This window comes from Hirsutella rhossiliensis (assembly GCF_020360975.1).
Source record: "Hirsutella rhossiliensis strain HR02 chromosome Unknown scaffold00001, whole genome shotgun sequence".
In the NCBI taxonomy this organism is placed as follows: domain Eukaryota; kingdom Fungi; phylum Ascomycota; class Sordariomycetes; order Hypocreales; family Ophiocordycipitaceae; genus Hirsutella; species Hirsutella rhossiliensis.
The window spans coordinates 572,151-1,127,318 of NW_025408667.1; the positions used below are offsets into that span (position 1 = coordinate 572,151).

Below are 555,168 nucleotides of genomic sequence, written 5' to 3' on the forward strand. Positions count from 1 at the left end.
GTCTAAGGAACGAAGGCCCCGACGGACTATCTTAGTACCCTTCGTCTTTAGCTAGCGCTTTTAACGGCGAAGCCGCGCTAAACGAGCTAAGGCTTTATTTAGGTCGGCTTAAGCTTTTAATATTCGCTCCTTAGCAATTTCTTCTTCTTTATCTAATCGATCGGACTCTAGATTTATTCGGGACACTAGGAGACACGTTAGCTGCAAATAATAGGCAGGACAACAAAGTCACCTACGGGAGCTGATCGCTACACCCGACGCATCGCAGGAACGACCCCGCCGCATACATTCGGCACACTTAGAAGATTTCTCTAGCATTTTATAGCGGAAGCCGCGCGACGAACAGAAAGAACACGGTATAACGTCGAAACTAAGACGATTAATAGACTTAGCTAAACGAATGCGCTTAAGGGTCTTACGAGAACGATCCTTCGATACGCGACTAGATATACTATTAGCAGCATATCCTAAGGGATAGAAAGGACGAACGGGGAACACATATACGCGCGATAAGGGTATATTTATACACGGCGGCTAAGGCAGCAGCAGGTCTTGCGGACAAGACTAAAAGGAGGGGAGACATCGTGTTACGACTACGGTTAGCGGGCCGTAGGAGAGCCGGCCACGTTTACGTAATAAGGCGGCTCGGAACAATAGTCGGGACGAGAAGTCACTTAGGCTTAGCTCACCCGGAGCGTACGTGAGCCAAGTGAGCCTTATATAGATAGATCACTATTTAGGAGCATGGCTCACGAGTGAGCTATAGTGAGCCACGAAGGGGATCACGGCTAGGACCGTGATCTAAGGACAGTCTCTACGGGTATATATAGCCACCTACTTTCACTCCTTTAGACAGATAGCTCTCTAGCTTTTAACACAGATCTTTATTACGATTCTATCTCTGATTCTAATCACCTAGTTACAGTCTACGGTCTACGACCTCCGACTTATCACCAACGTAATATACTTATCATTGCTTAGACCACGCCCTATTATATCTGCCAACATAAACCCCTCGATAGGTTTATCCCTTAGGAATAACACCGGTCGTTATATAAAGACGCTAACTACTTTATTTCCTTAACGCCCCTAAGAATAATAAGTATAAATACTTAGGAGCGTATATAAGGGGTAGTAAATAATTATTTAAAGAAGGAAGTATATAAGTAAGAATAGGAAAGAGCTAAACGAGCAGCTTATAAGTAAAGAAAGGAATAAATAACGCGAAGGGAAGGGATTATAGTAAAGGAGAAAAGTTCTATTAACGGTTTATTTACTTACTTACGTACTTAGGAAGAGAGCCTTACTTATTATTATCGCGCCCTTTTTATTAGTATCTTAGGTCGGAAAGTTACTAAGGAGGAGTTTAATAAGTAAGTTCGTACCCCTATAGATATTAGCCTATTAAAGGGATAAGACCCTTAGCGCTCCTTATCTAACTTCCCTCTAAGTATACTTAAATGCTTTATAAAGGCTTAAATTATTTAATTATATATCTTCCTTAATTATAGTTAATTTAAATTTAAATGTTTTCCCCTTTAAAGTAAAGGTCGCTAGTTACGCGACTTTAGTAAAGATAAAGAGGTATAGAGTAAAGAAATCTCTAAGACTTATATTAATAACCTAAGACTCTTAGAGCTATATATAAGACCGATAATTAGATAATTATATTGTTAATTACTCTATTAATCCTTAGCTATATACTACGCGTGCTTTAAGTATATAGCCTTATCTTAGTTAAACTAGCTAAAAAGGAAATAGATTACTTAATTAATTTAATCCTTAATATAGAACCCCTTTATAGACCGATTTACTATTTATTATAAAGGGAACTCTAAGTATTACGCGACTAGATCTAAGATATAATAAGAAGGAAAATAATCTAAGAGTTAAAGAGCCTAGCTAGGGCGCTTATCCTTTTCGTTTAAAAAAAGGATAGTACTTTATAGCTATATATAGACTACTAAGGACTTCACTAGGTTATATAAAAGAGTTAGTACCCTTTACCTTTTATTTCGGAGATTATTAACTGCTATTAAAGAGCTAAGTATTTTTCTAAGATTAATATATAAGTTATATATATTAACATATTTAAATTTAAGAAAGAGAAAAATAAAAAACTGCTTTTTAAACGCGTTATAGATATTTTAAATACCTAGTAATACCCTTTAAACTTACTAATATACTAGCTATATTTTAAAGCTATATCTATTAAGCGCTTAAAGGGATTATAAATATAATTTATATAGTCTACCTTAACGATATCCTTATATACTTTAAAATAAGAAAAGAATATACTAAATACTTAGGATAAGTAATAGAAAGGCTAAGGGCTATAGAGCTCTATATAAAACTATTAAAGTATATCTTTTATTAATAGTTAGTTAAGTTCCTTAGGTTTATTTTATCTATTAATAGGGTATTAATAAACCCTTAATAAGTAGAGGCAATTACTTAATAGCTTAAACCTATAACCTACTATAATATTTAGGTTTTCCTTAGGTTCTATAATTTTTACTAACGATTTATATATAGGTACTTAAGAGTTATAGTACTATCGCGAAGCGTAGCTTAATTTCGTAGTTCTTAGAGATATCCCTTAGTATAAGGGACCTAGGAAGCTAAAAAATAGGTTATAAAGAAGGAGCTAAAAAGAGGTATAGAGAGGAGGGTAGGTAAGAGGGGAAGTAGAAGTAGCGATAGCTTCCTATAAAGGTAGCGAAAGATAAAACGGATATGCCGGCAACGGCTAGAAAGGAGGGGAAAAACCGGTAAAAAGCTCGGTAGTTAAAAGGATATTAGTAGCTTCTTTAAGTAGGATCTTCTTTATCAATTAAGATGCTAGACGGGTATAAAGAGAGGCGTTAGATAGAGGAAAGAAAGATAATTAAGGCAATATAATAATTACTCCCCTACCTTAATTACTGCCCCCGTAAGAATTAAATCTCTCTGCCCTGCCTATCCGACCCCTTACTTTTAATTTTACCTTTATGCATTTTTATATACTTCTTATATCTCTCTTCGCGAGAAGTACCCTTAACTATATTATTAAAGGGGAGTAAGAATAGGAAGAAGCTAAGGAGTATAAAGCTAAACCTTACTAAAAGGGTAGCGTTTTAAGCTCTTAAGGATACCTTTTAAGGAGCCTTACTCCTTTAATATTATAATCTAGAAAGACATATTTATATCGAAATTAATATATTATAATTCGCGATAGTAAGGATTATCTCTTAACTTAATAATAAAGAACGTTACTATCTAATTATATTTTAGTTAAGAAAGTTTATTAGAGCCGAACTTAATTATAGTATTTTAAACTAAGAACTATTTATTATTATTAAGTTATTTAAATACTAGTAATATTACGTTAAAGGGGTAGCGTATAAAGTAAAGGTATTATTAGACTATTATAACCTTTAGACGTTTATATACTAAACTACTTTAAATAGGAGGTAAGTAAGATAGTATATATATTTAGTACTATTTAACTTTATAATTAAGTATTATATAAGTAAATTAAACCTAGTAAACGCGCTATTAAGAATACCTAGATATAAAGGTAAGAAGCCCTTATCTATAAAACTATTACTAGATCTATAAGCGAAGCTAGCTACGATTAATACTATATCCCTATAAAGGGATAATAAGGCGTTTTTATAGGTAAAGAGATACTTAACCTTAAGTTAATATAAGCGTAGTAAAGTACCTTTATATAAGGAGAATATATAAGCTTATTTATAGTAAAACTATAGTAATTTAGGCGCGAGACTTAAATAATTAGCTAATTAAGCTAAAGAGAGAGCTAGTTATAAATAGTTACTCTTAAGAAAAACCGCTAAAGAAGCAGCCTACTATATAAAGGTTTATATAGTAAAAGTTCTAGAACTATTACTAGAGTTACTAAAACGTACTTAGTTAGTTAATATAGCGATTAATAAGCTAAAGGAGACTAAAGACTTCTTAAAAAGGAAGGGTTTTTAGTTAATACGCTTAGATAAACTACTACTATAAAAGGGTCGTATTATAGTACCTCTAAAAGTAGCCTTATAATAAGAGCTAATATAGCTCTTTTATAACGATCTATTAGTAAAATACTTTAGCTCTTAATAAACTAATAAACTACTAGCGAGGAACTTCTATTAAAATAGAATAATAAAAGATATAAATAAATACGTTTATTTATACTTAGTATATTAAGGTATAGTATCTAAGAGGCATCGCCCTTATAGTACTATATAATCGCTACTATATCTTATATAACTATAGGAAGAATTATTAATAAACTTTACTATAGGTCTACCTAAAGTATAGTATAATAGATAAAAAGTTAATACGATCTTAGTAATCGTAGACTAATATACTAAGTATTACTTCTTCTTTTTTATCTCTAAGATAATAATAGCTTTAAAGCTAGTAGAATTATTCTATTACTAAGTTAAATTAATATATAGACCTCCGAAAGGCATTATCTTAGATAGAAGGTCCTTATTTATAAGTAAGTTCTAGTTTAATCTCTATTTTATCTTATAAGTAAAATATAGGCTATTAATAGTATTTTACTTATAAACTAATAAGTAAACGGAATAAATAAACTAAGCTATATAGTACTACTTAAGATACTTTATTAACTTAAAATAAACTAACTAAGCGTTACTTTAATATATTACTTAATTTATATATAATAGTATAAAGAATATAATAACTAAGTTATTACTTAATAAAGCGTTAATAAGTTACTAACTAAACTTCTATATTAATATTAAGGACGTTATTATTTAAAGGGGGGTACCTAAAGTAAGAGTAAGAGTTACTAGGCTATATAAGCTATAAAAGAGGCTTAAGAAATACTAAAGAAAGGCTATTAAATCGTAAGTAAAATACTATAATTTAAAGTACTAACCGCTTATACTAAAAGTAAGAGACCTTATAGTATTATTAATAAAGAACCTATACTTTTAAGACGAAAAAAGAAAACTCTTACCTAAGTATATTAGACTATTTTAGGTCTTATAAGCTATTAAAAAGTAAGTATATTATCTTATACTTCTTAAAAAGTACTTACGCCGCTATAATGTTTTCTATATTAGTCTCTTAAAGTTATAGAAAGAGTATAAAGGTACTAATAAAGATAGCGAAACCCTATTAATACTAAACTTATAGGATAATAAAGGTAAATAGAAAGTCTAAGAGATTAAAGACTAAAAGAGATTTAAGGGCGATACCTTTTTCCTTACTAAATAAAAAGGATAGCTAGCTAAGTATAATTAATAGGTCGATATTAAAGATATAGCGAATAGCTAAGACCTTATTAAAGAATATATTACTAGCTTAACTAGGAAAAAAAGGTATAAGACTAAGTAAGGTAAGGAAACCTATTAGTATAGGGATATACTACTAAATTAGTAACGAATCCTTATTAAATCGCTATTAACTTATTAATATATTAGTATACTTAAACGTCTTATAACTATATATAAAATAGTAAAATAAGAAAATAAGGGAAAACTATCTATACTACCTATTAAATATTATTAAGGAAAATAAAACTAAACTATAACTCTATTAAGGCCTTAATAATAAAGGAGAGAAGGATAGTTATAACTAAATAAAAGAAAGATAAGACCTATCTATTACTTTTAACTACTTCTTTTCTTCGCTAATATAGTAGGAACTAACTAAGGCGCTTCCTTTACTATATTAAATACCTTTAGAAATAATAGAACTACCTTATCTTTTACTCCTTCCTTATCTTCTATATTAAGGCCGATCTCTATTAATATAGTACTTACCTTAGCCTTAGTAAATAGTAAGGCGTATTACTAAGAAGTATAGCCTATATCGCTATCGATAAAGTAGAGTTTTAACTAGGATTCCTAGGCTTAGTACTCTAGGCTTATATAAGCGATATTAAATAAGGGTATAGGGTTAAAGCGAATAATAAGCTCGCGGCGCTTATTAATTAGCGTATAGTAGTTAGTACGCTTAACCTAGTATATTATTAGGCGGTCGCTAATAAAAAGGTCGGATAAAACTTATAACTATAGACTTTTATATACTTATAGTCTTAAAGGACTTATAATAAGCCGCTTTAGCGGCGTTAAAAGCCTTAGCTAAATACTATACTATAATAGTAAGATAGTATTAATTACCCTCCTTAAAAATAAGTATACCTATATCTAAGCTATTATCCTTAGTATTCTTATTATTAGTCTTTAGCTTATTAAGCTTATATAAGTACTCTACGATAGTAACTATATTAGCCCGGTTACTAAATATAAAAGTAGCGGCCTTAAGAAAGATTAGCTTATTAATTATAATATTTAAAGTTAAAGGGAAACTTACTTAGTTATAAGTTATAGTATATCTATAATACTACTTATAGCGCGTTAAGGAAACCCCTAAGAAAATATAGCTAATTAAAAGCACTTTAATAAGCTTAAGCTTAGTTATACTATACTCTTTAACGACTATCCTAAAATAATATATATACTAGAGCTTATAAGGGATAACCCCTTAAGCTTTAACTAAGTAGGCTTTAGCCTTAGATTAAGTACGCTTTTTTATAAGAGCGCGACCGCCTTATACTACTACTTAAGTGCCCTTATTTTTAGCGCCGCTATTCTTAGGTTTATTAGTAAGAGGAGTTAAATCGCGGCTATATTAATTATTACTATTATCGTTATCTTACCTTTTATTTAGCTAGGTATTAGGATTATCTTAGCCTTTATTTAGCTAGGCCTTATCGTTAATATTAGCTTACCTATTTTAGGGAGCGGCCTAAGCGATAATCTCTTATTAGCTAAAGCCGCCCTATTAAAATAAAGTAGCTAGGTTATCGGTACTTACCTAAGAGCGCCTAAGTATAGCCTCTTTACTAGTATTAATATCGCTAATAAGGGTAATAGACTTATAAGTTTCCTAGCTTATAGAGGTAGGCTTATTAGTAGTTAGAGTTAAGGTATTTAGCGGGGTAATAAGGGTACGACCCTTACTAACGTTAGGTCCTAAACTAAGAGTCTCCTAAGACTAGGATTCCCTTATACCTTTCTTAGCTTTCTTTATTAAAAGGGAACTAGTATTACTATAAGACGTTTAAGCCGATCGCTTATACTTTAAAGGTAAACCCGCCGCTACCTACTCTTATATATAGCGTAAGAAATTAGTATTATAGTTCTTTATTTTTTTTTTATATAAAAGGATTATTATTAGTAAATTATCGATAAAAAGTAATATAAAAAGGTATAAGGGATTAATAAAAAAAGGTATAAAACTCTATAGTAATTATAAGTAAAAGAGTTAAAGAAGAAAAGAAAATAAAAGAAGTAAGAGATATATATATACGCTCTTTATATTATAGTTACGCGGCTAATATATAAGCGATATTATAATAGTTACTTAGTAGTAACCGCTAGTATAATAACTATTAACGTTATAAAGTATAGACTAATATATACTTATATAGGTATATATACGCGATATATAACTAAAACTACCTCTCTTTTTAACTAAATATATATAGTATAGAGAAAGTAATATATATTAAAGATATAGTTAAGACGTTTATATAGGAAGGAAGATAATTATAAGAGTACTACTAAGAGGTATAAGCTAATAAAGTACTTAGGTATATAGTACTAATATATTAGTAGGGTATTAATAGGGAATCGTACCTACCTTACTTATAAGTTATAGACTACTTACTACTTTAACTAAAGAGGAGAAATCCCTCTTTTTATAAGCTTTAGTTTTATAATAAAGAGAATATAATATATATAGCGTAGTACCTCTAGCTATCTCTACTACCTAACTAATCGTACTATAATATATATTCCCTTGTAATACTTAAAGTATATATAGTATATAGCTAAGGATTAATAAAGTAATTAACTATATAAATATTTAATTATTAGTATTATATATAGCTCTAAGGGTCTTAGGTTATTAATATAAGTCTTAGAGATTTCTTTACTTTATACCTCTTTATCTTAACTAAAGTTATATAACTAGTAGCTTTTACTTTAAAGGGAAAAATAAATATTTAAATTAACTATAATTAAGAAAGATATTTAATTAAATAATCCGCGCTTTTATAAAGCCTTTAAGTATATATAAGGGGGGGTAGATAGGAAACGCTAAGGGTCTTATCCCTTTAATAGGCTAATATCTATAAGGGTATAATCTTACCTATTAAACTATATAATAAAAAAGAGGTTAAAAGGGCCTTAGCTAGCTAAGGCTAGTAAGGGCCCCTTATAATAAAAAGGCTACTACTAATAGCCTAACTCTTATAATAGCCCTTCTTATTAATAAGGGACTTTAACCTATACTACCTTTATTAAAACCCTTTTATAAAACTCTTTAAGGCCTATAAGGTAAAAGCCCTTATTAGCTAGCTCGACCGCTATAAGGCTTCCTTACTAATAGACCTTAAGGTAGCTATAAAAGGTACTTATTAAAGGAAAAGCTTAAAAGGGGCCTTAGTTATAGACCTTACTTTTTATAGCCCTTTTAAATAGCTAACCTAGGCTTACTTCCGCTTCTTAGAGGCTATAGGATTAGATTATAAGCCTATAGCCTTTAAAGCTAGCTTAAGGGGCCTTAATAGGCCCTTACTAGCTAGGCCTACTACTTATAATTATAGGAAAGTAAACTAAAAGGTATTTTCGAAATACTTAGCTAAGAAGGAATAGGACCTCCTTATAGCTATAAAGAGGGCTATAAAAGAAAATAACTTAAAAGAGATAGCTTCCCTTTTAATAAGAACTATTATAGAGGCCTTAAATATAGCTATACTAAAAAAAAGGCCTTATAAGGGATCTAAGCTTTAGTAAACTAACGAGCTAACCTACCTTTAAAAAGCCCTAAGCTTAGCTTAATAGGCTTATAAGCTAGCTTAAGATAAGGAGAGCGAGAAGAGCTTTATAAAGGCCTAAAATTATTATAGAGTAGGTAGAGGCGTATATATAGGTGCCGTCCGTAGGATAATATTAATAAGCTATATAGAGCTCTTCTATACGCGGCTAGCCCGCCCTTATACTTATAGGATCCGGCCCTCTATATATAACTATACGGCTTAGGCCGCGGCCTAAGCCTATTACCTATAATAGTTAAAGACTCTTATATAATGCCCTCCCTTAAGCGCGGCGTAGCGCTGCCCTATTAACGGCTCCTATATAATTATGCCTATACCGCGGGCTCTTCCCTGCCCTTTCCCGTTAATAGGGCCGGCCCTACTAGCCCTATTATCCCTGCGCCTATTAGCCTAAGCAGCCGGGACCCGGCTCTATACTTATCGGCCGGCTAGCCGTTTAAATAAGGGCGTAACCTATTATATACGCCCCTAAGTAGCCGGCGGCTAGTCCGGACCTACGTAAGCCTTAGGTTGCCCGTCCCCTCTACCTTAGGCAGTATCCTTTACTAAGGGGTATATAAGGCGGCATCCCCCCCTTCCCCCTTCCCTTCCTTCTCTCCCTTCTTTAACCGTAGTAGTAGTATTAATAGGTAAGTTCCGCTTTACCTAAGGCATTAGTCCGTTCTTAGCTATATAGGCCGCTCTATTAACGTATACTTATAGTAGTAGCGGTAGTAGTAATAATAGCCTTAATAATAATAATAACTTTAACTAGTAAGTTCCGCGCCTTATAGAGCGGGAGGCCGTATTCCGTTGTACTAACTTCCGCGATAGATATATCCGCCTCTCCCTCTCCTATCTCCTCCTTCTTAGAGCATGCGGAGTCGTTTGTCGACGCCGTGCTAGCTGCGGCCGACGACGACTCCGCCGCTGCCGCCGCTCCTACCCGCGCCGCTACCACCGCTCCTACCGCCGCTACCGCCGCCTCTACTACGCTATTCGCTCTTACGTCGCCCTGTAACGACGCCGCCCCCGCCGCTACTAGTAACGCCCGGCCCCTCGGCCCCCGCCTCCGTCTCCGCTACCCCCGTAAGTCTATAGCAAGCGTAATGACGTTATCCGCTAACCTCCACAGTATAGCGCTTGGCATAGGCCGGCGCTGCCCGCTCGGCCCCCTATATACGTTATACGTCGTAGGAGCTCGACTACTCTAACTAGGCCGGGCGCCGCCGCGGCGGTAGCTACTACGCCGCCGACTAGCTTATAGGCTTAAAGGGCCGCCTTAGCGCCTTAGAGACCGCCGCCGCCGCTAATAAGAAGGAGGAGGCCGATAAGGATAACGATAACGAAGATAATAATAATAATAACAATAAGGAATAGGCCTAGGTAGTTTAGGGGCTCCGCCTTATAATAAACGCTATTTTTATCTCCGCTTATACTATTACGCTTATATTACCTATATTACTATAACTACCCCCTCCGCTATACTTACTTCGTAGTCCTAGCCTAGGCTACTATCGGTAGTCCGCTAGTCTATCGTTCTTATCTACCGTTCTAAATAAGGCTTTAAACTTATCGAGGGCTATAGTTCCTATAAACTTACGTATAGGTTCCTATATAGGGTCGAGATACCCGCGCTACTTAACGAGGACCTCCTAGCGTTTCCTTCTACTAACCTTTTTCTAGCGCGCGGCCTATATCTCTTTAACCTCGAACTCGTCCTCTCCCTTTACCTCGATTATAGGCGGTTAAGCGTCCGCTACTTCTTATCTAGGTAGTAGGTTAAAGGAGGCTCTATAAAGGAGGTCTACGTAGCCGTACTAACCTATAGTTACGGAGGTCTAGCTATACCTTATCTCCTACTATAAACCTATTTATTAGGGCCCTAGTCTTATTAGCGTGCCGCTCTTAATCTTACGCCGCGGCGGCTATCGCGGATTAGCAATAATCCGTAGTCTCCTATAGCTTTTATACGAACGCGGAGGCGCGGCCCTCTAGTAACGAATTACTATACTGCTCCGCTACTATATCTACGGTAAAGGGAACTAATAAAGGTAGTTCGAAGCTATATATTATAAAGAAAAGGGCTATCTTAATAAAGGTATATAGTCTACTATTTAATATAAGTTAGGCCGCGGGGAGCTAACGGTCTTAGTTTACTTAGTTACGGGCTACGATAGCCTATAGGTAAGCCTACGCCTCCTAGTTAACCCTCTTAGGCCCTCCGTTAGTCTATAGGTAATATACCGTACTAAGTAGCTATATAATCTAAAGTAGCTAGTATAGGTACTACTAAAAGCAGCTAGTTTAATTCGATCCCTTATCGCTTATAATAAAAGCTAGCTAGCTATATAAGCGGGCCTAGTACTATAGGAAGCGCTCTATATAAGACTCTATATCTATAAATAGTATCGGCTCTAATACTATAAACTTACTAAGTTAGTCCTTAATTACCTATATATAGCGGTTACCACCCTCTATAAGTAGGAGGTCCGTTATAAAGTCTATCTATATATATATAGAACTAGTTAGGTACCGGAAGCTACTTAAGTAGCCCCTTAAGCTACGCCCTCTAAATCTTAGTACGGCTATAGATATCGTAGTTATAGAGGAAGCGGCGAACGTAGTACTATAGGAGGGGCTAGTAGAAATCCCTCGCGAGGCTTACTACTATGCCCTGCCTACCTAGGTAGCCTACGATACTAAAGTTATAGACGAGCTAGACTAGCTTCCCTCGGAGCTCGTTCTATTTATCTAGCTCCGGCGGTCTATCCTTCTCCCTAGCTTCTATAGTATACGGCGCGCCCGGCACCTATAGTCTCCCCCGCTAACGTAGGTGCCCCTATAGGTCGATATAATAGTCGGCTACTTATACCTTTAGCTTTAGCTTTAGATCGAGGCGTTAAGCGCCGGACTTAACGGCGCGGCGCACGCTCTTATAGGTATAGTCTAAAGACGATATCCTATCCTATAAGCGCTAGAGGACCTTATCTTAGAACACCCGCGCCGCACGCGCCCCTAGGCCGGTCTATCCCTCCTTACCGGGCCGAGGCGAAGGTATAGGGGAAGGCTTATCTATTAGCGCCGCGCCTTCCTCTACTAGGGAAGCTCCTATATAAGTCCGTAGCGCTTTCATAGATGCTTATAGATCCTGGCCTCGATATCCGCTCCCGTCGGCCGGTCCTAATCCTCTAGGAAAGCGTATCTAGGACTACGGAGTCCCGCCCTAGCCGGTACTTAATCGAGAAGTTAAAGTATAAGAGATACTCCGCCTAGCGGGCTTACCGCTCTAAGAGGTACTAGCGAGTTATAAAGTACTCGAGGTTCCTATAGTCTATAAGAACCTCGAAGCTCTTATAGCTCCGGAGCTCCGCTTACTATTACTTAAGGCAGCTAATAATCGCTAGTATCTCCTTATCGTAAATAGCGTAATTCCGCTCTACTAAGGTTAGCTTATAGGAGTAGAACGCTACCGGTTACTTCCGCTTATCTACCTTTTAAGAGAGCGTTCCTCTAAGTACCTAGCCGCTATAGTCTACTTTAACTAACGTAGACCGGTCGAAGTCCTACTAGAGTAGCACCGGGGCTTAAGAGAATAGGTCCTTAAGTATATAGAACGCTCCTTCTTATATAGGCCCCTAGTAAAAAGCGGTCTACTTCCTAGTAATCTCGTTTAAGGGCATTATAATATAGGAGAAGCCCTTAATAAATATCCTATAATAGTTCGCGAACCTAAGGAAGCTCTATACGCTTATTTATATAGTTAGGGCAGCCTAGTCCTAAATCGCCTAGATCTTTATAAGATCCGCCTATATACCTACGCCGGCGTAGATAATAAAGCCTAGGTACTTAACCCTCTTAACCCTAAATTCGCACTTATTTAGGTCGAGGTAGAGCCTATAAAGTTAGAGGCGCTCTAAGACCCTGCGTACTTTCTATATATAGTCCTTATAGGAGCCGCTCGTATAGATAAGGATATTATCTATATATATAGAGGCGAACTTATCGAGGAAGTCCTAAAGCACGTTATTAATATAACGCTAAAAGGTAGCTAGCGCTCCTAAGAGGCCGAAGGGCGTTATAAGCTACTCGAATAAGCTATAGCGTATATAGAACGCCGTTTTCTACTCGTTACCCTCTAAGATCTATACCTTATAGAACGCTTATTTTATATCTAGCTTCGTAAACTACTTTGCCTTTAAAAGGTTATAGAGTATATCCGAGATTAAGGGCAAGGGGTAGCGGTCTAGCCTCGTAATTACGTTTAGAGCCTTATAGTCGCAATAGAACTATATCCCGCCCCTTAGTTTATATATAAATAAGACCGGCGCTCTTACTTTAAAGCTACTTACTTAAATAAAACCCTTATCTAAGAGGTCCCTTAGCGTCTTCTTTTAACTCCATTCCGCATATATATATATAGCGGTTCAAACGGTATAGGTAGTTCTACCCTTCTATCGGTATAAAGTACGATCTTATAGTCTACCCCTAGCTTATATGTTGCTTATCCGCTTCCTAGGACTTAAATAGTAGTAGGAGGTCGTAAAAGCGCTCTAGTATCTACTACTATAGCTTAGAGGGCGACTTTAGCTTCTTTGCCTAAAGGGCCTTATCGATATCCGCTAGGCTAACTACGTAGACCGCTACGTTAGCCGCTACCCGGCCTTCCTCCCGCTCTAACTATCGTATAGTTCCTATAAAGATAGAGGCAAGGACTTCTTATACTAAGTATAAAGCTCGCACGCTTAGTCCTACGCTTACGGAACCGTCGTCGTAGCGGACCTACTATTACGTAGGCCTAAACTATAGCTTCTTCTAGTATAGAACCGAGTATAACTCTATATATAATAACTAGGGTTTCCCGAGGATTAAGGGAAACTCTAGTTAGGGATTATATAGGCTACGATAAGCTTACGGCAACTGTCGACCTTTATAGCTAGCTACGTAATGCCCTTAATTACTATATTCTATCGCGCCTAAGGCGCCCTTTACTTACCTAAGGCGATCTTTTTACCGGTACTTATATCTCTTATATGCGCCTCGTTAACTACGGCGTAGCACTAGTAGCCCTTATCTATAAGGGCGGCGATAGGCAAAGAGTTATTAACTATAACCTATATTAAAGTAGGCTCCTCTTCTATATAGGCGGATAATTCCTTCTTCTCCTTTATTAGTGCTAGCAATTAAGGCTCTAGAGCCCGTCTTTACTCCGGAGCTACTCTTTTTCCTCTAAGCCTAAGGGAGCGGAGTCCTCTTCGTCGTCTAAGGTAAGGAGCGGTTCTATCTTCGCTATTCGAACTACTATAGGCCGCTTAGCTAAAAGGAAGGGGCATTTTAATATAAAGTATATAGACGCGCCGTAACGTAGGCAGCGGCCGTTAGTCTTCCTTTTCCCGATTTCCTTACTCGTTACCTACTTCGCCCGCTACTTAGAGAGTAGGATAGTATAGGGGATATTTAAAGACGACTTCCTACCGCGTTTAGCTCGGTCCGTACGGGTAGCCGATATTAAGGTATCTCCGTTAGTATCGATAGTCGGCTATTCCTCTTATAGAGGGGCGGTAATCCTATTACCGCTATATAGCGTGCGCTTACGAAGCTTCTAGAAACGCGGCGTCTACTCGTAGCCCTATACTACCTTTATTAACCGGCTTACGTACTCGCTATAGTTAGTAGGTATAATTATAGGGATAAGTAGCTCCTATAGGGCCGGCGTAATTAAGTTCCGTAACTATATAAGCTTCGCCATCTTCCTATACTATAGTTCCCGCTGCTCGTAAGAGCGTCTCTTTAGTTAGGAGGAATTCGCAAAGGTCTACCCGTCCTCTACTTAAGGGTCCGTAGCTCGGGCTCCGGCAGCGTATAGAGGAGCGAATACTACGCTATATTACGATAGCCGTTTAGGCCCTATTTCTCGTCTATTATAAACTTCGTCTATAGCCGGCTAAGGAAGAAATAGAAGGACTTAAGCTTACCGTCCTAAGTCGGCTAGGAAGCGGCTTCATATCAGTACCGCCGCCAGTATCATGCTAAGGTCGTAGGGGTTAACGCTAGTCTTATAGACGGCTTTAGTATAGCGAGAACCTTATTCTTCTCGCCAGCCGTCGCGCTTCTAATCGCTTCTAGGATAGCTATACTTCCTATCCGCCTAGGGGTAGCGGGCCTTTAGGGAAGCGGCACCCTTTCCGGGGAGATATCTATTAGATCTATTAGTTAATAGCTTATACTATTACGGAGTAGGTAGAGGCGTATATATAGGTGCCGTTCGTAGGATAATATTAATAAGCTATATAGAGCTCTTTTATACGCGGCTAGCCCGCCCTTATACTTACGGGATCCGGCCCTCCGTATATAACTATATAGCTTAGGCCGCGGCCTAAGCCTATTACCTATAATAGTTAAAGACTCTTATAAAAATAGCTTTAAGTATACTATTAAGGCTACTAAAAAGTAATACTAAGAGAGTTTCTTAATAAAAGTAATAAGAAAGGATATCTTTATAGCCTTTTCCTATATTAAGGCTAGAGCTAACCCTACCGTTCCTAGTATCTTATATATAAAAAAAGGGATAGAGGTAAAAGCTAATACCTTTATAGAAAAATACGAGGCCTTCTTAATAACCCTTTTTCTAACCTTAGACCCTAGCCCTAGCCCCCTCCCTTAGCCTTCCTTAGAGCCTAGAAAAAAAAGAGCCTCTAGGCTATATAGGTAGTAAGGGCACGGTTAAGTAAGACTAGCTAGAGCTAAAGGACCCTAAGATTAAGAGGGCTGTTTTTAGCTCTTTTAATAAGAAAGCCCTTAGCCTAGACTCCCTTAGCTTCCTCCCTATCTAATACGTATATAAGGCTATCCTTATAGTCTTTAATAGGGCCTATAAAGCTTTATTTAACTAAGGATACTACTTTAAAGCGTAAAAGGAAGCTATAGGAATTATACTTCCTAAGTAAAATAAGCTAAACTATACTATCCTTAAGGCCTATAAGGTTATAAGTCTACTTAACTACTTAGGAAAGGTCCTTAAAAAGCTATATACTACCTAGCTAAGCTATTTAGCTAATATAGCTAGGCTTTTAAACCCTATATAGCTAAGGGGATAAAAATAGCGGTTAGCTATTATAAGAATATACCCTTATATTCCTATTTTACTATTATAAAATAATAATAGGCATAGGGAGGCTTTATAGAATAAGCTAGTAAAAAGAGGCTCTATAATACAGTCTAAGGGAATAACCCTTAAAAGACAAAGACCTCTACTAGATAACTATACCTTCCTCTAGGAAAAGCGGGTCTGGATAAGCCTATCCTTACAAACAAAAATATGCATAAAATGCATAAGTCAATTACGAGCAGAACGGATACCCTATTGCCTATTTTGGCCTAGCGGTTCTAAAGATATCCGCGATACGAGAATAGGTAGGGCATAGAACATTCTAGTTAAATCCACTACTTATGCTAGAACCTATAGTCTTACGTTAACCATCACGCTATAATCAGACCACCTACTAAGTTTAGAAGATATACTATAGATAGAGCTTTTTAAGCACTATAGAATATGCTAGAAAGCTAACTAATTAGTCTACTAGTAGGCGAGCAATGGTCTATAAAAGATAAAGGATTTCCCTAGGAGTAGTAGATAGAATAAGCAAGTTCGCAAGCATCTTTTACAACGCTATTCTTTCAATATATTATTTAGCCCCTTATATGCTCGTTATAAATTCCGGACGAAATCCTACCCTATACTCCTTCGACCGATCTTTCCGCTTACGTTATCGATTACCCGATTCTACGCTTATTACTTATACCTTCTTACAGCTATAGACACGGCCTTCCTCCTTCTATACTATATTTAAACGAAGCGGGAGTTTAATAAGAAGGCTATTATTAGTACCCTTTTATTAGATATAAAGGGCGCCTTTAATTTTATATTAAAAGAATAGCTTATAAGGGTCCTATAAGAATATACCCTTATATTTCTATTTTACTATTATAAAGAAATAATAGGTATAGGAAGGCTCTATAAAATAAGCTAGTAAAAAGAAGCTCTATAATATAGTCTAAAAGGAATAACCCTTAAAGATAAAAGACCTTTACTAGATATCTATAGCTTCCTTTAAGAAATACGGGTTAAGATAAGCCTATCTTAATAAATAAGAATATATATAAAGTATATATATTAATTACGAGTAGAACGGACACCCTATTCCCTATTTTAGCCTAGTAGTTCCGAAGATATCCGCGATACGAGAATAGGTAGGGCATAGAATATTCTAGTTAAATCTACTACTTATACTAGAACCTATAGTCTTATATTAACTATTACGCTATGATTAGACTACCTATAAAGTCCGGAAGACATACTATAGATAGAGCTTTTTAAGTACTATAGAATATACTAAAAAGCTAACTAATTTATCTACTAGTAAGCGAGCAATAGTCTATAAAAGACAAAGGATTTCCCTAGGAGTAGTAGATATAATAAGTAAGTTTATAAGTATCTTTTATAATGCTATTCTTTTAATATATTATTTAGCCCCTTATATACTCGTTATAAATTCCGGACGAAATCCTACCCTATACTCTATCGACCGCTCTATTTACTTTCGATATTAATTACCCGATCTTACGCTTATTGCTTATACCTTTTAATAGGTTATAAGCCTAGCTTCTCTATAAGTAAGGTAATAACTTTGAAAATTCCTCGAAATTCTAATACTAATTATATAACCTCGAATTCTCTAAAATAGGCTTTAGGGATAGGTTCGAATTTACTAAACTTAAGGATAGTTCTAACTATACCTTTTAAGCTATTCGAATATAGGCTCTTTTAGTTAAGGAGAAACTTTCTACTACTATATAGTAAGAAAATTACTTAAAAATAAAAGAAGCACTTACTTTAATTTTTCTTCGTATAGAAGATAGTCCCTTAACCTAAATAAAGTATATAATAAATACTAAAGAGGCTTAGGATAGGTTAAAAAACCTATATAACCCTATTTCCTTTACTTCGAATTACCTACTTATAAAGGAGCTTTTTAATACTTTAGTAAGGGATTTTAAATCCTTAGAAGGCTACCTAAATAGGGTAAAAGAGGTATTTAAGGAGCTAAAGGCATAGAATATTATAATTCCGGAAGTAGTTATTATAGCTTAGATTTTAAATAGCCTTTTAGGCTCGTTTTCTAGCTATATAACTAATATAATATAAGCTCTTTAAAATAACTTAGAGGCTTTTAATCTAGAGTCTCTCTCTAGTAGTCTTATAGACGAATTTAAGAGGACTAAGTCTTTAGAAAATCCCCTTAAGTAAGCTTTCTTTACTAAAAATCCTTAGAAAAAGATAAATATTATATTATAATATACCTACTATAAAAGGAAAGGGCATTTAGTTAGAGATTACTACTATCTTTAGCTAGAAAAGGCCCTTAAAGGCTTTTCTAAAAAGGAAATCCTATTAAATTAGACTCTTATATCGATAATAAGAAGAAAAACCCTTCTTCTCTATATATATAAGAAGTAGAAAAAATAGAAATCGATAATTAAACGGACGAAGAACCGGAAATTAATTTTTCTATTCCTCCTCCTACCCTTAGAGGTTATAAAAGCTCTAAAGAAGAAGCAGAGGTATATATCTCTTTAAATATTCTTAAAAAAGCTATATTTAATAATAGGTAAATAGGACCTTTAAATTCCTCTCGAATTAAAGACCTAATATATAAAGTAAAAGAAAAGGAAATCCCTTATAAAACCTTAGAGAATAAAAATTTCTATAATTTTATATATAATACTAGTACTATTAAGTATATAGTATCGGAAAAGAAATTCCTTATTAATTTTCGAACTATCTCTACTAAGGTTAATTAGGGAAAGGCATCTTATATAGTTATTAAAGGCTATAGAGATCTTTATTTTAGATTTCCGAATAATAAAAAGCTACTTATCTTAAGAAACTACCTTTTTATACCTAAATTAAGGGTAAATATTATAAGCTAATCGTATTTTAAAAATACTTATGCCTTTATTAATAGTAAGGAAATTTTCCTGCTAAATAACTAAGCTAATATTATATCTAAAGAAAAATAGTAAGATAACCTTTATATCTTTACTTTAGAAATTCCTTTCTTAAAGAAGAAGACATTCCTATATAATATTAATAATATAAGGAATAATATAAAGGACCTTAACTTTTATTTATAGTATTTAAGGCTAGGATATATAAGTCCTAAAGCCCTACTAGAAACCTTTAAAAGATATAATAAAGATATAACTATCCCTAAGAAGGATATTATAAAAATAAAAGAATATAAAGCTTATATTAAAGTAAAGGCAACTGATAAGAGGAATAAATCCCTATTTAATAAGGTATATAATTACCTTAATAGAGTTACTATTAATATTTAGGGCCTTATAAAGACCCCTACTTATAATAAATATACCTCCTTTATATCCTTTTTAGATATAGGAATAAGATATTAAGAAATATCTTTAATATAGTCTATAGTAGAAGCCCTAGATAAATTCTTAGAATATAAAGCCTTAGTTAAAAATAACTAGGATAATATTACTATAAAGGAAGTCTTTTTAGATAATATAAAAGAACTCCTATATAAAATAAAACCCTACTACTTAAGAAAGGAAATTAAATATTATACTAGCCCTCCTAGGACTCTTAAATTAAACGGAGTAATAGAGAGGATTAATAGGACTATTTTAAATAAAGTCCGGGCTATTTTATTTACGGTAAAACTACCTAAATATTTATAGGGAGAAGCTGTTTTAATAGCAGCCTGTTTATATAATAGGACCCCTTACTTACGAATAGGCTTCTAAACTCCTATAGAGAAGAAGGAAAATAAATCTCTAGCCTTAAAAGACTTATAGAAAATTAAGACCTTTAGAAGTTATCGCGAAGCGTAGCTTAATTTCGTAGTTCTCGGAGATATCCCTTAGTATAAGGGACCTAAGAAGCTAAAAAACAGGTTTTAAAGAAGGAGCTAAAAAGAAGTATAGAAAGGAGGGTAGGGATATAAGGGGAAGTAGAAGTAGCGATAGCTTCCTATAGAGGTAGCAAGAGATAAGACAGATATACTAGCAACAGCTAGAAAGGAGGGGAAAAACTAGTAAAAAGCTCGGTAGTTAAAGGGATATTAGTAGCTTCTTTAAGTAAGATCTTCTTTATTAATTAAGATACTAGACGGGTATAAAGAGGGGCGTTAGATAGAGGAAAGAAGGATAATTAAGGTAATATAATAATTACTCCCCTACTATAATTACTGCCCTTATAAGAATTATATCTCTCTACCCTGCCTATCCGACCTCTTACTTTTAATTCTACCTTTATATATTTTTATATACTTCTCGTATCTCTCTTCGCGAGAGTTATAAGCCCGGGAGGAATAGTATTCCTATACCTTCCGGCTACTATAAAAGGCACCCTTCTTATATCCCTTATAGCTCCCTTTTACCCCTCTTACTAGAAAAGCCGATTTTTACTTAACTTTTCTACCCTTCCCCCGCAACGATATCGAAAAACGACTCTGCCCCTACGGTCTATAGGACGATTCTTATAAAGCCCTAAGATTAGGATAAGTAGGTAAAGGAGCTACGGGCTCGTATAGATAGGACTATCTATAATTTAGTCTTCTCTAATAAGTAGGACCCTCTTAAGCCCCCTCTTTGTCCTAGGGCAACGGAATTTATAGAGGGAGCTTCCCTTTTCTTAGAGCTAACATCCGTATAATAGAGAGCTTTTTCTACTACCTTAGGTAACTACGAGAGTTACCGTAAGGAATACCTTTATAAGACGAAGCTACTAACTACTATACGTACGGCGATAACGGAATCCGTTAGTACCGTAAAGCTAATTACTCTTCGAGAGGAAGAGACTCCTAGGTAGTAGCTTTTAAAGCTCGAGACCTTAATAGCTCCTTCGAGAGGTTATATAACTAACCGTATTAAGAAGACCTATACGGCCTACCTAAGAGCTTTTTCTGCTAGGAACCTACTAGCTTCTTCGTAGCTAGCTAAGTAGGAAGAAATCCTTAAGGAAGCTAACTAATACTTCCTTATAGAAGCTTTCCGGCTAGTAGCTAGGATATATCTCTGCTAATAAAGCCTATTAGTAACGGTTACTCGACTATCTTTCGAGAGGCTAGCCGGGAACTAGACAAAGAGGCTGCTAGAGTATAATAGTAAGTAGTCTTATTCCTTCGTAGCTAGTACTCGACCTAGACGGCTCGACCTACTGCCCCTATAGCTGCTGCAGCCTCTATTGCTACGGCTCCCGCTACTGCTACTACGGCTATTGCTCCTTTAGCTCCTCCTCCCTTAAGAGCCTTAACGCTGTCGTTAACTACAGCTACGGCCCTAGCCCCGGCTACGTATCTTACTCCGGGCCCGGCCTAGGTCCCGTTAGTTAGACCGGCCCGACTAGTCCCCTAATAGACCTTTTAGTCCGTTAGTCGAAAAATCAGGGAACTAGTCGCAATCGAACCTCTTCGTTAAAATCAGCAATAAGGGGTAAAAAGGGGAGGTTTTTAAGCAGACCTTCTAAACCGGGACGAGGATTCCTCGAAGAAATAAAAGACTAGACGACGAAACGGCTGCCTAGCTTATAAATCCCTAGGCCATCGGTTATTATAATACTAGTAGGTCTTTAAGGAAAACCGACCTAAAGGATTTAACCCTTTAAAGAGGCTATAAGAAACGATATAATAGTCTCTTAAGGAGGACCCCTCGTTATAGAAGAAGATAGACGAGATTCGGGTTACTAAGAAATAGTAACTAACGCCGCTGCCCTTATTCGAGCTATAAATTCGAGGAAAAGTCGTTAGTATAGTAAATCCGGCATTTATCTTCCCTACGGATTAGTAAGACTAACCGTTAGAGCCCTCTAATTATCCCCTACGAAAATCAGCTATCCTTAACTCTAGTACTTCCCTCGATATCTATAATATACTCTTACGATTCCGGTCCTTTAAGAAGGCACGGAGGGAATACCTTATTGCTAGGGAATTAACCGTATAGATAGAGGGATATAGAAGGGTGAATTTTACGATAAAATTACCTAATAGGTCTATATAAATTCTTCGACGAAAAAGGGTAGCTTTTTGCCCTCGATTTTTAATAAGCTTAATTTCCTTCCGCCTTCTTTAAGAGGAAGGAATCTTCTAGGATACGACGTCTAAGCCTACGAGGCTAGTCTAGAAGAATTAGACTATTAGGCTTATTATATCCTAGGAAGGAATCTCTAAGTTAGCTTTCCCTACTAGGAGGGTAGGTACTAAGGACCCTCTTCTAGCAGCCTAAGGAGACGGCATTCTTTAGCACGCACAACTTAGTTACTGGGCCCCTAGCTTTATATATAGCTTAGCTAATAATAGGCGTACGAATAAGGGGCCCAAAGACCGTTAATATACTACGGCTAAGGAAAGACTACTAAGAGACGAATTTAGACGGACCCTATACGGCCGGACTAGCCGTATAAGGAAATTTAGGTCGACTAGACCAACGTCTCTAGGGATTGGGAAAGCCGTTATGGTAATGTTTTTATAGACGTCTTTTAGGATAGTTTTCCTATTTATAGACCTACCTAAGTAAGTATAACTAGTCTACCTTCCGGGACTTCGTTAACTAGATAAAATCCTACTTTAGCTACGAGGTAAAGAAGATACGGTTTAACGGAGAGCTATTTACGAAAGATATCTTAAAGTAGCTTCGAAAAAGGGGTATTTTACCCCTCCCGTTAGCACTAAATACCTAAGCCTAGAATAAAGGGGCAGAAAGATTAAGGGGTGCTATAATAGAAAGGGGCCGCACGATAAGACTTACTATAAAGCTTCTATACGACTTTTAGAGGGAAGTCGTTAAGACCGCCTATTACCTTCGGAACCGGACCCCTAGGGACCTTAAGGACCTTAGGGAACTAAACTAAGGAATAGATTAGAAATCCCCCCTCGAGCTCTTTATAAAGAAGAGGGCCTCGCTAGCCTACCTTCGTGCCTATAGCTATAAGGTATACGCAATAACTACCGATATATAGCTAAAAAGGAAGAAGAAAAGAAAGCTTAATCCGAGAGCCTTTATTAGTTACCTCGTTAGTTATAATTCTATAAATATCTTCTAGATCTAGATTCCTCTTCTATAGAAGGTTATTTTAACTAAGGATATAATTTTCGATGAATCTAGCTTCTTCGATAGAAAGAGGGATTAATAGCCCCTCTTACTCTCTTAACGTTAGCTAATTTAAAAGATTTAAATCCCCCCTTCCTAATAGTCTTAAGAAGAGGTCTTAGATAAGGAAACGGAAGAAGAAACCGACGTTAAAGTAGTCGAGGAAAACGCCGACTTCGAAGAAAAGGAAGCTACTAGATTAGATAATCTAGATAAAGAAGAAGACTATAGGAAAGCGGTAGAGCTAGAATACGCCTACCTACCTACGCCTCCTCCTACGTAAGAAGAAGATCTAAAAGCAGCTTTTTTAGTTAGTCTTCCCGTCTCGACCCTTAAGGGGGTAGGAAAGGCACCTCTCTTAAAGGATTACCTAGCTGCCTTTTTATCCTTGCTTTAAGAAGTAAAGGAAGGTATAGTTACGAAAAAAGACTAACCTCTCCCCTATTTCGATTGTTTTTCCGACTTCTACTTAACGCTAATAGAAGACGGTTCCTACGGAGCGTTTATAGCAGGCCGGCTTTTTAAGCTACTATTAGCAAGGAAGGTATATAAAAGAGACCTCCCGGACCTACTAGTAAACTAAAAGCAGCTAGAAAAACACCCCTTTAGAAACTAGTTTTTCTAGGCCTAGAAAGACTACCTAGCCTTATATAAAGAGATAGGGTCTTTCGAAGAGGTCCTTAAGGGAAAAGTAAGAGGAAAATAGGTCCTTAGCTATAAATAGGTCTTTATCTATAAGACTAATAAACATAGCTTCCTTTAAAAGTATAAGGCCCGGCTAGTTATCTACGGGAAATAGTAGGAAAAAGGGGATTTACCTACTAAGGTAACTACCCTAGTAGGAATATCTTTTTAGGCCCCTATAGCTATAGTAGCAGAATTCGACCTCGAACTCGATTAGATAGATATAGTTAACGCCTTTATTAACTACCTACTTAAGGAAGAAGAAGTTATCTATATATAACTTCCTCTTAGTTTCTAATAATTAGGAAAGGTTCTATAGCTTAGGAAAGCTCTATATAGACTATAAAGATTACCCCTTCTTTAGTAATAGCATTTAACCGGTTCCCTCGAAGCCCTAAGCTTTAAGAAAGTCCCTTAGGAACCGTATATAATATAGAAGGGTAAAATCACGGTCTTCTTCTACGTCGACGATATTATCTAGGCCTACCTAAAAGAGGAAGAAGCTAATACTAGGGAGGCTATATAAGGCCTATAATAAAGGTATAAGATAACTAGGCTAAGGGAGCTAAAGTAGTTCCTAGGGATACGAATCCTTAGGAATAGGTCCTAACGGACTATCTAGCTTACCTAAGACGCCTATATTAATAAGGTTGCTTATAAATTCCTCCTTAATTCCGTCGATAAGAAGCTTCCCTCTACGCCTATATTAGACGAAGAGCTTTTGCCTAATCCGTCCTTTTAAGCTAGGGAGTAAGAGAAACACTAATATTAATAGAAGGTAGGCTCCTTGCTTTTTTTAGCTATTTCTACTAGACCGGATATCTCTTTTACGGTCTCCCGGCTAGCTAAGCATAACTAGAATCCTAGCCCTAGGCACTAAGAAGTAGTAGACTAAGTAATCCTTTATCTCTATTTAATAAGATTATATAGTCTACGCCTAGGTAGGTAAGGAAGGAAATTAGCTGCCGAAACTTTCTTTATTCGAGCGATTCGTCCTTTACGGATAATTCCTTAGATAGAAAGAGCTTATAAGGGTATATTATATCCCTTTTTAAAGGAACTATTGCTTAGAGAGCTTCGAAGTAAGCTACCGTTACGACTTCTAGTACGGAGGTAGAGCTACTAGCTCTTTTAGAAGCGTTAAAAGAAGCGATTTTCCTTAGCCGGCTACTAATATCTCTATAACTATAAATTCCGACCTTACTAGCTATAGAATACGATAATACGTAGACTATACGGATTCTTATAAAGGAAAATAGTAAGCTATTAACCTAGCTACGGTATATCGATATCTACTAGTATTAGTTACGCTAAGAGGTCTAAAGGGGACTTATTTCCGTCCGTTAGGTTCTAACGGTATTAAAAGCCGACGGTCTTACGAAGCCCTCTACTAAAAGCCCGCCTTAAGAGTCTACGAGAGGAGCTAATAGCACGTAGGAGGAAGGAGACGTCTATAGCTAAAGAGAGGAATTAAGACTTATCCTAAAAGAGGGCCCCTAGCTTAATTAGGACTTATTCTTCTTAAAGGCCCTTTAAGGACTTGTCTTAGAGAAGCCCTTTCTTATAGGACTTAATTCCTCCTAGGCCCCTTTTTCCTAAAGTAGGTCTAAAAGAGCCTAGGCTAAAACCTAGATTTCTCGAGTAGGGGATAAGTATAGACTAAGACCTCCTCTATACGCTTACCGGCCTAGGTATTTAGCTTTACCCTTCTATAAGGGCAGGCTATAGCTAAGGGGGTATGTCGCGAAGCATAGCCTAATTTCGTAGTTCTTAGAGATATCTCTTAGCACGAGGGACCTAGGAAGCTAAAAAACAGGTTTTAAAGAAGGAGCTAAAAAGAGGTATAGAAAGGAGGGTAAGGATATAAGGGGAAGTAGAAGTAGCGATAGCTTCCTATAGAGGTAGCGAGAGATAAGACGGATATGCCGGCAACGGCTAGAAAGGAGGGGAAAAACCGGTAAAATGCTCGGTAGTTAAAAGGATATTAGTAGCTTCTTTAAGTAGGATCTTCTTTATTAATTAAGATGCTAGACGGGTATAAAGAGAGGCGTTAGATAGAGGAAAGAAGGATAATTAAGGCAATATAATAATTACTCCCCTACCGCAATTGCTGCCCCCGTAAGAATTATATCTCTCTGCCCTACTTATCCGACCTCTTACTTTTAATTTTACCTTCGTGTATTTTTATATACTTCTTATATCTCTCTTCGCGAGAGAAGTACTATTTATTATAAAAATAAAGACCCCTTAAATAAGCTAGAAATAAGAGCCTATAAGGGTATTATTATACGCTATACTAAAAATACTTATAAAATATATAACTTTTCGAAAAGGAAGGTAATACTTTCTAGAGATATTATTATCCTAGAAAATAAATTTATAGAAAATTAAAAAGAAGAAGACCTTAAGGACTTCGACTTTAATACCTTACCTTCTATAAATAAGGTCCTAGATAATTATTTATAAAGGGAACCTATATATAAAGAAGGTAATAACTCTTCCTTAAAAGAAAAGGAAAATAACCCTCTTATAGAGAAGGAAGATAACCCTCTTATAAAAAAGGGAAATAATCCTTATTTAGAAAAGGGATTAAATAAGGATCTAAAAGTCTATATTAATATACCTAAGAAGCTAAAAGGATTTTATAAATACTATATCGTATACCCTAAAATAAATACTATATTAAATAGTAAAAGTAAAGAGATTATTCTATCTTTACTAGAAAATAAGGATCCTATAGAGCCTAAAACATTTAAATAAGCTATAAATAGCTTAAAAGCTATAGAATAGAAAAGAGGTATATTTCTAGAAATAAAAGAGCTCTTAAACTAAAATACCTAGGAATTAAAGCCTCTTCCTAGCGATAGAGAGGCCCTAAGCGGCCGTTTGGTCTATAAAATAAAGCGGGATAATAATAATATTATTATTAAATATAAAGCCCGCTATATAGTATAAGAATTTAATTAGGTCTATAGCCTAGATTATTTAGAAACGTTTTCTACGATAGTAAGACCTAAATCGATTATAATACTACTTATAATAGCTATTTCTAATAATTAAGCTCTACTATAATATAATATAAAAAATGCCTTTATATATACCGAAATAGATATAGATATTTATATAAAAATCCCTATAAGCTATAAAGAGCTAATACTTAAAGACTAGTTTAATAAAAACTAGTATAAGTATAATATTAGCTATTTATAGTTCCTAGAGTTATATAATAAGAAAAGGCTAGTAGTAAAATTAAAGAAAGTATTATACGGCCTTAAATAAAGCCTAAAGCTTTAGTATAACTATTTTAGCTTTATTTTAGCTAAGATAGGGTTTTCGGCCCTTCCTATAAATAAAGGGGTATTTATAAATACGTAATATAAAATTATAATAGTAATCTACGTAGATAACCTCTTAATAATAGGGCCTAATAGAGGTATAATAAATAATCTACTTAAAAAAGTAGCTAGTTATATAAAGGTTTAGCCTTTAAGCGAACTAAAAGACTTCTTAGGAATATATATAATTATAAACCAAAGTAAAAAGGAGATATTTATATCCTAGGAAAAATATACTTATAATAAAATACGAGAATATAATAAAGAATCCTTAGGGACTTTTAATATACTTACTATAGTAAGAGTAAAGCTTAAAAAGGCTACTATAACGCCTTCGTAAAAGGAAATCCTTATTTACTAAAGGGAAATAGGGGCTCTATTATATCTAGCTATAATAAGTAGGCTAGACATTTTATATACTATTATTTCCTATACTAGATTTGCTTTTAAACTAGATAATATATATTTTAAGGCGTTAAATACTATCTAGAAATATTTAAATAAATACCCTAACCTAGGGATAATTTACTACTATAATATCCCTTATACTTATAATTTTATAAAAGGTTATTCCGACGCTAACTAAGCGTCTAACCTTATAGATAGAAAATCCGTTTCTAGATACTATTTCTATATTTATAAAAAAATTGTAAGTTAGGCTAGCTAGAAGTAAAAATCTATAGCCCTATTAACCTACGAAGCTAAATTTATTGCCCTTAAGGAGGCTAATAAAGAAGCTTTATATCTAAATCGGCTATTTTATTTTATAAATAATAGCTTATCTATTAAGATTCTTAATACGATACCTCTTATCTTAACGGATAATAAGGCAGCTATTAAATTAGCTAAAAATCTAGAATTCTATAAAAAGATAAAGTATATAGATATAGCTTACTTCTATACCTAAGAGAATATTAAGGAGAAGAAGATTAGGATTTTCTATATTAAATCTAAAGATAATATTGCCGATATATTTACTAAGGAACTAAGAAGAAAAAAGTTTTTTAAGTTTTAAGAGCTTCTTTCCCTTAGGGAATTAAAAATGCCTTAAAAGAAAAAGCTTATATCCCTTTAATAGAGGGTTTTTAGCTATCTTTTACTTTCTTAGCTTTTCCTTTATATATAACTAATAGGTTTTTTCCTTTAAAAAGGTTTCCTATTAATAAAAAATAACTTATAAAAATAAGGTTTTTCCTTATTAAGGGTTTCCTATAATAACTCTATAAGGCTTTTTCCTTATAAAGGTTTACCTAAAAAGAGGAGAAATATTATAACTATAACTAGGATTTTTCCTACTAAGGTTTTTCCTAGAAAGGGTTTTAAAAATTTTCCTTTATATTCCTATTATATACCTTATTCTTATTAAGGATAATTCTACTATAAAATAAATAACTAGTAAAGAGTACTATTTACTTAGTACTCTTTAAGGGAGGCTATAAGAATATACCCTTATATTCCTATTATACTATTATTAAGAAATAATAAGTATAGGGAGGCTCTATAAAATACGCTAGTAAAAAGAGGCTCTATAATATAGTCTAAAGGGAGTAACCCTTAAAGATAAAAGACCTCTACTAGATATCTATAGCTTCCTTTAAAAGATATAGGTCGAGATAAGCTTATCCTAATAAATAAGAATATATATAAAATGTATATATTAACTATAAGTAGAACGGATACCTTATTGCCTAATTTAGCCTAGCGGTTTTAAAGATATCCGCGATACGAGAATAGGTAGAGTATAGAATATTCTAGTTAAATCTACTACTTATACTAGAACCTATAGTCTTATATTAACTATTACGCTATAATTAGACTACCTACTAAGTCTAGAAGATATACTATAGATAGAGCTTTTTAAGTAATATAGAATATACTAAAAAGCTAACTAATTTATCTACTAGTAAGCGAGTAATAGTCTATAAAAGATAAAGGATTTCCCTAGGAGTAATAGATATAATAAGTAAGTTTATAAGTATCTTTTATAACGCTATTCTTTTAATATATTATTTAGCCCCTTATATACTTATTATAAATTCCGGACGAAATCCTACCCTATACTCCGTCGACCGTTCTATCTACTTATATTATCGATTACCTAATCCTTTACTTATTACTTATACCTTTTAATAGGTCCTAGGGTCCTTAAACCTCCTTAAGGCCCTTATAAGCTAAGTAGACTACTTTTTTACTAAAAGAAAGATCTAGCTAGCCTTTAAAGAGTAAGTCTAGCCCCTTATAGACTTAGTAATAGGGGTGCTTTAAGGGTCCCCTATTAGCTCTATTTTATTCCTCTTATATATAAGGGGGATACTAGCGGCTAAAGGATACTTATCGCGAAGCGTAGCTTAATTTCGTAGTTCTTAGAGATATCTCTTAGTATAAAGGACCTAGGAAGCTAAAAAATAAGTTATAAAGAAGGAGCTAAAAAGAGGTATAGAGAGGAGGGTAGGGGTAAGAGGGGAAGTAGAAGTAGCGATAGCTTCCTATAGAGGTAGCGAGAGATAAGATAGATATACTAGTAACGGCTAGAAAGGAGGGGGAAAACTAGTAAAAAGCTCGGTAGTTAAAGGGATATTAGTAGCTTCTTTAAGTAGGATCTTCTTTATTAATTAAGATACTAGATAGGTATAAAGAGGGGCGTTAGATAGAGGAAAGAAGGATAATTAAGGCAATATAATAATTACTCCCCTACCTTTATTACTGCCCCCGTAAGAATTAAATCTCTCTGCCCTACCTATCTAACCCCTTACTTTTAATTTTACCTTCGTGTATTTTATATATACTTTACGTATCTCTCTTTATAAGAGTTATAAGCCTAGGAGGAATAGAATTCCTATACCTTCCGGCTACTATAAAAGGCACCTTTCTTATATCCCTCGTAGCTTCCTTTTACCCCTCTTACTAGAAAAGCCGATTTTTAACCGACTTTTCTACCCCCCTCTTTTATAACGATAACGAAAACCGACTCCTTTACTATCCCTACGGTCTATAGGACGATTCTTATAGAGCCCTAAGATTAGGATAAGTAGGTAAAGGAGCTACGGGCTCGTATAGATAGAACTATCTATAATTTAGTCTTCTTTAATAAGTAGGACCCTCTTAAGCCCCCTCTTTGTCCGAGGGTAATAGAATTTATAGAGGGAGCTTCCCTCTTCTTAGAGCTAACCTCTATATAATAAAGAGCTTTTTCTACTACCTTAAGTAACTACGAGAGTTACTATAAGGAATACCTTTATAAGACGAAGCTACTAACTACTATATATATAGCGATAACGGAATCTATTAGTGCCGTAAAGCTAATTACTCTTTAAGAGAAAGAGACTCTTAGGCAGTAGCTTTTAAAGCTTAAGACCTTAATAGCTCCCTCGAGGGGCTATATAACTAACCGTATTAAGAAGACCTATACGGCCTACCTAGGAGCCTTTTCTACTAAGAACCTACTAGCTTCTTTATAGCTATCTAAGTAAGAAGAAATCCTTAAGGAAGCTAATTAATACTTCCTTATAAAAGCTCTTTCCGGCTAGTAGCTACGGGATATATCTCTGCTAATAAAGCCTATTAGTAACGGTTACTTAACTATCTTTTAAGAAGCTAGCTAAGAACTAGACGAAGAGGCTACTAGAGTATAATAGTAAGTAGTCTTATTCCTTCGTAGCTAGCACTCGACCTAGATAGCTCGACCTGCTGCCCCTATAGCTGCTATAGCCCCTATTGCTATAGCTCCCGCTGCTGCTGCTACGGCTATTGCTCCTTCGGCTCCTCCTCCCTTAAGAGCCTTAACGCCGTCGTTAACTATAGCTATAGCCCCGGCCCTAGCTACGTATCTTACTCCGGGCCCGGCCCCGGTCCCGTTAGTTAGACCGGCCCGACTAGTCCCCTAATAGACCTTTTAGTCCGTTAGTCGAAAAATTAAGGAACTAGTCGAAATCGAACCTCGTTAAAATTAGTAATAAGGGGTAAAAAGGGGGGGTTTTTAAGTAGACCTTCTAAATTAGGACGAGGATTCCTTAAAGAAACGAAATACTAAACGAAACGGCTGCTTAGTATATAAATCCCTAGGCTATCGATTATTATAATACTAGTAGGTCTTCGAGGAAAACCGACCTAAAGGATTTAACCCTTTAAAGAGGCTATAAGAAATAATATAATAGTCTCTTAAGGAGGACCCCTTATTATAGACGAGATTCGGGTTACTAAGAAATAGTAACTAATGGGTAGCTTTTACCCTTGATTTTAACAGGCTAATTTCCTTCCGCCTTCTTCGAGAGGAAGGAATCTTCTAAGATATAACGTCTAAGCCTATAAGGCTAGTCTAGAAAAATTAGACTATTAAGCTTATCGAGGAAAAATTTAGTTAATTTATTCTCGAATTCCGACCTATCCTTAGGAAGGAATCTCTTAAGAAGTTAGCTTTCCTACTAGGAGGAATAGGTCTACTATAAAGACCCTCTTCCGGCAGCCTAAGAGACGGCCTTCTTTACTTTGCGACTTAGTTACCTGGCCCCTAGCTTTATATAAGCTAGGTTATAATAAGGCGTACGAATAAGGGGCTTAAGACCGTTAAATACGAATACTATAGCTAAGGAAAGACTAAGACAGATTTCTAGACAACGAACATTTACGGCCGGACTAGGCGTATAAGAAATTTAGGCCGACTAGACTAACGTCTCTAGGGATTAAGAAAGCTTTATTAGGGTAATGTTTTTTATAGACGCTTTTTTAGGGATGGTTTTCCCTTATTTCTTACGGACCTACTTAAGTAAGTATAACTAGTTTGCCCTCTAGGACTTCGTTAACTAAATAAAATCCTACTTTAGCTACGAGGTAAAGATGATATAGTCTAATAGAGAGCTATTTACAAAGGATATCTTAAATTAGCTTCGAAAAAAAGGCATTTTACCCCTTTAGTTAGCACCGAATAACTAGGCCTAGAACGGAGGGGCAGAAAGATTAGGGGGTGCTATAATAGAAAGGGCCCGTACGATAAGACTTACTATAAGGCTTCTATACGACCTTTAAAGGGAAGTCGTTAAGACCGCCTATTACCTTTAGAACCGGACCCTAAGGGCCCTAGGGGGCCTAAGGGACTATAGGGACCTAGAGACCCTTTTGAACTTAAGGAATAGACTAGAAATCTCACTTAAGCTCTTTATAAAGAAGAGGGCCTTGCTAGCCTACCTTTATACCTATAGCTATAAGGCATCACATAATAACTACTGATATATAGCTAAAAAGAAAGAAGAAAAGAAAGCTTAATCCTAGAGCCTTTATTAGTTACCTTATTAGTTATTATTCTATAAATATCTTCTAGATCTAGATTCCTCTTTTATAGAAGGTTATTTTAACTAGGGATATAACTTTCGACGAATCTAGCTTTTTCGATAGAAAGAGGGATTAATAGCCCCTCTTACTCTTATAACGTTAGCTAATTTAGAAGATCTAAATCCCCCCTTCTTAATAGTTATAAGAAGAGGCCCTAGACGAGGAAATAAAAAAAGAAACCGACGTCGAAGTAGTCGAGGATAACGCGGACTTTAAAAAAGAAAAAGAGGAAGCTACTAGATTAAATAATCTAAACGAAGAAGGAGACTATAAGAAAGCGGTAGAGCTAGAATACGCCTACCTACCTACGCCTCCTCTTATATAAGAAGAAGATCTAGAAGTAGCTTTTTTAGTTAGTCTTCCTATCTTAACCCTTAAGGGGGTAGGAAAGGCACCTCTCTTAAGGATTACCCGGCTGCCTTTTTTCCCTACTTCAGAAGTAAAGAGAGTATAGGGCCCGATATGAATTACGAAAAGACTAATCTCTCCTTATTTCGATTGTTTTTCTAACTTCTACCTAACGCTAATAGAAGACAGTTCTTATAAAGCGTTTATAGTGAGGCCAGCTTTTAAGCTACTATTAGTAAGGAAGGTATATAAAGAGACCTCCCGACCTACTAGTAAACTAAAAGCAGCTAAAAACCTTTTAGAGACTAGTTTTTTCTAGGCCTAAAAAGACTACTTAGCTTTATATAAAGAGATAGGGTCTTTTAAAGAGGTCCTAAAAGAAAATGTAAGAGGAAAATAGGTCCTTAGCTATAAGTGGGTCTTTATCATAAGACTAATAAATATAGCTTCCTTTAAGTATAAAGCCTAGCTGTTAGCTATAGGAATTAGTAGGAAGGGGATCTTCTTACAAGGTAACTACTGCAGTAGGATATCTTTTTAGACCCTTATAGCTATAGTAGTAGAATTCGACCTCGAGCTTAATTAAATAGATATAGTTAATGCCTTTATTAACTGCCTACTTAAGGAAGAAGAAGTTATTTATATACGCCTTCTACTAAGCTTTTAATAGCTAGGAAAGGTTCTATAGCTTAGGAAAGATCTATATAGACTACGAAGATTACCCCTTCTTTAGTAATAGCATTTAATAGGTTCCCTTAAAGCCCTAGGCTTTAAGAAAGTCCTATAGGAACCGTGTATAATATAGAAGGGTAAAATCATAGTCTTCTTTTATATCGACGATATTATCTAAGCTTACTTAAAAGAGAAAGAAGCTAATACTAAGGAGGCTATATAAGGCCTATAATAAAGGTATAAGATAACTAGGCTAGGGGAACTAAAGTAGTTCCTAGGAATATAAATCCTTTAAAATAGGTCTTAATAGACTATCTAGCTTACCTAAGACGCTTATATCGATAAGGTCGCTTATAAATTCCTCCTTAACTCCCTCGATAAGAAGCTTCCCTTTACGCCTATATTAGACGAAGAGCTTTTACCTAATCCGTCCTTTTAAGCTAGGGAGTAAGAGAAACACTAATATTAATAGAAGGTAGGCTCCTTACTTTTTTTAGCTATTTCTACTAGACCGGATATCTCTTTTACGGTCTCCTAGCTAGCTAGGTATAACTAGAATCCTAGCCCTAGGTACTAAGAAGTAATAGACCGAGCTATCCTTTATCTCTATTTAATAAGATTATATAGTCTACGCTTAAGAGGGTAGGAAAGGAAGAAATTAGCTACCGAAATCTTCTTTTATTTAAGCGATTTATCCTTTATAGATAATTCCTTAGATAGAAAGAGCTTATAAGGGTATATTATATCCCTTTTTAAAGGAACTATTGCTTAGAGAGCTTTAAAATAAGCTACCGTTATAACTTTAAGTATAGAGGTAGAGCTACTAGCTCTTTTAAAAGCGTTAAAGGCGATTTTCCTTAGCTACTTATATCGTTATAACTATAAATTCCGTCCCCGTTAGCGATAGAATATAATAATATATAGACTATACGGATTCTTATAGAGGAAAATAGTAAGCTATCGACCTAGCTATAGTATATTAATATCTATTAGTATTAGTTACGCTAAGAGGTCTAAAGGGGACTTATTTCCGTCTATTAGGTTCTAACGGTATTAATAAAAGCTAACGGTCTTATAAAGCCCCTACTAAAGTAGAAGCTAGCTATCTTTTTATAGTAAATTTAGCTAGAAGATATTCGAGAGAAGCTATCCTTAGAGGCCTGCCTTAAGAGTCTATAAGAGGAGCTAATAGTACGTAGGAGGAAGGAGATATCTATAGCTAAAGAGAGGAATTAGGACTTATCCTAAAAGAGGGCCCCTAGCTTAATTAGGACTTATTCTTTAAGGCCCTCTTTTTGAGGACTTATCCTTAGAAAGCCCCCTTTCTTATAGACTTAATTTCCTTCTTAGGCTCCTTTTCCAAAGTAGGTCTAAGGCCTAGGGCTAAAACCCGGATTTTTAAGTAAGGGATAAGTATAGACTAAGACCTCCCCTATGCGCTTACCAGCCTAGGTATTTAGCTTTACCCTTTCTATAAGGGCAGGCTATAGCTAAGAGGGTATATCACTGAAGCGTAGCTTAATTTCGTAGTTCTTAGAGATATCTCTCTTAATACGAGGGACAGGGGCTAAAAACAGGTTATAAAAGGAGGCTAAAGGAGGTATAGAGAGGAGGGTAAGGAGTGGAGAAATAAAAGTAGCGATAGCTTCTTATAGAGTGTGAGAGATAAGACGGATATACCACGGCAGCTAGAAAGGAGGGAAAAACTAGTAAAAGCTTAGTAGTTAAAGGGATATTAGTAGCTTCTTTAAGTAAGATCTTCTTTATTAATTAAGATACTAGACGGGTATAAAGAAGGGCGTTAGATAGAGGAAAGAAGGATAATTAAGGCAATATAATAATTACTCCCTTACCTTTATTACTACCCCTATAAGAATTAAATCTCTCTACCTTACCTATCTAACCCCTTACTTTTAATTTTACCTTTATATATTTTATATATACTTTACGTATCTCTCTTTACGAGAATACTAGCTATCTTATATAGATAACTTAAATATTTCTATAACTTTAACCTTAGCTAAGAAAAACGTTTAGTAGCTAAAAGCAATAGCTATTAACTTATTTAAATAAGCTAAAGACTAAAGGGGTTTCTTCTTGTAAATAGAACTTATTTACTTTATTAGTAATAGTAGCTTATTTTAAAGGTATAATAGTAAGAGCTTATTTTTTAAGGTAAAGCCCTTAGTATAGTGGCTAGGGGTCTTCTTTAAATCTAGGCTTTTATTTAAATAATATATTAAGAAGAAGGTAGCCTTTATATAAGCTACCTTAAAAGAACTATCCCGCTTAACCTCTATATAAAAAGGTCTATTATTTAAAGCCTTTAAATAGCTTTACTAGGCCTATATAACCTTTATAGTAAACTATAAGGCCTAGTATTAGTATAAGGGGCCTAAGACCCTTAAGAGCCTTATAAAACCTTTTTAAAGGCTCTAAAACTAAGCTCTTTTAAAGGTCTTAAGGGCCTTTAAAGGATCCCTTATTAAGGCTTTAAAGGCTAAAGCGGCCCTACTACTACTAAAGGTATAATTTAAAAGGGCATGCTTTTCTTACGCCCTTTAGACCTTATACTTCTTACCTAGTTACCTTATAAAGTAAGCTTATAACCTAGCTATATAAGATAACCTCGCTAACTTAAGCCCCGACCTAAGGGCCTTAAGCTATATTAGGCTATATATATAGCTCTTCCGCCTCCTTAAAGGCTTAGTAGCTCTTATAAGACTTAATTATAACTTAGAAAGAAGGAAAGCTAGCTAGGAGCTCTTATAGGCCTTAGAGCTTAAGGCCTTTATTACGATAATAAAGGCCCTTAAGCCTTAGCTGAATAATCTAGCCTCTTAGCTAGCTTAGCTAGCTTAAACTTTAGGTTATGCCCCTAGCCTTTTATACTAACAGCTCTAGAAATTGCTAAAGGTCCCTTATAGAGACTAATACTTACTCTTTCTATAAAATAAGCTTAGAAAATAGGCCTATTAAAGCGTACTATAAGAACCTAGGGCCCTTAATTAAAGTAGCTAATATAGAGCTATTCGCGATACTAAGGGTCTTAGAGGACCTAGCTAAGAGGCCTTAGCCCTTAAGGCTTAGCCCCCTTAACCTCTTTATAAATACCTATATCTTTATAAATAGCTAAGCCGCTATAAAGAAGGTTATAGGTTTCTTAGACCTAGCTATATATATTAAAAGGCTTTTATTTAGCTTAGAAGCCTTTTATAATATATAGCTATACTAGTACCTTAGCTACTTAGGGATCTTTAGTAACGAGCTAGCTAACTAGCTAGTTAAAAGAGGCTTAAGGGCCCTTACTTAAGGGACCCCTTTAATCTTTATTAGCTACTTATAAAGAAAGGTCTAGTAAGCTACTAAGGACTATTAAAAAGGGCTCTAGGCTACTAAGGCAGCTAAAGGCCTTAGGGCTAAGGGCCTAGGTAAGTACTATATATTTATTTAAAAGACCCCTTACCTAGCCCTTAGCTTAGAAAAGGACCTTATAAGGAGGCCTAGGCCGACCTTCTTAGCTTTTTACTAGCTCCTCTTTAAAGCTAGCTTTTTATTTTCCTTCTTAAAAAAGACTAATAAGGTAGATTAAGATAACTATTACTATAGCTAAGGAAGGTATATAGCTAGGCACCTTATCCTAAGGTGCCCGAACTATAGGAGGGAAAGAGAGGTCTTTTACTAGACCTTTAAGAGATAGAAGGGGGCCCTTAGCCTACCTATTCTTTATAGCTTTAAGGAAGGAAGGAAGCCCAGCAACCTTCTTAGTTAAAAATAAAGATAGGGATAGCTAAGTAGCTTAAAAGGAGTAACCTAGGGGCCTAGGGCTGCCAAAGGAAAATTACCATAGGAGAAAAAAAACTTTCCTTTATTATTACTTTTATAGCTACCCATTCCTTAATTAGTTATAAGCCCCTAGGCTCTATAGCTAGCTAGGACTATTAATAGGGGCCTAGGCCCTTACTAGCCTTACTATAGCCTTAAAGGCTATATATAAGTAATAATATAAAGAAATTCCTTTAAATAAGATTACTAAAAAGAGGACCGCTTTTTATTAAGGGCCTATATAAAAAAGAGCGTTTTATATACTTAAGGACCTATTCTTATAAGCTTTAGTATTACTTTAGTAGGACTTTAACCGGTCTATATTAGTTAAAGCGGACTATAGTAGCTAGGTACTTAGAGGGACGCTCTCTTAAAAGGTAAATAAGCGGAAGTAACTAGTAGCGTTCTACTCCTATAAGCTAACCTTAGTAAAGTAGAGTTATATTATTTATAATAAAGAGATACTAGCGATTATTAGCTACCTTAAGTAATAGTAAGTAAAGCTCTAAAGCTATAAGAGCTTTAAAGTTCTTATAGATTATAGGAACCTTAAGTACTTTATAACCCGCTAGTACCTCTTAGAGCGGTAGGCCCGCTAAGCGGAGTACCTCTTATACTTTAACTTTACGATTAAGTACTAGCTAAGGTAGGACTCTATAGTACTAAACGCGCTTTCTTAAAGAGATTAAGACTAGCTAATAAGAGTAGATATTAAAGCGCGAGACTTATAGCTTATCTTATAAGAAGCGCTATAGACCTATATCGGAGCTTCCTTAATAGAGGAAGGTATAGGGCTAATAGATAGGCGCTTCCTTATACCCTTACCTTAGTTTAAAGAGGAGGGATAGACCGGCCCTAGGATATATATAGTAAGGGTATTCTAAGATAAAGTCCTTTAACGCTTATAAGATAGGATATTATCTATAAACTATACTTATAAGAGTATATACCGCGTTATTAAGTTTAGTATATAATACTTAAATTTAAAGCTAAAGCTAAAAGTATAGGTAGCTAGCTATTATATCGACTTATAAGGGCACCTATATTAACGGGGGAGACTATAGGTACTAGGTATACTATATACTATAAAAGCTAAGAAGAAAGATAAACTACTAAAGCTAGATAAATAAAATAAGCTTTAAGGGAAGCTAGTCTAGCTTATATATAACTTTAATATTATAGGCTACTTAAGCTAGTAAGGTATAATAATAGGCCTTATAAGAGACTTTTACTAGCCCCTCTTATAATACTATATTTATTACTTCCTTTATAACTATAATATCTATAGCTATACTAAGATCTAAAAGGTATAGCTTAAGGGGCCACTTAAGTAGCTTTTAGTACCTAACTAGTTCTATATATATATATAGATAGACTTTATAATAGACCTCCTACTTATAAAAGGTAGTAACCGCTATATATAGGTAATTAAGGACCGACTTAGTAAGTCTATAATATTAAAGCTAATACTATTTATAAATATAAAGTCTTATATAAAGTACTTTTTATAATACTAAGCTTACTTATATAGCTAGCTAGCTTTTATTATAAGCGATAAGGGATCGAATTAAACTAGCTACTTTTAATAGTACCTATACTAGCTACTTTAGATTATATAGCTACTTAGTATAATATATTACTTATAAACTAATAAAGGGCCTAAGAGGGTTAACTAAGAGGTATAAGCTTACTTATAGGCTATTATAGCCTATAACTAAGTAGACTAAGACTAGTACCTCCCTATATCCTAACTTATATTAAATAGTAAACTATATTCCTTTATTAAGATAGCCCCTTTCTTTATAATATATAGCTTTTAACCGCCCTTATTAGTACCCTTTACTATAAATATAGTAGTAAAGTAGTATAGTAATTCGTTATTAAAAGGCCGCGCCTTTATATTTATATAAAAGCTATAAGAGACTATAAATTATTACTAATCTATAATAGCTACCGCGGTATAGGATTAAGAGTAGCACGCTAATAAGACTAAGGCTTTAATAGATAGGTTTATAGTAAGGGATAAGGTATAGCTAGACCTCTATAACTATAAGTTAATATAGCTAAAAAAGAAGCTTAACTAGCTATATATAAAGTTTATAGTATAGAGAGTTATTAGCCTATAAGTTATAGAGCTTAATAGTCTTTTAATAAGGGTTTATAATAAGATTAATATAGACCTCTTTTACTAAGCTTCTTTTAACCTACTACTTAAATAAGAAGTAATAAACGCTTAACTACTTATAATTAAGGTAAAGAAAGAGGTTAAGTTTAAGGTTAAAGAGATATAAGCTATATACTAAAAAAAGGTTAGTAAAGGGAAACGCTAAGAGGTCTTTATTAAGTAGCGCGGGTATCTCGACCTTATATAGGAACCTATATATAAGTTTATAGGAGCTATAGCCCTTAATAAGTTTAAGGCCTTATTTAAGCTAGTAAATAAGAATAATAAACTAATAAACTTTTAATAGTAGCTTAGGCTAGGACTATAAAGTAAATAAGGTAAAGTAAGTAGTTATAATAATATAAGTATAATAGTATAAGTAGAGATAAAAATAGTATTTATTTTAAAGTAGAGCCCTTAAACTCCTTAGACTTATTCCTTATCCTTACTTTTATTATTATTATTATTATTATCCTTATTATTTTCCTTTACTTTATTAGTAGCGGCGGCGCTCTTTAAGGCGCTTAGGCGGCCCTTTAAGCCTATAAGCTAGTTAGTAGTAGCGGCGGCTCTAAGGGTAGTAAAGGTAAGGGAGGGGCGGCTATTATAAAGTAAGTAAAGGTATATATATAGGTACCGTTTATAGGATAATATTAATAAGCTATATAGAGCTCTCTTATACGCGGCTAGCCTATATATATATATATAGGATCCGGCCCTTTATATATAACTATATAGCTTAAGCTATAGCCTAAGCCTATAACTTATAATAGTTAAAGACTCTTATATAATACCCTCCCTTAAGCGCGGCGTGGCGTTATGATTAATAGCTTTTTATGCTATTAAGCCTACCGCTAGCTCTACCTGCCCTTTCCTATTAATCGTTGCTGGCCTACTACAGCCTTATTATCCCTACGCCTATTAGCCTAAGTAGCTAGAACTAGGCTCTATGCTTATATTATTGATGGCCGTTTAAATAAGGGCGTAACCTATTATATACGCCCCTAGGTAGCTAGCGGCCGGCCCGGACCTATATAAGCCTTAGGTTACCTATCCCCTTAGCCTTAAGTAGCCTCCTCTACCTAAGGGTATATAAGGCGGTATCCCCCCTTTCTTCTTTCCTTTCTTTCTCTTCCTTCTTTAACTATAGTAGTAGTAGTAATAAGTAAGTTCCGCTCTACCTAAAGTATTAGTTTATTCCTAGCTATATAGGCCGCTTTATTAATATATACTTATAGTAATAGCTATAGTAGTAATAATAACCTTAATAATAATAACTTTAACTAGTAAGTTCTTTACCTTATAGAGTAGGAGGCCGTAATCTATAATACTAACTTCCGCGATAGATATATCTACCTCCCCCTCCCTTACTTCCTCCTTCTTAGAGTATATAGAGTTATTTATCGATACTATACTAAGCACGGCCGACGATAGCTCCGCTACTACTACTGCTCTTACCTACGCCCCCGCGACCGCGCCTACCGCCGCCGCCTCTACCTCTACTACGCTAGCCGCCCTTATATTGCCTTTCTAGGTAATAACGCCGTCCCCGCCGCTAGCTATAACGCCCGGCCCCTCTACCCCCCTCCGCCTCTACTACCCTTATAAGTCCGCTACCTAGCGAGCGTAGTAGCTTTTTCCTTCTTAACAAAGTATAAATAAAGTATGAAGCTAGAGCCGCCCGCGTAGCCCCTATATATAGTACGCGTTATGGGGCTCCCTTACGCCGACTAAGTTGGGCCGCTATGGCGGTAGTTATTATTAGTATATATATACCGGCGCGCTTATAAGCGGCGCCTCTATCCTACTCGCTGCGGCGTTGGCTTAAAAGGCTAGCGCGTATAGGTAGGTATAGGGGGCTGCTAAGAAGCGCCTTACCGCCGCTGCCGCTGCCTACTATAATCTCCGCGCCCTTAAGCGCTAGGGCCTCGTCCTTAAGTAAGTTCCTCTTCTCTAGATCTTTTACTTCCGCTATTAACTCTCCCGGTACTAGGGATACTGCCTCCGTCGCCTTATCGGCGGTCCCTTTAGCCGTGCCGCCGCCGCCCCCGCCGCTATTACTAGCTGGGCCCCCCGCCTAGGCCCCTAGAGCCGCCTCCATCGACTAGCTCGCGGGCTTAGAGGGCCGCCTAAGCGCCCTAAAGAGCGCCGCCGCTATTAATAAGGTAAAGGAGGATAATAAGGATAAGAATAAGGATAACGATAAGGATAAAGAGTAAGTCTAGGTAGTTTAAGGGCTCTACCCTAAAATAAACGCTATTTTTATCTTTACTTATATTATTATACTTACGTTATTATAACTACTTACTCCTTTTTACTTACTTTATAGTCTTAGCCTAGGCTACTATTAGTAGTTTACTAGTCTATCGTTTTTATCTACTATTATAAATAAAGCTTTAAACTTATTAAGGGCTATAGTTCCTATAAACTTATATATAAGTTCTTATATAAGGTCGAGATACCCGCGCTACTTAATAAGGACCTCTTAGCGTTTCCTTCTACCGACCTTTTTCTAGCGCGCGGCCTATATCTCTTTAACCTTAAACTTATCCTCTCCTTCTACCTTAATTATAAGCGGTTAAGCGTCCGCTACTTCTTATTTAAGTAGCGGGTTAAAGGAGGCTCTATAAAAGAGGTCTATATTAATCTTATTATAGACCCTTATTAAGAGACTATTAAGCTCTATAACCTATAAGCTAATAACCTTTTATACTATAAACTTTATATATAGCTAGTTAAGCTTCTTTTTTAGCCGTGCCGACCTATAGTTATAAAGGTCTAGCTATACTTTATCTCTTACCGTAAACCTATTTACTAGGGCCTTAGTCTTATTAGCGTACCGCTCTTAATCTTATACTATAGTAGCTATCGCGGATTAGTAATAATCTATAGTCTCTTATAGCTTTTATATAAACGTAAAGGCGCGGCCCTTTAGTAATAAATTACTATACTACTCTACTACTATATCTATAGTAAAGGGAATTAGTAAGGGTAGTTTAAAGCTATATATTATAAAGAAAGGGGCTATCTTAATAAAGGTATATAGTTTACTATTTAATATAAGTTAAGCCGCGGGGAGCTACTAGTCTTAGTCTACTTAGTTATAGGCTATAATAGCCTATAGTAGCTACCTCTAGTTAACCCTCTTAGGCCCTCCGTTAGTCTATAAGTAATATACTATACTAAGTAGCTATATAATCTAAAGTAGCTAGTATAGGTACTACTAAAAGCGGCTAGTTTAATTCGATCCCTTATCGCTTATAATAAAGGCTAGCTAGCTATATAAGTAGGCCTAGTATTATAAGAAGCGCTTTATATAGGACTTTATATTTATAAACGGTATTAGCTTTAATATTATAGACTTATTAAGTTAATCCTTAATTACCTATATATAGCGGTTGCCACCCTCTATAAGTAGGAGGTCTATTATAAAGTCTATCTATATATATATATAAAACTAGTCGGGTACTAGAAGCTACTTAAGTAGCCCCTTAAGCTATGCCCTTTAAATCTTTATATAGCTATAGATATCGTAGTTATAAAGAAAGCAGCGAATATAGTACTATAAGAGGGGCTAGTAGAAATCCCTTGCGAGGCCTACTACTATACCCTACTAACCTAGGTAGCTTATAATACTAGAGTTATAGACGAGCTAGACTAGCTTCCCTTAGAGCTCGTTTTATTTATCTAGCTCTAGTAGTCTATCCTTCTCCTTAGCTTTTATAGTATATAGCGCGCTTAGTACTTATAGTCTCCCCCGCTAACGTAGATACCCTTATAGGTCGATATAATAGTCAGCTACTTATACCTTTAGCTTTAGCCTTAGATCGAGGCGTTAAGCGCTAGACTTAATAGCGTAGCGTATACTCTTATAGGTATAGTCTAGAGATAATATCCTATCTTATAAGCGTTAAAGGACCTTATCTTAGAATACCCGCGCTATACGCGCCCTTAAGCTAGCCTATCCCTCCTTACTAAGCTAAGGTAAAGGTATAAGGGAAGGCTTATCTATTAGCGCTATACCTTCCTTTACTAAGGAAGCTCTTATATAAGTCTATAGCGCTTCTTATAAGATAAACTATAGATCCTAGGCCTCGATATCTACTTTTATCGGCCGGTCTTAATCCCTTTAAGAAAGCGTATTTAGGACTATAGAGTCCTACCTTAGCCGGTACTTAATTAAGAAGTTAAAGTATAAGAGATACTCTACTTAGCGGGCTTACCGCTCTAAGAGGTACTAGCGGGTTATAAAATACTTAAGGTTCCTATAGTCTATAAGAACCTTAAAGCTCTTATAGCTCTAGAGCTCCGCTTACTATTACTTAAGGCAACTAATAATCGCTAGTATCTCCTTATCGTAAATAGTATAATTCCGCTCTACTAGGGTTAGCTTATAGGAGTAGAACGCTACTAGTTACTTCCGCCCGTTTACCTCTTAAAAGAGTATTCCTTTAAGTACCTAGCTATTATAGTTTACTTTAACTAACGTAGACCGGTCGAAGTCTTACTAAAGTAGTACTAGGGCTTATAAGAATAGGTCCTTAAGCGTATAAAACGCTCCTTCCTATATAGGTCCTTAATAAAAGGCAGTTTATTTCTTAGTAATCTTATTTAAGGGTATTATAATATAAGAGAAGCCCTTAATAAATATCCTATAATAGTTCGCGAACCTAAGGAAGCTCTATACGCTTATTTATATAGTTAGGGCCGCCTAGTCCTAGATCGCTTAGATCTTTATAGGATCCGCCTATATACCTATACCTATATAAATAATAAAGCCTAGGTACTTAACCCTCTTAACCCTAAATTCGTACTTATTTAGGTTAAGGTAAAGCCTATAAAGTTAGAGGCGCTCTAGGACCCTCCGTACTTTCTATATATAGTCCTTATAAGAGCCGCTTATATAGATAAGGATATTATCTATATATATAGAGGCGAACTTATCGAGGAAGTTTTAGAGCACGTTATTAATATAACGCTAAAAGGTAGTAAGCGCTCCTAAGAGGCCGAAGGGCGTTATAAGCTACTCGAATAAGCTATAGTATATATAGAACGCTATCTTTTACTTATTACCCTCTAAGATCTATACTTTATAGAACGCCTATTTTATATCTAGCTTCGTAAACTACTTTGCCTTTAAAAGGTTATAGAGTATATCTAAGATTAAGGGTGAAATTTGTGGTCTAGCCTTATAATTACGTTTAAAGCCCTATAGTCGTAATAGAACTATATCCTGCCCCTTAGTTTATATATAAATAAGACTAGCGCTCTTACTTTAGAGCTACTTACTTAAATAAAACCCTTATCTAAGAGGTCCCTTAGCGTCTTCTTTAGTACTAGCAGCTCTATATATAATATACTATATAGCGGTCTAAATAGTATAAGTAGTTCCTACCCCTTTTTATTAGTATAGAGTACGATCTTATAGTCTACCCCTAGCTTATATAGGTTAAGCTTATCCGCTTTCTAGGACTTAAATAGTAGTAGGAGGTTATAAAAGCGCTTTAGTATCTACTACTATAGCTTAGGGCGACTTTAGCTTCTTTATTTAAAGGCCTATCGATATCCGCTTAAGCTAACTATATAGACCGCTATATTAGCTACTACCTAGCCTTGCCCTTACTCTACCTATTATATAGTTCCTATAAAGATAAAGGTAAGGACTTCTTATACTAAGTATAAAGCTTATATACTTAGTCCTATACTTATAGAACTATTATTATAGCGGACCTACTATTATATAGGCCTAAACTATAGCTTCCTTTAGTATAGAACTAAGTATAACTCTATATATAATAACTAGGGTTTCCTAAGGATTAAGGTAAACTCTAGTTAAGGGATTATATAGGCTATAATAAGCTTATAGTAACTATAGACCTCTATAGCTAGCTATATAATACCCTTAATTACTATACCCTTTATTACGCTTAAGGCGCCCTTTACTTACCTTAAGGCAATCTTTTCTACTAGTACTTATATCTCTCGTATAAGCGCCTCGTTAACTATAGCGTAGTACTAATAGCCCTTATTTATAAGGGCGGTAATAGGTAAGGAGTTATTAATTATAACTTATATTAAGGTAGGCTCCTCTTTTATATAGGCGGATAATTCCTCCTTCTCCTTTACTAGTACTAGTAATTAGGGCTCTAAAGCCCGTCTTTACTTTAGAGCTACTTTTTTTCCTTTAAGCTTAGGGGGGCGGAGTCCTCCTTATCGTTTAAGGCAAGGAGCGGTTCTATCTTCGCTACTTAAACCGCTATAGGCCGCTTAGCTAAAAGGAAGGGGCATTTTAATATAAAGTATATAGATATACTATAACGTAAGTAGCGGCCGTTAGCCTTCTTCTTCTTAATTTCCTTACTTATTACTTACTTCGCCTACTACTTAAAGTATAATGCGGTATAAGGGGTAGTCGATAGCGTCTTCTTACTATATCTAGCCCGGTCTATATAGGTAGCCGATATTAAGGTATCCCTATTTATATCGATAGCCGGTTATTTATCTTATAGAGGGGCGGTAATCCCGTCGCCGCTATATAGCGTGCGCTTATAGAGCTTCTAAAAACATAGCGTCTACTTATAGCCCTATACTACCTTTATTAACCGGCTTATATACTTACTATAGTTAGTAGGTATAATTATAGGGATAAGTAGCTCCTATAAGGCTAGCGTAATTAAATTCTATAGCTATATAAGCTTTACGCTATCTTTCTATATTATAGTCCCCGCTACTTATAAGAGCGTTTCTTTAAAATTAGGAAGGAATTCGCTAAAGGTTTATCCGTCTCTTTACTTAAGGGTTTATAGCCTATCTTACGCTTTCTCTCGCTCTTATACGTTGCCGAACGTATATATAAGGTACTAGAAGAAGTCTTATAGGTCGCGTTTGCCCTTAGGGCTACCCTTATCTTAGAACCTAGAGATCCGCTATATCTAGGGCTCTAGTAGTATATAAAGAAGCGAATACTACGCTATATCGCGATAGCTATTTAGGCCCTATTTCTCGTTAGTTATAAACTTCGTTTATAGCTAGCTAAGGAAGAAGTAAAAGGACTCTAGCTTACTATCCTAAGTTAGCTAGGGGAGTAGCTTCTACGTTAGTAGTATCGCCGCTATAACTAGCGTTATAGAGGTCGTAAGGGTTAAAGCTAGTCTCGTAGACAGCTCCTTTAGTATAGCGAGAACCTTATCTTTCTTACTAGCTATCGCGCTTTTAATTACTTCTAGGATAGCTATACTTCCTATCTATCTAAGGAGGAGCGGAGTGCTTCCTTAAGGAGGAGGCGCCCTCTTTAAAGAGATATCTATTAGATCTATTAGTTAATAGCTTATACTATTATAGAGTAGGCAGAGGCGTATATATAGGTGCCGTTTATAGGATAATATTAATAAGCTATATAGAGCTCTCCTATACGCGGCTAGCCTATATATATATATATAGGATCCGGCCCTCTATATATAACTATATAGCTTAGGCCGTAGCCTAAGCCTATAACCTATAATAGTTAAAGACTCTTATAGCGGCTAGTAGTAGTAGCGGGGGCAGCGGTAGGCATAGTTAAAGGGACCGCTAATAAGGTAATAGAGGTAGTATCCTTAGTACTAAGGGAGTTAGTAGCGGAAGTAAAGGAGCTAGAGGAGAGGAACTTACTTAGGGATAAGGCCCTAGCGCTTAAGGGCGCGGAGATTATAATGGCAGCATTAGTAAGCGGTAAGGCGCTTCTTAGTAAGCCCCTATACTTACTTATATACGCCGGCCTTTTAAGCTAACGCTATAGCGAGTAAGATAAGAGGCGCCGCTTTATAAGCGTAGCTAGTATAAGTATACTAGTAATAACTACTACTATAGCGGCGCTTAACTTAGTTAGCGTAAGGGAGCTCTTATAATATATACTATATATAAAGGGCCGCGTAAGCGGCTCTAGCCTATACTTAGTACTTATACTTTAAAAAGTTAGCGGAAAATAACTATTATACTTACTAAGTAGCGGACTTATAGGGGTAGTAGAGGTAAAGGTAAGGGTAAAGGGGCCGGGCGTTATAAGTAGTAGTAAGGATAGCGTTATTACTTAAAAGGGCGATATAAGGGCGGCTAGCGTAGTAAAGGTAGAGGCGGCGGCGGTAGGCGCGGTTATAGGGGTATAGGTAAGAGCGGCGGTAGCGGTAGAGTTATTATTAGCCGCGCTTAGTATAGCGTCGATAAACGACTTTATACGCTTTAAGAAGGAGGAAGAAAAGGAAGGAAAAGTAGATATATCTACTATAAAAGTTAGTATAGTAAATCGCGGCCTTTTACTTTATAGGATAAAAGACTTATTAGTTAAAGTTATTATTACTACTATTACTACTATTATTATAGTAGCTATTCCTATAAATACTTATTAATAGGGTAGCTTATATAGCTAGGAATAAACTAATACCTTAAGTAGAGCGGAATTACCTACTACTACTACTACTATAGTTAAAGAAGGAAGAAAAGAAAGGGAAGGAAGAAAAAAGGATGCCTCTTTATATACCCCTTAGTAAAAGAGGCTACTTAAGGCTAAAGAGATAAGTAACCTAAAACTTATATAGGTCTAGGCTAGCCGCCGGCCGCTTAAAGGTATATATAATAGGTTACACCCTTATTTATATAGCCTACTAGCCGATAGGTATAAAGCTAGGTTCTAGCTACTTAGGTTAATAAGCGCGGGGATAATAAGGCTAGTAAGGCTAGTATAATTAATAAGGAAGGGTAAGGTAAAGCTAGTAGTATAGGGAGCCTAAGGCCTAATTATATAGAAGCCGTTAATAGGGCAGCGCCGCGCTATACTAAAGGAAGGGTATTATATAAGAGTCTTTAACTATTATAAGTTATAGGCTTAAGCTTTAGCTTAAGCTATATAGTTATATATAAAGGGCTAGATCCTATATATATATATATAGGCTAGCCGTATATAAAAGAGCTTTATATAGCTTATTAATATTATCTTATAGATAGTACTTATATATATACCTCTACTTACTTTATAATAGTTTAGATCTTTTAAATTAGCTAATATTATAAGAGTAAGAGGGGCTATAATCCCTCTTTCTATTAAAGAAGCTAGATTTATTAAAAATTATATTCTTAGTTAAAATAACTTTTTATAAAAGAGGAATCTAGATTTAAAAGATATTTATAGAATTATAACTAATAAGGTAACTAATAAAGGCTTTAAGATTAAGCTTTCTTTTCTTCTTCCTTTTTAGCTATAAATTAATAGTTATAGTATATACCTTATAGCTATAGGTATAAAGGTAGGCTAGCGAGGCCCTCCTTTTTATAAAAAGCTTAAAAGAGGATTTTTAGTTTATTTCTTAGTTTAGCTCCCTAAGGTCCTTAGGGTCCCTAGGGGTTTAGTTTTAAAGGTAATAAGCGGTCTTAACGACTTCCCTTTAAAGTTTATATAGAAGCCTTATAGTAAGTCTTATTATATAGGCCCTTTTTATTATAGTACCTCTTAATCTTTCCGCCCTTTTATTCTAGGCCTAGGTATTTAGTACTAATAGGAGGGGTAAAATATATCTTTTTCGAAGCTATTTTAAGATATCCTTTATAAATAGCTCTCTATTAAACTATATCTTCTTTACTTTATAGCTAAAGTAGGATTTTATCTAATTAATAAAGTCTTAGAAGGTAAACTAGTTATACTTACTTAAGTAGGTCTATAAGAAATAAGGGAAAACTATCCTTAAAAAAGCATCTATAAAAAACATTACCTTAATAAAGCTTTCTTAGTTCTTAAAGACGTTAGTTTAGTCGACTTAAATTTCCTTATACGGCTAGTTTAGCCGTAAAGGGGTTTATCTAGAAATTTATCTCTTAGTCTTTCCTTAGCTATAGTATTTATATTTAATAGTCTTTAAGCCCCTTATTTAAACGCCCTATTATTAGCCTAGCTTATATAAACCTAGGGGGCCTAAGTAACTAAGTTATACGTACTAAAGAAGACCGTTTCTTTAAGCTACTAAAAGAAGGTCCTTAAAACCTACCCTCTTAGTAAGGAAAGCTAACTTCTTAAGAGATTCCTTCTTAAGGATAGGTTAGAATTTAAGAATAAATTAACCGAATTTCTCCTCGATAAGCTTAATTATTTAATTCTTTTAGACTAGCCTTATAGGCTTAGACGTTATATCCTAAAAGATTCCTTACTCTTAAAGAAAGCAGAAGGAAATTAAGCTCGTTAAAATTTAAGGGTAAAAAGCTACCCTTTTTTATTAAAGGATTTATATAGACCTATTAAGTAATTTTATTAAAAAATTTACCCTTCTATATCCCTCTATCTATATAGTTAATTCCCTAGTAATAAGGTATTCCCTTTATACCTTCTTAAAAGACTAAAATTATAAAAGGGTATTATAGATATCGAGGAAAGTACTAAAATTAAGGATAGCTAATTTTTATAGGGGATAGTTAAAGGGTCTTAATAGGCGCTCTTACTAATCTATAAGGAAGATAAAGGCCGGATTTACTATACTAACGATTTTTCCTTAAATTTATAGCGCGAATAAAGGTAGCGGCGTTAGTTACTATTTCTTAGTAACCTAAATCTCGTCTATCTTCTTTTATAACGAGGGGTCCTTCTTAAGAGACTATTATATCGTTTCTTATAGCCTCTTTAAAGGGTTAAATCCTTTAAGTCGGTTTTCCTTAAAGACCTATTAGTATTATAATAACCGATAGCTTAGGGATTTATAGGCTAAGTAGCTGTTTCGTTTAGTCTTTTATTTCTTCGAGGAATCCTTATCCCGGTCTAAAAGGTTTATTTAAAAACCCCCCCTTTTTACCCCTTATTATTAATTTTAATAAAGAGGTTCGATTTTAACTAGTTCCTTAATTTTTCGACTAATAGACTAAAAGGTCTATTAAGGGACTAGTCGGGCCGGTCTAACTAATAGGACCGGGGCCGGGCCTAGAGTAAGAGGCGAGGCTAGGGCTAGGGTAGTAGCTATAGTTAAAGATAGCGTTAAGGCTTTTAAGGGAGGAGGAGCTAGAGGGGTAGTAGTAGTAGTAGTAGGGGCTATAGTAAGAGGGGCTATAGTAGCTATAAAGGTAGTAGGTCGAGCCGTTTAGGTCGAGTGCTAGCTATAAAGGAATAAGATACTTATTATTATACTTAAGTAGCCTCTTTATTTAGTTCCCGGCTAGCTTCTTAAAAGATAGTTAAGTAACTATTACTAATAGGCTTTATTAGTAAAGATATATCCTATAGCTACTAGCCGGAAAGAGCTTCTTTTAAGAAGTATTAGTTAGCTTCCTTAAGGATTTCTACTTACTTAGCTAGCTATAAAGAAGCTAGTAGGTTCCTAGTAAAAAAAGCTCCTAGGTATACTATATAGGTCTTCTTAATACGGTTAGTTATATAGCCCTTCGAGGGAGCTATTAAGGTCTTAAGCTTTAAAAGCTACTATTTAAGAGTCTCTTTTTTTATAATAACTAGTATTATTCTTAAGGGATAAACCTATTAAGGGGTTTATATTAGTAGATATAATAGGGCGTAGTCTAAGTAGTAATAAGTATATTACGTTAGAATAAGTTAAAGGTCGTAGACTATAGACTATAACTAGGTAATTAAGTAATCGGAATTAAAGATAAGATTATAATAGAGATCGTAATAATTATATTAAAAGCTATTAAGCTATCTATTTAAAGGAGTAAAAGTAAGTAGCTATATATACCTATAAAGACTATCCTTAGATTATAGGCTTAGCTATAATCCCTAATATTAGATCGTATAAAGTATAGTAATCTCGTTAATCTTAGATTACTTAGATTTCTATAATCCTTTTAATCCTATATCTATTAAATAGTTATACTAACTATTTATCTATTAAACCGTATTATATACTTAACGTAGTCGACCGTTAGTAGCCTAGTAGCTATAGTCGTAATATAATATCTCCCCTCCTTTTAGTCTTATTTATAAGACCTACTATAGCTACCTTAGCCGCTATATATAAATATACCTTTATTATATTATATATAAGTATATTATTCCTTATTTCTTTATCCTTTTAAGATATACTACTAATAGTATATCTAGTTATATATTAAAAAATCGTTCTTAAAAAGCCTTTAAGCGCGCTACTCTTACCGAATATATCGACTTAAGTAGAGATCCTACTAATATACTATATACTTAATACTTTAAAGTAAAGAAGATAAATTATTAGATAGCTAATAATTCTTCGCGCTATAATAATTATATTACTAGTAGTTATCCTTATTATAATAGTATTTTAATAGCCTCTTCTTATAGGTGTTTTTTAATTCTTTCTATATATAGTAGCTAACGTATTTCTTTTAGTAACTAAATTATTAGCGGAGTAATATAGGCTATATTTTAAAGAGGAAGAAGCTAAGGAAGCCTTATTAAAGCTTTAAATATAGCTTACGAACCTTTAGTTATAAATATCTATCGCCGTTAATCGTTTAGCTTATATTTAAAAGATTTAGAATTATATAAAGGAAAAGAGTTCTAAGTTATTTCGTTATAGTATCTAAGAAGTAAATACTAAGGATAGCGTTTTACCTACGCTTAATATATATAAGTATTAAGTAGTAAATAACTTATAATTATTAAGCGTTCTTAATAAGGTAAATTAGTCCTTATTTAGTATTAGTAAGGAGTTTATAGATCTTAGTCCTTTAATCCCTCTTAAACCTTCTAGTAAAATTATCGAAGTAGAGAGCTATAGTAGGTTAAGTGCTTAAGTAGTTCTAGGTATTTTCCTCTAGTCTATATCCTTTCTATTTAATAAGGTATTCTTATTACTAACCTTATTTTTTTATATCTAGTATTTATTTTACTTTATATTCTTAATTATTATTAACTTTAATTTTTTCCTATAGTTTAGTATTTTATAGCGCTAGTTTTAATAATAAGATATAAAATATTAAGTATATCTATATTATTATTAATAGTAAAAGTTTATAGTTAATATTTAATATAGTTTTCTTAACCTTAAATAGTCTAAGTTTCTTAAAATCTAATTTATTACTTAGTCGTTTTATTTTAATATTTCGTTATATAAGGTAAACTATATCTCTCTCTTAAAGAATTAGTCCTTATAATCTTTTCTAATTATAGTAAGTAAATATTTATTCTTTAATAAATTAAAGTTCTTATTATATTTCTTTATATAATTTTTATAGCTAATCTACTTATAGTATCGCTCGTTTTACTTATAGTCCTTATTAAGTAACCTTAAATACCTTTAAGTTATATTTATAATTAACGTATACTAGTAAGAGCTTAGTTATTTCTATAACTAAGCTATTATAAGTTAGCTATACTATTAGTAGCTATTTAACTTAATTATTTTATTTATAACTAATATAGTATTATAAATATTATTTAAGCGTTTAGTTAAGTCGTTCTATTTATCTATTTATTTATAAGTAATAAGCTATACTAAGCTTATATTTCGTCCTTAATTATACTATAAGAGCTTACTAAAACTTAGCTATAAATATACTTTTTTTATTAAAGATAATCTTATTTAGTAGTCTATAATTACTAATAATAGTTTATAGGAATATATATACTAGCTCCTTTATATTACTTACTTCTTTATATAGTAATAAGTATCTATACTTTATTAGTCTATTAGTAATAACGAATATACTATTATACTTAACGTTAGTTATAGGTTCTTTTAATAGTAGTAGCTTTATAATATAGTCGAAAGCTATTAAATCCTATAGTTTCTCTAGTACTAATAGCGGTTATAATTCTCTATATAGCTTATATCGTTTAGCTTTACTTTATATAAAAAGTTTATATTCTTTAATAACTTATTATATTACTTCTTTAAGTTATAAGAAGTTATATTATCGTTTAATCCGTTTTATTATTCTTTAGATTCCTTAGTATCTATATATTAAATGTTTATATATATCTTATATAACTTTATCTTATAATTCTAGTAATATCTAGATTTTATCTTTATATATTAAAACTTCTAAATATTCTATATTATATCTATTTAGTACTTCGTGCTCTTTTATTTATTTTAGGATCTTTTAGTATATTAAGTCGTTAAGTTATATTTTAAATATTATATTTAGTTATTATTACTAGTAGTTCTTATTTTTATTAATCTTTAAAAGCTATCCTTTTACTATAGGTGCTCTTATATTATAGTTACTTCGTCGACTAAAGGTATTAGCTCGACCGTTTTTTTTTCCTTTTTTATAGATTATTTTATAGTTAAATTTTAATTAGTATTCGGCCTATTAGATCTATTATCTATTTAACTATTATACTATTATAAAGTATAAGATATTCTTATAATCTATATAAACCTTAACTTTATACTTACTTTTAAGAAGGTAATATTAAAACTCCTTAAAAGCTTAAATAATTATAAGGAATTCTTTATCGTAGATAAGGTAATTAAGTTTTATACTATATACCTTCTTTAAGTAAAATATAATTAGTTATAGTATTTCTTTATTATCTTTCTATCCGAATTATACTCTTAAAGTAAAGTCTAATATATTAGTTTTAAGTTTAATTTATTATTTTAAATCGAAGGTAGTTAAGACTAGTTCTTATATAATTATAGTCTTAATATATTCGAAAGCTTCGTTAGCTTTATCGTTCTATATAAATCCTTTTTCCTTTTTTATTAAGTTATATAATAGTACTATAATCTTTCTAAAATCTTTAATAAATTATTAGTAGTAATTTATAAATCTAAGGAAACTTTATATATCCTTAATATTTCTTAGCGTTAGCTATTTTCTAACTAAGCTAATCTTATCTTATTATATTTATATCTCTCTTAATAAGATCGTATATCTAAGGAAGTCTACTTCTTATATATAGAACTTACTTTTTTCTAGTTTAATTAGTAACTTTATATTCTAAAGTATATAGAGTACCTTATAGATATATTCCTTATATTCTTTTAAGGTATCTAAGAAGATTAAGATATTATCTAGGTATACTACTATAAAGATATCTAAGTATTCGTATAGGATATTATTAATTATTTACTAAAAGGTAGCTAGTATATTTATAAGTTTAAATAGTATTACTAAATATTTAAATAGTCCGAATTTCGTTTTAAAGGCTATTATTTATTTATATTCCTTTTTTATATATATTAAGTTATAGGCGCTTTTAAGATTAAGGGCTATAAACTATTTTTTACTATATAGCCTATCTTATAGTTCTAATATAAGTAGTAATAGTATTTAGTCCTTTATTATAATATTATTTAGGCGTTTATAGTTAATAACTAGTTATAGCTTACTATTTTTCTTTAAAATAAATATAACTAGGTAGCTTACCTTAGATATTAATATTTATATATATCCCTTTTATAGATTCTTATTAAAGTAGTTATATAGCGTTTATAGTTGCTTTTTATTTAAGTTATAGATCTTATAGAACGTCGGCGTTATTCTATCCTTAAGATAAATTTCGTAGTCTTATTAGCTATATTTAAGTAACCCTATCTTAAGTTCTTTCTTAAAGAGTTTATTATATTTCTAGTATTCCTAAGGGATATTCTTTATTTTATCTTATAAGCTTTATTCTTTCTTTTAAGAGCTAGTTTCTCTTAACTTAAGCTCTTTATTAATTTATTTAAGGTCTTTCCTTAAAGTAGTAATAACTCTTTAGATCTTTATATTATATCCTTTATTTTATTTATATTAAATACTATATTATATAGCCGTATTAGTTAGTATATAGGTCTTATTAGTTAATTTTATTATATCTACTAGTTTAGTTACTATTTTCGTTTATATTACTAAAGCCTATAGTAATTTACTTAAATAGTTATCCCTTTTATCCTATTTAATAGCTAAATTATCGTAAAATTTTACTTTCTTTTAAATCTACTAGTCTTAGAAACTTACGTTTTTATTTTAATATAGCTAGCTAGTTTTCTAGTTAATTAGTAGGTTGCTCTCTTATAGCTATAGAAGCCTTAATATAAGGTTATATTCTTTAATATCTATAATATTAAAGTTAACTTATTATCATGTATAAATATTAATATTAAGGTAATTAATCTCTATATTAATAATTCTATTATTATAGTTAAAGGCCTCTCCTTTAATATTTATAAGTTTATATAGATCTTTCTTATATCTCTATATTAATAATTCTATTATTATAGTTAAAGGCCTCTCCTTTAATATTTATAAGTTTATATAGATCTTTCTTATATCTCTATATAAGTTAATAACGATTAACGACTTTAAGTAGAATATAATTACCTATTACGCTATAGTCTAAAAGTATACGCGCGTAATATCCTACGATTTAGATATTTAATACTATTTAGTTACTATAGCTTACCGTTACTATATATAGGGTCCTTAGATCTTATTATATTATACTAGTTTATAGCCCTTTTATAGATAGTATACCTTATTTTTTACTTAGTCCTTATTCGTTTTATTTAAGTATTCTTCTTTAATTTATTATTAATATCGTTTCTTTATATTTTTATTATATAGTATTATATTAAGGCTTAAGAGACTAATTTCTTATAGCTAATTAAAGATTTCTTATTTCTTAATACTATATTATTTATATTATACTACTTTATAGTTAATTATATACTATACTTTATAATTCTATTTATTTTTATACTAAAGGTTAAGTTTTTATTTAGTATCTTTTTATTTTTCGCGTAGTATTTCTATATTAATTCTTCCTTAGTCGAATATAGCTTATAGCCTTTATATATATTACTAATAATCTTTTAATATACTATTATATTATTTATACTATACTTATACTTTTTTATATTTATAAACTTTATAGTTTAGGTATATATATTCGTTATAATCTTCTTTATTATATTTAACTTATTATATAAGTCTTTAAAAGATTAGGAGTTTAAATACTTTAAAGTAAGTAGTATTATACTATTCCTTTATTTTAGCGTATCTATAGATTTTATATATCTTTAAAAGATATCTTATTAATAAACCGTAATTATTATAGTATTTAAGTAGTATACTATAATTAGGTTTTAATAATATAACTTAGTTATTTAAGTAGTATTAATCGATTTTCTAATAGTTTAGTTTTATACTTAGGTAAGGTTTTAAAAGTACTTATCCCTTAAACCTAACTAAGAAGGTATTATATTATACCTTTATCTAAAAGTATATTATATAGTCTAGGTAAACGTATAATATCTATAAAGTATATTTATAGTACTTATAAGCAAGTAGTATTTATAGATCGTCTTTAAATTCTCTTTATAGTTAGTATTCTTATTATAGAGCTATAAAGGTATCGACTATAGTATTAGCTATAGTATAGTCTCCTTTATATAGTACCGGTTAATATCGAATTAATATAGCTTATTAGTTTTCTATAAGAATTTAAGGTATTTATTAGGTTCTAATTTTAAGTATTTCTTTAAATTCTTTAAAGTATAAAGCGTATTCTTTAATCGTAGTATTTTCCCTTAGTAGCGAGGGTAGTAGTATAAGTTCGTTTTTATCTTCTATTTCTCTAAGTATTTCTTATTCTTTAAAGCTTATATTATCGATACTTTATTATTCCTCTTTAAGTTATTATCTAAGTTTTATAAGTATAAGGGCTATATCTATATCTTCTTTATTATACTATTTATAGACTACCTATTATTATTATTAATTTTTATTTTATATATCTTCCTAGAATTATTTACTATTCTTCTTAATTTAGTCTTAAGAGACTCTTTTAAGATAAGGGTATTTTAGTTCTACGAATTTAACTTATTTCTATATTTTAGGATCCCTTTATTATATTATTATAAGGGTTTTCTTTAGTAGCTTTAGAAACTATCTAGTACTATTCTTATCGCTTAAGTATACTATATATTTATCGTTATAATATAGAGTTTAACTAAGGAGTTTATACTTTAGTTCTTATCTATTAGTAGCGTTTAAGTATTTCTTACCTTTTAAGGCTAGTACCTAGTAGGTTTTCTTCTCTTTATAAGGTTATCTATATTCTTTAAAGTAATATTTAAGTTTCCTATAATTAAAATACTTTCCTTTACTTTTCTATATTATATCTAGATCTATCTTACTTAGGTTAGTTATATAAGTATAAGTAATAAGAGTTTCGCGCTTCTTTTTATCGTTAGCGCGTTAGTTAAAGTTATTCTTATAAGAAGGGTTTTAGTTTCCTTTTCTTTATTTCTTTTCTTAGTATTACGTATACTATTTATCGTCGATTTATACTACTATAGTAATATAGTCTAAGAGGTTATTAGGTCGATTTTCCTTATAAAGCTTATCCTTAACTTCTTCTTTAAGCCTATTATAGAATCGTAATATAAGAGGTTTATTATCTTAATTAAGTTCTAAGGTAACTTAATAGAACTTTATAGTATAATCTAATACTAAGATCCTTTATTAAAGTTCTTAAAGTTTCTATTTAGCTTCTCGTTCCTTATTAGTTATTCTAAATACCTTTATAATAGCTTCTTTAAATTCTTAGAAACTAATAAAGACTTTATCTATCTTATTATCTTATCGCGCTAGTTAGTTATCGAGAAAATCCCTTATAATAGGTCTAAACTAAGCGAGTACTATTCTAGATAAATAATTTCCTATATAAAGTACCTTTTTAACTAGGTCTAAGAGTTTAATAAGATAAAACTAATAGTAGGCTTTAAGTTAAGTAAGAAAGTCTTAAAGTATACTATAAGTACTATCGAATAGTCCTAGCTATTTTAGTTTAACTACTTCTCTAAGGTCCCTAACTTATCTATTACCTCCTTTATTCCTAAGTAACTATACCTTATATCGAAGGGTAATAATCTCGCGTATTATATCCTAAGGCAATATAATAGCTCTAGAGTTAGTTAATCTAGCTTACTATATAGGTATATTAATAGTTATAATATTACTTAGAGTAACGTAGTATTATACTAAATAAGAGCTTTTAACGTATAACGACTAGTATTATTCTTAATAGATAAACCTATCTAGGGGTTTATATTAGTAGATATAATAGGGCGTAGTCTAAGTAATAATAAGTATATTACGTTAGTAATAAGTTAGAGGTTATAAACTATAGACTATAACTAAGTAATTAAGTAATTAGAATTAAAGATAAGATTATAATAAAGATTATAATAATTATATTAAAAGCTATTAAGCTATCTATTTAAAGGAGTAGAAGTAGGTAGCTATATATACCTATAGAGACTATCCTTAAATTATAGGCCTAGCTTTAATCCCTAACGTTAGATCGTATAGAGCGTAGTAATCTTATTAATCTTAGATTACTTAGATCTCTATGATCCCCTTAATCCTATATCTATTAAATAGTTATACCGACTATTTATTTATTAGACCGTGTTACGTGCTTAACGCGGTCGACCGTTAGCGGCCTAGTAGTATAAGGAACGGTGTTCCTACTATAAATAAAGCAGCTATAATATACTCTCCCGATTATATAAGCTAATAAGTAGTATATTAATTATAGATAAAATTCTATCCTATAGAGCACGAATCGCTCGTTATTTTACATATTATTATATATTAAACGGGTTGCCGGTTATCGTATAAGCGGGAATCGAAAGAATAGAGCTAGCTTAGAATACTAGCTAAGACCTCTTAAGAATACTAGCACGACTAACCTCCTTTAAACACGAATATTAGTAGAACTAAGACACTTCTAGATATACTTTAGGTATCACGGAATTCCTTAGTCTTAGGGCTATATAGTAGCCTAAATCCGGTCCCGAAAGGTTTTTCCGTTCAGCTATAATTATCTATATAAGACAGTATGTCCGCTAGTAGATAGAGATAGAATTATTAACTTTAACACCTCTTCTATATACTAATATACTACTAATAAATTCCGTTGAAATTCCTACCTTATACTCCTTCTTCCCCTCTATTACGTAGTCTTACGTAATTCCTTAATATCCTAAAATTCCGCTTTTACTTATATACCTTAAGAAGTAGCCGTAGTTATAATATCTTCTTAAAGAGAGATTACCTTTATAGTACTAATAGATTCTATTATCGCTATATATATAGTAGTTAGTAGCTTCCTCTTATAAAGGTATTCCTTATAGTAATTCTTATAGTTACCTAAGGTAGTATTAAAAGCTCTTTACTATATAGAGGTTAGCTTATAAAAGAAGGAAGTAACCTTTATAAATTCCGTTGCCTTAGGATAAAGAGGGGGCTCGAGAGGGTCCTACTTATTAAAGAAGACTAAATTATAGATAGTCCTATATATATAAGCCTATAGCTCCTTTACCTACTTATCTTAATCTTAAAGCTCTATAATAATCGTCCTATAAACTATAGGGGCGGTAAAGGAATCGTTTTTCGATATTATTATAGAAGAAGGGGTAGAAAAGCTAGTTAAAAATCGGCTTTTTTAGTAAGAGGGGTAAAAGGAAGCTATAAGGGATATAAGAAAGGTGCCTTTTATAGTAGCCGGAAGGTATAGGGATTCTATTTCTCCTAGGCTTATAACTCTCGTAAAGAAAGATATAAGAAGTATATATAAAATATATAAAGGTAAAATTAAAAGTAAGGGGTCGGATACGTAGGGCAAAGATATTTAATTCTTATAGTAGTAGTAATTATAATAGGGGAGTAATTATTATATTACCTTAATTCTTATTCTTTCTTTTATTTAATACCCTTCTTTATACTTATTTAGTATTTCGATTAATAAAGAAGATCTTACTTAAAGAAGCTATTAATATCCTTTTAACTACTAAGCTTTTTACCGGTTTTTCCCCTTTATTCTAGCTATTACTAGTATATCTATTTTATCTCTCGCTACCTTTATAGGAAGCTATCGCTACTTTTACTTCCCCTTATACCCTTACCCTCTTCTCTATACCTCCTTTTAGCTCTTTCTTCCTTTTTCTATACTAAGTGTTTTTAGCTTCCTAGGTCCCTATTACTATAGGTTATCTCCGAGAATATAAATTAAGCTATACTTTATAATAATAGTAGCTATTAACCTTTATAGCTAGCTATATAATACCCTTAATCTTTATTACGCTTAAGGCGACCTTTACTTACCTTAAGGTAATCCTTTCTTTTAATACTTATATTTCTTATATAAGTACCTCGTTAACTATAGTATAGTATTAATAGCCTTTATTTATAAGGGCGGTAATAAGTAAGGAGTTATTTATTATAACCTATATTAAAGTAGGCTCCTTTTTTATATAGGTAAATAACTTCTTTTTCTCTTTTACTAGTACTAGTAATTATAGTTTAAAGCTTATCTTTACTTTAAAGCTACTTTTTTTTCCTTTAAGCTAAAGGGAGCGGAGTTTTCTTTATTATTTAAGGTAAAGAGCGGTTCTATCTTTACTACCTAAATCGCTATATATTACTTAGCTAAAAGAAAGAGGTACTTTAATATAAAGGATATAAACGCGCTATAATATAAGTAGTAGCTATTAGCCTTCTTTTTTTTTTAATCTCTTTACTTATTACTTACTTTACCTACTACTTAAAGTATAAGGTAAAATAATATTATATCTTCTCGGCTAACTTTTTAAAACTAAGCCTAAAACATAGAAAAAGTATATACCTAGAACCGTCGCGAATAGTATATTACGCCCCCCTAAGTATAGCTTTATATAGCTACTAGCGGGTACGTAATATACTACTAAAGACAATTAAGCGAGGTTCTCACATATAAGTAGCTCTTCCCATCTCCTAACAGGGTACCGCTAACGGGACTAAGCCTGAGCCTAACTTAAGACCCCGCCTAGATATAAGGAGGGCCCTTTAACCTAACCCCCTTAAGGGGTCGAAATAAGTACCTTAGAGGCTAGGGCCCGCTTAAAAGAAGCTCTAGAAGGCTAACGCCTTTTAAGGACCCTAGAAGAAAGGCTAAGGACCCGAGACTAGGACCTAGAGGATATTAAGATAGAAGGTAATACCTAGCTTATACTAAAGACTAGCCTCTTTAGGCCTAGCCTAGCCCTACTTTAAGCTAGCTACTTCTAGCCTAGCCTAAAAGTAAGTAAGGGCAAAGAGGCTACAGTGGCCCTATTAGCCTTACGCCTATCTAACCTACGTTCTAACAACTTATAGTAGACCTAGCCTAGCCTAACACCTTCCTAGGGACTGGGCCTGGGCTTTCAACAGGCCTTCTAGGCCTTAGGAAGCCTAAAAATCGAACCCTTTTATAAGACCCTATAAAAGGGCTTGGTAGCTATAAGGACCCTAGACCATAATAGCCCCTATAATAACCCTATACTACCTAAGCTGCTAGTAGCCTAGGGCTACCTAAGAAACCTTAAGAAGCGACTCGTAGGCTAAGGTTACTATAAAGAAAACGCCTAAGGCCCTAGCTAAGGCCCTAGCTAAGGCTCCGGCGAAAGCCCTAGCTAAAACCCTAGCTAAGGCCCTAGCTAAGAAGAACGTAAAAGAGGACTTTTAACTTATCTTAAAGCTAAAAAAGGAATCGCTAACGCTAACTATTAACCCTATTACGCTTTATAACGAGCTTAATAAAGCTATAGGGGAACTAGCTATATTAGCTCTATTAACCTTAAATAGAGGTAATATAGTTATAATAATAAAGGCCCTATATATAGTAAAAAAGCTTTTAGAGTAGTAAGAGAAGTAGTCCTTATACCTTAAGGAGCTACTTATTAAATCGGCCGACCTTTCTACTAGCTAGACTAAGCTAGTAGCCTAGAGCGTCCCTAACCTCCTAGAAACCCTTATCCTCGATATCTTTATAGTAGAAGCTAAAACCTTTAGCGGGATCAATATCCTAAGGCAGCCTAGGTAGCTAGGCACCCTAAGCTTAATATAGAAGGTAGGATCGGTTATCTTTATAGTCCCTTTAAAGGCTATAAGGGCTAAATACCGGAAAAAAGGCCTTTATATAGTAAGGCTATAGATTTAAGTTAAGGTATATAAGGAATATACTATATATATATAATACTATAGGTGCCTCTCCTTTAGCTATAACCCTTAGACCTACTAGCAGCCTATTAAGTATACTTTTTACTTAGAAAAGCACCTAACTAAGGACTATAACTACCCTAGCTATAAGGCTAGCTAAGGCTACTCTTACTTTAAGGTCTAATACTATAACTATAAGAGAGAGTACCTTACGACTAATAAAGTATAATATAAAGTCTATAAAGGAATAACTAATACTTAATAGCCTTAGCCCCTTTACGCCTATAAGGCCCTTAAAGCCCCTTAGGCCCCTTAGGCCTAACTATAACCTTATTAGTATTATATAGTATAATACTAATAAGTAGAAAATAACTAACCTATCGATCTTAGAGTAGGCCCTAAAAATAAAAGCGGACCTTATCTTATTATAAGAGCCTTACCTTTATAAGATCGATAATAGCTATATCCCTATATAGTATTTAGCCTATAACGTTATAACTCTTATCCCTTCTACTAACTTTCCTAAGCTTACTAAGAGGCCTAGGGTTATAGCTTATAAGAGGAAGGAAGCTTAGATAGAAGCTAGCCTTAGCTTTAACCTCTTTTATAATCCTAATATATAGGCTATAAGGGTAAAAGGCGCTAAGCCGTTTACCCTTATTAACCTATATAATAAAAAAGAAGTTAAAAGGGCCCTAGCTAGCTAAGGCTAGTAAGGGCCCTTTATAATAAAAAGGCTACTATTAATAGCCTAGCTCCTATAGTAGCCCTTCTTATTAGTAAGGGACTTTAACTTATACTACCCTTATTAAAACCCTTTTATAAAACCCTTTAAGGCCTATAAAGTAAAAGCCCTTATTAGCTAGCTCGACCGCTATAAAGCTTCCTTACTAATAGATCTTAAGGTACCCTAATAAGCTACTACTAGCTAAGCCTACTACCTATAATTATAGGAAAGTAAACTCAAAGGTATTCTTAGAATACTTAGCTAAGAAGGAATAGGACCTCCTTATAGCTATAAAGAGGGCTATAAAAAGAGATAACTTAGAAGGGATAGCTTCCCTTTTAATAAGAACCCTTATAGAGGCCTTAAATATAGCAATACTAAAAAAGAGGCCTTATAAGGGATCTAAGCCTTAGTAGACCGACGAGCTAATATACCTTTAGAAAGCCCTAAGCTTAGCCTAACGGGCTTATAGGCTAGCCTAGGATAAGGAGAGCTAAAAGAGCTTTATAGAGGCCCGAAATAGCTTTAAGTATACTATTAGGGCTACTAAAAAGCAATACTAAGAGAGCTTCTTAATAGAAGTAGTAGGAAAGGACGTCTTTATAGCCTTTTCTTATACTAAGGCTGAGCTAACCTACCTTCTAGTATCTTATATACGAAAGAAGGATGAGGTAAAAGCTAATACTTTACGGAAAAATATAAGGCCTTCCTAATAACCCTTTCCGACCTTAGACCTAGCCCTAGCCTCCTTTGCCCCTAAAGCCTAGAAAAGAAGAGCCCTAGGCTATATAAGTAGTAAGGGCACGGTTAAGTAGGACTAGCTAGAGCTAAAGGACCCTAAGATTAAGAGGGTTATTTTTAGCTCTTTTAATAAGAAAGCCCCTAGCTTAGACTCCCTTAGCTTCCTCCCTATTTAATACGCGTATAAGGCTATCCCTATAGTCTTTAATAGGGCCTATAAAGCTTTATTTAACTAAGGATACTACTTTAAAGCGTAAAAGGAAGCTATAGGAATTATACTTCTTAAGTAAAATAAGTAAGGCTATACTATCCCTAAGGCCTATAAGGTTATAAGTCTACTTAACTACTTAGGAAAAGTCCTTAAAAAGCTATACGCTACCTAGCTAAGCTATTTAGCTAATATAGCTAGGCTTTTAAACCCTACGTAGCTAAGGGGATAAAAGTAGCGGTTAGCTATAGATATAGCCCTCCTCCTTCTATACTATATTTAAAAGAAGCGGGAGTCTAATAAGAAGGCTATTACTAGTACCCTCTTATTAAATATAAAGGGCGCCTTTAATTTCGTATCGAAGGAATAGCTTATAAGGGTCCTAAGGGAATTAAACCTCTCTAAGGCCCTTATAAGCTAGGTAGACTACTTCCTTACTAAAAGGAAGATCTAGCTAGCCTTTAAGGGGCAAGTCTAGCCCCTTATAGACCTAGTAATAGGGGTGCCCTAAGGGTCCCCTATTAGCCTTATTTTACTCCTCTTATATATAAGGGGGATACTAGCGGCTAAGGGATACTAGCGGCTAAGGGATACTAGCTATCTTATATAAATAACTTTAGTATCTCTATAACGTCGACCTTAGCTAAGAAGAACGTTTAGTAGCTAGAAGTAATAGCTACTAACCTATTTAAATAAGCTAAAGACTAAGGGGTCTACTTTAACCCCTTAAAGATAAAACTTATCTACTTTAGTAGGTAACGATAGCTTATTTTAAAGGGTATAATAGTAGGAGGCTTATTTTTTAAGGTAAAGCCCTTAGTATAGTAGCTAAGGGTCTTCTTTAATTCTAAGCTCCTATTTAAATAATATATTAAGAAGAAGGTAGTATTTATATAAGCTGCCTTTAAAGGACTATCCCGCCTAACCTTTACGTAAAAAGGCCTATTATTTAAAGCCTCTAAATAGCTCTACTAGGCCTCCGTAACCTCTATAGTAGACTATAGAGCCTAACTTTAGTATAGGGGGCCTAAGACCCCTAAGAACCTTATAAAGCCTTTCTAAAGACTATAAAACTAAGCTATTTTAAAGATCTTAAGGGCCTTTAAAGGATCCCTTATTAGGGCCTTGGAAGCTAAAGCGGCCCTACCGCTACTAAAGGTACGATTTAAAAGGGTATGCCTCTCCTATGCCCTCTAGACCTTATACTTCTTACCTAGTTACCTTATAAAGTAGGCTTACGACCTAGCTATATAGGATAACCTCGCTAACTTAGGCTCTAACTTAGGGGCCTTAAGCTATATTAAGCTATATATATAGCTCTTCCGCTTCCTTAAAGGCCTAGTAGCCCTTATAGGACCTAACTATAACTTAGAAAGAAGGAAAGCTAGCTAGGAGCCCTTATAGGCCCTAGAGCCTAAGGCCTCTAATATAATAATAGAGGCCCCTAAGCCCTTAGCTAAGAAGTAATACTAACGCCTCTTAGCTAGCCTAGCTAGCCTAGAAGACTTTAGGTTATAGCCCCTAGCCTTTTATACTAACGGCTCTAAGGGGTGCCTTAAGGGGTCCCTTATAAAGACTAACGCTTACTCCTTTTATAAAATAGGCCTAGAAAATAGGCCTATTAAGGTATACTATAAGAACCTAGGGCCCTCGATCGAAGTAGCTAATATAGAGCTATTCGCGATACTAAGGGTCCTAGTATTACGACTATAGCTACTAGGCCGCTAATAGTCGACTACGTTAAGAACGTAATATAGTCTAATAGATAAATAGTTAGCACGACTATTTAATAGATATAGGATCGAGGGGATCGTAGAGATCTAAGTAATCTAGGATTAATAGGATTACTACGCTCTATACGATCTAACGTTAGGGATTATAGCTAGGCCTATAATCTAAGGATAGTCTCTATAAGTATATATAGCTACCTACTTTTACTCCTTTAGATAGATAGCTCTTTAGCTTTTAATATAGATCTTTATTATAATTCTATCTCTAATTCTAATTACCTAGTTATAGTCTATAGTCTATAACCTCTAACTTATTACTAATATAATATACTTATTATTGCTTAGACCACGCCCTATTATATCTATTAATATAAACCCCTTAATAGGTTTATCCCTTAAGAATAACCCTAGTCGTTATACGTTAAAAGCTCTTATTTAATATAATACCGCGTTACTTTAAGCAATATCGTAACTATTAATATACCTATATAATAAACTAGATTAACTAACTTTAGAGCTACTATATCGCCTTAGGATATAATACGCGAGATTATTACCCTTTAATAAGAGGTATAGTTACTTAGGAACGGAGGAGGTAATAGATAAGTTAAGGACCTTAGAGAAGTAGTTAAACTAAAGTAGCTAGGACTATTTAACGGTACTTATAGTACTCTTTAAGACTTTCTTACCTAACTTAAGGCCTACTACTAGTTCTACCTAACGAAACTTTCGAACCTAGTCGAAAAGGTACTTTATATAGGAAATTATTTATTTAGAACGGTACTTACTTTATTTAGACCTATTATAAGGGACTATCTCGATAACTAACTAGTATAACGAAATAGCGAAATAGATAAAGTCTTTACTAGTTTCTAAGGATTTAAAGAAGCTATTACTAAGGTATTTAGAATAACTAACGAAGAATAAGAAGCTAAATAAAAACTTTAAGAACTTTAATAAAGGACCTTAGTATTAAACTATACTACTAAATTCTATTAAGTTACCTTAAAACTTAAATAAGATAACGAACCCCTTATATTGCGATTCTATAATAGACTTAGGGAAGAAGTTAAGGACGAACTCTATAAGGAAGATCGACCTAATAGCCTTTTAAACTATATCGCTATAGTAGTATAAATTAATAATAGATAGTATACGTAACGCTAAGAAAAGAAATAAGGAAGAGGAAACTAAAACCCTTCCTATAAGAATAACTTTAACCGACGCGCTAACTATAAAAAGAAGCGTAAAACTCCTATTACCTATGCCTATATAACTAACCTAGGTAAGATAGATTTAAACGTAATATAGAAAAGTAAAGGAAAGTATTTTAACTATAGAAAACTTAGATATTACTCTAAAGAATATAAATAACCTTATAAGGAAAAGAAAACCTACTAAGTACTAGCCCTAGAAGGTAAGAAATACCTAAACGCTATTAATAGATAGGAACTAAAGTATAAACTCCTTAGTTAGACTATATACTATAACGATAAATATATAGTATACTTAAGCGATAAGAATAGTACTAGATAGTTCTTAAAGCTACTAAGGAAAACCCTTATAATAATATAACGAAGGGATCCTAAAATATAGAAATAAGTTAAATTTATAGAACTAAAATACCCTTATCTTAAAGGAGTCTCTTAAGACTAGATTAGGAAAAACGGTAAACGATTCTAAGAAGATATATAAAATAAAAATCGATAATAATAATAGGTAGTCTATAAATAATATAATAAGGAAGATATAGATATAGCCTTTATACTTACGAAACTTAGATAATAACCTAAGGAGGAATAATAAAGTATCGACGATATAAGCTTTAAAGAATAAGAAATACCTAGAGAAATAGAAGATAAGAACGAACTTATACTACTACCCTCGCTACTAAGGGAAAATACTATAATTAAAGAATATACTCTATACTTCGAAGAATTTAAAGAAATACTTAAAATTAAAACCTAATAAATACCTTAAATTCTTATAGAAAACTAATAAGCTATATTAATTCGATATTAACTAGTACTACGCGGAGGAGACTACGCTATAGCTATCGCTATAGTCGATACCTTTATAGCTCTATAATAAGAATAGTAACTATAAGGAGAATTTAAAGACGATCTATAAATACTACCTACTTATAAGCACTATAAGTATATTTTATAGATATTATATATCTACCTAGATTATATAATATACTTTTAGATAAAGGTACGATATAACGCCTTCTTAGTTAAGTTCGAAGGATAAGTACTATTAAAACCCTACCTAAGTATAGAACTAGACTACTAGAAAATCGATTAACGCTACCTAAACGACTAAGTTATATTATTAGAACCCGATTATAGTACGCTACTTAAATACCGCGATAATTACGGTTTATTAATAAGATATCTTTTAGAGATATATAAAATCTATAAATACGCTAAAATAAAGGAATAGTATAACGCTACTTACTTTAAGGTATCTAAACTATTAATCTTTTAAAGACTTATATAACGAATTAAATATAATAAAGAAGATTACTATAAATATATATACCTAAACTATAGAGTTTATAAATATAAAAAAGTATAAGTATAGTATAAATAATATAATAGTATACTAAAAGATTATTAGTAATATATATAAAGGCTATAAGCTATATTTAACTAAGGAAGAATCGATATAGAAATACTATATATAAAATAGAAAGATATAAAACGAAAACTTAACCTTTAGTATAAAAATAAATAAAATTACGAAGTATAGTATATAATTAACTACGAAGTAGTATAATATAAACGATATAGCGTTAAGAAATAAGAAATCTTCGATTAGCTATAAGAAATTAGTCTCTTAAGCCCTAATATAATACTATACGACGAAAATATAAAGAAATAATATTAATAATAAATCGAAGAAGAATACCTAAATAAAACGAATAAAGACTAAGTAAAAAATAAGGTACGCTATCTATAAAAGGGCTATAGACTAGCACGATATAATAAGATCTAAGGACCCTATATATAGTAACGGTAAGCTATAGTAACTAAATAGTATTAGATATCTAAATCGCGGGATATTATATATATATACTTTTAGACTATAGCGCGATAGGTAATTACGTTTTACCTAGAGTCGTTAATCGTTACTAACTTATATAGAGATATAAGAAAGATCTATATAAACTTATAAATATTAAAAGAGAGGCCTTTAACTATAATAACGGAATTATTAATATAGAGATTAATTACCTCGATATTAATATCTAGGGCTACGACGAATAAGTTAACTTTAATATTATAGATATTAGAAAATATAACCTTATATTAAGACTTCTATAGCTATAGGAGAGCAACCTACTAACTAACTAGAAAACTAGCTAGCTATATTAGAATAAAGACATAAGTTTCTAGGACTAGTAGATTTAAAAGAAAGTAAAATTTTATAATAATTTAGCTACTAAATAAGATAAAATAGATAACCGTTTAAGTAAATTATTATAGGCTTTAGCAATATAAATAAAAATAGTAACCGAACTAGCGGATATAATAAAATCGACTAATAAGACCTATATACTAACTAATACGGCTATATAACCTAGTATTTAATATAAATAGAATAAAGGATATAATATAAAGATCTAAAGAGTTATTACTACTCTAAGGAAAGACCTTAAATAAATTAATAAAGAGCTTAAGTTAAGAGAAACTAGCTCTTAAAAGAAAGAATAAAGCCTATAAGATAGAATAAAGAATATCCCCTAGGAATACCGGAAATATAATAAACTCTTTAAGGAAGAACTTAAGATAGGGTTACCTAAATATAGCTAATAGGACTACGAAATTTATTTTAAGGATAGAATAACGCCGACGTTCTATAAGATCTATAACCTAAATAAAAAGTAACTATAAACGCTATACGACTACCTTAATAAGAATCTATAAAAGGGATATATATAAATATTAATATCTAAAGTAGGCTACCTAGTTATATTTATTTTAAAGAAAAACGGTAAGCTACGATTAGTTATTAACTATAAACGCTTAAACGATATTATAATAAAGGACCGAATACTATTACTACTTATATTAGAACTATAAGATTAACTATATAGTAAAAAATAGTTTATAGCCCTTAATCTTAAAGGCGCCTATAACTTAATACGTATAAAAAAGGGATATAAATAGATAATAGCCTTTAAAACGAAATTTAGACTATTTAAATATCTAGTAATACTATTTAGACTTATAAATATACTAGCTACCTTTTAATAGATAATTAATAATATCCTATATAAATACTTAGATATCTTTATAGTAGTATACTTAGATAATATCTTAATTTTCTCGGATACCTTAGAAGAATATAAGGAATACGTTTATAAAGTACTCCGCGTACTTTAGAATACGAAACTACTAGTTAAACTAGAAAAAAGTAAGTTTTATATATAAGAAGTAGACTTCCTTAGATATACGATCTTACTAAGAGAGATATAAATATAATAAGATAAGATTAACTTAGTTAAAGAATAGCTAACGCTAAAGAACGTTAAGGATATATAAAGTTTCCTAGGATTTATAAATTACTACTAACGATTTATTAAAGATTTTAGAAAGATTATAGTACTACTATACGACTTAATAAAGAAGGAAAAAGAATTTATATAGGACGATAAAGCTAATAAAGCTTTCGATTATATTAAGACTACGATTATATAAGAACTAGTCTTAACTACCTTTAATCTAGAACGATAAATCGAACTCAAAACTAATATATTAAACTTTACTTTAAAAGTATAAATTAGATAAAAAGATAATAAAGGAAGACTACAACTAATTATATTCTACTTAAAAAAGCTATATAGCGTAGAACTTAATTACCCTATCTACGATAAAGAATTCCTTATAATTATTTAAGCTTTTAAGGAATTTTAATACTACTTTCTTAAAAGTAAATATAAAGTTAAGGTCTATATAGACTATAAGAATATCTTATATTTTATAATAATATAATAGTTAAACGGACGATAGATCTAATAGGCCGAATACTTATTAGAATTTAACTATAAAATAATCTATAAAAAAGGAATAGAAAACGGTCGAGCTAATACTTTTAGTCGATAAAGTAACTATAATATAGGAGCACCTATAGCGAAAGGATAGCTCCTAGAAATTAACGAAGACGGGAACTACTAGTAACGATAGCTAAATATAATATTTAAAGTATAACCTAACGACTTAATATACTAAAAGATCCTAAAATAAATAAAAGAATATAAAGTACTAAAAGGATATAATATAGAATATTTAGAAATTCTAATATATAAAAATAAAATCTAGATACTATTAGTATTATAAAATAAAGTTATATAAAATATATACGAATAGCTAATATATAGATACTAAGGAATTTAAAGAATAATAAAATAGATTAGACGATAATATAACTTCCTATAGCTTAAGGAAGTAGTATAATAAGTTATTAAAGAATACGAACTTTATATACGAAGTAAAGCTAAATAATATAAGCTATATAGAGAATTATAACCGTTACTAGTACTAAAGAAACTATAGGATTCGATAGCTTTTAACTATATTATAAAGCTATTACTATTAAAAGAACCTATAACTAATATTAAATATAATAGTATATTTATTATTACTAATAGATTAACGAAGTATAGATATTTTTTACTATATAAAGAAGTAAGTAATATAAAAGAGCTAGTATATATATTCCTATAAATAATTATTAGTAATTATAGACTATTAAATAAGATTATCTCTAATAAAAGAAGTATATTTATAGCTAAGTTTTAGTAAGCTCTTATAGTATAATTAGGGACGAAATATAAGCTTAGTATAGCTTATTACCTATAAATAGATAGATAAATAAAACGACTTAACTAAACGCTTAAATAATATTTACGATGCTATATTAGCTATAAATAAAACGATTAAGTTAAATAGCTACTAATAGCGTAACTAGCTTATAATAGCTTAGTTATAGAAATAACTAAGCTCTTACTAGTATACGCTAATTATAGATATAACCTAGAAGTATTTAAGGTTACTTAATAAGGACTATAAGCGGAACGAGCGATACTATAAGTAGATTAGCTACGAAAATTATATAAAGAAATATAATAAGAACTTTAATTCGTTAGAGAATGAATATCTACTTATTATAATCGAAAAAGATTATAAGGACTAATCTTTTAAAAGGAAGATATAGTCTACCTTATATAACGAAATATTAAAATAAAACGACTAAGTAATAAATTAAACTTTAAGAAACTTAGACTATTTAAAGTTAAGAAAACTATTTTAAAAGTTAACTATAAACTTTCGCTATTAATAATAATACGGATATACCCGATATTTTATATCTTATTATTAGAACTAGCGCTATAAAACGCTAAACTATAAGAAAAAATCGAAGTTAACGACGATTAAGAATATAAAGTAGAATAAATACTAGATATAAGAAAATAAGGTTAATAATAAGAATACCTTATTAAGTAAAAGGGATATAGACTAAAGGAAAATACTTAGGAACTACTTAAGCACTTAACTTACTATAGCTCTTTACTTTAATAATTTTACTAAAAGGTTTAAGAAGGATTAAAGGACTAAGATCTATAAACTCCTTACTAATACCGAATAAGGACTAATTCGCTTTATTAAGAACGCCTAATAATCGTAAATTATTTACTACTTAATGCTTATATATATTAAGCGTAGGTAAAACGCTATCCTCGGTATCTACTTCTTAGATACTACGATAAAATAACTTAGAACTCTTTTCCTTTATATAATTCCGAATCTTCTAGATATAAGCTAAACGATTAACGGCGATAGATATTTACGACTAAAGGTTCGTAAGCTATACCTAAAGCTTTAATAAGGCTTCCCTAGCTTCCTCCTCTTTAGAATATAGCCTACGCTACTCCGCTAATAATTTAGTTACTAAAAGAAATATATTAGCTACTATATATAAAAAGAATTAAAAGATACTTATAAGAAGAAGCTACTAAAATACTATTATAATAGGGACGACTACTAGTAATATAATTATTATAGCGCGAAGAATTTTCGGCTATCCGATAATTCGTCTTCTTCGCCTTAAAGCATCGAGTATATAGTATATTAGTAGGATCTCTACTTAAGTCGATATATTTAGTAAGAGTAGCGCGCTTAGAGGCTTTTCGGGAACGATTTTTTAGTATATAACTAGATATACTATTAGTAGTATATCCTAAAAAGATAAAGAAATAAGGAACGATATACTTACGTATAACGCGATAAGGGTATATTTATATATAGCGGCTAAGGTAGCTATAGTAGGTCTTACGGATAAGACTAAAAGGAGGGGAGATATTATATTACGACTACGGCTACTAGGCCGCTAACGGTCGACCGCGTTAAGTATATAATATAGTCTAATAGATAAATAGTTAGTACGACTATTTAATAGATATAGGATTAAAGGGATTATAGAGATCTAAGTAATCTAGGATTAATAAGATTACTACGCTTTATACGATCTAACGTTAGGGATTATAGCTAGGCCTATAATCTAAGGATAGTTTCTATAGGTATATATGGCTACCTACTTTTACTCTTTTAGATAGATAGCTCTCTAGCTTTTAATATAGATCTTTATTACGATTCTATCTTTAATTCTAATTACCTAGTTATAGTCTACGGTCTACGACCTCTAACTTATTACTAACGTAATATACTTATTATTACTTAGACTACGCCCTATTATATCTACTAATATAAACCCCTCGATAGGTTTATCCCTTAGGAATAACCCCGGTCGTTATACCTAGAGGACCTAGCTAAGAGGCCTCGGCCCTTAAAGCTTAGCCCTCTTAACCCCTTTATAGATACCTATATCTTTATAGATAGCTAAGCCGCTATAAAGAAGGTTATAGGTTTCTTAGACCTAGCTATACGTATTAAAAGGCTCCTATCTAGCTTAGAAGCCTTTTATAATATATAGCTATACTAGTACCCTAGCTACCTAGGGATCCTTAGTAATAAGCTAGCCGACTAGCTAGCTAAAAGAAGCTTAGGGGCCCCTACCTAAGGGACCCCCTTAGTCTCTATTAGCTACTTATAAAGAAAGGTCCGGTAAGCTACTAAGGACTATTAAAAGGGACTTTAGGCTACCGAGGCGGCTAAAGGCCCTAGGGCTAAGGGCCTAGGTAAGTACTATACGTCTATTCGAAAGACCCCCCGCCTAGCCCTTAGCCTAGAAAAGGACCTTATAGGGAGGCCTAGGCTAACCCTCTTAGCCTTTTACTAGCTCCTTTTTAAGGCCGGCTTCTTATTTTCCTTCCTAAAAAGGACTAATAAGGTAGACCGAGATAACTACCGCTACGGCTAAGGAAGGTATACGGCTAGGCACCTTATCCTAAGGTGCCCGAACTATAGGAGGGAAAGAGAGGTCTTTTACCGGACCTTTAAGAGACGGAAGGGGGCCCTAGCCTACCTATTCTCTATAGCTCTAAGGAAGGAAAGCCCTTTTAACCTTCTTAGCTAAAATAGAGATAGGGATAGCTAAGTAGCTCGAAAGGAGTAACCTAGGGCCCTAGGGCCTTAGGGAAAATCACCGCGCGGGAGAAACTAAACTAACCTTTCCTTTATTATTGCCTTTATAGCTACCCTTTCCCTAATTAGTTATAAGCCCCCGGGCTCTATAGCTAGCTAGGACTACTAATAGGGGCCTAGGCCCCTACTAGCCTCGCTATAGCCCTAGAGGCTATATACGAGTAATAATATAAAAAAGAAAAGTATAAGGCAGTATAAAAGGTAGTCGATAGCGTCTTCTTACTACGTTTAGCTTAGTCTATATAAGTAGTCGATATTAAAGTATCCTTATTAATATTAATAGCTAGCTATTCCTTTTATAAAAGAGCGGTAATTATATTACTACTATATAGCGTATACCTATAAAGCTTTAAGAAATATAGCGTTTATTTATAGCTTTATACTACCTTTATTAACTAGCCTATATACTTACTATAGTTAGTAAGTATAATTATAAAGATAAGTAGCTCTTATATAGCTAGTATAATTAAATTCTATAGCTATATAAGCTTCGCGCTATCTTATTATACTATAGTTCCTACTACTTATAAGAGCGTCTTTTTAAAATTAAAGAGGAACTTATAAAAGGTCTATCTATCCCTTTACTTAAGGGTTTATAGCCTATCTATAAGGAACGGTGTTCCTACTATAAATAAAGCAGCTATAATATACTCTCCCGATTATATAAGCTAATAAGTAGTATATTAATTATAGACAAAATCTTATCCTATAGAGTAAGAATCGCTCGTTATTTTGCATGATATTATATATTAAACGGGTTGCCGGTTATCGTATAATCGGGAATCGAAGGAATAGAGCTAGCTTAGAATGCTAGCTAAGACCTCTTAAGAACACCGGCACGACCAACCTCCTCTAAACACGAATATTAGTAGAACCAAGACACTTCTAGATTTACTCGAGGTATCACGGAATTCCCTAGTCTTAGGGCTATACGGCAGCCTAAATCTAGTCCCGAAAGGTTCTTCCGTTTAGCTATAATTGTCTATATAAGACAGCATGTCCGCTAGTAGATAGAGATAGAATCATTAACTTTAATACCTCTTCTATACACTAATATACTACTAATAAATTCCGTTAAAAATCCTACCTTATACTCCTTCTTCCCCTCTATTACGTAGTCTTACGTGATTTCTTAATTTCCTAAAATTCCGCTTTTGCTTATATACCTTAAGAGGTTATAAGCCCGGCTTATTAAAATTCCTTTCGAAAATCCCTAACGACTTTTCTACCTTCCTACGCTCTTAAACTCCCGCCTAGACTTCTCGATCCCTACGAACGAAATAATACCGAATTTATATAAAATAGGTAGATAGAAAGAATATAAATTCTCTAGACTTAAGAAATTTAAATTATACCTTATAGACAACGAGGATAGAAGCTATCCTTATAAAAGAAAAGCTTATTGCTACCTTAGAGTAAGAAAATTATATAAAGACTATAGAAGCTTTATCCTAGATTTTTCTTTAAGTTAAAGATAGCCCTTTAATGCAAATTAAGCATTTAATAAATGCTAAAGCTGCTTAGGATGAGCTTATAAAGCTATATAATCCGTCGAATTTCTCGTCGAATTATTTGCTTATAAAGCAGCTCTTTAATCTTAGTCCTCGGGCTCTAATTTGAGAAATACCTTTATAAGGTAAAAGAAATCTACGAGGATTTAAAATCCCGTAATATAGAAATTCTAGAAGTTATCCTTATAGCATGGATTCTTAATTGCCTTAATAAGGAATTTAGAAGCTATATTATAAATATTACGTAGAGCCTTAGGTATAATTCTACGGCGTTTACCCTTAAATCCCTAATAGCTAGTCTTTTAGACGAAGCTAGAAGAATAGAGGATATAGATAAATCTTCGGAAAAAGCCTTCCTAATACGAAGGAAGCCTTAGAAATCCCGTAGAAATTCTATGGATACTCCTTATTATAAGGAATATAAAAAACCAGGGCATTTTATAGCAAATTGCTATAAATTACACCTAAATAAGGCTCCCGCTTATTAGGTATTAAATAAAGGAAAAAGGGACGATAGGACTCGAATTTCTAAGAAGAGAAAATCTTTTTCTTCTTCTTCTAAGAAGAAGAAATCCCCTTCTAGTAGCATTTCTACTACTAATAAAAGAAGGAAGGCTCGAATTACTAAGCTAGAGTCCGATTCGGAAGATAGTAATAAGGTCTTAAATATAGCTTCGTAAGAAAATATAGACCTAGATATCGACCTTATAGACCTTTCTAGGGCTCCGACCCCTATATAAACGTCTAAGGATTTAGAGGTAATTTTAACCTCTATAAATACCCCTATAGTAGAAGCTAATAAAGACTCTCTTTTAGGACTTCTAGAAGCCTCGATTCCTAGAATAAAGGAATTAGTCTTAAAGGTAAGAAGGAGGATTTCTAGTTATAAGAATAAAAGGATCTTTGATTTTATATATAATACCGGAGCTACTAGGCATATAGTATCTAATAAGAATTTCCTTATTAACTATAAAGAAATTAAGTCTAAAGTTTGCTAGGGAAAAGCTTCCTTTATATTAGTAAAAGGAAAGGGGACTTAGTATTTAAGTTCCCGTATAGTAGAAAAAGGTATATCCTTCGAGACTGCTTTTATATACCCGAATAAGGGTAAATATACTATCCTAATCTTATTTTAATAATACCTATGCCTTAGTAGGAGGAAATAAAGTCCTTTTATTAGATAATAAGGCTAAGGTCCTTACTAAAGGATTTCTTAGAAATAAATTATATTATATTCCTATAGAACCTTTATTAGAAAGCTAATTAATCCTTATTACGTCTTTAAAAGCAAAGGATATAGATTTTTATACTTAGCACTTACGCTTAGGGCATATAAATAGTAGGGCTATTTTAGAAATATTAAAAGATATAATAAGGATATAAAAATGCCTTTAAAGAGAAAATAAAATAAGGCAATGCAGAATATATATTAGAGCTAAAGCAACGAATAAGGTTAATAAACAACCTTCGTATAAGTCTTATTCTTATTTAGAAAAATAGTATTAGATATTTAGGGGCTAATTAAAGTGCCTACTTATAATAAATATTACTATTATATCTCTTTCTAGACGTAGGAACCCGATATCTAGAAATATACCTTCTTCGAAAAAGGAGAAGCTCTAAATAGGTTCCTAGAATTTAAAAATAGGGTGAAAATAACCTAAAAATACTAGGATTAGAGAAGCATTTTCTAATAATGCTAAAGAATTTATATATAAAATAAAGCTCTATTACGAAAAGAAGGAATTACCTTTAATTCTAGTCCTCCTAGGACGCTAGAATCTAACAGTAGAATAGAAAGAATAAATCGTACTATATTAGAAAAGTACGAGCTCTTTTATTTACTGCTAGGCTTCCTAAATATCTATAGGAGAAGCTGTTTTAACAGCTACCTATTTATATAATAGATCACCGCATTCTACGATAGGATTTAAAAGTCCTATAGAAAAGAGGATAATATAATACTACCCTTCGAGACCTTAAATAAAATTAAGACCTTTAGAAGCCTTATATATTATAAGAATAAAGACCTAAAGATAAGCTAGATAATAGAGCTTTTAAGGGAATAATAGTAGGCTATTTAGAAAATGCATATAAAATCTAGGATTTTCTAAGAGAAAGATTACTATCTCTAGAGATATTACTATACTAGAAAATAAATTTATAAAAAATCTAGAAATCTCTAGTAGTAATAATACCTTTGATTTTAATTCTATTCCGAATAAAGATAAGCTAGAAAGCTATATCCCTATAGAGGAAGCTACTAGAGAACCTAGAGATAAAAGTCCCTCGCCCTCTATAGAAGAAGAGTCTCTAAATAACGATCCTATTCCTACTACTAGTAAAATAGTAGTAGAATTACCTAAAAGCGGAGGGGTTCGATTCTAACTATATCGAATACCCTAACGTTAATTTATTTCTAAACTGCGATTTTATAGAGTTAATTCTAGCTAGTATAGAAAATTAGGATCTAAAAATTCTAAAGACCTATAAATAGGCAATAAATAGCCTTAAAATAGCATTTTAGAAAGATACTATAATTAAGGAAATTATCTAGCTAATTAAATATAAAACTTAGGAATTTTCCTACCTCCCTAGGGATAGGGAGGCTATAGGAGGCCGCTAGGTCTATACTATTAAGAAGGATAGTTAAAATAATATAATAAAATATAAAGCCGGTTTCGTAATATAGGATTTAAGTAGATCTATAGCTTAGATTTCTTAGATACCTTCTTAACTACAGCTAGACCAGATCTATTAGAATTCTGCTTATTTTAGCTATTATCTACGAATTCGAAGCTTTGCAAATAGATATAATAAATGCCTTCGTATATACCGATATAGATAGCGAAGTATATATCGATCTTCCTATAGGCTACGAAGAATACGCTCTTAAAGAATATTATTTAAAACATAGATTAGCTTATAGAGCTAAAGGAATTAAATTAACTAAATTCCTAGACCTATATAAAACCGGTTAAATTAAAGCAAAGCTAAAGAAAGCATTATATAGCCTAAAATAAAGCCCTAAGCTCTAGTATAATTATTTAAAAATTATACTAAATAACCTCGGATTTCTTCCTCTTTTAATAGACGAAGGAGTATTTATAAATAAGGACTATAGTATAGCCTTAGCAATTTACGTCGACGACTTTCTTATAGTAGGGCCCTCTAAATCTATAATAGAAGAAAGATTATTTAAATAATTATCTAAATTCCTAGATTTTACTATCTTAGGAGATATAAAAGACTTCTTAGGTCTAAATATTATAATAAACCGAGAAAATAAAGAGCTATATATATCCTAAGAAAATTATACCTTAAATAAATTAAAGGAATTTAATAAAGAAGGTTTAGGAACTTGAATTTACCGCTATAGTAGGCTTTAAGCATAAAAGCAAAGGAATTACCTTCTAAGGAAGATATATTGCAATTTTAGAAAGAAATAGGATCTCTATTATACTTAGCCTTATTTACTAGGCTAGATATCTTATATTCTATAATTTCCTGCGCTAGATTCATGCTAAGCCCGACTAGACGTATTTTAAGGCTTTAAATATAATTTAGAAATATTTAAATAAATTCCTAGCCTAAAGATTAAATATAATTGTAATATCCTTTTACCTATCTATATATAAAGGTTTTACTCTAGCTAGGCGTCGGATTTAACGGACGGAAAATCCTTTTCCGGTTACTGTTTTTATATATATAATAATATAATAAGCTAGGCTTGCTCTAAGCAGAAAGCCGTTGCCCTTTCTACCTACGAAGTAGAGTATATTAGCCTTAAGGAGGCAAATAAAGAAGCTGTTTATTTAAATATGCTTTTTAAAAATATTACTAAGGATCTATCTATTAAGATTCCTAATACTATACCTCCTATTTTAACGGATAATACTGCTGCTATTAAATTGCAGAAAATCCGGAATTTTATAAAAGGTCTAAGTATATAAGATTAGCCTATTACTATACTAGAACTAGTATAAGAGAAGGAAATTAGAGTTTTTATATTAAATTAGAAGATAATATAGCTGATATTTTTACGAAGGAATTAAGACCTAGATTACTCTATAAATTTAGAGACGGTCTATCCTTAATATAAGTTCCTAAGCAATTAAAAGGGTTTTAGATATTTCTTATACTTTCTATATCTTTCCCCTACTAGGTTTTTCCTTTTTAGGTTTCCTAGAGAAATATTTACTAGGTTTTTATCTATTAAGATTTTCCTAGCAATAATAGGTTTTACCTTATATAAGGTTATCCTATAAATAATTATTATAACTATAGATTTTTCCTACCATAGGTTTTTCTATTAGTATATACCTAAGGATTTTTTCCTAAGAAAGAATAGGTTTTATATATCCTATTAAGGTATAAGAATGGTTTTCCTATATTAGGTTTTACCCTATATATACTACTATAAATAAATTAGTAAAGAGTATATAAATCTACTCTTTAAGGGAGGCTATAAGGAATAGTGTTCCTACTATAAATAAAGCAGCTATAATATACTCTCCCGATTATATAAGCTAATAAGTAGTATATTAATTATAGATAAAATCTCATCCTATAGAGCAAGAATCGCTCGTTATTTTGCATGTCATTATGCATTAAACGGGTTGCCGGTTATCGTACAATCGGGAATCGAAGGAACAGAGCTAGCTTGGAATACTAGCTAAGACCTCTTAAGAACACCGGCACGACCAACCTCCTCTAAACACGAATATCAGTGGAACCAAGACACTTCTAGATTTACTCGAGGTATCACGGAATTCCCTAGTCTTAGGGCTATACGGCAGCCTAAATCTGGTCCCGAAAGGTTCTTCCGTTCAGCTACAATTATCTATATAAGACAGTATGTCCGCTGGTAGATAGAGATAGAATCATTAACTTCAACACCTCTTCCACACACTAATATACTACCAATAAATTCCGTTGAAAATCCTACCTTATACTCCTTCTTCCCCTCTATCACGTAGTCTTACGTGATTTCTTGATTTCCTAAAATTCCGCTTTTGCTTATATACCTTAAGACTATCTTACGCTTTCTCCTACTCCTATATATTACCGAATATATATATAAGGTTTTAAAAGAAGTCTTATAGGTCGCGTCTACCCTTAAGGCCGCCCTTATCTTAGAATCTAAAGATCCGCTATATCTAAAGCTTTAATAGTATATAAAGGAGTAAATACTATATTATATTATAATAGCTATTTAAGTCTTATTTCTTATTAGTTATAAACTTAATTTATAGCTAGCTAAGGAAGAATTAAATAGACTCTAGCTTACTATTTAAAGTTAGCTAAGGAAGTAGCTTCTATATTAATAGTATCGCCGCTATAACTATTATTATAAAGGTTATATAGGTTAACGCTAGTCTTATAAATAGCTCCTTTAGTATAGCGAGAACCTTATCTTTTTCGCTAGCTATTACGCTTTTAATCGCTTTTAGGATAGCTATAATACTTCCTATCTACTTAAGGGGGGGCGGAGTACTCTTTTAAGGAAGTAGTACTATTTCTAAAAAGATATTTATTAGATCTATTAGTTAATAACTTATACTATTATAAAGTAGGTAGAGGCGTATATATAGGTACTATTTATAATATAATATTAATAAGCTATATAAAGCTTTTTTATACGTAGCTAACCTACTTATATATATATAAGATCCGGCTCTTTATATATAACTACCTAGCTTAAGCTATAGCCTAAGCCTATAACCTATAATATTTAAAGACTCTTATAACTTTAAGTACTTTAATATTATTAATTATAAGTAATAAGCTTTATAGTTATTTTTTTAAAAGGGTATTAATATTATTATTAAATTTATACTAAGGGACCTTTTTAAGTATTAAGGATACTAAGTATTAGTAAAATATACTATAACTAGTAATAAATATAAAGTAATACTTACTATACTTAGTAATAGTCCTCCTATTACTTTAAATAGTTATAAGATATATTATTTAAGTAGTAAGAGTAAAAGGCTTATTTATTATAAAGTAAGTAAAGGTATAGGCTTAAGTATAGTTTATAGAAAGAAGGTTAATAATCTATAAAAGGGAAAAGAAAGAAAAGTATAGGCATAAAGGCTAATTATATATAAGCTTAGCCTAGACCTTAGTCTAGGCTTATATAAGGTAAAGCCTTTTTATTATACCCTTACTTAGCTTTAAAGAGGCGCGACTTTAAATAATACTTAATACTACGCCTAAAGGGATAGAACCCTCGCGCGGACTATATATACTTAGTCGCGGAAAAAGACATTAGTAAATAATATATAATACCCTCCTAAGCGAGCTTCTTAGATAGACTATATTATTAATAAGGGCCGCGCCCTAAGAGCTAGACTTAAGTACTTATAGTTAAGGAGTAAAGGTATATAAAATAGGATATAGCTAGCTTTAGTAAGCTTATAGAATCCCGCCCCTCTATATTAGCGTACGGTAGTAGCTCTTAGTACTATAATATAAGAGATAGTACTCTAGTATATAAGGCTTTACTCCTTTCTATATAGCGCTATATAAATACTTTATTTTACTATAGTTATATTATATTAGCGGCCTTCTTACTTTTTAGCTGCCCTTTTAGTCGCTATAGGTATACGTTCTATTTATATAATAGCTACTACTATATATAAGGGAACGCCTATAAAGCTTATAAAGGTATTACTAAGATTATATATTACTAGTACTCTTCTCGCCATCGGACAGCGGCGCAGAAGCCTATTATCGCTGGCCCAGGCATTGGCAGACGATGTTGACGTGATTGGCATCAACCACTTCTTGGTCAATTACCCTGACAAAGTGACTGCAGATTGGTCTATAGTCCTTGACTTCTATTGCCGGCAGGTAGAAGACATGGTGCAGCAGGCCCCAGAGCTGCCAGTCTGGCTAGGCGGCTGGTCCATGGGCGGCAACATTGCTGTGGCGGTGGCCCAGCGACTGCTGCCATGTCCGCAAATCCAGTCGCAGCTCATCCTTTTCGACTCACTGCCAGGTTATAGTCCTGCGGAGCGTGAAATTAGGGAACTTACCACCGACGTATGGAGCCCATACCACCCAGATAACATCACGTATCGCCAGTTCGCTATGGCCGGCTATTCGCGACGCCGTTATTACCATTATGTCGATTGTCTTTTCGGCCATTTGCACGCCATGCAAGTTGACCATTGTCGCCATCCGCTACTGTTGGTCAAGTGTCTCGAGCCCTTGGGTCAGTATCGTTCAGATGAGCCGGATAACGGCTGGGGAAGGATCGCTGACATTGTCGTGGTGCATGACGTCAACGCTCACCATTATAACTTGATAATTAAGAAAGACGCAATTCAACAAGTGGCTTCAATTGTGCGGCGAGCGCCTGCGCCAAGGGCCTCGCCCTTGAACTATTTGAACAACGTCTCGGTCAAAGTCACCCTATCGGAGGCATCTGTTGTGGGGTATCTTCTTGCAGAGCTGGTTCTTGTGCACAGAATATCAATGATTGCTTGCCGAATTTTGGGCCTGAGAGCCCATTCGACCATCTTATACCAAGAAGAATTCCAACGAGTTGTCGTCACCCCGCAGCCTGACTCACCTGAGACCGTTCATGTTGGTAAGGTAGATATGTGTTCCCAGACGAGAGGACGGTAGTTTTTTGGGGACAAGAGCTACATCAGGAAAAGTTTGATCTCGTCTAGATGAAGTTTCTAGGTCAAGCGAGGTTAACGTCGCAAATGTCACAACGGGGAGGGTATATTTAACGGTCTCAGCTGAGTGTATTGACAACTAGTTGAGCGACTGCAACGAGTATATAAAGCTTCTTCGCTATTACTTTTACTATTAGTTTCTATAATAGCTTTAGTATACTCAATATTTAATGTTAGTAGTTATGGTATGGATTGTCTTTAAAGTACCCCTAATGTTGAATCGAAATATGCTGATGTGCATTGACGTAGTCAGGGTCGAAGTAGGCCGGGAGAGTGCCCCAGATACGAACAGACTTGTTGTACATCTCTCGAATAAAGTCGTACATGACGTTCACAAACATGTTGTAGTCCTTGACTGGCCCCTTGTACTCATCTGCCCCGATAGAAACGGTCTTTGAGTGAAACCAAGGCCGGATCTCGCGCCAGATCATCTTCATGGTCGGCATTATATGTGGATGAGAAATATTCAATAGAATTAGGTCGCTCTCGAGGCTCAGCCGTGGACGCCACTGTACAATCGGCAGCGCGTGTCCAGGGGCCTCAATCTCGGGCAGGATGGTGACTTCGCGGGCCGTGCAGCTCCTCCGGATCTCGTTAAACTCGGCCCTTGTGTAAGACTCGATGCGACGGGTATTCAGTCCCTCTAGATCTTCATAGTCAGACCAAATCGGAACCAGGCGTCTAGCCCAAGCGACTGCTCCCGCGAATAGTTTTTGCTGTTGAATAAATTGTCGCTCAAATGCAGGTGAAAGATGTTTTGCTTGAAAAATGACATGTAGGAGCACATCTCGATGAGAAAGGTCCTGGGATAATAATTTCGAGCAGCGTCGAGCATCATACCGCGCTCGCCCCAGCCAAGCATGTCGTTCGCTGAGCCGTACGGCAGGCCCGGGTCGTCCTCGCGCAGAGCAGCCTGCTGCAAGACGGTCCACGTTCCCCACCAGACAACGAGCGAACTGGCTCCAGTGATAAAGATTCCCGAGCCATTGGTCGTCAGGCTGTAGCCCTCGGACGTCGGCCAGCCGGCAGCATCTGTATAGGCGGACTCATCGCCGAGAGTGAGATATATGCTGCTCTCCCCAGGGCTGTTGCTTTCCTCCACCTCGAGACGAATGCCAAAGACAGCCTCTAAGTCTTGTGAAAATGTGGTTTGCAAAGTCACGCAATGTGGGGGGATCAAGGTGGCTCCGTCTTTATCTCGAGAAGAGGCATGCTGAGCGTCAACTTCGATGCTCCTTATCTTAGATAGTTCGAATACGTGCGGACCCGACTGACGGAACGGCACCGACGGGGTTCCGAAGAGGTCCGCGTATGCAATACGTGTGTAAGCGTGAAGGTTGAAGGTCGAGCGAGTAAGCGCCGAGCATGGAACAAGGAGATCAAGCCATTCATCTCATTCCTACCATTTTCCTGTCCTCCGAGTAGAGCCGGCGTCGCTGCTATTGCGAAAAGTAGCTTGAGCTTCATCGATGCCGAGTGCTACGTAACCGTGGATGCTTGAGAGTCGATTGTCACCGATATAATATGCTCCGATTAGGACATGAAATAAACATCAGACGAGGATGGATGCGTGCTCCATATTCATGCAACTTGAAAAAGAGCACGACACCTTCGCGTATACACAGCTGCTCAGATACAGAAGCTCATAAAGGCCCATCGTGAGTGAGCGGTAATGATGCCAGGAGCTGTTAGATGTCCGATATAAGCGAATGCGACATTGCCAGCGCTGAGGTCTGCAGGAGCGTCGCCTGAAGCGTCCATCGGCTTCTGGACGGTGTGGAACTTGTGTCAGGATACATCATATTGACTGCTCGATCGGCACTTCAGTCACTCGCATCCCCAGGTCGGATCGGCCTGCGGCGGGGCTGAAGCTGAGGGGTTGTTAAAGTTGTCCCGGATTGGTAAAAAGGATGGTGTGAAGGACACACTGCGTGCAAGGGCAATCGCACAGGTATACTTTGTTCATTCCGCAGAAGACACGAATGCCCCACGCCGGAAGCTCACCCGGCTAAAGGTTCTGATGTCGGGAACTGTGATTTCGTTTGATCGGTAAATCGGCATTCGTGCGAGGTGTTGGACTTGATCTCAAGGAGTCGAGTCCCAGTCTCCGCCAGTCATGACCCTATGTCTGCATGACAGGATCATGCTTTCTCGTCAAATTCTCCAAATCTTCGGTAAGCAGATGTTGACTTCCTTCCAATTGAACTAAAGTATATATGGCGTGGCCAGGCATGAGAGGCACGGGAGTTGATCTACACGCATAGAACAGACGAGTTTAGAGTGCAGAGATGGCGGCCAGATCAAAGCCTCAACCTCGAATTCTACAAATGATCAATCCATTTTATTCCCTAAAGGTGGCGAAATAAAAAGAAGCAAAGATGGCGAGTCTTGGCAAGCCATGAACCAGGGCTGCGTCCTCGGCCATCTCGGGGTAGTTGCGGCTGGCATGGAGCCGAATAGCGACAATGACCCGACGGATAATCGCACAGAAGATGCAATGGGAGAATTAGGGCAGAGTCAAGTCCGCCTCCTCCTACCGCCATTCTATGCTGTGTAACAATAGTTCCCGTTCTTGAGCCAACCTGGCTGCAGCAGATGCGGCACGGCCAGAGGACGACATGTGCATGCAGCAGCACGCAGTCTGCGTCAGTTCTGCACAGAGGTCTGCCGCCTCGTGAACTTCTAGTATGACGAATTGCAACCTCGAAAGATGTGTCATGGCGTTGAATAGGCTGTTGCCCAAAACTCAGTGCCCCGTCAGGCCTCGACGGGTCTTGACTGCTGACGGGAGGGCCGCTGCGTTTTGTCCCATCCAGACATGTCTATCGAATGATCTTCGGCGGACCCCGCCTGGCAAGGCACCCTGTGCCGCCGCCGACTTGTAGGTCCTGACGAATGTCTCGTGCCACCTTAGCAACCAAGCATGTATGCTCACTTAGCCCTAGCATAACGACAAATGGCAAAGTCAAGTGGCAATGTCATACGAGTTGTAACCAGGAGCCAGAGGCTCGGCCTCGGAGTTCATCATGCATTGTGGCTCCTGCACGTACTGGCAGAGAGCGGCCCGAATCCGAGCGGCCGACCCAAGCATTCAAGCAGCTTACGGGGTACTTCGTAATTACTGTACAGCTTCTTAGAGGACCAGGTGGGCTATCAGCCGTGGTACAGACTGAAATCCCACTGTCATGGCCGGGTCGTCGGGCTCAGGGGTCTCAAGCCTCCAAAGCCCCAGCCCCTCCGCCGTTTCGAGGCTTTCATGTCAGCTGCACGGTGCAGCGCAAGAACAGCGGCCGGATGATTCCCCTTTTCCTTCTTGGCCGCCATGGCATAGAAACGTGGGCTGACACCGAGCTTGGTGGCGGGCGGGGGTCAGCGGTCCTCTTTTGCAGGAACGGCGGCTAGGCGGTAGCCATCCTCGTCGGGAAGCAAGTCGGAGGAAGCAAAGGCGCGGATTGACGGAAGAATAGACGAGGCACGGGCCGGGTGGAAACCGTCGGTTGCCGTCACAAGCCAACCAGCGATCAGGAAGTACGTGGTCGGTACGAGGCACCATAAGGCCAGAGCATGCTATTCATAGAATACGAGCCATCGCTCTCGCTGGCCTTGACACGCTTCTCGCCGTATCGACGGGCCGCCGGCGGGTCCCCGGGACGTTGCATACATATCACGAGAGTCCCGCTCCTTGGCTGACGCAGGGTCTCGAGCCTCCCTTTCCAGCCTACTGGCTGTGCCACTTGGGGCTTTTTTTTCCCTCCTCCCATTTGCCCTGATCGAGAACGTCGGGGCGCCTAACGCTTCGCCCTGCCACCCCGTGCTGATTGGGACGCGGATCGAGTGAAAGGCCCCCCCGCGCCCGATACGAGCCGACGGCGGACCAGGTGACCCCGTCAATTGAACCCTCCCCAAGCCTTCACACATTGTCGGACCAACGTGAGCAGAGAGGTCAGGTTGTCGGTCAGCATCCAACGCAAAGGAAGGGCCTCTCCGTTTACGAGGCGCGGTCCACCTTGGCTGACTGCCGATCGGCCCGTGTTGGGAGGTTTCGCCGAAGACAAGCTCGATCTAGATGGGGACTCTCTGGGCGTAAAGGTGGGTTCGTGAATGAGGTCATAGGGATGCGGGAGAGGAACCTTGCCCTCGACTGCCTGCAAGGTCGCCAGACACGGAATGTGACATGACGGTCAGTCAGCCGGGAGTGGTGTGTGCTATGAACTCGAGACGAGCCCGACGTGTATAAGAGCCTCGACCTCTCTCTTCCCCGACGAGCAAGAGAAGCCCTTCATCCGCATCCACGAGCCTCATCTTTCCCAGCATCAACTTGTCCACTCTCTCTCACACACTCACTCTCTCACCACACACAACCGTCGTCATGCAACTCACCAAGACCCTCATTGCCTCCGTCCTCGCCGCCTCGACGGCCGTCGCCGCCCCGGCCCCGAACGGAGTGTCCATGATGGCCGCCGCGCCCGAGTGGACCATCCAGAACATGAAGCGCGTCTGCGACAAGGACGACAAGCTCTGCACCTGGACCTTTGGCATCAACAGCGGTCATGGCGCCGCCACCGCCTGCAAGCTCGCCGTCAAGGCCACCAAGGACGTCCGGGCCTCGCGCGCCAACGGCGGGCCCTCCAACTGCGGCGACTACACCGTCACGTCGGGCTGGAGCGGCCAGTTTGGCCCAGGCAATGGCTTCACCACGCTTTCCGTCGTTGAAAACAAGAAGCGGCAGATCGTGTGGCCCGCCTACACTGACAACCAGGTCAAGGAGGGCAAGGTCGTCCAGCCCGACCAGAGCTACGCTCCTCAGAACCTGCCCAAGGCTTAATGCCCGGAGGGGATTGGTTTATACATGTCACGAGATTCATGGTTTTCCACATATCAAGCGGCCTTGATCATCAGTTAATGCAATGTGGTACACAACAGTCAAGGGGATAGGTGATGCTCAAGCCGGCAATTAATGTATTCCCCAAGGCTGGAGACTAGTATATAATGACTCAAAATATAATTCACCAAACACCTAGAGTTAGGATACGTGATTCGACGTGTTCTTGGGGTGTGACTTTGTGTTTCTAGAGAGGGTTGATTAACAGTCTTTCTCGTTCCAACAGCGGTTGTTGCAAGTGTGCCAACCCGAAAGCAGACATGAAAGCGCAGCTTCGACGATGAGTGGCAGATTCCTATCAACTTGGCAGCAATCCACATTTCCCATCGACGTGCGCCATCAAGCCGCTCGCTCAGTTCGAAGGGTATTTATCCCCAAATGCCCTGTGCCACTCGTCGACAATCTCATTGCCCTTGCCCACCGTAATCATGTCATCTCCCCCCCCGCTCGAGCTTGGTAGAAGCCTCTTGCGTGAACTCGTCGACGCTCAGCATACTGGGATTGTTGTTCTTTTTGTTGCTGTCTGGATCCGACCTCTCGGGATGCAAGTCCGTCGCTACCATCGGGGGAGCAACCTCCACCACCCTGATGTTGGACTTTGCATTCTTGAGTTGCGTGCGGAGATTCATGCTCCAGAAGTGCAGCCACGCCTTGGTGCCGTTGTACACCGGTTTGATGATGGAAAAGGGGACGAAGTCCAGGACGCTCGACACGTTGATAACGACGGCATGGGGCTTGGACTAGAAATGAGGGAGGCGGCTGAGCGTCAGATGCATGGGCTCACGGATGTTGATGTCAATCTCCTGGTCCGCCTCAGGGAGGAAGTCAGAGTCCTTGAGTATCTCCAGCGGCCGCTGCACACCAGCGCCGATGTGTCGTCGTTTAGCAGGTCTTGGGTTCCTGGTCAGGCAGTTTGAGCGGAATCTTGCAACTGGATGCTCGTTGCTTTCTCTTGCCCGTGGTCTCCGGTCCAACAATAGCCAGCAGATACCGGCCCCTCTCCCTTGAGTGACAATTGCAGCCCGGCGTTGAGATGCAAGACGCCATCACTGCCAGTCCAAAACACCCAAGTTTGGTTGGCCTTGTCTCGGCCTGGTCGGTGAAGAGCGGCCACCACGTGCTGAATTCCGGGGTCCATCCACCATTGACCACGAAGAGCGAGGAGAAAGGGGGGTTGTGACTTTGATCGCTACCAGGGAGGCATCAAGACACACTATAGACAACATCATCTCAAGCAGATTTTAAGGCGAACTATTAAGTTGCGTCCACACACTGAGTCGATGGAAGAGTTGGCCGTCAGCAGACGCCCGAGCTTAGGGAGGTGCGCACCTGAAGACCTCCCACAGTCGAAGTACGCATATGCGGACATGGCTCCTGTGCCGTCAGAAGGGAAAGCATCGTGGAACAGTCAACAAGCCCGGCTGGCTGCTGGGCGTTGTAATGGCAACGCGGCGACGCTGCGTTTCGAGGCCCCCATTCCTCGGCACGGTTGTCCACGCTCAAGTTACTGTAGGCAGGTTTGTGACACGTACATGCTTCGCATGTTATGCACGAGGGCGCATGCACAGCTATCTGCATGCGAGGCCGGCCTTGGGCACGCGCACGACTCCCACGGCATGCAGGTCCACGTTGTTCGACAGGCACGGGAGCAGCCGCTCAATCACGGCGAGCGGGTTCCTGGACGAGGCAGCCAAGGGGAGGTTTGGGTCGGGGACATGCGGCACGCCGTCGTGGTAGCACAGCGTAATTTGGAGCCCGTGGGATACGATTGATTGTTCCCGACGGCGCGTGTGGTGACGACAGCCATGTATGGACGTCGGACAGAGCGAAGTGACCGGAATGAAGCCAGATTGGGAACGGGGTTGGTACCTGAGGGACCCCCTTTGATCATCCTGTGCGCCGTTTTTATTCCCCCTGTGTACAAAGTCTACCATACTAAATTCTTGACGTGCTAAGTACTAATAACGATTTTGTCCTTGCCTTATAGCAAGAATACGCTATCGACATTCGCGATGTATAATTCGCGATGTATAAGACGGTAGGGCTCTTAAAATGAGTATAGCGCTTTAAACAGTAAGTTATTTTAAAAGGTTATGTAAAAGTCCTCTTAATAGAGTACTATATGCAGAAGAAGTGGGTCTATATAGGGTAGTCGGTACTTTTAAGTCCTAGCAATTAACGTGGTATATAAGGTCACTAGCTTTAAGGAGCCAATTAGAGCTCTTGACTGCACAGGGAGAATAAAAACGGCGCACAGGATGATTAAAAGGGGTCGACCTGAGGCAGCCAAGGCACCTTCCGGGGCGAGATAGACCTGGAGGTGACTCTGGCGCGGTCGAGGAGTGGCCGGTCGAGGAGGTATACTTGTTGTACTGCCTGCATTGAGTCTGGTGTCAAGGAGCCGGAGCTTCAGCTGCCAAGATACTATCGCAGACTACTGCCTGGTAGTAGACCAAAGTTTGTCTTGCAAGGTTTCAACCATAAAACACGTTTGCGCAGTGCCGGGCAACCAGTTTAGCAACCTGTCGAGTCGCAGACCAAGAGGTGCAAACAGCAGCAAGGCGCCTCCATGTCGGGGCTTGTACCCGATACAGGGGCATCAAGCATCTTTGGTCGCTCTGCCTTGTCACCTACCTACTTACCTTTGTGCGGGGCGGCACTCAGATTCAGGTTCAAGCTCTACGGAGACCTTGACCGACGGTAGCCGGTACTCGTCGGCACCCCGTGAGGCCCGCAGAACATGGCACGAAATGTGGACGAACCGCCGAGTACTGCGACTGCCAGGTAGCTAGGTACGTAGTACTAAGTCATCAAACGCCCGGATCCCCCGCCAATCAGGTGCTTTGGCACCGCTGATGCCAAGCAGGCAATCTATGACGCGCCTGGACGCGATGCCAAGGCGCCTGTTTAGCGCCCACCCCCGGAGCTCCCAAGCTTGAGGTACTTGGAAGACCCTGTGTTTGTAGGCGTCATCAAGGTACTGTACTAGTACTCGATTGGCCCGGGTAGAAGAGACAAAAGAGTGTGGCGCAGCTCCCCTCCGCCGCGGTCCGGAAAAGGCCTGTTGACGACAGGGCCTTTTTCTGTTTAACGTTGCAGTAGCGGCTTCATTAAGCTCACCCTCTTTTCTCCTCGACAGCCTGAGGCTCACCCTCTTTTCTCCTCGACAGCCTGAGGCCTCGCCGTTGCCGTGGTGCTCCCACACGCACGTGCTGAGAGCTTTTCCCTCTTGGCCGCCTGATTCGCCCCGGCTCCACCCATTGTTGATCTCCCTTGCCGTTCCTCACTTGATGGGTCTTGTTGATGGCCCCTGTGGTCAGTGTGTGCGGAGGTGGGTGCTGCATCGGCCAGCGCTTGTTCTCTTTGCCAAGACTTTTCCTCGGCCATTTGTTTGGCATCAGCAGCTCAGCCCCGTTTGCTGGCTTCTTGGCCAAGCACGAACGGGCCCGCCCGCTTTTCATCCTTGTCCGTTTCCATCCCATGTACGGAGTAAGTTACTCCGTACGGATATTAACCATTGCCCTTCTCCGAACCATCAGGTTCATTGCATTGCCCCTTTGGGAACATTCTCCAAGGTACCCTGCCACCGTCCCGACTGACTACTGCACAGTACCTACACCCACCAGCTTCACCTTCCTCCTCGCTAGCCCTCTCCCTCTGCCTCTCTCTCTCTCTCTGCTTCTCTCTCCCCGTCACTCTCTCTCTCCCCCCGTCACTCCCTCTCGCTCCCCAGCTTTCATAACCAAACTCGTGCGGGCCAACAGGCACGACTATCCGCGTTGGTTACCCCACGCACGCGCCTCCCCTCGTCCCGTCCCTCTTTTCGCCCTTTCCATCCATCATCATTCTTTCCCCTCCCTCTCGGGGCTCCAACCAGATTTCTCTCTCTTTGCTTTGCCCCTGGATCTCGTCGGGCCTCTTTAGTTCAGCCATCCTCACACCCGCCCACCTCGTCTGTCGTGACGCTTCGGTTTGCCTTATACTAAAAGATCGACACAGCGGCGCCACGAGTTTGCCCTTCGCTTTTTTTCACCCCGCCTGCGACTTCGCGAATCACGGCACCGAGACGACATCGATACTTGAGCGAGCTTCGTGTTTTCACCCCCAGCGGCCTGGATAGGTGCCTGCTGGTGCCCCGTCCAACTTCCGCTGCCCTCCTCTCCTCGACCACCATGATCTCTTCCCGCCTAACCCCGAGCTTGTCCCAGACATGGCGACTTTTCTTGGCCGGATTTCTGCTCCTATGCGGTGCTGAGGCCCAAGCAGTGTCGCCGTACAAGATCGACACTCGGGGTACGAGCTTCCTGCTTTCTCTCCCAATCATGTTTTTTGACCCTTGGAGAGAGCGCTAACATGGTGTGCGACGTCTGCGCAGACAATATCCTCGAATCCGCCCGCACCCTCGCTTATGACCTGATGCTCTTCTACCCGGGCAACAAGACGGGTGGTATCCCCGGCACTCTGCCCGGCCCGCCCCCTGCTGGTCCCTACTACTGGTGGGAGGGCGGCGCCATGATGGGCACATACATCGACTACTGGCACTTGACGGGTGACTCGAGCTATAACAAAGTCGTCATGGAGGGCATGCTGCACCAGGTTGGCGACAAGGAAAACTTCATGCCCGCCAACCACACGGCTTCGCTCGGCAACGACGACCAAGGCTTTTGGGGCATGTCGGCCATGCTGGCCGCCGAAAACAAGTTTCCCAACCCGCCCGATGACAAGCCTCAGTGGCTTGCCCTGGCCCAGGCCGTGTGGAATACCATGGCCGATCCCAGCCGCCACGACGAGACTTGCAACGGCGGCTTGCGCTGGCAGATTCCCTTTTCCAACGCCGGATACAACTACAAGAATAGTGCTTCGCCCAAGTTTTTGCTTCGAGATGCTCTTGCTGACATGACTCTCCAGCCATCGCCAACGGGTGCTATTTTAATATCGGGGCGCGTCTTGCGCGATACACGCACAACAAGACGTACGCCGAGCACGCCGACCAGACGTGGAACTGGTTATGGGGCACCGGCTACATCGACAACAAGTCTTGGCGAGTCTACGACGGCGCCCATGTCGACCGCAACTGCACCGACATCAACAAGGCCACCTTTTCCTACAACACGGCCGTCATGCTGCAGGGGGCGGCCTTCATGTACAACTTTGTAGGTGACCGTCTTTGCGAGACGTCCCGCCTGGGAGATGACAATGGCTGACGCGAGGCATACTTTAGACCGACGGCGAGAAGAAATGGGCCGATCGCGTCGAGAAGCTCACTGAGGTGATTTTGACCGACTTCTTCCCCAAAAACATTGCCTACGAGGTGCCCTGCGAGATGCGCAAGGGCGCCTGCTCGCCAGACATGCTGTCCTTCAAGGGCTACGTCCACCGCTGGCTGGCCGTCGTGACGCAGATTGCGCCCTTTACCAAGCCAAAGATCCTGCCGACGTTGCAAAAGTCGGCCGAGGCAGGCGTCAAGCAGTGCACGGGCGGAGCGTCGGGCCGCCAGTGCGGCTTCTACTGGAGCGACGGCACCTTTACGGACCCGGGCGTCGACAAGACGTCGGGCGCGGGCGAGGCCATGAACGTGCTGGCGGCCGTGTCGAGTCTGCTCATTGAGCAAGCAACCCCCCCCGTTACCAATTCCACGGGCGGTATCTCCAAGGGCAACGTCAATGCCGGCGGCGGCCGCGACAACGGCGGCGAGGAGTTGCGGCCTATTACGGGAGGCGACCGCGCGGGTGCTGGCATCCTGACCTTTTTGCTCTTGGGCAGCGCCGTCGGCACCTTTGTGTGGATGAGCGTGCTCGGGTAGATGGTGGCAGGCAAAAGAGAGTTGACATTGGGAAAGGCGTTGTCGGCGTTGAGCGATTGGGTCTTTTCTTTCTTTTTCCTTTTCTTTTTCTTTTTCTTCACCTTCTTGTGGTCTCTCACACTGTGATTTGGTCGAGATGAGTGTCCGCCAATTTTAAATTTTTTGCATGCGGCTGGGCAGGGCAGGCCCTATTTATATTAGTTACGAGAGACGCAAAGAAAAAGGGCAGAAGACTGGGACGAAGATGGGAGAGAAGGTGCATGGATTCAGCGTTGACGCTTCATGCCAGACCGGTTCACCACGATGATGTGGACGGGCCAGTGGTGGTGCTCGTCGTGGGCTTGGCGACATTTCAAACGATTGTATGCATGTCTGGATAGATATTGTGCCTGGCTCGGTATGTAGAATAGCGGACACTGCGTTGATGAGTCCGAATAGCACATGGGACGAGTGGATTCAGAGAACGAGACTCCATGGAAGCTGTCGTTGAGAGCGAGCGGGCAAATACACCCGAATCTACGGAACTTGCTACACGTAGCCGGGCCCTGTACGTTGATCCAAGACCCAGGGGCATTTTCAACGCTGGGGAAGCATATGGAAAGGTCATTGTATTTATTCTTTGACCACATAGGATCAAATTCCTTACCACGGATCATGAAGGATAGGTGCAGGGTAAGGGTAGGCTTGCGAGGCGTGATCAAAACTGGTGAGAAGAGTGGCTGATGGAATTGGTCTAAGAGGGTGGAAGAATTAGAAGGCCACCACCACTCTTATTCGCATTGCAAAGGAGGGAACGGGATTAAACAAAGTTAGCAAAAAGCGAGCCCGATGGTTCCCTGACAGCCCCGACAGAGACAGGATTCGAACCTGCGAGGGCGAACCCACATGATTTCTAGTCATGCCCTTTGGACCACTCAGGCACTCTGTCTATTGGCTGTTGGATGGTGGAATCGTGGAGCAGAATACAAATATGAGGGCATCGTCGTGCCAAGTGCTTTGTACAGTACCGAGTACTCTGTACCTGCTCGGAGAATGGCGGCCGAATGAGGCTTAGCCTGATCTGCTGCCAGGCCTGCAGGGAGGTGTTGCGGATCCTTGTTCAGCCAATGGCGCAGCTTCTGATATTTCCCAACTCTGGCAGGCAACAGACAGACACTCCAAAGTCGACATTTTGCGAGGCCAGCAGAAGCAGAGGCGGCAACAGCAGCAGCAACAGCAGAATCAACTTCTGCAGCGGCGGGCGCGCCAAAGAGAAGCGAAGATGCCGCGCGCCGTGCTTCTTTCGAGCGGCGACGAGTCCGGCGACGGCGCACCTGGTGAGCATCAGCTCTTCGAAGACCAGAGCTCCGGCTCGTCATCGAACGGCAGCGACAGCGGCGACGATGACGACGACGACGATTCTCACAATGGTCGCCGCTCCGGTTTCTTCGACGTCGAGGCGGAGGAGTCCGACGGCGACGCCAGCCACGACAGTTCACACGCCGAATCCGATCTCGACACCACGCCTGGCCGGCCGTCCAGCCGTCGCACCTTTGCGCAGTTTATGCAGCTGCCACCCGAGCTTCGCAGTCGCGTCTGGGAGCACTTCTGCCCGGACCTCGTCACCAAAGCCCGCTTCCTGCAGTTTGTCCTGGCTCCAGCCTCGGCTGCGGCGGTGCTGCGGTCTTCTTTATCCGACATGTGGACCGCCAGGGACAAAGTGTACCTCGCAGACCAGACGCAGTCTTTGCGCTGCCTCATGGCCGCCCACCGAGAGTCGCGGGAAATGGGCTTGCGAGTCTTTCCCCACACGCTCGCCATCGATAGCGGCGACGGCGATTGCGATGGGATTGTGTGCTTCAACAAGCATCTCGATGTCATCTTCGTCGACGGCATCGAGCACCTGCACGCAGGCCGTCTATGCCACCTACCGGGTTTCGCCGAAAACATCGTCAATGCTGCCACCGTCGGCTGGATCTCTCCATTCGACGATTGGGGCGGCGCGCGCGTTCGTGCAGCCCTGCGCCTCTTTCCAAATATTCAAAGGCTATACATCTGGCAGAGCGACTATGACCTCAAGAAACGGGACCTTCACTGGGCCGTCTCCGACTGTGTGCATCAATACTTGATGGAAACGTTCGAGAAAGGGATTGGACTGGGCGAGGACACGGAGACCATTGCGTGCTGGCCAGATGTAGATCGCCACCCCGACTTTGCCAAGTTCCAAATCCCCCCCATCCATGTGCGCGGCCGGCCAAAAGAGGTAGACCGGTTGGTACAGAAGCGTGGCGTCCACCTCTGGCCCATCGTCACCTTCGAATTCGGAGCTGGTATGACCCGGTACAAAAAGCTGCTGCAAGTCAAGGACGTACCCTACCCTGATGGCTTTCTCGACAGCTCCGACGAGTCGAGCTCCACGTCGTTTTCCGACATGGACCACGATGAGTATGAGAGCGAGGGCATAGATGACGATGAACTCATCCAAGACTCCTCCTCCGAGGATGACCTGATTTCCGATCAACTTTCCGAAGGGCCTCTTTCCGCCAGAGAGCCGTCGGGCGGCAAATTCTCGAGCCCAGAGCTTGATACTGAAGACGAGATCGCTAGCGGCCCGCCAGAGCCTGAACTGCCAAGGCGGCCGCCGAAGCGCAGAATCGTCACCGACTCTGACGACGACTCGTCCGCGCCCGACGAGCCAAGGGCCAAACGGGCTCGGATATCCCGCCCCGCGGTGGCGGACTCGGACGACGAAACGGACCAAGCCCTGGAACAGCCACGGCGGGACGCGGGGCCACGGAGGCGCACCACAAATATTTCAGAATCAGACTCGGACGGCCACTCTGGCGGCGCAGAGGCTCACCCGGAAGACGGCGCGGGAAGCTCGTCGGACGGCGACTCGGATTCGGATCCACCGCAGCAACGCATGTCCCTAGCAGAGCGGCTGCAGGCTCATCGCGACGCCCATCCCCTCCCGCCGTCCGACGAGGAGGGGTGTTCCACTGAGGACGACGAAGAGGACGAGGATGACGACTCGGCCGACGAGGACGGCGGGTGCCTGGTTGACCGAATGGCCTCCGAGTCGGACGGGGAGGGTGATGAATTCGAAAGGGAGTGGTGATGTCGTGGGCTTGCCCTTGCTTCCCCTCTTACACATACGCGCGTGCAAACAAAGTGAAGATGAGGATGGCGTTTCGGTAGAGGACTATTTGATATCAGGATCTGATGGCATAGATATAGGAGGATCGCAGAACATAATACTCATGGCCGCAAGGCTAGAGCCGGCTAGAAGTACACACGAAAACAAGTCCTGGACTCGACTTTTCCTCGCCGGCGCTGTCACCGTAGTCGAGCCAAACTCCGATCATGCCAAAGGAAAGAGAATCGCATGGATCCAATGATGGGCGCGTGCAGAGATCTATTATTGCTTCTGTCATATGTTTTGTATAGAGCCCGCCACCAGCACAGATACCCAGAAGGCTCGGTATGTTGTCCACGAAGCGGACTAGAGGGTCTTGGTCGCTATCTGGTGAGTGGACGGTTTGGTAGGAAAACTCCAGGATAGCCCGTGTGAACAATCTTGGAGCCATGGCATTGGTATCGCGACCTCACGCTCCCGTACTAGAGCTCGATATGACAATGTGAGCTCCCATAGCCTGGTGCCCGGCTGCTGAGACGCTCAACCGATATTGGCACGAGTCTCTCGTGTAGGATTTCGCGGGGCCGGGGCATGAGCATCTTCCGCTGTTCCCTTGTTGTACCCGTTCCTCCCTGGTCTGCCACCTCTTACTACAGATCAAGTAGTCGCCAAAACGATATCATATAAAGCCTTCTCGAAATTCGACGTAGCCCAAAGATGCGTTGGCTACGGATATAAATCTTGAACACTGACATGTTGAATTGCTCAAGTAGGCCGGGTATAATTTGGTCGTGTTACAGTTGATTGCATGTCTTGAAATCGTCAAGTCAGAATATCAGGTTCCGTTTGTTTCATTGCGCCCACCCCCAAAACAAAGAAGAGAAAGATTGTATCGCGACATAGGAGGGGCCGAGGACGACACGGATCGACCTACCTGATGTGGCACTGTGCGGGACGTGATGCGTCGGAGCAGCAAGCTGGGCTGGACTGACTCACGTCGATCGACGAATGCCCCTGGATGCGAGCCCTATTGGAACATTTCTAGTAGCCGCTGCACGGGCCAGGCGTGGGTGTCGCGGTATCTCTCGACGACGGTGCGGATAGCCTGCCGCTCATACGGGTCGGTGAAGAAGTCGCTGTACACGCCGATGCCAAGGGCGGCCTGGACCAAGGCAGGGGGCGAGGCCGGGTTGCAGAGGGCGACACCGCACAGGTCAAGCAGCAGGACGCGGACCTCGTTTTCGACCTGTCTCCAGTTGGCGCGAGAGGCCACGGGGTTTCTTGAGGAAGTTGTAAGTAAGTGACGTCTCCGGAAAAGGGGGCCTTGGAGGTGTGGCCCGTACCTCAAGGACGGATTCTCGGCGACGAGGACGGCCTTGGCAATGAGGCCCAGCTGGACGCTCGTCACTTCAATGTTTGAGCCGTACCATATCGTCGGGAAGATTTCGCCGCGGGATTTGTCGGCGGCCCGCTGGAACAGGGGACGGAAGTTGATGAGGATGTGCTGCTCGAGGTGCTCTTGCTGCTTGGCCAGGCGCACTGTTGGACGGGGAGAAAGCCTTGGTTAGCACGAGATGCAATGAAGCTCCCCCCAAATCCCCTCTTTTTTCTTCCGGACGATCAGGGGGCTCGGGTGGAAGACGACTCACCCCACTCTTGCTCGCTGCCGCCGCCCCAGTGCCACTTGGCCGTCTGGACGAGGTGCATGACGACCTTGTTCGCCTGGGAGGCGCTGTGCCAAAACTCCGGGGGCAGCATGAGCTGCGGGGCCTCGCGGCGGGTAAACGAGTTGAATATCTCCTGGCGCAGGGCCATCCAGTAGGCGGCCTGCATGAGGCTGCGCTGGCCAAAGGCAGTCTGAGAGGGCAGGCTGCGCAGGACGGCGTCGATGATGGCGAGGAAGTTGACGGACCGATGCATGGGCCCCCCGTGCGCGTCGTCCTCGTGGTCAATCTCCTCGAGCTGACGCAGGATGACGGCCGTGGTGATGATGCTGTCGCGATAGTCGTCGTCCTGGATGTCGTGGAACTGGCGCAGGGCGGGGATGCACTTGAGCATGTACTCAACGGCCGCGTGCTCCGTTAGGTTGGGCAGCAGCTGGCCGTGGTAGAGGATGCCGTGGGGGGTCTTGTACTGCGGCAGCCGGCTGAGGTGGCGAGCGGCCACGGCGAAGATGGCGTCGAGGAGATGGGGGTGCTTGCGGGCGCAGACAGGGACGATGAGCTGGAAGTGGCGGTCCTCGTCGCAAAGGTCAAACTGTTGATGTTAGCAGGTGTATATATATATATATATATATATCAATAGGGGGTATAAGTAGTGTAAGTGAGTGAGTGAGAGGTGCAAGTGTGTAAGTCTCCGCTCACCCAATGCGACATTTCCTCGATAAAGTAACGCAGCAGACAGGCCTCTTGCACATCGCGCAGGGGAAACGGCCGGCAGCTGCCGTCGTCGCCGCCGAGCAGGCCGGGCTGCATGATGATGCTACTCGAAGTCGGCGGCGGCGGCCCCGCAAAGGTGCTGCTGTTGCAGCTGGCGGGCGACCCGTGCTGCTGCAGGTACGATGACGGGCGCGGCGACGACATGAGCCTGGTTGTGGTGGTTGTGCTGCCCTCAGTGCGACTGTGCTCATGGTGGAAGCGAGGCGAGACGTGACTGCTGGGCGACGAGGTGAGGTAGGCGATGGAGGGCATCGTGGTGGCGGGACGCGGCAAGGTGTCGCTGCAGCCGTTATCGAGATCGTACGCCAGCTCGATGGTGACGCTGCGGTCCAAGGGAGGCAGCGGCACGCTCCCGCGGGTGCCCGGCCGCTGGTGGTGGTGGTGGACAGGCCGGCCGTCCAGGGGCGAGCCGCTCGGGGACAGGGCGGGGGAGTCGCGGACGTCGTCGGCGGCGAGGTCGGTCAGGGCCGGTGAGGTCCGGGCGGCAGCGACCCGTTCGCCGCCGCTGTTGGGCGGAGTGTGCTGCTGGTGCCGCCGCTCACGAGGCGCCGTCGCCGTGGCACCGCCGCGCGGATGGAAGCGGACTGGGACGGGTCAGACAAGTGACAAGGAGAGACTTTTGGTATAATCGTGTCCAAATCATGTAGACTCACAGTGTCTGGCCTCGCTGTTGACCCATTTCTGGTCCTTGGCAAAGCTCGCGACGGAGCCGTGCTTGAAGACGGTCCTGCGCGTAGGCCGCGAGCACGGCAGCTGCTTGGACTGACACCGACGGCATTTGGGCTGCTCCTCGTCGCCTGTGGAAGAAAAGAAAGATGTGTCAGTCAGTCCAGCCTCTTTGTTTGTTCTGCGTCTCCTCTGTGGCTGGCCGCGCTGGCCCCATCTCGACTCCGACACATCTTTCCCAAGCCAAGGGCCAAGATCGCCAGGGCTTGACTTGTCCTCGGCTCCCCGCACCAAAAAAATGGCTCCAGGGGGGAGCATTGAAACTGCGCGGTGCCCGCGGTGACGGCGGTGGCCAAGACGACGGCCGGGCTGGCGGGCTGCGGGCGGCAGAAAGGGAGCTTGGCAAAGATGGAACACGGCCAAACGGTGATGGATCAAAATGGGGTGTCGGGAGAAAATAAGGGAGGGACTCACATTTGACGTGCTTCTCTGCGGTGGGAGTCGCGAGGTCAGCAAATGCGCTTCTCGTCAGTTGGGGATGAGAACGAACCTTTGCACTGCAGGCAGGGATGTTTTACCGCGGGCATCGCCTTGGCAAGCGAGTGAGCCAGCTTTTCGACCTTCTCCTCTCGCCTCACCGCGGTGAGCAGAGAGCTATGCGATGCGAGCAGGCGTCGCGGCCGTCTTCCGATCCGAGCCCGCCCCGGAACGAGGCGGCGGCGGCGGCGGGTGTCGGTCGGTTGGCTGGTCCAGCAGCAAGAAACCCTGGAGCAGAGGCACGAGATGGGATGCACACAACGATGCTCCGGCGACGTCTGCAGGCGCTGCTGCACAGCCGTTGGACCCTACCTTAGGGACCCTGCGGGCTGGTTCGGGGCTGAGACAAAGACTCCGGGGCGGGGAAGAACCTCTGCGATGATGTAACAACAATGGGATGGTTGCACAGATCGAGGCAAAGAATCGACAGGGTCCGCGTTGGCGAAGCGAAGGAGGGAGTCGACGATGTCGACGAGGGCCAAGTGGTTGGATGGATGCGCGGGCGAGGATGAGAAATGAAACCGGCCGAGGGCGGGATCCAAATGATTAGGTCAACCTGTTGACTTGCTCGTGGATAGAGGGTGAACGGGCGTAACCTAACGGCGGCCCTGTCCTCGTTTTGGTCTGGATTGGCTCGACGGCGTTTCTCCCGCTTGGTGGTCAGACGCGGGCTGCGTGTCCAAACTCCGAAACGACAACTACTGCTCGAGCATATACCAGTCTCTATGTCTGTGTTGCTTCCATGATCAATACTGATGAGGCTCTTCCTCGACTGCAAAAAATACATCTGCCTTCCGCGTGCATGCACCGGCCGGCAGCTGCTCGCTGCTCCGCCCCCCCGACAACCACCAGCATCGACGATGACGGCCAATTTTCTTCCTTGTCCCTGTTCCTCTGCCTCCCCTTCCTGTCCTCCGGTGGGGACGGAAAACTGGAGTCCATGGTTATGCTCCTGCAGCAGCAAGCGTGGATGGATCTCGGGCTCCGTTCCGGCTGCTACAAACTCAAAAATTACCTCAACCGCCCAATCAATATCAGCCTGCTGACCTCTCGCCCCCCTACTGTCTGCCGACGAGTTGGCACGTCGAGCCAGGTTTTTTGCCGGGTCGCAAGGGAACCCATATCATCGACAACGAGGGTCCTCCTTACCTCTCCGGCCTCATGGCTGAAAGCCCCCCAAGCCTCTTATAACGCCGTGCATTCTATTAATACGCGCGGCTTTTGTCAGGTATCCACGCCACGTGGACCAGTTTGGTGTGGGGGCCAAGGGTGGTGAGCAAGAGGATGGGCTATCGGAGCCTTGCGAGTTGCCGCTGCTCGCCTCTCTTTGACATTGGAGGTTGGATTCCAATGGAGAGAAAGAGAGTTTTGCTGTGTTTGTTGATGCTGCTTCACCCCTGCATCTGGTTCTGTCGATTATATTTTTCTTGGAAAATTAGATGGCGAGTTGTGGTTGTTGAAGTTCATGTAAACACTCGCCCTTTGCTCTAAGCTTGCCATGCTAAACCCCCTAATTACTCACTACACGTTATAATCTGCTTGGGTCCACCATCGAATTGGGTGGGCCACTGCTGTTGACGCCAGCCCTGTGGCTCCCCTCTCTTTCTCACCCGTCGTACGGGGGATCTCGAGGGGTCTCCGTGCTCCCGAGGGGGGCCCGGGAACCTTGAAGGTTCCGACTAAACTGTACGTGCAATAAGCTTTCTGTCCGTGTGGAACCCCCACGATGAAGTGCTAATACGTATGCATGTTATTCCACGAGACGGCATGCCAATTCGTGTGACGGCTCCTTGACTAGTCAACATGACAAGCCTTGTCTCGGCACGTGTAGTCATGCAGAGTAGAGCACTTGCTTTTCTCGTCGGCTGTTTCAGCTCTGGCTCGTGTGACCATTGCAGCGCAACGGCTTCCGCCCGCCACACACTCAATCTCATGCTCACTCAAACTCATAGGTGCTCGTCCGTCCAGGGCCGAGCAGTAGCCGCAGCGTCCGTTCCCGAGGTCTCCCCTCCGTTGAGCACATTTTATCTGCAACAGACAACGTGGGAATTCAGATACGTTCGAGGCCTCCCCCAAACAACCCCCCTCTTCTTTCTCTTTCTCTTGTTCTCTGTCTGCCCCTTTTGCATGATTCGGGAGACGCGGAGCGGCCCACACGTGGTTTCGGGCCTGGCTTCCGGGACTCGCCCCTCTCTCCGCCCCGTTTTCGAGAATTTCCAAGACGCCGTTGCCTGCCGGACAAGCAAGCATCCTTCTCTCTGGCCTTCTATTATCTCCTCTTTTTTCTTCTTCCTCTAGCCTCTCTTGACCTTCCTCCGATGCAGATGGCAGGCCCGACGTGTCTCCACCGGTTAGTGTGGAGTCGGAACTCGTACAAATCTGCCGCGAGGTGCTCTTTGATCGGCATAATCTTAATCTACTCCGCCTCGGCATTTCACTCCCTATCCTTGCCTTGAGCACAAGCAGTTGCCGCATGGCAGCGTCCCGCTGAAAAATGGTGCGTAGCAATCTCCGGCTTGACCCTTGTCAGTTCAATAATGGGGGACCTCTCTCGGGTCCGGGGAATTGCCCGGCATATTGGACCTCTCTCCTGCTCCTGTATGTGTTCACGCCATGCAGAGAGGCCGTTCATTTCGGCAAGACTGCAATGCGACGAGATTGAAATCTCCATGTGCATACACATAAATGATCCCCCGTCTGGTATTGGCATGTAGCGCCTAGTGACTTGATAGACTCCATGACGTTCTCATGGAGCAGCGGGTAAGGAATCTCCGTCTTGAGTTGTGGTTTCTGGCTTCATCTTATGCCGGGAGTCATATGGGGATCCGTCCATGGCGGCGAGGCTAGAAAACTTTCGCCATCGACCTGAGGCCCAGCACTTTTGATTTAAGGGACTCTTTACTAAGAACGAGCATACCGCCGATAACCAGTATCGATATCGACTGCTTTTCGAAAGCTGTGTGCGCTGATGCCTTGGTGCACCCGCCCGGCAGAGCACGAAGCGACACAAATGGTCCGGCAAACGACACTTGCAATCATAATGACCTGTGTTTACTGTCTCATTGTTTGGTACACGTAGCTGCTCAGAGAGCCGAGTGAGGACCGTTGCTCTCTTTCTCCATTCTTGATGGGCTTGGGTCGGTGCCATTGAATGGCCGGCCAAGACTATTAAAAAGTCGAATCTTCATTAAATTGTAGCTGTATGCCGTGAAATAATAGTATTTGTTCGTGTATTACTATGAGCATTTCGCTCTCATCGCATGCGGTCAAAACTGCCCTGATACGGTGTTCTAAAACTTCGCTGGACCAGATGCCGATCGAGATATGATTCCATTACACAACTAACAAGTGGGGTGTTTGTAGTTGTTCGTGTGCCCGGACGCCGCAGGGTTTAGATAAAATGTATAGCCTTGATCAGTGCCGCGTCGGGGTCGACTTTATGACAGAAAATTCAACCTCATCCCATACGCCATATCCCTCCCAGCATGTCAATCACGGGCCATCTAAACGGCATTGTTGCCAGCCTCCATATCGAATGTGTCCATGGACGTTCGGCGACTCCTGACAAACTTTGGCCACGTGTTCGTGAGCACGAGGTATTTGATACTCTTTTCGGCATCGTCAAAGACCGTCTCGTCAAACGACCCGGGGACCTCGCCCCAGAACTGGACACGATCTCCGACAGCACTGCCATCTTCTGACGTAGCCACCACGGCCTTTTCGGACCCCCCGCAGGAGGAGGTGGGAGTGGTGGAAGCCTTCGGAGAAAGTTCAGGCATGTCGAACGGGGTGGCAGGATCAACCTCACACTTGTCGCCGTAGAGGATGCGGGCGGAACTCTCAAAAGTCCCCTCGAGCTTCTTCAGGTCCTGTGAGGAGATGTTGATGGGGAACTCGGCGTCACGAGTACTGATGAAGCCCGCATAGATGCGAAGAGCGCGGTTGAACCGCTCCCGGACGAGTTCTCTAGTCTGTTGGTCTTGCGAACCGTGCGTGCTGTTTCGGGCCGCGGCGGGCAACGAGTTCTTCCACTCGGCGACGCTGGTCAGGAAAGCAATATTTTCTCCAGAAAAGTCCCGCAGAGCGGAGAACTGCTGGAGAGGGCCGGGGTTGCGTTCCAAAACGTGCTCGAGGGCGCTCATGGTCAGGATACTCTCGCCAGAGTCGCTGGTCCTGACGGAAGCGTTGGTCGTCGACTTCCGCCCCGACATCATCGACTCCACCGCCGTGGTGGCCGAGTGGAGGGACTTGGCTCCGTGGCCAGACGCCTTGTTCTTGGCCTCCCAATGCGCAATCGACTCGAGCGTCTCTTGGCGAAGGGCCTGGCTTCGCATTACCTCCCAGCAGGGGAGGAAGACGGTGAAGATTTCCATCATCATAATGGAGACGGCGAGCCTGATAAAGCTCTTGTTAGGCTAATGGAATCCGGGCTGTCGGATGCAAGGGGAAAGCTAGTGCTTACCACTGAGGAGGAACCCAGTACTGGTTGACCGGCGCCATGGCGGGAACGTACAGGGCGATCACCCACATGGGCGTAGCATGGAGACTGGCAGACTGCCGAGGGTGTAAGTGAGGCGTTTTCCATGTCTCGTGCAAGGAATGAACCTACTTTGCAACAGCGCAGGCAACTGTCTGAAACCTCCAGCCTTGCGTGTCGTGGATGCCACGCGCCTTCCAGAGAATATAGGGGGCGACAAGCCAGGCCCAGAAGAATTGCCAAAAGACAGAAGGCCACCTGTTATGACGGTTAGCAAGTGTCATTGGGTGTAAGAGAGGTAAGTGTGTCGCGATATACTTACCATTCCCAGCCCCTGCCCATCGCCATCTTTTGCTCCATCTCGGTACCGTTGACCTCGGTGCCGGCGATGCCCCAAGACCGATGAAACTTGCGGGAAATGACGTACATGAGGATGGTGATGAAAAGCTAAAGTGTGTTTCGTTAGTACAAGGACGCCTGGTCAGTGAAAAGATCTGCATGGCGTACCTGAAACAGCATCCCCAGCCCGACGACAAGGAGAATCTTGGACGTGTAGTCAAGACGGCGGAAGTGACCAAGAATACCGCCAGTGCACCGGGCCTTGGATGGACCTTTAGCCACGCTGCTTCCGTGCTGGGCGTACTTTTTCTGCGCCTTGGCAACATGAAGGAATCGACTGTTGGAGGCGTGGAAAAGGGCGATGCCGAAGGGGAAGTAGATACCCATGACCCAGTACTCAGCCTGCGCGGGCGCCAGGGGACCGATGGTGATGCCGAGCTGGACGGATATCCAATACAAGTGAAGGAGCGTAATGGCCGAGAGCGAGAGATACAGGCCGCGGATCCGGAGCAGGGGCGTGTGGCGGCGTACAATCAGGTACGACATGCCGGCCACGACCAGGACCGTCCACACGCAGGTCAAGCATATGAAGAAGATGCCGGCAGTGGTGAGGACCGGCGCCGGCTCGGGGTCGGCTCGGACGCCGAGATGACGTCCCATGATGAGTGTCGCGGGTTTGCGCCAGGAGCCTTCAGCTCAAGCCGCGCGCGGCTCCCGTGCCGAGATGGATTGGCGTAGAAAATGATAGAATCCGAGGATAGGGTGGACGAGGACGAGAATGAGCGCGTCTCAAGTGCTGGAACTCTTCCCGTATATGTCTTCGCCTATCGGAATCGTAGCCGTGAGAGCACAGGCTGGGCAAATCACGCAACGACAAGCCGGACACTGAACTTATAAAGTAACGAGTGCCTTCGGGAAGAAGCGAGCACGGATCTCGGGGCGGAGAAGGGTCAAAAACAAAAAAAGAAAGCCGGAGAGAGGGAGGGGCTAAGAAAAGAAGGAAAACCGAGAGATGGGATGTCCACGTCGGACCTCACTGGGAACTGGCGATGATGGGAAAAGAACAGGGCGCTCTCGCCACGGATATTGTGCCCTTATTTTCTTGTTCTTTCTATCACCACATGTTAGCGCTTGCCTACCAGCTGCTAAATACAAGAACACATCGTCCGGACATCCGTCCAACCATCCATCCGCCCAGCATCTCTCCCGGCGTCGCGTTGGCCCATGCATGCAGAGTGTCTCTAGCGGGTCACAGCCTCTTTGCCCAATCCCGAGGGGGTCTCGAGCTAGCAAGCACCTCGAGGCGAGAGCCTGGGGTGGCGCCCCGGCACCAACGTGGCCCGGCGCAGGGATGGGGAGTCGGCTGAGGGAGAGAGAATGGAGAATTACAAAGTATGTTGCGTGATGAATGGCGTCAAGGGGCCTGCCCTGTGCCGTGCTTAATGGACCCGGAGATGGCCTTGAAGAGCAGGAGAGCAAACTGAGAACAAAGACAGAAGGCAGCAATAGCACTACCGCAGCAACACAACAGCACCTTCAACGAGGACCACATGCCACGAAGACGCGGAGAAGTAACAGACGACGACACGCCCGTCCCCGCAAAACGAGAGCACGCCGGACCGCTGAGTAACTGAGCTCGTCAGCCAGCGGAGGCGTTCGCTAACCCGCCGCTAGCACCATCCTATTTTTGATGGCCGGCCGCGAATCTTCGGGCTCGCCCGTCTCGCCACCACGCGGCGAGGCGAGGAGCCTGGTTGCTTTGTTTTGATGCGTGTGCAGGGCTGCCATGGGCCCTATTTTAGCCCCTGGTCCCGTCCCGTCGATCCGTCCGTTCGCCCAAGGCTTCTCCGAGCCGACGGGGTCTAAGACTTGGTTAACTAATCAGGGACTTTTACCACGGGCAGGAAGGGGAAAGGAGCGTATCAGAAAGGTTGATGTGTGCTTGGGGGGAGCCGTGAAGCAGCAACCGGGAAATGACTGGTGCGCCGCTCTCTTCGGCATTTCTATTATCTGTCTCGGCCTACTCGCTGCGCTGTGCAGCTATTTCCATGCAGTACACACAGGTCGAGATATGAGTCCTCCGGTTGGTTGGTGGCCCTGCATCGACTGGCTGGGGCCCGGCCCTGGCCGATTATGTTGGTACGCACGGAACGTGAAGCCCTCTACTGGATGTCGAGAGCGACATGATGCCAACAGTCCTATCGCACCGGAAGCTACGAAGTAGAGAGAATGGGTAAAGACTGAGACGTTACGCCGTGGCGCCAGATGGCGCAACTGAAGCCGCCAGACGTCATGACAACTCAACCTTCGTTGCGGCAGAGCAAGTTGCCGAGCCGCGCTCAAGCCTCTTCTTTCCCCAGTGGATCGGCAGAAAAAAAGACGGAATATCCGAGTCTACGTTCGGAAAAGAAAGCATAGGCCAAGGTTCCGCGTTGGCGCACGCCCTGTCAACAAGGGTCAATCCACCCACTCAAACGCCATGATGAATGGCGGCTGAGGCATGTCCGTCGTTGCCTCTTTTCCTCTTCTTTGCTCCCTTCGGCTCCGTCAGTGCCCCTTGCGTGGACGGCAATAGACGAACGTCGCTTCGGCAGGGCCATCAGCTTTACCAAGACAGGTCGCCACCGCTTGATTTCGCTGCTTTCCTGGTGTACTACGTAAGAAGACGTCAGTCTTGGGTTCCCTGGATTTTGTTCCAGGCATCGATGTGCATCCACCAACACTGCATCCATTAATGCACGAAGTCTAATTAGTCCACAAGGCAGCAAGGGCAAGGGGCAAGGGTGGAGCATGCGTGCAAGAGATTGGCGGCAAGTGACCGATCTCTGTTGAAATGACAAGATTGCAGCCCTGTTTGCCTACCACATGGTGGTGGCTGCGTCACTCTCCCCGACCTCTGCCTCCAATCCGCTCTCCCTATGCATCTTGCTCAAGTCTTATCTTCGTGGTGTGCTATCCGTTTGGCATTCTATGTCAAGTAGTAGATGGCATACATGTTCAATAGCTGTATGACATGGCAGAGACCTAATCTGCCGAGTACAGCAGACATGTGAGAAACCTTGGAGGCCAGGGCCCGTCGTGTCTCACACCCTTGGCTGGGCTCTAGTGGGACCACTCCCCCGTCACCTGAATCGCGTCGTTGGTCCAAGGGTTCGAGTCGGGAGTCGTGCTTCGGCTCACATCACCGGCCCAACTATGATGATGCTTGGTTGGAGCCCGGCCTGTCGGGATTAATTACAATGGACTCCGTATAAACTCCGAGACTAGTACCGCGTTCCCCTTCTCCGTTTCTTAAGCAAAGATGCCAAGCGATTGGACGGGAAAAGAAATGACAGGAAAAGAGAACGGCCGCCAGCTGCTCTCGTGGTTGGGTTGGGTAAGTTTTTAAAGCTGCTGCAAAGCACAAGCTTGTCTCTCAGTCCAAGTTATCCAACCAAGTACCCACTCCTCCTTCTCTTGGGCCTCTCGATTCGGGCCAAAGCGACAGGACACTATCAGTCTTGTCCTTGCGGGCTGATTGACCCTGGTAGCTTTACATGTACAGGAGGAAGCCGCTGACCGCGATGCCGTTGGCGTCGAACAGAGCTGCAACCCGCAGCAGCATCGGGCGATCAACGGCCTCAAGTCATATGGCGGTCATCGGTTTCACGAACTTGCTCCCCGCTACTCTTTTCTTTGCCTCTTCACAAGATTTTTACATGTATCCTAAGAAGTCTCGACTCTGCCTCTGCTTCTTTTTCCCTTTCCCGGGCCAAGACGCCGGCGGGCTTTCGGCTGACAGGACGATGACCCGTCCCCAGTCATGAATACTGATGAGGCCAATGTGACTGGCATGTGAGATCCCTCCGCACTATCGTTTGTTACCCCGCCCGTAAGCGATGGCGCCCGGTTCGATGTACGGGTTCTCCTCACCGAGCGCGCAATCTAGCACGTCAGCCTCACATTCCAAAGCCCAGGCTTTGCTCAACCGCCGTTGCTGGCTTTGATGCCCCTGTGCTCGATTCCATCCCTCGAAGACAACCAATCATGAGCCCGCCGTTGCAAACCGTCGTCGTCTCGTCCCAGAACCCCGTCAAGATCGGCGCCGCCCGCGAAGGCTTCTCACGCATGTTCCCCGACCGGAGCTTTGACGTCCGCAGTGTCAGCGTTCCCTCGTGCGTCCCCGACCAACCCTTCTCCGACGACCAGACGCTGCAGGGGGCCCTGAACCGGGCCAGCAACGCGCGCGCCGCCCACCCGGCCGCCGACTTCTGGGTCGGCATCGAGGGCGGCGTTGACGACACTGGCGGCCGTGACGGCCCTATCGAGTCGTTTGCTTGGGTCGTTGTCGCGGGCAGCGACGGCGGCGTTGGCCGGGCGCGCACGGCGGCGTACTACCTGCCCAAGGAGACGGCGAAGCTGCTGCGCGACGGCATGGAGCTGGGCCACGCCGACGACCTGGTTCACGGACGTACAAACTCCAAACATCACAGCGGCTCGGTGGGCATTCTGACCGACGATGCCGTGGACAGGGCGGGATACTACACCCAAGCCGTCATCCTGGCCCTCATCCCTTTCAAGAACCCGAGCCTAACCTTTTCCCTGTAAGAGCAAGGCATGGCGTATTCGTAAGAAGAGGAGACTAAAAGAGGAAAAGAAATGACGAGAAAGGCTAGTGGGAAGAAAAGCATATCAGGTTAAAGAAAGACATGCATTTTACCTCAAGGCCCGACTGCCTGCCGAAGTACATAGTCGAAGCTAGCAAATAAGCAGCCGACGCGAGAGAAAGGGTAGCTTTTCCCGTATGCTCCTCGGAGTTGGGGCCCTGAGGGTGGATCAATCTGTCCAGCTACGGGTGGTTTGGAAGCTCACTAGACTATAATGTATGACGATCGAAATATATATCAATAATCTGGCTGGCAGTGGCTCCTTGGGCAATAGACTAGAACCATGCCCAGACCATCATCTGGCCTAGGCAAGCCAATGTAGCTGCATCAACAACCGCAACAGGTGTTCCATGGCGCAGACGGCACATGATGCCCGAGGCCCGCTTCGTTACACTGGCCCACCAAAGGCTCCATCACCTATCCATAATAATTGGATATTCACAATCCGTGTAACCCAGACACGGCTCGGAGCAGGTGTCAATGTCCATGATACTGCAGCATTTCATCAACGACTTTTCTGCTGATGACACTGATCTCTTGGCTGCGTTCGTTGGCAGACGGCTCAACAATGATACACAGTCGGGTCGTGGAACCGTCTCTCCCAATATTCCGGGAATTGTCGAAACATTTAACCCACTCTTCGGTGAATTTTCAAAGGATTGGCCGGAGCCTGGGCGGAAGATTTGCATATCGGCGCTCCACGGCTTCCTATTGTCCAAGACGAGTATGTATTGCGCGCCGACTCCGGAACGCTTACGCCAGCCCTTTGAGGACATGCCCAGGCAGTCGAATGACCGCGGCTCGGCGCCTTCATCGGTAAGAATCACACGCGCCAGCATTGTTCTTTTCACCAAATAGTTCTAATGCTCTGATAACCTACTCGTGCTAAATGTCCCACAACCGGCTGCTATTTGTTTACCCACATCGTTCGGTGTATGCTTAACATTAACTCTTACGCTTAATACGTATAGGGAACTAATTAGCGTGGCTCGGCAGGGTTGTCAAGACTCCACTTGCCAGCGTTATTGAGGTTATCGGAGCCTGTATCTCTTGACCCTTTGACGTAATAATCCAGTTTCGCCGTCTAAGGGAAACTCACGCTGCAATTATCGTTACCTGGCCGAACGGCTCTAGAACGCTGCCGGATTGCCAAGACTTTCGAGCAGCGGTTGGTGGTGGGAAGTCTTCGAGTGGTCTTTATACAGGTCTTGTTATTTTCCAGGTTCAAGGGGAGACACGCGTTTCCGTGCATGTAGCTAGCATGACTCTTTGATAGAATTCATGCGGATGCTACTGGTACGTCGGTTGCCAGAGTCCATTATAGATGTAGATGGATCGATCTGATCGTAGCAGGCGCCAAAATTTCCTGAAAAAATGGAACAATATCTGCGTTACAGCGGTATAGCTATCCCTTGGCTCGCATGCATAACGATATAATGATTACATCAAGCGCAAATTGCATGCAGGACCTATCTACTGGCCACGAACTCGAACTTATATACTACTAAGAACTCGGCAGCTACCACGCGACGACTCTAGTTGTAGAGATGTAACTGTCAAGCTGGTAAAATACCGCTACACCATGCAAATTGAGGGCACCCCCGATAGAGGTGTTACTAACGCGTATTATAGGCCCTTTCTTATCCTAACAGTAACTCTATAAATGTCACCCTTGCAAAGATGTATAGTCATGGATACTATAGTGCACGCGGCGAGGTAGACTTGCTCTTTATTCTAGGAATCTAAGGCGGCATAATATTCTTTTCTTAACGCGAGGTCGACCTATTCCGGACATATGCTGCGAGTAACCTCGTCCTCTAATCATTTTCACTCAGGGATTATACTTATGTACTGCTTCTTTTTCGTTCGGCCAACGAGCAATAGGGAACTAGGACGATTTGGTCTAATATGCCGCTTTTAAGTGCATTCTCGCTGCTCCTAGTCGTGTAGACAAAGCGTCCCCCTCTCGCTGCATAACAAGGGCCGAGTCGCAGTATCATGCTCGCAATTTTTGAGTGGCTAGGTTTCACGAAAATAAACATGTAATCATTGTACGTGTCAAGCTGGTAAAATACCGCTACACCATGCAAAATGAGGGCACCCCCGATAGAGGTGTTACTAACGCGTATTATAGGCCCTTGTCCTGACAGTACGCAACGCGGAGGACCGAGAACTTTCGGCCTTAACCCCGCTTCGGGGGCTTATGCTCCTTGGCCGTCCACCAGGCTCAGTAAAGCTCCGAACAGTCCGTGGAACACGCCGTGGGAAAGACCCATCAAGGTGGAGACAGCATCATACAATATAGCGAAGGCATAGGACAAATTACTTAGCAAATGCCCACGTCTGCGGAGTCGCAATGTCCGCAGCATCCGGGAATTTGACAGAGTCATGTGGTAAAAAAATAAATGTATATACAAAGAAGGGATTATTGAAGAAAGTTCGTCTTTCGGGCTGTGCTATGAGCCCCACCTCACCTGAGGCTGGTTATAAATATCTCCTTGATGCCGTTTCCTTACTCGTACACGACGAGACGTCTCTAGAGAGTTCTCAGAGGCTCTTCTTGATTGAGTCTTTATAGCTTGTCAGAGTCGTAGCCTGATTATCTCTAGCAAAGACGGCGTCTGTACAGCGAATCGCAAGGGGGGTGTAAAGGAACGTCACGCACGCTCATGTCACTCTAACCGCTCACTCGACTTGCTCTCGGGAAACGAGTACGTTGTGAAAACTATCACCTCTTTACCTCTCGTGCAACGACTAATTACAAAAGGGTGAAGACATTTTACCGCCATCTGCCTCTTTAATCTCCGTTTAGCCATCACCAGACTCTAGAAGCGCTTGTTACTACCGGGGGAAAAGCTTCATCGCACCCATCATGTCCATTCTCTCCCTTTCGCTGCTGGTTCTGGCTGCAATCAGCCCTGCGTACGCAAAAGTGGCGAAGCCAGTAAGCTGCGACCCGCAAAACTACTGCGCCGGCACCGCGTTTGATGCCTCACTGCAAAAAACCCACCTGTGCGGCGATAAACGTCTCGGCCCCGTCGACTTCAAGACCGGCGATGCCCCCAAAGCCGTCTGGAAGACCTACGTCCCCTTCTCCAAGACATGCCCCGGTGCTTTTCTAGGCGAATTTGGCAAGGACCAGTGGTATCGGTATCCTCCGGAAGACGGCTTCAACCTCGATTCTAGCGGCAGGCCCATCAAGGAGAAGAAGACCTTAACCCCGGGAACGCTGGTTGACCGCTTCGGAGGTGAGGGTGGCAAGTTTCTGTCTCCCTGTGGGACGCCATATGAGAAGCGATCGCTACCACCGGCTAGCCTGGCGCCATACCCAGCAGATCCGAGGTAAATTCCTTCGAACCAAACTTGCCGAGAGGAGCAGCCATTCTAATGTGCATTGACTACAGCCATCCGTTCAACTACCGCGTGTACAAGGTGATTAAGGACTTTCCCGTGTCGGCTGGCCCTATTGCGCCTTTCTTTGACCAGCCCGGACTTGGCGTCCAATACAAGCTGAATATCAATGTCTCCATGGCCTTGAAGAAAGGGTACCTCGAGCCACACGCAGCCAGCTGCGACACCGGGAAGGTGGCGAGGAGTCTGAGGGTCCATAGAGTGTTTTGAAAGGAGAGGCCTATTAATTAGTGTACTGTCTGGTAGCTGGCCTACCAAGTACTGGACCTCGAAATGTCCTGGTGGCTGCAGGCGAATAGGACCGCTTCTCGTGTTCTCAATAGCCAGCCTATACGATGGTAGAGGTATTGGACTTTAATTATATCAATATCACCACTTCCTACTTTGAGTACCTGTCAGAGCAGAGAAGGGCTTATAATACGCATTAACATCACCTCCAATGGGGGTGCCCCTATTTTTCATGGTATAGCGGTATTTTACCAGCTTGACAGTACCTGTCCCGGCATCGGGTGGGTATGCCGGGCCGTAGCGGCGCGGGCTGTGCTTCTCCACATCGGGCCCTGGAGACCCCAGGAGAAGTTAAAAAATCCGGTTCCCCCGACGATTCCAGATCAATGCCTGTTCGAAAGACGACGTTTGAAACTCGTCCACATACGAAAAGTCGCTCTCCATTGGATGAAGCGGTAGTGAAACTGACATCGTTCGCCCCCTTCGTTGTCTCGCGCTGGTATCTATTCTACGGGCTCCCCCTGGGTCTGGCAGGGACGAGTATGGCGCTTGCTATCGTCGCCCTTCAAAACTCCCTGAAGCTGAATCCCAGAGACTTTAGTTAGAGCAGGTCCCCCGGCCGCGACGGGAAGCCTCGGAGCGATAAGAGTGCGCGAGGGTTCATCAAGGCAACGCTGTCCCTGCCCGGAGTCTGACCGCTGTGCAGCTTCTTCTGTTTCTCCTTTGGCTTTACTATGACCGGCGGCGACTGGGTCGTCGAGTATCTCGTCGACGTGCGTGGGGGAAACATGTCGCAGATGGGTTGCGTTCCTGTAGGCTTTAACGGCGGCATCCAGCCCGGGAGATTGCTCTTTGCCGAGCTGACCTACCGGTTCGGCGAGCGCCACCCGATTCTCGCCTACAGTCTCGCCGCCATTGTTCTCCAGCTCGTCTTTGGCTGTAAGTCTACAATGTAGCCATGTATCGACATTGTCTGCGGTGTGCTGATGAGCGAGCTCGCCATCTATGAGTGCCCAACATCATTGCCGCCTCGGTCTCCGTGTGCCTCGTCGGCATCTTCACCGGCCCTTTCTTCGCAACAGTAAGTCAGCCGCCACCATCCGGAACTCCTCCTCATCGGCAAGATCGAAGCAACATCGACCTCTCGCAAGCGCGGCCGTATCTAAGGAATCTAGTTGGGCTCGAAACCATTCCCGCATCACCTCCGCTCGCTCGCCCTGGGGCTTGTGCTTCTATTCGCCCAGATTGGGAATCCCTTGTTCCTGAGCATTCATCGTCTCGCAAGCCAGCGTCTCGATGCTCCACCCCACCTTGACAGGTCTTCTCCCCGCGACGGTCATCATTTAGTTCTTCGTCCCGCGTCCCAAGTCCAAGTCATTGTTCAACGGGAGTGCGATGGATTAAGAATAGCGGCGCACCCAGAGAGTGATTCGGGGTTACGCCGGAAAGCCGGGAAGCGGTTTGGCTCAAGGTCACATGGAGTCCCGCGCCTGACAAACACTAGACGCTCGCCGGTTCGCGAAAAGATGATCAATATGGCGTGCATGATTGCTTGAACTGATATTCTAGACATGACATGCAACCAAGGGATTGGGGATTGACACAAATTCCAAGCACCTTCCGTAGACCTTAACCTTGAAGGCGTTATTTGCTTGTATAATCTAGACACTTCGCAAGGAAGTCGACTCCTAATCAACATCTCCATCTATACCGAACTCATACAGGCCCCTACAGCATCAAACATTAGCCAACATCATTCCTTTTCTTCTTCATAGGTTCCAGACGCCAACAAAGTACAACCTCCCACCAAAGCTGGTATTCCGAGACCGTGTCCGTGTTCGTCGGGCATAGCTTAGCAAGGTCAAGGCCAGCTATCGTCATGGTCGAGTTCGCCTCGCTCAAGGCGGTCGTAGGTGTAGTTTCCAAAGACATATTTGGCGTCAGTCATGAAGCAAGCAGTTGGCTCGTCAACGGAGTTGCGTATTCGGGATGTGCGGACTCCAAACGGGCGCCTGTCAGCCATTGACTTCCCTTTGCTTCGGATAAATGCGGCGACCAGAGTCCTCAAACAGGTACAATATTCGGAGCGAGCTGGGAAGATAGGTCAGAATAAACATTTCATGGCCTGCCTTGAATGTCAGTCTCTGCACACTCCGGGGTAGCCGGTGCGTGCTCCAGGACCGGTTCTCTAACAGCGATTCTCTGGCATTAAGGAGACGATTATGACCCTCAACTCGAGAGTAAGCACTGTCAGCACGTCCTCGTGTAAGGCGTGCGGGCAGAAGGGGAAGGAGGAAGACGCAAACGAGACTCGACAGAAAGAAAGAGACGGCATTTAGCATTGTTTAAACTATCCGGCAAATGTGATGAGCACCAAGACCAAGGGGCGAGGCTTAAGAAAGAACTGGGCACAATGAATTTATATATGCAACGTGTGATGTGTAGATTCACCTGATGGAACAGTCATTACATGTAAGTCTTCTCAGCTGCCAATTCCGTCCTCTATATCTTCCGGCCCGCCGTGTGCAGAAGAACGGACTGATATACAAGCATGTCCGTCGGTCTATATGCCTCGTCGGTCTTCCCTCCAACCCGTTGGTCCTCCCTCTCTACACGGCAGCCTGTTCATTCCACCGCCGAGCCTTGGGCAGGTACCGAACCGTGTATGGACAAGAGCTCTTCGGTCCATCCGGATCAGCCGCAACGAACTCGCCATCCTGCAGCGACCCGCGAACATTGAAGTGATACCACACCTCATTAATGGCCCCGCGCCTGCAGCGAAGCGTCACGGGCGCCCCGTGCCGCTCCGACAGCACGTCCTGAATCTCGTCGCGCGAGTACGAGCGCCGGTACGACGGCTCGATGCCCGCGTCGGCGAGCCACTCGTGCGTCGGCAGCGTCTTGAAGAGCCCCACGGCGCGCACAAAGTAGGCGGCCGCCTCCTCGGCCGGGCGGTAGCGCGCGCCGTAGCAGCTGGGCGCGAGGGTGCTGATGCATGTGCCGTGCTTGGCCCACTCGTGTTCCCACAGGGTGTCGTCGGCGCCGCGGTAGGCTTTCCAGTATCGGTCCATGTAGTCGAGCGTCGAGCGTGCGCCGGCGGCCGTGAGCACGTCGCTGAGGTTGGTGTAGACGCGGTCCGTGTCGCAGGCCGTCGGGTAGGAGCCGTCGCAGTTGTCGGGCCAGAGGCCATGGATGGTCCACGAGTCTGTTCATAGATCAGGGCATTGTCTTATTTTCAGCGCTTGCCGCCCCATTTAACCCCTATTCATCTGACCCAGGCTCGATGGAGTTTGATGCTATTGCTGAGATATTCATCATCGGGAGGAGGCCACGACTTGTTACGTACCAGACGGCCCCGTCGGGGGGTGCGTGTCCCAAAACTGCGTCTGGAGCAGCTGACCGGCCGGGATGAAGCAGCAGGTATCGACGACGGCTGACGAGTTGTGGCACGAGAGCGGCGAGTCGCTGGGACACGTCTTGCCGGCCGAGTGGGCCAGAAGAGGCGCGAAGGGGCCGAGGGGATGCATGGTGAGAGGTCCTGCGCGGTGAGCTCGAGAAATGGTTGACGAAACGACTGTCCTTTGATTGGAGGTGATGGAGAAAAGATGCTTCTTTGCCTCACCAGCTTGGAAGACCGTGAGGATGGTCAGGGCCAGACGAGAGTCCCTCCCTTTTAGGGGCGTTGGCGACGGAGCTTCCCAACCACCCACAAACCGAGGTACCTGAGCTCTCCGAGCTATGAATGGAGGAACTCGACCAGCCAGCTAAGGGGTCCGAGTAATCAAACATACACTCCTGATTTTCAAACATACACTCCCGACCTAAGCCCCATTTGGAAGAAGACCCCGCCACCAAAATTTGGCGCGCGCTTTCCCAACGCCCTGGCTTGCCGTGACCATCGCCGCCGCCCACCCGCCCAGCCACCTGCCTTTTGGCCGCCATCTGCATTTTCGCAATCATCAACAATTGAAGCTATCACCACTTGACTCAACACAACAACGCCGCCGCCGCCTACCGCAATAGTCACGTCTAGTCAATCGTCCCGATGAATTCGACCGAAAGCAATACCAACAGTAGCACCGAGGCTATCACGGAGATGTCTTTCGATACGTATGATGAGGCGCTTGAAACACTCAAAGCTACGCAAGAGCTCCTTGGCTACGTCGTAGTCGTTGCAAATAGCAAGAATACCGGCAAGCCTAGGCGCAAGGAAGCCAATATCCGCTGTGAATACAGTGGTCAGTATAGGCCCTGGGACGAGGCAGAGGGTATATACAAGACGTCATCCAAGAAGTCGGGATGTGACTTTCGCTGTTACATCCGCTTCTACCGACGTTGCAATGCATTCAAAGTCACCATCAAGCACGGCTCTCATAACCACGAACCTCTATTTGAGCCAATTGCTAACCCCATCGTCCGTCAACGAAGCCAACGCAAATTCGGCATCGAGCGTCTTCATAGCCTCGTCGAGGGCTTAGCAAGAACGTCAATAACAAGAGCAGGGATATCGTGGATGCTATCCGACAGGAATATCCTGAGCTCCTTATTACCGATTCTGATATACACTTCATCCAGCTGCAACTTCGTGCCTTCCGTTACGGCGCCTCTACATCTACACAGCCTTCCTCGATGTACTCAAAGATGCTAAAGCAAAGGGGAAATCAGCTACTATGCAGTTGACCGTGGCCCTAATGGGAAGGTTTGGAGGTTTTTCTGGACATACGATGACTGTATTGCTGACTGGAAGCGTAACCCCGAGCTCCTTATCATGGATAATACGTATAAGGTCAACCGCTTTAACATGCCGCTTCTACAGATCATTGGCACAACAGGGCTACACAAGAGCTTCAGTGTAGGCTTTGGCCTCACTGCCAAGGAAGACGAAGGCGCGTTCCAATGGATCCTCTCACAGTTGCGTGAGGCTGGTCGGCAGGCTGATATTCCGGACCCGGGCGTTGTGATTACCGACTTTGATACCGCCCTGAAGAACGCCCTTGACTCTATCTTCCCATCAACGCAACAACAAGTGTGCGTTTGGCATATGATGAAGAACGTGATCCTTCACATCAAGAAGAAGTGGGAAGGATCCCTCGATGGCACCGAGATTGGCGGAGATAGGCCAGAACAGGAGACTCGCCTCGCTGCAGCAGCCGCTCTCGACGACCCTATACAGGCAGATAATGCCATTGACGAGGACCGACCTATCGACCGTGCCACTGATTACCAGATTCAACATGCCTCACAACTGGCAGATCAGTGCGTTGAGCAACAAGATGATCGTGAAGATGACGATGGAAACCCAATACTACCCCCGGCTCCAAGGCGGACTTTTGAGCACACAGCTGACGGTATCCGTGATGCCTGGGTTTCAGTCTTTAGGGCTCGCACGGCTGAGGAGTGCAGAGATCAGTGGGATCTACTCTGTATAGAGTTTTCGGATCAGCCAGGTAACCTAGCCTAACTACCCTCCTACTCTAACCTTTTACTAAATAGCTCCTCTTATAGCTCTCGTTAATTACCTCCGTACAACCTACTGGCCATGGCGTGCCCAGTTTTCCACCTACGCTATCCAACAGTACCGAAATTATAACATTACGGTAACTTCCCGTGTGGAGAGCACACATCACGAGTTGAAGTCACGATTACGCAACCGCTTCATTGACCTCCATCAGCTACAAGCACATCAGAGGCTCGTTACCCATCGGCAAAAGAAGCATCGCGAAAGCTTCAATCCGAGTTTGCAAGAGCTAGAGTTGAATGGGCCAAGCAGACGATTATGAAGTCACTGCACCGAAAAATTGGCTGGCAGCCGATGAAACAGATCTTCAGGCAAGTTAGGCTAGCCCGGGCTGAGCTTGCCGATAATCGAGGCATGCCTACGATTTGTACGGGTGCTTTCACGATGCAATGGGGGCTGCCCTGCCGGCATACAATCCGCGATTTGATCCAGGCTGACGCGGCCGCCCTTATACCATTGCATCTTATTGATAACCACTGGCGGGTTTACGGCGTGACTGTAAGTATCTTGCTCCAGCCATAAGTACTATACTAATTTACTAGCAGCCTGAACAACAGCAATATATCGATGCAGACCACGAAGCCGATCCTGACGTTGTCCAGCCTCGCCGGCGTGGAAACAGTAGACGCGAGGTCCTCCACTAGAGGCATCTACGGGCCGGATCCTTAGTGCTTGGGAGCAAGAGGAGCATAGAGCCAACCCAGAGCTCGTATCACGGCCACCAGAGACGCAAAAGAAGAAGAGGAAGGGCACAGGCACCACTATCATGAACAAGAGGTCGAATACACTTGCTTCCGTGAGCAGCCGGGTTGACGATCTTGCCCAGCAGATCGGTGATTTCATCAAGTCACAAGCAGCAGCAACGCCGGTGCTGTTATCACAGGTGCCCTCACTTCCACAGGTGCCGCTGGTGTCACAGGGATACCAAACGACGATGCCCTCACTTCCACAGCCGGCGCCGCCGTCACAGGGATACTATGTGATGCCACCGCCTACACCAATTGTGCCTGTATACGTACAGGCGCCGGCGCCGTCACAGTGGCAAGAACCGCCTCCTCGTCACAGGCACATCACGACGGCTTCATGTGGGCACAGCCGCCGGCACAGTCTCACGAGACGGCTACGGAGCATTTCCAGCAGCTGGGGATCAGAGGACACGGCACCATACAAAACTAGCAGGCAGGCCGGTCACAAATTCGTTCCTTACGTGCCTCGCCCTCCGCCGCGTCGGACGGATCCTTCCTCACAGTCACAGTCACAGTCACAGAGGTAGGCAAAGACCTTCCGCCATTATATGCATATTGTATATATATCGGAAGATCGATCGGGCCGGGCTTATTGATAGCTTCAATTGAATGACTCTAAGGGATGCATCTTCCGGCGTTGGTAATAATTGCAGATAGAATCCATATATGTCAGACAATAGTGTCCCACCTCGCGCACGACAGCGGTTGATCTTTGTGGCATCAGTCAATTGATGAGAATTATCTAAAGAACAAAGGAAAGGAAAAGAATTGGATGCACACATTCGTGCAACAATATATACCCGATCATTGCGGCGAAGCCTGGCGCAGTGGCAGTGATCGAGCATAAGGTTTCAGGAACTGACACGGGCGTGATATGCGACAATATATCTAGGCAGGCAGCCGCGGCAGCGGCGTTGGGAAAGCGCGCGCCAAATTTTGGTGGCGGGGTCTTCTTCCAAATGGGGCTTAGGTCGGGAGTGTATGTTTGAAAATCTGGAGTGTATGTTTGATTACTCAAGGGGTCCAAGCTTTGACGAAACCGCCTTTGCCTCGATCTGGTAGGTGTCGCTGTGGACCGGGTGTCGCTGGTGGACCGGGTGTCAGCTGGGTGCGGGATAGCACCAACGTAGCTGATCGGCGCCCGTGGGCGGGCGACCCTGCGGCGAGATAACAAAGGGGAATGTGGCGCGCTTGTTGTTATCTTCTGGCTCGGCCGAGGCGTGATTTCTGAGCAATCACTCATCCTCTAAGTCGCTTGTTTGTCATGCCCAGGGCCATCAAGGTCGAGCAGCAAGAGACGGGATGGACAAACATACATGAGCGACTTTGTCCAGCCCGCCGCTATCGGAAGATCGGAAGAGAGAAGAAGAGAACCATCGAAAAGTGGCGACAGGGGGCGTTTCAAGCCCATCTCCCCATCGAGCTTGGCGGTGACGCCGTGGTGCCGCCTTTATTCTTGTCTCGCAATATTTGCAATTTAGTACAACGCTGACAGGCTGCTGCTTACTTGGTAGGCGCAGCAAAGACGCGCCAGGCCCAGCAGCGACGTCAGCAGGCCTCCTTGGATCCGCAGAGGTGACGACTCCAGTCCCGTGGACGGGCTCGTGGCCAAGCATTCCACCGTGCACAGCAATGCCAAACCCGGCGTTTGCATCGCTGGCATCCAGTGACCGCATACACCTGTGTGTATCAACACAGCCGGTGGTCGGCAGAGAAGACGTCCAAGAGGTGAGGTTCTCCGAGTACATGGAAGTGCGGCATTTTTATCCCCCGTATGAGTATCTGCACCGAGCCCTGTGAGAGGTGGTTTCAGGCTTGAGTAAAAAATCCAACGATATATTTCCATCGGGAAGAGGTGCGCCAAGTTCCAAAACATAGGCGAACGCGTTCACCAAGCATTGCCAGTAGATGGAGCCGCATCCGGCCGGCCCCGCAAAGCACCGCCTCAACGGCCCGGCGGACAGGCGGGGCCCGGCCGCCGCCATTCCTGATGAATCCAACCGGCCCGCCAGCCCAGTCACAAGTACCAGTCACCCGCACCTTGATCCTCGTCGGTGGCAATCATCCAACTCTTTTACATTTCATTACATTTATCAATCTCGGCTCTGTGGTGCTCGAGATGTCTACCTAGGCTATGCGTGTAGGGCGTAATCAACCCCTGGCCCATGTCATGCCATGCCATGCCATGCCATGCCATGGGCTTGTGAAAGAGGTCGGGAGGCCATGCCTCTCAACAATAGAAACAAAAGGAAACCAGCCTGTTGCGGGTGGTCGAGGGTATCTCTGTTCACCGACCACAAAAACTCCCCCGGTACAGGAAGCCAAGGAGATTCGTCATCGCTCTCTCTAGAAACGCCAAGAGGAAAAGCGAGCTCTTCGCTTCATGCTTGTAGAAAATGGAATAGAAAAAGAGAGCACTCGAACAAAGGAGACATTATAGGGATCGAATGGCCGACCGGTCCTGCGCGTGACGACCGACTTCATGGCGCTGACATCTCGGGCTCAAGGCTCCTCACTCTTGCAGGCCCTCGATCAGCGCATCACGGTCCACCGTCTCGGCCGTCACCTTGGCAGGGGCGCCTTTGCGCCTCTGCGCCGCCCAGTACTGTTGGAAACCCGGAATCGCTCCGGGCTGATTGATTCCGGGAGATCGATTTGCGTCCCCGTCCTTCTCCCTGTATGATAGGGTCGGCGAACTTCCGGGAGTGGGACGCGAGCCCGCTCCCCATGGCCGCCATCCGACCCAGCGGCCAAACGCGCGAGAGCCTCCTTGCGACGCAGGAGAGGGTCCAGGCGATAGGGGTCGGGAGCCGGGACTCGAAACAGTTCGCGGCGTCTGGAAGCCGGCAAAGTGGTCGCGCAGCGCAACATCACTTCGCTTGCCAGACGCCGAGGAAAGCGTCGGCCGGGCCGTGACGCCCGTTACGACGGCATCAGCGCCGCCGAGTCGTCGTAACGTCATCTGGCTCGGCCGAGATTTGAGCGTATGGATATCCAAGCCGCCCGCGAGCGACATGATGGACTCGTGAGACGGAGCGCGCAGCAGTCGCGAATGGACGACCGCATCGTGCTGGAAGTAATCCGGATCATCTGCAACCGAGCTCTCGGGAGAATGCGCCCTCTCCACCACCAACACTGGTGTCTTGCCGTGGCCCTGCGGCAAGGCGTCTTCGTCTTCGTCCTCTTCCTGAATTGTGTCTGATGGAAAGACGTGAACAGCAGGCTGCTTGCCAGGCGGAGTGGTGGGCGCGGTGTCCATGAGCGACATGGATATTGACTGGAAGCTCTTGGACGATGCATTCGAGGGCCTTTTGCTGTGCGAAGCCCGCCAGGTCGGCGACATGGGATCGAAGCTGGTTGTCGGCGACGTCATGAGATCCGAGTCGGCGAAGCTGGTGTCGAACACGGCACTGCCCAGCCCAGACGGCGATGAGCCCGGGGACGAGGACAGATCTGAACAAGGGTTTGACACGCCTCCCCAGCTGTGGCGCGGCTTGGACGATGCTGGCGTTGCGGCGCCCGTCGCAGGCGACACCAAGGCCGGGGCCGCGGGGGAACTGGCGGGGCCCCACTGCGCGGGAGGTCTGGGAGACGCGGGGGAGGCGTAGACGCCGGGCAGCAGGCCCTGCCGCCGCTTCCTCGGTTTTCTCACCTCCTGTTTCTTGGGGGTGCCGGCGACGTGGTAGTGATGGTGTATGTGTAGCTCTTGCGACAGCTTGGGGCTGCCCTGCATCGATCCAAGCTCGGCCTTGAGCGTCCGTGCTTGGCCGGCGTTGTCTTGAGACACGGGCTGGTGGTGCATCAGCTGGTCTCGCAGCGACTGGATCTCGTCGTTGGAGCTGATGAGCATCTCCCTGAGCTCGGCCATGCCCAGCTGTAAGTTGGCGTTGTCTTCCAAGAGGTCGCGTACAAAGTGGCCGACAATCTTGTTTCCGTTGGTCTGTTCCTGAAGCGATTTGCTGGCGGCGGCGCCCTTGAGTCGGCCTGCAGCCACGTCGAGCTGCTTGTCGATGTCGCGCTGACGCTCCATCCTGCCGACCACCTCGGCGTGACGTGCGTTTTCCTGGCGAGCCTCCTCCTCCATGCGCTCGAGTTGGTCCTGCATGTCGAGGATCCCGCGCTGCGCCTCCTTGAAGCGCTGTGCGTGGGTACGAGCATCGTCCTTGGTGGACCGCAGCTCCTGGTATAGTCTGTCCTGTTCCTCTTCGAGGACGGCAATATGGTGCTCTGCGTCGGCGGCCCTGGCGGCGGCAGCCTCGAGGCGGCGGACAGTTTGCTGGGAGGCGAGAAGGCTGGCCTCGAGGGCCTTGATCCTGGTGTCAGAGTCGGAGACGGTATGGTTGAGAGCTTCGAGCTGGTCGAGCAGGCTGCGATTTTCCTCAATCTTGCTCGCGTTGACGGCCTCGAGGTCCTGCTTGTCGTGTTGGAGACGCTCGATACGGCCAGTCAGGTCGAGGCGATCACGCTCGGCATCAGCCATGTAGGCCTCATGCCTGGCGAGCAAGGCCTGCAAGGCAAAGGTCAGTGACGACTCCATCAGAGCGTGTTGGCCGCCATCTATGTCCAAGCCATCTATACCGGGAAAAGAGATATTGTAATCCCGTGGGGTATCAGGGGGCGCGGGAAGGAAAAGTTGAAAGCCCAGCTGGCATGCAAGAAAACAACAAGCAATTAGGGCAATGGGTAAGTGGTGGGGGTCCGGGGACTGGTCGGGCACAAAGGAAAAGGAATGCCCAGGCTGGAATGACGCGGGATGAAGCAAAGCGGAGCGCCGATTCGCGGGGCATCAGAGAGTCGAAATTACTCGGACGCGCGAACACGACCAGAGTAAAGTGTGTATGTGTGTGTGGAAGACAGAGAGGGAGAGAGAGATGGGCGTGTCTTTACACGTACCTGACCGAGTTGGGCCGCCGTGTGGACGTCCTTTTCGACCGTCTCGAGGACTGAGCAGCTCTTCCTAAGAAAGACACAGTCGACACGGCCGCAACAGCAGTGCAGCGTCGTCGACGAGGGATCACGGCGGGCACGGAGCGACGTCGAACGCTGAAGCAGGTCGGGAGCTGGAGAGCAGGCGGCCATTGCGGGAACAAGGAGGAGCAGTCGGGCGAGCTCGCGGTCTTCATGGTCCAGAGAGGAGAGGACCCGCCGGCTCGGCAGAGGTGGAGGAGGGTGGAGGAGCAAAGATATTGAGGTTAATGCGGCAAACGAGGACGAGTCCGATCAAAGGACGACCCGAGGTCTGAAGATGGCTGAGTCGAGGATCAAAGGAGCGAGCGTGGTTCGAGACATGTGCGGTCGACGAGGAATGGAAAGACGGTTGCGTGTACGAGGACGAGCTCGCACATGGAGGCGAGAGTGACGACGTGTGGTCCGGATATGGATGTCGTACTAGGTAGGAGGTGAATGAAGAAAAGGGAGAGGAGAAGCGCAAAGGGACTGAAGATGGACGGTTGTCTCTTCAGCGAGGTAATAATACCTGAGTCTGTTTTCTCCACCGTTCGGTACCGAGTGACTGGCGCGAACATGTATCTACGGCAGGCTGCTTGTATACAGGGCGTGCGAGCGCGCGTCGTCACGTGCATGAGTGGTCGAGGGTACATGAAACATGCAGTAAATACCACGTGGTCAGAGGTTACGTTTCTCGCGACTGAACAAATGCAGAGTCCCCAGCCACCTGATGGGGTCCCCAAGGTACGAGCTAGCGGAGCTCCGGTACACTGCTCACGTGCAGAACAAGTACTCGACGCCTTGCTAGCACGAAAAGGTGGATGTTTGTTTGCCAGCTAATGGCGGGTGGGGAGATGGATGTCCAGAACTGGGGTTTTCTCCAGGCGCGCCTACCTTGCCAAGTACGAGGTAGATACCGCAAGGTGTACTGTACGTAGCAAGGGCATTGACCGGCGGCTTGTTGACAATGGAGACGTTGATTCTCGGCATGGAGGAGCCTGTATCAATTAGGAGATAAGCCAATCTTTGAGGCATCTCTACGCTGGCCCGGTTGCGGTGAGACTTTTGCTTGCAACCATTGTGTCTCCTTTTTCTGTGCGAACACTCGTACTAATACTTCGTACTGTACACAGGTGCTTTAACATGGTCACGCTCCGCTCTGGTCCAGTCACGACACACAGGAGAGAGACACGGGGGGCAAGGATGCCGCCTGGACACGCAAGCAGATCGTCGTGTTTGTTTTTTTCGGCACCAAGCGCAAGCAAACATAAAGTGGGTGCCACCGAAAGTCATTTACCGTGGTTCGTTTAACTTATCGCTCGTTTCACGGCAATCACAACCCTTTTGAATCGACGACAAGCTTGGTGGTGCTGAGGGAGATGCAGGGACGGGCAAAAGGACTGTTCGGGTTAATAATGCCCATGACTCCTTTTCTGATGCATGCACGGCTGGTGTTTCTTTTTTGATTCTTTCCTTTCTTTTTCGCTCTTGGACGCTAACCGCCATCCCCAGAATAGTATTAGTTCCTCGATCAGCTGCTGCACTATCCAGCACAGTGCCTCAGCATATGCCGAGGTGATCATCTTTGTGCAGCTAGGTGATTGACGGCATCTGCACCTTGTCTCCTGGTCACCTCCAGCCAGAATGAACGAGGAAAAAGACCAAGCGGTGGATAAAGGTCCATGTTCACTCCCCTCTTCTCGTTCCAAAAGACAGTTACTTTGTACCCCCTCCTTTCCCTTGCTGCAATGGTCCTTACTCCATCACAGCCCGCGGTATTGAGTGCGTCACGCCTTTGTGCTCTTGCTTGACCTCCACGTCATGGCGCTTACACACAAAGTACCTGCACGCGACTCATCTCCACACCTCACAAGCTATGCGTTCCCAAATCAAGGACAACATTGCGTGTCGAGCGATTCACCAGACTTTTAGCTCTCTGTGTCTTCGTATTTCGTACACCCTTCTTCATTTAGTGTTAGTCCATGGCCAGACGGGAGACAGCACTGGCCTAAGAATACTCACCGGCGCAGGCTGGAAGAAACAATCAACGCTTATGAAGATGAAAGAATGTCGATTGAAGGACACACGCCCAAACGAATATCAAGAACAATACTATATCAGTGGAGTTTTGGTACTGACATGAAACGACAACAAGTCTCAACACGTTCCTCGTACAGGGTAAGTATGTGCCAGTCAGTTGAAGCTCACAAATCGCACTCTCCCATCCAAGCATCAAGGACATTATGTAATTGTCAATAGCCGCAGGCATCATGGTAATGGTAAAAGCAAGGTCAAGAAACTCTACCACTTCAGCGACTAAGCCATCGATGTGGGTACGGCAGCGCAAGCTCCAGAGATGCAGGTTCGTGGCTTTCGACGGCCAAAGGTTCAACACTACTCCTAGCGAAGCCATGAAAGCATGCAAGATTTCAACCCCTCTCCGGCGACTATTAACGTGCTTGCATCCTTCACTTCCTCATATTCACTCTGCTCAGCATCGTCTATGCCCTCCGAAATGCTCTCTGCAACTCACCACGTCTCCTACTGGATCATCTCGGCCGCGGCCGCAGCCATATACCACTGTCTCGTCTCCGTGCTGGAATGCCCCAGTGACTTGTTCGAGGTGTTTCTGATTCCGCTGGGCGCCTACGCAGTCCACGTCCTCTGGGCAGGCCATGGCCCCAAGGCGAGGCCGGCTGTTCACATCGCTGCCACCGGATGCCTTGTCCTCTCCCTGGGCGCCGCGGCGAGCTCTTTGCACATGCCGGGGGTCGATGTGACGCAGATCCGGGGCGGCATCCACGCCCTCCTGGCCTTTTCAGTCCTTGGAGCTCTCGAGCACAAGCGACAAGACGTGAGTCCGAGCACTCTGTATGTTGACCTCGTGCTAACGACACCGGGATAGCGAGACGATATTGAGTCGTGCTTCTTTCCGGGCTTCTGCACATTCCCTCGCCTACGGCAGGACACATCGGCCAACTTTTGGAGGCGCACCGCCCAGTACGCTTATGCATGGAGCTTCTCGGCGGGCGTCATGGCTGGCCTTTTGAACCTCGTCTGTCTGGGCCTCAACTGGGCTTATGGGTTGGACATGTCGTGGTGGAGCATATGGCGCGGCTACTTGCGCAACCTGCCCGACGACTTTGCCAGCGCTTTCATGCTCTTGTACGTGGGAGGGCCCTTTGCAGACGTGGCAGAAACGGCGAGTCTTCCTCATCCATTGACTGCGGCTTCAGCTGACCAACGTCTAGATCTTCTTCGTCGTCCACAGACGTTGGTTCCCGGACTGGATTCCAAAATCGAAGCAAGAGCTCAACCCACAGGAGAGGCGGTCGGGGCAGTTTGGGCACGAGGCTGTGACGGCTTCGAAGAAATGGCTGACGATTATGCTCCTGACCATGGTGCTTAGATGGGGCAAGCGTCGGGCGGGATGGGACAAGGCTTCGCGTAGAGAGTAGGCAAGGGATAAGGACAGCCGTTTGTGAGATGCAGGCGTCGTGTTGCTCGCAGCTTGACAATGGGTCGGCTATGTCAAGATGGGAAGACGGATTGGACAACAATGTTTTGAAGGGTAGGGGGAGGGGCTTAGGGGTCACACGTCAAAAAGCAATATCCAATTGCACCTTGCGCGGAATATGTCGGTACGTGATTGAAAGATTTCCCTTTGACTGTACTATAATTAATAATAAATAATAGTAAAGACCGCAACTAGGTCGCGAAATTGCTAGCAAATAAATCTACCCAATCAACCACTTCAAGTTCGTAACAAGCGCGGGCGCCACCACAGAGTACAAATATTCGCATCGGCAAAATAGCTCTGCCAACTGCTCAGCCCTGTGGCTGAGTGCCTGCGGCGGATAAATTCCGTAGATTATCGAAGTGCCACGAATGGAGAAACGTAGGACGTTCGATCCCCTCTATCCCTCACCTCCACCTCATCTGCTATCCTAGATTGACTCCCGACACACGACGTTCGTTCCACGCCCATGAACCACTGCACGTGGTAACTCTGTTCTATATTCGCTGTAATTACGCTGATACTAACCAGGTGAACACTTAGGCACTAATGGAGATATGCGAAAAAGGCGAAATCTTTATTGAAAAGGACGATGATATGGTTTTTGACCACGCAAAGATCATCCTACGAGGAGCCAACGGCGAATACCTCTACGCCAAGACCCACCAGCGCATATTCCGTTCCTCTAAGATCGACGTCGATAAGCTAGAAACGACCAGAATTCCTGCGGACCACATCTGGCCTTTAGCTAATCCGGAGTTCACTCGGGCTCCCGACCCTCTACCTTCTAACTCCTACCTTAAACGACCTAGACTTCTATATTATGAAAATACTCCCGATAATTTTGATGTCGCCCGTCAGGGTTTAACTGAGGTGGAAGCTTGCGAGGTCCTAAGACGGCACCCCCATCCTAACATTGTGCAATACCTAGGCTGCATTGTTAAGGACGGTAGGATAAGAGGGCTTAGCTTTGCCAAATACTCTTTAACTCTGGCGCAGATATTTAAAGATAGGACACATTTTAATATAGTTCGTTGTCTGCATGGTATTGAAGCAGGTGTTCGTCATATGCATAGCTTGGGGCTTATGCACAACGATCTTAATCCGTCAAACATCATGATGGATGGAGATAATCCTGTTATTATAGACTTTGACTCCTGCAAGCGAGAAGGGGATAAACTAGGGTCTAAGGCAGGCACTTATGGGTGGACATTAGAAGGGGAAGACTACGCAAGGCGAGAGAACGATCTCTATAGCCTCTTGAAGATACGAGCGGCCTTGGAGAAAGTCGATAATTAGGGTTAAATTGCTTAAGCCTAAACAATAAACACTCACAGCCCTCCCCCCCCTGGTCAAGTCATTCCTTGTCCTTTGCTCTTCCTCAAAGCGAATCAAGATGCTGAGAGTATGGGTTGTCAACTAGGGCATAAGCACCTTGCTTACGCTTTCACTGCTTTGGTGGGATGTAACAACTGCTAGACCATTTGCAACGCGTCTGTCCACAGTCCGATATTTGCGCCCTATATGACGATCCATCCTTGCGGTACCTCGTAATCCACTCGCAGGCATCAACGGGTGTCTCAATCTCGCAACAAGCCATTGTTTCTCTTTCGTTAGAGTTCGACTCAGCAATTCTGGCCTTGGACAGGTCAAGAAGTCGGTGCAGTAGCATGTACATGCTGAACCTTGGTTTGAGTTTCCTCGAAATGCTTATGGGGGAAAAGTGCAGTGGTAATTTCTGGACTATTTAAGATGGATTTTGATGCTTATATACTTTTCCAAGGTCGGTGAAACGACCTACATTGGCAATCGCATTGCTTCAACATTTGGAGCTAGGCACTCGTAACGTACAGTTCAGGCAATGGAGATGGAGAAGGATGCTATCCCTGCCCACAATTCGTGTATATGGCACACGCCGCGAATTGTGAGAACACGGGCCCCCTGTTTCCATCCCAGAGTGCTCGAGGTGAGGTAGCAACGTAAGCCACAGCCTAAGCCAAGCGAGGAGGATACGTGCCACAACCCTGTGCTCTCAACCGAAAATGGAAGTTCCTTATCGACGCGCGAACGTGCATGGCCGCAGTGGGAAAGGGCTACAGAAACGTACTCTCTGTAGTTAGCAGATCCCTGGGACTACGACGTCACCGTTTGATCTACAGCGCCCTCAGCGGCTCACGGATCAGCACGCCGCGTTCATATAATCGTAATGGTCTTCGAAGTTGCATTACAATGTCACTATAATAAAGTAGAGTCGTGAGATTCATGACATTGCATGCTAGGATGCGAGAGATGGCCTCAGCTCTGCGTGAATGGAAATTGATCATTCATATCTAAGACGAACGCGGCCTGCGGATCCGGAAGTCGGTCAACATGCCGGCACGGGATGCGGTTTTCCTACGGGATGGTTAGCAAGATACTTTATTCCAACTTACCCGCGGCGAGGCTTCGATGATGGCGTTGTACTAGGAATCACGAATTGATGATCCAACGTTCCAACCTGGGGTTAATGGGGTGCTTATTGAATTATCATGTATAAAACGGATATTTCCGGTCAACATCACTCTCAGACAGCAGTTAAAGATGGCATGGATAGTGGCACCGCCGTGCTTCCTAAAATTGATGCCGACGTAGGCAGCCCCCCCCTTATCACAAGCCTCCCACAACTGCAAGATTCGCTACTCCCGATACTTCCAAAGAATATGCATGTACGTTGCCGAATTATGTGTCAAGACGAGGGAAGAGAAATTAACGGACAAATCCAGCCTCACGCCCGCTTCTTATAAACTCCCCCCCCCCCAACAGGGGAGGCTGCGGACTAGTCTATCTGGCGTTGGTACGTACCTATCTTAAAAATGGGATGTGAGTGCAAATAGTACTGTATTATTCTATTGGTATAGATAGTGAAGAGCGTAGGCGCCACCTCCCCTTCATCTCCGTTCCCATATTTATCCTTTTCTCGCAGTTCTCTAAAAGCCAACAAACGCCAAACGATCTAGCCCTCATACCCCTGCGGTTGCGCGATTGGCCGGAGCGCTAGAGCCAGCTGCGCATTTTCCTCGGGTCCATCCCCGCCATCGCGCCTACTTATAGCGCCTAGTTAACGGGCTATTCAGGCGGAGACGGCCTGCCGGTCGTGTCGTCATCGCCCCCCCGGGTCCTGTCCAGGGTCATTAGCCAGTGAGCGTCATGGAATTGTCATGCATCAAATCATCCACCCTCGCCCATCACCACCGTCGTGCTCTCTCGCAGAGAGCTTATGTCTGACTTTGGGGAAAACCGAGGGAAAAGAGAAACGAAAGAAGAAGACTAGGAAACAGTCCACCGACTAGTCAAATCTCTCCCACTCGGCTTCAACTCCAAAAGCATCCATCAACGAAACATCAATCATCCGCCGATCAACCTTTCGCCCTCTCGCCCATCTGCCGCTGTTGGCCCCTTCGGCCTGCGCCCTGAGTGTGCATCCATCCTCTTCTTTCCGTTGCCCCTCTTCCCAAAACACTTCATTGATTACTACCCCCTCCTCTTTCCTCCCCTCTTCCCGACCTCGTAAAACCTTCACATGCTCCCTCTCCGCCGCTGTACTCGACTGCATCCCAAATCTGTCTGCATCCTCCAGACCGCAACGCCTGGTCATCCAGCACGCTGCTTCTCCCTGGGCATCCGAGCCATGGCAAAGGAATACAAGCTCAAGGACGTCTCGTCTCTCGCCTTCGCCCCGGGCACCAAGCGAGAGGTCGAGGTCGAGGGAATCCAGGACGCAAAGGTCCTGCTTGTCAACGCCGCCGGCAAGGTCCAGGCCCTCGGCGCCAAGTGCACCCACTATGGAGCTCCCCTAGCCAAGGGCGTTCTGACCACCTCGGGGCGTCTGACGTGTCCCTGGCATGGAGGTGAGTCCTCTTTGCTTCAGATCTACCACCACGAGACTGTGTTTGCTGACTCTACACCCAGCCTGCTTCAATGCCACCACGGGCGACGTCGAAGACGCACCCGCTCTCGATGCTCTCCCCGTCTTCCCCATCACCCAGCGTGACGGAGCCTGCTACATCACCGCCGACGAATCCGCCATCTCGGGCTCCCGTCGAAAGCCCAATATCCGCTGTGGCGCCGCCGCTGCCGGTGCGCAGGACGACAAGGTCGTCGTCGTCGGCGGTGGCTCAGGCACCATGGGCCTCGTCGAAGGCCTGCGCGAAAAGGGCTTCACCGGCGCCGTCACCGTCATCTCCAACGAGGGCTACCTGCCCATCGACCGCCCCAAGCTCAGCAAGGCGCTCCTCACCGACCCGGCCAAGCTGGCCTGGCGCGACAAAAGCTGGTTCGAGAGCGGCTCTATCCACTGGGTCGACGCCGAGGTCAGCGGCGTCGACTTTGCCGCCCGTTCCGTCAAGACCACGGCCGGCGGCACCTTTTCCTATACCAAGCTCGTCCTCGCCACGGGAGGAACGGCGCGGACGCTGCCCCTGCAGGGATTCAAGGTCCTCGGCAACATCTTCACCCTGCGGAATGTACACGATACGAAGGCCATTGTCGCTGCCATTGGGGAAAAGGGCAAGAAGATTGTCATTATCGGCTCCTCCTTTATCGGCATGGAGGTGGCCGTGGCAACATGCAACGGCAACTCGGTGACTGTTATAGACATGGCCAAGACACCTCTGGAGCGCGTCCTCGGCGAGAAGGTTGGCGCCGGCATCCAAAAGATTGTCGAGGCCAAGGGCGTTAAGTTCCACCTGGGCGCCGGCCTCGACAAGGCCGAGCCATCGACGTCAGACCCGTCCAAAGTCGGTGCCGTCTGCCTCAAGGACGGCACGAGGCTCGAGGCCGACCTGGTCATCACCGGCGTCGGCGTGTCCCCCGCGACCGAGTTCCTGAGGGACAACAGCATCCTCCGCCTGGAGCAGGACGGTTCCATCAAGACGGACGAGAATTTCGAGGTGGCCGGGCTCAAGGACGTCTTTGCCATTGGCGACATTGCCACGCACCCGTACCACGGGCCGGGAGGCGAGGGCAAGCCCGTGCGCATCGAGCACTGGAACGTGGCCCAGAACTCGGGCCGGACCGTCGCGTCCCACATTGTGAGCCCGTCGGGCAGCCGGCACCAGTTCATCCCCATCTTCTGGTCCGCACTGGGCGCGCAGCTGCGGTACTGCGGCAACACGGCCCACGGCTGGGACGACCTGGTGCTCCAGGGCGACCCCGCCGAGGCCAAGTTTGTCGCCTACTACACAAAGGGCGAGACGGTGGTGGCCATGGCCAGCATGGGCATGGACCCGGCAATGTCTCAGACCGCGGAGCTGATGCGACTGGGTAAGATGCCGAGCAAGAGCCAACTGAAGGGAGGGCTGGATATTATGGACGTCGGGATGCCAGAGTAGGTCATCCGATATAAAGCTGCAGGCAGCAATCAAATTGATCAAAGGTCATGGTTATAAGTTCTTAAATCGTGTACTCTTTGAATCATTCAAGCGTAAGTATGTACACGACTTGACTAGCAGTGAATGGTCCCGAAACGGGCACACAACCCATACTATGATACCACCGACCTGCCCGTTTTCACCGTGGATGCCTCAACAAGTCAACCCTCATGAATACGTCGTCAACGCGGGACACCCTGGGGCCGCAGGGGCTGAGAACTTGGTCTCGACGTAGACCTTTTGCATGCCCTCCTCGCGGGCCTCGAACTTGTAGTAGACCTTGTCGAGATCCTCGAGGCGGACGCGGTGCGAGACCATGGGCAGCGGGTCCAGCTTGCCCTCCTGGATCATGCGCAGCAGCTCGTCCCAGTATTTGTGGACGGGCGCCTGGCCGTTGCCGATGAGGCGGATACCGCGCTGCATGAGCGAACCGACGTTGAAGTGGTTTGTCTGTATGAATGGGGATGCGTCAGTTGACACGCGCAGCTTTGCTAAAATCAGGAGCATCAAGGAAAGGGGCAAACGCACGTATCCGACATAAACGCCCGTGACGCCGCAACGGCCATAGTTGCGAACGCCCTCAATCATCTCATTCAAAATCTCACTGGTATCCGTCTCAACCCCGGTCGCCATCTCCAGCCAATGCAGCCAGCCCTTTGCATACTCGCCCGCCGCACATTCCAGCGCCACGTCCGGCCCGCGCCCGCCGCAGAGCTCCTTGAGGCGGCTCACGACCGTCTCGCGTGCCGTGACGCCGTGCGAGAGCTTCTTGTAGTCAACGAGCTCGAGCTTGTCGCGGTGCTCGGCAGGAAGGTGCGCCGCGACGTAGGACAGCCGCGGCTCCGTGTCGACGAAGATGAGCTTGGATGCGCCCTCGGCGAGCGCAAAGACGCCGCACATTTGCCCGATGGGGCCTGCGCCGAAGATGGCGACTTGGTCTTTGGGGTAGACGGCTGTGTCCTTGACGCAGTTGTACGAGGTGCTGAGGACGTCGGATAGGTAGAGGGCTGCACTTGTGTAAGTGAAATGTCGCATCCTCCACTTTGCCGACTTAACTGCCTCCCATCAGGCAGGAAACCAGGGTTTAAAAAGGCAGGTAATGGGAAACGCGCCTTTTTCATCCGGAACATCGCCCGGAATTTCGAGCAAATTCACATCCCCCAGCGGCACGCGGACATACTCAGCCTGTCCGCCCGCAAACCCACCGGTAAAGTGTGAGTAGCCAAACATGCCCGCCGTGCGCCCGCCGTACATGGCCTTTGCCGCCGAGTTGGAATTCGTCTTCTCGCACTGCGATGACAGCTTCTGCTTGCAAAAGAAGCAGTCGCCGCAAGCGATCTGGAACGAGGCGACGTAGCGGCGGCCGGGCTGGACGCGGCGCACGCCGGGCCCGACGCGGTCGACGACGCCGCAGAACTCGTGGCCGAGCACGTCGCCCTTGGCCAGCTCGATGACGGTGCCGTGCAGGAGGTGCAGGTCAGAGCCACAGACGGTGCTGCCCGTGACTTTGAGGATGACGTCCCCGTCTTCGAGGATCTGGGGGCGGGGGACGTCGGCTGGGGGAGACACGTCAGATGGGTTACTGTTTCTTGTTCTTTCTCTCGCTCGTTTCATCGGGCAGATAATGCTTGGGGTAGCGAACCCATTTCGACCTTGTTCTTGCCCATCCACACCAGCGCCTTCATGGTCTGGTCGGCCCCGGTCTGCTCGTAGTTGGAAACGTCTTGCTGGGTGACGGCATTGTCGCCGTGGCCGACTGCCTTTTCGGCAACGTAGGCTGCCTGGGAAGCCATCGTGACTTGATGTATTGGAGTTGTGGTTCGACTGGACTTGGATTGCTACGTGTGAGTGTGCGAAACGGCCCCCCTGACATGGCCGTTGCGCAGGTTGGTAATTGTCGATTTATAGACGACGCCGGCCCCTAGCTCCGGCCCGACGATGTCCTCTGTTGTCATAGGTGGCGCCGGCGACGTCATGGACCGGAGGATATGCTCCACGGAACCAACCAGCCGGCTTAGGTACACTGCAACGGTAGTTAGTGGTTGATACCATTATGGAATGGCCTTGACGTCTGTTGGCCGTGTCGATATCCATACTTTTACAGATACACAGAGTGGAAAACTGTCCGTGGCAAGAGTGGGACTTGACTCCTCAGATCCGAGCCATGGCCGGAATTGCCCGACGGGCCGGACCGTGATCCATGGGCCGTGCGGGACCGTGCTCGGAGAGAAGGAGCCGAGGCAGCAGCATCCGTGTTTTCTTTTCGAGGTTCTTCCCGTGTTCATAGCCTGCAGCTCGACCCGTGGTGAAATGGCTATCCATGTCGTGTTTTTGTCAATTGCGATAGAGTAGCTTCATGCTTTGAGGGGGAATTCGTTTCTCATCGTAACGTCCACGGCTGCTTCGTAGGCATGAGCAAGAGAGCCGAGATACCCACCGCACAGCAGAGAAATAAGGTACCGCTTTCGAGTACCAGGGTAAAGTCCAAGTCGTCGTATTACGGACGGGGAGTAAACAGTCCAGATTTACGGGGTACTTCTTTCCTCGCAACTGCTTCCGTGCCTCGTGCCTGGGAAGGACTCGAAGGAGCTAAGATCAATGAATGCACGGCACGGTCACTGAAGGAAGGGCCCCGAGGAGAGCCGCCCCCCACCTGCAGCATCGGTCAGCGGCCCCACCCAACCGCTGCCTCCACAGAAGATCAGCCTCCGTTCCCTCGAATTCATGTCTTCCCTTCCACCTCTGCCCGCCTTCCCACCTTCTACCGCCCTGGCACCATCACGACGCCTGCTCGCGGACAAAGAGAGCGAGAGAATCCGGCACCCCGCCTCTTCCGTCGTCTGCGCCTCGACTCGACTCGAATCGATTCGACCTGCCTCCGTCATGTCGTGCCCTCACCTCGAGTCTCTCGGCCCCGGTATGTCAAGGCTGCCTATTAGCTTGAAAGATGCAACTCCTTGAGCTTCGCCCCCCTTTTCCCTGCACGAGACTCAAGCTAACCTCGTGCTTCCTCCTCCAGGCCTCTCCCCACCGACGCCCGCCCAGTCCGTCTACCGAGAGGACTGCACCCAATGCTTCGACTCCATCGTAAGTCTGCTTCTCCGCAGCAACCTCGCCACCGATCGTGGCTGATGTCCGTCGCCTGCCCAGGACGAACCAACCGGTCTCGATGTCTGTCTGCAGTGCTTCAACGGCGGATGCGCGGGAGATAGACTGCACAGCAATCTCCACAGCAGCCTCCGCAACCACCCGCTGGCCCTCAACATTCGCCGCACCCGAAAGGCTCTTGTCCGCGATGAGCCCCCGGCCAAAATGTCCAAGCTCGCCATCGCCGCCGAGACCGAACAAGACCGATACGATACTGCCCTCGCGGCAAAGTGCCTCGACTGCGCCACCCAGCTCGATGTTACAGATCCTAGACTCGCCCCCGTCGTCGACGGCATCCTCAAAGCCAACACCTTCGCGCGGAAGGAGGAGGTGAAGGCCTGGGAGCAAGAATTGACGAGCTGTGAGCACCTTCTCTTGCTGCAGCAGCAGGACTCGCGCAAAATCGAGCAAGGCGAGCTCGGTCATTGCTCTGCCTGCGACCTGAGGGAAAACCTATGGCTCTGTCTCGAGTGCGGCAACCTGGGCTGTGGCCGGAAGCAGATGGGCGGCGTCGACGGCAATTCGCATGCCTTGGCTCACTCGACCGACTCAGGACACGGTCTGGCCGTCAAGCTCGGCTCCATCACCCCCGAGGGCACCGCCGACGTCTACTGCTACAAGTGCGACGACGAGCGTATCGACGAAAATCTGGGACAGCATCTCGCCCATTGGGGAATCATGCTGGCCGAGCGACAAAAGACGGAAAAGAGCTTGACCGAGATGCAAATCGAGCAAAATCTTAAGTGGGATTTTAGCATGACCACCGAAGACGGTAGGGAGCTCAAGCCCCTATTCGGCTCCGGCCTCACAGGCCTGAGGAATCTGGGCAACAGCTGCTACTTGGCCAGTGTCGTGCAGTGCCTCTTCGACATGCCGTCCTTTCGACAACGCTACCATCGCCCAAGCGATGAGCTGCCCCTGGTGCAGGAACCGGCCGCGGATTTGGAGACCCAACTGCGGAAAATGGCAGACGGACTCTTTTCTGGACGGTATTCCAAGCCAGAAGAAGGCGTGGGCTCCGATGCCGAGGCGAGGCACCAGCAGGGCCTGGCACCGGCAATGCTCAAGCACCTCATCGGCAGAGGCCATGAGGAGTTTTCAACCATGAGACAGCAGGATGCGTTCGAGCTGCTGCAGCACTTATTCAAGTTGATTACTCGGTCACAACACGGTGGCCATCTCGAGGACCCCACAACTCCCTTCCGGTTCGTCCTCGAGCAGAGACTGCAGTGCTTGGGATGCCGCAAAGTCAAGTACAGCACAAACGAGCAGGACAGCATCTTCATTGACGTCCCCCTCGAAAAGCTGCCCCAGGCCGAAGGGGAATCGGACGATGCCGGGGACAAGTATAAGCCCGTTACCCTCAAGCAATGCCTCGACAACTTGACCTCTGCGGAAAAGGTGGAGTTGGCTTGCTCGGCCTGCGGTAGCAAGGAAGGCTTCAGCAAGCAGTCGCTCTTCAAAACCTTTCCCGTCGTTCTCGTCGTCAATGCTCGCAAGATGACCGTGGTCAACTGGGTGCCCATCAAAGTCGATGTCCCCGTGCTTGTCCCCGACGAGCCGTTTCTGTTGGACGAGTACCTATCCAAGGGCCTGCAATCGACGGAGGAGCTACTCCCGGACGAACCTCAGGCCCCGGCCCCGGCGTTTGTACCCGAAGCCACCGCCTTAGCCCAGCTCGAGGCAATGGGATTTCCACGCACGCGCTGCGAAAAGGCGTTGTACGCCACCAGTAACTCAGACGCCAATCTCGCCATGGAGTGGCTCTTTGCCCACATGGAAGACCCCGACATCGACGCGCCTCTCGATCTCAGTGGCCAGGCGGAAGCTGCTGGCGCTGGCGCCGATCCGGACAAGATTGAGATGCTTGGAGCCATGGGCTTTGAAGCCCGCCACGCCAAGAAGGCCCTCAGGGAGACGGGTGGCGATGTAGAGCGGGCGGTGGAATGGCTCTTTAACCATCCTGACGACAAGGACGCGGCCGAGGACGAGAACTCGACTGCCAAGGAGCCTGCAGGAAGTGCGTCGCTCCCCGCCAGCTTTCAGCTGCAGTCGATTGTCTGCCACAAGGGGACGAGCATACACGCTGGGTAGGCCATACCGAGCTCTCCGTCGTGCCGTTGTGTATGCGCTGACACGTTTCGACTAGTCACTACGTCGCCTTCATCCGCAAGCAGCTTGAACAGGGCTCCAAGTGGGTGCTCTTCAACGATGAGAAGGTGGTCGAGGCCTATGACGTCGACGAGATGCGCAAGTTCGCGTATTTGTACTTTTTCAAACGAACGTAGAGACGGTGTTGCATTTGTTTGACAATGGCGATATGAGACGTAGACAAGCGCAGCGCAGATGACTTACGACGCAGCTGGCCTCAGGATGAGGGTGCCATGAGGCGTTGGCGATGAGACGATGGAACTGTGCGTCACGATTTCAAAAAAGAAAACGATGGGGCTGCTAGAGGCATACATAGAGGCGATGCGACAGGAAGATCAGAGAGGAGAGACGTATAGAGGCGCACGACGATGAGAGGCCGTCTTGGAACGTTTGTGGCGGGCGAGGGATCCAGCATGACATCATATACCATTGATGCGAGTACCAAACACATGGATATTCGGCATCAAGGCCGGCCGCGCGGCTCAACCGCGGAGCGTGTCGATGCGCGCGTGACGGTTTGGGGACCTGATTTGGCCAGACGCTCATTGTGCCCTGTCCAACCCCGGCCCTGGCGCTTGCGGCTGCTGGCCATCTGTGGCCGTGGTGATGGGCGGTCCTGTTGAGTCGCAAGGGGTCCATCTCCGAGGACTTTATTACGCCTCGCTTTCCCGCCCGTGCTCGATACACCTCCATCACCTTTTAGTCGGCGCGCCGCGCCGCTCAGTGACTCTTGTGTGTTGCGTATTGCCCTTGTCCTCCATGCCCTCGCCCTAGGAAGGGACTCAGTCACCCAGACGGTAGCTGACGAGGGTATCGACGCGGTGATTTGCGGTGCTGAAGCCGCGGAGCTGGACATGCTCGCCGTTCGCAATCTCTTTTGCGTCCGAGTCGCCCCACTCGACGGGCACGTCGCTGTCGGCGTCAGCGTAGACGAGCACGTTGAAGGTGCAGTCGCCGCTGAGCTGAGGCAGAAAGGTGACCGACGCCGTGATCTGGCGGAAGATGGCGGCGATTTCGGCCTGGATCTCGGCCTCAGTTTTGTCGAGTGGTGGCGGCGGCTGCTGCTGCGAGGACGCGGCGTCGTTTTCCTGGTCGCCGGTGGCGGGAGGATTGGAGGAGGTGGGCTTAGATTTTGACTTGGGAGGGGGTTGGGAGATTTGGACCTGCGTGGATTGTGAGCGAGCTTTAAAGTTAGAAGCATGTTGTTGTTGATGGGGCGGAATAAGAGGAGGATAGGAACGTACGTCAAACTGCCACCGCTCGACGCGCTCGCCGGTGTCTTTGTCGGTGATGACGATGACGAGCCTTGAGATTTTGCCGCCCGTCATCCACTTGTCGAGCTGGGACATGATCTTTTTGATGTAGGCCTTGACCTGGTCGTCGGCAGAGACTGCAGCAAGCGAGTCAGCTCTCCCTTATTTCATCAAGGATGGCTTAAATCCACGCACCAAGCATGTTGAGGCCATATTTCTTGACTCTATAGCCGAGAGAGGTCGTCAGCAAGCGGGTAGGATTTCGATGAGGGGTGGGAGACGGACGTACGCTGTGAAGTCTTCGGCCGGGTAGACGCCGCGCTGGAAGCTGGAGAGCGATACAGGTCAGCCCAAGATCAGCGCTCGAGATGTAAATAGGGGCGCGTGCGCCAAGGGGCGAGAATTGGTCGTACAGGATGGTATGGATGGAATACTGAAACTGCAGCGGCGCAAAGCGGTCAGCAAGCGGCCCAGCCCCTCTCCCTGTCGGGAAAGGCAGACGTACAAACTCGGCGACAAGCCTGGCGCTGCCCTTGAGCGACAACTTGTGCACCTTGGACTTGTCCTTGTCCTTGGGGGCCTTGGGTGCCGAGGCGGCCTTGGACGACGACATGGTCGCGCCTCCTTGTTGCTGGGGCGGTTCTTTTCCCTTTTGGGGGGGGGGGGTTGCGTGCCGGAGACTGACTGGCCCTAAAGAGAGGGATTGAGAGGGGCGTGAGGATGGAGGTGGATGGAGTTGTTGGTATTCGCTTTGCTCCTAGGAGGGTGGGAAGAAAGAAAGAGAGTCGAAGGGAGAATGTTTACTTTCATTGGTGACGATGGTTGCTGCGGGGCCGGCATTGAATCGGGAGGGGTGGTGGTTGATTGGACAGGGTACGTTGTCGATACTTGCTCTACAGCCATTGGATGGCGCAGCTCGCAAGTCCTTCTCAGTACTTAGAAGAGTGCCATATCATGCTTTAGCGCCAGGGTCCGGCAGGGGCCTTGATCAGCAGGGGACTCGAGGCGGCTTCATCTTCGACCAAAACTTTCTCTTCCTCGAATCAAATTCTCGTCAACAATCCCCCTCGGCAACATGCGCTCGTCGACCGATCAGCTTGTACAAACATACATGGAAACTTGGCAGACTATGATCCGCCATATCTCGGCTCGTCCGTCCCAGCCGCCGTAAATAACCTCCATCTTGGCCAACGCAGCTTCATCCCATTCTCCTCGCCCCCCGGCCCGCGTAGGCAGCGGGAACCTGCCGCGGCATCTCCAATGCCCATCCATTGCCCTCAGGCACCGCGGCCAAAGGCACCACCGTCGATCGTTCCTCGTCGCCGTCTTCGACAAAGTGCAGATATGTCACTCGCACGACGATGCCGACGCTGACGAGCAGCGGAATCACTTGCGCGCTCGTGTCGATTTGGTTTGACCCCCAAAGCTCGTTCCATTGCACCGGCAGCTCGACGGCCACAACGAGCACGGCGAAAACGACCAGGTTCACGAGCGTGTGCGGCGCGCGCATCCGCTCAAAGCGCTCTCTGCTCGCACTCCATGTTAGCCTCGTCTCAGGAGCGCCCTCGAGTTGACGTGCCTGATGCGCCTGCGGACAAGCCACCTCCTCCGCCGGCGAGGTTCCTCCACCCGGCAGCATGCTTTTGATACCACAATCATGACGCACGTCAGCACCATGAGTAGGTAGAGCAGCGCGTTCAGAGCGGCAAACGGCGCGTTGTCGTCGAGCGACGTTTTGCCGAAGAAGAATCCATACTGCACGCAACCCCTGTTCAGCGCCGGCAAGTGCGTCGTGTAAAACCAGACGCCGATCGACGATGCCGTGATGATGAGGGCAAAGTTCAACACACGAAAGACTCGCAACTGCTCTTCCCCGTATCCTTCGAGCGGGTTCCAGAAAGGGTCGCAGCAGGTCAAGGCTCGCCAGATATACACGGGCACCAGGAACGTGTGCGGGCCCGTCGCCAGGAGCAGCAGAACATATATGGCCGCTGCGTCAAGCTTACCCTGGCTGATCTGGTGGAGCAGGCCGATGGCGACGCCGCCCGAGAGCAAAAGCCCGAGGAGCCGTATCTCGGGCAGAGACTCTGGGCCTGTGCGTTGGAAGACGATGGCGGCAAACCACTGCACGTATGACGAGATCCTGATGCCCAGACCGTACATGTCCGGACGGACCTGTCCCTTGCAGAGGCTCATCTCGAAGGAACCTGAACTGGGGAATGCCCAGCTCGACTGAGAGGGGCGTCCGGCCTTCTTTATCCATCATCTGCGTGCGCCTGGCTTCGGCGCTGGCGAGTAGCCACGATGCCACCTTCCGCAGCGACGAGCCCTTTGAGGAGACGGCAGGTGTCTTTGGGTGCCCAACGCTGGCACAGATGGAACAACAGAGTGCCGTCTCGTGTAGGATGTGCAACGGCGAAGGGCCAATGGATTGCTAGCAGCACCGTCTTCGCGCGCTCCCAGCAAGCGGCGCGACTTGGGCAGCGAGTGCAACGAGAGCAACGCCGACAACACCACCGTGGAACCAAGTCGGATGGCGCGTTGCTCTCCTCGTGGGAATCTTGAGCGCTCTCCTGCTCCGGCTTCGCGTGGTACGGTGCGCAGGCGTGAAACTGGATGCCGTCCACGGCCACGCACCAAGGGCAGCCAGAGTCTGCACGGAGAGGCCTTCTTTCCGCCGTCGAGCGTCAGGCATCGAAGGGCTCGGTGGCGAGCGACACGTCGGAAGGAGCTTGGCGACTCTGGGTCTGATGATTGTCAGGTCGGGCTTTGGGACGCGGATACCCTTGCTGGACGAAGCAGGCCCGACGCCCTTTCGCCCTTGTCAATGTTTGCCGTCTGTCAAACGCGTCTGCCATCAACACTCCATCTTCACCATCTTCTCTCACACCACCTCTCTTCTTGGTTGTTCATCTCCTACTTATATTCTACGCCCCGCTCCTCGTGCCCGCACCCGAGCCTTCGCCATGACGACGGTTGTCGAATCTGGGCACAAACTGCCCTTCGCACAGCCCGGGTTTATCCTTGCGCGCGCCCGCCAATATATCAACCAGATATTCCAGAGAAGGGTGGCCGAAATCCTCAAGGAATCCAGCAGCTTAGACATGTCGCCTTTTCTCCGACGGGAGCTGGCCTAGTATCATGACTCTGTGGAGGATATGGCGCGTATGCAGGCTTGGAGCGAGACGACATTTGAAAATGGACGCCTCATGCTTGACCTTCCCCGGTGCTGCGCTGCCGAGATCACAATAACGCATCCCATCGGTCCTTTGGTGCTGGGGCCCGTCCTCGGGTGGGTCCCACAGCCCGACGACCATCCCTTGCGCGACCAAGTCCTTGACGTATTCTTGTTTCGTCTGCGTGTCATGCTCGACAGGAAGCCCGAGATCCTCTACGCGTCGGCCACGGCGCTCGTCTTCGGGCTCACGCCCTGGGCTGTGCTCAAGATCAGCGATCGCCCCGACTCGGAAGACATCTGCAACATGGCATACATCACCGCCAACGTGCCCGAAGTGCCCGTTCCAGCGATCCTGGGCGCTTTCCGCGGCGCAGGGCGACACTGGGTCTTTATGGCTCGGGTCCCCGGCGAGAGGCTGAACACTATCTGGACGAAACTGACGCCCATGCAAAAGCTATCCGTGCAGGGCCAACTCAACACGGCGTTTGCGGCGCTCGCGAGATATGAACGGCCGCCCCAGGGTCCCTGTTCCCGACTGGGGAGCGTCGCCGCTGGCATCTGCAGGGACGCGCTGCGCAAGTCGCGAGCCAGCCTGGGGAGCATCCCGACAGAGATGGTGTTCAACGATTTCCTCTGCGACACGCTGGACCCAAGGGTCAAGCGATGGCTCCGTCACATCCGCGCCGGGATGCGCAACGACCACCGCATCGTGTTGACGCACGGCAACTTACACCCGCGAAACATCCTGGTGACCTTGGGGACTCCCAACACTGCCGCCCCCGACGGAGAGGTCAAGGTGACGGCCATTTTGGGGTGGGAAAGGGCCGGCTGGTATCCCGACTATTGGGACTATGTCCGAGCCATGAGCGCCACCGAGGGCCCGCTCAACAATGCGCTCGATGACTGGATAGACTTTCTCCCGACGGAGGTGATTGGCTACCACATGGCCGAGTACGCGATGAATTGCCTGTTGCGTGATTGCCATGAGTAGTTGCGGGCCTGGTTTCAGCGAAGAGATGTAACCTTGGAAGCACGGTCAAGATGGAGATGAGGAGGGATGAGAACAGCGTCTTGTTGACTTTGTTACTGGGCTTTTGTTTCTACATGTTTCATGGTATAGATGAGATGAGAGAGCGACAAGAGACATGGAATTGACAGCATCTTAGAGGGCATCAGCTACGAACGGTCTTTTCCCCATGGTAATAAACACGGTGGCATTGGATTTACAGGCGCTTTCACTTGATCAAAAGTCTGGTTCATCAACGATATGCAATTGCTAGTAGTTGGTCCCGATTGCTTTGCCAAGCAAGTCTGCCCGGCGGTCCTGGACCGCGGCGAATATCTTATCGATAAGGATATTTTTTCCAATTTTCTGGTCAGACCCCTCCGGCCCGGGCATGGAGACCTACCTGCCTCTTTGCCCACCGCCTTGAACCGCAAAGAAGCAGAGAAGGAAGCCGCTGCGATTCCCTTTCGACTTGGACACAACAGTTAGCCAGGACTTTCTACCATGGCCGCCACCAAGCACAAGCTCGCCCCCGAGGCCGAGGCGGCAGCCCGGCCGTCCAAAAAGTCAAAGGTCGACAGCGAGGCGCAGCTAAAGACGGAGACCAAGGAGGGCAAAGATGGGAAGAATAAGAAGAAGGAGAAAAAGGACAAGAAGCGCAATGGTGACGGCGAGGACGCCGGCGAGACCGCTGACGCTGACGCCGTGCGCAGGGCGGAAAAGGAGGCCAAGAAGGTCCGGAAGCAGGCGAGGAAGGAGACGAAGCAGAAGCTGAAGGAGGCGGGCGAACAGCTGCTGCGGGAAAAGGAACAGGCCCGGCAAGAGGAGGAAGAAAAGGAGACACCGGCCGTCAAGGACAAGGAGGAGGAGACTGCGGTGGTGGACAAGGGCAAGGGCAAGAAAAAGAACAAGAAGAGCAAGGACAAGAAGACGAAGGAGGCGGCCACGGCCCAGCAGGACGGCGGCCACGGGTACGTGCAGACCATGAGCCTGTCGAGCGTCCCGCAGGCCGACATTGACGCCTTCCTGGCGACGCACCAAATCACCGTCACCGACCCGCGCAGCTCCACGACGGCCCTCCGGCCCGTGACGGGCTTCGATCACCTCCCCTCGACCAACCTGCTGGAGAAGCAGCCGTCGCCGTTTGCAGGCTTCAAGGCGCCGACGCCCATCCAGGCGGCGTCGTGGCCCTTTACCCTGTCCGGGCGCGACGTCGTGGGCGTCGCCGAGACGGGGTCCGGCAAGACCATGGCCTTTGCGCTGCCCTGCGTCGAGGCCGTTTCCGCCGCCGCCGCCGCCGGTTCCTCCAAGACCAACAGGCCCACGCGCGCCGTCGTCGTGTCGCCCACGCGCGAGCTCGCCATGCAGACGTACGAGCAGATGGCGCGCCTGGCGGCCCTCGTGGGACTGCGGTGCGTGTGCCTGTACGGCGGGGCGTCCAAGGATGACCAGCGCGTGCAGCTGCAGCGTGGGTGCGACGTCGTGGTGGCGACGCCCGGCCGGCTCAAGGACTTCATGGCCGACGGCACCGTGGACCTGGGCGGCGCGCGCTTCGTCGTGCTCGACGAGGCCGACCGCATGCTCGACAAGGGCTTCGAGGACGACATCCGCCACATGCTCAGCTGCTGCCCTGCCCGCGAGCATCGCCAGACGCTCATGTTCACCGCCACCTGGCCCCAGTCGGTCCAGGCGCTGGCCTCGAGCTTCATGGTCGACCCGGTCAAGGTCACCATCGGCCTCGGCAGGGACGACGACGGCTCCGGCGGCGTCGAGCTGCAGGCCAACGCGCGCATCGCGCAGAGCGTCGAGGTGGTGGATCCGCGCGACAAGGAGGGCCGGTTGCTGCAGATCCTCAAGCAGCGACAGCAGGGCACGCACCGCATGGACCGCATCCTCGTCTTCTGCCTGTACAAGAAGGAGGCGACGCGCATCGAGGCCCTGCTGAGCCGCAAGGGCATCCGCGTCGCCGGCATCCACGGCGACCTGCGCCAGGAGCAGCGCACCCGCAGCCTCGAGGCTTTCAAGTCGGGCAACACGCCCGTCCTCGTCGCCACCGACGTTGCGGCCCGCGGCCTCGACATTCCCGAGGTCAAGCTCGTCATCAACGTCACGGTACGTCTCGCTCAGCGGGCTGGCTTGGATTTCATTGGATTTCATTTCTACCGATCGTCTCTGTCCTGCGTTCCCGCGTACCACTGCTGACATGTCGCAGTTCCCCCTGACCATCGAAGACTACGTCCACCGAATCGGGCGAACCGGTCGCGCCGGCAACACGGGCGAGGCCATTACCCTCTTTACAGTCCAGGATAAGACGCACTCTGGCTCGTAAGTCTTGTTTCTCTCTTCCATTTCCTACTCGGTGTCGATTTCAGGCTACATACTTACCTCGATTGCGATTCTGTAGGCTGGTCAACATCCTCAGGGGCGCCAGCCAACCCGTGCCCGAGGACCTTCTCAAGTTCGGCACGACAGTCAAGAAAAAGACGCACGACATGTACGGCTCGTTTTTCAAGGACGTCGACATGAGCCAGAAGGCGACCAAAATTACCTTTGACTAGTGCTGTGAACTCGTTGGGGAGGAGGGAGTGTTTGGCGTGATGGCTTGGTCCCGGGGCACATTACGGCTTGGTCCCTTTGCGCCCGCGTACCGACTGGAAGCATTCGAGCAGCAGGCTCTTTTCGAAATGGACACTGTGCAAGTTAGCTAGGGTCCATAGGAGACAGATATTTTTGCCATGTAGAAAGAACAAATCGGAATTGTGACTCACATCATGAGAAGCAGCGGCACGGCGGAGCCTGCAACCTTGGCGAGCGTCTGGACGGGCTCAGACTCGGCCTTGTCCAGGACGTCGAGCTGGCGCAACACGATAAAGGTGGCGAGTGAGACGACAAGGGTCGAGCGCGGCAGCAGGGAGGCGACGGAGAAGTGGGCGCGGTAAACGGTAAAAAATGCCTTGATAAAGGCAGCGCTCCAGACGATGCGGCACAGCATGTTGACAATGTTGGCCAAGACCAGGCCGCGGGCGCCGAGCTGGTAGACGCGCATCAAGAGGTAGGCGGCGGCGGCAAAGACGACGGAAAAGGCGGCCATCCAGAGCGACTGGCGGTGGACCTGGCGCTCGGTGGCGACGGACGCGACGAGGGACTCTGCGAGGCCGTTGAGGGCGAGAAAGGGCACGTAGAAGCAGTAGGTGGCGAGGACATGGCCGGCCCCGACGCCGGCCCAGCGGCTGCCGGCGACGAGGGCGAGGAGCGAGGGGGCGGCAAAGGGGCCGACGCTAGCGACGACGGCGGAGAGGACGAGATAGAGGCGCGCGAGGGTAGTGAGGCTGCGCCTCGCCTCCAAGACTGCGGCAGAAGGGGTTGCGTCGTCAGCAGGGGTAGCAGGCGAGGAGGACAGGAGGCGGGAAAAGTAGCTGCGGCAGCTCTCCTCGACGGGCTGCAAGAGGAGGCGGGCAACGAGACCGCCGTAGTTGTTTGCGAGGGCGTAGACGCCCTGGACCTGGGGACTGGCGAGCAGGGAGACGAGAAATGTGTCGCCCTGGGTGAGGAGGTGCTTAACGACGCTCTGGGCCATCATGCTAGCGGCGAGGCTGACGGTGGGACGGTAAAAGTAGGTCATGCAAAAGTCTGCGCCAGTACCGACGGCCTTGGGGACGAGAGAGAAGCCTTCGTCCGAGGCGAGGCGCAAGCCGGCAACGAGGTAGATGGCGAGCAGGGCGTAGGCGTAGGCCAGCTGGCCCAGGGCAAAGGGCAAGACGCCGACGTCGAGGCCGCGGCGGGAAGCAGTGACGACGGCGCCAAAGACGACGAGGCAGCGCAGCAGGGTGGCGAGCGACTCTGCGGCGGCACGGGTGGCGAAGCGGAGACGCATCTGCATGAGGACGAAGCACGGCTCAGCAACCAGCTCGACGAGGGCGGCGAGGGCGTAGAGGCGCAGGGAGACAACGAGATGCGGACGGGCGAGGGTGGCAGGGCTGGCGGAGGCGAGATAGAGCCACGCGAGGGCGACTGCGACGGGCACGCCGAGTGCGAGGGCGAGATAACCGAGGTTGACGACGGCCTGGGCCTCCTTGCCCTGCCCACGCCGCTTCTGCTCCTGCTTCTGGTGAGCAGCGACGCCCTGGCGCTGGATGGCGACGCGGAGGCTCTCGCGGGCAAAGAAGAGGACGGAGAGGTAGTAGACGTCGAGCTGGGTGGCGAGGCCGAGCAGGGGCGCGGTGAGCAGGCGGACGAGCAGCTGGTTCGCGACAAAGGTGACGAGGCGCGAGAGCAGCTGGAGGAGGATGAGGAGCGAGGCGCCCTGGACCACGGAGGGGGGTGTTTCGGAGGGCATGGTGATGGCTCTTGACGCGTTTTTATGATGCCTTTGCTTCCTCTTGGCGAGGGTGGCAGGTTGTGAGCCGCGGTGAGGGTGGTTGTCGAGGCGAGGGTGAGGGTTGAGTGAAGTTGAGGGTTGAGGTGTGAGGTGGAGGAGATGAGGTCGAGTCCCCGTGGGTAGGCGTCAGCGGGCGAGGTGCAGTGTGCGAGTCCACTAAACTCGACCGCTGGGGGATGACACTTAGTGGGGGCTAGTCCAGCTGTCACGGTGAGATGCCTTGAATTACAGGCCCTGAGCATCGATTACCTATAGTTACCCACTGACGGGCAGCTGGCAAGTCAAGTGACGAAGAGGCCAAGCGAGTCAAATCCGTATCTCGAACCCGTGAAGAACTCAATACGCCCTCTCCCACCGCCCATCCGCCCTCGCAGCATCAACCTCCCTCAAGCCCGCGGGCGCCATCCTCCCCTCAGCGAGCAGCGCCGCGACGCGCGCGACATTGCGGCGCGACCACACGCTCCGCCGGCGCCGGGGCGTGAAGCGCTGCAGGAAGAAGCGAAGCGCTTCGTCGTCGTCGTCGCAGCGCCGCCGCTGGCCGTCGATCCAGCCGTGGCACAGCGCCGCGTCGACGGCCGCGTCGTAGCTGACGGACGCGACGCCCGATGCCTTCTTCGCAAGCTTGAGCCACACGCCGCTGCTGGCGGACGGCTGCTGCGCCGAGAGCCAGGCTTCCCACGCCGTGGCCGAGGCGAAGAAGAGCGTGGGCAGCGCGGGGCGACGGGCGACGGGAGCTTTCCGAGTCGGCGCTGCTGCTGCTGCTGCTGTGGCTGAAGATGTTGGGCGCGCCGGCTTGTCAAGGGCTGTTGATTTTCCTTGCGGGCGCTCGGCCGGGGCAGACGCAGTGACGGCCGTAGACGCAGCCGTCTGGGAGCGCGTCGTCCGCGGCACGCTCGTCCGCACAGCCGCCTTCATCTTCCGGCCCATGCCGTGACGCAAGACAGGGGTCAACGATGGAGGCTGAGGTTGATGAGTACGAGTGAAATGACGATGCCGTCATGTGACGCTGATCCGGAGGCAACGAGGCCCTAGCGTCGAGGTTGTGTTTCTATTTTCATCCTCGACCTCATTGTCTCAGCCTCATCTAGTGCCATCACTCTTCCTCCAAACTACCCTATACCCAGCCCTCTCCACGGCACCATGTCTCTCCTCCCATCCACTCTCCAACTGCCATCTCGCCGGAATAAGCGAGAGTCATGTTCAAAGAAAAGAAAGGAAAAAGAAGGAGCCTTGTCCAACAAACCCCAACCTTGGCACCCAACCGGCCCCTCGGTTCCCGGCCTCGCTCGGGAGCAACATGTCCGAGACACTCAAGACCTCGCCAATCCAAGACCCATTTTGATTTCATGTCCATATCAAGAAGATATACGAGTCTCTGCGCCCTCGTCTGCTTGCAATTGACTACAGAAATGATCCCCGAAAGAGCATCCGTGCAACCCCCAAACCGAGACGAGAGCCGAGAACAAGTTGTGATAGCGGCTCGCCTCGTTTCGCCTCACCATGCCATCCCCTCCTCGCCCGCATGACACCCCTATCGTAATTCTCCCGACGCCCTGTCTAGTCCCTATCCCAGATCCCCTCCAGCCACGCGTATGCCCTCATGTACATGAAAAAGGAGAAAGGAGCGGTGACGAGAGCCTTTGCTTGGCCCTGCCGATGACGGCCGTCAGTCGCACGCGATGCAATCCCGAGGCGCTCCGGATGTAACCTGCGGCACGGCGCAGTAGCCAGAGTGCGACAGGTTTAAGGCGGATTCCGCCACTGCCATAATGGCTACTCGCAGACCTAATCCAGCGCAACCCGACTCGCCGAGAAACACATGTTCCGCCTCCCCTGTTGACGTACACGACCGCGCTCCCTAACCCGCCAGCCCAAATCCCATATCCTCCAGCATGGCCACCCTCCGTCTCACCACGCTCCCCCGAGAGACACCCCATTTCGCCCTCGCCAGACAGCCGCAACCTCCCCCCCCCCCTCAAGCGCGTGCGGGCGCGTGGAAGCCATGGAACCCCAGGGCTATCGGGAAATCAGCCTCGGCTCGCCCCGTTTCCTCCATCGTCCTCGCGTCCAGACACAGCAGATACGACTTCTGCGCCGTGCCGTCGAGCACCACGCTCAAGACCACGCCGTCGTCCTCGTCTGTTGCACCGGGCCGTGGCACAAAGACGGGCTCGCCCGGCGTGTGCGCGTGCGAGCCACTCCACAGCACCGCCTCGCGCGTCTCCAGGTCCGTCTTGACAATCGAGTCCATGAAGGTACTGAGGCCGCGGTTGCTCGTCCCGTACACGTATCGATACGGCCGTCCCATCCGCTCGGGGTGGATGTTGGACAACTCTCCCGAGTGCGGGCTGGCAATCGAAAACACTTCCTCGGCTGTGGCCGACCGCGCCTCCTCGCGCGTCTGCTCCGCAACAGGCATTCTGAATCTATATCGCACATGGCGGCTGTGTGACCTCTTGTGGCCGCCGCCGTCGCAATATGCCCTCATGGCCTCGTTGCGATCCAGGATCACGTCGTAGTAGAGCCCAAACATGATGTCGGCATTGTCGTACATGGTGTGGTCCAGGCATAGGTCCGTCCACTTCTCGTCGCTCTCGTCCTTGACGTGCTCCTCAAAGGCATTGACGGAATGGAAGAAGAAGGCGGCGGGCGTGGAGAAGCGCGCCATAACACCGCGGCCGTGCTTGCGATCCACGACGACCCATTGGCACCGTCGGTCTCTGTCAAACGGCTTAATAGCGTCGACGAGATTTCTTTCCCACAGAATCTTGACCCCATTCCACCCGAAGTGGCTGGATGGAATGCACAGGACCACGTAATTTTCTGTCAAGAAGAAGCTGTGGATGTACGCGGGTGCCAGGTCGGGGTCCGATATGGTGGCCAAGACGTCCGTTGTCCCCGTCGCCGCGTTGACGCGGAAGACGCGGTACGTCGCAAGCCGGCCCAGAGCCAAGTTGAAGTTGAACCAATCTCCGGTCTCGGCGTCTTGTTGGGCGTGGGCGCAAGAAAGCACCCCCTGGAGGTCGGGATGGAGGCGCTGTTGATTCGCAAAACCTAGCGGCTCGAGGGTGTCCGGGTCAATCTCCTGCAGCGCGCAGTGGTCTGTGCTGATGTAGACGTTGCTGACTCCTGTCCGGTGGCCGCTCTTGGTGTCGGCGGGCCCGTTTGCCGGCAGGCCGGGAAAGTTGGGCAGGCAAGCGACGTTGTTGTTTAAACGCCGCGGGACAAAGAGGCTCATGAACTTTGAAAAGATGCCCACGCAGGGATCGGCTCTCTGTCCAAACGAGGTGCTGGAGCGCCAGCCCGCTTTCTTGACCTGTGCGACGTGATCCTCAGACTGCCGCCGGGACGAGTAAACAACGGTCGTTTCCCCATCACCGCCGTGGGGAGCAATGATGTCGAACTTGTGGGTGTGGGCGAAGCCGTCAAACCAGTGTGAGACATAGTGAGTCCCTCTGGACGTGTCCTCGACGCTGCTCTGGCCGGGGCCTGTTCGATAGAGCGAGCCGGCCGCCCATGCGGGGATGGTGCCTTTGATGCTCAGCTGGAGTGGTCCCCGATGCTCCTCGAGGCCCTCGAACTTGAGTTTTTCTGTTAGCGGGACGGACTGGCAAAGGGGACGGGGTGCCGCTCTTGGGCGTCATCGCACCCCGGCGTGGTTGGGCCAGTCTTTCCACGACTCGTTTTGGATGTTGTGGAATATCTGCTCCTTGTCTTCCTTCTCGTTCTTGGCGGTGCGATGGACAACGCCGAACGCGTTGACGGCCATGGCTAAAGGCGAGGGAGGCGGCGGGGGACGTGGTTGAAGGGACGACGAAAGAATAGGCTCTCTCCAGGCGGATGGATGCTCGTGCGCGGCCCCACGGCAAGGGCTCGGCAGGTGATGGGACGAGGATGATATATCTACAGCGGAATGGCGCAGCTGGGCTCAGTCAGTTGCACGTCTGCGATGGCGACGCAGCTGTCACCACCTGGCGATGCGGGTAGCCTGGAGGCGGTCGAAACAAAGTTCCTCCAGAAGTGCCGAGGCACGACCAGGCCCAAGTCGCACAGAGGTCCCCCATGGCTGTTCGCTCGCTCCCCTATTCGCTTTGCGCGGATAGATGCGGCTATTGGCCAAGGAGCGCGCTGTTGCTGGCCAACGTACAGTAGTATGTAGGCAGCAAACGAGATTTCCCATCAACAGGCCTTGCCGCGGCCTGTGCTTACTCAGTCAGGATGGGCCCCCAAACTTGGATATGCCTTATGAAGCATGCTTTTTCTCTTGCATCGCACCAAGGGCCTTTTCGGGCAGGTGTCTTTCCGTACGACGACGGGGCATGCCCAGACCCCGACGTCTGAGCCATCGCCTAGTAGTCGAGAGGCCCACCACCCATGGGCCACAGCGCAGCGGCAAGCGAATGCGAGCCAGTTCTGCTCGGGGAGCCCCATGCGGCGAAGACGCTGAGGGGGGATATACCGTGCCCGCTCGGGGCCTGGCTGCCCACCATGTGCCACATTGTCCCCATGAATTGGCCGCTGGCGTCGAAAAATGGACGCCTTAGGAGCGGCTCGTGCCCAGGCTTCGGTTCGACGTGATGGAGGGGCCGCTCGGCTGTTCTAGATGGCTGCAGCAGCCGTCGGGGTGCTGCGCTCCCAGGCCCATGAGGTTGGCGCGGTGCGGTGTTCTGGGCCCGAGCGTTGCCCTCATGTCACCTGCGAAACCCCGCATTGGACCGGATGCATGTATGCGTACAATGGACGGGTTCGCGTTGGCATCAATGGACCAGTCCCTTTGGCACAGGCACGAGTCCACAGCCGGGGCCCGGGCCGCGTCGGGGGCGCCGGCGTGGGGCCGCGGCCGTGTCCGTGCACGAGCGGATCTCATGGTCGAATGGGGAAGGTTCGTGGCCAGGAGGGAGCGAGCATTTGAGACAGCAGCGGGCGACGAGGACGGATGGCCACGATCAGACGTCTTGACACTCGGTAATCGGAAACAAGTTTATCCTCCTGGCCCGTCTAGTCAATGAAGGCGCTCGGGGGCAATGCCGCGCGTCAACTAGCTCCAGTCAGCCGCTAGGTACTAAATACGTACTTCTGCTAGTCCTGCCCATCGCTAATCTTTGGCTTCCTATTCCCAGCATTGAAGCGGCTGCATCGAGATTCATTGCTCGCGTGTCCTCTGTCGGTGGAGCCAATCCATGAGAGAGCGTTGTTCGACCGTCCAACACCCCCTGCCAACACCGTCCTGACCAACGCTCAGAATTCAGTCAAGGACTTGCCCCCAGTCACGAAATGGAGCTCGCATCATGATACGAATCCATGGCCAGTCAAGTTTCAGCACCCTCGTCAGTCGTCGACGAGCCGCGCGGCGCTACCATGGAACGGCTGCGTTGGGCAGGGCTGAAGCCGTTTTGCATACATAGTCAACCCGCGTCACGCTCATACGAGTCCTCCACGATGCTTGGTCCCAATGGCAAACATTTCCATTCTCGCGTCCCGCCCAGCATCGCCCTCGGGCCTAACAAGGCCACGCCCTAACAAGGCCACGCCCCTCGGGAAAAAAGAATCTCTGCCGAAAAGGCCATGGTCGCCCTCTCTCGAGACAATCAACAGCCAGCGTCTCATGTGGCGTCATAGACAGAAAAGTGCACCATGTGCTCGAGCACCTAGGTTACGAGAACGGAATACGGCATGACGTGGGACTCGAGCCGACGCGTTGCGCGGAGCTCATCGCATCCACATGACAGCTTGATGCCAGAGACGAGCAAGAGGCATACGGCTGGCTCCCGTCGCGTCACGAGGTGATGAGCACCCTGTCATCTGGGCTCTTGGACAAGTCCGGGACAGCTTGCTGGCCGGGGATGGCATTATTGATGACGAGGCAGCGCACGTGCGCCCCTGATGGCGCCCTTTCTCCTGAGAGCCGAAGCACTGCAGGTGCTGTGCTCTCTCGAAAAGAGGTCCGCCATGATGCCACGATGATATGATATCCCTGGGTGGTAAGACGGCGAGCCAAGGACAAGTCGGGCAGCTTCCTTTCCATCATTGGCCATCGGCCCCGAGCGCCTGTCATTGGGCGAGAAACTCTCCGGCCGATGCCGTCATACGTTCGCGTATGGGCATCCCGCGGCCATAGCAGAAGCACGTTGCCGTCGGGTTTCACGGGTACCTCGTGACTGGAGGTCTTGCTGGGATTGGACGGCCAGCTGCAGGTATGGTGCTGCGTATCTGGGCGAGTCAAAATGAGGCATCCGACTGGACCGGGCTTCCCATTGTGAGAGTCGGGCGCAATGGCTTCAAGTCTGAGGTTGGACAGGCCGTTGGGGAGGGAGAAATCCATTGAGCATTTCAGGACGGGAAAACGTGTGCGTCCGCAAGGAACTCGTCGACGGCCCTCTTCCTGGCGCCACCCATAGAGGCAAGCTCAATTATCCGGCTGCCCGGAGAAGTGGCTGGTAGCTCGCTCATCCGGCCAGCGACGCGAGCCAGCAGAAAGCGCATCCTCTCCAGCTCCACCTCTACGGGGCCATTGCGAGTGATCAGGTTCTCCTGTACGCCGGCGCCATCTGTGGTGCGGAAGGGATCGACGCTTCCCTTAAGGCGGCGAAGCCTCTCGACACGCTGCCTTAGGGTTTTGCGCTCCTCGTTGAGGCGTGTGAGCCGGGACGCGGCCTCGACATATCGCTTCGCCTCCATGGGGTAATCGTTTATTTCTCTATCCAGGGGCCACGAGGGCGGGAGCGCTTCGATGACGACATCGTCGGCTGCGAGGTAATTGTCAGCATAAGCCTTGATGAGTCTCTCGACCCTAGATGGGCAGGCCAGGGGAAGAAGTACTCACACAGGTCGAGCTCCTTTAGGACAGCGCCATCGACGTCGCCCTCGGCGCCGACCTTGCGCTCGGCGTCGCGCGCATAGGCGCTGGCTATCTGGTCGGCGACATTGCGGGTGGCCTGGGGCGGGTAAACACGGCGGCAATGCTGCTGTATGGCGTGGGCGAGTGCCGAGAGGGCGTCGTCGAGGGCGCGTGGCGGGATGGGGTGATCAGAGGCGGTGTTGGCGGCGCGCCAGGCGTGAGACGGCACTGGCGGCTGAGCGAGAATGGTGATTTGGGCGGCGATGAAGGATTGCTTGACAGAGGGGACTGTGGGTACCGGAGCAGCCATGCCTGGTTGCTGATGTCGAGGTGGATACGCTCTCGGGACGGGCCTCGAGAAGGTATGGCTCGGTATTGACGGTGAAGGATCCGGAGGGATGCCACGCAGACGTGGTTACCGAGGGGGTTGGCTGATGAGGTGGTGTTTGTTGTCTGATGGAGAGGAGCCGCAGTTGCTGGGATGCAGTCGACATGACATGGACGGGTGGCCAATCAGAGAGGGGACAACGGCCGTGGAGAGTTAGCGCCTTATCACTTATCAGCTCTCCAGCACTGCAAAGTACTTGGTACCTAATTAATTAGGCACTGAGTTGACAGACAGGCCAAGACCCTCCCAGCATGTCGTAATCACAGGCACGAAGTTGCTTGCCAGCCATGAACCGACGAGAGATTTGCAATCAGGAGGAATCTGTCAAGAGTTGTTGGTTCAAACGCCGGCTCGAGGCGGAGTTCTGGGCGGCGGCTGGGCGGCGGCGGCTTCGGTGGCTTCAGCCTCTGCGGCTGCACCTGCCCTTCTGAGCCGGGAACTCGGCACTCGGCACGCTCCAAGGATTTCATACTTAAGCAAGCCAGCACCTGCCTTTGCTCGTGCTGCATCGTGACAGTTTTCTCTCCCTCTCTCTTCTCCTCTCTCTCCAGTCACGCAGAGGACACGAGGGGGGAACCCTTCTTCACGGAGAATCTCCCCGTTCCTCCCGAGATGACGAGCAAACACATCAGAGACACGGCACCAACAGCACTGGTCACTGGACCCGGACGGCGCAACGGAGAGAGATGCTTGTACCGGATATCAGGTCCTGATGCCAGTCCCTGTGCCTCACGACGCGCAACTCGGCCTGTCTCGATGGAGAACATGCTGATGAGCAAGGCCGTGCGGCACAGCGCTCGCTCTCCTGTCTCGTCGTGACTTGCGCATGCCAGCACGACGCCGATGCATTCGCCCCTTTTTCAGAAGACGACGACGACCAACGCCAAAGTTAGACGAGATGGATGCATCGGCTTGCAGGGGGTGCTTGCTTACACGGCTTGGAGATGCACTCGTCGCTGTGCAGCCGAGATCCATCCATCCTCAAGGAACATCTTGGCGCCATCGTCGGGCTGCTCAACGTACGGCGGCGGCATCACGCACACAGCCTTGTCTCAATGACCTGCGTGCTTGTCTAGACAATGCCATGGCATCTCTCTTTCATCTATTCATTCTGCACATTCATCATTTGTCCGTCTCGGTGTGCCGTCGCGCCCAGTGTGTGCCCCGCGTCTCGCTACTCGGCCTCGCGCCCGCTCCCGCAAAGCCCCGACGCTTCCAGCTCACCTCACGCACCACGACGACGAGCCCTCAGCAACAAAGGATCCAACCAACGTTGACTTTGGTCTTGTTCGCGCGGCTCCACAAAGATCGGCACTCTTGGCTGCTTGTCCAGGGAACCCTCCTGAGCCACCCCCGGCTCTTCAGCCAGCGTGCAGTCCCTCCTTTTTGGGCCTCAAACAACATGCAATGCAGCGTCTCGGACTTTCCCGTCAAACACGCAAGCACGGTTTGTCTGATGCGGAATAGGGCTGAGCAGAAGCTGGTTTTGCTACCTGGCGCACATGCTGCCCGAAAAGAGAAGCTCGACCAATGGCGGCCGCAGCAAAATGACAACGTCTTCGGCTCGTACTTGACCAGTTCACACACCAACCGGTGCTTACTCACTTCCCAACGCCCGTGCATGACGACGACTGCCGCAGCAAGGCGCAGCCCGCGGAGCTGGGGACCAGAGATTGGGCCGGCTCGTCACCGCGAGCTGCCCGCTCCGGCGCACGGGACGACAAGACGGCGGCGCGAGACGACTGCTTGCAGAGTTAGTTGGCTGACGGACGTACTTATCCTGTACAGCCAACACGCTAGGTACATACTCTGCTTGGACAGCCATGGCGGCGTGAGGGTTCGCTCTGTCGAGCGCGAGTTCGGCCGGCGGTTGTGGAGCCCAGGGCCGCGGCGAGGACGAGACATGCATATACGGTATTTATTAGTCTTGCTCGCATCCACCTTTCACCCTCGGGACCCTCCATTGCAGAAGGCTAGCCTTGTCCAACGATTGCCTTCTTCCTCGCACCAGAGCGCCAGGCCCTTATATCGAGCTTGCCTCGGCCCCGTCTAGTCCCCTTTCGCCCCTCACTCACTCCCTCTTCTCTGCCTGGGGCCCTCCGTCTTGCCTGCTGCCGAGACCCAGCTACCTCGCTACTTTCCCGGGGATTCCTTTCGTTGTCACAGCGCCATCATCCACCAAAAAGCCGATCTATCGACACCATGGTTGTCGTCGATCGACCACCGGCCAACGCCTTCGTGGCCTATGCTCGCCGCGTGTACAACCCCCTCGGTTTCGCCAAGGGCTACAACTTCACCCTTTGGTTCATCTTTGGCGGCGCCTTGACGGGCTTCACCCTCGCCCGTTTCATGTACCTCAACATCGACGGCATCTTCTGCGGCAACGGCCCCAGCGGCGCCGTCCCGGGCGAATGCTACTACTACCGCAGGGGCGTCGAGCGCGCCGGCCTCATTTTGCACCTGGCAGGTATCTTGCCCGCTGCCCTCCTCGCCGTCTTCCAGTTTGTGCCCGTCATCCGCCACAAGGTTCTGCTCATACACCGCATCAGCGGCTATGCCATCATCCTCCTGTCCATTGTCGGTGTCGTCGGCATCTTCATGATTGCCAGGCACGGCTTGGGCGGCGCCCTCGACATCCAGAACGCCGCGGGACTTGCCGCCATCATCTTTGTCACTTGCAAGGCCATCGCCTTTTACAACATCAAGGTGCTCCAGATCGAGCAGCACCGGGCTTGGATGCTGCGAGCGTGGGTCATTGTAAGCCAACCCCTTGCCTCACGAAGCAAGCATGGAAAGGCGCTGATATTTCAGATAGGCCAGCTTCATCATCACCATGCGCCTCATCGGAATCATAATGGCCTACATCATTGGACGCCCGGGAAGCGAGTACTATGTCGTCCAGCCGTGCTACATTGTCGACAACATGTTCAGGGGCAGCCAAGCGGCCGTCGAGGCTCTTTACCCCGACTGCCGAGCCTATTACTCGGGCGCCGATCCCAACGTCCACGTCCCCATCCGCGCCGACACGACGACTGGCCGTCCGGATGAAGCTGCGTCGGCCTTCAACTCCACATTTGGCGCCAGTGCATGGCTCTCCATCTTCCTGCACACTCTGGGCGCCGAGCTCTACCTGCGACTGACCCCTGCCGAGGCAGAGCGTCTTCGCCGCGTCTCGTACCAGCGCCAGCTCGAAGCCGGCATGAAGAACCCAGGCAACGGCGGCTTGACGGTTCAGCGTTTCGGAGATGCCGAGCCCTGGTTCCCCAAGCAGCAAGAGGCGCGCCAAGTGGACGAGTCTGACTCGGCCCCCAACGACGCCGCGGCCTCTGAGGGGACACCGACCAAGACGCCGACCCAGGAATGATGCAATTTATTAGGGCAGCCTTGACGGGGAGTGTCTGGGGTGGTGAGCTAGCCGGAGCCAAAGCCCGCTGCACGGGACTTTTGACCTGGGCAGTTTTGTTTTCCCGCGACTGAGAGATTACCATTTTCGGGCCCTTTATCTACAGCCACGGGCTGCGCGGAGACAGTAACCAAGCAAGGCGTAGAAACTGGGGATGCATGAGACGTCTGCTTATATGTTGGGCACGCGCGGTATGACGGGAATGGGAAAATGGAAGGGGCGGGAAGCACTTGGTCGACGACGATGGGGATAGACCTTTTTTTTGGCGCCCTGTCTTTTCTTTTGTCTTCTAGAAGATACCACATTGAACTGTTTATGTTTTGCAGGTGCTGGCGTCTTTTCTCTCCTAGAAAATACCACATTCAAACAGTTCAGATTCTGCAGGTGCTGGGCAAGTAGTGAGCGTTGCGAGACGAGTCGGCATGGTGAACCCTGACCCGTCGTTCTCGTTCCCGCTCCCATGCCGACCCGGGCACCACCTTGTCGGCTTTGGGGTTGCGAAGAAGCTGACAATCAGCCGGCATGGCGGCTGTGAAGATGGGCGGGAAAGCGTGCAAGGGTTTGCAGTGTGCAGGGGGTGACGTGACGAGCACGCTGTCGAAGGTATGCATGTAGGTGAACGAGACGGGGATTGTGTGGCAAATCAAATGCAAGACGGCCGATGTGGCTGGGCCAGAAAGGGACATGTGACGGGAGGCGGGACGATGCGGGCTGGCGTCTATTCTGGGCGAGGCTTGGGGCTGCGTCGCGGTGTCGAAGTAGTCGGCCGGTCGGAGGCTCGGGGCTGAGGTCCGCCGCCGGGACCCACTCGGTGTGCCGGCGGCCCCGGACCCGCGGCCACGGATGGTTGTGCTTCGGTTTGGTATTGGGGTTAATAGCAGGGGTGCTTTCCCTGGAGTAAGGCCTGGGGATGAGGGCGTTGAAGCGGGTTGCGCTGGCGGCGTGGGTTTATGGGAGACGGTGGCGTCGCGATCAGGGGACGAGGGGTTGGGTTTTTGGTAGCTGAAGCTTGAAGAAGCGATGGGCGTCGTCTTCATCTTTGATCCTTGACGGAGAAACCACGGCCTCAGTGCGTGACGGCACCGGTCGTCTGCCGGTAGTCCACTCTCCGGCCCGCCGGGGCCTGTCCGCCGAAGAAGCGGAGTGTGGCCGCAGCCCGGGCGCGAGGATGACGGGCGGCTGGTGCCCTGCGGCGTGCTTTCGCCAGGCCGCCGGGGAGAGGAGCACGTCACCGTGCCTGTACAGTATATAAGAGAAGGAAAGGAGACGAAGGTTTGCCGTCATGGGCGGGCAAAGCATCCGGTTGCCATGCACGGCTCCCATCGGCTCACCCATCCTCATCGCGCTCCGCCCGCTTCGCCTCTGGCCTGTTGCGCGTGCCGAAGCGACCGGGCTGCGTGCCATCAAGGGGTAAGCTCCACCACACAACGGGCATGGGCAACGCCTCCATTTCTCTTCCATCCTCGCTCTGCTCATTTCTCGTTGGTGGGAAAACAAGCAGGATCACGAGGAAAAGGACCCCAGGCAGAGGGACTTTTGTCGACTGCTCTCGACACCCTGGGGAGAAGTCGGCCGATTCACCGCCCACGCTACGCTTTGTCCTACCGCATCGTCGTCGAATCCATCGCCTGCGCCTCTGCAATAGCCGCGCCTCCCCGTCGCGGGTACTGCCCCCTTGCCATACTGCCCCCTTGCCATACGTAGGTGGATAGGAGCAGGGGGGGGGGGGGAGACTCGGAGGAGCAAAGGCGGCACTTTGGCTGGCGCGGCCCTGGCCCAAGGTTTAGCTTGTTCTTGTCTGCTTGGGGCATGTTGACGTTTGACTTTGCATTCCGCACCGCATCGATCCGCTTTCTGGAGGCGGGCAGGGCAGGCTTGGACCAGGCAGCAGCCCGAGTGCGATGACATGCTGCCTCACCGTTTCTACTGACACGCCTCCCCTTCCTCCTCTGTCTCCGGGATGATCGGTTGTTGCTCCAAGGGCAGGTCGTTCGCCGAGGACGGGGTGGATCGGAGAAAAGGTAAAATCTGTTGTTTATTCTAGAGCTCTGTTCGTGTCTAGGTGGCCAAGAGCAGTGTGAATGGGGGTTGAGTAGGTTGTATGTAGCACGGGGCGGTGCGCCGTAGTCAGGCCGGCAAATGGATCGTAGCGGGAGAAGCGTGCCGCCGCGTCGGCGTTGCGGCCGAAGCCCTTTCGTGCCTGAGGGTTGGAGTATAGTATGGTCTGGGAGGGTCTCGTCCCTATTGCCTCTTGTCGTCTCGGAATGGCAAAGCCGAGCGGCAAACAAGGAGGCCAGAAACCCTCACCCTCTCAAGCACGGCGCAACAGACCGGCCGGGCGGACGCCAGCCTGAAGCCCCGAAACCCCGGAGGTCCGGCGTCCGGCTCGAGAAAACGAAGACGGCCCGACCGGCGACGAAGCGAGTCAGCCCCAGGGCCCCGGTTGCTGCACCTCGGACGATGCATCGTAGCGTCCCGCGGTTTCTGACTCGGGCGGATGCGGGGAGAGGCGGCGGCGGCGGAGAGCCAAGGGAGATTGGCTTTGGCCTAGCTGTGATGGGCCGCTTTGGGCGTTGTTTGTCTCGGTCGGCATGGGCGTGCGGCTGATGCGCGGCTAGACTTGGGGGACGGGGCCCGACTGGACGCGGTATGGGGGAGATGGGAAGCGTGCGTGGGATGCTCCTGCGGCACCGCCTGGAGCTCGCGTGTCAGATGAGGAGCGGTCCTTCAACGCCGCATCCACGGCCAAGCCCGGCGAGACGTACATGAAGCTTCCAACAGTCGGACTCTACACGCAGCCGGGCAACAACCTGCTCGCAAGGGGCCAGCCACCCGGCCCAATCCGCACCACACCCGTCCAACCGTTAATCACGGCTGCCTCCAGGCCGGGCCGAGCGCCCTGGCCGAACGATCTGTCGCAAAGCCCGGGGGGGGAGGATACGATGACACGCGGTTCCGAGCAGGGCAATGTCTCCCAACAGGCCAAGGACACTCCTTGCACCAGGCCGGAACATGTTGTCCCGAGCGCCGCGTGTGAGCAAGTTTCTTTCCGCCCCCTCCCCACAGCATGGCGAGGAAGCATAGCGGTGCTTTTTGGCAGCGCGGCGGGAGCGCTGGCGTGTCCCCACGGTGCGCCGGGCGGACTGGGAGGGGGGTGGTTCTTTGGGTTCTGCCCTGGAGAGGCGGTGCAGGAGGCAAGGGGGCTGAGAGATGAGGGAGAGAGAGGGAGGAGTCTTGGCGTATATACCGTCCGGTTTCACCTCGGACCCTTTCCCATTTTGTTCCATGCGGCTGCTGTTCGCGTCCTGTTTTCCGCGTCATCTTTCCTCGGTCCGCTTATTCTTTCTTCTAGCTAGGGTGGTGACGTCTGCCGCAGTGTATATACAGAGTCGTGAGCGTGACGGCAGTTGGGCTTGACTTCTCTCCGCTGCCGACTGCCGTCGTTCCTTCCCCGTCCACCCCTCCCTTCACCCACGCCCCCCTGGGCAACAGCCAGCCCCACTTTGGTGCCACGTTTTCGTCTCCGCCAGCGCGGCTCCGCCGTAGCCTCGGGAAAGAGTCCAACGGTTCCGGCACAGCCAATCAACGGCGGGCCGGCCCCACCCTTTTGCAACGGCTACTTCTACCGACACGACACACACACACACACACACACACACACACACACCACACACACACGCACAAGAAGCCCGCTCGCGCCTCCCACCCGGCAGAGCCAAAAAAAAGGGACGCCCGCCGTGGGAGGGCAGTCATGCAAAAGCGTCGGCGCCCTTTGCTTCGAGCGCGGGAAACGCATGAACCCATGCGCGTCGACGGGAGGGGAGGGCGTCGCCGGGATCTGCGACGGGCTGCTTTGTTTTGGCCTTCGTCCTAGAGAGAGGGCCTGGAACAAGGAAGCGCACCCTCCCCTGGGGCTGCTTTGTCCCGGAACGCATCGGGCCCGGCGGTGGTGAGCGACAGCCGACGGCTACCGCGCCCAGTTCGAGCAGGCAGGCCGTGTCGACCATGACGAGGCACCGCAGCCTGCTCTGGCCCCCCCGTCGTCGGCTGCCCCGGCGATGCGTGCATGCAGGGACTGCGCCAGATCAAGGCCGTCGGCGGGGGGGGAGCAAATATGCCACGTCGTCTCCGCGGCCGCGTCGTCTCGACAGATGGCCTTGACCTCGGCCACGCATGGCAGGCATCTACCTCACAGACAAGCGTGCGCAGGCCGGCAAGTTGTGTCATGTGTGTGGATAGACAGGCGGGTAGGTATTAATTAGGTGGGCAGTCGGCAACGGGCAGTCGGCAACGGGCAGCGTGTATGTACATACGCGTCGTGAGCTTCTGCAGCACCCGCACGCAGCCCCAGCGTGCATGACAGCGAGCCACACCCCCCCCGTCCTCGACTACCTTCCCGTACCATATGGACCTATACGGATACCGTCTCCATTCACCCAGTCCATTGTAGCCAGTACAGTGCATACAGACAGGGAAACGCCGGGCATCCACGCGTCCTGCCCGCGTCCAGGTCGGCAAACACTATGCCTGCGCTCTCCGCCACGGCACCGAGTCTGGGATGCCGTTCAATCCTGCACAGCAGATGACCGCACTCATCTCAGCCCATCGCGTCTGCCCCGACAACCCCACCCCCCGATATCGGTCCCCTCGGAACCCTACGTAGATGATTCCATCTGCCTGCCTGCCTCCCCCCCCCGTCATCTCGCAGGTACGAAGACGGCGGTGCCTGCGCTGCATGCCCGAAGTGGGTGCATGCACCGCACCGCACCGCAACCTCAGATGCTGCTGCTGCGCGCGGCGCCCTGCCGAGCTGAAGCCTGGCACCCCCCCCCCCGGCTGCCAGCGGTTGGCCATTGTTCATGCCTACGACGGGAGCTGACCAAACGCGGCGGCCAGTAACCACGGCAAGGCAAGGCCAAAGAAAGAAAAAGCCAAAAGAAAAGAAGAGAAAAGAGCCGAGGCGAAAGCGCAAGTGGCGTCTCTCCCCGGGGTCCGCATCGCCGCCTCGCGCATCGGCGCTGACGGCTCCGTGGCAGGCGGAGCCAAGGTCGAGCCCGGACAGCACGGCAGAGGCATCAGCACGCGAGCCCAGGTGCCTGGCAAGGACGTGATCTTTGCTTCTTCCCACAATCCAGAAAAGGTTGCGAGATACATACGGGCGTGCACGTACGCGCACCCATCTGTCTCGGTCGAAAGCTTGTCCAGTATCCGTACGCCGAGTCCATGTCGCCGACCAGCTATATCCGGCGCAATAAGACGCGATATGCCCCGTTTGAGAGAGATCCAAGGCGCAAGCACAATGAACCCAAGCTCACTCGCGTAGAGAGCAAAGCCCTCACGGCCGCCCTCGGCGCCCGTCGACACATGCAGGCCGCCCACCGGCCAACGTCCACTCCACCCACCCCGAGATCACAAACCATCAAAAAGCCATTCGTCCTCTATCGGCCAGGCTCCTCACTCCCGTCGCATCGGCATCTCCCACCCTAAAACACTCACATCCCCGTTCATCGTCCCGAGCTTCCCCCTCTGTTCATCTCAAGTGGTAGCACCACGCACCATCGAACCCTGCCTGCCCGCCTTCTCGACCGGCCCCCGGGCTACTACCACCTGCCTCCTTCTCCTCCCTCGTCTGTTCCCACTTCTGTGCCGACGCCATACAGACAGAGAGGCGATGCGCACTTATCACGGCGAGACGACCGCACCCGGGTGGGGCAGCGTGACCATGATGACGGCGTAGGCGTGCGAACTCGTGCGAGCTGGCTAGGCCGAAGCATAGAGATGCAGGCTGCCAAGCTATTTCAGCCGCCGGGAGGTAGCGAGTAACATGGCGGAGATGGCACTGCAGCCCCTCGGATCTGGTTCATCAGACTGACAGGTCCATTGTGTCTCTATGCCTGTGCCCTGCTGCTCCCCCTCCCTGTCATCCCTCTTCGTCTTCACCATGTGCTCACGGCCAGTGCAGACCATGCAAGTCCGCACCCGTCGTCGTAACACCCATCAAGCACACCACTCGTTCAGGCAACCGTGGTTGTGATATGATTTCATGCTTCATTCAATTCACATGACCAGCCATACACCGCTCTCCCTTCTATAGTTTGCCCGTGGTATCCCGCTCTCTATGTAGAATAAGAAACATGTGCACCCAAACACCTCAAAACACATGCTTTCTCGCCCATTTCCCCTCACGCTCTTGCGCTCTCATGGGCCACGTGAAGAGGCAGGAAAAGAAAAAGCATCCTCGTAAACACGAAAAAAAGTAACATCGCTGGGCCGAAATCAAGACAAATCTCGCGGCTATTCGTACACACAAAACCCAAAGCCCCACCCAGCAATGCTTTTGCTCGCGCGAGTTCCGCAGAGGGTGTCCGACGGTGACATCGACTAGGCCCCAGAGGAAACGCCCAGTGTTGCCTATCAGGAAACACAAAAAAAAACCGAAGAAAAGCTGGAGAGCGGCATTGCCGCGCCGCCCTTGTCGGTTGGCTGCCCGAGGAGGACCGTCAGCCTGCCTCCTTGCATGGGGCCGCAGCACCCGCATCGGGCACTGTGCTCGGCCTGACAGCCAATAGTCGACCATCCTCCATCGCCTGGTCAGCGGCATGCTGGCTGCGCACGCCGCTGGTCCCGACGCGGCTTGTCGCCACTATCGGACCCAACGGCGGAAGCGAGAGAGAAAAAGCAAAGCTGCGTCGTCTTCATCGGCTCGTCATCGGGTGTGGGGGAGGTTGCGTCTCGGCGCCCCTGTCGCCCCAGCGGTCCCATGCCAGATGGGCCATTGGAGCTGTCGACATGCAGTGGTTGGTTGCGCAGCCCTTGAGCAGACGCCAAGCAGGCTCGCTCCGCCGTGACATGAGACGCCGAGCATGCCGCCGGCACCCCCGCCACTGTCGCGCGGTGGCCCAAGGCCAGGCAGACACTTGCTGGCGCGAGAGCTTATCGGGAGACGCAAGGCGAGGGCGAGGCGGCCTCGTAGTACATGGGATACATGTTCCAGGCCTGGGGCCGCTGCTGGTGCTGCTGGTGGGGGGACTGGTGCTGCTGGTGCATGTAGTTTTGGGCGGCCATGGAGTGCATGTCTTCAAACTCCATCTTGACGTCCTTTGCGGAGCCCATGTTGGTGCCGTGCATCATGGAGGCGGGCATGCTGGTGGGGATGTAGGCGGGAGTCGACGAGTAGTCGGCGTCGTTGACCGAGGAGCAGGGGCTGCCGACGCTCGAGGCCCACGACTCGCAGTTCTTGGGCAGGGAGACGTACTGCTGCTGGGGGTATTCGGGGAGGGAGGCGTAGTCGGGGCCCGAGGGCAGGGGGGACATTTGCGGGCTGGGCATGGTGCTGGCGACGCTGAGGTTGTCGTCGTAGACTGAGGGGCAGGGGGTTAGCCGCGAGAGGCTCTGGCACAGGAGGAGGGCATGAGGGCCGTCGGCGGGGGTCGCGGTCGTGTGGCAGTCCGTACCTGCGGGAGCCGAGTATGGCGACGAGGTGATGGAGTTGGAGTCCTTGAGGCGGCGCACCTCGTCCTCGAGGGCGCGGTTGCGGCGCAGGAGTTCCTGGACCGTCTTGTCGCGGCTCTGGTTGCAGCGGAACTCGTCGAGCTCGCGCTCCAGGCGCTCAATGTGCTCCTTGGTGCGCGCTCGGATGGCGCGCTGGGCCTCGCGGTCGTTGGCCCGCTTGCGCGCCAGCTGTGAGGGCGTCAGGGTCGAGACGCTGCGGGTGCCTGGGAGGGGACGTTAGCGAGACGACGGAACCGGGGGAGGCTGCGAGAGAGACTGACCCTTCCGCTTGGACGACTTGGCGGGCTCCGCCGAGGACGATCGAGGCATCATGAAGGCGGTGGGGGTGGGGAAAAGAGGCGTTGTTGGTTCTGCCGTGGCGGCGGCTGGGGTTCCTTCCCTTGTCTCGGTGAGGCAAGGAAGGAAGGAGCGAGAGAGGAGGAAGGAGAGGCGGCGGCCACGTAGGCGACGGAAGGCAGGTAGGGCCGGTGGCGTGGACAGATGCTGACGGTTCCGGTGGAGGTGGCGAGGAGAGCAGTAACGGTATATAAGATATAAGTGCGTATATCAAGAGGAGGTGGATGGATGGAGATGGTGGCTGAGTACGGGCGACGACGACGTAGTGGAGCAGGATCCTCAGGACCTCTTTATCTTTCAAAGTGAGCGTCTCTCTGTGCGTGTTGGAAGTTGCAGGGCGATCAAGGACAGAGCCGGTTGGCAGGTCGAGTCGGCATGATGGATATATAGATATATGGCTTGGGGAGGGGGACGGGGCCGTACGGGGCAAGGCTCGTCGCACTGCATCCATGCCTCCGCAGCCTATACCCGCCGGGGTCCTGGCGGGCGGGTCTTGGTCGGAGTGGAGTTGAAGAAAGAAGAAGGTCAGGGGTGAGGTTCTGTAGGGAGAGATAGAAGGGGGAGAGGAAGGGGGCGTGCGAGGCGGGCAAGGGATGTCGGGGCGTGGCAACCGTGGAAGCCGGGTTTGAGCGATTGTGTCCGTCTTGGACCACAGCTGCGCATGGAACGGACAAGGGTATGCCTGTATGCCTGGTCTCTGGCTCGAAAATGAGCAAGGATGGCAGCGGTGGTGGTGGTGTGGGTTGGAAAAAGGGCTGTCGAAATGCCGAGGGGCCACAGTGGGATGGATGGGATGGGCAGGGCTCGGCGAGGGGTGGGATCGCAGATGGTGACAGCATGTTGTTTATTGCTGGACCCAAACTCTGCTTCGGACGTGGCCTGAATCCCCGGAATATTTGGCAAGGGGCAGCGGCGGCGATATCAGACCGCGCGTCAACGAGAGCTTTGACAGAGAGAGAACCTCTCTGTGTCCTGGGGACCCTCGTTGGGGGGCCTTTGTCTGCCAGCGCTCCCTCCACATGGGCTCTCAGCGCTCCTCCATGTGGGCTCTCAGGGCTCGCCGCCACCACCCCCCACCCTCCCTCAGGCCTGGTGGTGGTGGTGGTACGAGCGCTCTGCGCGCCGTTGACCGTATGTGGTTGGCAGGTACCAAATGCATGCACAGGCGGTGCGGCAGGTACTTGCTTGTGGGCCCACCGGCCAAACCAGAGGCTCCTTGGGCGTTGGCTGACCGACGCTCTTTGTTGATGAAGATTCTCACGAGATGATGGAGTGAATGTGAGTGCATCATGGCAGCTTTCCCCTTGTTCGTTTTTCCCGGCGCTCTCCCCTGGCTCGCTCAGTCGAGACGGACAGGAGAGGGACGGTGGGGCCCTTCCAGCACTGCCAATGCACCACCGGTCCAGGCCCCTTCAGTGGCCGGCTGTTATTAGGTGCTGGGCTGGGTGCTAGGTTAGGTGCTAGGTTAGGTGCTAGTGCCTGTAGCAGGCCACGTCTGGCGGCCAGTTCTAGCGGCTGCTCCTTGTGCAATCATGCCCCGCGACCTCTGGAAAAGTCGCGCTGCCGACCGAAACACGGCGGCTGCCTTGCACGCACTGGGCACCGACCGCCCCGAGTCTCGATGAGACTCGGCTGAAGCCGGTACTCGGCCAACAGAGACGGACCAACAAAAAAAGGAGACAAGACAAGAGCTTGTGCGCGCGCTTTATTAAGCTTTTGGCACACTCGCTGGAGCCCCTCCCCCCTTCTCCCCCTGCGTAATTTCCAACATGGCGTCACCAGCTGCCAGCCATGCACGTGGCATCGCCGGGGAGCAGCTAATAACTGACGTACTGTACACGGTACAGTGCAGCACTGTATTACTGCCAGGTGCTCGCTTTCAAGCGTCATCACGACAGGGACGTCATGGTGCCATTCATGCAGCAAAGAAACGGTCCCGCCAGGTTGGCCATGGATGCCATGCAAGCCTCGCCGTGAAAGCCCTCCCCTCGTATCTCTGCTACGCGCGTCTCTCCCCGAACCGCGCATTAGCTGCGGTCTTGGCTTGTTCCTCCTCTTCCCTCTTCCGTCTCCTTGATTCCAAACCCCCCTGCTTGGCCGCCACCCCTCCAGACTTGGCCTCGGGCTCGGCTCGCCTTGTTTCCCCTGCAGGTGACCAGAGTAGTAGCTTCGGCATCACGTCGTACCGGGTGCCTGTGGCATGAGCGCGACCGGCTGCCGGCCCTACCAAGTCGCTCCCGACGGCAAATTCCTTCGCGTCGCCAAAGTATCGGATCTTGGCATGACGATACGAACCATGGGTTTGTAATACGGAGTACGGAGTAAGGTAGCCAGAGAGACAAATCCGAGAACCGGGAGCGGGATGAAGAAGAAAAACGGCCGGAAAAAGCAATGTGGTCCTGCGAACCATCAACTGCCGAGCCCATCGTGGCTCTCGTCCTTTCTTCTGCCCGCTGCGAGACAAGAAGTGCTGTATTTATTTTCCTCCCGCCGCCGCCATCTTTGAACTCGCCCCCTGGGGTTTGAACGGCCCTCTGGTCGTCGGCCGCGCGCTCAACGCCTTCCGGCGCGCGTGGTATCATCGACGGCCGCCCGAGACGACGTCGGGGGGGGGAGGGGGAGAAGAGGAGGGGAAGAAGAGGAAGGGGAGACGAAAGGGGGCACCGTCAACCATCGGGGGCTCCTAAACGGGCAATGAGAGCAAGAAAAGCGAGCGACAAGATAGAAAGGAAAAATAGGACCGCAATGACAACCCCCCGGCCCGTCAGCCCCCCCTGGCGTCCAGGTGTCGTCGACGGCACCGACCAGAGGGAAGCATAGATAGACACAGATACCTAGCTGTAGCCAAGCCCGTACCCAGAGCATGCATAAAGGCACCTTGTTGGGTCCAGAGTGGCGCCCCCGGCCCAGCCAGCCCGGCGGCGGCCCCCACGACGCCGTTGCGCGTCCACCCCGGCCGCCAGCGGTTGAGGCTTTCTCGCTCCAGAGCAAGTTGGCCGATTCTCATTCTACATTCTACATATGCACATGCACTTGCATACCTGCAGATGTCCCATGTTAATTACTGTAAGTAGGCAAAGGTAGGTATGCTGTACCGTGTTTGCAGTACAGCACAATGGAGATTGGCGGCATTCCGGCCGGCGCCCACTTCTCCAGAAAGGCTCCCGACGAAGGTGCTTTGGCAGCCCATGACTGAGCAGCTGGCCTTATCGGCAGATGGGGCGTCTTCGGTCGGTGCCGAGCCATGACGGATGGATGCAGCGATGCCTCACCGTATTGGTACGCCGCTTGCCGTGTCCCCCCTGGGGAGTCTCTCTCCCTCTCCCCCCCCCCCCGCCGACAGATCAACGCCGCCCAACGACGAACCGTGGAGCAGAGGGCCGACGGCCAGCAGGTCCCACCCCGTCGGTCGGTAGCGCCCTCATGCTAGCACCAACACAGCCAACACAGACGGCGGTGGAGAGCGCCAAGCCGTCGTCGGCAGGGCGCCTGTCCACTGGCCTCGAATGTTTTCCGAAGGCGGAAAATGCCGCGACGAGGCCAAGGCCCCAAAGTCCAGTCCAAGCGAGAGTCCAGCAGAGAGCCCATTTGTAAGGGTCCCAGGGTGCGCACACTTGTTCAGTCAAACGACAAACAAGCTCAGCACGTCGACGAAGCCCTTGCAAGGCCCGCGGCCCATGGCTCCCTCCTTTCTCCTCCCTTTGGCTAGGGTTCCACGCCTCCCCCTCCCCTCCTCTCCTCTCCCCTCCATCTTCAGCAACTAAATAACCCCCCGTGTGACGGACCCCTTTTGGTTTGTTTGGGCGGCTGTCTCAGGCCGAGGCTTCTAGAAGCATGTTTTGGAAGCCGGGCTTTGTCTGTACTTTTCCTGCCCCTTTGCTTCTACTGCTCGGGTGGGCAGCCGAGCCGCGGGGGGGAGGGGAGGGGGGGAGATGATGGATGATGGATGGAGTGGGTGGATGGGTGGATGGTTGGTTGGATGGGGAGAGTACACTAATTATTAATTACCGTCTGCCACTGCCACTGGATGACCCGGCGAGCCGGGTCTTAGCCACCAGGACCACTGTAATAAGCATGCAGGGATCTCCACGCCTCGTGCCATCTCTCCAGGCCAGGCCCGTCTGTGCAGCCTCGGCCCGGTGGGGACGCGAGATGCTCCCCTCTGCACCTGAACCCGAAAATAGTCGATGCCCTCTTGCCTGGGCACCATGCGCACGAGCTGCCGCATGACGGCATCGTCCATGGACGCGAAGACGCCCAGGGGAACAGCAAAAGCGACCGAAAACGGCGCAGGGCCCGGCGAAACACAGGCGAGACAGCGCCATGGCAGCCGCCCGCGGGGATCCCCCTGTCTCATTTCACACAGGCGCGATGAACACATGCGGGACCGCGCCAAGGGCGGCAGTCCCAAGTCGGGGGAGGGGGCGCCGTTGGCGAGCCTCGGCGGCGGACGAGCCCTGTGATGCCGCTTGGGGTTTCTGCTCTTGGGCTTTCTCTCCGGGCGCGCTAGATAGTAATAATAGGCACATATTTCCAATGCCGTCAGGGAGGAGGCGCCACGAGGGAGAGCGCCCGGCCGTCGTTCCGGGATTCCGGGTCCCCCCAAACCCCGAACGCCGAGGCCCCGACTCCGCCGGCACATTCGACTGGCCTGCCTATCTGATCTGATCTGATCTGATCTCGCTTGACTCTCCGTCCCCAGTCGTCGTCATCTGTCGCACGCAGCCAGCCAGCCCACTTCGGCCGGAGGGGGGGAGAGGGCGCGCGGCCGGGGGAGCTCGCAGGCAGGATGCAGCTCCGTGCAACCCATCCCACGAACCTGTAAACGGATGGGATTGATGGCCATCATGCGAGTGATACTGCGTCCACGGCCACGGGAGGCAGCCTTTGAAACCGCCGCCTGCACCGTCCGCTCGCCGTGCGTATGTGCTGTTTCGTCGACGAGGGCGTGTCTCTGAGCCCACGAAGGAAACCGAAACAAAACACAGGCGATAAAAATACAATGACGATGGACGATATATCCTCGCGCCGGGGGACGACGAGGAGGAGGAGGAGAATCAGAGCAGACAGACAAGTTTGGGGACAAAGTCTAAAACGGGACAAAGGACAGGGACTCGACAAGAAGAAACGCGGGCTGTTGCTACCAAGAGCCGCAGGCGCCGGCTCGAGACTGCGCCTGGCAGAAGCTGCCGCGTCCATCGTCGGCGGGCGACAGCAGCGGCAGCATCAGCATCAGGCCGTTCCGAAGCGCGTCCCAGGGGTCGACGGGGGACTGCTGCAGCCGAACGGCCACCTGATGCACGCACACACACACGCCCGCCCACCCACGCACCCGCGCAGCCCTGTAGAAGACGCGCACACACGCAGACGGCAAGCTCCGGCGCCGGAGGAGGAGGACGAGGAGGAGACGGTGGGAAATTGGGAGGACGACGCTGGGGCGCCGAGCTTTGTTTTGCCCTTGCGCACCCACCACCTCGCCGCCGCGCCGGCTACGACTTGGCTCTGCGCACGTTGGCTGATACCCACTGCTGCCGAAGACGGGGGGCCGGAGGTCGAGGGCGCGCGTCGGGCCCGATGGACGAGAGCCGGCGCGAGGGATGGCCGAGATGCTGACCGAGACGCCGCGTTGCCCACCGGCGGACCTGCCGGCGTTGGGATGGGCGTGCATGCTTGTTGTTGATGATGCGCGGCAGGGAAAGGGACGGGATGGAAGTAAAAAGCCAAGACAGGTCCATTATGCCGCAGGCCCATTTCTGGCTGTTCCTGTCGTCGTCGTCGTCGTCGTCGTCGTCGGTCTCTCCACCACACTCTTGTTGATAAACATACGTTATCAGCCAAGCCGTGACGACGCAAGCCATGTACTGTAAGTAATTACTAGTCGGTGAAGAAAGCAGGGCAGAAAGAAAGTAACAATGCAACCGTGGAATCGCCCGGCCTCTTACACGCCTAGCACGTCACGCCACGGCATAAGTTATCATACATCATCCGCGCCACGCGCGCAATGCACCCGGGTGGAAGCCGCCCTTGCAGCCACGGCGCATCGCCAACAACGCCCGGGACGGAAGCGGAACACGCGCAGCCCTCATCTGTCGGCCTGTTTCGCTCCGCCGAAATGCGCATTGCCGTCGAGACCAAACCGAGAAAATAAGGTTGTCGGGCAAAAAGAAAACAAAAGAAAAGTACGCCGACAATCCCGAAATGCCGCGACGCATCAATGCCCCCGAGGGCCGGTCGCCGATCAAACCAAACCCTTTTTCTCTGCCTGGCCCTATAACACCCGCACGCATATAGTTTCTCGGCGCATCAAACGCCCCCGTCTGCCTGGCCCGACGCTGAGAGAGGCCGCCGAGGACAATGCAAGCCGCCTCGTTCTGGCCCTGCGCTCCGTGTCTCGCGTTGAGCATCTCTCCCTCTCCCCGCCTGACGAGACAGCCGCGCATGATGGCTGACGATGATGCAAAATCCTCCGACGGGCGAGGCACGGTAAAGCCATTTCCTGGTGTTGACATTGACGACTGCCCCCCTTCCATACCAGGCGGGATCTACGCAGCTGCAGCAATAGCCTCTGCCAAACATCCCTTGCGCGTCGCATCTACAGCGCATGCAGCTTATGCATAACCTTGGCCGGCCGCCTTGCCGACCCGGCGGCTGCTCACGCCTCGAACACATACGTTCTGTTGCCGCTCCTCTCTCACCTACCCGGGCCGTCGTGGAGGGAAGCCAACTCGCCCGCCGGCGGCAAAGGGCGCCCGCCGAGGCACGACGCCGGTGGCAGCGACTGGAGAGGGAGGGAGGGAGGGAGGTGGAGCGGCGGCACGGGAAAGAAGAGCTCTGCGGCCTCCCCCCCCTTTTCAGTGGGCTGCCTAACGAGAGCCTCCCTTGCTTCCCTTCGCCGGCGAGGGAAAGCAAGCATCTCGATGTCGGTCGTCTGGGCAAGCTCGGAAATGTCGGAATCTGGATATCGAGCTCCTTGCACGGCCATCCCTCGGCGGATGCTGCACCACCACCATATCCCAAATCGAGGCAACCGTCTCCCCTCTTTCACCGTCCAAAGGTAACGGCCAGTATCACCAGATGCAAAAAGTGCCGCCTTGGTGTGTGGTATGCGAAACGTAGCCCTTTTAAGGCAAAGCGCGAGCGAGACGCCATGCAGTGCCGAGAGACGTGTAAGAGATGGCCGGAGAGATGGATGCAGAGATCCACCACCGAGAAGCCAAGTCGACACCTTCTAGAAGACCGCGTCCAGCTTCTACCGTCCTTCCTCAGCAAACCCCCTCTTCCCGAGACGAGACACTGGTCGCGTGTCTCAGATCCCCCCTCCTGGCCTCCGATCCCCCTCCCTCCTCACGGACTCCACCGGCAGAATCATCCTGTTGGCCTCCTCCTCGACCGTGACCGTTCTGGGTGTCACACACACACACACCCAAGACACTAACTTTCACTCTCCCCATCCATCGTCGAGGCTGTTTGGAGTCGATAGCTCTCGAGACAAAGGAGGCGGGGAAGGGGGGGGCGTGGGAAATCTGAAAAGCCCGTGCAGACGTGGCCCTCCTCGAGGTGGTATGACGGGCCACAGGGACCAGAAGAGATGGATGGGAGGGGCAGATCGCCATCGACAGCACAGGACGAAGACGAAAGAGGGGAAGAAAAAGAGGACCAGACGGTTGCGAAGCAGTCGCTCAGCCGCCGCCTTTGCTTCTAGAACAGAAAAAGAAGAAAGGAAGAAGACTCGTGTCATTGTCTTGACGGGCTCCCTGTCCGTCACACCTCCCTTGTTTCCCCTCCCCTCTCCAGCTGCTGCGGCACCTCCTCCTCCTCCTCCTCCCCCACTGCGCCTGCGGGCTTCGCTGCTTCAGTGCGCGCCGCTACCTCGGCGGGCCTCGCCTGCTTCCCGGCCATGTCCGGATCCTCGCCCTCGTCCTCTCGCGCCGCCTCCACCAGCTCCTGCATCCCTCCCACCGTCGTCGGCCCTTCCACACCCTCCGGCGGCAGCGCCCACGCCGGCAGCTGGCTCACGTACGACCAGCTGCCCTCGACGTCCTCGTACCGCAGGCTGTGCAGCCACAGCGACAGCTCGTGCGCGCCCGGGTCCGAGTAGAGCGGCGTCTCGCACTCGCCGCACAGCTCGCCCGTCATCTTCTCCGCCCGTCGCTTTTCGTACTGGTCCACCATCTCGTCGTAGTAGACAACGGCCTGCGCCACCTCTTGCTTGCCCATCCGCGACAGCCGGCTGATGACGTCCTCGTCCGTCGTCGCCGTCCCTTCGGCGTCCGCGCGGCCCAGCTCCAGTCCCCAGACGCGCTGGTTGGCATAGATGGGGTCGTTCTGGATCGGGTGACCCAGGTACTGCAGGTGTACCCGGATCTGATGCGTCCGCCCCGTCACCGGCAGGCAGCGCACCACCGAGTATCCCTGCTTTAGGTGCCACGGCTGGCCGTGGCCGCCATCCTCGGGCGCCCGCGGCGGCCGCTGCTCCCGAACCGGCGCCGGGTAGTAGGCCAGCTTCTTGAAGACGGTGCGCGCCGTCTTACCATCGGCGCGGACGCGATTCAGGCCAAGCTTTGGCGAGATCTGCAGGATGGGCTGGTCGCAAACGACCTCGCCGTCGGGGAACTCGCCCATGACGCGCGCAATGTACTCCTTGCGCACCGTGCGCTGCTTGATCTTGCGAGTCAGCGCCTCGGCGGCGTGGACGCTCTTTGCGACAAACATGACGCCGCTCGTCAGACGGTCGAGACGGTTGCACGGATAGGGCATAAAGCCGGGGCCGCGCTCGCTCTTGAGGATCTCAATGACCGTATTGAGCTTGTACCGGCCGGCCGGGTGGACGGGGACGCCCGAGGGCTTGTTGATGACAATCATGTCGTCGTCCTCGTGGACGATGCCGATGGGCTCGGCGGTGACGGGGGGCTCGTGGCGGTGCAGCGTGTGCGAGACGAGATCGCCGTTGCGCAGGACGTGTTCGGGCCCCACGCGCTTTCCGTTAATGAATATCTGGCCCGACTCCATGGCGGTGCGGTAGTATTCGGTGGTGCGGTCGCGGAATTCGGACTCGAAGACCTCGATGAGGGTGCGTCCGCGCCAGCGCTCCTTGCAGTATGTGTTGTAGGTCCAATGGTAGGGCTCGACGCGGCGCAGGCCGTCCTCGATGTAGTACGACGGCGGCCACGGGGTGCCCATGGGCATGATCACGGGCTGTTTGTGGGCTCCCTTGATCTGGCGCGTCTTCTTTGGCTTGTCTTGTACCCTCGGCGCTTCGGCTTCAGGCCCGCGACTCGAGGATGGGGAAGAGTCCATGATTCTTGCGGCGACAGCGAGGGTCCGAGCTTGGCCGAGCTGGAGCAGATCGGCGACGACAGCCCGTGGGCCTGCAAGCATGAGCGGTACCGGGCACGAGGGAGCAATGGGACGGCAGTCTGTCGGCCTCGAAGAGAGAGCAGAGAGGGAAGGGCAGAGACGGCGAGGCTAGCTGATTGTGTGTATTGCGCCGCTGCTGTCAAGTACGAGTGACCAATGCCGCTAAGCCTTGTAGACTCTATCTTCTTGGCGCATCGACGTCGTCGTCGTCGTCGTCGTAGTCTTTGTCATGATCATCCAGTCATCAAGACTCCAAGTTGAAGGTGGAGTTGGTGCAACAAAAAAAGGGGCGGTCAACCTCGGCAGAATGGGGCCCCACGCAATGTCCCCCGGAGTGTCTGCTTACATAAGCCCCGGCCCGGCCTTCGGATCATCGGTCCGGGCAGCGACGGCCACGGTCCGGACGTCGCTTGCCAACGGCCCGTCCATCCTTACGGCCAAGTGCATCAAACGCCGGTTAGCCAAATACGAAAACTCTGCAGCCACTTCCATACAGCTCGCAGTCTCCCCACTGTGCGGTAAATAGAGGCTCTTCTCCCTCGGCCGAAGCACGGCAGGATTTCACCAGGCCCTCCTCCTCCTCCTCCTCGTCATCGCTTGTCTATCCCCCTCCGCCCCTCCTCTCCATCAACCGAGCATATATACATACACACAATCTTCTACGGCGTTAGTAAAAGCAAAGAATCATCACCATGCCTCCCTCCTCGGCCGACCGCAGGGCCCGCCGTCGCCAAGACTACCCATACATCTTGGACTATCGGACGCGCTGGTAGGTTCTGGCTTCGATTCCTTTTGAGTTTCGACTCCACTTTCTGAGCCTGCGCTTCTACACTCCCCTCTTTGTCTTTCGCTCGGCCATTTCCTTTCCGGGGATGCTCTCTCATCATCAACACGCGCTTACAGCATGCCTCGCAACAAGGAACGACAACGACATGTACGACCACATGAACAACTCGGTCTACAACTTCCTGTGAGCCTCTCTCCTGAGCCAGTGCTGGCTACCTACAGTCATTCACCATCGTCACCTCAGCTTCGACTCGGCCGTCAACGCCTACCTCGCCGAATCCTGCTCCATCCACCCGCCCACCTCCTCCCAACACCCCCTCGTTGCCCACACCCGCACCGACTACTTCCGCCCCATCGCCTACCCGGCCGTCGCCGACGTCGCCCTGCGCGTCGCCCGCCTCGGCCGCTCCAGCGTCACCTACGAGCTCGCCCTGTTTGAGCGCGGCGCTGACGACGGCCCCCGCGCCGTCTGCGACTTTGTCCACGTCTTTGTCGACCGCAAGACGGGCCGTCCGGCTCCGGGCGGCATGACGTTGGAGCTGCGCAGGGGCTTGGAGCGTATCTGCACGCAGGCGCCGGGCGATGAGCCGTCGAGCAAGATTTGAGGTGCTTATGAATTGCTTGGTTGCCGAGGTGTTTGGGATGCCGTGGTCCGTCACTCATTCGTCTCTTATTCGTATCATAGCGACTGTTACTCTTATAATCCGACATTTTTTAAGCTGCGCAAGACGACTTGCCTCGAAGCGCACTACATCATACACTCTTCATGTCCAAATCACACGCAGTCGACTTGCAAGCCAAGCTATCTCTCTCCTCACTATTCCAACCCCGTCTTCCCCCCTGCCTCCTCTCCCAACTCTTGTCAAATAGCAATCAAGCGAGCATAACGAGAAACCAAGGATGAACAGCACTCATCACCGCCCCCCAGCCTGCTCCTCGAATCGGTACAGCTGCTCCACGCACATCCTTCTCCTCCGCGCCGCCAGTGCCACGCGCCCCCTCCCCCCAACGTGGAGGCGGTGCGAATGCGCCGGACGCCGGTGGTCGCGCGGCGACAGCCCTGTCGCGTCGTCGTCGGCCTCGACTTCCCGGCGGAGCAGAGCCGTGGGATGCATGGGATGGGCTGCGAGAGGTGTATGAAGTCTCAGTGCGTGTTCTCCTTCTTCTTGTCCTGTTGCTTGAGTGTGGCGAGCCAACCCCCTTTGGCACCTTCGGAATGTGAGATATTTCGTGATTTCAGCCAATTTCCTCTCCGTGCGCTCTCTTTCAACTCTGTCGTGTATGTATGTGTGCTCGATCGGCCGATCGGTAGAGGCTGAGTGCGAATTGATCCTCGGCCAGCTCGTCGCAGCTGAAGACTCCGTCAAGGCCTCTCTGTCTCTCTGTCTCTCTCTTCCACGTTCTCCAGCTGTGTAATAGCCACTCTCAATTGCGTTTGAAGAAACAGCAATTCCACGGGATTGACGACGAGAACAAGACGGGTACCAACACCGCCCCCTCTGCGACAACTCATCAAGATATATGCGCCCTGCACCCATGCAGCACAGCACATAATACCCATGATTACATCCTCGTCTCCTCTCCTCTCCCTCTCCCCACCCCTACACAAACTTCCAGCTAAGAAGCAAGCAAGGCAAAAAAAGAACCTCTTGATAACCGTTCCCTGCGTCGTCCAATGTCCTCCGCCTCTCGCCCACCATCCACCCGCCCGCTCGCCGCAAGAACAGCTCATCAACCACCCCCTTTCAATTGAGCATTCCCCTGCCTTTGACGGCTTGCCTGCATCCTACTGTAGAGCATGCGCTCATGTACCAAGCGTGTACATGCGTCGTCATGCACTTCCAGGCCACCGCGCCACTTGACTGGCTCCCGCTCGAGCCCGTGACGGCCAATTCTTGGTCCTTTTCCCCTCCCAGCCAGGGGGCGCTTGGGTGGTTCTCGGACAACGTGGCACTGCATGCGTGAGTGCTGGACTTGCGCAGTAGCTTGGTGGGACGAGGATGAGAGAGAAAGATGTCATCAATTCCCCTCACAACTTGCATCTGCGACACGCCAATCATCGGCCCTCCTCCTCAACCCTCGATCCCAAACCCCTTGTGAAATACGTTGTCCGGATCAAAACTCCTCTTCAAGCTCCTCAACCGCTCCACGTTCTCGCCGTACGCTTCCTTCGACCGCACCGGCTCCGCCTCCATGTTGATATACCGTCCCACCGGGGCCCCCTTGTCCCTCTCGTCGCCGCCGCCATGTCTGGCGCGATGCCCGTTGGTCCGGCCAATCTGCTCGCGCAACGTCCTGCCAAACTCTGCGACTTCGTCATCGAGCGCCGGCTCCGTCCATCCAAACGACACCGCAACGTCGTAGTGGTCCCCGCGGTTGGCATACGCCGTGGCGTCTTGCGGCACCGAGCGCTGCTTGTGCGTGGGGAATATTTCAATCACGATAATCGAGGAGTCCACGTTGGGGCGCGCATCGCAGAATGACCACATCATGTCGGCCGTCTCCTGCAGACCCGCCGCGTCGAGCGGCATCGTGACGTTGCTCGAGCCCATGAAGCGGCGGAAGCCGTGTGCAAACACCTTGTTGACCAGACCGTTTACCCGCGCCATCGTCATCATCTGCGTCTCGTCGCTGACTGGCCCAACGCGTAGAAGCTCTGAAAAGTAGGCCCTCGCTTCCGCCTCCGGCCCGTGGAACAGGGGCACGGCGGAGAGGGCGCGGGTCCTGCCGTCGGGTGCGTATCCAAAGCCCAGAGTCAGGCAATGGCCTTCTCGGTTGTCCTGGACGTGCAATTTGTTGGCAACGGCCACAAGTTGGCCGAGCTTGTCCGGCGTGAACACGAGCGTCCCGCTCCACACCGGTTCTTGCCTGTGGGCGCGCGACTTGAAGCGCGTGACAACTCCAAACATTGCCCCTGCGCCACGAACCGCCCAGAAAAGATCTGGCTTCTGCGTCGCGGATGCTTCCACAGTGGAGCCGTCGGCCAGCACCATTTCAACCGCGACGAGGTTGTCGATTGTCAGTCCATGTCTCGCTGTCAGCCAACCGTGACCGCCCCCGAGGACAAGCCCTCCTACGCCGGTGTGATTGACGACGCCTGCGACGGTGGCGAGCCCGCTGGCCTCCAAGGCGCCGTCCACGTCGGACCAGAGACAGCCGCCCTCAAAGGAAACAATGCCGCTGGTCTCGTCGACATGCACCCTGCGCATGTTTCCCAGGTGAATGAGCATCCCTTCCGTGGACGACAGCCCGCTCGTTGAGTGGCCGCCTCCGCAGACAGTCAGGGGTAGCCCGCTCGCAACCGCAAACTGGACACTCGCGGAGACCTCATCTGAGCACATGGGCTTGACAACCACCGCCTGCAAAGTGGTCAGTGTCGGGTCAAGGGAGGCCGAGTTTGACAGCGGTACTCAGTCCCACATACAGCTTTTGCCTCGCGCGCCACGTTCCATCTCTTGAGGCTCGCTTCATATCCATCGTCACCAGGCACCAGCACCTCCCCATTCGGTAAGACCTCGCGCAGCTTGGTCCAGTCTAGCATGTCGGGACAAAATCGTTTTTTGTAGAACGCGTGTAATGTTTCGTTTTCAGTTTCCACTATCCTGGTCTGATCAGGCTTTCGTTCCTGGGTAAACTGTGCTCTTTTACCTCGACCATGTTAAGGCTTCTTGCGTAGCTGTGACGCAACACTGTGTGGCAACATCCAGCCTCGCGTCGATGCCAGCTGGGGGAGCACAACATATGCAGGCCGTGGCCGGGTCAAAGGCATCGCATTCATCCAGTGGCTTTTCGGTTGGTCATTCCAGACATGGCTTAGTCGGCTCCTTCAGCTTCGTCCTCCAACGCGTCGGGAAAGCCCGGTGGCAGCGTGTCCCGGAAGTCCTTGAACGCAAACCCGTACTTTTCAATGACCTGCTCGCCACCAAACGCGGCGCTGATGACTCCGTCTTCCACGTCGGCCTTGCCGCCTCTAAGCCAACGCTGAAGCTTCAGGGCGGCCTCGGCCATGTCAACCGCAACGTGCCAGTTCTCCGTGCCAATGTACATGAAGGCCGTGACCAGGAGCGTCTTGGTCATTCGCCCGTGGATCGACTGGTGAGAACTGGCCACAATGGCAATCATCATCCAGGCAAAGATGCCGCTGAGCAACGACCAGCGATCCAGGCCCACCGTCCAGGCGCAGCTCCAGATCTGAGCAAAGTCGGCCTCGCTGCACACTTTGCTGGTAGGCACTCGGTGCACAATCGAGTAGCAGTAGACAAGCGCCGTCCTCCGCACGCAGCGGTGCACCAAGTCTGGTGCGTCCTCTAGCGTTGCCATGCGTCCGTCGAACTCGCTCGTGCCGGCCTTTCTAGGAGCCATTGTGTCGTCCCCTTGTCGCTTTCTCTTCAAGCCAAACGTGGTACATCCGGGACCAGTGGCGGCTTCGGAACGGGGCGGCTCCGGGCTGACGTCTAGTGATACATCCGCGGGCAAATGGGTCACGGCCGAGAGAATCGACATGGCCGTGCTGTACAGGCTGTCCAGTTGGTCGTCCGAGGGATGATCCGGCAGCTCCACGACAGCCTTGGTCAGAGTCCGCATGTTGTCCAGGATTTGAGCCGTGTGGGGATGGAGTCGCAACGAGGACGCGGGGCTGAGAAAAGGGGGGCAGTTGAAGAGAAGAGGAGAGTTGAAGTTGACCTGTAGCGGCTCGGGAAATGGGTCAACAAAATCAAAGCCGGGCTCGCCAAACATCAAGGGCTCGGTCTCGTGAGCAAGAGCAATGACAAAGTCGTCGCTGGAAATCAACTGCCATCAGTAAATGCGAGACAAGGTGTGGGTTGCTCGACTCACATTAGGGCAACCTTGCTCGTATAGCCCTCCATGCCTAAGCTCTGAATGCCTCCCCTCAGTAGAATCATTCTCTTGAAGCCCGCCATGTGGGCATGCAGCTCCTGAGTGCTGCCCCAGTACCACGAGGTCAAGATCATCTGGGCGACGGCCAGCATTGCCGAGTCATTTGTGCACAGGTGCGGATTGGCGAGCTGATCATTGAGCATCCGCATGACTGTCTGGCGGTGGAGGAAGAGCATGGCCTTGGGGACGCGCCCCGTCTCGTTGAGGAAGCTGGCCGTGGAGCAGAGAACGACGTGAAGGACGAGCGGGTCTTGGATTGAATAGGGGATCCAGTGCTTCATAAATCGATTGTTGGGGCGCGGGCTCCCGTCGAGAGACGCCTTGAAGCGGCTCATGAGTTGGAGATCTGGGCTGGTGTCAGCATGCTGTCGGTTGTAGAGTGACAGGGCCATCGTACGCGTGCGAACGAGTTCCTTGTTCATCTGTGTGGGCGCCATGGGCAGGTGGCGGATTTCGTGGTCAAACCTAGCTAGCGATACCCCCGGCGGGCTTGCCGCCTGAGACGCCCGCAGCAAGTGAGCGCCGTCAATGTACCACTCATCCTTGACGATGCTGTTGGTCACCTTGAGGCGAGTCTTGAGGATGTACTGCAAGAGTTCGATAATGTCCTGGCCGGCCAGCACCCCCCCCTTGTCCCTGAAGCGCAGCCTCAGCATGCGCTCCGCATCCGGGGTTTGACCCTGCATGAGAAAGTACGGGCTCGCACTTCGGCTCGGCGGCGAGACAACGTCGGAGAAACTGGTGGGGACCGGGGGAGTGCCGGGAAGCTTGCCGATGGCGGCCGGGCCTTCGACCTCGACGAGGGCATCGCGGACGGATTCCATGTCAAGATGGGAATAGAGGCCACCTGCGGCGGACGCATTGTTCCTGGGTTCCGACGCCGGCGCGTACGGGGATCTGCTGAGCACTCCGTCATCAGCCCAGGGTGGGTCCGGGGGCGGGGGACAGAGGCTCGGGCGGACGGCCGATGGTCCACGTACCTCTTGTTCTTTTCGACGCCGTATTCGCAGGTGGGCTGCGGGAACCGACGGGCACAGTTGGTACAGGGCTGAGTAAGGGAGCACTAGGCGGTGGTAAGGCGTTAGCCAAGGTGACATGGGCGCAGTGCCGGAAGTGGCCGAGGTGCGGCAAATGAAGCAGAGGGACGAGGTAATGGGAAGCTTGCAGCTTGCAACCCTGGTGGCGGCCATGCAGCTCAGCCCTAGCCGCACCGAGCTCGCGTTTGAAGAGCGAGCTGACAAGACGGTCTGGCTCTCGGCCTCGACAGGTCGCCGCGCCGGGGGGTGCAGAGGATGACGGACTCGGGTGGGGAGTGACGGATGGTCGCGAGGAAAAGAAGACGGACCTTTTGCTTCCTCCTCCGACACTCCTTGCAAGCCGACGGGTATCTGGTCTTGAAGACAAGGTTCGGCTGCGGAGTCGGAGCAGGAGCCGGAGACATGGAGGGAGCGTGAGCGGGAGCCGAAACTGAGCCGGGTGGTGACAGCGACGAGCACGGTTGCAGGCGCGGCCTCTGGTCCTGCAAGCTGCCAGGCGTGATTTCAAGCATGACGAGAAGCGCGAGCCACAGCCATAGGCGTGGCGGATGTTGGGCAACAGCGTCGTCCAAGCTGGTCTCGGGCGAGCGTGAGAAGTGGTGGATGCGAAAAGAAACAAGTCGCGGAGAGAGCACAGCGAAGAGAGGCAGACGGGAGAAAGAAGAGGGTGGCAAGTTGAGGAACAGGGGTGAGCTGTCGATTGATTGCTCGCCTGCTTGGGCTCTTAGCACCCCGTGCGGTGCTCGTTGACCGGGGGTTGGGGGCGGGGAGTGGGCGGGATCGTCGGCAGATGAGATTGGCAAGAGCAAGGAGGAGCGAAAGGGAGATGAAGAGGAAGAGTAGGCGATGAATGAATGTACTCTGTACGGCGTACACACGGAGTATGGGCCAAGTTATTCGATAAGCCGGGCTCCAGGATGCCGGGAAAGGGGTGCATCTCCAGGCGTGCAGTAGGCGACTTGCACCAGGCGACTTGTTCCAGGCGAGATTCATGTCTCCGCTGCCTCGGCCGGCAGCTTGTACTCGCCCTGAGGCTCTGTCTTCTGAGGATCCATGGCACCTACGGAGTAGGAGATAGAGTGATGAGCGTGAGACGGGGGGGCCAAGGCGGGACGTGATTCGACAGGCCGCGTCTACCGTGCGTACCCCAACCTGCGTACAGATAGATGGATGTATGTGTATGTACGGCGTTTTACGCGTCCATCATTGCTGTTCAAGTCTTGAACGATGACGCCTCCGGGTATTTGCTTCGGCACCTGCCGAGCCAGTCTCTCCCTCCTGTCGAGGCGGGGCAACTGAGCGTACCGTACTGTACAGTGTAGTATGGCAGGCAGCTACTTAGGTAGGTAGGTAAGTAATTACATAGCTGCCTGACACGCACACGCACTCACACGCACAAGGGGGGCCTTGGAGGTTGACCGTAGTGGTAGTATGTACTGTGGTGGTTGTCGACGGAGACGAGTCGAATGTCAAGCCCCCCAGTGATGACGGCTCGAGAGGCATCCACCTGGCCATATCCTGCGCTCCCGTTGGCTGGACGGGTGCGTGTGGCACCTCAAGGATGACGGGGCGCCAAACTCCCGTCGCTCGCTTCGCTCTCTCGGCTTCTCGCCAAGTACTGTGTGCAGGCCGAGCCTATCACGTCTCGACGTCGGCATGGAGTCGGCACGTGAATGTCCGTACTGTATCGCAGCCGTCTCTGTCGCTGCAGCCCAAGCCTCGTCATTGTCCACCGGAGCGTCGTGCGTATGTCATGATGGTTCTGGAGCCACGTCGGCCTGAAGCACCAGAGGGAAGGAGACGATACAGTGCGGGTACAGTGCAACACCGCGAGACCTGCTTAGCTCCGCCGGCTGCAGAAACACGGGCGCTACAGTGCACTAACGCGGGGAGCTAATGCCACAAGGCGACGGTTGCTGCCGCGTCCTTGGCCTAGTTAGTACCTGATGTCACTGTTGCCTTGTTCATCTGCAGGTCACGATGGGGGCAACCGCAAACCTCGCCAGTTCCCACTCACAGCACCCTGCAACAGCCCAGCGCTGTCCGGTAGCTCAATACATCACTCGCCCGGGAGCAATTGCGTTTCAACAGCCGAGCTGGGCCGCTCCATGCGTGTCACATCAGCCAGCCAACAAGCATGCATCCAAGACTCTGGCAGTCATGCCATGCACACAGCCATTCGGAGACGAGACGAGCTGACGTCCTCGGATTAATAATAAGGCCCTTCAAAGACACACATGGCCTGATTTCATCGTCTTCAGCTGCAAGCGTCAATTCACAAATGTCTTTGCCGTCTTTGCCATTCCTCCATGGCTGATGCCCCAGATACTACCCTCTCACGCCCCCCCCCCCTCCTCTACATGCATGCATCGCAGTGGCTCGCAGCCGTGGTATCAGAGAGAAACAAGCCTTCATCAAGTCGCCAAGCACCCGCGCCACTTGGTCGACTGCGCCCTCATATCGTCGTCGCACAACAAAAGCGGAAAGGAAACAACAAGGTGAAACACGGCTTCCTGTGTACAGGACCAATCTGCCACTACTTGCAACGGTACTCGGGCTTCCGCGCCATGTTGACCGGCGGCGGGGGCCCCTCGTCGTCCACTGGGTATGGCGGCGTCGGCACCCTCGATCCCCTGCCGCCCGACGGCTGCTGCACACGATGCGTGCGAGAATTGCTGTCCGGCAGAGGCGTCTTGGGCGGCAGGGGCGGAGGCTCGATCCGCGTCGGGGGCGGCACCGCGGGCGGCGCGGGCGGCGGTCTCGGGTGCTCGTCTGGGCTCATTATGGCAATCTTGTCGGCTCCCGATGCCACCCTGTACTGGGCTGGCGTCGGAGCGGACCCCCAGAGCTTGTCGGGCTCGTCCGCTCGCGAATTCGCCACCCCGCTGTTTGGCGTTGGAGGTGGAGGCGGGCGCTGCCCAGGCGGAGGCGGTGGCGTCGTCCGCTGGTTGCCCGAGACGGGCCGAATCCGATCGTGAGAGCTCCGTGGCGATGCCGGGTTATTTGCCCCGACTTGCAGGCTGTCCGGGCCCGATTCAAAAGACGACCGGCTGATTGGGCTGTGCGGCGCTGCCGGAAAAGACGTGGGCATGTCGCCCGGGAGCTCTACCGCAAAGGTCACCCCGGGTTCCATGCCCGTCGACGACTTGACAAGCTGCGGGATGCCCAAAGCCGCTCGCTCCCAGCGGGCCTTGGCCTTTTGGATCTTGGCCAGCTTGGTGGAGATGCCTTGGATCATGCGCTGCTCAGCCTCCTGGGCCATGTATCTCCGCGTTCCCGTGCTAATGTCGCCGAGCCGGTGCCACTCGTTCATGCCAAACTCGCCCACGCCAATCTCGACGTTGAGCCGGTAGTAGTTTTCCGTATTGACCCCCCTCCTGGGGAGGTGTTCGCTCAGCATGTACTCGTGGATGTCCTCGCATCCTTCGATCTTGGCAATCAATCTCTTGCGCGCGTCGGCAAAGTCGCCAAGGAGGCCCTCGTACCACATCTGCTGGCTGCCGTCGCTGCTTCTGGGCCGCCTTCCGGTACCGACGCTGACGAAGACCCCAATCTCCCGTCCGGGCCATTCGTTGACCAAGGCCTCGTCCAAGGCCTCGGGAGCAGGATTAAAAGTCCCTACGCCGTCGTCGTGAAACCATGATTGGCCGATCTGGACGGGCTTGAAGGCGAGGCCAATGGCGCATGTCGCCCGGCCGGCCTGCCAGATCTTACAATCAAACTCGGGGGGTGGCTCGCGTCGAGAGTCGTAGGATCGCAGCATGGCGGGCGGGGATCCGCGGGGAGAGGCTTTGTAAACGGCCGTCACGGCGCTGTCGAGAAATATTCGTCGTCAGCCGGGGGTCCTCGCGGCCAAGCGGGGAGGGAGATGCACTCACGTCTTTGTCCTAGTCTCGCGAGCGTCGTATAGCCTGGCGTGTGGGTTGCCGTGTCTCGAGTTGTAGAGGGGCCGAGAAGCCATCTGGGCCGAGGGGCTGCGGGCGCTGAAGCTGACGGTGCTGGCGTTGCTCAAGTGACGCCTGGGATGCACGGGACTCGAGTGGTTGCTGAGGCGGAGGGGGTTGCCCAGCTCGGGCTCGTCGTCGCTGACGGCGTCGTTGCCCTCTTTTTCGTAAATGGTATGTTCTCGGACGCACTGCCTGATGGCGTCCTCAAGGCGGCTCGCCTTGAAGAGGGTGGAGCGGTAGGGTATGCCGGCGATGGTCTTGTCCGTCTCAAAGACCATGCGCGTCAGGCGCACGTAGAGCTCCTTGCAGGTCTCGAGGTCGAGGCGCAGGCGACCAAGCATGAGGGCGATGAGGCCTCCGGTGCCGGTGCCGACGATGAGGTCAAAGTGTTCGCAGGGCTTGGGGATCTCATGGCGGCGGGGGGCGCGGCCTTCGGTCTCGACAAAGGTTCGGTGCATGAGCTCCTGGACGATGATGAGCATCGAGTAGCCGCGGACGCCTCCTCCATCTAGACGGGCACTGGTAAGCGACGAGTCAAGAGCAGGAAGGCTTGGCTCCTTACCGAGGGAGAGGACGCGCAGGGGCGGCCCTTTGGTGGTGTCCTTTCTGCGGACACCGTACGCGTCCATGACGGCGGTGGCGGGGACGGTGAATGAGACCCGAGTCTTGACTGAGAGACGGCGACGAGGCTTCGAGCGATGCCAGCAGGCGGTTTGTCGCCAGCCGTATGTCCCCGGCCACCTTAGCTTGACAGACTTAGCAAAGTTTTAGTTGGCTGGTTCGGCAGGCTTGGTTGGTGGCCAAGAGTAGGACGACGACGGGGAGGGCGAGCAGATAAGAAAGAAAAGCGACGATCACCGGACTAAACCATCTTAATCCAACAGGCGAACAGCAAAAAAAGTACTAAGTAGTGCGGTACCTCCCTTGGCTCCGCCTCGCCCGCAGCACCACAGGCACTAGGTACTCTATACCTCGCACCTTGGGTAGCAAAACGGCATGACGCCAGCGATCCACACACCCGACTGCAGATGGTTGGAAGGCCGGCGCACGGGCTGGTCTCTCTCGATCGAGCGTGGTATCGTCGGGACCTTGGTAAATACGGAAATGGGAGCCTGGAAGCCATCCACTGAAGACCGAATCCCGGCGCAGGTACAAAGTAAGTACTTAAGGGAGCACAAGCAAGCCCCCGTATGACGCATCTTGGTAGCTCGCTTGCGCCCAGCCCTCCTCTCCCCGCTTATGGTGCACAGCCTCGCGGGTCTCTCCCGCCGTCCGGCCACGGGGGGCTTTTAACGGCTCCCGTATCCGCTCGCGCTTGGCAGGGCATATTCGTGTCGTTGTTTCAAATCATTGAAATGTTTCCATGTGTCCCGATCTTGATTAGCATACTCGCCAGCCCTCGCGCCATTTGCCGAATGGTGCCCCAATCCCTCCATGCCCCGCAACTCTTTGCACGACCAACGACGACTTTCGTCGGCTCGACGCGTGTTAGCTGCCGACAGCGCAAGAGCAATGCTCGAGATGATGCGAGTGAAGCTTCCGCCAGACCTTATGATAGGCGGAATGCCGCTCGCCTTGGCCCCGAGACAATATGCTCTGGCTTATTCGCGGCTGACAGTGCTGTGGCTGGCCAAGTGCTTGGCCTACCGGGATAGGGCCGTCTTGGGCTAAATGCGAAGGTCCCGCGGCCGGCGTAGATCATCCACGGAATAGCAGAAGGGCGACACCGTACTTCAAGTCCAAAGCATCAAGGGGCCTTTGAAGGCAAAACTTGGATGCCTTGAACGCTTTGTCAGTCATCTGCTTCCTAAATGTTGATCAAGACATGGATGGCTGGACCTTAACGATTCGGCATGTGTCCCGGCAGCCGGTCAAAGGCGGAACGAAGGGCAGGAAGCCAGGCGAGGCTGCGGTCGGTGCCCGAGCATCCGAGGTCATAGACTGCAGACAGGTCACAGGTCACTGGGTGCCGTTGGTCGAGCCCTCGACTCGGGCTAGTAGCAAGCAGCCCGTTTCACTGCCGGCCAACGAGAGCGACTGGCCACGGCCTTGGCGCTGTGGCTGTGCCAGGCTGCACCATCCATTGCCACAACAAGATGCTCGGCAAGCAGCTAATTATGTGCCTCATGTACTCATGGATGTCCCGGCAAGGCCGCAATCCCCGGGCCGATTTCGCCAAGGATTGCGTTTCACGTGGCCAAGTGGTTATCAGTCCAGCACAAGAGCGTTTGCAGTGTAAAGGGTGCTCGGACAGCAAAGGGGCCGGCACAGGCGAGGATCCCTTGCTCTACTGGGAGCGGATTGCCTCTTTCCCTTCGGCAAGCGTAATCGCGCGCATCTTGCCTTTGATGGTGTCGAGGTTCCTGACCCGAAGCTGTCATGGTCGGGCGTCTGTCTCAACTCGGTTGGGCAGCACAAGGGGCGCCGTGGCCACAGCAAAATCGACCATGGCCCGCGTCTCAGCGCCATCGACGACAGGTTACATGGCTAGTTGCAGTATCATTGAATGACTGCAGGCACTCACCACTGGCGGGCTCTTGTCCGTGGTCGTCAGGCTGATCCACGAGAGTATCGCCGGCCAATCACGCGGGCGCCCTCTAACCACTGGCCGGTGACGGAGACCGGAGTCTCCTGTGCCGTCGCACCGGGGGACCGAGAACCAATCACAGACGAAGCCTCGGCTGGACGCTGCTGTCGAGACTCTGCACAATGAGCCAGGCTGTACGGAGTACCGGATATCGTGGCGTGGCACCAGTGGCATGCCCAGGGAGGGCTTGGGCGCACGACGGGGTGCGCGCGCTGTAATTTCATGCGCGAGCGGGCGCAAGTCGAGGAGCAGGCCCGGAGCCTCTGGCCCGATGTCGCCGTCAATGGGCGGCGACACAGGCCATGTCGTGCTCGGGGGCTTTGTTGGGGAAGGCCAACAGACATTCTGTTTGGCCCCTGTCACCACCTCTTCCCTTACCTAAGCAACTCGGTCGAGCCGGCCAGAGGGGAGCTTCGAACTGCCTCCTCTGTGCGACCTCGCGGAACGGAGGACCGGTGCGTCGGCTTATGGGCTTGAAAACCCACATGAGGAATGGAGTCGGGGTAGGCATCTGGGTGAGACTCTCCGTGTGGATCGGCGTCTGTCATGGTGAGGCTGCTCCGTCAACCAGCCGTGGCCTGACAAGTCAGCGCAGAAGATACTGGGTCTCAAGGTACCTACAGCACCTCCCTCAGGCAGGGCCCTCCGGCCGCGTCGTGATACAGCATGTCCCCGGCTTGGAGCTCGCCGGTGATTGGTGGTCCAGGGCAACCCGGAGAGGAACGGCGCCCGGTCTGGCTGCTTCTGTCCATGCGGCGCACCGGCAAGATGGACATCAACCGCTGTTGAAACGCCTACGAAGCGGAGTCGGCCACCGGTCAGCTGGGCATTGCTTTCCTCGAGGGCAAGGTAGGCTTGGTTATGCAGTCGCCCCCCACGCTGTGTAGCACAAGTCTAGGGCATGCAGGTGCTCGAGGGAGGAAACTCGAGACATCCATCCATTCAGCTGTGCAGTCCAGATTCCTCGTCCCTACCACGCGCACGAGACACAAATATTACCCGTCGACACCAAGGCCCCTTTTTGCCCGACAGCGGCACCAGGCTGAGCCCACCCAATGCTGGCCTCGGCTACCGGCCAATCGTAGCGCCCGCCTCCCCCACATCCAGGCCGCCCACAGCGCTGTTCGCATGGCAGCCTCGCCAATCAGCCTCGAGGACCCCCTCCAATTCCTCCCCCACAGCCAATGGACGCCTGGCCAGCCTTATTTACTTATTAGAGGCTGGCTGTATTCCAGGGTATTTCCCTCGCCTGAATGTCTCCTCTCCTGGGGCAATTCTCGTCTACGTAACCTCGTCCTCTTCCTCCCGTCTTCTCCTCCCGCGCCCTCCTCTCCCAGCTCCTCCGCTGCCGTCTTGTCCCTCTCTTTTTACCCAGCACCGACAACCCAAGGCGGTTTTCCAACCTCAATTCGGCGCCCTCTCCTCTCGTTCGACCCCCCGCTTCTCCCCCCCCCTCTCCCACCGTCTCCAGTCCTCTCCTCGGCCCGACAGACCTTCCATCGTCCTGATTGCGCTGTCGTCTACGCCTCTTAGACCCGGCCTGCTCGTCCATGGAGCCGTCCAGTAAGAAGCGAAAGTTGGCTCCCAAAGTCGACACATCTTCGGCCCCCAACTCTCAGCCTTCCCAGTTCGCCCAGGTAACGGTCAGCCTCGACCTCCCCTCCATCTGCAGCCTTCCCTCTCTCCTTTCGTCGCTTGCAACTCTTCCACTTACCCACGTCCTGTTCTTCAGCCTCAGCCACAACAGCAACCCCAACCCCAACCACAGCAGCAGCAGCAACCACCGCCGCCGCTGCCTTATGCCGTTCACGATGCCACCGTTGTTGAGCGACACGACTTCGAGTCATTCGCCCGCCATCTCCAGGATGCTGCCATGCTCATCCAGCGTCAAACCGAACGGCCACCATACGCGGACGTGTCCGTACTGTTGTTGAATTGGCAGGACGACTTGGCGGCCCACGACGACCTCGGGGCCCTGGAACAGATATTCCAGAAGCACTACAACTTTGGCACGCAGCGCTGGCAGATCCCCACCGTCCCCAATCCAAGCATTAAGCTTGGCATCCAGCTGGCGTCCTTTCTCGAGAATGCGAGGCCCAGCCATCTCCGCATCATCTACTACGCCGGCCATGGCTTCGTGAGCCCCGACGGTCAGCTGTACTGGGCCTGGTAAGCTCCTCAGCACTGTGCATTGTCGCGACGGACCACCCGTTGATTCAATTCTTCTCCTAGCTCCGCCCGCGACGATGCGGCCAAGCTGAAGTGGGACGGCGTTCGCTGCTTGTTCGAGGACGCCCATTCCGACATTCTCTTGTTGCTGGATACGTGCGCCATCGCCGACTCCGCCCCGACCGGTAGCCACGGTGCCAAGCAGGCCATTGCTGCCTGCTCTCCTGAACATGGCTGTCGCGGCGATTCGACCCGTTCCTTTACTGCCAACCTGACCGAGGCGCTTCACAAGCTCAGTAGCGGTAGACCCTTTAGCGTCCAGCGCCTTCACGAGGAGGTTCTGTCCCAGAGACAGCAGCACCTATCTCAGACATCCTGTATATCCAACGGCGCCTCGAACTCTCCGCCCCAAAGCCAACTGCCCGTCTTCTTCACCCTGGCGCCCGGCAAGGGCCAGAAGTTAACATTGGCCCCATTGGCCTCGCGAGCACTGCCGACAAATGGAGGCGACGCGGCTGATGGACGCGCGGTGCCAGGCCGGGAGGATCAGCTCATCGACCCGGAATCGGTCGCCGATCTCAGATTTGACGAAGCTCGAATCCTGGTCTGCACCACATTCGTTGGTGACGCCAGCCCCAGCATGTCCTTTTTCAACCAATGGCTTCAAAACACCCCTCCCCTCGGCGCCAAGATTGCCGTCGAGGGAATGTTCCTGGGTCCCCCGACCATGCTTCTCATATCCATGCCCGTGTCGATATGGAACGTCGTCCAGCAAGACAAGGTCTGCTGCTATCTGGGCTATATCACATCCCACAACATGCTCCATCTATACGAAAAGCTGGTTGGTCCCGCGGGTGTAAGGCCGTCGGCGAAAGAAGTCGAGGATGGTCGGATACTCTTGGAGGCAAGAGAGCTGGCTGTAGGGACTCCAGCGCGTGTGCGGAGAGAAACCGAGGGTCACGAGCACCCGTACCATTCCTCGGCATCGGCGGACAGGTCGCTTCACGGCGACCGTCCGGAGCTCGTCCCCCAGAGCAGTCCCTCGGGGCCCCCTTTTGCCTCTGCCGACTCTAGCATCAGTTCGATCAAGCCCAAGGACGAGGTGGAGGACTCGGCTGAAATGCAGGAGGCGGCCGAGCAGCTCAAAGCTCTGAGCCATGTGCGGCATCGAAGCGACGAGACGATCCCTGCCAGCCAGCGACCTCGCACCAGCTTGCCTGATGCCGTTCCAAACCCCAGTCGAGATGCTGCACAGGCTGTTTACAACGCGACCCCTCGGGATGTGGATGATTCGGCCATGGCCACGGAACCCAAATCGGCCTCGGGATTGCGAGTCAAGGCCGCTCGACGCTTTGTCCCCAAGCAGGAAACTCGATGCAATCACTGCAGCCACGACCCCTTCAAGGACTCGTCCTCTCTGCGCAAGCACATTGCGGCCGCGCACACGCGACCGTTCCCTTGCGCCTTTTCTTTTGCGGGATGTATAAGCACGTTTGGGTCCAAGAATGAGTGGAAGCGGCACATCGCCTCGCAGCATCTTTGTCTGCAGTATTACAGATGCTCCCAGTGCCCGCAGAGCACGGCCGAGGGCAAGGGCAACGAGTTCAACCGCAAGGACTTGTTCACACAGCACCTCCGGCGCATGCATGCTCCCTTCCAGGTGAAGCGCGCCATGTCCAAGGGAGAAACCAAGCTACTCGCCGAGTGGGAGGAGCATGTCAAAAATATGCAGCAATCGTGTCTCGTCACGAGGCGCCAGCCCCCGCAGAGGTCGGCGTGTCCCAAGCCCGGTTGCCAGCACGAGTTCAACGGGGCGGGATCGTGGGACGAGTGGACGGAGCATGTTGGGCGCCACATGGAGAAGGGTGAAGCACAAAGCCTCGGCGTTGATGGTCTGCTCGCTCAATGGGCGCTTGACGTGGGCATCATCCAGTCCAAGAGCAACGGAGAGTATCGTCTGTGTGCGGCCAACGGCGCGGTTGGGGGACAAGGCGGTAGTGGCGGCGCGATGCTGGACAGCAAGGATGCATCAGGACTCCTGTCCCAAGCCGACTCCTGCCAGCCAGACGACACGTCCATGACCGACGCAAGGCCATCAGAGGACGGCCACGGTGAGAGACCGCCATGAGCCGAGAGAGGGGGAGCGATACTGGAGTATTCGACTCTTCCACGAAACTTCGATTCGGAGCATTTCTCCCGGGAGATTCATTTTTCGTCTTTCAATTCAGGTGTTCCATATTACGATCCGATTTTCGACTTGTCTCTCTTTGCTTGCCTCTGCCAGGGAGGGGAGAGGGCGACGAATAAACGAAGGTACGATACGATGCATTCTATCACATACTTTTTTCCAAGACTTTGCCAGGGCGTCAAACGCCTGGCCTTGGGGGGGATTTCACATGAAAAGTGAAGGCTTCGGGTTGCTTGTCCTTTCCTAGGGAGCGGCGTTTGCAATGCCGAGACATGGTAGTTGCACAATGGGTTCAGGGCGCGAGCGGTTCATTAGGGGGTTTGCATGGAAAAGGTAGAGAGTGAGGAGCGAGGCATTCCACTTGGCCATATCCCTGTTTGTCTTCTTGGCTGCTGTATGGAGACGGGACTGGCTCCGGAGAGCCCAGCCGGCGTTGAAGGATCAAGGGACATGGAAGGGGACGTTCAGGGTCCTACTTTTCTCCTTGTTTGGACGTTGGTCTGCGCCACTTGAACAAGGATTGGTCCTCGGCGGAGACGCGGGCACAAATAAGCAGAAGAGAACCTAGGTGGAGTTGGACAGCTTCACAGCTGCCGCATCGCGTAGACGTTGCTTTTGTGATGGTTGACCCTTCCTCCTTGTCCCGTCTCCCGTCGGTCCTCTCTGGCGTGGCATAAATGGCGGCCTGTTAGTACTAGATGTATTGGACGACAGGGCCGTTAATGGCGGACGTGACGAGCAGACCATGGTGGCAGTGTGCGTTGCTCAATCTCAGGAGCGACATGGCAGCTCTGCTTCTGAGGATGGGGGCAGGTAGCCGATCTTTTTCTTTCCCCACCTGACTGAGCAAATTCCTCTCGCGCTTTAAATTGGTTTTCAAAGTATCGTAAGCTTAATCAATCCCATAGGTAGGCTTGCAGGACAGTTGTGTCGTTGTGCTCGTGTATATCACAGAATCAGGGCCCGGCCCAACGAGCCCACCCGGCTTACCCTGTATTTTACTATGCTTGGGCGTCTTCACTGGCCGCTTTACTGGCGAGTACCTGCAGTGGATGCCTGCCCGCCTACAGGTGCCCCGTTAAGCGGATACGTGCATGCAGCAGCGTCCAGCAGCCTCTCATCAGCGGCGGCACCCAAAGCATTACCACCTCTTTTTTTTTTTTTTTTTATCCTTCGTTCTCCATGTTTTCGCAACGATCGCATCAGACGGTGTACTCTTGCTCCTCCTCTGCCGCCGCTGAGACAAGAACTGTCGGCCGCTTTCTCGCGCCGCAACGTCAGGCCCAATCGACGACACAAAAAGGGGGGTTTTCTAGCGGGCCCTACGATGAGCGCCGACGTTGAGTCGACGGGGGCTGGCGGTAGTAGCTGGGGGGCCCAGGGGCCGCCGCCGCGGCCTCCGCCGCCTCGGCAGCAGCAGCAGCAGCAGCAGCAGAAGAGCACAGTGGACCGTGGTCGGGCCAGCAACGCCAGCGACGCACCGACGAACAGCAGCAACTTGAACTCCAGCAACAACAACATCCTCCTTCACCAGCGTCCGCTCGCTGCCGCGCCAGACATGAATTTTGCCGACGCCCAACATCAGCCGCAGCAGCAGCAGAACCAGCTCCAGCAGCAACAGCAACAGCAACAGCAACAGCAACAGCAACAGCAACAGCAACAGCAACAGCAACAGCAGCAGCAACCGTCCCGCCAATACCCCCCGCAGCAGTTTCATCAACAATCAGCCCTCTCCCAAACAGCTTCTCCGAGTCCGCACCACCCGCTCAACCAACTTCAATCGCAGCCACATCATCCCCAGCAGCAGCCGCAGCAGCCGCAGCCGCCGCAGCCGCAACAACAACACCACCTCCAGCAGCAGCCCCTTCACCAGTACCCGGGCGTCAACGGCGTCAACGGTGCCCACATGGCCCCTCCTGCCCCGATGCCCACCCCGGCCGGCCACCAGGCAGAGCTCAACTACATCTACGGCATGGTCGAGGAGCTGAGCAGGCAGTTGTCTGACAACCGCCGCGTCACCGAGGACATTGTCACGGGCCTGGGCCGCGTCCGCAGCAGGGCGCGCTCGCACGCCATGTCCAACGAGGACCTCATGGCCGCCGCGGCCGACGACATCAACGGTATGTGCTCGTTTCGCTTAGAGGAAAATGAAGCATCGCGCGCTGACCCCCAACGGCAAGCCGACGACCAAAACCTCGACGCCCTCGTCTCCATCTTGTCCGAAGCCCTCGAAAAGGCCAACCACAGCCGCGACGCAAACGCCACCCTCCTCTCCCAATACGCAAACGCCGTCGCTCTCATGCTCAAGCAGTTCCACGAATACAAGGCCATGCACGTCGCCGACGTGGCCGCCTGGCATCGCTCCTACCGCACCCAGCTCGACGAGGCACGCCGCGAGAACTGCCGCCTGCGCGAGCAGATCTGGGAGATGCAGACGCACGCAGGCCGTGCAAACGAATGCCTGCGCCGCTTCCGCCGCAGCTACGACGACGACGAGACCCGCTGGGCGGGCCGCGTCGACGACACGGCCGTCCGCCAGGAGCTGCGCTTCTGGAAGCGCATGGCCATGCCCGAGCTCGACGACGACGACCCCTACTGGAGCGACGACGACGACATCATCGACGCCGCCGAGAAGAGGCGGCAGAGCGACCTCGAGCACGCCGCCGCCCAAGAGCAGCTCCTCGACAGCCAGGTCGCCGATGACGACACCACCGAGCCCGCCCAGCCGCCGCCCCTGCCGCACATGGCCGTGATGGGCGGCACAGCCATGCAGCGCGACGAGTCGGGCGGCCGCCCCGCGCCCCCGCCACGCCCGCTGAGCGCCGCTTCGAGCACGGGGTCGACGGGACAGCAGTGAGCGCGGGCCGTTGTGGGAGCAGTGGAGCGTGTCGTGGTTCGGGAGCGCTGCGTTGATGGCGAACGAGGTATATACCCAGTGTTGCATGTATCGTGTCGCCTGTTTTTTTGTTGGCTTTTGATCTTGCCTCTCCGCCTTTCCATTTGCCCCTGTGAAGGCAAAGGCATGTGATGGATGGATATTATCTGGGGTGTACGGCGTTTTAAAAAGACTGAAGAATAGGGAGCCGGGCGTCATCAATGTCCCGATTTTGTTCTTTAATCTGGTCTGCCAAATAGGTTGCTTACCCGTGGCGAGCGGCCACATCCTCTCCGTATGGTCCTCGACTTAAATCAAACACCGCTTTAAAAGTACACTTTTTTCCGCCGACAGACCTACTCTGACAAGAAAGAAATCTCCAGAAAATCTTCATTTGACTTCGTGTTCTCAGTACCCGCTCTGCTCCCGCCTGGCACCCCCCTCGCCGCTGCCGCCGCCGTGGCCGTCCCCAGACCCCGCGGCCGCGGCAGCAGCCTCGCGGATACCCTGCTCGTCGCCACGCAGCTGCGCAAAGTAGGCCTTGATGTCCTCTGCGCCGACGGCGCGACCGCTCTCGGCAAACTGCTGAAAAAAGGGCTTGAGGCGCTCCTTAAGGTGGTTGTAGGCCATGACGCCCTCGATGGCGCGCACGCGGTCCACGTTGCGCAGCGCGCTCTCGCCGCGCTCCAGCAGGCTACCGCTGCCGTGCGTCGACCCGCCGCCGCCGTGCTGCGACCCGTCGGCCGACAGGGGCGGCTCGTAGACGTCTTCTTCCTCGAGGAGCTGCGGGTGATCGAGGGCCATGCGCCGGTGGCAGGCGGTGCAGCGGCAGAGGTGGTTGCGGAAGCCGTCTTTGAAGAAGACGGAGAAGCGGCCGGCAGGTGCGGGGGGGGACCTGGACTGTTTGCAGTTCGACGATGATGACGGGCTGTCTGGTTCTGGCTTGCTCTGGGTGGTGGGGGACTTGACGGCCTCGGGGGGTTCGTCTGCTGCAGCAGCAGCTGCTGCAGGGATTGGTGCTTCCTCGCCCTCACTCTTGACGCGCTTCGCTTCGACTTGCTCCTCCGCGTCGCCATCGGCCTTGCGCTTTTTTGTAGCGGCATCGTCTACCTCGGGTTTGAAGGGTTTTTCGGCCGGATCGAGAAAGACGGCCGGGAGGAAGCCGGCCGTTCCAGCGTACAACTTGATCCAAGGGTTCGACTCGACGCACTTGTAGCACAGGAAGCCCTCAAAATCTTCCTCTTCAGGAAACCCAGGAGGCATCGGTGGGTCGTCTTCGTCATCGACAACAGCCTCGTCCGTCTTTTTTTCTGGCTGTTCCGCGCCCTCTTCGGCAATGCTGGCTAGGCCAGGCCCGTTGGAGACACTATTGGACGGCTTGGCCTTGTTGCAGGCCTCCATCTTGTCATACCAGTTGGGGCCCATGCCGACCAGACAGCCGGGATGATACCAATCTTCGCCGCAGCCACCCTGGTCCTGGGTGCCCAAGCCCAGGCATTGGAACATGGTTCCCTTTTGCTGAAAGGGGTCATAGTCGCATTCGCACCCGCAGAAGCGATTGCGGAAGTTCTGGTTGTACTTGTTGTTGGCGTCTGCTTCCTCCGAGTGCACGCCCCCCTTTGTGTTTGTGGCGTCGTTTGTGCGGAGGGTGCAGGGGCTCGTGGCGGGGATGCGAGTGGTGCCGCAGTCGCAGGTGAAGTTGCGCTTCTGGAAAATCTCGACGAGGTTGTGCTCGCCGTGGCACTGGACGGAGCACGCGTAGCAGACGCCGGCCGGGGTCCAGGGGTCGCCGGGCTTGGGCGGCGGCGGGTTGCAGGTGAGGCAGGCGAAGACGTTTTGGCGCAGGGGGCCCAAGATCTTGGTGCAGCTGTCGATGCTCTGGGACGTCGTGTCAGCGCTGCTACTCCTGTCATGTTGCGTTTGTAACGGGAAGCCGGCTTACATAGGGGAGGGCTTCACGGGCGTCGGCTTCGAGGAGTTGCTGGTCGCGAAGGAAGCTGCCAATGAATGTTTAGCTGGGAGCAAATATGCCCGAAGGGACATGGGCGAAACATACTCGGCAGCAGTCTGGGAATCTGCAGATGTTCGCGACTGCTGGGAGAAGCTGTTGCTTCGCGAGGGCGCGGTGACGCCAATGGCATCGGCCGCCGCAGGCACGGGGGGTGGCGGCTGATCCGGGGACATGGTCGAGGTAGACAAATGTGAGGAAGAGCAAGGCTTGAACGAGGGCGATACGACCCTTGCAAAGACGAAGAGGGATGAAGTGGCGATGGATGAAGCTGCTGCTGAGACGCCTCAGCACCCAAGGTACGTACCTACACAGCTTGGCGGGCTCACTGGCTGCAGGGCTTCTTTGCCCCACTGTAACCCCTTTACGCGTCTGACCAATAGGGCTTGGTGCAGAGCCACTTAACGCGTCTTCGCGCGTCTTTTGCCGACACGGGCGAAATCCACAGCCCTCATCCACAGCCCTCACCCACTTCGACCGCCCTTCATTTCGACGACAGCCTCTTCGTCCCTCCGTCTCCCATCACCCACTCAAGCAGAACTGCCTCTCCATCACGCTACACTCTGAAGATAGAGGCAATGAGGTATAATCACGACCATGCCCACGCTGTGGTGCACCAGACTGACAGACTCTGCTTCGCCTCAGCTCCCCTCTTCGAGACAATCCGGCCTCGGCCAACCGGGGCGTTCCTCCGCGGTCCAGTCGCAAGCGCTCCCGTGCCGGTGCTGAGGATGCCAGCTCTCCAATGGGCCCGGGCTCTAGCCCCATGCCCTCGTCTCCTCCGGCTCCCCTCAACATGGCCCACGGCGCCGACGACGACGACGAGATCGAGGAAGAGGCCGAAATCCAAGACGACCTCGACGACATGGATGAGATGGCCGACGACGACATTGACCTGTTCCGCGAAGGCTTCGAGGGCGACTACCGCGCCCGAGAAGATGACGTCTACGAGGGCGACGACATTGATGACGAGGGCGACTACGATGCCCTCGACCTGGGTGCCAGACGCCGACTCGAGGCCCAGCTGAGCAGGCGCGACAAGGAGGTTGCGCGGCGGCAGAGGATCCCGGCCGCCTTTCTCCCTGGCGACGACGAGGACGGCGATGTCGACCTGTCGACGCAGCCTCGCCGCCGTCGCCATCACTACGACGAGGACCCCGACGACGCCATGGATGCAGACATCATGGACGAGGAGCTCTCCCTCGAGGCCCTGGGCGATGTCAAGGCCGCCAACCTGACTGAATGGGTCTCGCTGCCTCCCGTCCAGCGGACCATCAAGCGAGAGTTTAGGGCATTTCTGACCTCGTACACGGACGCCTCTGGATCCTCCGTCTACGGAAACCGCATCCGCACCCTGGGCGAGGTCAACGCCGAGTCTCTCGAGGTGTCGTACGAGCATCTGTCTGAGAGCAAAGCCATCCTGGCCTACTTCATGGCCAATGCCCCCGCCGAGATGCTCAAGCTCTTTGACCAAGTCGCCATGGACGTCGTCCTGCTGCACTACCCCGACTACGAGCGCATCCATTCCGAGATCCACGTCCGCGTCTTTGATCTCCCCGTACACTACACGTTGCGCCAGCTCCGCCAGTCTCATCTCAACTGCCTGGTGAGGGTAAGCGGCGTCGTCACCCGGCGCAGCGGCGTCTTTCCCCAGCTCAAGTACGTCAAGTTTGACTGCACCAAGTGCGGTGTGACTCTGGGACCGTTTCAGCAAGAGTCCAGCGTCGAGGTCAAGATCTCCTTTTGCCAAAACTGCCAATCTCGTGGCCCCTTTACCATCAACTCGGAGAAGACCGTCTACCGCAACTATCAGAAGCTCACCCTGCAAGAGTCTCCCGGCACCGTTCCCGCCGGCCGTCTGCCCCGGCACCGAGAGGTCATCCTGCTCTGGGACCTCATCGATAAGGCCAAGCCCGGCGAGGAGATTGAGGTGACGGGCATCTACCGGAACAACTACGACGCGCAGCTCAACAACCGCAACGGCTTCCCCGTGTTCGCCACCATCCTCGAGGCCAACAACGTGGTCAAGGCCCACGACCAGCTCGCCGGCTTCCGCATGACGGAGCAGGACGAGCAAGAGATACGCAAGCTGTCGCGCGACCCCAACATCTTGGAGAGGATCATAAACTCCATAGCCCCCAGCATCTACGGGCACACGGACATCAAGACGGCCGTCGCGCTGTCGCTATTTGGCGGTGTGGCCAAGACGACAAAAGGGGCGCATCACGTCCGCGGAGACATCAACGTCCTCCTCTTGGGCGACCCGGGCACCGCCAAGTCGCAGGTGCTCAAGTACGTGGAGAAGACGGCCCACCGCGCCGTCTTCGCGACAGGCCAGGGCGCCAGCGCCGTCGGTCTGACGGCTAGTGTCCGTCGAGACCCGCTGACGAGCGAGTGGACGCTCGAGGGCGGCGCGCTGGTGCTGGCGGACCGGGGAACGTGCCTGATTGACGAGTTTGACAAGATGAACGACCAGGACCGGACGTCGATCCACGAGGCCATGGAGCAGCAGACCATCTCCATCTCCAAGGCGGGCATCGTGACGACGCTGCAGGCGCGGTGCGGCATCATCGCAGCCGCCAACCCGCTGGGCGGGCGCTACAACTCGACGATTCCCTTCTCGGCCAACGTGCAGCTGACGGAGCCGATTCTGTCGCGCTTCGACATCCTCGTCGTGGTGCGCGACACGGTCGAGCCGGCCGAGGACGAGCGCCTGGCGCGCTTCATTGTCGGCTCGCACGGCCGCAGCCACCCGTCGTCGACACAGCAGGCGCAGGACTCAATGGAGGTGGAGCCCGAGTCCCAGCGGGCCGAGACGCAGGGCACAGCCTCGTCGTCGCGCAACAAGGACGGCGGCGGCGAGATTCCGCAGGAGCTGCTGCGCAAGTACATTGTGTACGCGCGAGAGCGGTGCAGCCCCAAGCTGTACCACATGGACGAGGACAAGGTGGCGCGGCTCTTTGCAGACATGCGGCGCGAGTCGCTGGCAACGGGCGCATATCCCATCACGGTAAGTCTTGACAGCGGGAGACGACGGTCCAGACGTAGAGGGGACGCCTTTTGTTTCTAAATTTACTGACGTGTCTCCCGCAGGTGCGCCACCTCGAAGCCATCATCCGCATCAGCGAGGCGTTTTGCCGGATGCGCCTCTCCGAGTACTGCTCCGCGCAAGACATTGACCGGGCCATTGCCGTGACTGTCGACAGCTTCGTCGGCAGCCAGAAGCTGAGCTGCAAAAAGGCCCTGGCGCGCGCGTTTGCAAAGTACACGCTGGCGCGGCCGGGCGCGACGGGGCAGAGGAGGGGCGGAGGGGGTCAGTCGAGGCGGCGGCCCACGGCGGCCATGGCGTAGGCTTGAGCCTGTTGTCCGTCTTGACTGCATCCCGGTAGCCTGTTCTACGCCTTGCTCTTCGTTTGGATGGAAGGAGGGAGGAGCAAACATATCACGCGCGGCGAGGCGTGTCGTGGCTTTGATACATGTATTGCGCGCTTTCAACTGCGTGATGATTTTCCCTGTTTTTTTTTGCCCTGTTCTCCGGATAACCTTGCGTGTATTGGTTCTTCTCCTTTCAAAGTCCCCAGCGCCCGCCGCAGGTGTTGATTCCCTCCTTTGCGACTTTGGAAGCAAAATGGAGGCACGCCGTCGACGAGGGACCTATGGGGATGATGATGATGGGGAGAGCGGCACGGCACGGCACATAATCACTACGGTTGGGACTTTGGGGGAGACGGCGTCTTGTGGGCGTGGAGGTGTATGTAGGCTTGTTCTTTTACGGCGACACAATAGACAGACGTCTGAGGAGGCGTTTGACAATTCTTTGGGTGCTCGCCAACTTGACAAGGAGATGGCCCCAGGAGCCGCAACTCGGCGCCGTCGTAGACGTGAGAGGGATGGGATGACCCGAGCAAAGACACACCCTTCCCCCAAGGAAGAGGCCGATCCGTCAAGCCTCGCCAACGACAACGACAACGTCCCGGCCCGAACATCGACAGCGGAAGAAACAAACGTGGCGCCCCCCTCGGCAATGCTGCTTCACCGCACCACGGCGTCTCGCACCCGGCCCCTGGCTTTGCCATGCCTTCCCCCTCCGGCGGCGACTCGTGGCTTGAGGCTCTCTCTGCGGTGAGGAGGTAAGAAGAAGCAAGGTGCTTCCCAAAAACAGGACGAGGCTGCCACCCCCCCTCCCGGTGTATGCCATGCCATGTAGCTTGTGTATTGTATCTGCCGTGTGGCTTTCTTCCCGCGTCGGCCCGTGGGGGGGGTGGGAGAGCTGTTGGTCCGAAGCAGGACGCGGCAAGACACAGACACGCACACGCACAGGATGAGAAGCCGAGGGTTGAGTAGAGACGGAGGAAACGTCGTGTGGCCCGCGCCCTTGGCTTCGGGTAGGGGCTTGGCGTGCGCAGCCTCGACGCGGGGAGGGCGAGACGATGAGCGAGTAGGGAGACTTGTGGATGGTCAACGGGGGTCTGTGATGGGTGGTTGTTTTTTTGGCTATGGTTTCCGTATGGGACGGCGTCGAGGTGCCTTGGGGAAAGGGGTCTGTCAGATGACATCGCAGCAACCGGGTAAGCACAACGCCCGCCCATCCGTCTGGCATCAACTCGTACAGACTATAAGAAGACAGCAGTTGAGGCAGAAACAGCCGCAGCAGGGCCCGTTCCAAGCCCCGTCCGAACCAACACCCTCCGGCCGCTCAGATCCCCGCCCTCACTGCAATATCCCAATGCCGGGCCCTCAACCCCGGAAGCCGCAAACCCCAACGCAGGAGCCAACACAAGAGAAACCCGAGGACGAAAAGCAACCCCAGAAGCCGGCAAGAGGAACAGGTGGCCGGAGAAGGAAACCCAAGCCACGCGTCGCACAGATGGCTCCTCGCCAATTCTCCGTCGCCGCGACTAACGGCATGCACACAGTTGCACATGGAGTCTGCAAGGGGCACGTCGAGTTCCCGAGACGCCTCTCCCGGCCTCGCTTCTCTCCGTATAAGACGAGAGGGGAAAGAGCAGGGCCAAGGGTCGTGGTGGGACACGACGAGGATTTGCGGGAACATGGTCTCGAGGGATATAGCCTCGAATCGTCTTCAGAGAGGCAGAGAAAGCCGGGCGTCGTATTGGTGCGCCATCTCGCGAACCCTCGCAGCCTCATGTTGTGAGGGTTCCGCTCGGGAACGTCCCGCCTCCCGCCTCCGTCTCCCATCTCCTGCCTCCATCGTCCACGAGGAACAAAGGGGAGCTACCATGCTACTAGCAGCAACACCAGAGTAGACGACATATATTTGATGTCGAGAATCCCCCGTCCCTAGCTGCAGCCTCTCCTCATGGACACTTCTCCTCCGCCCGCCGTTCTTTGCCCATGCTCCTGTCCCGATTCCATTGACTTTCAACTGCATCAAGTTCAAGCCTGCTTCGCCCTAAGCCTTAATCTCTTTCCAATCTTCGTCAACCGCAGCCGGGTCCCATAGCTCGGCTGCGCATCTCCCTTACCCCTGCTGCTAGCACCACCAAGAGAACCAGAATCGGGAACTCATCGCCATGGCCGCCAACAAGACAGACGCTCCAGACGTAGCCGACCCTCTGCGCTCTCATCTCTTGGCAGAAGACATCACGGCCTCGCCCCAGACGGCCCTCCCGCCCCGAGGCCCTCCTGATCGCCAAAACTTCCCCGGGCATGACGCTTGCCACCCCATGCCCTTGGCGACAGGACCCCTGGAATCCATTGCCCTCGGAGACGATGCCCCGTCTCCCGCGTCTCCGCCCTTGGCCACCAATGAGCTCGGCATCCTCTCCCGCAAAAACACCTTATGGCCCAGCGTCGCGGCCGTGTCCAGCGCGGAAGCGAGCATCAGCCCAACCGAGTCGCCGCCACTGACCGGGGCCTCGCTTGGAGGCTTCTCCATTGGCAGCCCGACGATGAGCTCCGCGGCCGCGTCGCCTCGCATAGGTCTTCTTTCTCGAAGGCACCGACAGCCGACGACTGTGTTAGAGCGTGTAAAGACGGTCTTTTCTCGGCGGGCGACGTCGTCACACGAGACCGGCTCGGAGCCCCTCCAGCCATCTGCCGGTTCCGAGGGACTGCAGGGCGTCTCCGATCGTTCGGATGTAGAGGCAGAGGCAGGCCAAGGTCTTGGACAGGGTGGGGGTGGTGAGAGCGATGGAGAATCGGACGAAGCCATGTTCAAAAAGAAATTCGGTACGCTGCCCCTGGAGTTTGTCCGATTTAAGCGTGCAAAAGAAACGATCAACTGACGTTGGGACCATCCAGCCGAAGCCCCGACGTATTGCTCGTCCAAGAGGAACGTCCAGACCCCGCGGAATGGCCCCCCGTCTATCGTCATGATCGGCCTGTCCTTCATATCGACCGCCATGAGCATCGGGTGGCTCTGGGTGGCCGGGACTAGGCCGCGATACGGCCATGTGATCTCGTCGAGCGGCTTCATGCTCCCAGCGACGGCGACAATACTCGCCACGCTCGTGTCCAGGAGCATCGAGCTGATATCTGCCACCGTAGTCATCTCGTGCGTCGGGCAGATTCTGAGCCAACGTTCCGCGAACCAGCCTGAGCGCGGCATGACGTTGGCCGAGATGACGATGCGCAACTGGATCCTCCAGCCGGGCACAATCATCACGGGCTATGGGAAGTTGAAGTATACCATCTTCACCGTGCTCGGGCTGCCATGTCTGTTGGCGGCAGTTGCCATCACGCTGTACACGCCGGCCTCGGATGCCTTGGTGTCGCCCAAGCTCTTGCTTGGCAAGTGGCAGTCGCGTGAACTCGTTGGCCTCGTTCGCTCGTCCTACGCCAACACCATGTATGCCAAAAGGACTTGCCCTTACATGTTTCGAGAGGACATCGACAAGCACGCTCCTGAGTCGTGCTTGAATGTCCAGTTCTCGGGACAGTCGTATCGCAACTTGCAGGGCTTTATGGAGAGGTGGATGAGCATCAGTGGCTCTGTCTCTGGCAACAGCTTCGGCTACGAGGGTGACCTCGCCCAACGTCCCGTCGGCACCAATCTGCTGTACGATAACACGACCATGACGGGGGTCTGGATCGAGACGGAACACGCCAACGTGACGGGGAAATTCGAGGAGCACCAGCGCATCGTCAACAACGTCACCATGGCCATGCCGCATCCTGGCGTCTATGCCGCCGCCACGAGCCGTACCAATGGGATCCTGCAGCCCGATGACCTGGACAGCATGGGCGAGTACTCCATCCGTGCCAGCGTCGTTTCGCCCACCATCAATGTCATGTGCGTCAACATGAGCCGCGACGAGCTCGCGCCCCTCGTGTATACCGAGTGGCCGCGCAGCCGCACAAGGACGACTGGCGTCGGAAACCAGACCAAGGGCCTGGATGACTGGGCAGGCGACGTGCCGCGCTTTGTCGAGGGGCCGAGGGCTCGATATCTCAACCGCACCGTGGTCGACGACATCTTCAGATGGGGTCCCAAGTACGAGCGCTGGCCACCCGCCTTTCAGTTCGTAAGTGCCGTGATGGCGCCTGGGCCAGTGCCGCGGTGTTTCTCGCTGACCATGTACAGTACCCGGCCGATTACAACCTCGCCATCAACGCATCCGGGTACAAATCCGACGCCCTCTACCTGCTGGCAAAGAGGGTTAACATGACCAGCTACACGCTCTGCGAGACGCGGTCCTGGCTGTCTCCCAAATGTTCAACACACTTTAATATATCGGGAACGGCCGGAGCCAACATGTGGGCTCACTGCGAGGACGCGGAGGACCCCAACGCCTATCGCCGTTGGGTAAAGGAAGATCCGAACGGGGACGGTAAATGGGGAGTTCCTGACAAGGATTGGAAAGTATGTCGGCTTTCCGTCAGATGTCCTGCTGCGATAACAGAAGAGAGGAATATCCTGTGCTGACGCCGAGACACAGCATCTTGCCGAGCAATGGCGGCTGTCGATGGATCTCAACGGTGGCAGCTATAACAACAATGCCTCCAACGCGCGAATCCTGACGCAGCTCGCCCTGGACGAGCATGAGCTTCCATCGGACCTTCCATCCTTGGCCGAGGCCGTGGCCGTGTTTGGTAGCTCCATGTTGGTCATCGGCTCCGTCGACACACCCTTCCGACACAATTGGACCTTCACCGCGCCCGACAATGTCCTGGAAGCGCCGGGATTGCCGCAGCGATTCCACGCATCCATCATCTCAAAGGAGTACCAGTCTGGGGACATCAAACCGTGGAAAAGGTGGTTCTACTTGGTCCTCGCTGTCGTCCCCGTCGTCAATGTTTGCTGTTTGGCATACTTTTCGTGGCACCGCCGGATCATGACCGACTTCACCGAGCCCGTAAACGTCTTCGCCTTGGCTATGAACAGCCCGCCCAGTTCCCAAATCAAGGGCAGCTGCGGTGGAGGTCCGCAGGAGCATCATTTCATGGTGCCGTGGCGAGTCACACACATCAAAGGAGCCAACCACTACTTTTTTGAAAGCGCCAACGAGAGGCCGTGGAGTGAAAAGCACAAGGAACAGGTCGCTTCCGCGGCCAAGGAATACGGCCAAGTGCCGGGAAGCAACGCCAGGAAGCTGCGCTTGCGCCGAGGTTGGTTGTGAGAAGGTTTTGGCTTGGTTTTTGCAAGAGGACAAAGGATGGGGCTGAGATGCGAGTGTGGATGAGCAGTTGGCCAGTTGCTAATGGGAGAAATGAGCCTTGATGAACCACTTGATCTCTCTGAGCATTGCGAGTGTCGACGTGTGTATTGTAGACGTGCCGGGACTTGGTCTCCACAATGTGACCGAGCGATTCCCTGTGCTGCAGTAGAAGAAACGACGGGTAGATGTTGATGCAGGGGCAGGGGGACGTTGACGAGCAGGGGACCGAGACTAACAGGCCCGGCGAGTCCGGGGTCGGAGTCGGCAGTCTCGAGTCATGCAGCTGCCGGGCCGACGAGGGCACTGGCGACGACGATCTTGCCGAGATGGGACGGACTCTTTTTGACGCCGACGAATCCGGAGAGGAGCGAGAGAGCATTCCACCGCCGAGCTGCAGCCACGTTGTTTTTCTCCCGTCCTCATGCTAGACTTGTTTCATTGCCGTGGTGCCCAGTGCATTGTTTGCCTCGACGCGACCGAGACATGGACCTTGTTGACCAGCGTGTCGAGATGGACAAGGGTCCAGACCAAGCACTGGCAGTGCTGGCAGTGCTGCGTACGAGGTGCAGAAGGCACTGTACATGCTGTACACGGCAACGCGTGGACGCAATCCCCCGAGACACGGAGCCCTGGCAGACAAAGGCTGTCGTATCCACTCGGTACTCCTTGCCTGCCGCCGCAGTTCTCTCAGTTATTAATAATACGTATTAGCCTTTGGAGGCGGAGCGGCAGCGGGACCTCGCACAGTTGGGGTCGAAGGGGTCTCGTGGGCGCTCTCAAGCTGCATGGACGGGCCGTCGAGGAGCGCTTTGACGGTGCGTCGTGATGGGGATCCGGCGGCTCGACGGTTTTCGCCATGGTTTGCCCGTCGAGAGGAGGAGGAGGAGGAGGTCCAGACGCGGGGTGTCGAGCGAGAATAAGCGGGACTCGCTGGCGATCTTGGAGTCGATCTTGGCTTGGCTCTGATCGGGGGTTCGTAGGGGGTGGAGACGGGGGCCGGCCCCACCAGAGCTAGAGAGGTGGATGGCTCGCCGGCGACTGTTGGTTGGATGGCGATGAAATTTGGCGTGGGACAAGTGGTGAGAAGAGAGTGGGAGATGGAAGAGGTGGACGTGGGAAGAGGAAAAAGTCGAGGCCATCCGACAAGTCCTCGTGGGGTAACAGAGGGCAAGAGCGGCTGCTCCTCGGGGCAGACCAACAAAAACAACCACCGGCATGCAGGCAATCAATCTATCTCCCGGTCTAACGTCTTTTATTCACCTATTCTTGGAAATGGCATGAATAATAATCGAGATGTATTTCTCAACTTCTACATTGCCAGCCAGCTCCTACAATCTCCTTGGCGAAGCAGGAGGAGGAGCAAAGCAGACATCATTGCCCGCGGCAGCAACAGGTTTCCGACAATGAGTGGCGGCCTCACAAGCACACAATGGTCCGGCTCGGCACACGCACATCCTATTTATTGCCTTTGTCCGGACCGATAGAACAGGGCCAGGCCACCTCGTCGAAGAAGCAGATCGGAGATCGCCGTCGCCATCTCGCCGCCGCCTCCCCCAAGCCGGCGTGGCGCTTCTCGGATCTATGCATGCATTAAACTTGGGAGATGCGGTGCTGGTTGGACGCTCATTGAGACTCGGTCTTTCCTCATTGCCATTATACATGTTTACGGGCAGAGTCGAGTGTCTCATGCTAAATCTCTTCACCAACCCGAGACAGAGAGAGACAGACCCCTATCCAAGACCAACCCATGTAAACAAACAAGCACACCAAAAGACCCAAATCACTGGCGATATGCCTCGCCGCCTTACGGATGCGGACACGGATACATACATCTTGCACAAAACCCCGTCCCCCCACACTCTGCGAGTCGTCACCCCCGCCCCCCCCCCAGCTCCCTCCCCCCCTGCAGCCAGTGACGAATCCGTGCAGCTCCGTGCAGCCTGCTGGGCCCCCTGTACCAACTCTAACGCCACTTGGGATTGATGGGGCGAGCTGCCGGCCATGTCCGGAGCCAGACTGGTGGTTCTGCTGGTATCATGATGCATAGGCCAGCCTACCCATCTGCCGAGAGATAGAGCTGCGAGCTTCTCTCTCATTGGGGCCCAGCCCCGAGTCTTGTTCAACGAAGCTTCCTCCCGTCTTGGCCGTATTCCCGCACTCTTCTTGCCTCCTTACCCGTGCCGCTCTCCGCTGCTCTCACTACTCTCGCAGCTCTCCTCAACCACCTCTCCCCCCTTCCTTCATACCCTCTTCCTTCGATTGATTCTTCCCTCTGTTTTTGCACTTTCTTTGTTCGGCCTCGCCGGCCTAGCCTGTAGACGCCGCATGTCCCCCTCCTGCTTCACCTCGCCGCACTAGCTCCTACGCAACCGGCCGGTCGTTACACACGCACAGCTTCCTCTCCAGACACCCACACACATATACAGGCGCACGGCTCCCCCGGTCGACCCGCCACCCCTGGAGAATCCAATAGCTCGAAACCGACATTACAGGGTCTAGGAACAGACGACCCCACGACTACGACGACGATACTCGGCCCGAGTCCGGGGAAACCTGGGGATCAATCGACAAGCGTCACGGTTCGCCAGTTTTGAAGTTATAAGACGCTCTCGATCCGCTCTCCACATCTGCCATCTTTATCACGACAACGCATCCCCCTTCTCGTTCGGGTCTATCTGGACGACTTGCCTGCCATTGGACGCTGCTCCGCATCGCCACTTACACGGGGTACCTCCCCCAGACCCAACCCGCGCCGCAGTGACGACGGTGCGCCTTCAGAAGACCAGGCCGCAACCATGGGTGCGCTTCGCAAGGCCTCCCTATCCAGGCCGGAGGGCGAGGTGGGAAAGTCATGGCCCGGCATCGCCATCGGCTTCTTTGTCGCCTTTGGCGGCGTCTTGTTTGGGTAAGCAGTGTGAAAGCATTCTCCTCGTGCCCCTTCAAGCAGAGAATGACATGTAGGAGACAAGACAGAGGCACAGGCTGACACCATGCGCGCAGCTATGACACGGGCACCATCAGCGGCATCCTTGCCATGCCTTACTGGCAAAGCACCTTCAGCACGGGCTACGTCAACCCCCAAGGCCACCTGGACATCACCACCAGCCAGGAGTCGGGCATCGTCTCCATCCTCTCGGCCGGCACCTTCTTCGGCGCCCTGCTCTCGCCCTTTCTCGGCGACCACGTCGGCCGCCGCCCGGCCCTGCTCATCTCCACCTGGGTCTTCAACCTCGGTGTCGCCCTCCAGACGGCCGCCACCTCGATCCCGCTCTTCCTGGCCGGGCGCTTCTTTGCCGGCTTGGGCGTCGGTCTCATCTCTGCTCTGAGTAGGTCAACCCCTGAGCCTCCCTCCCCTGTCGATGGATTCGCCATGCCAAAGAAACAGTGCACAGAGAGAGGACATGTCACTAACACCATGCCCCCAGTCCCCCTCTACCAGTCCGAGACAGCCCCCAAATGGATCCGCGGCGCCATCGTCGGCGCCTACCAACTCGCCATCACAATCGGCCTCCTCGTCGCCGCCGTCGTCAACAACGCCACTGGGTCCCGCTCCGACACGGGCAGCTACCGCATCCCCGTCGCCGTCCAGTTCGCCTGGTCGCTGATCCTCTTCGCCGGCATGCTCGTCCTCCCCGAGACGCCGCGCTTCCTCGTCCGCTCCGGCCGCGACGACGGCGCCGCCCGCGCCCTCGGCACCATCCGCCGCCTGCCCGCCGACCACCCGGCCGTCCGCCGCGAGCTCGACGAGATTCGCGCCCACCACGAGCACGAGATGAGCCTCGGCTCCGCGTCGTATCTCGACCTCTTCCGGCCGCCGATCCTGAAGCGTCAGTTTACCGGCATGGCGCTGCAGGCGCTGCAGCAGCTCACCGGCATCAACTTCATCTTCTATTACGGCACAAAGTACTTTCAGAACTCGGGCGTCTCCAGCGGCTTCGTCATCCAGATGATCACCTCGGCCATCAACGTCGCCTCCACCATCCCGGGCCTCTACGCCACCGACAAATGGGGCCGCCGCCCTCTGCTCCTCTGGGGCGCCGTCGGCATGTGCGTCTCGCAGTTCATCGTCGCCATGTGCGGCACTCTCTCGTCGGGCCAGGCCGACGACGGCGTCGTCTTCGTCACCAACCTCGCCGGCCAGAAGACCGCCGTCGCCTTCTCGTGCATCTACATCTTCTTCTTCGCCTCCACCTGGGGCCCCCTGGCCTGGGTCGTCACGGGCGAGATCTTCCCCCTCAAGACGCGCGCCAAGTCGCTCAGCATCACCACCGCCACCAACTGGCTCCTCAACTGGGCCATTGCCTACGCCACCCCCTACCTCGTCAACTTTGGCGACGGCTTCGCCAACCTCCAGTCCAAGATCTTCTTCGTCTGGTTCGGCGCCTGCTTCCTCTGCATCGCCTTTGTCTACTTCTTCATCTACGAGACAAAGGGCCTCTCCCTCGAGGAGGTCGACCAGCTCTATACCGAGGTCCCCTCGGCTCGCAAGTCGACAAAGTGGACGCCCAACGATAGCTGGGTCCGGCGCCAGAGCATTGCCCAGGAGGGCCCCGACCACAAGAAACGCAATTCCGCCGACGCCGACGCCGGCCACGACGCACACCCTCAAGGGGAAGATAAGGAGACGGCATAGACAAGCGTTCTATAGTTTCATTCTTCTACTTCTTGTTACTTTGTTTTGTTGCCCTCGCGCTCCCCCAGCGTGTCTGTTGAGCTTGGATTCAAGTTCTAAATGCATCATGGATATACGCTATCGAGGGCACCAATTCCGGGCCCGTCGAAAAGAATTGTCAATACACATATAGGGAGAGTATCTCCTCTCCAGCGTTTCTACTCTTCTCTTCATCTCGTTTCTCCGCATAAACGACGTCGGGGCATGGAAGCAGGCGGCCACGAGTTGCTGCTGTTTTATATCGGCTCCCAGTTCTTCTATACATGTTACATGTGGCATTCAGTGAGCATATCCGGAAGCCGGTTAAAACCATTCCTCTCGATGACCTTACTGTCCAGCGGTGTTTCATCGAGATGTGCCCTATTGACTGTTTGGCCTCATCTCGAGCAAGGAGTCATCCAGTGCAAGAAAATGGAGTAGTGGAATTTATTGAACGTACGCTGTGCTTGACTGAGCAGAGAGGTTAACCATAGGCAGCATTCTCGTAGGGCATCCAATCTCGTCGTAAAAAACCTCTCCACCCCAAGCGGCGGTCATATGATCGCAATCATCCCGACCAACGGCACATCCCGTCTCAGAACACCGGCCGGTCGTTACCCACGATGCTGTTGCGGCGTTCCGTCACGCCGCCCACCAGCGTCGCGTCCTTGGCGCTGTCGTCGACGTCGAGCTCCCTGGTCTTGCCCTCGGCCGAGTCCGTCTTCGCCTCGTCGTCCGCGTCGGCGTACGGATTTGGGCGCACAACCTTGAGCCGCACCACGTCGGCGTCGCCCCCCTCGCCGACTCTGTGGTAGACGCGGAGACCGGCGACGGCGACGGCGTTCCAGGGGTCTCGCTCAAACTCGTCCGGTTGCTCCTCAGCGGTGGGAGCCGAGGCCGCCGAAGCCGCCGCCATTCGCTTTAGCTGTCCCAGCTGAATTTCGACTTGGATGTCCAGCTCTCGCTCCGAGAGTTCCGAGAGCTCGTCCGAGACGTTCGAGCCAGACTCGCTGCCTGATTCGCAAAAAGTCTCGTCGTGTCCATCTCTTAGCTGCTCTTCGACGCCGTGCACAGCCGCGTCCTCGCCTTGGGGAGCACTTGCCGTTGCATTTCTGGCCTGTGTGTCCTCCTTCGCCGCCTCCTCATGAGACGGGGCTTCATTCTTCTCAGTTTCGACCTCTGACGCATTCCCTCGCTCCCCAGCAACGACGACCACGTCGCTTTGTCCCGTTGTGGAGACAGACCCTCTCTGATCGGCCACGCCCGACTTGATGGCTCGCTTCCTGGCCTGCATCGCCGCCATCTTGGCCTTGTTCTTGGCCCTTTCCTTGCGCTCCTTATCTTTGGTCCTCTGCATCGCCTTTCTTTGGAGATAGTGCTGCTCCTCCCGGTCGGCCTCAATCCTCTTCAAGATCTCTTGTCGCCGCTTGGCCTCGTGCTTCTTGTCGTGCGCCTCTCTCGCGGCCTTTTCCTCCGCCGTTTCGACCACTTTGCCCTTGCCGTGTGCAAGGTCGTAGGCCAGCCCGATGCGCGTGAGCTTCTCTCGACGCAACTTTGCGCTGTTCCGGATGACCTGTTCGGTTGGTATAATATCCTCCCAACGGCAAGCGTCAACCTTGACACGCACGTCGTACTCGCCGGCCTCGAGCTCCAGCTCGACGTTGACGGAGCGCCGCATTCTGTATGGAGCCTGGCTTCGCACAAGATAGTCCTCCTTGCCCTTCTTGTGAAGACGCAGGGCCAGCTGGAAATGATACTGGCCTTCGAGGCCACGAAAGTAGCGTTCATCAAGCTGGGAGAAAACAATGACCACGGGACCGGGCTTGGAAAGGGAAAGGGAGAAGTATGTTGTATGATAGTCGAGCATCCAGGGCACCGTGAGCGTGGTCCAGATCTGGGCAACGCTCCAGTCGCTGTCGAACAAGCGTGTCCGCTCAAAGGCTTGATATTTGCGCAAGAGGTCGTCGTACGATATCCAGAAGTCGCCGTCGTCGCCGAATCGATGGTCCAGCTTCTCGAGCCATTCTGGAGTCCATTCTTTGGACCCATCGCCTGGCATCATTGTCAGTACATGCATGGACGGGGCATGAATGTGCCCCGGTTACAATGTGGGTGGACTTACTCCAGGCGCCCTTCCATTCACCCTTTCCCCACGGGTTCTTGAGGCGAACCAGGCGCTTCCCGTCAATCTCGACGGCCCTCTGGACAGAGTAAGAGTGAAGTTCCACAATGCCCTTCCTCTCTCCCCAGCTCGAGGACCCCCAGACTCCGGTGCTGCAGCCAAATAGGAAGTCTTGGTTGACTTTGAGGAGCTCTTCGTTCCAAAAGTATTCCTAATCGGGGCACAAGAACGTTAGACGAGAAGCGCGAAGTACACAGACTCAGCTAGGACGAACCTTGTCGAGGATATCCGTAGTGAAAATCTCCGAGGTGACGCCCCCCGTGAGGTCCTCGATGCCCTCGCCGCCGAAGCCGCCCTCGATGGCGGCATAGTCGCCGTGAGCTTTGGCGTAGCACTTTTCAAGAAGCGGCAGCCACGTTTCCTGTGGGTGCTCGCACTGGGCAAAGTACAGGGCGCCGCTGTTGGCCTGGTAGATTCGGCGGTAGGCCTCCTCCGGGTTGACGCGCTCGAGCTCGTCAAAGAGGACTCGGTCTGTGTAGCTCTCGTCGTAGTCTGGTTTGGTCAGGTAGAGCTGGAGCGAAACTGTCAGTCTTTACCCACAGGCGAAGCACGGATCCCGAGACTTACAAAGTCGTCGACGATTTCCGATATCCACTCCCCATCTCGGTGGAAGACGAAGCCATAGACGCCGACATCCTGGTCGTGCGCCACGCACAGCCTCTCAATGAGTCCCGGCTTGTTGCTGAGCGTGCACAGGGCCGACATGAGCCAGCAGTCGCCATCCCTGCCCTGCCTAACGTCGTTAGCTGTCGGGCCGTCAATGTAGAACTGCGGCTTGTCGAATATCTCAGTGACGCGCTTGGCGCTGCGCGGGTTGAAGCCGCCTCCAGGCGGTGCCTTGACACCCTTGACGTTGGGGAGAGACTGCAGACAGTCGCGACGGCCGAGTTTGAGGTCCGACTCGAGGTCAAAGTGCGGGTCACGGTATTTCTTGTTGACGCGGCGGCATTCCTTGATGATCTGGACGACTTTGGCCCGGCACACGACAGCTGCCTCATCGTAGCTGTCTTGGGTTGTTTTGGATGGCGTCGTGTCCGCGCTGTCGGATAAGGGTGTTGATGACGGTGTTGCTAGGGACTTTTTCCCAACCACTCTGTCGACCAGCTGCTGGTCCTGGGGAAGCACAGTGGTGGCTGCATTGCGTCCTCTGGTCAGCACAGCCATTGCAGCGTAGAAAGACGAGGGGGAGCGCGCCTTTGCCCGGCGCCTTTGTGGTGAATTTTGTCCAAAAGTCATCCACGATGGTCTGCGGCGCCAGCTGCTGCAACTTCCTGAGCCGCTTCGCCTGGCCCTCCATGGTCTGCGAAGTACGGCCCCTGCGTGTAAAGGGTGCTGGCGGGTCGGAGCGGCCGACAGTCGAGGTCGAAGGGGAACTTGAGGTCGAGGACGAGCGAGATGGGAAACCGTATCGAAAGCGTCGCCCGCCGCCAATGTTGGGTCCCAGGATGGCCGACATGGTGAGGGAAGCCGCGACTCTCGCCCTTTCGTGCTGCGGCAAGTGTGGGTTTAGGTGTGGGTGTGGGTGTGGGCAGGCACGCTGCAGTCGATGAATGAGCAGACGACGCCCGTGATGCCATCGCCAGGAGAAGGAGAAAAGGGTCTCTCACATCACCGCCTCATCCAACCTCGACGCTGCTGCTGACGCATACCTACCTGCCTATCTATTTTGAACAGAGGCGGCGCATGCATCCTCCTGCAGCCGCCTCGCCCTCATCGGGGTGCCTTGCCGGCTGCCTGGCCCTCAGCTTACCGTCTGCATGATGCCGTCCAACGACGACGATGGCTTGTTTGGCCATGTTTCTCGGGCACGAAAAGCGAGGGGTGAGCCGGCCTTTGGCTGGTTCCCGACAAGCCCTCTCGCTGCGGCTGACCGTTTGTAGAGACCGACGTTTCGTCGGTCGGGGTATCATGTCATTCATCTGCCACAGTACATCTATCAGGTGCGCCTCTTGTAGCTTTACAACGCTCCCGCTTCGTCCGGCGCGTGTGAAACATACCTACCCTCGGATGGCACATCACCAAAGAGGCCTTGCCGTCGAGCAGGGAATGGCACGGCAAAGTCTCGATGCGTCCCACCATGGCTGCCAACTCGGCGGGGGCAGTGTCTGGGCCCCGTCAGCCCTACAGCCCCAGAGTAAGAAGAAATATCCGGGCGAACTGCAGATCCCGATGTTCCAGCCGTCGCCACAGCTTGGCCAGGGATGAGGACAGCCTCGCACAGAGACGAGCTTCAGTCCAGACCCTCTGTCCTGTCCCACTGACATCTAAGACAGACTTCACGCTCCCGGCGCCTCTCGACTCTCGGCCATCACGATTCTTTCTGCGCCATTCCACTCACTCAGCAAACGTAGTCATGTACAGCTTTGCCCAAATCCATCAACATCCGCCTGTCTCCTCTCACCTCTGTTCCTACGTCACCAGCAACTGCGCCCTTGCCCAGCCACCTCAAGCCGAGGGACGGAAGGGGGACAACGTCGGCACGCCGACTCCGCCCGCCACTTCCTCTCTCCTCTCCTCGCCTCCGCGTCCCGGAAGCGTGTATGCAAGGGCAACTCGAGCTCCGTGCAGCTCCATCTGCTTCAACTTTTCTTCGCCTTGCCGTAAAACGTCCTCAACCACCGCCATTACGCGCACCACATCCGTTTCGGCTGCCGCTCCTCTGCTCGAGGCCGCCGCTTCTGTCACCATCGAGACTCCATGTCCCCCAGCATGGGCGGCGCGCCGTCACCTTGCACACGGAAAAAGGGGGCCTCGACGTCGGCAGACCACAGATGGACACGTCTTTCCAAGCTCAACACAACAACACACAGCCTCGCGGGGTATATCCATCGCCGGTGCCATATTTTAACTCTTTAGTCGTCAAGAAGAGCCACGTGACAGTGTCTGTCGGTCGTTTCAGTTGAAGTCGTCCCGGGTGATCCAAAACTCGTTTCGATGACATGGGGGGGTTGCCGAGCACCTTTGCCCAGAGGTCCTTGGGTGTCGGGGCCAAAGATCCACCAAAGGCTTGGTGTTCCAGCAGAGAAGAGTGCGATGCGAGATTGATGGCCGTGTGCCATTCCCATTTTTGACTCCGTGCGCTTCCCCGTCTTGCTTGTCGAGTACCTCAGAAGGGAGGACTGTGGAGGGAGAAGTAGCAGGATCTTCGCAATTTTTCGTTGTCCTTCCAAAAGATGGGAGTCCCGGCGCGGGGAATAAATGAAAAGAAGAGTGAGATAACCGGAGACGCCGTTTTGAAGCCGAATGGGTAAATAAGGGCCATGCGTTGAATTTGAAACCAGAAGGACAGACAGGCGAGCAACGACGTCGCACGTTGCCGCAAGGGAAAAAAGACAACGAGAACAGAGAACTGAAATAGCACACGCCGACAGGTCCTAGGCCATCTCTCTCTCGGAGAGCGACGGCCTCAGCGAGCATCTGTGCTGCCCCCAAGCCCCGCGACCCACGACGAGTCCAAGAGACCGACATAGGCGTGGGAGAAACAGACACAAGGTGCACCGTGCCCCGACGGTTTATGCGACCGGGGCGATCGGGGCCACGGGAGCGGCAGCTGCCGGCACGGTGCCCAGGTCTACCTCGTTTGCAATCTCGCCGTTGGGGTTCTTCTGGGGGCAGTCCCTTGAGATGTGACCAGCCTCGCCGCACTGGTAGCAAGTCTTGCCAACCGTGTTGAGGGGGCCGCCGTTGGGGGCAGTGCAGTCGCGCGAGATGTGGCCCAGCTTGCCGCAGGCATAGCACTTCATGGCCTGAGCCTGGCAGTCCCGGGCGAAATGGTTGGGGCCGCCGCACTTGTAGCAGGTGGCTGGGCGGGGGCCACCGGCAAAGGCACCACGGCCGAAGCCGGGGGCGAATCCGCCGCGGCCCATGGGAGCACCGCGGCCCATTGGGCCCATGGGGTTAGGGCACGCGCGCTGGAGGCGAGAGCGTCAGCCAGCCAGTCGGCATGCAAAGATGCAATCCTCGAGCGCGTTGCACACTTACGGCAAGGTGGCCGGGCTGGCCACAGTTGTAGCAGCGCCCGCCGGTGGGGTTGCCGGTCAGGCGCAGAGTCGGGCAGTCGGCTTGGACATGACCAAGGCCCTGGCAGTGGTAGCACTGCTTGGCCTCGGTGGTGCGAGGCAGAGGGCAGCCGTTGGACTCGTGGCCGGGTTGCTTGCCTTGAGGGGCCGTCAGCACGATTGGGATCAGGCGCGAACGCGGCCGAGAGCCGTACAGTTGTAGCAGAGTCGCTCAGCAGAAGAGCAGACCTCGGCGTAGTGGCCGACGTTGCCACATTTGTAGCAGGCACGGCGAGAGAGGGAGGACATTGTGAGCGAATCGAAGACTGCATCCATGAAAATTGTCAGCAGCCGCATTCGACAGGCATCAATCACTCGGTGTTCAGTGCTGCGCTCCACGCCAAACGGTCGCAATGGCCTGCGCCTCCAAGGGAAAGATGACCGGTGGCAAATGTTGTCCAGTCCAAGTCAATCCGTCAAGCTCAAGTTGATAGCATAGTGGCGGGATGCGGGAGCGAGGCCCACATGTCCGGGCTGCATGCTGTGTGACATTCGATGCGCCATTCCAGAAGTTCGTGCCAAAGCAGATGAAAGGGTCTCGACCAGGAGATGGTTGCGCTCGACAGGCTCATTGGCGGCATGTCTCCAGTGACAAGGAGATGGAAGGAGTGTTGTCACAATGTATTGGCAGAAGAGCGAGAGGACGCCGAGGGATGGCCAAAGACGATGGATTCGAGAAGCATGGCTGGGATGGAGCGGGCCGAGGCAGCGAGTCGAGGGCAAGTCAGGCAACCGTGTCATTGACAACCGCTGTACGCCCAGGCACCGCCGCGCAACCGTCGTCGCCGGGGCAAGCTGCCGTGTGATGAAGCGTGCTGTTGCACAGGCCCGATCGGGTCGACGGCCGAGATGTCCAACGCTCCCACGAGGCAGTATTTGTCGTGATCGCAAATGACGTCGTCGCTTAGGTCGGCAGGACAGGGCGCATCGCAGCCAAAGCGCTTGGCGGGCAGAAGTCGGCTTCATTTGGCGACGGCGGTAGCAAGCGGCGCGGGCGCGCGCATCACGTCGAGGCCAAGCACGCCGGCACATGGAGAGGCGAGAAAGACGAAGGGGGATAGAGGCAGAAACGACGACGACGACAGAGCATGGCCTACATACCTGACTGGTCCTGCGGATCCGCGTAGCACCGAGAAGCGGTAGGGGAAGCGAGAAGGTAGGGTGCAACGAGGAGAGGGGAGAAGAGAAGGGAAAAAAGAAATCTCTCTTGACAGCAAGATTTTTAAATTCGTGGTTAGGCCTCGAAGCAGACTGCAGCGTCGTCGGCGGCCAACGATTCGAAGCGATAATTTCTGGCTTTACGAAAACGGGTTGAACTAGACAGGAAAAAAAGAAGGAAAAATTTTCCTTTCCTCTCACGAGAATAACTTCGCGGGAAGGGCAACGGACGGAGTCGGTGGAGGAGGGAGGGGAAAAGGAAGATGGGGGGCGGATAGTGGAGCGCCAGCAGCGACGAGAGCCTGGAGGTGGTGAGCTGGAGCCCCCTTGGCCGCTGCTAGTGGTCACTAAAACAGCGCCTAGCACGCCGGCCAGGGGTTATCCAGAGTGATGCCGCCCTGCTGTTCTAGTCGCCTCTGATCCAGTGGGACAGAGTCCCTAGGATACAGGACTGTAGTACTGTACTGTAGGTATTACTACCTAGTAAGTAAGAGTAGGCGTAGGTTTACCCCTGTTGCATCCCTTGTGGTGTTGATTCTTGACCTCGACTTGCTGGCCCGAGTACAATGACGCTTCGGGCACGCAGGTGCCTTTGGCCGTAGCCTGCACCCGAGTGTAATTACACAAAATCTCTGTCCACACAAGTATCCTTTTTGCCTCGGGCGCTGAGCCCTACTGGTAGTTAAGACCTCCACCTCCACCTTGAGCCGGAACAAAGCGGAGTGCGACTGAAAATCCTTGCTCCTTGCTGCAGGCCTCAGCTGCCCCTCGTCACATGAACTTGACTTGGACGACATGCCATCCGTCCCTTGAACTGCGCGCAGGTTGCTGGCGCCTCGCGCCCTCGAGAATGAACAAGCGCCGAGACTCGCGACACGTTTACTCCGTACACTAGGAGACAAAGGTCTAGGAGACAAGGACGCTCGTTCCGGCCATGGCAGCACTGGTGGTGGCTTGTTGCAGGGGCTTGGTGAAACAGCCGAGGCTCCTTGAACGAGGCGGGCCGAATGGATAGTTAACAGCGCTGCCCCGGATCTAGGTTGGCCTCAGTCTCCGATCCAACACCTAGGCGTAGAATATAACTTACAACCTTTCCCGGATCGACAAACAGCTTCAACGTTGAAGATGATGGACCCATGGAAAGAACATGCCGAGTTCGAACAAAAACCGCCGTAGAGTACTGCACATGACTACAACATGTAGGGGATGACGAACATTAGGTAGTCCCTCCCATTACCATGGTTCTGTTCCCGAATTGTACCGAGAGAGGAAAGACAAAAAATACCGCCCGACACCGTGCCTACCAGCATAATAATCGTAACCTTCGTTCCTCACCAGGCTGCAATGCAGACGGGAATGCTTGGTCCTCGTGCTTAGTGGTGCCGTTGCTGCTGGTGAGGCCCGCCAACATGGTTCGCCGGCCGATGCATCGACTCAAGCACGTCGGCCTGGTGGACGGTGCCGCGCGGCGGAAGCGTGGACCGGGGCCGCGCCTCCACCACGTATGTGATACCGTCCTCGGAGGCATACGACGGCGGTCGCGGGCCCGTCCGCAGCTCCGGCATTGCGGGGCTTTGGTTGCGCTGCCAGAACAGCCGGTTCGGGTCCACTCTCTGTTTTTTCCTCTCGTCAGTCTGCAAGTTAAACACTCCCACCATGTCTCGTCTTATGCTGCATGTTCGGACCAGACTTACCACGCTCTCGCGCCACAGGCCGTATGCCGGGGGCCTCGACTTGACCGCCTGGCTCTCGATGCCCGCGGCCTCTTCGTCGCGCGCCAGCACCACGGGAATCGGCTTGGGCGGCACCACGTAGCGGCTTGGGCCCATGATGTGGGCGCGGCGGCGGTTCTCGCGCTCCGGCCGGAAAACGGCCAGCCACAGCCGCACCGCGCTAAAGAAGAAGAAGGCCCCGGCCGCGAGGATGACGAGGGCAATCAAGATTGACAATTCGCCCTGCCGGAGGGTGTTGGACTGCGTGAGTCCGACGTCTGTCCATGGTTACCCATCGTGGTTAGCAACAAAGCGGGCGCGCTTCGTCGTGGTACACGTACAGATGGCTAGCAGCACGAGGGCAAAGATGCCCGAGATGAAGCAAGACACGGCTTGGGAGCGGACGTGCCGGGACTTGGGTCGGGGCAAGCAAAGGAGAAACGGCTTCGAGCTTCGGCTTGTGCCGCCCTCTTCGTCTGCCTCGTCCCGGCTCGAAACTCCATCCTGGCCGCCGGTGCCCGCGCCTGGTTGATGGGGCGCCGAGGGGTCGGAGGCGTACCGGACCGTGGTCATCTGCACCGAGGGAGTGGCCTCATGTCGGCCGCCGCGCGCGGATACGGCGACGGGTTCCGGAATCGTTGGCAGGTGTCCCCGGCGTGCGTGGGCGGTGACAGGGGACAGCCCGTTGAGGTCGACGACGGGCGAGGATGACATGTCGGGGGGCGCTGGGTCTCGCTTCTTGCGGCCCAAGGCTTTGGCGAGGGGATTGAACCTCGGTCGGTGGTGTCTTGCTCGCGTCTGGACCGAACTCTGTCGCGACGTCGGTTCGGCGGCCTGCCCGGTGACGGGATTGTCCGTCGGCCTGTCCATGTTGCGGTCCCCAAGTTCCATGTCTGCCCGCCGAGGGCTTCCGAGCCGAGCTGTAAGCATGCGTGGGCTACCGGGCCCTGTTCTCTGATATCAGACCAGCGAGGACATGGAAGTCCGAGGTTGTGGCTTCTCTATGGGAGTATCGTGTAAGAGCAAGCGAAGCGTTTGGCCAGCAGAGGACGCTGTGACAGTGGTGCGAGGGGAGGAGTGAGGAACGGTTGGGATTAGTATTGGCCTGGTCTAGGAGAGGAAGCGGGCGACGATCGACGTCTAAGATTGGAAACGGCGAAAGGGATAGAAGAAGAAGAAGAGACGGCCATTTCTGCGCCAGAGGTTTTGGCCCGCGCAGCTCTTCGGGGCCCGAGGCTAATTAGTCGTTTGCAGAAGGAGAACGACGGAACGGGAGAGAAATCAGAAACCACTGGTTCCCCGGCGCCGAGGCAGCGATAGTTGTTTGAGGATGCGGGAGCGGATAACGCGGAGGAGGAGCACAGACAATCAAGCATGCTCTCGTTGCTGTTCCTGGGCGAGACGAGGTTCCGGCGATGACGGAGGGCATCCCGGATGCGCCCCCCTGTGTCAAACACGGAGCGATGGCCAGAAACGCCCCAGGAGACATTGAGCTCGTCGGTCCAGACCGTGTCGGCGTGTGGGCGCATTGACGCAACGGAGGAGCCCCTGGGCTGATGCCTCCCAAGGCGAGGCGTGGATGCGACAACAGGGCTGCTGTTGAAACGAGGGCAAACGACTCAGGCACCCGCACAGGTACGGATAAAGCCCCCTCCCGGTACTCGGGGCCCGGATGGATCCACAGCGGATTCCTTGGCAGTTCCAAGGTACATTTCGGCCGCAGCCCAAGTACTCCTCTCACTTTCATCGTCGTCTTGGGCAGTGCAGCCGGCCATCATCGTCAAGCTTCCCCTCGAGATGCGCCACGAGTCTCCCCCCAGGAACCTTGCCTTTTCTAGGTGGTTCCCCGGTCCCCGTATCCCCGCTGCGGAGTGCCTGGGGAAAGTGGACACCACTTGTTTCAGCGCCCCTTTCGTCGCAGAACAGCCAGCCTTGACGGCGGGCCTCCAACAAGGCTATCGGCGGCCTGAGCCCTCGACAATCTTGGCTCCCAACTTGCCTTGGTGCCTAGGTAGGTAAGTCCCTTGGAGAGGGCGTCGACTTCGCCAATTTCAAATCGACAATCGCACGTGCAATCTAGCTCCATCGAGAGCATTAAAGCTACCGTTCATGGCTGTCCGGTAAGCGTTCCACCTCACCACTCTGGTTTCCTCCCGGGTTGAGCACCAGGTCAGCCTTGAACTGTCTTTCTAAACATCGCGCTCTGGATCTCTTCAAGCGGCTTCATCCATTGCAATTCACTCCCTGCTTTGGCTTGCCGCGGCCATCATTACTCGTAGACAGCTTGCTTCCTGTCGCCTCGATGACAAGCATGCCATCAGCTCCCGCCCCGCTGTCCATCGTCATCAGCCAAGCATCAGCCCCCCGGCATGCCTACCCACGGCGAGTTTCTTGGCCCTTGCTTGCAATCCTGTGCCAGCAAATACTGCCGGCCCGTTCTTCAACTTTCATCAGCACTCGCCCCATGACACACAACCAGAGACCGACACCGCCTGCACTGTCGTCGATATGGTGCCCCATCTCACTTCAGCTCCCCTAGGAGCATCGTGCGGTCAGATGATGCGGAAAGAACTGTGTGACCGTTAGCCTTGGGGCCTCATAGAGAACGTGTGCCATGAAGTGGGCGAGATGCTCACGTATCGGGTCCTTTCCAGGCGCAAACTCGGCGCAGTTCACCACCCCTCGGTGGCCGGGGAGCTTGTACAGGAGCTTGCCGCTCTCGCTGGACCAGACGACGACAGTCCCATCTCCAGAACCAGCCGCAATCTTCTTCCCATCCGGGTCCCACGATGCACCCATGAGGTTCTTTTCTATCCCCATGGCCGCGCCGTCAAGCGTGCGGATGTGCCTCTCAGTCGGGGCAAAGGCGCGAATGTCCCACGTTCGCACCGTCGAGTCCATGGCATATGAGACGAGCGACTGCGTATCCGGCGAAACTTTGAGAGACATGATGGTGTCGGTATGCCCCAGCATTGAATACACCACCGACTTTTTCCGGAGATCCCACACGCATATGTCGTTGTCGATGCCCCCCGAGAAGATCTCGTTGCCGGCCTGGGAGACGGCAAGCGCCGTGATGGGAAAGTCGGTTTCTATATAGTGGACGGCATTCTTAGACCTGGGGTCCCAGATCCCGATGGTCGAGTCGTCGCTGCCGCTGACCAGCAGTTCCTCACCCCGCCGGCTGATGTCCATTGTGTTGATGACTTCTTCATGCCCAACGTATCGGCGGATTCGCGTTCCCGAGGTGAGGTCCCAGCTGGCGAGGTGCATATCCGCCGATGCGGTATACAGTATTTCAGAGTCGCGCGACCACTGCAGGTCGAGAATCGCACCCTTGTGCCCATTCAGCAGCCCGTAGTTTTCGCAGTCGCCGTAGGTTCTCCAGAGCACTGGCGGCGGTCAGCAAGAGCGCGTTCCAGTGACCATCTTGGGCACCGTACTTATGCTCCTGTCCATCGAGCCCGAGGCGATCAAGTTTCCAGTCGGGTCAAACTTGGCCGTGAAGATCTCGCCCGTGTGTCCAGTCAACTCCATGACCGGCTCCTGCAATCCACTCCTTCGGGGACCCTGCAGACGGGGTTAGATCCTGGCGCCAGAGTGCAGGCCGGCTCACTCACGGCTTGGACAAGCGAGCTTCCGGAAGCATTGAGCCGGGCCAGCGCGCCATCTGACGAGCTCACGTTTTGCCTCTTAACGAGCGTCTGGGACGAGCCCGGGTCGTCGTCGGCAGGGCGCTTCTCGGCCGACATGGTGGTGATTGGGGCTGCAGCAGGAGGTTCAAAGCCCGATTATTGTCTTGGTGGTCTCGTACGGTAGGGGTTCGGAAGGGTTCACGCGTAGGCGTGTCGTGGCACTGCTGTTTACGTAGCTTGTCGGTCGCGTCGCGGGGACTTTTTGGAGAGAAGCATCTTGAGCTTCCCGTCCAACCCTGCTTGGTGGTTTCTCATTGGCTCTCGGACCGGGGGTTGTTCCTGAGGCCCCAGTTAGCACCAGCAAACCAGGTACCAGGGTACTTCTAAAGTTGCGACACTGGCATATCCGACTCAGGAAGCATCAGCTCCTCTCTGCTGCGACGCAATTCTGGCGAGGAACTCACATCAAGCCGGGACTTAAGAGGCACATACTCCTTCTCTAGTCGCGCTCCTGCTTTGCAACTAGCAAGCGTTCGCAGCGCAGCCGCAGCACTCTCAGCAGCCCGGCCTAAACTGCCCCCTCAACCCCCCCCCCTGATCCTATAGCCATGGCGGCCAGCAAAGCTTCTCGGGTTGGCGAAGAGTATGTCGCCGGCCTGTGCTTGAACATTCAGCGACTATCCCGACCGGGCTGACCGAGAAACAGGATCTGGAAGTGAGCTGGCTGCATCGTCTTCGAGTTGTGACCATCTCTAACGTCGAATGCAGAACCCGAATCGACAAAGTCAACGCCGAACTGGTGACTCTGACATACGGCACCATTGTCGCGCAATTGTGCAAGGACTTTGAGAGCGACTATGTCGAGGTAAACAAGCAGCTGGACAAGATGGGCTACAATATCGGGCTGCGACTCATCGAGGACTACCTTGCCAAGTCCAACACGATGAAGCGATGCTCCAACTTTCGAGAGACGGCCGACATGATAGCGCGAGTACGTGCACGCAGATGTTCCGTGGCGGGTGCGGCTCTTGCTGACTCGAGGCCAGGTCGGATTCAAGATATTCCTCAACGTCACGCCGCAAGTGACAAATTGGACGAATGACAACAATCAATTCTCTCTCGTCTTTGACGAGAATCCGTTTGCCGACTTTGTAGAGCTTCCGGACGACAATCATGCCCAGGACGAACTCTGGTACTCAAACATCCTGTGCGGAGTCTTGAGGGGCGCACTCGAGATGGTCCAGATGCAGGTCGAGGCTCACTTCATCAGTGACGTCTTGCGGGGCAACGACACGACAGAAATGAGGGTTTCTTTAATACGCTACATTGACGACGAACTGCCCCCAGATGATGATTGATGAATGGAGAGCATCGGCGTCACCCTACAGTCTGTTTCGCATAGGTGGTCGTGGCGGAGAGGCGGGTGGGGATGAGCGAGTCCGAGTCGAGGTGGACAATACCGAGGAGGCGCGTAACTTCAAACCTGGCAGTACAGCTGGTTTGTGGACTGCGATGCATCAGAGGCCCTTCTGGAACACACAAATCACTGTTGACGCAATTCAGGCGCTGGCTAGGTTGGTGAAGAAGTGCCAGAAGGCGGCAGTGTAGCTGGCCTTGGCCCTGCATTTGCAACAGAGGTGTATCCATAGCCAGTCTCGGCTTGGCTGAGAAGCGGAATCGAACTTGGAGCTCTATCAAAGAAGCCCAAGATTATCTTGGTTGCACGTGCATGTGCATACTGGGGACGCAAAGCTCCAGATGGTGCGAAGCGCCCAGGCCTTTGTTACCTACCCTAAAGCGGCACCGCGACGAGGAGCCGACAAGTCGATCCTTGGGCAAGATTTGGAGCAAACATCAGTCACGCTTTGACGACAAGCTCAGAGCTGGCCTCGGCGTGCATCAGGCCAGCTCTCAAGGTTGCAGGGTGGCAAGGTAAGCCGTCGGCGAATAACGGACAGCGAAATCATCTGATGGACGGCAACCCCCTCGCACACACGATGATGGCAAACTGTGGAGGGTCGAGCAGATCACCCCCTCCCTTTTGAACATGGGCGCGTGGTAGTGATTCGAGGGCAATAGGCAGAGTGGCGAGGGATGTGAATCATTGGACATGAATATTGTGTCATGCCAAGTGACAAGAAGGGGGATTGAATCTCTGAGCAAGCTGCCGGGCAATAAAGGACTCAACGTCTACTTGGAGGGGAAGGAGACTACCTACCTAGTTGCGCAAGGGAGCTCAGGGTCTTGGCTTATTCGTCTTCCCTTCCCTTTGCCAAATATTGACTCATGCCGTCTACGGATCACGCACATTGTACATTCAGGCGTGTGTATGTTGTACGTGGCGGCATCTACCTAGATAGGTAGGGAAGCATGCGCTGTAGATCGGGCATATCCACCTCGAGACAGATCAAACGGGGACTTGTGCGTACGACGCCGCGACTCATTGTAGCAGCTCAGTTACAGTATTTAATATGATGGGCAAGTCTTGGTCCGCAGCACAAACCATATTATTTTGCATCCCTCGGTCAGTAGGACGTTGGGGATGCAACCACCCATGGCCGCACGCGGAACCGAGCAAAAGCAGCCCAGGGAGATGGCGGCCGAACGCATCGTGGCTTAGAATGTTGTCATGAGGCGCGACCCCTGCAAACCCTAGAAGCCAAGCAATCCTCGTTCGGCTGCATTGACAACTTTACTGTAGATGCTGGGTGCGGTGCAGCAGCTGTCAAATGCACCTTGCAAGGCGGCCCTCGATTGCATGGTGCTAAAGCCGGCACTGCCTGAGGCAGGAATTGGATCCTATCGCGCGGGCCAAGAACTACGCGGCTGGTCTGAGGCTTACGCGCGCGCAGACCAACAGGGTGCTCGAGGTACCTGGAGGTTCCCCAAGCTCCCGGATGATTTGCTACAGTATGCGCACTGAGATGGAGGCGTCTGTTTCTCTTTGGCTGTGTTTCTGTTGACATGGCGGAAACTCTGGCTGGCCTCTAGACTTTTTGTTGGCGAAGTTTTCGCTGAAAATTCTGCACGTGGCTTGCTGGGCGCTCGCCAACGCCTCGCACTGTGACTTGACGCGTAGCAAGAAAAAAGCGTCAGCGGGCTGCGGCGCCCTCGCCTTTACACCGTGTGACGTATGCTTGCTGCACTCCGGACGGGATCCTTTGGCTTTCGCACTGTGCTGGCTTCGTTGCAGGCAGCCGAACCTTGTCTCGCCTCCAGTCTGTCTGTTGCTTCATCGCCTCCACAGCCTAATCCCAAGGTAATGCTCATCGCGACAAGGAGGCTCCACGGCCAGAGCTGACCAAAAGTCGACAAGAGGCTCGCGGGCTCGGCAATCAGCGACCAACGCGCGACACGACTGCAGGCACTTCGGTTGGGTCTCTTCTCTCGCATCCGTCCTTCCAGGCCTGCCGACCGCTGCACCTAGCGCTGAGGCAGCTCACTGAGACTGCAAAGTGTGCGCGCTGCGCTGTCCCAGCCCCCGGGCAGCTCTCCATTTGCATCCCCATCCCATTCTATCCGCCTTTCTCTCTCCCCATCTTCCCTCTCTTTTTATCAACCGCCCCAAACCTAAAAGCGCTCCCGACGCGGCGCCTTTTTTCCTTTCCTTTTTTCCCCTTCCCAACAGTCTGCGTCTCCCGCCTTTTATCATCCTCCGACTTTTCCACCGACTTCCCTTTGTTTCCCACCGACCCCGCGACGTCTGGTCCAATTCATCGTCGCCCCTCTAGCCACGGCCTGGACGGCTACGCACACACCTAGGCAGCCTTGCAGCGCCTTCTCTGCGTTGCTGGCACACACGGGCTCCCAACCCCCTGCCTTGCCTGGCTGCATTTCCGCCTCTCTCCACTGATCCACCGTCGTCGTCTCCGACACCCGCTGCCATGAACCCCAACGTGGGCGCGCCCAACATGAACCCCATGGGCGGGCCGGTGGGCGGTGGCGCGCCGATGCCCATGATGAACAATGTCGCCGGCAACCCCCAGGCCGCCGCGGCGGCCGCGGCGGCCGCGAGACAGCAACAGCTCAACGACAACCAGCGGGGGGTCCTCAACACGTACATCTACGAATACTTCATCCGCTACGGCATGTACGAATGTGCACGCTCGCTCCTCTCGAGCGACCAGCAGGTCAACGTCCTTAAGGAGGGCGCCAACCGTCGTCGCGACGATGGTGGCAATGCCGTCAACGGCACAGACGATCCCATGGATACCGACTCCAAGTCCGATCTCGACGGCAAGCTCCCCGACGACCTGCCACCCCCCAAGCTGCCCATGCCCGCCTCCGACACCTCCTTTCTCCACGAATGGTTCTGCCTTTTCTGGGACATCTACAACGCTCAACGCGCAAAGGGCGGCAACGGCACCGTCAACCAATACGTCTCTCATACCCAGGTACGACGAATCTATCCTCTTCCCCGCTGCCAGTGCCTTGTCCTGTGTCGCGTCCCCTCCCGAGAAGCTCTTGTGGACCTAGACTGACTGTCATCACCCCCACCCCCCTCCCACAGCAACAGTCTCGGCTGAAGCAGAATCATCAGCAGGAGTTGCTTCGCCAGATGCGCCCCGACCTCGCCGCGCAACAGCAGTATCAAGCTCACATGATGCGGAACCTGCAGAACGGAAACGTCAACATGGGCATGAAGCAGGGTAACCTTGCCCGTGCCGCCATGGCCAACAATCAGCAGTACGTCAAATTCGAGTTCTATGCCCTTCGTCCAGACGGCGGCCTGTGATGAGCCAATGCTGACTGGCCCCCTCTTCTTTAGCCCGCAGATGATGTTGCAGCAGGCCAAACAGAACCAGATGCAGCGCGACCCGTCCAACATGGATGCGAATCGCGAGCGCCCCTCGTCTCCCGCTTCGGGCGAGAATGCCCCCTCGCCTTCCAAACGGCCACGCATCGAAGGCGCACCCTTCAATCCGAACCAGCCAGGGGCCATGATGGCCAACGGAAGACCGGGACAGGGCATGCCCGGGCAGCAGATTGCCGGCAACCCGAACGCCGCCGCCGCTCACCAGATGCTCACCGCCAACGGCATCAACCCAAACACCCTAAACCCCCAACAGTTCCAGAACTTTGTCAACGCGCCTCCCGCGGCCCAGCAGAAATCGATTGCCACGTACTCGCAGAACCTTCAGCAGCACCACGGCACGCAAATGGGGGGCAAGCAGATGCCCAACGCCGCTGGACCCCAGAACCAAGGTTCCCCGATGATGCCGCAGGGTCCTGATGGATCCGCCCTCAATGCCTTCTACAATCCGGGTGAGATGACGGGCCCCGGTGGCATCCGACCCGGGCCTGGCGCACAGGCGGGCGCCGGCAGCAACCACGCCCTCCAGGATTACCAGATGCAGCTGATGCTCCTGGAACAGCAAAACAAAAAGAGGCTTATGATGGCTCGCCAGGAGCAGGACAACATGCCTGGCATGCCGCGAGAGCCGGGCGGTCCTGGCGGACCAGGAGGGGCCCAGGGCCCCAACGGCCAGCCGTTTCCTGAATCGTCCCCTCAGGCAATGCGCTCAGGAGCATCTCCCAACCCCTCCGACCAGATGAAGCGGGGCACACCGCAGATGAACAACTCCAGTGTCCCATCGCCTGTTCCCGAGGGTGGGCAATCCCGCGGCTCCCCCAATCCGACAATGAACTTCATGGGCAACCACGTGGACCCCAACATGGCACCTCACTTTTTCAAGGGAGTGGAGGGCAACATGGCTGCTGCGCAGGCGCAGATGAATGGTGGCATGCGACCCCCCAGCTCGCACCCCGGCCAACCGTTCAATGGCCAGATGAATCCGCAGCAGATGATGGCTGCTCGTCAACAGCAGCAGCAACAGCAGCAGCAGCAGCAACAGCAACAGCAACAGCAACAGCAACAGCAACAGCAGGGCCAGCAGCCGCAGCAAGGTCAGCAACAGGGAGGCCAGGGCACTCCGCAGCAGTGGCAGCAGGGGCCAAATGGCCAAATGGTGCCGCAGGGGATGCCACAGCAGAATCCGCAGATGCAAGGGACGCCACAGCAGCGTTCGATGCCTCCTCCATCGGCACCGGCCGCCGCTGGCAACAATGCTAACAACCGCACGACGGCATCTCCTCAACAGGCCTCTGCCGCGCCACCAACACCCAACCAGTCAAACAAGGCTGGCCCCAAGAAGAAGGAAACAAAGGCCAAAGACAAGGTATGTCTCACCTCCCCGGGTCGTTTTGTCTTGTAGACTAACCAATATTGACCAGCGTACCGCCGCTCAGAAGAAGGCAAGTCAGAACACAGGCAACGCCGGCGCCACCCCGGCCGGCGAATCGAGTGGCGAGCCCGATGGTCCCGCACCGGCCACGCCTATCACCCCGGTCAACCCAGGCTTCAACAAGAACGGGCAGAACGGCGCGGCAACAAGCGCTCAGGGCACGTCTGCTGCCCCCGTTCCCAGCGCTCCCGCTTCGGCGCCGGCTCCCCAAGCGGCGCCGGCAGCCTCGATGCCACAACAGGGTCAGGGTGATCCAAATCAAAACGGTTCCATGAGCATGGACAACTTTGGCAGCATGGTACGTACATTCGCCGTCCCGCGTCAACCGTCGCTCACGGCTTCCCAGGTCGATTTCGGAAGCATGGAGCTGGCCAATCCGCTGCAGTCGGGCGATGTCCTGAACGATTTCGACTTTGACTCGTTCCTGCACGAAGACAACAACGAGCCCTTCGACTTCAACGGGGCGTTCCCTGGGATGGAGGGCGGCGAAATCGGCGCCGAGTGAATCTGAAGACGGTCCAGCCACGGCGGGCTCTACTTTTTGTCACGGCGGAGCAACTTTTTAATCCGGCATCATTTGTCACGGCGTTCACCGGGGTCGATATCAAATGGTTTCATGAGGCGATCTAGGCGTGCGGGAGACCCAACCTCCCTGCGTGGTGGTCTGAAAGGAAAAGAGCTTGTCGTCAAATGTTCCTTTTGTCACGCTTTGTCATTTTCTCACGATGCCAATTGCGGCTGCGGTTGGAGGTGGAATATCAGGGGACTCGATAGGGACATGGTCTTGTTTTGGCAGTCTTCTTTTGTTTGGTCTACAATATGTTGACAGCGGTTCAAATATCACATACCACTTTGTATTGCCAGCGCAGGGCTAGATGTATGCTATGGTGCTTTGCCTACGCTTGACGGATGTCTCTTCGCAAGCATCAAGGTTACTGCTCACCTTGGCGAAGCTCACGTGTGACATATGCAGGCTGAGTTGCGCCTCGCAATGCCTCCGAGGGACATGAGCCATTACGGGGTCTCCACCACAAGATGCCATTGGCTGCCTGCAGTGGTATGCTCGATTCTCTCCAGCTCTCTTGCTGCAGCTGACTGAAAGTCTTCTCGGAGAATAGTAGTCGAAATTCTCGCAATGCCTGAGCATCCTCCACGTGGTAGCATCGAATTGAAGATTGTGAAGAACAAGCACATGTCAACACTGGGTCCTGGCGCTCGGGACGTTGGTCGATCTACCGCACAGGCGCCAGCGAGGCGGGCTAGCCGCTTGGCATCGCGAATAGGTGGGTGTCTGAAGTAAGCGGATTGCTGTATGCTCCAGCGTCTTTCGAGATTGTCTCTGGTTGGGGGATTGGAAATCTTGGAGTCTCCTTTGCTTACGGTAGCGCTGTAGTGGTAAACGGTGGGTTAAAAGGATTCTGCGTCTGTATGAGGGTGACGGTACTCAGGCTTAGAGGGAAGAGTAGGAAAGTAAAGATCTGCCATCTTGAACTGTGAACCGGAGTCTCCTGGCTTTCGATATAAGCTTGACCTTAACGTGCCTCGAGCGAGCGAGATAAGAGCACCAGTCTTGGCAATCCAGGTTGACCTTTACCTCTGGTCTTGAGGCTGATGGTTTCGCGAAATAGTCTGAAGTGACTGCTTGGTGGTTGCGCTCGTGGAGTGGAGCTCGTGTTGTTGGTGTCTGGTAGTGGCACTGGCTGCCTGAGTCGTCAACGCCGCCCACGAGCTCGGATATAGTAGTTAGTTGTCGTGTCCCCAGAACCGTCCCAGAGTCCATCAAATTGTGCCATGTAAAGGAGTTGAATGGCTGCGTGTAGGTGCTGAAGGCCTACCACTTACGACGGGCACGTCGTAATGCATCAACGCAGTCTTGCCATGTTGTCTTTCCATTCAGCTTTGTCGGTTATCTTGACTTTCTGCTTCATGACTGGCAGTCAAACCAGGTCGAAAGGCTCACAAAGATTCCCTTGTACTAAGAAATCAGTATCAATCGGTATCACTCTTCAACATGATCGCCAACAATTCTGATGCAAGGAATTCATTTAGGTTGATGGCTAATTTTTGATTGTGCCAGAAAGCTACCCCTTAGGCTCATTTTAGAGTGCTTCTGGCGCCGTGAGGCTTAGGAGGCACGGACCTACCTCCCAAGAAATGTCGTCACGGGGTAGCCAGACGCACCATAGCCTTATCATCCCTAGCAGCAGCGTTCGAACGTAGGATCAATAGCAAATTTAGCGCAGTTTCTCGGAAGTTTCAGGTAGGCTCTCACGGGCTTCCCTCCCGGGCTCATATCTGGTCAAGTTCACATATACCGCTTCATCAGGCAAAATAGGGACACCCCCGTAACGGGGGTATTTGGTAGGTGTTATAAGTCATGTTCCGTCTGACAACTCCAGATCAAGGCTGACACGGGGCAAGAGCACTACCTGCTCGGCGGTATCATGAGTTTGCAGAACCAAATCGCGTAGTCTTATGTTTCACTTCTTTTGTCAGAGCACAGATTCTTATACCGGGAATAGCAGTGCTTCGCGGTATAATTCATGTGCTCCTTGGGCAGCCGAAGTTGCTCGTCTGCTAGCCGCATGCAGGACAGGCACGATGAGGGCAAGAATGCCAAAACATGATTTTTTTTATTCGAGATCTTTGCAAGTATTTTGTGAGACCTTTCAAATCATTAGACGCATTGCTAATCACAGTCTCACGCTGCGTCCTGAATGGCAATTATGAACAGGTTTGTATCACAAGGCGTCTCAAAGTCGATACGCGATTTTAGCGCTTTCACTTCTGGCTTTTTATATCCTTCTCACTCTTGAGGCAAGACTTGCTAACCCATGGGTGTTGCTGGACTTTCTCCAATGGCATCCTCTTCTCAGCGTCGAGTACAAGTAGCTAGAATCACGTCAGTGTTGCGAAGCTATTACAGTCAAGGACCATAAAACTCACTTTCGGATGAGGTCTTTAGCCTCGGGGCTTACGAATCATGGAATCGTCATGTCGCCCTTCACGATCCTCCTTTGCGTCATGACAGGGTATCCTCGAATGGTGCTTCTCCGACCAGAAATTCGTACATCAGAACTCCCAGAGACCACAAAGTTTCTAGAGTTTTTAATCCACCTTTTCGTCATAGAACTTGTCGTGTCTCCTGAGGCCCACCATCTCGGGAGGTAAGTAGTCTAACATACCCGCATTGGGTGAGTCTGCGACTGTTTGGCGCATGTACGCTCCACCCAACCAAGATATTCCCAGGCTTAATATCTCGGTGGATGGTGTATTTTCGATGCAAGTGCTGCAAAGTACTGGCCATTTGCACGATATAATGCGCCGCCTTTTTAGATAACTCCAATGGAATATTGTAATAGCTAACTCTGAATCCTAAACTAGCCCTAATCCTAGTCTAAACGCTTAAGAGCTAAGATTCCTAACCAAGGCTCTTCGAGACTGTGTAAATAAGAGATATAAGTCCATATTTTTATGTATTGGATACAAACTGCTGGTATAGTGCATTTCCCTTTTGGATGCACTCTTTATTGTATGCCCCCTTTTCGTTGGCTAAATAGCCTGAGGGGATGGCCCGTTCCTGCCTTAGTGAGTTGTTTTGCCGTCCTAGCAATTGATAGCCCGGGACAGACAACCGTAATAGCAGATTGCGCAGAATTAGGTATTTTGCGATCCGGTCGGCCCGCGGCGTAATCAAGTTTCCTGGATGTCAATGCCTAACAGTGTCACGAAAAGTAGGGCCAAATAGGCATAAAGTTAGTATTTCAGAATCGTCCGGTGCTGCTCCATTTTTCCTTCTGTTCTCTGTGTCTGTTCCTTCCTTCCTCGCCCTTTTATTCCTGGCCACAATCTCGATCTTCTCCGTCTGCCTCACACCTCCGTCAATCGTCAGGGTGCGCCCCACTTTTTCCTAGGACACCGTCCTGACGGCCGGGCTGACTGTCTCAGCCGACGCATCAGAAAGCAGGCCTGACGTCCTGGCTGACTGTCTCAGCAGGAGCATCAGCAAGCAGGGAACCTCTAGAGGTCCTACGAGCGGCTTCGCAACACACCCTTAGTGACGGCCAACCAGGACGTTGCTAGAGATGCGGGAATGTCGTGCACGACTCATCTCTCGCCCTGGGCCTCTTTATGGCTATCACGGGATGTATCACATCTCGTAATTCTTCAAGCTTGGCCTCTACTCAATCGTTCCTTTATCTCCTCAAGCCCAACCATTCGTTGGAACTCGAGGAGCTTCTGCCTCGGCAATGCCTTCGTCAAGCCATCTGCTCGCATATGTGTCGTAGGCACCCAATTGACCCGAATTCGAGCATCTTGAACCTCTTGTCGTAGCCAATGCTGATGAATGTCTACGTGCCTCAGTCTCGTCGAGAGCTTCGTACTCTCCTCTTTGAGAAGTCTGATCGTCTGGGCATTGTCGCATTCCACTACCAACGGAGAGGGAATTCGGATGTCCAGGAATTCAACAGACGGCTCAGGAAGATCGCCTCCTTTGACGCCTCTGAGAGAGCAAGCAACTCAGCCTCCGTGCTTGACGTCGTGACTGTCGCTTGCTTTGACGCTCTCCACGCCACTGATCCTCCAAATAGGGTCATGACGTAGCCTTGTGAGCTCTTCCTGTCGACTGAATTGTCTGCGAACGATGCGTCACTCGAACAGAGGAACAGCTCCGCTTCCTTCGATCCTCCTCCGAGACGTAACGCGTACGATCTCGTTGCAAAGAGGAAGAGGATAACTCTGTCTGCTGCTTTCTGGTGCTTCTCATCGGGATTGTGGTTATGTCTTGCCAGTCGGGATACGGCAAACGCAATATCTGGTCGCGTTGAAATTGCTGAGAAGAGCACGGAACCAACCTTCTGGAGATACTGATGTTTTTCCCTTTCATTTGCTTGGCTTGTAGCTGGCAGGAGCTCTTCGTCAGAGATCATTGGCGTGTCTGGGAGCTTGAGAGACTCAGGGGCGTTGTCGTTGTTTAACAGGAACTTATACGCGATCTTGTCGATATAGGCGTCTTGCGTCAGCCAAAGCGTCTTCCTTTGACGATCGCGGAGGATACGAATCCCCAAGAACCAGCGAGGTTCTCCAAGCCGAGTTAGGTTGATCTTTTTCTGTAGTCCCCGAGTAGCTTCTTCGACGACCCCTTCGTCCTCCTTCCGGAATGCCCAGATGATGTCATCAACGTAGAAGAAGACGGTCACCGCTCCTTCATCATGACACACGGCTCCTGGGAACTTTTCTGAATCCCAGTTCCTCTAGAGACGACGTAAGCATCTGTTGCCAGAGGAGCGGCGAGCGGCGTAGTCCGTAGAGAGCTTTTCTCAGGCGTAGGACTTTCCCTCTTCTGGAACCCCGGTGGCATCCTCATGAAGATAACTTCTTCGTCGTCGAGGGGGGCATGAACAAAAGCATTGACTGCATCCATCTGTTCCAATTCGAGGTCGTGTTTCGCGGCAATGGCCATTAGCGTACGAAACGACATTCCTGCGAGGGTAGTCGCTCGAGTAGGCAGGTCCCCCTTTCTGCTGATTGCCACAGACAACGAGGCGAGCTTTGCACTTTTGGAGATTGCCGTGCTTATCAGTCTTATAGATGAATACCCACTTGCAACCGAGGACCTGCTTTCCAGCAGCCTTCGTCCAGAAGACCTCGTCAAACGAGCCCATTTCCGCATGTGAGGCCAGGTGGTCTCTCTGAGCCTGGGTGAATTCCTCTCTATACGGGTGTTTTTCTAGTTGCTTCTGCGTCTGTGGAGGCTCGGGTAGGTCTCTCTTGTGGACTTTTGCGCTTTTCGGTCTGAACAACCTTCCTGCTGTGAAGGCTCCGTGCACCCCGTCCTCAATTGGCACCGGGACGAAGTCGGCAAAACGGTCGATGTATGACTGATCCAGCTCTGGTTGATCAAATGGTTCCAGAGCTTTCAAACGCGATTCTTTCATCAGGCCTTCAAGGTCGGCTTGAAATGCCGCTCCTCCAAGAGAGCAACCCACCCTCAGGGTGAGCCTCCTCTTCAGGATCATCCTGAACACGGACTCTCTTCTGAGCTTGCAACGGCTCCAGATCGACTTGGAAAGGGGCTTTACCACCACCCCATTAGGGTCAGCGTATGGAAAGTGAACCGAAAAGACTCCATGTGGTTCTTCTTCCTCCGGGTCAGAAGCTGGTGGCGTTAGGTATGCATCTTCCAGCTCCCGCTCGCCCGTAGTCTTCTTTCCTGCTCTTCGCTTTGTTGTTGTCCCTGCTCCTCGACTTCGTTATCTTCAGCCATTCTGATGTCATCATCCTCGAGGTCCTCGATATCAGTGTCTTCATCGGTCTCTTCGTCAAGGATGGCCTGATTCGCCGTCTGGTCTTCCGGGATTTCAATCTGTTGGATCATCTCTCCGATGCTCGCAGGCAGCGGCATCCGCTCGCCTCCTCCTTCGAAGAACGTATACTCGTCAAAGACAACATCTCTCGTTGCAATGACCTTCTTCAAGAGAGGGATCCAAATTAGGAAAATATTTGTAGACTTATAACCGATGAGGTATCCGATGTGAGCTCTCGGGTCGAGCTTCCACCTCTTCCTCAATCCAAGCTGTGCATTTGCTGTCATTGCGTAGGCTCGGCAGCCGTACGCACGAAGATGTGAGAGCTGATTTTTCTTCCTGTGAACAAGTCAATGGGAGACTTCCAGTCGGCTTCTCCTTCGTTAGCGTTTTCAGCGGCGAATCGAGGCTCTCTTGGCGTTCGGTTTCGGAGGTAGCAGGCTGCTTCGATGATCTCTTTCCATAGTGAATGCGGTAGTCGAGAGGCAATCCTCATGACTCTCGCTCTCTCGGTAGAGATCCTCCTGACCTCTCGGCTCCACCATTCTGGTCCTGAGTGTTGGAAGCTGACATCGCCTTTGTCATCCCTTTCTTCCTCATCCAGGCTGAGATTTTCTTCGTGAAGAGCTCGCCGTCAGAGCGCACGACATTCGTCTTAAATCCAAAGCGAGCGAGCATAAAGGAGGAAAAGTCTTTCAAGACAGCTCCGTGTTCCTTTGCCTTGTAGGTCTTCATGAAGTAGGGAAAGACCATTCCAGAGAAGGCGTCTGTGATAAACATCACACGGACGTAGTTCTCGTGGTCTCTCGCAAGGTCGGTCCAGTCTATCCAGATCTCGTAGCACGGCTTGTCTCTTTCCTCGTCAGGTGGACGGCGGAGACTTGCCTTCTGACCTTCCCTGAGCACAGTACTCGCATTCGACGGTTTTCGGCCCTTAATCCGGACCCCTTTGTAGGCCTAGCTTGTGCAAAGCCATTGACCAGGGTGACCAAGACGGGCGTGCCAAAGCTTGCCGTCTCCTTGAGAGGCAGGTCGAGGATCTCTTGAGCCGGCTCTTCGAGCTTTCCTTGTCTCCTTCTTCGATGCCTGGAACGCACTGTTGAAATCCGGGAATTCGGTTTCCACGGGCTGGTATTCAACAACAAACTGCTGATATTTCCTCTCGGTGATCCCGATAGTCTGGCCCTTTCGGACTAGCCTCATAGGCTCAGACAGCGTATCCCAAAAGATCTGATCGTCGTCGATAAGAGTCTGCAAAGAAACCAGGCTCGATGAGAAACCGGGACAGTAGGCAACCTTCTCCCTCATCCTTGGTTGCTATTTCTGCATTTTCTTTCGAATATCTTCAATTCTCCTTTTCAGGACAGGATCGTCAGCGACTCTCTCTCGTGTCATCTTGAGATACCTTTCAGGGGGCGGATTATAGCCCTCTGGTCTGGCTTCTTCGATAACCTGCCAGCAACCCTCGAGCTCGTGTCCCTTGCGTCTGCAGGCAAGGCAGGGATCTCTTTTGGAATATGGCTCCCTTTCCAAGGGCTCTCTGTCCAGCTTCTTCTTCTTCGCTGGCGGTACTTCGTCCGCATCGTCTGCGTCTGCTGCTGCTTTGTCCGCATGAAATGCGCCTCCTCTTTTGATAGCACCTCGGGGTTTTTCTGCTTCTCTGCTTTCGGCCAGATGCTTCACATCTCGCACGACTCTCTCAACAGTCCATTGACTCTCCGTCGGAGCTTGGGCTGCAAGAACGGCGGCGACTGCGGCCGTTGCTGCAGCGGCCATCGCGGCTACTGCAGCTGCTGCCGGATTGTGAACAACGGGGTTAACAGGAGCAGCAGCAGGAGGACCATATCGGTCGAAGTCGAACAGTTTCCCTGGGTAGCCTCTGATTTTGCGTCGAGTATCCTGCTTCCTTGTTCGTACTGGTAGCCTAGGAGTTATCCAGAGGCCTAATCAATGTGGCAACGTCTCTAAGCCACTGGCCCGTTTGGGCCTCCATTAGCTTATACTTATCGGCGTCAGACATTATGTCTTCCCATTTGTCGATCCAGGAGTCTAGATCCTTTGCGTTAAATCTCTTTAGGTGGGTCGAATACTTGGTCCTTGTGAGATTCATCATATATCCCGCTTCAGGGGCCGTCGACGCTTCTAGACGTTTAAACCACTGACGAATTGGAAGGTCTTCGTCGAAGGCGTTCTGCTTCGAGGATACCACTGATTCCTGCATCGCTATGCGAGCGTTGGTAACCAGTTTAGTCTCATCTTTATACTCTTTCCTCCTGATATCATAGTCCCGCATCGCGTCGTTATAATCTCTTCTGAACGGCAGAGAGGTCAGCGAGTCTAACAGCATCAGGGCGTAGTGGCGGAATTCAGGTCGCTCAGGAGGTTCGAGGGGTCCTCGTTGGTAAAGATCAGGCTATGGATCGTCTTGTCAGTTCGATTCCTGAGCTCCTTCTCCATTTGTCCCAGTTGCTTGGTCCTGAGAGGATCGCTCGTGCAGGGGCGGCAGAAGACTTCGACATCTCGTTGATTTGAGAGTGGTTTTCGGTCGGAATGGAAGTTACAGGAACGTAGTTCCTCCCGGCTCATGACTGTCACGAAAAGTAGGGCCAAATAGGCATAAAGTTAGTATTTCAGAATCGTCCGGTGCTGCTCCATTTTTCCTTCTGTTCTCTGTGTCTGTTCCTTCCTTCCTCGCCCTTTATTCCTGGCCACAATCTCGATCTTCTCCGTCTGCCTCACACCTCCGTCAATCGGGGTGGCTGCGCCCCACTTTTCCTAGGACACCGTCCCTGACGGCCGGGCTGACTGTCTCAGCCGACGCATCAGAAAGCAGGCCTGACGTCCTGGCTGACTGTCTCAGCAGGAGCATCAGCAAGCAGGGAACCTCTAGAGGTCCTACGAGCGGCTTCGCAACAAACAGCGCTCACATTGAAAGAAGAGAACGGGAGATGAGAGAGTCGATGGGATCTCTCTTGCTCGTCACTTTTGTGTCCTTGTCGTGTTTTGCGTACCAGCACTTCGGTTACTTTTGCCTGGGCTTGTGTAGATATGATAACACGATTCCTAGTGTGCGAGGGACGAGAGGAGATACTGAGGAGGGAGAATGAGATAACTTCATATGTTCAGTCTTGTCACCCACTTCAAACTTTGGAGCGTGGCCATGTTAAGTAACGCAGGCAAGGCCTTGTGCATAATAGACGTTCGATTAGCCATCCACCAAGCCAGTTTCACCACTCCAATCCCCGTATCGTCTGTTTCCATCGTGTCTTTCCTCGGATGGACACCCGGGCCCTACTGGAGACACCCTCGAGATGTGCAAGATTCTGAGGCGCTTGGACGCTGGGTCGAAAAATGGTTGGGAAGCTCCTTTTTCATTTCGGGCAACTTTGCTTTCTCTTGAGGCCCTGGAGCCGGTCCAAAACACGACGTAGCCAAGGATGGGGGATGTTTCTGCTGCAGAACCGCCGGCCATGCTCGACCCTGGACTGGGATTCAAGGGTCAAAAGCAACGGCAGCAACGAGGGCTTGCCCCCCACCCCACCACTCCATCGGCCGGGGTCCGAGATGTTCGAGAGGTTTTTATGCATGCAGCACGTCAACTCCTCTGGTCGGTTCAACCTTGATCTTTCAGTGGCCCCCGCCCCCGCAAACCAGCACGTCGAGCTCTCCGAGAGGTCGAGGTGATGGGCACTTGCGAGTCAGCGGCGACCCGGCCAGCCCGCAGGGCCCGGGCGCACATCAGTCGAGTTGAGCTCCCCGTTGATGTCATGAGCCCGACGTGAGGATTCTCGGCCTGAACTAGATATCGACGTCATACAGGGGGCGGCGAGGACCTTTTGTGTTGGCTTATCAAGAGGGAGGGACTTTTCATGCTACGGGGGCACCAGAGACAGGGAGCTTCACATTGTCTCCCCTCATCATCGCGGCCTTGATTCTGCCCCTAAAAGGGCTAGTCCGCGGCGTCTCTACTGTTGTAACCGTCGACATTGTACGATGTCTGTATATACTCGGGGGCCCCATATACTCGAGCTGATGTATTGCTAGACTGTCGGAACGCTCTGATGTCCCCTGTGCCCCTACACTCAGTGAGTTCAGGACAAAATCCATTGACTGATTCTCCCCGAGGTAGCCCATGCCATCTCTCGGGCGGGCGGGGAATAAGATGGCCTTTGCATGTTGTACGAGCAGCTGCCAGGCTGGCAGGCCCAAGACATGCCGTGATCGTTCATAAGCTTATATCGCTTTGAGCGCCATAGATGGACCGGGGTCTGCGACGCTAGCGCTGCGCTTGTTGGCGTTGAAACTGAGCTTAATCCACCCGATCCGCTGGTCTGATTGTGAGGATGGCTGGACATCCCTCCGGCCGATGGCGGAGTTTGCGGCATCCCGGGCGATTAGCTGCCGAGGCAGAGAAGCGTACCCACCGAAGATATGCTATGCCCTCGGTTGCATTGCCGACGGCGATGGAGATGGCCCGGTCTGAACACCGCCGTGTAGGCGTTGCTGACTAGGAGGGTAGAGCGTTCATACGCGATGCCATCTGAACAGTGCTGACAATGCAGCGCATTTTCTGCAACCCCGTCTCTGATGTCATGATAATGCAATTCAAGGCGGCATAGTCGAGAGATGCCAAGATGTGAAACCAACCACGGGGTTCGACGAGGATCACCCTCGACTCTCGCGAATCAAGTTGGAACGCAGCCGGCGCGTCCGACGACCCAAACACGGCTTGCCCAAATTGTGCTGCACGCTGGGCACATGTAGTCGCAAAAAAACGAGCCTGTGTAACAAGAAAAGCTCCTGCCAAGGCCACAATCTTCAGGGGTCGTGGAAAAGCAAGGGATGATGCTGCGGGGATTTGCGCGGTGAACTGGTGAGGAAGATCTCCCGCAAAGGATCCTTCACCTCCATCACATCAAAGATGCAGGTGTCGAAGCGTGAGCCTCGCATTGGATATATGCAGCTCCTGCCAAGACTCGACAACGGCCATTCATGAAGCAACAACCTAAGAACCACTGCCCTGGGATGATAGGAGGCGCTAGCGAGTCGTTTACGAGTCGCCCGCGTCGTCGAGGCCGATGACAGAGGGGTCAGGAAAGGCGGGCTTACACTCAACTCTAGACAAACGAGGCCTGCAGCTCCCCCCTTTTCAACATGGCCCCTTGAAGCGACAGTGCCCTTGACAAGAAATCAAGGCCAGGCTCCCAGGTCGAAGCCTATTGGAAGATGCACGTGCGGTCCCGAAGCGCCCTGGTCGACTTAAGCGCCGACGGAGACGCTAACAAATGTCGGACGATGCTCAAACACTCTAGAAGACCTCTTGCGGCAACTATGCCAAATCGCTTTTCACCGAGAAGCGCCTGGTCGGCCGGGGTTGGATATGACTGATGGATGGGAGGCCCGGTCTACCAACCGACACTGACAAAAACCCTGGAAGCGACATATTCACTGATTGCAGTTTCTGCCCCCTAGATACGTGGGACGGTTCAGGACGTGAGTGTATTTCAAACCTGGCCTGGTACGGGGGCGAGCAAAAGCTCCTTGCTTCATGTACAACGCAGCCCTGTACATGCATGTACATGTTGATACCTGCTTTTTCCGGGCTCTCGCAGTTACACACAAGCAGTCTGAAGTTCACCCTTGCCATCCGCTTGGGCAAAGACCATACGGATTCCCCACCGCGGCGCCTATCGACCAAGGTCCTGTTTCACGGGCGAATCTCCTGGCACCATGTCCTTCCCATCGACTAGCTGGTGGCCTTCTCTACTCTGTCCCTGGCCAACGGACCCCCTGTCGGTCCAGGGAAATGAACGGGCGCTTCATTCGCAAGGCCTGTCCTGGGACGAGATCATCTCTCCTCCAGGGATTGTCCTCGAATCTCCCTCAAGCATAAAGCCCATGATTACAGTCGGCAATCCACATGGCTCGTGATAGTCCCGTTGAACCGTTGCGAGCCAGGTTTCCCATCCATATGAAGCTTGCCAGCGTCTTGGCTGCTGAAGAAGCTTGGCGGGGACATCCCGTCATGACACGACTTGGCCCTTGACTACACCGAGGCCGCGCGCTCGGGACATGTTGCCCTCATAGCCGCTTGCACCTCGCGTTTATAAAAGCACTCGGCAACCTCCTTGAGTCCAGAGAAGGGCTTGGAGTCATCAGCCAAAGAAGCAGACACATTCCTTTGACACTCCTTTCTGGCATCTTTGCATCTCGTCTGGACGAGTTTACCTTCTTTCTTCCCTTCATCACTTTCCTTGTCTTTGGTCCAACTTTCCAACCTTCACTTGACTCCATCATGATTACCCAGCCCCTTGTCGTTGCTGGCTTCATGGCCACGGCCACCATGGCCGGCGTCATCGAGCGCGGAGAGGACACGTCCATTTGCGGTGCTCCAAGCCCCAGCAACGAGCAGATGCAATCCTTCAAGTCCCTCATGGCCCGGTCTGCCGAAGGGGGGATCTTCAACCGCCAGGCCGGTGACGACCAGCCCCTCGAGATCGCCACTTTTATCCATGTCGTTGCTGAAGACAACACGCTGGAAGGAGGCATGCTCAGTGTACGTTATATCCAAGAACACGTATCCTATCTCCGTCACTGTGCAGTCCGGGCCAGACATGCCTCACCTACACGGAAGCTAATGCAGCACGTTCCATGTCTAGAACGAGTCCGTGAGCAAGTCCGTGGAGATTATGAACACGCTCTACGCCCCGGCCAAAATCTCGTTCAAGATTCAGGACGTGACGTTTACCGAAGACCGCAACTTGGCCACATACGGAGACGACCGCGGCATTGCTATGAAGCAGCAGCTCCGCCAGGGCGACTCGAGCGTGCTCAACCTCTACTACGTCCGGAACTTTGGCAGGCCCGGGCTCAAAGGAGAATGCACCTTTCCCACGGCTCCCGGAAGAGGAGACCCTATGGATGGGTGCGCTGTCGCCTCCGATTCTATCCCCGGGGGACCGACTGAGAGGCGCGGCCAGCGCCAGCCGAACTTCCCGAGCCGGCCCAACACCATGAACGGCCGGGAGGCGCGCAAAAACGACCCTAACGACTTTGGCATCACAAAGGTGGGCACCCACGAGGTCGGCCACTGGTTCGGCCTGCCGCATACCTTTTCCGAGGATGGCACCTGCAGAGCAATCGGCGACACGCCTCCCGAGTCGGGGCCGGCTATGATGTGCCGTACGGGGCAGAACCGGTGCGGCGTCACGCCGGCTCAGGAGGAGGAGCTGAACCAGAACATCATGAGCTACGCGTAAGTGTCTCTTGGGCCGGGAGTGGAAAGCAAGGGAGTGGGTGGATCAGTTGCTAATCAAAAGGTAATAACAGGGACTGCCCAAAGCAGGCATTCACTCAGGGTCAGATGCAGTATATGAGACAGAATTTCAGAGAGCGCCGCCAGACGGATGGAAACAGCCAGGGCAGCGCAGGACGGGGATCCGGAAGACCAAACGGACCCGGTGGACCCGGTGGCCCGGGCCCGAGACCGGGTCCTCGTCCTGGGCAGCCCATGCCGAATCCCGGACAACCCTTGCCAAATCCTGGCGAGCCAATGCCAAATCCCGGCCAGCCAATGCCAAATCCCGGCCGGCCCATGCCAAATCCCGGCTGGCCCATGCCAAGTCCCGGCCGGCCCATGCCGAATCCCGGATCACCCTTCCCGGGCGCCGAAGGCCCAGCCGGCAGACCCGGTGGCAGTCCGGCCATGCCTCCTTTCCCGGGCGTGTCTTCCGACGGTGGCCCGGCCCAACCACAGGAGCTTCCGGGCTTCCCCCCCTTTCCCGGCTTTGACCCCAACGAGCTTCCACCTCAAGACGGGGGGGCCATCATAGAGGCAGATGATTCCGCCCCCGTCGTCCAGGCTGCGCCGCCCCCGGGCCCCGACGGATTCCAAGACGATGGACTCGAGCCATTTGACGCTCCGATCCAAATCTACTACTGAGAGCACAATCTCTGTACTCCGGGTTAGTAGTAATTACTCTTGCATTCAGACAAGGATGCATCGGCCCTTTTCTTTTCTGTGGTGACAGGGGTTTGCTTGAGACATTCTGTTACATGTATTTTTACATTCAGTTCGAATATCTGGCTTCCTAAGCGCAGCGCCGCTTATTGAAGCCAGCTTAAGCGCTATGCGCAACGACCCAGGTTTGATATAGCTGCCTCTTAGCAAAGTGGGAGTGAATAGAGATCTATGAACAACATTGAAGGCAAACATGACAACTTAGAATGACCTGCCGAGCAATTATCCCTGTTCTGTGGCTCATTGCCTTTGTTTCGTAGTTGAAGAGGCACTAGAGCAGTCGTCGAGCATTTAACATCCAAAATAGGGCATGTTGTTGTTGGCGCTGTTTCCTCACAGCTTGATGGCTAGAGGGGGCGGTATAATGGCTAGAGCTATCACATTCCTTTTCTCTCAAGTCGAGAGAGCCTGACTATATGGAGACGGAGGTATTAAACGCCCTTACAAGCACTGCGCTGTCGTTATTATAGCTCAAGATGACTTTCATTAAGTCCCTGCACATAGAAATGGGCACCCCCCTGTTTTGGGCACCCAAGATGGGTGCCCAACCTAAACGGCTGCGTCAACTTCAACAGCAAATTTCACCGCGGAAACGCATCCAATCTGCTAAAAAATTGACGCATGTGTCTTCAAGCCACTACTGATGAAATATACAGAGTCTGACATTCACAGCGCCCTTGAGGCAATCGCCAATGGCGGATCCGCCAAGAAGGCTGCTCGCGATTGGGGCGTCCTGAGGGCAACTCTTTACAATCGCATGCATGGTCACGAATGCAGAAAGGATGCATTTTCTGCTCTTCAGAGGCTTTCTCAGACACAGGAAAAGCAACTTACCGAATGGATTCTCATTCAGGACGCCTTGGGCCTTCCTCCCACTCACTCGCAGATCAGGCAGTTCGCGCAGCGCATGCTCGCCGTCAAAGGAGACCACACACCGCTCGGAAAACACTGGATGCAAGCATTTTTAAGACGAAATCCTGCAGTTCGGACCCAGAAGTGCCATCACAGAGACTCTGCGCGTGTCAACGGCGCTTCTACCGAGGTAATTCGGCCTTGGTTCAACAATTTCTTCCTTCCCGAGATTCTGGCTATTAAGCCGGAGAACAGGTACAACATGGATGAAGCAGGCATCATGGAAGGACTTGGGGAGAATGGCCTGGTCGTTGGCAGTGCTGAAAAACGATCTGTACAAAAGAAGACGCCTGGTTCTCGGGTCTGGACGTCGTTCATCGAGTGCGTGTCCGCTGCCGGCACCTTCCTCCCTCCACTCGTCATTTTCAAGGGCAAATCGGTCCAGCAACAGTGGTTCCCAGAAGATCTCAGTACTTTTAGTGACTGGCAATTCACTGCGACAAAGAACGGCTGGACTTCGGACCAAACTGCGGTGGAGTGGCTCGAAAAGGTGTTCATTCCAAGAACCCAGCCACCCGACCCTTCGGAGCGAAGACTGCTAGTATTGGACGGCCACGGAAGTCACGAGACGGTTGACTTCATGTATCTATGCTACCAGCATCAGATTCACCTTCTTTTCTTACCTCCCCATACCTCTCATGTGCTGCAACCGCTCGATTTGTCTGTCTTCTCCGCTCTTAAGCACTACTACCGCAAACAGGTCGGATTTCTCAGCCTCCTGACCGATTCAAGCCCAGTCGGCAAGCAAAACTTTCTTTCCTGCTACCAGAAAGCACGCGAGCAAGCGCTCACTGTGTCAAACATCAAGGGTGGCTGGAAAGCGACGGGTTTGTGGCCGGTGTCGATGGCGAAGCCACTTTTGAGCCCTCTTCTGCTGGAGAACAGCAACAGACGCAAAAGAACGCGAAAAATGTGGCCAATGCATTCAATAGCCACTTACCCACCAGTGACTGGCAATCAGACACATCCCAGATTGCGTGGTCGACCCCGAGGCGCTCGCAAGATCTGAAGGTTCAGGTAGTTCAATTCAACCAGCTAGACGACGACGTGCCCACGAAGAGATTGCTGTTCAGGAAGATCACAAAGGGTTTGACGAGAAGGATGGCCTTTAGCAAAAGCTCAATTGCAGATTCAGGCACTGGAAACACAATTGGCGGCCGTCAAGCCGAAAAAAAGGAAGAGGGTGGTCACGAGCCCGAATTCGAGGTTCGCCAATATTGAGGCAATACGACGGGCGCAGGAGGAGGTGAACGCAGCTGAGAATGAAGAATCTGATGAAACCGAAGCTGAGGTTTCAGAAATAGGTGACGATTGTATCGTAGTGCACGGTGGTGGGCAGTGAGAAGGGATTGAATTAATGGTGTTGAAAATGGTCGTGATTTTTTTGGGGTGCCCAAAACAGGGGGGTGCCCATTTCTATGTGCAGGGACTTAATTGGTAAAGCTTCTCCTCTCGAAATCAAAGAGTCTCTATTGTCCGCCAATCAACTTTACCATGCCCGTGCTACCCGAGCATAAAATCTTCTCTCGAATTATAATCACAGGTTTCAACCCAGAGCGTTTAGCTTCAAAACCATATGTCCTCGACAGCAGCTCAAGCCTTGGTCGAGTTCAACCATCCCGGTAAGCCATCACTGGTGGATTCTCGAGTTCTGTCGCACTATAAGCTATACATGGAGTAAACAGCAAGCGGCCGCTACCTGTCCGCCATGAATACTGAAGTCGACACTGTACATTGTCGTTCGGGCTTCGGGCAGTGATTGGTGTGGAAATTTTCCCACGAACAGTTAAGTCCTCCCAGACTCCGCATAACTTGGCAAAAGTCCTCCCAAGTCTGGCCTGTCTACTAGAGCCCTAGACTTACCAGAGACTGCAGTAAATATCCGCTCTAGATGACAACGAGCGCCGCCAAGTAGTCTGTCTCCTAAACTTGGGTGTATGGGCAGGGTACCGTCTTGATCAAGTATCATTAGCATGTGAGGCTTGACTTTCTTCTAGCCTTGTCGGATTCGCTGTTATCAACTGCACCGTATCACGGACTGATACAGCGCCTCTCTTGGAGCCAGGGAGAACGAGTACGGCTTCCAGGCCAGTAGTCGATTGGGGTCAGTGTTTACATGTACGTTTCGTTGGTGGCGAGGGAGTCTCTCTCGCCGTGGTGTTAATTTCATTTGCGGAATATTAATCTTCTAGACGGCATGCTTTCGAGACCTCTAAAGCCACAAGATATATACTTTGGAGCAAATAATGTACATTTGCGGCGCCATTCCTTTCACTGAGCCTTGGTAGATCAACCTACGAAGTGCCTCGTTTAGGCCTCTCTGGAAGTTAAACTGCGTCTGCCCTGATTGCGTCGACTAGCGTCGAGTCGGACTCTAGAGAGTACTGATCAGTCCATGGGCTATGATCGGTAGGAATAATTAACGACGGCAGTTATGGATAGGTAATCAAGCTTATGCGATGGTGCGCCGGCGTTCGTTGGCGAAGTCGAGGGGCGAGTAGAACTAGGGGTTTATAATGGCTACCCGTGGCCAGCACATAGATGACGCGCAGCAGTGATGCTATTGTAAGAATTGGTTCGAGCCATCTCACCTCACGAAGTACTGCAGTGACTTGGCGAGTATTACATGAGATACGTGTTACTTCGCTTGTTTCTTCCGTCTGTTATTATATCCGTGAATACTGGCATGTCATGAGAAGAAATGCTCATAGTGTTGGTCCCTGTCTACTACTCTAAAGACCGTTTCCCGGAAGCACATGCAACTATGACCGAGAAGGGCCGGATGAATGCAACCCATGCTGCAATGGCGCAGATACTAGGCCGACTTATTGGCGGGCTAGAACAGATGAAACGCCAAAGCACGAGAGCAATGCACATTCTATCTGCAGCTTGTCAAAGCAAAGGAGCTCAAGTGAATAAAACTCTGATGAGCTAGAAAAAAGAAGCACACATTAACCGTGGTTGGATGGAGATAGGATCCCTGGAATATGGAGAGACAAGAGGCACAGCTGGATCGGGGAGATGGATCAGGATTCGAGAATGAATGCGGCCAGCACACGTCAACGTCGCCATTGATGCCAGGCCAGGGTCTCGGCACCCGTGATGCGACTCCGCTGTCGTTTTTGTCCAGAGGAGCCTTGTGAACAGCACCAATGGTGAGGTCATTCGAATACTAGTGCCAACAAAGCGCCTGGTCAGAGGCGCAACAAGAAGGTAGGATCGCGACCGGGGGCAGATCGACGCCGCCGAGGCTTCTCCGAACACAAAGGCCAAAAGGGGCCATCCAAGTTCTCCCATGGTAACGGCCTACATCCGATGACTTTGAGCGCTTTGAGACGTGCGGCAGCTATTCGGGTTTGACAGACGGCTCGTCGTTGTGGGCAGCGTCGGCTCAGGCTTCAACTTGGCAGCATCTGCTCATGTCGATTCATCAAGGGAGCTGTTTACATGTAGTCCGGGCCTGAAGAACACTGTATGCTCGAGGTGCGGATCCTCCTCTTCTAGGATGCCCCCGACATACCTTCCCCATGTGGCCTAGACGTAGTCGCATGAGGCCCAAAGCCATGCCTACCTTGCCTTGCCGTGCGTACATGTGTAGCTGCGGTAGTACATACGGACAAGGTGCCACGGCGCGAGTGCTGTTCCTCGTCCGGTCTTGAGTCGGTATTCATACATGGCCTCGTTTCTTGGCTTATATGGGTGTTTGAGGACTCCGATTGTCCTCTGTCTCTCGGCTCAATGTTTCGTCTCGGGTTCGCTCAAGCCACCGCCCAGATTGAATAATAACCATCTCCTCCTCGTCGTATTTGTTGTACGTGGCAACAATCACGGCCGTTCTACAGACGCAAGCTAGGCATTCTCACTCTCTATTGCCGCTCATCCGTGCCGTGGAAACAAAAAGCACTCGGGTCTCGATGCCGAGTACATACCTGGACGGCCTGGCCAAGACTCCCGTGCCCCCGGACACCACCTCCGCAGCTCAAGGCCGTATCCAATGACAGTGGACTTCGGACAAGTAATGGACCGAACAGGGGCATGGTGTTCCCTCCCTCTCGCCCCTGTAGCCGCTATTGAGCTGGCGTTGCAGGAGTCCCTCGCGCTAAGAAGAGGCGGTGGTTGAAGCGAGCCTCGGCTCCCCAACATTGGCGCTCTCTGGCGCCCAGCTTCTCTCTTCAACCACTTTCATGTGCCAGCCCTACCGATCGGATACCTATCCCAGCCCATCGCCATGTACCCCGCAATACTCCTGCTTGCTCCCCGCGTGGGGAAGCGGGGACTCGAACCTTGTGAGTTTCCCAAAGGAGCAACGCCCCTGTCGACCGACGGCCACGAGGTCATAGGACCGCTGGCCGGATGAGCCGCACGGCCGAGAGCCCGTAGTCCAACGACGCCATCTTTATTCCCGGATTGACGGTGACGGCAACATGTGTGTGTGTGTGAATATACGAGTGCGTGTGTTGTCTTGTCACGCTACATGTCCAGCCTCCCCAGCATAGGTGTCTTGGTTATGTGGGGTTTTTCTGAGCCGCTATGCGCGTAGGGAGTAGAGACGCCCTGGAAAGGGATCAGCATAAGATCCCCTGTTTCCCCGTTGCTTTTCCCTTTTCAATGAGGCTCTCCGTAGAGGGTTCGGTACGGAGTCTAGCGGATAGCGGCCGTCTTCATTCCAGTTTCCCTCGTTTCAGCCCCCTCCAATAACAAGAATAAACCAAGGCGTGCTGTGCCGGTCACCCTGTTAAGCGTGTCTTGTACTTCTCCCAACCGCTCCTCGACGTTTCAGCATGAAGTTTCTCATCATACAGGCGGCATTGGCTGCTTTGTTCGTCCCCTCGGCCGGGGCCGTCCCGACCTCGGAACCGACTCCAACTCCAGACTCGACTCCAGCACCTAAGGTGCAGGGCCCAGAGGTGCGGCCGCCATCTTTCCCGGACCCGGACGCGGCGCCGTTCCCTATCCCGGACCCTGAGGCGCCGCAGACACAACAACAGCGATTCGCCAAGGTCAATGTCGACGTCCCAACTGGAGAAGGCAAGATCACGGGCAAATCGCGTCTGGGAGTCGAGGTTTTCAACGGCATCCCGTTTGCCGATCCGCCCGTCGGGCCCCTGCGTCTTAAGCCACCTAGGAGACTCTCGAGAAAGCTGGGCAACGTCGATGCTACCGGCTTTGCCCCGGCCTGCCCACAAATGTTCGTCTCTTCCGAGGCAAGAGACGGACTTGGAAAGATTCTGTCTACTCTTCTCCAGCTTCCTCTGCTAAAACAGCTAAATGGCCAAGAAGACTGCCTAACGGTCGACGTCGCTAGACCGGAGGGCACCAAGGCCGGTGACAAGCTTCCCGTCCTCTTCTGGATCTATGGAGGAGGCTTCGAATTAGGAAGCACCAACTCCTACGACGCCACTAGTCTTCTGGCGACGGCCAGGAAGAACAAACAGCCTTTTGTATACGTGGCTGTCAATTACCGCGTTGCCGGCTTTGGCTTCATGCCCGGCAAGGAAATCCTGCGCGATGGCAGCTCCAACCTCGGCTTACTCGATCAACGCATGGGCCTCGAGTGGGTTGCCGATAACATCGAGGCCTTTGGCGGTGATCCGTCCAAGGTTACGATTTGGGGCGAGTCCGCCGGCGCCATTTCTGTCTACAACCAAATGCTCCTGTTCGGGGGCAACGCATCCTATCACGGCAAGCCGCTCTTCCGAGGTGCCATTATGAACTCGGGCAGCTCTGTTCCTGCCGACCCGGTCGACTGCCCCAAGGGCCAAGCTGTCTATGATTTCGTCGTCGAACAGGCGGGATGCTCGGGCGCGGAGGATACCCTGAAATGCCTGCGCGAGTTGCCCTACGAGACATTCCTCCGCGCCTCGACTGCGCCCCCCGGGATTCTGTCGTACACCTCTGTCGCCCTTTCCTACCTCCCCCGCCCCGACGGCAAAGTCTTGGAGGACAGTCCGGACAAGATGACAGAGAAGGGCAGGTATCACGCCGTGCCTTTCATCATCGGAGACCAGGAAGACGAAGGCACCATCTTCTCAATCTTCCAGACTAATGTAACCACAGCTGACAAGATGGCCGATTATCTTCACCAGTACCTTTTCCACAATGCCCCTAGGGACAAGTTGAAGGAGTACGTCGACCTCTACGAGCCCGCGCTACTGCAGGGGGGTCCTTTCCGGACAGGTATTCTCAACGAACTATACCCTGGCTTTAAGCGAGTCGCCGCGATCCTGGCCGATGTCAGCTTCCTCTCGACCCGGCGCACGGTGCTTAAGTCGATTGCCAAGGTCAAGCCAGACGTGCCTGCCTGGTCCTACCTCTCGTCCTATTTCTACGGCACGCCCGTTGTGGGAACCTTTCACGGGTCGGATATCCTTCATATCTTCTACGGCATCTTGCCCAGCCACGCCATGAAGAGCTGCCGCACGTACTACTTCAATTTTCTCTACAACCTGGACCCGAACAAGGGCGTGGGCGGCTATGCAGAGTGGCCGCAGTGGAAGGACAACAACGATCTCATGTGGTTCAAGTCGTTTTTCAATAATAAGATTATCAAGGATGACTTCCGTAGTGGTGCCTTGGGGTGGCTCGAGAAACATGGGGATATTCTGCGTATCTGACAGGCTGCTTTGAGCTGGAGGCATTATCATATTTTCCCTTTATGTTTTGAGCCAGGGGATAAGTTTGATTTCACATGAATGGTCCGCATGTATAACTTGCCTATCGAAGCCTGGCGCCGTTGCTGAGACACACTGAGGAAGTAACGAGGACTTTGCGACGATTGATGGAATGTCTTGGGCACCGACACGGGTCATTGTCTCACCCCTCTGCCGAGTGTATACCCGAAAAGTTTCAAAGCAAGCGAGAGACCCGTACAATGCGCGTGATCCAAATAGACCGAGCTCAGGAGGTATCCAGTGCGCAGGTGAGAGGGAGGCATCAACGTCTACATCCACAAGCACCGAGATGTATAGTCGTTAAGCAGCTCAGAAACACGCAGGTAGAGAAGAACTTGCCACTACCTCAGATCCCCAAGCCTAGGGGGTGTCCCAGCAGTATTTGCCATTCAGCATATGTACGCATCAGAACGAAGCTTCCTTTGCAAGTCGGACGATCAGTCTTGGCAATCGGCACGGTGGTTCGTCGTTGATGTCGAGTAACGCCGCGATGGAAGTGAAATTTGCGAGTCTTAAGGCTTACAAGTATCCAGTTTGTCGGAGAGCCAAATACAATTGGATAGCTTCTCAACATGTATGCAGCTGCCGTGAGGTGTTTCAAGAGCTAGACGGGAGCAGTGGCCATGGGAGATTTGTGGGTGAAAGTCGAGCCTCGTGTTCGCTTCGACACCTGGCCTCGAGGCTATCAAGTTCAGTACGACTGAAAACAAAAGGGGTGCCCCGTGGCGCCCTGATAAACGGGGCATCCATCGAAGTAAGTCCGCTTGTTTCCATGGGGACGAGTTTGCACATTCACGGCGGTATTGCGCCGACACCGGTCCTCTCTCCCGCCGCTAGTTGAATGGCCCGGTAGTGTTAGTCCGGGAAAGGGGAGGCTCCCATGTAAGAGAACGAAGGGTGTCACCAGACTGCCGCGAATTAATATGCGTAAATAGGGAGATAAGTTACACGTGAGTGATGATAAGACCGCCGCCGCCTGCAAACTCGGGCGTTTCGAGGCGGGCAGTTTAATCCTTGCTTATGAGCCAAGATCAGGGTGGTTTTCCATACATGGAAAGGCCTGCAATCGATAATCGGTATCGGCCCCACATTTATTGCAAGTATTGCAATACACCTTTCCATACTTGGTCCGTGCACGACGACAAAATGTCACTGAAGACACCTTCGACAAGATGGACAAATTCACACCATATGGTGAATTAAAAATACGAAGTAATTGATTGAGCTCAATGATAATGTCCAAAAGAGAGGGTAGGCAAATCTTACGTGTTTTGTTCCAAGACGAGGAGGGAAATCAGACGGGAATTTGCACGAATTCTCACGCCACGGTCACGCCACCGCCCCTTCCTCTTCAAGACATTGTTCTTCACCCAATGCTTCAACCAATTCTCCTTTTCAATTTGGTCCGCATCCAATTGTGCCCTTTCCCAGGAGATCGTACGACGAGCCCTGAAAACACCCGTTCCGGCTCGTCGCTCATCGCTGGCATTGATAGGATGTCTATTGCCATTCGTGATAACTTCGGCCGTCGGTTCCTATGTCGCTCTTGAAGCCACCATGATAAAGCAGTTGTTGGCGCAATCTCATATGGATCACCTGAGATGTAATCTTCATACTCGTCTTGACTTGTAGGTCGAGCACAATTCTGCAGATTTCTTGAAATACGATCAAATGCATCAAGGCCATTGTCTTCTTCTTCGTCCAGTACATGATACGAAATTGTACCGTCGTTTGTATTTCGGTAAGAGTAGCAAAGGTCTTTGACCCGTTTGAAAGCAGTTTTATGCCACTTCTTCTAATTTGAGTGGATGTACGTCGTGCGATAGCTTGGATGAAGGACCAAAGAAGCGGCGTAATAGGGCGAATTCTCTTTATTGATAATTTCTTGGTCAAGGTAGCCTTTGAAGACACGGCCCAGATCCCACGCTTGCCCGTAGAGTTGATCAAATCCTTCGATGATGGACGGTTGAAGAGGAGATAAATTCTCTGCGACGTTGATGACATACTTTCTTGCCCTCAGGGTGTTTTCGAAAGCTGGCTGTGACAGAAGTACTGTAGGGATCATTCTGGGGACAATAAAGATAATATATGAGGCGGTTCCTGCCTTTGAACTCCGCTTCCCCTAACCCTTTTACTACCGGTACACTACTGCCAGATGAGCATGTTTTCATGATCCAAAAGCAGGTTTTTCTCTTGTCTTGGGAGATATAGACGCGAATGAATCCGAAGCAATGGATTCAGAATCGAAGAAACATAACTAACACAGGCTCAGAATCCATTGTCGCCAGGTGATAATGGTATGCTGTGGGTTGGTGGTGAGGCTGATTTTGTGGATGTGCGGATTTGTAGCGGGGTTCCAGGCCCACAGCCCTGTAGGTAGCCCCCTGTAGGAACCCTTGTTAGTGGCGTGGTTCAGCCAATAGTATGGAAATACATGGATCCATATCCATACCTATTCCATGCCATTCATGGAAAGGGTATTTCCATATTTAGATATGGAAAACCACCCTGGCCAAGATCCTCTCCTTGTCCCATAGACAATGCAGCCCTGGTCTAGTTGTCGAACAGCTCGCCACTTGGGACATGCTTCTTCCTTGTCTTTCTTTTCTTCTTCTCTGCTTGGGACTCGGCCCCGGCGGATCCGGCCTTGGGGGCGAGATTGAAGACGGCTGGCGCTCTCCGCACACAACCTGCTAAAGTCCGGTCTGAGTCCGCGGACTCTGAAGGTGGTCCGTTTCCGCGGGAATCTTTCATGTTTCATAACAAGGAATATGTGCCTTGCGTCTTGTTCTTGATCTCGCATGCTCTGCAACGTCAAGGGTTCTGTTCTCAGTTACCGTCCGCTCGCCAGAGTCCCGAGTCTGGACCACACATGACGACGGGCAGAGGGACTGACAGTATAGAGGGATCATCGCCACCACTCTTATCATGATGGCAACGTCCCAAGACGACGCCGAGGGCCAGGCCAAGGGCGGAAGCAGCATCTCCGGCGGCGGCGGCGGCAGCGGCAGAATACCGTACTGGCGCCTGGTGGTTGATCAGGCCGGCATCACGCCCGAGGTGGCCAGGTTCCCCTATCCCGGGTCCGGCACGGCCGAGGACCCGTACCTGGTGCAGTGGATCCCCGACGACCCCCGGAACCCGATGCAGTTCAGCAGCGCGACCAAGTGGTTCATCACCATGACGGTTGCCATCGCCACGCTGGCCGTGACCCTCGTCTCGTCGGCCTACACGGGCGGCATCGTTCAGATCATGCACGACTTCTCCATCGGCCAGGAGGTGGCCACGCTGGGCGTCTCCCTCTTCGTCCTCGGCTTCGCCGTCGGGCCGTTGCTGTGGGCACCCCTGAGCGAGCTGTTCGGCCGCCAGGTCCTCTTCATCGCCACCTATGCCGCCCTCACAGCCTTCAACGCCGGCTGCGCGGGCGCCCGGAATGCCTGGACCCTCATGATCCTGCGCTTCTTGGCTGGCGCCTTTGGCTCCTCGCCCCTGACCAACGCCGGCGGCACCATCGCCGACATGTTCCCGGCCTCGCAGCGAGGGCTTGCCCTGGCCATCTTCGCCGCCGCCCCCTTTCTCGGCCCCGTCCTGGGCCCCGTCATCGGCGGCTTCCTCGGCATCACGGCCGGCTGGCGCTGGGTCATGGGCTTCCTCGCCGCCTTCTCCGGCGCCCTCTGGATCACGGGTTGCCTCTGCCTGCCGGAGACGTACTCGCCCGTCCTGCTCCGCAAGCGCGCCGCCGCCCTCTCCCGCGCCTCGGGCCGCTGCTACGTGAGCGCCGCCGACCACGCCCAGGGCAAGATTTCGCTGGGCGAGTCCATCAGGACGGCGCTGCTGCGGCCCTGGATCCTGCTCTTCCGCGAGCCCATTGTCCTGCTCCTGTCCATCTTCATGGCCATCATCTACGGCACCCTCTACATGCTCTTTGCCGCCTTCCCCATCGTCTACGTCAAGGGCCGCGGCTGGAACCAGGGCGTCGGCGGCCTCGCGTTCCTCGGCATCATGGTCGGCATGCTGTTTGCCATTGCCTACACCATCCCGGCCAACAAGCGCTACGTCCGCATCGAGCGCGAGCACGACGGGTTTGCGCCTCCCGAGGCCCGGCTCCCGGCCGCCATGATCGGCGCCGTGGCGCTCCCCATCGGCCTCTTCTGGTTTGCGTGGACCAACGACGCCTCGATCCACTGGATGGTCAGCATAGCGGCCGGCGTCCCCTTTGGCTTCGGCATGGTGCTCGTCTTCCTCAGCATCATGAACTATCTCATCGACGCCTACACCATCTTTGCCGCCTCCGTCCTCGCCGCAAACTCGGTCCTGCGCTCCTTGTTCGGCGCAGCCTTCCCCCTCTTCACTAGCTACATGTACGAAGGCCTGGGCATCCACTGGGCGTCGTCGATCCCGGCTTTTCTGGCTCTCGCGTGCGTGCCGTTCCCCTTTCTCTTTTACCATTACGGGCCGGCCATCCGCGCGCGATGCAAGTTCGCTGCCGAATCGGCCGCCTTTATGAGGAGGCTTCGAGAGGGCGCAGCCCAGTCGGAAGAGAAAGTGGTGGACGAAAAGGCGTCGAGCGAGAAGGACGAGGTGTCGAGCGGCGATGGTGAAGCCACGGAGAGCGAGGAGCTGCCGTTTGAGCCGGTCACGGGGACTCTCTCCCGTCCGTCCATCCGTACTATGGGATCCAGGACATACGAGGGTAACCCGTACGACATTGACCGGGTGAACAGTCGGCGTTCATTTGTCGCATGAGACATACAATACGACGAATGCTCTTCTTGTCCTACTCGGTGCCTATTCTTATTTCTTGTCAAGCATTGCACTCCGTACGTTCTCATGTCAGGGGACATTCTGTACATGACGCAAAAAACGAAGATGGAAACGAGACATGAATGCAATTGTGGGCGCGGGAGGATGTAGGTTGTCGAAGCACGATCCGGATCTCATCGTTCACGAAACGACGGGATGAATCTCTGAAACGAAGGTGTGCTTGAGTTGAAAAGTGTACATAATAACTTCGGGAACACGTAGCGATTTGGCTCTCAACAACATGGTCTGGGAATGTCGGGCATATATACAAGAGTCGAGCCCGGTGAAGCCCCCCTGTCGACTTCCGGCCCTCTTTGATGCTTTCCATGGCCATGAATAAGTACTCTGCATATGTGTGTATGCCGTTCGCTTGTGGGGGCGAGACCGGGGCCATGGAGAGACAACATGGCAGGGCAACAACTCGGCCTTCACCGAGACGCCGCTACCCGCAGCTCGAGCGCCAGCGTGGCCACGGGATAGGCTGCAGCTCGCCAATCTGACCGATTTCTTGGAGCCCCCTGCATCATTTTGGCCCGTCTCATCATTATGGCCCGCCCGTCTCATTGGCGTCGAGATGGCGTCAACCGGGCTGGGCGTTACATGTCCGTACGTGGCCTCGGCTCCGAATCTCGGCGGGCCGATTTTTTTCTCGTACGGTTGCCTGTGTCCTGAGACGAGCAGGGTTCGGAATAAGATCCGCTGAAAAGGACTGACTCGGACAGGCTCCACGGGAAGTCAGTCAGTCACATCACTACACCGGTATTGCTTTTCCAGACGGGAGAGATTTCAACTACAGTCTGTCTTACCCTGCGTAAGGGTATAGAATAATACGAATAGAGGAAGTGGCTGGTCAGTTGAAAGGCCTCGGATTGCAGGACTATTGGGCCATTACCCACTACGTTTATGGACAGCCCTCTCAGCTCCGAAACTCTCTAATGTTATACGGGTGGTAGATGGTGTAGTTTGTCCTGCGCACTTATAGGGGTATCGACGCCCTCTTTGGACATGGTTACCCACCCTTGATTTTCAAACAGGATACTCGGAGCTTGACGGCACAGCAATCGGGGCTACTGGACCCGGACGAGCCTATCCCGAGCTCGCCCATGTGTTTGCTCACGAGCGCTCGCAAAGCAGTCTTGTGATGGATTCACACGGAGCACATGTACATGCATGGCAGCCTATAACTCGAGGCAGAGTCAACCACGAGTAATGAATGACAGTGTAAGTGGGCCTGATGGTTCGCCTAAGTATCGCATTGACCACTCGGCAAACCCAAGGTGCCGGGGCCAAAGAACGGGGGTGGAGTGGAAACACGCGGGTCCCTGGCGTCCCCGAGCCATGTATGGGAGGGCTGCCATGGCATTGCAAAGCTGACAGTTTTAGGCTTGTCCTGTAATTAGTGGGCGTCGTATGTTTCCGCATGGCCTCTGGGTAGATGACACTCGTGAACCATGATAATAAAGGGCGTGGGCATGGCCTGCCTGCCAGCTTCGACCTCTCTTAGCTGGTGCCCAGTAAATTCCCATTCCTTCTTGCCTGTGGCCGACGCGGCCGGCTCGTCGAGATGCCCCGAACATACGTGCCTGTGCGGACGGGGTGGGCCTTTGGCGTCGTCGCCTTCTTCTTCGTCATCCTCATTCTTCACAATAGCCGACGCCTGGCTGCCTCCGGTTCGCTCCTGCAGTTTCCCACCAAAGTCAAAGCTCCAGAAACACAGGGCCAAGACCGTCTGCTTGACGACATCTACAACAGCACGCTCGGGGTGGGTCAAGAGAAAAGCATCTTGCTGCAGCAAGCTTCGCTTCAGCATGGCTAACGTCTCCGCCCTTCCCTTTTTCTAGTTCGAGAAGATCATGGTCGTCAGCTTGCCCTCGCGGACCGATCGCCGGGATGGCATGGTTCTCCAATCAGCCCTCACCCACATGTCCATCGACTTCATAGACGGGCTGTCAGGCTCAGCCGTCCCGGAAAAGGCCATCCCGAAGATAGAAAACATGGGGCACATTGTCGACGCCGAGCTGGGATCTTGGAGGGGACACATGAATGCGATTCAAGAGTAGGCCGTCCGACGAACCCCTGACTTGTCGCGCAACCGACACGAGATCAAAGTCGCTGAGACCCGGCTTTAGAGTCATCCGCCAAAACCTGTCATCGGCCTTGATCATGGAAGACGACGCCGACTGGGACATCAGACTCAAAGAACAGCTCCGCGGCGTCGCTCTCGCAACCCGAGCCCTCACGCAGCCGCTCATAGGATACCCGGACGCCTACGCTGATCCAACGTACCCCAAGCCGGCCAACAAGTCGGCATCCGTCGTTACCGAGATACCCTTCGAGAAACTTCCCAGGACGGAGCCTCCCAAAATCTCCCCATACGGCGACGACTGGGACGTCTTCTGGATCGGCCACTGCGGCCAGACCTTTCCACACAACGACAACCTGGAATTGCCCAAGGGTCGTGTGATTCGACACAAAGATGTCACGGTTCCGGAGAAGAAACATCTCGAGAGTCTCTACATTAAACCCTTTGTCCTCAAAAACGACTATCCCGATCACACCCGCGCCGTGCACCACTCCCAATGGGGTACCTGCACTCTCGGCTATGCAATCAGCCAGCGAGGAGCACGTAACATTCTGTTCCAGCTCGGCCTCAAGGGAGCCAATGCGCCATTTGATCTTATGCTTCGGGCATTTTGCGATGGAGAGCCGGGACGCGGGAAGAACAAGTGCCTGACCACGCAGCCGTCGCTGATGGAGCACTACCGACCCGTCGGTCCCTACAAAGACGAAAGCGACATCAAGAGCGGCGTGGAAGGCTTCAGAACCGAAGGCGAGACTAAAATGATTCGATGGAGTGTGAGGCTGAATACCGAGAAGCTGATCAAGGGCGAGCCTGATCTGATCGACAAATATCCCGATGCAGAGGAGAAGAAAGAATGATGACGGACTGCATTTGTAGATATTCATGGCAAAGAGTACGATGGACTGCATGTGTTGATACTTTGGAGTGTTTGGAGTTGGCGGACCGAGACGCGAGCTCGATGAATGAGTTACGGATCTTACATAGAGGAGGACAAAGAGGGACCCGAACGGAGACATCTTTTGCTCGCCCAAGTCCAGGTGGCCGAGATGGAGGATATATATTGAGAAGCCATGTACATGCTGCATATTGTTCTGAATACCATGTCAACAGATCGGCTTGACCTTGTGGCTTTGAGGCTGCAAAACGACGCTCACCAGGACTGTTTAGTATTTGCTCCGCTCCATTGTTCATTACAAAAAGATGCTTTTTGCGGTGCTAAGCCCACATATCCTTCTTCTTTTACCTGAAAGGGAACACGGACTGGAGCCAGCATTTCTGGGATCGTATTAGCCATCTTCCACACCGGCTGGTATGGGGATCGCCAGAGGGCCCTGGAACGGTTCGGTCCAGCTCAAGTTCTCGGCGCAAGTTCTGGTACTTACTACTCAGGGCTTGCCTATAGGTAGCGAACTGCTTGATGTAGTTGTATGTAGGCTAAAAATCTTGATGTCCGGACTCTCGTGTGCTACATCAGCTCGCCTATGACCTTCTAATGCTTGCCACGCGTTTAGCAAGTCTAGACTGAAGAAGACATATATAATTGCATGTTAGTTCGATAGCTGACGAGCTAATTCGGAAAGCGCTGGAACCGCGTGCTGACCATGGGCGAATCGTCCGCAAAGACACCACTGATAATGTTCCTTGGCTGATATTGATACCAGGAGTTCACGAAGAGTCGCCTTAAGAGCAGGCCTGAGAAGCCAGCAAAAGTAGAATATAAGTTATAGCAGCTGTGCTGCTGGAGGCGTAAGTATGCTGCCTGTTTGGCAGTCGCCACATGCATGTATTGAATTCCATCCAAGGAAGCGAATAACCCTAGACCTAAGTCCATCCATTCAAACAAGCTCATGGTTCAGACCGATGCAGCTCGCCCCTGATAATCCGACGCATAGTGCTTGCTGGTGTGGGTATGGGTTGAATGAGGACCACTCGTGCCCTTTCCTGCATAGACTGAACCAGTCATACCTCTGGGCCTCTCTTGCAGTCCAAAAGAGACGCGGCGGGGGTCAGAGGGGAGCAAATGTACTCACTCCGGGTCTTTGTAGGGAAGTGCTGGGCAGGTCCCCGGCGCGGGCAATGGCTGCTTCACGATGCCCCTGTCAATGACGGCCTTTCCTTCTTCCACGGCCTTGATTTGGTTCTTGGCGCATGTGGAAGACAGGGCTCGCGCGTGGCACGTTACTGCCGGCGCCGGCGGGATGTTGAGCGTCTTTGTCGACTTGAAGGTGCCGTTGGTGCCGTAGCTGTTGCTCAGCGGGACCTTTCCCGTCGCAATGTCCTTCCTGTGCATGGCCCGACGGAACATGTGATAGGCAGCCTTGGGTTGAGACGACGGCACCATGTGGCCAGAGTGATAGACGCGGACAAAGGAGAACAGGCCGTGCTGGCGGACTTGGCCCGGCGACTTGGCCCCGTCCAAGACGACGTCGGCGTACCCGGCGCGCCGGAAGGCGGCCGACTGGCCGTGTTCCACGCTCAGGCTGATCCGCTCGCCGCCGATCCAGTTGCAAGCAAAGTCGCTGTCGCCGTAGAGCAGGGTCACCTGGATGCCCGAGTCGAGCAGACTGGCAATGTCCTTGATGAAGCCCCGTCTGTTCCGCCGCGCATAGTCGCCCGTGCTGTTAAAGGCCGCCAACACGGCATTGGAGCTGTCGGTGTAGTTGACGGGCACGCCCAGCGCCTTGAGCACCTCTTCCTGTGCCAAGTACTCGAGATAGCGGTTGGACGGGAAGGGATCCAGGTAGCAGTGGGTGATGTCGTAGTAGCCGTACTTTTTTCGAAACACGTATCCGGATTCCACCTCGTTCTGGCAATAGTCGCTGGCATCCTTGCACGCCTTGTTGACCTTGGGCACGTTGCCGTACATGTCGGCGTCCGAGGTGCTTGCGAGGTGGAGGCAGTCGACGATCTTGTCCGTGCAGCCGCCCTTCCTGAAGTGCGCAACCAAGGCCTTGGCGTATTCCTCGCGCGTGATGCCTGCGATACCAAACGGGTTCCTGTCGTAGGCGTATTCGGGATACGACTGTTCCTGGACAAGCAGGTCGATGCAGCCGTTGACGATGCCGAGGTTGGTGAGGTTGAGCGTCTTTGCGCCACGCAGCGTCCCCTTTCGGACACGCGCATTCTGCTCCAGTATGTAGGCCGAGAAGCTGGGCCCGTATCTCCCGCCATACGACTCGGTGAACATGCTGATGGAGCCATCGTTGGGACGGTGCGCCAGGAAATCATGCGTCCACACCTGGAGAAAGTTCCAGTACAGCCGGGCCGCGTTCTCCGTAGTGTTGGCCGTCGACGCCGTGTTCTGGCTGCTGAAGACGCCGGGGAAGACGGTGCGGTCCGCCGGAGGACCCTCCGTCTCAGACTTGAGGGTGGTGATGCTGCCGTTCTTGGGGTGAAAGTTCCCCGGGGTAGGGAAGTCGTAGCTGAAGCCGGTGTGGAGCGGTTGGTCGACGTAGAGCATGTTGAACTCTCGGTTCCACGACCACTCTCTCGGGCTCGTCTTGAGATTGCCATCAACCTGGCACGGCCCGTGTTCGGTGAAGAGGCCAAACATGGACGACCCGCCGGGCCCGCCGTTGACCCAGAGGACCAGCGGCGAGTTCTGGGGGTCCTTCTGGGCCTCAAAGTACCAGAAGAAGGTGTGGACAGGGTAGTCGTGCTGAAACTCGCGCATGGTGTTTGGCGGAAAGTTGACATAGCCAGCATACGACTTTGCGGTGCCACATATCTCTGCCTACGTGGATGTACCCCGTGTCTCGAAGATTAGAAGCCGTCATTACCTGGAAAGGGCCTACTCGAGGACAGGACTGTTTTCATGGAGCGTACAGGAACTTCTTTGTAGGATACGTCGGCGCCCTTGAACAAGGTAGAGGGGATCTTCATGACGCCCTCCGGCTTTGGGGGCCGGTGCGTCACGGCCAGCCCGCCGAAACCCAGCAGCACTAGGCCCGATGTCAAACGCATGATGGACGTGTTTTCGAAGACTCGGCTTAGAAGATGTGGGCACAGTCGACAGAGGGCGTTGTGTGTCGATAGTCGAGAGCAGGATTGAGGCCCTTCTTGGAGTCGATGGCTGCGCACAACCCTTGGCCCAAGACTCTCTTCCGATGAGCCGAGAGAAAGTCAACGGCTATTGTTGGTGGATTCCGGTGGCTGGGCACCGAGTGAGGGGGAGGAGATGCACAATGGCGCCCAATGTCTTGCTTGCTTACCGCCTCGGCGGCCTATTTCATTCCAGGCCATGAAACTGGGCGCGCGATGCAGCTCCATGACGCCACTCAGCATTCTCCAGTTGCCCGCGTCCAGTCGCAAGTCGCCCTTTCTCTCCGCCCCTTCTCACCATCCCTTCATGTGAACCCTTGTGCGCCAACACAACAGTCGCCCCCATGCCGCTCCCACCCTGGAAGGGACTCGGCATGTGGCTGCGTGAGAAAGCACGGCGTCTGTGAGCCGGCGTAAGCAATTCCCGCATGCAGAGTAACCCAAGAAAGATGAATGTGCGGAGCAGATGAAGCGACTCGGCGCCTCGGTCACGGCTCATGGTAGGGACAACTTACAGCCATCGTGTAGACATGGATTGCCCGGCCTGGGGATCCATCAATGATTCAAGGTCAACATGCTGGATACGCCGGGCCAGCACTCCTCGGTATGGCTGGTCGAACAAGCAAGGCTGCGTGTTCACCCCGGCTGCGCAAGGTATCGCGGCGGACGTTGACCGTCGATGTGCAGCTTTTACCTGAGCACAAGTAACCGACGTTCGCAGACACGGCCTGCATGTAAGAGCCATGTGCATTATAGATCCCACACCCGCGCTGGGATGGGCGATCACCGCATGGCCCGTGAACGATTACTCGAAACGCTGTCAACCTTTCTTTCCGATCTTTGTGCGTATTTTGATGCCCTGAATATCAACCCATGCCACTGGCGTCTACTATCGACTTCAAGCCCCCTGCCCCGTTCTGTCATTGTGAAATCGAGATGAGCCTGTTATGGACTACGAGTTGGGCAGTCGAATCGGCGTGCATCGGTGGCTCAGGCGTCACACACAACTTCCGCACTTCGCACCTATATAACTAACAATGGGTTCTTGTACAAGCCAATTCCGTTAGGGGCGGCTTTTTTCCTAGGCCTTAATAGTATGGCATTGAACAGAGCCTTCGCCGTGTATGTTCGCCTTGCACGCCGCCGTAGAACCCCAATGTTTACCCTCTCCAGATCCAGCAGATGCTGTCCCACCTGAGTCGGGATATTTCAGCCCAATCAAGAACCGCGAGGCTCATCAACTCCTTCGCTATCCCCGACCAAAGCGCAAGCCTGACCACCGCTTCGTTTGAGTCTCGTTGCTGACGTTAACATTGCCAGGCAGCCCGCCGCCGGCGCCCATACGGCTCTCTTGAAGCTCGAATACTTGGTCCGCTCTCCCGGCATCGAGCTCATGACGCTCACTGGCCTCTAGTTCTGACCTGCCGTGTCTAGGATCGGGCCGGGCCACGCCATCCAGCTCCGGCTTGTTCCAGCCTGCAGCCGCCGCATCCGCCTCGTGACGTTTCCTCCGCCGATTCCAGAGCAAGGCGACGGCCACGCCCAGGAGTGCGATCAAGCCGACGGCGCCAACCGCGATGCCCGCAATCGCGCCTCCGTGAAGGACTGTGCCTCGGCCCTGCCCTGAATCCTGCGCACTTCCGCCCTGTGGATCACCGTTTTGTGTTCCTGTCGTCATCGTCGTCATCGTCAAGGAGGCTGGAACATCGTGGGGGCGGCGGTTTAGCTGGATTGTCGGCGCGTACAGCTTGACGGTCATGAATGAGACGGGCATTTTGCTCGTTCGCCCGTTCGCAGTAGAGGCGAGCGTGATGGCATAGCCGGCGTCGGTCCCGATCATCTCCTCGAGCATCGAGTTGCCCGAGCAGGACCATTGTTTGTGCATGGCATCGAACTTGCTGACGGCGGAGGTGCAGTAGACGACGGGAGGAGATGGAGGGATATTCACTATGTAGTCGAAGCCACTAACAGCAGGAATGCCAATTACTATGCGACCTGCAGCCAAGGACGGGCCTAGGCGTCCGGGAACTGCCCATGCCCGAGGAGTCGACCATACTTACATGGGACAGCATACATAGGCGCTCTCATCGGGCAGAAGCGTCGACACGATGATGCCGTTGACGTAGAGGTAGTTGCTCGATGTATTGGATGCCGTCGCGCTGGCCACCGTCTGCCAGCTCGTCGGACACTCGAGCCCCGGCGAGAAGAAGATGCCTCGGCCTTGGAATTTGCTATACCTACTATAGTGAGGCAAGCACGGGATGAAAGACGCCGACGGGCAGATGGAGTGGGCGCTCCTAAAGTCGGTGACAAAGATGCTCAAGTCCTTGGCATAGTCGAATCCTCCTTGGTCGAGCGTGGCGGACACGGCCGAGTCCAGCGTTCGGTCGAAGCATCGCGAGGGCGCATCAAAGGCCGTCGTCAGCGGGCCAGCGTTTTTGCGGGTTATCGTGGACCGACTTGTCTCGACCCTCGTCGATGTAGGCGTAGAAGTCGGCAGGACGGAGGCCATATTCTCGCAGCACGAGACGTCAAGCCGCCGGCATCCATGTAAAGAGATGTCGCCAGCTTCAGAAGCCTTCTTGCTTCTCCGGCCAGACCGACTCCTGCGTTTGGCTGCGCGCCTAATTGCCTTCCGCTGCAGCCTGCGACGGCCCAGGCCCAGGCCCAGGCCCAGCTGTGTGAGCAGCAGACTCAAGTAGGACGAGGCTGCAGGACAGCGGCGTGGTCGGGATGCTTATTGGCGGCCTGGGAAAGCCACGCCGGTAAGCAATGAATGTGAGATGCTCTCGCCCCCGCCTCGCGCCTCCCCCTCTCCTCCACGGCCTCTCTCCTTTCCACACATGTCCCGGTTTGGAAATACAACGCCGCCGGGGGGGACGGTATCGGCCCTGTTATCGACTTGAGGCTTGGAAGGAGTCGGGCCTTGGAGCTGGGCCAAGAGAAATCCCGTATACGGTATGTACTCTGCAAGTAGGCGGCTGATGTGAGAATCCAGCCCTCGGAGCAGTTAAGGCATAGGCACCGAGCTGTTCCTGCGCATCTGAGGAGGTTGGAGAGTGACTGGGCACAGGGGAGAGACCAAGTCGAACAAACATATCTCTGCTTCGCATTTCGTGCTTTGTACACAATGCCTATTCGTGCGTATTGGACGAATCCCATGTATTTGGTGCTCAAGCGCAGCTGAACTCATGTTGCCGCGGCTGAGGGGAACCGGACAGGCGCAGCAGAATAGGGTTGCGTCTGCCGAGAGATCCTAGAACACGGGCTGCCGAAACTGACGAATAGGGGAAAGGATGGATAAATCGATCAACATGCGAGGTCAGCGGGCCAGCTGACCGGGAGTGCGCGTGGACCTGCATCGGTGAGGGGAACGAAGGAGATGACTTCGGGGTATCAATCCTGCCAGGATCAGAAATGCACCCCGGCACTGGGAGCAAGGTGGCCCATCAAGAGGGTGCCCCGACCTGTCACAGCCCCTGATAATCTAGGGTCGGACGCAGCTTGTGGACGATCAAGACGGGGAGCTCACCCGCAAAGCGTCAAGGATAGTTCGGAATCTGAGCCTTACAGTTTGCTCCAAAAATGAAGAGCGCGTGTAGAGTATATACAGAATGTGTATCTATACGTAGGATCCGGGGCTGAAATGATGGCACAGAAGCAGCCAGCCGGGACAGGGCGGCGCTCGTGGGGGCCAAGGCTGGGCGTGCAGATATTATTGACCAAATGACCTGACATCCCTTAACATTGGACGGAAAATGCAACGCGCTGGACAGTGCTGGCCTCATACTAGCTCGTCAAAAGAAGCCATCGCGCCTACTTGGCCATCAGAAATGCCGCGTTGATCATCGCCTGCTGGGAGCACTGCGGGTACCAGGCTCCCGAACAGCCTACATACCGGGTTATAAGCTTCGGGGATCAATTGAAGCAGCAAGACATCCAAGACCTCGCCCCTGAATCCGGGCTTGACAGCGGTACACGATGTTGCCGTGAGGTATATCATACACCCAGGTCAGAGCTCAATGATGGTACATATAGTGACGAGCTTTAGAACTTTACTTATTTCGTATTAGGCAGAAGGATAGGAAAGGCTTTCTATTCAAGTGAGCCATGTCTAGTTCCGTCCAGTGCACCTACACGTATATCATCAACGTGAAGTCGCATGCTAAGGTCTTGGGTTGGGATCGGCCCCCATCGAGAAAGCCCACAGATATTACCGGTTATTCAAGGAGTGGCTCAGGGCCGGGGCATGTCAGTGCGCAGGAGCGGAGACTGGCCGAAGAATACTTCGCAGTGGAATCATGCACGCATTCAAATGCGAGTTCCTTCCTGCGCGCTTCCCGGGTTAAGAGCGAGAATATCCTGCAGATCAGCCGCCCATTCCAGAACGGCGTATGCTGTTGGGAAAGAATGCACAACATGGACGGCACATGCACGACGCAGGGAAGACCAGGTTTGAACATAGAAAAAGAATTTATTCGTTAATACATGAGATGTAAGATGAACTATTAAACGCCATGTTCAACTGCCGCGTCCGTTAAAGCACCTAAAATAGATCGCGGCCTAATTAATAATGGTATCACGTGCGTAGTCCAACCAGCCATTTAATCGGCAAAGAATCTCGGTCATTATGGTCGATGGCTTCTGGTCGAACTGCCCTTGTTGAAGAGAAAAGGGGAATGAACTCCATATCGTAGCGCCGCTTCGCTTACATGAAAAGGGCCATGGCAACAACGCCGGCAAGGACGTTGAAGGCAACGGTGACGCGGCCGGAGGCGCCGGCGACGGCGTTGGGGCGAGTGGAAGGGGCGGTGCCGTTGGCAGGGCGGCCCTGGTTCCCGGCCGGCGGCCGGAGGCGGGGGCAGCAGCGGAAGAGCCAGGGCAGCCAGCGAAGGGGCAGCTGCTTAGAAACCTAGACGGTGGCCTGGGCCTAGACGGCAAGGATAGCGTTAGGGGCAAGGGCCTACTTGGGAGCGGAAGCAGGGTCGGAGCTAGGGGCTTATATCAAACTAATAAGGCCAGTCGAGGGCATTAAGAAGAACAATAGCAAGTTAAATAGAAGGGAAAATAATGTCTTAGGAGGAAAAAGTGGTATAAGCATTTAAATAACTTTTCCTCCCCCTCCTATACATAGAATGCTATAGAGATACCTACCTAGCTAACTTAGCCGCGCGACGTATACCAGCGCTTACCCAGCTTACCTAAGGTCGCGCGATTGGCCGTCCGGGTCCCTGACCTCCGAGCTCCGTGGGCCCTCGGCTGACTCAGCGCAGTTTCGGACCTTGAGCACCTCTCGACACCATCCTCCCTTTCTGTCTTAGCCGGCCATTTAAATCCATCCTCGACCCGAGATCGCTTCCCCGTCCACAGCCGAAAACATCACCACGGTACATCGCGACAACCAATCTCTCAGCACCCATTCCCGCAAACAGAAGCCACCTCGCCGACCTCGCAGCTAAATCAGTCTTGAGACGCCATGTCGCGCGCCTCCAAACTCACCCTCGGCGCCACCTCCCTCTTCGCCCTCGGCACCATCGCCTTTGTCCACTTCCAGCAAAACGCCGAGCAAGCCGTACGCTCCCCTTGATGCTCCTCCTCTCTCCTCTCCTCCCGCCACAGCACGCGTCTAACGTATGACATGCCGTAAACCCATTCCCCAAATTCCAGGCCATGCACGAGGGCGTCGTCCGCGACATGGAGCAGCAGCGCGTCAAGCGTGAGCGCCAGCTCGACTTTGACATGCAAAGGGCCCTGGAGGACGAATACAAGCGCCACCAGACCGTCCACGACTCGGTTTCAGAAGCTGGCAACAAAGCACAACCGCCCCCGACATAAAAGCCTCAAGCCCGACGGCACCAAACCCACTCTCACCTCACCACATGCCCTGCTCAAGACCCGTATGCTCTCAGGGCGGCGCACTTGTTTGCATCGCCCTTGTATGATATCCTGATATTGGTACAATCCGCCGCCTGGGAAGCAGTGCAATATAGCCGTAAAACAACAGAATGGCCAGCCAGAGCCTACAGCCGTCCCCGCCCGTACGCCGTCTCTCCCGGGGCTAGGCTTCCTCGCGATTTCTCCGCCCCATATCCTTTCATCATTCCATTCACCCGAGCCGCCACGCCACCGCTCCTGCGTCTTATCTGATGGACGCGCCAGAACGGTTCGTGAACAGCCTCGCCGCAATGTTCATGGACTGCAGCTCCTGGAACAAGAGTTTAGCGGCATACGGGATGTGGATCTGGGCAATCTTGGTCTTGTTCTTGCAAGGCCGGCATTCAAACGATTGCTTGGAGAGGTTCCTGCAGGCAAATGTTAGCTCAGGAGCCCACGCACACGCAAAGAAAGGGTTAGACGTACGCTATCGGGGTCATGAGTCCGCAGATTTCGCAGACGTGGACTCGGAACGCATCCGACACCTCAAACAACCGCTCCTTCAAAAAGGCCGCTGCGCCGTGGGCAATCATGCAGTCTCTCTCCATTTCTCCGAACCGGAGACCGCCGTCACGCGCACGACCCTCGACGGGCTGTCTCGTCATGATCTGGACCGGGCCGCGGGCGCGGGCGTGGATCTTGTCGTCCACCATGTGACGAAGCCGCTGGTAGTATGTAGGCCCAAAAAAGACCTGCGCCCTCAGCTTGCGCCCCGTGTGTCCGTTGTACATGATCTCGAAGCCACGTGACTGGTACCCGTGCTTCCGCAGCAGCTCCGACACCGAATCGACCGTCACGTCGGTAAACGGCGTCGCATCACCCTCCATGCCCTCCAATGTGGAAACTTTACTAAGGAGACACTCGATCAAGTGAGCAATCGTCATTCGCGACGGAATGGCGTGAGGGTTGATGATGATGTCGGGCGTGAGACCCTCTCTCGTAAACGGCATGTCCTCTTGTCGGTACGTGACGCCAATGGTGCCCTTTTGTCCGTGGCGAGACGCAAACTTGTCGCCAATCTGGGGGATCTTGGTCGTCCGCACCCGCACCTTGACGTACTTGACATTGTCCGCGTTGACCGTGACCACGACCGAGTCGATGATGCCGTTTTCGGTGCTGCGCAGCGGGGTTGAGATGTCGCGCCTCTGGTGCACGCTCGTCCTCGTCCCCAAGTCTTGGCTCTCTTGGTCGATCGGCGCCGTCTTGCCAATGATGATGTCCTCTCCGGAGACGCGGACGCCAGGCGCGACAATGCCGTCCTCGTCAAGCTTGTCGTATGTGCCGTGCTTCATGCGGAGCGTGCTCTGGTGGAAGGGCTTCTCAAACACCTCGGTATAGTTGAGGCCAACCTTCTTCTCCTGGTCCGAGTACGACCGGAAGAAGAGGCTTCGGAAAAGACCTCGGTCAATGCTGCTTTGGTTCATGATGACGGAGTCTTCTTGGTTGTATCCAGAGTAGCAAGCAATGGCCACAATCGCATTCTGGCCAGCGGGCAGCTCCCGGAACTTGAGGAACTCCATGGACCTGGTCGTGGCGAGCGGCTTCTGGGGGTAGTAGAGGATGTTGGACATGGTGTCCATGCGGCGGGAGTAGTTGGTCAGGAAGAAGCCCATGGCCTGTTTACCCATGGCGGACTGATAGGTATTACGAGGTGACTGCACGCGACGTCAGTGACACTACGACTCCCCAAGCGAGGGTGCAGCAGACTTACCTGATTATGATCCGGGAATGGAATGATGCTGGCGCAAATGCCCAGGATCATGCTGGGATGAATCTCGCAGTGGGTGTACATGTGAGTTGTCGGGTTGGTCCTCGTCTTGAGTCGCTTGTTCAAATCGTCGCCGGGATCCTCGTCCAGCGCGACGCCGGCCTTTTGAAGGCGGTACAGCTCCAGGTCCTCGGGAGTCATGCAGATCATGGACGTCTCCTCCTCCTCGGCATCCAGATACTCTACCGCTCCGACGCGGATGAGACCCTCCCAGCCAATCTTCGAGGAGCGGTTAGCGGGCGGCTCCGACTGCTCCTTGGCCAGCCTATTGACCAGGTCTTTGGTCAGAACCAGATGGCCCTTCTCGATCCCGTTGTCGGGATCGTCTTCCTGCTGCACGGTAAAGGCCGGTCGCATGACTCGTCCGGCATCAGAGAAGATCTTAAACTCTTGATCCCTGATTTCTCTGATGAGGGACACCTCGAACTGCAGATACGACTTGCGCCGCGTGTCGAGCACTTGGCTGACCAGGTGCTTAGGGTCCTGGTGCACGCCCACCCAGGTTCCATTGACGAAAATCTTTGTGGCATGCGGGTATCGCAGGGGCTCGTATTCTTCCACCACCTCCATGCCCCGGTTGATCATGAACTCGATCAGAGGCTCCGAGGGAGAGCCGACACTGACATAGCACATCAACGACAAGTTCTTGACCAGGCCGCAGGCCTGCCCCTCGGGGGTTTCGGCCGGGCAGACGAGGCCCCAATGCGTGTTGTGCAGCTGGCGCGGCTTGGCGATTTTCCCGTCTCGGCCGATGGGGGTGTTGGTGCGCCGCAGATGCGACAAGGTCGAGGCAAAAGTGTAGCGGTTGAGCACCTGGGAGACACCGGCCGTCGAGCTCATGGCCTTTTTCTGGTCGCCCCAGTTGCCCGTTGCAAGCGAGTACTTCAGCCCATTAGACAGGGTGCCTGGCTTGATGCCCACTGCCAAATTGAAGTGCCTATTGCTCTCCACACAGCGTCTGAGGTAATTGGAGAGCTCCGTGTTCATCCGCCGAACGATGCCACGGAACAGCTTGGCCAGGAGGGGGCCCGCCAGGTCCAGACGCTTCTTGCCGAAATGATCACGGTCGTCTGGCTCTCGCCGTCCCAGCGCGCACTGTAGGAGCTTGTGAACCATGTAACCAAGGAAAAAGGCCTTCCGCGTCTCGCTGCCCTCGGACTGGGAGATGTGGGGAAGCGTCTCCTTTTGCAAGATGTCCTTGGCGACGCGCACTCGCTTCTCACGTCCCAGGCCAGCCTGGTCTCGATTGCCTCGCTTACCGATGAAGTCAAGGGCCACCTCTCGATCCTGGACACAGAAGGCCTCCTCAATACAAGGACGAAGCATTTCAAGCATCTGACTATCCTTGCGGTCGTAGCAGATGTGGTTCAAAATGTCCTCGTCGGAGACAACGCCCAGAGCCCGAAAGACGATGGCGACGGGCAGATCCGACTTGACAAAGGGAAGCGTCGTGTGGATAGTCTGGCCAAAGCCACCGCGAGCAGAATCGCCCTTGCCGTACAGCTTCAGCATGAGGCTGGAGATGAGCCGCGATCCCTTCTCGAGCGCACTTCGAATCTCGGCCGTGTAATTGAAGGGGCTGGGCTGGGCCTTCTTGAAGACCTGGACAATGTTGGCGGCCGACCGCTCCTGGGCGATGAGGACCTTTTCGCTGCCGTTGATGACAAAGTAGCCGCCTTGGTCGTAGGGGCACTCGTTGACCAGGAAGAGGTTCTCGTCCGACTCTTGGCTGAGATGGCAAATCTTGGACTTGACCATGATGGGAAGCTTGCCAACGAAGATCATGTTTTTCCAGTCTGCGGGCTTGTTCGTATCCTGGTCTTCGCCGCTATCTTCTTCCTCCCAAACCAGCTTGGTGGGGTTCTCGCCGGTGCGTTTGTATTCATCCTGTTGGGCATCGTCCATGTCGCGTAGGGCCACCTCCTTCTCAATGGCGGCCGAGACCTTTTTGGTGATGTTAATATAGAGAGGGCTCGCGTACGTCAAGTTGCGGTCTCGGCATTCGTACGGCAGGAGCGACGTGACAGTGCCGTCAGTCTCGGAGATTGTAGGGCGAGAAACCATGACAGTGCCGAACTTGATTTCATAGCGACGAAGAGCAATCTTGCGGCCTGGCTCCGAGGGCGGGTTGGGCTGATCGAGGGTGATGGTCGAGTACTCATTCACGAGATCCTGAATCGTCGTCTGCGTAAACTCGTCGAATGAGTCAGTCTGCTGGGAGACGAGGCCCTTTGTCTCGAAGAATGACGAGATGACGGTCCAACAGTCCTCGGGCGTGATGCCCTCCTCTTCCTCGCCGTAGTTTTCGTAGTCGTAGTCATCCTCGTAGTCGGCCATGGTGAAGATGGACTAGAGCTCAGCGTCGGGTGTCGGAACGCTAAGCCTCGAGCTGTTGAGCGCTATCCCTCGCGAAGCTGGCCCTGGCAGTCGGCTTGCTGGAGGTTGTGACGTTCAAGGAGCTGTGCTGGGGGCGCCCTTTCGGCTGAGAAATCCAGGGTTGGGTCAGTGCTGGACCGGGCGCCTGGGGCACCGCGATGGCATCGGCGAGCGCAACCTAGATGAAGGAGCGACGACGAGTGCGCGGTCGGGTGACTGGCGGACGGGCCAGCGATGGAGTCGGACTCGAAGACGTTTTGGTCGGATTTTTGTGTTTGTGACAGAGAGAAGCAAAGGCCAAACGGACGGGAAAGTGCTCTCGCTGTTTCGCGCGCTCTGCGGGAACCTCGAAGAGCTAGTCCTAAACTGGACTAGCACTTTGCCCCCCAGGTGGCGGGATTACCTAAGCTTCGCACCGAGCTCGCCCCTTATTGCCTTGAAGTTTACTCTGTAGCTGCTACTCCGTAGCCTCGATCCTCATGCATCGATGGCCTCAACGCGAACAGGACAGGATTACTCTACCAAGTCTTGCCGTGTGTACGAAACTTCACGAGAATATGCAGCTTCAGCTCAAGCCTTCGATGGAGATTCATCATTTGTCTTGCGCTAGACTCAAAACGCGGGATGCCGTCAACCGCATCGTCTCTTCATCACACTAGCTTCATCTAACCGTAACAGCTTCCTGTCTGGCCCACGCCAGAACCGTTTCCTCGCTGATGTCCTGACCGACTCGCATAATTGGCATCAACAAAACTGTAAGCCATCTGGCAGGTGATAGGTGCAGTGTTTCAGCTTCCTTCTCCACCAACTGTCAACCGTCAAAGTCGGTCGTTGGAAAAGAGCTCGACGCCGAATCCAGTGGATGAGCGAGTGCATCAGTAGCCTTCCTATTTATCTCCGCTCTTCTTTCCAATGCTGGGCCAAATGGATCGCATGGCCACTCAAGTCACCAGGCTTCGCAAGCGTCTTGCCGTCCGTCATCTGCGTCGGTTCCAGCAGTATCATGGGAGCAAACGACCCCAAGTTTCGTACTTGGAAATGGTTGGAGCCGTCTCTCTTCGACTGTTGCTAGAGCGGAGAAACTCGGCTTCTCGGGAGTACCAAAGTCTCATGGTCTGGAAACGACGAGAAGCCGTTGGGTCGATGGTGTCTCGGGTCTAGCCGTTGCCATGCTCCAATGCGCAAGCTTTGCCGCGCAAGTTCCAGATTTTCCATGCTCGCACCGGGCCACGATCTAGATGAGACAGATGCCGCCGATATCGTCGTCCACCGTCCACGACCAGGCCAGGCCCTTGACATCGACATTTTCCTTGTCCACGGCGGAGGGGCCGAGATGGTCACCGCCCATCTTGCGTTTCATGAAGCGGCGGGTCCATTCCTCGACGGCGGGCTCGCCCGTCTCGTCCCGGGCCTGCTTCAAAAAGGGGATCAGGGCGGTGCCGCCGGTTCCCTTTTGACTGCGGTCCCGTTTGGGGTTGCTGGACGCCGTGGCGAGGTTGAGGCGCTTGCGTGCGGCGGGTTCTCGGCTGCGGGATCTGCTGCGGGCGCGGGCTTCGCGAGACGGGTTGATGATGTAGCGGGTGACGATGGCGATGTGCTTGTCGCGAAAGGCGCTCAACATGGCCAGGCAGGCGTCGTAGGCCAGGCACAGGTCGCTGTCGTCGGGATGGCTCTCGACGTATTGGCGAATGTTGGCGACGCGCGAGACGTCGTCGAGGAAGCGCGCATGGGAGCCAGGCATGTATTTGCGCATGTCCTGGATGAAGTTGTGCCGCTGGTCGGCGGCGGCGTCGCGGGTGTCGCCGGTCGGGCGATGGTGGATGCCGAGGGCAATGTCAAAGAACTGGATCAGGCTGCTCTGGGCATTGCTGCCGCCGCTGTACTGGCGATGGGTCTGGGTGCCGGAACCGTCGTCGTACAAGACGCCCCGGGGCAGGCCGGCCTCGGCCATGTTCTTGGAGCCGGCAAGGAAGGGGCGGATGCGGTGGTAGAAGATGACGGGGTCGCAGCTCTCGTGCATGCGCTGCAGGAGCGTCGTCAGGTCCGTCAGGCGCTCGGCAAAGGCGCGGAGGCAGCGGGCGAGGACGGGCGAGTCGGCGCGGCGCGCGGCGGCCATGGCGGTCAGCAAGAGGGACAGGACGGGGGCGCCGCGGGCCTCGATGGCGACGGAGACGAGGTAGAACCACGACTCGTCGATGGAGCCGGTAAAGGTGTTGAGGGTGGCCAGGTTCTCGAGGTTGTCGATGGGCTCGTCGAGGAACAGGGGCTTGAAGTTCCACAGGCACACGGCGGCGTAGGTGGCGACGGGCGGCACCTGCAGCCGGCCGGCGATGGCGAGCAGCGGCACCGAGAGCGAGGGCGGCAGCCGGTCGGCGGGCTCGTCGCCGCCCCAGATGTAGGCGTGGGCGATGAAGCACAGCAGCGAGTATGCGCGGCGCCACTCGGCGTCGTGCTCGAGGCCGACGGTGGACAGGACGGGCAGGCCGTCGACGACGCCCCGGAGCCGCCGGCTGAGCACGGCGGCCTGCAGGTTGGCGGCGACGGCCTCCCACTTGTGGTAGTAGGGGTCGGGCAGCCGGGTCAAGGGCAGCGTCTCCGGCAGGAAGCCGTGCGTGGGCGAGAGCCCGTAGTCGTCGAGCGCGGGGATGGGCGGGAGCATGGCGGCGGGCCACGGACTTGGGCTGGACTTGAGCTGGACTTGGGCTGTATCGTCTGAGCTGCCTGGTTGGCGAGAGCCCTCTGACTGACTCTAAGACGGGGAGAGGAAAGTAAAATGGCCAAGCTCGCGAAATGGAGCAGATATGGTTGGAAAATAGGTTAAACGGAGATGGGAAGAGGCGGAACTTTCCCCATGTCCGGAGGTCAAAAAATGTTTTTTTAAGAAAAATCAGGCCATGAGGGCGTTTATGGGTCTGGAGGGGAAGTTAAATGAATGTAAAGTCTAGAAGTGTGGATAGGTTAACTGAGGCTCAGTTGGGTCTTTGATCGATGATCGTGTTGTTCTTGTTATTCTTCGCTATCTAGACCATGCTGTGAGGTTTGATAGGTTGTGCGCGTGTCGGGTAAACGTTGTTCCCTGCTGACGCACGTGATACCCTCCTGCGATGTGCGCTCTATCGTACAAATGATCAGACACTGGCATCTCTTTAAGAATCGAACAAAACGCACTAAACGTAACACCCAAACAACATGTAAAACGGGTATCTCAACACAAAGGAACAATCGATAGCAAGCTTAAATCAAAATCGTCAATCATGCGGTCATATCTTCCTTCCTTTGAACCCAGCCTTCGAGCCGGATCGTGATCTCGTTGTCGTTAACGAATCGGGTTAAGGCCCCGTTTGGAGATAGCTTCGTCATTGCATCGGCCGGGTTATCCGCTCCGTTGATCCAGCGGATGTTGGTGATTTCGCGTTGTTCGTAGGCCTGTCTCAACGCCATGATATCGATCATCAGACGTTTCTCCGTGGTGGTGCCAAGCTTCACTAGGCACTCGTACAGGCTGTACGAATCTGTACACACAACGAGCGGGATTTGCGGTAATCCAAGGCGGCTTGTAATCTGGTTGATCGTCCCTGCAACCACATATGCCAAATCGAAGCCTGAAGCTAATCCATATATCTCAGAAGCCAAGACGCTGCGGGTGACTCTCTTGCACTTCGTCGAGCTCCAATGGATCAGGTTTCCGTGGATCGTGAATGACTCATCTGACTTAGTCTCGGTTGCAATGATTATAACGAATCTGATCTGAGAGCTTAAGTCCTTGTTGTTGGCGAATGATCCGTCTGTGAAGACGAAGACCTTTGCTGCTTCTAGACCTATTGGGACGAATCGAAGGCCTCTTTGTGGATTGTCGATCTGCCATTGGATCCGTTTATTCAACGCCTGAAAATCCTCCGCGGTTGGATCTTGTGATTGTGCCGCGATTGAATAATCGAAGCTAGCCTCTGGTTGACAAATTGAGGCTATATAGGCGCCACGGGCACGTTGTTCCACGTATCGTTGGGCCCGATCTTCCGTGGATAGATCGATAATTTTGAGGTTGTTGACCTGACCTTTCTGCATGACTAGAAGATAGCCCTTCTCTAGAGCAATGAGGCTGCCGTTGAAATCACAGGTATCGCCTTCTCGTAGGGTCTTCTTTGGCTTGGCTTGGAAGCATAGCTCGCGGTCTTCACGTTGCAGGAATGTTGTTGTGCCTACCAATAACGTATCATCAGTCTGAAGCGCGGCAACGCCGAAGGCATTAACCTGAAGTGCGGTATCCGCGTTGGTCTCTGCGGTCGTGACGTTGATCTCTGCGGTCGTTATCATTAAACATGGATCAAACGTTGACGGCTCCATCTGTAGCTTGATGCGGTGATGCTCATGATACGTATTGAACCAATGAGCGCCTGCTTCAGCGATTCCGTACAATGGCTTGACCACACGAAGGATGGTTCCCCCTGGGTATCTCTCTTTTAATTCGTGTGGCAAAGAGATGAGGATAGTGCGATTCAAAGTGGTCGATGCCTGCGTATAGGCCATCGTAATGTCTCGGATAGCAAGAGACATCTTCAAAGAGCAAAGGAAAGGGGAAAGAGCGAGTACTACCCGCTGGGCAGGACGGGAGATTGTTGGAGCCTGCGTGAGGATCTCACGCTTCTCGTCGTCACCATATCCTTGTACCACAAGACGAGACTTCTCGTACGGTGTAGCAGTGTTCTTGCCTTTGACCTCCCGGACCATTCGTGACTTGAATAGCCTGTGTTTTCCATGCTTATTCATATCGTATCGTTCGGGCACGATGACGCCTGCGCCTAGCAGGTTCGTGATTTCGAGGTCATCAGAGGCTTCAAACGGTCGTCCGGCGGTAGTGATTTTCTTCTCTGCACGTAACTTTACGGCAAGGTCGAGGGCGGCGCACTCCTTATGCGATAGAAACATATTAGCGGGTGAAAATTGAGATCGAGGTAACGAAAAAAGGGCTAAGACTAAGGAAATAACTAGAAGGAACGAAGGTATCGTATTGCTGCTGATCTCGAGGGACTTTTCTTGGTCTGCCGCGTCTGCGTGGTCTCTCCGGCTCGGGATATTCGAATGGCTTAGGCACTTCGGTCTCAACGTTGATGCTATCAGCCTGATTGTCAGCAGTCTGATTGTCAGCGTGTGGCTGCTGTAGAACATTGTGACTTCGTTGCTGCTGCGAATCCGGGTGGCGAAAGTAGGGCTGGACAGCCGTGCTGCGAAATTTAGCTGGCCCGTTGTCTAGCTCAACTGTGACCTCTGTGTCTGTCACAGCTAGGACCTTGTATGGGCCTTTCCATCCTCCTTTCTCACGAAATACTCGAACTTCACTACCAAGCGGCAATGATAGTGGCATCTTCTCAATCGTGTTGGGCCCATTACGGGCATTGAGGGCGTCATTGACCTTCCTTTTAGCTACAAGCTTGCGTAGCTCTGCCATAGCTTTCGTCACGGCTTTCGCACGTGTGATCGCGGAAGCAGAAGGCGGCGAATCCATCGTTATCCGAGGGTAGGCACCAAAGACTAGTAGTGTGGGCACTAGACCGTCAGGTCCGGCGGTATCATTGACGGATTTGAAGGCCATTTGAAGCAACGACTCAGCTGATGCTGTTTTTAGCTCGGCTTTCAAGATCTCGTATGCCCTTCGAATCGGGGCGTGATATCTCTCCACCTTGCCAATTGACCAGTGGGCTTCGACGGGCACGGTGACAGGTTATTCCTAGCAGCTTCGCTTCTGCTTGGAACTCAGAGGAGGCAAAATTCGTACCAGCGTCGTGCGTGATAACATCTGGAGGGCCTAGGTATGTGTCAATCCAACACAATTTGAGTGCTTCCACGTCTCTTTAGCCGATATATTCTGAAGAAATCGTCCGGCTTGGAAAGAGGTTGCTAGGTCAACGGCATGAAGGACTGGCCGGCTGTCAAGATGCATTACATCGACGATCAATTCGTAGTTGAAATCGCAGTTATCCTTTAACGTGAATTTGAACCTGCGCGGTGCGTCTGCCTTGATCTGGCAAAAATGACAGAATTTTCGGATCATCGCGATTGCTTCGAATTCAACATCATGCCCAGCGCTTGTCAGTAGCTTATGTAGCTTGTGTACTGACGGGTGGCCAAAGCGAGTGTGTAGGCGCCGAAGCTCGGCTTCGGATAGGAAGGCAATAGCGGCTTCATCCTTCCGTAGGAAGAACCACGGATGACCCCATTTGCGTACGATCGGAATCCTCTTATCGCCGCAGATCAATTCGTTCGTGACGTTGTTGAGATAGGCACCGAGACGGTCCATATCCTTGAGGCATAGCAAGAAGGGCGTTGACATATTGATAACGTGGAAAACGACTTCTCCAATCGGGGTAATGACTGTTGTGATCCCGATCGTGTTCGTCGGCTCGTTTCCACCGAATCTGACCGTTGCGATCGTCGCATTCTTCCGTAGCTGGACCGTCGGCATCTCTCGTTGGAGCGCGCGGAATTGGTCGATCCCAGCTGTAGATATCTTCGCTGCACCCGTGTCAGGCAGGATCCCTTGGAAAGAGGTCCGGTTGTAGCGATCGAGCAAGAAATGCTGTGATTCCTCGCATATCGATTCTCCTCGACGGTGTGAATGCGGTGGCGAAAAGCTCTATTAGATAGGAAGGCGGCTGCAAAGCTATCGCTTTGATCGTCAGAGTCATCGTCAGCAGAATCAGAGGTCTGATCTTCATCTGGGTCCCCTTCGTAATCGGCAAGGAACGTAGTAAATGGACGGGAAGATGACTTCTGGCCGTGAAATCCTCGTTCTCGAAGATATCTTTCCTTGGCCCTCTTTCTCTCGTCATCCGGATGCTTCGTTGAAAAACAGCCTTCTTTGCCGCAGACGTAGCAGCGCTTCGTCCACTTCTTCCTTTTGTCAGCGGGGTGCTGATAGCGGCGGTCAGTAAAGAATGGTCTTGATCTTGAAGATATTGACTGGGCTGTCCGGGCTGTCTTTGGCTGACGGTTGTGGTGACGATCTTAGCTGTGAAGATAGTCCTCGAAGGTCTTAGCCGGCACGAAGAGGGCGAATTCTAATTCAGGCACGCCACGGCATGCTCGAATTGTCGTTGAAATTAGCTGGTCTTCGCCGCCATAGCTATTCCCAAGAGCTCTCTGGCATAGCTGCAATTTGTCAAGAAGAGCCTGGAGGATTTCACAGAGAGGCTTCTCGGAGATTCCTTCCGAAGCTGTGTGAAATTGATCGAGGTCCAGTCAGTGTGATACTGTTGCCTATTGACTTCCGTATCAAAGTGCTGCTTCATCTTCTGATACATCTCCGCGAACGTTGAATCGCGGCTGACTTGATGCACGAAGAAGTTCTTTGCTCTCTTCGTGAGGATATTTGAGAACAAAGCGTGGAATTGTGACGGTTTGATGCTAGCTGTGAGGCAGGCATCGAGAAAGTAACGGATCTTATCATCTAGGATATCGTAGGCGTCACCTGAATAGTTGAGCTTTCGATCCCATAGCTTAGAAAACTGGTTGGCGATGGCAGGATCGAGGTCTTCATTGGGGACCTGGACTGGGGGCACGGTCCGGTAAGCTTCGCGGTCGATAGCTGGTCTGATCATAAGTTCCTGCTGCTGTTGATTCGATCGTGACAGGGGTAGGGATTGGTCATTGGGGTCTTGCGGGAGGTTTAGATCGGGAGTGACTGGTGCTGGGGTTGGTGCTGGGGTTGGTGCTGGGGTTGTTGCTAGCGATGGCGATCGTCTGAGGAGTTCTTGTTGGCGTCGGTAGGCGGCCGTTTTCTCGTATAAGATGGCATCACGAAGATCGTCTTCATCCCACTCAGGAAGTCGGTCACGGTTCTTCAGATTTACTAGGAATGCCGTGATCTTTGCGTTCAGCTTTCCTGTATAGATTCCTCTGAACCTTAGGGTATTCCGTAGGACCTTACGGACCCTTGGATCGACCTTCTTGAAGTCGTCTTCCTCCCAATCCTCAAAGTCTTCTTGGAATGATCCAAGCAGCTCGAGACCTTGACATGTTGAGAGACTTTATAATCAACGATGCGGGCGAGAACGAAGGTATTATAGTGGATCTCATCGGAAGTCTCGTTGACTGGGGTGTTGAAGAGGTCCATGTTGAAGATTGTGGCGAGGCCACGGTTGAATTCAGCAATATCGAGGAATTCGTTGATGTCGAGCGTCGGTGCGTTCGCGTTCGCGCTGGTGCCGCTTGCGCTGCTGCTCATGATGTCGGATGGGGCTTGACAGGAAAATCTGCGAGGGAATAGGGCAAGAAGGTGTCAAGAGAGGTCAAATTGATCGAGTGATCAATGAAGCTGATAATCAAGCGGGATACCAGAGATTTGTATGTGCGATAGGGCACGCCTAAGAGGTCAGCGGCTGAGGCAAACAACTAGGCACGGTTGACTGAATAGAGTGGGCGCCGGTCGGGTCTTCGTAGTCAGTCTCGCGTTCTAGCAATCTTAACTTCGCAGGGCAATCTGATGCAGATGATGCTTAGAAAGACTCTCTTCTATCTTGCTGCTCTGAGGTTACCAGCCAGGTAACAACTGATCAGTGTGGATAGGTTAACTGAGGCTCAGTTGGGTCTTTGATCGATGATCGTGTTGTTCTTGTTATTCTTCGCTATCTAGACCATGCTGTGAGGTTTGATAGGTTGTGCGCGTGTCGGGTAAACGTTGTTCCCTGCTGACGCACGTGATACCCTCCTGCGATGTGCGCTCTATCGTACAAATGATCAGACAAGAAGCCGACTTGTCTATATAAACGGGCATTCAGTATGAGCGAAAACAGGAGAAACTCAACATGCCGGCGGAGGTTCCGGGAATAGTCATCGAATGAAAGGTCGCGCACGCAATTGGTCATGCACTAAAGAAAAGGCCATCCATTACCAATGCGAACGTCCGGCCCTCTACCGTAGGCTGCCTAGGGCGGTTTGAACCATGGAGCGGGAGAGACTTGAGGCCAGAACGGGGTGCCGATGGAATGGGTCGCATGATTCAGGGCCTTCCAAACAGCGACTACTTGCAGGCTTGCAGAGACACTGGATGCCGTACCTGCGTGGGGGAGGCCACTATTGTAGGGCGGTTTGGCCGTTGTCGGAGCGAATCCAAGCGCGGGTGGGAGGAGCCGAGGCCGAGTTTCATCAATGTAGAGGGAGCCATGTAACTTAGACGGAGTACGTCCGTCTGGGGTTGGTTACTGAACTGCTATACACAAAGTGGAAGCCATGGTAGACGAGAGTGGCATTTGTAACTCTGCTCGTTCAGCATCTGGCAAATAATCCACAGTACTCAAAGGGGAACCCTGCACGTATAATAGGCTGTGCCTCTCTGGTGCGTGCGTGCGACGAGTTCGGCGATCAAGGATTCCTCGTGCATGCATGCCATCGTCATGTGCTTCCATCGCGACGGCCAAGACTGTGTAGGGTAGCCAGAGTAAGCTGACGTACCCATGTTTGCATACCCGCGCCCGCGAAACCGTCATTTTGGTGCTTTGACACTGGGACAACAGGAGAGACTCACCTTTCCTCGACACACCTGCGGCTACACACGCATCAGAGGAGAGCTTGCAGCTATGGCAAGAATAAGGAAGCAGATGCGTGTGTAAACATGAATCTACCAAAGCAAATAGACGCAGAAAGAAACGCCATGTTCACAGTACGGGGCACCATGGGTAAACTCACCAAGACCCCCTTTGCTTCCAGAGGCTTTCCCATGCTATTTCCTTAAACGCAGACCACAGTTACAAGCCTTCGTCACCAATATCGACAATACGATGAAGAGCAGAGCTCCTTGATCCATCCGCAGAGCTTGAGCGCTTGGGTATCTAAACCATGTATCCGTACACGGTCAAAGGATGGGTAGTTAACTAATCCATATTCTGCGTACTGTACTGACTACCCGAGGCACCGCTTATTTTCTGCCTATCAGCATGTGTCTGGGACACATTTCAGATGTGCTTTCATATCAAAGATACGTACCTCCCCCCGCCCTCAACGCACTCCAACGGCGAGCTTGGAACTTCAACAAGCTTCACCTCCAACTTCTTCTTGTTCCTCCCTCCTCCAACCCATCTCGCCTCATCGCTGCTCCTCCGCCTCCCGCCACGTCGACGCTGAGCGCGTGCGCGCGCGCGCCACGTAGAGCTCCGCCGCTGCCTCTCTAGCGCCATGCCCGTTCAGCAGCATGTCCTGAACTGGCTCTACAGCGTCCTGACGAGCGTACGTCCCTCCGCCGCTCCCGTGGCCAGCCGCTCTCTTGCTAACACCGGACATGGGCTTCTGGCAGGAATACCACGATGTCAACCGCACCTACAACGACGTCGCCCGCGTCCTAAACGGCTTTCCAACCCTCACGCCCCGCACCGACGTGCACAGTACAGGCCCCCAATCTCTCCCTGCCCTCGCACATCACTTCTCCCCCCTTTCCATCTCGGAACCGCAGCTGTCGAGATGAACCGGCTAACACCTACTCCTTCTTTCGCAGCCTTCTCCAATGGCACCAACGCGCTCCTGCTGCACGTCTCGGGCACGATCCCCGTTGTCTTCCGCGGCAGCACCTATAGATTCCCCTTGTCGATATGGGTGCCACACACGTACCCGCGAGAGCCTCCGCTCGTCTACGTGACGCCGACTCAGACCATGGTGGTGCGTCCGGGCCAGCACGTCGACCCTCAGGGCCAGGTCTACCACCCCTACCTCGTAAGGTGGTCCGAATTCTGGGACGTGAGTTGCGCCAAGCCCCGGATGTCCATCATGTCCACGTCTACGCAGCTATAGACTGCGGTGCGTTTACAAAAGGTGAAAAGCTGACTCTAGACCCCCTCGCAGAAGTCAACGCTCGAAGACTTTCTCGCCGTCCTCACCGATGTCTTCGCCAAAGAACCCCCCGTCATCTCCAGGCAGGCCCCAAGGCCGATACAAAACACCCAGCCTGCTCCGACGCCACCTCCCGTGCCGCCTCTGCCTCCCGAGATGGCCTCGGGATCGCCCATCCTCCCACAGCGCACCTCGAGCGAGCCTCGGGCGCCTCCAACGCCCGCGAGACCCTCCGAAGATGGCCGTACAGCAGGCTCTGGGCTTCCGCCTCGCCTGGCAGCCTCTGGACCTGCACCTGCGCAACCCCCGATACCGTCGCGATATGATTCCGCACCGCCCTTACCACCAGAGGCTCAAGCCCTCGGACCCTCGCGTCAACACCATCCTCATACTCACCCTCAAGCTCATCCTGAATCGCATCTACCCCCTCAGCAGCACATGAACCACGATCCGACACCTTCTCAAATTGACCCTCGCATGGCTCATCAGCCACAACACCCGGCCCAGTGGCCCCACGATCCTACAGCGCATCCTCCACCTGGACGATGGCACCTCCAGGGGCCGCCCCATGCATGGAACGGGGCGGCAGCTCTGGAGCAGCAGCAGCAGCAGCAGCCGCCGCGGCCTCCTCAGGCGACACCCGCCCCGCCCAACATTCTCGACGAACCGCTCACCCTACAAGTGCCGGCGCAGTCGACTGTGACGGCGCCCCCGATCCCCCCGAACCCCGAAAAGGACGCGTTGTTGAGGCAGCTGGCCCAGACGCTGGCGTTGATGCGGCAGCGTAGCCGGCAGCAAAACGAGTCGAGCATGGCGGGCCTCAAGGCGCAAAGGATGGCGATGCAGGCGGCGGTGCCGGCTCTGCAGTCGGAGATGAGCCAGCTGACACAGCTGTCCAACCTGCTCGCGTCCAACACGCACATTCTCCACGAGGCGCTGCACAAGGCGGACGGGGTCATTGAGGGCTCCAAGGACCATCCGGCGCCCGACGTTGACGAGCTACTGGTGGCCCCGACGGTGGTGTCGAACCAGCTGTACACACTGGTGGCAGAGGAGCGGGCGCTGGGAGACGCCATCTTCATGCTGGGCAGGGCCGTTGAGCGAGGGCGGATCTCGCCAGCCGTGTTTGCCAAGATGACACGCTCGCTGGCGCGTGAGTGGTACCTGAAGAAGGCGCTGGTGAGGAAGATTGGCGTGGGCATGGGCATCAGCGTGGCGTGAGGGTCGGCGTGGCCAGCTGGGACGGATCCATGGGCATGTCTGTCGGCACATTACGAGCAAACAGCGATGGGTGTTTAGGTGGAAGGAATCAAATCAAGTCGCCGATGAGCGGCATTCGCCCATGTGGACAAGAAGATGCAAGTGACACGAGGCCTGGCAGGATGAGGCATGAAGCTGTTTTCCAAACACAAATCGAGTAGGCGTAGCTTGGCTGGTTGGATTAGCCGAGAGTCTAGTCGGACGCTGGAGGGCAAGTCAGAGAGGCTTGTCGTAGTATAGCGAGCGTTATAACGGTCGCATTCTCACAGGCGCCGTCGAAGCAACTGGGGGATGGCTCTCTCATTTCAACTTTCGCTATGCCGACGCGTGCTTGCATGGCTTTTGCGTCCACAGACAGTCGACGCAACCAACAACACATTGGGGATTCCAGGTTGGCTGCGTCTCCAACTCTGCGCCCGCCCTCCGATAGGCCCGCCGCGCCCCGCAGTGTCTCAAGAACAATACCAAGGCCCGGCGCCACGGGCCCACACGAACAATATCAAGGCCGGCCGCCGAGTGGGGGCGCTCCGTCCCGTCCGGCGACTAGCCGCCATGCCCGCCCCGGCGAGAGTGTGCGTGCCACCCCCCCCCCCCTTTCTCCTTGCCTTGCCTTCTCTTGTTTTACCCTCGTCAGACTCTTGCTCGAGGGAAAAGGCCTCGGCCAACATTGTCTCCCCTGCTTCTTCAGCATTCTTCAGCGATGGGGCGAGATGCCGCGTTCCCGCTTTCTTTTCTTGGTTGCCTGGTCTTTTCTTTTGGGTGTGGGCTCTTCCAGCACGGGTCTGCGGACTGTTGCCACGGTGTGTGTGCGTGCGTGCGTGTGTGATATGGGTATGGGTATGTGTATGTGCTAGACGTTGCTATTCTTCCTCGCCTGTCTGGTCTCTTGCTTCCCCGTCGACTTCTCGTTTTCCAGGGGCATCGTTTCAAGAGTTTGGCCTCCCCTTTGTTCTCTGCTTTGAATGATGACCCGGCCTGCAGGACTAGATGGCATCTCCCCCCCCCCCCCTTTCCCGTCGAGGAGCTTGCTGGGTGCGACAATCGGACCCCGTAGGCATTGTCTTGTCCACAGACGCCTCGCCCCGTGTAAGCGGGCCCCGGACTGTGGCCCTGTTGCGGCTTGCTCTGCTGCTCCTCGGGCTTGCTCGATCCCTGCCTTCTTTACTATCTTCCTTGTTTCCTGCCCCTTGATCAGCACCGCCATCTTCATCGTGACGCAGGTTTGGATGGAAACTTTGCCTTCGCCCTCGTCACCGACTTGATCTTTCTCTCGAGCTGCGGCTGCTTAGTTGGTTTGGTTTTCAACCGCTCCCCGTTCCTCGACATACAAGACGCTTTCGTGTCAACACGCCCTTCTCTGCTCGAGCGGCTTTGCCTTGGACAGCCGACCCTGACCACGGGTATTTCTCTCTCGGCTCACGACTTGGGGAAGAGAGTGGCAAGTCACCACGATCGAATCAACACCAGACCGGACCACGACAAGACGGAAGCACAGCGTATACACGAGACAACAAGAAAAGGGGAGCGAGCACAAGATGGACTCGATATCGCCACAACCACCCTCCTCGGTGCTGGACTCGCACCCACCCCCCGTCCCGGCCGGCGCGCCCTTCAACCCCTTGGACCAGCTCGTCACCTTCTACGGCCCAGACGGCCGCAGCGTGCTCGGCGTGCCCATGGCCGCCGTCGACGCCGTCAACCAGGAGAGCGTCAGCATGAGCGTCAACTACGGCGCGCAGCTCGGCGCCGCCCTCGTCATGCTGCTCGCCGTGCTGGCCCTCACGCCCGCGGCCAAGCTGCGCCGCCCGTCGGCCCTGCTGCACCTGACGGGCCTGGTCGTCTGCCTGGTGCGCACGGGCTTCCTGGTCGCGCCGCCGCTGTCGCCCGTCGGCTACTTTTACGTCTTCTGGGCCGGCGACTTCTCGACCGTGCCGCAGACGTACCTGTACGCCCTCGTCGCCGGCAACGTGGTTTCGTTTCTGTTCGTCGTCGTCGTCGAGCTCGCCCTCATGAACCAGGCCTGGACCATGGTGTCGCTGTGGCCGGATGCTGCGCGGTATAGCCTGGCTGCTGCCTCGGCCGTCGTGACCCTCACCACCATCGGGTTCCGCTTCGCCTTGACCGTCATGAGCTGCAAGGCGGCCGTCGGCTTGTCCTTTCCCATGGCCTTTTTCTGGCTCATGCAGGCGTCCCTCGTGACGAACGCTGCCTCCATCTTCTGGTTCTGTGCCCTGTTCAACTCCAAGCTGCTGCTGCACCTCGTCTCCAACCGCGGCATGCTCCCTTCGGCCGGGACCCTGAGCTCCATGGAGGTTCTCGTCATGACCAATGGCGTTCTCATGATTGTTCCAGGTTCGCCCCCTTCACCTTTGCCCCTTTTCTTCCTCGACGTCCTACGTCCCCCTACCACCACTTCACCCCCCCTGATGCTCATGCTGCCTCCATCGTCTTGGCCAACCAGCTAACTCGCGCCTCTCCAGTCATCTTCGCCGGCCTCGAATGGGGCCACTTCCAAAACTTCGAAGCCGCCTCCCTCACGCCCACCTCCGTCGCCATCATCCTGCCCCTGGGCACCCTCGCCGCCCAGCGCATGACCACCCGCCCCAACACCGCCGGCAACGGCGCCAACAACCTCGCCCGTCTCCCCCCGAGCGGCTCCTCGGGCGCCGCGGCCCACCCCAGCAGCGGCAACCACTGCTCGGCCACGCCCAAGGACTCGAGCCTCTCCACCAGCTGGAACTCGGAGGGATCCGGCAACCACTCGTCCTCGGTCCCCTCCAAGTGCTTGTGCGAGCGCGGGCCGGCGCCAGGCCAGGCCACATCCGCATCGGCGCGTCGCGGAGGAACCGTCGTGGATCACTTTGATCTTGAGCTGCGCCAGATTGACTCGACGAGCGCCCTGGCCGGCGACATGACCGAGCATTGTCTGGTGCAGCATGACAAGAGGATCTAGGTGTTCATCTGATTCCGCCTGGTTGGCTCGCAAAAGGACTCGCATAAAGCAGGCCATCATATCCATCTCTTTCTCGTTCTTCTCTTCTCTGTTTTGATTTTCTTCTTCTTTCCTCCGCTCCAGCCGGGGAGCTGCGCATTAAAATCGTTCATCAGGCGGATCAATGGTTTGTACGCGGTGGTGAAGAGGCACGGCATGAGCGTCTGCGGGTCGACTGTGCTCACTCAAGCTCATAGTTAGTGCAGTCATACGTTGAGCACGGTTTCAGAGAGCCATTCTTCTCAAACTGAAGCCTTTGCACCAATCAAATACTCACAGTCTACCTTGGAACCTGGCCGCCGTGTAGCCTGCCTTGCCACATCGCACTCCTTCTCGACAAGCGACAGTAATCTGCCACGCCCACGTTCCGTCATTGCGTGCCGAAACCTACCTAGTTACCACTTAAAAGTGTTTTTTCTCCTCCGGTGATACCTTGGAGTGGATTTGTGTCAAGGTTTCCCTTGGCAATCATCTTTTGCTGTCGATGAGTCCCCAAGACACCAGACAACTATACGCTCAAATTATATGCCTTGCGGTCCACTGCGATATGTCAATGCTATACATGCTGCCCGAACCCAAGTCTGCAAGAGAAAGACAAGGAGAAGAAAAATGGAAGAAGAGAGCAACAGGCCCCGGCATCCTCACTCTGACTGAACACGGCCCTTCCATCCCGTCGCCACCTTGTCTCGGCACAGGCTCACCAGCCGCTTCACCTCGTCGGCCCGCACCCTCACCGGCCTCGGATGCTCCAGCACACAATGCGCGCGCGTAACCAGCGTGCCGCTGCTGCGGGAGACGCGCCGCCGACTCGGCCGTCTGGGGCTGCAACGCGCTTCGTTGTGTGCTCCGGAGGGCAAGACACGTAGGCGAGTCGCACGCTCCACCTCCCCCTCCTCCCCCTCTGTGCCGCCGTGGCATGTTTGCTGATGCTGAAGATCATCTCGCTCGAGGGGGTCTCGGCTGACGCCGGCCGTATTCTCGTCGGGTGACACAGGAACGGTTGTGTTTCTGCCGCCTCGGTCGTCCCACGGTTTGGAGAGCGGACACGGGAGCGACTCGCTAAAGGGAGATAACGTGGAGCCAAAGAAAGCAGACTCGGCTTCGATCAAAGTGACGGGCACAGGGACTTGCGGGTCTGCGCCCAGGTTGTGCTCGCCTAGTGGCCCGCACGTTTCCTGTCTGTTGGTCAACGTGGACGGCATCTCGTTGCTCGCTCCTTTGCGAGCGAGAGTGTCTTTGTGCTCGATAGAACGCCGCTTGCTCATGGTCTTTGCTAGCCGAGTCTTGCTCCAGGAGCCAGATAGCTTTCGCAAGGTCGACCCGAAGCTGCTCATTTTCGTGACAGAAGCGCCCGCTTTACTCGTGCCTGCCTTGGTGCGCCTCTGACATGGCGAAGGAGGAGACATGTACGACAGGCCCTTGGGGTTTTCTTGGTGACAGCTTAATGACTCGTAGAGCCCAATCGTGTGTTGTAGCCGTGGCGCCCGGGGCAATGGAGGAGGGAGATGCGAAGTTGTGGGCTCTGGGAAAGAATGTTGCCCATTTATGTTTCCGCGATCCTTGCTCCCCCCTCTCGGCTCCGGCGAGCCAGTCATGAAAGCAGAAGGCGGGTTTGGTACTGGTGACCTGCGTTCTGGTTTCGGATGACAAGGCAGCGTTGTCGGGACACCCTGTCTCTTCTTCTAGACAGACAATTGCGGAGTCGTTGCGGCGATCGGCGGGGAGCCATCCTTTCGTGTTCTCGAGACACTGGAAGATGAAGTGACAACGTTGTCCAGCGTGGTGGCTGGTTCCCGATCGTAGCGGGACGTACGGGTAGTATCGGTGCTTGTCGAGGGCGAACACGCCGACTGCCCAGTCAGGCGGCACTTGGCCAGGTTGTTCGTTGGCGTTCTCATCTGACTTGGCTCGTCAATGAATTTTCGAAGGGGTGTTTTCGGTCTTCTTGTCAACTTGGCCGTAGCCGGCGGCGGCCAGAGGCATTTGTCGCGCATGTCCCTCGGCCTGCCCGCATGGTCCTCAGGAGATGTAGTCGTGGGCTCGAGGACAGAGTCCTCGTGGATGGTCCACTCGGGCGATTCTTGAGGCACGAGGCCATTGGAACTGAGGCAACGAGCTTCGACGAGTGACGGGCACGTCTGGGAAGGAGGTAGATATCTAGCTGTTCGTTTCGAGACCTGTAGAGTCGGTGGGCGCTCTCGGAGAACGGTCCGGGATGCCATGGAGCTCACCGATGGCGATTTGCCGAAGGGAGCTTGCCAGCTAGAGGCCAGCCGGGAATCACTGCTGCTGCTGCTGTCCAATTTGCGCTGAGAAGCAGACCTCGGCAAGTCTGGAGAGGTCAGATCAGCCATCTCGACGCCACGGCAGCTAACACATTGTTTGAAGCGCACCTGAGTTGCCGTGGGACGAATTGCTCTCGAAAAACCTCCTTCTCTCCGCAACTATCGAGTTGGATCTCGTGGCAGAAGTAGAGCTCCTGACGGGTGGGCTGCTGCTCAAGGATAATGGAGGCGGAACGTGTTTAGGTGACGTGTCGATCGATGCAGCTCGCATGTCGGTGATTACTGAAGACAAGGAGGCCGTCGATTGCGACAGCGGACCAGACGGCGACGACTCTGGTCGAACAGTGCCATTGCTCGCGACCACGTTGCTACGCGTTCGTGGGACTGGCGGCTGGGTCTCAAGAGCTGAGCTTCTATCAAAGCTTGACACGGCGCCGAGGGTCTCGAACTTGGTCACTAGATGGGCCAGTCGTCCTGCTTTGGCAGCAGAGCCGGCGGGGCGAGGGCTGAGAAGGCGACATGAAGTGGACGCGCTTTTCTCGCTCGCCCTCTGGGGCGGCAGGATGGCAGGCATCATGCGGCGAAGGCAGGCCTTGGGCACGAACGATATAAACGCAAGATGCACGTTGGTTCGATACGCCTTGGCTAATATTATAGCTGACGGTGTGACGCCGTCGCGCTTGGCTTCGGCCGAGGGGAACGAGGTTCGCGATGAAAAGATCCGCGTGAGAGAAAGGGGAGTCAAGAGGATGGCGCGCTGCTAGAGGACATATGTTGCCCCGTCGCAAAGGTGCGCCTTCCACCAACGCCAAGTCAGGAACAGCTTGCCGAATCCGGGCTGCCTCCTCCGGCGACCTAAACGACACTCTCGAGGCGCCTTCATTTCCCAACTGTCGCCTCCTGTCATAAGCATTAGTAGACGCCGTAGACTCGTCGACCATGTTGCGCAGCGGACGGGAGACGTAGTGCCGGAGCAGCGAGTTTGTAGGTATTTCGTCTAGATTCGAGGCCCTTGCCCATGCCAGGCCATCCGTGCTGCCAGCCATTGTCCACTTCCCGTCATTCCGTGGATGTCATCGACTTTTCGTGGGCCGACTTGCTTCCCCCTTGCGTAAAGATACAATCGCTGCAGCTAGTATACAGACTCGCGCGGTCGACAAGACCCCATCCGCCCAGAAGAGACTCTATTTTGTGTTGTTTGTTCGTTTCGGGACTCGGGAAGATGGGCTACTGCCTGTTGAGCAAGTCAAGGTCAGCATAAATGCTCCACGGGTTGCGCTTCGGCTCAACGTACGGAGGCAGCAGCATCTCGCCCCAAGGGCTTGCGAGAAAGGCAACGGCAGCCTGCATTCGAGCGTCAGCATCAGACTCGCAGTCACAGGATGCCACAGCAGCAACACTGCTCCTCACCCCAAAGATGGCGATGCTCCGGACGGCGGCGGCGTTCTCGGACGAGGTTAGGGTCTCGTAGGTGGAGCCGAGGAAGCCCTTGGGGGCGCGGCGCGAGCCCGGGCCGTTGATGTACATGCGCTTGGAGTTGGGGGGCATTTTGGAGTGGGTGGCAGTGGTCGTGGCAAGCGGATCGGGGGGATGAGGTTGGTGGATGAAGCGCGGCGGATCAAACGCTCGGGTTCAGAAAATTTCGAGAGCTATCGCTGGAGGACGGATGCACTACCAGACCTGCATACATGTCACTGCGCGCGGGAGTTAGCGGCTGTTTAGCTCTGCTAGCGGCGCTGAGCTCACCCGCTGTCGCCCACGACGTCACTCTCCATGCCTCCCCAAGGCCCGCTTCAAGGAGATGAGCAGCCTCGTGGAAGAGCACCGTCATCGCCTGAGATGGCATGCACTCTCCTGAAGAGGAGCGCGATCTACCTTGTTCATTCCCCCAACCTTGAATATTGATTGCAGCGCTTGCTTTCAACTCCAGCGACATCCAACTTGACCCCATCGGACTCCCCAGCCTCTCTTGCGACCCTTTCCTCTCCCCGCGCAAAGAGAAGGCCATGGCCAATCCATCCGCGTATCAGCAATCAGGTGGCTTCTTCCCATCGGCAGGACTGCCGTCGCCCGCGCCGTCTGCATCCTCGACCCGCTCGACCGCGGGCCTACCTCATCCGAGACACAACGCCCTGCGGCCGGGATCCAACAAGGAGGCGCTGGTGAGGCGCTACGTCGAGGAGCGGCTGCTAAACACGTCGCGCCGCTACGTCAAGAAATTCGGAACCCCAGACCCGGCGGACGACGTGATTGGCTTTACCAACTTTGGCGAAGTATGCCGTGAGCTCGACGGCATCGTCAACGTCCTTTGGCTTTCGGGCACGCGTACGTCTCTCTTGGACCATGAAAAAAAATTGCAGAGTATACTGACGTCGGGACCCAGCTAGCCTGCAGATTCCCTTCCTTCTGAAGCTGGCCAGCGACTTTACGCAATACGTCCGCTCATTCCCGCCGGCTCCGAGGACGACGTTTGCGCTGCTGGGCAAGCTTGACCACTGCTTCGCCAGCCTCCTCTCCGGCCAGGATGCCGACTCCCAGGAGCCTCTGCCAGGATTCGAGAATGGCCTGCGCGCCGGCATGACAGTGACTGATATGGTCCGCTGTCGCAGCCTGGTGGAGCAGACACGGGTCCTCATGGTCGAGGTCTTGAGCGGCGAGGTGGACGAGGACGACGAAGACGACGAAGACGACGAGGATGACGATGACGACGACATGGACGATGGCGAGGGCGGCCTGGGCGCAGCCACGATGACGACCAAAGTTGACGGCGATCAAACGCCCATACCGTCCTGGGACATTGATGAGGAGAGGCTCCACATGGACGCGGCCCGGATCTACGAAAACACCATCGTCCAGCTGGGGACCAGACTGGGGGATCCGCTGACGAGCGACAACGTGCCAGACAACGACGTCGTGTGCTCGCCAATGGAGGATTGATGCCGGCCGCCCGACAAAATGTCCGATCCTGCATGTGGCGGGCAGTCGGGCGACTGCGTTGACGTGAAACGGCTCCACGCACGCCGCCGACCAAATCCACGGCGCATGGGGAAATTTTCCCACACAAACAGCTTTAAGCCGCCCGCACAAATCTTCCCGTTCAGCCTTGTTCTCGGGGATTATATCTCGAGGGCAGGGACCGGCCGTGGATAGTCTGGGTATGAAGCCTTGAGGCTTGTGGGACAGGCATCAAGCCAGACGTTTGCATAAACGACGTGTGGCTCGTGAAACATACGGCGTCTCGAGACAGCGGGTAGAGTGAGCTTATGTTACGTCTGCCATTTCAAGGCAGCGAACTGGACAATGACTCTGGGGATGAGTATCGACAAGTATCGACCTTTGGGGCTACCCTATACTCATGTTGTTGTCATTGTGAGGCTGCCCCAAATCACGTACAAACCATACATCAGTTAAAAAACCATATCACGAAATTGAAATTATATACATCAAAATCCGTGACCTTTTTTTACCGGAAGAAGTCCTCTAGGTAGAGTTTAGCAGAGTTGTGCGATGGCTTGTGAGTTATCGCAGCTTCATGTACAAAGTTGACATCCAGCTACGACAAATGACAAATAACAGGGTCTCAACACGAAAGCGAATGTTGCCATGTACCACTAATCAAGGGCTACAAGTCGATTCTGATGATAACTCTGGGAACGCTACGTGTGTTCTTTGGCGACCTGGGAGCACTTGACAACGCGCTGAAGGCAACAGCTAATCTGCCCTTTGCGGTACCGATGCCAGTGTCTACGTTTGAAATAAGCGAAGCCGACATCGTCAATCGATGTAAAAGTCAAGTGAGAGAAAATCAAGATGACGTCAAACTCTCTGGGGAATTACAAGTCAAAGACCAAGTTAGTGGGTGGTAGATCACGCGTTGCTTGCAAGCATAAGTGATGGCAAAGAGGGAGGGCGACTAAGACGAGGAAGAGTGAGGATACCAGGCAAAACCAGTGGAAATTGCAGACAACAATTCAGGCTAGGCAAACAAGACCAAGCATACCTAGTCTATGGCTTGCGACTATATCCATTGAAGAAACGGCTGGACCTGGCGGCCTCACGTCCGCGAGTCGTTACCCGTCAGCCTCGGCGGAGATGCGGAGCAGGCCAGCACGTATTCGAAAACTAATTGCCGCTCGGCAGTAGAAGCAAGGCATTTGCCTGGGCACGCATGGCCGGCGCCGCCAAGAGCCGTTGACGAATTAGAGCGTGAGGATGGCGATAGTCCTCTAGAGGGCATGACAAATCTACCCTGATGCCTGCGCGCATGAATCCAGGTGTCCAGGGTGTAGTGGCAAGACTCCAGTGTGCATGAGGGATATAACAGATGGGGACTAGTACTTTTCTTGTCTGTGGTGACTTTATTATCCCTCACGCCTGTCAATGCATGGATATGCCTCTCGCTTTCTTCGCGTGCCGTGCCTGATGGGGTGATTTCACGACCCTCGCGAGGCATGGTGAGCTGGATCCCCACCATGATGATCGCTGGAAGGGACCACTTGCAGTTGGGCCGAAGAACCCACAGTGACGCGGGGAGGGGAAAGAGTCAATTTCGTGGTAGCCAAGTGGAATGCTGGGGAAGTCGATCTCGAGAGAGCCACGGCCGCGTCTAAAGTCGGGCGCGGCGCAAGGAAAACACACGAGAAGGCCGCGAATCTCTAGTACGCGTCGCTTAAACGTCGTCACCACCTTGCAAACCGACATCAGATAACTTTGTAGAGCCATGCTGGTACCCATGGTTGAAATTCTCGCCCCCTATCCGCCACGAGACTCAGCATTGGTTGCGGCCCCGCCCGGCATCCCGCACCGCCGAGGAGGGGGCCCCTACTGTAAAGATGGACGCACGTTTATATCGATCGAAGAGGGCATTTGGCGGGGCAGACCAACTACCTATTGTATGTACCTACCTCATCTCGGCCGGGCAGCAATCTTGATCAGAGGACTTGGGTAAGCCGATGGGGTGGGATAGCGACTGCGACTGCCTACCAATATCGATAGATATGCAGGCACATGAACGGAGAGTCGAAGCGATTTGCGAGACATCGATCTTGCCGCTGCTTTGCATCTACTCGGCGGTGCTAACTGTATGCAGACGTTGCTGGTATTCAGTTGCTTCACGGCTGTGACACTGCAGACACTGCAGCTGGACCACAGACTTGTTGCGGTAGGCTAGCATAGGCCCTAATGCATCCTGCAAGACGGGGGAATGCAAAGCTCTCATGTCCAAGAGTCGTCCGGTCTCGGCTCCTTGACTCGACACACAGCAAACAAGACCACGCCTCCCCTGTCGCTGACTCGCCCATCCCATCATTTTCTGCACCTATTGAATCAATGCGCCCATCAGTGCCATCTGCCGTGCGTCCACTCTGCCCAGACTAGCGGTAACTTGTAAGTGGAGAGAGAGAGTCTCCACAACGGACAGCGCCGTTATAGGGGCACAATAACGGCGCAGCGCATAGACGATTATGTCTACGCTCAACGAACGCTGCCCCCATCCATTGTCTTCACTCAATCACGGCGTACCGTGGAATGAAACCAACGGGCAAGGCATTGGCCTCCCATCACAGATTCGGGCCGCGTCATGGGAACGGACGAGTTTGTCAGCTCTAGCTCTCTTTTTTCAAACGCATATGGACAGACTTGTTTATCCATAGTCTGTGCCATGATCGGGCATACGTGCGGAGAGCATGCTTGCCTTGCCTGGTTTACGCTGCGGGCTGAGAAGCAAAGCTTTGGAAGACTGAGACTGGTTGCGACGCATGATAACACGCTGGCGAGTACTGTATTTATATCCATATACGCTCCAAGTTAATAAGATGACAAATAAGATGCGGCGGTCTAGGTATAGCGAGATGAATAGTATAACGGCGTCCTGTCCTTACATGGCCCGATGTTGTCTTTATATACGGGGGAGGCAAGGAGTGCCTAGCTTGGAGCTAATAAACTAGGAGCTAAGTTAGTAGCGAATAAATACATAGAGGGCAGCGTGTAAGTCGGGCCCGGCATGTCAGCCTTGGAGCCCTCCGGACCAACATTGGCCGAACCAATACTCTGGCATGCGTGGCCCAAGGCTCATCCTCGGCCTGCCAACCGACGTGTGATAACCACGTGTCTATGTACGCTCGTATCCGTGGTTGGAAAACCCCCTCCTCCCCCCCACCGTCAGCCACGAGACCCGGGTATCTGCGGTCCCACTGGCATCCCACACTGCATAGCAGGGGACTCTGGTCCCTCACTGTACATCGATCAATGGGGGAATTTGGCGGGGCAGACCAGGTACTACATCTGCCTCTCGCATCTCGGCCGGGCAGCATCTTGATCAGAGAGGACTTGGGCAGGCCGAGGGGGTGGGAGAGCGAACCGACCACCTACGTGCCCGCTTGCAAGACTGTGGCTCACTGGCGATAGACGTGCAGACACATGGATGGGTGGCATGCGAGGCGTCCGTCTTGTTGATGACTCCAAGGGTGGCATCTGAATGCAGACGCCTGGCGGTTGGGATTCGGTTGCATCACGGCAGGGCACGACAGACATCCCGGCCACCTGGCCTTGCCAGAGACACTTGCTGTGCAGCCGGCCAGTGCACAAGTCTCGATATGGCCTGGAAGTGACAGTAGATGGCTAGATGCCAGGCGGCGGGCGGGCAAGAGTCATCCGGTCTCGGGCCTCTTGACTCGACCAGCAACAAAGACAAGACGGCGCTTCCCTGTCGCTGACTCGCCCACGACTTATTTCTCTGCACCTCGTCGAATCAATGCGCCCATCAATGCCATCCCATCCCCGGCCTGCCGCGCACCCACTTCGCTCAGCTAATGCAAAGTGTGGAGCGTGCCCACAACGGCCAAGAGCCGCTTATAGGGATAGGGGCCTGTGATGGCGCAGCGCATGGACGATTTTGACTGTGCTCAACAGAGTCTTTACGCGTTCACAGAGTACCGTGGAAGGATGTCAGCCGGTCAAGACATTCCTCTTCCACCGTAGGCCCGGAACGCGTCGTGTGAACGGACGAGTTTGGCAGCGTTGGCTCTCCAATTTCAAACGCATCTTGGTAGGCTCCAAGGATGCAAACCACTCAACCCACTCAATATTTTGCCTTAGTGGCGTTGAGTTGACCAGTTCAACGCGAATCCTCCGTTGAGTTGATTAATTAGAGGTCAGATTGGATACTGGTTAAATAAATCTATCCCAGCACGACTATTCCCAATCTAGAAGAGGCCTCTCTTATACCGTTTCTTCCGAGGTCCTAGATATCTATGATCTCTCGCCTAGCTCTTTAACGTCGCTAGTTTCGTCGATAGGAAGAGGCATTACATCTAGGTTATCAAGCACTCTAGCCCTAAGCTATCATAGCAAGACCTAGGACATCCCAATGATCTTAGCGTTAAGCTGGCTGCGCAGAAGAGTTCCTATGCGGCCTGCTGCTATAAATAGCTACTTATATTCTGCTAATATCGGCTAAATCGTGAGGATGTCAAGAGCTATCCGGAATAAACGAGGATATCATCGCCTGCGCTTATATCAGTTTGAGATTAGGTTCCTAGCGTTGCTGTCCCTATCTTCCGGAGAGGACTGCCACACTTCGAGCTCGTCGGTATCCTCGTCAAACCGATTAGGCATAGAATCGTCATCCTTTACTATTATACTGCTCTAAGGGAGAGATCGGCTGCGCTTATAGAATGCCTCGAACGGGTTATAATACCTTTTCTACCGCTTAGTCGTTTCTTCCGGTTAAGCGCGAGGTGCAATCGTCGTAAGGGAGCGTAATAAAGGTGTTAGAGGAGTGCGAGTGCCTATCTCGCATTCGTTCCGTACGTAGGGAGCCCGCAGTGGAGTCTATCGCGTCTACCCTAGATTTTGGGTCTTATAGGTAGATTGGTGGCGGTTTGGCCGCGAAGACTAGAATGCAAACGCGTTTGTCTTGGACAGGGGCGATAATCTCACCTTTATCCAGTCCATGCTAGGTTTGGCTTACGGCACGGGGAAGATTCCGAATCTATAGGCAGCTCGATCTAATGCACTCGCATCTCATAAAGAGAAATACTACCCTAGACTGCACGGCTTTAATGTTTGTAATACACTTAAGTAAACTTCAAACTGATTGATGATGACTTATATAATTAGAGCTAGTATTGATTGAGTTGAATCGACGATTTTATCCATTTGCTTAACCGGGTTGAACAAACAATTGAGTGGTTTGCTTTCTCGGTAGGCTCTGTTGATCCACAGTCTGTCGAGACATCGAACGTGTACTGGAGTCAGTCGGAAAGTGGTTTAATGTCTGATGGCGCCGCGAGCTGAGGAGCAGGCCTGCAGCGTTGAGACCGGTTGCTCCGCATGCGCCCTGGCAGACAAGTACTGTATTTATACGTATACGGCTATACGCAAACCGCGCTTCCTGGCAGTATGCGCTTCATGGCAATGTGATCAATGGCAAACGCCACGCGGCGGTCTAAGGCACATGTATGGCGAGATGGATGGTACGATGGTGTCGTGTCCCTGCATGGGTCGGATCTGTGCACCCCCACAGGAGGCAGGGATTTGGCAGGCGGCAGTGAGGTCCTACTTGGAGGCCAGCTGAGGTTGAGTGCCGAGATAGGAGCCCAGCAAGTAGGAGCTGCTTGGCGGCCACCAAGAAACAAACAAAGACGGCCTCCCTTGCATGGACACATGTCCCTTGTTGCCACCATACCTTTCGGCCATTGCCGCGAAGGAATGGGTGTGACTTCCGGAAAACCATGTCCAGCCCTACTACGGCCATGGACGCATGATGAGCCGGCGTGGCTGTTTGTTGCGTGGGTAACGAATTTGCATGGGCATCGAATTTGCATGGGCATTTGGAGGCAGGAGGATACACGACTCAAAACCCCCGAGGAGGGCTGGCAATACCGAGGCTAGTAATGAATGCGTGCGAGGGTAGCAGAGCGTGTCATCTCCTGGCATATTCAATCACAATGGATGACTGTTGGGAGAGTGGGCAGGGCTGGAATATACGAGTAGGCCGGTGAGCGCCTGTATCGGCACGTCATTCGCCCAGGATCTGGCTCGGCAAGAACCGAATGATGGACCTGCATAAGCCCAGTTGCCCGTGGCCGCAGGGACGCCCCCGGCCGGCCCCTGGACCAGCAATCTCTATTCTCCAAGCTGATCCGTTTCCACAAGATATGTGGCATAGGTAGGTAATTACGAAGACGGCGGAAAGCATGGCAATATGCCAAAAAAAGCAACAACAGTGGCCAAGCTTGGCAAACAGCTTGATTGGGCTCTGCTAGCCAGGAGCAGTAGAACGGATAGGCTTCATCCTTACCAGGTATATTCGGACCCTCCCTCACCGCGTGCAGATGGCGCCCAACCGGCGGAGGCGCACGCAGAGGTCGGAACGGACAAGGGGGCTGCCCGTGAAATCAGAGGCGCATTGAATTGACGGCAAATGGGGGAAATACGATATTCCCAGCTCCTCCGTGGTGGGCCGCGGCCCTGCCAGCCGGCAGTGCACGTTGCGGGCCACTCAGCATGACGAATGGGTTGCAGGGATGGCCAAGATTTGCACGCGCGCTTGAACACTTGGGATGGAGGCCATGGGACGAACAGACCAGGCAGGGGTGTTGTTTATCGCCGGGCCTGGAGGTTCAGGGGTCGACGACCGGGCCCTGAGGAAGGCAACTTATGCGCAGGCATCTTCCCTGCTGCTGGCATGAAGGAATCATACGACGGAAATAGGCTTCGTGTGTAATCACACTGGCAGCTGCGGACGAGGTGATTGAACGACGGTGCATTGAGGGCAATAACAAAAAAAAAGGCGAGTCTCGGGCTCGAGGCCAACAACCATTATATATCCCCCTCTCCCGTCGGTCAAGTCCAATCCCATCCAACCCAAGGCCGGTGTCACTCAACCGTCGTCCCTCGTTTAGTTTCATTTTTGCTCTTTTTTCTCGCCCTGTGTTTTGCACCCAGAGACTTTACCTCCCAGTCTTCAATAATAATCGACAATGAAGAGCAACGCTTTGCTTGGCGTCACGGCGCTGCTCGGCGCCGCGTCTGCCACTCCGCACCCTGCGTTGTCGTCGCGGACAGACTCGGCTAGCACGGGGAATGGTTTCTTCAACGTCCCGCAAGCATTTCCGAAACTTCGAGATTCAGGATGGGCTTATCATGATCTTGATGGCTGTTACGAACCCGTGTTTAAAAAGGTCCACTATCAAAACAAACCGAAAATGCACCAATTCTGCCAGGGCGTACTCAGCACGGGCGACAACAATAAAGGAGACATGAGCTTCCTGGAACAGGACCACAGCGACCCAAACAAACAACCGGATCTCCGCGACGAGTACGAAAAGAGGTGCGCCAAGTACTCATTGACCGTTGCCCGAGTGTGCCGAAACATTCTTAATATGGATGGCGTGAAGAGCTCAAACTCGAAATGTTTGGCTGCTCTTCAGGAGAACAAGGACGCCCACAGGATCTGCGTCAGAGTCGGCATTGAAAATAATTTCGAGGGGACCGGCGACATGCTCGTAAAGGATTGTTTTGACAACAAATTCGAACTCTATGCTGCCTGCCGGGAGCTCCCAGGCACTCCCCAGATCACGATACCTAAGAGTTGCACCCATACACCTTGCTACGATGCCGCCGCGCGAATCTTTGGCGACAACTTGTGCAAAACTAAGCCGCAGCCGGGAGACCTCTTCGTCAAGTCCGCAACCGCCCTTTGCGGCGCTTTGGACATGGACCGGGTCTGTGAATGCCACAAACCTGAGAAGCCCTTCGACGCGTGCGAGCGCATCGGCTGTTACCCTGAACTCCGGAAGGCCACCGCCGATGTGACCCTCTGGTGCCAGGATGCCGTCAAGAAGGGCGAGGTGCAGAAAGCCACAGAGGCGACTAACTATGGCCTCGGCCAGTGTGAAGCGAAAAACAGAGAAAGCTGGAGGTCAGATGTGATTGCAGCTTGCGCCTGCGTCCTGCCCACAGAAGACAAGCCGGCGGGCGTCCCCCAATCCAACACCCCAAGCAGCTCTTCAACCGCCGGGCCCCTGACGTCTTCCACCCCCGTCTCCAAGGGCTCCTCCAGCGCCGACGCAAAGACCACCGACCAAGTCTCCAAGAACTCCGCCACCGACACTCAGACCTCGGGCAGTACCATTCACACAACCGCGTCTCCATCGGGCAGCCCCAGCAGCACGGCGTTCCCCTCATCTGCCTCGCAGAGCCCGAGCCCCGTTACCTCTGCCATCACCAGCACCTCCGACAAGTCCACCGCCAGCGACAAGCACACTGACGCACAGAGCACTCATATCTCTGGCACCGCGGCCGGTGGCCACGGCGGAGCTGACGCGTCCAAGTCGGTCTCGCAGGGCACATCTCACTTCGCAACGGCCAGTGTCGCTTTCGCCACTCCCGTTGCTGGGGGTAAGAGCGTTGACGCCCATGCCTCTGCCGGGGCCTCCGCTGGTGGCCATGGCGGTGTAGACGCTTCCAAGTCTGTCTCGCAGGGCACATCTCAGACCGGGTCTGCCATTGTCGCGTCCTCCACCGCCATTGCGGAGGGTAAGCCGGTTTCCAAGGGTGATGTCGAGGAATTGCTCCACTTCCTCAACAAGAAGCTGAAGTTCAAGATCATCGCCGGCTTTTTCGTCATCGACGATCTGGACAGCATTCCCGAGAATATCCGAGCTGTCTATGTCACTGTTAGCGTGCGTCTCATCCTGCACATCAACAAGGGACCCGACAAGTTTTCCTTCGAGATCTGCGAGCCGCAGGAGCAGGGCCGTGTCATCACCAAGTACGAGACCCATCTGATCTATGGTGTCGGCATCTGGGTCGCCCCCGCTGGCCTTATTTCTGGACACGATGCCTCATCCGGGTCCCCTGTCATCGGTGCCGACTCGGTTTCTGGTCCGGCCTCCTCCGCCATCGACTCCGGCACCTTCGAGCTGTTGTGCAACAATGGCGGCTTCTACACTGTCGTGAGGTTCGAGCAGAAGAAGATGCTTCCGTCCGTGCCCGCCAGTCAGCAGCTCGAAATCGCGCATGCTGGCGTTGTCATCAAGTGCGACAAGGAATGCAAGCAGACCAAGTGCCAGGGCGAAGAGTGCCAATCCAACCTCGTCATCACCACTCACCCCAAGGGGTCCGTTGCCAAGCCTGTGGACGGTTCCAAGCCCAAGCCTGCCGACGGTTCCAAGCCCAAGCCTGCGGAGAATGGCAAAGGCCCCGTCGCTTCCACCGGCAGCGTCTCTGTTTCCACCGAAATCTCCGTCACAATCACCTTCGCTCGTTGCGAGTCTGCTGAACAGTGCCACTGCATCCGCACCTGCACTGACAACAACTGCGTCACTCAGCAGCCGACCCAGGGCAAGGCTCAGCCGGCTGTTCCCAACGACAAGGTCACCGCTCTGACAATCGAGGCCGTTTCTCGCAAAGCCGTTCCCATGAACATTGGGGGACAACAAGGCCCGACAGGTGAAACCAGCCAGGTGCAGCAGCCCAATGTAGGCAATGAAGCGCCTGCCTCAGCCCAGCCATTCACGCCCGTCAAGGCCCAGCCCGCCGCCGGCAAGCCGTCATGCATCCCTCGCCCTTCGTCTGGCCCTGCCGCTGTCGTTGGCTCTGGCCCTGCCCCTGGTGCTCCTCAGCGGGCTGCCCCGATCGCCGCTCCCCAACCGGCTGTTCCCAACGCCGCTCCTCAGCCTGCTGCTCCCAACAGAGGCAATGACGCGCCTGCCACAGCCCAGCCATTCACGCCCGTCAAGGCCCAGCCCGCCGCTGGCAAGCCGTCGTGCACCCCTCGCCCTTCGTCTGGCCCTGCCGCTGTCGTTGGCTCTGGCCCTGCCCCTGCCCCTGGTGCCCCTGGTGCTGCTCCTCAGCCGGCTGCCCCGATCGCCGCTCCCCAACCGGCTGCTCTCAAATCCGCGCCTCAGCCAGCTGCTCTCGACGCCGCTCCTCTGTCTGCCCCCGTTGCCGCTGCTCATGTTGGTTCCCCCGCCCCTGCTCAAGAGCAGCAAGGCAACGTTCGCCCTGCATCAAGCTCGATACCCAGCACAAACCAGGCCCCGGTCTCCACCAAAGCCCAGCCCGCTGCTCCTGGCCCCAACAAGGTCGACGGCAGCGTTCAGACTCAGTCCCTTGTCAAGGTCCCCAAGGGCGCCAACAACACCAATTCCGCTACTCCCAACGGCTCTGGCTCTTCCCCGGCTGTCCCCGGCCGTTCCGGCTCTGCCCCTGCCGCCGGCGCTTCCGTCGTCTCGCCACCTGTCTCCGGCGGCTCGGCTTCGGCGCCTGCCAGCGGCAGCCGACCTATCAACGGCAGTGCCTCCCCCGTCCCCGCCGGCAGCGGTGCCTCCGGTCACGTTGTCGTTGCATTCAACGTCCTTGTCGGTGTTGTCGGCATGGCACTCTTCCTTTAAGCGAAGTGGCGCTATCATTCGGAGTTATTCCCCTTCTTTTCAGTAAGGGCAGTTCAACCAGGAACCCCTCGCCCTCACCAACCATGCTCGGGACCATTCTGGCACTCTTGGACACTTGGGACCCGGGTGTGAATACCCATAATTCGGGCCGCGGCCCCTTTGGTTTGCTTTGTCGGACGCGGCTGTATTGAACATATATTTTAAGACGTAATCCCATAACTCATATAAACGAATAAATTCCTTTCTTTTGTTCCAATCCATGGCATCTGCCGTCTTGAGTGTGCTGCTTCCCGCAACTTAGCATCGTCAAAGTCGTCTCTGTGCCTAATGCTGAGGTTGATACATGCATGTCCTGCATTGTTTACCACTGCATCGTGACCTGATATTTGCAGTGCGCGTCACCCGGGTACCCCTGGGAGCTGCTCATCAATCGCCAACGCCTCCACCGGCTACGTGCCCATGAAGTGGCCCATCGAATGCTCCTGCAGGGGGGGACAATCGCCACACACCTCTTCCACCGCTGGAAGGATGAGGATATGCGCGGTTCCTCGGCCTGGTGATGGAGGCTGAGTTTATTGATCGGATCTGCCACCACCATTAATTAGCTTGGGGCAACCCCAACATACACTCTCTGTTTTCTTCGTTTCTGGCCCCGTAGGCCCTCGAGGGGGCTTGCGGCCGGCTCAGCTGACTGCGTGGGCTTTCTCAGTTACCCGGCCACAACCGACGACTGACTATTGCGGCTTCGCTGTCGTGCCTGGAACCCGATGATGACCCCGAATATCCGACCGGCCTCTCAGAATTGCTAGATGGAGTGGTTGTTTACTACACACGGTCCTGGGTCCAGGTACTCGTGATATTCTATGTATATATTCTATGTATCTAGTCATCTCCAGCCTAGCACGTCTTTTGCCCTTATAGAGTCCCATACACCACGTTTGTTGCCACGTCGTGCCGCCCTAAGGCCAAATTTCCATCGCGATGGATGTATTCGTCCTAGGCAAGAAATTCCACCGCCGCCCCCGTCGCCCACTTTTGACTCTAATTGACGAGCTATACGACTTCCTCCAAGCCTTTCATCACGAGAACGGCGCTGCCATCGTTAGGCAGTCAAGCAACAACTCACCTGAGGTCAGCGGGCGCGCCATCCCCACCTTCGTGGTGTTTATCTGCGACCGCGGCCCGCGCCGCCCGTCCGAGAGCACCGGACTTCGTCGAGCCTCTACGCGAAAGCTGGACTGCCAGGTCAGAATCACGGCCTCAACCTCGAAGCACGCGAAATAGAAGTGGAAATATTGGGTCACCGAATGGCGTTATAAGTTATAACCATTAACCACGCCTAATCTCTCGATCCTGCAGCTCACGATATTCGCCGCCGTCGTACCAACGCCCAGAAAGAGCTCGAGAGGCACCTATCAAAGCATAAGGCACTGCCGGCCCGAGAATTTGACTCCGTTGTTGTCACGGGGTTAGGCCCTTGGTTGGTTGTGTGGTTCTAGACCAAACGTTCTTATGTGTGGTCAATTGACGAAGCTGTCACTTAGTTAATTCCGTTCCCTTTTGCCGCACTAAACTTTTGCCCTTCTCGGCCAAGACCCTTATACTAGAATTACTAATTTAAAATATAATAGTAGGTTAAAGCATTAGAGCCGTTTATAGTAATTATATATAAATATATAGTGTGAGAGTCTAGGCGTTGCCTAGACAGTTGATAAGTGTGGTCAATTGACAAGCCGGGCAGCTTAGTCAATTCGTTACCTTTTGTCGCGTGGCAGAGGGGGGTAGTGGCGCGACCACAGCCTGTGCCCTGTCGGGTCTACTCCATGACATATAGCTCTAAAAACGCTCTAGGCTAAGTCTTCTCTTTATTATAGTAATAGCTCTATATTTTCTTCATTAATGCTAACGTTTTGTGAGGTAGAAAGGAAATAAATCTTTTAATAAATCTAATAATATCGATATTTAAGATTAAGAGCCAGTTTCTAATAGTCTAACTACTTAAGAAGCTATAAAAAGAAGCAAATAAAAGCATTATAAGTATTACTGCGGTTAAGTAGCCCAATAGGTTCGCGGTCTATTAATAATATAACTTCTATGAGTCCATGCCTTAATTAGCAGCACTAGCCCTACCTCGCTTGAAGTAGACTTAGCGTGCGCCGTTTTGTTCCCATATAGCTAGGGGAAGACGAGACCCACCACGGGGCATTATTACCTCATCAACCCACGACGGCAGAGACGGGCGTCACTCCGTAGCGGACCTGCACTGACCTCAACTGTACATACGGCACCTCTCCCGACCCTTACGCAAGCCTCATCGACGACAACCACGCTCGACACCAGCCCACCCTCCTCAGAAACGGCCCGCCACGAGATACACCCACACACAGCAACACCAACCTCTGCGCCGTCCACCCCCTCCCCCCTCCCCCCCCAATCTCCCCGCGCGGCTTGTCGCTTCGCCTCGGTGCCTTGTTCCCAACCCGCGCGCGTCTTCCACCATGGTTAGTTGGGCGGTGTCTTGCCACGCCGGGCTGGCTGGTCGTTGTCGTCGTCGTCGAGGGCTAACGTTGCGCGATGCAGTCGGCTCAGAACTCTGCGGGGATCCAGACGCTTCTCGATGTGCGTTGCCACCATTTCGCCCCTTGGTCTCCACACGCCCGCTTGCTCCATGCTGACTGTCGCTACTCTTTGATCAGGCCGAGCGGGAAGCGTCCAAGATTGTCCAGAAAGGTCAGTGGCGCCTCGTCTTCATCTCCGTGGCGAACCGTGCAACTAACCGTCCGCAGCCCGCGAATGTGAGTCCCCCCTCCTACCGACGCCCCTCTCAGCGCCCGTCCCGATACCCACGCTCCCGTCCCTCCGAAGCGAACAACCAAGCCAACCGTCATCCCGCCACTATAGTCCGCACAAAGCGCGTCAAGGAGGCCCGTGACGAGGCCAAGAAAGAGATAGCCGACTACAAGGCCAAGAAGGACGGCGAGTTTAAGAAGTTTGAGGCCGAGGTACGTCTTTCCCGTCCGCCCTCGCACCAGGCCTCTCGCCGTCCGATCCACAAACAAACGCAGAGGGAGGGGCCTATTTGTGCAAGTGGAAATCATGCGCCGCTACTGACGGATCACCCGGACATGTGCAGCACAGCAAGGGCGACAAGGAGGCCGAGGCCGAGGCCGCCAAGGACGCAGAGAAGCAGATCAAAACCATCAAGGAGGCGGGCCAGAAGAACAAGAACGCCGTGGTTAAGAACCTCATGAGCGCCGTCTTCGACGTCAAGCCCGTGGCGCCATCGGCGGCTTGAGGGGCTCGCGTGAAAGGAAGCCAAGGTTGGTGCCGGCTACAAGGCGACGGGACAGCATGTAGGGAGAGGCGGAAGAAGGGCATCGTCATGCCACACGACGCAACGTGCTTTGCAGCGAGGCGCGCTCGGGATTAGAAGAGCGGGTGCCGCGGCCGCTGCTGCTTGGACTTGCTACGCGGTTTTGAAACAAGGGCAGCAAGCTCCGTGTTCGAGGGCCTATCGCAGGAACTCCAATAGTGTACCCAACATGTCGCTTACATCCCGGTTCTCCTCGTCGGTGGTATCCAGCGCCCCCAGCTGCTCCTTGATGGTGGCGGCGACGGTGCCCAGGTCCTCGTCCCGCTCCGCCAGCAGCTGCTTGATGCGCCTGCGCGCCCCGCCGTCCTCGGCCACCAGCCACGCCAGCGACACGTCCAGCTGCTGCAGCGTAAATAGCCCCGCGTCGAGCCGCCGCGCCAGCAGCTCCATCTCTGCCTCGTCCGGGTCCTCGGCGCCCCCCGCGGCCCCGCCCGCGGCGCGGTATTCGTCCTCGGCGCGCCCGACGCGCGCGGCGCAGTCGCGGCGGAGCTGCACCAGCTTGGCCGTCTTGCCGTAGTCCCTCTCCACAAACTTGGCCAGCGTGCGGATCCGCTCAGGGGAGTCGGCCGGCAGCAGCCGCAGCATCGAGGCCATGATGCCGACGAGGTGTGTCAGCAGCCGGTGGTCCTGCGTCTTGGCGAAGAGGGTGAAGAGCGCCTTGAGCCCGCCCGCCGCGACGAGCCTGACGCAGACGTCGGCGCCGCCGCTGCTGCTACCCGTCGTGGCGTGGTCCACGAGCCGCAGCGCGGGCGCCTTGCTCTTCTTGCCCTCCTTGAACATGATGAGGCACAGCTCGACGCCCTCAGCCTCGACAAACTTGGCCTTGCCCGCCGCCTCGTCCACCAGGCACGTGAGCGCCTCGAACACGTTCTCCATGTACTCCTCCTCCTCGCCGCTCTTGTCCGGGTCGAGCTTCCGGTAGGGCGCAATCAGCTGCAGCATGCCGTCGACGGCGTCGTGGCCCACGATGCGCCGCCGCGTCTCGGGCGTCGACTGGCACAGGATGGCGAGCACCTCGGCGGCGTACTGCTTGTTCTGCGACACGGAGGGTTCCTTGCGCCGCATGCGCTGCAGCAGCCACTTGAGCAGGCCGTCCTCTTGGCCGACGCGGGCTGCCGTGGCGGGCCGGGAGCAGAGGTTTTCTACTATCCCCAGCGCGTAGTAAACGCCGTTGCGGTCCGTCTCATCGTCCTCGTTGAGGCGGGCAAAGTTGGAAACGAGGAGGCCGACGAGGTCGACGTCCATGAGGGCGTCGATGAGCATGTTCCACTGGTCGTCGGCGGCGGCCACGTCCTCGTCCGTCAGCTCGCCAATGATTTCGATGGCGCCAATGGCAATGTCTGTGTTTTCGTGCGCGAGGAGGCCGACCAGGTTGCCGGCGCAGCCAAGCTTGACAAACTCTGGGTACAGCTCGGGGTGTTCCGACAGTATTGACAGTGCCTTGACGTCGGCGTCGAGGTCGGCCTCGCTGCTGATGAACTTTTGCGGCTCGCTCTCGTGCTTGGCGCGCAGCTCTGCGTTTTTGGTGATGCGCTTCTCGAAGTTCTGGGCCGTCTTGCGCATCCAGCCGACGTCGATCTTTGCGGGGTCCTCGTTTGCCTCGCCGGCGCCCTCTACGTAGTCGAGGACCTCAGACTCTTTCGCGGTAATACCTCCGCCAAAGAAGCGGCCCTCGTCGTCCTCGCCCTCGTCGGGTGCGTCATCGCCATCTTGTTGTGGGGGCGGCGCGAGGCCGGCTTCGTCGTCTTGGTCAGCGCCGCCGTTGCTGTCGGCATCGCCTGCGTCGGTGACGTGGGCTCGGCGGCTGCTGGAGCCGTTTGTGCTGAGCTTGCTGGACTTGTATATCTCGTCTGCGGGGCGTCTATCAGAGAAAGGGCAGAGCGAGAGGGCGGAGTATGCAGGAGATGGCGGAGCACAAACTTGGATCTTTGATGGCTTCTAACTTGCGTTTGCTGGGCACGCCGACATTCTGTTGAGCCAGGGTGAGCAGAGCACGGGAACCGCGCGCGAGCCTCGGGGGACCGACCTTGAAGATGTCGTCGATGCTCGCCATGGTCGTGAGGAGGGCATGTGTGATGCAGCAGCGAGATGAAGCTTTGGGCCTCTCCTGCGCGGTACAGGAAAGCAGAAAGTGATGCGACGCGATGCCGTGTGCTGTGCTGTGATGTGCCGTGCCGTGCTGTGCTGCGATGTGATGTGATTCGAGGGCGTGAGGGGCGGTGCGAATATGCAGATGTCGGGTGAATATATTGGGGGAACTAGACGGGTTTTTTTGCCCCGAATGTTAAGTAACGGGTGTGGGGGGGGCTTGTCCATTTACCGGTGCCGATCTAGCCCGTTTGTGGCAGTACCCCGAAACCAAGGACACTTCTGCCGAACGGGACGGCAATAAGGTAAGGGGATTTTAGCCGCGTCGTAAGTTGCGCAAATCCAGACAGGCCAGATGGGTCGAAGGCACAGTAGGCAGGGTGAGGATGGCGGCGTTCTTGGCGCCGACGGCCCTGCGCTTTGTCCGCCCTCGCAGATTGTGTACACCAACTTGGCAATAATCCTTTGTCGCTACTGTACAAAGAGGTAATATAGAGGTAGGTACCAGTACTCCGTACAGTAGGTACTCGGCAAACCACGAGTCCACAGGAAGGGTTCCCTCATCCGCAGGCGTGGGGCACCGGTTCGGCGCTATACTGCTTTCAAGACGCTGCCTGTCACCCTAAACAAGACGCTGGCTGACAACGAGTGTCAAAGGTCAGGGGACGGAAAAGGGGGGCCCCTTCTGTACTTGCAGAAGCCGAAGCCCCCTCCAGGGCTAGGGCCCCCCCGCTGCCGACAGGGGGATCCCAGCAGAATCAATGGTCAGGTCAGGGCTTCCCCCCCCGCGCAGCAGCAGGCCGTCGGAGGCGCCGTCGTCTTTGCCTACCCAAGGTACGGTAGTCTCTCGCTCCCTCTCTCCCTCTCCTCCACCAACACACCAACCCACCAACAAGTACACGACGAGCCTTTCCGCCACTTGTACGCGCCTAGCACGACCTTGACATTGTCTGTCTGCACCTACTTACACACATACGGCAATCTGCATGCGGCCAGGCCAGCGACTCGGTGGCATCATGCTGTCGGAAACGGCATAGGCTTTCACCAGCTGCTAAATCTTGGCTTTTCTAGCGCCCGTCGCCTCGATACGGGTCATCGATCCCGTCACACCTCGTCTCGTTGTTGGTCATGGACGCGCTGGCACATGAACACGACCCCCGCTGAATGCCAGCCAGCAAGTCTATCCGCATCGAGCCCGGCATTCGAGTGCAGCGACGCGGTGCTCAGCCGAGAGACCGAGCCAGAGGGCCCCGGGATCAAGCATAGTATGACCCAGCCGCTTCTGCCAGACAACTGCTCCTCGCCATCTGTCGTCGATATTCTCTCCCCACGATCCGAGACCCGCCCTTGCGGCCACTTCCTCCGCCTTAGCGCCTGGTCCTCGCCTGCCGCGCACGTCGTCGCTGCTGCCGCCACCTCGCGACGTCACACCAGCCGTAGCCACAGCCGAAGCACTCCCACATCCCATCTTCCAACCGACGGCGTCTCTGCATACCGCTCCTCCCGCTCGACTCACTCTCACGTTCCTCCGCCAGAGCAGCGCCGACCCTGAAACTTGAGGCTCCGTTGTCCTTGACCGGCCGCCGCCGCTGGACGAGGCCCCCGCCTCTCATCTCGGCCCGAAAGAGGCGGCGTGAGCGTTCAGCACCTGTTTGGCCCGTCGCGGAACCCGGGACGCCCGGAACCTTCTGCCCGGAGGCCCGACATGTCGTTTGACCAAGGGCGGGATGCCCTTCGCTCCCGCGGTCACTCGCGGAGTCGAAGCGGCAAGGGGAGCGCCGACCTCACCAAATCTAAAGCTCCCTCACAAAAGGCAATGCTTTCTCGCGCATTGGAAAAGGCGAACACCGCCGTACAGCTCGACAATGCCCAGAACCTCGAAGGCGCCAGGCTAGCCTACTCCGAGGCCTGCGAGTTGCTGCAGCAGGTCCTCCAAAGGACCACCGGCGATGAGGATAAGCAGAAACTAGAAGCCATTGTCCGTCTGCACCCGTCGTCGTGCAATATGCCCCCTTGCTGACCTTTACTCTTCTCGCAGCGGCGCACCTACTCGAGTCGCATAGAAGAGTTGGACAAGATGGGTCCTTGGGACGTTGATAGCAATAAGGCCCTGCCGGCCCGTCCGGGAAGCGCCGAGTATCAGCGGAGTTTTAGTCTTGACGAAGAAGGCCTCGCAGGAGATGGGCCGACAAACGGGACGGCAAACACGGCGGGTCATGCTAACCCAGGGTCTCGCCGTCCTCGATCATCGCGAGACACATCTCCACAAACAAGGCATCAGGAAGAGCGACATCCCCGAAATGGCATGGAGGAGGGTTCTCGGCCCTCCGGTGCTCCGCAAAAGCCTCTACGATCCAGCTTCTCTCGACCGCCGCCGCCTCGCTCGCGTCTCGGGGACGAGAGCCAGAGCAACGGCGCGCACATGCCACCGCTTTTGACAACCATTCGACCTTTATCACCGACCAAACTGCCACCCCAAGACTCTGGCAATGTGCAAACACGGCAGCGGTCTCTCACGACAGACTCCTGGGATGAGCCGAAAGAGTCAGCAGGCCATCTCCGAGACGGCAGCCAGAACTCATGGCTTGACCCAATCGACGAATCCGGCGGCTCCACCCGCTCCTCGGTTCACTCACGTATATCATCTATAGGCTTCCGAAAGAGACATCTACGTAACACCAGTACAAACACGGAAGCCGAGTTCGACACGGCGCTGGACGCGGCCATCGATGCTGCCTACGACGACGGGTACGAACCTACGGGGGCAAACGGCCACGGCCCAGACGAGGCAAACGAGGAGGTTGTCAAGAGGGTTCTACGGAGAGTGGAAATGGCGCGCGAGCGGGTACGACAAACGAAACAAGAGGTGTATGACAGCGAGATGCACCGACGCCAGCAGCAGCAGCGGCGGCAACGGATTGCGCGCCAGAATGCAACCGAGGGATTCTACGATGACGACTCATCCGAGGAGGAGGAGCGGATGCTGGAGGAGATGGCGCGCGGCTACGGTATAGACCACTTCATCGTCGACCAGGAACGCAGACCATCGGTGTCCCGACCAGCGTCCAGGGGCGTACCCGGCGGCTCATCGCAGCCCCCTTTGATGCCGAGCTCTGCCCCTGAGACAAAAGGGTTCTCTGGCATGAACGGCAGACCAGCTCAGCGGAAGCCCGTGTCCAAGAATTTGGAGCCATCCGCGCCGCCGCCGACGCAGTCCTTGCCAGAGCTGCCGGCGCAGCGATCGACATCTGCACAAAGCGTGCGAAACCGCCGACTGTCGGGCCAAAATCCAAAGCAGCTGAAAATCGATACGAGCGAACGTCGACCGCCGCCGCCCACGACTTTCGACGACTTGGCGGGACCCATGCCGAAATCTGCGCCCCCTACTGATCAGAATCCAGAACCCCAAGCCGGCGATGCTGCTCGGTTGGCGAAGCGAAGAGAATCACCGCGGACCGCCCAGATTCCGACAAGCGAGTCCATGTTTCTTGAATCACCTCCGAACAGTAAGGGTCCGATTGAAGAGGACGAAACGGCGACACGGCGCTCCGGTTCACCATCGACCAAGAAGCTGCGCAAGAACTTTTCATCCTCCAGTCTGAGGAGCATGAAGAGCCGCAACGTGTCGCTCTCCAACGCCGACGACGGCATGGACATGTCGCCCGGTACGCCCTCGAGCAGCAATCAGCTTGGCAGCGCCAGGACCGCCGTCATGCCGACGCTCCCGACCCCGCTCTCGGCGGCATTCCGAGAGAACACGGACGGGTCTGGCACAGGAGGTCTCCAGCTTTTCGAGGACAACTTCCACCTGCCCGGCAGCCCGAACACGGCCAGCGCCACGTCGCTTGACGGGCCCGTTCCGCTCGAACCCTGCCCCAACGACTTCATGCTGCGGCCGTTCTGGTTGATGCGGTGCCTCTACCAGACTCTTGTCCACCCCCGGGGGGGGTACCTGAGCACGAAGCTGTTCGTGCCTCGGGACGTGTGGAAAGTCAAGGGCGTGAAGCTGAAAAATGTTGAGGACAAGATTGCAAGCTGCGACTTTCTCACGGCTGCGTTGCTCAAATTTGCCAAGGTCGACACCTGCGACGCCGACGCAGTGCTCGACGAAATGCAGGCACTCGAGGGCGCACTGGAACAAATCCAGGCCACGTTGAGCCGCAAGCTTGGGAACGAGGTTGGGGTGCATAGCTCGGGCATACTCTTCAAAGAGGCATCCAACGTGGTGGACGGAGACGGGGCGTCTGCCGTACCCCGAGCAACCAGCATTTCCAGCAAATCGTCGTCGTTCTCCTGGCGGCGACTTCGGTCCAAGAACTCGGCTATCGGGCTGGCTGGCACATACAGCAACAGGCCTGGGGGTGCGGACGGCCCCAAGGAAATTGCCACGATGCCCACGCTCCCTATGACGACACAGCCAACCAACCGTCCTGCGAAACGCGATGTCGGACAGGCTCAGTTCCTCGGACCCAATACGCACTATATGAGCTCGCTCGCACGCTTGTTTGACGCGGCTCAAGCGGTTGGTAAGTACACGCTCCTTGCGCGGGAAATTAAGGGCTGGCTACTGACGATGTTCACATGGCAGACCAAATCGCCCGCCAGGTAGAGGATCCCGGTCTCCGACACGCGGATAAGACACAGGTGGGCCTGGAGCTCTGTACGCGGCACGCGGCCGAGTTCTTTGGGTTCTACATTTGCAGGTTTGTGCTGACGGATCTCGGGTTGCTACTTGACAAGTTCATCAAGAGAGGGAGCGAGTGGGTGTTGGCCTGAACAGGGCCTTGGATGGGAGGAGTTTTCGGGAACAGAGGCTGCCGGGAGTTGTGTGACGATTAGTTTTGGCGTTGAACTGTCCTGTCGAACGTGACGAATTCGGCTTTTTTGAGAGTCTACGAAGAAATGTTTGGAACGAGATATCAGCATGGGTAGAGTCGACGGATGATGAGACGACCTTGATCAGGCATTGCAGGGAATACCACGAACGGGACACGTGTCTCGCGAGCTACGAGGCTGTCTTCTTGGGAAGGACGGGGGATTTGTCAAAGAAATACAAGATTAGACAATCTTCTGACGATTGGACATGTATCGCATTGATACTGTAGACGTCGAGGGAGAAGCTTAAACGCGGCGTAGACATTCGCGGTGGATGATTAAGTAAGCAGCCTTTGGGAGAGCTCCCCGATCCGACCCCGTCAGAGTCTTCCGTGTCCGTCTCATACGAACTCGACATCTTCGATCCTTGCCAATGCGCCTGCAGCTGTTTCTGCCTAGATGAGCTGGGCTTGGAAGGCTGGAAGAGCCTGGAGTCGACGATGCCTGGCCCCAGGGCTCGCTCGCCTGGAGGATCCGCGCTTCTCCCGCCGGGCCTTTGCGTCGCAGGCGGCCAAGCTGACGGCCAAGGAGCTCGAAGCGCGCATCGCGGCCATACCAATCGAGCGGTATAGGAACTTTTGCATCGTCGCGCATATCGACCATGGCAAAAGCACCTTGAGCGACAGGCTACTGGAGCTGACGGGGACGATTTCAAAGAGCGATGCGAACAAGCAGATTCTTGTACGTCAGCCAGTGCCTCGTGGACAAAGGGACAAAAGACGCAAGAAGAGAACATAGATCATGACAGTTGAGCGACTGACCTCAAGGGAAAACTGTATAGGATAAGCTCGATGTGGAGCGCGAGCGCGGCATCACTGTCAAGGCGCAGACGTGCACCATGATTCACAGGCACCGCGACAAGGATTACCTGCTGCATCTCGTCGACACGCCGGGCCACGTCGACTTCCGCGCCGAGGTCACGCGCTCCTACGCCAGCTGCGGCGGCGCCCTGCTGCTCATCGACGCCAGCCAGGGCATCCAGGCCCAGACCGTGTCCAACTTCCACCTCGCCTTTGCCCAGGACCTGGCCCTCGTGCCCGTCATCAACAAGATCGACATGGAATCGGCAGACGTACCCAGGGTGCTGGATCAGATGGAGAGCAGCCTGGAACTGTCGGCCAAGGACGCGCTCCTCGTCAGCGCAAAAACGGGCAGAGGCGTCGGCGACCTCTTGCCAGCCGTCGTCGAGAGGATTCCGCACCCGATCGGAGACGAGAAGAAGCCGCTCAAGTTCCTGCTCGTCGACTCTTGGTACGACAACTTCCGGGGCGTCGTGCTGCTGGTGCGCGTCTTTGACGGCGTCGTTCGAGCGGGGGATAGTGTCGTCTCGCTGGGCACGGGCATGAAGTACACGATCGGCCAAGTCGGCATCCAGTACCCAAACGCGACGCCCCAGAGCGTCCTGCGCGCGGGCCAGGTGGGATACGTCTACTTCAACCCGGGCATGAAGAAGATTCAGGACGCCAAGCTGGGCGACACGTTCACCACAGTAGGGAGCGAGGACATCGTTGAGCCGTGTCCGGGCTTCGAAGAGCCCAAGCCCATGGTGTTTGCCGCCGCGTTCCCCACCGACCAGAGCGACTATGGTCGGCTTGCCGACAGCATCACCCAGCTCGTCCTCAACGACCGCAGCGTCACGCTGCAAAAAGACTTTTCAGAGGCGTTGGGTGCCGGATGGCGACTCGGCTTTCTTGGCAGCCTCCACTGCTCCGTGTTCCAGGACCGTCTGAAGCAGGAACACGGCCGGAGTGTCATCATCACGGAGCCGACGGTGCCTACCAAGATTGTCTGGGCCGATGGGTCCGACGAGGTCGTGCAGAACCCGGCCCTGTTTCCAGACGCTTCGAATCACCGGATTCGCAGTGCCGGGCTGTTCGAGCCGTAAGCCCTTTCCCCCAAGGGTCTCCCCACAGCCTTGGACAAGAGCCACGCATCTGACTGCTCAGTAGCTTTGTCAGGGCCACCGTTACCGTGCCGAACGAGTATCTCGGACGAGTCATCGAGCTGTGCGAAGCCAACCGCGGAGAGCAGAAGAGTCTTGAGTTCTTCGACGCGCAGCAGGTCATCCTGGTATACGACATCCCGGCCGCGCAGCTAGTGGAAGACTTGTTTGGCAAGCTCAAGGGTGCTACGTAAGTTGGACGCCTCGATTACGCAGATGTGAGTGGAGAGGCGCGATGCTGACGCCTCCGCAGCAAGGGCTATGCGACGATGGACTACGAGGATGCCGGATGGCGCGAGAGCAAGCTCGTCAAGATTCAGCTGCTCGTCAACAAGCAGCCGGTGGACGCCATCTGCCGAGTCGTCCACGCTTCGCAGGCGGAGCGCATCGGTCGCCTATGGGTCACCAAGTTTAAAGAACACGTCGATCGACAGATGTTTGGTGCGTTGCTCCCCTACTACCCCCCCGTCTCTAGTAACGCATGCACCTGTTGCATGTATTTACAGTCGGCTAATCTGTTGGTGTTGGGGGGTGCAGAGGTCGTCATCCAAGCCGTCGTCGGCAACAAGATTGTGGCGCGCGAGACCATCAAGCCGTTCCGCAAGGATGTGCTAGCCAAGTTGCACGCGAGCGACATCACGCGACGGCAGAAGTTGCTGGAGAAGCAAAAGGCGGGAAGAAAGCGACTCAAGGCCGTGGGCAACGTCGTCATTGACCAGTCGGCGTTTCAGAGTTTTCTGTCTAGATGATTTGGCCCCTTGGGCGGCACGATACCCTTGTCTGACTCTGGGACGTTGCTGGGCGGGGGCTTTGTGCAAGTCGCCCCGTTTATATGTAGAAAGACACTCTTGTGTAATATGAAATTGCGAATCGTGGGAATGAATGCGATGTCGAGGCAGTTCGGAAGCATCAAAGCCGATTACTAGATGACCAAGTCCTCCTCAGGAACCTCGTCCTCCCCCGGCAGCTCGGAACCTAGCTCGACCGGAAACGCGTGCGACAAGCCTAGGCCGCCTGCGAGCGTAGTCTCATCCTGACACAACACCTGTCTCGTCGTCATCGCCTGCTGAGGATCGCCGGCGCCCTTGCTGGCCTCGTCGGCGGCCGACGTCGCCTCGCCGAAGCGAAAGATGCGATAGTCGGCGTTGAAGAACCACCAGCCCACGACGCCGGAGCGTAGAAAGCCTGAGTGGGAGACGACGAAGATGAGGTCCTCGGGCCGGTGGTGGAGAGCGTCGAGGGCGTCGGCGCCGCGGGCGAGGATGGCGGCGCGCGAGTGGGCGTAGCGGCGGGAGTCAGGGGACGTCTTGTCGGGCCAGACGGGGTCGAGGCGGCTGAAGTCGACGTGGGGGAAGGAGGGCGAGACGGAGGCGGCGGGGGAGCCTGTGTCGCACGGCTTTGTTGAGTTTTCTGTCGGGGGCGAGCTTAGCAGGGACGAGGTCGAGATGGGTATCGGAGGAGGTACGGGGTGCCGGAGCGGGAGGCCGGGAGCGGGAGGGAATCCGCAGCGGCGCCGGGATACCCGAAAGTGGGGACGCGGCAACAAGCCGGGCCCGAGGGGACGGAAAAAGGTACGTCATTGGGGATGGTGACGGTGGGCGGTGGTGGTGGTGGGTGGTAGGTGGTTGGTGGAACAAGGTGACGTGCATACATACCTTGCCAATCGGCACTGGCCTCAAAGACGACGCCCCGCCGGATAAGCCAGTCGAGGGCGAGAGTGGCTGTCTGCAAGGTGCGCAGCATAGGGCTGACGATGACGGCGACGGAGCCGGGGGCGGATTCGAAGCGCTCCTTGAGGTTGGCGCGCAGGGCGGCGCACTGCTCGATGCCGAGGTCGGTAAGAGGAGGGTCGGGGATGGAGTAGTTCTGTGCGGGAGGGGGAAGGGGAAAGAGTTAGCTCGTTGCGTGGCCGGATAATGAATGGGTGTGGACTACGGAAGAATGATGGATGTCTCTATATATATACGGAGTATGATATATGAACTACATCATGGATATAGGCCTGCTGGTGTATGGATGAAGGGGCTGACAGTGACGGGGAGATGGGGGGAGGACGTATTAGTAACGTTGTGGAGGGCTTCGGCGTGCCGGATGAGGACGATTTGAGGAGACATGGCTGCGTGGTGGTCCTTGGGTCGTGGGGCGAAAGACGACGACGGCGGTTGAGGTGTTCTTCTCTTCTGTCGTCGTGGTTGTTGCTCTTGGTGAGGCGAGGTCCGGTTTCGGAGTCGTGGGAGACAAAGTTCGCTTGGTTAAGAGCGAACGAAACAGCCGGGGAGATTGTCTTTTAGGAAGAGGGACGAGAGGGAGAAAGGAGAAAGGATTTGAATTGAGAGGTGAAGCAGGTGTCGGAGAAATTAGGTAATCTTGGACGGCTTCAGGGCTGTTGGCCGGTTCTCTGGCAGGAGCTTGCTGGCCAGCCGAGCAGTGCTCGGGACCGTGGCCTGTTCACTGGACGCGAGATACTAACTTATTACACGGCAGTTGGATGCAGCAGCTGTGGCGCGACTCGACCATGCTGTGACCATCGATCGAGCTTAAGTGGCGGCACGTGACCTCGCGCAACCGTCGGCTGATGACGAAGCTCTTCCTGCGCGTATCCAGTATCCAGCCGCAACTCGTCATACGGCGCCTCCCTGGCTGACTGAGCGACGGACTTGACGACATAGCCAACATGTGCGGCAGATACGCGCTGGCACTGGTACGCCAACCCCGGCGGCTCCCACCGGCCCCCATCTCGACTGCACATGCTCACTCGCCATTCATAGGGTGCCTCCCAGGTGCGGCAGATGCTCGAGGACGACGACATGCCCGTGGCTGACGCGCCCGACGACGACGGCGCCGGCGCACCCCGCAACTCGTACAACTTTGCTCCCGGATATCATGGCATCGTCTACCGCGCCGCCACGCCCGACTGGGGCGCCGGGCCGAGACCCCACGCCGGCCACGACGACAACGACGACAACGAGAAGCCTCCGCTGCCGGCAGACGTCGTCACCTATAGGCTGCAGGCTATGAAGTGGGGGCTGATACCCTTCTGGACCAAGCGCAACCCTGACTACTCGTCCGTTATGAGGACCATCAACTGTAGGGACGACTCGCTTAGCACCCCGGGCGGCATGTGGGCCACTATGAAGGCTCGCAAGCGCTGCATCGTCGTCGCCCAGGGCTTCTATGAGTGGCTTAAGACCGGGCCTAGGGATAAGCTTCCGCACTACGTCAAGAGAAAGGACGGGCGTCTTATGTGTTTCGCGGGCCTATGGGACTGCGTCCAGTACGAGGGTAAGCCGTCTGTTGATCCTCCGCCGTCGACATTGATTCTAGCTTGCTCACCACCTCGCCAGGCTCCGAGGAAAAGACGTATACTTACACCATCATCACCACCGACTCGAATAAACAGCTTAAGTTCCTCCACGACCGTATGCCCGTTATTCTAGATCCGGGCTCCGATAAGATCAAGGCGTGGCTAGACCCGACGCAGCACGAGTGGACCCGTGGGCTGCAGTCCCTACTCCGCCCCTTTGACGGCGCCCTCGACGTCTACCCCGTGAGCAAGGACGTCGGCAAGGTCGGCAATAACTCACCCTCGTTCATCATCCCGCTCGACAGCAAGGAGAACAAGTGCAACATTGCAAACTTCTTCTCCAACGCGCAGCAGAAGAAGGAGGCCAAGGTGAAGGAGACTGAAACTCAGGGACCCTTTACGGCTATCAAGGAAGAGGGCTATAGGGATGGGGACCACGGAGATGTTTCAAAAGAGAAACGAAAAGCTGCACCGACTGGTGGAGACAGTCCTCCGCTGAAGAAGTTCGCAGTTGACAAGAAGAAAATTAGCTCGACAAAGAACGAGCACAGAAGCCCCGTCAAGTCCAAGGACCCCCGTTCTCAGAAGATCACAAAGTTTTTCGGCAACAGCGCGTAGGAACAAGGGAGATTCCAACCCGAGTTTCGAGGTTGAACGGACGACAAGCCACATGGGATCTGACACGCCTTCAAGCGTCGAGTCGTCTAGCAATCACTTTGCCTGCAAAGTATTCGACAAGCCCAGCATGATCCGTGGGCGGGGCCACGGTTTCGTCACTCGGCTGCGAAGCATCAACAGTTGTCGTATCTGATGCCATAGCTGGTGTTGGTCACGAGCAGAACACGCGAAAAAATACGCCGATACGCATATATCGATGACCCAGCTATTGGCCATGATGATTGGCAGCATCTTCGTGGCTACTGCCGGCCCAGCGTTTAGCTTCGAGTGTCCTGTCGGGCAGCAGGATCTTGCCCTACGATGTTGACGTGCGACATGCGTTTACAGAGCCTCGAAACTATAACGTCTCGAGACTGCCGGGTGTCCTATTTACATGTACGACTCATCGAATCGGCCGCCTTTGGTAGAACTACGTCATTGCAACCATGGCAATCGATACCACGTGCCGGCCGATCTAAGAACAAGTTGATTCCTTTAGGCGTCTTACTCAGCTCCAGAGATTGCGCAGGACACTCCCGCAGCCAGATCTGCCTACGCTGATATGCGTGTCCTTGCATCGGCTGTCGGCTTAGGGCCCTATTGGATCCGGTCACGCTGAGACGCATGGGTACTGCGCCGGCACGATAGAGGCAGAGAAAACCGCCCCGGCCTGCTCCTTCCGAGATCGTCGGGAACCACGGAGATATTTAGATCGGGCCCGGCTGGATCCCTGAACTCTACAATCACCGTGCTCTCACGATGACCCACACGAAATTTCTTGTGCCGCGTCGTCGTTTGCTCGGTATCCTCGGGGTCGGGCCGGACTTAACTAGTGTAAGCCCGGGATGCGCCGTTTGACACGGCCACCCTCGGCCGCACCGGGGCCGAGAGCCCTGGCGGACTTACTACCCCGGATTTAAGACCCCCAGAGGTGCGTTCCGGCAGCAGCTATTCGTCCCCAGCGCCAAACCCTCCGGCGCGGCTCACTGGTCACATAAATTCCGGACGTTCGGTCAACGGCGGCTCCGTGAAACCGTGTGCTGTTGCGCGCTAGCTGAAGTTTAGGCTCTCGACAGGACATCGGGTTGCGTCTTTTCTCCGCTCTGGCTAGCTGGTGATTTGTACTATTCCATGGCACGCTTGCGGAAAAGGTAGAGAGATATATAGAGTGCTATTTTTTTCCTTTCCCATTCCCTCGGCCTCTACTGTACGGTCTCGCCAAAGAACAGACCCAATCCGCACCCCATCGCACAAACACCGAACCAAAGAACACTCAATTTCTCCATCATGACCACAATCGTAGGCAAGAAAGTCGGACCCATCGGCTACGGCCTCATGGGTATGGACCCTCAGTCGTCGCCACCCCTTCCTTGCCTGTTGAACCGCCATATTTGATCTAACACACGCCGCACAGGCCTGACCATCAACGAAGATCTTTCCGACGAGGTTTGCTTCGCTGCCATCAAGGCCGCCCTCGACGCTGGGTGCAATTACTTGAACGGCGGAGAGTTCTACGGCACCCCTGAGCGCAACTCGCTCACCCTCCTGCGCAGTTACTTTGAAAAGTATCCCGAGGACGCGGATCGGGCCGTCGTCAACATCAAGGGCGCACTGGGCCCCGGGCGTCGCCCCGCGGGCACAAGGGAGTCCGTCACAGCCAGCATCGAAAACGTGATGGGCACGCTGGGTCCGGTCAAGCGCATCGACCAGTTTGAGGTGGCGCGGAAGGACGCCAAGTGCGACTACGAAAAGGAGACGCTGGCCACTGTGGACGGGTACGTAGCATCGGGCAAGATTGGGGGGCTGGCGTGCAGCGAGATCGACGCGTACACGATCCGCAGCGTGGCCAAGAGCTTCAAGCTCACGGCCGTGGAGCTGGAGCTGTCGCTATTTACTACAGAGCCCCTAACCAACGGCATCTTGGAAGCCTGCGGGGAACTGGATATTCCCGTCTTGGCATACTGTAAGAAGCTGCGAGTTCCTCTGCTCTCTGCAAGATGAGTCTAACCAAACTTCTCAGCACCCCTGGGCAAAGGCCTTCTCAGCGGCCAACTCAAATCCATGGACGACATCCCCGAGGGCGACTACAAGAGGATGATGCCGCGCTTCCAGGGGGAAAACTTTGCCAAGAACCTCGAGCTCGTGGCGCACGTCGAGGCACTGGCCAAGAGTAAGGGCTGCACGCCGGGCCAAGTGGCCATCAACTGGTTGCTGTCGCTGTCCAAGCGGCCCGGCATGCCGGTCATTATCCCGATCCCGGGGTCGACCAAGCCGGAGCGGATCCGCGAGAACGCCACCGTTGTGGACCTGACGGCGCAGGACCTTGCCGAGATTGACAAGATTTTGGCGTCGTTTGTCACGGCTGGCCAAAGGTACCCTGCCGCCCTGATGGGTGATGTTGTGTCGTGAACACGGCCAAAGCGCCTCGGCGTGGGGCATGGATCTAGATAGATGTTGCTCTAGACGACGATGATTAATTATGTAATGATTGATTAGCGCGATGATTCCATTCCGGTCCTGTTCCGACGATTTGCTGTATCCCAGCTCTTGATGCTGGTATTTGGCCGCGGACCGACACCTGAGACATGCCCGGAGAGCATCGGCAAAAGGTGGAGATAGCGGCAGGCCGGGACGCGGTCAGAGCGCCGTGACACGTGAATGAGGCTGGTTTCTAACCAAGTGCGTTGTATACGAGGCCACGTGATGCTTTGGACTTATCTAATGCTTCATCAGCCAATGAGCAGTCCCATAATACCTGTCAACCGGTGCAGTACCCAAGTACCCGAGTATCTGCTCAAGTGCCTACCCGTACCCATGGCTGTGGTGGGGTTTGTCGTACCCCACCAAACAATGCCGCAGATTCTGGCTCATCGCTTGCCATGCAAATTTCATGAGCAACAGGACAGAGGCTCCTCTCCCACCATCTTCGTACCCCAACGACCCAGCCAGCGACTCCTCTCCAGTATCGAATCTCCATCCGCCATCGCCATCACTGCCATTGCGCGCAAGCTTTTGTCGCCTCTCGCCCCCCTCGATCGAGAGCTTCCCGCATTCTGTCATGTTGGCCGACTCTGCCGCTCAAGCATCGCGACGACCAGCGCGTTTCCGCCTCTTATGATCTCGACCCCGACGTCACAGTAGCGGCCCTGTCTCTTGTCTCGTGCGGCCCGACGGCAGCAGATAGCCATGGCCAACTCGGCCGAAGACCCGGTCAAGCAGCAGCTTGTCGATAAGCTGCCCAAGCGCTTTAGAGGCATCAAGTTTGGAATCCAGTCAGTCCATCGCCCTGCCCGCTTCCCCTCCTCAAGCCGCTGACTTTGGGCTTCCTCGCTTGCCAGGTCCAATCAAGACATCGCCAACCAGGCCGTCCTCGAGGTCTCTGACCGGCTGCTCTACGACATTGAAAACAACCGCGCTCCTTATCGCCATGGCCCGCTCGATCCCCGACTGGTGAGAACAGCCAATGCTGCCTGCCTCTCCCAGCCAGCCGACTGACCGCTCGGCAGGGTACCTCGAGCAAGTCTGGCAAATGCGCCACCTGCCTGGATGCTCTTCAAGACTGCACCGGCCACTTTGGCCATGTCAGGCTTCCCCTGCCGGCCTTTCACATCGGCTATCTCCGATTCGTCATGTCCATTCTGCAGGAAATCTGCAAGGCACGCTGCACCGGCCCTCATTTTATGGCCCTCATTCCTTGCTGACGAACGTCTAGGACTGTGGCCGAGTCCTGCTTGAGGAGCCCGATCGACGATCCTTCTTAAAGGAGCTGAGGCGCCCCTTTCTCGACAACCTCCGCCGAACACAGATATGTAAGCGCATCAACGAGCAATGCCGCAAAACAAAGACCTGCCCCTATTGCGGCTCCATCAACGGCCAGATTCGCAAGGTTGGCGTTCTCAAGCTTGCCCACGACAAGTTTGTTACCTACAACAAGTCTACTGCCATGAAAAAGGTGCCTCCGGAGAGCAAAATCAAATTCGATGACTCTTTCAACCACGCCAAGCGCGAAAACCCCGAGCTCGAGAAGCATCTCCGAAAGGCCCTCGAAGATCTCAATCCCTTGCGGGTTCTCAACCTCTTCAAGATGATCACCCCTACCGACTGCGAGCTACTGGGCCTCGATCCAGCAGAGGGCCGCCCGGAAATGTTCATCTGGCAGTTCGTGCCCGCTCCTCCCATCTGCATCAGGCCATCGGTCGCGCAGGATAACGCCAGTACCGAGGACGACATTACCACCAAGCTCGCCGACATCGTCTGGGTCAGTGGAATGATCCGCTCGGCTTTGCAAAAGGGCTCTCCCGTCCAGACCATCATGGAGCAGTGGGAATATCTCCAAACCCAGATTGCCATGTATGTCAATAGCGACGTCCCGGGCCTCCAACAGCCCGGGTTCGGTAAGCCATCTAGAGGCTTCTGCCAGCGGCTTAAGGGCAAGCAAGGTCGCTTCCGAGGCAATCTCTCAGGCAAGCGAGTCGACTTCTCCGGCCGCACCGTCATTTCCCCCGACCCCAACCTAGGAATCGACCAAGTCGCCGTCCCCCAGCTCGTGGCCAAAAACATGACGTACCCTGAACGGGTCAACCGTCAAAACCTCGAAAAGCTTCGCCAGTGCGTCAGGAACGGCTGCGACGTCTGGCCCGGTGCACAGGCCGTGCTAAAAAGGGAGGACGGCGGCCATCACAGGTATAACCTCAAGTTCGGCGACCGGAACTTTGTTGCGCGCGCACTGGCTGTGGGTGACATTGTTGAGCGGCATCTCGAAGACGGCGACGTTGTTCTCTTTAACCGTCAGCCTTCCCTCCACAAGCTTAGCATCATGAGCCATCTCGTCAAGGTCCGGCCGTGGAGGACGTTTAGGTTAAACGAATGTGTGTGCAACCCATACAATGCCGACTTTGACGGCGACGAGATGAACCTCCACGTCCCGCAGACCGAGGAGGCCAGAGCAGAGGCCATCAACCTCATGGGCGTCAAGTACAACCTCGCGACTCCCAAGAACGGCGAGCCAATCATTGCCGCGACGCAGGACTTCATTACCGCCGCCTTCCTACTCAGCGGCAAGGACCGCTTCTTTGACCGCAAAACCTTCACCTTCATTTGCATGCATATGATGGACGGCAAGACGCCCCTGGACATGCCGCCGCCGGCCATCATCGCCCCGCAGTGCCTATGGACCGGGAAACAAGTCTTTAGCGTGATGATGCGCCCGAACAAGCAGTCGCCCGTTAAGATTAACCTCGACGCCAAGTGCCGTGCGTACAAGGCACGCCCGGGCCAGTGTCCCGATATGGACCCTAATGATGGCTGGCTTGTCGTCCGGAACTCGGAGGTCATGTGCGGCCGCATGGACAAGTCAACAGTTGGATCTGGCAAGAAGGACTCTATCTTCTATATCATCATGCGTGACTTTGGCCCGGACGAGGCCGTCATCGCCATGAACCGGCTGGCCAAGCTGTGCGCTAGACAGCTTGCAAACAGGGGCTTCTCCATTGGCGTTGGTGACGTTTTCCCCACGGATTCCCTCAAGGCCGAAAAGGAGAACCTCGTCTCGGTCGCGTACAAACAGTGCGATGATCTCATTGAGACCTTTAAGCAGGGAAAGCTCGACAAGGCCCCAGGCTGCAACATGGAGGAGACGCTCGAGAACTTGATATCCGGTATCCTGAGCAAGGTTCGACAACAGGCTGGAACATACTGTATCGACACCCTCAGCCGCGAAAATGCCCCCCTGATCATGGCCAAGTCTGGGTCAAAGGGCTCAGACATCAACGTTGCTCAGATGGTTGCCGTCGTCGGACAGCAGATTATCGGCGGGCAACGTGTGCCTGATGGGTTCCAGGACCGAAGTCTGCCGCACTTCCACAAGAACGCCCGCCAGCCCCCTTCTAAGGGTTTCGTCAAAAATAGCTTCTATACTGGTCTTTTGCCGACCGAGTTCCTGTTCCACGCCATCTCGGGCCGAGAAGGTCTGGTCGATACGGCCGTCAAGACGGCCGAGACCGGGTACATGTCACGAAGATTGATGAAGTCTCTGGAGGACTTGTCGACACAGTACGACGACACGGTCAGAACTTCCGGCGGCGGTATCGTGCAGTTCCAGTTCGGTGCAGACAAGCTCGATCCCGTGGACATGGAGGGCTCCGCGGAGCCAGTGCATTTCCAGCGGACGTGGACTCACGCCGAGACTCTCACGTGGGACAATGAAGAGCCTGCCATGACGCCGGATGAGATTCGATCGTTTTGCGAATCCATGCTTGCGGTTGAGCGCAAGCGATTCCCGCGCCGGGGTCTGCTCCATGGCGAGGCTCTGGAATATGACGACGGGAGCGACTACGCCATCGACGAGCACGAAAGCGCGCGGCGATTCCTCACGACCATTGAGAGCCACGTCGAGGGCCTGGCGTCGAAGCTTGAGCGTGTGCGGAAGCTGGCCGGCTTCGAGGGCGGCAAGGCGCTCCGGCCAACGGCGCAAGCCCATGCGGATCGGACCGCCAAGGTGACGGCCACCACCCTCCGGCTGTTCATCAAGATGTGCCTCGAGAAACACAAGAAGGCGCACGTGGAGCCGGGCCACGCCGTCGGGGCTGTCGGAGCCCAGTCCATCGGCGAGCCGGGCACGCAGATGACGCTCAAAACGTTCCATTTTGCCGGTGTGGCCGGCATGAGCATCACGCAGGGTGTCCCGCGAATTAAGGAAATCATCAACGCCTCCAAGAAGATCAGCACGCCCGTCATCACCTGCCCGCTACTGAACGACGAGCAGATCGAGGCGGCCAGGGTGGTCAAGGGGCGGATCGAGAAGACGTACGTGTCGGACGTGCTGCACTTCATCGAGGACGAGTGGCGGGTCGACGGCGGAACCGTGGTCCTTCAGATCGACAAGGGCGCCCTCGCGGACATGCACCTGGGCATCGGGGTCCGGGACATCGCCGAGGCGATATGCAAGCAGCGCAAGCTGAAGCTGTCGCACGAGGACCTGCAGCTCGAAGAAGATAGAATCCTCATCCGGGTGCGCGACTCGAGCGAGATGGCGGGCAAGCGGATGAGCAGGAGCAAGGCGGCGGCCGACGAGGGCGGAGACATGCTGCTGCGGGCCAACTTTCTGCGGCGCGGGCTGCCCCTGGTGCCCATCTCGGGGTACCAGGACGCGACGCGAGCCATCATCCAGACGTCGGAGCAGAGCACGCATAAGGTGCTGGTGGAAGGGTACGGGCTGCGCGAGTGCATGACGACCGAGGGCGTCATCGGGACCCAGACGCGGTCCAACAACGTCATGGAGTGCCGCGACATCCTGGGCATCGAGGCGGCGCGCACCACCATCGCCGACGAGATCGGCGAGGTCATGGGCGACATGAACATCGACCCGCGGCACATGCAGCTGCTGGCCGACGTCATGACGTACAAGGGCGAGGTGCTGGGCATCACGCGCTTCGGCCTGTCCAAGATGCGCGACAGCGTCCTCCAGCTGGCCTCGTTTGAGAAGACGCCCGACCACCTCTTCGACGCCGCCGCCGGCATGAAGACGGACCAGATCGAGGGCGTTAGCGAGTGCATCATCATGGGCCAGACGATGCGCGTCGGCACCGGCGCCTTCCAGATCGTCCGCCGCCTCGGCGTCCGCCTCGCCGACTTGGCCTGCAAGAAGACGCTTTTTGAGGACGCGTGGGTGGACGAGGTGGCGCGCAAGAGGAAGGCGAGGCGGAGGGTGTAGGGGAGGCAGTTGAACGATATCCATGGCAAGGCGATGGGGGGCTCGTCAGATGAGGACGACATGGTTCATTCTTTCCTCGCGCGGCATGCTCTTCTTTGTTCCAGTGCGTGTTTGCGAGCCCATGGTTTAGGGGGAAAAGACCAAAATATGGGCTTGGGGAGTCTGCATTACTCTAGCCTGGGACACGGCCGCGATATTCGAAAATTACATGTCTAATGAAGAAAGTCCCCGTACGCCGGCAAAAAGCACTCTACCTCGTCACCACATGTCCCGATCCATGGTCCGCCTGCCAGTCCGGCGCCATCAACTAACTCCCTCCCGGCCCCTTGTCAGGCGCTCGCGATCGGCTCGACAGCAGCTGCGAGAGGACAAAGTGGTTGACGTCCTCGTCGGCCCAGTAGCCCATGTGCGACGCAATCGTGTTGATGGGGTTAAAGTCGAGGGCGCTCCTGTGCGCAAAAGCTCCGTCAGTCGACACCGAGTCACACCAAGCACACATACACTGTCCTCGTCTCTCTTCACTTACTCCTGGATGCTGTAGTCCACCCTCCCGTTGCGGTTGAGCGCGCGCACCTTGACTTCTTCGGCACGCAGCTTGCGCGCCCTGCGGCTCTCGGCGTTGGCCCTGGCGGCGTCGCCGCCGCCCGACACCGCCGTCCTGCTGCGCTGAAACGTCGAAAAGAGCGTCTCGATCTCGTCGTCGATGAGCGTCGCGCTCTGCTGCCGCCCCGCCGTCGCCAAGTCGGCGAGCTGCCGCTTGCGCTCGTCCGTCCGCCCCTCGGCCTCGAGACCTCCGGCCCTGGGTTCCTCTGCGCCTGGCTGCCGCCGTCGGGCCGCATCGTCGGCCTCCATGCGCGTCACTTCCTCGTTGGTCAGTCCGAGGCTGCGGTTCAGCAGGTTGCTCGCGATGCCTGCGCTGAGGCTCGACCACAGGCCGCTCACGCTCTGGCCGACTCTTGCTCCGATTCCCGTCAGGCCCTGCGGCGCCACGTTGCCAAAGATGCCCTTCTTTGTGTAGGGCAGCAGCTGTGGCTTCAACGCCGCCATTGCCGGCGAGATCAGGGGCTCCAGGCGATAGCTGACGGGGTCAGAGGGATGGAAAATGTTGAAGAGCTGTTTGACTTTGGGCGACGAAACCAAGGGCGAAAGCCCGTCGGTGGAGGAGACGTCGTCGCCAGTCGAGGCTGCTGGCGCGGCGAGAAAAGGGTCTCCCGCTTCTCTAGGATGCAGCGGGCTCCCAGTCGGTAGGCCGTCAGATGAATGCCGAGCGGCAATGGTCCTGCGGCCATCATTCTGTCAGCGGCTGGGCGACGTACGCGAGCAAGCCGAGAAATGTCCGTACCGTCCTTTGAGCATCTGAAATAATCCAACCGGAGATCCAAGACAAAAGTAATCGTGCACCTCGAAATCAAACTGCAGCTCATTTTCCTTCGTCTTGGTCTTCGGGCGTCCCTGCTGAGGCCAAATGCGTAGCGGGTGTCTCTGTTCCTGTGACTGTGCCCTCTGGCGGCACAACACATCAAAGTATATAGCAGAGCCCAGCGAGTGGCCCATGAGATGCACCTTGCCTTTAAACTCGGGGTTCTGCTCTCGGAAGAGTCTCAGTATGCGGTTCGTTTCAGCAACAACAACCCTCGAGATTTCCTCGCGATATGAGCTTTGGTATAGCAACACATCCAGAGCTAGATCCGAAATCAGCGACCTGGCAAAGGCAACCCCTTCTATGGTGATGTCTTCAAGAGACGGGTCTGCGGACGAGTGAGCAATGGCAATTCGGCGCAGTCAAGGATGGCTTACATCTATCTTCTTCCCCGTCGATATCTCCGAGGTCACGTTCACCCTTCCTTTGGCGCTGCTTTGGAAATTCAATCAGATGCCTCCAGCAGACTGGCAGTACCTGCACTCGGCAGTTCCCAGGTCCAGCATCAAACTCCGAGTTCAGAGCTTTCAAGTCTGCGGAGCCTGTGTAAACCGACTTGAGCGTCTTGCGCAGCACATTGACGTCGTGAACAAAGTTGACGCTCTCCATCCTGGCAATAGGTCAGCCGTGTCCAGTCCGAGAAAAAACCAAGGGATAGAAGAGCTTCCCCATACCGGAGACCGAGACGCTGTCCGATGCCGTGCGTAACCAGCACCAGATGCTCAATCTCGCGACCCTGGGTCTCGCCCGCCTGCGCGTTGTAGTCGTCCTGGATTTCTAGCTCGTCGCGTTTCCTGATTTGCTCCTCCGTCTCAGCCGAGCTTTTGCCTTCATTTTCGATGAGGGACGAGAGCTCCCGCTCCAGTTTCGTTTGCCGGTTTCCCACATTGTTTGATGCCGACCGGCGGCGCTGCCGTGGGTCGTCGCTAGGATCCCTGCTTGCGGGAGGTGCGGACTTTCGTTTCCGGGTCCTCTCCTCGCGCTCGTCCAGGCCAGACAGGTCTTGAGCCGATGGATCCTGGAGCTTGTCCTCTTTTTCCTTGGTCTTGTTGGGTTCTGTATACCCTCGGATCAACTTGACGCCGCTCATGTAACCGCCGCCGGCGAATCTCTCGTAAACCGACGTCGTAACCCAGGACAAGACACCATCGGTTGAGAGCCAAGCGGTGTTGGCGTCTTGGTAGGTGGCCACGTTGCTCATGTAGGCACCAAACAGCCGATAGGGCTGTGGTTGGGGGGCAAGTTGCGAGGGCGCCGACGCGTCAGACGTCGTCTCAGAGCTCGGTTTTGAGGAGTCTTCCTCGGCAGCCACAGGACCAGAGTCTTTCGGGTCGGTCTGGGTTCGCGGTAGAACTGAAGTTTGTCTCAGCGGCAATGCTTCAGCGGGGCATATCGGGCACACCAACCTGGAAGAAGCCACGGTTTCGTTTTCAGATAGCCCTATGTAGTACGTGAGCAAAGGTTGAGGACTTGCCCGCTCTGGGGCGAAGCCTTACCTCCTCCAGCTGAGCCGCAAGATTCTCTTCACATGGTCTTAGGGTCGAGCCCTCCTGGAAGAACCAGGTCCCACGGCGGGCTGGGTCGAGAATCAGCGAGCGCACGGCGACTCCCGGCCTGGAATCTCACGTACCTTCGTATACAGGACCCAGCCAGTAGACTGGAGCCAGTTCTCGCTCCTCGATGTCGACATGGAACAGGAAATCCTCGTTTACCGGCACATGTATGCCACTATTGGCCGCAGATGCAGTCTGTCTTGTCTTTGGGCTCCGATTCGACTTGACCGCATCCGAGGGTCCTGGCTGCGCGGTTCGAGAGCCAGAGTCTTTGAATGGAGATGCGTGGCTATCCTCTGCAGCCTCGAGGAGCTTCTGGTAGCGAGCCTCTAATCTCTTCGAATCGGAGGGTGAGAAGGCGGTGAACTTTTTGGGACGCGGCGGGGGCTTGATGTCCTTCTGGGGAGGTAGGGCGGTTTTGATGAGCCGGGGTTTTCGCTTGGGCACCTAGAGGGTCGTAAACGGGATGAGCAAGGCATCGGGAACAGCAGCGGCAAAGAGTCAGGCATACATCAACGGCGTGGAACCATTGGACGTCCAAGGGCGGACAGTCCTTGGGGTATGTGCGCAAGCTCTGCCCGTACAGAGGGGTTGTGCTATGGTCTCCGGAAGCTCCCGCAGGTGCCGGAGGCTCGTGGGGTTTGTTGTCTGGAGTTGGCGTCGTTGTTCGGCTGCTGGCCCATGGATTGATGGACTCGACGGCCGATGTCAGGTACGACTTTTCAGGCTTCTTGTCGGCTGAGTCGGGGGGCATTTTGCGCGAGCCAAGGGACATGGATGCGAGTGTCGATGTCTTTCCGAGGCGATGCGCCGACGTGGAGAATGGCTGCCTGAGCCGATGGCCTTTGTTACTCGAACTAGGCGACAACGTGGGTGCTTTTGTGCCCTTGGAGAAGTCGAGAACGAGGGAGCATGTTGGCGCAAGGGGTCAGTTGCAAGCGTGCGATGTGGGAAAGGAGTTGCGCATACGCCCTGCTTGTCTAGTAGTTGAATGTCGAGCGGATGGAAGCACGTCACTCGTTTGCATGGCGATGCAGGGCATTTACTGTAGGTACCCATGGTGGGGTTCCGCTGAGGTCCAGAGGATGCCAGCCTATCGAGACAGCTGGAGCTACCTCCCACCATGGAGCCTTGCTAGGCGACTCGGCGCCAACGGGACATGGATCAAGCCACGCCTTGGTACGAAGTACCTTGACTTTGATCACCACGGCGCCTCGACACTTTCACGAGGAGTAGAACCATCATCCTCTCCCGCTTCTACGCCATTTTCTTTTGAAGCCTGAGTGACTGCCTAGCACATGGGGGTATGCCTTACAAGGCTGTCGGGTTTCAAGCCTGGCTTGTGTCATGAAAAGCCCCGTCTTACCGCTTACACGCAATGTCAAGGTGATAATGCCCCGACCTGGAGAATTGCGGACCACGACCCGGGCCTCTCTTGGGCAATGTGCTCGGCCGTGCGACCCCGGCCGTCCTGCAGGCCGCGGATATCGCCGTCAGACTGGACACTCAGACGTCCGAGCCCCATGGACTCGGCGGCGTTGCGAGCCGGCATGGGGAATGACTCGGTTGCCATCGTTGATGACAGCCAGAGGAGGAGCCATACAACTTCCTCGTGCCCCTTCTCCACGGCAAGATGAAGCCCGCTCTTCATCTCGGCCAGCGGATCCTGGTAGCGCACCAGGGAGGCCACGTCGCTCACTTGGTCCTGCGTACGTTGCAGGAGCTCGACAACGCCGTTCACGTCACCCTCGGAGCACATGATGTGGAGCGCCCGCGCAGGCCGTGCTTCCGGGTTGTTCTGAAGATACGCCTCCTCCGTAATGGAAGGGAAAATGTCGAGCTGCTCCTGGACGCCGCCCTCGTTGTTGTATCGCGCCAGAATGGGCGTGCCAGAGGCCGACTGCAGGAACGGGTTGGTGGATGATGGCCCTGCCCGGTTGACGGCCAGGAAGGACTCGCAGCTGGGGCATTTGAGCGACAGAGCAACAGCCGAGGCCTCTTCCATCAGGCATTCCCTGGTTTCAACATCAGCAGCCTGGTCAGCCGCGACGATGCGAAGCGTACCAGTGAAAGTGACACCCGCAGCCGAGTTGCAGGTCGTCGGGCACCGTGTCTGGCGAGGCGTCGTCACCTTGATCGTCATCGACGCCTAGGACCAAAGGCTCGTCGCAAGCCTTGCAGCGAGACATTGCGCTAGCTAGTAAGAAGTCTGTGAGTCGGTCAGGGTCAGGCTGCGTGCCAGTCCAAACACACATGTGTACTAAAATTAGGTTGCGATGGGATGGAAGCAAGGCCCAAACGAGGACGAAGATCGAGAGCCAGGTAATTGTGACTCGCCCGTGTGCGCGACTGACAGGCGGCTAAATTTTTCCGTGCCTTCATGGCGCAGACTCACAGAGATGGATGGCCGAGCTGTACCCGCAAGTACCTCGCTACAGTGCTCGAGGCCGGTAAAATGCCCAAGCAAGGCTGTCATGCAGGGCCCCGCCAGCTTGGACATGCTACGTCATCCCCTAAAGTAGGTACGTACAGAACGTACAAAGGGTCCATGGAAGTCGTGGACATTCGTGGCTTGGCTGTATCTCGGTACTCGGTACCTTGATCCTCGCGCTCCGAGGGCCGACGGATGCCGTTGGCCGCGCATGTGCGGATGCAAATGCAACACCGGCAATTTCTTTGCCACTGAGGTTCCATTGCTCCCTTTTGAGATACATCCGGTGCGATCTCTCATGACTCTGACATTTTAAAGCTCACAATCTTCATGGGCGTAGAGGCATCCATACCTACTTACCTACCTGCCTAAGGTACCTACCTACCTAGGTAAACTTGATGCTGCTAGCCAAATTGCCAACGAACGAGTCAAGTACCCGATACCTTATCCGTGAGCAGCAGTGTGGCTGTAACGCCTGGCCTCCCCCTCGCGGTGGGGGGGGGACCTGACAAGCATGTACCCAAAGTCCCCCCAGGTTCCTTTGTCGTCAGTCGGCTCCTTCTCCTCGTGCCTGGTCAGGCAGGTCGCAAGTCCCTTCTCCGTCATCACCACCTACCTACCTATCCATCTTACTGCGCATGCCCTCCTCTCCTTTTCCTTGTCGCCATTTCTCCCAGGCCTCGTCATTCAACCTCAGGCCATCGTCTGCCCTCCGCCTCTTCAGGCCATTTGCTACCCCTCCTCGTCTGTAGCTGGCGATCGTTTTTGACCCCTCAACCCCACCATGAATGTCCTCAAATTGCAGAGGTACGCGGCCTTCCCGAGCACCATGACCCTCTGCGCCAAGCTGACACGCGCCCCTCTAGGAAGTTTCCCCAGTTCCAGCAGAATGAAATCTTCACTCTGTCCGACGCTTTTCAGCGGCTCGACGTCGACGACAAGGGCTATTTAGACGAAGCCACCGCAATCAAGGCTACCCAGCAAAGCGAGAGTCAGCCCTACGATGTCGTCCGCCAGGCCCTCAAGGAAGTCGAGCTCGACTCGTCGCGTCGTGTCGAGCTCGAGGACTACGTCGGCGTCAGCATCCCCAGCGCACACTCGTCCGCCCCCGCTAACTCGGTCACCAGCTCATTGCCAGAGTCCGCGATGCCTCGCCCGCCCAGAAGCGTCTCTCGACAGGACCGGTCTCTCCCAGCACCGCCGGCGTCGTCGCCCAACGGACCGGCCACGTTTCAAAGGGCAGCGTAACCGGCAGGATTCAGGTCCAGGGCTCCAGCGCCAACATCACCCACACCATCAACGAGGACGAGCGAACAGAGTTCACGCGCCATATCAATGCCGTGCTCGCCGGCGACTCCGACGTTGGAAACCGCCTCCCTTTCCCGACGGATACCTTTCAGATGTTTGATGAGTGCAAGGACGGCTTGGTCTTGGCCAAGCTCATCAACGACAGCGTCCCAGACACCATTGATGAGCGTGTCCTCAACCTGCCGGGCAAAAAGACCAAGAACCTCAATGCTTTCCAGATGACAGAAAACAACAACATCGTCATCGAGTCCGCCAAGGGCATCGGCTGCTCTGTCGTCAACATTGGCGCCGGCGACATTATCGAAGTCCGCGAACATCTCATCCTTGGCCTCATCTGGCAAGTTATCCGACGCGGCCTCCTGGGTAAAATTGACATCAAGCTTCACCCAGAGCTATATCGGCTGCTGGATGAGGACGAGACCCTGGAGCAGTTTCTGCGACTGCCCCCGGAGCAGATTCTGCTTCGCTGGTTCAACTACCATCTCAAGGCCGCCAACTGGCCCCGGAGGTTTGTTTTCTAACACTTGGGCGCGAGTTTCGAAACGGTTCAGGGCTAACTTTCCCAAAGGGTCAACAACTTTTCCAACGATGTCAAAGACGGCGAGAACTACGCCGTCCTCATGGCGCAAATAGGACCCGAGTACGGCTGCACACGAAAGCCGCTGCAGACAAGAGATCTCCTCCAGAGGGCAGAAGAGGTTCTCCAAGAGTCGGAGAAGCTCGACTGCCGCAAGTTCCTGACGCCCAAGTCCCTGGTCGCAGGGAACCCCAAGCTCAACCTTGCCTTTGTTGCCAACCTGTTCAACAACCATCCTGCCTTGGACCCAATCACAGAGGAGGAGAAGCTCGAAGTGGAGGACTTTGACGCCGAGGGCGAGCGCGAGGCTAGAGTGTTTACGCTCTGGCTCAACAGCCTGGACGTTCAGCCCCCGGTTGTGTCGTTCTTCGACGACCTGAGAGATGGCACCATCCTCCTACAAGCGTACGACAAGGTCATCAAGGGCTCTGTCAACTGGAGACATGTGAACAAAGCCCCGGCTCATGGCGGCGAAATGTCCAAGTTCAAGGCGGTCGAAAACACAAACTACGCCATTGAGCTTGGCAAACAGAACGGCTTCTCACTCGTCGGAATCCAGGGGGCAGACATCACTGATGGACAAAGGACTCTGACGCTCGGCTTGGTCTGGCAGCTTATGCGCAAGGACATCACTCTGACACTGTCTTCTCTGGCTCAAAAGCTTGGAAAGAGGGAGATTACAGATTCCGAGATGGTCAGGTGGGCCAACGACATGTCGCGAAAGGGGGGCCGGAACTCGAGCATCCGCTCCTTCAAGGACCCGGCCATTGCTTCTGGCGTTTTCCTGCTCGATGTTTTGAACGGGATGAAGAGCAGCTACGTCGATTACGATCTCGTCACGCCGGGCAAGAGCGACGAGGACGCCTACCTGAACGCCAAGCTCAGCATCAGCATTGCCCGGAAGCTGGGCGCTACCATTTGGCTGGTGCCCGAGGATATCTGCCAAGTCCGCAGCCGCCTGGTCACGACCTTTATCGGTTAGTCTTTGATTGACTCAGTTATGAAGCCCAACGTTTTGCTAACTTGCGACAACCAGGATCACTCATGGCCACGCACGAAAAGATGTAAGCTTGCTTGGGGAGATGTGGGGCTATCTTTTCACGCTGTCTGTACTTGAACCGGTAGCTGGTGTCTCGCGGGGGCTTGATCAAAATCACAACTTGAAAGCACGTCGCGTCTTCCACAAGGTGTGAACCACGCGTATTGGTGGTACTGTCCGTTTGGAGTTGCAAGAAGATTGTAGATGCTGGAAAGGAGTGGAGGTCCTCCGCGATTTCTGTCCTTTTGACTCATGGCGCGAATTGATCCAACCACACAACCTACATGCCCTTTTATCCTTTTGAAGTTTTTTTCTTTCCTCCTCTCATGTCTAAATCCTGCTGCTTCTCGTTCCCCTTCTCCTCCTTCGTCAAAGAACAAGGTACAAGCTGCACAAAAGACTTGGACAAGTAAAGATGCCTAGCCAAAACATGAAATTGCCCAGCGTCTTGCGGCCCTTGAGCCACTTGGTGCGGCTAAGCCTTACAAGCTACGGGTTGGGGGGATCACGTCAGTCGCTGCGTTTCCCGAGCCGCTGTGTTCAAAGGTAGAGAAGGACGGGGGTGAAGAGGGTCGCTGGTACGCAGTGAAGAAGAGCGAACAGGCACATACCGGCAGCTGGCACATCTGCAGGATGAGCAGGTAGCCCCTGAGCTTCCTGAAGAGGCACAGCATGATGAGCTCGTGGACGCAGGCGGAGAAGAAGAAGGTGATGAGGGTGGCGGCATGCTTGTTGACTTTCATGGAGGAGATGGAGCTGTGGTAGACGTGGCGGAGGAGGAAGATGTGGACGGGGCGATTCCAGTCGCGGGCGAACTGGTCCCAGGACACTGGAGAAGGGAGATTTGTGTGTTTAGTAAACGTTGCGTCTTCGTGGCTTTGGCTGGGCGTTGCCGGGTTTTGGACTGAATAAAATTTATGAAAAAGAGGGGAGACTCACCGCTGTTCCACCAGGGGCCGTAGAAGCTTCGGTCGGCAAAGTAGGTCAGTTCGGCGAGGATGTTAAGGATGGTCTCCCAGATGAGATACCACACGAGCTGAGGAGTTGGAGTTGATTTTGGTCAGCCTGCGCTTCCGATGAGGCGACGAGGCGCGTGCCAAGAGACTGCTTACCAGATACTCTATCATAAAGGGAAAGATGAGGTCGCTCAGCAGCCAGGGGAACTCTCTGACTCTGCCAGAGAGCGGTACGCCGGCTTCCTTCATCTCGACGGTTTTCATCACGACGGGGTCTGCGGCGGAGAAGGGTCAGAGACGGCTCGACGTTTGCCCTGATTTGATTTCTTTTCTCTTGCCCCTGTCCCCTTTTTTTGTTTCCCCCCTTGATTCTTGATTCTGAAAGGAGAATAGGCTAGGCTTTGGGGCTGGCTCACAGATGGAATACTGAGAAACCTGAATCATGACAAATATGATGCCCACCATGGCGACGACCTTCTCGGCCACGTAGGCCCAGCTAATCGACTCGGACTGCGGGTACTCAAGCTCGTACACGACAGTCGGCAGAGGAATCCACCGGTAGTGGCTCACGAAGCCGAGATTGTTGGGATACGCCCTCAACGCATCGGCAGCGGTGCCGCGCAGCTCGTCGGCCAGGGCGTCTACTTCCCTCCGGATGGCGCGGCCAAAGAGTCGGATCCGCTCATCGTCGAGCGGCTGCCTCGAGGCCACGGCCTGCGCAATCTGGTCAATGTCGGCCTCGTAGGCCTCGTGCTGCTGCTGCTGCGGCTGCGAGGCGGAGAGCCGCCGACGCCGACGCTGCTGCGCCGCTGCCGACGAGGGGGCCTCGTCGAGGTGCGACGTATCAACGGCCGAGGCCGAGGGTGCCGTCGCGCTGGGGTTGCTGGCCGGGTCGACGAGGTCAAGCCGCTTGAGCTGGGAGAGCAGAAAGAGGCGCCTGTCGTGGACGGTGGAGAGGTAGCCGTTGTAAAAGGCGTACGAGTGCTGTTTCATGAGCATGACGAGGCCGTGCAGGACGAAGAAGACGGTGTGCGTCCACGGCCAGCCGCGCACGAGGGTCCAGCTCACAACGCCGGCGATGAATGCCGTCTGCCATATCTGACCTCCACTCGTTGGTTCAGCACGAGACGGAGCTGTTTCGCCAATCCGGGGGAAGAGAGGTGCTTGCTCACGTTTTGGATGATCCATCCTCCACTGTCCCAGTGCAGATAGCCGTAGAATACGAACTTCTGAATCACCCAGCTGACTCCCGTCAGGGCGCACATAATTCCGTCGGAGACGAGCAGGACGACGACTGGGCTCAGCCGTCAGCAAGGCAAATCAACCAAAGGTAACAAGTCGGCAGCTTACCGTCGCGGCGGAACATGGTCTTCATAATGTCGCTCGACCCCAGAGGCGTGCCGTGCTGCCTCCAGTTGTCGGCCGAGATCTTAAAGACAAAGAGAGCGACGGCCAGCCAAAACAAGACGTAGAAGCCGTGAAAGGGGCTATTTGCCGCCGCCACGTTTTGAGGGTCAAAAGCCGAGAACTGCTGCGTAAAGACGAGCCCGCTGAACCTGCCCCTGGACCTGGCCGCCTGCGGATCCTTGGCGCGCTGGGAGCTCTTGCGGAGGAGGTCCTGGATGTCCCTCTCATTCGCGGGCAGGATATGGACGCCGGCGCTGTCCCGGACGACGGCGGCGCGGACATGGTGCGTCGGCGACGACGGCTGGTCGGCCGCTGCGAGGGAGAGGCCATGGCGGGCGCGCGGCGATTGCTGGCGGTCGTGGAGGAGGTGGGCGCCGGTCGCGTAGGCGGGGCGGACGTTTTCGTCGTAGTCCTCCTCGCTGGGCGTCTCGGACCCGGGTTGCGATGCGTTGAGGGTCACGCCGGCCTCGCGGAGAGCGCTGGCCAGCGACCTGGTCGGCGGCGAGGGGCGTCGATCTCGGAGCCCGCCATTTTCGGCTTCAGGGCCAGGACGCGGGGTGTTCGGGGACCTGGGTTCCGGCGTCAAGCGCTCGGCGGTCATTTCTGGGTGTGGGCGGAGGATCGAGGGGCAGGGCGTGCTTGAATTCGATTGGTGTACTGTCGCACTTGGGAGCAAGGGAGCCCTTCCACGTGTCTCTGTTCCTCAAAGTGTGAGGGTTTCAGCGACTCGAAATTAGGTTTATCATGTGAGACAGAAGCCAGAGAAAGCAAGAAGGCGTCGATGCCCGACAAGAAGGAGACGAGACGAGAGAGAAGGACCTGGAAGGGGAGAGCGCGGGTCAAGATGGAGAGGCCCGGCGGGAACGTTTCATGTCTTCGACGCGGCTGTCGAGCAGGGCTATCGGGCAGGACGGGGAGTCCGAACTGCGATCTACTCGGTTCGACAGGATCTGCGGCAGCCCATGTCCGGGAAGGATGGAGGTCGGTTTGACGAGAGTGGCGGGCGTCAGGCAGAGGGCGAAGTCGACAGATGGACAGATGTCCGTCGGAGAACATGGTCGCCCGAAGCTCCTTTTGACTGCTGACTGTATATATTAGTAGGCACTGTACCGTTTCCGGATACGGAGGATACCCTGAAAGACAAGACAGACGGCTGCTATTCCCGAGATTACAAGTTAGGCAGTCTAGGTAAATAAGACACCGCCAGGCTTTGTCCGTTTGCTGGTCTAAAGTCAGAGAGTGCCGATGCCGGATTAGCCTAAAGACGGGAGCCACAGTGGCAGTGGGTGCACGCAGCCACTGAAGATTCGGTACTTTGCATTCGCGAGATGACTAAGGCGCTGATGTCACCGGAGGGCGTTTCGGTGCGTACCTGAACCTTTTGGAGCTGTGCTGTGGGGACGCAGGCTGAAGCAACTGCGCATAAATCGTCCCAGGCTGCCAGTCGACGGCGCGAAGCTGCTGGGTGGGTGTTGAGTCGCTGCCGCAAGCAAATGTGCATTCTGAGTCGACAGTCCCAGCCAGGTCTCGTATTCGGGACGTCAAAGGTGTGGATGGATGGCTTATTTTAGCTCGCATTCAGTTAGCGCATCGAATGCACAAAAGGCGGTGGTGGTGCCGTGACGAAGCGCGTCTCTGACCGCCATTACGTCAGCAGGCAAAAAGATTCTGCGGCCTTCTTCGCGTTGGAGCTATCACCCCTACCAACCGCCTCTTTTCGCAACCTCAAGCCTGCATTGCAGACCAACCGCAAGCAAAAACGAGGCTACCACCATCTCAACCCACCCCCTCCCCGTTTGACAGGACTGCTACATCGGTCCCTCGTCGCCGTCTTGGCCGTCAGCCTCACCACTCACGCGTTGTCGTGTGTTTTTCCTGCACTTGATCGTCATCCCCGACCACCATTATCATGTCTCGCGGCGGCACCACGCTCTACGTGACCGGCTTCAGCCACGGCACCCGCGCCCGCGATCTCGCCTACGAGTTCGAACGGTATGTCAACTGCGCCTCCGCTCGCGCCATTTCGTATTCGCCCTCGTCTCGTCCTCGTCGCCTCCCGAGCCCTCCCACGTCCCCGACGATGAGAGTTGTCTCCACCTCTCGCGGCATCTCGATCGTTTTTTGACACCTGATGTCGTCCACCTCGTCCGAGCCCGACCCCGACCCCGAGCCCTCGTCGTCGTCCACGTCCTCGCCCACGTCCTCGCCCTCGCCCTCGCACCCCGCCTTCAAAATTTCTTCTTCTCTCCTCCAGCCCGTTTCCTTTTCTTCTGTCAAAGCGGTCGATGCGTCTGCTGGCTCGCGTGCGGTCGCGGCCCGGTCGAGGAGAAACTAGCTTTGCACGTCTCGTGCGTGCGAGTGCTCATGAGCAATCATGCTTGAAGGGGGAAACGTCTTTATTTCCTTTCTCTCAAGCCCAGAACCCTTCCTTCTTTTGTCCTGCTATGTTTTTATGCCCGCTTGTTTTCCAACCGCTGCACCTTGCGCACCCCTTCCCACTCTTCAGGTCCCTGTCTATCGTTCGTCGTTTTCTACTGATGCTAACACTATACGCAACAGTTACGGGCGTCTCGTTCGTTGCGATATCCCGGCCCCTCGCTCGTCGTCCAGCCGACTGTAAGTTTCCCAAAGGCTCAAACCCTTCTCCACTGCGGCCTCCAACGCTGACATGTAATAGCTTCGCCTTTGTCGAGTACGAGGATCGACGTGACGCCGACGACGCCTACTATGAGATGCATAACAAGCGCATGGGCCGCGACGACGTCCTGAAGATCGAGGTCAGTGCCTCAGCTTACCTTTGGCCAGGATATGACTTGCTGACTTTATACGCATAGTGGGCGCGAACCCCTCCCTCGGCATCGTGGCGATTCGAATCTGGCCGCGACCGCGACCGCCGTGGAGGCCCCCGCTCTCCTCGCCGCGGCCGATCTCCCTCGCCCCGTCGCAGCACTCGCGAGTACTCTCCTCGCAAGGACGATCGTCGTGACCGCGACCGCGATCGTGATCGCGATTACGATCGGGAGAGCCGTCGGGACCGTGACCGCTCCCGCAGCCCCGATCCTCGGTATGCTCCCCTCGGCATATGATGTTGCAAGACTTTGGCTGACTTGGCTCGCAGCGACCGTGACCGTGATGTCAAGGAAGAGCGCGATGACCGCGACCGCCGCGAGAATGGTGCCAACGGCGAGGACCGCAAGGGTATGCATGACCCGTTCCAGTACTACTCGGTACAGGTTTAAAGGGACAAGTACAGGTCTAACGGAAGAGGACGACAGGCGAAGCCCTTGACAGCCCTCCTCCCGCAGCTCATGACGACCTTGACGTTGCCGAGTGATGAGTCGACACAACTTTTAACTCGCTTGGGCTCAAGGCCGCGGGTCGGGTAACTCGAGCCAAACGGGACAGTGTCCTGGTATGTCGTTCATCGAGCGGCCTCGCCCATTTTCCGTACTTGCTCTAGTTTCCTACCGGTCAGTCGCGATGGGGTATAACGGCGTAGAAGTTTACGATTCCCTTGGCATACTGGACATGCCCAGCCCACTGCATTTGTTGTTGACCAAGTCGGATGGGACGACGCACTGCAAGGCCCGTTTACACCTCGGGGTGGCTCAATGGTTGCCTGTACTGCCGAGTTTCGTTTGGTTTGCCTTTTTAATTGAGGAAAAAGAAAAGTTTAGGCTCTGGCTGTTTGCGTGCCGGTGCGCGACTAGTTAGTTACATTTTGGCACTTGAGCCTCTTTGACGGCCCTGGTGATCATCAACAGGCAGCTGACACGTGTCGAGGAAGTGTAAAGATGAGATGAGGATCCCGGTCATGGTCACGGCCACGGTCACGTTTGAGTTGGGGTGGCTGCGCTGTCACGAGATGGTGGAATGGAGACGTGCCAGCCACGGGTTCAGATATTGGCCCGGCTCTGGTACCTTGGCGTGAGGCTCCCGGGTACCCCTGCACGTGCAAGCAGATGCAGAGCCGCAGCGCCTCGGGAGAAGCCTCATTCAACAAATGGCTGGAGCCTGTTCTCTGCAGTGCTTGCTAAGAAAGGCCTGGCCAGTTGGGCATCGGAGCAAGATGTACTGTAATCCGTCCCTGATGGAAGGATGACAATAAGCCTCATCTTTCAGCTTCATAGGCAGTCGTGTCACATACGGAAAAGGGGCGCGGTTTATCTTTGTCCGATAGCCAACCGCTTCTCTCCAATCCACCAAGTCAGGGCCGCAGCTTGCAGAGGAAGATGAGGGGTGGGTGAGACAAGAGAGCTCATTAGGCGATCGATTCGCCGGCCGACGATAAGCCGGCTCGCCTGCCAAGGGGCGGCAGAGAAAAAAAAAGTCACCTCCCGCCATCGGTTTTATTTGGCCGGGTTTGACGGCCCTCCCCCCTCCTCGTCCTCGTTCTCGTCCTCGTCTACGCCGCCCTCGAATCCTCTCCGCCGCCGCCTCAGGTTGCATCGTCCTCGAACGCTTCTGTCCTACGTATCCTGCACCTGGACTGTCGTTGCCGTCGCCGTCAATCCACTATTTCGACCGGATCTTGCCGCCCTCTCCAACCCCGGGGACCCCGGCAATCGACCCTTTACCTACCACGTCGCGCATCTCTGCTCCCCCACAACCTCGAACGCGTCTGCGTACAACAAACCTGCGCGCAACTGAGCATGCCATCGCCGTCGTCCTTGTCATAACCGCGTTTCCCACCCCGAGGCCAGTGCGTGCTTGCAAAGACCAAGCCCCTCGCATCGCCGACCCGCGTCCCCTCTTCGGCCCCGTGGACCAGGGCAACCCGCATCGAAGCCTTGTCCTCTCCCCCCCCCCACCGAGCACGGCATTTAAATGATACTCGAGCGGGTAGCTGTGATATCCAGGCCCAGCGAACTGGGGAAGCGCTCGTCAGACCCAATTGAGCCAGCGTCGATATCCTAGTGCTGCCATGTCCGCCGTGCGCGGTCCACAGCTGCAGACACCCTCGTCACCCGCCGCCAACAACGCCATGCCTGCCCCCAAGCCAGACCTGGCCAGCCCGCCCTCGGACTCCTTCGTCGCGCTGCGCGAAAAGGTCTCCCAGCCCGTCATCGCCGCCTTTTGCGCAGGCGGTGTCGCCGGCGCAGTCTCCCGCACCGTCGTCTCGCCCCTCGAGCGGTTAAAGATCCTCATGCAGGTGCAGAGCGCCGGCCGCGAAGCATACAAACTGTCCGTCGGCCAGGCCTTGGCCAAGATGTGGCGGGAAGAGGGCTGGAGGGGCTTCATGCGCGGCAACGGCACAAACTGCATCCGCATCGTCCCCTACTCTGCTGTCCAGTTCAGCAGTTACAACTTTTACAAGAGAGTACGGTCCAGCTGCCACACACGCCTGCCACCGCGCATTGACGTTGAAGGCGAGTTGCCGCTGACGTTTCCCTCAGAACATCTTTGCGTCCCATCCAGGCGCCGAGCTGGCTCCCGTCACTCGCCTCATCTGTGGCGGCGCCGCGGGTATCACCTCCGTCTTCCTCACATATCCCCTCGACATTGTTCGCACGCGCTTGTCGATCCAATCAGCCAGCTTTGCAGAGTTGGGCAAGAAGCCTCAGCAGCTGCCCGGCATGTGGGCGACCCTGGTGCACATGTTCAAGACAGAGGGCGGCGTCTCGGCTCTGTACCGGGGCATCATCCCTACCGTAGCCGGCGTCGCGCCCTATGTATGTGGTCCAGCCGGGGTTGACGCAAGTCTTGCATCTCGTGTGCTGACTTTATCGCACAGGTTGGCCTCAACTTCATGGTGTACGAGTCTGTCCGCCAGTACTTGACCCCTGACGGTGATAAAAACCCAAGCGCGGGGCGCAAGCTGCTCGCTGGCGCCATTTCAGGAGCTGTTGCGCAAACTTGCACCTACCCCTTGTGAGTGCCTCGCGGATCGTCTCCATTCTCCAAGGGCATACCCGTGCTGACAACCTCGGTCAGCGATGTGCTGCGTCGACGATTCCAGATCAACACCATGTCCGGCATGGGATACCAGTACAAGTCCATCACGGATGCCGTCCGGGTCATTGTCACACACGAAGGCGTCAGAGGTCTTTACAAGGGCATCGTGCCCAATCTACTCAAAGTCGCACCAAGCATGGCCTCGAGCTGGCTGAGCTTTGAAATGACACGCGACTTCCTGGCGGGCCTCAAGCCCGAAGGGGACGCCGAATCTCTGTGACGTGTATCAAAAGGCAGCATTTGTTGATGAGGCATGCTCGCAGGGGTTGGTGGCATTTCGCATCGTCTAGCCCTCTTGCCTGTCTGCTCTTTTTTTTTGTTTCTGTTTCCTTGACCCATTCTCATTTGTTGTCAACTGGCATTGGGTGGCGGTTGGTTACTCACTAGAACAAAAAGCAGTTGAAGCATGCAGCAGAAGACAGTAGTCGTCCTAGAGACTATTAGACCTAGCACGATCTCGCACGGATTTACGGGCTTTTGAGAGAAAACAGCGGAGGGGATCAGGACCGCCGCTGGATGGTTGGGGGAGGGGCAGAGCAGAGGCCGTAGCTGAATGAATAGACGAGCGGTGGTTCAACGGGCGGCTTTGATGTATGCTGTCTACGCCTCCATCTGAATAGAGCTTGGTGAAGTGGGATGAATAAATGACGACAGGTTGAGCAATTGCACCGATGATTCAAGTCTCCTTGTCAGAACAGCGATCATGCTTGCAGTCGGCTTCTCGGTAATTCTCAATCCGGCTTGGTCGGTCCGATAGTCCGCACCGGAGAGCGCAAAGGGACTCGTAGCCTCCATGGGAGGGCCCACGTGACTCTACCGCCAATCCAACCCACCCATACCCTAACTGCCATCTCCGACCGCCCTGATGCGGGGCATCCCCAACCAATCAGAATCCCGAGTCCGCTAAACCCTGAATTTTCTCCCAATACCTCTCTGCACCACCGCCATCACGCAGAGAAGGAAGAAGATCGCATCGCCAACCGCCTCTCATCCGCGACGACAACCACCGACGCCATGGGTACGTGACGCCAACCGCCTTCAGCCTGCGTGTGCGAGTGAGGAAAGGGAAGAATGGGGAGGGACCAGTTTCCCCCCGTTCTTCGCCTCTTCTTGCGTTCTTGGGCGCCGTCTTGCCTTTGCGAGATCTGAGCTGCCGTATCTTGAGCATGCATGAACCCCAAAGGGCTGACGATGGTTTCCCCGTCCAGGTATCGATCTCAACAGCCACCACGTCAGGGGCACGCACCGCAAGGCCCCCAAGAGCGACAATGTCTACCTCAAGCTCTTGGTGAAGCTCTACCGCTTCCTGGCCCGTACGTCGCAAATATGCCCTCTTCGCTTTGTTCTCTATCGGCATCAACGAGCATACCGTCTGCGGGACATGGCCTGCAATAGCTCGGTTCGCTAACGCTCGAGGTGGGACGCAGGCCGTACCGATGCTTCCTTCAACAAGGTCGTCCTCCGCCGGCTCTTCATGTCCAAGATCAACCGCCCGCCCGTCTCCCTGTCGCGCATTGTGGCCAACATCGACGACAAGAGCGAGAAGCGCACCGTCGTCATCGTCGGCACCGTCACCGACGACAACCGCCTCCTGACCTTCCCCAAGGTCACCGTCGCTGCTCTGCGGTTCACCGCGACCGCCCGCGCTCGCATCATCGCTGCCGGCGGTGAGGCCATGACCCTCGACCAGCTGGCCCTCCGTGCCCCGACGGGCGCCAACACCCTGATCCTCCGCGGACCCAAGAACAGCCGCGAGGCCGTCAAGCACTTTGGTTTCGGCCCTCACAAGCACAAGGTAAGACGCGGTTGGTCCATCATCGACAGGGGACGTGGAGGGCTGACACCATCGCCTTTACCTATAGAAACCCCATATCGAGTCCAAGGGTCGCAAGTTCGAGCGTGCCCGTGGTCGCAGACGTTCGCGCGGCTTCAAGGTTTAGAGCGTTGGCGTTGGGAATGGCTGGAAATGAATGGTCCGCGCCGCACACCACTACGGCAGCGACGACGAGAGCTCACAAGACTGGTGTTGTTCTCTTCCCACAGGGGTCTGGCATGGTACGGGCGTGGCTTGGTCTCACGGCAAAAAATACTACATGAACTTTTGGGCGCAGCCAGCACCTACCTGCGTGACCGTGCTTGACGTTTCAGTGTGATGTTGTGGGCGAGAGCTGGCAGCCTGCAGGCAATAAATTTGCTGGACGTGGGTATCGAAAAGGGACCACAGCGACTCCCTCTGGGCGAGTAGAGAGGTTGATTTACGCCTCGCCTTCCAGAAGCACACCCTGCTTCCTCCGCAGTGCAATGAAATAAGCCTCCTTGCTCTCCTGGGTCGTAGAGTCAGCAACAAGGGGGCATGAAACGTGCACAGCGAGTCCGGCGGACGTACACTTCTCGACGACTCGGGCTTTTCCCGGTGCACCTTGGCAAACAGCTTCCTGAGGCGCTGCTCGAGGGCCTTGTCCTCGGCGCCCTGGTAGAACTTGCAGACGAAGTGGCCCCCGGGCTTGAGCGTGTCGCTGGCGAATTGCAGAGCGGCGGCGCAGAGGTCCTGGGCTGTCAGCGTCGTGGCCGCGGCTTCTTTCCAATGCTCATCGTGCGCCCCCCTTTCTTTCCCCCTTTTCAGCGAAGCTTGCTGGTCTGCAGCCTCTGCAGATGGCCACGAGCCGAGGAGCGGCGAGGATGGAAAGAGGTTTTGGAAAAGACTCACCATGCTGCCGGCGTGGTCTCGAAAGGCGTTGCCGCTGGTGTTCATGAGCCTGTGATGGGGATTACTCAGGGTGTTCGCGTTGAAGCCGGATGTCTGGTCCCAGGGTGCTGACATGTCACTCAGAACAAGCTGTGCGCTCGCGAGGCGTGGATATCAGCGCCATGAACAAGACCCGGCAAGACAAGGCGAGGCGAGGCAACAAACTCACGTCCACAAGCGCCGCGTCGGCCGGCGACGACGCCTCCTCGGCCTCCATATCCGACGTCGTCTCGCCCAAGTGCCGCTCCCTGTCGATGTAGCTAGGCCGGTCCACGGCGGACGCAGCCAAGCGCTGCTCCTCCTCGCCACCGCCGCCGCCGTCGTTGTTCGGCGGCTCGGGCCCGGCGTCGCGGCGCATGCGCAGGATAAAGTCCTTGACGAGGCGCTGGACCATGGGCGACAGGAAGTCGCCCTGGAAGGTGGCGACGCCCCGCGGCGGCTGGGCGGGGATCAGGTCGATGCCGACGACGTGGCCGTGCGGGCGGGTGCGCTCGACGGCGACTTGGGACCAGCTGCCCGGTGCGTAGCCCTGCGGTTGGAGTGCTCTGGTTAGAGGGGGTGTGGGGATGAAGGTGTCGCCGTGGTTATGGTCTTGTCACGACACGTGCTTTGCAAGCTCACGAGCGGTATACATGGCATCCTCAAGACACATGGAAAGCCTGAGAAAATAAAAACGGCTCCGAAATGAAAACCCAAAGGCCAAGGGGGGGGAGGAAAGGGGAGGAGGCTTGCCAGGTCAACAACCGTCTGATTCGGCTTAAAGAGGCGATACTTGGCATCCATCTAGCCCGCCCCCAAAAGTCAGTTCCACCACCAGTGCAGGTCGACAAATTCAACAAGGCCGAAAGAGAGCAAGGGCAGCGGCGGAGCAGGTACCTCGAGCAGCTTAAATGCGGCGCGGCTCTTGAGCGCGTGGACCTTTGCGTCGCGGGCGTACTTGTCGCGGCCCTGGCGCTGCTTCCATCGCGACGACGACGACGACGACGACGACGCGGGGCGGACGCCGGGGCGCGAGAGCTGGGCGGCGGCGGCGGCGGCGCACCGGCAGGGCGGGGCGAGGCTCGGAGGAGGACGGCCGAGGGCGAGGCGGGCGACAAACATGGCCTGTCGGGCCTGCGTTCGCGCGGAGGGGCTTTTTCTTCTGGAGGCTTGGTCCCGTTTGCTGGCGTTGTGGGAAGAGAGGGGAGCGAGTGAGCGTGAGTGAGGGGAGGGAGGCTGATTGGCGGGTGAGCAGTGTGTCAAACTATCCACTCCTCAAAATCCAACACAGAAAACGAACGACGTGAGTTATCGTAGCCCTCAAGCCCAGGCATGCCGTCTCCTCCCGCCCTGAAAGCTCAAACCCTCGTCCACGCTCCGCCAGCCCGGCAAAACCCCGGCTCTCCATGGCCTCCAACGACACGCCTCGTCGCCTCGACGCAGAACCGTGATCAAGCAGGAATGGCGGAACCAACGATGGCGAAACTGAGAAAAGATCAAGGAGGAGAGTCACGTCATCTAGCACTGCCGGCAATCAACCGCCTCTCCTCCCCTCTCCCCCTGCAGGAGCTACGGAATCACCCTGGCCAGGAAAGTCTACCAAGGTCGAGCAAAACATGCCCTGTCTGGGAACTGGGACTCTCCACTTAACTATACCGGCCATTGCCTAAAACGGCGGTGTATACTCGCGTCTCCTGGCCCTGCTGGTGGGTTCGCCGACTTCACACAGCCGCTGCTCTCCCCCTATTCTTCGAGGAAATCAGCACGCGATATCAAGGCCATTCCATCCCTTTGCCTACAGGCTAGCTAACAAAGCTCACTTGCCGATTCTCGCCAGCAGCCAGCCAGTCTCGCAACCGACACGGCCTTGCAGTCCCTGTCGTGACCCTGGGCGTGCGTGGGGCCACGACCATATCATCACGATGCCAAGAGCCTACGCAAATAGAGCGGATAATTTAAGAGAGAGAGAAAAACTTGCTAGCGCGCACGTCACAGTGTGTGTTTCTTCGAGAAGCCGCCAGCGGGTCTTAATTCGACTTGGAAACCCACCCTCGCATCCCGCTGGCTCGACGATGACACTCCAACATGTCCAATCCGACGACAAGCCTTTGGTCCCGTGCCGCTCAGTCTCTCCACAGCCCTACGCATGTCCATGAGAATCAAGTCGCTCCACTGAGAGCGCCTACGTGCGCAGCCGGAACAGCTGCTCTCTTGTAATACCTATACAGTCTATCCTGTGGGGACGCGGAACGCGGGACGCATAAACACTATAAGTAGAAGCTACGCAATCAAACCGTATCCATGGCTATATCAGACAAACTCATCCTCCATGTTTTCATCAGCGTCCAATCCTGGGCCTGGGAACTGAAGCGAGCCGACGCAAAAGTCTTTTGCACCTCGACACAGCCCCCCCTTGCTTCCCTCCAATGACTTGACTGCGCGTGACAAGAGCCCTCTCGATCCCCCTTTCGCCTCCTTCCCTTCTCATTTCTCTCCTTTGCTCCTAGGCGTCGCCCATCAAACCGTCTTTCTCAATCATGTCCGTCAATCCTGCAGCCGAAGCTCTGGGCGCACTGGGCTCTCTAGACCTATCAGGCGCGGGAGGCGCAGGCGACTCCTCGGGTGCGCGTGCCGGCGGCGCAGGCGGCTCCGGCATCTCAACGAGCCAGTTCGGCACAATCAACATCAACGCCGCTCCCGCCCCATCTCCCTCGCCCGGCACAAGCAATCCCTCCGCCCCCGCCGCTGGGGCTGCGAATGGCGCGGCCGGTGCCCCGGGCTCGGCTGCCCCCAACGCCGCCGTTGCCTCCTCGAGGCCCTCGGCCTCAGGCGCAAGGGGCGCCGGCGCTTCCTCAAGTCCGACTGACACGGCAGACACAACAGACGCCAACGAATCCCCGAGCCCGAGTAGCTCCGTTATCCCCTCAGGCACGGCTGTCCCCTCCACCAGCGGCATGCCTCGTATATCCAATACTCCTGCCTCCACCGGCAACAACACAATAAGCATCAATTCGGGGTCCAACGGACGGGACGACGATTCCATGAGCCAGTTGTCGAACGTAGCCATCGTCGGCATTGCCGCTGCATGCGTCCTCGTGCTCGCCCTCTTCTTCACCGCCATCATCTGCTGCTGTGTCCGCAGACGGAGGCGTCGCCGCCGCCTCCGCCGGGAAAAGAGTCAAACCCTCGGCGATGCGCCCATGGTCAGCTACGCCGCCGTCGCGACAGCCTCGCAAGAAGGCGAGAGGAGCTTGAGCGCCTTCACACCGTCGCCCACCACGTCCGGGCAGGCGCCGACTCTCCAAAGTATCATGACGAGCCCGAGTCTCGACTTCCACTCAGCGCCGCCACCTGTGTATCCGGGCCTCGTGGCGCCGCCAGACGACGCCCGGCAGCTGCAGCAGCAACACGCCTATCCAGCACAAGAACATTCCGCTTCTGGTTACCCGCTCATGACGCACGCCGGCCAAATCGCTCCTGGTCAGCAACAGGGTCATCACGAAGTGCATGGCCAGGACGCACGGGTCGAGGCGTCTGGAGACACGCATTTGCCGTACGAGTTGCATTCGCACCCGTGCGGGACCGTCGTGTACGAGCTGCCTTGCGAGCAAAAGCGCTGAATGAAAGAGACCGAAGCGACTCTGCGACACACGAGGCGAGACATTCCATCCTCGCGGCATTCAAGATGCACAAGGTCAGGCTGCCCATATTGCCGGCCCAGCCAGGAAGTGCCGCCGCGGCCACGATCCGAGATTTCATCATTCTCTGCTCGAGCAGCCACCCGCTCCTTCAACGCGTCTCAGGCGCCCACGTAATGAACACACTGTCAGCCTGGCCTTTCCATCAGTGTATTTCACAAGCGACTGCCAACGGGGCATGCAATGGGAAGTGAGGGGCTAGCTGGAGAGAAATATCTGGACACGGAGCAAGTCGAGTCAGATGGATGTGTTCTGATGCAAAAGTCAAGGAGACAAGTAAGGGAGGGGGTTTTAGTGAAGCCAAGGCCGGGCAGGGGCTCTGCCCGCTTGCCGTCCCTGTAGCTAAGCCCATATAATCTCACCAAAACAAAAGGCACGACTGTCATTTGCAGTCCCATGGTGCCCCCGTGTGCTATCGGTAAGTGGATTATGGCAAAAGCTGGATGCGGTCAGGGCCCAGGGGCACAAACGTGTGTGCCTCGCGAGCACCACCGCGGACGCCAAGCTTCCGCCATGTTGGCTCCCACACCGGCCCTAATGCTCGCAGAAACTCCATTGCACTTCCTTCAGGTTATTCTCCGTCTTCTCCTGCAAGACTGTGCGCTCGACCATGAGCTGCTCGCGGATGCGCTTCGCCTCGGGGTCGCCCATACAGACGTCGACGTTCTGGACAATCATCTCCCTTACCTCGGCCGGCAGCCTCGAGTCCTTGCGGACCTGCTCGGCGCCGGGCCACCAATCTCGCTGCTGAGGCGGCACGTTGGCCGTGGAGATGACGGAAATGGCCGGATCGACGAGAAATAGGGCGAGGATCTTTCGATGGCCCGGCCGGGTCCGATCGGCGAGGGAAAACGGCTCAACACGGTGCTGAAACAGGTTGGGGAAGAAGATGGCACGCCCGGGGCGCGTGAGGACGCTGCCTACGTCCTGGAGTGTGCCCAGGCCACTGCGTATGGCAAAGGCACGCTCGATAGACCTGTCGTCATTTTGCATGTACCCGAGAGTCTGGCCCAGGTTTTCGGCGTTGGCCGCCGTGCGGAAAGCGAGCCGGGACTCGGTGATGTTGTCGCTGTCGTAGTAAAAGAGAGCCGTGGCGCAGATGTGCTCGTTGAGCTGGCCTTCGATGTGCCACGAGCCGCCCTTGTAAGAGGGCTTCTCTGGAGTCAGGTGGATATTGGCCAGTTTGGCAATGACTTGGATGCGCGATGCGCCATTGAAAAACCCGGACGACTTGACGTCGCCAGCCGTCAGGTGGAAAAAGCGTGATGGCCTGCCGGGGTCATCCCCTCTGTCGCTGTCGTTGTCCGTATCCTCTTTCTCGCCATTGGAGTCCTCCTTTTTCTCTTCCTCGCCATCGTTGCTTTCTTCTTCTTCTTCGTCCTCGTCCTCGTCGGTCTCCTCATGCTCGTCTTCCTCCTCGCTCCCCTCATCTTGCCAGCGTCCATCGAGCGTCAGATGCTCATCTTCGCCTTCTCGGCTCACATTCACGGCAGAGTCAACGACGCCCTCGCCCTCGCGGCTCTTTTGCTTCTTATTGTCGATTCTCGCATCCGGGATCGGCACATTACGGCCGACTCCCCACGTCATCAGTCGCTGGACCCTGAACTCTCTGACCCAGCGGTATACAATGTCCCATGCCGGCAGAGCCTTCTCGATGAAGCCATTGATGATGAGATATAGATCGGCGTGCTCGACCGGGTGCAAGTTGTTGATATAGCTCTCGATCTTGGCACTTCCGTCCTCACCTAGAACTACATCGCATGGGAGCCACTGGAAACGCGACGAGAGTGAGGGGATTTTCTCTGTGCCCCAGTACTTTGAGACTGTAACTTCAGACTCGTCCGGCTCGGGAACGACAAAGCCACGCCCGTAGTGGTCGAGGCAATCCTCGATGCCAATGCGTTGGTGACGGAGGATGCGAGACCTGCCGTAGACTAGAGGCCACAGGGAGGGGTGGACTAGATCCAGCACTTTCTCGTGGCTACCAGGGTGCCAGTCCTTGCGGTCTTCGGGGACATTCTCCAGGGGCGCAACGGCCGCCTTGAGGCGCTCGACCAGATCTTGGGGGAAGAGCCGATCCGACTTGACGACACAAGCCGAGTAGTCGAGGACGGGGATGAGCCCCGTTTGTTGGTATAAGTCGGCCTTTTTACGAAGTTCTTCCATGCACTGAAGAAGAGTGAGCGATTTTGCTGCATATCTGGGTGTCAACGGAAGCAAGTTCTCTTACTCACAGCATCGGCCATGGCTGGCGTAAAGTCGGCGTGCCTGCGATATGCGCGCCAATCCAGTTGGCACGCCTCCTTCTTCCAGTTGGCGGCGATTATGGGATCCCGGACCTTGCGCCACCACTCGGGCTTGTTTGTAATGTCCTCGATGAGCTTGAGCATGCACACCTCGCGGATGAGAAGTGTCCTGGCAGCCCAGTTCTGGTCCCCGTCTCCCACAAGAACTGGGAAGCGCTTCCGGTAGCTGGGCATGAAGGCTATAGACAGGCCATAGCCGGGGAGCCTCAATGGGTCGCTACTGGTAGGGTTCGGTTGCGGCTGCGACTCCGAGTCTGGTTCTGGAGCCGACGCCTTCTGATGAACGAGTGAGCACTAAAGTTCGCACACGCGCAATGCCCGCAGAGACGGGCTCCTAGTCCCTCATGGATCATGGTTGAGAGCTACATACCCAAGGCTCCTCCATTATAAACGTGGCCACGCCGAGTGCCGAGTCGATGAGCGGCCCAGCCTGAGCCAGGGGGATGGTGATGCCAAAGGTGGTATACAGGTGGTGAATGGCGCTGGCCTTGGTCGGTCTTTCGTCCTGACTGCGAACCCACTGCTTGAACTGCTCCTGCTGGGCGTTATCCAGATGACCAAGGCCAAAGTCGACAAAGTCCATGATGGGCGGGGGAGGGAGGCGGATCGAGACGTCAGGGGCGAGCGACGTGGGCAGCTACGCAAGGGGCAGAGCGTTGGAGCAGTGGTGATCGACAACGACGACGACGACGATGACCTTCTCTCCGTCAGTACTTATAGGGAATCACGCGCTTTCAAGCGTGCATCTTTCTGCCTGGCCGTCTCGATGCGAGGACCAGTAGCCTATCGCCGTCTCGACAGCTCCACTATTCATGCAGTCGCTGCCTAACAAGCTAGGTCGGGCCTGTCGTGAAGACGCTCACGATGGCCTAGTTCGGTCCGACGTTTCAGGCGACCGGCGACGCGTAGAGATTGGACCCAAGGCGAGGGAGCGTGAGGAGATGAATTTTCTTCTCCGTTCCTTGGTCCTGCAGAGAGCACGTGCCCTTGCCTGCCTGATACAACGTGCGGATACGTACCAACCAACGACTCCAGATGCCTCCGAACTTTCGCCACCTTCGAAGAAGCCAAGACCGGTTTGTCACTGAGAAAGGCAGTCCGTTGATTGTCTCTCAGCATGAGAGGGCTGGCAGAACCTCTATCCAAAACCGGGTAAAAGACCGAAAACGCCTGGCCCGCCAACTCCACACGCAACCGATAGCTAGTACATGATACAATACCGAGGGAAAAGGTTCAGAGACAAGGCAAGGAGGCCGACTGTTCAGGCTAAGCCAGGAAGCTGGCATTAACACCTCGCCTGTCCCGCTTGAGCGGTGAAAACGCAGCTCCCGCAAACGCATTCTTCATGCCGCCGCCGCCACCCAGCTGAAGCCTCGGCTTCTTGCCAGGCACGAGCACCGGCTTTGCGGGAACCGCGGCCGCCGCCGTCTCGCCGTCCTCGTCGCCGCCTAGCAATGCCCGGCTCGTCGCCCCGAGGAGCTTCCGCTTCTTCTTCTTGGCATCCCCTTCCGGCCCCTTAGGCGGTGCCTTGCTGGACGCGTTCTCCTGCTCGTCGGCGGGCGGCACCTCCGTCACCGTGCTGAGAGTCGCTGGTGGTTTCGCTGCCGCCGCGCGCTCCGCCTTTGCAATGACCTTGTTCGCCTCGGCCGGCGAGGCCTCCGCGAGCCCCTTTATCCTCGGCCTGCCTCGCGGCCTGGGAGGTGCCTTTGGAGCCGCCGCCTTGGAATGGGCTTTGGTCTGCACCTTGCGCTTCGGTGCCGCCTCGGTCTCCGCGGCCAGGTCTGAGCCGTCGTCCCCAGCCTCGGGTTCGGCGACGGTCTCGGAGGGGCCGGTGCCGTCCCCCTGCTCTGCGAATGTCGAGTCCGGGCCAGCCCCGTCCGATGTCTCGTTTGCCGATGCTTCCTCCAAAGACTCGTCCGAGAGATTCTTGGTCCGCTTCAAGAAAGGCGTGATGGAAAAGGTAGACTTTTCGCCAACCACCGCCTGCTCCGCGCCGCGCTTCTTGGTGACGGGCTGCTTGCTGGCCATGTCTTGGTTGCCCGGTGTTTGGATCGTGATGTCGTCGTAGCTCATCTCCTGCGCCCGGCGCTTGCGGTTAAGTCCTGATTCGATCGTAACGCTCTTCTTGACGGCGGGTTCCTTGGCGCCTCGTGCGACCGTCTTCTTGGCCCTTTCGAGCTCAGTCTGGCACGCCTCCAGCCGGCTTCTCGACTCCTTGAGCTCACTCTGCGAGGCCTTGTACTTTGCCTTGAGTGACTCGACCCTCTCCTCTAACCGTTCGCCGCGGGCCTGGGCCTCGGCGAGCTCTCTGCCAAGCTCTGCCTTTGTCTTTTCCCGCTCCTTGGCGTCAGCGGCGAGCTTCTTCTCGGCCTTTTCTAGCCGAGATTTGAGCCCTGCCATGGCGGCGTCGTCCTCCTTGAGTTGCGCCCTTTGTCTTGACCGCTTCTCATTCTCGAGCTCCACTTCTAGAGAGTCCAGCTGACGCCGGAGATCGTTCTTTTCTGCAACCATGGCCTGGTAGTTGGACAGCTGAGACTTGAGGTGCTCCATCTCGGGTCGCAGTCGTTCCAGTTCCCGCGTGAGGGCAAATTTCTCCTGGATAGCTTTACTCGTGTCCTGCATCGAGCCGCTTAGAGAGTCGACCTCGGCCTATATTTTGCGTCAACTTAAAACGCTTCGTGTATCGTAGCGCGGTGAACGTACCTGAAGGTTAGCCAGCTCAATGTCGCGCTTCTTCATCTGTATCTCTTGCGCACACGCTGCCTTTTTGCTTTCACCCAACTCGGCGCGCAGGCCGTCGCTTTTCTCGGTGAGGGCGGCAATTATTTCCTCTTTTTGGGAGATTTTAATCTCAAGGGCAGCAGTTTCGTCTCGCGAGGCCAGCAATTTGACCTGCAGCAGGCGGGACTCCTCATCACGGCCGATCATGTCCGTCTTGCGCATATTCTCGCGGTGCTCCAACTCCAGCTCATGGATACGCGCCGTTCGCTACAAGCAGTCAACGGACAGCTCATCCAAAGGGTTTTTGATATGTCCAGTAGCACCTACCGACCTGGTCCGGGTACTTGCGCCCATGGCTGCTGTCCCGGATCGATGGGCAAAGTCGTGTGACGCGGTAAACAATGGCGGTTCGCCGCGAACGCGAAGGATAAAATGCTGCAATCCGCAGAAGAAAAAGAAATATTGCCCTTTTGTCAATCACGATAAATACCGAGCTGTGTTCTCATCGACCATGGGACGCATCATCAAACGCCAGACGGAGGAAGGGGGGGTCTTCATGGACCGGGTGATCAGACCGTGTTTTTGCTTGGAAATGCCTGGCGCTGACGAGTGGAGGGGGCAGAGAGTAAACACGCTGCCATATCAGGCCTAGCGCCTCTGTAGGCAGAAACCGTTATCCGGGCTTCCGCCATAGCAGGCTTTCGCCCGGTTACATAAGGCCTACAGAATGGACCTTGACACCTGTCGGCCTGCCAGCTGCGAGCCGGGCAGCTGCCGGAATACCTGAGGCCAAGGTATATTTCGTGCCCGCACCATTCGCCCAGGAACCTCATCACCAAGTCACCACCTACCCACCTTCGCAGCGACTTTTGACGAGTCACCTGGAGACTCTTGGAAGGCCACCTCAGCTTCTACTACTGTACTATTCTCAGCGTGGGTAGCTCCACCAGCTTCACCACTCACAACCACCACCATCTGCCTGCGCAGAGAGACGAAACTCGCCAATTGTTGGGCACTCCAGACCAGCCAAGTGAGCGAAGCCGGTCCACGATGCGCTTCCTCTCGATTGTCGCTTCGGCGTGCGCGCTCGTGGCGGGCGCCGTGGCCGCGCAAAAGTCTCCGGAGCAGCGCTTCCTCGACTTCCACGGCCGCTTTCAGGCCGCCGCCGCCCCTGTTGGCCTCGACGATGCCTCGTACAAGGCCCTTACCTCGGCGCCCCGCGACTACAGCGTTGCCGTTCTCCTCACTGCCCTCGGTCCCCGCTTCGGCTGCCAGCTCTGCCGCGAGTTCCATCCCGAGTGGGATCTCATCGGCCGCAGCTGGGCGAAGGGCGACAAGGCCGGCGAGTCTCGCATGCTCTTTGGCACTCTCGACTTTGCCGACGGCAGGGACTCGTTTCTCTCGGTACCGTTTGCTCCCTCATTTCTCAGAGACGCCTTGCGAGAGACAGATTGCTAACTTGACGCTTCTTCTCCTATTCTTTCTAGCTGGGCCTCCAAACTGCCCCCGTCCTCCTCTTTTTCCCTCCCACCCAGGGACCGCACGCCGCGGCCTCCCGTGACCCTGTCCGCTACGATTTCACGAGCGGGTTAGTTACCGCTCGACCGCTCAACTTCGTGAGCGTTATACTGACCGATCCCTACCTTAGCCCACCGGCTGCCGAGCAGGTACATGCTTGGCTAGTTAGACACCTGCCTAACCGCCCGCACCCGGCCCTCAAGCGCCCCGTCAACTACCTGCGCTGGGCCTCTGCCATTACTTTCCTTTTGGGCATTGGCACGCTGGCCATGACGGCGGGTCCATACCTGCTGCCCATCATCCAGAACCGCAACCTTTGGGCGGCTGGCACTATGATTGCCATTCTGCTCTTCGTGAGCGGTCACATGTTCAACCACATCCGCAAGGTGCCCTACGTGGCAGGAGATGGCAAAGGTGGCATCACCTACTTTGCCAGCGGTTTTCAAACCCAGCTTGGGCTGGAGACTCAGATCATTGCAGCCATCTGTAAGCCCAAATCCTTTCCATTCCAAGGCCATTGTCCATGCTAACTGTGCATCAGATGGCTTGCTCACGTTCTGTACCATTGCGCTCGTGACCCGCATCGCACGCATGACCAACCCGCAGTCGCAGCTCGTCGCTGCCCTCGCATGGCTCGTCATCATGTTTGTGGCCAACAGCTTCCTTCTCAGCATCTTCCGCATCAAGAACAGCGGCTATCCCTTCTCCCTTCCCCCGTTCATGTGAGTCGCTCTTGCCATTTGCGAGCACGACCGACAGGGGGCGGTTTGTTGGCGGCACTGCCGGCCCATTGGGGAATTGCGGGCACGCGTGCCGGGGGGCTCTGGCGATGCCACTCTTTTGCACAGACTGAACGGATAGACATTCTAGGCTCATGCATAGACATGAGAGGAAGGAACGGAAATAAATGATTGTACATTAGCGACTCCAACATGGAGCTCTTCGGAATGGCCACGCGTCACGAATGGCGCTTAGACGGGGCACAGAGCTGGCAAGACACAACAGGCAAAAATGGCTAGACACCTTCACACCTCATCATGCAAGTGAACAAGCTTGCTCGCGTGGACTGAATGAGGAGAGTCGTTGTGCTGCAGACATTGCAGACTCCGAGGCAGGCAGACCAAAAGTCATCGAGACCTGTTGTGGGCTGGGTGTCCAAAACCACGGGGCGAACTGGCTCACGAGGCTGGCCGGCAAACAGGATTGAAGATTTCAGTTTTGATTGGAAACAAAGCATGATGCCCAGATTTTGCCTTGAGAGGCGGCTTAGCCAGCCAACGCTTCATGCCTCGTCAGACGCGTTTTGTCCTCTCCCCTCCCCCGGTTTCCTTTGCATCAATAAAGACCAAACGAGGAAGCCAGCCGGATGACGCCCCACTAATGATCTACCTTTCGGCGCGGACCCTACGAGTACGAGTCGTTGCCTTGTCCTCCCCTGCCTGCCCTTGCCGTTACCTTACGCCGCTCCCGTGAGGACGCAGGCTCTATGCCCTCGACATGACACCCCAGGCGCGAATCTTGTTATCCGTGTAGCCGGCGAACAGGGTCTGGCCGTCGGCGGACCAGGCCAGGCTGACACACTCGGGCTCCCGGCTCTTCTTGCCGACCGAGGTGAATTCGGGCTTGAGCTCGTCGACCTTGCTCTTCTTCTCGAGGTCGAAGATGATGATGCTGCTGGCGGTGGCAGCGCAGAGCCAGTACCGGTTGGGGGAGAAGACGAGGGCGTGGATCTCGTCGTTGGCGTTGAGGGAGTACAGGTGCTTGGACTCGTTAAGATCCCAGAGCATGGTAGTGCCGTCCTTGCCACCGGAGGCGCACAGGGAGCCATCGGGGGAGATGGTAACGGTGTTGATGTACCCGGTGTGGCCAATGTGGTCGGTCTGCAACTTGCAGGTGGAGAGCTCCCAAACCTGAGGAAGGCCATATCGTCAGCCAAGTTGCAATAAAGTATGATGAGGCAAAGCGCGAGCGCGAGCCCGGCCCGCAAATAATAGAGGGTCAAATTATAAGATCAGGCAAGGTGAATAGATTGTCTCACGGCCAAGGAGGCTCTGAAGTAGCAAATACTTGATATTGTTGCAAAACATCATGTAAAGGGGGGAAGCGATTCCGGGAAGCAGTTGAGAACCCACCTTGACAAGCTTGTCCCAGCCCGAGGAGACGATTACGGGGTTCTGGGGGTTGGGGCTGAAGCGGACGCAAGACACCCACTCGGTGTGGCCCTTCTCGGTAATGGTGAACTTGCAGTCGCCGAGGGTGTTCCACAGCTTGATGGATCGGTCACGCGAGCCAGAGACGATCTGGCGGTTGTCGGCGGAGAAGGAGACAGAGAGGACGTCGTTGGTGTGGCCGACGAATCGCCGGGTGGTCTGGCCAGAGGAAAGCTCCCAAAGGCGGAGGGTCTTGTCCCACGAAGCCGACAGGGCGTAGGCGCCGTCCGAGGAGATGACCTGCAGTCCAGAGAATCAGTCTCCTGAACCTTTTACTGCCGGGACCTCGAGGTCGACTCAGGAGGGGGGGCATACGCAGTCCGAAACCATGTGGGAGTGGCCGTGGAGGGACCGCTTCGGGTAGCCGTATTGAGTCTCGTCGCGGGTGAGGTTCCAGATGATCAGAGTCTTGTCGCGGCTGCCAGACAGGAGCATGTTGGGGCTGTGATGCGAGGTTGAAGTCGGACGGTTAGCTTCGAGGCGAGGTTCGACGATGGTGGGAGGAGTCTTCTTGAGCATGAATGTATTGTGCGACATACTTCTCCATGGAGGTGGCCAAGCTGGTGACCCAGCCATTCTGCGTTGCTAGGTCAGCCCTTTTGTCGCCTTTCTCGACAAATTCGCATTTTCGTTCTCCTCGGCCCAGTCACCCACGAGGGGTAACAACGGGGGCCAGAGGAAGGGGAGAGGTAGACATACATGGCCCTCGAGAGTGCCCTTCAGAATCAATTGTTCAGCCATGGCAGCGGAAGACGAGGCTAGACGGGGGACGAGAGGTGTCGCGAGGTGCAGTGCAGGAGAGGAATTTCGAAAGGGCAGGAAAAGGCTCGACGGGCTCGTCAGCAAAACCTTTGGGCGGCGGCGGCAGCGCACTGGGTCCTGGGCTGTCTGGGAAGCTAGACGTGCTGGTTCGCCGGAAATTGTGTATTTTTTTTGTGTGGGTGGAAAATTAGGGCCTGTTAGGCCCGCCCGAGAGGGATCCGCTACCGATGGTACATCGTGCCAGGTACCACTTGTCTTGACCGGGCCACAAAGGGGCGCCTACCCTGTATCCCTATTCTTGCAAGCCGGACCTCGTTTGTGATTGAATTTGTATTCTTCTCTGGTATAAGTTGACGGCAATGCTGGCTGTTTGCAATCGAGACATCTCGCGCTCAGAGAGCTTTCAACTATTTCCTCCCTTCGAAGATTTGTTGATGGACAGATCTCTTCACGCGCCGAACGTTTTCTTATCCTATGCAATACGCAAAGCATTATATTTGCATCCCAACAATGCACAGTGACAGCCTCGAACATGAAATCAGAAAGCCGTAAAGTGTTAAGAGTAGTTCCCTACTCGTTGATCCTAGCAAAACACCATGCGCCGCTTGCTCAGCCCAGCTGGAATGCCCCAGCCTCATCACCTGCTCCTATACCAACTTCAGGGGTATCAAAAACCACTTCATGTGGAGGTGAATGGGTGCCAACGCCTGCACTCTTCTCCCCCTCATTGACACTCTGCATGCACGCCTTGGCCCGCCTCGCCGCCGCAGAGTCCTTGTTCACAGCGAGCGGGACACGTTTGCCGCTCGTCGCCCGCCGCGGCCTGCCACCACGAGCGACCTACGTCCCGTTTACAGACAGGTCGGCTGAGCGCTTTCCAAGCCGGGACACCTCCTTGCGGGAGAACATGGCGTCTCCGTTGACAATCATGCTGTGATCGGCAATATCCACCAGGCTCGCATTGTCGCCACGTCCGTCGGAGCCCATGAAGCGCCTCATGGTCGTCTCCCAGAGCCTGAAGCGCTCTTTGCCCTGCGTGTCCCGCTCCACCAAGGACTTGACCTCCTTTTGCTTGCGCATCTTGGAGGCGCGAACCAGCCTTCTGAGCGCGTCTTCCCCTTGCTGGGCGGTCCGGGCCGCCTCCTCGCGGATCTTCTGGGAGTCGCGGGAGGTGGTATCCTCCTGGAGAGTGCACATGTAGGTGTGCTGACTGGGAAAATCGGGGAACGAGGTGGGTATAAACTGCTTGGCATCCTTGTCTGCCTGGCCACTGAGTTCGGAGCTGAGCAGGGGGAGCATCCTGAGGGCATCGGGGTCTGTGGCGACGATGTTGGTGTACCTGGGGGCGAGCTCTTCCCTGGCTATTGGGTTTTTAAGTTGGGGTTTGAGCGACGAGGTGGAGAGGTTGTGGTATCGCAGCATGAGCTCGAAATCCGTGGGGATGGGGTGCTCGCGGCGAGCGGCCAGGGCGACTCTCTTGGTCTCGAGGATGATGGACTCGAGGTCTAAGCACCGAGTAAGCGGTGGGGTCTGGCGAGGGAGAGGGACCAATGCTTACATGACTCGACCAGGCTGGTGAAACTCTCCATGGCTTCGGGAGTCGCCGACGAGAAGCCATCGTGCTTGAGGACGAGGGCTATGGACCGTTGGATCCCGCAGCGGGCGAGATGGCGATAGGTGGGCGTGAGAGACTCGACGGCGGCAGCTTCGTCGTCTAGCCCGCCGTGGACCTTGAGTTGCGCGTGCTGGGGTGACTCGGAGGTGACTCTGGGGCGTTTTGGTTCCGACTCGAGGCTGTCTTGGGGCGAAAGGGTTCGTTTCGACGACATGGCTGTGGGACCGGGCTGGGTCGCGATTGGGGGAGGCGAAGGAGGGCGGCCCATGGGCCTTGCGAGCTGGGGTGGCGAGCTGGGATGTCGAGCAAGGAGAGGGCGCAGGTGTTGGATCGTGGAGCTCGGAGGCGGGAGAAGTGACGGAACTCGGAGGGGCCAATCCAGGCTTTTTCGGCCGACCGGCAAAAGCTCGGCTTAATAGTTGGAGGGTTTGCTTCTTCTTCCCGCCTTCGTCTCCCATCTGCCTTGTTGAAGTCTATGCGTACGCTACGAGGTAAATACTCCGTAGGCATGTCCAGTTTGACGCTCCTCAATCCAGCATCTCCCCTCGAACGACTCGGTCTTCGAAAAGACGCGCGCTCGCGACGCCAGCCCGAGCAGCAGAGACAGCGTCACCCTGGCGCATGCGCAGCCACTGAAACCCATCCATGGATTGACGCCCGCGGCAGCACGGGTCAGCCATCGGCAGGGCCGCATCTCCCGCTGTCTATCCGAAAGGAGACACATCGCTTGAGGGAAAGTGACAATGGCACGGTGAGGCGACAGAGGGCGGAACAGGCCCCTCGACGCCGTGCAACGCCAGAACGTGACGAACAAGCATGCAGCTCTTGGCAGAGGTGCAAGACATCTTTGTCATCGTCGCCGACCAGACTGCATCGCCTGTCTCGCTTCCTTTCTTTTTCCCTTCTATGCGCTCTGCTTGGTGCCCTCTGCATGTCTCGCGCCAACATCGCGACTCTCGTGAGCTGACGACTGGCATTCTGTAATCCGAGATACCGGCTCCCCACATGGCACGGCGGGCCGGCACTCTCCCCCTATCCCCCCTCACCGGCTCCCTTCAGCTGAGCGCCGGGGAGCTTTTTGCTGCCTGGCGTTGATGCTAATACTACATCCCATCGTCGACGGCCCCCTCGTCACGATGAAGTGACGCTGCTGCTCACCCGTCTGCTCTGCTTTCCAATTCTGCAACATAGCTGTCTCTTTTCATGCCCATCTTGTTGCCGTAAGCCCGCCGTCAAGCCTGCCGTCAAGCCCGCCGTCAAAATCTATCCTCTTATCAGCACCCGCCCCTCCCCGCATCCAACCAGACCATCTTGATTCTTGACGCCTTCAGCCGCAAAAGCTTCATTTGCGGGACGAGGCAAACCCCGGCTTTGATGCAAGCCTTGCTGGCAAAGAGAAGAAGGGACAACGTTCCCCAGAAGCACAAGGCAATATAAAACCCAGGGACCCAGGGGCAAGGGACAAGCCAGCCAGAGCGGCCAAGAAGACCAACAAAATGTTCTCTTTTGACGTGGCCGCCCTACCCCAGCTGACGACGCGCAAAGCCCTCATCGCCGTCGACTTCCAAAACGACTTTGTCGGTGGCGACGGCGACGCGGCGCTGCCCGTGTCCGAGCCCCAGGGCTTCGTCGCCCGTGCCGTGGCCCTGTCCGAGGCCTTTCGCGACGGCGTTGGCGATGTCGTCTGGGTGCAGTCGTGCTTCGACCAGGCCCGGCCCGCCGACCAAGAGCCCATCATCACGTCGGACACGGCGCCGCCGCCGCTGCGCCCGAGGACAAGCACCAGCAGCGGCAGCAGTCGCCGCCGTGGTGGTGCCGGCCGGACCAATGTGCCGGAGCTGCCGCCGCCCGCAGAGGAGCAGGGCCCGCCGGATCCAGAGGCCTTTCTGAGCCACGAGGAGCCGGCGTGCGTCAGGGCGTCGTCGCCGGGGGTCGAGATGGCGCCGGCTATCAGGAGGGCCGTCCGTGAGGGTGACACGGTCCTGACAAAGAGCTATTACTCGGCCTTTCTGGGCACGCCGCTGCTGCGCCTGCTGCGCGCCAAGATGGTCATGGAGGTCTTCATCTGCGGCTCCCTCGCAAACGTCGGCGTCTACGCCACGGCCCTCGACGCCGCCGGCCACGGCATGGCCATAACCGTCGTCGAGGACTGCTGCGGCTACCGCGCCGAGCCTCGCCAGGTCAAGGCCGTGCGCAGCCTCATCGAGCTGACGGGCTGCGAGTTTGCCAGCTACCAGGAGGTCCTCGAGGTTATCCAGCCCAAGAAGAAGAATACTAAGTCGTTGTTCAAAGACCAGACGGAGCCGAGCGAGGGCGAGGAGCTGCAAGAGGACAAGGGCGGCAAGACGGAAAAGAAAGAGGAGAGATCAAGGTCCCGCGAGAAGGGCGAGACCACACCAAAGGGAAGAGCCAACACCTCTCCCGACATCGTGAGGCCCATGACTGGGCTCAGGCTCGTCTCCGATTCACCCTGCCCTGCGGCTGCCGAGGGAAGCGCAGGAAGCACAGCACAGGCCGATCCACCGGACACCCCGTCGAAGCGACCGAGGCCAACCGCAGTCGAGGCTCCGGCAACTAGATCGAATAGCCATGATGACGATGATGACGATGACAGTGAACGGGACGATGCTGGTGCTGATATGGATGATACCGAGTCAGAGGGGGCATATGTAGCTGCTCTCGCCGGCTCGTCTCCGACGCCGGGGCGCGATCAAGCCGAAGCATCGCAACCTCTGTCACAACCTCCTACTGACAAGACGGCGTCGCCAAGCGAAGACGCTCCGGCAGCAGGACGAAGGGCCGAGGTAGGAGATTCAAAAACGGCACCCGTTGCCGACAGCAAGCCCGCTCCACCACTCTCAGACACAGACGAGGAGGAGGAGGAGGAGGAGGAGGAGGAGAAGGAGGAGGAGGAGAAGGAGGAGAAGGAGGAGGTGGAGGAGGAGGAGCAGGGCCAGCCACAGACCACGACAGGCCTCTGCGAGGGCGACACCAGCGTCATTACCAAACTCCTCCCCCCCTCGGTGGAAGCAGGCATTTTCGAGCGGCTGCGCAACGAGGTGCAGTGGCAGCGCATGTCGCACCAGGGCGGCGAGGTCCCGCGCCTCGTCGCCGTCCAGGGCGCCGTCTCGCCGCACGACGGGTCCGCGCCCGTCTACCGCCACCCGTCGGATGAGGCGCCGCCCTTGCTGCCCTTTTCCCCGACGTTGCTGGCCGTCAGGGCCGCCGTCGAGGAACAGCTGGGACACCCCGTCAACCACGCCCTTATCCAGTTCTACCGCGACGGCAGCGATTACATCTCGGAGCATAGCGACAAGACGCTCGATATCGCCAAGGGTTCATACATTGCCAATGTGAGCCTCGGCGCTCAGCGCACAATGGTCTTTCGCACCAAGCGTCCTGCCAGAACTCCCTCCCCGTCTCCGCGAGCGAGCGGCGACAAGGACGGCGACGACTCAGCCGCCGCACCCTCCCAGCGCCGTGTCCAGCGCGCCGCGCTCCCCCACAACTCGCTCTGCAAAATGGGCCTTGAGACGAACATGAAATGGCTCCACGCCATCCGCGCCGACCGTCGCGCCGACCGCGACAAGACGACGCCCGAGCTGGCCTACGGCGGCGCCCGCATCTCCCTCACCTTCCGCCGCATCGCCACCTTTCTCGACCGCGACCACGCCGTCATCTGGGGCCAGGGCGCGACTGAAAAGACGCGCGCCGCCGCGCGCCCCGTCGTTAATGGCCAGGGCCCGGAGGCCGTCGCCATGCTGCGCGCGTTTGGCGCCGAGAACCACGCGTCCGAGTTTGATTGGGACGCACACTACGGCGGCGGATTTGACGTGTTGCACATACGCTGTGCGCCGCGGTTCTTTGCGTCGGCCGACGACGCCGTTGTTAATATGCGTGTTGCGCTGATGCTGGCCGAGTATGGCATCGGCTATGCCAGGGGTAGCATGGGTCTGGCGGCGCAGAACACCAAGGCCGCTGGCGCTGATGACGACGCTACCGACGAGAGCCCACAGCAGGCCGTGGCCGTAAAGTTCGTCGACAACGACGCGGGCAGAACCACGGTCCAGGGCGACGTGGCCATCATGCTCTACCTGGAATCAAGCTACGGCCAAGCCAAGGCCGCCGCCGACAACAGCCCGACCCCATCGCACGCCGAGCTCGCCGCCCGCTTCACGCGCTTCCAGCGCGCCCTCAACCTGCGCGACATGTTCCGTGCCCACCCGCCCGCCTCCAAGACCGCCGCCCCGCGGCCAAGGCTGTCAAGAGCCATGCAGCGAGAACTCGCCGCGTGGGACGTCTTCGCCGCCGCCGCCCTTGTCGACGACGGCGACGGCTTCATCGCCGGCCCGACCATGTCCCTCGCCGACTTTGCGCTGTGGCCTGTCTTACACGCCCTGGTCGAGGAGCTTGGATCCGCGGCTGTGTTCGACGACGACGGCTTGGATCGGCTGCGGCGCTACTACGATGCCGTGGCCGCGAGGGAGAGCGCGAAAAAGGTGCTGGGTGGGATGCAAGCGGTGGGCAAGAAGAGCCCGTGATCGACCAACCCCGTGCACGCGAACGGGATGTCAAGCCGCTTTATCATGCTGCATGTATGTAGCGTACGTGTGGTGGAAAGTTGCTCAGTCATGCCAGGGGGTATAACCAAAGTGCCTTGGTTGTCGCCCCCATTGATTAATCCGCCATCTCGGGCGTCGGCATACCTCATGCTGTGTGCTCATCCAGAGAAACGAAGCCTAGTTGAATACACTTCTGAACGTACGAGACCAAAAAAGCCAGCCGTCGTAGCCTCGGAGTTGAGCCTCGTGTTTCCATGTCCGCCACATAGAGTCCGAGCAAATAAGACACATTTCTTCATTTATATACAAACGAGTCACACCGGTCGCTGTGTCCAAACACCCCTTTCGTTTTCTTTGCTCTTTATCCGTAGATTTTATTCCTTCTTACCCCTGGTGACGCACACCTACTTGTACACCCATGCCGCCTGTCACCGGTCTCGTGGGCAACCCAAAGAAAGGATGATAGGCTCATTGAGAGTCCCACGGCAATGGATACGTGCCGACCCAGTCCTCGACCTCGCTCCGCAGCTGCACAATCTCGGGTTCATTGTCGCCGTTGCCGAGATGTTCCATGAACAGTTTGAGCTTTCCGGGGTTCGACTCGCCCCTGTCCCTGGCCGCGTCCCTCGCCGCCTTGGCGACGCGCAGGGTGATGGCGACGGCGCGGTCGACGACGTCGGCGACGCGGACAAAGTCGTCCTCGCCGAAGCCGCGCGTCGTCATGGCGGGGGTGCCCATGCGGAGCCCGCCCGGTACTAGGGCCGACTTGTCGCCGGGCACCGTGTTCTTGTTGGCAGCGACGCCGACAAGCTCCAGGACGCGCTCGACCCGGCCGCCGTCGATGCCGTTGGGCTTGAGGTCGACCAAGACCAGGTGGTTGTCGGTGCCGCCCGAGACGATGCTGTAGCCCAGGCCGCCGTTGCCCTTTGCTTCGCCCAGGCGCTTGGCAAAGGCCTTTGCGTTGGAGAGAATCTGGCCCTGGTAGGCGTGAAAGTCTGGAGACTGGGCCTGTTTGAGAGCCACGGCAAGCGCTGTGATGGTATGGTTGTGGGGCCCGCCCTGGTGGCCAGGGAAGACGGACGAGTTGATGGGGCCCTCGAGGTCATACATCTCGTCTTGTCTGGTCTTGGCGTTCTGCCTGCGGACGCCTTTCCGGAAGAAAATCAGGGCCCCTCGCGGCCCGCGCAGGCTCTTGTGGCTGGTGGTGGTGACGATGTCGGCGTGAGAAAAGGGGCTCGGCAAGACCTTGGCGGCGACGAGGCCCGAGATGTGAGCCATGTCAGCCAGCAGGTAGGCGTTGGCCTTGTCGCAAATGTCGCGCATGCGCTTGTAGTCGATCAAGCGACTGTAGGCGCTGGCACCGGCCACGATGATTTTGGGGCGGTACAGGAGGGCCATCTCCTCAAGCTTGTCGTAGTCGATGAGACCAGTGGACTCGTCTAGGCGGTAGGGCAGCGTCTCAAAGTACTTTGAGATGAAGGAGATCTTTTTGGTCGGTGTTTGGTATCCATGCGACAGATGGCCGCCGTGAGGCAGGTCGAGACCCATGAGTCGGTCGTGCGTGTTCATCAAGGCCGAGTACACGTACAGGTTAGCGGGCGCACCGGAGAGAGCTGTCCAAAGCAAGTCAGCCCTTTGCCCGTCTGAGGCTCACCGACACGCCTCGACCTACCCTGAACGTTGACGCCCCAGTTCTTGGCGTCGAGGCCGAACAGCTCGAGGGCACGCCGTTGGCAGAGACGCTCAGACTTGTCAATGAACTCGTTGCCGCCGTAGTACCGGGCGCCAGGGTAGCCCTCGGAGTACTTATCTGTTGTGACCCCGTCAGCCCAGTTGAAGGACAGAGTGCTTGTGTGGACACTCACTCTGCATGACGCTGCCGAGCGCATCGAGAACAGCCTGTGAAGTAAAGTTCTCGGAGGGAATCAGGTTGATGAAATGCTTCTGCCGTTTTTTCTCCTTGACGCCTCTCTGTCAGTCGCGAACCGTGGCGTCTTTTGGGAGGCGAGCGGAACAAACATTTTCGATGATATCAAACACGGCTGGATCCGCTTGTTGGAGGTGGGCGGCGAGGAGCTGGGAAGGCGGTGTCAGCATCTCCAATGCGCCATCCGGCATGGCTTCGCCTGCGAACCTGCTGCTGGCCGTCTTGAGCCAAGGAGGCCTTGGTCCTCCGAGCCGCACATGGCAGAGCCCCGGCAGGCTTAAGCACTGGCCGCGCAATGCCACCGAGGGCCCGGCGGGTGCCTCGCAGACAGGCAAAAGACATGGCTGGCTGCAAAAGAGGAGACGCACGCGGAAAGCTGCGACGCGGGGAGAGCTGCGAGACGGACAAAGAGTCAAGCAATGGCTGGTTGGATCCGGCAGCCTCTCAAGCCGCCACGCCAGAGAGAAGTGGGAGCGGGGCAGCGGAAGCGGGCAGCAGAAGAGAGAGGCCGTTGCCGCCGAGGTGACTTGACGATGGCCTGATGGTACGAGCCGTAGTCGCTGTAATTTCTTGGTCATAGCCGACTCGCCCCGACGCCGGGGCCCGATAGCCGGCCGCCCCCGCAGATATTCTACAGGCTGCAGCCACTGGGCTGAGGAGGTACCTTTTCTCCCGGTCCAGGTACTTCAGTGCCCGCAATATTCTTTTCCCGCTCCAGCCCTCTCCATATCCTCGGCGTCCCATATCCGCAAGCCATGCTCTTCTTTTCTCTCCCTTTCCCCCTCTTTATCAACTAAAGATGGGCGTGATGAGACCGCTACCTCCAGCCATTCTGCACTCCGCACCTCCTCGCCCTTGACGGGGTTCGAGGCAGGCAACGGGGGCCATGCTGATATGCCATGGCACACCTCACCACCTTACGGGGCAATGTGATGGGACCTGATCCATTCCTTTGGTTGATCCCCGACGAAGCTTGTCGGCCCTTTTTTTCCCTCCAGACTTGTCCTTCATACTGCACTCATCCCTCTAATTCCCACCTTACGTAGCTTTCCCTTCTGTCGTGCGAATCTTTAAAGAGCTACTTTGTTTTGCTTGTATAGCTCTGAAAGCACTGTATCTTCAACCTCTGCACCAGGTGGGCGAGGTTTTCGGCGCTGGATTCTTGCATCCCATCTGCCAACCTCTGAATGTTGTTTCTGGGCTGCGACAAGGCATTGACCGTTTATGCCCGCCCGGCTTGAGCGTAATCACGTCTCATCTGTGACTGTCGCGGCTTACCGCGACGAGCGTGGTTTGCCGGCTCTTCTCCGCTGCCCACTCTCCATTGACAGTGTTGTACGCGTCAAGGAAAATCCATGCGATCATATATACAATGACATGTTCGTCGCTACTACGACATGGAGAGCTTTGGCGAGGGCAAGACGAAAAGCAAGCGGTCATAAGATACCACGCTCTGGCAACCAGGTCAGGAGCCGCCGAGAGCAGGGGAGAGCGAATCTTGCGGGCATGCGACAGACCCAGTCTTGTTGCCTGGCCTTTCAAAACTTGAGCATCGTCGATTCCATTTTCAATGCTACACGCCCGAAACCCTGCCGGCTCGACTGCAGAAACCAGAGGGGCATAAAAAAAGACCCAACCCGTAGACTCCGAATGCAGCCTCCTCTCAAGACCGAAATGTCGTCGTAGTCCACGAAGTCTACTCCTCGGCCATCATGGCATTCCGCTTCGCCGTGGCCCTCTCCACCTTGCGCTCGCGAGCAGCCTTGGTCTTTGCGCGCTTGGCGTCCATCTCCTCCTTGAGCATCTGCTCACGGTGCTTCTCGGCCTTGGCACGGTGGATCTGTTGAGGGTTGTCAGTATGACGGTGTGCGCTCTGCTTCTGGCCCAAGTCGAAACCACCCGGCAAAGAATCGACGGCTCCCCAAAGCAAGACTTATGCTGCGGCGAGGGAATACGTACGTGCTCAACCAGGGCACGCTTGTGCTTGAACGTGTTACCCTTGCTCAGGTGGTACAGCTCGTGGTACAGATGCTTGTCGATCTTGCCAGAGGCGCGATACTTGACGAGGAGGCGGCGGAGGACTCGCAGGCGGCGCATCCAGAGAACCTGGGAGGGCATGCGGGCGTCGGCGGTACCCTTTCTCTTACCGTAGCCACGGTGTCGGCCTTCTCTTCGGGCGAGGTTCAGCTCGCGGGCTCGGGATCGCGAGTGCATGGTGACGGGCTTGCGGATGATGAGGCCATCGGCGACGAGCTTGCGGACCGTCTGGCGCGAGTTGGCGTTGGAGATCTCGCTCTGCTCATTGGGATCCAGCCAGATCTTGCGCTTGCCGCAGCCGATGACCGACGCGGCAAGACGCTTCTGAGTTCGCAGGTTGACCCTGAGGAAGAGGAAGAGGCAATTGTCAGCCTATGGTGATCTCGTCTTGGTGTCTTGTCATGGACATCTGTGACATGCTCGACTGCGTCGAGACCACGGGCTCTGCTGCATCGGCCCACTGCCGCAAGCACTCCGTGGCAGGACCGCCGCTCTTGTTCCATTTCGTCGCAATTGCTGTACTCACATCTTGACGCTTGTTGGTGGTGATGGCCGATCCTCGATGGGTGTAGGGAGGTTGAAGTCAAGGAGGGGTTTCCGTGGCCAGAATTTCTCGGGCGCCGCACATTCCCGCTCAGAGTTTGTGGGTTCACGTGCACTAGTCCAGCGATTCGCGCTAAGCGAGGGCTCTGATGAGTCATCGCCAAGATGGTCTTATCACGTGATTCTGCTGACCCCTTACAGCATCTACCTCCTAGTACAGGAACCTCGAGGAGTTGGCCGCAGGTACCTCCTTAAGTCCTCGATACGCTTATAATATCCGAGTTCACGGCCATGGCTCCAGAATCCTTTCGTGGCCCCACCCTTACTCTTTCTCCGAGTTTAGCTGGGTGTAGATTATCTATTATCGCGGCATAGTATACTATAACCTACGAAGTATCCGTACGTCCCGACAATTTCCTAGTTCATACTATAACACTAATTGCTCGATCTCTGGCTTTGCAACTTCCGCGGTTTAGCATGTAATAAACTCGGCCTAGATGGGGTCCACCTACCAGACTTTGACTTCTACGAAGTCTTGCATTAGTTCTCTACACTATTCTCACTAGACACTAGCAATACTATGATCCTTAGACATTTAAAAGCGGGAGAGGAGATAGAGGAGTATAGGCAGAAAGTCGATGACGTATTTGAGCGAGGACAATTCCCTGACGTCCATGAACTCTTCGCAGGTAAGATTATTATAAAGTGTTGGCAGAACAACACTCTAGCATGAGGACGTTTTGCGAGAATTACGCATATATTCATGATCGAGACACAAGCGATGCCACATATCATTGAGAAGGCTGGGAGGTCTTGCCACAACCTCAGGCTAACGACGTTCGAGTCGTACAGGGTCAACTTGAAACTATTCGTTCTCGCCGATATTAGTTAATAACTCGCTGGTTTCTAATCATAGCGTGTCCAACGTATGTCGGCCCGTACTAACGCGTTAGTCGGCATCCAGCTTTCAAAGAGCATCCATCATCCATGCTACCCTCCGAGCTATCGATGGGGTCGGGCCCGTCTACGAACTGGCACGTGTGGTATGATAATACCTACCTAATTCCTGGACTATTTTCCGGTTGTTCACGCAAGCTACGCACCCAGGCACCATGATTGATGCTTAAATGTCGAAGGTGACGATTTGATCTGGCTCATACACTCTAAGTTTAGTTCTGTTAATGGTTGATCTATGGCCATATCTCCAGTAATGACGGATGGGCAGGCGAAGGTCTCGTGTCCCTGCCACAAGCTCATTCATTCAGCCAGGCCACGAGTATTCTTCAGTCTTCGTCTTCATTTGTCTGATGCCCGTTCTTGGCGCCGTCGTTGTAAAAGAGCCTGGACCAGGGTTGGCGCACGGTGCGGTGCGCCTGGTAGCTGCTCATCAGCTCGCCTACAACACACCACCTCTATGCCGGTAAACCGAGCCGCTCTCTCCATGTCCATTGGCACATTCATATTTACATTCATTCCACCATAGCTGGACCATAGCTGGACCATAGCTGGACCATACCTCGTCTTGATGCACCCCCTAACGTTAAGAAAAAGTCTCACCCGCAACTTGCAGCTTGCCCACGCTCCAAATCTCCTTTTCATCCTCCTGCTCGTCATTCGACAGACCCAACCCCCCTTGGCCCCCCTCGGCCTCTCTCCTCTCTCGAGCCTGCGTGCCGAGCCTGATGGCAACTCTCTTGAAATAGTCCGTCATGCTCCTCTTGGTGTTAGGCGGCATGCTCGCTCCGGGGCCGGCCATGAACTTGTCAAACACCCGGCTCTCTTCATCTGCCACGCAAAACAGCTCGACAAATGCCGCCTCGGCCGCCAGCTTGACGGGGATGACTGCGTCTCTGACGCTGGCAAAGATGGGCGGCGCGAGAGTTGGCACATGAGGTCGCACCAGTTCCATGTTTGTCCTGCTGAGCGTCCGCGTGATCACGAGGGCTAGCCGACGAGAATCTGTAGGATTGCCTGGCTCGATGACTTTGGCCAATGTCTCAAACATCTTTTTCATGCTGTCGAAGCTCTTGGGGGGAGACGTGAGCAGCACCTTGCCCGTTGCTAGGATGACATTATCGGCAACGTACGTCTGCATAAAAGCCAGTCAGTGAAGCTCAAGTCCATTCTTCAGTTCTCAAATCCACGTACATTCTTGTTGGTCATGCCCTGGCAGAGCAAATCTGGGAGCTCCTCCGCCATGGCGCTTTGCAGAAGAGTGTCCGGCGACTCTACGAGCACCGCGTTGAGAGCGAGCGCAGATGAATGGCTGACGTGGTTGGTCATGACCCGGTGTTTCAGAAGCGTCATTGCAGCATCCTCGGGCACGTTCTTAATCAGCGCCCCCAGGAGCTTTGCGTTGGTGACCGTCATTATGTCGTCTCTCTCGTCGGCCTCCATGTCGATCAACGAGAGCACAGCAGATCGTGACGACTCGCCCATGTTGGCCCCAGCTCTGCTAATGACTTCAAAGAGAGCCTTGAGCATGGCCGTCTTCACCCCAGGGTCCGCCGTCTTCGATCCAGTGACCAGTTCAGCTATCAAGGGGTCGATTCGAGGAGTGTACTTGATCAAAGTCCCCAGCGCCTTGGCAGCTCTCGTTCTCAGCGTCTCACTTGAGGCGTCTGCCAGCGACTTGGCAAAGGTCCGCTGCAGCTGCGGAAGGAAAGGCTTGAGCGCCGTAGGCATCTTCTCCAGCAGGTTATTCAAGGTGAGAAGAATGGCCGCCTTGACCTCGGTTGCGCGTTCAGACACGACCCGGATTAGCGGGCCCGTGATTTGGGTGACGAAGGGCTTGAGCGAAGGCTCGCTGGTCCTGTCCACAATGTCGGAAATACCCAGCGCTGCCTGGACTCTCTGTTCGGCCGTTCCGTTCATTAGACCCTGCAGGAAGATGGGCAGAACCGCGTTGATGCCTTTGGGGAGCTCGAACCCGCGCAGGTTTGCTCCTGGAACGCCGACCCGCTGCAGAGTCTGCCGAGTCGACACAACGAGAGACTCCATCTCCTCCTTCTTGAGCCTCTTTGTAAACTCACTGAGAGCGGCCCACGCAGCCTTGACAACGTCCATATCGCCGTCGCCAAAGGAATTGAGCAGCGAGCGAATAATGTCTTGATTGTAGCGCGAGTAGTCAACCGTTGTTGAGGAGAAAAAGTTTCCAAGGTGACGCGCAGTGGCTGCTCTTCTTCGGTGATCATCGTGCTTCAAGAGCCCTAAAAGGACATTCATGACCGTGTTGAGACCGTCGTACTCGTCTATGGATTGGACGACGGTGTCGAATGAAGTCTCCAGCTCTGCCCGAAGATCGTCTTCCTTGCAGTTGATCTCATTTTCCATCAGAGCGTTGATGATGTTGGGCAAGCGTCGATTCATGGCAGCTCCGGCAACCCTTGACAACGAGGCCAGGGCCTTGGCGTCAAATGCGGTGATGGGCGGTGTTGTCAATGTTGGAATCAAGTTGGGCAGAATGATATTCGATCGCGTAGTCTCAGTGAGGAGCGTGAGAAGAGCCGATAGAGCGTTGTCTGCCTCAGTCTCTGAACGAAGGAGATTGAGAAGGAAGGGAAGAACTTGATCGACGGCCCGCTTGCCAAGAATCTGCTGCAGCGAGTCAAATGCCTCTGCAGCGGCTTCCCTGACCTCTTCGTCCGAGTCCGTGAGTGCGGTTCGTACGACCGAGATGAGTGTCTTCTCATGGTCTTCCAAGGCCTCGGGCGATGCTGAGGAGATGAGTTCTCGAAGAGCCAGGCAGATGCCCTGCTTTGCATCGGAATCAGTCGACGATTGAAGGCTTTGCTCCAGGGTTGGCAACAAGCTGGACAGAACCCCATCTCCGGCTTTGCGGATAAGCTCGCCGAGCGCGTTGCTGGCAATGACTTTTTGCTCCATGTTGGAGCTCCCCAGGCGTCTGATGAGCAGCTGCGTGAGGGTCGGAACAAGCTCCTTAAGCGTTCTCGGGCTGGAGACCAGGACCTTCCACACCGCCATGGCAGCCGAGCGAACGGCGCCTGCAGTATCGCAGCGGCAAACGTAGAGCGCCGAGAGAATTTTGTTACGCTTCTCCTCCCCGAGAACTTCCTTGAGGGATACGCTCGCTTCTTTGCCGTCATCCTCCTCCTCCTCCTCATCGTCGTCCTCGTCGTTCGCCTTGACGCCAGTGAGGTTGAAGAGGAGGTCACCAACGAGCTCAACAGAGCTGAGACGAATCCTGTAGTTGTCGTCTGCCAGGCCACGCTCAAGCTCTGGCAAGAGGAGGTCGATGGCGCGGATGGCAAAGTTCTTAACAAGGAGTCGGCCGGCTCGAAGGGCGGTTTCCCGGATCGACTCGACGTCGTCTGCCAGCCCTGCCAGGATAGGCGGAACAATACGGCCAAGGTAGCTGGAAAAGCTGTTACCGAAGCAAACAGGAAGGAAGATGAAGAGGGACATGAAGCCCTCCCGGACTGCTGGCTTGGAGGACTCGATGTTCTGCAGGATTGTCGGCAGCGTTTCTTCCAACCGTGTTGTTCCCAGCCCAGCAAGCACCTCACTGAGCGCCTGGGCAGAGCCAAGACGGTCTCCTGCGCCCGTATCTGACTTGAGAGTCTGCATCAAGCCGGGAATGAGATCGGGCAGAGAGTCCTCGCCCAGTTTCTCGACAAGCGAGCCGAGCGCTCGGGATGCCGTTGCGCGGGTGGTCGGCACTGGGTCGACGGCAGCAATCTTGAGACCGGCGACAAGGATGGGGAGATGAAAGATGATGTCCTTTTTCTCTGTCAGATGGGCCAAGCTGCCAATGACCTGAGCTGCCTTTCGCTTGGTGTTGGAACGATCCCCCAGCCCACGCTGCAGGATTCGAGTGACCAACGCCAGAGATGGGGCGTCGAGATAATGCACAAACTGCACCTTGATGAGAGAGTCCAGCGCTTCATCGGTGTACTTGGTGGGGTCGCTGAGTGCTTTGAGGAGCACATCAACCAGGCTCTTGACTTCCGGATTGGTGATGACTTCGCCGAAGCGCTTCAGGCTTCTATTTGCGGCGGCTCGGACCTCTTTGTGACTGTCATTCAACACACCAGTCAACGGGGGGATGATATCCGGTAGACTGTTGGCCAGCTGGTTCGGATCGAGATATGCCATGGCGCCGAGAAGGTCACAAGCACCTCGCTTAGTGCGCCATTGCTGGTCATCAAGTCCGTCCAAGAGAGTCGGCATGATTTGTTTCACGCCGTAAGAGCTCAATTTGCCGAAGCATGCCTTGGCGGCTGCAAGGCAGGCGTCTCGCACATCGCCGTTGCTGTCGCCAAAGCCGCCGAGGAGTAACGGCACGATCTGGATGACATATGGCTCGAACAGACGGCCAAGAACTGTAGACAGGAGCTCGAATGCCAGAAGAGCAGCTTCTCGCTGATGTGCGTCCTTCTTGTTGTCCATGGCTCCTTTCAGTGTTGACAGGATTCGATATTCTCGGAGCGTGGAGATGCCTCTCCCGAGGACCAATCCAGATAGGCCATACGCGGCACCTCTCTGACCGGCATACGTCTTGGAGTTGAGCAATTCATCCATGACTTTGTCGAAATATTTGGACGACTTGTCTGAGCAGACCTTGACGAGCGGAGGCAGACACTCGGCAATTGCGTATTGGACGGTTTCCGACGGAGTGCTCAGGGTTGCCAGCAGCCGTTCAACCACGACGGGTATTTTGGCGTCGCCCGGCTTCAAGTGTCGTGCCAAAGCTCCATAGATGATGATGACGGCCTCGTTCACCCGGTCAGCGGTCTCGCTGTTCTTGTCTGGTTGCTCCAGCGTGCGCTCAAACTTCTTCATCAGTTGATCAATCATTTCCTTGCCGTGGACCTCAGTTGCTCGAATAGCCACGTCCAGCATTTCTCCCCGGACAGTGTCGCTCTTGTCGCCGAGAGGTCCGGCCCCGATCAGGAAATTGAAGAGATCATCGATTTGCTCTTTATCCATGACAGAAGTGAGCTCCTTGAAGGCTGCCGCAGTGCCGTGTCTGGATTCCCAAGGGTCGGATAGATCCATCTTCTTGGGCATTCCAAACTCGTCGAGCTGCTGGACCTTGGGTTTTGCAAGCTCCAGATACATGGACTTAAGATGAGGAATGACTTCACCCAGGGTTTCCTTGTGCGACTGTGCCGAGTCTGCCAAGGAGCGCGCCGCTGCCCTACGTAACTGAGAATCCTTGCTCTCTAGATACGGCACCATCCTCATGGGAACTGTGGCATTGATATCGAAGCCGCTCTCTTCCCAAATTTCTCTCCCAAGTCCGCGGTTTTCTTCCACGTCGTCGTGGCACGCGAGCCATATCTCGTCGGAATAGCCGAGATCGCTCATATCGACGTCGGCGCTGATTGACTGCAACACGGTTGTCCTGACCCCGGCGTGGGATACAGTCGCTCCCTTGGCCAACACCATCATCTCGTCTTGGTTCATGTTGGGTGCTATGCAGCGACAGGCATCGGCAAAGCATTCCCTGACGAGTTTATAGTGCTGGGCGTGAGCCTGCATTGCCTGGATGAGAACTGTCATGAGCTCTGCACGGGAAATTGCCTCATCTTCGCACACGTCGGTGTGAGAGGAGAGGAATTCCAGGGCCAGCACAAGTTGTGCGTCGCGGTCATCTTCAGCTTCTCCCAATCCGCCTTGACGCAGAATCTCCAGAACGAGTGGCATGACGTATATCAGAGAGACGGCATCAAATGGCCGCTGCTCTCCAGCAAAACGGAGGCGGTAGAGGACTCGTGTGACGAGATCCTCGAGGCGTTCTTGGTCGTAAGTATTGGACAGCGTCGCCCCTCGGACTCGCAAAGATGCTACTCCAATGAAAGGGCGCACGGAACCCAACCTCGTCGCCACCTTGTCGGAACAGACAATGTAAGCCAATGAAGCCGCATCCCCAATGATGAGGCTGGCGCCAGCGTCCGTAATGCCAAGGAGCAAAGCAACAGCAGTACCGAGCCAAAGCGTGGCATCGGTCGGGGGCCCCGTTGCAAGAGACTTGATAATGCCAATGCCGCGCATAAACTTTGCTTCAACTTCTCGAAGGGTTTTTCTGATCTGGGTTTCCTTCTTCAGTTGAGCGTTCACTTTGGATGATTCCTCAGCGGTGAGCTTTCGTTGCTGCCCCTTTTTCTGTTCCAGTTGGGTCCTAAGCTCCTCTTCCCATTTCAGGATGTCGTAATCCTTGCTGTTCTTGTTGGGAACCGTGCTTTGTTTCTTTTTGGCAAGGACGTCAACAAAACAGGTTTCATCTGGGGTCCTGAAGATGGCTGCCTCGACAGGTCCGACGTTGCTGATCTGGCCAGCATCAAGATCTCTGCTGACGAGCTCCATCACCCGTGGAATGACGACATCAGGCGCGACAAAGGCTAATTCGGCAGCGGCATTGTACGCAGCTTGTTTGAAGAGGTCCGACTTTGGTTTCTTTGCGTCAGCAACATCTACACAACAGCGGCGAATCTGCACCAAAGAGGCATACCGGCTGGTCAAGAGACGTCCTCTGCGCAATCTCATCCAGCAGCTCATCCAGATGGTTGCGCGCGAGACTCCCCGGATCCACGGACATTCGAAGACACAAGTCTATCCAACTGGACCGCGGAATAAGTTCGTGGCGAGAAAGCACTAGCAAAGTGCAGGCCTGGGCTTCTTGGGCATCTTTGTCACTGTTGGCGCCCAGTTTCTCAAGCTCGCTAGGCTCAAGGCAGATCGACCGAAGGACGTTAATGAGGGTTGTCCGCTCCAGCTTGGTGTCTTTGTCCTTGGCCTCATCCCGTGCCAGGCAGTTCCACAAGCCCTCGACCATGATCCGGGATATCACCAACGGATTGTGAGCGTAAAGCCTGGAAACAGTCTTTGCTGCCTCTATCTGCACTCTCGATGGAACACTGCTTGCCGTTATCAGGTATATCATGGCATCGGACCAAGCCAAGGTGACGTCCTTGTCAGTCGCGTCGACCACTTGCGGAGCGACAGACGTTAGAGCTCGGCAAAACCAATGCAGGTCTTCTTCTACGCTGATCTTGCTGTAGATCCGGTAATTGAGGAGAAAGGCTTGCTTTGTGGATAGTGAAAGTGCCTGAGCCGGAACCGCTATCTTAGTCAAAGGGGCAATGAAGGCGGAACCATCGAATTTTTGCAGCAAAGCCGGGGCCAAAGCCGTGAGCACATATGCGCCAACGAGGAGACCGTTCTGGGCGGCTGCGGCTGCATTTCCCATCACTTCCTCAGAGTTGGCAACGAGCTTTGGCATCACAGCCTCGGCGAATGCCGATATCCCCGGTGTTGACTTGTGGTGTTCCAACGAATGCAGGACACTTCCAACACGAAGCAGCCACAGCCTGCGTGAGCCCGGCTTCTTTTCAGCCAATCCCTTGACCGTGGCGTCCAGTACAGGCTTCGGCAACTCCCTCCCTGTCTCGAGTATCTTGACGATGGACCGTGCTAGAGCGGAGGTCTCAGCGGCCAAAGCTGCTTCATTTCCCTCCTTGGATGCCACGGCCACGAGCGCCGAAGAGGTCTTGTTCGCGCCCTCCTCAGACAGCGGGGTCGCCTCCAGCATCTCAGCATGAAGGACCCTCTGTTCGGGAGAGGCAAGCTTTCCGGCAGCCAGGGGGCTGGCAATCTCGCTGACGACCGCGTCCATGGCTTGGAGATTGGAGCAGCGCTTCACCATGGCCCGAAAGACGGTGATGGCCCCGGCGCGGATAGCTGGATTGCTGGATTTGATGTTGGACAGAAGGGGCTTGAGAAGCTTGCCATGAAGCAACTTGGACAGATCCATACTGTCGGGAAGAGACGTCACGAGAGGCTTCAGAACACCCTCGAGGATGACCTCGGGGGCACGCAGCAGACTTTTATCGATTGCCGGAATTAGGTCCCTTTCAAGCTCGTCGAGGGTGACAAAGTGGCGGAAGAAGTCGTCGAGTCCACAGGCGACATGCTCAGGCAGCGCTGTTCGAGAGCCGATGACCTCTCGAACGTAAAACTCGTGGTATTTTTGCTTATGTGTCTCTAGCTGCGACTTGAGCTCGGGCTGGCGGGCACAAACACCAGCAATGACACCCAGAATCAAAGTATGCTTGGCCACAGGTTGTTGGCCCTTGGCTGTGAGAGTTGAGACGGTCGTGGCCAGGTTCTTATCACGCGATTGGACAGGCGAGAAAAGCTTGCGAAACCCTCTCCTAGTAACAACAAGGGCGGAGCGGACCACACCACTCTTTGAGCTTGGCTGCAGACATTTTTCCAGGGCATCAGCTCCGGCCAAGAGAACATCGTTGCCCAGCTCGTCCCAAAGGGGAGAACCAGTCAGGTGCTGCATGAAAATGCTGCACCACTCGACCATGACGAAGGCGTTGGACACTGCGATGCCTGGCTTTTGAGTCTCTTGGCGCAGAGCCTTGACCAAAGCCCCCAGCGTCTTGGGGCTCGCTCCAGCCTTGATGGCCGAGGCGAGACATTTCTGGACGGCAATTCGGGATTCTCGGTCTTGGTAGAGGGCGTGGGTGCCAAACAAAAGGTCGAGGACGTCTTGGATAAGCTGCTGATCCAGCGCTAGCAGCAGTCGGTTAGCGACTGGTGGGATGGGAAGCTAGGGAGCACGATGATTACATTTTTGCGTTATCGAGTCGTCGAGCTGCTGTAGATGGGCAATGCGCTCCGCGGTCGAGGATGAGGCCAAAGCCTTTTCGGAGGCTGCCAGGTCCAGGCCGGCGCGGGCGCCATTGGCCGGGGCTTCAGGCATGGCGAGATGAGGATTGGGGACGGGCGAGTGGATGAATCATTGGGGGCTGCCGAGGCCTGTTGTTGTCCCCGGACCAGGTCGAAGGGGCGCGTCGAGTTTGGGCGGATTCGAGAAGAGACGAGACGAGACGAGAGGCCTGAACGAGGCTGGCGAAGGAGGTTGAAGGGACTCGATATTTTTGCGTGTACGACGTACAAGTGAGTCTTTTCCCCACGTTGAAAAAATTGGCCCCGCCCTGGCGAAGCAAACACTCACCGCCCGCCTCAACTGGCACTGTACGGTAAGTTACATGATACATGGGACTTATAATCCCAACTCTGACAGGCAATCCGGTATAGCCTAGGAGTAAACACCTCTAATGCACTGAGTGTGTATTTGCTCTAGGAGCCTTGCAAGTTTCTACCTCCAGCAACTCAGGCTTTATTAATCCTCCATCTGTTAGGTGAAGCCGGCGGCTCAATAAGCAAGCTCGCTCTGCCGCAGAAATATCCATTGGCCTTTGATCCTTCGAAACTCGCGTGCGGAGCATTTCCGTGCAAACGAGAACGATTGGCTACCCCGGACATGTTCTCGCCTCTCAACCTTGTTTCCCCCCCCCCAAAAATATTCCGTTTGTCACTATGCGGGTGATTGACTCCCACGAACGCCGCAAGCAGCCCGTGCTCTCAACTGTCAACCTCGCCCGCACATCGACAGCTGCCATCAACGACCTCATTTTCCCCTCGCAAGCTGCCAGTCAATCTCGGCACCTATCAGGTACAGTACCCTGTCGCCTTGCGAGGTGCAGGGAATAAATCTGCAGGTCCGCCGTACTGCCAGTGCTGAGCCCGAGGTACCTCTTCCGCCAAACATCTCGTCTCGCCATCGAATCCTCTCCTAACGCCACCCTCAGGTCTAACAATGGCTGGAGCAAAGAAGAAGAAGAAGCCCGCTGCCAATCCCGCTCGGGGCTTCGCCACAACCTCAATCGCGTCCAAACCGCGCCCAGAGTCCGAAGCAAAGCCCTCGCCGTCCCACCCTCTCAAACCAAATGGCAACGATGCCCCTCCCTCCACCTCGAGCGACAATGCCCCGCCATCCACGGCTGCCGCCCAGCAGCAGCAGCCGCACGACAAGCCGCTCAGCCCCGAAGAGTTTGAGCGCCAGCTCGAGGAGTCGGAGCTGCAGCTGCTCGTCGAAAAGTATACCCAGAAAGCCAAACGCGACGCTCAGCGCCAGCGTTCTCGCCTCGAGACGGACCGCCGCTTGCTCCGCAGCCAGGCCGACACCATCAACATCCCCAAGTGGCTGCCCCCAGAGCTTCTCAATCATATCCTTGATCTCATAAACGCCGAGACTCGCTTCTCTGCCTCCAACGTCTCGTCGGAAAACGCCGGCAGCGGCAGGATGCCCTCTGAGGAGGAAATGATTGTTCGTCTGTGGACCCTGAGCCAGACTCTCGAAGCTGCGACCTTTCCCCAGCCTCGCGTCGAGGCTGCCCTGCGGCACATACTCGACATCGCTCCACACGTTTCCAACGCCGCCAAGGACTCGATTTGGGGCTTGGATGAAGCTCTTGATTGGCTGGCCCGCCAGTGCTCCTTCGAAGAGCTTCCCCCCTACGAGTTCAGGGGCAAACCTACGGCCAGAGGTACGAACCTGGCACCTCCCTCTTATTATATCGGGTATTCACATGGCGCCTTTCTAGACACTCCGACCGACAGTCCTTTTCCCTCCCGCCCCCACACGCCCAGGCTTCAAGACGCGCAGAATGGCCGCCGGGGCAAAGATCTCTCCAACAAGTCAAACGGAAATGCACGCCCCGTGAAGACGCCTTCCAAAAAGGTGATGGCAATCTGTGACGTGGACATTGAACCTGAAGATCTGGTCCCCGAATATGTCGCAACCAAAGCTAAGCTCCTAGAGCTCAGCCGCAGCCAGAGCCGTGGCAAGGCCAGGCAATCCGACGCCGACGACGAGGACACTAGCCTGGTCGTGGCAAAACTGGAGGCTAAGCTTAGCAAAATAGAAAATGATGTGCTCTTCGACAGGTACGTAGCCGAGCAGCGATGGAAGGCCGAAAAGGTGGCTGTGGAAAAGCAGCTGGCGACTGCAAGACAACAGGCCCAAGATACCTCTGCCGAGGAACCTGAGGCGTCGGACCCGGCCGCCGATGTCAAGACATCGGACAAAGACGACGTTGCTGCCGAGGCAGAGCGTGTGGCTGCCGAAATCTTGGCCGAGGACGATGACGATGGCATTACCGGACTGTTCGCTTCCCTGCCCCAGAACGAAGTTGATCCGGAGACAGGCAAGACACAGCTAGTCATCAACTCGTCAGGCGGCGCAAGACTTTTGATTCGAGACTTTGGCGACTGGTCAGGCATCAAGCCAAGGAGGGTCTTGGAAGAGGCTTGTCGATCAAGGCAAGTGGTGCTCTCGAAATCTGCCTTCAGCGCTGGGACCCGTGCTAACCAGGAACAGGGATGCCTCTGTCAAGATTCACTACGTCGTTGTGTCGGATGCGACATTCGCAAGCCGCCAGTCTGTCGACATCGGGTGGACAAAGCCACAGGAGCCTCCCCAGAGTGAGCCTTCATCAGACGTCGAGATCATCGCGGACTCAGCCCGATTCACCTTTACCATGCTCAGTGTTGCCACACCAGATGCCAAGCAGTCCGAGGCGTACATTGCCACCTCAGCTCTTTTTCACATCTTCAGCGGTAACTCGAGGGAAGAAAAGGTCGCCTTGCGGCTGCCACCCGTGTGGCGGGATTTGTGGAACGAGATGGCTGAAGCAAAAAAGAACCGGCTCGACTCTCAGGATCGCGAGGTTGTCAGGTCCCTGAGAGCGCTGGTGAGACAGAGGCATGATCAAGAACTCGAAGACGGCGTCATTCTCCAGGGTGCGTTTCGGGGCCGAGGCACCCCCAAAGCGTCCCAAGACTCATCCGAGAATTGCCAAAGCGATCGCAGAAAGCAGAATACGGCCGCCGCCGAGGAGTTCAAGAAAATTTGGGCGAACAAGTCTGGCTCACGCAAATTTCAAGTAATGCTGGTAAGACGTGACTGGTGCGCAACTTGTGTCATGACGGCGGTTCTAACAGCTTCTGCAGGAATCACGTACACAACTCCCGATGTGGCGGTTCCGGCCGCAGGTTCTGGATGCCGTGGACAAGAATCAAGTGGTCATCATATGTGGCGAAACGGGATGGTAAGTCGTCGTACCCCAACGCCTGGATGAGATGGAGATCTAACCTCATGCAGTGGAAAGAGCACTCAAGTGCCGGCATTCCTGTTAGAGCACGAGCTCTCGAAAGGGAATCATTGCAAGATATACTGCACAGAGCCTCGGCGTATCTCTGCCATATCGTTGGCTCGTCGGGTGAGCGAAGAGTTGGGCGAGAACAAGGGCGATTTGGGTACCAGCAGATCCTTGGTCGGCTACTCGATCCGTCTCGAGGCCAACACGTCTCGTGAGACGCGTCTGGTGTACGCCACGACCGGTATAGTCATGCGGATGCTTGAGGGATCAAACGACCTTCGCGAGATCACGCACCTGGTCCTCGATGAAGTCCACGAGCGGTCCATCGATAGCGACTTTCTCCTCATTGTGCTCAAGCGCCTCTTGACGCAACGCAGAGACCTCAAGGTGGTGCTCATGTCCGCCACTGTCGATGCTGAGCGCTTCTCGAGGTATCTTGGCGACGCGCCGATTCTCAACGTGCCGGGGCGTACGTTTCCCGTGGATGTCCGCTATCTCGAGGACGCCATTGAGGCCACAGGTTACAACCCGAGCAACTCGCCGGCGGAAAAGATGATTGACCTCGACGATGACGCAGTGGAGGATGATGGAGCGGGCTTCAAGAGTGACTTGTCCCAGAGCCTGTCTGCCTACTCGGCTAAGACGCGCAGCACACTTTCTCAGCTTGACGAGTATCACATCGAGTTCGACCTCGTGGTTCAGCTTGTTGCGCAAATCGCGACGAATGAGTCTCTAGTGCAGTACAGCAACGCTATCTTGATCTTCCTGCCAGGCATCGCCGAGATCCGGACGCTGAACGACATGCTTCTTGGCGACCCTCGATTTGCGAAGGACTGGCTTGTATATCCCCTGCATTCCACAATCGCCACCGAGGACCAGGAATCGGCCTTTCTCGTACCACCGCCCGGGGTGCGCAAGATTGTTCTCGCCACCAACATTGCGGAAACGGGCATCACCATCCCGGATGTGACGTGCGTCATTGACACTGGCAAGCACCGGGAGATGAGGTATGATGAGAAGAAGCAGCTCTCGAGACTCATCGACACCTTCATCTCTCGGGCGAACGCGAAGCAGAGACGCGGCCGTGCCGGTCGTGTGCAGAAAGGCCTTTGCTTCCACATGTTCACAAAGCACAGGCACGATCAGCTCATGGCGGATCAGCAGACGCCGGAAATGCTCCGTCTCTCCTTGCAGGACCTCGCGATACGGGTCAAGATCTGCAAAATCGGCGGCATCGAAGAGACCCTCGGAGACGCCCTGGATCCGCCGTCGGCGAAGAACATTCGGCGTGCCATTGATGCGCTCGTTGATGTCCGCGCGCTGACGGCGGCCGAGGAGCTCACTCCGCTCGGCCACCAGCTGGCCAGATTGCCGCTCGACGTCTTCCTGGGGAAGCTGATTCTGCTTGGCACAGTCTTCAAGTGTCTGGACATGGCAATCACCGTGGCCGCTATTTTGTCGTCCAAGTCGCCATTTTCCGCGCCGTTCGGGCAGCGGGCGCAGGCCGACAACGCGAGGATGGCTTTCCGCCGCGCAGACTCGGATGTGCTCACGATATACAACGCCTACTTGGCCTGGAAGCGGGTGTGCCAGTCCAACATCGGCACGGGCAAGGAGTTTCAGTTTTGCCGCAAGAACTTTTTGAGCCAGCAGACGCTCGCCAACATTGAGGATCTCAAGGGCCAGCTCCTCGTCTCGCTGGCCGACTCAGGGTCCCTCTCGCTGACCGAGGAGGAGCGCCGGGCACTGAAGGGCCAGCGCTTCGCCTCGGGCGGTCGTGGGCGTCGACAGCAGAGCTTCTTCGAGGTTCCGTGGCGGGTAAACGTGAACAGCGACAACGACGTGGTGTCGTCGTCTGTCATTGCGTGGAGCTTCTACCCGAAGCTGCTCGTGCGAGACACGCCCGGGTCCAAGGGGCTGCGCAACATTGGCAACAACCAGTCCATCAGCTTGCACCGATCCTCTGTCAACCGCGGCCACCTCGACAATAAGTGGCTCTCGTACTACCACATTATGCAGTCCAAGTCGTGAGTCCCCCCTTGCCCTTGCGTTCTCACGCCCTTCTTTGCAGCAAGATACTAACCACTTACTTACTACCATCCAGCGTCTATCACGCGCACGAGACGACGGCTGTTGAACCATTCGCCATTGCCCTGCTGTGCGGCGACGTCCGCTGCGACGTAAGACCCTCTCCCTTTTCCATAGCAAAGGGATATAGTGTGCTGACCGACCTGCCCGCAGATGTACTCCGGAGTCATCGTCTTGGACGGCAACCGCGCCCGCTTCGCCCTGCCCGACTGGAAGACGATGCTCGTCGTCAAGATGCTCCGCACGCGCCTCCGCGAGGTGCTCACCCGCTCCTTTAAGCAGCCCGGCAAGCTCGCCACGGCACAGCAGGAGAAGTGGCTCGACGTCTGGCAGCGCCTCTTCTCGCAGGACCTCGTCGTCGGCGGCAGCAGCCAGGACGCGGCGGGCGTGTCGGTCGCCATCGGCAAGGCATAGGTTGCCAACCTGCGGTGAGTGACACGGGCCGTTTTAGTCTGGGGGAGGGTGTTTTGGGAGGCTTTGTGCCCCTGATTTTATCTCGTCTCTTTGTCTCGGTATCTGGCGGGATGCGGTCTTGCATTTGCTGGATGGATGGATAAGGATTAAGAGGTGCAGGGCGGTCAGAGCCGTGTAGATGAGTCAATTGTGTGGATATTTGCAGCATCCGAAAGAAAAGGGTCGGGGATGGTGCCAAAGCACCAGGTTGAGGGGGCTCTTACGTAGCTGTCTGGCAGCACAGATAGACTCTGACGAGAACATGCAAGGGAAAATCAACAAATTGTTGAACCACGTTATGATCCAAGCGCTTTTTTGATCATCGTCTTTTATTTTGTTCCTTTTCCATTCCTGCACCAACTGCCTTGCCATCTACTTGGCCACCTAGGCTACGACAGCATATCCTTGTCTATCTGCTTGCCTCCACCCGTCGACGCAGAGGATCAGGCGTGGAGGCAGCTCAAAAGTACAGCAGACGACCGCAGGCTATCGTCCGGAGGGAAAAGGGTAAGCCATGAAGCAACTCCCAAAAGGCCCACCATGCAAAGCTCCCCGCAGGGGCAGGACGACAGAGACCCAAACCTTACAGGGCCCCCTGTGCGCCGCCGTCTCCCTCCCCATCGGCCGTCTTCTTTGCCTCGCCGCCGCTGGTCAGAAACATAGCCTTGAAGTCGGCGTTGCTCTTGGGCGCGGTCTTGTCGTCGCCCCCCGCAGGCGCGCCGTTCTCGCTCGGCTTCGACTCATCGGGAGCTGCGGGCGCCTTTCTCGGGACGAAGCCAAGGCCACGCTTCGGCCCGGATCTGCCCGGGGCGGGGCGACGGATGGAAACCGGAGGAAGCATGAGCCCTGTCTTGGCCAGGGTCGGGTCTGCGGCTGCCGGGCCCTGGTCCTTGGCCGCCTTCTTCTCCTTGCTTCCGTACACGATACGATCGTCCTTATGCTCGGCCCTGGCCTGGCGAAGCTCGCGGACTGTGCCGGTCCGTAGTTTGCTCCCCTCAAACTCCATGCTATCAAGCTGAAGAGCCGCCTTGCCCGCCGTCGCCGCGTCTGCGAACTCAATCTTGGCGCCCCCGTGGCCGGGCTGCAGCACCAGCTGGACAACTGCGCCCAAGGGCTCGACAAGCGCCCGGACGCGGGCGTCGTTGACGGTGTCGGGTAGGCCCATCAGGGCAATGGTCCGGGCCGCAATGTCCGCCGTGGACGGGTTCGAGCGCTCGTCGCCGCCTTCGCTCATGGCGTCGGTGTCCCCTTTGCCAGGTGCTGACGGCGCCGGGGAAGCGGGCTCGCGATCCAGGCCCATGGTTTTCGCCGCGTGCTTCACTTTTGCCTCTTTGGACACCTCCACTACGAGGATCTCGTTACGGAACTTTGTGTTGTTCATCTCCTCGGCGGCCTTCTGGGCCTGCTCTTTTGTCTCAAAGTCGAGGTATGCAAATCCACGGTTCTTGCCGGCCAGGTTCTGCGGTATGTTGATTCTTGTCACCTTGCCCAGCTTGGAGAACACGCCTCGTATCTCATCTTCAGTGACGGACCGGTCCAGGCCGGAGACGTGCACCTCTCGCCCCTCCGAAACGGCGCCCTCGCGGTTCTTCTTGCGCGATGGGTCCGAGTACTTGGCCAGGAGAGCATACTTGCCCTCGAGGACAGTGCCTTCTTTGGCGACAGCTTTTGCTGAGGCATCGCGGTCGCGGAAGGAGATGTAGCAGAACCGGCGGTGGGTATTGACCTTTAAACTGGGCCAACGGATACTCAGGATATCGCCGCAGTCTTTGAAAAGGTCTCGTATGTACTTGTCGTCGGCCGCCGGCGGGTAATTGGCCACGTAAACCGTCAGGTCATAGCCCGACTGGACGCTAATTTGCGCCTGGCCAAAGTATTTACCATCCCTCAGCAACGCAGAATGCGCTTCCTCGGGGGACCTGAATTCGATCAATGCCGTGGTGTCTCGACCATCCTTTTCTCGGACAAAGGCCGTGATGTTGTTGATGTGGCCGTACTCCTTGAAGTACTGCCGAACCTTGGTCTGCGTGACCTCGGCGGGAAGGCCCGTCACGATGATGGTCGCGTTTTCTCGGTCCCTCTTGACATCCTGCTGCGAAGCCCCCGATGGCTGGGCCTCGATCGCCCCTTGGCCAGTCTTTTGTCGCTTGCTGGCAGCCTCGGCATCCTCGTTCTTCGGATCTGGTGAAGACTTGCGTTTGCGCTTCGACCCATTGAGCGACTTCGAGTCGTCGTCCTGCTGCTCGGCCTGCTGGATTCCATAGTAGGCAGCGTAGGCGGCAGCCTTGTCCTCTTCCTCGCGCAGTCGCCGCCGCCTGACCGCTTTGTTGACCTTGTGCACCATGTCGGTAGCGTGTCGCACCGAGGCCGGTAGCTCGTAGTCGTTGCAGTGTTGCAGGTAGACTTCCAAGACCTTTTCGGGCCAGTCAATAGTCTTTCGAGAGGCAGCAGCCTCCAGGACTGCCGTCGCTATCTTAGGCACCCGCAGAGCCGAGCCGGCGCCCGTCGAGGGGGTCGGGCTCCTGTTGGTCTGGACATTTGAAGAGAAGATGAGCATCTCCCACATGTAATACCGAAACCAAAAGTCGTAGCTGTCAGCTTGAATCTGGACGCCGGCGAGCTTGCTCCACACGGCTCTTGCTTGGTCTATGGCCCCCTTTTTCTCCGTCAGGTACTGGATGTAGATGCGCTCGAGGCGAAACTTGGGGTCGCCTTGAAAGTCCTTGCCGTAGAGCCTCTTTCCGACGACAGCGACATCCTCGAGGGCCGCCCTGAGGCCCACGTCGGCCACATCGACAGCCTCATCAATGGCGGTGGCTTCCAGTGCGGTGCGCTTCAGGAACCCGCACCAGGCCACGTACATCTCGATCATGCTCTCCATGCCGTTCTTGTACAATTGGTTTTCGCTCGTAGCCGAATGCTTGATTGACTCGATGTCGGAGAAAGGAAGCTTTGCCTCCTCGGCACACAGAATGTACCGGTTCCAAAGCTGTCCCGACCAGGGACAATGCTGGACAGCTCTGCGGAGTATGTCGAGCAGCCTCTCGGGGGTCTGGAGGTCGACCTGGGGAGACGATACGAAGACGATGTACTCGTGCCAGACGTGGTCGTCCAAGGCCAAGGGGCCGGTAAGAGCTCTGTCGAAGAGACCGCAGCACAGATCCGAGGCAAGCTCCGGCGTTTCGGAGTTTCCCTTATTCTGGCGTATTTCCCACTCGATGTAGTCTCTGAAGACGGACTTTTGGGCCTCGGCATCGCCGGCCCGCGAAGCTTCCTTGAGCTTGAGCTCGAAGGGATCTCGAGCGGCATTGGCTAGCTTTGCCGCCTGTGACGAGGCCGTCACCTCCTTCATCGTCTCCTCCCACGCGTCCGACTTGTACTCGGACAGAAAAGTGGAAAAGGCTTGCGATGTGTCGTCCCAGGTGAGATGAGGGGTGGCGAGGCGGTCGCGGTAAAGGTGAGTGATGCGCCTGACGCCCTCGGGGGTCCTTGTCTTTGCTAGCTGCTCCAGCTCGAGGGAGAGCCAGCGGTTCCAGAGCAGGTGGCTGTCGTCGAGGCGATACTTGATGGCTTGGTAGCCCTGCTGCCACAAGTCGAGGGCGGCGCCAAAGGGGAAGAGCTCGCGGCCCATCATCTGCTCCTGATCGGACCAGCCGCCATCGTCGGACTGGCTGCTGGCCCAGAGACTCCAGAAGTAATCGCAGTATGCCAACCAGAGGCGAAGACTGGCGGGTTCGGCGCTGATGGCGCGCTTGTGGAGCTCGACGAGGTTGACGCGCTGTTCGAGGTCGGAGACGTTGCGGGCCGCCTCTTCGAGGTAGGCAAGCCAGCTGTCCTCGCCTATAGGGTTGACCATGGTCTCGCTCGTCGTGGAGGCGCGGAAACGGTCATTACAGGGCGAGAAGGGTTGGGTGGTGAGCTAGCAATGAAAGGCTCGGATCGGCCTGAAGGCGGGTCAGGCGAGCAGCCGGCCGAAGAAAATGGCAGTAGGTTTGAAATAAAGGCCGCTGGAATGAGGGGAGTCAAGGTACGGGAAGGAGTGAAGAGCAGTGGCTGCACAGGGAGAAAAAGTTGCAGTCAAGAGGACCCTGTCAAGCTGGGCGACGAGGATGACGACTGGTCACTGCAGAAGAAGCTCGCGAGTGGGTGTGTGTGGGAGAAGGCAGAAAAAAAACGGGGTCGGGGGGCTTAGGGAACCTGTCGAGGGCGGTAGGGGGTACTGGGGAGCTATCGGGAGACGGCCATGGGTTGACGGTGGGCAGATGGCCTGACATGTACTCCCTACGCCAGTGCAGCACCGGTAGATGTAGCCGGTACTTTGGCGGCACGTACGATAGGCTGCGCGAGATGATGTAACTGGACAGGAAATGGCAGTCCCGGCAGGCGCCCATTGGACCGAGATCTAGCAGGCGAGCAACATGGGCCGTTCTAGGCTCGAGTCTGGACCGCCGGGGCCTCACGTGCAGAAGTTGTCGATACATACATACCAGGTACATACATAAATGCTAGTACAGTATGCGATGCGCCGACTATTCCCGGCTTACGGCCAGCCTAGCGTGATGCCTAGCGTCGAATGCTCTTAGGCAGCAGAACAGCGATTACCTTGGCACATTTTTTCCGTTCATGTCGAGCTCCGACAACTCAGAAATCACGGCTGTGGGCTGACAAGGTCGCACGACATGGTTGACGCGCGTTTGCGTATCATGAGACATTATCCGAGCTGATGCTGGACCGTACGTATGCCAATCCAACGTCGCCTTCGTTCGCAGTGGTTCAAATGCCATGCCGTGTCCACGGCGGCACAGTATCATAGCTCGCACTGGGATTGATGCCCAACAATGCGCAGGATGCGCCATGACAGAACTGCGGATATACGAGACATGACGAGCAGACAAGGCCGATGTATGTATGTATGTATGTATGTGTATTTTCCGTCCAGCGGCCGTGAGGCCGCTCAGGTCCCGGTGGGGCACAGGACGTGCTGAGCTAGTAGGCTGTCTACAGTCTCCTCTCGCAAACGTAAACAACCACCATCCAGCATTTCATCGGCTCTGAGGCGCTCCGTGTTGAACCTGGTGCCCGTCAGCGGGTCGTGCAGGCGCGGCGGTGAGATCGCCATTCAGTTTTGGTCTCCAAGGGACCGTTGTCGGAGACTGCAGAGCGCAGCCTCAGTTGGCCCGGCCGGGCAAAGGGTGACAAGGCCGATGTGTCGTTGAAAGTGACGCTGTAGGGTAGCTGACACTCAAGTGGGTGATGACTGGGCAACATCAAAACAAGCCGGCCAAGCGAAGAAAAGAAAAAAACAAGAGCAGGAAGGTCGTGATTAGTGATGGCTCGCGTTGGTGGCCGTGTCCCTCCCTGCTGCTGAGAACGGACCCTTGGCCTTTTTTTCGTCTCATGTGGTGGCAGTTGGGCGCCTCGCTGCCGCCAACTGTCAGCCGGCCATCTGGGCTGGGCCGGCGTTTCAAGTTTTTTTTTTGGGCTCCCTCCCCCCCCTTTTCTTTTCTTTTCCCCCCCGTGTCCTCGGGCGGTTGGACGGGATCTGCAACCCCCGACTGTCGATGGAAGGCAGCTCGCGGAACTGCGGAGAAGGTTGTGTTGGTTGGCGGGTGATCGATCAGCCGCCCCCAAGATGAAGCTACTGTAAGCCTGCATGCGAAGCGACCCGGACGGGTGTGATGGCCAGGGGCTGCGTGCCTGCAAAGCCGCGCGCTGACCCGACGCTAGGAGAGAGAGCTGATGATGACCGAGGGCCCCCCCTCCCGGGGTTTTCTGCTTGCGATGACAAGTCGTTCGTTTCAACGTTAATGCCAGAGCTGGGCCCGGACTGAGACTCGGACGCACACCCAGGGTTTGGTTGCCTCTTGGCCGGCCAATGACGTCCAGAGCCAAAAAGGACTGTCGGATGCCTCGCCTTTTGATCAGTCCACATGTCTGACGGCCCTTGAAGTGGTTGACGACAATCGTCATCGTGTCTCCAGCCCAGCGTGTTTGCACCGCTTTGCTAGACAGATAACGCAAGGTAGCGCTCCCACGCATGAAGCATGACGAGGACATGCTTATTTACCTCCTGGACCTTGCTGCATGATGTATTCGTCTGTAAGGGTCGGGCCCCCGTTCATGTTAGCGCGTCTGGAGGAGATACCGTGTCGTACGGTGGGCAGGTTCCTGCAGCTCTTCTACGGTTTGTTGGCCCCCGCACTGACTGCCCCTGCGGTCCAACCACAGTGGGTGCGAGGTGCCCGGTACTGCACGCGCCGCTCGGACTCTGCGCCTTGTCGGGTACTCTGTACCGCGTGTCGGCAAAACAGCATCACGACGGCTTCTCCTCCTTTCTCTCTCTCTCCCCTCTGCCTTGACTCCCTCCCGCCTTGGACATCCCCTCACCCGTGCCATTGCCATCGAGGCTGCTCGCCGACCTTCTTTCTGCGCCCTCTTTTGCGCCTTCTTCTTCATCTTCTTCGTCGTCGGCATACCCTCCCTGCCAGCAACGACGGGCTGCTCTTTGTTAGGGGGCTTTATTTTATTTTATTTTTTAAACTCGCACTGCACTTGTTTGTACCCCAGCATCCGCCCGCCGCCTCCACTTGCCTCGTCCACGCCATTTTTTACATTCTTGCCTCGTTCCTCAACGCGCCAATTGTCGGCTCGACCTTTCCCATTTCATTCCTTTTGTCGCGCATTCGACTCTTCCATTCGTTCGCCAACTTTTCTGCCTGCCGACACCCGCACACCCTTCGACAGTGTGCCACAGCATTCGTGCGTCCTGACCTGATTCAGCTTCTCTCGCCCTAGCCTTCGCCCGAGCTCTGGCCCGGCTCTCCTCACCGTTTCCTCGACGGGCCTTTTAGCTGCCCCTCATCCCGCTCCTTTGACGTCGGCATATCGACTGCTACTTCCTTCTCATCACCTCTCTGAGCAATCTCGACAGCGGCCTGGCTCGAGCCCCGGGGCCGAAATGGGCCGTTTTGTGCCTCTAATTCTGGGCGCTTGGAGCGCGTTGCAACTGTTTGGCGCCGTCGCCCAGGATGTACCGACTTGCATTGTAAGCCTTGGCTGCCCTCCCCACATCTACCGCCCCCCCTCTGACCTTGATATCTATCCAGCCCGGCTGCGCGAACCAGCTGAGATCGGACTTTGCCAAGTTTTCTTGCCAAAGCGCCACCGATGCTGCCTGTTTGTGTCAGGAAAAGTTCATCAGCAGCGTCGTTGAATGCAGTGCCAAGTGCAAAGCCAAGGACGAAGATGTCCGCCGAAATCTCGGCCAATCTTTCTGCGCAGGTAAGAAACGGGGGAATTTTGGTTGGTTTGCATCTTGCGCTCGGACCCGACTGACCAGGGTCAGGCCATCTTCCCTCGGCAGCATCATCGAGCTCGGTGAAGCCCGGAACGCCGTCGTCGGCCCCGCCGCCCTCGACGGCGACTCCCACTTCAGCCACGCCTGTTTCGACTTCAGCTCCGCCTAGCTCAACTTCAGTTCCGCCCAGTTCGACATCAAGTGCGCCCGCCTCCACGCAGGCGTCGACTTCAGCTTCGTCCACCTCGTCCGCCGTTGCGGCCGCCACGGTGAGTGCGGTAACTCGGCTTTCGGGGCCAAATAGGCTTTCGGACCTGGACTGAGCTAATTCCATTGACTAGTCTGCGACTTCTGCGTCGGAAACATCCGTGGCCGCTTCTCAAACCTCCGCCGCCCTCGCCGGCGCAAAAACCTCTGAAGCTGCCGCAACCGACCCCTCGGCATCTGCTCTATCTCAGGCTTCCGTGGTCGGCATTGGTGTCGGCGTTGGTGCTGCCGTCATCGCTATTGCTGGCATCGTCCTGTGTCTCCTGCTGAGAAGCCGCAAACGAACGCCCCGCCCGTCAATGGACATTTCAAAGCCGCTCCCTGGATCTGGCAGAGCGTATGCGGGCCGCGACCACAACTCATTTGAAAAGTATGGCAACGACATCGAAATGACTACGAACCGCTACGAGGACATGGTACCTCGACAGCAGCCCAGAACCATGGTTTGACCTCACGGAGACGTTAGCCGGTGAAGGCACCTACCGAAAAAGCTGCTCAAGACTGTGAGTTTCGTCCAGACCTTCCTTGGTCACCACCGGACGCCCAGTGAACATGATTCAGCAAACGAGCCACGCATCCTCATCTTTGGCCGACGAACATGGGATGAAGAGCTCGGACACAGCCGAGGCTGTACCGCTCATTTTGGCGAGGAGTCGGCTGCGTATTGCGTTCGAGATGCAGTTCTGTTTCTTTTATCATATTTCAGGGCCTCATTTCATTGTTTTTTACCCAGAGCCGGCTTCAGGGGCCCTATGGCAGAAGTCGCGGAGCTTGAGGCACCCTCAACTAGGCAAGCCGTTCCATGTACATATATTTTACACTTGGCTCTCTGTCACATCAACTACACACCGCCGCAAGATGGTGATGCGCCGCTAGATTAAAATCCCGGGACAATATGACTACCACGAGTAGTACGGACGCTGGCCGTGGATTGAGCGGTTGGGCAGGTGTACCCACGGGCCCTTGGCCGCCTTCTTGGCCACGCCTTCATCGTGCTCTCGTAACCGCGTCTTTTCCTCCTTGAGCACGACGGAGAAGCCTGGAGTAGAAAGAATTAGCGCGGGGACTCTAAACGGGGGACAAGGAGACCCACTTGTGCTTGGATGTTGGATGAGGCCGTGTCGCCCTCGGCCTTTGTAGTCGAGTTCTTGGCCCCGCCACGGTCCCCGGCCCACCCACGACTGGGCGACGTAGATGCGGGTGGGATCGGTAATTGCTATCCACTTGCCGTCCTTTGCCATGATCTTGCGCGGCTTGGGCAACGATTCGCCGTTGACTTTGCCCAGCCCCATGCCTCGCTGGGCGACAGCGAGATCGCGGGCCTCCTCGAGGTAGTACCTCATCTCGGCGGACATCTTCTTCTTGGACCACCTCATTTGCGTGATTGCCTCGTCGACGGGCTTGCCGGCAATCTGACGCGACAGCATGACGAGCTTCTTGAGACTGGTGGGGAGGAAGTGGCTCTTATGGACGAGCTCTCGCTCCGTCATCTTGATCCTGTCCTCCTTGGTCAACTGGCCGTTGTTGCGGACCATCTGAATGACCTTGTTGCGCTGCCAGCGCACGCGGCTCCGGGGGTTGGGGTCCGCCACCATGGCCATGGTCTCACGCGTCTTCTGCACCACGGCCTCCTTGGGGCCGCTTGCTGGTGCTGCCGCCGCCGGGCCGGGGGAAGTAGAGTCGATTTCGTCCTGAAAGATGTTGTCCTCGACATGGGACCGTAGGTTGCGCTCCAAAAAGTGCTGCCTGAGCTTTGGGTCGTCGAGCTCCGGGGCGGTGTCGCGGGCCGACTGCTGCGCAGCGTCGCGGGACTTGGCGCTCCTGCTGCCCCAGCCCTTGAGGGGATTGAGAGACCATTTGTGGCGGCGCTGGAGGGTGGTGCAGGGCGGGGGGTCTGAGGCGGCGACAGTTGCGCGGGTGGCGGTTCCGATAGATGGGTGGGAAGACGGCGCTCCTGCTTTCTGCGTGTTAGAGAACCCGTGGATGGGCTAGTTTTCAATTGAGAGGATGGAAGTGTACCCGAAAGCGCCAGCCGCCGTGCGGCCAGACGGGCACTCATGTCGAACAAGGGGACGTGGATGCCAGCTTTGCCAGACGGGAGGCCTTCACGATGCCAACTTGAATTGAGGGTGTTAAGCCTTGGCTGGAGTCAACCTTTTTTCGGACGCTCCGAAGTTCTGCCGAGTGGGCCACATGGTGAATATAAGTCACGTGATATAACTCTTTAGCGCGGTCGGAACATCAGACCATGGTTCCTGAGATGCCGCGGGCACAAGATCAAGTCACGCACTTCAACCGAAGCAAGCTCTCGAGCCGACAGAGACACTCGCCGCACACTCTCTCTTCACAACCGGCAAAGCAACACCGACGCCATGGCCATCAGCCCCATTACCGGAGTACGTTTGCACAGGAACCCAATGGCGCGGCATGGGGGAGGTTGGACATGCCGCGGGACTTGAGGGTTGGAGGCGATTTTATCACCTCGTTGCACGGGCTGACTTGGCTGGGTATGCATAGATGCTGCGACGACGCTTGGTCCTGGACCTTGCTATCGGACTGGGTATGTCTTTCCGGAGGTCACGAGGAGTTGGAGCTGTTGATTGGGTGCCGAGGCATCTGGCGAGGCATTGGAGGTCGCGGCTAACTGGGATTGCAGGATCTGGCTTCGTCATGGCCAATTACTTCTGGTAAGCGGGCACTTTCCCGACTCGGAGCGATGGCGAAACGACGAGACAATGCGAGAAGCCTGACGCCGAGTGACGGATAGGTACGGCTTCCACCTTCCCCGGACCCACGCCCGCGACGCCTACTACGGCAAGCTCGAGGAGAAGCGCGCCCAGGCCAAGGCCAACTAAGCGAAGCGCGGTGCAAGGGACGCAAACAAAAAATATGGCTGTGGAGGCCGCAAGACAACACGACGGGCTACGTCTAGACAAGGGGCGGATGGACGGGGAGCCTTGCGCAGAGATGCGGCAGCGTGGTCGTGGAATGTTGTTGTACACATAGACCAGGGCAACCCAGTCGATGGATGCTTTGATCGTTTTCTTTGTGACATTTGCATTGCTGTTCTCGCTGGTGCTATAGATGTGCGTAGACGGATACAAGGCTGGCCGACGAGCAGGCACATGTGTGATGGCAACCAAATCCTGGAGCCAAGGCGACGTCTTTGCCGTGCTTTTCTGCTTCCAACTACAGGTCTTCACGCGACGAACCTGCCCAAGAGAGGCAGGCCAAACCATATTTGGCAACCAAGATTTGGTTACCAGGCGCTGAATCGGCTGTGCTCGTAGACGGGGAGTTCAGTCAAGGCGTAGACCGCTGCTATTTTTGGTATTTCCGAATGAACTGTTGAGGTACCATGTGCTTGACGGAACAAAGCAAAGGCGATTGAGCCGGATTGCTTGCTGGGAGGAGATGGCAAGGGGTGTTCCTGTGTTCCTTGGGCGACGCCACGGCGTGGTGTGACAGCATGCCGCTCTTGTGGATGAGACGAATCTTGCTCTGCTCCTGATGACACAAGCCCAGACCCGGGATCCTCGAACCAGAGGCCGTGAGCGGCGTGGCCAAGTGCACACTGTGCCCCGAGGCATCCTTGGGTAAAGAAGCTCGACGGATTGCTAAGTGACGGCGACCCGGGCAATGGTGGCGGCCGTCACCTCGGGGCCTCGTCGGCGTCGTGCCAATTGGAAGACCACTGGTACGGCTTCGGCGGCTCGGCTGCGTCGTCGGCGGGCTTGGCCGGGCCGTCGTCCCATCCGGCCTTGCCCTCCCACGCCGTCGTCTCGACCATGAAGGACGATTTTTTATCCTTGCATCTACAAATTCGTTACCACTCCGCGCATCACAAAAAGTCCCAGTCACGGGCCCCCCTTCCGCGCCAGCAAACCACTACAGCCAAGCTTGGTGGCGCAGTGGAGAGACACAAACGAACAGGAGACGAAGAGACCGAGGGGAAGCTCACTTGCGAAAGAGGCGCTGCACGGCAAAGCACTGCACCGGGCTGTCGCGCACCGCCGGCCGCTGCACCTCGCACTTGTACTGCAGCATCTGCAGCAGCGGGCAGGCCGAGAGGTCGAGCAGCGCGCTGCCGTCGAGCTTGCGCCGCCGGCCGCGGGCGTCGTGCTGGGCCTTGAGGGGCAGCTCCGAGGCTGGGAAGGAGTGGCAGGGCGGCGTCATTTTTTTTCGCTTCGTTGCGCCGCCGTCTTCGTTGGGGCCTTGGTGGGTTTCGAGGTGCGGGCGGCGATGGAAGCGGTGATGGGGAAACGGGTGCTGGATGAGGTGGAGGAGACGACTCTCGACGAGGTGGGTGAGCGATTGAGTGCATTCTTCTAGGGCCGACCTTTTTTCCTCGGCTTGACGAGTTCCAGGTGGTCCGACCTCTCCTCTCCCGAACCGGATGCATCACCCAAGAACCCCCTTCTTCTCTCTTGTTATTATTATTGCACGGAGCTCAGCATGTTGGCTCGTCGAGAATTGGGTTTCACGCCCGCCAGTGCGCGCTCCTCGGCATCATCCTCCTTCAAGAGATGAATCATGACGGCATTCAGGGGAAATGCCTCAACGCTTGCTCACAGCAATGATTATTTTCTTGGGAGAAGAATAATTACGAGTTATTCGATCAATCACGGCGACATGTCCCAATCGACCGGCCGCGAGTCGATGTAGGCGCACAAAAGCTGATGATGCACGCACACACACGCAGATACTCAACAGCCTGCGCGCAGCACTGCCAGACGCCGCCGCCGCCGCGCCCAGCCGCGGGCTCAAGCCCACGCACATGGACGAGCTCGACCGGGTCGCGGCGCGCCACCTGCGCGACACGCAGGCGCCCACCCTGGCCATCGCGGGCCGCAGCCTGCCGCTGCTCTACAAGCTGGTCGCGACGCTCGTGTCGCCGCCGCACCGCCAGGCCGTGCTCGTCGTCGACGCCGACGGCCGCTTCGACGCGACGCGCCTCGCCTGCCACGACGACGACGACCTGCGGCACGTCTACGTGCAGCAGTGCGGCGGCGCCGCCAGCCCTGAGCATCTCCGCGCGCTCGTGGCCGACGCCGAGGCCTTTATGCTGTACCACGCCGCCGCGCGCCCCAGCCGCTCCCGCCGGTGGTGGGGCACCGTCGTCGTCCTCGGCGGCGCCGGCGCGCCGGGCCTCGGTGGGGGGGACGTCGTCGCCGGGTGGAAGGGCTGGCTGCGCGTGGACCGCGACCAGGTGCAGCCCTTTGCGCTCGGCGTGGGCGTCGACGACGCGCTGGCCGAGCGGGATGCGCGACAACGGGCTGTCGACGCTGCTGGCTGGGCGGCGACGTCCCCGTGGGGGGGCTTTGTCTTCTACGATGGCTAGCATCGACGGCACGTGGGAGGGGATACTGTACATTCAACAAGGGGCCAGAGGTTGCGAAGGAATGGAAATCAGAGGACAGATGGAGGAAAGAAAGAAGGGAAAAATGGAACCGCGTATGAGCAGGCGGTGGCTGGCCTCTGAGGGAACAGTCGAGATGACATGCTGTGTTTCTCTCCAGTGGAGAGCAACGACGTCGATGCATCTGATACGAGAGCAAGTCGTGTCACTCACTCATGGCAGCGTTCCGGGGTGGAGAGCCCCTTCTCCCTTGAATGAATCCCAACCACGAGGTCTCCTCATCGCCCATCTCCTGCACGCCAACATGGCCAGACAAGAGGCCAGCCTCTCCACCTGGCACGCTCTTATTGTTTTATTTATCCTCCACGATTCAGCAAGTGGAGCACCACCATCCACAGAGCAGGATACTCAGCATAACCACGAGCTAGGGTCCTTCGAACCCTGTCAATCCAAAACCACATCTACAGCATCATGCCCGAGCCAGACTGCACCGTGTGCCAGTCCCAGGGGCGAATCTTCCGACCCGTTATGTTTACAGCAGACCATGGCTTGACGCGACTGAGTCGGGACGATGCAGGATCGCTGCCTGTGCGCCCTCGCCATCGAGAAATGCTAAAACAAAAACACCCGCGCCAGTCATGTCCCGTGTTTTACGGCGACTCGTCGACGCTGCAGGCTCGCGGGGAGGTGCTTGACTAGCCGTGCCGGTCCTCGACGTAAGACGCGTCGGCTGAGGGGGTGGGCTTTCAACACTTCGAAACCACTTGTCGCAGGCTTCGAGGCCGGCTTGCGGTACGACGCAGGATGTTGGGCCTGCGAGGCTTGTGGTGTTGCATGGCATGCGTGCTGGGCTAGAATATCCCTCGGGAGTGACGACTTGTTGCCTCGAGTTACCTGGGCTGAAGTTTGATTCCTTCGTCGGGGCACGAGCAGGAGTATGCAAGTTCGAAATCAGGGTAATGTCACATTGGGGCCAAGCTGCTCAGTGTTGAGAAAAAGTCTTGTCTGAATTGTATCTATGATGTGATGCTCATCAGGGTATAAGGGTGGTGCATCATGGTTTATAAAAAGTCAACAGCCCCGAAGATGCATGCCAAAGACTCGGTCCCTAGCAGCATCAGTCCCCCATGCTTCGCGCGCAAGAACAGGACACCTGCTGTTATGCTTGTTCCCCCAGCTCGCACCCGGTCGCAATTCAGAATGAAAGAAAAAAGACGAGACCCAGCTCCAACGATCAAAAAAAAGGGTCTTGCGAAGGTAACAGAAACGCCGGCCATGGATTCATAAAGGCATTGGGGAAATGCAGGCGAGGTTTCACGCGGCAATGGCGTGGTCTTCCGCCTCGTCGGCAACAGTCGCCTGCCCGTTGAGGACGCTCTTCTGGAGCGACGAGGCGACCTGCTTGCGCATCTCGCGCTGAATGCCGTGGTTGACGGCGTCGAGGACGTTTTCGACGGTGACGCGCGGCTTGTAGGCGGGCTCGGTGCCGTCTTGGTAGACGCCCGTCTTGACCAGGATGCTGTACCAGTCGTTATCGGCTTTTTTGTTGACGGCGTTGGTGCCGCGGATGTCGCTCTCGGGCGTGTCGCCGACAAAGTAGACGGTCTGGGGCGGGCGGTCCAAGCCGTGCTCGTCATTGCGCCACTGGCTCAGCAGGCGCGAGGCAAACTCAAAGGTCGGGACCTGGGGCTTGCCAAAGGCGTGTGTGTGCAGCTTGCCCTTGCCGCCCGTCAGGTCTTTGAAAGTCACCTCAAACATGCGGCGCAGCGCACCCATGCCCAGGCGGACGTGCTCGTGGGCGGCGGACCAGACAATGTCGTTGTGCGAAAAGTAGAATGGCGGGCCCTCGTCAAAGGTTTCGCTGCGGCTGCCGAGACGGCCGCCGCGAGACATGGCCAGGTCGAGCATGATTTGAATGTCGCCGGCCCAGTCGCGCGAGTCGGCAAAGACGAAGACGGCATCTATGACCACGTCGGTGAAGTCGCGCTCACGCGAGTTGGCATGCTCTTCGGGCGTCAGCTTCCGGAACGGCGTGGTGGCTGCGTTGTGCTTGATGATGTCGCCGGGGGTGACGACGTCGGTGAAGCCATAGCCCTCAGCAACGTCGCGGCACTTTTCGCCCTCGCCGCCGACAACCAAGACCGTCTTGTACTTGGACGCCATTTCCCGCATGGGCGTGTGGCCGCAGATGAACTGGCCAGGCTTGATATCCTGGAGGAGCTGGCGAGACAGGTCTTCGCAGCGCTCTTCTTCCGACTTGCCTCCACCGTTGGTGAGGAAGATGTGGGGGCTGTCAATAGGGGTTAGTCGCAGTTCTCGTCACTCGCCCGAGAGGTCAACTCACACATGGACACCATACTCATTCTCGCCGTTGAGAACCCTCATGGCCTGGATAGCCTCCGGGATGGCCTTGCCGCCGCGGACGAGGACGCCGTCAATGTCAAAGGCAAAGACAAACGAGTCGGCGACGGACAGGGGGCTGACAGGCGAGCCGGGAGTGGGCACGCTGGCGACGCTGGAGCCTGAGCTGTCGGCGGCGAGCTCAGGAGAGCTGGGTATCGAGTCCGAGGAGGCGGCGGCGGCGTCGTCCAGCTCCTGCTTGGCCTGGGCGACCTTGTGGTAGAAGGCGGCTTCCTGTTGTTTGGAATCCATGATGGTGGTGGACTGAAAGTGGGTGTAAGTATGCGGAGACGAGTGGACCCGTGGAGGAGAGCTGGCAGTAGGAACAGTAGAAGGGTCCTAGAAAACAGTAGAGAGGATAGGGGATAAGCAGGGTCAAGACTCACCGTCATGAACGGTAGGAAGAGACGGCGTCTTTATACAATGGCGAGGGCGTCCTTGCTGCCGGGACTCCCATGATGTGTCTGCAACACCGTCGAGGATTAGTTTCCTGTCCTTGGTCTCCACGTGGATCCCGGGCGAGTCATACAACAGGGCCACGAAAGGCCGGCCACGAAAGGCGCATGGTGTCTCCATAGGCAGAAGCAGGCAGCTTGGGGGACCAGGCGGAAGGAGGATCGGCCGTGACGAAGGGGCGCCAGGATACCCACCGAGGGTCCACAAATCGAAAACTCTGGCCCGCAGGCTATGACATGTGTGGTCGTTGAGTGGTCGTTTCTCCTCAACGTGGTGTTTGTGGATGCTTTTCGCGCCCCCTTCTGTTGTCGTCGAGATTTGGGGGGACGCACGCTCGAGGTACGTACCCCTTCGGTTCTGTCGGTAAGTACCGGCTACCTCGGGGTTGTGGGCGAGAACGGCAGCCAAGCCTCGTACCGGCTACCTGCTCAGCCCAGCCTCGCCCCTTGGCGGTGAGGTTTAAGACTTCAGTGTAGCGATAGGAAAGCGCTGGGGAATATTGATATTCTTTTTCCCTCACTCAATCGATGCACTCATCCGGGTACATGAGAAGACGGAAAACTGACAGTTTGAATCAGAGTGGGTAGATGGGCGCTCCGTCTTGCACGGCCTCATCTATTCTGATACGCCTCGTCATGGCTTGTCTGATTGCGGCCGGCGTGGGGTCGGTGCCAGGGCCGTACCTGTACGAGTGGGCTACAGGGCTGTGCATAACAGGCGACGTCGGGGGTACATGCGGGGCATTTCATGCTGCGGCAACTTCGGGCGGCCCAACGGATGCCTGAGCGTGTAGTTCTCGGGTCGCTGGTGGGCGCAGCGCATGTCGCTGGCCGTACTGCTTGCTTGGCAGCTGTGCCGCAGCCTGCGCAGGCGGTGCACCAACAACAACCAACCCCTGTGAATCGGGGAGGGAGGCTCTGCCCCTCCATCCCTACAGGGGAGATGCGAGCAGGGGACCCGAATACGGTACTCGGACGGGAAAAGGCGAGGGCGCCGATAGGCTCATTGGCCGAGAATGACTCTCGACGGGCCTCTAGGCTTGCGCGGGATGGACGCCGCACAGGTCGATTTCATACACACACAAGCAGAGCAAGCAGCTGTCAACAAAGATGAGTCGACCAAAAGCATCCATCTCGTCATTGTACATGTCTGCCGTGCCGCCCTGGGCGCAAGCAGCGGGTATGCCCCCAGCCAAGAGCATGGCGCATGTAAGTTACATGACTTCCGGAGCGGGTCTCAGGGGGTGGGCGCGACAAGATTACGGTAGGTGCTGTTGTCAGCCTGTACAGATACATACTTGGCGGTGCGCGGTGAAATGGCGCGCGCGAGCGTGTACAGTACAAGCCTACTCCTTACTGTAAGTTACGGTGGAAACGCATGGCGCGGCCGCCCACGACGGTCGGCCCGGCCGGCTCCACCGTGACGTCAGACCCTTGCGCCGGGCCGGCCTTGGCTCGGTTCCGCCACGCGACCGTTGCCTTTCCCGGAAGGGCCCTGATTGGGTTCTGCTTTCTTCAGCTTCCTGCTCTGCGAAGATACATGTGATCTTTTTTCCTCGGCACGTATCCGTAGTCGTTGGTGCTGATGGACTCCCAACGTTGGGTAGATGCGCCAACACGAAGACAAAAACAAAAAAGTTTAATCTAATCAAACCCGTCGAGGATTCACGCAGCCGAGCCTAACTGAGCCTATTTCCTCCTTTGACGTCTCTCCTACGTAAAGTTGAAACCTTTCCAACATCGCCCTCCCGGCTTGTCGGTATCACACACTACAGTAGCCTTCCGCTACCCGCAATCCTATCTCACGCCGTCGGGAGGGGAACTGGCCGCACGGGACAGCATCAGAAAGAGATGGGTCGGTGTCATTTCGCCGCGGCCGCAGAACGCATGTAACCGCTACCACCGGTCGCTTCGCGGCTCGGCGGGTCCCGGGGACTTTGGTCGTCGTCGAGAGCTGGCGTACCATGGTGACGACGATGACGAGCCATATACTCTTCTTTCGGCCGGGTGTCCCTCTCGGGGCAGACAGGGGACCTCACCTGTCCGGTCCAGGTGGTCCGTGACGGATGCCGCTGTCCGGAGCCCTTGGCGCTGCTACTGCACCTTTGCCGGCCGGCTGGCGGTGAATGGGGATCGACATTGACCCGGGGCGCAAATCTCGACGCCTGCTTGCTATCTGAGAGACAGGGCCCCGGATGTGGACGGATGGGCGGCGGCTACGGGAGAGACACGCAGATGCGGGCGCACAGACAGGGACCGATCCGAATGTCGTGCGACCCAAAGATCTGTGTCTGGCCTGTCGCGCGAGTCTGAGAACAGGCACACGACGACCGTCTCATCTTTCTCCATGGACAAGGCCCTCTCCGGTGTGCAGATGAGGTGAGAAGTCTTGCCCCTTCTCGGCCAGATCGCCATGGCCGACAGATAACCTACAGTTGATGGCGCCAATCAGAAGGACGACACGACATGCGGTGCAGATACTGTATCTGTACATATAAACGGGCGAGTTTGATGCGACCGCAGTGCTCCGTGACACGCACCCTTTAATCACGCAAAGGGGTCGGTCTCTTGCGATGCCCTGGGCCAGTGACGACCAATGATGGGCTGAAACGGGCCAGGATGCCCCTTACTTTCACGCGATGTCGCGTTCATCGTCTCTGCGCAGGCCAACCAAGAGATACGAGATACAGTACGTGACCAACAAGCCCGATGATAAGCCCAAATGTATAGAAGGAGGAGGAGAAGAGGAAAGAAGGGAGCAAGGAAAGAAACCAACGAGAGAACAACTGCGGCATTTGTCGGTCCAAAATCGCGCTTGTCTCCTCCCCTTACCCGGTTTCTTCTCCATCCGCCATCCTCCATCCTCCATCCCACAGTTGCATGTAACATGCAAAACCCGACACCGCATGTCCTCTCGCTCTTCAGGCCCATTGGCCGCCTCGGTAACCGGGCAGGGCCTGTGCTGTGTGCTCGCCAACGGCCAACGGGGCTTGGCCGATTGTGCGAAAAAAAAGCAGTACACGGGTCAACACACACGGGTCAACACACACAGGTCAAACATGTAGATAGACAGACTCACGCATGCAGCTTCTTGACAGCGTTGGACGAGTACCGTACTGTACATACTTGGTACAGCGCTCGATTATGTACAGTAGACCCGAGTTGCACGGCCGCGGTGCACCAACCTGGGTATACCGCTATCTGCGCATGCGTCGCATCATCTCACCTCACCCAGCCAACAATGCACTTCAGCGCCCTTTTGCGCCGTAGCCTTGCGTCTCCAGTGGGCTCCCGTAGCTGTAGCAGGCAACCGGCCATCATGGGGACCGGTGTTGCCGCAGCTGCACGGACCGACGATCAGCAACGACATGAACACAACGCCCTCGCTGCCTCTCCATCCTCCATCTCAAGGTGAACAAATCACCATGCATGCGCGCCTTTTGATACAGTGGATCCTCTCTCCTCCCTGCAGTCCTTGCAGGCAGGCATCAGGCAGGTAGGGAAACGCACTGCACACATGCATCCCGGACCGGAGGCCTCACTGCAAGTTGACAAACAGCCCGCCGTCCACCAGCAGCTGGGCACCCGTCACATAGCCGCTCATGTCCTCGCACGCCAGGAACACGGCCGGCCCCGCCAGGTCGCGCGGCACGCCCGTCCTGCCGAGCGGGATCCTGCCCTCCATGTAGCGGCGCTTGTCGTCGTCGGCCAGGTCCTCGTCGTTGAGCTGCGTGCGGACGGTGCCCGGCAGCAGGGCGTTGCAGCGGATGCCGTGCCGGCCCAGCGCCGCCGCCGCGCTCTGCATCAGGCTCAGCACGCCCGCCTTGGTCGGCGTGTAGTGCGCCTGCCGCGCGCCGCCCACGAGCGCCGAGATGGACGACACGCCGATGATGCTGCCGCCCGCCGGCGTCTGGCGCTGCGCCATCTGTCGCGCCGCCGCCTGCGTGACGTAGAAGGCGCCGTCGAGGTTGGTGCGCACCGTCGTCGCGAGCAGCTCGGGCGTCGTCGCGAGAAAGTCGGAAAAGGTGCACACGCCGGCGTTGGAGACGCAGATGTCGAGACGCCGCGCCGCGCCCGAGAGCTCGACGGCCCGGGCCACGAGGCCGTCTGCGGCGTCGGGGTCGCGCACGTCGCCGGCTTCGAGGACCAGCCGCCCGGCCGAGCTTGGCCATGCACTCGCTGTCGGCGCAGAGCCGTCATCGGGCCGCCCGAGCAGCGCCTCGGCCTCGCCGACGAGCGACTCGACGTGCGGCCGGTCCCTGTCCAGCCCCAGGTGGTTGACGACGACGTTTGCGCCCTGCCGCAGATACTCGAGGCATATGGCGCGCCCGATGCCCGTGGTGCCGCCCGTGATGATGGCCGTCTTGCCGGCGAGCAGCGCCGTCGGAGGAGCCATGGTAGGATGGCCGGCGGTGGAGGTGCTGCAACGCCAAGAGATGTCGTTGTTAAGGACAGCCTGCCAGCCAAGGCTCAACCTTTTAGCCATCCGAGCTAAGGGGCCCCCATACCTATCGGATCCAATACCGAAGCATAACTATACCGTACATGGTAGTAAAATAGGATCTTGGCAGCTGTATTGACAATAATTAATACCAAGACGCCTAACTTGGAGCCACTGGCAAAAGGACGCAGCCTCGGATATCGGCTTCCCCCCCACGCAGGGCCCGACTTCCGCGCATACCACGGTTCGTGAACTGCATGCTTCGCCCCTCGGCCAGGGGATTTTTTTTTTGGCGTGGTGGGGACTCAGGAACTGTCTCGCCGCCGAGGGAGAAACGGCCACCGTTAAAAACCTCACAATAATTACCGTTCGCCTAGGCCGGCCCCAAAGGTGAAATGGGGGGGAGTGGGCGAATCACCACCGCCGTCTCTCTTGTGGACCGCCTGCAACTCCACGACGTCTCGTCTGGGCCGTTCTTATATGGCTTCGCAGTGCTTCACGGGTACACATGGACTCAAGCAGCATGGACCCAAGACTCAGGTTCCTGACATTCCGGCCATGCCAATTACGTGTACGCGGCGGCCACCTCTATCTATCCCATGGTTCCCATCCATCACCTCCAACCAAACACAGCCTGGGCTTACGGCCCTACACAGTTATAGCCCGCTGGCAACTGGGTACTCCAGTTCCGCTACCTCCCGGGATAAGAAACCCGTCAATATAACAAGCATGATTCAACGGTAGCCTTAACTAGACTCGGCACGCTCACTCGCGCCCTTCTCTCGCCTAGCCTCGCCCTGTCGAGGGGCCAGATTGCTGCTTGGCCTCGGACGCGGCCTTGTCACCCACAGCCGCAACCCCCCCAGGACTCTGCGGCGTCAGTGCTTTGCCGGGCGACGGAGCAAGCAGATTGCTGGATGGAATCAGCTTGGACCAGGCACCTGGGCTGATGGTCAGTCCAAAGCCCGGCTTGTCCAGATCCCCCGCCGTCAGATACCCCGCAGTCGGGATGGGTTCGTCGACAAACAAGTCCCCAAACACGGGCAACACGCTCTCCCCATTGGGCGAGTTGGCCAGGTACTCCTGAAACGGCGTGTTGGGCTGCGACAGGACAAAGTGGTAGCTGTACGGGCCACTGGCATGCGGCACTACGGGAATGTCGTACGCCGCAGCCATGGCCGCCACCCGGAGCAGCTCTGTCATGCCGCCGAGCCACATGACGTCTGGCTGGATGATGTCGAGGTTGCGGCCTTCGATGAGCTTGCGGAATCCGTATCGCGAATACTCGTGCTCTCCTGTCGTGAACTTGACCGTCGGATGCGCGCGCTTGATCTGCTCGAAGCCGTCCGTGTCGTCGGGCGATAGACACTCTTCCCACCAGTTGATGTCGAGGCCCTCGCATGCCTTGACGAGGTCGATGGTATACGACACGTTCAGGCTCATATAACAGTCCACCATGATGGGAAAGTCGGGCCCTACCGCCTCGCGATGCTTGCGGAGGAACTCGACGTTCTTGCGAAGCGACTCGCGTCCCTCCTCCGGGCAAAACGGAAGCGGCACCTTGGCGCCCCAGAAGCCCATGTCTCTGGCCGCAGTCGGCTGCGGACCGGTGCAATAAAAGTCGATTCGCTCCCTCATGGCTCCGCCGATGAGGCGGTAGACGGGCTCGTTCCGCAGCTTACCCAGCAGGTCCCAGACGGCCAGGTCAATGACTGATATGACAGCCAAGGGAAGCCCCTTGCGGCCGTAAAACAGAGAGGCCCGATACATCTGCTCAAAGAGCAGGTTGGTGTTGCGCGGGTCGGCCCCGATCAAGAAACGTTCAAAGTGCTGGTGGGCGAGCCAACAAGCGGGAGGGCCTGCAGAGTCTGTCAGTCTCGCCGTCCTGCCGTCCCCAACACGAGCCGAGTCGCTCACCTCCGAAGCCTGTGGCGAAGCCGACGGTGCCGTCGGATGCTTCCACCTCGACCAGGAAGGAGCCCAGGGCATTGATGCCCCAGCTCGTTCGTGACTTCCGATACTGTTCCCATTGCGAGCAGGGAGTCGATATGTCGCTGTCAATCAGCCTGTGCACAGGTGAGTGACTGAGTACGGAGTGCGAGGGAGCAGAGAGCTTCATACCAGTGACCGCCTTTGACATTGTGATAGTCTCCGCCTGTGCCTCGTTAGCGAGAGGGGCCTGCGACCATGTTGCTCCAAGAGCAAGTTTAAGCGTACCGGAACCGACGCCAGCAATCACGTAGGACCGCAACGACTTGATTACGGGGAACTTCCGAATGCTAGATGCCGTGGACATGACGAACTGGGGGATGCTTCTCGTCTCCAAGGCAAGAAAATGGACAATATAGGAACAACTCTCGCGAGAGGAGAGGACGAGAAAATTGGGAGCGAGACATATAAGGGCCCGGGTAGCATCAAGCGGCCTGCACCGAGCGAGCAAATCCCTGCCACGAGCGTTATTCAAGGCAGGAGACGACCCAGCGTGATTTGGCTTTTCGAGTCAGGAATTAGTCGGATCTCGTGGATGAATGTGTTGGCGAAATGAGTAGCTGTGGGCATCGCCGACTTGCGGGGGACACTTTGTCCGGGAAGGTCCCTCGGAGTGAAATGGCCCGACGACAGGCTCGGAGCGCTCGAGCCCCCGTGACGGCCGTCTCCAGGGCCGTAACTCGTCTCCAACTTGCGGCCGGTGCCCAGCAGCGGACAGACAGAGCAGGTGACGAGCATGCGCTGGACTCGACTCTGAGACAGCGCCTGGGCTGACGAGGAGCGGTTCCTGAAGAGGAACTTGAACGCGTGACGGCCAAGCAGAGTTCTCAGCTCGCCTGAGGCGCCCTGAGGGGCTCCGCAACAACCCTCGTCCCAAGTTCAGCCGGCCAACGTCTTGTTTGGGAGTTAAATCTTGATCCCGGGCCAAAGTTGGCTCGCGGAAAGCGAGGAGAACAGCATGCTTCGCCGACGGGATGGCTTGCGGGGGGTCGAGTGCTTGGACCCTCCTGAGCGGCCGAGCCAGGCTGATGCTCGGTGATGAGGCAATCTCTCGCCAGCTATTCAAATCATCATGTCCGCGTCGGGGATGTTTGGGCTGCCTGACGAGGATGCAGTTGAATTGACTGTACCGGCTCCCACTGCGCCCGCAGGAAAAAACACCGACAAGGGCGAGCTGCTTTAGTGCGTCGAGCGACACCTTGATACCTTAGACAAGCAAGTGCAGCATCATACCGGTTGCCCGTCGCAAAAGGGGACGATGAGGAGGGCAGGTCAGGCGCAGAGTACGTACTCGTCCACTAAGGGGAACGGAGATGAGTTAGGGGGCTACAGCTCTGTGCTGCTGGGCAGGCGGGCCATCCGGGTGCTTCGTTATCTACCTAGCGAAGTCAGGTAGGTTGCGCATCTGAGGCAAGCCCCAGCGAAAACCTTACTCGCAGGTACGGAGTACAGTACGTTACAGTACAAGGCCGCGTGGAGGGCCGGCCACTCATGTCCGCTAATTAGAGTCGAAACTTCCCGCTTTGGCTGCACTACACGAGCCCCGGCATGCTCATTCCGGCGATGCGGCCCGCCCGAATGACAGTATCGCAGCCTGGAGCCCTACTGTAGTCGATTGGCGCCCTCGGGCATTGTTTTGTTTCCATTGCCCTCTTGCCCTCTTGCCCTCTTGCCCTCTTGCCCTCTTGCCCTCTCAGGCCACCACGGTCCACGGTGCTATGACGTGGGGTCTCACCCATGCTGCAGAGTGCAGACGAGCCAAGCCTGGCGACGTCGGCCGTCGTCGGCCGTCGTCGAGAAACCGTGGGCCCCTACCCTAATTAACCCCCGCAAAGAGGGAGCGCTTGCGTCTGGGCTTACTCTCTCCAGCAGCAGCAGCAGCAGCAGCGACGGCAGCCTGGCCATTACACTTCTCGCTGCTGCTGCTAGACCAACTCGGGCTGTTGGCCGTCGTCGGGCCTTCTTGTCGCGCAGTCACCCCATTTTCGGCGGCGCGCTGCCGGGTCTTGGGAAGCTCCGCTTAGTCGGCCCTCGAAAGGTATAATAGATCCTTGGCCGCTATAATATCTCATTAGTCACGGCGGCCGAAGGCAACCCGAATTTCGACGGCTTCCCTTCTCTCGAAAACACCTCCACGTCGCTCAACTTTGTCCCGAGCCTGGCCCGCCCAAGTTTAGCCGCTCCCTCGCCTCCGTCGAATCACCAACCGGCGGGCCTATCCGTCTGTCTCAGTCGTCAACCACTGCGACATGCACAGCGACACTGCTGCCTCGCCCGCTGGACGCCACCCGCCCGACCTCGACAGCGATTATCACTCCGACGATGACCAAGAGGCCAGCGGCCGCGCCGGAAAGCGCAGGCGCCTCGTCTCCGTCTCGTACGTGGCCCTCGTTCCGGTCTTTGCTGCAGTCGTCAAGGTCCGCGTCTTGGTGACTAGAATTTGTTCTACCAACTGCGCTTTGTGTCTCGCTTCGACTCGTCAGGCCTTGTGAATACCCCCAGACTAACACTCAACCCCATGGCAGGTGTGAAGTCTGCAAGCAGCGAAAGGTTGAACTTGAGATACCCCCTCGACACATTCCCAATAGGCCCTGCGCGTGTAGATGCATATACACAGCCCCCTCCCCCTCCCCCTCCCCCTCCCCCTGGGACCTCGCCTGCCGTGCGCCACGCTGGCCCAAAGGCTTGTTGACCTAGCTGGGTGCTGACACTTCTCTATCCACGTAGGTCAAATGCGATCGCGGCCAGCCCGCCTGCGGCTGGTGCGCCCGTAATGGCGCCGTCTGCGAGTACAAGGAGCGCAAGAGGCCCGGGCTACGGGCGGGATTCGGCAAGGAGCTCCAAGATCGCATGGATAAGCTCGAGGCGATATTGAGATCTCACTCCGAGATCCTCGAAGCCTCCCTCCCGAACCATGCCGGCAGCCGCACCGGCGGCCTCTTCTGCGGCAGAAACGCGAGCCTCCCCAGCGATCAGGGCACGCCGCGAGAGCCATCGCAGATGTACAAGCCCGCCGAACCGGTCAATACGCCGCAGGTGGACGCTGCTCTGAGTCTCTCCAGGCCGGCCGCCTTTACTCCCACTTCGCAAAGTACCGACTATGGCACCTCTTCAGCGCCCGCCATTCACGACAGTCTTCGATCTCAGATGCAATGTTCCACCGTCTCCTCGCCCCTGCAGCTGCCGCCCATCCAAACAACCATGTCCGCTCACGATCCTTACGGCTCTGCTCAACCTGGCGAACCATCTTCAATCAGCAATTTGCCCCTGGCGACTTCAAACCCGCCCGGTGACCAGGACATGCCCCCTTATGACCTGCTCTACACCCTGGTCGACCTGTACTTCAAGCACATCAACACCTGGTGCCCTATTCTCCATCGGAGGACAACTCTCGAGCTGCTGTTTGGGCCGTCTACCCTCCAAGAGGCGGATCGAATACTGCTGCACGCCATTGTTGCTACGACCATGCGCTACTGTACCGACCCGAGACTCACTCGTGAGCGGAGGCAGCACTACCATCGAATATCCAAGGGCAGGGTTCTGCTCTACGGCATGGAGAACTCGTCGGTCAAGTCGCTCCAGGCGCTGGTAATCCTGGCGCTGGATCTCTGCGGGAGCCTGAATGGTCCACCGGGCTGGAACATCATGGCTCTCATCACCAGGGCCGTCGTGCAGCTTGGTCTCGCCGTCGAGAGCAACTCATTCAGTGTCGCCCCGAGGTTCAAGTCAATCTACACCCTGAGAGCCTTGATTCTCGCCGAGCCAAAGGACTTTATCGAGGAGGAGTCGCGCCGGAGGCTGTTTTGGATGGTCTACATGCTGGATAGATACGCAACAATAGCCACGGCGTTTGAGTTTGCCTTGTCCGACAAGGAAATCGACCGCAAGCTGCCTTGCCGAGAGGAACTGTGGTTCCAAAACCAAAAGGTCGAGACGACGTGGTTCACGGATGGCGACCAAGTCGCAGGGACTCCAGAGCACAAGGCTAGCAGCCCGGAAAACCTCGGCGCCTTTGCCCACTACATGGAGGTGCTGGGGATCTTTTCCAAGATCCACGTCTTCCTCAAGCAACCCGTCGACATTAGCGCCGTGGGCGACGTTGAGCGGTGGAAGCGCCGGTACAAGGAACTCGACAACATGCTCGTATCCTGGATGGCGGGCCTGCCGAGCGAGTTTGGCGACATGACGAAGCTCTTTCAGCCGGGCGCGATCAACAACGTCAGCTGTTCCTGGATGATGATGCATGCGACGTTTCATACTGCCGTCATTCGGTTGCATTCATCAGCCGCCTACCCAACGGCACGGTCCAACGTGTTTACGCCTTCTGCCGGCGCCGCCCATCTCTGCCTGCGAGCCGTGGAAAGGGTCGCGGCCCTCGCAGAGGTCGTCGTCAACAACGGAATGCTCTCGAAGCTGGGACCTCCCTTTGCATTCACAATTTGGGTGTGCGCGCGACTGCTGCTTGTTCACGGGTCTACGATTGAGAATGCAGTGTCGGCGCGCATATCATTTTTCGTCGACACGCTTCGCGAGATTGGCAGATACTGGCAAGTGGCGGCCAGATACTGCGGATTGCTGGAGATGGTCCTTGATGAGCACGCCGACAGTCAGCGCCAGGGTGGCAAAGTCATGCCGAGCTCGGTCAAGATTCTTTCCGACATGCGGCGAACGGCCTTTGACCTGGATCTTCTCATTTCTCGACAACCGCGGCAGGGTCCACCCCACGCCTTGACGCCCACAAAGACGCCGGATCAGAACGAGCTCGAGTACCTCGACGTTTTCGACTTTTTCAACGTCCCTCGCCTGGCACTTGGCGGAGACGGCACGGCAATGTCGCACGAAGCCACCATGGACGGGCAGAGTGGCGGTGCGGAACAGCCCTCGGGACCGCTCAACGAGTTCAACATTACCAACTTCATGGTGGACGCCAACAGCGACTGGCTATTCAAGCAGGAACATGCCAAATTTGGATAGCCGGCTTACTGGGAGATGGAGCCCGAGGTTGAGACTGGAGGTGTGCTTGCGGCGCGAGGCCATGGACAAGTAGCGAGGAGACATGCGGCATAACTCAGCACCATGGACGCGCGTCCATGTCAGAACACACGGTTCGGTCTATCGATACGTGTACTCGTCACCGGCCCTTGATGGGAAATAATCATGTTGGGCTCGATGGGGAGGCCGGAGGGGCCTGTCGGTGCGGCTCGGGGCGGAGCGAAAGAGACTGAGACTGAGAGGAAACGAAGCGATCTGACAAGAAAGCGAGTGATGACGAGAGGAAGCCTTGGAGTCAGGAGGGGGGGAGCTGAGGAGTTTTGCGGTCATAGTGCACAGAGCACATGAGGCTCGGCATTTGCTTGGCGGCTTTGAACAGCTTAATGCGGGTCATGGCGTTTTGTCTTTTGTTTGAATTGCATAATGGAGTGACGTACGGTGAACATGGGAGCGAAGATATTTGGTAGCAAAGGCGGAGCTGGTTTCAGCCGAGGGCTGTTGTTGTGACACGGCATGGGAGAGAGTGGATTTGGCATGTCGAATGACAAGGTACAGTACCTACCTACCTACTCATGTCACCTGAATGGGATGACTCGCCGGATGTACGATTGCATGAGGAGTCTGTGTCGGTCATGCCGAAGCCTGTCGACGGGAACGTGGGTGGGATGATTGACAATAAGGCTGGCCAGCCATGGATGGAAGCAAGAAATGGTACTCCGTAGTAGACGCGGGAGAAATGCAAGGAACAGTGAGTGCCCCGACATGACATGGGCGTGGCTTGTTGAGTGAGTGTCTCGAACGCGGCGGGCGGGCGTCGGTCGGGCATTTGGGCGACATGGGGCAGGATGATGGCGTACATGATGCTGGAGGGGGTTTTTGCCGCATCTGCTCCCGAACTAATGCAGATGACAGCATATACAGTAGGGCAAACCGTTTGATTCAGAGCCGTATGGGCATGTTTTACTGTGCTGCGGTGAAGCGGGGCGGGGGTTCGTTTTAGAGCATGACGATGCTGACGTCTTTGGGCTCGACAACGGCGGGGCGTTGGACGACTCCACCTCGGGGCTGGTTGACCGGGTTGCGGCTGGCCGTGTTACCTCGCGAACGGAGGAGGAGGAGGAGGAGGAGGAGGAGGAGGATGATGATGATGATGATGATGGCGATGGTTACCTACCTTAGTATTGCTTCTGAAACCTAGGTACCTTACCTTAAGGTACATACCTACCTACTTTGCTGTGTGAGGGACAATGTACAGGTAGGTTAGGTACCTAATTTGTGCGTTAGGTGCGCACACAGGACAGTACAGGAGCTGCCGGGCACGTGCCCGACACCACAGCAGCACCTACCCTTATCAACAACCCGGCCGACAAGACTTGGTACCTCCTACGGCCACTAGGCATAGGTAGTAAACTACTTAACCCACCATGAGCACTACTATGAGCACTAACTTGAGCATCGCTTGGGTGGGAGCCCGAGGTGCCGGCCGGGCAACCAAAGGCGTTGACCGCCAAGCTAACGACATGGCGGCGGCGATGGCTTCCCATGACCTGCTGCTGCTGCCGGTGGCCGCGCGCCGATGCTGCGGGTGATTTTCGGCGGCCTTCCAGGTTGCTGTGCAGGAGACTTTGGGGGCCTTGCGAGAAGACGGATACAGTGGTGTGATACGGATTACGAGCTTCAAATATCATGGTTTTCTTTTTTCTTCTCTTTTCTTCGCTGCGATGCGCAGTACATTGCACATTACAGATTACAGCAACTTGGGGCCAGGGTTAGTGCAATGCAATGCAATGCCAGGTCATGGACAAGGCAGTTCGTTGGGCAACACGGCCAACGTCCAAACTCGTTGCTAGCAGAGACGTCTTGTGCACTGTAACTTAGCCGGCCTGCCCGCCGTACAAGTAGTCGAGCTCGGCTCCTCCAGAAACTTGAGCCCTTTTTTCACCCATCATCGCGTCGGCCCAGACCCCCTTCACTCTCCTCTCTCTCCTCCTCCCATCCTCCTTGCTCTCTCGCCCCTCCTACAGCCTCAGCCAAGCGCTCGTCGACATCCGAGTTTCCTATACGCTAGCCAGTCTCGTCACGGTCGCAGCGATAATGGGAAGCTATACCTTCAAGTGGTACGTTGCCCGTTTTTCGCCCTCGCTCTCGTCCGCGCCCGACAGCAATTGCCGACTCGAGCGCAAGCGACGACGCACCCGCATTTTTGTCTGAGACAGCGCCGCTGACGGGCGCGATGCCCTCTCTAGGGAACACGACGCTGAGGAGGCATTTGTGACGGGCACCTTTGACAACTGGCGAAAGTCGATCAGGTTAGAAAAGAAGAACGGCGTGTTCCAGAAGACAGTGCCGCTCGACGACACGACCGACAAGATCTACTACAAGGTACGTGTGCCCGCGATGCTCCTTGAACTACCCTACCTGGCCCTCCCTTGCTTCTCGTGCTTCCGAAATTGGCCGCCTCCCCTTCCCTTCCCGGAGCTTGCGCGGGCCTTGCGAGTGCGGCTCGGGCAACTGGCTGTCGCGCTGGTTGTGGTGATGGTGACGCGGCGATAACGATGTGGACAACGACGACACACGATTACGACAAAACGACTACGGGGCGCGGCTGTCACGAGAAACCACGGCGATTACGAGGCAGGCCGAAAATACACGCGACGTCGATTCTCGCAGCTTCATCATCGCCTCCTACTCCTCCTGTTCTTCCTCCTCTTTCTCCGCCTCCTCCCGTCTTGAGACACGGGCGCGCTGGTCGGATTCAGTAGCGAGCGATTCATGGCGACGTGAAACAAAGGCGCTCCATGACGAAACTTTGCCCGCTGCCCGGCGCGGATCGATCTAGAGGGGGGGAGGGGGGTGGTGGGGACTGGCTGATGTCGCGGCCGCATCCTTCGCGTTCGCCTCCTTGGGACGGGATGGCCCTTGGGATTGTTTTTGCCACGGGGGGCGAAGCGGCGTCGCCGAGTGACTCGAGGCGCTGCCGGGGGCGCTCGGGGCGCTCTCGACAACAAGATTGTGCTTCGACGGGCTTCCTTGCTTGTCCGAATCGAGCCGGCTGCTTTCGTGCATCGCTGGGAGGGAAGAAAAGGCGGACAAGGTTCCTGGCCAAGCCCCATGCGCAAAGCCCTGCCCCAGGACCCACTCAGCACGCACCACCTCCTTGTGCCCGTCCTCCTCCCTCGCCCGCCCCGCCGCTTGCATACGAGACCATTATATCTCACGTCACGCCCTTTTCTGTTTTGTCCACCTGTCATCACCCTTTACTGCTTGCATGTGCGTGCACACACACCCGCATATCCAGCTCGCACTCGCACGCACACACACATCGCAGGAACTGCACTGCACTGCACTTGCAAACTCAGTCTTGTCGTGGACGCGCGTCCAACCCCCTCGCTAACTCGCCTTCTCTCGTCCGCCAGTTTGTCGTCGACCACAATTGGACCGTCAACTCGTCCTGTCCGCACGAAGCCGATAGGGACGGCAACGTCAACAACTATCTGACCCGCGCCGACCTCGTCAAGCCTGCCTTTGGCACCTCGCCCTCGCCCTTCATCAGCACCGTCTCCCCCGACTCCTCCACCGTCGCCATGGCCGGCAAGAAGAACAAGTCCAAGAAGGGCTCTGCCGCCAAGCAGCAGCCCACCTCGACGCCCCCGACCGAGCCAACCGCCGCTGGCTCCTCGGCGGTGCGCGAGGGCTCCTCGCCCGTCCGCGACGCTCTCCGCTCTAGCTCGCCGTCCAAGCCCAGGGACACCACCGCCACCCCGACTGTCGGCCCCGGCGGCTTCCCCGACACCCCGGCCAGCGAAGAAGACAAGACCTTTGGCATCAACCCCATGCCCGCTGCTCCCGGTGCCGTCAACCCCATCCAGCTTGCCCCTGGCGAAAAGATTCCCGAGTCTATTTCCGGCAAGGGCATCAACGACCACGTCAAGCTCGATGAGGATTCCTACAACAGGAGCGACGCCATCCCCGGCACCGATTTCCAGTCGCAGCTGCCGCCCGTCTCCAAGAACATGATCCCTGAGTCCAGCCTGCCCATGGGTAACGGCCAGGAAGCCAACATCAACACCGTTGGCCCCTCCTCCACCACCGCCGCGCTGGCCGGCGCCGTCCCCCGCGAGACCGCCGTCCCGGACATGGTCAAGAAGAGCCAGGACAAGGCTGGCTTTGCGCCCGAGGCCTCCGCCGTGCCCGAGGAGGTGAGGGAAAAGTCAGAGGTGGAAAAGGAGCTGCAGGACAAGGTCCAGAAGGCCCCCACAACGTCCGAAGGCACGGCTGGCTCCGACTTCCACAAGGCTGAGCACAAGGGCCAGGCTGCCGGCGCCGCCGCACTCGCTGCCGGCGCGGCTGGTGTCGCTACCACGGCCGCCAAGCATCACTCGTCTGACAAGACCGCTTCGGCGGGCAATGACTTCAGGTCTGATGCCACCTCTGCAGGCAATGACCTGAGGTCTGGTGCCACCAACACCGCCAATGACTTGAGCGAATCGGCCAAGCAAAAGGCGCCTGAGCCTACTCACGGCGCCCTGGTTACCGGGCAGACCAAGGACGATGCCCAGAACAGGGCCTCGTCGGCTGGGCCTGGCGAGGTCAGGGACTCTGCGTTCGGCACCCACAAGAGCCCCGAGGTGGCTGCCACCTCGTCGTCCGCTCTGAGCAAGCAGCCGACCGAGCCGGAGCTGGCCAAGGACGTTGAGCGGGCACCGGCGGTGGACCAGGCCGCTACTCACGATTCTCGCCCAACCGAGACCAAGCCGGAGGCGTCCAAGTCTCTCGGCACCTCGGCTTTCGGCGCCCACGACAGCACCTCGGACGTGCACGTGGCCAAGCCCACCCAGAGCCAGGCATCCGAGCTTCCCACCCACGAGCCCAAGTCGGAGGTTGCTCAGGGCGCAGAGGCCAAGGTTGCCGAAGCCACAGCCGCCGATACCAAGCCTGCCGAGTCCAAGGCCGAACAGTCTACGCCCGAGGCAATAAAGCTCACCGAGTCTCAAGCCGCAGAGTCTACCCCGGAACCCACCAAACACCAGGAGACAAGCCCTGAGACTACTGGTGCTGCCGCCACCAATGGCTCGGGGACGAAGCCTAGCGGGTCCACAGGCAACTCCGCAGAGGCGACGCCGGAGAAGAAGAAGAAGAACCGTCTGAGCACCATCTTCACCAAGATCAAGGAGAAGCTGGCCGACAAGAAATAAAGTGGTGATTTACGGGGGTGAGGGGAGGAAGACCCTATAATGGAGGTGTTTCCAGAATGGTCTTTGCTGCGGCTTGTCGAGTGTCGAGGTACCTGTGTTGAATGATTCCCCCGAATTGTGTGCGATTGGAGAGTGTGGTCAGGACATCGTATTCCTAGGTAATTCATCATCATTTTCGGTGCCGCGCTTTTCCTTGTTATTTTTCGCTTCAGCATCGTCACCCATGTCTCCCATTGGTCAAGGCGTCGCGAGGAGGTTTGCGAGGCGGCATTTATTGTCTTGCCTCGTGGTGTATGAGGCAGCAGGCATGTAAGAATAGGCAGTGTAAACATAGGCTCGAGATTTGCCGTCCTTGATTGTGTCCATCCGCTGCTCTCTTTTGCCTCGTTGCGACAGAAGGGAAGCTGGGGACCGTGACTGAACATGGCTGTATTTATCATGCAAACGGATTGGTCACCTGCCATTCTGTCCCATCTTGAATCGCCTCATCTACCAATCCTCATCACCAAAGTGGAGGAGGGCTTATTTCGACGGCGGCGACATCACGTGGCATGAGTGATGACTAACGTCGTCCGTTCCGGCGGCGCCCGTGGCCAGAGGTCAATGTGCTCTCCCTTTTGCCGTCACGATTCGCCCCGCCGCTGACTTGACTCCCCGTCTCCAGCGCTCCCGGGGTCCATCCCAGCTGGACCCCTCTGTTCCTGCTGCTGCATCCTCAATCACCGTCTGTATCCATTATATGTCGAGGTCCTATCGTTCCGTGACCTTTGGAACTCATCCACAAGCCTTTCGGATATCAACTCCGACGCTGAGACGCGTACCCGTGGAGCAGGCCCCCGTCTTGTCGCATGCTGGCCCCCCCGGGCTGGAGGTCATTCACCACGACAAGACGGACTGAACGAGCTTAGGCCATCCATCTCGCTTGCATCCGCCATTGTCGAAGCTTGCCGCCCCGTCTGGCGCCGGATATGAATCCGTCGAACGCGATCCTGGGCAAGTCCCTGCCGTCGGCATCGAATCACACGTCCTCGATCCAAGCCGGTCCGTCGTCGTCGAGCTTCGAATCCGCTCGCCGCCCAAGCCAGCCTGGGCCGTCGTCGTCCCAGTCAATGCCGAGGAAGGGCCAGGGCTCTCGAAAGCAACACAAGAATCAACGTCGACCAGGACCCGGCCCGGGAACGACTAGCCCCCTCGACGAGTATGACGCCATGGCGGAGATGCGGGCGGTCAGAAATCCATCAAGCCGTCGAGGCCAGACCTCAATCACCCATCTCCTGAGCTACACCGCTCCGCGGCCTTTTCTGGACCACGGCCACCATCCCAGATCCTACCGCCGCTACCCAACCTGGGGCCCCGGCTCGGGATACCATGCCGCCGACAAGTCGAGATATGTGCACGCCAACTATCGATTCGTCGTCTCCCCCGAAGGAGCATACTCTGAGCACGCGGCAGATGCAGACTTGTTCTTGGACTGGCCTAATGTCATGCAGATCATTGCTTCTGCCGAGTCCCAGTCGGCTTCCTGCCCCATCTGCCTCTCGGAGCCCGTGGCTCCCCGCATGGCCAAGTGTGGCCACATCTTTTGCCTCTCATGCCTAATTCGCTTCATGAACTCGAGCTCTGGCGCCGATGAGCCCAAGTCAAGCAGAGGGGCCAGGTGGAAGAAATGCCCCATCTGCGAAGACAGCGTCTACCTGCACGAGGTGAGGCCGGTGCGCTTCTACGCTGGGCAGGAGAGCGCCCTGCCCCGAGTCGGTGACGACGTCGTCCTTCGGCTCATGGCCAGGAATGCGAGCTCGACGCTGGCATTGCCCTGGGAGGGCGGGGCCGAAGTGCTCAACTCGGGGGAGGACGTTGCCTGGCACTTTGCAGCCAACGTCTTGGACTATGCCCGCCTCATGAAGGGGACGCTGGAGTACATGACTGGCCAGTTTGACGAGGAGATTGCTGCTCTTGTGCAGCAAGAAAAAGAAGACGAGACCCTGTTTGGCCAAGATGGGGAGTGGACCCAGAAAGCTATCAAGGCCATCGAAGCCGCCAAGGAAAGAATTGACAGCAGCGAGAATGCCGAGGCTGCCATCGCACAGCCGGGCCCGAATCCGTCCAAGCAGCCGGCGCAAGCCGACTTCTACTTTTACAGCTCGCCACCGCATCTGTACCTGTCTCCTCTCGACATTCGGATTCTCAAGACCAAGTACGGCTCCTTCTCCAACTTTCCGTCTACCCTTTTGCCCAGAGTAGAGCACATCTCGACGGGTCATGTCGTGGATGACGCGCTGCGCAAGCGAGCCAAATACCTCGGCCACCTGCCCCACGGATGTGTCATTAGCTTCCTCGAGTGCGACTGGACAGACATTGTTCCCGCCGAGACGTTGGAATCTTTCTCTAGCGAGATCGAGCGGCGTCGGAAACGGAATCGCGACAAGGCTACGCAGGAGGAAAGAGAGCGTCTGCAGGCGGAACGCCTCGAGGCAGCTGCCATTCGAGGCACTTTGGGAACACGACGGGCCATGGAGCCTGTAGAGGAGGAAGCAGCCCCACGGATGGACTTGTCGGAGTTCCAACCCTTGAGCGGGCAGTCAGGCAGGACACCACCGGATCCGCGGCCGGGGTTCGCCACCTTGGCTTCCATGTCGACGAGTCCTTCGACCCAGCGGACTGTATGGGGCACTCGCGCCATACCGGGCTCGCCCGAGCTGGAAGCATCGCAGGCGCCGCTGCCGAGCGGGGTCGACGACGGCTGGCTCAAGGATGAGGAGCTTCTGGGCACTGCCGAGCTCGCCATGCAGATAGAGGCCATTGACACCATGGAAACGGGAAACAGTGCTAGCAACTCTGCAGGCGGGAGCAAGAAGGGCAAGAAGAAGAAGCAGAAGATTACGCTGATGAGCACGGGGGGCAGGCGAGGCAACTGAGCGTGCCGCGGCGTGGACGCTTGCCCAGATGGAAGTACATATATTTTGCTGCTGCCTTTGATGTTCTTTCTTGGCTGGGGCATCAATGGAGTTTCGGGAGAAGTGACTTTGCTCACAGCTGATGTTGGTTGTGTTTGATCTCTGGAAGGGAAAGTAAAGCAAAGCGTCTGGCTTATGAACAGTCGGCGTCGTAGAGCGGATTCGAAGCGGCACATTGGGAGCAAGGTGATGCTGTGTATCAAGAAGGGCGGCTTTTTGTGCAGTTCGTAGCTGCCAAAGAAGCTCAGTTTGAATTCAGAATCAGTGCCTGTCTCTGAATACTAATCGTCGAGGCAATGAGGCTTTGAGAGGTTGAGCCGGCACTCGATGCCTCCTCAATGTTGCCACCACTTTCCATCCAAGTATTTTGCACGCAAATTGAGGTGAAGAGTACCTCACCATGTCGCGCCGTGTCATTGGTGCCCTGGGCGTGTCGAGCTACCTGATTAGGTAGCGGGCGGTGGGCCAGAATTTTTTTGCGCATCACGGCAGAAGGAGAAAAAAAAGACTGGGCATCCTCACAGCCAGAAGAAAAAAGAAGCAGGCGTCAACAGCACCAGCGACTCGGTAGCATGGCCGCGCAGACATCGCCGACACTGACGTCGACGTCACACACGCTCACCGCCGCACCGCCCTCCAAGATGGCACCAGCCCGCTCGTCGACGACCGACGGCGAGGCGGCCGCGTCGCTGCTCTTAAGCCTGCGCTCTACAAACCGACACACGTTCCTGCGGCCCAGCGCAGCAATCTCCAACGACTCGCTCGACGTGGTCAAGAAGACGCTCGAGGGCTTCGCGACGCAGGTTGGCGAGCAGCAGGAGCAGAGGCTCAAGGAGAGCCGCAAGAGGAAGAGGAGGGGTGGTGGGGACGGGCAGCACGTGGATGTGCTGAAGCTGAGAAAGGTGTATGTGGACGGGTTTGAGACGGGCCAGGTGTGGCAGCAGGCCAAGAGGATCATCGCCGGCGTCTTGAGCTTTTCAGACGCTGTGCTGGATGAGCTTGAGGAGAGGCGGCAAGTTGCTCTGCCTGGCGGGGAGGGCGTCGAGTCTGGGTCCGATCAAGAGCAAGACGACGCCAAGGTCGACGCGGGCTCTGAAGAGGTCGGAGACGAGGAAGAGGAAGACGAGACAGGCATTTCGGTTGAGGACCTGGAAGACGAACTGCAAGACCAAGGCGAAGACGAAAGCCTTGGCGGTCAAGGCGACTACGACGATGGAGAAGAAGACGAGAACGAGGAAGAGTCAGAGGATGAGGAATTTGTCCAAGATGCCCACGGGCTCAACGACGGCTTTTTCTCCATCGACAACTTCAACCGACAAACGCAATGGTTTGAGGAACAAGACGCAAGAGGAGACCCCACGACAGACCAGGCAGGCAACGATGAAGACATTGACTGGGGTGCAGATCCCTTTGCGCCCCAAAAAGCTTCGAAACAAAAACCAGGAGCAGATAACGATGCCCCATCGGACGATGACGCCGAAAACGACGGCGACGACGACGACGACCAAGGGCCGACATTTGGGGATATGGCGCTGGATGCCCCCGAGGGGGACAGCGAAGACGAGGCCATGCAGGACGGCGCCGGAGACGACGGCGGCGAGTTCAATGCCAACGAAATCTACTACAAGGACTTTTTCGCGCCGCCGCCCAAGAAGACCAAAGGCGGAAAGTCCAAGCCCAAGAAATCGGTCAAGTTTGAGGTGCAGCAGCCCGCCGAGGCAGACGTCGAGCGGGCCATGGCTGATGTGCGCCGCGACCTGTTTGACGACGAGTCGGACGAGGAAGACTCGGACGACGCCCTGTCGGACGTATCTGCCGGCGACCCCAGGTCGCGACGGTCAGCGCACGAGCGGCGGCAGGCCAAGCTGGCCGAGGAGATTCGGCAGCTCGAGGCGGCATCGGTGGCCAAGCGCGAGTGGACGCTGTCGGGAGAGGCGGCGGCCGCGGACCGGCCGATGAACTCGCTGCTGGAAGAGGACCTCGACTTTGAGCACGGCGGCAAGCCCGTGCCCGTCATCACGCCCGAGGTGAGCGAGGGCATCGAGGAGCTCATCAAGCGGCGCGTCCTGGCGCAGGAGTTCGACGAGGTGCTGCGCAGGCGACCCGACGCCGAGGGCCTGCCAGCGGGGACGCGGCGCGGCATGGCGGAGCTCGACGACACGAAGTCGAGCAAGGGCCTGGCGGAGCTGTACGAGGAGGAGCACGTGAAAAAGACCAACCCGGACAGTCACGTCAGCCAGTCGGATGAGAAGCTTGCGCGTGAGGAGAAGGAGGTCGAGGCCCTGTGGAAGGACGTGTGCGCGCGGCTCGACGCCCTAAGCAGCTGGCACTACAAGCCTAAGCCGGCGGCGGCGGCGCTGTCCGTCGTGGCCGACGTGGCGACGGTCAGCATGGAGGAGGCGCAGCCCGGCACGGCGGGCGAGAGCAGCAGCCGCATGGCGCCGCAGGAGGTGTACCGCGCGGGCGCGGCCGTGGGCGCGGGCGAGGCGGGCAGGGCCGAGGTGTCGACGCGCGGCGGCATGCCCGTGGCGCGCGCCGAGATGTCGCGCGAGGAGCGGACCAGGCGGCGGCGCAGGAACAAGGAGCGGGCGCGCAAGGCGGGCGGCGGCGCTGGCGCCGCCGCCGGAGGCGAGGGCGCCGCGGTCAGGACGAGGCGCGAGACGGTGGCGGAGCTGAAGAAGGGCGGCGTCAGGGTCATTAACCGCAAGGGCGAGGTCACCGACGTCGACGGCAACAAGGCCAAGGCGGCAAAGAGCCTGTCGGGCGGCGGGCTGAAGCTGTAGCACGGACCTGCCGCTGCGTTCTCCCTTTTTATTTTCTTTTTTAAATGGATTGCTGCTTCTGCATTTTGGGGCGTTTCGCGCTGCCCTGCTCCGTCTCTTGACCAGGGGAATGAAGAAGAAGTATGAAGACGCCCGCCCCCTTTTTTCATTTTCAAGCACACCTCAACGTTTCTCTGCCGTTTCTTTTTCCTCTTCTGGCGGCGGCGAAGAGCCGCGCGAGTCGTGCAAAAGTCGTTTGTCCTCGTGCCCGTCCGTCCTTCCGTTCGATAAAAGCCTCGCCCCCCCTTGTGTGGTACTGTACAGAGAAGTCACCGTCCCCCCCTTGCCCTCCCCTCTGAGTAAGAAGTTGGCGGTCCATCTTCCGCTGCATGTCGTGATGGCTGCTGGTAGGCCTGTCACTCCCTTCCCTTCGCCCCCTGTCCCATCCACTCAAGCTGGGCGTGCCGTCGGTGCCCTAGACTCCGCAGCGCCAAAGCGCGCCCGAGCTGGTCTGCTCAAGCGGGCAAGTCGTAATAATGCAAGGTAGCCCTAGACCGTGTCTCCTCCACTTGGAAGACTTCACCTCCCTTTCTCTCGCCTCTTCTGGCAAGCATACCTCACTCCTACTCCACCTCCCTCACGCCTTGTCGCCCGCGTCGCCGTCCGCCAACCTAGGCTTCTTGGGCGACGCCGGCGCGCCCTCGTCGGCGGCAGCGGCAGCAGCAACAGGGGCGTCGTCGGCGGCGAGCTCGTCGGCCTTGCGCTTGCCGTTTGGCGCCGCGTCCTTTGCCTTTTTGCGCACCATGCCGGTGAGGTCGGTGGCGTTCTTGGCGGCCTCGTCGGCGCGGGCCTGCACCTCGGCGCTGGGGGGCTGGCCGAGGGCGCTGCCGAGGATGCCGCCCAGGGCGTCGGCGTCGATGGGGTCCTTACGCAGGTCGACAAGCTGAAGGGTGGGTTAGCCGGAATTCCAGTGATGGTGATGTTGATTTGAGGTGTGAAGAGCGTGGGCATCAAGGCACTCATCGCAGGGGAATTGGTAGGGAAGAGGGCTAATTGGATCATTTACCCTCTGCTCCATGTCGGCAACGACCTCCTTCATCTCGGCAAGGACCTTGCGGGCCACGTCATTGTCCTCGGGGGAGGCCATGGTGGCGAGATCTACCTCCTTGGCCTGCATCTTGAGCTTGAAGCTCGTGATGGCGAGGTCCATCTCCTTGACGGCCTCGTCGCGGAGGTCCTGGTCCATGGCCTCGCGCTTGGCGTTTGTGCCGTCGTCGCCAGACATTGTGATGGAGGCAAACTCGAGGGCCAGGGAGAGCTTGTAGTGGGCCTCGGCGACAATCTCCGAGTCTTCGGGGTACAGCTCCATCTTGTACTTCAGAGAGACGCGGCCATCCTCAATGGCGTTGGGGTATCTGTTGGACACGGAAGAGGCGCTCTGTCAGATAGGACGAGACGGGAAGGGAATAGGAGTGGGGTGCGCGTACTGCTCGTTCTCGAGCGAAATCTCCGCGAGGCAGTCGTGCGTATCGGCTAGGCGCTCTTTGACATGTCGCACGGCCGGGGAGTCCTCTTGAACCACCTCCTTGCCTTTGGCCGACTGGTTCTCCGAGCTCAGTTTTTCCAGCTTCCTGAGGTAGCAGACGCGCGCGAGGTCGAGAATCTCAAAGGCCGTGGCCAAGTCGTCGTCTTCCTCTTCCTGGCCCTCGTCGTCGGCTCCCTGTCAAAGGGCGTAAGCGAGGCGTCAAACGCGCCGATGCAGATGGCCTACCTCGTCTTCTTCCTCGGCGTCCGAGTTGTCAAAGTTCTCGTCACCGGTGAACTGGAAGAGAGGCTTCTTGGCGCCGGTGTCTGCGCCTGCGGCGGCCTCTTTGGCGGCCTCGGGCTTTGCGTCCTTGACCTCGCCCACGTCGGCGAGCTGGACCTGGGCGGCGGTGGCGGCGTGCGCCTTTGAGCTGCCATTTGCATCAACGGCGGCGCGCTTGTCTGCGGCGGCAGGGCCCCCGAGGACGTCGCTTTTGCTCTGGCCGACCTTGAAGAGGCTGCGACCGTAGTGGAAGAGAATCTCGGCATTCTCAGGGTGCAGTTCGCCATTGATCTCGGCCTGCAAGACGCTGGCGCGGGAGAAGATCTCGGAGGCCTCGTCGTAGTTCTTGTGCGCGTACAGGGCGCTTCCCTTTGCGCTCAGGTCGGCGAGGGAGACTCGTTTTGACTTGATGTCTTCATCGTCGTCATCGGCGACGGGCTGGGAGACGGCTGCCGCGCTGGAGTCGACGACCTTGGGCTCGTCGGCGGCCGGTCGCGTCTGCTCGGGGGGGGGATCTGCCATCTTTGACGAGGCAGCGGCGGTCTCTGGCTCGTGCCAGCAGTGTGGGATCGGATTAAGGGAGGTGTTGTGCGTGTTTGGTGCCACGGAGATGCGGTGTGTGTTTGGGACCGAGGAGGCGCCTTGGCGAGGGCGCGGGAGAGAAAAGAGGAAACGCGAGAGCGCGTTGAATGGCTGCTGGTAGTGATGGTGGGCTACGCTCTGCTACGCACTAACAGAGCTGTAGCTCGGAGCAAGCGCGCTTGATTGGCCAGGCTGGCAAGTTGAGACTTTTGCATAAGTACGAGTGACTTGCATAAATTCCATCCCCTTTACTGCATAAAATACTTCCGTAGGCATGGTTTGAATCGGGCTCTCTTACTATAGTAGCTGCTATTCGTATCTAGGAACATAGGCCTATTAGTTCCTAAGAATAGTTCCGAGGAATAGTTCCTTAGATATACTAAAGATATTAAAAACACTGCCCTTTAAACCGAGGCTTAATAGAATCCTTTTATTATCTTATAGGTTAAGTCTAGAAAGCGCTATTAAGCCTACTAAATTAAGAGGGAGGTATAGCCGTCTTAGGTAAGCTCGATAGTAAGGGGTAACGGCGGCTTAGAGGTATAGTATACTTAGACGATAGAAATAGCGGAGGCGGGCGTAGCCGACCTATAGCGCTAGGCGTATACTAAGAGATATATAATAAGACCCTTTTACTCTTTAACTTATATATATCGTTTAAAATCTTATAAACTAATTTACGAGAGTCTATCTCTTAATACCTTTAAAATAGATATTATAGACTTATTAAGCGGTTTAAGGAAGCTCTTAAAATAGCTAGCCTTCTACTTAGTTTTAAGCTTTCTTTTCTTAACTTTTCCTTATTAACTTACTTATATATATCTTACCTCCTTACCCCTTTACTATAGCCCTATATACTCCTTTATAATATTACTAGGATTCTCGTAAAGAAAGATATAAGAAGTATATATAAAATATATAAAGGTAAAAGTAAAAGTAAGGGGTTAAATAGGTAAGGCAAAGTTATTTTAATTCTTATAGGGGTAGTAGTTATAAAAGGGGAGTAATTATATTACCTTAATTATCCTTCTTTCCTTTATCTAACGCTCCTATATATACCTATTTAGTATCTTAATTAATAAAGAAAATCCTACTTAAAGAAGCTACTAATAACCTCTTAACTACTAAGCTTTTTACTAGTTTTCCCCCTTCTTTTTAGCTATTATCGGTCCCTTTATTTTATCTCTTACTACCTCTATAAGAAGCTATCGCTACTTTTACTTCCCCTTATACCCCTACCCTCTTCTCTATACCTCCTTTTAGCTCCTTCTTCTTTCTTTTATACTAAGTATTTTTAGCTTCTTAGGTCCCTTTTACTAAGGGATATCTCTAAGAACTACGAAATTAAGCTACGCTTTATAATATACCCCCTTAGCTATAGCCTGCCCTTATAGTAAGGGTATAGCTAATACGGCTTTAGGCTAGGAAGCGTATAGAGGAGGTTCTTAGCTCTATACTTCTCCCTTTACTTAAGGAAAGTAGGGGCCCTTTTAGGTCCCTAGGCTCTTTTAAACCTACTTAAGGAATAAGGGCTTAAAGAGGGGAAAGACCTATAAGAAAGGGGGCCTTCTTAGAAGGGAAAAACCTAATTAAAATAAGGGGCCCTTTAAAGGGAAAACCTTTTTCTTTTCTTTAGCTATAAACGTTACCTTCTTATATAAGCTATTAGCTTCCCTTATAGACTCTTAAGGTAGGCCTTTAAAGATAGCTTCTTTTAGACGTCTTTTAGCCTTATTTACTATAAAAGATAGCTAGCTTTTACTTTAGTAAGAGCTTTATAAGACCGTTTACTTTTATTAATACTATTAAAACTTAATAAATAGAAATAAGTCTCCTTTAAACCTCTTAATAAAGCTAATACTAATAGATATTAATATACTATAGCTAGGTTAATAGCTTTACGTTTTCTATAAGAATTTATATAGTCTATATATTATTATATTTTATAGCTAATAAGGATAAAATTTATAGTTATAAAGATATAAGTAGTATAAAAGTCTTTAACTATTATAAATTATAAGCTTAAGCTATAGCTTAAGCTATATAGTTATATATAAAGGGCTAGATCTTATATATATATATATATACTAGCTATATATAAATAAGCTTTATATAGTATAACGACCGGTATTATTCCTAAGGGATAAACCTATTAAGGGGTTTATATTAGTAGATATAATAGGGCGTAGTCTAAGTAATAATAAGTATATTATATTAGTAATAAGTTAGAGGTCGTAGACTATAGACTATAACTAAGTAATTAAGTAATTAGAATTAGAGATAAGATCGTAATAAAGATTATAATAATTATAATATATATTAAAAGCTAAAAAGCTATCTATTTAAAAGAGTAAAAGTAGGTAGCTATATATACTTATAGTCCCCTTACTATAACGATATTACTTATTATATTTAGTTTATTTAGTTTACTTAGTACTAATCTAGCTAATTTAACTAATTAGACTAATTAATACTTAGTTTACTTAGTATTGATCGTTTAATTTAACTAATCTAACTAATTTATTATATAACCTTTATATTAACGGTTCTTCTTTAGTCTATAGCGCCTAGTATCCTACGCTTTAGCTATATAGCCTATATTCTAACCGTCTTCCTTTTACGGTTAGCTAGTTTATAATATTATTTTCTTCTCCCTTATAATCCTTATCCTAAGGATTATAAGTAGTATAGTACGTCGCTCTTAAGTATTAATACGTTCTTTCCTTCTTTATAATTTTTTTTTTCTATTATAGCTAACTATATCTAGTTCTTATATCTTTAAATTATTCTATTCTTTAACCTAATACTATAGGGATATAGTATCTTAAATCGAAAAAATCGGTATTTAGTTATTTAAAATAGGTTAGTATTTACCTTACTAAGAGAGTAGCTTATTATATTTCGTCCTAAAAGGATATTTAAAATACTTATTTTATACGAAAAAAGTATTTATTATTATAATAGAATTTTTTTAATAACGGAGTTCGATAGCCTTAAGGTTTAAAAGAATCGTCTTTAGGTTAATACTTAATATAAGCGCTAAGAGGTTAGTCGGCTCGCGGCTATGGTAGCCGCTATTTATACCGCTCTTATAAGGGCATAGTAAAAAGAGATTAATATCTCTTCTTAAATCGATCGATACTTTAAGGTATAGTCGCGTATATTACGCTAAGAGCTTTATACTTTAGGCGAGTTAGACTTATTATTAACCCTTAAAATAGCGGTTCTAAATAACGCTTTTCTATAATTAGAACTAAACTTATAGTTATAGTTTAACGGCGTTACTACTAGCGTTACTAATAGAACTATCGGAGTAAAGAACTATAGTAGGTTAAGTGCTTAAGTAGTTCTTAGGTATTCTCTTTTAGTCTATATCCTTTCTATTTAATAAGGTATTCTTATTACTAACTTTATTTTCTTATATTTAGTATTTATTTAGCTTTATATTCCTAATTATTATAAACTTTAATTTTATTTTATAGTTTAGCGTCTTATAGTACTAGTTTTAATAATAAGATATAAAATATCGGGTATATCTATATTATTATTAATAGCGAAAGTTTATAGTTAACTTTTAAAATAACTATCTTAACTTTAAATAGTTTAAGCTTTTTAAAATTTAATTGTTACTTAGTCGTTTTATTTTAATATTTCGTTATATAAAGTAGACTATATCTCCCTCTTAAAAGATTAGTCCCTATAATCTTTTTTAATTATAGTAAGTAGATATTTATTCTTTAATAAATTAAAGTTCTTATTATATTTCTTTATATAATTTTTATAGCTAATTTACTTATAGTATCTATCGCGAAGCGTAGCCTAATTTCGTAGTTCTCGGAGATATCCCTTAGTAAGAGGGACCTAGGAAGCTATAAAACAGGTTTTAAGGAAGGAGCTAAAAAGAGGTATAAAGAGAAGGGTAGGGGTAAGAGGGGAAGTATAAGTAGCGATAGCTTCCTATAGAGGTAGCGAGAAATAAGATAGATATACTAGCAACGGCTAGAAAGGAGGGGAAAAACTAGTAAAAAGCTCGGTAGTTAAAGGGATATTAGTAGCTTCTTTAAGTAGGATCTTCTTTATTAATTAAGATACTAAACGGGTATAAAGAGGGGCGTTAGATAGAGGAAAGAAGGAGAATTAAGGCAATATAATAATTACTCCCCTACCGTAATTACTGCTCCTATAAGAATTAAATCTCTCTGCCCTACCTATCCGACCCCTTACTTTTAATTTTACCTTTATATATTTTATATATACTTCTTATATCTCTCTTCGCGAGAGTTATAAGCCTAGGAGGAATAGAATTCCTATACCTTCCGGCTACTATAAAAGGCATCTTTCTTATATCCCTCGTAGCTCCCTTTTACCCCTTATACTAAAAAAGCCGATTTTTAACCGACTTTTCTGCCCCCCCTCTCTCCGTAACGATATCGAAAAACGACTTCTCTACTATCCCTACGGTCTATAGGACGATTCTTATAGAGCCCTAAGATTAGGATAAGTAGGTAAAGGAGCTACGGGCTTATATAGATAGAACTATCTATAATTTAGTCTTCTTTAATAAGTAGGACCCTCTTAAGCCCCCTCTTCGTCTTAAAGTAAAGGAATTTATAGAGGGAGCGTCTCTCTTTTCCGAGCTAACCTCCGTATAATAGAGAGCTTTTTCTACTACCTTAGGTAACTACGAGAGTTACCGTAAGGAATACCTTTATAAGATAAAGCTACTAACTACTACTTATACGGTAATAATAAAATCCGTTAGTACTATAAAGCTAATCTCTCTTTAAGAGAAAGAGACTCTTAGGTAGTAGCTTTTAAAGCTAAAGACCTTAATAGCTCCCTTAAGGGGCTATATAACTAACCGTATTAGGAAGACCTATATAGCCTACCTAGGAGCCTTTTCTACTAGAAACCTACTAGCTTCTTTATAGCTAGCTAAGTAAGAAGAAATCCTCTAAGAAGCTAACTAATACTTCCTTATAGAAGCTCTTTCCGGCTAGTAGCTATAGGATATATCTTTACTAATAAAGCCTATTAGTAATAGTTACTTAACTATCTTTCGAGAAGCTAGCTAAGAACTAAACGAAGAGGCTACTAAAATATAATAGTAAGTAGTCTTATTCCTTTATAGCTAGCACTTAACCTAGACGGCTCGACCTACTACCCCTATAGCTACTATAGCCCTAGTTACTATAGCTCCCGCTACTACTACTATAGCTATTGCTCCTTTAGCTCCTCCTTATTACGGAGTAGGCAGAGGTATAGGCTTAGGTATAGTCCGTTAAAAGAAGGTTAATAATCTATAAGGGGGAAAAGGAAGAGAAGTATAGGCCTAGCCTATATAAGCGCGGAGGCCGCTTATATATAGACTTAGCCTAGACCTTAGTCTAGGCCTATATAGGGCAAAAGCCCTTATATTATACCCCTACCTAGCTTTTAAAGAGGCGCGCCTTTAAATAATCCCTAATTCCTTGCCTAGGGGATAGAACCCTCGCGCGGACTACGCACGCCTAGTCGCGGAAAAAACGTTAGCAAATAACGTATAATACCCTCCTAAGCGAGCTTCTCGGATAGACTATATTATTAGTAGGGGCCGCGCCCAGGTCAGGCTTTAGCACTTCTAGCTAAGAGGCGGAGGCACGTGGGGCGGCGTAGCTAGCTTCGGCAAGCTTATAGTATCCCGCCCCCCTTATATCGGCGCACGGTAGCAGCTCCTAGTGCCGTAACGTAGGGGACGGTACTCCGGTATATAAGGCTCCGCTCCCTCCCGCACGGGGCTATACGGGCACTCCCTTTCGCTATAGTTATATTGCATTAGCGGCCTTCCTATATCTTAGCCGCCCTTTCGGTCGCTGCGTATACGTCCCGTCCGTATAGCAGCTGCTGCCGCACGAGGACGCCGACGAAGCCGTAGAGGCGTTACTAAGATTACTCGTCGCTAAGTCGCTGTCGTCGAACCTAACCTCCTTTCCGTCTAAGCGCGTACGCCCCTCTACTACTTAGAGTACGTTTACCCGCGCCTCCCGGCGCGGGTACTTTAAAAACTAATAGGATTTACTGCCGTAGCCTATATAGCGACCCTCCTATCGCTACCTCTTTTTATCCTCGGTCCTCGAGGCGGAGATAGAGATATCTATAGTATTACTAGCGTTATCCTCTTCTTATACTATAAAAGAAGACGAAAAAAGAAACTTATTACTACTAAGCTCGCGAAGAAGGCGGACGAGATCGGTATACGTATCTAGTAGTACGGACCTTTCGCTTAGACGGGTACGCTAATCTAAATTTAAGCTCGTAACGAGGTAATTATACTTTACTACGTTAGGCTAGCTATATACGTCTACTCGATAAAGTACCTCTTTAAACTATATAAGGTAGGCCGGAATAGCTTTACTCCGCTTTTAACGGAGCGTTATAAGCTCTTAGCCTACCGACTTAGCTACGTTAGGTTCGCTATAATTAGTATAGAGCTTTATAAGGAGGTCGGCTAGTCCGTTTATACTAGTACGCGTAAACGGTAAGAGATACCTTTATAAGCGTAAGGATAAGCTCGCGTAAAGATAGTCGAATTAAGCGTAGATATCCCTTATTACGGCGCTATTAGTATAGAGCTTCGCTTTTATATAAAGTAGCTACGGCTTAAGCTCTATAGAGGAGCTATCGAACTTACTAAGGTATAGTAGTACCGCTCTTAGTCGTACGGAGCTTTATTATTATAAGAGGCTCTCGATTGCTTAGGCGAACTAAGTATTACGTTCGCCTTAATTTTACGACTATAAGAGTATAGATATTTCGCGTATATATATACTAGCGTAGGCGGTTTAACTAAACTAGGTAATTAAACGTCGGCTTTAAAGGCAGCTAAAAATAGCTATTCTATATAGGATATAGAGAGGGTAAAATAAAGGGTAGATTATACTATTACGGGTAGGTAGAAGCGTAGGCTTAGGTGCGGTCTATTAAAGAAGGTTAATAATCTATAAGGGGGAAAAGGAAGAGAAGTATAGGCCTAGCCTATATAGGCGCGGAGGCCGCTTATATATAGACTTAGCCTAGACCTTAGTCTAGGCCTATATAGGGCAAAAGCCCTTATACTCCTCCCTTAAGAGCCTTAACGCCCTTATTAACTATAGCTATAGCCTTAGGCCCGGCCCCGGCTCCGTATCTTACTCTAGGCCCGGCCCCGGTCCCGTTAGTTAGACCGGCCCGACTAGTCCCTTAATAGACCTTTTAGTCCGTTAGTCGAAAAATTAAGGAACTAGTCGAAATCGAACCTCTTCGTTAAAATTAGTAATAAGGGGTAAAAAGAAGGGGTTTTTAAGTAGACCTTCTAGATCGAGATAAGGATTCCTTAAAGAAATAAAAGACTAAGCGAAACGGCTACCTAGCCTATAAATCCCTAGGCTATCGATTATTATAATACTAATAGGTCTTTAAGGAAAACCGACCTAAAGGATTTAACCCTTTAAAGAGGCTATAAGAAATAGTATAATAGTCTTTTAAGGAGGACCCCTTATTATAGAAGAAGATAGATAAGATTCGGGTTACTAAGAAATAGTAACTAATAACGCCGCTACCGTAAATTCAAGGAAAAATCGTTAGTATAGTAAATCCAGCCTTCGTCTTCTATATAGATTAATAAGGCTAAGACTAACCGTTAGAGCCCTTTAATTATCCCCTATAAAAATTAGCTATCCTTAACTCTAGTACTTCCCTTAATATCTATAATATACTCTTACGATTCTAGTCCTTTAAGAAGGTATAAAAGGAATATCTTATTACTAGGGAATTAACTATATAGATAGAGGGATATAGAAGGGTGAATTTTACGATAAAATTACCTAATAGATCTATATAAATTCTTCGAAGAAAAAGGGTAGCTTTTTGCCCTCGATTTTTAATAAGCCTAATTTCCTTCCGCCTTCTTTAAGAGGAAGGAATCTTCTAAGATACGACGTCTAAGCCTATAAGGCTAGTCTAAAAGAATTAAACTATCGGGCTTATCGAGGAGAAATTCGGTTAATTTATTCTTAAATTCCGACCTATCCTTAAGAAGGAACCTCTTAAGAAGTTAGCTTTCCCTACTAAGAGGAATAGGTCTACTATAAAGGACCCTCTTTTAGTAGCCTAAGGAGACGGTATTCTTTAGTACGTACGACTTAGTTACCTAGGCCCCCTAGCTTTATATAAGCTAGGCTAATAATAGGGCGTATAAATAAGGGGACTAAAGACCGTCGAATACGAATACTACGGCTAAGGAAAGACTAAGAAACGAATTTCTAGACGAACGCCTTTATAGCTAGACTAGCTATATAAGGAAATTTAGGTCGACTAGACTAATATTTCTAGGGATTAGGAAAGCTTCGTTAGGGTAATGTTTTTTATAGACGCTTTTTTAAGGATAGTTTTCCCTTATTTCTTATAGACCTACTTAAGTAAGTATAACTAGTCTACCCTTTAGAACTTCGTTAACTAGATAAAATCCTACTTTAGCTATAAGGTAAAGAAGATACGGTCTAATAGAGAGCTATTTATAAAGGATATCTTAAATTAGCTTCGAAAAAAGGGTATTTTACCCTTACTATTAGCACCGAATACCTAGGCCTAGAACGGAGGGGTAGAAAGATTAAGGGGTACTATAATAGAAAGGGCCTATATAATAAGACTTACTACGAGGCTTCCCTACGACCTTTAAAGGGAAGTCGTTAAGACCGCCTATTACCTATAGAACTAGACCCCTAGGGACCTTAAGGACCCTAGGGAACTAAACTAAGGAATAGACTAGAAATCCCCCCTTAAGCTCTATATAAAAAAGAGGGCATTATTAGCCTACCTTTATACCTATAGCTATAAGGCATACGTAATAACTACCGATATATAGCTAAAAAGGAAGAAGAAAAGAAAGCTTAATCCTAGAGCCTTTATTAGTTACCTCGTTAGCTATAATTCTACGAATATCTTCTAGATCTAGATTCCTCTTCTATAAAAGGTTATTTCGACTAGGGATATAATTTTCGACGAATCTAGCTTCTTCGACGGAAAGAGGGATTAATAGCCCCTCTTACTTACTTAACGTTAGCTAATTTAAAAGATTTAAATCCCCCCTTCCTAATAATCTTAAGAAGAGGTCCTAGATAAGGAAACGGAAGAAGAAACCGACGTCGAAGTAGTCGAGGATAACGCCGACTTCGAGGAAGAAGAAGAAGAGGAAGCTACTAAATTAGATAATCTAGATAAAGAAGGAGACTATAGGAAAGCGGTAGAGCTAGAATACGCTTGCCTCCCTACGCCTCCTCTTATAGAATAAAAAGAAGATCTAAAAGCAGCTTTCTTTATTAGTCTTCCTATCTCGACCCTTAAGGAGGTAGGAAAGTATAAGAAGGTATAAGTAATAAGGGTAGAATCGGGTAATCGATAACGTAAGCGGAAAGATCGGTCGAAGGAGTATAGGGTAGGATTTCGTCCGGAATTTATAATAAGTATATAAGGGGCTAAATAATATATTAAAAGAATAGCGTTATAAAAGATATATACGAACTTACTTATTCTATCTACTACTCCTAGGGAAATCCTTTATCTTTTATAGACTATTGCTCGCCTACTAGTAGACTAATTAGTTAGCTTTCTAGTATATTCTATAGTGCTTAAAAAGCTCTATCTATAGTATATCTTCCTAACTTAGTAGGTGGTCTAATTATAGCGTAATAGTTAACGTAAGACTATAGGTTCTAGTATAAGTAGTGGATTTAACTAGAATATTCTATGCCCTACCTATTCTCTTATTGCAGATATCTTTAGAACCGCTAGGCTAAAATAGGTAATAGGGTATCCGTTCTACTTATAATTAACGTATGCATTTTATATATATCTTTATTTATAAGGATAGGCTTATCCTAACCCGCTTTTCCTAGAGGAAGGTATAGATATCTAGTAGAGGTCTTTGTCTTTTAAGGGTTATTCCCTTAGACTATATTATAGAGCCTCTTTTTACTAGCTTATTCTATAAAGCCTCCCTATGCCTATTATTTCTTTATAATAGTAAAATAGGAATATAAGGGTATATTCTTATAGCCTTCCTTAAAGAGTACTAGGTAAATAGTACTCTTTACTAGTTATTTCTTTTATAGTAGAATTATCCTTATTAAGAATAAGGTGTATAATAAGAATATAAGGGAAAAATTTTAAAACCCTTTCTAGGAAAAACCTTAGTAGGAAAAATCCTAGTTATAGTTATAATTATTTCTCTTCTTTTTAAGCAAAACTTTATAAGGAAAAAGCCTTATAGAGTTATTATTATAAGAAACCTTTTAATAAGGAAAAACCCTATTTTTATAAGTTATTTTTTACTAATAGGAAACCTTTTTAAAGGAAAAACCTATTAGTTATATATAGAGGAAAAGCTAAGAAAGTAAAAGACAGCTAAAAAACCTCTATTAAGGGGATATAAGCTTTCTTTTTAAGGCTCTTTAATTCCCTAAGGGAAAGAGCTCTTAGAACTTAAAGAATTTTTATTCTTAGTTCCTTAGTAAATATATCAGCAATATTATCTTCGGATTTAATATAGAAAATCCGATCTTCTTTCCTAATATTTTCTTAGGTATAGAAGTAAGCAATGTCTATATACTTTGTCTTTTTATAAAATTCCGGATTTTTAGCTAATTTAATAGCTACCTCGTTATCCGTTAAGATAGGAGGTATAGTATTAAGAATTCTAATAGACAAGCTATTATTTATCGTATAAAATAGCCTATTTAGATATAAAGCTTCTTTATTAGCCTCCCTAAGGGTAATAAATTTAGCTTCGTAGGTTAATAGGGCTATAGAGTTTTGCTTTTAGTAGGACTAACTTATAATATTTTTATAAATATAGAAATAGTATCTAGAAACGGATTTTCTATCTATAAGGTTAGACGCCTAGCTAGCGTCGGAATAACCTTTTATAAAATTATAAGTATAAGGGATATTATAATAATAAATTATCCCTAGGTTAGGATATTTATTTAAATATTTCTAGATAGTATTTAACGCTTTAAAATACGTATTACCTAGTTTAGAAGCGAATCTAGCGTAGGAAATAACAGTATATAAAATGTCTAGCCTGCTTATTATAGCTAGATATAATAGAGCCCCTATTTCCCTTTAGTAAATAAGGATTTCTTTTTGCAAAGGCGTTATAGTAGTCTTTTAAGCTTTACTCTACTATAGTAAGCGTATTAAAAGTCCTAAGTCTTCTTTATTATATTCTCGTATTTTATTACAGTATATTTTTCTAGGATATAAATATCTCCTTTCTACTCTAGTTTATAATTATATATATTCCTAAGAAGTTTTTAGTTCGCTTAGAGGCTAAACCTTTATATAATCTACTACTTTTTTAAGTAGACTATTTATTATACCTCTATTAAGCCCTATTATTAGGAGGTTATCTACGTAGATTGCTATCGTAATTTTATATTACGTATTTATAAATACCCCTTTATTTATAGGAAGGGCCGAAAATCCTATCTTAGCTAATATAGAGCTAAGATAGCTATACTAAACTTTAGGCTTTATTTAAGGCCGTATAATGCTTTCTTTAATTTTACTACTAGCCTTTTCTTTTATATAGCTCTAGAAACTATAAATAGCTAATATTATACTTATACTAGTTTTTATTAAACTAGTCTTTAAGTATTAGCTCTTCGTAGCCTATAGGGATTTTTATATAAATATCTATATCTATTTCGGTATATATAAAGGTATTTTTTATATCGTATTATAGTAGAGTATAATTATTAGAAATAGCTATTATAAGTAGTATTTTAATAGATTCGGGTCTTACTATCGTAAAAAAGGTTTCTAAATAATCTAGGCTATAGACCTAATTAAATCCTTATACTACATGTGGGCTTTATATTTAATAATATTATTATTATTATCCCGCTTTATTTTATAGACCTAACGGCTGCCTAGGGCCTCCCTATTGCTAGGAAGAGGCTTTAATTCCTAGGTATTTTAGTTTAAGAGCTCTTCTATTTCTAGAAATATAGCTCTTTTCTATTCTATAGCTTCTAAGCTATTTATAGCCTATTTAAATATTTTAGGCTCTATAGGATCCTTATTTTCTAGTAAAGATAGAATAATCTCTTTACTTTTACTATTTAATATAGTATTTATTTCGGGGTATACGATATAGTCTTTATAAAATCCGTTTAGCTTCTTAGGTATATTAATATAGATTTTTAGATCCTTATTTAATCCCTTTTCTAAAAGAGGATTATTTCCCTTTTTTATAAAAGGGTTATCTTCCTTCTCTATAAGAGGGTTATCTTCCTTCTCTATAAGAGGGTTATCTTCCTTCTCTATAAGAGGGTTATCTTCCTTCTTTATAGGAGGGTTATCTTCCTTCTCTATAGGAGGGTTATTTTCCTTTTCTTTTAAAGAAGAGTTATTGCCTTCTTTATATATAGGTTCCCTTTATAAATAATTATCCGGGACCTTATTTATAAAAGGTAAGGTATTAAAGTTAAAGTCCTTAAGGTCTTCTTCCTTTTAATTTTCTATAAATTTATTTTCTAGGATAATAATATCTTTAGAAATTATTACCTTTCTTTCGAAAAGTTATATATTTTATAAGCATTTTTAGTATAGCCTATAATAATACCCTTATAAGCTCTTATCTCTAGCTTATCTAAGGGGTCTTTATTTTTATAATAAATAGTACTTCCGAAGGTCTTAATTTTCTCTAAGTCTTTTAAGGCTAGAGATTTATTTTCCTTTTTCTTTGTAGGAGTTTAGAAGCCTATTCGTAAGTAAGGGGTCCTATTATATAAATAGGCTGCTATTAAAATAGCTTCTCCCTATAGATATTTAGGTAGTTTTACCGTAAATAAAATAGCTCGGACTTTATTTAAAATAGTCCTATTAATCCTCTCTATTACTCTATTTAATTCGGGAGTCCTAGGAGGGCTAGTATAATATTTAATTCCTTTTCTTAAGCAGTAGGGTTTTATTTTATATAGGAATTCTTTTACGTTATCCGAAAAGACTTCCTTTATAGTAATATTATCCTAGTTATTTTTAACTAAGGCTTTATATTCTAAGAATTTATCTAGGGCTTCTACCTTAGATTTTATTAAAGATATTTCTAAATATCTTATCCCTATATCTAAAAAGGATATAAAGGAGGTATATTTATTATAAGTAAGGGTCTTTATAGGTCCTTAAATATTAATAGTAACTCTATTAAGGTAATTATATACCTTATTAAATAGGGATTTACTCCTCTTATTAGTTGCCTTTACTTTAATATAAGCCTCGCATTCTTTAATTTTTATAATATCCTTCTTAGGGATAGTTATATCTTTATTATATCTTTTAAAGGTTTTTAGTAAGGCTTTAAGACTTATATATCTAGCCTTAAATACTATAAATAAAAGTTAAGGTCCTTTATATTATTCCTTATATTATTAATATTATATAGGAATGTCTTCTTTAAGAAATAAATTTCTAAAGAGAAGATATAAAGGTTATCTTACTATTTTCCTTTAGATATAATATTAGCCTAGTTATCTAGCAGGAAAATTTCCTTGCTATTAATAAAGGCATAAGTATTTTTAAAATACGATTAGCTTATAATATTTACCCTTAATTTAGGTATAAAAAGGCAGTTTCTTAAGATAAATAGCCTTTTATTTTTCGGAAATCTAAAAAGAAGATCTCCGTAGCTTTTAATAATTATATAGGATGCCTTTCCCTAATTAACCTTAGTAGAGATAGTTCGAAAATTAATAAGGAATTTCTTTTCTAATACTATATACCTAGTAGTACCGGTATCGTATATAAAATTATAGAAATTTCTATTCTCTAAGGTTTTATAAGGATTTCCTTCTCTTTTACCTTATATATAAGGTCTTTAATTCGAGAGGAATTTAAAGGTCCTATTTGCCTATTATTAAATACGGCTTTTTTAAGGATATTCGAAGAGATATATACCTTTACTTCTTCTTCGGAGCTTTTATAGCCTCCGGGGGTAGGAGGAGGAATAGAAAAATCGATTTCCGGTTCTTCGTCCGTTTAATTATCGATTTCTATTTTTTCTACTTCTAATATATATAGAAAAGAGGGTTTTTTCGTTTTCTTATCGACGTAAGAGTCTAATTTAATAGGATTTTCTTCTATAGAAGGTTTTCTAGGCCTCTTAGAAGGTATTCCTTTATTTTAATTTTTTAAATTTTTAGAAAAGCCTTTAAGGGCCTTTTCCGGGTAAAGATAGTAGTAATCTTTAACTAGATACCCTTTCTTCTTATAGTAAGTGCATTATAATATAATTTTTGTCTTTTTCTAAGGCTTCTTAGTAAAGAAAGCCTGCTTAGGAGGATTTTCTAAAGACTTAGTCCTCTTAAATTCGTCTATAAGACTACTAGAGAGAGACTCTAGATTAAAAGCTTCTAAGTTATTTTAAAGAGCTTACGTTATATTAGTTATATAGCTAGAAAACGAGCCTAAAAGGCTATTTAAAATCCAAGCTATAATAACTACTTCTAGAATTATAATATTCTATGCTTTTAGCTCTTTAAATACCTCTTTTACCTTATTTAGGTAGCCTTCTAGGGATTCGAAATCCCCTACTAAAGTATTAAAAAGCTCCTTTATAAGTAGGTAATTCGAGGTAAAGGAAATAGGGTTATATAGGTTTTTAACCCTATCCTATGCCTCTTTAGCATTTATTATATGCTTTAGTTAGGTTAAAGGACTATCTTTAATACAAAGAAAAATTAAAGTAAGTGCTTCTTTTATTTTCGAGTAATTTTCTTACTATATAGTAGTAGAAAGCTTTTCCCTAACTAAAAGAGCCTATATTCGAATAGCCTAGAAGGTATAGTTAAAACTACCCTTAAGTTTAGTAAATTCGAACTTATCCCTAGAGCCTATTTTAGATAATTCGAGGTCGTATAGTTAGTATTAGAATTTTAAAGTTATTACCTAACTTATAAAGAAGCCGGGCTTATAACCTTAAAGAAGGTATAAGTAATAAGCGTAGAATTAGGTAATTAATAACGTAAGCGGAAAGATCGGTTAAAGGAGTATAGGGTAGGATTTCGTCCGGAATTTATAACGAGTATATAAGGGGCTAAATAATATATTAAAAGAATAGCGTTGCAAAAGATATATACGAACTTACTTATTCTATTTACTACTCCTAGGGAAATCCTTTGTCTTTTATAGACTATTGCTCGCCTACTAGTAGACTAATTAGTTAGCTTTCTAGTATATTCTATAGGGCTTAAAAAGCTCTATCTATAGTATATCTTCCTAACTTAGTAGGTAGTATAATTATAGCGTAATAGTTAACGTAAGACTATAGGTTCTAGTATAAGTAGTAGATTTAACTAGAATGTTCTATGCCCTACCTATTCTTATATCGCGGATATCTTCGGAACCGCTAGGCTAAAATAGGTAATAGGGTATCCGTTCTACCCGTAATTAACTTATATATTTTATATATATTTTTATTTATAAGGATAGGCTTATCCTAACCCGCTTTTCCTAGAGGAAGATATAGATATCTAGTAAAGGTCTTTGTCTTTTAAGGGTTATTCCCTTAGACTATATTATAGAGCCTCTTTTTACTAGCTTATTCTATAAAGCCTCCCTATACCTATTATTTCTTTATAATAGTAAAATAGGAATATAAGGGTATATTCTTATATATACTTAACGTAGTTAACTATTAGCGGCCTAGTAGCTATAGTCGTAATAAGTAGTTATACTCCTTAGTTATCCTAGCTATAGTAAACGTATACTTAAAGGTATACTTATACTTCTTAGTTCGCGCGCTTAGTCGACCTATCTATTTAAGGGTAGTATACTAAACTTAACTTTTTCTATACTTTTATTTATTTATAAAACTCCCTTTAAAAGTTTCTTATTTAGTTTATCCCTTTATTTAATATAATTAACCTTAGTATCTTATAAAAGCGGAAATAAACCTAGAAGAACCTTATTACGTATACTACTACCTTTATTATTAGTATTACTTTAAGCGTTACCGCCTTTATTAAATAGTCTATAATTACTTAAAGGTACCTCGCGCTTTTTATTTTTATTAGCGGTAGTTTAACTATAAAGTCTATTAATAAGTATATAAATAGTTAGGATAGTAATAGTAAGGGCTTTAAAAGTCCCTTTTAAAGCTACCTTTATATATACCCCTTTTTATATAGTCTATAGTTTATAATAAGCTGCCTTACTATCGCTAACTAGCTAAGCTAAAAGAATTCTTAGGCTAGTATTACTAAGGTCCCTTCTTTTTATAATTATCTTACTACTATTAAGTTATATATCTACTAAGCTATCTATACTTAAAGTATATCTTATTCCTTAGCCCCCTCTCCCTTATAGTACTTTAGCTTCCTTAGTACTTATAGCCTATCGCGAAAGCGTAACTATCTCTTAATATTAATTATATATTTACTTAGCTATACCTTTAATTACTATTTTAGTACTAGTAATCTCTCCCTTTTATATACTACTTAGAATACTACCTAGTACTCTTTATCTTTCCTTAATACCTTTATCTACCTCTCTTATAGCTCTTAATCGTTAAATACTAGTATAAGGTTAGCCTATTCCCAAGGTACGTTTTAACTTAAGTTTAAGTTAAGTTTTAGTTAGTTATTACTTTTATTTACCTCTTCCTTAAGTCGTCTTATAGGCCCCCCTGCTCTACCAACGTATACTACTACGCCTACCCCTTCTTTACTTACTTATAGTACTATTACTACCGCCCTATCTTAAGTTAAGCGTTCTAGTAAGTTAGCGTATTAGCTCTTAGTAGGGACTAAGCGGCCCCGCGGGTATATAGTCTTTAGAATTATCTAGACTACCTACCCTATCTCCCTCTTATCTATTTCGCCCGCTAGCCGATCTTACTTATAGTAGGATAGTACGTTAAGTACCGCCGCTAGCCTCCTTAGCTAGAACTTTAATATAAAGTTATAGGATATAAGCTCTATTACTTATTAGCTCTATCTCTTATTTAACTTTTTCTTTATTATAAAGTACCTTAGGTTATTATAGTTAGTTAGTAATATAAAGGTAAGTATATTTTAGAGTTTTACTTCTTAGAAGTTTAAGTACTATATAATTATAAGTATCTCTTTATTATAGATTAAGTAGTTATACTCCGTTAAGTTTAATCTCTTTAAGAAGAATCCTACTAAGTATTATATACTATTTAGCTTTACCTATATAAGCGCCCCCCTTATTATATATCTAAAATAGTCTACCTTTAAGTATATCTCTCTTTTTAGGTTATAGAGTTATAGTACTAGGGCGTTATAGAAAGCGTTCTAAATAAACTTAAACGCTACTTAGTACTTATTTATTTATTTAAAGATCGCGCCCTTTTTATAAAGGCTATTTAGGTATACTAATACCTTTATATAAAGTAGTATAAAGGCCTAGTAGTAGTTCGCGAAGCTAAGGAAGCTCTAAACTCCTCTTATATTCTAAGGTACTTACTAAGTCTATATTACCTAGATCTTCTTTAAGTTATATTAAACCTTACCCCTTACTTATAAAATAAAGCCTAGGTACTTTACTTCTTTTATTATAAAGTTATACTTCCTTAGGTTTAGTATTAAGCTTACTTTTTATAGCTTTTAAAGTACCTTTATTACTTTCTCTTAGTAGTTTCAAAGAGACCTTAATAAGTAAATTAAGACGTTATTTATATATACTATAATAAACTTATATAGGTATTCCCTTAGTACCTTATTAATATATTATTAAAAGGTAGCTAGCGTTCTTATTAAGCTAAATAAGTATACCTACTACTTAAATAATCTAAACCTTATTTAAAAGGCTATCTTAAACTTATAGCCCTTTACTATTTAGATCTTATAGAACGCTACTATAATATCGAGCTTTATAAACTACTTTACCTTTATAAGTATTTATAGTATCTTTATAATTAAGGGTAGCGCGTACCTATCCCTCTTTATAATTATATTTAAGGCCTAGTAGTTATAGTTAAATTATAAGTAACTATTTAACTTTTAAGTAAAGAGTACTAAGGCTACGGCTAAGGAGCTACTTAAGTAAATTAGGTTTACTTTTATTAGCTTACTTAAGGTCTTCCTTAGTATTATAAGCTCCTCCCTTAATATATTATAGAAAGGTCCTTATAATAATAAGGGCTCTACCTTATCCTTATTTAGTATTAAGTTAATCTTATAGTTTACCCTTAGCCTATATAAAGGTATCTTTAAAGCCTTCTTAAGTATAAAGAGGTCTAGGTATATATTTAGCGCTTACTTTAGGATATAGTCCGCTAGGTCTATTACTCTCTTAAGCTAGAGCGCTCTTACTATATCCTTTATTATAATCGCTTAGGTATTAACTATCTTTTATTTCCCTTTATCGTCCCTTACTACCCTCTCCCTTTAATATTCTACTATAAATACTACCGCGCTAACGATCCTTACCCCTTAGATTTATTTTACCCTCCTTATTACTTCTAATCCCTATAAGGCTATTTAAATCTTAGCCTTACTATATTAAATCCGATCCCTTACTATATTATATAGTACTTAGTTCTTCTTTATTTATAGCCTTCTTAGGAATATATTATAGCTTAGTCTAGGGACTATATATATAAAAGTCTACTTTATATAGCCGTTAATATCTATCTTAAATACTATAATTCCTTTTATCTATAGGGCTAAAGTATTATTTAAGAACGGCCTTAGTTATCTTCTCTTTTTATTAGCGAGAGGTATCTATAACTTTATTACTACTCTCTTACTTACTATAGTATAGTATTTATAGCTAGTATTTATAAGCGTATTAAGTCCCTTCTTTTTATTAATACTTACCCTTAGCGTTACTAAGCCTAATATAAGGTAGTCCTTTATTAGCTTTTAAGCTTCTTACTATTTCTCTTTTACCCTTAGCGCCTAACTTTATACTAAGGTTCCCCTTTTTCTAAGTTATTATTATCCTTAGCGCCCCTCTCTTCCTTTATTACGCCCGCCCTTTAAGGTTCCTACCTCCTCTTCTTATAATAAAGCGCGATATATCCTTTAACTCTATAGTTAAAGCACGTTTAACTCTCTAGCTAGCTCTACCCTACTCTTTATTTATCTAAAGCGTTAATACTAGTTATTAGGGTATCCCTATTTTAACGGGGACGAGGGTATATACCTAAAGCACGCGTAGTATATAGCTAAGGATTAGTAGAGCAATTAACTACGTAATTATCTAATTATCGGTCCTATATATAGCTCTAAGGGCCTTAGGTTATAGATATAAGTCTTAAAGATTTCTTTACTTTATACCTCTTTATCTTTACTAAAGTCGCGTAACTAGCGGCCTCTACTTTAAAGGGGAAAAATAAAAATTTTAAATTAACTATAATTAAGGAAGATACCTAATTAAATAATTAAGGTCTTTATAAAGCCTTTAAGTATACTTCGAAGGAGGTAAGAAAAGGGGGGGGGGGCGCTAAGGGTCTTATCCCTTTAACGGGCTAATGTCTATAAGGGTACGATCTTACCTATTAAACTCCTCCCTAGCGACTTTCCGACCTAAGATACTAACGGAAAGGGCGCGATAATAATAAGCAAGGCTCTCTTCCTAAGTATATAAGTAAGTAAATAAACTATCGACGGAACTTTTCTCCTTTACTATAATCCCTTCCCTTCGCGTTATTTATTCCTCCCTTTACCTACGAGCTACTTATTTAGCTCTTTCCTATCTTTGCTCGCGTACTTCCTTCTTTAAATAATTATCTACTACCCCTCGTATACGCTCCTAAGTATTCGCGCTTATTATTCCTAGGGGCGTTAGGGAAACGAAGTAGTTAGTATCTTTACTAGTCTATAGCTTTAGGTACGGCTAGATTAGATAAGCTATAGAGTCTTATAGACTAGTCGTTATCGCGTCGCTAGTAGTCCTATATAAATATATAGAATTATAGTCGTTAATATCCTAGCGGTAGTTCTAATATATTCCTAGGTTTTTAACTCCTTTAACCTAAGAGGGTTTAAAGCCTAGTATAAACCTTATAGGGACTATAGCTAGAAAGGCTATTACTATACTTCGTTTCTAAGGCGTAACGGGGCGCGCCGTAGGTATTACTAGAGTCTTTAGCCTTAGGGTAATTAACCGAGCGCCTAGTAATTTCGGAGTCCTAAGGCGAGTTAGTAGCCGCGCTATCTACCTTTCTTCCCTACTAGCTTCTTATCGGGCTATCGGCGGGGGTACGGTTATAAGTCTTTCGCTCCTTTATACGTTTAGAGGGATCGTTAATAGTAAGCAAGGAGTAGGCCTAATTAGCTATATATTTAAAGGGGAAAATAAAGGCGTCGTTTCTATATAAATAAGGGAACTAGTAAGGGCGCTTAGCTCTCTTCTTTATAGATTCTAAGGTAGGGATCCTATCTTAAGGTTACTTAGGGAAAGGCTACTTAGTTTAAATAAGGAGCTTAATTTAGTTAACGCTTAAGGTAACGAAGGTCTAGGCCTATTCTCGATCCCTATTAGCGCGATTAAATAGTTAGGGGTCTTTTTAGGAAGGAGTCTTATAAAGAAACCGCGCATAGCTTAAGCGATTAGGTTAGGTTACTCTATAAAGGTAGCTAGCGTAGTTAGCTCTTTTCTCGCTCTCTTTACTATATAAGCTAGTTCTATATCTCTTTAAAGTAGTAGTTTCTATCCGCTAAGCCTATCTTAGAGGTTAACTACCTCCGGGACCTCTTAGAGGTCTTATTCTTCTTAATCTCCTAGAATAATACGGTTATATCGGTAAATCCGTTTATACCTAGGAATCCTCGTAAGAAAGACTCCGCTAAAAGTCGTTAAACCCTAATTAAATAGTATCCTTTATAGTCGTCTAACCCCGCTATTAAACTACTAGGAAACTCCGCTACCCTATAATATCGCTTATATATAATTAAGTTCGTTCGTCGCGATAGCTTAGATTCTATATATTAGCCTATCGACGTAGCCTTTTATACTTATCCTCTCGTTTAGCTTAAAGAAATACTAGTCTTAGTATAAGATTTTATCTATCTATAGGGCTTCTTATATTACCCTATACCTTTACTCTAGAATTACTTTAACCTTTAAGCATCGCTGCTTAATTATCTTAAGGTATAGCCCGACTATACCTTTAACCTAGTATTAGATTATTATTAAGGCTAAGTAGCTATATTCCTACCCTTCTTACTAAGCGGTATAAGGGACTAGCGTATAGGTAAAGTTATAAGGGACTTAGAGGATATAAAGAAACTACCGCTATACTTATAGGAATATATAGAGTCTAGCGTACCGTCCCTTTTTCTAAGTATCGAAAACGACTAAGTTTCCTTTCTTATAGTCCTAGAGGAACGCTCCTTAGTAGAGTCCCCCTTTATTTAGTCCTACTAAAAAGTTAATAACTCCGGTTATATACCTTCGTTTATATATAAAGCGACTAAGGTTAAAGGTAGGAGCGGTAAACTTAATTAGATACTCCCCGTTATTTAGGTATTCGTAGTACTTTATATATCTATCTTCTATATCTTCGATAAGTTCCCCTTAATAGTCGGTATAAACCGATAGTAGGTAAGGTAAGGGGTATACTACGTTCTCGATACCTCTTATTAAGATCTTAATTATCGCGCTAAGGCCGAAGCTTATAGCCTATTATTTATCGATAGCTCTATAAAGAAAGTTATATACGTTAACGATATACTCTTCCTAGTAGGCCTTATTCCTAGTAAATCTATTTATCTTTTTAACGCCCTTATATATTATCCGAGCGTCTTTAAGGGTAATATCCCGCCGTCTAATAAGGCCCGTTAGTATTAAGTACTAATAGTCTCTATAAACGTACTAAAGAGGTTACTTTTACCTATAAACGTCTTATTAGTCTTAGTCTATAAACTTTTCCTTATCTTTAGCGTAGAAGCGCCTTTTACCGCCTTTTACTTTAACTTCGCTATAGTAAGTAAGTAAAATAAAGCTCTTACTCCTAAATAGTAGTACGCTAAAGAAGATAGCGGCATTCTTAGGGAGGTCTATAGCCGGGCCTAGGATACTATTTAGGTTCGCCGCTATATCTTAAGAAAGGGTAGAGTAAGCGAAAGAGAGGGAGAAGATAAGATTAAATAGTTAAGGTAAGTAGTTCTAAGTTATAACGCTAAGAGGCTAAGAGGGTATTATATATATATATAAGAGTTATATTAGTAGAGGGGATCGTTATAAGTAGGAAAGCATATAAAGTATATATATATATATATATATATAGAAGGAAGAAGAAGGAAGGAAGAAAGAGGGTATAGCGAGAGGAATAAATAGTTATTAGAGCGCGTAGTTATTAGTTACTTTAGCCGGCCTCTATAACGGTAAGGTCTTAAGCGTATTTAGGGGTTACGCTTAAATAGCTTCTTCTACTAGTTATCGATTAGTAAGCTATCTAATCTCCGCCCTTTTCTTCTCCTCTTTACTCTTTTTATTCCTCTTCTTCCTCTTTTCTCCTCTATCTTCTTTATTTCTCTAGACCGCTACCTTTTATCTTCTCTTTTTACGACTACCTCTTTTTCCTTATTATATCTTATAAGACCGCTAAGCTTAAAACTAAAGAGCTACTAAATATCGTTAACCTCTCTTTAACTACTCTTCTATAACCTTCCCTTATTACTACTACTCTTTTTACTTAGAATTATCGTACTAAGGTCTTTCCTCTTTATATAGAGTACTTTTAAGTAACGACTATTTAACTTATCTAATCTCGCTTAGCTTATTTTAACCGTCTTCTTCTATAGATCTATAGTTACTTCGAGACCTAGGTCTATAATAGAAATAATATCGGTTACTAAGGGTTTCTAATTTATATAGAAATTACCTTTTAGTTATAGGTTTTATTAAAAGCTCCTAATATCGTTAAGATTAAAGCGCGCGGTCGCTCTCCTCTTTCCTACTTTCTTAAGAGCACGCTAGGTTAGTATAATTAAATCGTCTTCTATACCCTTTATTATAGACGTCGGCTAGTAACTTATATCCCTATAGAAATCGCTTATCCGCGCGGATACTTCTTTTCTTAGCTTAGTTTAGGGTAGTAAGAATACTCTTAAGTAGTCTTAATTACTTTATATAGAACTTATAATCCTTGCCTTTATTAAGGGTATATTTAAACTTATTAAATAACTATAACTTCCGCTTATAAGCACGTTATATTTCCTTTTTATAAGTATATCTCTCTTTTAAGTACTACCGGCGGTTCTTACGCTAACTATATCTAGGATTCGACTAAGGCGCCCGTTTATAAATAGCGGTACTTCCTTAAATACCGTAGGGCTACTTACGACCTTAATAGATTCGCTAACTATATATATAGTTATAATTTCTATACCGACCTTAAGACTAATAAGTTTTACGATAAGTATATTAGTAATAAGACCGCCCTTTATCTTTTTCGTAATATCCTTAATCCCTTTAGTCCTACTAAGGATTTAAAGGAAAGGGAGGAAATTAACCTTACGCTTATTTTACCTAGAAAGAGATTATATAGGTTTAACGAGCTCTCTCTTAAGTAATAATTAGATAGTCTTTAAGTTCGCTTTATAGTAGTCTATAGTAGGTTTACCGGGAGTAAGTAGCCTTATTTAGTCGCTATCTTTAGCGGTAAAAGTTTTTCTCTTAAGGTTATACGCGTTTAATCTAATAAGTCGAAAATATATTAAAATTTATCTTATAAGCGCGTTTATTTTCGCTATAGCGGGTCTCCCTTTTTATAATAAAGAATAAACGTCCCTATCTATAAAGTAAAAAATCCTATTTTTAAGGGAGGTAGGTAGTAAGAATATTTATTTTCTTACTTTATTATTTAATTATATCTCTATTTATCTTCTTTAAGGTAGTAAAGGGTAGGTTATTATTAAGGAAGGGTAGGAAATATTATCTTTATTTACTTAAGGAGCGTTAAGTAGAAAATTTAAAATAATAAGGTAGTCGGTAGTATAAGAGTCTTTAACTATTATAGGTAATAGGCTTAGGCTATAGCCTAAGCTATATAGTTATATATAAAGGGCCGGATCCTATATATATAGGGGCGAGTAAAAAATCCTATTTTTAAGGGAGGTAGGTAGTAAGAATATTTATTTTCTTACTTTATTATTTAATTATATCTCTATTTATCTTCTTTAAGGTAGTAAAGGGTAGGTTATTATTAAGGAAGGGTAGGAAATATTATCTTTATCTACTTAAGGAGCGTTAGGTAGAAAATTTAAAACGGTAAGGTAGTAGGTAGGGCGCTTATAAATATCTCGGCTACTATAGTTATCCTTCGATTAAATAGTTAGACGGTGCTTAGGTTACTAGTTAGGTTCTAGCGTACTTCTTACGATAATCGTAGATTTTTATCTTTACTACCTTTTCCTCCTTAGCTCCTTTTTACCTCCTTCTTTTCTCGTTAGATTAGCGTCCTTAGGGCTCCTATATAAAGATCCTTTTTTACTTTACTAAGTTACGGTAGCTAAACCTCGATCGTATACCTTAGGCCTTTCTTAGGTATCTATAGTCGCTCTTCTTCCTCTTCTTAGCTTTAATCCTTCTAAGGTTCGTTAAGGAGTCGTTATAACTATAGTACTATTTAATCTAAGGCTTCTCTACTTAGTAAGAGTAGTAAATTATTTACTTTATCCGTTATTTCTTCCTTTCTCCTCTTATCGAGAGTAATCTTATCCTAGAGCAACTAGTTATCCTTAGTAGAGTACTACTAACCTTCCTTATCTTTTTTAAACTTCTTTAGATACTCTCTTAGGATTATCTTATCGAGTATAATTTTATCTAAAGTCTTAATCCTATATACCCTAGACTACTCTAAGCGCGATACTACTTAAAAGGGGCCGTTCTACCTTATTTAATACTTAGCTTACCTTCCTAGATTATTTAATCGTCTTACGTCGAATAGTAAGATAAGGTCTTTAGGTTATAAGCTTTCTTTCCTTATTATATACTTATTAGCTTTATCTATCCTCTCTACTAATCGATTCCGATATCTTATTACTCTTTTCTTAGCTTCTTTTATATCTTTTTCTTTCCTTTTTAAAACTTATACTTATACTTTAAATAATTCTTCTCTTATCTTTACTTCGTCTTAGTTAATTAGTCGCTAAGTTAGGTATTCTACTTTAAGAGGTAGTACTAGTTCCTATCTATATAGTAGGTAGAAAGCTAATATTCTATAAGACTCTTTAACTACTATTCGGTCTATAAGGATTACTTAGTTAAGGTATTTAATCTACTTACCCTTTTTCTCTACTATTTTTATAAGTGCTATTATTAACCTTTAGTACCCTTATTTTACTACCGCGTTCGCCTTTAAATTATATACTAAAGTTTAAATAACTTTAACGCCTATATCCTCTAAGATATACTTAAAGTCTTTCTTTATTTCGGGCCCTCTATTAATTATAGCGTATAGTATTACGCTATACTTATAAATAATAAAGAGTATAAATTTAGTTATAGCTCTTATAGTAATTTCCTTAACTAGGGTTACTTCTACTTATTTAGTAAGGTCGTCTCGTACTTTTATAAGGTATAAATACCTATAATTAGATAGTATATACTAGCTATCGAAGTAAATCTTACTTATAGGGTAGCTAGGCGCGGTCGCGGTTATAACTTCCTAGGGTCTCTTAGTCGTAAAGTATTAGCATTCTTTATAGGAAGAGATTACGCTATAAATATCGTTCTAAAGGCTAGCCTACTAATACCTATTCTTTATAAACGTATATATAACTTATTATCCTTTATATCCTATTTACGCGTAGTACTTTACGATAATCCTTTTCTATTCTTTTAGGTCGTCTACGACTAGTATAGGCCCCCTTTCTTCCTTCTTAGGGAGTCGCTAAAGCTTCTAATCTTTAACGTAGAAATTTAGACTCTTTAGATATAGCTTCCTATAGTCTTATTTAAAAAGGCCCTCCGGCCGTTTTAACGTTTAAAGTCTATAATTATCCTCGATTCCTTTAAGTAGTCCCTTTATAGCTTAGTCCCTTATACTACGTTTAAGTAAAAGTCTATAAATTCTTTAATATCGCCTTCTATTTCCCTATCTAATATATTAAAAGGTCCTTTAGGCTTTCTTAAGAGTCCGTCGGCTACGCTATTCTTCTTACCTTCGACGTATTATATAGTAAAGTTAAAGAGGAAAATATAGCTTATCTAGTAAGTTATTATAGCTCTAAGGACGTCTTTAAGGGCACCTTTTAGTTAATTAACTAGGACCTATACGTTAGTTTCTAGGATAAAATATACGCTATATAGGTATATTCTTAGTCTCTTAAGCGCACTTAATATAGCCCTATACTCCCTCTTTATCGCATCGTATTTAGCTTCTATTAATAACTATATTTTACTTTCGAACCTTATAAGGCGCTTCTTTCTATTAACGATTTATATTAAGACTGCCCCCTAGCCGAGTAGACTAGCATTATATATTAAAATAATATCTCCTCTTCTTAGGCCGACGTCGAGGGATACTAGAAAGACTAGATTAGTAATAGCTTCTTTAAGGGCAGCTATCGCTTTTACTTATTCGTCTCCTTATTCCTAATAGACTTCTTTCTTTAGTAGGTCTATAAGGGGTTTTACTAAGATAGCGAACTATCTAATCTAGATTCGATAGTATCTTATAATACTAAGGAAAGCTCTAATATATATTATATTAAGGCATCTTATCTATTCCTTAATTTTAATAACTTTAGCTTCTATAGGGCACCTTTTATTTATTCTATAAATATAACTAATAACTTCGGTTACTTACTAGTAGAATTTCGATTTAGCCCTTATAATCGTATAACTAAAGAGTTTAATATTAACTAGGACTTTATTAAGGTTAATAAAGTATTTAAAGATAAATCTCCTTACTTTTAGCGCTACCTCTTTATTATTATACGTTATATTAGGCCCCTTAATACTTATATTAGCAAGGAAATTCCTATAGATATTTAGTATAAGGTCTTATAGGATTCTTTATATTATCCTTATAAATTAGCCGACTAAGTTTATAGCCCTTTAAGGGAGTATATATATACGTAAGAGGCTAATAAGTATCGCGAATATCGTTAAGTTACGGCTTTTAATATTAAGAGGGATCTAATTATAGCCTAAAAAAAGGTCTAAGAGGGAAAGGATCTTATATATTGAGAAGTAGTCGCTAAACTTATCTATATTCGGCGGTAGGTTTATATCTCTTATTATAATAGTATTTATACGTATAGTAGAATTAATTAAGCGTAGTCCTCTATCTTTCTTTACTACTAGAAAAAAAGGGTTCCTATAGGGCCTATGCCCTTCTTTAAGGACTCCTATTTCTAGTTTAATTTTAAGGATATTAATAACTTTCTACTTTATTACTTTTAGGATTAAGATTAAGGCTACTTACTACGCCTTATATTTTATTATCCTAATAACCTATAGGGGGGCTATAGCTAAGTCGACTTTACTTCTTTCTATAAAGTCCTAGGATAACGCTACTTCCTTATTAAATAGAATACTATCGAAGATCCGGATTTCTACTTCTATAAAAAAGCCCTTAAATTATTCGTAAATTGCTTTAAGTCTTTCTTATATTAGCCGCTTTCCTTTCTATATACTTAAGAATTTTCCTATTAAGTATTCCGGGTAGGGTCTAGGCTATATCTTATCTTTAATAGTGTTTTATTTAGTTTTCTTTTAGTTAAGGTCCCCTTCTAGCGTTAAGCCGTTTAATAAAGCATCGTTAATAGGGTTAATCTTATCTACTTTTCTTTTAAAGAGAGTATTAACTCTTAGATTATATAATCTAATAGGTCGTTTCCTCCCTATCTTAACTTTAACCTTCTAAATCTTTCTAAACTTCTTTCTAGCTCTAATGATATTTTTCTTAAATTCTCCTATAGCCTCTATAACTATAACTTTAATAATCTCTTTTACTATCTTAGATCTAATAGCTAGAATCGCTTTATCTCATTCGTCTATAATTAATTACTATTATACTAGTGCTATTAAGGGCTCGTTTACGCTAGCGTAGGCTAGGTTAGGGACTTAGTTAGCGCCCCCTCTATAACTAAGGATCTTACCTCCTAGTAAGAGAATCTTAGCCGTTAGGGTATCTATAAGGGGTTCTCTCCGTAATTATTAGGTAGCTCCTAGGTTATCTTCTTTAACTTCTATTACTAAAGCCTAAAAAAAATTTCTTAGGAGCTAGGTAGCTATTTCCTATATAGTCTCCTCGAGCTTTAGTCTTTTATATATATCTTTATTAACTATTAAGGTCGTAGTCTAAAAGGATTTTACTATATCGACCTCGTTCGGAAGTTCCTATTTAATAGCTCCTACCGCTAGCGTAACTACCTAGATAGTACCGATTTAATATTTAACCTATATATCGCCGTTCCTTAGAGAATAATTAAATAATATACGCGCGGCTCTAATAAATAGTATGCCTAAGATAAAGGGGACTAAGACTCCGTTTAGCGTAATATAAAGATAGATTAGTATCTAGGCCGTGCTTAGATAAAGATTAGTCTCTACCTCCCTAACTATATCTATAGGGGACCTAGTATACGCCGTTATTAATGCTCTTATCGGTAGGATTTTAAGCCTATATACGTTTATATATCTTTTAGTAATAAGGTTTCCTTTAAACCTAGTATCGATTAGGGCGCTTAGAACTTTAGCTTTCTAGCTACCGAGCTATACTTAAATATAGGGTAGGTCTTATATATACTTAAGCGAGCGGAAAGGTATAAGGACCGTATTTATATATATTATAGGAATCGCTATAAGGTCTTCTAGAGTTATCTCCTAGTATCTTATTAAGAGTGCTACTTCCTATATAATAAATTTATCTTTCTTTAGTCTTATTACCTCTAGAGTTTATTAATTAAATAGTCCTTAGGCTAGTTATATTACGCTAATCGTATTAGTTATAAACCTAACTTTCTTTAGTACTTATTAGACTTTAAGGCACTTATAATCCGATTCTTTATAAGTAAGGTAAGTAAGCTTAATTAGTTCGACCTAGTATTCTTTGTTTTATTCTTCGACTTATACTAAAGCTACCGCGAGTTTTCCTTATAGATATTTAAGGAGGAGTAAACTACTCTCTATATTATCTTCGGCTACTTTTATAACTATTATCGTAGCTCTATAAGGTCTTATATTACTCTTTACTTTCTCTAAGGTCTAGAATTTAGTATTTTCTATACCTTAGGCTATATCTATATATCTTATACTAAGTCTCTTACTTAGTTAAGGAATAAAGTTAATTAGGTAATTTAAAAGGATCGGGATTCTTTTATATATAATTTCTCTAACGATTTTATCTATAAGTCTATCGAACTTCTTATCTAAATCTACTTTATATCTATAGTATATAGGGATAATCTTTAGGCTAGTTTTTACTATTCTCGTTATCTCTATTTCCTCTACGTTCTCTACTTCTAGATTCCTTAGCTTCTACTTATATAGGCTTCTATATTTCTAGAACTAGTCTAAGAAACTAGATTCTCTTTTACTAGTAGCTTAATTTAAGTAAGATAGTATAACTATAGCTTTAACTTATTTTATAAGTAGTAATATAAAGGAGTCTAGCTATATATCTACCTAGTATACGATAAGCCTTTAAATATATATACTTATTTAAGAAAACCTATTAGTAAGTACTAGGGGAATTACGCTTCCGTTATCTTTTCTTTTAAGGTAAAGAGTCCCGTTTACTACTTTATATATTATAAATCCGATCTTATAGTCCTAAGAGTATACCTCGTACTTATTAGGGTAGTATCTTTCTTTACCGTAATAGAAGTATCTCCTAGGCTAGTTAAAAGCATTAACCTAAAACTATATATATTAATTAGATAGGTAGTAAAATCCGATAGTATTTATACTACCTCCTCGTCTATAACTTAAAGAGTAGCCTCTACTACTAACGCGTCTTTATTCCCTATTAAGCTAGTTAAATATCTACTCTTACTAGCGAGTAAGGTTAATCTTTATATCTTTAAAGGCTCTTATTAAGTCTAAGATCTCCTTTATAGGCTATCTAGGTTTCTTATCTATTTTCTTTAACTCTTTAAGAAGTTTTTCTTCGCCCTTATTAGATTTAGCTTCCTCTATTACTTCGTTAATTTCCCTAAAGAGCTAGTCTTTCTTTAGGTTCTTAAGCTTCTAATTATAGACTTTAGATACTATATCTTATCGCTTAACGTCTTAGTAAGGTGCTAAGTAGTTATTAATTATATAGATAAGGCTTTTATATAAGAGTTTCGAGATAACTTTAGATATCTTCCCGTTTCTCTCTATAACGTTAATAATAAGCTCCTTTAGTATTATATAGTAAATAAAGTATAACTAGACTATAGATTCTTCCTAGCTATTAGGTTATACCTTATACTATAAGTATAAGTAGAGACTAAGCTATTCTATAACTTCTATAATAGTCTTAGGCTTTTTAGTATTATAATAGTCTAAGCGGTCGTTAGTAGTTTCTAGTTATTTAATATTATATATATAGTAGTATTAAAGGAGTCTCTTCTTTACTTCTTCTTAGGTAAGTCCGTTTATAAGAATTTTAATAGTAGGGGCTTATATAAAGGAGATATAGACTTTAAGCTAGTCTATTTTATCCTTATTATAGATATGGTTAATGCGTATCTCTTATTCGAACTTCTTAAGGAATTTAGTTATGTTTTTACTATTAAATTTACTAATAGGTAAGAGTTATAGTTAGCGGAGTCTTCCTATAAGGTTATCTTAGCTTCTAGCGAGTATATCTTTAAGTCTATTAGTAATCTTATTAATATCTACCTTAATTTTCTTTATATCGCTAGTAGTAGGATTAGATAATCCCTCTTAATAGCTAACGTTTCTAGATATAGTATACCCGTAGATTATAAGGTTACGAAATTTAGAGTTAGAGTTTTTAGAGTTAAAGGATATCTTATTATAACTATCTTATTACTTACTTTCTTATTTATTAGCGGGAGGTAAGCGTTCTCTATAAGCTACTACGTAAAGGAGAGCTAAGGTTAAGGTTATTAAGGTATCCCTCGTTAATACCTATATTAGTATTATTAGTACGTATATAAGTAAGAGGTCTCGGTAGGGTTCTAGAACGGTCTAGATTACGCTATTATTATTATTTATATCTTTTAAAGTATTATATAAGGATTATAGTTTCTTAACTAAGTCGCTAGTATTAGGGGTTATAGGGCCGATAATAGGAGCTTAGGGTTTTTTAGTATTAGCTTATTACTTTTCCTTTACTACTAGCGAAGGCATTATCTAATTATTTATTTCCCGGTAAGTCTATCGCCTTATTAGGTCCCTAACTCTAGCTATTAAGGTAGTTATCTTAAGGTATATAAGCAAAAGCGGAATTTTAGGAAATTAAGGAATCACGTAAGACTACGTAATAGAGGGGAAGAAGGAGTATAAGGTAGGATTTTCAACGGAATTTATTAGTAGTGTATTAGTGTATGGAAGAGGTGTTAAAGTTAATAATTCTCTATCTATCTACCAGCGGACATGCTGTCTTATATAGATAATTGTAGCTGAACGGAAGAACCTTTCGGAACCAGATTTAGGCTGCCGTATAGCCCTAAGACTAGGGAATTCCGTGATATCTCGAGTGAATCTAGAAGTGTCTTGGTTCCACTGATATTTGTGTTTAGAGGAGGTTGGTCGTGCCGGTGTTCTTAAGAGGTCTTAGCTAGCATTCTAAGCTAGCTCTGTTCCTTCGATTCCCGATTGTACGATAACCGGCAACCCGTTTAATGCATAATAACATGCAAAATAACGAGCGATTCTTGCTCTATAGGATAAGATTTTGTCTATAATTAATATACTACTTATTAGCTTATATAATCGGGAGAGTATATTATAGCTGCTTTATTTATAGTAGGAACACCGTTCCTTATAAGTTGCTACTTTAATTATTAAATCCCTAGATTTTATTTTTTCTAAATAGTACTATCGTCCTCCGGGTATTCTCGGCTTCGTAAAGCTACTCGTCGCTATATAAATAAAACGGAACAACGAGTTTACGCCTTAGAGACTAGTTTTAACGGGGACGAGGGCATATACCTAAAGCACGCGTAGTATATAGCTAAGGATTAGTAGAGCAATTAACTATATAATTATCTAATTATCGGTCCTATATATAGCTCTAAGGGCCTTAGGTTATAAATATAAGTCTTAGAGATTTCTTTACTCTATACCTCTTTATCTCTACTAGAGTCGCGTAACTAGCGGCCTCTACTTTAAAGGGGAAAAACAAAAATTTTAAATTAACTATAATTAAGGAAGATACTTAATTAGATAATTAAGGTCTTTATAAAGCCTTTAAGTATACTTTAAAGGAGGTAAGAAAAGGGGGGGGGGGCGCTAAGGGTCTTATCCCTTTAACGGGCTAATATCTATAGGGGTGCGATCTTACCCGTTAAACTATCCTTATCTTTCCTTTCTTAAGGGTATATATCTACTAGTCTCCTTTAGTTTAAGGGGGGTTATCTTATTTACTAGACCCTCTTTAGCTTAGCCGCTATTTACGCTACTTAATTAGTATAGGCGGCGAAGCTTAATATAGGGAGGTTAATTATAGCTAACGCCTCGTAGAGCTAGATTCCTAGAGCCCCCTCTAGGAAGACGATCTAAACGTTATATAGCTAGGACCCCTTTTTAGCCTTAAAGAGTCTCTACTTAAACTTTAGGAGGAACGCTATAAACGTTTAACTCTCCCCTTATTTTATTATCTAGATCGCCGCCGCTATATATAACTAGATATCTATATTAAAGTATATTAAGTCGAGGTACTTTAAGAATTCCTATTAATTATAGCCCCTCTCCGCCCTTATTCTATAGTATATAGCGACCGTTTATTATAGCCTAGCGTCTAAGTAGTTATAAATAAGGTAAAAGATTTCCTTTAAGCTTAAGAAGAATTCTTTATCGATCTTATACTTTTCTTATATATATTATACTTATAAGGTATAATGCCTTTATTACCCGTTAAATTTTCTTAGGCTTAGGAGAGGCTTCTTATAGATATTCTTCCTTATTATTCTTACCTTAGTTATTAGTATCGCTGCCCCCCTTATCGCCCTTAAGGGCGGTATTAAACTACTTATCTCGCCCTTAGCCCCCTTTTATATACCTATCCTTATCGGTTTATTTATCCTTTAATATATCCTCTTAATCTAGCTAATTAGTTCCTATATCTTTAGTTAGCTCTATATTACTTAATACCTTATCTTTACCTCTCTTACTTATAGTAAGAGTATCGCTTACTTTATTATTAGCCGGGCGTTAGGCCCTCTTATCGCTACTCCCGGCCGTCCTTAGGCCTATTCTCCTCCCTCTAAGTTATCGGGATATCTATATTATATCCTTTAGGTCCGATCTCTCTCTAGGCTTTATAGCCTTATTTAAAAGGAGCTTTAAATATATTAAGGGGCCGGCGTATACTTAGTATAGTAGTATAGGGCCGAATAATTATTTATTTAAAGCTAAGGAGAAAGAAGGAAAACTCTATCCTAGTCGTAACGGCTATCTATCTTCCTTAGTCCCTAGCTCGACCTATATTCGGGTGCTATTCGGCCTAAGTTCGGGTCGAGCTCTATCCATACGTAGGTCTACTTTAGCCCGACTTTAGTACGGTCGCTATAATATAACCTTAGCCCTCTACGGGCGTAGCCCGTAATAATAGCTATAACTTTTATAGAGCTAGCAAGCTACCTATAAGACTAATAGGGCCTTATCTAGTAAATAGATAGGATTTCCTATATAGTTAAGGAGGTACAAGTAACCCCCTTAACTCTTTAAATTTAGGCTATTAGCTACCTATAGCGTATTATAACCACCCTAGGAGTCGAATAATAAACTAACTAGCTAGCGTAGCTTCCGGAATAGGTTTTTAACCCTCGCTAATTCGCCTAGCGGGGACCTATAACCGGGCTTATAACTCTTAAGCTAGTAAAATACCGCTATACTATGCAAAATAAGGGCACCCCCGATAGAGGTGTTACTAACGCGTATTATAGGCCCTTGTCCTAACAGGAACCCTGTCAAGGGAGGCTACTCGTGCCCGCCCCCACTTTAAGGGGATTAAAAGTGGGTGAGCTAAAGCGAATCCTCTTAAAGTGGGGGCGGGCACGAGTACGTGAAACATACTCCGCTGGGCCGGTTCCTTTAATTCCGACTTAAGCGGGGGTTATAAATCGTCCGATATGCGTTGACTCCAATCTAACTCTCAGCAAGCTGAGAGCGCGGGCGGAAGGATAAGGGCAGGCACAATTAAGTCTAAACGATGATATATGTTTTCTATCTATTTGGGCGACATTGAGGGGGTATTTATACGAATAGATACCCATATGGGACCCGTGGAGGCCCTAAATCAGGGCCAATTCCCGTGTATCGTGTGCGGATTAGACCCTCAGTCTGCTCCCTCTGACAGTAACCTTTGCAATATCATGAAACTGGCCCACCCATGCAATAGAGTTAAAGCGCTCGACCCTACGCACGAACCCAACGACTGCGCACCAATCATCTCCGTGCTTCCAACTCTCTTCTCCCTCCAACACCCATCCTTATACCATCCAGTCTTCCTGTTTATGTTCGTGGCCGACTGAGCACATTTGTTCGTGTCCACCGCATCTGGCCGCCCCAAATCCTTCAGCCTTCATCCCCCCATAATGGAGTGACTATGAAATCGCCGCCGTGCTTCATGTTTCCAGCTTTGGCAGATGGCCTACATAACTTGGATGCCAATATTGTTCGGCTTCATGTTGCTGGTGATTGAATGGATGGCTCACGAGTCACTGTTCCTCAACCTACCTCCACTTAAGCAAATCTATCCACGTTTTCAATAAACCAATCCATGACGCCGGTTTACGCGTTAGCTTGGTCCCTATGTGGTCACAGTGTTAGCTTATTTTGTATGGCTCGTTTGTTGATCGATAGTCACGTGTGTGTACACTCGCTTTCTACTTCGCCGCCGAGTTCCTGGTGAGCTTGTTGTAACTTACTCATGACGCCGATGGTCCTTGAAACAGCATCCTAAGCTCTCGTCCGTCATTACACTATAACAAGCAGCACGCTGCGTTGCTGACGACGCTAGAAACCTACAGGGGAAGCCGGGATAGCGGAAATTAGTACGTATGGAATGGATGAATGAAACGAGCTCTCATGGCTGCTTTTATCTCAACGTTATGCGTCAACACCACACAAGTCGCCAAACCACCCCGCCCGCCCGCATAACGCAATACCCGCTATGGTATATTACCTGTTCGAGGCAGCGGAGCAATCTGCCACCTACGTTCTAGATAGTGAGGCTGCTGAGGCATAAAATTCTCGCATTCATGCAAACCCATCCCGTCCGCCCCCGAGGACCATGGCCCTTGTTGAGCTGGGCCAACTATCTATCTGGACCTATGATGGCCAATCTATTCTTAATAGTAAAATGAAAGTGGGGAGCTTCTAGAATGCATAGGACACGGAAGAGGCATATTGGCATGATACTTGAAACGAGTTGTGGGGAGCCGTACGTTGTCCACTGCCTTGAGGCTCACTGACCAGCAATCACTGGACGGGCCCGGTTGAGTAAAGGCAACTTGGTCACGTTTCTACTGGGGGTGGCTGATTCTATAAAAGGCACCGCTCTGAATTACATTCCTTGGTTGTTGAACTACTACCGCTCTTTGTTATCTTCGTTCGGTCTTGGATTTTCTCTTCACCCATTCTTTACTTTTACCACCATCTTCATTACACACAAGATGCGTTCCACTACTCTCCTTACTCTAGCGCTGCCGCTCATTGCGGCCTTCTCTCTGCACGAGGCGACGCCCAAACGGAACAATGAGAAGCGTTGGAAGCCCTCACAGGGCGAACTGGACGGGACCATCTGGAATGAGCGCCCGGAAGCCGAGTCCGGAGCCAAATGGAACGTCAAGTATTGGAATCCTCGCAAGGGCGTGATGGACGGGACTGCGTGGGATGGCCCGCCCGACGAGGTGGATGGCTCCAAATGGAGCAAAGCGTCCGGCAATGATCGCTCGAAGCGTCCTATTCCTCAAAGCCCGAACCCTCCGGTTGTGTCTCCGTTGAAGGGCTCGGCTGGAGCGCGGCCGGTTGAGTCGCAGCCGGTCGAGCCGCAGCCCCCGACCGTCGAGGATAGATTCGGGGACTCGAATGTAGACACCGGCCATGACGGTGGCAACGTGTCGCCACCTTCCGGCTCGACTCGGCTTCCCGAACCAACGCCTGAACAAGAAGATAGTGCCTCTGAGGACAATTCGGTCGGCACCGGTGGCGAGTATATGGCCATCGTCAACAAGTGGCGCAAGAAGATGAGCCTAGAGGAACTCAAGCACGACCAGAAGCTCGAGAGCAACGCCCGCCGGACAAGCAGCCAGAGCGGCGGTCAGCTGACGCACTATCTCTTCCCCGGGTCTATAGGGCAGGTCATGGCACCTGGCAAAGAGAACGACTTTGAGCGCGTCTTCGTCGGCGGCTGGTTGTGCGAGCTGCCAAACCTGTCAGGTCTCGGCAGCATCTGCAAATCGATGAGCAAGGGGTGGATGTACAACACCGTGAGCCATGCCGAGCTCCTCACCTCGACCAAGCACTCTAAGATTGGGTGCGGCTTCGAGCACGGCATCTGGACCTGCGACTTGGCCTGAGGTCGATGGTGATTCACGATGCGTCCCCTCTGAACGTGACTACTCAATCTCAACAGAAAATACCGGGTTGGACGGTCACGATGGCCTCAAATTGGTGAGCTATCCGAGGAGCCATTTGACACGGATTGGGGCAAAGCATGCACGAATTTCTTCAAGTTGAGTGTATACTAGCTTATCAAGCACCTTCTTGGCTTCCTTCGCTGTGCCTGCATTGAGATCTTGTAAGGAGGTACTCTAAGCTAGACAACGGATTCAACTCTTCCTGCCGTGAAAGCGCATGCAGGACCTCCTATTGAGATCATCTTGTCGTCGAATTCGGTGATTGGTCTTGAGAGATTCGTATAAAGAGCTGCAAAAATTCCGTGCGTTTGTTCACTCACTTTATAGTGAGGCCTGAATTCGCAGGCGGCAGTGACGGGCTGCAGCCCTGCCTGATCAAGACTGCAATGCACTTTGGCACGGCTCTGTAACGAGGACTACGGCTACGTACGGCAGGCTATAGAGGTCACTGTTGCTGTCGAGAAGGAGGTCCGAACGAGTTGAGGTCTCTAGGTCTCTCTAGGTAATACAGCTTGAAACCAGGTAAGAAGGGAGGTTTGCAGACTGTTATTTCTTCTTCTTAGACCACTGAGGGGTCCGGAGGATCTCCTATTCGAACGGGGACCCTTTAAGGAGTCCGGCATAACTATTACTGGCCCGGGGACCTCCAGAAACTGATCTATCGATCTAATAGCTAGAAGAGCTATTTGATCGGGGAGATCGAGCTGATGTTACTGATATCGCACGAGGTGTAGAGCAGCAGCAAATATAAAGATTAGGAAGAACTCTTGATTTAACTTGGCCTTATTAATATCTCTTTACTTCTAAAGTGCCAACATGTATGCATATGCATGGGAAGGTCGGGATATAGCGAAGCCTTCAGCGTACGAAGCCTTATAATAAGGAACGTTTGCCCTCCTCGGAATCAGCCTGGGAAGAAGAAGGTAACCTCTGTAAGACCTATATGGGAGTAAGCGGCTCCCAGGACGCGGTCCAACCGACCAATCGACTCGCCACTCCTCTTATTAGGGAAACTTAGTAATATAGCCTGAGGTCTATTCGTTTTACCGGCTTAGACCTATTAGATGGCGTGTTAGTGATGCTTCCACCCATAGCAAGGGTTTAAGGTGTCACGCGCCTAAAGTGCTTGACTCCGGTAGATAGCTGGTTAACTCGAACTACTAGCTAGAGTAACTATTCTAGAGAAAGCATAGGGCTAGGAGGTATCTCGTAGTTATAAAAGTAAGGTAGTATAACCCTTAAAGGAGCTTATTAGAGATTAACGAATTAAATTATTAGCCCTATTCTTTGCTCTTTATTTTACTATATATATACGCCTTATATAAGGAAAGCCTACTAATTTACCTTATAAGGTAGGAAAAGTAAGATATTATAATACTTCTAAGCTCTATCTAAGTATCGATTTATAAATTATATAGTACTAAGCGTAGTTTCGTTTCTTATTTATATAAAGGTAGCTAGGTACCTTAACTATAGTTTATAGTTAGTATATAATTAAGGGTATAAATATAGTTTAGAGCTACTATTTATAATACGCCTTATACTTAGCTCTATCCTATCCCTTTACTTATAAGGCGTTATTAAAAACTAAACTACTAGTATAGATATTTATTTATCTAGCTATTATACTATCTTTCCTAATACTTCTTTTAACTATATAATTTATTTAGTCTTAACTATATACTTTACTCTTTAAGAGACGATATTATAAGCTAAATTTCCTCCTTTTAGCTCCTCTATATATTCGAAAAGTTCTTTAGCTACCTAGGAGTAGCCCGACCTCTACTTTAACGGCACCCTAGCCGCTTAATAGTCTTATTTTTAGGACGATAGTAAGAATAATTAAAGGGTTTTAGTTAGTACTATAAGCGAGTTAAATATTATAAGTAAGCGTAACCCTAAGATAGTATATATTAAAAAGTATTTTATAGTAATTATTTTAAAGTTAATAGTAGTTTATATTACTATTAGTACTTTACCTATAGCTATTTCCTTTTACTAAGTATCCTAAGTTTAAGTAATATATAGATACTATAAGAGTCTTTAACTATTATAGGTAATAGGCTTAATCTATAGCCTAAGCTATATAGTTATATATTAAGGGCCGGATCCTATATATATAGGGGCGGGCTAGCCGTATATAAAAGAGCTCTATATAGCTTATTAATATTATCCTATAGACGGCACCTATATATACGCCTCTACCTACTCTATAATAGTATAAGCTATTAACTAATAGACCTAATAGACATCTCCTTAGAAAGGGTGCCGCCTCCTTAAGGGAGCACCCTACTACCCCTTAGGCGGATAGGAAGTATCGTAGCTATCCTAGAAGCGATTAGAGGCGCGACGGCTAGCGAGAAGATTAAGGTTCTCGCTATACTAAGGGAGCTATCTATAAGACTAGCGTTAACCCTTATAACCTCCGCAACGCCGGCTATAGCGGCGGTACTACTAACGCGGAAGCTACTCCTTTAACCGACTTAGGATAGTAAGCCTAAGTCCTTTTACTTCTTCCTTAGCCGGCTATAGACTAAGTTTATAATAAATAAGAAATAGGGCCTAAATAGCTATCGCGATATAGCGTAGTATTTGCTCCTTTATATACTACTAGAGCCCTAAATATAGCGGATTTTTAGATTCTAGGATAAGGGCGGCCCTAGGGGTAAACGCGACCTATAGGACTTCTTTTAATACTTTATATATATATTCGGCAACGTATAAGAGCGGGAGAAGGCGTAGGATAAGCTATAGACCTTTAGGTAGAGGGATAAGTAGACCTTTAGCGAATTCCTCCCTAACTTTAAGGAGACGCTCTTATAAGTAGTAGGAACTATAGTATAGGAAGATAGCGTAAAGCTTATATAGTTATAGAACTTAATTACGCTAGCCTTATAAGAGCTACTTATCCTTATAATTATACCCGCTAACTATAGTAAGTATATAAGCCGGTTAATAAAGGTAGTATAAAGCTATAAGTAAACGCTGCGTTTTTAAAGGCTTTATAAGCGTATACTATATAGCGGCGATAGGATTACCGCCCCTTTATAAGAAGACTAGCTAACTATCGATACTAATAAGGATACTTTAATATCGGCTACTTATATAGACTAAACTAAGTAAGGTAGGAAGCTATTATTAACTACCCCTTATACTATCTTATACTCTAAGTAGTAGGCGAAGTAGGTAATAAGTAAGGAAATTAAGAAGAGGAAGGCGAACGGCCGCTACCTATATTATAGTATATCTATATACTTTATATTAAAGTGCCCCTTCCTTTTAGCTAAGCGGCCTATAGCGGTCTAAGTAGCGAAAACGGAACCGCTCTTTACCTTAGATAATAAAAAGGACTCTATTCCCCTAGGCCTAAAAGGGAAAGAGTAGCTCTAAAGTAAAGATAGGTTTTAGAGCCTTAATTACTAGTACTAGTAAAAGAGAAGGAGGAATTATCCGCTTATATAAAAGAGGAGCTTACTTTAATATAAGTTATAATTAATAACTCCTTACTAGTCGCTACCCTTATAGATAAGGGCTACTAGTACTATACTATAGTTAATAAGGCGCTTATATAAGAGATATAAGTACTAGTAAAAAAGATCGCCCTTAAGCGAGTAAAGGGCGCCTTAAGCGTAATAGAAGGTATAGAAATTAAGGGTATTATATAGCTAGCTATAAAGGTCGACGGTTACTATAAGCTTATTATAGCCTATATAATACCCTAACTAGAGTTTCCCTTAATCCTTAGGAAACCTTAGTTATTATATATAGAGTTATACTATAACGACTAGTATTATTCCTAAGGGATAAACCTATTAAGGGGTTTATATTAGTAGATATAATAAGGCGTGGTCTAAGCAATAATAAGTATATTACGTTAGTAATAAGTTAGAGGTCGTAGACCGTAGACTATAACTAGGTAATTAGAATTAAAGATAAATCGTAATAAAGATCTATATTAAAAGCTAGAGAGCTATCTATCTAAAGAAGTAAAAGTAAGTAGCTATATATACCTATAGAGACTATCCTTAGATTATAGGCCTAGCTATAATCCTTAATATTAGATCGTATAGAGCGTAGTAATCTTATTAATCCTAGATTACTTAGATCTTTATAATCCCCTCGATCCTATATCTATTAGATAGTCGTGCTAACTATTTATTTATTAGACTATATTACGTACTTAATATAGTCGACCGTTAGCGGCTTAGTAGCTATAGTTATAATACGATATCTCCCCTCCTTTTAGTCTTATCCGTAAGACCTACTATAGCTACCTTAGCCGCTATATATAAATATACCCTTATCGCGTCGTACGTAAGTATATTATTCCTTATCTCTTTATCCTTTCGGGATATACTACTAATAGTATATCTAGTCGTATACTAAAAAATTATTCCTAAAAAGCCTTTAAGCGCGCTACTCTTACTAAATATATCGACTTAAGTAGAGATCCTACCGATATACCGTGCACTTAATACTTTAAAGCAAAGAAGATAAATTATTAGATAGCCGAAAATTCTTCGCGCTATAATAATTATATTACTAGTAGTCGTCCCTATTATAATAGTATTTTAGTAGCCTCTTCTTATAGGTATCTTTTAATTCTTTCTATATATAGTAGCTAATATATTTCTTTTAGTAACTAAATTATTAGCAGAGTAGCGTAGGCTATATTCTAAAAAAGAGGAAGCTAGGGAAGCCTTATTAAAGCTTTAGGCATAGCTTATAAATCTTTAGTTATAAATATCTATCGCTATTAATCGTTTAGCTTATATCTAGAAGATTTAGAATTATATAAAGGAAAAGAGTTCTAAGTTATTTCGTCGTAGTATCTAAAAAGTAGATACTAAGGATAGCGTTATACCTACGCTCGATATATATAAGTATTAGGTAGTAAATAACTTATAATCGTTAGGCGTTCTTAATAAGGCGAATTAGTCCTTATTTAGTATTAGTAAGGAGTTTATAGATCTTAGTCCTTTAATCCCTCTTAAACCTTCTAATAAAATTATTAAAGTAGAGAACTATAGTAGGTTAAGTGCTTAAGTAGTTCCTAGGTATTTTCCTTTAGTCTATATCCTTTTTACTTAATAAGGTATTCTTATTACTAACCTTATTTTCTTATATTTAGTATTTATTCTACTTTATATTTTTAATCGTTATTAACTTCGATTTTTTCCTATAGTTTAACGTTTTATAGCGCTAGTTTTAATAATAAGATATAAAATATTAGGTATATCTATATTATTATTAGTAGCGAAAGTTTATAGTTAACTTTTAAAATAGTTTTCTTAACCTTAAACGGTCTAAGTTTCTTAAAATCTAATTTATTACTTAGTCGTTTTATTTTAATATTTCGTTATATAAGGTAGACTATATCTCCCTCTTAAAAGATTAGTCCTTATAATCTTTTCCGATTATAGTAAGTAGATATTTATTCTTTAATAAATTAAAGTTCTTATTATATTTCTTTATATAATTTTTATAGCTAATCTACTTATAGTATCGCTTATTCTACTTATAGTCCTTATTAAGTAACCTTAAATACTTCTAGGTTATATCTATAATTAGTATATACTAGTAAGAGCTTAGTTATTTTTATAACTAAGCTATTATAAGCTAGTTACGCTATTAGTAGCTATTTAACTTAATTGTTTTATTCGTAGCTAATATAGTATCGTAAATATTATTTAAGCGTTTAGTTAAGTCGTTCCGTTTATCTATCTATTTATAAGTAATAAGCTATACTAAGCTTATATTTTATCCTTAATTATACTATAAGAGCTTACTAAAACTTAGCTATAAATATACTTCCTTTATTAAAGATAATCTTATTTAGTAGTCCGTAATTACTAATAATTATTCGTAGGAATATGTATACTAGCTCTTTTATATTACTTACTTCTTTATATAGTAAAAAGTATTTATACTTTATTAATCTATCGGTAATAACGAATATACTATTATACTTAACGTTAGTTATAGGTTCTTTTAATAGTATTAGCTTTATAATATAGTTAAAAGCTATTAAATCCTATAGTTTCTTTAATACTAATAGCGGTTATAATTCTCTATATAGTTTATATCGTTTAGCTTTACTTTATATATAAAGTTTATATTCTTTAATAACTTATTATATTACTTCTTTAAGCTATAAGAAGTTATATTATCGTTTAATCTATTTTATTATTTTTTAGATTCCTTAGTATCTATATATTAGATATTTATATATATCTTATATAACTTTATCTTATAATTCTAGTAGTATTTAGATTTTATTTTTATATATTAGAACTTCTAAATATCCTATATTGTATCCGTTTAGTACTTTATATTTTTTTATTTATTTTAGGATCTTTTAATAAGTTAAGTTATTAAGTTATACTTTAAATATTATATTTAGCTATTATTACTAGTAGTTCCCGTTTTCGTTGATTTCTAAGAGCTATCCTTTTACTATAGGTGCCCTTATATCGTAGTTACTTCGTTAACTAAGGGTATTAGCTTAACCGTTTTCTATTCCTTTTCTATAGATTATTTTATAGTCGAATTCTAATAAGTATTTAGCCTATTAAATCTATTATCCGTTTAACTATTATATTATTATAAAATATAAGATATTCTTATAGTCTATATAGACCTTAACTTTATATTTACTTCTAAGAAGGTAGTATTAAAATTCCTTAAAAGCTTAAATAATTATAAGGAATTCTTTATTATAGATAGGGTAATTAAGTTCTACGCTATATAGCTTTTTTAAGTAGAATATAATTAGTCGTAGTCTTTCTTTATTATCTTTTTATCCGATTTATACTCTTAAAGTAAAGTTTAATATATTAGTTTTAAGTTCGATTTATCGTTTTAAATTAAAGGTAGTTAAGACTAGTTCTTATATAATTATAGTCTTAATATATTTAAAAGCTTCGTTAGCTTTATCGTCCTATATAAATTCTTTTTCTTTCTTTATTAAGTCGTATAATAGTACTATAATCTTTCCGAAATCTTTAATAAATTATTAGTAGTAATTTATAAATCCTAGGAAACTTTATATATCCTTAACGTTTTTTAGCGTTAGCTATTTTTTAACTAAGTTAATCTTATCTTATTATATATATATCTCTCTTAGTAAGATTATATATCTAAGGAAGTCTACTTCTTATATATAGAACTTACTTTTCTTTAGTTTAACTAGTAACTTTATATTCTAAAGTATATAAAGTACCTTATAGACGTATTCCTTATATTCTTCTAGGGTATCTAAAAAGATTAAGATATTATCTAGATATACTACTATAAAGATATCTAAGTATTCGCGTAGGATATTATTAATTATCTATTAAAAGGTAGCTAGTATATTTATAAGTTTAAATAGTATTACTAGATATTTAAATAGTCTAAATTTCGTTTTAAAAGCTATTATTTATTCGCGTCCCTTTTTTATATATATTAAGTTATAAGCGCCTTTAAGGTTAAGGGCTATAAACTATTTTTTACTATATAGTCGATCTTATAGTTCCGATATAAGTAGTAATAGTATTTAGTCCTTTATTATAATATCGTTTAAGCGTCTATAATTAATAACTAGTTATAGCTTACCGTTTTTCTTTAGAATAAATATAACTAGATAGCTTACTTTAGATATTAATATTTATATATATCCTTTTTATAGATTCTCGTTAAGGTAGTCGTATAGCGTTTATAGTTACTTTTCGTTTAAGTTATAGATTTTATAAAACGTCGGCGTTATTCTATCCTTAAGATAAATTTCGTAGTCCTATTAGCTATATTTAAGTAACCCTATCTTAAGTTCTTCCTTAAAGAGTTTATTATATTTTTAGTATTCTTAAGAGATATTCTTTATTTTATCTTATAGGCTTTATTCTTTCTTTTAAGAGCTAGTTTCTCTTAACTTAAGCTCTTTATTAATTTATTTAAGGTCTTTCCTTAAAGTAATAATAACTCTTTAGATCTTTATATTATATCCTTTATTCTATTTATATTAGATACTAGGTTATATAGCCGTATTAGTTAGTATATAGGTTTTATTAGTCGATTTTATTATATCCGCTAGTTTAGTTACTATTTTCGTTTATATTACTAAAGCCTATAATAATTTACTTAAACGGTTATCCTTTTTATCTTATTTAGTAGCTAAATTATCGTAAAATTTTACTTTCTCTTAAATCTATTAGTCCTAGAAACTTATATCTTTATTTTAACGTAGCTAGCTAGTTTCTAGTTAATTAATAGGTTGCTCTCCTATAGCTATAGAAGTCTTAATATAAGGTCGTATTCTTTAATATTTATAATATCGAAGTTAACTTATTCGTTATAGCCTTAAATATTAATATTAAGGTAATTAATCTCTATATTAATAATTTTATTATTATAGTTAAAGGCCTCTCTTTTAATATTCGTAAGTTTATATAGATCTATCTTATATCTTTATATAAGTCGGTAATAATTAATAACTCTAAGTAAAATATAGTTACCTATCGCGCTATAGTCTAAAAGTATATATATATAATATCCTATAATTTAGATATCTAATACTATTTAGTCGCTATAGCTTACCGTTACTATATATAGGGTCCTTAGATCTTATTATATTATACTAGTCTATAGCCCTTTTATAGATAGTATACCTTATTTTTTACTTAGTCCTTATTTATTTTATTTAAGTATTCTTCTTCGATTTATTATTAATATTATTTCTTTATATTTTCGTTGCATAGTATTATATTAAGGCTTAAGAGACTAATTTCTTATAGCTAATTAAAGATTTCTTATTTCTTAACGCTATATTATTTATATTATACTACTTCGTAGTTAATTATATATTATATTTCGTAATTCTATTTATTTTCGTACTAAAGGTTAAGTTTTCGTTTTATATCTTTTTATTTTTTACGTAGTATTTCTATATTAGTTCTTCCTTAGTCGAATATAGCTTATAGCCTTTATATATATTACTAATAATCTTTTAGTATACTATTATATTATTTATACTATACTTATACTTTTTTATATTTATAAACTCTATAGTTTAGGTATATATATTCGTTATAATCTTCTTTATTATATTTAACTTATTATATAAGTCTTTAAAAGATTAAGGGTTTAGATATCTTAAAGCGAGTAGCGTTATACTATTCTTTTATTTTAGTATATTTATAGATTTTATATATCTTTAAAAGATATCTTACTAATAAACCGTAATTATCGCGGTATTTAAGTAGCGTGCTATAATTAGGTTCTAATAATATAACTTAGTTGTTTAGGTAGCGTTAATCGATTTTCTAGTAGTTTAGTTTTATACTTAAGTAGGGTTTCGAAAGTACTTATCCCTTAAACCTAACTAAGAAAGCGTTATATTATACCTTTATCTAAAAGTATATTATATAATCTAGGTAGATATATAATATCTATAAAATATACTTATAGTACTTATAAGTAAGTAGTATTTATAGATTATCTTTAAATTCTCCTTATAGTTATTATTCTTATTATAAAGCTATAAAGGTATCGACTATAGTAATAGCTATAGTATAGTCTCCTTTATATAGTACCGGTTAATATCGAATTAATATAGCTTATTAGTTTTCTATAAGAATTTAAGGTATTTATTAGGTTTTAATTTTAAGTATTTCTTTAAATTCTTTAAAGTATAGAGCGTATTCTTTAGTTATAGTATTTTCCCTTAATAGTAAGGGTAGTAGTATAAGTTTATTTTTATCTTTTATTTTTTTAGGTATTTCTTATTCTTTAAAGCTTATATCGTTAATACTTTATTATTCCTCCTTAGGTTATTATCTAAGTTTTATAAGTATAAGGGCTATATCTATATCTTCTTTATTATATTATTTATAGACTACCTATCGTTATTATCGATTTTTATTTTATATATCTTCTTAGAATTATTTACCGTTCTTTTTAATTTAGTCTTAAAAGACTCCTTTAAGATAAAGGTATTCTAGTTCTATAAATTTAACTTATTTCTATATTTTAAGATCCCTTTATTATATTATTATAAGGGTTTTCTTTAGTAGCTTTAGGAACTATCTAGTACTATTTTTATCGCTTAAGTATACTATATATTTATTATTATAGTATATAGTCTAACTAAGGAGTTTATACTTTAGTTCCTATCTATTAATAGCGTTTAGGTATTTCTTACCTTCTAGGGCTAGTACCTAGTAGGTTTTCTTCTCCTTATAAGGTTATCTATATTCTTTAAAGTAATATCTAAGTTTCCTATAGTTAAAATACTTTCCTTTACTTTTCTATATTATATCTAGATCTATCCTATTTAAGTTAGTTATATAGGCGTAGGTAATAAGAGTTTCGCGCTTTTTCTTATAGTTAGCGCGTTAGCTAAAGTTATTTCTATAAGAAGGGTTCTAGTTTCCTCTTTTTTATTTCTTTTCTTAGCGTCGCGTATACTATCTATCGTCGATTTATACTACTACAGTAATATAGTCTAAGAGGTTATTAAGTCGATTTTCCTTATAGAGCTCGTCCTTAACTTCTTCTTTAAGCTTATCGTAGAATCGTAATATAAGGGGTTTATTATCTTAATTAAGCTTTAAGGTAACTTAACGGAACTTTATAGTATAATCTAATACTAAGATCCTTTATTAGAGTTCTTAGAGTTTCTATTTAGCTTTTTATTCCTTATTAGTTATTCTAAATACCTTTATAATAGCTTCTTCGAATCCTTAGAAACTAATAAAGACTTTATTTATTTTATTATCTTATCGCGCTAGTTAGTTATTAAGAAAGTCCCTTATAATAGGTCTAAACTAAGTAAGTACTATTCTAAATAAGTAATTTCCTATATAGATATTACGGAGTAGGTAGAGGCGTGCGCGTAGGTGCCGTCCGTAGGATAATGTTAATAAGCTATATAGAGCTCTCCTATACGCGGCTAGCCCGTATATATACGTACGGGATCCGGCCCTCCGTACGTAACTATACGGCTTAGGCTATAGCCTAAGCCTATAACCTATAATAGTTAAAGACTCTTATATAATGCCCTCCCTCGAGCGTAGCGCGGCGTTGCCCTATTAACGGCTTCCGCACTATAGGGCCCGTGCCGCTAGCTCTACCCTGCCCTTTTCCGTTAATCGTGCTAGCCCTACTAGCCCTATTATCCCCGCGCCTATTAGCCCGGGCAGCCGGAACCGGGCTCTATACTTATTAGCCGGCTGGCCGTTTAAATAGGGGCGCAACCTATTATATGCGCCCCTAGGTAGCCGGCGGCCGGCCCGGACCTACGTAAGCCTTAGGTTGCCCGTCCCCTCGGCCTTAGGCAGCCTCCTCTACCTAGGGGTATATAAGGCGGCATCCCCCCCTTCCTCCTTCTTTTCCTTCTCCTCCTTCTTTAACCGTAGTAGTAGTAGTAATAGGTAAGTTCCGCTCTACCTAGGGCGTTAGTTCGTTCCTAGCTATACGGGCCGCTTTATTAACGTATACTTATAGTAATAGCCGTAGTAGCAATAATAGCCCTAATAATAATAACTTTAACTAGTAAGTTCTCCGCCTTATAGAGCGGGAGGCCGTAATCCGTAATGCTAACTTCCGCGATAGATATATCTGCCTCCCCCTCTCCCGCTTCCTCCTTCTCGGAGCGTGCGGAGTCGTTCGTCGACGCCGTGCTAGGCACGGCCGACGACGGCTCCGCCGCTGCCGCTGCTCCTGCCCGCGCCCCCGCTCCTGCCCGCGCGACCGCGCCCACCGCCGCCGCCTCTGCCTCTGCTGCGCTGGCCGCCCTCACGTCGCCCTTCCGGGTGACGACGCCGTCCCCGCCGCCGGCCGTGACGCCCGGCCCCTCTGCCCCCGCCTCCGCTACTGCTACCCCCGTAAGTCCGCTGCCTAGCGAGCGTGGTGGCTATTTTCCGCTAACTTCTTAAAGCACAAACGCTAAGTGCAGGCCGGAGCCGCCCGCGCGGCCCCCTATATACGGTGCGCGTCGTAGGAGCTCCCCTACGCCGACTAAGTCGGGCGCCGCTATAGCGGCAGTTGTTACCAGTGCGCGCGTGCCGGCCGCGCCTGTGAGGCGGCGCCTCACCGCCGCCGCCGCCGCCTACCGCAATCTCCGCGCCCTCGAGCGCTAGGGCCTCGTCCCTAAGTAAGTTCCTCTTATCTAGCTCTTTTGCTTCCGCTGCTAACTCCCCCGGTACTAGGGACACTGCCTCCGTCGCCCTATCGGCGGTCCCCTTGGCCGTGCCCGCCGCCGCCCCCGCCGCTGCTGCTGGCCGGGCCCCCCCCGCCCCCGGAGCCCCCGGAGCCGCCGCTGCCGCCGACTAGCTCGCGGGCCTAGAGGGCCGCCTAAGCGCCTTAGAGAGCGCCGCCGCCGCTAATAAGGTAGAGGAGGATAACGAGGATAAGGATAAGGATAACGATAAGGATAAGGAGTAGGTCTAGGTAGTCTAAGGGCTCTGCCTTAAAATAAACGCTATTTTTATCTCTACTTATATAATTACGCTCGCGTTATCGTAACTACTTACTCTACTTTACTTACTTCGTAGTCTTAGCCTAGGCTATTATCGGTAGTCCGCTAGTCCGTTATTCTTATCTACTATTTTAAATAAGGCTTTAAACTTATCGAGGGCTATAGTTCCTATAAACTTATATATAGGTTCCTACGTAGGGTCGAGATACCCGCGCTACTTAACGAGGACCTCCTAGCGTTTCCCCTTACCGACCTTTTTCTAGCGCGCGGCCTATATCTCTTCGACCTTAAACTCGTCCTCTCTCTCTACCTCGATTACGGGCGGTTAGGCGTCCGCTACTTCTTATCTAGGTAGCGGGTTAGAGGAGGCTCTATAAAAGAGGTCTACGTTAATCTTATTATAGACCCTTATTAAGAGACTATCGAGCTCTATAACCTACGGGCTAATAACCCTCTATACTATAAACTTCGCGTATAGCTAGTTAAGCTTCTTCTTTAGTTATACCGACCTATAGTTACGGAGGTCTAGCTATACCTTATCTCCTACTACGAACCTATCTACTAGGGCCCTAGTCTTATTAGCGTGCCGCTCCTAATCTTACGCTGCGGCGGCTATCGCGGATTAGTAATAATCCGTAGTCTCCTATAGCTTTCGTATAAACGTAGAAGCGCGGCCCTCTAGTAACGAATTACTATACTACTCCGCTACTACGTTTATAGTAAAGGGAACTAGTAAGGGTGGTTTAAAGCTATATATTATAAAGAAAGGGGCTATCTTAATAGAGGTATATAGTCTACTATTTAATATAAGTTAGGCCGCGGGGAGCTACCGGTCTTAGTCTACTTAGTTATAGGCTACGATAGCTCGTAGGTAAGCCTATACCTCCTAGTTAACCCTCTCGGGCCCTCCGTTAGTCTATAGGTAATATACCGTGCTAAGTAGCTATATAATCTAAAGTAGCTAGTATAGGTACTACTAAAAGCGGCTAGTTTAATTCGATCCCTTATCGCTTATAATAGAGGCTAGCTAGCTATATAAGCGGGCCTAGTACTATAGGAAGCGCTCTACGTAGGACTCTATATCTATAAACGGTATCGGCTCTAATACTATAGACTTACTAAGTCGGTCCTTAATTACCTATATATAGCGGTTGCCGCCCTCTATAAGTAGGAGGTCCGTTATAAAGTCTATCTATATATACGAATAGAACTAGTTAGGCACTAGAAGCTACTTAAGTAGCCCTTTAAGCTACGCCCTTTAGATCTTCGTATAGCTATAGATATCGTAGTTATAGAGGAAGCAACGAACGTAGTACTATAGGAGGGGCTAGTAAAAGTCCCTTATAAGGCCTACTACTATGCCCTATCTACCTAGGTAACCTACGATGCTAGAGTTATAGATAAGTTAGACTAGCCTCCCTTAGAGCTCGTTCTATTTATTTAGCTCCGGCGGTCCCTCCTTCTCCTTAGCTTCTATAGTATACTGTACGCCCGGTACCTATAGTCTCCCCCGCTAGCGTAGATACCCCTATAGGTTAATATAGTAATCGGCTACCTATACCTTTAGCTTTAGCTTTAGATCTAGGCGTCGAGCGCCGGACTTAATAGCGCGGCGTACGCCCTCATAGGTACGGTCTAGAGCCGCCATCCTATCCTATAAGCGTTAAAGGGCCTTATCTTAGAATACTCTCGCCGCGCGCGCCCCTAGGCCGGTCTATCCCTCCTCGCCGGACTAAGGTAAGGGCGCGGGGGGAAGCTTATTCGCTAGCACCGCGTCTTCCTCTACTAAGGAAGCTCCTATATAAGTCCGTAGTGCTTCCTATAGGATAAGCTATAGATCCTAGGCCTCGATATCCGCTCTCGTCGGCCGGTCTTAATCCCTCCGGGAAAGCGCGTCTAGGACCGCGGAGTCCCGCCTAGGGCGGTACTTAATCGAGAAGTTAAAGTATAAGAGATACTCGCTTGGCTTACGCTCCGAGAGGTACTAGTAAGTTATAAAGTACTTAAGGTTCCTATAGTCTATAAGAACCTTAAAGCTCTTATAGCTTTAGAGCTCCGCTTACTATTACTTAAGGTAGCTAATAATCGCTAGTATCTCCTTATCGTAAATAGCGTAATTCCGCTCCGCTAGGGTTAGCTTATAGGAGTAGAACGCTATTAGTTACTTCCGCCCGTTTACCTTTTAGGAGAGCGTTCCTTTAAGTGCCTAGCCGCTATAGTCTACTTTAACTAACGTAGACCGGTCGAAGTCCTACTAAAGTAGTACTAGGGCTTAAGAGAATAGGTCCTTAAGCGTATAGAACGCTCTTTCCTATATAGGCCCCTAGCGAAAGGCGGTCCGCTTCCTAGTAATCTTATTTAAGGGCATTATAATATAGGAGAAGCCCTTAATAAATATCCTATAATAGTTCGCGAACCTAAGGAAGCTCTATACGCCTATCTATATAGTTAGGGCAGCTTAGTCTTAAATCGCCTAGATCTTTACGGGGTCCGCTTATATACCTACGCTTATATAGATAATAAAGCCTAGGTACTTAACCCTCTTAACCCTAAATTTATACTTATCTAGGTCGAGGTAAAGCCTATAAAGTTAAAGGCGCTCTAGGACCCTCCGTACTTTCTATATATAGTCCTCGTAGGAGCCGCTTATATAAATAAGGATATTATTTATATATATAGAGGCGAACTTATCGAGGAAGTCCTAAAGCACGTTATTAATATAACGCTAGAAGGTAGCGGGCGCTCTTAAGAGGCCGAAGGGCGTTATAAGCTACTTAAATAAGCTATAGTATATATAGAACGCTGTCTTTTACTTATTACCCTTTAAGATCCGTACCTTATAGAACGCCTATTTTATATCTAGCTTCGTAAACTACTTTGCCTTTAAAAGGTTACGGAGCGTATCTAAGATTAAGGGTAAGGGGTAGCGGTCCGGCCTTATAATTACGTTTAGGGCCCTATAGTCGTAATAGAACTATATCCCGCCCTTTAGTTTACGTATAAATAGGACCGGCGCTCTTACTTTAGAGCTGCTTACTTAAATAAAACCCTTATCTAAGAGGTCCTTTAGCGTCTTTTTTAGTACTAGTAGCTCTGCGTATAATATACTATATAGCGGTCCGAATAGTACGGGTAGTTCCTACCCCTTCTTATTAGTATAGAGTACGATCCTATAGTCTACCCCTAGCTTATATAGGTTAAGCTTATCCGCTTCCTAGGACTTAAATAGTAGTAGGAGGTCGTAAAAGCGCTCCGGTATTTATTACCGTAGCTTAGAGGGCGACTTCGGCTTCTTTATTTAGAGGGCCTTATCGATATCCGCTAGGCTAACTACGTAGACCGCTACGTTAGCCGCTGCCCGGCCTTGCCCCCGCTCTACCTATCGCACGGTTCCTATAAAGATAGAGGCAAGGACTTTTTATACCGAGCATAAAGCTTATACGCTTAGTCCTACGCCTACGGAACTATTATTATAGCGGACCTACCGTTATATAAGCTTAAACTATAGCTTCCTTTAGTATAGAACCGAGTATAACTTTATATATAATAACTAGGGTTTCCTAAGGATTAGGGGAAACTCTAGTTAAGGGATTATATAGGCTACGATAAGCTTATAGTAACTATCGACCTTTATAGCTAGCTATATAATGCCCCTAATTACCGTACCCTCTATCGCGCTTAAGGCGCCCTTTACTCGCCTTAGGGCGATCTTTTCTACCGGCACTTATATCTCTCGCGTAAGCGCCTTATTAACTACGGCGTAGCACTAGTAGCCCTCGTCTATAAGGGCGGTAATAGGCAAAGAGTTATTAATTATAACCTATATTAAAGTAGGCTCCTTTTCTATATAAGCGGATAATTCTTCCTTCTCTTTTACTAGTGCTAGTAATTAAGGCTCTAGAGCCCGTCTTTACTCTAGAGCTACTCTTTTTCCTCTAGGCCTAAGGGGGCGGAGTCCTCCTTATTATCTAAGGCGAGGAGCGGTTCTATCTTCGCTACTTAAACCGCTATAGGCCGCTTAGCTAAAAGGAAAGGGCATTTTAATATAAAGTGCATAGATACTCCGTAACGTAGGCAGCGGCCGTTAGCCTTCCTTTTCCCGATTTCCTCGCTCGTTACCTACTTCGCCCGCTACTTAGAGTACGGGGCGGTATAGGGGGTAGTCGACGGCGTCTTCTTACTATATCTAGCCCGGTCTATGCGGGTAGCCGATATTAAGGTATCCCCGTTTATATCGATAGCCGGTTATTTATCTTATAGAGGGGCGGTAATCCCGTCGCCGCTATACGGCGTGCGCTTATAGAGCTTCTAGAAACATAGCGTTTACTTATAGCCTTAAGCTACCTTTATTAACCGGCTTACGTACTCGCTATAGTTAGTAGGTATAATTACGGGGATAAGTAGCTCCCGTAAGGCCGGCGTAATCGAATTCCGTAGCTATATAAGCTTTACGCTATCTTCCTATACCGTAGTCCCCGCTACTAGTAAGAGCGTCTCTTCGAAATCAGGAAGGAATTCGCTAAAGGTTTATCCGTCTCTCTACTTAAGGGTCCGTAGCCTATCTTACGCCTTCTCCCGCTCCTATACGTTGCCGAACGTATATATAAGGTATTAGAAGAAGTCTTATAGGTCGCGTCTACCCCTAGGGCCGCCCTTATCTTAGAATCCGGAGATCCGCTATATCTAGGGCTCCGGTAGCGTATAGAGGAGCGAATACTACGCTATATCGCGATAGCTATTTAGGCCCTATTTCTCATCGGTTATAAACTTCGTCTATAGCCGGCTAAGGAAGAAGTAAAAGGACTCCGGCTTACTATCCTAAGTCGGCTAAGGGAGCGGCTTCCTTATTAGTAGTATCGCCGCCGTAACCGGCGTTGCGGAGGCCGTAGGGGTTAAAGCCGGTCTCGTAGACGGCTCCCTTAGTATAGCGAGAACCTCGTCCTTCTTACTAGCCGTCGCGCTTCTAATCGCTTTTAGGATAGCTACGATACTTCCTATCCGTCTAAGGAGGGGCAAAGTGCTTCCTTAAGGGGGAGGCGCCCTCTCTAGAGAGATATCTATTAAATCTATTAATTAATAGCTTATACTATTACGAAGTAGGCAGAGGCGTACGCGTAGGTGCTGTCCGTAGGATAATATTAATAAGCTATATAAAGCTCTCCTATACGCGGCTAGCCTATATATATATATATAGGATCTAGCCCTCTATACGTAACTATATAGCTTAGGCTATAGCCTAAGCCTATAACCTATAATAGTTAAAGACTCTTATAATAAAGTACCTTTTCGACTAGGTCTAAGAGTTTAGTAGGGTAAAACTAGTAGTAGGCCTTAAGTTAAGTAAGAAAGTCTTAAAGTATATTATAAGTACCGTCGAATAGTCCTAGCTATTTTAGTTTAACTACTTCTCTAAGGTCCTTAACTTATTTATTACCTCCTCCGTTCTTAAGTAACTATACCTTATATTAAAGGGTAATAATCTCGCGTATTATATCCTAAGGCGATATAGTAGCTCTAAAGTTAGTTAATCTAGCTTACTATATAAGTATATTAATAGTTACGATATTACTTAGAGTAATATAGTATTATACTAAATAAGAGCTTTTAATATATAACGACTAGTATTATTCCTAAGGGATAAACCTATCGAGGGGTTTATATTAGTAGATATAATAGGGCGTGGTCTAAGTAATAATAAGTATATTATATTAGTAATAAGTTAGAGGTCGTAGACTATAGACTATAACTAAGTAATTAAAATTAAAGATAAATCGTAATAAAGATCTATATTAAAAGCTAGAGAGCTATCTATTTAAAGAAGTAAAAGTAGGTAGCTATATATACCTATAAAGACTATCCTTAGATTATAGGCCTAGCTATAATCCCTAACGTTAGATCGTATAAAGCGTAGTAATCTTATTAATCTTAGATTACTTAAATCTTTATAATCCCCTCGATCCTATATTTATTAGATAGTCGTACTAACTATTTATCCGTTAGACCGTATTACGTACTTAACGCGGTCGACTATTGGCGGCCTAGTAGCTATAGTCGTAATAAATATATATATAAGGTATTAAAAAAAGTCCTATAAGTCGCGTTTACTTTTAAGGCCGCCCTTATCTTAAAATCTAGAGATCTACTATATCTAAGGCTTTAGTAGTATATAAAGGAGTAAATACTATACTATATTATAATAGCTATTTAGGCCCTATTTCTTATTTATTATAAACTTTATCTATAGCTAGCTAAGGAAAAAGTAAAAGGACTTAGGCTTATTATTTTAAGTTAGCTAAGAAAATAGCTTTTATATTAATAGTACCGTTACTATAACTAGTATTATAAAGGTCGTAGGGGTTAACGTTAGTCTTATAAATAGCTCCCTTAATATAGCGAGAACCTTATTCTTCTCGCTAGCTATTACGCTTTTAATCGCTTTTAAGATAGCTATAATACTTCCTATCCGCTTAAAGGGTAGTAAGGTACTCCTTTAAAAAAGCAGTACCCTTTTTAAGGAGATATCTATTAAATCTATTAGTTAATAGCTTATACTATTATAGAGTAAGTAAAGGTATATATATAAGTACTATTTATAAGATAATATTAATAAGCTATATAGAGCTCTCTTATATATAGCTAGCTTATATATATATATATAAGATCTAGCCTTCTATATATAACTATATAGCTTAGGCTATAGCCTAAGCCTATAACTTATAATAGTTAAAGACTCTTATATTTAGTTAATAAAGTCTTAGAGGGTAAACTAGTTATACTTACTTAGGTAGGTTTATAAGAAATAAGGGAAAACTATCTTTAAAAAAGCGTCTATAAAAATATTACCTTAATAAAGCTTTCTTAATCCTTTAAGATATTAGTTTAGTTAACTTAAATTTCCTTATATAGCTAGTCCGGCCGAAAAAGGGTTTATTTAGAAATTCGTCTCTTAGTTTTTCCTTAGCTATAGTATTTATATTTAACGGTCTTTAAGCCCCTTATTTATACGCCCTATTATTAGCCTAGCTTATATAAAGCTAGGGGGCCTAAGTAACTAAGTTATATATACTAAAGAAAGCTATCTCCTTAGGCTACTAAAAGAGGGTCCTTTATAATAGACCTATTCCTCTTAGTAAGGAAAGCTAACTTCTTAAGTAGTTCCTACCTATAAATAGGTTAGAATTTAAGAATAAATTAACTAAATTTTTCCTTAATAAGCTTAATAGTTTAATTTTTCTAGACTAGCCTCCTAGGCTAAGATATTATATCCTAGAGATTCCTTCCTCTTAAAGAAGTTAGAAGGAAATTAACCTTATTAAAAATTAAGGGTAGAAAGCTACCCTTTTTCGTTAAAGAATTTATATAGTCCTATTAAGTAATTTTATTATAAAATTCACCCTTTTATATCCCTCTATCTATATAGCTAATTCCCTAGTAATAAGATATTCCCTTTATACCTTCTTAAAAGACTAAAATCGTAAGAGTATATTATAAATATTAAGGGAAGTACTAAAGTTAAGGATAGCTAACTTTTATAGGGGATAGTTAAAAGGTCCTAATAGTTAGTCTTAGCCTTATTAATCTATAAGGAAGATAAAAGCTAGATTTACTATACTAATAACTTTTCCTTAAATTTATAGTAGCGGTATTAGTTACTATTTCTTAGTAACTTAAATCTTATCTATCTTTTTCTATAATAAGGGGTCCTTCTTAAGAGACTATTATACTATTTCTTATAGCCTCTTTAAAGGGTTAATTCCTTTAGGTCGGTTTTCCTTAAAGACCTACTAGTAGTCTTCTAGCTAATAGGGCTTTTTATATACTTAATAGGTAGGTCGATTCCTCCTTATATATTATCTCTTTAAGGAATCCTTATCTTAGTTTAAAAGGTTTACTTAAAAACCCTCCCTTTTTACCTTTTATTATTAATTTTAATAAAGAGGTTCGATTTCGACTAGTTCCTTAATTTTTTAACTAACGGACTAAAAGGTCTATTAAGGGACTAGTTATAAGAGTCTTTAACTATTATAGGTTATAAGCTTAGGCTATAGCCTAAGCCGTATAGTTACGTATAGAGGGCCGGATCCTATATATATATATATAGGCTAGCCGCGTATAGGAGAGCTCTATATAGCTTATAATATTATCTATAGCAGTACCTACACGCACTCTACCTACTCCGTAATAGTATAAGCTATTAATTAATAGATCTAATAGATATCTCTTTAAAGAGGCGCCTCCCTTAGAAGTACTCCGCCCTCCCTAAACGGATAGGAAGTATCGTAGCTATCAGAAGCGATTAAAAGCAATAGCTAGCGAGAAGGATAAGGTTCTCGCTATACTAAGAGCCGTCTACGAGACGGCTTAACTTCGACCTCTATAACTAGTTATAGCGGCGATACGATAAGAAACCGCTCCCTTAGCCGACAGGATAGTAAGCTAGAGTCCTTTTACTTCTTCCTTAGCGGCTATAGATAAAGTTTTATAACCGACGAAATAAGGCCTAAATAGCTATCGATATAACAGTATTCGCTCCTCTATACCTTTACCAGGGCCTTTAGATATAGCGGATCTCTAGATTCTAAAGATAAGGGCGGCTTTGAGGGTAGACGCGACCTATAAGACTTCTTACAATACCTTATATACGTTCGGCAACGTATAAGAGCGGGAGAAAGTAAGATAGGCTATAGACCCCTTAAGTAAAGAGATGATAAACCTTTAGCGAATTCCTTCTTAATTTAAAAGAGACGCTCTTATGGTCATGGACTATAGTATAGGAAGATAGCGAAGCTTATATAGCTATAGAATTCGATTACGCTAGCCTTAGGAGCTACTTATCCTATAATTATACCTATTAACTATAGCAGTATATAAACTTGGTTATAAAGGTAGCAGGGCTATAAGTAGACGCCGCGTTTCTAAAAAGCTCCGTAGCGCATACTATATAGCAGCGACGGGGATTACCATTTCTCATAAGATAAATAACCATTTATCGATATAGATAGGGACACCCTAATATCGGCTACCTATATAGACCGGGCTGAACGCGATGAAGACGCCGTCGACTACCTACTATACCATACTATACTCTAAGTAGCGGGCGAAGTAGGTAACAATGAAATCAGGGAAAGGAAGAGTAACAGCCGCTACACATATACGGGTATCTATATACTTTATAACTAAATACCCTTCCTTTTAGCTAAGCGGCCTATAGCGGTTTAAGTAGTAAAAGATAGAATACTCCTTACCTTAGACGATAGGAGGACTCCTTTAGGCTATAAAGGAAAGAGTAGCTCTAGAGTAAAGATAGGCTCTAGAGCCCTAATTACTAATACTAGTAAAAAAGAAGGAAGAATTATCCGCCTATATAAAAAAAGAGCTTACTGTGGGTAGGCACCTGCGGCAGCTGCTGCAATGAGACGGTACTAGGGTTAACCTGTGATGTTGTATTCGTCTTGATTCTCTATCTAAGGAGGCAGAGGCCAGCGTGGAGAAAGGGCACGCTGCCCTCAGCCGCACACGTGACCGTACGGGTCACGTGCCAACCATGGTTGGTCACACCACTAGATAGATACATTCCTACACAGGCAACTCTTCTTTTGCTGTGAAGCACAGCAACACCTTGAACAGGTCTAAAGGATAGTAGCGTTAAGGCCGTGAAGGAATGTGCCGTGAGGGCGTGTGTCATTATTGCCAAAAAGTGGGTCCGACGTCTTGTTCTTAGCTGTAGATATCTGGGAAGAAGTGAAGGGTCTTCCTGATAGGAGCAATCATTTGATCATAGGTATAAGGAGCGGTTAGGAACGTTGTACGTATCCTTCGACTCGAATTGTCAGACTATTGGTATCGATGAAGCGTTCCAGGGCTCGGTTTGGTGATGCTTTCGTCATTGCATCTGCTGGGTTGTCTGCGCCGTTGATCCAACGAATATCTGTTATCTCTCTCTTCTCGTATGACTGGCGAAGGGCCATGATATCAATCATCAATCGTTTTCCTTCGTCGTACCGAGCTTGAGGCATTCGTAGAGAAGTACGAATCATACAGACGATGAGAGGATAGGAGGAAGGTTGAGTCGTTCCGTAATTATCTTCATAGTCATCGCAAGGAGATGCCTGTCGAATCCGATCTGAATCCTAGTTGGGAGGATAAGTCCTTGTTGTTTGCGAAAGAACCATCGGTGAAAACCATCAGCTTTGCAGTAGCTAGATCAATTGGTTTGTACGTGAGGCCACGTAGTTGGTGATCCATTTGCCATTGCAGTCGCTTGTTCAAAATTGCGTAATCTTTATCCTCGGGGTCTGTACTTGGGCGGCGACTGAAACATCGAAAGAAGCTTCCGGTTGAGCAATTGAAGCAATGTATGAGGCTCGCGCTCGTTCCTCAACGTAGCGCTGGTGACGATCAATTGCTTTAGGGTCAATGGTGGTCATTTTGCTGCTTGTCCCTTCTGTTGAAGTAAAAGGGATCCTTTCTTAAGGGGGTTATTATTCAGCAACGTCAGTCTTGCACCATTAAAGTCAACCGTTGTTCCGTATGTGATGTCAGTCTTGGGCTTGGAACGAAATTCTGCCTTTTGTAGCTCTTCTTCTTCACGGGTAGAAAAGTTGTTCGTTCCAAGGATGAGGGTGTCATCAGTTTGCATTCAACAATACCGAGCGTGTCAGGGCCAGTATTCGAAATCAGTAGGCAGGAGTCATAGGTGGAGGTAGACATATCCAGCTTTTCGAGGTGATGCTGCTGATATGTGCGGAACCAATGGACTCCGGCTTCTGCGATACCGTACAGGGGCTTAATAACACGAATAATTGTTCCGTTAGGTATTTGCCTTGTAGTTCCGTGGGCAAATACGTAAGAATGGTCGGAAAGCTTGGTCTGGGATTGCGGGTATGCCTGAGTGATATCACGGAGGGAGAGGGTTATGCCGTAGTTTTGAAGAAGTCCGGGGCAATAGCGAGGATGAGTCTCTGGCTAACGCGTTGAATTGTCGGAGATTGCGTCAGGAGGTGGTCTTCTCAAAGTCGTTATGTCCTTGAATAACAAGTCGAGACTTTTCGTAGGGCTTAGTGTTGATTCCTTTGACTTCACGAACCATTCGAGCGAAAGATTCTATAGTTTCCATGACTCATTTGATCGTATCGTTCAAATTGGAATACACCGCGGCCAACGAGGTCAGTAATCTCTTTGTTATCGGATTCTTCGAAGGGTCACCAGGAGGTGATTATGCCATCAGACCGTAGCTTGAGGAAAGAGCGTGCATCTTCCTCCTTTTGGGTCAAGCTCTGGTCTACGGCAGGCCATCATGATCAAATCCTTTGGCTTGTTCTTTGATCCTGGTGGGCGTCCTCTCTTGCAGGGGCGGGGTTCGGGTCGGGCAGGCAGGTCCGTTAGGGTCTTAACGGGGTCTTGAGCCGGTTGTTCATTAAGATCTGAACGAATGCCTGAGGGTCTGTGTCGTGTGTAGGGTCGGAAGAGTGGTATCATCACGCAGATACGGTTGTACAAGGGTCGATCGAAAGACTTGGGGCCGTTGACTGTGTCAATGGTGATGTTATGGCTATCAATCGATGCAATCTTGAAGGGTCCTTGCCAACCGTCTTTCTCTCCAAACGCGAACTTCACTTTGCAGCGGGAGGGATAGCACTTCTGTCGTGCTCGGGCCGTTGCGTGCATGGAGGCATCCTTAACTCGTCTTTCTGCCGAGAGTTGGCGGAGCATTTTCATCGCTTTCTGCATAGCTTCCGATCTTTTGAGTGGAAGCGGAAGGGCGAGAGTCTGTAGATACGCGAGGTATGCGCCGAAAACAAGCAACATAGGCACAAGACCGTCAGGTCCTGCCGTATCATTGATTGCTTTAACAGCCATTTGAAGGACTGTTTCGGCGGGTGGTGTGGCCAATCTCAGCATGGAGGATGTTAAAGGCGCGTCGGAGGGTGCGTGATAGCGTTCAATCTTTCCAATGGACCAATGCGTCTCAACAGGTACTTGAGGCATTTGATTATAATCTTTGCTTCGTTCCGGAATTCGAGAAGCAAAGTTAGTTCCTGCATCATGACGGAGGGTATCAGGAGGTCCACGTGTCGATCCAGAGGGTCCGGAGGGTCTCCCATGTATCTTTAGCTGACATTGACGGTAAAAATCTGGCTCCTTGGAAAGCGGTAGCTGAGTCCACAACGTGTAGAACAGGGCGTTGTGGTGTTCCTAGGTGCATCACATCAACGATGATTTCGTAGTTGAACTCTTGATCATCGTTAAGGGTGAACTTGAAGCGGCGTGGGGCTTGTGAGTGCATTTGACAGTGGTGACAGAACTTAGAGATAGTCTCTAATGTGTCTATCGAGACGTCACTGTGCCCGGCTTGCTTCAAGAGGTGATGGAGCCTAGGGACTGCTGGGTGTCCAAAGCGTCGGTGAAGTGTACGAATCTCTGTTTCCGTAAGAAAAGATAGACTCTTCATCTTTCGTAAGGAAGAACCAGGGATGTCCCCATTTGCGGATGACTGGGATGCTGGTAGGGCGATTAGTACAATGATTACTACAATTGATGGTATCTGTGATGTTGTTGAAATAGATACCAAGCCGGTCCATATCAGCAAGGCAGAGCAAAAAGGGTCTACAGAAGGATCTTCTCGTTGTAGGGCGATGTACTGAGAATATCCTGCTGTGGAGAATGTTGCTGCACCTGTGTCGATCATGATACCTTGGAATCTATCCCTTGAATAGCGATCTTCAATAATAAATTGCGAGGCTGGAACAACGGTTTGATCCGTCTGATAGACGTCTTCTCCTGTGATCAAATGATTGAATGCCTGTTGACAGAGCATTTGGCTTGCTTGCCATTGTTCCGGGTGATCGTTGGTGCTATTGTCATGTTCTTCCCATGTATCTTCAGTGTCATCAAAGCTGCTCATCTCATGACCTTCGTAGTCTAGAATATAGCCTCCGATGTCCGTGAGTTGTACACCTATGAAGTGGCATTGAGTGATATGTTGGTCCTTGGCCTTTTGTCGTTCATCCGTAGAGTGTTTAGTTGACCAACAGCCTTCTTGTCCACAAACAAAACACTTCTTTGTCCAGTTGCGGTTATGTAGCTAGGATTGTAGTTACTACGGCTTTGAGGCCGGTAGTTTCCACGGTTGTAGCTTTGTCCGTATCCGCGGCTGGGTCGTTGACCTGAATATCCGTATCTGCCTCGAGAGCGGTTGTTATTGTATCGACGGTCGAGGTAGTACTGATGGCGTGGATCGTTATGATCGAATGATCCAGCAAAGTCAAGGAAATTGAGAAGTTGTTATGAGGGCAAGATGGGTTTCAACGGATGCACGAAGATCTGCAAGAAGGTGCTCGACGTTATCGGCGGGTTTGAAAGAGCGTATTGGAGTTCGGGTACTCCACGGCATGCTTTCATAAGCGTTGTACGCAGTAGAAGGTCTCCTCCGTACTCCTGCCAGGGCTCGTTGGCAGAGCTGAAGCTTATCAAAGAGGTTTGAAGCACTTCGTGGGGGTCTTCAAGCATCTTGGGCACGGATGGAGTTAAAGGTTATTGTTGTCCAGTCAGTATGGTAGTGGACATGGTTGACTTCCGTGTCAAAGTGTTGTTTGAAGATATCATACGCTTGTCGGAACGTCGTAGCCCATGTGATCTTATCAAGATAGAATCTTTGGGCTCTTCCATCAGGATCCGGGGAAAGAGTGCGTGAAATTGTGACGGTTTCACTTGGATATGAGAGCAGTTGCTTAGAAGAGGCGGAGCTTATCATCAAGGAGATCGTACGGCTCTCCTGTGTAGTTCCGATCTTTGTTCCAGGTCTTCATAAACTTCTGCTGGATGTCGCTATCGACGATAGCGTTCGGGATGTTATCCGGGGGGAGTTTCATGTATTCTCCAAAGGTTGCAGGGCCGGATAAGTGTTCGGGGATGGGGTTGGTGACGGGTTGGACGAGATCGGGGTTCTGGAAGCGGTAGGAAGTCGGATGAATAGTAAGAGAGGTCGGAGCAGGTTTATCTTGGATAGTCGGAGCAGGAGTAGGTGCGTTAGGAGGGCTCGTTAGGGTCTTAATAGGTTGTGGTTCGTTAAGACCTTGATGAGGTGCTGCTAAGGGCGTAACTGATGGTGAAGGAGGTTGAGACGGATGGGGATTAGTGGAAGCATTTGATCCTAGTAATGCTGTCTGCCTCCTGAAGGCAGCAGTCCTCTCATCAAACACCATCTCCGTAAACTCCTGCTCTGGCCAGGTTTGTGGTTCTCGATAGTTTGTAATATGAGAAATTGTGTTGCAATTTCCCCCTTTGTGAACCTGTGTAGATACCTCTTTTCCTTAGTAGTTTCCTGAGGCTCTCTTGTATTCATTCAGGCGCGGTCCCATGTGTCTTCGGTCCATTCTTCAAAATGCTGTTGGAAGTAACCAAGGAGGTCGTATCCTTGATCACTGCCAGATTGAACGATGAATATGAACTTTGCCACATATGTCGTTACTGCGATCTTGTCCTTTTCGTCGTGTGTGATATCGTTGTCCCAAAGGTCGATATTAATTTGTCGGAATGCGGATGCTTGGATGTCTAGTGCCTGCATCTGGTCGCATATTTCTTCGAGCTGGGCTTCTGGGGACATAGCTCGGGCGGTCGGGCTATCGTGATCAAATGAATGAGACGATGTGGGGTTCGTATTGGTCTCTTCGTATACGAGTTGTCGCTAATAGGAGGTCGAGCGTCGCGTACTAAGTAGGTCGTTCGCGGCCAGACTGAACTGACGGATCTTGCTACTTAACGTCAAGGGTCGAACGTTCTTACTAGTTGTTTGCGATGTGGTCGCCTGTCGATTCCGGTGCTCACGGCTGAGCAAACTAGCGGGCGATCGTAATCAACAGTTGGAAGGCCTTTCGCGCGGCTGGGCAACCCGGCGGGGGTATTCCTGGTTCTTACAACAAAAAACCTTCTTCGGAGCGCTCCTCAGGGCCACAGTAAGGTGACGCGGACTATAGCACCTTCGAAGTTGGAGAAATTGTCTCTTCTACTTAGCTGTCTGTGACGGGCGTGGGCGGTCACTGATCAGTGTGGGTAGGCACCTGCGGCAGCTGCTGCAATGAGACGGTACTAGGGTTAACCTGATGTTGTATTCGTCTTGATTCTCTATCTAAGGAGGCAGAGGCCAGCGTGGAGAAAGGGGGCACGCTGCCCTCAGCCGCACACGTGACCGTACGGGTCACGTGCCAACCATGGTTGGTCACACCACTAGATAGATACATTCCTACACTTACTTTAATATAAGTTATAATTAATAACTCCTTGCCTATTACTGCCTTTATAGATAAGGGCTATTAGTACTACGCTATAGTTAACGAGGCGCTTATATAAGAGATATAAGTACCGGTAGAAAAGATCGTACAAAGAGCGAGTAAAGAACATGGTAGCGATAAAGAGTATAGTAATTAAAAGGCATTATATAGCTAGCTATAAGGGTCGATAGTTACTATATAGGCTTATCATGCTTTATATAATCCTTAACTAGAGTTTCCAGCAATCTTGGGAAACCCTAGTTATTATATATAGAGTTATACTTAGTTACATCAAAGGCTATAGTTTGAGCACTACGTATTAGTAGCTCTGTATAATAATAGTTCATAGATAGGACTAACGTACAAACTTTATACTTAGTATAAGAAGTCCTTACCTCTATCTTCGTAGGAACTATACGTGGTAGGCGAAATTAGGCAGGCAGCGGCTAACGTAGCGGTCTATATAGTTAGCCTAGCGGATATCGATAAGGCCCTCCGGATAAAGAAGCTAAAGTCGCCCTCTAAGCTATAGCAATAAATACTAGAGCGCTTTTATAACCTCTTACCGCTATTTAAGTCTTAGGAAGCGGATAAGCTTAACCTATATAAGCTAGGGGTAGACTATAAGATTATACTCCGTATTAATAAGAAAGGGCAGGAACTACCTATACTATTTAGACCGCTATATAATATATTATACGCGGAGCTATTAGTACTAAAGAAGACGCTAAGGGACCTCTTAAATAAGGGTTTTATTTAAGTAAGTAGCTTTAAAGTAAGAGCGCTAGTCTTATTTATATATTAACTAAGGGGTAGGATATAGTTCTATTACGACTATAGGGCCCTAAATATAATTATAAGGCTAGACCGCTACCCCTTACCCTTAATCTTAAATACGCTCTATAACCTTTTAAAGGTAAAGTAGTTTATAAAGCTAGATATAAAATAAGCGTTCTATAAGGTATAGATCTTAGAGCAGATTCGGGGTTAAGAGGTTAAGTACTAGCTTTATTATCTACGTAGGCGTGGTATATAGGCGGACCCTATAAAGATCTAGGCGATTTAGGACTAAGCTACCAATTACGTGAATGGCGTACGGAGCTTCCTTAGGTTCATGAACTATTATAGGATATTTATTAAGGGCTTCTCTTATATTATAATGCCTCAAACGAGATTACTAGAGTAGACCGCCTTTACTAAGGGCCTATATAGAAGAGCGTTCTATATACTTAAGGACTTATTATAGCAAGCTATAGTACTACTTGTTAGGACTTCGACCGTCTATATTAGTTAAAGCGGACTATAGCGGCTAGGTACTTAGAGAACGCTCTCTTAAGAGAGTAGACGGGCGGAGTAACTAGTAGCGTTTTACTCTTATAAGCTAACCTAATAGTAGGCTGGAATTACGCTATTTACGATAAGAGATACTAGCGTTATTAGCTACCTTAGTAATAGTAAGCGGGCTACAGAGCTATAAGAGCTTAAGGTTCTTATAGCTATAGGAACCTTAAGTACTTTATAACGCTAGTACCTCTTAAAATGATAATCCGCAAGTAGATCTCTATCTTTAACTTCTTAATTAAGTACCACGCCAGCGGGACTCTTGGTCTTAGATACGCTTTCTTAAAAGGATTAGGACCGGCTAATAAGACGGATATCGGGCCTAGGATCTATAAAACTCTATAGGAAGCACTAGGACTTATATAGGAGCTTCCTAGTATAGAGGAAGACGGTGCTACCGGATAAGCTTCCCCTACGCCCTTACCTCGGTCGTGAGGAGGGATAGACCGGCCTAGGCGGCGCGGCGAGTATTTTAAGATAAGGCCCTTTAACGCTTATAGGATAGGATAGCGGCTCTAGACCGCACCTACGAACGTACGCTGCGCTATTAAGTCTAGCGCAACGCTTAGATCTAAAGCTAAAGCTAAAAGTATAAGTAATAGACTACTATATCGACCTATAGGGCATCTACGCTAGCAGGAGACTATAGGTACTAGGCGTACTTATACTATAGAAGCTAAGGAGAAGGAGGGACCGCCGGAGCTAGATAAATAGAACGAGCTCTAGGGAGGCTAGTCTAACTATCATAACTCTAGTATCTAATAGGTTACTAAGGTAAATAGGCATAGTAGTAGGCTTATAAGGGACTTTTACTAGCCTTTCTTATAATACTACGTTCGTTGCTTCCTATAACTACGATATTATAGCTATATAAAGATCTAGGGGCGTAGCAAGGGGCTACTAAGTAGCTTCGGTACTAACAATTACATATATATATATAGAATAGACTTTATAACGGACCTCCTACTTATAAAGAGTAACCGTATATATAGTAATTGGGACCGACTTAGTAATTATATAGTATTAAGCTAATCTATTTATAAATATAAGTCTTCGTAGAGCGCTTCCTATAGTACTAGCCCGCTTATATAGCTAGCTAGCTCTATTATAAGCGATAAGGGATCAATTAAACTAGCTACTTTTAGTAGTACCTATACTAGCTACTTTAGTTATATAGCTACTTAGTAGGTATATTACATAGACCGACGGAGGCTGAGGTTAATTAAGGCGTATAGCTTACCTATAATGTAGCGTAACTAAGTAGACTAAGACTAGTAGCTTCCTACGGCCTAACTTACGTTAAATAATAAACTATATACCTCTATTAAAATAGCCCCTTTCTTTATAATATATAGCTTCGAACTACCCTTACTAGTTCCTTTTACTATAGATATAGTAGCGGAGTAATATAGTAATTCGTTACTAGAGGGCTATGCCTCTATATTCGTATAAAAGCTATAGGAGACTATAGATTATTGCTAATCCGCGATAGCCGCCGCGGCGTAAGATTAAGAGCAGCACGCTAATAAGACTAGGGCCCTAGTAAATAGGTTCTTATATAAGATAAAAATAAAAAGCGTTTATTTTAAGGGCTAGACCTTTAGACTACCTAGACCTACTCCTCGTCCTTAGTTATCTTTATCCTTATCCTCGTTGTCCTCCTCTACTTTATTAGCGGCGGTAGCGCTCTCTAAGGCGCTTAGGCGGCCCTTTAGGTCCGCGAGCTAGTCGGCGGTAGCGGCGGCTCTAGGGCTCCAGGCGGGGGGCCGGCTAAGTAGCGTAGCGGCAGGGGCGGCGGCACGCGGCGGGGACCGCCGATAAAGCAACGGAGTGTATCCTTGTGCTGGGAGTTATTAGCGGAGTAGAGAGCTGAATGAGGAACTTACTTAGGGACGGGCCTAGCGCAGGGCGCGGAGATTACGGTGGCGGCGGCGGCGGCGTAGGCGCTAGTAGCCCCGGTAACCTACGCGCCGGCCTTCTAAGCCAACGCCGTAGCAGTAAGATAGGAGGCGCTGCGCCTAAGCGCGGCGCTGCGCGCGCACTAGTAATAACTACCGCTATGGCGGCCTAACAGTCGGTATGGGGCTCCACATAACGCATTACTATATAGGGGGGCTAGCGGGCATCCGCTTTATACTTAAGCGTTTATACTTTAAAGTTAGCGGAAAATAGCTACTACGCTCGCTAGGTAGTAGACTACGGGGGTAGTAGTAGCGAAGGGGGGTAGAGGCCGGGCGTTACGGCCGGCGGCGGGGACGGCGTTATTACCTAGAAGGGCGATATAAGGGCGGCTAGCGTAGTAGAGGTAGAGGCGGCGGCGGTAGGCGCGGTCGCGGGGGCGCGGGTAGGAGCAGCGGCAGCGGCGGAGCCGTCGTTAGCTATGCTTAGCACGGCGTCGTCGAATAACTTTATACGCTTTAAGAAGGAGGAAGTAAGGGAGGGGGAGGTAGATATATCTATCGCGGAAGTTAGTATTATAGATTATAGCCTCCCGCTTTATAAAGCGGAGAACTTACTAGTTAAAGTTATTATTATTAGGGCTATTATTACTAACTATTACTATAAGTATCGTTAATAAAGCGGCCTATATAGCTAGAAACGACTAACCTTTAAGTAGAGCGGAACTTACCTATTACTACTACTACTATAGTTAAAGAAAGAGGAGAAAGAAAGGAAGGAGGAAGGGGGGGATACCGCCTTATATACCCCTAGGTAGAGGAGGCTGCCTAAGGCTAAGGGGACGGGTAACCTAAGGCTTACGTAGGTCTAGGCCGGCCGCTAGCTACCTAGGGGCGTATATAATAGGTTGCGCCCTTATTTAAACGGCTAGCTAGCTAATAAGTATAGAGCCTAGTTCTAGCTACCTAGGCTAATAGGCGCGGGGATAATAGGGCTAGTAGGGCTAGCACGATTAATAGAAAAGGGTAGGGTAGAGCTAGCGGTATAGGCCCTATAGTATAGAAGCCGTTAATAGGGTAACGCCGCGCCTTTCTAAGGGCATTATATAAAAAGTCTTTAACTATTATAGGTTATAGGCCAGGCTCATTTTTAACATATAATTCGATGCGGAGGGCCGGATCCTATATATATATATACGGGCTAGCCGCGTATAGGAGAGCTCTATATAGCTTATTAATATTATCCTATAGACGGCACCTACGCGTACGCCTTTACCTACTCCGTAATATTAGTTAGGCCGGTCTAACTAATAAAACTAGGGCCGGGCCTAAAGTAAGAGGCGGAGCTAGGGCTAGAGCTATAGCTATAGTTAAAGATAACGTTAAGGCTCTTAAGAGAGAAGGAGCTAAAGGAGTAATAGCTATAGTAGTAGTAGCGGGGGCTATAGTAGCTATAGGTCGAACTATCTAAGTTAAGTACTAGCTATAAGGGAATAAGACTACTTATTATTATACCTTAGTAGCTTCTTTATTAAGTTCCTAGCTAGCTTCTTAAAAGATAGTTAAGTAACTAATACTAATAGGCTTTATTAATAGAGATATATCCTATAGCTACTAGCTAGATAGAGCTTTTATTAAGAAGATAGTTAGCTTCCTTAAGGATTTCTTCTTACAGCTATTTATAAAGAAGCTAGTAGGTTCCTAGTGAAAAGGCTCCTAGGTAGGCTATATAGGTCTTTTTACAGTTATTATATATCATTAGGGGCTATTAGTCCAGAGCTTAGCTACTACCTAGGAGTCTCTTTTTCTTAAAGAGATTAACTATAGTACTAACGGTTCTATTATCATTATAAGTAAGTATTAGTAGCTTTATTTATAAAGGTATTCTTTTAGTAACTCTTATAATTAAATAAGGTAGTAAAAACTCTTTATTATATAAAGTTTAGCTTGAAAAAGAAGCTCTTTATAAATTGTGCCTAAGATAAAAAGGGGGCCTAAAAGGGTCCTACTTAGTAAAGAAAACTAAATTATAGATAGTTTTATCTATATAAGCTTATAGCTTCTTTACCTACTTATCTTAATCTTAGGGCTTTATAAGAATCGTCTTATAAATTATAAGGATAGTAAAGGAGTCGTTTTTTAATATTATTATAGGGAAAGGGTAGAAAAGTTAAGTAAAAATCGGCTTTTTTAGTAAGAAGGGTAAAAGGAAGCTATAAGGGATATAAGAAAGGTACCTTTTATAGTAGCTAAAAGGTATAAGAATACTATTCCTCCTAAGCTTATAACTCTTATAAAAAAGGATATAAGAAGTATATATAAAATATATAAAGGTAAAATTAAAAGTAAGGGGTTAGATAGGTAGGGTAGAGAGATTTAATTCTTATAGGGGTAGTAAGTAAGGTAAGAGAGTAATTATTATATTACCTTAATTTTCCTTCTTTCCTTTATTTAACGCCCCTCTTTATACTTATTTAATATCTTAATTAATAAAAAAGATCTTACTTAAAGAAGCTATTAATATCCTTTTAACTACTAAGCTTTTAGTTTTCCTTTTCATTCTTACAGTATATCCGTCTTATCTCTCGCTACTTTTATAAGAAGCTATTACTACTTTTACTTCCTTTCTTACCCCTACCCTCCTCTTTATACTTTTTTTTAGCTCCTTCCTTAAAACTTATTTTTTAGCTTCCTAGGTCCCTTATACTAAGGGATATCTTTAAGAACTATAAAATTAAGGTATACTTTATAATAAAAAGAAGCTTTAAAAAGCTAATACTTTTTTAAGGACCTTAAAAAAAAGGCTTAGGACTTAAGACTAAGACTTAAAGGATATTAAAATAAAAGATAATACCTAGCCTATATTAAAGATTAGTATGAAAATATACCCTTATATTCCTATTTTACTATTATAAGAAATAATAGGTATAAGGAGGCTCTATAAAATAAGCTAGTAAAAAGAGGTTTTATAATATAGTCTAAGGGAATAACTATAACGACCGGTGTTATTCCTAAGGGATAAACCTATTAAGGGGTTTATATTAGTAGATATAATAAGGCGTAGTCTAAGCAATAATAAGTATATTACGTTAGTAATAAGTCGGAGGTTATAGACTATAGACTATAACTAGGTAATTAGAATTAAAGATAGAATTATAATAAAGATCTATATTAAAAGCTAGAGAGCTATCTATCTAAAGGAGTAAAAGTAGGTAGCTATATATACCCGTAAAGACTATCTTTAGATTATAGTCTAGTATAATCCCCTTTATATTACTATAGCTTACTAAGTAGCTATACTCCTAAATAGTAATCTATCTATATAAGGCTTACTTAGCTTATATGTATAAAAGTAGTAGCTAAATAACTTCTTTGTTCTACTATTATTCAGGCTACCTTATTACGTAAACGTAGCCGGCTCTCTTATAGCCCGCTAACCGTAGTCGTAATACGATATCTCCCCTCCTTTAGTCTTATCCGTAAGACCTATTACTGCCTTAGCCGCCGTATATAAATATACCCTTATCGCGCGTATATATATTCCCTGTTTCGTCCTTTCTATCCCTTAGGATATACTACTAATAGTATATTTAGTCGCGTATTAAAGGATCGTTCTCGTAAGACCTTTAAGCGTATTCGTTTAGCTAAGTCTATTAATCGTCTTAGTTTCGACGTTATACTATATTCTTTTATTCATCCTTGCGGCTTCCATTATAAATACTAAAGAAATCTTCTAAGTATACTAAATATATACGGCGGGGTCGTTCCTACGATACGTTAGGCGTAGCGATTAGCTCTTATAGGTAACTTCGTTATCCTACCTATTATTTATAGCTAACGTGTTTCCTAGTATCCCGAATAAATCTAGAGTCCGATCGATTAAATAAAGAAGAAGAAATTGCTAAAAGAATATTAAAAGCAAGCCGACCTAAATAAAGCCTTAGCTATTTAGCGACTTTGCCGTTAAAAGCGCTATTAAGATAAAAGGTACTAAGATAGTTATTAGGGCCTTCGTTCTTAAATAACCTTAACGAGGCTAAGCGCTAAGAATCTAGTAGTAGTCGATATTTAGTCATGGTAGATTTAATATAATTAATTAGAATACTATTAGTTAAGTTAGATTTTATAATACCTAATTAGATTTACTAGTAGAACTATTAAAGTAAGAACTATAGTAGGTTAAGTGCAAAGGTTCCTAGGTATTTTCCTTTAGTCTATATCCTTCTTATAATAAGGTATTCTTATTACTAACCTTATTTTCTTATATCTAGTATTTATTTTACTTTATATTCTTAATCGTCGTTAACTTTAATTTTTCTTATAGTTTAGCGTTTTATAGCGCTAGTTTTAATAATAAGATATAAAATATTAGGTATATCCGTATTATTATTAGTAGTAAAAGTTTATAGTTAACTTTTAAAATAGTTTTCTTAACCTTAAACGTCTAAGTTTTTTAAAATCTAATTTATTACTTAGTTATTTTATTTTAATATTTTATTATACGAGGTAGACTATATCTCCCTTTTAAAAGATTAGTTATTATAATCTTTTCCGATTATAGTAAGTAGATATTCGTTCTTTAATAAATTAAAGTTCTTATTATATTTCTTTATATAACTTTTATAGCTAATTTACTTATAATATTACTCGTTCCGCTTATAGTCCTATCGAGTAGCCTTAAATGCTTTTAGGTTATATCTATAATTATTATACTAGTAAGGCCTTAGTTATGTCTATAACTAAGCTATTATAAACTAGTTACGCTATTAATAGCTATTTAACTTAATTGTTTTATTATAGCTAATATAGTATTATAAATATTATTTAAGCGTTTAGTTAAGTCGTTATTTATCTATCTATTTATAGGTAATAAGCTATACTAAACATATTTCGTTTCTAATTATACTATAAGAGCTTACTAAACTTAGCTATAAATATACTTCTTTATTAAAGATAATCTTATTTAGTAGTCTATAATTACTAATAATTATTTATAGGAATATATACTAGCTCTTTATATTACTTACTTCTTTATATAGTAAGAAGTATCTATACTTCGTTAATCTATCGGTAATAATAAATATACTATTATACTTAACGTTAGTTATAAGTTCTTTTAATAGTAGTAGCTTTATAATATAGTTAAAAGCTATTAAATCCTATAGTTTCTTTAGTACTAGTAGCGGTTATAATTCTTTATATAGTTTATATCGTTTAGCTTTACTTTATATATAAAGTTTATATTCTTTAATAACTTATTATACTACTTTAAGCTATAGGAAGTTATATTATCGTTTAATCCGTTTTATTATTCTTTAGATTCCTTAGTATCTATATATTAGATATTTATATATATCTTATATAACTTTATCTTATAATTCTAAGAGTATTTAGATTTTATTTTTATATATTAGAACTTCTAAATATTCTATATTATATCCGTTTAGTACTTTATATTCTTTTATCTATTTTAGGATCTTTTAATATATTAAGTTATTAGGTTATACTTTAAATATTATATTTAGCTATCGTTACTAGTAGTTCCTATTTTTATTAATTTCTAGGAGCTATCCTTTCGCTATAAGTACTCTTATATTATAGTTACTTCGTCGACTAAAGGTATTAGCTTAACCGTTTCTATTCCTTTTCTTTTTATTTAATTTATACTCTTAAAGTAAAGTCTAATATATTAGTTTTAAGTTCGATTTATTATTTTAGATTAAAGGTAGTTAAGACTAGTTCTTATATAATTATAGTCTTAATATATTTAAAAGCTTCGTTAGCTTTATTGTCCTATATAAATTCTTTTCCTTTTTATTAAGTTATATAGTAGTACTATAATCTTTCTAAAATCTTTAATAAATCGTTAGTAGTAATTTATAAATCTAGAAACTTTATATATCCTTAACGTTCTTTAGCGTTAGCTATTCTTTAACTAAGTTAATCTTATCTTATTATATTTATATCTCTCTTAGTAAGATCGTTATATCTAAAGTCTACCTATATATAGAACTTACTTTTCTTTAGTTTAACTAGTAACTTTATATTTTAAAGTATAGTACCTTATAGATATATTCCTTATATTCTTCAAGGTATCTAAGAAGATTAGGATATTATCTAGGTATACTACTATAAAGATATCTAAGTATTTATATAGGATATTATTAATTATCTATTAAAAGGTAGCTAGTATATTTATAAGTCTAAATAGTATTACTAGATATTTAAATAGTCAAATTTCGTTTTAAAGGCTATTATCTATTTATATCCTTTTATATATATTAAGTTATAGGCGCTTTTAAGGTCGAGGGCTATAAACTATTTTTTACTATATAGTTAATCTTATAGTTCTAATATAAGCGGTAATAGTATTCGGTCTTTTATTATAATATCGTTTAAGCGTTTATAGTTAATAACTAGTTATAGCTTACCGTTTTTCTTTAAAATAAATATAACTAGATAGCTTACTTTAGATATTAATATTTATATATATCCCTTTTATAGATTCTCGTTAAGGTAGTCGCGTAGCGTTTATAGTTACTTTTCGTTTAAGTTATAGATTTTATAGAACGTTAGCGTTATTCTATCCTTAAGATAAATTTTATAGTCCTATTAGCTATATTTAGGTAACCCTATCTTAAGTTCTTTTTTAAAGAGTTTATTATATTTCTAGTATTCTTAAGGGATATTCTTTATTCTATCTTATAGGCTTTATTCTTTCTTCTAGAGCTAGTTTCTCTTAACTTAAGCTCTTTATTAATTTATTTAAGGTCTTTCCTTAAAGTAGTAATAACTCTTTAGATCTTTATATTATATCCTTTATTCTATTTATATTAGATACTAGGTTATATAGCTATATTAGTTAGTATATAGGTCTTATTAGTCGATTTTATTATATCCGCTAGTTTAGTTACTATTTTCGTTTATATCGCTAAAGCCTATAATAATTTACTTAAATAGTTATCCCTTTTATCTTATTTAGTAGCTAAATTATTATAAAATTTTACTTTCTTTTAAATCTACTAGTCCTAGAAACTTATATCTTCGTTTTAATATAGCTAGCTAGTTTTCTAGTTAATTAGTAGGTTGCTCTCTTATAGCTATAAAAGCCCTAATATAAGGTTATATTATTTAATATCTATAATATCGAAGTTAACTTATTTATTATAGCCCTAGATATTAATATTAAGGTAATTAATCTCTATATTAATAATTCCGTTATTATAGTTAAAGGCCTCTCCTTTAATATTCGTAAGTTTATATAGATCTATCTTATATCTCTATATAAGTCAGTAACGATTAACGATTCTAGGTAAAACGTAGTTACTTATCGCGCTATAGTTTAAAAGTATATATATATAATATCCCGCGATTTAAATATTTAATACTATTTAGTCGCTATAGCTTACCGTTACTATATATAAGGTCCTTAGATCTTATTATATCGTACTAGTTTATAGCCCTTTTATAGATAGCGTACTTTATTTTTTACTTAGTCCTTATTCGTTTTATTTAGGTATTCTTCTTTAATTTATTATTAATATCGTTTCTTTATATTTTTATTACGTAGTATTATATTAGGGCTTAAGAGACTAATTTCTTATAGCTAATCGAAGATTTTTTATTTCTTAATACTATATTATTTATATTATACTACTTTATAGTTAATTATATACTATACTTTATAATTCTATTTATTTTTATACTAAAGGTTAAGTTTTCGTTTAGCGTCTTTTTATTTTTCGCGTAGTATTTCTATATCGATTTTTCCTTAGTCGAATATAGCTTATAGCCTTTATATATATTACTAATAATCTTTTAGTATACTATTATATCGTTTATACTATACTTATGCTTTTTCGTATTTATAAACTCTATAGTTTAGGTATATATATTTATTATAATCTTCTTTATTATATTTAACTTATTACGTAAGTCTTTAAAAGATTAATAGTTTAGATACCTTAAAGCGAGTAGCGTTATACTATTCCTTTATTTTAGCGTATTTATAGATTTTATATATCTCTAAAAGATATCTTATTAATAAACTATAATTATAGCGGTATTTAAGTAGCGTGCTATAATTAGGTTCTAATAATATAACTTAGTCGTTTAGGTAGCGTTAATCGATTTTCTAGTAGTTTAGTTCTATACTTAGGTAGGGTTTTAAAAGTACTTATCCTTTAAACTTAACTAAGAAGGCGTTATATTATACCTTTATCTAGAAGTATATTATATAATCTAGGTAGACGTATAATATCTATAAAATATACTTATAGTACTTATAAGTAAGTAGTATTTATAGATCGTCTTTAAATTCTCCTTATAGTTACTATTCTTATTATAGAGCTATAAAGGTATTAACTATAGCGATAGCTATAGCGTAGTCTCCTTAATATAGTACTAGTTAATATCGAATTAATATAGCTTATTAGTTTTCTATAAGAATTTAAGGTATTTATTAGGTTCTAATTTTAAGTATTTCTTTAAATTCTTTAAAGTATAGAGTATATTCTCTAATTATAGTATTTTCCCTTAATAGCGAGGGTAGTAGTATAAGTTCGTTCTTATCTTTTATTTCTCTAAGTATTTCTTATTCTTTAGAGCTTATATCGTCGATACTTCGTTATTCCTCTTTAAGTTACTATCTAAGTTTCGTAAGCGTAAGGGCTATATCTATATCTTCTTTATTATATTATTTATAGACTACCTATTATTATTATCGATTTTTATTTTATATATCTTCTTAGAATTATTTACCGTTCCTCTTAATCTAGTCTTAGAGACTCCTTTAAGATAAAGTATTTTAGTTCTATAAATTTAACTTATTTCTATATTTTAGATCCCTTTATTATATTATTATAAGGGTTTTCTTTAGTAGCTAAGAACTATCTAGTACTATTCTTATCTTAAGTATACTATATATTTATTCGTTATAGTATATAGTCTAACTAAGGAGTTTATACTTTAGTTCCTATCTATTAGTAGCGTTTAAGTATTTCTTACCTTTTAGGGCTAGTGCTAGTAGGTTTTCTTCTCCTTATAAGGTTATCTATATTCTTTAGAAGTAATATCTAAGTTTCCTATAATTAAAATACTTTCCTTTACTTTTCTATATTATATTTAGATCTATCTTACTTAGGTTAGTTATATAAGTATAGGTAATAAGAGTTTCGCGCTTTTTTTTATAGTTAGCGCGTTAGTTAAAGTTATTCTTATAAGAAGGGTTTTAGTTTCCTCTTCCTTATTTCTTTTCTTAGCGTCGCGTATACTATCTATTATCGATTTATACTACTATAGCGATATAGTTTAAGAGGCCGTTAGGTCGATCTTCCTTATAGAGTTCGTCCTTAACTTCTTCCTTAAGTCCGTTATAGAATCGCGATATAAGGGGTTCGTCGTCCTATTTAACTTTTAAGGTAACTTAATAGAATTTAGTAGTATAGTCTAATACTAAGGTCCTTTATTAGAGTTCTTAAAGTTTCTATTTAGCTTCTCGTTCTTTATTAGTTATTTTAAATACCTTAGTAATAGCTTCTTTAAATCCTTAGAAACTAGTAAAGACTTTGTCTATTTTACTATTTCGTTATACTAGTTAGTTATCGAGATAGTCCCTTATAATAGGTCTAAACTAAGCGAGTGCTGTTCTAAATAAATAATTTCCTATATAAAGTACCTTTTCGACCGGGTTTAAAAGTTTTATTAAGTAGAACCGGTAGTAGGCCTTAAGTTAAGTAAGAAAGTCTTAAAGAGTACTATAAGTACCGTCGAATAGTCCTAGCTGCTTTAGTTTAACTACTTCTAAGGTCCCTAACTTATTATTACCCTCCGTTCCTAAGTAACTATACCTTATATCGAAGGGTAATAATCTCGCGCATTATATCCTAAGGCGATATAGTAGCTCTAGAGTTAGTTAATCTAGCTTACTATATAGGTATATTAATAGTTACGATATTACTTAGAAGTAACATTATACTAAATAAGAGCTTTTAACGATATAACGACCGGTATTATTCTAAAGATAAACCTATCGAGGGTTTATATTAGTAGATATAATAGGGCGTAGTCTAAGTAATAATAAGTATATTACGTTAGTAATAAGTTAGAGGTTATAGACTATAGACTATAACTAGGTAATTAAAATTAAGATAGAATCGTAATAAAGATCTATATTAAAAGCTAGAAGCTATCTATCTAAAGAAGTAAAAGTAGGTAGCTATATATACCTATAGAGTATCTTTAAATCACGGTCCTAGCGTAATCCTTCGTAGCTTACTATAGCTTACTTATAAGCTATGCTCCTAAATAATCTATCTATATAAGGCTTACTTAGCTATGCTCTGGTAATAGCTAAGCCTAAGTAACTTCTCGTCCTAACTATTATTCCGAGCTGCCTTATTATATAAACGTAGCCGGCTCTCCTACGGCCCGCTAACTATAGTCGTAATAATAACCCTTAAAAATAAAGACCTCTACTAGATATCTATACCTTCCTTTAAGGAAAGTAGGTTAGGATAAGCCTATCCTTATAAATAAAAATATATATAAGATATATAAGTTAATTATAAGTAGAATAGATACCCTATTACCTATTTTAGCTTAGTAGTTTTAAAGATATCTATAAATATAAGAATAGGTAGGGCATAGAATATTCTAGTTAAATCTACTACTTATACTAGAACCTATAGTCTTACGTTAACTATTACGCTATAATTAGACTTCCTACTAAGTTAGGAAGATATACTATAGATAGGGCTTTTTAAGTACTATAGAATATACTAGAACGCTAACTAATTAGTCTACTAGTAGGCGAGTAATAGTCTATAAAAGACAAAGGGTTTCCCTAGGAGTAGTAGATAGTATAAGTAAGTTAGTATATATCTTTTGCAACGCTATTCTTTTAATATATTATTTAGCCCCTTATATACTCGTTATAAATTCCAGATAAAATCCTACCTTATACTCCTTCGACCGATCTTTCCGCTTACGTTATTAATTACCTAATTCTACGCTTATTATTTATACCTTCTTATAATTAGCCTCTTTAAGCCTAGCTTAGCCTTACTTTAAGCTAGCTACTTCTAGCTTAGCTAGCCCTTAAAGTAAGTAAAAAGGTAAAAGAAAGCTACCTTTAATAGCCCTATTAGCCTTATACTTATCCGACCTATATTTTAATACTTATAATAGACCTAGCCCTAGCCCTAGTACCTTTTTCTTAGGGACTAGGCCTAAGGATTCTTTTAGTAAGCCTTTTAAGCCTTTAAAGAGGCCTAAAAAATTAAACCCTTTTATAAGACCCTTATAAAAGGGCTTAAGAAGGTAGCTATAAGGACCCTAGACTACTAATAGCCCTTATAATAGCCCCTATACTAGTTTAAGGCTACTTAGTAGCTTAAGACTACTTAAAGAAACCTTAAAGTAAGCTTATAAGCTAAGGTTATTATAAAGAAAGCGCTTAAGGCCCTAGCTAAGGCTTTAGTAAAAGCCTTAGTAAAAGCCTTAACTAAGGCCCTAGCTAAGAAGAATATAAAAAAAAACTTTTAACTTATCTTAAAGCTAAAAATGTGAAAGGCCTCTAGTGAGTTGATACAACTAACTAGTCCCTATGCTGTTTACTATCAAGATAGAGAAGAAAGAAAGAAAGAAAGAGAATCTACTACATGAGAGCACAATAGCATTTTATAGCTTCGAGCCAATGGAAGGTTCTAGAAGCTAGGCGGCGCAGCCGCCGTTAAAGCAACTTGCCCGTTACATTACCTCCTCCCTTCCAACGTTTCCTCTTCCGGGGTCGTGGCAATCTGTGGCAAGATGACTTGAGAAGGTGACACTCCTTTTATGCTTCTTCCATTGCTTCCATGCATCGGTGTGTCGAATAGTAGTAAGGGGTTCCACGTAGGCTGCGAGTAATCATGCCATTTACGAGCACCTTCTTATGCGTACCTTCCATTCTTTCATCCAGAATTCTTTCAACAAGGTACATCTTTTCGCCGTCCACCAGCACCGGTGGGGCACTCTCTTGATCGAGTTTCTGCGTGGCAATGGGTCTCCGGGGACTGGCCGGAGTAGGTCGACGTGAAAGACTGGATGGATGCGCCCAGGCACATCCAACCTGTAGGCATGTGGGCTAACTTCCGCGAGCACTTGATATTTGGCATGTAGCCAATCGAGCTTCTTGCAGGGTCGCGATGTTTTGACATTTCTCAAGTTGGTATACCCAATCCCCAGGCTCGTATCTCGGTGCGGCTGTCCTGTGCTTGTTGGCTTGCGCTTGCTGTATTTCCTGGGCCATAGCTATCGCTGCTTGCGCAAACTCCGTGGCGTCCTGTAGTCTCTGAATAAAATCCTCCGCTGTCGCTTCCCCCTGCGTCGTGTCTTCCGTTCTTCGATGCTCAACTAATTGGATTGGCTCGTTGTGGTAGCCGTGCATGAAGAAGAACGGACTCAGTCCGGTGGAGGTTGCTTCCCTCTCGTTAATAGTCGCCATCGCGATTGGAAGCAAGTCTAACCAGTTCTCCTGCAGATAATTCGTCCATATCCGAATCCTCTCTACCTCTTGGTTCATTCGTTCTGTTGCACCGTCGGTTTGTGGATGGTACGCCGTCGACAACCGCTGCTCGATCCTAGCATCTGACAGAAACTTTTCCACATACCACTGACAAACTGGGGACCCCGATCACTGGTTATAGCCGTTGGGATGCCATGGACGGGTAGTGTCGTTCGAAGAGTCTTCTTGCAACCGCTTCTGTGGAAATATCGTTCAATCCTTCGAGTTCGACGCCTTTGGTGAGTCGGTCCGTGACCACCATGCAGTTCGTCGCGCCATCTTTCCCCGACGGTGGGAGGTCAGTAATAAAGTCAATGGTAATTTCGCTCCATATGCGTTGCGGAATAGGGGCGGCTTTAGGAGTCCTTTCTTTGTATCCCTCCAGATGGTGTTTCGTCCGCAAACCTCGCAGTTGCGCACAAACCGACGTACATCGCTAGCGGCACCCGGCCAGAAGAAGCGTCTCGACAGAGTCGAGTACGTGAGGTCCCTTCCAGGATGTCCGGTGATATGAGAGTCGTGAGTTTCCTGGATGATCTTTGTACGTAGCGGCTCCGAACCGGGTATCCAGACGCGTTCTCTAAAGCACAGCAGGCCTCTATTGTCTAATGAGCATTCTGAAATGCTGACAACCTTCTCCTTCTGTAAGTCTGTTGGCACACTCTTCGCTCCATCTGCTACCAGCTTCGTGAGTTCTTGATAAAGCTTGTCTTCTTGCCGTGCGGCGTGCCACAGCTGCTGTAACTCCTCATCTTCAAATATCCTGATCTCTTTTCCGAAGTTGATTTCCTGGGCACCCTCGGTGTTGGTAGACAATGTCGATATTGGGACCCTTCTAAGGTGATCATTTTGGAATAGCCTCATAATGCGTCCCTTTAGTCGTTCATCGGAGTAGTTGGCCGGCATATCCTGGTCCCGTCGAGAGAGTGCGTCAGGCAATCCGCCCTTGCGGCCCGGCCTCCATTCGAGCTCGAATTGGAACCTGGACAGGAACTCCGACCACCGCACTTGTCTCTCTGTCAACCTCCTTTCCGAGTAGAAGTACCTCAGGTTCTTGTGGTCCGTTAGGATCTTGAAGTGCTCTACTGCCCGTAGCTCTGTTTCCCTGCTCCAAACATCTGAGAATGGCGAGTAGCTCCTTGTCATGGATAGCGTAGTTCGCTTCGGCTGCCGAATGTTTCTTCGAGAAGTATGCGACAGGTCGTACCAGTCCATCCTTATCATCTGCTGCAGAGCACGCCTCCCGACGCGAATCCTGAAGCGTCTGCTTCACGATAGTCTCCCTTTCTGGATGGAAGTGTGCAAGGATCGGGGCCGTGATCAACAAGTCCTTGAGCTTCTCGAAGGCTTCTTCGCACAATTCATCCCAACGGAATGGCGTCCTTCTTCGTTAGCCGCGTTAGCGCTCCGCTATCACCGAGAACTCTGGCATAAACATCCTGTAGAAGTTCGCGAATCCAATAAAACTCCTCACGGACTTAACATTCGTCAGGGTTGCCCATTCCTTCACAGCCTCAACCTTCTCAGGGTCGACTCGGATCCCACACTCCGCCTCGATGATAAACCCAAGGTATTTCACAGCCTTGACTTCGAATTCACTCTTGTTGATATCCAGTTGCAGCCCGGCGTCCATCAGTCGTTGGAGGACCTTGCCGACCTTGTCGCGGTGGTCTTGCAGGCTTCCAGAGGAGAAGATCAGGACATCGTCGATATATGCTGACACAAAATCGTCTAGGTAATCCTGGAGCGCGCTGTTAATGTACCGCTGAAAGGCTGCTGGTGCGCCTGTCAGGCCGAATGGAACTACCAGCCATTCGAAGGATCCATAGCGCGTTCTGAAAGTTGTCTTTCCTCGTCGCCGGGGCGACCCTGATCTTATGGAACGCTGCTATAACATCTACCTTGGTGAACCACCTTGCCTTGGCTATCGTTCGCAAGGTCTCGCTCAGTAAGGGCAAGGGATAGCGGTCCCTCTTCGTTATATGGTTCAAACCTCTGTAATCCGCAGAAGCGGATGCCTCCGCCGGGCTTCTTCACCATAAGGACTGGTGCCGCGGCTGGCGAGCTGCTGACTCTAATAAATCCCTTGTCGAGTAGTTCTGTGAGAGTCTTCCGTAGTACCAATAGCTCCTCGCGGGACATGCTGTAAAGCGGTCCCCAGGGTAGGGCTTCTCTCGGCCATGCTCGTCTTTCAGCACTTCGATCTTCAGGTCCACACCTGGCCGATGAGGGGCAGCTGGTCGGCCAGTTGCTGAGAGCTCGAGACCACTTGTGGTACTGTGGTGGCAGCTTCTCCATTACGTCAGTCTTCGGTTTCGGTCTTAGGGCCTTGTCAATATCCGCCATCGTGACCGAGTGAACTCCAATGCCGCCTTTGCGTTTGTCACGGCGTGCTTCTGCTAAAAGGTTGCGGCCATGACATTAGAGACATCTAGCTGTGGAGGCTGGTAACGTCGTCGGTCTCGTACTTGAACTCCATTGGACCCGATCTCGAGATATCCTTCCTTCGCATGGATGTGAACATCCTGGTCTTCCATCCATCGTTTACCCAGGATCATATCCCAGTTCAGATCGTCGATGACGTACATGAAAACACGATGCTGCTGATGTCCATCGAGGTCGATCGACACATACGTGATCTTGTCGATTTTGACCTCCTTGCCGTCTCCCGCTGCATTCTCCAAGATGCGCGGCTGGACGCGTATATGTGGCAACTGGAGAGAGTGAAATGTGCGCTTGCTAACCGCGCCGTAGCAGAGGCAGCCATAGTCGACAAGAGATGGCACGAAGTCTGTGCCGTTCACCCTGACGTCTGCTATGAACGGTTCTCCGTCCATTTTTGCTTTTCCGCTCACATCCCATTCTCTCACAGCCGCCGCGTGTCCCTAGTCTGAATCTTCATCGTTATGAGAAGAGTATCGTCTTCGGCGACCTCGGCTTTAGTGACCGCTGGTCGTGACGGGGTCACGGCATTGACCTGAGTGCGTCGGGTCGTGTTTGCGGGTCGGATAGGCGCAGCCAATGGACAGCGCTCGATTCTGCAGTTGTCTCTTCACAACGGAGGCAACGCCCTTCACGGTAACGGGCGTCCATCTCGGCCTGGTCGACCCACTTGGCACGCTTGCCCAACAGCGCTTGGTCTTCTGGTCGCTTGGATTGGTAACCATATGTGTTCTTATCACTGCGGGTGCGCGCAGCGTTCACTTTCGCGGATGCTTGTAGAGTTGGTTCCCATTCCATCATATCCTCTCGTCTAACTTCGGTTTTCTGGCCAGGCTGTTTCTGGGCAGCCTGGCCTCCATGATTCTGGTGGTTGTCATAGTTGTCCGAACTCTTTGTGTTGCCTCGAGGCCTTTCCACTGACCCAACAATTCCATCTGGCTGCTCAGCGAATCGCACTCCTCGCCAGCCCAACATAGCTGCTGATGGCAGAGGGTCAGAGCCTATGAGGGCTGCTTTCATTTTATCGTTTAGTGCCTCCTGGAGGTAGGAAATCTTGCTGTCATCTGGCCAATACTCGGCGTTGGCATTGGCGATCTCCCTCTCAAAGCGGGGGTAAAAGGACGTGAACGGTTCATTCTCTCCTTGCTTAATCGAATGCAGGTTGCGTGTAGCTCTCTGCTTGCGATCCCTCTCCCGTACAGCAATTCGAGGCGGTTGAGTAGTTCAGCAACATTGAACGTTTTCTTCTCGGTTTGCATCTCCACAAATGTGGTCACGTTGTCTTTAGCCTTGCCTTCTAGGCTCATGAAGATGTACATAAAGTGGCCTTCTGCATCTCAAGGGCTTCTTTGTCGACTCGTAGCTTTCCTTCGGTTTCTAGTTTCCAGCTTCGCCACTGGGCTTGTCGCCGCCGAATTTCGGTATGTCTCGTAATTTGGGGCGCTTGGTTGGTGAGGGTTGTGAGTGGCGACCACACGAGTGTCCTCAATGGGACAGCCGGGGTGACAGATGGCGTTGGCTCTAGGAGTTCAGACGAACGGGCTTGCTGGTGTTGTTGGTTCAGGGCAATAAAACGTTCTTCAAACTGGGTGTTTCTTCGGAACTCTCTTCTCTCAGACTTCGTATCTCGGCAACCAGGGCGCTGAGGACGTCCGGCTGCATGTTGTTGTTATCTTCGGCCATCGCGACTTCGCTGAACGCTAATAGTTCGACGGGACTCAGTTTGGTGTCTTCAGTGTCTTCGGTGTCTTCGGTGTCTTCAGTGTCTTCGGTGTCTTCAGTGTCTTCAATGTCTTCAGTGATCTTGATAGTATGTGAAAGGCCTCTAGTGAGTTGATACAACTAACTAGTCCCTATGCTGTTTACTATCAAGATAGAGAAGAAAGAAAGAAAGAAAGAGAATCTACTACATGAGAGCACAATAGCATTTTATAGCTTCGAGCCAATGGAAGGTTCTAGAAGCTAGGCGGCGCAGCCGCCGTTAAAGCGGCTTGCCCGTTACAAAAAAAGGAATCGCTAATACTAACTATTAACCTTATTACTTCTTATAATAAGCTTAATTAAGCTATAAAGGAACTAGCTATATTAGCTCTATTAACTTTAAATAAAAGTAATATAATTATAACGATAAAGGCTTTATATATAATAAAGAAGCTTTTAAAGTAGTAAGAGAAATAGTCCTTATACTTTAAGGAGCTACCTATTAAATTAGTTAACCTTCTTACTAGCTAGACTAAGCTAGTAGCTTAGAGCGTCCTTAATCTTTTAAAGACCCTTATCCTTAATATCTTTATTATAAAAGCTAAAACCTTTAGTAGGATCGATATCCTAGGGTAGCTTAGATAACTAAGTACCTTAAGCTTAATATAAAAAGTAAGATCTATTATCTTTACAGTCCTTTTAAAGGCTATAAAACCTAAATACTAAAAAAAAGGCCTTTATATAATAAGTCTATATATTTAAGTTAAGGCCTATAAGGAATATACTATATATATATAGTATTATAGGTACCTTTCTTTTAGCTATAACCCTTAGACTTACTAATAGGTTATTAAGTATACCTTTTACTTAAAAAAGTACTTAATTAAGGACTATAACTACCTTAGCTATAAGGCTAGCTAAAGCTATTCTTACTTTAAGGTTTAATATTATAACTATAAGAAAGAGTACCTTATAACTAATAAAGTATAATATAAAGTCTAAAAGAGAATAACTAATACTTAATAGCCTTAGCCCCTTTATACTTATAAGGCCTTTAAAGCCCTTTAGGCCCCTTAGGCCTAACTATAACCTTATTAATATTATATAGTATAATACTAATAAGTAAGAAATAGCTAACCTATTAATCTTAAAGTAAGCCTTAGAAATAAAAGTAAACCTTATCTTATTATAAGAGCCTTACTTTTATAAGATTAATAATAACTATATCTTTATATAGTATTTAGCTTATAACGTTATAACCTTTATCTCTTTTACTAACTTTCTTAAGCTTATTAAGAGGCCTAAAGTTATAGCTTATAAAAGAAAGGAAGCTTAAATAAAAGCTAGCCCTAGCTTTAATATTTTTTATAATCTTAATATATAGGCTATAAAGGTAAAAGGTATTAAACTATTTATCCTTATTAACCTATATAATAAAAAAGAAGTTAAAAGGGCCTTAGCTAGCTAAAGCTAGTAAGGGCTTCTTATAATAAAAAGGCTACTACTAATAGCTTAGCTCTTATAATAGCCCTTTTTATTAGTAAGGGACTTTAATTTATACTACTTTTAGTAAAACTTATTTATAAAACCTTTTAAGGCCTATAATATAAAAGCCCTTATTAGCTAGCTTAACTACTATAAAGCTTCCTTACTAATAAACCTTAAGGTAGCTATTAAAGGTACCTATTAAAAAAAAGGCTTAAAAGAGGCTTTAGTTATAGACCTTATATTTTATAGCCTCTTTAAATAGTTAACCTAAGCTAACTTTTGTTGCGAAGCGTGGCCTGATTTCGCAGTTCTCGGAGATATCCCTTAGCAAGAGGGACCAAGGAAGCTGAAAAACACCCGGTGTAGAAGAAGGAAGAAGGAGCTAAAAAAAGGTGTAGAAAGGAGGGTGGGGGTATGAGGGGAAGCAGAAGTGGCGATAGCTTCCTATAGAGGTAGCGAGAGATAAGACGGATGTGCCGGCAACGGCTGGAAAGGAGGGGAAAAACCGGCAAAAAGCTCGGTAGTCGAAAGGACATTAGTGGCTTCTTTAAGCAGGATCTTCTTTGTTAATTGAGATGCTAGAAGGGTATAAAGAGGGGCGTTAGATAGAGGAAAGAAGGACAATTAAGGCAATACAACAATCACTCCCCTACTGCAATTGCTGCCCCCGCAAGATTCAAACATCTCTGCCCTACCTGTCCGACCCCTTACTTCCAATTTTACCTTCGTGCATTTTTATGCACTTCTCGTATCTCTCTTCGCGAGAGTTATGAGCCCGGGAGGAATAGTATTCCTATACCTTCCGGCTACTGCAAAAGGCACCTTTCTTGCATCCCTCGTGGCTTCATTTTACCCCTCTTACTAGAAAAGCCGATTTTTAACCGACTTTTCTGCCCCCCCTCTTCTTTCGCAACGATGACGAAAATCGACTCCTCTGCCGTCCCTACGGTCCGTAGGACGATTCTTGCAGAGCCCCAAGATTAGGATAAGTAGGTAAAGGAGCTACGGGCTCGTGTAGACAGAACCATCCATAATTTGGTCTTCTCTGACAAGCAGGACCCTCTTAAGCCCCCTCTTCGTCCTAGGGCAACGGATTTTGCAGAGGAGCCTCTTCTCGAGCTTACCTCCGCACAACAGAGCTTTTCTGCTGCCTTAGGCGACTACGAGAGTCCGAAAGGAATACCTCTACGAAACGAAGCTGCTAACTGCTGCACGCACGGCGATAACGGAATCCGTTAGTGCCGCAAAGCTAATCACTCTTCGAGAGGAAGAGACTCCTAGGCAGTAGCTTTTAGCTCGAGACCTCGACAGCTCCCTCGAGGGCTATGACTAACCGTATTAGGAAGACCTATACGGCCTACCTAGGAGCCTTTTTGCTAGGAACCTGCTAGCTTCTTCGTGGCTAGCTAAGTAGGAAGAAATCCTTAAGGAAGCAATACTTCCTCATAGAAGCTCTTTCCGGCCAGTGGCTGCGGGATATATCTCTGCTAATAAAGCCTATTAGTGACGGTTACTCGACTATCTTTCGAGAGGCTGGCCGGGAACTGAGACGAAGAGGCTGCTAGAGTACAGCAGCAAGCAGTCTTATTCCTGGCCAGCACTCGACCAGACGGCTCGACCTGCTGCCTGCGGCTGCTGCAGCCCCTGTTGCTGCGGCTCCCGCCTGCTGCTGCGGCTGTTGCTCCTTCGGCTCCTCTCCCTCGAGGCATCAACACCGTCATCAACGGCTGCCTAGGCCCGGCCCCGCTCCGCCTCTTACTCAGGCCCGGCCCCGGTCCGTTAGTCGGACCGGCCCGACTAGTCCCCCAATGGACCTTTTAGTCCGTTAGTCGAAAAAATCGGGGAACTAGTTAAATCGAACCTCGTCAACATTAGCAATAAAGGTAAAAGGGGTTTTCAAGCAGACCTTCCGGACCGGGACGAGGATTCCTCGAAGAGACAACGTACGAGAAGGAATCGACCTACCTACTAAGCATATAAAAAGCCCCATCGGCTAGAAGACTGCTGGCAGGTCTTCGAGGAAAACCGACCCGAAGGAATCAACCCTTTAAAGAGGCTACGAGAAATAGTATAACAGTCTCTTAAGGAGGACCCCTCGTTGCAGAAGAAGATAGACGAGATTCGGGTTGCTAAGAAATAGTAACTAACGCCGCTACCGCAAATTCGAGGAAAAATCGTTAGTATAGTAAATCCGGCCTTCGTCTTCCCTACGGATCAACAAAGCTAAGACCAACCGTTAGAGCCCTCCGACTATCCCCTACGAAAATCAGCTATCCTTGACTCTGGTGCTTCCCTCGATATATGCAATACACTCTCACGATTCCGGTCCTTTAAGAAGGCACGAAGGGAATATCTTATTGCCGGGGAATCAACCGTACGGATAGAGGGATACGGAAGGTGAATTTACGATGAAATTACCTAACGGATCTATACGAATTCTTCGACGAAAAAGGGTAGCTTGCCCTCGATTTTCAACGAGCCTGATTTCCTTCCGCCTTCTTCGAGAGGAAGGAATCTTCTAGATACGACGTCTAAGCCTACGAGGCTAGTCTAGAAGAATCAGACTATTGGGCTTATCGAGGAAAATTAATTTATTCTCGAATTCCGACCTATCCTTAGGAAGGAATCTCTCGAGAAGTCAGCTTTCCTGCTAGGAGGGTAGGATCTAAGGACCCTCTTCCAGCAGCCCAAGGAGACGGCATTTGGCACGCACGACTTGGTCACGGGCCCTTAGCTTATATAAGCTAGACAACAATAGGGCGTACGAATAAGGGCCCAAAGACCGTCGAATGCGAATACTGCGCCAAGGGAAGACCAGGCAATTTCAGACGGACTTAATACGGCCGGACCAGCCGTATGAGGAAATTTAGGTCGATTAGACCGACGTCTCTAGGGATCAGGAAAGCTTCGTTAGGGTAATGTTTTTCACAGACGCTTTTTTAGGGATGGTTTTCCCCTATTTCTTACGGACCTACCTAAGCAAGCATAACTGGTCTGCCCTCCGGGACTTCGTTAACTAGATGAATTCCTACTTTGGCTATAAGGTAAAGAAGATACGGTCTAACGGAGAGCTATTTACGAAAAATATCTTAAAGTGGCTTCGAAAAAGGGGCATTTTACCCCTCCCGTTAGCACCGAATACCTAGGCCTAGAACGGAGGGGCAGAAAGATCAGGGGGTACTATGATAGAAAGGGCCCGTATAATAAGACTTACTATAAGGCTTCCACACGACCTTTAGAGGGAAGTCGTTGAGACCGCCTGTTACCTTCGGAACCGGACCCTAAACCTAGGGACTAAGAGACTATTAGGACCCCAGAGACCTTTCAAGACCCAGGAACAGACTGGAAATCCCCACCGAGCTCTTTACGAAGAAGAGGGCCTCGCTAGCCCACCTTCGTGCCTACGGCTGCAAGGCATACGCTATGACTGCCGACACAGCTAAAAAGGAAGAAGAAAGAAAGCTTGATCCTAGAGCCTTTATTGGTTACCTGTCGGTATAATTCTACGAATATCTTCCGGATCTAGATTCCTCTTCTATAGAAGGTTATTTCGACTAGGGATATGATTTTCGACGAATCTAGCTTCTTCGACGGAAAGAGGGATCAATAGCCCCTCTTACTCTCATAACGTCAGCTAATTTAGAAGATCCAAATCCCCCCTTCCCAACAGTCTTAAGAAGAGGTCCTAGACGAGGAAACGGAAGAAGAAACCGACGTCGAAGCAGTCGAGGATAACGCCGACTTCGAAGAAGAAGAGGAAGCTGCTAGATTAGATGATCTAGACGAAGAAGGAGACTATAGAAAAGCGGTAGAGCTGGAATACGCCTGCCTCCCTACGCCTCTTACGGAATAAGAAGAAGATCTAGAAGCAGCTTTCTATTAGTCTTCCCGTCTCGGCCCTAAGGGGTGGAAAGGCACCTCTCTCGAAGGATTACCCGGCTGCCTTTTATCCCTGCTTCGAGAAGCAAAGGAAGGTATAGGGCCCGATACGAAAGAAGACCAGTTTCTCCCCTATTTCGATCGTTTTTCCGACTTCTACCTAACGCTAATAGAAGACGGTTCCTACGGAGCGTTCAGAGCAGGCCGGCTTTTCAAGCCACTATCAGCAAGGAAGGTATATAAAAGAGACCTCCCGGACCCACTAGCAAACTAGAAGCAGCTAGAAAGACACCCCTTTAGAGACTAGTTTTTCCAGGCCTAGAAAGACCACCTAGCCTCACACGAAGAAATAGGGTCTTTCGAAGAGGTCCTTAAGGAAAAGGCAAGAGGAAAACAGGTCCTTAGCTGCAAGTGGGTCTTTATCTATAAGACTAATAAACACAGCTTCCTTCAAAAGTGCAAAGCCCGGCTAGTTGTCTGCGGGAACCAGCAAGAAAAAAGGGATCTTCCTACTAGGGCAACTACCCTAGCTAGGATGTCTTTTCGGACCCTTATAGCTATAGCAGCAGAATTCGACCTCGAGCTCGATTAGATAGATATAGTTAACGCCTTTATTAACTGCCTACTCGAGGAAGAAGAAGTTGTCTATATGCGCCTTCTACTAGGCTTCTAATAGCTAGGAAAGGTTCTACGGCTTAGGAAAGCTCTATACGGACTACGAAGATCACCCTTCTTAGCAACAGCATTTAATAGGTTCCTCGAAGCCCTAGGCTTCACGAAAGTCCCTTAGGAACCGTGTATAATGCAAAGGGTAAAATCACGGTCTTCTTCTACGTCGACGATATTATCTAGGCCTACCCAAAAGAGGAAGAAGCTGCTACTAGGGAGGCTATACGAGGCCTGCAACAAAGGTATAAGATGACTAGGCTAGGGGAGCTAAAGTGGTTCCTAGGGATACGAATCCTTCGGAATAGGTCCCAACGGACTATCTAGCTTACCTAGGACGCTATATCGATAAGGTCGCTTATAAATTCCTCCCAAATCCCTCGATAAGCTTCCCTCTACGCCTATGTTAGACGAAGAGCTTTTACCTGATCCGTCCTTTTAAGCTAGGGAGCAAGAGAAACACCAATATTAATAGAAGGTAGGCTCCCTGCTTTTTTCAGCTATTTCTACTAGACCGGATATCTCTTTTACGGTCTCCCGGCTAGCTAGGCACAACTAGAATCCCAGCCCTAGGCATCAAGAAGCAGTAGACAGAGCTATCCTTTATCTCTATTCAACGAGATTATATGGTCTGCGCCTAGGAGGGCAGGGAAGGAAACAAGCTGCCGAAATCTTCCTCTGTTCGAGCGATTCGTCCTTTGCGGACAATTCCTTAGACAGAAAGAGCTCACAGGGGTATATTATATCCCTTTTTAGAGGAACCATTGCTTAGAGAGCTTCGAAGCAGGCTACCGTTACGACTTCTAGTATAGAAGCAGAGCTACTAGCTCTTTTAGAAGCGTTAAAAGAAGCGACTTTCCTTAGCCGGCTACTAATATCGTTACGACTGCAAATTCTATCCCCGTTAGCTATAGAATGCGATAACACGTAGACTATACGAATTCTTACGGAGGAAAACAGCAAGCTGTCGACCCGGCTACGGCATATCGATATCCACTAACATTAGTTACGCTAAGAGGTCTAAAGGGGACGTATTTCCGTCCGTTGGGTTCCAACGGCATCGATAAAAGCCGACGGTCTTACGAAGCCCCTGCCGAAGCAGAAGCTAGCTGTCTTTTTACAGCAAATAGGGCTAGAAGACGTTCGAGAAAAGCTATCCTTAGAGGCCCGCCTTGAGAGTCTACGAGAGGAGCTAATAGCACGTACGAGAAGGTAACGTCTATAGCCGAAGAAAAGGAAGAGGTTTTTCCCTTTAGAGGGCCCCCTATTTTAATTGGGTTTTTTCCCTTCTAAGAAGGCCCCCTTTCTTATAGGACTTTCCCCTCTTTAGGCCCCTTTTCCTTAAGTAGGTCTAAAAGAGCCTAGGGACCTAAAAGGGCCCCTGCTTTCTCGAGTAAAGGGAGAAGCAGAGCTAAGAACCTCCTCTATACGCTCACCAGCCTGAAGCCATATTAGCTATGCCCTCACTATAAGGGCAGGCCATAGCTAAGGGGTGTGTCATGAAGCGTGGCCGATTTCTCACAGTTCTCGGAGATATCCTTAGCAAGAGGGACCAAGGAAGCTGAAACAACCCGGTGTAGAAGAAGGAAGAAGGAGCTAAAAAAGGTATGAAAGTAGGTAGGGGCATAAGGGAAGCAGAAGTAGCGATGGCTTCCTATAGAGAAGAGAGATAAGACGGATATGCCGGCAACGGCTAGAAAGGAGGGGAAAACCGGCAAAAGCTCGGTAGTCGAAAGGACATTAATGGCTTCTTTAAGTAGGATCTTCTTTGTTAATTGAGATGCTAGAAGGGTATAAAGAGGGGCGTTGGATAGAGGAAAGAAGGACAATCAAGGCAATACAACAATCACTCCCCTACTGCAATTGCTGCCCCCGCAAGATTCAAACATCTCTGCCCTACCTATCCGACCCCTTACTTCTAATTTTACCTTCGTGCATTTTTATGCACTTCTCGCATCTCTCTTTGCGAGAACTTTCGCTTCTTAAAGGCTATAAGCTTAAATTATAAGCTTATAGCCTTTAAAGCTAGCTTAAGGGGCCTTAATAAGCCCTTACTAGCAAGGCCTACTACTTATAATTATAGGAAAGTAAACTATAAGGGGTTTTTAAAATACTTAGCTAATAAGGAATAGGACCTCTTTAAAGCTATAAAGAGGGCTATAAAAAGAGATAACTTAAAAAGGATAGCTTTCCTTTTAATAAGAACCTTTATAAAGGCCTTAAATATAGCGATATTAAAAATAAGGCCTTATAAAGGATCTAAGCCTTAGTAAACTAATACGCTAACCTACTTTTAAAAAGCTTTAAGCTTAGCTTAATAGGCTTATAAGCTAGCTTAAGATAAAGAGAGCTAAAAGAGCTTTATAAAGGCCTAAAATAGCTTTAAATATACTATTAAGGCTATTAAAAAGTAATACTAAGAGAGTTTCTTAATAGAAGTAATAAGAAAGAATTTCTTTATAGCCTTTTCTTATACTAAGGCTAAAGCTAACCTTACTTATCTTAGTATCTTATATATAAAAAAAAAGATAAATATAAAAGCTAATACTTTTATAGAAAAGTATAAGGCCTTTTTAATAACCTTTTTTTTAACCTTAGACCTTAGCCCTAGCCCCCCCCTTAGCCCCCTTTAAAACCTAGAAAAAGAAAAGCCTTTAAGCTATAAAGGTAGTAAGGGTATAGATAAGTAAGACTAGCTAAAGCTAAAAGACCCTAAGATTAAGAGGGCTATTTTTAGCTCTTTTAATAAGAAAGCCCTTAGCTTAGACTCCCTTAGCTTCCTTTTTATTTAATATATATATAAAGCTATCTTTATAGTCTTTAATAAGGCCTATAAAGCTTTATTTAACTAAGGATACTACCTTAAAGTATAAAAGGAAGCTATAGGAATTATACTTCTAAAATAAAATAAGCTAGACTATATTATTCTTAAGGCCTATAAGGTTATAAGTCTACTAACTACTTAGTAAAGGTCCTTAAAAAGCTATATACTACCTAGCTAAGCTATTTAGCTAATATAGCTAGGCTATTAAACCCTATATAGCTAAGGGAACGAAAATAATAGTTAGCTATAAATATAGCCTTCCTCCTTCTATACTATATTTAAAAGAAGCGGGAGTTTAATAAGAAAGATAGCTATTACTAGTACCTTCTTATTAAATATAAAGGGCGACTTCGATTTTATATTAAAGGAATAGCTTATAAAGGTCTTAAGGGACTTAAACCTTTTTAAGGCCCTTATAAGCTAGGTAAACTACTTCCTTACTAAAAAGAAGATCTAGCTAGCCTTTAAGAGGTAAGTCTAGCCCTTTATAGACCTAGTAATAAGGGTGCTTTAAGGGTCCCTTATTAGCTTTATTTTATTCCTTTTATATATAAGTCTTAAGGTATATAAGTAATAGCGGAATTTTAGGATATTAAGAAATTATATAAGACTATATAATAAAGGGGAAGAAGGAGAATAAGGTAGGATTTTTAATAGAATTTATTAGTAGTATATTAGTATATAAAAGAGGTATTAAAGTTAATAATTCTATCTTTATTTACTAGCGGATATACTATCTTATATAGATAATTATAGCTAAACGGAAGAACCTTTTAAGACTAGATCTAGGCTACTATATAGCCCTAAGACTAAGGAATTCTATAATACCTCGAGTATATTTAAAAGTATCTTAGTTCTACTAATATTTTTATTTAAAGGAGGTTAGTTATAATAGTATTCTTAAGAGGTCTTAGCTAGTATTCTAAGCTAGCTTTATTTCTTTAGTTCCTAATTATATAATAACCGATAACCCGTTTAATATATAATAATATTTAGAATAGTAAGCGATTCTTACTCTATAAAATAGGATTTAATCTATAATTAATATACTACTTATTAGCTTATATAATTAAGAGAGTATACTATAGCTACTTTATTTATAATAGGAAAACACTATTCTTTATAATAAGAAGGATACTAGCGGCTAAGGGATACTAGCTATCTTATATAAATAACTTTAGTATCTTTATAACGTTAACCTCGGCTAAGAAGAATATTTAGTAGCTAAAGATAATAGCTACTTATAGGAATATACCCTTATATTCCTATTTTACTATTATAAAGAAATAATAGGTATAGGGAGGCTTTATAGAATAAGCTAGTAAAAAGAGGCTCTATAATATAGTCTAAAGGAATAACCCTTAAAGATAAAGACCTCTACTAGATATCTATACCTTCCTTTAGGAAAAGCGGGTTAAGATAAGCCTATCCTAATAAAATAAAATATATATAAAATGCATAAGTTAATTATAAGTAGAACGGATACCCTATTACTTATTTTAGCTTAGCGGTTCCGAAGATATCCGCGATATAAGAATAGGTAAGGCATAGAATATTCTAGTTAGACCCCCTAGACCTACTAGTAAACTAAAAGCAGCTAGAAAAACACCCCTTTAAAGACTAGTTTTTCTAGGCCTAGAAAGACTACCTAGCCTTATATAAAGAGATAGGGTCTTTTAAAGAGGTCCTTAAGGAAAAGGTAAGAGGAAAATAGGTCCTTAGCTATAAGTAGGTCTTTATCTATATAAGAGCGCTACTAAGAGGTACGGGCTAATAAAGTACTTAGGTATATAGTACTAATATATCGGTAGGGTATTAGTAGGGAATCGTGCCTACCCCGCTTATATATTATAGACTACTCGCTACTCTAACTAAAAAGGAGAAATCCCTCTTCATGTTTAGTTTTATTACGAGGGAATATAATATATATAGTAGTACACCTCTAGCTATCTCTACTACCTAATTAATCGTACCGTAATATATATTCCCTTATAATTTCTAAAGCTTTCTTTTTTAGTTACTTAGTAGAGATAGCTACTTAAAGAAGACTATATAACGCTCTTATAGCGCGACGTAGTAGTTAACTAGTTAAGGCCTCTTCGTTATATATATCGAGTATCTACTTAGGAGATAAAGAATAAGAAGATATATCCTTAGAATAGACCCTTACTATAGATAGCGTTATAACTATATCGAAGATATCGCTACCTATAGGCATAAGATAACTATCTTATAAGGAAAAGCTTATAGCCCTATAAGCGCGTATTAAGGAGCTAGAAGAGACGAAATACTTATAAGATCGCGTTATATAATTAGAGGAGGAAATTACTAAACGCGCTAGTACTATCGCTATCTATTTAAGGAAGCGTCGACGGTCCTACTCCCTTAAATCGGACGGTAGTCGCGGTAGCGAGGTTAAGATTAAAAACATCGCTTAATTATCTTAACCTACTAATATACGGAAACGTCTAAACTAGACTTACGATCTAAAGGACGCCTTTAGGGCAGCGCTTAGACGCTTTTATCGCAATAAAATAAAGATCCTCTATATAGTAGATTATATATATAGCGACTATAAAGTAAGATAGCGCCGATACCTTAAAGAATAAACGCCGATTAACCGAACTAAATATAGTATAGATTAGGTATACTTTAAGGAATAGATACTTATCTTAATTAAGGATACTATAAATAGGGAGATACTATTAGCGATATAATTAGAGGAGGCTTACTAATAAGAAGGCTAGTCCCCCTTAGAGTTTAGCTTATACCTTAACTTCTTAGAGAGGTATTTCGAACGCCTATTAGAAAAGGCGCGTACTCTTACGTTTTTTACTAAGCTAGAGCTATAACTTCGAGACTAAATTAACCTTTATTCGATACTTATTTATACCTATTAACGGGAAGAGCTTATATAAGTCGCCTAACGATATTAAGATACTACTACTAATAAGAGGCAACGTACTAATACTACTTCTACCCCTAGAGGAACTAAGAATAGAAATAGTACTATACCCTAAGGTAGTATATATAGGGGGAGGAATTAAAGAGGCCGATAAGCTAGGCTAAATCGTTAAGGAAATACTACTAATTCGACCGATAACTAGTAAGCTAGCGATATACTTACTAAGGGCTAAACTAAGGGACGTTATCGAGGAAGAGGATCTTTTACTCGATCGGAAATTATATATTTCTAATATAATAAGCCGGGATACTTATCTATAGAATATACTAATTCTTTAAAGGTAGAAACCCTAGTAAAGACTCTTAGACTTAATACCGTAAAATAAGGAAAAGGTAAGATATTACAAACGCTCTCCTTAATAAACTTAATACCTATAGGATAGTTACTTAAAACTCTTATAACGATATTAAGGCGAAACCCTATTAAAGTCCCTATATACTTAGATACTTATAGTACTATTAACCTTATAAATATATACTTTACCTAATAATAAGGATTACTATAAGTAGCGCTATTATACCCTAAGTTATTAAGGCTTAATAATAGTAAGGTAAAGGAGTATAGAGTATAGTTAGTACCGCTCCGAATAATAGATATAAGGGGCACTAAAAAGATAATTACTTATTTTTATATTAGTACCGATAAGTTAACGATAAATAATTAGGTATTAATCCTTTTATTAGTTACTACCTTAAAGGATAAACGTATTTATATTATCCTATAGAAACGATAGTAGTAGTTTAAGTATTAACTAGGCAGCGAAACCTTATAAAATCCCTATAAATTCCTTTAGGAATATAGGAATAAGGTAAGGGTATATATAATAGCGCTTAATCCTAAGCTAATCCCGCTACTAAATAAAGATAAGGATAAAGGGATTTTATAGGAAGAATAGGCCGAAATCCTACTAACTCTCTACTAGTTTAAAGATACCTTCTTAGCTAATAAATCCGATTTATTATTAGCTAGAAAGGGAATAGATTACTTAATTAATTTAATCCTTAATATAGAACCTCCTTATAGACTAATTTACCCTCTATTATAAAGGGAACTCTAAGTATTATACGACTAGATCTAAGACGCAATAAAAAGGAAAATAATCTAGGAGTTAAAGAGCCTAGCTAGGGCGCCTATCCTTTTTATTTTAAAAAAGGATAGTACCTTATAGCTATATATAGACTACTAAGGACTTAACCGGGTTATATAAAAGAATTAGTACCCTTTACCCCTTATTTCGGAGATTATTAACCGCTATTAAGGAGCTAAGTATTTTTCTAAGATTAATATATAGAATACGTATTAACGTATTTAAATTTAAGAAGGAGATAAATAAAAGACCGCTTTTTAAACGCATTATAGATATTTTAAATACCTAGTAATACCCTTTAGACTTACTAATATACTAGCTATATTTTAGAGCTATATCTATTAAGCGCTTAAGGGGCTCGTAGATATAATCTATATAGTTTACCTTAACGATATCCTTATATACTCTAAAATAAGAGAAGAATATACTAAATACTTAAAATAAGTAATAGAAAGGTTAAGGGCTATAGAGCTCTATATAAAACTATTAAAGTATGTCTTTTATTAATAGTTAGTTAAGTTCCTTAGGTTTATTTATCTATCGATAAAGTATTAATAGACCCTTAATAGGTAGAGGCAATAGCTTAATAGCCTAAACCTATAACCTATTATAATATTTAGGTTTTCCTTAGGTTCTATAATTTTTACCGACGATTTATATATAGGTATTTAGGAGTTATAGCGCTCTTAACTATATTACTAAAAGGGAGTAAGAACGGGAAGAAGCTAGGGAGTATAGAGCTAAACCTTACTAAAAGGGCAGCGTTTTAAGCTCTTAAGGATGCTTTTTAAGGAGCCTTACTCCTTTAATATTACGATCTAGAAAGACGTATTTATATTAAAATAGATATATTATAATTCGCGATAGTAGGGATTATCTCTTAACCTAATAATAAGGGATATTACTATCCGATTATATTTTAGTTAAGGAAGTTTACTAGAGCCGAACTTAATTATAGTATTCTAAACTAAGAACTATTCGCTATTATTAAGTTATTTAAATACTAGCGATATTATATTAAAGGGATAGTATATAAAGTAAAGGTATTATCGGACTACTATAACCTTTAGACGTTTATACGCTAGACCTCCCTAAATAGAAGGTAAGTAAGATAGTATATATATTTAGCACTATTCGACTTTATAATTAAGTATTATATAAGTAAATCTAAGCTAGCGGACGCGCTATCGAGAATGCTTAGATATAAGGGCGAGAAGCCCTTATTTATAGAACTATTACTAGAGCTATAAGCGAAGCTAGCTATTATTAATACTATATCTATATAGAGAAATAACGAGGCGTTTTTATAGGTAAAGAGATACTTAACCTTAAGTTAATATAAGCGTAGTAAAGTGCCTTTATATAAGGAAAATATATAAGCTTATTTATAGTAAAACTATAATAATTTAGGCGCGAGACCTAAATAATTAGCCGATTAAGCTAAAGAGAGAGCTAGTTATAAATAGCTACTCTTAAGGAAGACCGCTAAAGAAGTAGCCTACTATATAAAGGTTTATATAGTAAAAGTTCTAGAACCGTTACTAGAGTTACTAAAACGTACTTAGTCGGTTAACGTAGCGATTAGTAGGCTAAAGGAGACTAAAGACTTCTTAAAAAGGAAGGGTTTCTAATTAGTACGCTTAGATAGACTACTACTATAGAAGGGTCGTATTATAGTGCCTTTAAAGGTAGCCTTATAGTAAGAGCTAATATAGCTCTTCTATAACGATTTATTAATAGGATACTTTAGCTCTTAATATACTAGCGAACTACTAGTAAGGAACTTTTACTAAGATAGAATAACGAAAGATATAAATAAATACGTTTAGTTATACTTAGTATATTAAGGTATAGTATCTAGGAGGCATCGCCCTTATAGTACTATATAATCGTTACTATATCTTATATAACTATAAGAAGAATTATTAATAGACTTTACTATAGGTCTACTTAAAGTATAGTATAATAAATAAGATATTAATACGATCTTAGTAATTATAAACTAATATATTAAGTATTGCCTCTTCTTTCCTATCTCTAAGATAATAATAGCCCTAGAGCTAGTAGAATTATTCTATTACTAAGTTAAATTAGTATATAGACCTCCGAAAAGTATTATCTTAGATAAAGGGTCCCTATTTATAAGTAAGTTTTAGTTAGATCTTTATTTTATTTTATAAGTAAAACATAGGCTATTAATAGTATTTTACCTATAAACTAATAGGTAAATAAAATAAATAAACTAAGCTATATAGTACTACTTAAGATACTTTACTAACTTAGAATAAACTAACTAGGCGTTACTCCTATATATTACTTAATTTATATATAATAATATAAAGAATACGATAACTAGGTTATTACCTAATAAAGCGTTAATAGGTTACTAACTAAACTTCTATATTAATACTAAGGATGATATTATTTAAAGGGGGGTACTTAAAGTAAGAGTAAGAGTTACTAGGCTATAAAAGCTATAAAAGAGGCTTAAGGAATACTAAGGAAAGGCTATTAAATCGTAAGCGAAATACTATAATTTAAGGCACTAATAGCTTATACTAAAAGTAAGAGACCTTATAGTATTATCGATAAAGAACTTATACCTTAAGGACGAAAAAAGAAAACTCTTACTTAAGTATATTAGACCGTTTTAGGTCCTATAAGCTATTAGAAAGTAAGTATATCGTTTTATACTCCCTAAGAAGTACTTATACCTCTATAACGTTTTCTATATTAGTCTTTTAAAGCCCTAGAAGAAGCGTAAAGGCACCTATAAAGATAGCGAAACCCTATTAATACTAGACTTAAAGGACGACGAAGGCGAATAAGAAGTCTAAGAGATTAAAGACCGAAAGAGATCTAAGGGCGATACCTTTTTCCTTATTAAATAGAAAGGATAGCTAGCTAAGTATAACTAATAGGTTAATACTAAAGATATAGTAAATAGCTAAGACCTTATTAAAGAATATACTACTCGCCTAACTAGGAAAAAGAGGTATAAGACTAAGTAAGGTAGGGAAACCTACTAGCGTAGGGAGACGCTATTAAATCGGTAACGAATCCCTACTAAATCGCTACTAACTTATTAACGTATTAGCACGCCTAAATATCCTATAACTATATATAAAATAGTAAAATAGGAAAATAAGGAAAACTATCTATACTACTTATTAAATATTATTAAGGAAAATAAAACTAAACCGTAACTCTACTAAGGCCCTAACGATAAAGGAGAGAAGGATAGTTATAGCTAAATAAAAGAAAGATAAGACCTATCTATTACTTCCGACTACCCCTCTTCTTTACCGGCGTAGCGGGAACTAACCGAGGCGCCCCCTCTACTATACTAAATACCTCCGGAAATACTAAAACTACCTTATCCTCCGCTCCTTCTTTATCCTCCGCGTTAAGACCTATCTTTATTAGCACGGTACTTACCTCGGCCTTAGTAAATAGTAAGGCGTGCTACTAAGAAGTATAGCCTATATCGCTATTAATAAGGCGGAGTTTTAACCGGGATTCCTAGGCCTAGTACTCTAGGCTTATATAGGCGATATCGAATAAGGGCGCGGGGTTAAGGCGAATAATAAGCTCGCGGCGCTTATTAATTAATATATAGTAGTCGGTACGCTTAACCTAGTATATCGTTAAGCGGTCGCTAATAAAAGGGTTAGATAAAACTTACGATAGTAGACTTCTATATACCTATAGTCCTAAAAGACTTACGATAGGCTATCTTAGTAGCGTCGAAAGCCTTAGCTAAATACTATACTATAATAGTAAGATAGCGCTAATTAGCCTCTTTAAAAATAAGTATACCCGCGTCCGAGCTATCGTCCTTAGTATCCTTATTACTAGTCTTTAGCTTATTAAGCTCGCGTAAGTACTTAATAATAGCGACTATATTAGCCCGGTTACTAGATATAAGAGTAGCGGCCTTAAGAAGGATTAGCTTATTAATTATAATATTTAAAGTTAAGGGGAAACTTACTTAGTTATAGGTTATAGTACGTCTATAATACTACTTATAGCGCGTCGAGGAAACCCCTAAGAAAATATAGCTAATTAAGAGCACCTTAATAGGTTTAGGCTTAATCGTACTATACTTCTTAACGACCGTCTTAAAATAATATATATACTAGAGCTTATAAGGGATAACCCTATAGGCCTTAACCGGGCGGGCTTTAGCCTTAGATCGGGTACGCTTCTTTATAGGAGCGCGACTACCTTATACCGCCGCTTAGGTGCCCTTATCTTTAGTACCGCCGTTCTTAGGTTCGTTAGTAAGAAGAGTTAGATCGCGGCCGTCTTTATTATTACCGTTATTATTATCTTAGCCCTTATTCGGCTAAGTATTAAGATCGTTTTAGCCCTTATTCGGCTAGGCCTCGTCGTTAATATTAGCCTACTTATTCTAAGGAGCGGCCTAAGCGACGACCTCCTATTAGCTAGAGCCGCCCTATTAAAATAAAGTAGCTAGGTTATCGGTACTTACTTAAGAGCGCTTAAGTATAATCTCCTTACTAGTATTAGTATCGCTAATAAGGGTAATAGACTTATAAGTTTCCTAGCTTATAAAGGTAGGCTTATCGGTAGTCGGAGTTAAGGTATTTAGTAGGGTAATAGGGGTACGACCCTCGCTAACGTTAGGTCCTAGACTAAAAGTCTCTTAGGACTAGGATTCCCCTATACCTTTCTTAGCTTTCTTTGCTAAAGGGGAACTAGCGTCGCTATAAGACTTCTAGGCTAATCGCTTACGCTTTAAGGGTAAACCCGCTACTACCTACTCTTATATATAGTATAGGAAATCGGCGTTATAGTTCTTTATCTTCTTTAACGTAAAAGGCATTATCGTTAATAAATCGTTAATAAAAAGTAATAAAAAAGAGTATAAGGGATTAATAAAAAAAGGTATAAAACTCTATAGTAATTATAAGCGGAAGAGTTAAAGAAGAAAAGAAAATAAAAAAAGTAAGAGATATATATATATACTCTTTATATTATAGTTACGCGGCCGATATATAGGCGATACTATAACGGTTGCTTAGCGGCAACCGCTAGTATAATAACTATTAACGTTATAGAGCGTAGACTAACGTATACTTATATAAGCGTATACGCGCGATATATAACCGAAACTACCTCTCTTCTTAACCGAATATATATAGCGTAGTAAAAGTAATATATATTAAAGATATAGCTAAGATATCTATATAGGAGGGGAGATAATTATAAGAGCGCTACTAAGAGGTATAGGCTAATAAAGCACTTAGGTATATAGTACTAATATATTAGTAGGGTATCGGTAGGGAATCGTGCTTACCCCGCTTATATATTATAGACTACTCGCTACTCCGACTAAAAAAGAGAAATCCCTCTTCTTATAAGCTTTAGTCTTACGATAAGGAGAATATAATATATATAGTATAGTACCTCTAGCTATCTTTACTACCTAACTAATTATACCGTAATATATATTCCCTTATAATCTATATATAAGAATATACCTTTATATTGCTATTTTACTATTATAAAGAAATAATAGGTATAAGGAGGCTCTATAAAATAAGCTAGTAAAAAGAGGATCTATAATATAGTTTAAGGGAATAACCCTTAAAGATAAAGACCTTTACTAGATATCTATACCTTCCTTTAGGAAAAGCAGGTTAAGATAAGCCTATCTTAATTATATAAAATATATATAAAATATATAAGTTAATTACGAGTAGAATAGATACCCTATTACCTATTTTAGCCTAGCGGTTCTAACGATATCCGCGATATAAGAATAGGTAGGGCATAGAATATTCTAGTTAAATCTACTACTTATACTAGAACCTATAGTCTTACGTTAACTATTACGTTATAATTAGACTACCTACTAAGTTAGGAAGATATACTATAAATAGAGCTTTTTAAGTACTATAGAATATACTAGAAAGCTAACTAATTAGTCTACTAGTAAGCGAGTAATAGTCTATAAAGGACGAAGGATTTCCCTAGGAGTAGTAGATAGAATAAGTAAGTTCGTAAGTATCCTTTATAACGCTATTCTTTTAATATATTATTTAGCCCTTTATATACTCGTTATAAATTCTAAACGAAATCCTACCCTATACTCCTTCGACCGATCTTTCCGCTTATATTATCGATTACTTAGTTCTACGCTTATTACTTATACCTTTTTATACTACTAACTAATTTAAATAAGCTAAAGACTAAGGGGTCTACTCTAACCTTTTAAAGATAAAACTTATTTACTTTAGTAGGTAATAGCAGCCTATTTTAAAGGGTATAATAGTAAGAGGGTTATTTTTTAAAGTAAAGGCCTTAGTATAGTAGCTAAGAGTCCTCTTTAATTCTAAGCTCTTATTTAAATAATATATTAAGAAGAAGGTAGCCTTTATATAAGCTACCTCTAAAGGACTATCTTACTTAACCTTTATATAAAAAGGATTATTATTTAAAGCCTTTAAATAGCTCTACTAGGCCTATATAACCTTTATAGTAAACTATAGGGCCTAGCTTTAATATAAAGGGCCTAAAACCCTTAAGAGCTTAATAAAGCCTTTTTAAACGCTTTAAAAATAAGCTCTTTTAAAGGTCTTAAAGGCCTTTAAAGGATCCCTTTATTATAACTATAGTCTAGCGAACCGCGGGGACTAGTATATATTACGAGGATACGTAACGTAGGGAGCAAGGAATATTAAACGGACTAATAGGCTAATTAAGTTTAGAGCGATAGGTTACTTTAGCGCTCTAACGCTCTATAGCTAGGATTATAGGATCGCTCTAGCGCCCTAGCGCTCTTAGGCGACGGGATTACTTAGTGCTCTCGGCGATCTAAAGAAGCTCTTAAGATATATAAGGAAGGAATAAAATACTCCTTTAAATAAATAGCTCGATAGCTTTTAATATAATTATTATAATCTCTATTACGATCTTATCTTTAATTCCGATTACTTAATTACTTAGTTATAGTCTATAGTCTATAACCTCTAACTTATTACTAATATAATATACTTATTATTACTTAAACTACGCTTTATTATATCTATTAATATAAACCCCTTAATAGGTTTATCTCTTAGGAATAATACTAGTTATTATATATTAAAAGCTCTTATTTAATATAATATTATATTACTCTAAGTAATATCGTAATTATTAATATACCTATATAGTAAGCTAGATTAACTAACTCTAAAGCTATTATATTACCTTAGGATATAATACGCGAGATTATTACCCTTTAATAAGAGGTATAGTTACTTAGGAATAAAAGAGGTAATAAATAAGTTAAGGACCTTAGAAAAGTAGTTAAACTAAAGTAGCTAGGACTATTTAATAGTACTTATAGTACTCTTTAAGACTTTCTTACTTAACTTAAGGCCTATTACTAGTTTTACTTAATAAAGCTTTTAAACTTAGTCGAAAAGGTACTTTATATAAGAAATTATTTATTTAAAATAGTACTTACTTAGTTTAGACCTATTATAAGGGACTATCTTAATAACTAACTAGTATAATAAAATAGCGAAATAAATAAAGTCTTTACTAGTTTCTAAGGATTTAAAGAAGCTATTACTAAGGTATTTAAAATAACTAATAAGGAATAAGAAGCTAAATAAAAACTTTAAGAACTTTAATAAAGGACCTTAATATTAGACTATACTATTAAATTCTATTAAGTTACCTTAAAACTTAAATAAGACAACGAACCCCTTATATCGCGATTTTATAATAAACTTAAGGAAGAAGTTAAAGATAAACTTTATAAGAAAGATTAACTTAACGGCCTCTTAAACTATATTACTATAGTAGTATAAATCGATAATAGATAGTATATACGACGCTAAGAAAAGAAATAAAGAAGAGGAAACTAGAACCCTTCCTATAAGAATAACTTTAACTAACGCGCTAACTATAAAAAAAAGCGCGAAACTCTTATTACCTATACCTATATAACTAACTTAGGTAAGATAGATCTAAATATAATATAGAAAAGTAAAAGAAAGTATTTTAACTATAGGAAACTTAGATATTACTTTAAAAAATATAGATAACCTTATAATAAGAAGAAAACCTATTAAGTACTAGCCTTAAAAGGTAAGAAATACTTAAATACTATTAATAGATAGGAACTAAAGTATAAACTCTTTAGTTAGACTATATACTATAATAACGAATATATAGTATACCTAAGTAATAAGAATAGTATTAAATAGTTCTTAAAACTACTAAGGAAAACCCTTATAATAATATAATAAAGGAATCCTAAAATATAAAAATAAGTTAAATTCGTAGAACTAAAATACCCCTATCTTAAAAGAGTCTCTTAAGACTAGATTAAGAAAAATAGTAAACGATTTTAAGAAGGTATATAAAATAAAAATTAATAATAACGATAGGTAGTCTATAAATAATATAATAAAGAAGATATAAATATAGCCTTTATACTTATAAAACTTAGATAATAACCTAAGGAAGAATAATAAAGTATCGACGATATAAGCTTTAAAGAATAAGAAATACTTAGAGAAATAGAAAATAAGAACGAACTTATACTACTACCCTTACTATTAAAGGAAAATACTATAATTAAAGAATACGCTTTATACTTTAAAGAATTTAAAGAAATACTTAAAATTAAAACCTAATAAATACCTTAAATTCTTATAGAAAACTAATAAGCTATACTAATTTAATATTAACTAGTACTATATAAAGGAGACTATATTATAGCTATTACTATAGTTAATACCTTTATAGCTTTATAATAAGAATAGTAACTATAAAGAGAATTTAAAGATAATCTATAAATACTACTTACTTATAAATACTATAAGTATATTTTATAGATATTATACGTTTACTTAGATTATATAATATACTTTTAGATAAAGGTATAATATAACGCCTTCTTAATTAAGTTTAAGGGATAAGTACTTTTAAGACCTTACTTAAGTATAAAACTAAACTACTAGAAAATCGATTAACGCTACTTAAACGACTAAGTTATATTATTAGAACCCGATTATAGTACGCTATTTAAATACTATAATAATTACGGTTTATTAATACGATATCTTTTAGAGATATATAAAATCTATAAATACGCTAAAATAAAAGAATAATATAATACTACTTACTTTAAGATATCTAAACCCTTAATCTTTTAAAGACTTATATAATAAGTTAAATATAATAAAGAAGATTATAATAAGTATATATACTTAAACTATAAAGTCTATAAATATAAAAAGGTATAAGTATAGTATAAATAATATAATAGTATACTAAAATATTATTTATAATATATATAAAGGCTATAAGCTATATTTAACTAAGGAAAAATCGATATAGAAATACTATATAAAAAATAAAAAGATATAAAACGAAAACGTAACCTTTAATATAAAAATAAATAGAATTATAAAGTATAGTACGTAATTAACTATAAAGTAATATAATATAAATAATATAGCGTTAAGAAATAAGAAATCTTTAATTAGCTATAAGAAATTAGTTTCTTAAGCCCAAATATAATACTATACGATAAATATAAAGAAACGATATTAATAATAAATTAAAGAAGAATACCTAAATAAAATAAATAAGGACTAAGTAAAAAATAAGGTATACTATCTATAAAAAGGCTATAAACTAGTATAATATAATAAAATCTAAGGACCCTATATATAGTAATAGTAAGCTATAGTAACTAAATAGTATTAGATATTTAAATTATAGGATATTATATATATATACTTTTAAACTATAGCGCGATAGGTAATTACGTTTTACTTAAAGTTATTAATCGTTACTAACTAATATAGAGATATAAGATAGATCTATATAAACTTATAAATATTAAAGGAAAGGCCTTTAACTATAATAATAGAATTATTAATATAAAGATTAATTACCTTAATATTAATATCTAGGGCTACGATAAATAAGTTAACTTTTAATATTATATTTAAAGGATATAACTTATATTAAGGCTTTTATAGCTAGAGAGCAACCTATTAATTAACTAGAAAACTAGCTAGCTATATTAAAATAAAGATATAAGTTTCTAAGACTAGTAGATTTAAAAGAAAGTAAAATTTTATAATAATTTAGCTATTAAATAAAATAAAAGGGATAACTATTTAAGTAAATTATTATAGGCTTTAGCGATATAAACGAAAGTAGTAACCGAACTAATAGATATAATAAAATCGACTAATAAGACTTATATACTAACTAATATAGCTATATAACCTAGTATCTAATATAAATAAAATAAGGGATATAATATAAAGATCTAAAGAGTTATTATTATTTTAAGGAAAGACCTTAAATAAATTAATAAAAAGCTTAAGTTAAGAGAAACTAGCTCTTAAAAGAAAGAATAAAGCTTATAAGATAGAATTAAGAATATCCCTTAAGAATACTAGAAATATAATAAACTCTTTAAGGAAGAACTTAAGATAGGGTTACTTAAATATAGCTAATAAGACTATAAAATTTATTTTAAGGATAGAATAACGCCGACGTTCTATAAAATCTATAACTTAAATAAAAAGTAACTATAAACGCTATATAACTACCTTAACGAGAATCTATAAAAAGGATATATATAAATATTAATATCTAAAATAAGCTATCTAGTTATATTTATTTTAAAGAAAAATGGTAAGCTATAACTTATTATTAACTATAGACGCTTAAATAATATTATAATAAAGGACCGAATACTATTACTACTTATATCGAAACTATAAAATTAACTATATAGTAAAAAATAGTTTATAGCCCTTAACCTTAAAGGCGCTTATAACTTAATATATATAAAAAAGGGACGTAAATAAATAATAGCCTTTGGAATAAAATTTAGACTATTTAAATATCTCGTAATACTATTTAGACTTATAAATATACTAGCTACCTTTTAATAGATAATTAATAATATCCTATATAAATACTTAGATATCTTTATAGTAGTATATTTGAGAGATATATATATAATAAGATAAGATTAACTTAGTTAAAGAATAGCTAACGCTAAAGAACGTTAAAGATATATAAAGTTTCCTAGGATTTATAAATTACTACTAATAATTTATTAAAGATTTTAGAAAGATTATAGTACTACTATATAACTTAATAAAGAAGGAAAAAGAATTTATATAGGACGATAAAGCTAATAAGGCTTTCGAATATATTAAGACTATAATTATATAAGAATTAGTCTTAACTACCTTTAATCTAGAATAATAAATTAAACTTAAAACCGATATATTAAACTTTACTTTAAGAGTATAAATCGGATAAAAAGATAATAAAGAAAGACTATAACTAATTATATTCTACTTAAAAAAGCTATATAGCGTAGAACTTAATTACCCTATTTATAATAAAGAATTCCTTATAATTATTTAAGCTTTTAAGGAATTTTAATACTACTTTCTTAAAAGTAAATATAAAGTTAAGGTTTATATAAACTATAAGAATATCTTATATTTTATAATAACGTAATAGTTAAATAGACGATAGATCTAATAGGCCGAATACTTATTAGAATTTAACTATAAAATAATCTATAGAAAAGGAATAGAAAACAGTTAAGCTAATACCCTTAGTTAATAAAGTAACTATAATATAAGGGTACTTATAGCGAAAGGATAGCTCCTAGAAATTAACGAAAATAAGAACTACTAGTAACGATAGCTAAATATAATATTTAAAGTATAACCTAATAACTTAACTTACTAAAAGATCCTAAAATAAATAAAAGAATATAAAGCACTAAACGGATATAATATAGGATATTTAGAAGTTTTAATATATAAAAATAAAATCTAGATATTACTAGAATTATAAGATAAAGTTATATAAGATATATACGAATATTTAATATATAGATATTAGGGAATCTAAAGAATAATAAAACGGATTAAATAATAATATAACTTCTATAGCTAAAGAAGTAATATAATGTTATTAAAAATATAAACTTTATATATAAAGTAAAGCTAAACGATATAAACTATATAGAGAATTATAACCGCTATTAGTACTAAAGAAACTATAGGACTTAATAGCTTTTAACTATATTATAAAGCTACTACTATTAAAAGAACCTATAACTAACGTTAAGTATAATAGTATATTCGTTATTACTAGATTAATAAAGTATAAATACTTTATAAAGAAGTAAGTAATATAGAAGAGCTAGTATATATATTCCTATAAATAATTATTAGTAATTATAGACTATTAAATAAGATTATCTTTAATAAAAGAAGTATATTTATAGCTAAGTTTTAGTAAGCTCTTATAGTATAATTAAGGACGAAATATAAGCTTAGTATAGCTTATTACCTATAAATAGATAGATAAATAGAACGACTTAACTAAACGCTTAAATAATATTTACGATACTATATTAGCTACGAATAAAATAATTAAGTTAAATAGCTAGTAATAGTATAACTAGCTTATAATAGCTTAGTTATAGAAATAACTAAGCTCTTACTAGTATACGCTAATTATAGATATAACCTAAAAGTATTTAAGGTTACTTAATAAGGACTATAAGTAAAACGAGCGATACTATAAGTAGATTAGCTACGAAAATTATATAAAGAAATATAATAAGAACTTTAATTCGTTAGAAAACGAATATCTACTTACTATAATCGGAAAAGATTATAGGGACTAATCTTTTAAGAGGGAGATATAGTCTACCTTATACGACGAAATATTAAAATAAAATAACTAAGTAATAAATTAGATTTTAAGAAACTTAGACTATTTAAGGTTAAGGAAACTATTTTAAAAGTTAACTACGAACTTTCGCTCGATTAAGAATATAAGGTAAAATAAATACTAAATATAAGAAAATAAGGTTAGTAATAAGAATACCTTATTAAGTAGAAAGGATATAGACTAGAGGAAAATACCTAGGAACTATTTAAGCACTTAACCTATTATAGCTCTTTACTTTAATAATTTTACTAAAAAGTTTAAGAGGGACTAAAGGACTAAGATCTATAAACTCCTTACTAATACCGAATAAGGACTAATTCGCTTTATTAAGAACGCCTAACGATTATAAGTTATTTACTACTTAATACTTATATATATTAAGCGTAGGTAAAACGCTATCCTTAGTATCTACTTCTTAAATACTACGACGAAATAACTTAAAACTCTTTTCCTTTATACGATTTTAAATCTTTTAAATATAAGCTAAATAATTAACGGCGATAGATATTTATAACTAAAGATTTATAAGCTATACTTAAAGCTTTAATAAGGCTTCCCTAGCTTCCTCTTCTTTAAAATATAGCCTATACTACTCTACTAATAATTTAGTTATTAAAAGAAATATATTAGCTACTATATATAGAAAGAATTAAAAGATACCTATAAAAAGAGGCTATTAAAATACTATTATAATAGGGACGACTATTAGTAATATAATTATTATAGCGCGAAGAATTTTTAGCTATTTAATAATTTATCTTCTTTACCTTAAAGTATCGAGTATATAGTATATTAGTAGGATCTCTACTTAAGTCGATATATTTAGTAAAAGTAGCGCGCTTAGAGGCTTTTCGGGAACGATTTTTTAGTATATAACTAAATATACTATTAGTAGTATATCCCGAAAGGATAAAGAGATAAGGAACGATATACTTACGTACGACGCAATAAGGGTATATTTATATATAGCGGCTAAGGTAGCTATAGCGGGTCTTACGGATAAGACTAAAAGGAGGGGAGATATCGTATTACGACTATAGCTACTAGGCCGCTAAAGGTCGACCGCGTTAAGCACGTAATATAGTCTAACGGATAAATAGTTAGCACGACTATTTAATAGATATAGGATCGAGGGGATCGTAGAGATTTAAGTAATCTAGGATTAACGAGATTACTACGCTTTATACGATCTAACGTTAGGGATTATAGCTAGGCCTATAATCTAAGGATAGTCTCTATAGGTATATATAGCTACCTACTTTTACTTTTTTAGATAGATAGCTCTCTAGCTTTTAATATAGATCTTTATTACGATTCTATCTTTAATTTTAATTACTTAGTTATAGTCTATAGTCTACGACCTCTAACTTATTACTAACGTAATATACTTATTATTACTTAGACTATACCTTATTATATCTACTAATATAAACCCCTTAATAGGTTTATCCCTTAGGAATAATACCGGTCGTTATATAAAAGCGCTTTAAGTTTAAAAAACAGCGATACTTAAGGAAGTATAAGATAGTTAAGCGCTACCTAAAAGATTAATAAGGAATAGATATACCTTTAAGGTAATATACTAACCTTCCTTAGTAAAGAAATAGGCCTTCTAAGATATTATAAACGCTCTTATAAAACTAACGTAGCTATATTATTTCGACCTATAATAGCTATTATTCCTATAAATTAACGCTAGCCGTGAGCTAAGCTTTATAGTAGTAGCCTTCTACCTTATACTAAGGGTAGATTAGAACCTAGGAAGGATCCCGCCCTAGACGAGTATCTAGCTAATCCTTTACCTTAGTAAACGCTTAACTAGTAGAGAACTTAAATACTAGCTTATTAAACTTAAAGTCGCTTATCTTTCCTAGGTATATCGGAAGCTCTAGTTATATATTATCTCTACCTTACTACTAAAGGTCGTTATACTAACTAACTATATCGCTACTAGCGTAATCTTAAAGTAAATATTACTATTTACTATTAGTATAAAGACTAATAATTAGCTTATACTTACTTTATAGTACTTTAGCTAGTTTCCCTTTAAGGTCTACTATATTCTTAGAACCGCTAATATTCTTACTAATATACTATCTCGACTACTATTTATAATACCTAGGAAATATAAGCCTAGGGAATTAAACTATATCTAAGAAGATAAAGCGCTAGTTAAATATATATATATAGTTACGGAATCCTTTATTTAACTTAACCTATGCCGGAAGATCTAAGGAGTATATATAAAAGAACTAAGGTAGGCCGGTATACTAAAGTAGCTTAGAAATAATAAGTCCTAGGTCGGTCTCTTATTTATTTAGCGGAATAGGTTACTTTACTTAGTTAAGTCTAAAGGTCGTTATTAGCTCTATATCCCTACTATCTATACTAAGGAAATTATCGCCGATAACTATACGCGTAAATTTTACTTTAAACGGTAAAAGATATAAAAGGAGTTATCCTTTATATTTACTATTATTAGCCTTAAGAAACTTATCGATAGCTTTATCGATAAGTATAACGCTTATTATAGGAACTAAACTAACTAGTTAAAGGCCCTTAGCGAGTTAGTTTTAATTACGTCCTTAGCCTTACCTTTTTATACGATTACTATAGATTTCGTTAAAAGACTCTTAAACGTTCCTATAAACCGAACTTTATAAATACTACCTATTAAGGTTTACTATAATATACTATTAATAGTAACTAATAAGTTCTTAAAAATAAAGCTTCTTATCCTAAGCTATAATTAGTTTACTATAAAAGACTAAGCTAAGGTACTATTTACTAAGTTAATACGCTATAACTAAGGGATTCTTACTTAAATTATCTTTAACTAAGACCCTAAGTTCCTTTTAGCGTTCTAGAAAGGACTATAGATAGTATATAGGTCTAAGTTACTAGTATCTATAGCTTAGTATCCTTAGACTAATAGCTTATTAAAACAACGTAACTAAGTAGTTAAAACCGCGCTTTAGTTCTTTATAACTAACTTCTTATCTTATCGATAGGTTAATATATTATTACTACTTTAATTTACCCTTAATAACTCTTACTCCGCGGTAATCGGTACTTTTTTAAGCGAGCTATTAACTAAGATATAGATAAACGATAGTAAGCGATACCTTAAAGAAGGCCCCTTATAAATAAATAGGGAGATACTCTAAGACTAAGCTAGGATCTTAATCGCTTTAGCTTAGGTAGGAATAAAAAAGCGGTATAATATAAAGTACTAAGTACTAGAGTTTAAACCTAGAGACTAAGTATAGCTCTAGCTAAGAAAAGGATATAGTATAGCTAATAGATAGGTAGTAAAGTTAAAGGAACGCTATATAAGACTATTTAAAGTCCTTAAGTAGATCGGCTATCTAGCTTACTACTTTAACCTAGCTAGATCCCTAAATATCTATAATATTATTTCCGTTATATAGCTATAGCTAGCTAAATAACTAAACGCTTAACCTAGCCTAGAACCTAATACTAACTACTAGGAAGTCGAAAGAATCCTTAACTCTAGAACTTATAAATATAGCTAAGGGACCGCTTATATAGAATACCTTATATATATATAGGTAAGTTCTTATATCCTATTAAGGCTACTATTAGTTATTCTAAGCCTTTATAGCTAATTACTATAAACCTTTCTTAATACTTTTTATAGATAAGGAACTAATAAAAGAAAGACTAAGCGTTTATAGTAAAAATAAAGCGTTTCCCTTATAGCTTTTAGATTATATCTTCTTAGAGCGGTATTAAGTAAGTATCTAAGATAGCTATACTATTAAGAGCGCGTAGGTTTATTACTATTTAGCCCTTTTCGTTACTATATATAGTTCTTTAAACTATAAATATAAAGTAAGTAAATAGGGTTACTTCTATAGCCTATTCTATACGCTCTTTTTAGTATAGGTCCTTATAGGTCTAGTCGATTAGTACCTTATCCTTCTTTTATAGGGAGCTTTAAAGAGGGAGGCTAATATCGTTATAAGTACTTAGATTATCGATACTAAAAAGGCTAGCTAAGTAGCTATAATTCCTAGGTAGCCGCTAAGGATATTATTATTAAAGACCTTATTAAAGAATTTACTATATAGTAAGGAGTATTATAAGGTTATATTACCTATACTTAAAAGCTTTACGCGCGCGCTATATAATAGTACGAGCCGCTATAGCTAAGGGAGAAATAATAATATATAGTACGCGCTATTACTATTCGTTCTTTTAAAGGTCTAAGGATAGGTTAACTAGCTAATAAGTATTAATAGGCCGCTTATAGCGAATAGTAACCTAATTTTATATTTACCTATATTTATTTTTATTTTAGGAACCTAATTTCCTTATCCTTTTACGCTCTCTTTTTTATATTAAACCGCGCTCCTTTTATACTTATATTTAAGGTTCCCGCTATCTAGGGCTATAAGTATTATAGTAAGAACCTAGTATTTTACTAGTATTTCTCTAACTAAATCTACTACTAACTACCGCGCCTAAGCTTTAAGGGATTCCGCTAAGTAGTTTAATTATATAAGAATAAAGTAGAGCTCCTTTATAACCTTAAGTCTAATATAGCTATATTTACTAAGTAGAAATAAGATAATTATAGTATATATACTAACTACTATAACCTCTTTATAAGAGAAGGGTATAATCTTAATATAGGCTTAGTAGAAAATAATATATACTATACCCTTTTATCTCTTTTTTTAGCTAAAGCTTATAATCTATGCGAACGTAACTAGCTATACTTCTTTATACCTTATAGTATCGCCGCTTATTATATTACTACTATAACTCTTATAACTATATAAACTAAGGTAAATATAACGTTAACTATCTAACTGTAGTAAGTTAGCGCTTCCTATCGCTTTATTCTTAGTACTTTATTATATATTTACTTTAACGACTATATCCTATTACTATTAAGCTTTAGTAATTTATCTAGCAACTCGCTACCCTTAGTTTTAAGCATTATAAGGAAAACCCTTAATACCCCTTAAAATACCTATAGGTAGTTTACCTTATTATTTAATAAGGATAAGCTTCTTCTCTTATTACTACGCGACTTAAATAGAGCTATCTTCCTTAATAAAACTAAGAGGATAACTAGCGCCCTTAAAACTATATAGATCGCTACTATCTTAGCTAACGTCGTTAATAAGCTCCTATTTAAATAAGTAGCCTTTATAAACGCTAAGATACTTAAGATCGTTACTACTATTACTAGTATAAAGTACCTCTTTACTTATTTAAAGATATTTCAGGCCGCCGCCGTAAAAGAGCGCGAGGCCTTTAGTATACTAAGAACTTATAAGTTTAAAGAGACCCTTAAGTATACCCTAGCTAGGACTAGAGGATCTAGTATAATAGACCTTATATTTAACGAGCTATTAAGGAACTTATTTACTAAACGCTTACTTACCGCCGCCGCGGCCCTACCCTTTACTCCCTCTAAGTAAGCTAACCTATTTACTAAGAAATAGGCCTTAATACTAGTCTAATAAAAGCTTAACCCCTTCTAGGTTCTAAGCTATAAAAAGCCTAGACTATTCCTTATTATACCTTTTATAGTATACTATAATAACCTAAGTGATACCGATAGCTATATAGGTATTATCTACTTTAAGTTAAAAGCGCTAGTCTATAAAGCCTTAAACGCGGCTATAATCTAAGTAAATTTATTCGCCGCTATTTATAAGGAGGCCGACGCTAACCTCTTACTTAGCTAGTATACCGCCCTTACTAAAGTACCCGCTAGCTTTATTTATTAGTTTACGTTCGCCGCTTACCTCTTAGATAACTTACTTAAGCTCGCTATAGCTTACTAAAGAGCCGCCTATATTGGCCCCCTATATATACTAGCCGCGGGCCGCTCTTATATAGCTAACGTAATAGCTTATTTTAACTTATTAGACTAAAAGTTTACTAATATATACTTAGGCGGATTCTAGAACCTAGGCTTAACTATATAAGTACTAGTAGTAGTAATCTATAACTAAATTCTAGCCTCTTATAATAAACTAGCTATAATACTCCTAGTAAAACTAGCTTTAAATAACGCCTATAGCGTACTTATTTATAAAGCCTTTAATATATAAGATACCCCGGCTAACGTATTAGTAGGCTTTAAGGAACTAATAAAGGAGGAGGCTAAGGAGGAAATCCCTCGCCCTACCCTTACCCCCGCAACGTAAGACGGTTAGTTACTAAGTTAGCCTTATAGTATCCTTAGCCTTATTTATTCTATTACCGGCTTAGCTATAGAGCGCCCTTAGTTATAATTAGTTTTCCTTAGCTTAGCTATACTACGCCCTTAGCCTTACTTATTTATTAAGCCTAGTTTAGCTACCTAGCGCCCTTAGTATTAGTCGTACTAGGTTACGTTTTAAATAAGAGATAAGTTATTCCTTATACTAACCTTAGAAATCTATATAACTCTACTATAATTTCCTATTAGCGCGACTCTTACCTAAATACTATAAAAGACTAATAAAGATATTAGTTAATTCTTTTACCTTAAGTATTTATTATAAGATACCCTATAGTCGATAATCTAGGTACTTATAATAATATCGGCCTTCCTCTTTAAGGCTCCCTATAAAAGAAGGAACTTAGAAGCTACTAAGTAAACTCTAGGAAATTACTTAGAAATCCTAGAAACGATAACTAAGCGGATTATATAGATATTTTATAGAGATTTCCCTTAGGGATATATTATATAGGAAATATACTATAATTTCCTAAGTAATAATAGTTCCTTAAGGATTATACTAATATTTCCTTAAGAAGTTACTATAAGGATATAGTAAGGAAATTATAGAGAAATACCTATACCTACTTAAGGAAAATACTAGGAAATACCGCTAATATACTATACTACTATTATATAATTATAAGGTTAAGATATTACTTAGTTAAAGCCCTAAGTAAGGTCCTATACTTACTATAGTATATATAGAAGATAAAGAACCTATTAGATCTTAAGCGGGTAAAGAAGAATATAGATAGTTATTACTACTCTTACTTTAACTTATAAGACTAGTAGCTAGTCTATATTTAATACGTATAATAATATATAGTAGCTAGTCTATATAATATATTTAATTATATATAGTAGCTAGTTTATTTAATTACTTATTAGACTTATACTAGATCTAAGTAAATAGTAAGGTTAATATACTAGCTTTATACTAAGGGACTAGTATATAATATAACCTTTATATAATAAAGAGCTTTTTCTACTACCTTAAGTAACTATAAGAGTTACTATAAGGAATACCTTTATAAAATAAAGCTACTAACTACTATATATATAGCTATAATAGAATCTATTAGTACTATAAAGCTAATCTTTTTTTAAGAGGAAGAAACCCTTAAGTAGTAGCTTTTAAAGCTTAAAACCTTAATAGCTCCCTTAAAGGGCTATATAAGTAACTATATTAAGAAGACCTATATAGTATACTTAAGAGCCTTTTCTAATAAGAACCTTCTAGCTTCTTCTTAAGGTATATAAGTAAAAGCGGAATTTTAGGAAATTAAGGAATTACGTAAGACTACGTAATAGAGGGGAAGAAGGAGTATAAGGTAGGTTTTTTAACGGAATTTATTAGTAGTATATTAGTATATAGAAGAGGTATTAAAGTTAATAATTCTCTATCTATCTACTAGCGGACATACTATCTTATATAGATAATTATAGCTAAACGGAAGAACTTTTCGGGACTAGATTTAAGCTGCCGTATAGCCCTAAGACTAGGGAATTCCGTGATACCTTAAGTAAATCTAGAAGTGTCTTAGTTCTACTAATATTTATATTTAAAGGAGGTTGGTCGTACCGGTATTCTTAAGAGGTCTTAACTAGTATTCTAAGCTAGCTCTATTCCTTCGATTCCCGATTATATAATAACCGGTAACCCGTTTAATATATAATAACTTATAAAATAACGAGCGATTCTTATTCTATAGGATAAGATTTTATCTATAATTAATATACTACTTATTAGCTTATATAATCGGGAGAGTATATTATAGCTACTTTATTTATAGTAGGAACACCGTTCCTTATACCTCTTTATAGCTAGCTAAGTAAAAGGAAATCCTTAAGGAAGCTAACTAATACTTCTTAATAAAAGCTTTTTCTAGCTAGTAACTATAAAATATATCTCTACTAATAAAGCTTATTAGTAATAGTTACTTAACTATATTTTAAGAAGCTAGCTAAGAACTAAATAAAGAGGCTATTAAAGTATAATAGTAAGTAGTCTTATTCCTTTATAGCTAGTATTTAACTTAGATAGCTCGACGTACTACTTATTAAGTATTAGTCCCTTAGTATAAGGCTAGTACTTTAACCTAGCTACCTACTTAGATCTAGTATAGGTTAAATAGGTAGTTAAATAAACTAGCTACTATATAGAATAATATATATTATATAGACTAGCTACTATATATTATTACGCGCGTTAAATATAAACTAGCTATTAGTCTTATAAGTTAAAGTAAGAGTAGTAATAACTATCTATATTCTTCTTTACTTACTTAAGATTTAATAGGTTCTCTATCTTTTATATATACTATAGCGAGCGTAAGACCTTACTTAGGGTTTTAACTAAGTAATATCTTAACTTTATAATTATATAATAGTAGTATAGCGTATTAGTAGTATTTCTTAGTATATTTCCTAGGTATATATAGGTATTTTTTTATAATTTCCCTACTATATTCTTATAATAACTTCTTAAGGAAATATCTATATAATCCTTTAAGGAGCTATTATTACTTAGGAAATTATAGTATATTCCCTATATAATATATCCTTAAGGGAAATCTCTATAAAATATTTATATAATCCGCTTAGTTATTATTTTTTAGGATTTTTAGGTAATTTCTTAGAGTTTACTTAATAGCTTTTAAGTTCTTTCTTTTATAAGGAGCTTTAGTAAGTTAAGGGTAACTTCCTTAAAGGAAGCTAATATTATTATAAGGACTTAGATTATCGACTATAGGGTATCTTATAATAAATACCTAGGGTAAAAGAATTAACCGATATCCTTATTAGTCTTTTATAGTATTTAAGTAAAAGTTATATTAATAAGGAATTATAGTAAAGTTTTATAGATTTCTAAGTATAACGACCGGTATTATTCCTAAGGGATAAACCTATCGAGGGGTTTATATTAGCAGATATAATAGGGCGTGGTCTAAGCAATAATAAGTATATTACGTTAGTAATAAGTCGGAGGTCGTAGACCGTAGACTATAACTAGGTAATTAGAATTAGAGATAGAATTATAATAAAGATTTATATTAAAAGCTAGAGAGCTATCTATCTAAAGAAGTAAAAGTAGGTAGCTATATATACCTATAGAGACTGTCCTTAGATTATAGGCCTAGCTATAATCCCTAACGTTAGATCGTATAGAGCGTAGTAATCTCGTTAATCCTAGATTACTTAGATCTCTACGATCCCCTTAATCCTATATCTATTAGATAGTCGTGCCGACTATTTATCCGTTAGACCGTATTACGTGCTTAACGCGGTCGACCGTTAGCGGCCTAGTAGCCGTAGTCGTAATACGATATCTCCCCTCCTTTTAGTCTTATCTATAAGACCTACTATAGCTACTTTAGCCGCCGTATATAAATATACCCTTATCGCGTCGTGCGTAAGTATATCGTTCCTTATCTCTTTATCCTTTTAGGATATACTGCTAATAGTATATTTAGTCGTATACTAAAAAATCGTTCCCGAAAAGCCTCTAAGCGCGCTGCTCTTACCGAATATATCGACTTAAGTAGAGATCCTACCGATATACCGTATACTCGATACTTTAAGGCGAAGAAGACGAATTATCGGATAGCCGAAAATTCTTCGCGCTATAATAATTATATTGCTAGTAGTCGTCCCTATTATAATAGTGTTTTAGTGGCCTCTTCTTATAGGTATCTTCTAATTCTTTCTACGCGTAGTAGCTAACGTATTTCTTTTAGTAATTAAATTATTAGCGGAGTAGCGTAGGCTATATTCTAAAGAGGAGGAAGCTAGGGAAGCCTTATTAGAGCTTTAGGCATAGCTTACGAATCTTTAGTTATAAATATCTATCGCCGTTAATCGTTTAGCTCGTATCTAGAAGATTCGGAATCGTGCGAAGGAAAAGAGTTCTAAGTTATTTCGTCGTAGTATCTAAGAAGTAGATACCGAGGATAGCGTTTTGCCTACGCTTAATGCGTATAAGCATTAGGTGGCAAATAACTTATAATCGTTAGGCGTTCCTAACGAGGCGAATTAGTCCTCGTTCGGTATTAGTAAGGAGTTTACGGATCTTAGTCCTTTAATCCCTCCTAAACCTTCTAGTAAAATTATCGAAGTAGAGAGCCGTAGTAGGTTAAGTACTTAAGTAGTTCCTAGGTATTTTCCTCTAGTCTATATCCCTTTTACTTAATAAGGTATTCTTATTACTAACCTTATTTTCTTATATTTAGTATTTATTTTACTTTATATTCTTAATTATCGTTAACTTTAATTTTTTCCTATAGTTTAGCGTTTCGTAGCGCTAGTTTTAATAATAAGATATAAAATATTAGGTATATCCGTATTATTATTAGTAGCGAAAGTTCGTAGTTAACTTTTAAAATAGTTTCCTTAACCTTAAACGGTCTAAGTTTCTTAAAATCTAATTTATTGCTTAGTCGTTTTATTTTAATGTTTCGTTATACGAGGTAGACTATATCTCCCTCTCGAAAGATTAGTCCCTATAATCTTTTCCGATTATAGTAAGTAGATATTTATTTTCTAACGAATTAAAGTTCTTATTATATTTCTTTATATAATTTTCGTAGCTAATCTACTTATAGTATCGCTCGTTCCGCTTATAGTCCTTATCGAGTAACCTTAAATACTTCTAGGTTATATCCGTAATTAGCGTATACTAGTAAGAGCTTAGTTATTTCCGTGACTAAGCTATTATAAGCTAGTTACGCTATTAGTAGCTATTTAACTTAATCGTTTTATTTATAGCTAATATAGTATCGTAAATATTATTTAAGCGTTTAGTTAAGTCGTTCTATTTATCTATTTATTTATAGGTAATAAGCTATACTAAGCTTATATTTCGTCCCTAATTATACTATAAGAGCTTACTAAAACTTAGCTATAAATATACTTCTTCTATTAGAGATAATCTTATTTAGTAATCCGTAATTACTAATAATAGTTCGTAGGAATATATATACTAGCTCTTTTATATTACTTACTTCTTTATACGGTAAGAAGTACCTATACTTTATTAGTCTATCGGTAATAACGAATATACTATTATACTTAACGTTAGTTATAGGTTCTTTTAATAGTAGTAGCTTTATAATATAGTCGAAAGCTATTAAATCCTATGGTTTTTCTAGTACTAGTAGCGGTTATAATTCTCTCTATAGTTTATATCGTTTAGCTTTACTTCGTGCGTAAAGTTCGTATTCTTTAATAACTTATTATACTACTTCCTTAAGCTATAGGAAGTTATATTATCGTTTAATCCGTTTTATTATTCTTTAGATTCCTTAGTATTTATATATTAGATATTCGTGTATATCTTATATAACTTTATCTTGTAATTCTAGTAGTATCTAGATTTTATTTTTATATATTAGGACTTCTAAATATTCTATATCGCATCCGTTTAGTGCTTTATATTCTTTTATCTATTTTAGGATCTTTTAGTAAGTTAAGTCGTTAGGTTATACTTTAAATATTATATTTAGCTATTATTGCTAGTAGTTCCCGTTTTCGTTAATTTCTAGGAGCTGTCCTTTCGCTATAGGTGCCCCTATATCGTAGTTACTTCGTCGACTAAGGGTATTAGCTCGACCGTTTTCTATTCCTTTTCTATAGATTATTTCGTAGTCGAATTCCGATAAATATTCGGCCTATTAGATCTATCGTCCGTTTAACTATTACGTCGTTGCAAAATATAAGATATTCTTATAATCTATATAGACCTTAACTTTATATTTACTTCTAAGAAGGTAGTATCGAAATTCCTTAAAAGCTTAAATAATTACGAGGAATTCTTTATCGTAGATAGGGTAATTAAGTTCTACGCTATATAGCTTCTTTGAGTAGAATATAATTAGTCGTAGTCTTCCTTTATTATCTTTTTATCCGATTTATACTCCTAGAGCAAAGTCTAATATATTAGTTTTAAGTTTAATTTATCGTTTTAGATCGAAGGTAGTTAAGACTAGTTCTTACGTAATCGTAGTTTTAATATATTCGAAAGCTTCGTTAGCTTTATCGTCCTATATAAATTCTTTTTCCTTCTTTATTAAGTTATATAGTAGTGCTATAATCTTTCCGAAATCTTTAATAAATCGTTAGTAGTAATTTATAAATCCTAGGAAACTTTATATATCCTTAACGTTCTTTAGCGTTAGCTATTCTTTAACTAAGTTGATTTTGTTTTATTATATTTATATCTCTCTTAGTAAGATCGTATATCTAAGGAAGTCTACTTCCTATATATAGAACTTACTTTTCTCTAGTTTAACTAGTAACTTCGTATTCTAAAGTGCGCGGAGTACCTTATAGACGTATTCCTTATATTCTTCTAGGGTGTCTAAGAAGATTAGGATATTATCTAGGTATACTACTATAAAGATATCTAAGTATTCGCGTAGGATATTATTAATTATCCGTTAGAAGGTAGCTAGTATATTTATAAGTCTAAATAGTATTACTAGATATTCGAATAGTCTGAATTTCGTTTTAAAGGCTATTATCTATTCGCGTCCCTTTTTTATATATATTAAGTTATAGGCGCCTTTAAGGTCGAGGGCTATAAACTATTTTTTGCCGTATAGTCGATCTTATAGTTCCGATATAAGCGGTAATAGTATTCGGTCCTTTATTATAATATCGTTTAAGCGTCTATAGTCGATAACTAGTCGTAGCTTACCGTTTTTCTTTAGAATAAATATAACTAGATAGCCTACTTTAGATATTAATATTCGTATATATCCTTTTTGTAGATTCTCGTCGAGGTAGTCGCGTAGCGTTTATAGTTGCTTTTCGTTTAGGTTATAGATTTTATAGAACGTCGGCGTTATTCTATCCTTAAGATAAATTTTATAGTCTTATTAGCTATATTCGGGTAACCCTATCTTAAGTTCTTCCTTAAAGAGTTTATTGTATTTCCGGTATTCCTAGGGGATGTTCTTTATTTTATCTTATAGGCTTTATTCTTTCTTTTAAGAGCTGGTTTCTCTTAACTTAAGCTCTTTATTAATTTATTTAAGGTCTTTCCTTAGAGTAGCAATAACTCTTTAGATCTTCGTATTATATCCTTTATTCTATTTATATCGGATGCTAGGTTATATAGCCGTGTTAGTTAGTACGTAGGTCTTATTAGTCGATTTTATTATATCCGCTAGTTCGGTTACTATTTTCGTTCGTATCGCTAAAGCCTATAATAATTTACTTAAACGGTTATCCCTTTTATCTTATTTAGTAGCTAAATTATCGTAAAATTTTACTTTCTTCTAAATCTACTAGTCCTAGAAACTTACGTCTTTGTTCTAACGTAGCTAGCTAGTTTTCTAGTTAATTAGTAGGTTGCTCTCCTATAGCTATAGAAGTCCTAATATAAGGTTATATTCTCTAATATCTATAATATTAAAGTTAACTTATTTATCGTGGCCCTAGATATTAATATTAAGGTAATTAATCTCTATATTAATAATTCCGTTATTATAGTTAAAGGCCTCTCCTTTAATATTCGTAAGTTTATATAGATCTATCTTATATCTCTATATAAGTCGGTAACGATTAACGACTTTAGGTAAAACGTAATTGCCTATCGCGCCGTAGTCTAAAAGTATATATACGTAATATCCCGCGATTTAGATATCTAATACTATTTAGTTACTATAGCTTACCGTTACTATATATAGGGTCCTTAGATCTTATTATATCGTGCTAGTCTATAGCCCTTTTATAGATAGCGTACCTCGTTTTTTACTTAGTCCTTCTTTATTTTATTTAGGTATTCTTCTTCGATTTATTATTAATATCGTTTCTTTATATTTTCGTCGCGTAGTATTATATCGGGGCTTAAGAGACTGATTTCTTATAGCTAATCGAAGATTTCTTATTTCTTAACGCTATATCGCTTATATTATACTACTTCGTAGTTAATTACGTACTATGCTTTATAATTCTATTTATTTTTATACTAAAGGTTAAGTTTTTATTTAGCGTCTTTCTATTTTTCGCGTAGTATTTCCGTGTCGATTTTTCCTTAGTCGAATACGGCTTATAGCCTTTATACGTATTACTAATAATCTTTTAGTATACCGTTATATCGTTTATACTATGCTTATACTTTTTCGTATTTATAAACTTTATAGTTTAGGTATACGTATTCGTTATAATCTTCTTTATTATATTTAGTTCGTTATATAAGTCTTTAGAAGATTAATAGTTCGGATACCTTAGAGCGAGTAGCGCTATACTATTCCTCTATTTTAGCGTGTTTATAGATTTTATATATCTCCGAAAGATATCTTATTAATAAACCGTAATTATCGCGGCATTTAAGTAGCGTGCTATAATCGGGTTCTAATAATATAACTTAGTCGTTTAGGTAGCGTTAATCGATTTTCTAGTAGTTTAGTTCTATGCTTAAGTAGGGTTTCGAAAGTACTTATCCTTCGAACTTAACCGGGAAGGCGTTATATCGTGCCTTTATCTAAAAGTATATTATATAATCTAGGTAGATGTATAATATCTATAAAATATACTTATAGTGCTTATAAGTAAGTAGTATTTATAGATCGTCTCTAAATTCTCCTTATAGTTACTATTCTCGTTATAGAGCTATAAAGGTATCGACTATAGTAATAGCTATAGCGTAGTCTCCTCCGCGTAGTGCCGGTTAATATCGAATTAATATAGCTTATTAGTTTTCCGTAAGAATTTAAGGCGTTTATTAGGTTCTAATTTTAAGCATTTCTTTAAATTCTTTAAAGTATAGAGCGTGTTCTTTAATCGTAGCGTTTTCCCTTAGTAGCGAGGGTAGTAGTACGAGTTCGTTCTTATCTTTTATTTCTCTAGGTATTTCTTATTCTTTAGAGCTTATATCGTCGATACTTCGTTATTCCTCTTTAGGTAGTTATCTAAGTTTCGTAAGTATAAGGGCTACGTTTATATCTTCTTTATTATATTACTTATAGACTACCCGTTATTATTATCGATCTTTATTTCGTATATCCTCCTAGAATCGTTTACCGTTCTTCCTAATCTAGTCTTAGGAGACTCCTTTAGGATAAGGGTGTTCTAGTTCTACGAATTTAACTTATTTCTATATTTTAGGATCCCTTCGTTGTATTATTATAAGGGTCTTCTTTAAGGGCTTTAGGAACTATCTAGTACTATTCTTATCGCTTAAGTATACCGTATACTCGTCGTCGTAGTATATAGTCTAACTAAGGAGTTTATACTTTAGTTCCTATCTATTAATAGCGTTTAGGTGTTTCTTACCTTCTAGGGCTAGTGCCTAGTAGGTTTTCTTCTCCTTACGAGGTTATCTATATTCTTTAGAGTAATGTCTAAGTTTCCTATAGTTAAAACACTTTCCTTTACTTTTCTATATTATATTTAGATCTATCCTACCTAGGTTAGTTATATAGGCGTAGGTAATAGGAGTTTCGCGCTTCTTTTTATAGTTAGCGCGTTAGTTAAAGTTATTCTTATAGGAAGGGTTCTAGTTTCCTCTTCCTTATTTCTTTTCTTAGCGTCGCGTATACTATTTATCGTCGATTCGTACTACTATAGTAATATAGTCCGAGAGGTTATTAGGTCGATTTTCCTTATAGAGCTTGTCCTTAACTTCTTCTTTAAGCCCGTCGTAGAATTATAATATAAGAGGTTCGTCGTCCTAATTAAGCTTTAAGGTAACTTAACGGAACTTCGTAGTATAATCCGATACTAAGATCCTTTATTAGAGTTCTCGAAGTTTCTATTTAGCTTCTCGTTCCTCGTCGGTTATTCTAAATACTTTTATAATAGCTTCTTCGAATCCTTAGAAACTAGTAAAGACTTTATCTATCTTATTATCTCGTCGCGCTAGTTAGTTATCGAGAAAGTCCCTTATAATAGGTCTAAACTAGGCGAGTACCGTTCTAGATAAATAATTTCCTACGTAGAGTACCTTTTTAACTAGGTCCGAGAGTTTAGTAAGATAAAACCGGTAGTAGGCCTTAAGTTAGGTAAGAAAGTCTCGAAGCGTGCCGTAAGTACCGTCGAATAGTCCTAGCTATT

At 49.2% G+C, this 555,168-nt stretch overlaps 108 protein-coding genes and 1 non-coding gene across 109 annotated transcripts; 55 read left to right on the forward strand and 54 right to left on the reverse strand.

The window, feature by feature from the left end:
• Nucleotides 1-84,135: 84,135 nt before the first annotated feature.
• On the reverse strand, nt 84,136-84,959 carry HRG_00021 (glycosyl hydrolase family protein; the record flags this gene model as incomplete). The annotated part of the gene is made up of 2 exons (XM_044858492.1): nt 84,136-84,620; nt 84,896-84,959. 2 exons carry the CDS (start codon nt 84,957-84,959, stop codon nt 84,136-84,138), a joined length of 549 nt encoding a protein of 182 aa, XP_044724892.1.
• Nucleotides 84,960-87,861: 2,902 nt separating this feature from the next.
• Nucleotides 87,862-88,317, forward strand: HRG_00022 (uncharacterized protein; the record flags this gene model as incomplete). Its single annotated transcript, XM_044858493.1, has 1 exon — nt 87,862-88,317. One exon carries the CDS (start codon nt 87,862-87,864, stop codon nt 88,315-88,317), a length of 456 nt encoding a protein of 151 aa, XP_044724893.1.
• A 488-nt stretch (nt 88,318-88,805) lies between these two features.
• HRG_00023 (short chain dehydrogenase domain-containing protein) lies at nt 88,806-89,421 on the reverse strand (the record flags this gene model as incomplete). Its single annotated transcript, XM_044858494.1, has 3 exons — nt 88,806-89,114; nt 89,159-89,265; nt 89,307-89,421. 3 exons carry the CDS (start codon nt 89,419-89,421, stop codon nt 88,806-88,808), a joined length of 531 nt encoding a protein of 176 aa, XP_044724894.1.
• A 3,125-nt stretch (nt 89,422-92,546) lies between these two features.
• HRG_00024 (glycosyl hydrolase family protein) lies at nt 92,547-94,177 on the forward strand (the record flags this gene model as incomplete). Its single annotated transcript, XM_044858495.1, has 4 exons — nt 92,547-92,667; nt 92,750-93,229; nt 93,283-93,527; nt 93,596-94,177. 4 exons carry the CDS (start codon nt 92,547-92,549, stop codon nt 94,175-94,177), a joined length of 1,428 nt encoding a protein of 475 aa, XP_044724895.1.
• An 846-nt stretch (nt 94,178-95,023) lies between these two features.
• On the reverse strand, nt 95,024-95,105 carry HRG_12050. The gene has a single exon. It is a non-coding gene; the product is annotated as a tRNA-Ser (tRNA).
• A 333-nt stretch (nt 95,106-95,438) lies between these two features.
• HRG_00025 (zinc finger domain-containing protein) lies at nt 95,439-97,274 on the forward strand (the record flags this gene model as incomplete). Its single annotated transcript, XM_044858496.1, has 1 exon — nt 95,439-97,274. The coding sequence occupies one exon, from the start codon at nt 95,439-95,441 to the stop codon at nt 97,272-97,274; it is 1,836 nt and encodes a 611-aa protein (XP_044724896.1).
• A 1,045-nt stretch (nt 97,275-98,319) lies between these two features.
• On the reverse strand, nt 98,320-100,983 carry HRG_00026 (fungal zn(2)-Cys(6) binuclear cluster domain-containing protein; the record flags this gene model as incomplete). The annotated part of the gene is made up of 7 exons (XM_044858497.1): nt 98,320-98,572; nt 98,636-98,831; nt 98,942-99,548; nt 99,656-100,314; nt 100,384-100,527; nt 100,871-100,885; nt 100,947-100,983. The coding sequence occupies 7 exons, from the start codon at nt 100,981-100,983 to the stop codon at nt 98,320-98,322; spliced, it is 1,911 nt and encodes a 636-aa protein (XP_044724897.1).
• A 3,453-nt stretch (nt 100,984-104,436) lies between these two features.
• On the reverse strand, nt 104,437-106,409 carry HRG_00027 (Regulator of G protein signaling superfamily; the record flags this gene model as incomplete). Its single annotated transcript, XM_044858498.1, has 5 exons — nt 104,437-105,328; nt 105,396-105,479; nt 105,543-105,668; nt 105,733-105,857; nt 105,918-106,409. 5 exons carry the CDS (start codon nt 106,407-106,409, stop codon nt 104,437-104,439), a joined length of 1,719 nt encoding a protein of 572 aa, XP_044724898.1.
• Nucleotides 106,410-109,775: 3,366 nt separating this feature from the next.
• HRG_00028 (NTPase) lies at nt 109,776-110,336 on the forward strand (the record flags this gene model as incomplete). Its single annotated transcript, XM_044858499.1, has 1 exon — nt 109,776-110,336. The coding sequence occupies one exon, from the start codon at nt 109,776-109,778 to the stop codon at nt 110,334-110,336; it is 561 nt and encodes a 186-aa protein (XP_044724899.1).
• A 2,931-nt stretch (nt 110,337-113,267) lies between these two features.
• Nucleotides 113,268-115,200, forward strand: HRG_00029 (uncharacterized protein; the record flags this gene model as incomplete). The annotated part of the gene is made up of 5 exons (XM_044858500.1): nt 113,268-113,737; nt 113,800-113,940; nt 114,741-114,973; nt 115,045-115,115; nt 115,186-115,200. 5 exons carry the CDS (start codon nt 113,268-113,270, stop codon nt 115,198-115,200), a joined length of 930 nt encoding a protein of 309 aa, XP_044724900.1.
• A 1,443-nt stretch (nt 115,201-116,643) lies between these two features.
• On the reverse strand, nt 116,644-117,561 carry HRG_00030 (ribonuclease t2 family domain-containing protein; the record flags this gene model as incomplete). Its single annotated transcript, XM_044858501.1, has 2 exons — nt 116,644-117,239; nt 117,381-117,561. The coding sequence occupies 2 exons, from the start codon at nt 117,559-117,561 to the stop codon at nt 116,644-116,646; spliced, it is 777 nt and encodes a 258-aa protein (XP_044724901.1).
• A 1,241-nt stretch (nt 117,562-118,802) lies between these two features.
• Nucleotides 118,803-119,549, forward strand: HRG_00031 (MULE transposase domain-containing protein; the record flags this gene model as incomplete). The annotated part of the gene is made up of 4 exons (XM_044858502.1): nt 118,803-119,290; nt 119,357-119,382; nt 119,445-119,481; nt 119,540-119,549. The coding sequence occupies 4 exons, from the start codon at nt 118,803-118,805 to the stop codon at nt 119,547-119,549; spliced, it is 561 nt and encodes a 186-aa protein (XP_044724902.1).
• Nucleotides 119,550-122,810: 3,261 nt separating this feature from the next.
• On the reverse strand, nt 122,811-125,377 carry HRG_00032 (uncharacterized protein; the record flags this gene model as incomplete). The annotated part of the gene is made up of 2 exons (XM_044858503.1): nt 122,811-124,805; nt 125,192-125,377. 2 exons carry the CDS (start codon nt 125,375-125,377, stop codon nt 122,811-122,813), a joined length of 2,181 nt encoding a protein of 726 aa, XP_044724903.1.
• A 2,383-nt stretch (nt 125,378-127,760) lies between these two features.
• Nucleotides 127,761-128,703, forward strand: HRG_00033 (uncharacterized protein; the record flags this gene model as incomplete). The annotated part of the gene is made up of 3 exons (XM_044858504.1): nt 127,761-128,099; nt 128,151-128,410; nt 128,517-128,703. The coding sequence occupies 3 exons, from the start codon at nt 127,761-127,763 to the stop codon at nt 128,701-128,703; spliced, it is 786 nt and encodes a 261-aa protein (XP_044724904.1).
• Nucleotides 128,704-132,429: 3,726 nt separating this feature from the next.
• On the forward strand, nt 132,430-134,131 carry HRG_00034 (pyridine nucleotide-disulfide oxidoreductase domain-containing protein; the record flags this gene model as incomplete). The annotated part of the gene is made up of 2 exons (XM_044858505.1): nt 132,430-132,649; nt 132,711-134,131. 2 exons carry the CDS (start codon nt 132,430-132,432, stop codon nt 134,129-134,131), a joined length of 1,641 nt encoding a protein of 546 aa, XP_044724905.1.
• A 207-nt stretch (nt 134,132-134,338) lies between these two features.
• On the reverse strand, nt 134,339-135,963 carry HRG_00035 (alcohol dehydrogenase groES-like domain-containing protein; the record flags this gene model as incomplete). The annotated part of the gene is made up of 4 exons (XM_044858506.1): nt 134,339-134,620; nt 134,699-135,177; nt 135,376-135,726; nt 135,813-135,963. 4 exons carry the CDS (start codon nt 135,961-135,963, stop codon nt 134,339-134,341), a joined length of 1,263 nt encoding a protein of 420 aa, XP_044724906.1.
• Nucleotides 135,964-137,053: 1,090 nt separating this feature from the next.
• On the forward strand, nt 137,054-139,605 carry HRG_00036 (ubiquitin carboxyl-terminal hydrolase domain-containing protein; the record flags this gene model as incomplete). Its single annotated transcript, XM_044858507.1, has 4 exons — nt 137,054-137,087; nt 137,190-137,257; nt 137,321-139,407; nt 139,467-139,605. 4 exons carry the CDS (start codon nt 137,054-137,056, stop codon nt 139,603-139,605), a joined length of 2,328 nt encoding a protein of 775 aa, XP_044724907.1.
• A 645-nt stretch (nt 139,606-140,250) lies between these two features.
• Nucleotides 140,251-141,334, reverse strand: HRG_00037 (HORMA domain-containing protein; the record flags this gene model as incomplete). The annotated part of the gene is made up of 6 exons (XM_044858508.1): nt 140,251-140,631; nt 140,713-140,858; nt 140,917-140,945; nt 141,011-141,049; nt 141,135-141,160; nt 141,227-141,334. 6 exons carry the CDS (start codon nt 141,332-141,334, stop codon nt 140,251-140,253), a joined length of 729 nt encoding a protein of 242 aa, XP_044724908.1.
• A 585-nt stretch (nt 141,335-141,919) lies between these two features.
• On the reverse strand, nt 141,920-142,917 carry HRG_00038 (uncharacterized protein; the record flags this gene model as incomplete). The annotated part of the gene is made up of 2 exons (XM_044858509.1): nt 141,920-142,247; nt 142,388-142,917. The coding sequence occupies 2 exons, from the start codon at nt 142,915-142,917 to the stop codon at nt 141,920-141,922; spliced, it is 858 nt and encodes a 285-aa protein (XP_044724909.1).
• A 1,013-nt stretch (nt 142,918-143,930) lies between these two features.
• HRG_00039 (phosphotransferase enzyme family domain-containing protein) lies at nt 143,931-144,950 on the forward strand (the record flags this gene model as incomplete). Its single annotated transcript, XM_044858510.1, has 3 exons — nt 143,931-144,647; nt 144,690-144,827; nt 144,891-144,950. 3 exons carry the CDS (start codon nt 143,931-143,933, stop codon nt 144,948-144,950), a joined length of 915 nt encoding a protein of 304 aa, XP_044724910.1.
• A 459-nt stretch (nt 144,951-145,409) lies between these two features.
• Nucleotides 145,410-147,463, forward strand: HRG_00040 (DEAD/DEAH box helicase domain-containing protein; the record flags this gene model as incomplete). Its single annotated transcript, XM_044858511.1, has 3 exons — nt 145,410-147,017; nt 147,118-147,230; nt 147,310-147,463. 3 exons carry the CDS (start codon nt 145,410-145,412, stop codon nt 147,461-147,463), a joined length of 1,875 nt encoding a protein of 624 aa, XP_044724911.1.
• A 60-nt stretch (nt 147,464-147,523) lies between these two features.
• HRG_00041 (rft protein) lies at nt 147,524-149,241 on the reverse strand (the record flags this gene model as incomplete). Its single annotated transcript, XM_044858512.1, has 2 exons — nt 147,524-147,596; nt 147,674-149,241. The coding sequence occupies 2 exons, from the start codon at nt 149,239-149,241 to the stop codon at nt 147,524-147,526; spliced, it is 1,641 nt and encodes a 546-aa protein (XP_044724912.1).
• A 378-nt stretch (nt 149,242-149,619) lies between these two features.
• HRG_00042 (uncharacterized protein) lies at nt 149,620-150,210 on the reverse strand (the record flags this gene model as incomplete). The annotated part of the gene is made up of 1 exon (XM_044858513.1): nt 149,620-150,210. The coding sequence occupies one exon, from the start codon at nt 150,208-150,210 to the stop codon at nt 149,620-149,622; it is 591 nt and encodes a 196-aa protein (XP_044724913.1).
• A 1,048-nt stretch (nt 150,211-151,258) lies between these two features.
• Nucleotides 151,259-153,052, reverse strand: HRG_00043 (retinal pigment epithelial membrane protein; the record flags this gene model as incomplete). Its single annotated transcript, XM_044858514.1, has 3 exons — nt 151,259-152,368; nt 152,411-152,863; nt 152,933-153,052. 3 exons carry the CDS (start codon nt 153,050-153,052, stop codon nt 151,259-151,261), a joined length of 1,683 nt encoding a protein of 560 aa, XP_044724914.1.
• A 2,561-nt stretch (nt 153,053-155,613) lies between these two features.
• On the reverse strand, nt 155,614-156,431 carry HRG_00044 (kinetochore complex fta4 of sim4 subunit, or CENP-50 domain-containing protein; the record flags this gene model as incomplete). Its single annotated transcript, XM_044858515.1, has 2 exons — nt 155,614-156,029; nt 156,107-156,431. The coding sequence occupies 2 exons, from the start codon at nt 156,429-156,431 to the stop codon at nt 155,614-155,616; spliced, it is 741 nt and encodes a 246-aa protein (XP_044724915.1).
• Nucleotides 156,432-158,711: 2,280 nt separating this feature from the next.
• On the forward strand, nt 158,712-159,873 carry HRG_00045 (uncharacterized protein; the record flags this gene model as incomplete). The annotated part of the gene is made up of 2 exons (XM_044858516.1): nt 158,712-159,266; nt 159,325-159,873. 2 exons carry the CDS (start codon nt 158,712-158,714, stop codon nt 159,871-159,873), a joined length of 1,104 nt encoding a protein of 367 aa, XP_044724916.1.
• Nucleotides 159,874-166,845: 6,972 nt separating this feature from the next.
• HRG_00046 (bZIP transcription factor) lies at nt 166,846-167,736 on the reverse strand (the record flags this gene model as incomplete). The annotated part of the gene is made up of 3 exons (XM_044858517.1): nt 166,846-167,273; nt 167,367-167,627; nt 167,685-167,736. 3 exons carry the CDS (start codon nt 167,734-167,736, stop codon nt 166,846-166,848), a joined length of 741 nt encoding a protein of 246 aa, XP_044724917.1.
• A 7,785-nt stretch (nt 167,737-175,521) lies between these two features.
• HRG_00047 (RNA pseudouridylate synthase domain-containing protein) lies at nt 175,522-177,057 on the reverse strand (the record flags this gene model as incomplete). The annotated part of the gene is made up of 3 exons (XM_044858518.1): nt 175,522-176,172; nt 176,242-176,955; nt 177,007-177,057. The coding sequence occupies 3 exons, from the start codon at nt 177,055-177,057 to the stop codon at nt 175,522-175,524; spliced, it is 1,416 nt and encodes a 471-aa protein (XP_044724918.1).
• A 752-nt stretch (nt 177,058-177,809) lies between these two features.
• Nucleotides 177,810-178,508, forward strand: HRG_00048 (thioesterase-like superfamily domain-containing protein; the record flags this gene model as incomplete). The annotated part of the gene is made up of 3 exons (XM_044858519.1): nt 177,810-177,886; nt 178,037-178,087; nt 178,148-178,508. 3 exons carry the CDS (start codon nt 177,810-177,812, stop codon nt 178,506-178,508), a joined length of 489 nt encoding a protein of 162 aa, XP_044724919.1.
• Nucleotides 178,509-179,975: 1,467 nt separating this feature from the next.
• Nucleotides 179,976-181,444, reverse strand: HRG_00049 (FAD binding domain-containing protein; the record flags this gene model as incomplete). The annotated part of the gene is made up of 3 exons (XM_044858520.1): nt 179,976-180,071; nt 180,117-181,262; nt 181,328-181,444. 3 exons carry the CDS (start codon nt 181,442-181,444, stop codon nt 179,976-179,978), a joined length of 1,359 nt encoding a protein of 452 aa, XP_044724920.1.
• Nucleotides 181,445-181,716: 272 nt separating this feature from the next.
• HRG_00050 (fungal specific transcription factor domain-containing protein) lies at nt 181,717-184,243 on the reverse strand (the record flags this gene model as incomplete). Its single annotated transcript, XM_044858521.1, has 5 exons — nt 181,717-182,683; nt 182,740-183,148; nt 183,200-183,699; nt 183,783-183,865; nt 184,148-184,243. The coding sequence occupies 5 exons, from the start codon at nt 184,241-184,243 to the stop codon at nt 181,717-181,719; spliced, it is 2,055 nt and encodes a 684-aa protein (XP_044724921.1).
• A 2,132-nt stretch (nt 184,244-186,375) lies between these two features.
• Nucleotides 186,376-188,415, reverse strand: HRG_00051 (patatin-like phospholipase domain-containing protein; the record flags this gene model as incomplete). Its single annotated transcript, XM_044858522.1, has 3 exons — nt 186,376-187,651; nt 187,718-188,294; nt 188,349-188,415. The coding sequence occupies 3 exons, from the start codon at nt 188,413-188,415 to the stop codon at nt 186,376-186,378; spliced, it is 1,920 nt and encodes a 639-aa protein (XP_044724922.1).
• Nucleotides 188,416-191,923: 3,508 nt separating this feature from the next.
• Nucleotides 191,924-194,670, forward strand: HRG_00052 (uncharacterized protein; the record flags this gene model as incomplete). Its single annotated transcript, XM_044858523.1, has 3 exons — nt 191,924-192,010; nt 192,106-192,542; nt 192,606-194,670. The coding sequence occupies 3 exons, from the start codon at nt 191,924-191,926 to the stop codon at nt 194,668-194,670; spliced, it is 2,589 nt and encodes an 862-aa protein (XP_044724923.1).
• Nucleotides 194,671-196,057: 1,387 nt separating this feature from the next.
• Nucleotides 196,058-197,587, forward strand: HRG_00053 (uncharacterized protein; the record flags this gene model as incomplete). Its single annotated transcript, XM_044858524.1, has 2 exons — nt 196,058-196,850; nt 196,911-197,587. The coding sequence occupies 2 exons, from the start codon at nt 196,058-196,060 to the stop codon at nt 197,585-197,587; spliced, it is 1,470 nt and encodes a 489-aa protein (XP_044724924.1).
• Nucleotides 197,588-198,013: 426 nt separating this feature from the next.
• On the reverse strand, nt 198,014-199,789 carry HRG_00054 (putative zinc finger in n-recognin (UBR box) domain-containing protein; the record flags this gene model as incomplete). The annotated part of the gene is made up of 5 exons (XM_044858525.1): nt 198,014-198,591; nt 198,640-198,944; nt 199,017-199,483; nt 199,548-199,602; nt 199,662-199,789. The coding sequence occupies 5 exons, from the start codon at nt 199,787-199,789 to the stop codon at nt 198,014-198,016; spliced, it is 1,533 nt and encodes a 510-aa protein (XP_044724925.1).
• Nucleotides 199,790-200,358: 569 nt separating this feature from the next.
• On the forward strand, nt 200,359-202,964 carry HRG_00055 (MCM2/3/5 family domain-containing protein; the record flags this gene model as incomplete). Its single annotated transcript, XM_044858526.1, has 3 exons — nt 200,359-202,401; nt 202,462-202,623; nt 202,707-202,964. 3 exons carry the CDS (start codon nt 200,359-200,361, stop codon nt 202,962-202,964), a joined length of 2,463 nt encoding a protein of 820 aa, XP_044724926.1.
• A 2,183-nt stretch (nt 202,965-205,147) lies between these two features.
• On the forward strand, nt 205,148-208,195 carry HRG_00056 (putative mcm2 3 5 family protein; the record flags this gene model as incomplete). Its single annotated transcript, XM_044858527.1, has 4 exons — nt 205,148-205,805; nt 205,878-207,100; nt 207,160-207,438; nt 207,515-208,195. The coding sequence occupies 4 exons, from the start codon at nt 205,148-205,150 to the stop codon at nt 208,193-208,195; spliced, it is 2,841 nt and encodes a 946-aa protein (XP_044724927.1).
• A 2,834-nt stretch (nt 208,196-211,029) lies between these two features.
• Nucleotides 211,030-212,867, forward strand: HRG_00057 (sugar transporter domain-containing protein; the record flags this gene model as incomplete). Its single annotated transcript, XM_044858528.1, has 3 exons — nt 211,030-211,139; nt 211,235-211,560; nt 211,660-212,867. 3 exons carry the CDS (start codon nt 211,030-211,032, stop codon nt 212,865-212,867), a joined length of 1,644 nt encoding a protein of 547 aa, XP_044724928.1.
• A 613-nt stretch (nt 212,868-213,480) lies between these two features.
• HRG_00058 (calpain family cysteine protease domain-containing protein) lies at nt 213,481-216,523 on the reverse strand (the record flags this gene model as incomplete). The annotated part of the gene is made up of 6 exons (XM_044858529.1): nt 213,481-214,937; nt 215,008-215,218; nt 215,282-215,578; nt 215,635-216,106; nt 216,173-216,200; nt 216,262-216,523. 6 exons carry the CDS (start codon nt 216,521-216,523, stop codon nt 213,481-213,483), a joined length of 2,727 nt encoding a protein of 908 aa, XP_044724929.1.
• A 2,056-nt stretch (nt 216,524-218,579) lies between these two features.
• On the reverse strand, nt 218,580-219,374 carry HRG_00059 (zinc knuckle domain-containing protein; the record flags this gene model as incomplete). Its single annotated transcript, XM_044858530.1, has 3 exons — nt 218,580-218,978; nt 219,049-219,224; nt 219,281-219,374. The coding sequence occupies 3 exons, from the start codon at nt 219,372-219,374 to the stop codon at nt 218,580-218,582; spliced, it is 669 nt and encodes a 222-aa protein (XP_044724930.1).
• A 2,282-nt stretch (nt 219,375-221,656) lies between these two features.
• On the reverse strand, nt 221,657-222,886 carry HRG_00060 (uncharacterized protein; the record flags this gene model as incomplete). The annotated part of the gene is made up of 3 exons (XM_044858531.1): nt 221,657-221,896; nt 221,978-222,273; nt 222,337-222,886. 3 exons carry the CDS (start codon nt 222,884-222,886, stop codon nt 221,657-221,659), a joined length of 1,086 nt encoding a protein of 361 aa, XP_044724931.1.
• A 1,630-nt stretch (nt 222,887-224,516) lies between these two features.
• On the reverse strand, nt 224,517-225,747 carry HRG_00061 (WD domain, g-beta repeat domain-containing protein; the record flags this gene model as incomplete). Its single annotated transcript, XM_044858532.1, has 4 exons — nt 224,517-224,566; nt 224,632-225,387; nt 225,439-225,565; nt 225,616-225,747. 4 exons carry the CDS (start codon nt 225,745-225,747, stop codon nt 224,517-224,519), a joined length of 1,065 nt encoding a protein of 354 aa, XP_044724932.1.
• Nucleotides 225,748-226,238: 491 nt separating this feature from the next.
• HRG_00062 (transport protein particle (TRAPP) component domain-containing protein) lies at nt 226,239-226,988 on the forward strand (the record flags this gene model as incomplete). Its single annotated transcript, XM_044858533.1, has 3 exons — nt 226,239-226,273; nt 226,399-226,621; nt 226,677-226,988. 3 exons carry the CDS (start codon nt 226,239-226,241, stop codon nt 226,986-226,988), a joined length of 570 nt encoding a protein of 189 aa, XP_044724933.1.
• A 2,526-nt stretch (nt 226,989-229,514) lies between these two features.
• Nucleotides 229,515-232,380, forward strand: HRG_00063 (transcriptional activator somA; the record flags this gene model as incomplete). Its single annotated transcript, XM_044858534.1, has 6 exons — nt 229,515-230,024; nt 230,141-230,316; nt 230,399-231,809; nt 231,865-232,004; nt 232,059-232,173; nt 232,222-232,380. The coding sequence occupies 6 exons, from the start codon at nt 229,515-229,517 to the stop codon at nt 232,378-232,380; spliced, it is 2,511 nt and encodes an 836-aa protein (XP_044724934.1).
• A 5,664-nt stretch (nt 232,381-238,044) lies between these two features.
• Nucleotides 238,045-239,386, reverse strand: HRG_00064 (integrase core domain-containing protein; the record flags this gene model as incomplete). The annotated part of the gene is made up of 4 exons (XM_044858535.1): nt 238,045-238,522; nt 238,713-239,081; nt 239,129-239,225; nt 239,281-239,386. 4 exons carry the CDS (start codon nt 239,384-239,386, stop codon nt 238,045-238,047), a joined length of 1,050 nt encoding a protein of 349 aa, XP_044724935.1.
• Nucleotides 239,387-244,478: 5,092 nt separating this feature from the next.
• Nucleotides 244,479-246,125, forward strand: HRG_00065 (pregnancy-associated plasma protein-A domain-containing protein; the record flags this gene model as incomplete). The annotated part of the gene is made up of 3 exons (XM_044858536.1): nt 244,479-244,739; nt 244,843-245,438; nt 245,513-246,125. 3 exons carry the CDS (start codon nt 244,479-244,481, stop codon nt 246,123-246,125), a joined length of 1,470 nt encoding a protein of 489 aa, XP_044724936.1.
• Nucleotides 246,126-247,317: 1,192 nt separating this feature from the next.
• Nucleotides 247,318-248,336, forward strand: HRG_00066 (DDE superfamily endonuclease domain-containing protein; the record flags this gene model as incomplete). Its single annotated transcript, XM_044858537.1, has 2 exons — nt 247,318-247,953; nt 248,001-248,336. 2 exons carry the CDS (start codon nt 247,318-247,320, stop codon nt 248,334-248,336), a joined length of 972 nt encoding a protein of 323 aa, XP_044724937.1.
• Nucleotides 248,337-251,896: 3,560 nt separating this feature from the next.
• HRG_00067 (carboxylesterase family domain-containing protein) lies at nt 251,897-253,729 on the forward strand (the record flags this gene model as incomplete). The annotated part of the gene is made up of 3 exons (XM_044858538.1): nt 251,897-252,022; nt 252,092-252,319; nt 252,380-253,729. 3 exons carry the CDS (start codon nt 251,897-251,899, stop codon nt 253,727-253,729), a joined length of 1,704 nt encoding a protein of 567 aa, XP_044724938.1.
• Nucleotides 253,730-256,714: 2,985 nt separating this feature from the next.
• On the forward strand, nt 256,715-258,532 carry HRG_00068 (major facilitator superfamily domain-containing protein; the record flags this gene model as incomplete). Its single annotated transcript, XM_044858539.1, has 1 exon — nt 256,715-258,532. The coding sequence occupies one exon, from the start codon at nt 256,715-256,717 to the stop codon at nt 258,530-258,532; it is 1,818 nt and encodes a 605-aa protein (XP_044724939.1).
• Nucleotides 258,533-260,153: 1,621 nt separating this feature from the next.
• On the forward strand, nt 260,154-261,529 carry HRG_00069 (glycosyltransferase family 25 (LPS biosynthesis protein) domain-containing protein; the record flags this gene model as incomplete). The annotated part of the gene is made up of 3 exons (XM_044858540.1): nt 260,154-260,351; nt 260,431-260,645; nt 260,719-261,529. The coding sequence occupies 3 exons, from the start codon at nt 260,154-260,156 to the stop codon at nt 261,527-261,529; spliced, it is 1,224 nt and encodes a 407-aa protein (XP_044724940.1).
• Nucleotides 261,530-262,698: 1,169 nt separating this feature from the next.
• HRG_00070 (serine carboxypeptidase domain-containing protein) lies at nt 262,699-264,635 on the reverse strand (the record flags this gene model as incomplete). Its single annotated transcript, XM_044858541.1, has 3 exons — nt 262,699-263,602; nt 263,663-264,405; nt 264,498-264,635. 3 exons carry the CDS (start codon nt 264,633-264,635, stop codon nt 262,699-262,701), a joined length of 1,785 nt encoding a protein of 594 aa, XP_044724941.1.
• A 1,327-nt stretch (nt 264,636-265,962) lies between these two features.
• Nucleotides 265,963-267,225, reverse strand: HRG_00071 (uncharacterized protein; the record flags this gene model as incomplete). Its single annotated transcript, XM_044858542.1, has 2 exons — nt 265,963-266,677; nt 266,774-267,225. 2 exons carry the CDS (start codon nt 267,223-267,225, stop codon nt 265,963-265,965), a joined length of 1,167 nt encoding a protein of 388 aa, XP_044724942.1.
• Nucleotides 267,226-270,189: 2,964 nt separating this feature from the next.
• Nucleotides 270,190-270,548, forward strand: HRG_00072 (PET assembly of cytochrome c oxidase, mitochondrial domain-containing protein; the record flags this gene model as incomplete). The annotated part of the gene is made up of 2 exons (XM_044858543.1): nt 270,190-270,285; nt 270,381-270,548. 2 exons carry the CDS (start codon nt 270,190-270,192, stop codon nt 270,546-270,548), a joined length of 264 nt encoding a protein of 87 aa, XP_044724943.1.
• Nucleotides 270,549-270,852: 304 nt separating this feature from the next.
• Nucleotides 270,853-274,752, reverse strand: HRG_00073 (DNA-directed RNA polymerase II subunit RPB2; the record flags this gene model as incomplete). The annotated part of the gene is made up of 4 exons (XM_044858544.1): nt 270,853-271,015; nt 271,074-272,302; nt 272,359-272,634; nt 272,689-274,752. The coding sequence occupies 4 exons, from the start codon at nt 274,750-274,752 to the stop codon at nt 270,853-270,855; spliced, it is 3,732 nt and encodes a 1,243-aa protein (XP_044724944.1).
• Nucleotides 274,753-276,025: 1,273 nt separating this feature from the next.
• HRG_00074 (indoleamine 2,3-dioxygenase domain-containing protein) lies at nt 276,026-277,450 on the reverse strand (the record flags this gene model as incomplete). Its single annotated transcript, XM_044858545.1, has 1 exon — nt 276,026-277,450. The coding sequence occupies one exon, from the start codon at nt 277,448-277,450 to the stop codon at nt 276,026-276,028; it is 1,425 nt and encodes a 474-aa protein (XP_044724945.1).
• Nucleotides 277,451-278,043: 593 nt separating this feature from the next.
• On the reverse strand, nt 278,044-281,251 carry HRG_00075 (uncharacterized protein; the record flags this gene model as incomplete). The annotated part of the gene is made up of 11 exons (XM_044858546.1): nt 278,044-278,303; nt 278,448-278,458; nt 278,504-278,699; nt 278,772-279,089; nt 279,432-279,452; nt 279,501-279,699; nt 279,788-280,056; nt 280,315-280,398; nt 280,565-280,638; nt 280,713-280,810; nt 281,015-281,251. The coding sequence occupies 11 exons, from the start codon at nt 281,249-281,251 to the stop codon at nt 278,044-278,046; spliced, it is 1,767 nt and encodes a 588-aa protein (XP_044724946.1).
• A 637-nt stretch (nt 281,252-281,888) lies between these two features.
• On the reverse strand, nt 281,889-283,012 carry HRG_00076 (uncharacterized protein; the record flags this gene model as incomplete). The annotated part of the gene is made up of 4 exons (XM_044858547.1): nt 281,889-282,293; nt 282,348-282,511; nt 282,587-282,653; nt 282,716-283,012. 4 exons carry the CDS (start codon nt 283,010-283,012, stop codon nt 281,889-281,891), a joined length of 933 nt encoding a protein of 310 aa, XP_044724947.1.
• A 1,946-nt stretch (nt 283,013-284,958) lies between these two features.
• Nucleotides 284,959-286,048, forward strand: HRG_00077 (UEV domain-containing protein; the record flags this gene model as incomplete). The annotated part of the gene is made up of 5 exons (XM_044858548.1): nt 284,959-285,009; nt 285,077-285,164; nt 285,275-285,513; nt 285,671-285,693; nt 285,793-286,048. The coding sequence occupies 5 exons, from the start codon at nt 284,959-284,961 to the stop codon at nt 286,046-286,048; spliced, it is 657 nt and encodes a 218-aa protein (XP_044724948.1).
• A 35-nt stretch (nt 286,049-286,083) lies between these two features.
• HRG_00078 (vps23 core domain-containing protein) lies at nt 286,084-286,827 on the forward strand (the record flags this gene model as incomplete). The annotated part of the gene is made up of 1 exon (XM_044858549.1): nt 286,084-286,827. The coding sequence occupies one exon, from the start codon at nt 286,084-286,086 to the stop codon at nt 286,825-286,827; it is 744 nt and encodes a 247-aa protein (XP_044724949.1).
• A 1,574-nt stretch (nt 286,828-288,401) lies between these two features.
• Nucleotides 288,402-289,819, forward strand: HRG_00079 (fungal pheromone mating factor STE2 GPCR domain-containing protein; the record flags this gene model as incomplete). Its single annotated transcript, XM_044858550.1, has 2 exons — nt 288,402-289,218; nt 289,347-289,819. 2 exons carry the CDS (start codon nt 288,402-288,404, stop codon nt 289,817-289,819), a joined length of 1,290 nt encoding a protein of 429 aa, XP_044724950.1.
• A 3,551-nt stretch (nt 289,820-293,370) lies between these two features.
• Nucleotides 293,371-293,691, reverse strand: HRG_00080 (uncharacterized protein; the record flags this gene model as incomplete). The annotated part of the gene is made up of 2 exons (XM_044858551.1): nt 293,371-293,487; nt 293,554-293,691. 2 exons carry the CDS (start codon nt 293,689-293,691, stop codon nt 293,371-293,373), a joined length of 255 nt encoding a protein of 84 aa, XP_044724951.1.
• Nucleotides 293,692-294,149: 458 nt separating this feature from the next.
• Nucleotides 294,150-295,080, forward strand: HRG_00081 (subunit 11 of the general transcription factor TFIIH domain-containing protein; the record flags this gene model as incomplete). The annotated part of the gene is made up of 2 exons (XM_044858552.1): nt 294,150-294,468; nt 294,527-295,080. 2 exons carry the CDS (start codon nt 294,150-294,152, stop codon nt 295,078-295,080), a joined length of 873 nt encoding a protein of 290 aa, XP_044724952.1.
• A 7,046-nt stretch (nt 295,081-302,126) lies between these two features.
• Nucleotides 302,127-305,543, forward strand: HRG_00082 (uncharacterized protein; the record flags this gene model as incomplete). The annotated part of the gene is made up of 1 exon (XM_044858553.1): nt 302,127-305,543. One exon carries the CDS (start codon nt 302,127-302,129, stop codon nt 305,541-305,543), a length of 3,417 nt encoding a protein of 1,138 aa, XP_044724953.1.
• A 981-nt stretch (nt 305,544-306,524) lies between these two features.
• On the forward strand, nt 306,525-306,827 carry HRG_00083 (uncharacterized protein; the record flags this gene model as incomplete). The annotated part of the gene is made up of 1 exon (XM_044858554.1): nt 306,525-306,827. One exon carries the CDS (start codon nt 306,525-306,527, stop codon nt 306,825-306,827), a length of 303 nt encoding a protein of 100 aa, XP_044724954.1.
• Nucleotides 306,828-308,041: 1,214 nt separating this feature from the next.
• HRG_00084 (vacuolar (H+)-ATPase G subunit domain-containing protein) lies at nt 308,042-308,838 on the forward strand (the record flags this gene model as incomplete). The annotated part of the gene is made up of 6 exons (XM_044858555.1): nt 308,042-308,044; nt 308,124-308,162; nt 308,240-308,273; nt 308,330-308,338; nt 308,409-308,545; nt 308,677-308,838. The coding sequence occupies 6 exons, from the start codon at nt 308,042-308,044 to the stop codon at nt 308,836-308,838; spliced, it is 384 nt and encodes a 127-aa protein (XP_044724955.1).
• A 216-nt stretch (nt 308,839-309,054) lies between these two features.
• HRG_00085 (catenin-beta-like, arm-motif containing nuclear domain-containing protein) lies at nt 309,055-310,969 on the reverse strand (the record flags this gene model as incomplete). Its single annotated transcript, XM_044858556.1, has 3 exons — nt 309,055-310,766; nt 310,837-310,885; nt 310,943-310,969. 3 exons carry the CDS (start codon nt 310,967-310,969, stop codon nt 309,055-309,057), a joined length of 1,788 nt encoding a protein of 595 aa, XP_044724956.1.
• Nucleotides 310,970-312,709: 1,740 nt separating this feature from the next.
• On the forward strand, nt 312,710-315,780 carry HRG_00086 (microtubule interacting and transport domain-containing protein; the record flags this gene model as incomplete). The annotated part of the gene is made up of 4 exons (XM_044858557.1): nt 312,710-312,982; nt 313,043-313,418; nt 313,485-315,530; nt 315,593-315,780. The coding sequence occupies 4 exons, from the start codon at nt 312,710-312,712 to the stop codon at nt 315,778-315,780; spliced, it is 2,883 nt and encodes a 960-aa protein (XP_044724957.1).
• A 498-nt stretch (nt 315,781-316,278) lies between these two features.
• HRG_00087 (elongation factor tu GTP binding domain-containing protein) lies at nt 316,279-318,570 on the forward strand (the record flags this gene model as incomplete). Its single annotated transcript, XM_044858558.1, has 5 exons — nt 316,279-316,560; nt 316,661-317,760; nt 317,829-318,011; nt 318,075-318,262; nt 318,359-318,570. 5 exons carry the CDS (start codon nt 316,279-316,281, stop codon nt 318,568-318,570), a joined length of 1,965 nt encoding a protein of 654 aa, XP_044724958.1.
• A 173-nt stretch (nt 318,571-318,743) lies between these two features.
• Nucleotides 318,744-319,935, reverse strand: HRG_00088 (histidine phosphatase superfamily (branch 1) domain-containing protein; the record flags this gene model as incomplete). Its single annotated transcript, XM_044858559.1, has 3 exons — nt 318,744-319,231; nt 319,477-319,687; nt 319,888-319,935. The coding sequence occupies 3 exons, from the start codon at nt 319,933-319,935 to the stop codon at nt 318,744-318,746; spliced, it is 747 nt and encodes a 248-aa protein (XP_044724959.1).
• A 560-nt stretch (nt 319,936-320,495) lies between these two features.
• HRG_00089 (SOS response associated peptidase (SRAP) domain-containing protein) lies at nt 320,496-321,743 on the forward strand (the record flags this gene model as incomplete). The annotated part of the gene is made up of 4 exons (XM_044858560.1): nt 320,496-320,522; nt 320,590-321,103; nt 321,166-321,494; nt 321,537-321,743. The coding sequence occupies 4 exons, from the start codon at nt 320,496-320,498 to the stop codon at nt 321,741-321,743; spliced, it is 1,077 nt and encodes a 358-aa protein (XP_044724960.1).
• A 1,326-nt stretch (nt 321,744-323,069) lies between these two features.
• HRG_00090 (aldo/keto reductase family domain-containing protein) lies at nt 323,070-324,191 on the forward strand (the record flags this gene model as incomplete). The annotated part of the gene is made up of 3 exons (XM_044858561.1): nt 323,070-323,121; nt 323,197-323,745; nt 323,803-324,191. 3 exons carry the CDS (start codon nt 323,070-323,072, stop codon nt 324,189-324,191), a joined length of 990 nt encoding a protein of 329 aa, XP_044724961.1.
• A 777-nt stretch (nt 324,192-324,968) lies between these two features.
• On the forward strand, nt 324,969-329,493 carry HRG_00091 (RNA polymerase rpb1; the record flags this gene model as incomplete). Its single annotated transcript, XM_044858562.1, has 4 exons — nt 324,969-325,054; nt 325,121-325,232; nt 325,289-325,438; nt 325,495-329,493. 4 exons carry the CDS (start codon nt 324,969-324,971, stop codon nt 329,491-329,493), a joined length of 4,347 nt encoding a protein of 1,448 aa, XP_044724962.1.
• A 307-nt stretch (nt 329,494-329,800) lies between these two features.
• Nucleotides 329,801-333,220, reverse strand: HRG_00092 (DDHD domain-containing protein; the record flags this gene model as incomplete). The annotated part of the gene is made up of 11 exons (XM_044858563.1): nt 329,801-329,942; nt 330,020-330,772; nt 330,836-330,945; nt 330,994-331,241; nt 331,291-331,523; nt 331,588-332,266; nt 332,320-332,353; nt 332,410-332,489; nt 332,544-332,641; nt 332,690-332,913; nt 332,978-333,220. 11 exons carry the CDS (start codon nt 333,218-333,220, stop codon nt 329,801-329,803), a joined length of 2,844 nt encoding a protein of 947 aa, XP_044724963.1.
• A 627-nt stretch (nt 333,221-333,847) lies between these two features.
• Nucleotides 333,848-334,655, reverse strand: HRG_00093 (zinc finger domain-containing protein; the record flags this gene model as incomplete). Its single annotated transcript, XM_044858564.1, has 2 exons — nt 333,848-334,481; nt 334,531-334,655. The coding sequence occupies 2 exons, from the start codon at nt 334,653-334,655 to the stop codon at nt 333,848-333,850; spliced, it is 759 nt and encodes a 252-aa protein (XP_044724964.1).
• A 1,026-nt stretch (nt 334,656-335,681) lies between these two features.
• Nucleotides 335,682-337,850, forward strand: HRG_00094 (calponin-like domain-containing protein; the record flags this gene model as incomplete). The annotated part of the gene is made up of 5 exons (XM_044858565.1): nt 335,682-335,704; nt 335,764-335,974; nt 336,025-336,713; nt 336,774-337,759; nt 337,819-337,850. The coding sequence occupies 5 exons, from the start codon at nt 335,682-335,684 to the stop codon at nt 337,848-337,850; spliced, it is 1,941 nt and encodes a 646-aa protein (XP_044724965.1).
• Nucleotides 337,851-338,190: 340 nt separating this feature from the next.
• On the reverse strand, nt 338,191-340,785 carry HRG_00095 (MBOAT, membrane-bound o-acyltransferase family domain-containing protein; the record flags this gene model as incomplete). The annotated part of the gene is made up of 7 exons (XM_044858566.1): nt 338,191-338,310; nt 338,433-338,650; nt 338,761-338,857; nt 338,934-339,052; nt 339,194-339,875; nt 339,950-340,071; nt 340,128-340,785. The coding sequence occupies 7 exons, from the start codon at nt 340,783-340,785 to the stop codon at nt 338,191-338,193; spliced, it is 2,016 nt and encodes a 671-aa protein (XP_044724966.1).
• Nucleotides 340,786-342,093: 1,308 nt separating this feature from the next.
• Nucleotides 342,094-343,518, forward strand: HRG_00096 (RNA recognition motif domain-containing protein; the record flags this gene model as incomplete). Its single annotated transcript, XM_044858567.1, has 6 exons — nt 342,094-342,176; nt 342,744-342,800; nt 342,862-342,961; nt 343,019-343,248; nt 343,303-343,382; nt 343,460-343,518. 6 exons carry the CDS (start codon nt 342,094-342,096, stop codon nt 343,516-343,518), a joined length of 609 nt encoding a protein of 202 aa, XP_044724967.1.
• A 1,590-nt stretch (nt 343,519-345,108) lies between these two features.
• Nucleotides 345,109-346,359, forward strand: HRG_00097 (mitochondrial carrier protein; the record flags this gene model as incomplete). The annotated part of the gene is made up of 4 exons (XM_044858568.1): nt 345,109-345,504; nt 345,581-345,856; nt 345,919-346,055; nt 346,119-346,359. 4 exons carry the CDS (start codon nt 345,109-345,111, stop codon nt 346,357-346,359), a joined length of 1,050 nt encoding a protein of 349 aa, XP_044724968.1.
• A 794-nt stretch (nt 346,360-347,153) lies between these two features.
• HRG_00098 (ribosomal protein 60S l18 and 50S l18e domain-containing protein) lies at nt 347,154-348,079 on the forward strand (the record flags this gene model as incomplete). Its single annotated transcript, XM_044858569.1, has 4 exons — nt 347,154-347,157; nt 347,348-347,452; nt 347,567-347,934; nt 348,002-348,079. The coding sequence occupies 4 exons, from the start codon at nt 347,154-347,156 to the stop codon at nt 348,077-348,079; spliced, it is 555 nt and encodes a 184-aa protein (XP_044724969.1).
• Nucleotides 348,080-348,394: 315 nt separating this feature from the next.
• On the reverse strand, nt 348,395-349,986 carry HRG_00099 (ftsJ-like methyltransferase domain-containing protein; the record flags this gene model as incomplete). Its single annotated transcript, XM_044858570.1, has 7 exons — nt 348,395-348,463; nt 348,526-348,687; nt 348,847-348,895; nt 348,959-348,975; nt 349,055-349,414; nt 349,618-349,668; nt 349,762-349,986. 7 exons carry the CDS (start codon nt 349,984-349,986, stop codon nt 348,395-348,397), a joined length of 933 nt encoding a protein of 310 aa, XP_044724970.1.
• A 1,415-nt stretch (nt 349,987-351,401) lies between these two features.
• HRG_00100 (uncharacterized protein) lies at nt 351,402-352,484 on the forward strand (the record flags this gene model as incomplete). The annotated part of the gene is made up of 1 exon (XM_044858571.1): nt 351,402-352,484. One exon carries the CDS (start codon nt 351,402-351,404, stop codon nt 352,482-352,484), a length of 1,083 nt encoding a protein of 360 aa, XP_044724971.1.
• A 612-nt stretch (nt 352,485-353,096) lies between these two features.
• On the reverse strand, nt 353,097-355,451 carry HRG_00101 (WD40 repeat 2; the record flags this gene model as incomplete). Its single annotated transcript, XM_044858572.1, has 4 exons — nt 353,097-354,332; nt 354,417-354,731; nt 354,797-355,144; nt 355,239-355,451. 4 exons carry the CDS (start codon nt 355,449-355,451, stop codon nt 353,097-353,099), a joined length of 2,112 nt encoding a protein of 703 aa, XP_044724972.1.
• Nucleotides 355,452-356,134: 683 nt separating this feature from the next.
• On the reverse strand, nt 356,135-357,943 carry HRG_00102 (Rossmann-fold NAD(P)(+)-binding protein; the record flags this gene model as incomplete). Its single annotated transcript, XM_044858573.1, has 3 exons — nt 356,135-357,517; nt 357,572-357,856; nt 357,917-357,943. The coding sequence occupies 3 exons, from the start codon at nt 357,941-357,943 to the stop codon at nt 356,135-356,137; spliced, it is 1,695 nt and encodes a 564-aa protein (XP_044724973.1).
• A 696-nt stretch (nt 357,944-358,639) lies between these two features.
• On the forward strand, nt 358,640-359,833 carry HRG_00103 (OST3 / OST6 family, transporter family domain-containing protein; the record flags this gene model as incomplete). Its single annotated transcript, XM_044858574.1, has 5 exons — nt 358,640-358,993; nt 359,077-359,177; nt 359,238-359,256; nt 359,311-359,593; nt 359,649-359,833. 5 exons carry the CDS (start codon nt 358,640-358,642, stop codon nt 359,831-359,833), a joined length of 942 nt encoding a protein of 313 aa, XP_044724974.1.
• Nucleotides 359,834-360,591: 758 nt separating this feature from the next.
• On the reverse strand, nt 360,592-362,058 carry HRG_00104 (WD domain, g-beta repeat domain-containing protein; the record flags this gene model as incomplete). Its single annotated transcript, XM_044858575.1, has 5 exons — nt 360,592-361,017; nt 361,240-361,557; nt 361,633-361,759; nt 361,857-361,894; nt 362,017-362,058. The coding sequence occupies 5 exons, from the start codon at nt 362,056-362,058 to the stop codon at nt 360,592-360,594; spliced, it is 951 nt and encodes a 316-aa protein (XP_044724975.1).
• An 861-nt stretch (nt 362,059-362,919) lies between these two features.
• Nucleotides 362,920-363,908, reverse strand: HRG_00105 (transcription factor TFIID complex subunit 8 c-term domain-containing protein; the record flags this gene model as incomplete). Its single annotated transcript, XM_044858576.1, has 2 exons — nt 362,920-363,584; nt 363,638-363,908. The coding sequence occupies 2 exons, from the start codon at nt 363,906-363,908 to the stop codon at nt 362,920-362,922; spliced, it is 936 nt and encodes a 311-aa protein (XP_044724976.1).
• A 1,282-nt stretch (nt 363,909-365,190) lies between these two features.
• Nucleotides 365,191-368,235, forward strand: HRG_00106 (2OG-Fe(II) oxygenase superfamily domain-containing protein; the record flags this gene model as incomplete). Its single annotated transcript, XM_044858577.1, has 3 exons — nt 365,191-367,122; nt 367,171-367,722; nt 367,765-368,235. The coding sequence occupies 3 exons, from the start codon at nt 365,191-365,193 to the stop codon at nt 368,233-368,235; spliced, it is 2,955 nt and encodes a 984-aa protein (XP_044724977.1).
• A 489-nt stretch (nt 368,236-368,724) lies between these two features.
• HRG_00107 (serine hydroxymethyltransferase domain-containing protein) lies at nt 368,725-370,525 on the reverse strand (the record flags this gene model as incomplete). Its single annotated transcript, XM_044858578.1, has 4 exons — nt 368,725-369,869; nt 369,929-370,066; nt 370,122-370,227; nt 370,391-370,525. 4 exons carry the CDS (start codon nt 370,523-370,525, stop codon nt 368,725-368,727), a joined length of 1,524 nt encoding a protein of 507 aa, XP_044724978.1.
• A 1,354-nt stretch (nt 370,526-371,879) lies between these two features.
• On the reverse strand, nt 371,880-373,304 carry HRG_00108 (ribosomal protein l19e domain-containing protein; the record flags this gene model as incomplete). Its single annotated transcript, XM_044858579.1, has 4 exons — nt 371,880-372,023; nt 372,143-372,563; nt 372,747-372,896; nt 373,276-373,304. 4 exons carry the CDS (start codon nt 373,302-373,304, stop codon nt 371,880-371,882), a joined length of 744 nt encoding a protein of 247 aa, XP_044724979.1.
• A 742-nt stretch (nt 373,305-374,046) lies between these two features.
• HRG_00109 (HEAT-like repeat domain-containing protein) lies at nt 374,047-382,499 on the reverse strand (the record flags this gene model as incomplete). The annotated part of the gene is made up of 6 exons (XM_044858580.1): nt 374,047-374,159; nt 374,321-374,852; nt 374,912-380,182; nt 380,238-380,421; nt 380,470-382,309; nt 382,367-382,499. 6 exons carry the CDS (start codon nt 382,497-382,499, stop codon nt 374,047-374,049), a joined length of 8,073 nt encoding a protein of 2,690 aa, XP_044724980.1.
• Nucleotides 382,500-383,119: 620 nt separating this feature from the next.
• Nucleotides 383,120-388,245, forward strand: HRG_00110 (helicase associated (HA2) domain-containing protein; the record flags this gene model as incomplete). Its single annotated transcript, XM_044858581.1, has 10 exons — nt 383,120-383,147; nt 383,196-383,255; nt 383,392-384,129; nt 384,187-384,529; nt 384,596-384,904; nt 384,957-385,536; nt 385,595-385,692; nt 385,746-387,770; nt 387,848-387,923; nt 387,985-388,245. The coding sequence occupies 10 exons, from the start codon at nt 383,120-383,122 to the stop codon at nt 388,243-388,245; spliced, it is 4,518 nt and encodes a 1,505-aa protein (XP_044724981.1).
• Nucleotides 388,246-388,867: 622 nt separating this feature from the next.
• HRG_00111 (RNA recognition motif domain-containing protein) lies at nt 388,868-392,140 on the reverse strand (the record flags this gene model as incomplete). Its single annotated transcript, XM_044858582.1, has 1 exon — nt 388,868-392,140. One exon carries the CDS (start codon nt 392,138-392,140, stop codon nt 388,868-388,870), a length of 3,273 nt encoding a protein of 1,090 aa, XP_044724982.1.
• A 3,102-nt stretch (nt 392,141-395,242) lies between these two features.
• Nucleotides 395,243-396,297, forward strand: HRG_00112 (CFEM domain-containing protein; the record flags this gene model as incomplete). The annotated part of the gene is made up of 4 exons (XM_044858583.1): nt 395,243-395,329; nt 395,391-395,565; nt 395,630-395,850; nt 395,923-396,297. The coding sequence occupies 4 exons, from the start codon at nt 395,243-395,245 to the stop codon at nt 396,295-396,297; spliced, it is 858 nt and encodes a 285-aa protein (XP_044724983.1).
• A 450-nt stretch (nt 396,298-396,747) lies between these two features.
• HRG_00113 (ribosomal protein l22p/L17e domain-containing protein) lies at nt 396,748-397,907 on the reverse strand (the record flags this gene model as incomplete). The annotated part of the gene is made up of 3 exons (XM_044858584.1): nt 396,748-396,887; nt 396,942-397,802; nt 397,868-397,907. 3 exons carry the CDS (start codon nt 397,905-397,907, stop codon nt 396,748-396,750), a joined length of 1,041 nt encoding a protein of 346 aa, XP_044724984.1.
• Nucleotides 397,908-398,220: 313 nt separating this feature from the next.
• Nucleotides 398,221-398,703, forward strand: HRG_00114 (uncharacterized protein; the record flags this gene model as incomplete). Its single annotated transcript, XM_044858585.1, has 3 exons — nt 398,221-398,244; nt 398,366-398,535; nt 398,616-398,703. 3 exons carry the CDS (start codon nt 398,221-398,223, stop codon nt 398,701-398,703), a joined length of 282 nt encoding a protein of 93 aa, XP_044724985.1.
• Nucleotides 398,704-399,500: 797 nt separating this feature from the next.
• On the reverse strand, nt 399,501-400,024 carry HRG_00115 (mitochondrial export protein; the record flags this gene model as incomplete). The annotated part of the gene is made up of 2 exons (XM_044858586.1): nt 399,501-399,663; nt 399,810-400,024. 2 exons carry the CDS (start codon nt 400,022-400,024, stop codon nt 399,501-399,503), a joined length of 378 nt encoding a protein of 125 aa, XP_044724986.1.
• Nucleotides 400,025-400,102: 78 nt separating this feature from the next.
• On the forward strand, nt 400,103-401,189 carry HRG_00116 (Peptidase M43, pregnancy-associated plasma-A; the record flags this gene model as incomplete). The annotated part of the gene is made up of 2 exons (XM_044858587.1): nt 400,103-400,150; nt 400,551-401,189. 2 exons carry the CDS (start codon nt 400,103-400,105, stop codon nt 401,187-401,189), a joined length of 687 nt encoding a protein of 228 aa, XP_044724987.1.
• Nucleotides 401,190-402,521: 1,332 nt separating this feature from the next.
• Nucleotides 402,522-403,859, reverse strand: HRG_00117 (haloacid dehalogenase-like hydrolase domain-containing protein; the record flags this gene model as incomplete). Its single annotated transcript, XM_044858588.1, has 2 exons — nt 402,522-403,497; nt 403,552-403,859. 2 exons carry the CDS (start codon nt 403,857-403,859, stop codon nt 402,522-402,524), a joined length of 1,284 nt encoding a protein of 427 aa, XP_044724988.1.
• A 3,741-nt stretch (nt 403,860-407,600) lies between these two features.
• On the reverse strand, nt 407,601-408,458 carry HRG_00118 (enoyl-(Acyl carrier protein) reductase domain-containing protein; the record flags this gene model as incomplete). The annotated part of the gene is made up of 2 exons (XM_044858589.1): nt 407,601-408,241; nt 408,293-408,458. 2 exons carry the CDS (start codon nt 408,456-408,458, stop codon nt 407,601-407,603), a joined length of 807 nt encoding a protein of 268 aa, XP_044724989.1.
• An 831-nt stretch (nt 408,459-409,289) lies between these two features.
• HRG_00119 (L-rhamnonate dehydratase) lies at nt 409,290-410,799 on the reverse strand (the record flags this gene model as incomplete). Its single annotated transcript, XM_044858590.1, has 4 exons — nt 409,290-410,362; nt 410,421-410,569; nt 410,625-410,658; nt 410,721-410,799. 4 exons carry the CDS (start codon nt 410,797-410,799, stop codon nt 409,290-409,292), a joined length of 1,335 nt encoding a protein of 444 aa, XP_044724990.1.
• Nucleotides 410,800-412,741: 1,942 nt separating this feature from the next.
• Nucleotides 412,742-415,466, forward strand: HRG_00120 (fungal specific transcription factor domain-containing protein; the record flags this gene model as incomplete). The annotated part of the gene is made up of 3 exons (XM_044858591.1): nt 412,742-412,869; nt 413,018-413,042; nt 413,220-415,466. The coding sequence occupies 3 exons, from the start codon at nt 412,742-412,744 to the stop codon at nt 415,464-415,466; spliced, it is 2,400 nt and encodes a 799-aa protein (XP_044724991.1).
• Nucleotides 415,467-417,578: 2,112 nt separating this feature from the next.
• HRG_00121 (glycogen recognition site of AMP-activated kinase) lies at nt 417,579-420,679 on the forward strand (the record flags this gene model as incomplete). The annotated part of the gene is made up of 4 exons (XM_044858592.1): nt 417,579-417,601; nt 417,731-417,866; nt 418,901-420,536; nt 420,585-420,679. 4 exons carry the CDS (start codon nt 417,579-417,581, stop codon nt 420,677-420,679), a joined length of 1,890 nt encoding a protein of 629 aa, XP_044724992.1.
• A 1,898-nt stretch (nt 420,680-422,577) lies between these two features.
• Nucleotides 422,578-423,594, forward strand: HRG_00122 (RING-15 protein; the record flags this gene model as incomplete). The annotated part of the gene is made up of 1 exon (XM_044858593.1): nt 422,578-423,594. The coding sequence occupies one exon, from the start codon at nt 422,578-422,580 to the stop codon at nt 423,592-423,594; it is 1,017 nt and encodes a 338-aa protein (XP_044724993.1).
• Nucleotides 423,595-424,205: 611 nt separating this feature from the next.
• Nucleotides 424,206-426,416, forward strand: HRG_00123 (mpp10 protein; the record flags this gene model as incomplete). The annotated part of the gene is made up of 1 exon (XM_044858594.1): nt 424,206-426,416. One exon carries the CDS (start codon nt 424,206-424,208, stop codon nt 426,414-426,416), a length of 2,211 nt encoding a protein of 736 aa, XP_044724994.1.
• Nucleotides 426,417-427,032: 616 nt separating this feature from the next.
• On the reverse strand, nt 427,033-428,724 carry HRG_00124 (SHNi-TPR domain-containing protein; the record flags this gene model as incomplete). Its single annotated transcript, XM_044858595.1, has 5 exons — nt 427,033-427,338; nt 427,462-427,810; nt 427,883-427,937; nt 427,986-428,115; nt 428,167-428,724. The coding sequence occupies 5 exons, from the start codon at nt 428,722-428,724 to the stop codon at nt 427,033-427,035; spliced, it is 1,398 nt and encodes a 465-aa protein (XP_044724995.1).
• Nucleotides 428,725-464,579: 35,855 nt separating this feature from the next.
• On the forward strand, nt 464,580-465,485 carry HRG_00125 (cysteine-rich secretory protein family domain-containing protein; the record flags this gene model as incomplete). Its single annotated transcript, XM_044858596.1, has 1 exon — nt 464,580-465,485. The coding sequence occupies one exon, from the start codon at nt 464,580-464,582 to the stop codon at nt 465,483-465,485; it is 906 nt and encodes a 301-aa protein (XP_044724996.1).
• An 11,630-nt stretch (nt 465,486-477,115) lies between these two features.
• HRG_00126 (uncharacterized protein) lies at nt 477,116-477,854 on the forward strand (the record flags this gene model as incomplete). The annotated part of the gene is made up of 3 exons (XM_044858597.1): nt 477,116-477,406; nt 477,662-477,675; nt 477,731-477,854. The coding sequence occupies 3 exons, from the start codon at nt 477,116-477,118 to the stop codon at nt 477,852-477,854; spliced, it is 429 nt and encodes a 142-aa protein (XP_044724997.1).
• A 32,596-nt stretch (nt 477,855-510,450) lies between these two features.
• Nucleotides 510,451-511,091, reverse strand: HRG_00127 (reverse transcriptase (RNA-dependent DNA polymerase) domain-containing protein; the record flags this gene model as incomplete). The annotated part of the gene is made up of 4 exons (XM_044858598.1): nt 510,451-510,528; nt 510,571-510,897; nt 510,953-511,024; nt 511,089-511,091. The coding sequence occupies 4 exons, from the start codon at nt 511,089-511,091 to the stop codon at nt 510,451-510,453; spliced, it is 480 nt and encodes a 159-aa protein (XP_044724998.1).
• Nucleotides 511,092-511,450: 359 nt separating this feature from the next.
• HRG_00128 (uncharacterized protein) lies at nt 511,451-511,888 on the reverse strand (the record flags this gene model as incomplete). Its single annotated transcript, XM_044858599.1, has 1 exon — nt 511,451-511,888. The coding sequence occupies one exon, from the start codon at nt 511,886-511,888 to the stop codon at nt 511,451-511,453; it is 438 nt and encodes a 145-aa protein (XP_044724999.1).
• Between the last annotated feature and the right edge of the window lie 43,280 nt (nt 511,889-555,168).